This window comes from Petromyzon marinus, chromosome 31, assembly GCF_048934315.1.
Source record: "Petromyzon marinus isolate PM22_M1 ecotype Great Lakes invasive population chromosome 31, UKy_Petmar_22M1.pri1.0, whole genome shotgun sequence".
NCBI classification, from domain to species: domain Eukaryota; kingdom Metazoa; phylum Chordata; class Hyperoartia; order Petromyzontiformes; family Petromyzontidae; genus Petromyzon; species Petromyzon marinus.
This window is the reverse complement of record NC_133697.1, coordinates 8336763-8908326: the sequence shown is the minus strand read 5'-3', so window position 1 is coordinate 8908326 and position 571564 is coordinate 8336763. Positions and strand designations below refer to the sequence as shown.

At 46.5% G+C, this 571564-nt stretch overlaps 18 protein-coding genes across 42 annotated transcripts; 8 read left to right on the top strand and 10 right to left on the bottom strand.

Moving 5' to 3' along the window:
- The first annotated feature begins 4774 nt into the window (after nucleotides 1-4774).
- On the top strand, nucleotides 4775-30011 carry VPS39 (VPS39 subunit of HOPS complex). The gene is made up of 25 exons (XM_032963902.2): nucleotides 4775-5063; nucleotides 6918-6983; nucleotides 7895-7959; nucleotides 8091-8133; nucleotides 9005-9099; nucleotides 9695-9784; nucleotides 10467-10559; nucleotides 11851-12031; nucleotides 12256-12376; nucleotides 14002-14122; nucleotides 15284-15413; nucleotides 15990-16132; nucleotides 17892-18032; nucleotides 18392-18533; nucleotides 19194-19280; nucleotides 20226-20299; nucleotides 21263-21361; nucleotides 22354-22471; nucleotides 22983-23114; nucleotides 23617-23719; nucleotides 24984-25029; nucleotides 25476-25625; nucleotides 26291-26425; nucleotides 27536-27627; nucleotides 28262-30011. The coding sequence occupies exons 1-25, from the start codon at nucleotides 4991-4993 to the stop codon at nucleotides 28341-28343; spliced, it is 2622 nt and encodes an 873-aa protein (XP_032819793.1). The 5' UTR covers nucleotides 4775-4990; the 3' UTR covers nucleotides 28344-30011.
- A 2488-nt stretch (nucleotides 30012-32499) lies between these two features.
- On the bottom strand, nucleotides 32500-47516 carry TMED8 (transmembrane p24 trafficking protein family member 8). 2 transcript variants are annotated; one of them, XM_032963903.2, is made up of 8 exons: nucleotides 46524-47516; nucleotides 45359-45442; nucleotides 40938-41181; nucleotides 38933-38978; nucleotides 38241-38295; nucleotides 37538-37715; nucleotides 35647-35798; nucleotides 32500-35252 (listed from the first exon to the last, which is right to left on the bottom strand). In XM_032963903.2, the coding sequence occupies exons 1-8, from the start codon at nucleotides 46729-46731 to the stop codon at nucleotides 35026-35028; spliced, it is 1194 nt and encodes a 397-aa protein (XP_032819794.1). In that variant the 5' UTR covers nucleotides 46732-47516; the 3' UTR covers nucleotides 32500-35025. The 2 variants fall into 2 exon arrangements, with proteins under 2 accessions (XP_032819794.1, XP_032819795.1); XM_032963904.2 differs by lacking the exon at nucleotides 45359-45442 and having other exon boundaries at nucleotides 46524-47514.
- A 6359-nt stretch (nucleotides 47517-53875) lies between these two features.
- Nucleotides 53876-58505, bottom strand: SAMD15 (sterile alpha motif domain containing 15). The gene is made up of 3 exons (XM_032963896.2): nucleotides 56843-58505; nucleotides 55780-55878; nucleotides 53876-54615 (listed from the first exon to the last, which is right to left on the bottom strand). Exons 1-3 carry the CDS (start codon nucleotides 57980-57982, stop codon nucleotides 54430-54432), a joined length of 1425 nt encoding a protein of 474 aa, XP_032819787.1. The 5' UTR covers nucleotides 57983-58505; the 3' UTR covers nucleotides 53876-54429.
- Nucleotides 58506-62388: 3883 nt separating this feature from the next.
- DNAL1 (dynein axonemal light chain 1) lies at nucleotides 62389-76079 on the top strand. Of its 3 annotated transcripts, XM_032963898.2 has the most exons (8): nucleotides 62389-62480; nucleotides 66166-66204; nucleotides 69422-69531; nucleotides 71303-71358; nucleotides 71777-71832; nucleotides 73851-73977; nucleotides 74734-74874; nucleotides 75783-76079. In XM_032963898.2, the coding sequence occupies exons 1-8, from the start codon at nucleotides 62472-62474 to the stop codon at nucleotides 75830-75832; spliced, it is 588 nt and encodes a 195-aa protein (XP_032819789.1). In that variant the 5' UTR covers nucleotides 62389-62471; the 3' UTR covers nucleotides 75833-76079. The 3 variants fall into 3 exon arrangements, with proteins under 3 accessions (XP_032819789.1, XP_032819791.1, XP_032819790.1); XM_032963900.2 differs by lacking the exons at nucleotides 62389-62480; nucleotides 66166-66204 and adding an exon at nucleotides 68963-69105; XM_032963899.2 differs by lacking the exons at nucleotides 62389-62480; nucleotides 66166-66204 and adding an exon at nucleotides 69103-69297.
- A 10450-nt stretch (nucleotides 76080-86529) lies between these two features.
- CCDC177 (coiled-coil domain containing 177) lies at nucleotides 86530-95891 on the bottom strand. The gene has a single exon (XM_032963895.2). The coding sequence runs from the start codon at nucleotides 94006-94008 to the stop codon at nucleotides 91951-91953; it is 2058 nt and encodes a 685-aa protein (XP_032819786.2). The 5' UTR covers nucleotides 94009-95891; the 3' UTR covers nucleotides 86530-91950.
- Nucleotides 95892-99203: 3312 nt separating this feature from the next.
- B4GAT1 (beta-1,4-glucuronyltransferase 1) lies at nucleotides 99204-105808 on the bottom strand. 4 transcript variants are annotated; one of them, XM_032963891.2, is made up of 3 exons: nucleotides 103928-105808; nucleotides 101601-102877; nucleotides 99204-101214 (listed from the first exon to the last, which is right to left on the bottom strand). In XM_032963891.2, exons 2-3 carry the CDS (start codon nucleotides 102807-102809, stop codon nucleotides 101023-101025), a joined length of 1401 nt encoding a protein of 466 aa, XP_032819782.1. In that variant the 5' UTR covers nucleotides 102810-102877; nucleotides 103928-105808; the 3' UTR covers nucleotides 99204-101022. The 4 variants fall into 4 exon arrangements, with proteins under 4 accessions (XP_032819782.1, XP_032819781.1, XP_032819785.1 ...); XM_032963890.2 differs by having other exon boundaries at nucleotides 104226-105808; XM_032963894.2 differs by lacking the exon at nucleotides 103928-105808 and adding an exon at nucleotides 103678-103921.
- A 128-nt stretch (nucleotides 105809-105936) lies between these two features.
- On the bottom strand, nucleotides 105937-125526 carry LOC116947765 (TNF receptor-associated factor 3-like). 3 transcript variants are annotated; one of them, XM_032963888.2, is made up of 11 exons: nucleotides 125299-125526; nucleotides 115955-116239; nucleotides 114671-114722; nucleotides 112267-112371; nucleotides 111007-111168; nucleotides 110524-110604; nucleotides 109763-109837; nucleotides 109536-109628; nucleotides 109054-109194; nucleotides 107860-108096; nucleotides 105937-107373 (listed from the first exon to the last, which is right to left on the bottom strand). In XM_032963888.2, the coding sequence occupies exons 2-11, from the start codon at nucleotides 116197-116199 to the stop codon at nucleotides 106888-106890; spliced, it is 1677 nt and encodes a 558-aa protein (XP_032819779.2). In that variant the 5' UTR covers nucleotides 116200-116239; nucleotides 125299-125526; the 3' UTR covers nucleotides 105937-106887. The 3 variants fall into 3 exon arrangements, with proteins under 3 accessions (XP_032819779.2, XP_032819780.2, XP_075927169.1); XM_032963889.2 differs by lacking the exon at nucleotides 125299-125526 and adding an exon at nucleotides 121212-122387; XM_076071054.1 differs by lacking the exon at nucleotides 125299-125526 and adding an exon at nucleotides 120454-121188.
- Nucleotides 125527-128697: 3171 nt separating this feature from the next.
- Nucleotides 128698-147325, bottom strand: LOC116947764 (REST corepressor 3-like). 4 transcript variants are annotated; one of them, XM_076071051.1, is made up of 13 exons: nucleotides 146874-147325; nucleotides 146629-146685; nucleotides 140415-140510; nucleotides 139938-139990; nucleotides 139166-139327; nucleotides 138710-138834; nucleotides 138468-138542; nucleotides 137747-137792; nucleotides 137171-137389; nucleotides 136949-137020; nucleotides 136234-136291; nucleotides 134846-135123; nucleotides 128698-133164 (listed from the first exon to the last, which is right to left on the bottom strand). In XM_076071051.1, the coding sequence occupies exons 1-13, from the start codon at nucleotides 147031-147033 to the stop codon at nucleotides 132811-132813; spliced, it is 1755 nt and encodes a 584-aa protein (XP_075927166.1). In that variant the 5' UTR covers nucleotides 147034-147325; the 3' UTR covers nucleotides 128698-132810. The 4 variants fall into 4 exon arrangements, with proteins under 4 accessions (XP_075927166.1, XP_075927165.1, XP_075927167.1 ...); XM_076071050.1 differs by having other exon boundaries at nucleotides 136949-137026; nucleotides 146874-147323; XM_076071052.1 differs by having other exon boundaries at nucleotides 136949-137026; nucleotides 146892-147323.
- A 37098-nt stretch (nucleotides 147326-184423) lies between these two features.
- CSKMT (citrate synthase lysine methyltransferase) lies at nucleotides 184424-189575 on the bottom strand. Of its 6 annotated transcripts, none has more exons than XM_032963876.2 (3): nucleotides 189468-189575; nucleotides 189246-189336; nucleotides 184424-187345 (listed from the first exon to the last, which is right to left on the bottom strand). In XM_032963876.2, the coding sequence occupies exons 1-3, from the start codon at nucleotides 189564-189566 to the stop codon at nucleotides 186615-186617; spliced, it is 921 nt and encodes a 306-aa protein (XP_032819767.2). In that variant the 5' UTR covers nucleotides 189567-189575; the 3' UTR covers nucleotides 184424-186614. The 6 variants fall into 6 exon arrangements, with proteins under 6 accessions (XP_032819767.2, XP_032819768.2, XP_075927163.1 ...); XM_032963877.2 differs by having other exon boundaries at nucleotides 184424-187342; XM_076071048.1 differs by having other exon boundaries at nucleotides 189246-189370; nucleotides 189448-189550.
- A 142-nt stretch (nucleotides 189576-189717) lies between these two features.
- Nucleotides 189718-206680, top strand: LCLAT1 (lysocardiolipin acyltransferase 1). Of its 2 annotated transcripts, XM_032963874.2 has the most exons (6): nucleotides 189721-189929; nucleotides 193980-194320; nucleotides 195511-195709; nucleotides 200110-200256; nucleotides 202145-202261; nucleotides 204267-206680. In XM_032963874.2, exons 2-6 carry the CDS (start codon nucleotides 194153-194155, stop codon nucleotides 204833-204835), a joined length of 1200 nt encoding a protein of 399 aa, XP_032819765.2. In that variant the 5' UTR covers nucleotides 189721-189929; nucleotides 193980-194152; the 3' UTR covers nucleotides 204836-206680. The 2 variants fall into 2 exon arrangements, with proteins under 2 accessions (XP_032819766.2, XP_032819765.2); XM_032963875.2 differs by lacking the exon at nucleotides 200110-200256 and having other exon boundaries at nucleotides 189718-189929.
- Nucleotides 206681-222226: 15546 nt separating this feature from the next.
- ERCC2 (ERCC excision repair 2, TFIIH core complex helicase subunit) lies at nucleotides 222227-247186 on the top strand. The gene is made up of 23 exons (XM_032963871.2): nucleotides 222227-222595; nucleotides 224242-224341; nucleotides 225137-225214; nucleotides 225436-225498; nucleotides 226626-226739; nucleotides 227406-227522; nucleotides 228730-228846; nucleotides 229456-229579; nucleotides 229910-230006; nucleotides 230465-230598; nucleotides 232425-232593; nucleotides 232827-232945; nucleotides 234007-234076; nucleotides 235234-235303; nucleotides 235464-235565; nucleotides 237206-237269; nucleotides 239319-239440; nucleotides 242467-242559; nucleotides 243842-243914; nucleotides 244393-244463; nucleotides 244623-244766; nucleotides 245802-245945; nucleotides 246489-247186. The coding sequence occupies exons 1-23, from the start codon at nucleotides 222591-222593 to the stop codon at nucleotides 246579-246581; spliced, it is 2283 nt and encodes a 760-aa protein (XP_032819762.2). The 5' UTR covers nucleotides 222227-222590; the 3' UTR covers nucleotides 246582-247186.
- PACS1 (phosphofurin acidic cluster sorting protein 1) lies at nucleotides 247184-284480 on the bottom strand. 3 transcript variants are annotated; one of them, XM_032963869.2, is made up of 24 exons: nucleotides 283914-284480; nucleotides 275146-275233; nucleotides 274949-275038; nucleotides 274575-274700; nucleotides 272918-273083; nucleotides 272300-272385; nucleotides 271839-271922; nucleotides 270518-270577; nucleotides 269715-269878; nucleotides 267310-267403; nucleotides 266765-266842; nucleotides 266182-266303; nucleotides 265706-265835; nucleotides 264736-264840; nucleotides 264084-264190; nucleotides 263376-263530; nucleotides 262308-262418; nucleotides 261446-261548; nucleotides 259611-259653; nucleotides 256037-256079; nucleotides 254579-254717; nucleotides 253500-253729; nucleotides 252393-252506; nucleotides 247184-251542 (listed from the first exon to the last, which is right to left on the bottom strand). In XM_032963869.2, exons 1-24 carry the CDS (start codon nucleotides 284003-284005, stop codon nucleotides 251424-251426), a joined length of 2649 nt encoding a protein of 882 aa, XP_032819760.1. In that variant the 5' UTR covers nucleotides 284006-284480; the 3' UTR covers nucleotides 247184-251423. The 3 variants fall into 3 exon arrangements, with proteins under 3 accessions (XP_032819760.1, XP_032819759.1, XP_032819761.1); XM_032963868.2 differs by having other exon boundaries at nucleotides 265706-265838; nucleotides 283914-284479; XM_032963870.2 differs by lacking the exon at nucleotides 271839-271922 and having other exon boundaries at nucleotides 265706-265838; nucleotides 283914-284479.
- Nucleotides 284481-287648: 3168 nt separating this feature from the next.
- EXD2 (exonuclease 3'-5' domain containing 2) lies at nucleotides 287649-302830 on the top strand. The gene is made up of 11 exons (XM_032963859.2): nucleotides 287649-288360; nucleotides 289115-289261; nucleotides 290499-290845; nucleotides 292841-292970; nucleotides 294357-294455; nucleotides 295226-295391; nucleotides 296069-296291; nucleotides 298703-298809; nucleotides 300130-300265; nucleotides 300748-301125; nucleotides 301897-302830. The coding sequence occupies exons 1-11, from the start codon at nucleotides 287989-287991 to the stop codon at nucleotides 302348-302350; spliced, it is 2559 nt and encodes an 852-aa protein (XP_032819750.2). The 5' UTR covers nucleotides 287649-287988; the 3' UTR covers nucleotides 302351-302830.
- A 2-nt stretch (nucleotides 302831-302832) lies between these two features.
- Nucleotides 302833-329321, bottom strand: SF3B2 (splicing factor 3b subunit 2). Its single transcript, XM_032963858.2, has 23 exons — nucleotides 329166-329321; nucleotides 328641-328687; nucleotides 328085-328162; nucleotides 327521-327583; nucleotides 325650-325934; nucleotides 324552-324608; nucleotides 324120-324180; nucleotides 322536-322645; nucleotides 320329-320809; nucleotides 316150-316298; nucleotides 315546-315761; nucleotides 314861-315001; nucleotides 313676-313756; nucleotides 312065-312292; nucleotides 310956-311105; nucleotides 308982-309071; nucleotides 308373-308480; nucleotides 307517-307624; nucleotides 307060-307199; nucleotides 306805-306906; nucleotides 306163-306262; nucleotides 304490-304756; nucleotides 302833-304199 (listed from the first exon to the last, which is right to left on the bottom strand). Exons 1-23 carry the CDS (start codon nucleotides 329266-329268, stop codon nucleotides 304128-304130), a joined length of 3237 nt encoding a protein of 1078 aa, XP_032819749.2. The 5' UTR covers nucleotides 329269-329321; the 3' UTR covers nucleotides 302833-304127.
- A 412-nt stretch (nucleotides 329322-329733) lies between these two features.
- On the top strand, nucleotides 329734-459409 carry MRPL11 (mitochondrial ribosomal protein L11). 3 transcript variants are annotated; one of them, XM_032963866.2, is made up of 6 exons: nucleotides 329734-329875; nucleotides 334287-334430; nucleotides 420119-420214; nucleotides 453520-453613; nucleotides 454825-454984; nucleotides 457937-459409. In XM_032963866.2, exons 2-6 carry the CDS (start codon nucleotides 334299-334301, stop codon nucleotides 458052-458054), a joined length of 600 nt encoding a protein of 199 aa, XP_032819757.1. In that variant the 5' UTR covers nucleotides 329734-329875; nucleotides 334287-334298; the 3' UTR covers nucleotides 458055-459409. The 3 variants fall into 3 exon arrangements, with proteins under 3 accessions (XP_032819757.1, XP_032819756.1, XP_032819754.1); XM_032963865.2 differs by having other exon boundaries at nucleotides 329734-329970; XM_032963863.2 differs by having other exon boundaries at nucleotides 329740-329880.
- Nucleotides 351724-399880, bottom strand: LOC116947755 (uncharacterized). Of its 2 annotated transcripts, XM_076071047.1 has the most exons (4): nucleotides 398608-399880; nucleotides 372138-372211; nucleotides 366100-367583; nucleotides 351724-354902 (listed from the first exon to the last, which is right to left on the bottom strand). In XM_076071047.1, the coding sequence occupies exons 3-4, from the start codon at nucleotides 366267-366269 to the stop codon at nucleotides 353435-353437; spliced, it is 1638 nt and encodes a 545-aa protein (XP_075927162.1). In that variant the 5' UTR covers nucleotides 366270-367583; nucleotides 372138-372211; nucleotides 398608-399880; the 3' UTR covers nucleotides 351724-353434. The 2 variants fall into 2 exon arrangements, with proteins under 2 accessions (XP_075927162.1, XP_032819752.2); XM_032963861.2 differs by lacking the exon at nucleotides 372138-372211 and having other exon boundaries at nucleotides 398608-399879.
- Nucleotides 459410-461257: 1848 nt separating the features above from the next.
- LOC116947752 (EH domain-containing protein 3-like) lies at nucleotides 461258-475224 on the top strand. The gene is made up of 5 exons (XM_032963857.2): nucleotides 461258-462704; nucleotides 463870-463967; nucleotides 471878-472380; nucleotides 472666-472833; nucleotides 473407-475224. The coding sequence occupies exons 1-5, from the start codon at nucleotides 462244-462246 to the stop codon at nucleotides 474124-474126; spliced, it is 1950 nt and encodes a 649-aa protein (XP_032819748.1). The 5' UTR covers nucleotides 461258-462243; the 3' UTR covers nucleotides 474127-475224.
- A 5445-nt stretch (nucleotides 475225-480669) lies between these two features.
- On the top strand, nucleotides 480670-567834 carry LOC116947750 (mitogen-activated protein kinase-binding protein 1-like). 3 transcript variants are annotated; one of them, XM_032963855.2, is made up of 30 exons: nucleotides 480670-481300; nucleotides 486957-487048; nucleotides 498592-498654; nucleotides 512295-512352; nucleotides 513025-513195; nucleotides 515355-515492; nucleotides 516146-516328; nucleotides 518322-518482; nucleotides 519064-519253; nucleotides 519638-519793; nucleotides 521893-522077; nucleotides 524631-524722; nucleotides 526943-527068; nucleotides 528931-529001; nucleotides 531538-531659; nucleotides 532579-532654; nucleotides 533988-534099; nucleotides 534245-534308; nucleotides 535826-535933; nucleotides 544700-544818; nucleotides 546387-546451; nucleotides 548650-548967; nucleotides 554463-554635; nucleotides 556596-556735; nucleotides 557149-557434; nucleotides 559194-559278; nucleotides 562152-562383; nucleotides 563703-564530; nucleotides 565441-565526; nucleotides 566225-567834. In XM_032963855.2, exons 1-30 carry the CDS (start codon nucleotides 481202-481204, stop codon nucleotides 566534-566536), a joined length of 4911 nt encoding a protein of 1636 aa, XP_032819746.1. In that variant the 5' UTR covers nucleotides 480670-481201; the 3' UTR covers nucleotides 566537-567834. The 3 variants fall into 3 exon arrangements, with proteins under 3 accessions (XP_032819746.1, XP_032819745.1, XP_032819747.1); XM_032963854.2 differs by having other exon boundaries at nucleotides 544697-544818; XM_032963856.2 differs by lacking the exon at nucleotides 563703-564530 and having other exon boundaries at nucleotides 480671-481300; nucleotides 544697-544818.
- Nucleotides 567835-571564: the final 3730 nt, after the last annotated feature.

Genomic DNA, 571564 nt, shown 5'->3' with positions numbered 1-571564 from the left:
CAAACCAACCGGCTACCATGAGAGATTCGTTCATGAGGCCATTCACATATACAAGCACAGAGACAATTTCAACCGAGAAGATGGATTCAGGCTTAGTAACCACTGGAAAGATGTGTTAAATCATTTCTGTTCTTAATTAATTGTATTTTTACGATGACCTTCAGACCGCAGCTCTTTCGCCAGCATTGCCTCTTAATACCTCTCACACCACGGTTAATGGTATAGTTTTACAACATGGAATATACTAGGGCCTCGCAGCTGTCTCTCTCCCCCTCCTCTGTTCCGACCATGGACGAACTCGTCCGTCTGAACGGGGCCCGTAGCTATCCGTGGTGCTGAAATTTGAGGGTAAGAATCCACCCATTTTTTCGCCATATAGCATTGTGATATATAACGACTTATTGTTGGTAGCTTAGCTGATTGGAGAATATAGAGTTTATTGATAACATGAAGGTAATTTATATTTTAGTTTTTATTGGTTCACTATATAGTACTGTGAATAGCTCAGATGTGTAGTCATTTCTGTGACCAGTGACTAGCAAATCACTCAGTTATTTCAATGCTAAATTCGCCTAGTTATTTCAATGCTAAATTCTCCTGTTTGATTTGTACTAAGTGCCTCGGTGAATGTGTATGCTCTGACTTCAACGTAGCTATTTCTGTAGCAGTTACAAGCGAATCACTCAGCTATTTCAATGCTAAATTCTATGCTAATTCCATTGTCAAGGGGTGCCTCTGCGGATGTGTATGCCTTAACTTAGCTATTTCAATGCTAAATTCTATGCTAATTCCTTTTAACAATGGGTGCCTCTGCGGATGTGTATGCTTTAACTTTTAACATAGCTATTTCTGTGACCAGTCACAAGCTAATCATTCAGCCATTTCAATGCTAAATTATATGCTAATTCCTTTGTCAAGGCTCTTTGTTCCTCTCACACAGCTTAAAAGCCGTGATCTGAACGTGCCTCTCTCACTCCAGCGCTGTCCTACCAGACAGTCTCGCCCCTTCACCTGATGAAGGCCGCTTGTGTTGTGGCCGAAACGTCGTGAGAATATTATTGTGTTATTTTATTTTATCAATTTATTATTTTATTCTCATTCTACGTGACTTTACCGAAAGAACCAAAGAAGATGAATCATTGCAGTCAGCTTTAAATCGAAATAAGTAATATTTTAGATTTAAAGCTTTCGTGACTGCAAGGATCCATACTCTTTGGTTTTATTGGGTAAAGTCACGTAGGTAAAAAATTAAATAACAAAAATCACGACGTTTCGGCCACAACACAAGCGGCCTTCATCAGGTGAAGGGACGAGACTGTCTGGAGGACAGCGCTGGAGTGAAAAAAGCCACGCTCAGATCACGACCTTTAAGCTGTGTGAGAGGAACAAAGCGCCTTGACAAAGGAATTAGCATATAATTTAGCATTGAAATGGCTGAGTGATTAGCTTGTGACTGGTCACAGAAATGGCTATGTTAAAGTTAAAGCATACGCATCTGCAAAGGCACCCCTTGACAAAGGAATTAGCATAGAATTTAGCATTGAAATAACCAAGTTAAAGTATACACATCCGCAGAGGCACCCCTTGACAAAGGAATTAGCATAGAATTTAGCATTGAAATAGCTGAGTGATTAGCTTGTAACTGGTCACAGAAATAGCTACGTTAAAGTCAGAGCATATACATTCACCGAGGCACCTAGTACAAATCAAACAGGAGAATTTAGCGAAACACAACCACGCTCAGACCGCGGACCTTAAAGCTGTGTGCAAGCAAACAAGGTGTCCTGACAAAGAAATTAGCATAAAAATTAGCATTTGATTGGCCGATTTTAGAAAAGAGGTGGTGTACGTGCAGGTGGACTTGCCGTTTGGCGCGGGGGGGGGGGGGGGGAGTTTACCTATTGATGGTGTGAAAAGGGAATTTATAAGAGCTGCGAAAGTTTGGGGTACCACTACTTGAAAAATATACTGTATCATTGAAATTAGTTTAATGTTTAGTTCGATTTAGAACATCTTTCCAATGGTTGCTTAATTTGAAACCATCTTCTCGGTTGAAATTGTGTTTGTGTTTGTAGATCTGAATTGCCTCGTGAACAAATCTCTGATAAAATTAATATTTTTAAAAACTTTTTTTAAACACGCTTTTATGAAATGCCATAACGTAAGGGACCGTGGTGACTTACAGCCAAAGTCAGTTTACCGTGGACATTCTAGATTTGAAGCTTTCGTGACTGCAAGGATTCATACTCTTTGTTTTTTTTCGGTAAAGTCACGTAGGTAAAATAAAATAAATCAAAACAACTAAATTAAATCACGACGTTTCGGAGGCATCACAAGCTTCCGTTTTCAGGTGGAACAGCCACAGAAAAATAGCTGTATCAAGTGAAGAGCTCTGAGACACCCGAGATTATATACAGGCTAAGGGGGGGGGAGGGCTAAGTTAAGCCGCCTTTTGTTATGCAGCAGGGGGTTTCGGGGGAAGCGGTGGTGCACTGCACGAGAGCGAGTACAACCCACTGGTAGAAATGGAAACGGCTGTACAATTATAAGGCAGCTAAAGTTTGACTTGGTTGATGACATCTTTCCAATGGTTGCTCAATTTAAAACCATCCTCTCGGTTGAAGTTGTGTCTATGTTTGTATATCTGGATGGCTTCATGGACAAATCTTTGGTAATAACCGGGAGGTTTGCATAGTACTTTGGTATCGGAGAAAACAATGTCATGAGAACCCGCTGTGCTGAGACAATGATCAGCCACGGCCGAAGAATTTGTTCTACCGTGTTTCAAATCTGGTTTGTGCTCGCGAATTCGGTCAGAAATATGTCGTTTCGTCTCCCCGATATGGCAGTCACCACAGGTACAACTCAATTTGTAAACACCGGGGTACTGTAAGTCAGGAATGACATCCTTTACGGATGGGATCAGATCACAGATTTTGTGTACTGTATTGAACCGGACCTGGATCTTGTGTTTGTTTAGAATCTTGGACATTTTTTTGGTAACGCCTACTATGTATGGTAGTGTGATGATTTTGATCGGAGTATCAGGTGGTTGTTTCTGTATGGTGGGAGAAACAGCTTGGCGGATAGTACAGTCAGAGTATCCGTTCATCTTGAGGCCCAATGTGCATGTTTTAATTCACTGGCCAGGTGGTGTTGGTCAGAAATGCAATGAGCCCTATGGTATAATGTTTTGATGAGATAATTCTTTTGAGCCGGGTGGTGGTGGGAATCAGGCTTCAAGTAGGAATCTGTGTGGGTGGACTTCCTGTAGACAGAATGTCCCAAAGAGCCATCAGTCCTCTCAAACAGAACATCCAAGAATGGCAGCTTGCCATCTTTCTCCACTTCCATGGTGAATTTGATGGATGGGTGTCTGGGATTGATGTGGTCTAGGAAATGGTTCAAAGCTGGGAGGCCATGTGGCCAAATGACGAAAGTGTCATCCACATATATCTTCCACAGGGAAGGACGAAGGGTGGATGTCTGGATGGCGTCTGAATCAAATTTCTCCATGAAAACATTGGTTATCACTGGTGACAAGGGGGAACCCATCGTGGACAATTAGACCCAAGCCGAAACATAACATATAAAAAAGATTGTTTAAAAATATATATTTTTTATGATATAATATAGTATTGTCATCAGTATGACATAAGTATACCAAGTTTGCAGTCGATACCACATTGGGAAGTGGGTTAAAATTGAATTACAAGATTTGAGGATACGACAACAACAGAATGAGTTAAATGAAAGCGTGTAATAACTGCTATATTGGCTCAATGGGCTTTAGTCGGGTATTACACTTGTGACTTATAACGAGCTTTAAACCTGCTTACCTTCCACGAGCCGACGATATCGGGAGCTCTCAGGGGGGATTTGATCGAAGGCCAATTGATAATTCAGAGAACATTTACAAACACAAATGCCAGCTCATTACAATTCACCATTTTTATTAAACATAAAAATATATACAATAATAAATACTTCTCGATTGCAGATTCCAATTTAACCAGCCTTCACGTAAAGTAAACAGGTTCAAGTGATCGAATTTACAATACTACACTGAGCAAAATTGATAGGCTGTGAATGACTCGTTTGTCAAATATTGTTCATTTAAATTGGAACTCCCTAATGTACCTTGGAATCCTCCACTAAACGTTAAATCATCATCCATGACGAATCCACTTCCCAAGTCGGTGGCGTGACTCAAGATCCTATAATGCGAAACTTCACCAAGCACTTGTTCACGAGGTAATATAAATACAGATAATAAAAAAATATACATCTAAAATACATACAATATGAAAACATTTCATACCATTTTTTTGCACACCATTGAGGCATTTTACATGCATTGTTGAACGTTTTTAGCACCGTACGTGGCCAACCGTGCTAATCGGAGGTGCGGGATATAAAGGACAAACTAAATACAAAAAGCAGTTCTAAAGAAATTCGTTTTCAATTAAGAATGCATTTTCAAATTAGAAGGTGAGTTTTACAATGAAAAAAAAATCAGTTTTCAATCTATAACCATTTGTCAAACGTATTAACCGCATTATTTCACACGATAAAGCAATAACTTATTGTGACGTTAGGGGCTCTTTGAACCCAGGGGGAGGAATTATTAAAACCTGACCCAATCTGCCTCGATGAACCCCAGCTGACATTTACATTATATTTCCCACTTCAAATAAGCAACGTGCCCCCCCCCCCCGCGGGTCTAGCCAATGAACGGCGGTGGCTGAGCAGCCACACGCTTAAACCAGCTACCAAATCCAAAACGAGCCCTCGTGATCTCGAGGCGGATGGAGGCGTAAACACGGGCGAAGGGGGAAGCGATCGACCCCTTTCATTTATTGTTTCCCTTAGATGGTTCGGCGCAACAACGTCGGGTCGCTGTAAATAAGTCCATCGATAGACAACAAGGTGCCGCGTTCGCAACAGCAGCCCGGGTGGGGGGGGTAGGCCCCGATGAACAGCGCCGACAATGCACGACGCGTACGAGGCGGTGCCCATCCTGGAGAAGCTGCCGCTGCAGATCGAGAGCGTCGCCTGCTGGGGTGAGACCTTCCCGGCAGGGATTCTAGGCGAGAGCCGAGGAGGAGGGGACCACGTTGTCTGCGGCCTAGTGCGGTCGCGGTGGCGGAGGAAGATTTAAAGTATATATGTATACGTCCGGGCTCAATAGCATAGTAAAACTGTTTTTTTTTGTGTTTGCTAAGTGCACCTAGTCTGGCACAATTGCCCGGGTGACGTCGCCGCAACTTAAGTGGCGAACGGCGATTGTTTGTGATGGCCACACCACGGCCGATGCGCCGTGCCGACCTCATAGGTGCTCGCGAACAGCACTTGCATCCAGCAATCTTCGTAGGCAATACGGGGGAATTCATCAATGCTGTTGGACATGTTTTTATCCGTGTGTGTGTGTGTGGCTGGCCGTGTTACTATACAGTGTGTGTGGGCTTGTCGATTGTGTGTAAACATTGTCAATGGGAAGACAAAGGCGGCCGAGAGTGGTGCTAACCCCGCACTATCCAGCCCATCGGACGATTTGACGGGCCGTCGTTTGTGCTCGTTTACTGCCACCTGCCCCAACAGCCCGTGGCGGCTATACTGTGCTGTGTGCGCTGTATGTGTGTGTGTGTTCATGTCCATGGGGAGTGGTACCAGCTTGGGATGCATGCCAGGCATCGAATTCGGGTTTTAGACCTCCTCATACCCTTTCTGTTGTTTGGCCGGGTGTTGCTCAACTCACAGGAAATTGCGAGCAAGAATCGCGTGATCCTTTTACATGCGAAAAAATTAGTAGCACTTGTGGGAAATAATCCGTGTTTATCCTGCGGATATACTGGTTCCCACCACAGAAATGTGGAATGTCCACCACGGGCTCCGGTCCGCTGATGGAGATTAATCGGCCTCTCGTTTGAGTATCCAATACACGTTAACTATTTTGTGTAGTATTTATGTAAATAAGCAGTGTATTCATTTTTTTAAATACAAATAAAAGTATTACTTGTTGACATGCATGGTGACCTACATGCTGCTTAGAAAGCGTGTGCGCGTTTACAGTTATAGTGAGACAATGCAGTGATGTCCTGTTGCTGGAACAATTATCTTAAATCTGTCACGGCCTGCGACCACGAATGCGGTTTCCCCCTTTTTATTGTACGACAGTGATTATATACATAGATACGTTGACTTGATCAGAATCCGAATATTTACTTATCCTGGAGAAATCCGATGAGCTATAGGAAGCTCGTTTTCACAGATGTCCAATAGGGCAGGTCAGAACGTTACAACAACAAACTTTGGTTAATTCTAGATTTAAAGCTTTCGTGACTGCTAGGATCCATACTCTTTGGTTCTATTGGGTAAAGTCACGTAGGTGTAAATAAAATAACAAAAAAAATCACGACGTTTCGGCCACAACACAAGCGGCCTTCATGAGGTGAAGGGACGAGACTGTCTGGAGGACAGCGCTGGAGTGAGAAAAGCCACGCTTAGATCACGACCTTTAAGCTGTGTGAGAAGAAAACAAAGCGCCTTGACAAAGGAATTAGCATATAATTTAGCATTGAAATATCTAAGTTAAAGTATACACATCCGCAGAGGCACCCCTTGACAAAGGAATTAGCATAGAATTTAGCATTGAAATAAACTTTGGTTAGCCGAACAAGCAAACCCATGTTTCACTCAGAATCTGTTTTGTGCGAATTTGGTACATAACGTATGAATGTAATATAGCTGAACCAATAGCGCTGGTCACACCCGTATGCACACTGGGAGAAAAACAATTATAGAGCATTAATAATAATCATGGGATGCAACTCAACTCGGTTATGTTCCCACTGTCGCTTTGCTTGATATTTACCGTCATATTTCTTCCCCACTTTTTAATTTGTGTTTACCTTCAGAGGAAATGCTTTTAGTGGGAACCAAACCAGGTCACCTGCTTCTCTACAAGATTAAGGGAGATGCAGGTACGTCAATTTCACTTCCTAAAAAGTTGTCGAAAGTCACATTTTTGTGTTCTTTAGGCACCACATTGTTGATACCTTAAAAGTCATCGGCACGTTATCCTGCGTAAATCACTTTTAAAATCAACAATTCCCCAAAGACAGTGAATTTCGACGTTCCCATAATTTACAGTTACATATGTACCGCTTATTAGATGCATGCAGTGTGTACTGTGAAATCTCTATGTGTTTGGGGATCGAGTATAGATGTATATATGTAATATTTCACCCGTGAATTAGCATGAGCAAATTGGGAATTGTTAAACCTGCTTGCATAGTATATCTCACATAGAGGTCATTTTCTGACAATGACATTATTTTTCAAGGTATTTTCATGATGTGTTATAGTGCTCCCTGCGACAGCTTCAGATTGCCTAAATTATCCAGCTGTCTAGCAAGCCACACTATGTATCACACAGCAAGCCCACTCACTTATCTTCTGGCCAGAGCTGCTAATAATTGGGCAATTAAGAAACAGTTCAAGCACACTGCATGTTATATTCACTTTTAAGTAGGTATACATTCCAATCTGTCTTGTCACCCAACGGTGCCTTCTAAATGGCGAACACATCAATAAAGCCTATAACCTATATGTATATAATAGGGCTGCTCATATTCTAAACAATATGAGGTCTATTTAAATATATCCTCATACATGAACGTCTTAGTCTGAAATGTAACAGGGTACTGATTAGGTATCAACCTCCAATTGGAATCTTAGCTCCCTTATACTTACCCTGTAAGAAGGCTGATGTGCTAAGTCACTTGACACTGAGCATATGTGTTCCAGTCATAGCTCCTTTATCTTGACTGCCAGACATTAAAATGCATTACAGGAAATCCAACTCTAACCACTTTGTGTTTTACGGAAATAGGAAGTTCCCGATTTGAAGTCACGCTGGAAAAGTCGAGTAAGAACTTTGCCAAGAAAATCCAGCAGGTATTATGGCTCTGTATTATGTGGAGTTTACAGATTAAGCTCTGCTGCAAAGCATTTAATGAAAATCCTGGTTTTTGTTAAATAATGAATCTAGCGGTTATTACTTTTATAACACTTTTTTTCCTCTTTAGCTCTGGGTGGTCGCGCAGTTGAAAATTCTCATCAGCCTCTCTGGTGAGTTGACTTTCATGGGTGCCAGGATTTGAGTTAATGCCATTTAAAGCAGATCAATGTGCCAAGTTATGAGTGGGATTTAAAATATATATATATATATATCTTTATTATAGAGTACTTCAATTTTATTTATCAAGACTACCATGTGGGTCATATAATGATTCACCCTCTCCCACCTCTGCAGTTTAGTGAATTGTCACAGTTAAGGATCATGTTTAGTCTTCTTTGTACGATCGCATCTCGAGTCTTGTTTGCTGTTCATCTGGTTCTCCTCTTTACTTTCTCTTTTTTTGACCAACAGTCTATTTGGTATATTTTCATTCATGAAAATGTTTCATTCTCACATGTATGCATTAATGTATATTTTATGAATGCGAGCACATTTTCGAGCTGCTAAATTTATGACTTAACTTTAACACTTTTTTGGTTACAATAACTTCCATTAAGGACATCTAATTTATGTTTAGTGAAGTGAATAAATTGAATGTTAGTTTAACTCCATACATTTTTTTTACGTGGAATACTGTATAATAGTTGTAGTGGAAATAGTTATAGACTTTTGTTTTGGACTTTACAAGTAAATGTTTATTCATAAAATCCACGCAATTCTTGGAGTCCATGCCGAATGCAATCATAACTTATTCCCATGTTGACATGGGAATATAATTTCTGTATTGAGTCCTGGACTGTCCCACACTCCAGCAATACAAGGTTAGACTATCGCCTCTGTCAACCAAATTCGTGAAGTTGTTTATGCTCTATGTATTTGTGCTCTGATTCCTTTGTCGACTTGGTTTTGAAATATCAGTGCTTGGATCTTTCTGCTGAAGCATTTATCAAGTAAATTACATGTCCATTTCACTTTTTACAGATAATGTGGTTTGCGTGCATGACCTCACAACATTTCAAACCATCACAACAGTCAACAAAACTAAAGGGGCGACACTGTTCAGCTGTGATGTTCAGGTAATGGTTTCACAAAACACGTGTAAAAATCACCCATCCATTGCGCATAATGCAAAAAGGCTATCGTTTCCTGAAGAAACGTGTTGTGGTCCTCTTGACTTCAGTCACCATCAACACTTATTTGAGCAAAGGTGACCAACTACCACTGTGTCGCTGCTGCAGTCATGATGGGGTTTTATCGTAATATACAGATTTGACAATCAGTGTGTGATCATTGAAGTACATATATTATCAAATTGTTTTTAGTTTCCACTGTAACCATTAAGCTGAATCATACTCTGCTTATCTGAATAGAGCAAGTCCAGGTGGACTTATATCCATAGGTGCTTGTATTAGAACTTTACATTTTGCCTTTAATGCAAGAATGTATTAATGTGTTGTTATATCCAGCTTCTGTTGCACTCACAAAATGTATCTGGTGATGTGTTTTTAACAGTTGATCCTTTTAAAAGTGAAATATCTGCCTTAAACTGTCCTTACCAGAGAGGGCAAATTGGAACACCCACACTGGCTGATTGTGACAACAAAATGTTCCCATGCAGTGGTTCATCTGTAATGTATGTTGTTTAAAACCAACCACACTCTGTATCTGTAGTCACCAACGAGGGAGCTGCGCCTGTGTGTGGGCGTCCGTAAAAAGCTTCAACTTTTCACGTGGAAAAATCGCGACTTCATAGAACTGCAGGTGATTCTGCCGCAGAAGAGACTGATATTAAGAAACTTTTTATGGATGATCTTGCATAGTGATGGATGGCCATTTGCATTGTTGAATCCATTTCTCTCTTGCCATATCCTGGCTACCACACATGAATCCTACAACACCTGGTACTACGTGGCAGTCTCTCGTTTAAGTGCTATGCAGGCCTTACCCTACTTAGCGAGAGGTACAATTAATACACATGTATGAAATGTCGGTCAAATTGTCTCTAATCGAATGAGCACTGAGGTGGTCTCATCTAAGTTGCAGGCCGCAAACCACTGTTAGAAAGTCCACATTCCCATGGCACAGGCCATTGGAAGTAAGGCACAACCAAAAATCGACAATAGTGTCATCAATACCACAGAGAGGATCGGCTGAGTCAACTCCTGACCGGCGTATTTAAACTCGCTCCTAATAATGTAGCCATCATATGGATTGAATGTTTGATTTTATACCGCAAATTAATTTAAGTCTTTTTTATTGTTACAAAGATATTACAATTTGCCTATGAAAAGTAATAGTTACTTTTTGTAGAGTGTGTGCACTCCATTTTGCTAATGGAGCAAGTATGCTCGGTCTGCCCAGTCGTTCTGCAGCTAGGAATTTGCCCGTGAACATTTCCGTGTGGATTATATTTTTAAATCTCCTCTTTCATCTCTGTTTGCAGCCCGATCTCAGCCTGCCAGACTTCCCCAAGTCCATGGCCTGGTGCGTGGACTCCATCTGCGTGGGATTCAAGAGGGACTATTACATTGTCAAGGTGTGTATTGCCCTCGCTGTGTGACATTTAAATGGCCCATAAAATTAAAACAATTCTCACTGTCATTACAGACTTTGACCCAATCATTTGGAATGAGACCGATATCGTCCGATCTCGGAAGCTTAGCAGGTTTGAGACTTGGGATTGTGCTTGAATGAGTGACCACCATGTGCAGCAGGTTGTAATAGGCAACTGCTGTGCTGCGTGGCATTGCAGAACAATCTATTGTACTATACTGAGCTTCCATGTCTATGCTGCCCGTTGTCAACAGCCCAAAATGAAACGGCACCTTGAAATGTGATCATATAACAGCTACAACCTGTACGGCATGGGAGTAGTGGGTGGGTTGATATGTACACTCATGATACACATTGTACATGAAAGCCTGGATATGACATTAACATTTTATTTAAGTCTTACCTTTAGACTAATGTTATGAACGAGACCAAACAAACGAGGCAAATAAAAATGGACTCGAGAGTGGAATCTTTACCAAAAATATAAATGAGCCTTGAATGGTGGGAATGTGCGCTGTGACTGGCTTGGGTGCGCGCAGGCATATTGTTGTTGTGTTCTGCCCATTTGTTACTCTGTGCATATCTATGCTAATGGTGCAATGCATGCCGTGCTGTACCATTTTGTAAACTGTATTCAATTGTTTGGGTGTACTACTTTTGTGATCTTAGAGGTGCTGCGTTACACATACTGATTTTAAACACTAAATTTGAGCTGGAGTTCTCATTCAAGTACTTGGACTGCTTGTTTACTTTTAAGTACAGGCGTGTCCCCGCTTTTACGATACAATGTGTTCCTGGAAACCCTGTCGTAAATCGGACCCTATTCCCATACACGGTAAAAACAGTAGAAACATCACTTGTCGATGTGTTTTTTCTTTTATCAGCCGTATTTAACGGGGTTTAATAAGTAAATATCCACAAAAACACTTGAGAATGACTACATTTTCACTCCAAGTCACGTTGAAAACCAGACTGTTCAGATGTTTGGAATCATGTCGGACGATGCATCGTTAATCAAGTTTCTGCATCATAAATCGATCTATGGTAGCATTATGTCAATGTCTTAAATTTAGATCGTTGTGAACCGGAGACCGCCTGTACTTCACTTGTATTTGGCACCTCGCGTAATGTACACACAATAATAGGCAGTCAGTGCTACTTAATATTTTAAAAAATGTTCACATCCTTCACTCTCCTGTCTTCAAAATGAAGCTATGTTATTATCTTTAGTACACATCCAGAATGGGGGGTTCCTCTGACTGCACGGGTTGCAGGTGGACGGGCGAGGCTCGTACAAGGAGCTCTTCCCAACGGGGAAACAGCTGGAGCCACTGGTGGTTCCTCTGGCCGACCGCAAGCTGGCGGTGGGGCGCGACGACATGACCATCTTCATCGATGAGGAGGGCACGACTCAGAAGCACGCGCTGCGCTGGACCGACGTCCCCATCGCTATGGGTAGGAGTCAGTCCTGCAGCACAAAAAGATTGCAGTGAAATCACACCGCTGATTTTCAGTCGAGTGCCATAATGACGTGCTTGACCATAACTTCGATCATCATCTTTACCGAATTCAAACCCAGGTTCTCAGCATTGCCAACTTAGCGCTCTGATAATGCGTAAGATCTATTGACAAGCCGTGAGTTCTAATATTGATTGCTGTCCACTTCGGCGCCGTGGCAGAGCACCAGCCGCCCTACATCATCGCAGTGCTGCCGCGCTACCTGGAGTTGCGGACATTCGAGCCAATGCTGCTCGTGCAGAGCATTGAGCTGCAGAAGCCTCGATTCATCGCCGCTGGAGGGTAGGCCCACCACTTTCATCGACACTCATGTGCCACCTATATCCCTGTGCGTGTGGTGCTTAAATCTCTGCCGGTCACCCACTTGTATTTGCGTGCGCGTATGTATTATTTCACGTAGATCTTCTGGCGTTTTCGTACTTTTCTTGGATTTATTTTTACATCGCCTGTTGAGTTTAAATTATTTTCTCTTACTTTGGAACCCCGGTGTACTGTAAGGTAGCAAATCCACTTCCTGTTAACGGCTAACAAGGTCACCAGTAGATGGCGGAACAGCAATGGGTACTTGGTAAAGTACAGGGCCGATGGGAAATAGGGGGTTGTATGTGTGGTGGGTTTTGTCTGTGTCCTCTGGTTTTGTCTTGTATTCTCTGGTTTTGTCTGTGTTCTTTGGTTTTGGCTTTGTTCTCGGGTTTTCTCTCAAAATTCAAGTGCTCATTACTGTGTTGGAAGTGGTCAAACATCCCAGTGTGGACCCTTCTGAAAAAGCCTTGAGAGTCAGAGGCTTTTCTGGATTTTAAAAAAATGCACATGATGGACAGCATTGAAAAGGTTTTTTTAAGTGATTTTTCTGTTTCTAAATTGGATCATTGTGCCTACCTCTTGGCAGTGTTCTTGCATTATGTGTTGCTACTTCATATTCATTCCTTATTTATATACCTTCATAGATGGTTGTGAGCATATGAAATGCAAAGGCACATTTGTGCAATTTTTCTGTGTCCATGCTGATACCACAACTTAAGAGTAAAAGAGCATCACCTTGAGTGGTTTCGAATACTGTTATTCAGAACCGCTCAAGAAAGTAGGCTTGTGCAGAACATGTTGCAAGAACGCATGGTAACTGATGGTTGACATTTATGACTGCTTGGCAGCCAAAGTTGGGAGCACACCTGAGAGGAAGTCCAACACTGGATGAAGAGCGATGATATCGGCTCCTGTACAGGCGCAAAATAGATTTATATCATGATATGCGAGAGATGGCATGGCATCAACTTGGGGATTCCTTCATCTAGCAGTGGATAGGTCATCCGTATGTACTTAGGTTGTTTGTATGTAAACATGTGCCCATATTTTCAGAGGTGCTAGCTTAGCTTTTCTAAGCTTCTTGAACTACCCAGACTTATTCGGAGCCTACCAATTTCTGTACTGGTGAAAACCAGATTAATGGCAGTCTAGTCATCTCTCCTACATGTATGCGTGGATATTCCTAATGGCAGTCAAGTCATCCCTCCTACATGTGTGCGTGGATATTCCTAATGGCAGTCAAGTCATCCCTCCTGCATGTGTGCGTGGATATTCCTAATGGCAGTCAAGTCATCTCTCCTACATGTGTGCGTGGATATTCCTAATGGCAGTCAAGTCATCTCTCCTGCATGTGTGTGTGGATATTCCTAATGGCAGTCAAGTCATCTCTCCTGCATGTGTGTGTGGATATTCCTAATGGCAGTCAAGTCATCCCTCCTGCATGTGTGCGTGGATATTCCTAATGGCAGTCAAGTCATCTCTCCTACATGTGTGCGTGGATATTCCTAATGGCAGTCAAGTCTTCTCTCCTACATGTGTGTGTGTGTGGATATTCCTAATGGCAGTCAAGTCATCTCTCCTACATGTGTGTGTGGATATTCCAGGCCCAACATTGTGTACGTGGCAAGCAGCCACTTCGTCTGGCGCCTGGCGCCCGTGCCCATCGCAACGCAGATCGAGCAGCTGCTGAAGGAGAAGCAGTTTGACCTGGCACTGCAGTTGGCGGTGAGATGGTGCCCTCGTAGCATGTGCAGTAGAGATGTTACGATGACGTGCCAGCTCTTAAACTATTGATTTGCATGTGTGAGAATCAATGTTTTTCTGATTCCTGAATGTTAAGTGAGGGAGTAACGCCGCATTGGTTCGCACAACTCTGGCCAAAATCTCTTCAAAACGCAACCTTCAGCATTAAATCTATTGTCCAGGGTGGTCTGGCTTGAGACCATTTAACATAATGCAGTTGTATTATAATGAAGGACAGAGCGGTGGCACGGTGGATGGTGTACTACAGAATGAGCCCGGTGTGTGATTTCCGGCCATGACTAACATTCGTGGTTACATCTTGACCAGTCGCCAATCGGCACATGTCCAGCATTGTGAAGTATGGTCAAACAAGTCCCATAAGACTGGCATAGCATGAGGAGGCCTTCATCCAGCAGTGGATTAGCAAAGGGCCAAGTATTTGTTATATTTTTTTTGTTTTAATATAATTTTATTGTATTTCTACAAACGTGACTTTACCGACGAAACCAATGAGTAATTCACAAGTGTGTTAACATAAATATAAGCTTTTGGATTAAATCGCAACCATAAAGTGCAACAATTTATTAAAACGCCAGACAATGTAGCTTTACGTTTCTAATCGATGGCGAAAGGCTGCATTCCATAAGTGAATCAGCTGCACACCAAATGTTTTTTTCCAGTCGAATTGATGGGAGAACAGATGGACACATTAAAGCTTGAATGCAAATTGCGTTTTTTTTTCAAAGTCCTTTTTAATCTGGTTTGTCTCCAAGTTTTGGCGGACTTTTTGATCAATTTGGACAGTATTCAGTAGGACGATTCTCTAATAGCAACACAACTTCACATTGCAGTTTAATTCATATTTGGATCATGTGTACGAGAATCATAATGCTCACCGCTTATGTATGGACGGATGAAGTCTTAAGTTCTTATGACATTTTTTGAAAAGCGTTAACCATTGTTACAGTGTCATATAAATGTCAGATTTTTCACTCCTTGCTCAGGGCTATTATCAGAGTTCAGTGGTGATCAATGCGCATTTGAGCATTTAGACAATTGGACTTTAATTTTGAGTATTATAAAATGAGTCGATGAATGAAACACTTAAAACTCTGACCCCGCTCTCTCCCTCTGACCTTGCAGCAAATGACCAATGACTCTGACTCAGAGAAGCAGCAAAGAATCCACCACATTCAGAACCTGCACGCCTTCCACCTCTTCTGCCAGCACCAGTTTGATGACTCCATGGCCAAGTTCTCTACCCTGGGAACAGGTGAGCGTTAATCTGTGAGGGCAGTCGTCCTCTTATTTGATTTCCTCTTCATTTAGAACAGGCTTGAATTTAGGTTTCCAGAAACTAGGATGATTTTTTTTTCGCTTGAGACGTGTTCATGGTCTGATGTGTGTGCGTTGTTCTGAATGTCACTGTCGGCATTGCCGATCTGATGTCACCATTGATGTTCGATGATGTATTTTGCTGCGAAGCATGTTCAAATAAAAAAGTGGCTTTTTTTGTAGGAACATGGGCAATATAGCCATAGGTGCGATTACAAATATTGATATACACGAGTTCACACAGAGACCTATGGATTCACACAGAGACTCGGAGGCTCACAGTGGACATGAGTTCATGTTGTTGTTCCACTTTGTTGCGGGTGACTGGAAGATTATTTTATTTGTACACTCGTGAGAAAAAGGTGATTGCACCTGCCGTAGCCAGAACGGATGCAAACTAAGGAATCCCACTGTTTCACAGATGATTAAGGGCGACATGTATTGATGATGGTGGGTGAAAATGCCTCCATGTTGTGCCTCTCCACTCTCCCCCCTTCCCCCCCCATCCACCAAGATCCTTCACACGTGATAGGGCTGTACCCAGATCTACTTCCGGCTGACTACAAGAAGCAGCTGCAATACCCCTCGGAACCTCCACAGCTGTCAGGGGTGGAACTGGAGAAGGGCGTTATGGCTCTCATCGACTACCTCACACAGGTGAGGCACACAGTGGGCATGAAGCGTGGAGTGATTCAGTCACGATTCATTTTGAGAATCTTTTTTCCATGTTTGTACAAGATTGTATATATGTATATTAAACTTATTTCGCAACTGTACGTAGCCAACCGTCCTAATCGTAGGTGTAATAGCATACAAGTTGCATAATATGTAAATAATTGATTCGCATGCACGATGTGATGAACATATCATGAACAGAATCATTGTATTTGAATCGATTCCTGTAACTTTTATGCAACTTTTAATAACTTCCTGAAGATCTGAATGAGCAAAACAGGCAGTACAAAACAACACGGTGCACACAAGACTGACTTTACAGATGAGAGGAAAATCAAGATGGTTGACAAATAGGGAACATGAGGAGCGGATTCTGAGCAACCTCTAGATATGAACAGATTAGAATGATACTGGTAGGAACCTCTGGTTACACCAGCCCACAGGGGATTGTTGTGTCCGTCCGTCGTGCATCCAAAAATGGGAGGGGTGGGGCCGGGTGGAGAGGGGAGGGTGGGGAGGGGCTGGATGGGGAGGGGAGGGGAGGGGCTGGGTGGGGAGGGTGGGGCTGGGTGGGGAGGGGCTGACCCCCCGTGGTGCCCTTATAAAACTCAACGTTTAACCTACTCACGCCGGCTTGTGCCCGCCCTCAGTTTGGGCATATTTGCGGAATACACCACGCCGCCGTGGACCCTGGACATTGACCGAGCAACCCAACGTTCCTACCAGCTCCCTCCGCAGGAATGTGTTTTTCTCAGCTGTTGGACTTGTATACCAAAGTAACAAATAGATAGGAGGCTAATCCCAGGACACTGAAGCGTCACCTTTCCACATGCTTATTAAGTGACACACTAATGTATTTTGGTCCTTTTTCCGCACAAATGTATTCCAACATTGCTCTCAGCACCATGCGACAAAACAAATAATCCATTCAGAAATTTCGCAGTGCAGTTGAAGGTAGTTTTCACAGGATTTATTGTAGGAAATCCTTTACCTTGCACCAGTAAGCGGGCACACTTTTCCACACTGCTTTCAGAGTGTTTTGTCGCATGACAATCAAGCCGATAATGAAATGCAGCTCAAGAGCAAAAATCAGACGTATCGTGATGGGGTTTATTATTGTGCAGCTATTTGAAACCATCGACTCACTACACTTGAGAACCATGTTTAACCACAGGAAACTGCCTCGATTCAAACCTCGGACATCAGTGGGTGCCAGCTCCATTGCCCTGACCTCTGAGCCACCGGCCAACCCAAATAAACAACTTTGAAGTGCTTGTCTTCATTGACCGATTTGACACTTACTATATGTATCCATAATACAGGTTTTTTTGGGTGAGATCGTGTAAATATAAATCTGTCGTTAAACCCGCCACCACCCAACACAGCCAATTAGTAAGGGTTGTCACATAAACAGAACATGCCAATTCGTTACTAGTACAGCACACCGGTGTGTTGGAGAGCAAATCCACAACATTTACAATGTGAGTACGACGTTTCGCCAATAATTACAACTCGTTTCATCAGGCGACAGCCAGATTTGTGGAGAAATCCTCCTGTTTCGTTCCTTAAATAGAGGGATCTATGTGATGACGTCATTTGTGAGCCCTTGTGCGAAGGGGGTGGGGAATTAATGAATACGTATAAATGACAATGGGTATCCATTGCCGGTTGGGTTATTCATATGGTACAATACGTATGTTGCAGCCTGCTTCTCACACTGCAATCCCATCCCGCTGCACAGAAACGAAACCACCTGGTGAAACACATGAACGATGCAGATGGAGGAGTTGTTGCCCCCATCGTGAACGGCGTCCAGACTATAAAGTCCAGGAAGAAGCTGCTGCAGATCATCGACACGACTCTGCTCAAGTGCTACCTGCAGGTGCAGCTTTTGAAGAATTATGTAAAGTGTTTCCATCACATTGTTTGTGGAGGTATTTCATTTGCAGCATGCAAGCCGATATGTAGCTGTCGCGGTAAAATGCATATCTGTAAATACTGCTTTTTGCTCTGATTTGTGTCTCAAGTTTTGAGCAAACCTTTTGATCAATAGGGGAATGATGACACGATTCTCAGGTGTCCGCCCCCCTCCCTATTACAGACAGACAGAGCTAATGCATGAACGTAGTCTTACCATTGTTAAAAAGCATTAACAAAAATAACACGGGTGCGTTGAGAGGACCAGGGGTGTTCACCAATAAAGGAATGCGTGTGTCGTCGTTGTGTCCGTGCCGCGACCAGACCAACGTGGCGCTCGTCGCCCCCCTGCTGAGGCTGGAGAACAATAACTGCCACGTGGAGGAGAGTGAAAGAGTGCTGAAGAAGGCACAGAAGTACAGCGAGCTCATCATCCTATACGAGCGCAAGGGCATGCACGAGAAAGGTAGCCGCGTGTGCTGCCCTGCTCCGAGATGGCCTCCGTCGTCCATGGGCAACGTCGCTATTGTTGACGTCCCTGTGAATATAAATGCCTTTTACCTCGATTGGTTGTTATAGTGTTTATATTATTGATCTTTTAACATAGTTTCCACACGTGGCATGGCTGAAATTGTGATATTCTAGTGTATTGCAACTGTGCTGTTTGTGGTGCCTGGTTTCTGGTATTTGCCTTTGTAACCCGCGAGACTTGTAGTCTCAATGGGCTTTCGTGAACCTGGTTATGAAAATTTGTATCTGTCCATGGGAATCAAGCCCACACACAGGGTTATATTATGACTTTGTCTTATTCTAGTTAATTTATGTTGGCTGCTCGAAGTGACAAAAGCACATGTAGTATTTCCCCATTGGGTTTACGTTTAACTTGTTCTCATGTTAACAATAACCTCCACTCGTAATGCACTGAGTACTTAAACATTCACCAATGGCTTTGTGTGAAAAAACTGCATCGATACTGGAATGTGCCTATGTGCATTACCTTTGAGTATAGCAAAGTGTAGTAATGGTTAACAGTTAGCTGTAATAAAAAATAGCATGCAGTGGAATTGAGTGGTAATGTGTTAATTTTCTGATTGTCATGTGAACATGTGTGTTTTTTTTGTAACAGCACTCAATGTGCTTCTTCAGCAGTCCCAGAAGGCCAACTCTCCTCTCAAGGGGCATGAACGCACAGTGCAGTACCTGCAGAGGTTAGGTAAGTCCCAATGAAAGCACTAACATTCAACCCGATTACTGGACATGTCTGAAAAAGAGCTTTGTAGCGTATCAGAATCCTCCAGTATAAATAAAGATTCTCATTCTATACGTAGTAAAGCACTGTTAGTGAGCACCTGCTAAAGTGAACACTGCACACAAGGGAAGTACTGTGGCCAGGATCACATCTAGCCGCTTTTCTCTTCCCAGTGCTGATATTTTGACGCACTGCACTATGTACTCGCTTATGGTTGTTGCCAGCATGGGAGAGACCCAGCCACCACTCGTCACTGGGATCGCATCGTAATGCATGAAAATGCAACGCTTATGCTCGTACACAAACGGACATAACACAATGGTACCGATGTAAACCTGAGTTGAATAACTTCCTGGACTATAGCAACTTTTCTTCACGTGCCTATCTCCTGAATAATACGTGGATACATTTTTGACTATTTCATCTTCATCATCATCCACTGCTGGATGAAGGCATCCCCAATCCATTGCCATCTCTCAGTCTTGCAATGCATCAATCCATTTCGTATCTACACACATCAAACTATCTGGCAAGCAAAGCCTAAATAAGACAGTTTGCTTGCTTTGAGTTTGGATTACCACATCAATTTCCACCGACTCAAGTGAATTTCCATCGTTTGCGATGGCTATACATAATGGAATTTGATATTTATTAGTCTTTCCAGAATCTGATCGAATTTGGTCGATGGTGTAAAAAGCCTTTTCTAAACTCGGCTTTGGCCTCAAACTTTTCCATTATTCTCTTTCCAATTTACAATTCACGTGTGCGACCATTGGAGGCTAATTTGGTCTGTAAATCTTCCAGTCAGTTTTATCACCTCGTCTAGCCAGCCAGTGTAAAACTATTGACTTTGTGAAATGTATGGATTATTTGCAATATAAGTTTACTGTATATGTGTTTTTGCTTCAGGAAAAGAAAACATGAAGCTTATATTTGAGTTCTCGGTCTGGGTCATGAAAGTGAACCCTGAGGATGGATTAAAGGTAAAAGAGACATGAATACAATATTATTTTGATATTACAGCGAGGTTTTTTTTTGTTACTTCACTATTTAATCTGTCTTTTGTTGTGTGAATGTGTCTACGTCTTTTAGAATGACCAAAATCCGACATCTCAATTTGTTGTGGGTGCCACGGTGGCGAAATGTTAACTACTTCGCTTTGTATACATGACGTCGTGGGTTCGATCCTGACCCCGATGCATGTATATTCGGAGTTTGCATGTTCTCCCCATGGGCATGTGGATTTTTCTCCAGGTCCTCAGGTTTTTGCCTCCACATTTAGAAACATGTGTTTAGAATGTTTGCCTGTTTTAAATTTACAAATGATAAGCCACTTCGTTGAGCTGTCATTGGTGGCAAGGTCTCTTCTGAAAAGGGCTTTTTAGCTCCGTGGGTCTTATCTGGTAAATAAAGAATAGTAATAGTTATCAACAACACTGTGAATTGCCTGTAAGGTCTAACTGCATTTTTAGCACTGAAGTGCTGTCAGCATTAGTTATGCAGCTCGAGCCACTGAGGATGCTGATCACATTCTCAGCCCACACCACGTGGACATCTCCATTGTGCTGTGTTAATGGCGAGACCGTTGCCTAAGAGGCCTGAGGCCAACATTAACTCGATGACCAAAAAATAATAAATAAAGAGACGAGGCTTTGTTTCATTAATAATGAATACATTTAAAATGTTCTCTGTCGGCCAAAAGGAGCAGTGTTTTCATGCAGCATTAAAGTAGGCAAACACTGGACTAATTTTGCCTTTCTGAGACTGCATCACCCAGGGCATGACTAGTTAAACCTCAATTTTATTTTATGTTGTTGGTGATGGAACGTACCCTTGTTTCTTTTAATTAATTTATTGATGATTTTATCATCCAAATTCTGCCAAGACTGCATGGTTATTTCATGGATTTATTGCTGCTGGTGACATAACCTCCGGTTTCTCTTAAGATTTTCACGGAGGACCTGCCAGAGGTTGAAGGGCAGCCAAGAAATGAAGTTTTGCAGTTTCTGGAGTCAAATGAAAAGGACCTCGCCATACCGTATCTCGTGAGCACATGTGCATATAACACACACGCACACACCGGTGAATATTACTATAAAGATGGCCTGGTTGTTGACTGCCATGTCAGAGGACTGGCTCGACGTCACTGAGATTTATTTTATTTGTTTAGCGCGTGCTATGTGATAAACCAGGCAGAAGCTTCATCATTTGCAGAAGGCTGTGTCCTCGGACCGCCGCTCAGCTTAGTGGACACCGTCTTCAACGATGTGCATCATTGTCTAGTACTACAGGATACAGTTCCAAGTTGTCATGAAGCCCCATACCTGTGGAGGCTTGCTTCATGCAAGAATCCTCGGCCGGTTCAGAACCTGTTGCGCAGGCCAGCGGGTCATAAGGTCGTCCACAATAACTCTGCTGATACATCCTGGCGTGGCACGTTTGAACACAAGTGGATGCAGTGATGGCAGACAGGCAGGCAGCACGCAGGCTAAAGAGGTCGACATACAGTGGCAGACTTTGTTTGGCACAAATCACTGAGATAGTGGGTTTGAACCCAGGTTTGAGCCATGCGTGGTGAAACAGATGTGTCAAGTGTGCCAGGTATATTTTCTTATCTTGGTCACCAAAGACTGCACTTAAACAGGAACAAAGTAAAATTTTGATTTAAAGCTTTCGTGACTGCAGGGATTCAATTCTTGGTTCTTTCGGTAAAGTCACGTAGAAGGGAAACAATAAAATAGTAAAAATATAAAACAATAAAATATTGTTTTATACCGAAAGAACCAAGAATAGGAACAAAGTAGCATGAGAATTCCCCATCTATTTATATTCAGTTTTGTGCAAGCATGGTTAACCTACAATTAGGATGATATGCTCATAGATAATCGGGGATTAACTGTAAAATCCCTTTAATATTCCCTTGTTTGCATGTTTTTTTTGTTCTGTATACCCTTGGGTAAGAGCCGAACTTTAAGTGTTAGGCGCTGTGTATGTGGATTTGTCATGCTCTCTCTAATGATTGCGTTTACACATACAGGAGTACATTATCTACGACTACATGGAGAAAGGGCCTCTCTTCCACAATCGTCTGATTGAGTTGTACCGTGAGAAGATCCAGGAGATGATGAAGGATTACCTGCAGAGCCTGCCAGCAGGTGCGCAAGCTGCATCAGCTGACGTGACAGCGTGGATTTGGCTTAACGTGCTTTACCACAACGTGCCTAATCATATTTGGCTAATTATAAGCAGCCTGATTAACCCCTTGGATTAAATAAATGCTATCACCATTAAGTCAAAAATTATGATTACTAAATCGATATTTCCAGGCGTGGTGCTGTGGTTAGAGCACTTGACTTATAATAAGAATATTGTGAGTTCACAATTCGATTGAGGGTTGACTGCCCAACGTTTCGCCAGGTTCGATAAAACTCGTACCACTTTGTGGGAAATCCACAAAGAGTATCTCCGTTGTGCAGTCGATCCTTGCCATAGAAATGTGTAGTTTCCTCCACGGGTTCAGTACAACCATGGAAGATGAGCACTGCCCACGCTCGTTTCAGCAGGTAGATGCTTCCTTTCTGGATTTGAATACGTTGATGAGTTTTGTCAATTGTAATTGTGTGATGGAGTCTGTCGGTGCTGCTGCTGCTGTGTGCTTGGTGCCAGGATTGCGCCAGGCAGTGGTGCCCGGCTCAGAGCCCGGAAAGCTGGGCGAGTACCGCAACAAGCTGCTGAGCTTCCTGGAGATCTCGATTTCATACCAACCGGGGCAGCTCATCACCGACTTCCCTCTTGATGGTATGTTCATCCAATGGCATAGCTATCAAGCGTGCGGTGCAAATGTACCCGTAGCCCATGGACCGGAGGAGCCAAGGCTTTGGACCACAGAGATGGGGGAAATTGAACATGGGGCCCTTGCTTTCACCAGGGCCCATACCAATCACGTCACACCACTGGAGGCATCATGGAACTCCAGCCTGCTCACGCTACGTGTGTTTATTTTGTTTCCTGTAGCTGTCGACAAGGCTGCCTTGTACAAGATTGATTGTTTTATGTGTTTGATGACATGATGTTCGTAGACCCCCTTCACCAACCTGCAGGGACCAGTGTGGTGAAATATTGTCAAACAACCCCCATAACCAACAGTGTTTGGAGGCCTTCACCCAGCAGTGCATTGACTCCACTCGTCTGAGTAAATGTGCACAGTCTCACGTCCCTATTTCAACCCCGTGCCACTGCCCTGCATTTTCCCTTGTGGCCATGCACACTGCCCCCCCACCCTGGTTGCTGTCATTAACAGGTCTTTTAGAGGAGAGGGCCCTGCTTCTGGGTCGCATGGGCAATCACGAGCAGGCTCTGCAGATCTACGTGCACGTGCTGCGCAACTATCCCGCCGCGGAAGAGTACGTGTGTGCTTGAGCACTATTGTCACGCACGCGTATACGCGCGCAACAAACACCGAGATCCCCCCAGCTTAGCCATGTAGACTGAGAGCAACGCCTGTCAGTGAGTACTTGACAAGGTTACACGACGGGGTGCTGGCCATGCACACCTGGCTTTTTTTATCCACAGTGCAAGTTCGTCACATGCAGCGCCAGGTACTAGTTTGCTCATCTGAGGCCGAGTCGGCCTCGGGAAAGCCCAGGACCAGTTCGGACATGGCTTGTCAGACTAGTGACATTTGGTGACAAGTCGAAGTGGAACGATGCATCGAATTCATCAGTTAATGTTTGTTCTTAAACTGACGGTATAAGGTCAAATTTATGTTGTAGGAATTGGTGTTTTTCCAATTGTAAATGTGAGCGATGCATTTGTGGTCCTCCTTCAGCCACTAGAGGCGCTACTGTTCACTGCAATTTTAAGGATGAGTTATTGAATCCAATTGCAACTCTCAAACCTGTCAGTTTGTCGAATCCCGGGCTGGTGAATTGTTCAACCTCGAATAACAATGCCTTGATATTGTAGCAACACCTACCAGGTAATAGTGATATCCTTGTCAGGCTCAGATAGCAATTGATGAAGGTTGGCATGGGCTGGCATTGATGAAGTCTGGAGTCATCTGGATTAGAAATCGGTACGTGAACCATTGTGCCACCACTCCCGACATACACTGCTACAATCAGTATTTTCAAGTGAACTTCATGTGGCAAGTTTAACACGTAGGCTTTCACAACCAATAATATTAATAATAAACGTTTTTGGGTTAGATCGCGTTATTTATAAATGTGTCGTAACCCTTCCACCCGACACGGCAAATCAGCAAAAAATGTCACGTTGACAAAAGACAAATAGTTCACTACTTTAGCTCACCGGTGTGTTGAAGAGTGAATCCACAACATTTACAATTTTTGAGTACGACGTTTTGCTGGTAATTACATCCAGCATCATGTGTCAAACTGGCAACTCAACTATGTGGCAGACACATGGTAAAGAAGCGCAAGCAGGACTAGAGACAGGACATTTGTCTGCAAAAGTAACTGGATTTAACAAAATGTCATACATTTTCTAAACATCAGAGATTTGGTTATATCAATCAAAACAAATTAGTGTTTACTTTTATTTAGAATGTGATATTCTGCATGACACTGATGTTGCTTTGGCATTTGCTTTAATATTTAATGTTCTTGGAATATTTTGTAAGCTCCTTGTCTTTTTTTGTAAATCTAGGCACTGCAGAAAGTACTATGACCGAACCAAAGAAGGCAACAAAGATGTAAGTGTGTGACTCGGTGAACTTAAATAGTACCACTTTCTCAATTGCAAACACATTCGAAATGGTGTTTTTTAGTGTAAATACACTTCTTTGCCAGCATGGACCACTGTGACAAGGTCATGTGACTTTAAAGAAGACTTTTTGTCTCAATGAGTTCTCCCCTGTTTATAGATAAGAGACTTGTTTGTAAGTATACTCTCTGAATAGAAGTATTCGAACGTTTAAGCTTCATTTGGCCCTCAGTCATGAAGCAGTTCCCCACCTGTGTTCTATAAGGAATGTGGAATTTCTACCAGTTGCTCAGGGCCATTAATAAATAAGATCTCATTTATGCAGTGAAAATTTGACTTTTAACAAAGTCTGAAAAATTCTACTTACGGCTTAAGCGCCCATATTCACTTGACTGCTTGTTCTAAACAAAGGTTAAACATTTGCTTTGCTCCCAGGTGTACCTTATGCTGCTACGCCTTTACCTGTGCCCGCCGGACATCCGTGAGTTGGGACCCCTGACCCTCGGGCTTCCTAAGCCCAAGCCCAACCTGCCAGCCGCCCTGCTTCTCCTCGAGCAGCACTACAGCCGCGTGGACACCACACAGGCACGTAGCCTGCCCATGTGCCCCTTGCCGGCAAATTATCCAGAATGTTCTCTGTCCCATCGGATTTTGGACACCAAGCAAAGTTGAGATCGATTATCACTTGGGTGGTGGACTGCCCGAGAATAGCAGATGTTGTAGGCTTTTGCTACACAATGAGCAGGAGATGGCATTATAACAATTGGGTGACTCTAAATGTGGAGGTTTGAGTTGTCTCCTATGTAATGGGTTTCCTCCCATGTAACGCATTAAGTGAATTTACCCAGAATCCCAGTCGAGGACTGTCATAGTAATGAGTCTTAAGGCTCAACGAGGATTTCCCAGAAAAGCAATTTACATTATTTTGCAACCTCTGTTAACCATTCCTGACATTAATAGTGAAACAAATTGTGGAACAGATAGCACCGTCACCCCATGAGCAGACTATCATCACATTGCTGTATGCAAGCTCACATTTGCCAAATCGCATGAGACACGTGGTTGTACACGCCTGTATTCCAGTACTTATTGAGCCAAGGGTAGGGATATTTGCGTTTTTCTCCCTGACAAATACCCATAGGCTTCCATGCTGCTAATTAAATCCATGCGCTTGAAAGATTTTTCATAATTTTTTTTTATTGTGTGTGTCCACGTGCTCTTGCCTCTTGCTCCCATCAATCCGTGCGCAGGCACTGAACCTGTTGCCAGCCAACGTGCAGATCTGCCAGGTGCAGGAGTTCCTGCTGCGGGTTCTGGAGGAGAAGGCGGAGAGCCGCCGCTCGTACCAGATCCTCAAGAGCCTCCAGCTGTCGGAGCACCTGCGGGTGAGCGTGCCCGGCCACATCCCAGACCTGGCGGCCAAATTTATTCTTTCTGCACTCGAACCCAGTGCTGCACGAACGGTTTGCACAAGGTTCAAATTGGGTTGTACGTGTTACACCCCTTTTATCAATTAACTGCTCAAGGAAGGCCTGCCCACGCTGTTCGTAGGGGTCAGATGCGATTCTGCGGCTGTCTGGAACACTTTTCCTTCCAATATTAGGAAGCCACTGGAGCTATGCACTTTTAAATCTAGATTGAAAACTCCGTTCTTTAGAACTGCTTTTCGTGTTTAGTGTTGTCCTTCCCTTGCACCTCCGATTAGCACTGTTGGCTACGTACAGTGCGGAAGAAATAAAAAACGCATACATACGAGGAGTTATTTGACCATACTTCACTACGCTGGCCAGTGTGGGTTGGTGAAGCGAAGAGCATTGCCGGAGTATAGTACAACACAGCAATGTTTTTTCTGCATTGTCAAGTGCTAATAATAAATAAGTTTATATTTCTACACAATGTATTTCGTTGATATCACAAAGCGCTTGTACGTGTGTTGATTTCAACACTGAATACAAAATATCAGGGCAACCAATATATATTAGAACAAAAGTTTGGCTGGCTGGCTGGCTAGCTGGCTGGTTGGCTGGTGCCCAGTCCGGGATCGGCACGTGCGCAGTGGTGACACCACCGTGCACATCTGCATGATGACATCACCCACGTCCCACAACATCGGGCCAGGTTCGTGCGTCGCGCTGACGTCACACCCCACACCTACCCTTCATCCCAGCCATGTATCCCGTGCAAATGCGTGGCCAGTGCTAGTTTATAAACAAAAAAAGTGCTATGCAAGACAATACAATTGGGATGAACAGATCGCATAGAGTCATTGGTCTAGTGCTCCACAAGGGACGTCGAAGTGAGTTTTCAGTCGCGACTTAAAAAAAAACATCGACTCGTCATGGATAGGGTTGGGCAGGAAGGCGTTCAACAGAGGGGGAAGCTCCAAAGTGCTAATGCGGTGATGGTGAATTCGGTTCGATGTTGACCGATTGTGCTGGCGATGTTGGAATTGCTGTTTACACGTACTCTCCCGTTTCCAAAAATCAATTGCGCAGGTTCAGGAGCAAAGGATCTTCTACGAGAGCGTTAAGTGCGTCATCACCGAGGAGAAGTTATGCCGCGTTTGCAAAAAAAAGATCGGGAGCAGGTAAGCACCAAGACACATTTGTTCACCCACCTGTGGGCACCTGTTTAGGTGGCAAGCTTTAAAAAATATGCATGAAATACTTTCACGGCGACATTACGTTGAGCTATTGCCGCTGTTTATGCTGTTATCCATTGCTTTGTTTATTTGTGCGTTTGCTGTGTGTGTCGTTTGTCTGTTACACATAAAACACACAACTTTTTAATAAACATTTGTCAGTTAATTGAATAAATGTGTAAAACATGCAAGCGATACAATCCATTAGTGTGTTTATGTATAAGCTGAACATGCTTGATGATTTCATACATCTGATTCTTTGCTAATTTCTAACGCTGTCCCATGAAGATTGAAAGCGTTTATGCATTAGCGCTATCCGTTCATAATGGGGGATCGGTAGGAGGAGGGCATAAGTCTCGTAAATATGATCTATTGTGAACCCAACTGTGCTTTATTGAAATCGGCCAAAACTCCAAGACATAAACCAGAGCATGAATGACTGCAGTATTTGCAAATGTGGTTTTTTTCCCAGTGGCAGCTACCCGGTGGCTTCTGTACTGATAATTCAGTATTTCTGCAGACAAACGTATGTTATAAATCTTTTGTAATCCATGCGTTACTTTTTCTTTTGCCATCTCAGTGCTTTCGCCCGGTACCCGTCTGGCGTGCTGGTGCATTACTTCTGCTGCAAGAACCCCATGGAATGCCCATTCGACTCATGAGATTTGCCCTGCCCAGCGGTCAAAACTCCGTCGCAGTCACTGCGGTCGCTCTCTGTGGTCGCTGTCTGTGGTGAGCTCAGAGGTTGGTCACTTTAGCGGGAGGGTATGACGACATCAGGTATCCTAACACTTCCCGTTTCAGTCTCCCACGTCAGGGAGCAACATGTGGTTATTATTATTGTTGTTTGAGAAGTGTATTGATTGCACAAACCCCTCAATCCCCGAAGGCCACTTGGCCTTACTAATGCAAAGAAGGCTCTGTTAGCGTCAATGCGTTGGTAGCGAAGGAGGGGTAAGCTCTGGGCCTCTCGTTAATTATTGCCAAACGTTTATTCTTATTTTTTGGTTGAACGGTCTTTTGCCGTTTGATTAATGTATCAACAAGAGATGAATGTGTAGCACTTTCTGTGCAGCACCCCGACACAAATAAATGCTTTTACCCACACGGCGCATAAAGGTTTTAAACCGTGGCCTACTAACCATGGAAAAGTTTATAATTTGATAAAAAAATGTGAAAATTATCCTGTAAAACTATTGCAGTTTACAGTCTGTTACCCTTAAAAATGCCCTCAATCGTGTGCTCTGGAATTAAAATACGTGTAAAAATGTGTACATTTGAATGTGGAAAGCAGAGGAATTTGCTTGTAAAATTGTTAACAAACAAAGAACCCTTTAAAGCTGAGGTAATAGTCTTTAACAACTGCTAACACTGTCATGTTCTTTGTAAAGGGAAGTGCTATTATATCTGCATACAGCTCATTTGCAGGAATGTTGTGCAAGTAAATTGGACTAATTCATTACAAATCAAAGGCCAAGGTAGAAATCTTAAGGACAGAAAATTAAGTTGAAAAAAAACAAAATTAGTTACTCTTTGGTTAGTTGCTATTTTTCCCATTGCCAAAACTATATCAATCCATGTCAATTGAAGGAACAAAAATACTGATTCAACATTGAAATGCCATCTGACTCCTGTACTGAAGGTAGCCATTTTTTGGTCTTTAGTTTCTTTAAAAACAAATGTGATGTTTTTAATTTCTTGAACATGACTTTGACATTGCATCTACACACACTCTAACCGAGAAGAAACTATTTACGAATCCGTATAAAACGTGACTCTCATTAAAGCTTACAATTTGTGTTGATCCGTCTCGGACATGAGCCTAACTAGGCGTGAATCTACAAAGAGCTTGTGTTTTTCTGGGTTTTATCTTGATGTAAGCACCCTGCCTCCCTTGAAAGGAAAAAAATAAATAAATCAAATGTAAAGATTTATGATAATATTCAAGTGTAAGTACACCTGTTATATTTTAAGGGTTGACAATTAAAATGCCTCAAAGTTATTAATATATCTCAGTTGCCATTTCTAAAAAAAAATCAGTTTACCTTTTAAGACTATAATAAGCATCATGTACATAGATTACAAATATATTAATGGTACTAAGATATTTCTTCATTTATCTTGTTTTTTTTTGTCCCGTGAGGGAGTTTGCTTCCTGTTTACATGTTTTAACCTTTGTGTTGAAAAATTTGTGTTTTAGCCCTTGTACAATAGTAACCATGGCTTGAGTCATGCTGCTGACAACACTTAGGTTGGCGCGTGGGTCACTACTACACGCATACGCTGTGTTGAAATGAATAAAAAAACATGAATCTTTGGCGAGCACTGCACATGTGCATAGTGTTGCTTTTGTGTCATTAAATGTGAAGGTTCACAGTCTGAAGACATTTTCTGAAGGATCTAATATTTTATATTTTGACTATTTGCCTATCTCTATCATCACTTATAATTCTGAACTTCTCTTGTTCCAAGTAAACTCCAAGCACTGATTGAAATTGTCAGACAGTTCTGGCAAGTGACACCCAAACACGATTTGAAATAACACTGCGTTCTATGCCACCACACTCCATACCGCTCCACTTGTGTGCCGATCACTGGAACGTGGCGTCGGTATTTTAAACTTTCCAGTTTTTCGGTGGTTCCGTTTAATGTGGATGGACTCCCATCAGTTTGGATCAATGGATCAACTACCTGCTTGCATAGATTTTTTTTTTTTACAAAAGCACCCCATCTAGTGTGGAGTCAATGCTTGAAACAGTAGGCTGTGCTGGTGTCAGAAACCAAATCCAAAACGTTTACATTCACCCACAAGTGAATTGTTAAAAGGTTAACCGTTGGATCTATTTAACACTTGGAACTCCACTTACCAGTGGAAAATTTGCGGATGAACGTTGACGTTTTTCTGTAGGTCGGACCGGACACGCATCTCACCCACCCCTGTCCTCGCCACACATCTCACACATCTCTCACTTCAAAAGGCATCTCTGTCACAGGTCGCAACACCCCTTTTTCACACATCTCATATGTGCGCACATTGATTTTTGTTTAGTTTGTCCGATTAGCACGGTTGGCTACGTAAGGTGCAAACGAAGTTGCATACACATCTCAACACGCTTTATACATGACACTCAAATCACCAGTATCACCGCACACACCGGCGGTGTGCAAGCCTTCCCAACTCCCAATGCACTCCACGGGGGGGGGGGGGGAGGAGATTAAACAAAAAGCACTCCGAGGAAAATGGAAATTACTATAAATAAGGTTTCCCTGCCTGCACCAGCCCCCAGTGACTTTTCTGCAAACGAGCAGTACTGTCGAGATGAGGCCTTCATGTGGCACGTGGTCTTGTCGGATTGGAGACAGTTCATGATGTTGACTTAAGTAGAAAAAATTATTTGCTCCAACTTGTCCATCGACAACACTTTGCGATACGAATTTGACATTCGAGCTATTTCCACAATTACGATTAGCACGGTTGACTACGTACGGTGCGATAGTAGTTCAACACACAGAACCTCGTTTTTCCTTTATGGCTCTGGTGGCCAATTCCTCTTAATCAACCTTATGACGCAAGCTTTAATACAAACAAAACCCTATACACCACTAACCAGATCACTAATTATTCACCTTTGACTACAACGAATTTGTAGTCCTGCATCGGCTGAAATAATCCCCGAGTCTCAAGACACTAACCCTAACCCTTTTTGAAGCCTTCCCCCTATCGCTTGCTTGATTTCCGGCTGCAGCTCCGTCTCGGGTTTCCTTCAAACGATGGTCGCTTCCCCGTTGGCAGACTGCGGGGACAGATTCTAGAGGAAGCGTTTGTGACGCGAGCCGGGCGTCTCCCCACTGGGTACCTGCCACTCCCCAGAAGTTCTTCATCCCCCCCCCCATACAGTACCCTTCCTCTCACGTCATCCTTTTTATTTTACTGCACGAGAATTATTTTGAGCAACTCAAAAGTCATTACAGCTAATCCATTAAATCGGATAATCTCCCACCAGCTCGCCTCTTCCACACATTAATTTATTTTTACGAGGGAAAGCCCACTGAGCTCTATAGCTTTTTTTCAGACGTGACCTGGCCACACATGATAAAGTTCATAATACCACGTGTAAATGTATCGCAGGAGCCAAATAATCTTAAGTGGAGGCAAAAAAAACAGAACCCGGAGAACAATCCACAACCACGGAGAGCATGCACGATTCAAATATACAACAGGCATTTTAAGGATCTGGGATCGAACCTGCAGACCTTCTGCAGACCAGGTGAGAGAGAACATCTCACCACGACGCCCCCACATGAACGCGAAGATGTGCTCGTTTATTTTTTATCATCCCAGATTCATTGTATTAATTGTATTGGAAAATGTAATACAATGTGGATAGTTTTTCTTGTACATGTTGGCTGTAATTGCGATTTTTTTTAAACCGTTCTAATAATTGTGACCAAAATTAATGTAAAAATTACTAGTAAGGTAAACTCTAAGCAACCGCTGCCAGATATGACAGCGTTAGCAGAGGCGTCTCAAATTCCAGACCTCGGGCCCACACTTAACTACCAGGGCGTCCTTATTTACTGATCAGCGGGGCGCGTTCAATGATCGTCTAGAGTAATTGCTTAAATGATTTGAAGGCTACTGTGGAGTGTGAAAAGTCAGTGACCACGGTGGAGATGAGGTCACTGGAGCCCAGAAAAACCTAATATTTGAGCACTGGGCAGTAGCCATGACACCATAAAGTAGGCCAATGAGTGTTGTGGTTTTATTCTAGTAAACTGATAGAAACACATGCTTCCTGGAAGAAAAAAACACATGGCTTTTACATTTAGCAAAGTAATTTTATTTGCCAATAGCATTGAGGTGAATGGAGCACATTTTGCTAAATGTGTTTGTGCACACACGTGGTGGAATAAATACGAATGATCAGAGTGACAAGTTGGCCATTTGGGGCCTGTAATGTCCTCCCTTGTGCCTGGACGGGATGAACTTTTTTTTTTACGAAAATGGCAGCATATTTGGTGAAACTTTAAATTCTATTCGTGTACTTTATGAGCACGTATAATTTGCATGTCCGTTGTTTTAAACAAGCAACTAACACAATAAAGCGACAATCTCTGTTAAACCTGGCACTGGTGTTCGTTAGTTACAGAGCCTTCGGCCTGCCTGAGCTGAGATGGTTTCTTCATCCAGATTTTCTGGCTCCTGCTCAGTGCAACCAAATGACGGCGGCGTTCCAGGTTACGGAAAACCTCAACAAAACGCCACTTTGTCGTCTTACTCTGCAAAATTATTTCCGCTCGTTATAGGAGGCTGCGATTGATTCCACCTTGTCGATGCTGCCACCAACTCAGCCGTCATGAAATTATGGCAAGCCAGTGAGGGCTTCATTTCTCACAAAATATTTTCTGATTTTGCCGCTAGTCCACGGAGAGTTTGCTCTGGGTTGGTGACAGCATGTGCAGGTGGGCCCTGTTAGCAGGAACTCCATTCCCACGGGCGACCCAATCTTTTAATGCGTGCTCTTGGACAATGGGGGGGGGGGGTTATTGGTCTCCCGATGGCAAAAGGTATGTGCAAAATCATGACAAAAACATGTTACAAAGAGGCTTAATAATGGCTACAAGAGTTGGTGAGGTTGAGCCACAGACAACTGTCCGCTGCTTGGCAGACACACCTTCGGTCTACAACTTGAGAAACACAGGTGCGGTACAAAGTGTACCGCTTCCCAACCAGACGGGTAAACACAGTTCGCTGCCTAACTCTAACCCCAGCTTAGACCCCCTGCCCATCCGACACTGACTCGTTATCATCTAACCCTTGTTGCACTTGAACACATCTGCCCCCACCTCCTAAAGCATATGAACACACAACATTGACAGACTCGTCTTAACAATATAAGTTAATTTGTAACAAACGCCCTTAAGATAACGTCTCGTCGCAAATGCCGAGTCCAACAAACGGTGCTAAACATGGGCTTTTCGAAAACTAGTACACAGTTAATTTGGGAATGGTAAATACAAAATAATAATAATCATAACAATGACTACACAACTACCTCACAGGTGAGTGCACGAGTACTTTCGGAATTGCGAAAGGGGAGGCGCTCCCTTTCCGTGCGTTCAAGCACACGAATGGCCACATTTTGTTGCTGCTGACAAACGTGGCGATCTGGTCGTATGGAGTATCCCACTTTCGAGACTTTCTGTACGGCCGATGGATTGGTCGACTCACAGGAAAGGCTGCTCCTCCGTTGATTCCATGGCTACAGCGAATCATCCCGCCCACCCTAGGCTCGCAACAGACCGACCGCCACCTCACTCGCGGGACTTGTCCGTCTCATCGCAAACCCCGCAGTGGACTTTCCTGTTTGCAGTCAAATTCACTGCTTCCCCCTAAGCTCCCCACCCCACCCAGCGTGGGGCTTCTCGCCCTCTCCCATAAAGCCTCCCCCTGCAGCGAGGCCCCCTTCCTGACCAAAAAAACCCATGTAACGATTCGTCCCCTTCCACGATTGGAGGTCCCCGTTCGTTTCTCTCGGTTTGGTGGAACGAGTGGACTGTACAGTGGTTGCAGGGCTGTATCCATTCAATTCTTATACATGCTGTTTCATGCCGTGTATCATAAGGATAAGAATATAGCAAATTTAAGTTTTACTTAAGATGTAAAGATGCATTGATTCATAAATCAAAATCTATTCTTAGGCTCACAATTACGTGCATTGAATCACATGTTTAGGAATCTATGACTGTTGATGTGAACACGTTGTACGTGTTTGTTTCATGTAAACCCTGTAAATCCTGCAAACCAATAACAAATAAGTTCTTGAATCGAATCATGACCCTCAATAACAAATCATCCAATCACAGTGGGGATGTGAATTATTACATGCCTACACCAAACCTCTGTCCAGAATCCCCACCTCATTCAATCCCGATTCCTGAAGGGCACGAGACACTAGGGAAAATGTAGGGCAATTGTTGCCGGCAATTACCATCAGCAATCATTGTTGCTCCGTTTCTTATTTGAAAAATGTAGTTGCCTAAAGGGTGGACAAATCTGCTGCACATAGAGATCAAATGTGACGGCAACTTTCCAATCAGATAAGAGACAAAGGTCATATAAAAATCCAAGGGGGTTTACTCAGTAGACCAATCATCATTCAAAAGTCACACAACGACCCAATGTGGTGCGGTCTGTGGACCAATCATTGTTCCGTCACAATTTTCAACAAAATCATTGGCCAGATAGAACTCCATTACTCTGTGCCACTGCACTACCACAAGTTTGCCAGAACCGGTTGAACGATTGCCCTAATAATCGCCCGAGAGCAGCGTGGCCTTAACTCAGTTGTAGTACACGCGGTAGTAAAGGGTCTTGGAGCGCCACAGCGAATAGGAGTTGTCGAACTTGAGGTGGTAGAGGCCGATGCCCGGGTAGCAGTGCGTGCCACACTGCACCAGCTCGTGGCAGTTGCGACGGCACAGGGGCTCCACCTCGTCGAGGGGCGGCTCCGAGGGGCGGCTGCTGCCCCGCTCCACGTCGCCCATGCCGCCGTCTGCTGTGGCTGCGGCTGTGACGCACATGGGGGGGGGGGGGGGCATGCCGGCGGGATATTGCGTGGAGCCCAACTGCAATGGCCTAACCCTGACCCTCATCCTGACTACAACCCTCACCCCCTAGCCCTGACTCTTAAACCTAATCCTAACCTGGACCATAATCCGTAACGATAAGTTCAATCCTGACCATAACCATGGCCCTGACCCCTAATCCTGACTTCAACCTTGACCCCTAACCTTAATGCCCAACCCTGACCCTAACCATAAGCCTTATTCATAACCCTGACCCTAAACCTTATTCCTAACATTGATCCTAACCCTAATTCCTAACCCTTACTCTAAGCCGATGCCGAATTCCTAACCCCGAGCCTAATCCCTGACCAACATTTACCCCCGGCGCAAACCCACCTCCGACGGGGCCGGCTCCACCCTCGCCGCTCCCCTGCACGCCCTCGTCATCGTCCTCGTCCTCCTCGTCGCTGGACTCACTCACGCTCACCGTGACGTCGCAGCCCGGCTCCTCGTTCCACTCGAAATAGAGGCCGAATGCCAAGTCGTAGCTGTGGGGCCGGCGAGGGAGAGGCTTAGGAGAACTAGTGGCTGCAATACTCTCCGGACCGACCGCTGTTCACAAAACACACTTCTCATGGAAACACGTGGAATGGACACCGCCCAATCTATGCCACTTCCCGACCAAGTTGCCTTGACTTGCCCACAGTAAACGTGCTGCGAGTAACCATTGCCGCCCCCCACCCCATTGTTATTTCCCGACTGTTTATTAACACCGGCAAAGGCACACGAAGACGTGGTGTGCCCAGCAGCGCACAAGCCTGGTCAGCTTTGTCCTCTGAATACTGATGGTGACCACACGACACTCATTACATTCTTTGTATTCTTTGGTTCTTTCGGTTAAGTCACGTAGATAGAAAATACAATATACTCAAATTGACCACATGCTCACACACACACATACCTAGACCCTCGATACACACCAAAGACATGCAATGCACGTGCAATACACAAAATCAACATGCGTTACGCACGCATTATAAGAACATGACACGACGTGTGGCAACGGGCTGGGCGACTCGTTCGCTTAAACGACTGGGTAGACTACTAGATGGTTCGGAAGCTGGATGGTTGTATAACTGGTTGCTATTTGATGCCCCCAGGGTCTGGAATGCTATTGCCAATAAACTGCAACTTGAATCACTACCTATGCAATCTTCACTCAAAACTGCTCTAGAGGAGTTGTACACCCCTAGCTGCCACTGCTATTCAGTGGCCTAAAATAAAATAAAATGTTTCGCTCCGGATGACCGCTGCAAAGTATGATCTGTATTTAGATTTAGTGTGCTGATATTTAAGGTGCATTGAAAAAATGTATACTCCGACTGATGCTCCTGTTGTTGTGGAGTGACTCATGCAGCCAGCTATGGCTCTAGGGTTTGGTGTTACATGTTATTTATGTAGTTTATTGTGAAAATTCGGTCACAGTTCCTATGATCACTGTTACATTGCTTTTATGGCTTCATTTTGGTGATGTCGAAAACGTTTTTTGGTTTGGCCATGTGTGTTGTAGTACGGAGTTAGACTGATGGCCTTAATCTAAGTTGTCTTGTGGTTGTTGTTTGACTTGCATCCCACTGGGATTTTTGCACACAGCGTTGTTGGTGTATTGTGCTTTTTCAGAATATTTTGCTGTTTTTTCCTGGATTTTCTGTTTGCACAGTCCCATAGTCACTTTAAGATGTTTTCTTGTTCATGTGTTTTAGTTTTTTGTTTGTTGCGGTTGCACCCGATTCAAGAGCCGAATGGCTCACAGGGCTATACCAAATAAATGAAAACTGAAAACTGAAAATGACTCAGTAACTGTCTAGTTTAGTGGGCGACTGGCTGGCTGAGTGACATATGGAAACTGATGAAAAAAATATGGAACGACATGCACGAGCATAAAGAGATGAATGCTTGGAATTACACTGCAAGTCGATAAGAGGAGCACGTGGCTTCGAGGATATACTAAAGTTAGAGACGCCACATTGATCGTTAACAAACGTAAGTGGGCCGAGGCAGGACACGTCGCCAAAAGCAATGATGGCCAACGGCTGAGACTAAACACGGAGCGGCATCCAAAGCAGGGAACACGCACGAAGGTACATCCTTCGTGGAGAGCGTGCAGTGAATTCCCTGGTGCTAGCTAGACAGATTGCTGCACCGCAGGACCGTGCAAGATGGCGACGGCCTTCATCCTGCAGCGGATCGATGACAAGCCAATGATGACGATGACGATGGGTCGCACCTGTCCGTGGCGAACTCCCAGCAGAGGTGTGAGGCCCCGGGGCGGGTGGGGACCCGCACGGTGCCCACCTCGCCGCACCCAATGCGCAGCACTCCGTGTGGCTCCTGCGCCACGCGCGTCTTGAACTGCCGCAGTTCGCTGCTCGTCCATAGCACGGGTGGCACCATCGCGGGTTTTTCTGCTCGGCGGGAGGTCGGAGAAGGGGAGACGAAAGCGGCTCGGTGAGGACTTTCATTCTCATCACGAGCACCAGCAGCAGAAGTGGCAGTGATAGATGTCGTTATGAGTCCGAGCTTAATGTAAATGTATTTGATGTACAAGTTAAACACGATCTGCCGTGGCTCGTCATCACTTTAATACCCACGTGACCTTATTGTGGCAAAGCCAGGCAGGAGGAGGAAACGGATTTGGGTTCAGACATTGGCGTTTGCAACCGCCGCTCTATCAGGTTCATTCATGTGGAAATATGCATTGATGATGATATTGATGATATTGCTCCTGGAGATGATGATTGATAAGATTGTAAAAAAATTATGAAGATCATGTTTATTAAAATGTTAATCAGCACGATAATGATGCTGAACATGATTACCATGTTGATACCATTGGACAATGATATTTAAAAATGGTGATGATGATGAAAATGATTACAATGATATTGTTACGATTAATGATTATATGTTAGCTGATGATGTCGATGTACCTTTTTTCAGGGGCATGAGGGTTCCATCAGGGCCCAACACCTTCGCTACCTCACTCTGCATTCGAGACGCAATATTCACAGATTCCACCACCGCACTTGCGTTAAACAGACACCGTCCCCCAAAGACAAAGATCCCTCGTGTAGCCTTAACAGACTGTTGGGGCAAGTGCTGTTAGCGAGTAGCACCTATGAAGGCCGGTATGGCACACGAGGGAATGGGTGGCCAGCACCACGCCCAGCTGCCTTTGTCTCCCCAGTGGCGACGATTACGCCCCACAGCAGGTACTCATTTGAGACTGAGTTCACCAAGCGGAGGACCAGGACCAGTTCAAATAATAGTCACTGGCGTTGGCCGCGAGTGGGAAACGACCTCAGGTCGCCGGGTTCGTAGCGCGGTGCACTAACCCGCTCCACGCACACACACTCACGTTAACCAGACCCTACCCCCCACACACATTGTTACCACACACAGGCTATGCACTGAGGTGCCTGACCCATTCCATTCACGAGCACTTGGCATGTGAGAAGAAAATGTAAAAACCCGGAGAAACCCCCCCCCCCCCCCCAAGTATTTTGGGATACCACTGAAACGGTTAGGAAGGAAGTGTAATTGGCTAGTGTGCTTAGGGTTATGGCCAAAGCTAGTAACTGTTTGGCAAGTGTCTGGTGAGTGTGATGCATGCTGAGCTCACCTGAGATTTGCCTAATCCATCCACCTGTCCATGCAGCTCACCTAGGCTGAACACGCACACGTGCGCACAGACAAAAACACTAACATGTATGCACACATTCGTAAACATGACCAAAGGCAAAGTCCCCTCATATAGCGAGAACCTTTGAAGACCGGCATGGCACACGAGGGGGTGGGTAGCCAGCACCACGCCCAAACGCCTTTGTCTCCCTAGTGACGATGTTTAAACGCCATACCAGGTACTCATTTGAGGCAGTCGACCTTGGGGGGGCCCAGGCCCGGTTCAGATAATCGTCACTGGTGGTGGCCGTGAGCGGGAATCGAACTCGGGTGACCGCGTTCGTAGCACAGCGCGCTAACCGCTGCCGCTCCCTACATCAACAGCCATTCGCCAAAGTGGCGGTGATGTCACCACGGCGCTTGTGCTAGACGAGGTGCTCCCCACATACAAATACAAAGATCCCCTGTATAGGCTTAATAGACTGTTGGGGCAAGTGATGTTAGCGAGCACCTATGAAGGCCGGCATACATAAACACACGCACACACACAGGGGTGCCGATGATTAAAGGGTTCGTGTGAACAGCTGATGGGGGAGGGGGGGGGGCACAGGTGACGTTTTCACAGCCGTCGTGGTTAATGATTAACGCGCCGAGTGAGTCTTGATTGCCTCGTGCCTGGGCACATCACGGTTTAATGCAATCAGCCACTCACCCACGCGTTAAACAGCATACACAGTAATCTGAGATTGGTGATCGCTCAACGACGACATAACTAAATTGGAATATAAACAGTTATTAGGGCATGTGGATATTCATCGATATTTCCTTCGATATATCTCGCTTCTTGCATTCACGGTTCATGCCGCGTGAGGAATTATCTACACTTTATGTAAATTACACGCCGATGTTACATTTAGGCATGGTGTTAACTTACAAAACTGTATGAATGAGACCGGAACAACAAAAACACAAATGAGATTGTAAAAATAAAACACAATCGATGTTTGAATCGAATTGTCACCCTGAATTGTGACAATTCATTGATCATTGGACAGCAGGGAGGAGATACTGCCTTTTCCATGAGAATGCAGAATTTCCACCAGTCGATCACAAGAATATGAGCACCGTGCAATACTCGGTTGAGAAGGGAGAAAGTGAAATTATTTGTTTACGAGGTAAACGCAGCCTGAAATTGTTGACATTTACAGAGTTATTAATAAAGCATGGAAATACTATAACTATTTAAACAACACAATATTATAGTAATTAACAAGGTGTGGAAACACATTGATATTTTGAGTCTTAATATTATGACAGTTATTAATATTATTGTTAAATAGGTCATGAGGTGACGGACAATTTGACTTTTTGGACTTATTTCCAAACGCTTCATTCCAACTGCGCTATTTCTGTCAAGCCAAGGGACGAAGCATCCATTGAGAAGTCTCATAGAGCAGTACGTCATCCCATGTTAGAGAACAGCCCGCAAAAGCAGATATCACAGATGTACCTCCGAGCTCCCTTCTGACTTCTTGTAACCTCTCTTTAGCCATGCTGGAGGTGCTGCACTTTCTACCTCCCCTGCTATGGAGATGTTATCATGTGGCAGTCAAACCAAAAACATTAGCTTTTAAAGCCAAATAAAACAAAAATATAAACTTTATGATAATTATTGTTGTAGTTAACTAGGATTGGACTGACATTCAACATTGCTATGGCAGGAACGACTTCATCCATAGGACAACCACTTTTGTTTCATCAACCGCGGAAGAACGATGACGGAGCCAACCCCCCAACTAGCAATTTAACTCGCTACCTTCCGATTGCAATCATCTTGCTCTACCGCTGACCCACCACAGTAATTAAAACTGCACCCACAATATCCGCCAGAAATGTACTCTCACAATGATAACAATCATCATAAACTTTTATCGTTGACCCTGCGTCCAGCGACCACTACGACCGCCATTACGAGAGCACGGGAGAGGCTGGGATCGGGCTCGAACCTGCGCCCTTCGCTTCGCTGGGCAAGCATGTAGGACACGAAAAGCGGGCAGTGGGCGATAAGCAGCTGCGTGAAGTGGGCGCGAGCGTCGTCCGAAGGGGCCGAGTCGCCCGTGTCCCCCGGCCGCGACCCCGACGACTCGACCTGGGAGCCGGGCACCACCCCCTCGGCCTCGGCTCGTTCACACGCCGCCTGCAGCCGAGCACGGTCCTGGGCGCTTGCAGGGAAACCCTCACCCACGTTGTCTGCGGGAGAGAGCATGGGCAGGGAGGGAGAGAGAGCAGGAGAGAGCAGGCGAGAGAAGAGGGAGAGACCAGGGTGCAGTGAGGATGTGACACTGTATGTGTGATTGTACGAGTGTGGGAGTGGTAGTATGGCAGTTAGCGCGCTGCGCTACCAACCCAGCAGCCTCGGTTCGATTCCCGCTAATGGCCGACACCAGTGACAATTATCTGAACCGGTCCTGGGCCTCCCCTAGGTCGACTCAGACTGAACTTAGTACCTGGTGCGGTGTGTAAACATCACCACTGGGGAGACAAAGGCGGCCGGGCGTAGTGTTGGCCACCCACCCCCTCTTGTGCCATTCCGGCCTTCATAGGCGCTCACCAAGAGCACTTGCCCCAACAGTCTGGTATGGCTACATGGGGGATCTCGGCTTTAAATGAGTTCCTGATGCCGCACGTAAACATCACCATTTCATTCCCTACGCCTTCACTTCGCCTCACATTTCGTAAACAAGTCGTATATTACTGAATTGTGTTTAAACCATAAAAAAACACACGTGCCCAGTCGCAGCAGCAAGGTGGGGGGGGGGGGGGTAATGATACGTCACGTCGAAGCACCCTTCCAGCTAAAATAACGGTGCTTGTCGCAGTCAATTCCATAAACTTCCATGACCTCAGAACTCCATGGTTATGGTCACGTAGCAGATGACAATTGATTGTGGATCGAACCATTCTTCACTGAGTGGAGGGTGGGGTGGCGGGAGTGAGGGGATGAGCACCGGGCCAGATAAACCATCCTGCCAATTAACGCAGCAGTGAAGAAGTAGGGGAAAAAAAAAACCCGAGATGGGGTGGTTGTGGCCGGGGTGGTTGTGGCCGGCCATTTTCACACAGCCCATTATGACATCGCGTCTCTAAGCCAGCGCCTTGGAAGCAAGGTTGGTGGATCAAGGAAAGAGAAGGCGCAATTGAACGTTTGACACAAAGCACACCCGCTCGGGAGATGAGGTGGGGTTGTCTGTAGGAGGTGGCAATACAGCAATAAGCATTTAAAAATTACTGTGGCAACATATAGCATCACAGTTGTCATATAAACAGACAAAAAGTCAATTTCCCTAAGTAAATAAAAAAATATATATTAAATTTTAGCCTTCTGGATCAATCTGGTTTTGCCTTCTCCGAGTCTCATCAGCAGAGTGTGGCCTGTTAAATAAACGAGGCTATTGGGTTTTATACAACGTTGCTACTTTGTGTTGATGGGCCCCGTAGTTTTAAGTGGAGTGTTTTTTGCCAATAATATTTGGAAACGGAGCAGTATTTAATCAACAGATCTGACACTACTGGTGGAGACCCAGACGATCAATACTGGTCCACAGTTTTCCTGATTAACTAAATGCTGCTGTAAAACCCTTGGACTGGAAGGACAAGAGGATGGATTTGTAATAAGGTGTAACAGAGCTTTGGGCATGTATATAGCACAGCAAGTAGGTTTCTCAGAGGCTGAGTTTGAGCATTGTCTCTCCGTATGCACTTTGAAAAAAAGGAGATAAGCTCACAATGTCTTCCTCTTTTACACAAACCAGCCCCATGGCGTTCTATGTGATAATTTCAGAAGCATTGATTCAGCACAAGCAAACTCTGGGACCGGTCTCAACATGCATTATCTCATCAGCAGTCAGGTTTGCTTTAAAAAAAAAGATTGCTTTTAAATATTTAAATAACGCTTTATAATTTAAGTATGTTTTCAAACCTCAGCACATCATAGTCCATAAAGAGGAGCCGACATTTAACCCTAGGTGACCCTGGCAGAAGGCAACTGCTGCCTTGATATAAGCTGTCACCAACGTATGAATAACGCTATATTGATTAAGAAGCCCAGAGAAGTGGGTACATAACGTGCACCGTACAATACTTTGGTTACGAAAATTAATTTGCAAACCATAAACAACTCGTAAAACTATACTACAAACCAACTGCCATGCACAAGGCACTTTGTCATGGCTGGGACACACATTCAGGGTGGAGGAGGGCAGGGTATAGCGACAGGCGATGGAGTGGCGCCCAGAGGTTACAGACTAAGCGGGTGGGGTGGGGGGGTGAAATACCTCAAGCCCGATTCTAGTGGTGGTGGTGATGAAAGTGTACAACCAATTCTTGCAACTAGTGTGGAATCTGGCAGAAGGAAGGAAGGAAGCATCAACTGAGACCTCTGCGCCTTCATCTTTTCGCGGCTGCACGTTTTAATAAATTTCAGTCTGTTGTTGCTATGAGTCAAACATTCTGGACTGTCCTCTCTGCTCTGACAGAGGGGCCATTGCCAGGGATACTATTTCCCAAGGCGCGTGCGTACGTGTCACGATGTGTGGGTGCCACGGCGAGTATATACCACGGTGTGTGTGCATATGTGTGGGGAAGCGGTGGCCCAAGTTCAATTCCCGCTCAAGTCCAACACCATTGACGACTATCTGAACCGCGGTTCTAGGTCTTCCCTAGGTCGACTCAGCCTCAAATGAGTACCTGGTGCCATTGTGTAAACATCGCCACTCGGGAGACAAAGGCGGTCGGGCGTGGTGCTGGCCTTCATCGGTGCTCGCTAATAAAACTTGCCCCAACAGCCTGTTAAGGAAATTCTGGGGATCTTTGTCTTTTGTCCCACTGTGTGGGGGAGTGGTGACGTAGCGTTTAGCGCTTTGCGTTACGAACCCAGCAGCCCAAATTCGATTCCAGCTCATGACCAACACCATTGACGATTATTTGAACCAGTCCTGAGCCTCCCCTAATCCGACTCTGCCTCAAACGAGTACCTGGTGCCGTTGTGTAAATATCGCCATTTGGGAGACAAATGCGGCCGGGCGTGATGCTGGAACTCACCCCCTTGTGTTCCACGCTGGCCTTCACAGATGCTCGCTAACAGCACTTTCCCCAACAGCCTGTTAAAGGCTATACGGGGGAGCTTTGTTTTATGCAATGGTGCGAGTTCCCTGTGGCAAACGCTTTCTGAAAATAACTCATGATTACCGTGTCCCAGAGCGGGATCTCAGGGCAGGGGTCCCCTACACCCGGGGGCTCACGTAAAGTGCAAGGCTTGGCTCAAACATCGGTTGGCATGGATTACCATGATTATAATCATTGTTACAATGACCATCGTAATCATTACCATCATCATAATCATTACCATCATGATCACCATCCCCCACAAAATCATCAATGCCATGAATACTACTATCCCCATATGCCATCACAATCATATCACTGCAATCATCACCACCCCCATTTCATATAAATCCTACATTTGGGCAGGTAAGAAAAAAGGTTTTTAAAAAATACATTTATGCTATCGCGAGACTTTATATATATGCGACAAACTGGAAAGTGTTTTTGTTTACTGGGGATTTTTTCTCCATGCGGTTACCAGTCATGCAAAAACAAACAATGTTAACAACCAGATTGCAAATTCACACACCACCCTAGACAGTGGCATGGTAGAGACACGACCTACCACTGTGTACACGCACACGCCTCTCGCCCCCATTAGTGTCCACATACGCAGTGTACGCTGCTTGTTCCCGTCTGCTCCACGCTTGGAATCGCTGGGTACGAGATGTTACGCCACTTGTTCGCCTTTTGTGGTCAATATGCAAGCAGTTTTTTTTGGGCATTTTCCACTCAAAAGACCGTTCGTCTCTCACCATCTGAGCTTCATTGCTACACATGTGCCACGCTGTTTGAGAGTACCCTATGCAGGTTGATACACCAGCAAGTGGCTTATTATTATGTTTTTGTAGATCACACATATGCCCAATCTGACCGTATTGGTCTCAAGCCCACTGTTGAGGACGATGGTGATATGATGCCCATATCACAAACACCTTTTTAGGCTGAATCTACCTAGTAGAGGGCCCAGGTTCAGATTGAAGGCGTCCGAGAGGACTTCCACCGCAGCGATGGAGCATTGACATCTATTCGTGTGGCAGGTACATCGCAGAATCGTTACCCCCACCTCTGATTCGTACAGTTGGCTACGTAAAGATGCGCAAAATAAGTTCAACCTCCATACATACGGGAGAGATGGCGGCAGCTTGGGAGGCCTTCATTCAGCAGTGGATTTGCTCACGGCTAAACGTGATCACGTGCATGCAGCGCGGCCAGGATTCGAACTCAGAAAGTGTGGTCGTCATTGTAAGCGAAATGAACAAACCGCTGTGACACGATTCCAATCTCACGTCATCTCCCACAATGTTGGCCGCAAACGCTGTTGAGTCCGGTCCCGGTCTGCGAGCACCTATTAAGGCCACAGTGCAGCACAGGTGGGGGTTATGTTAGAGGTGGTGGTTGACGGTGGTATTCGTGAGGCCATAACAACACACACCAACCGCCTTCATGTCCAACCCATAGATGGCCACCGTTGTCAAGTATGGTCAAACAACCCACACGGACGTGGGGAGGCCCTGATCCAGCAGTGGATTGACAAAACGATATGCACAGTGCTAATGTGCAGAACCCTTATGCCAAGCCAACCTGGGTAATGTCCACCACTCAGTTTGGATACTATTTGGCCATTTGGATGGATGTTGATGTTTATGATGTTAATTTTAAGCCAGGAATGGAAGCTCACTGCCACCGAAGACAAAGACATCACTGTGTGTAGCTATACCGTACACTCTGTTGGGGGGGGGGGGGCACGTGCAGTTTGCGAGCACCTATTAAGGCCCTGTAACGGTACAACTACACGAGGGCGTGGTTGTGATCAGCACCACATCCACCCGTCTTTGACTCCTTTGATGGTTGATGTTTTACTAAACCAGCACCGTGTATTAATTAATCATTTAAGGGCCCATCAACCTAGTTGAGACTCGGGGACAAATTCGCATACCAAAAAAATCAACAGGTTTTGATGTTCACTATGATGGTGGTGATGATGATGCTGCTGATATTGCTGCTGCTGATATTGTTGATGATTATTACCATGTTGTTATGTATGTGCACGATTATTTTGTTGTTTATGATGGAGATGACGATCGTGTTGATGTTTACGATTGTATTGATGTTGAAGATGTCGATAGTTATATTGCTGCTGCTGCTGATGTTTAGTATGTAAACGTTGGTCATGACGACCATACTAACGATTGTAGTTATGATGTGGATTATTGTGTTTATTACAATGGCGTTACGGATGATGATGAAGATGACCATGACGACGAACCATGGCCAGGAATAATACCAGTCTCCAAAACCAATCCCCCTCCACCAATAGAATTGATCACAAGCTCACACCGACGCCACTAATCACCCACCACTCGCCACACGCAATTAACTAATGATCAATTAGGGGTGGGGGAAGGGGAGAGCCCCTCTCTCCTCACCTTTGTAAAACCGCAGGGCGAGGATGAAGAGCTCTCTCCGAGGGATGCCCCAGCGCTCCTCAAGGGCGGCACCCTCGCTGCGTGCTGCCAGAGTCGGCAGGGCGTCGGGCGCAGCGTTACCGTGGCCGGGGCCGTGTACGTCCGTGCTCTGCACCGTTAGGGAGGCGGTGGCGGCCTCCAGCATTTGCATGGCGCCCTCCGTGGCCATTCTGTCCCGTCTCCCGTGTTTGTCTGCCCGCGTCTCCCCTGTATATGTCCTCGTCGCCCTCTCTCCCGGTCTGTACAGTGCCTCCTTCCTGTCCTATATCCGCCTCGCTGTTGCCTCCAGAATCCTGCCTCTCTCTCTCTCTCACTCTCCCCCCCGTCTGCCTTCGTGTCTCCGTGTGTCTCTGCCCTGTGTCCGTGTGTCTCGCCGTCTCCCCCCTAGTCTCCGTGTCCGTCTCCGTGCCTCAATCTCCTTCCCCGGTCTCTCTCTCCGCGCCCTTCCCGTCCGTCTTTGTTTCTCCCCCCACCACCACCACCACTTCTTCCCAAGGCTTGTCCCTCTCTCACGCATGCATCTGCGCGTGTCTCCTTGTTACAAACCTGCCCCCTCCCCCCACACACCACACACCTCACCCCGACCCGCCGCTCCCCTGTCCGCGTAATATTCCTCTTACGGCGCCTTCCCTTCGCCTACCACCACCAGGCGCCGCGCGTCCGCCTTTGTCTCTCTCTGTGTCTCTCTCTTCCCCGTGTCTCCTTCTCGGTGTCTCCCCTGCTTTGGTGACGTGACCGGTGCCGGGAGGATGGTTGATGAAGATGATGATGGTGGTGGGAGGAGGGAGGATGTTTAATGATGATGATGGTGGTGGGAGGAGGATGGCGGTGGTGGTTGTGGGGCGTGAACGCCGCTGCCTCTTCAGAGAGGTTGGAGGGGGAAGTGATGGAGGAATCGACTCCGTGCGCGCCGCCTCTCTCTCTGCCTGGCTCGATGTCTATGGCTTGGGGCGAGGAGGATGGGGGCGGGGCGAGGAGGATGGGGGCGGGGCGAGGAGGATGGGGCGGGGCGAGGGGGCGGGCGAGGAGGAGGGGCGAGGAGGCGGGGCGAGGAGGAGGGGCGAGGAGGCGGGGCGAGGAGGAGGGGGCGGGGCGAGGAGGAGGGGACGGGGCGAGGCGGAGGGGGGACGAGGAGGGGGCGGGGCGAGGCGAGGAGGCGGGGCGAGGCGAGGAGGCGGGGCGAGGAGGAGGGGGCGGGGCGAGGAGGAGGGGACGGGGCGAGGCGGAGGGGGGACGAGGAGGAGGAGGCGGGGCGAGGCGAGGGGGTGGGGCGAGGCGAGGAGGCGGGGCGAGGAGTAGGGGGGGGCGAATCGAGGAGCCTCGTGAGCCAACGAGGACCCGGCCTTAAGACTTTTTTTGAACGGAACAAAAGATGAACAAGAAGTGCTCGCTTAAAGAAGCGCGCGGAGAGATGGTGGTGATGATGACGGTGATGATGGTGATAATGGTGATGATGGTGGTGATGATGATGATGGTGGTGACGGTGATGATGATGGTGGTGGAGCTGATGATGGTGGTGACGGTGATGATGATGGTGGTGACGGTGATGATGATGGTGGTGGAGGTAATGATGGTGATGATGGTGATGATGTTGATGGTGATAATGGTGATGATGGCGATGATGGTGATGATGGCGATGGTGATGATGTATCCTCGGAATTCCACCGAGAGTCGGAAAGAGGAGCACGCCGATGAGACTCGGACTGTAAAAGATCAAAGGATCTTTAGGCCCCAAGGGGATGATGGGGTCCTCCCCCCCATGGTAAATATGAATGGCTTGAGTGGCATTTGCCTAGGGATGGAATTATTTTGCGTGCGAAGAGGACGCGTCCACCCGCGGAGATGGAGCCGTGAAATCAGCGTCGTGTGATGATGCTCGGTGGATTGTTGCATCGCAGGATCGCGAGGCCTTCATCCAGCAGTGGATTGACCATGGCCGATGATTATAAGGGGTGCTTTAATGGGTTTATTCATGAGTGGGAGCTTTCCCTGGGAACGTGTTTGGTTTCTTAGTGTAATGCGCAATGCATACATTCACACATCAACTCACACTTGCTCATTCACTCACCCAGCCTCCGGTTAGCACGGTTGGCTACATACGGTGCGAAAGAAGTTCAACAGGTATACAACTTATGTGTCAACCCATACGTCTTACCCGTATTCTTGTACCGGGAAATTGAGGTTTCTAGGTTCAGATGGCAGGTACAGCCGTTTCAATAGGGCAACATTTTATTTGCGTTTCTCCCTTGTGATGGGACTTTGTAGGATAAACGTAAAAAAAATTCAGGGCACTTGGTGACCAATAAGGTCTTAATTGGTCTGTAATAAGGCAGGCACTGATACAATCTTACCCATACTCACCTACTCGCTCACCAAGACCTGATATACAAACACCTCGCAACTCAACCAACCAGCCACTCGCCGACTCGTTCACCAAATCACATATACACACACTCATAACTCAAGCTCATTAAATTAAAAACACATTTTAGTGTTACCCACTTTCTCCCCCCAACGTCTCTCGCACAACTCAATCACCGAATGACGCACAATCCAAACAATATTACGCAATCACTCGCTCACCCGTCGCAACAATGATGAGTTCACTCACTCAACCGGCTACCCGAAGTGACAATCGCGCACTCATCTAGCAAAACAAACAATTACACAGCGCATGTTCATTTTATCACCCGTCGGCCTTCACAACACACACGCCTCCAACCCGACACTCCAATCCAAACGATTACGGCACGCAACGTTTAACACGTAAGCTTTCGCGACCAATATTATTCGTGATGAAGTACTGTACTCGCTTGTACATGTTTTGTGGGTTTGCTCTACAACGGACAACCTGTGTGCTAAAGTTGTGGAACAAATTGGCACGTTTTGTTTCACGTGACAAAACTTGCTAATTTTGGCTGTGTCGGGTGGAAGTGGGTGTACGACACATTTACATTCACGCGATGTAACTCACGTTTTATTACCACCCACACAATTACATATCCACTCACATTCGCTCACCCAACCATCGCATCAATTACCCCACTCATCCACCCAGCTACAACAACAACAACCGCCATTCAGCACTAAGTGGCGGTGACGTCACCACGACGCTTGTGCCAGGCCATGTGCACCTTGAGACCACGTGAAGTGTCGAACGCCCGCTGGCAGGAGGTCACGGGGCAGACCCAGTAGGTGCCACGGGTCGACTGACTGAGATGACTGGCTGATGCATCACCTGTGCTCCCTACTGTGCCAACCTGTTGTGCTTTAACCACCCGGCGCTCCGCTCGTTGTTGTGAGCGTCGCTCCTCTGCCCTCCGTTGTTGTTGGAGGGCGACTGCCTCCAACTGCCCAGTAGCGTCCTTCACGAGCCTCCTCCACAAAGGCCGATCTTGACACCGCTGGTACCAGTCATCGGCTAGTCCACTCAGCTCCACGTCCTCCTGTACCACATCACTCCATCTCTTCTCTAGCCCGTGCCGCGCCCGTTTAGCCCCCTCGATCCGGCCGAACAAAAGCTGTTTCGCCATGCGGTGGCTGGGCATGCGGGCTACCTGACCCAGCCAACGCAGCCTTGCCCGCCGGAGGAGCTCACCGATGGGACCTTGCCCAGATCTTTCAATGATTTGTGAGCTCCTCACACAATCCAGCCTGGTTAAACCCAGGATGGATCGTAGGCAGGCCAGCCTAAATGTTTCTAACCGGCGAAGATGTTCCATTAGGGGGGTCCACGTTTCGCAAGCGTAGAGAAGGGAGGGAATGACCGTGGCCGAGAAGACCTGAAGCTTAGTGCGGAGCGACAGACTAGGTAGCTTCCACACAGCGTTACGCAACCGATGAAAAGATATTGCCGCTCGGCTGATTCAGAGTGAGACCTCTGCTGTTAAACTGGAGCCGGTCATAAGCACACTGCCCAGGTACACACACGCACAGACCTACACACCTCGCACCCTTTGAGGTCCGCTGGCTCGGATCGATTCACAACCTTTGGAATCCCGGGCCTTTGACCTTAACCCATCCGAGTTCGATACCAGTTGGTGGTTTTTCACACAAATTCGGTGTCAACAACCGACATTTCCCCCCCCCCCCCCCCACCGTGGGTGGTGTCGTGATGGTAGTTGCCCGTTGCCTGCGGGATTTTATCTCATCATTTCTTCTTCTTCCATGACGTCGAGATGAAATTGCTCGCTCGATAATATTTTTTTGCCAAGTGACGTGGATGCGTGTCACGATCGTAGCATTTCAAACGCGCACAAATTTCACTCGCAGGCGTGGGAAACCACAGAGCAGGCGGGAATGCAGCACGAATCACGGTGGTTGTTGCCTGGGGATATTATTGGTGGAATGTTCTGGCCAACTCAATGAACGCGAGTTTATACCCGTTGGAGGAAAACCGGAGATCCCGGGGTAAAATAAGTAATATTTTTAATACTTTTTTTTAAACACGCTTTAATGAAATGTACCGTACTGGTAATGGCAGAATTCCACGACTCCAGAAAGTGACCCCGAGGCTTGCCATACCGTAAGGGGGCCGTGGTGATTTACAGCCAACGTCAGTTGAGCGTGGACAATTAGACCCAAGCCGAAACATAACATATAAAAATTAATATTAAAAAAATACTTTTTATATATATAGAATATAGTATTGTCATCAGTATGACATAAGTATTCCAAGTTTTCAGTCGATACCACATTTGGGAAGTGGGTTAAAATTGAGTTACAAGATTTGAGGATACGACAACAACAGAGCGAGTCAAATAAAAGCGTGTAATAATAATAAAAAAAACCTACCCCACTACGCTGTATACAAGGGGGGGGGGTGACTCCACTGCCATCTCCTGGCCACACTTTCGCATCCCCACAAGTACACAACTTGCAGCATCAGGCAAGCCACCGGCAGGCATCCATTCAAGTCGGTTCTAAGCAGGCTTAACCCCGCTGAGCTTCCGAGATGCGACGAGTTCGGACGGCGACTGTGATACAATGACGCATTCAAATGCCTGAGTTGGGTCACATAACACAATGTACATATTCAGAAATGTCATTATTCACCAACACGATTCAGTTATGGTATGTCTAATCTCTTCCATCTCGTTGAGTGTTTAGCCTACAAGGTAACACGTGCATACAATGTGTATAATCGTATACAGTGCAGCGTAATAACAATACAGTGTACTTTGGCTAAAACAGGTTCCTGGCCCAAGCACGACCCTGTGCTTGCTGGCTTGTTTCCCTGTAGCTTCTCTACATTGCTCAGGCCACCGGGGAGACGCTTCCTTGTCTGCCGGCCTTCTATTTTTTACTCATTTGCCACATTGCAGAACCGTGAGAGATGGCTTCGCCTTGGGAAAGTCTTCATCCAGCAGTGGATTGGCCATAGCTGCTGATGATGTGGATGATTGCTGCTTTAACCATAACGATCCTGATTTCACGTCAGATTTTTGCCATCTTCTGGTATTACCGCCAACGAATATTAGGACCAAAGCGCACGCTAGATAGACTCACAAAATTCGTGGAGGATTATATGTGTAGGCCTATTATCACCTGGCGGTGGAACGTTCGCCACTTGTTGTGGAGCTTCACGGTTCGAAACGAGTGGCCACCCCGATTAATACCGCGGGTTTAATAACCATAATTAAAACGCGCCGTCTGCTTCACAGTTGGACATTCTAGACTCCCCGACGTTATACGCAATAGGAGACCATTTTGTTCCGACGTCAGGGGTCCAACATTTTCCATATTCGAAAATGACATTGTCCCCTACCAGCAAATTAAAGAGGTCGTCACTCTTGCAAATTAGACCGATTCTGGTCTCTTGAGATCTCACCTGGTTAAACAAAATAAAACTAACGTCACGGTCATGTGATGCAACGATCTGCAGCAAACACGTGCACACGAGCTTTTTGGCAAACACCAAACATGCGTGACAATATGGTGATCATGTTTTTATTTATTTATTTTTATTTGCTAAAAATATATATTTCTAAACGGGCAATGTGTAGTGTTTGTAACTGCATGTCTGACTGCCTGCACTGAAACAGATCTGTAAGGGCGCATTTGATGCGTGTGCTTTCATTGCAGCCTCAATGACTGTGAAAAGGTCACAGTACAGGATGCCGACTTGATATTGATTTAAAGTCAACACTTTGTGCATATACAGTCATTAGAAACCACACCACAACAGGAAATGCGTACAGGTGTGCAACGCAGAAATAACGACACGCATAGCTGCGCAACAGCCCCCGTGTCTTCATGGTGGCCTAAACAGAAATACGAGCCACATTCAGCTCTTATGAGCTGGTGGTTTGGACACGGCTGAGAGAGCATTCTACATGCAACGTTCATGCAGAAGGCATGTCTTTACGAGCAGCAAACGTGTTTTTCTGTTTGTATTCCTACACTGACATTGATTGAGCCAACCCTGGGAGGACAATGCATGAAGTGAATCAACTTTAACTATTACAAAGGAGCCCGCAGTGCAATCATAATGAAGGCAATTACTGGATTACGACGACTTCAATGCTTCCCTGGGTTCTTCGTTAATTTGCTCCCAATTATTTTCCTCACGCAGTGAGCAGTGCACCACTTTGTCTATCAGAGGACGGTCCCGGGAGACGATTTATACAAAACTAAGACTGAATTCACGTGAGTAGGCTATTGTCCACATTAAAGATATACCTATGCCGTGCAGAGAATGCCAGTCACACAGCGACATTTGTTTCTCTGCGCTGGAAGAAGCCAAATTAAACGTAATGTGATGTTTAGAGTGACCAGTCGTCTGTACTCGATCTGAGATCTTGAAAGCACAACACCAGAAAAAACAGTTTAATCACGGCTGTTTGAAACCCAGATTCAACCCCAGACGTCATCTGCAAAGCCAGCTCGTTGTCATCGACACGGCTCAAAGACTCTCTCCATCACAGCTGACTCCTTGCTACCCAGCTAAGCATCTCCGACAGGGGGCTATAGGGAACTTGCTGTCCACAGGTCAGATATGACCCGCGATATCATTTCATACGGCCCGCCACCACATCAATGGTCCGCAAACGATATTTATCCGTCACTGCATCTTAGCCGCACAAATCGACCTGAGAAGACTGCAATTTTTTAATATTTTTTTGTTTGTTAACTTCATCATCACGGCCTTCTTTGGAAATCTGTGCAAAAACAAGAGCTCACGTGTCCTCGGTTCAGCAGAATGACGGGGGTTCACGATAATTGTCAGGTTATTCAAAAACATACGTGGGTGCACACAGAAGAGTTCCAGTGAATACATGTTTTTACTCAAATAAGTGGGGTGGGGGGTGGGCTTTGTTTTCTTCCTAAACGTAGGTCACTCAGAGGAGTCGAGCCCTCATTTTTTTCTCATTATAAGAAGAAAACAGGGATGCCCCCGTGGTATAATGGTTAGCAGCACTGGATTTGTAATGCAGAGATCCCGCACCTTCGATTGGCACGGTTGGCTACGTACGGTGCGACAGAAGCTCAACAACACACATACGTTGCTAGTTCGATTTCCCGGCGCGGTAGTATTGGTGCAAGTTTATTAAATCCCGTCCCCGCATACTCCCACTTCTGCCCACCGAGTAGTCTAAACGTATACTCTTCAGATCGTGTGTGTCGGGGCAGAGTGTGAGTTACTCCCACCTCTTCCAAGACGTCTGGCCGGCGTGAAGGCCCTTCCGCCAGCAGTGGCGTGAACAGGAAATTTCAGGTCCGCACCTTTACCTATAATGCGACAATAACCAAGGTGTGTGTGTGTGTGTACGTGTGGCTGCGCCGTCTAAGCTTTGCGAACGTCCCGATTCGACCATCGCCAAGTAAAACGTTCCAGAGCCCTGCTCTTTGATTACTCTGGCATTGTCTACTCCATCTTGGCGTACAGCTGCTCCTGCACAAACTGCTCAAAGGTGAGCGAGTCGGCCTGGGCCCCCGAGCGAGCCCTCGCCTCCAGGTAGAGCCCCCACGGCTCCCGTCGAGGCTCGTAGATGCTGCGCGTGAAGGGGGGCTCCCGCACCCCCAGCAGGGCCCGCACGCCACGGCACAGCTCCTACACAAATATTCCGTGCTTCATTTCACTAGAGATAGCCCGGAGCGCCACATACCATCTCGTCTTATTTTGTCCTTGGGATACTGAAGTGGTGGTGTGAGTGTGTATCGGGTACAGCAATAATCATATTCAGAATGATACCGAATAATATATAATTGTCGTGGGTCTGCGTAACTTGTGGGCAGTTGACATAGCCCGTCATCTCTCTGGGGGTCACTATGGGGAAGACTCGAATGTGGAATTTCCACCACTGGCTCAGAGTTGGAAACAGCAGAGGAGCACCACCCCGACGCTTATTTGAGCAGGAAATATGTTTTGTTTTATGACCTTGTATTCTCGTGCCAGTGCCTTGCGCCGAATATGTTTACTGCGAGCCAGTCTATCAGCGATACAGAAAATAATCGAGTGAGAAATTAAACCGTGGAGACATTCACGGATCAACTTTGGAGGGGGGAGGGGGAAGCAGAGTGATTCTATGGGTGGGGTGCTCACTTATTCTGCGGAGAGGGAACATGAGGATGGTGGCTGGAGCTACCTCGTGCGTGGACACATTGAAAAGGAAAATAATCAGCACCATATTTGAGGGAACATTGGTGTAGCCGAGATAGAATCCCTGACTATGTGTACACGGTACTTTAACCAACCCACTCGGCTACAAAATAATTCTAAATTTAAGATACTTTTTTCATGGCCCCACTCATCAACCTTCCCATACATCATCCACACACCCACCCTCCCATCCATCCACACATCCACCCTCCCATCCATCCACACACCCACCCTTCCATCCATCCACACACCCACCCTACCATCCATCCACACACCCACCCTCCCATCCATCCACACACCCACCCTCCCATCCATCCACACACCCACCCTCCCATCCATCCACACACCCACCCTCCCATCCATCCACACACCCACCCTCCTATCGCCACACTCACCCTCCGATCCATCCATCCACACTCCCACCCCCCTATCCATCTACCCATCAATTTATTTACACACCGATCCACACACCCACCCTAATATCTATCCATCCACACACCCGCCCATCCGACCAACTTAACTTTAACACGGATCCCAACACTCACCTCAATCCTAACCCTGACTCTTTTTCTGAATTGCAACCTCAACGTGCTAACCCTGCCCGCTCGCACTCACCTTCATGTGGTTGAAGTCGGTGACCCCGAGGCGCGGTAGCGAGGAGCAGTTGATGAGGATGAGTCTCCTGCCATCCACGTGGTTATTCATGAAGCACTCCTTGTGACAGACCGGCGGGGCACCAGGCAGGTGATTAATCAGGTAATCTGGCGGGTGGTTTCATTCTTACGCTGGTTTACCCAGGAAAATATCACTGAGTCTCATGACTCTCATTCTAAAGTAAACTATAAAAACGTTTCTTTTACCAGGTAAGGCCCACTGAGCTATATAGCTCTTTTTTTCAGAAGCGACCTGTCCAACAAATGATAGCTCAACGAAGTGGCTTATGTGAACATGTCTAACGGCCAAATACTCGAAATGCATGTTTTCAAAATTTGGAGAGGAAAACGGGTGCACTCCGTGAAAGATCCACGCTACCACGGGGAGAACATGCGAACTTCAAATATACAGCAGGCGTCAGGATCGGGATCGAGCCCATGACCTCCTGTATACCAGGCGAGGTAGTTAACATCTCGCCACCGTGGCGCCAGGAGAGTGTTGCCAAGTTTTCGCAGTTTGGAACAATGAGTGGGATGTGTATAATCGCAATTCAGTTATTTGAAACTTTGACTTTTTGACCACATTTTGGCCATAGTACCGATGCACAGATGTCTACTATGGCATTAATAACTAGGGTGGCCGCCGGATTTGAACCGGCAACCTCTACAACAAATGATAAACGCGCTACCGGAAGAAATACGGGTAATTGATCAGGTAGTTAATCACACAGGCATACACTTAGTAAATCAATCAGTAAGAAAGTCAATCATCCAGTTAGGAAGTTAATCAGGTATGAAGGCTCTTAATCGACCACTTTGGCAGTTAATAAGACAGCCAGCATAATAGTGAAACTGTTATCGTGTGAGTCAGAAAGGTAGTCACGCAATAAATTACATTTCAGATAGACACACAGGTGGCCATTTAATGTCACGTGTAGACAGGGAATTATTCAGGCAAGAAGTCATTGAGCAAATCGGCCAGTTTATCAGTCACTCAATAGGAAAGACAGCCACTCAGTAAGTACCCGATACTGTGAGAAGCCAAGGCTGCTGACCCAATCAGCCACCTCCTCGCATCCCCAATGAAGGCAGTCGGGGTTGAAGGACCTAGCCTTCCCATAATCTTCCTCATCACGACGATCATCATCATGCTCCTCCTCTGTGGCCGCTTGGGCATCTCCCTTTGTCTCCAAGTGCGTGTATCCGTGTGCCTCCACGTGAGTGTCCTCATGGGTCTCCACACGATTGTCTTCATTTGTCTCCACGTATGTGTCCTTATATGCCTCTATATATCTGTCTCCGTGTGTCTCCACGTGCGTGTTCTCTTCTGTCTCTGAGGGCGTGTCCTCATTTGTCTCCATGTAGGTACCATGTGTCCCTGTTTGCTTGTTTTGGACACCTCGTGTCTCCACGCGTGTGTCTTCACGTGTCTCCACACGTGTCGTCTTCGGGGGAGTGTTCTCCCGTTTCTCCAAGCTTGGCTCGTCTCGTGTCTCCAGAATTGTGTTCTCCGCGACGGTGTCTTCATGTGTCTCCACGAGTGTGTGTTCACGTGTCTCGAGGTGATTGTCTTCATCTGTCTCCACGCGTGTGTCTTCACGTGTCTCCACACGTGTCTTCAGGGGAGTGTTCTCCCGAATCTCCAAGCTTGGCTCGTCTCGTGTCTCCGGAATTGTGTTCTCCGCGTGGGTGTCTTCATGTGTCTCCACGTGTGTGTGTTCGTGTATCTCCAGGTCATTGTCTTCATCTGTCTCCACGTGATCGTCTTCGTGTTTCGTCTTCGTGTCGTCGGGTGTCTCCACATACGTACCCGATGTGCCCAAATGCTTTTCTCCGCGTATTTCCATATTTTGGTCACGGCGCGTCCCCAAGTGTGTGCCATCTCTTGTCTCCGCAATTAGGATCGCGTGTGTTTCCGCGTGTGGGTCTCCAGGTGCCTCCAACGCGTCGTTGCGCGTCACCGTGTTCTTCTCAATTTGTGTTCCCGAGTTCGTGTCACCTTGCCTCTCCGCGCGAATGTCTTCTTGCGTCCCCAATTGTGTATCACGCTGCGTCTCCACAAACGAGTCACCACCCTGTGCCTCCACGTTCGTGTCGCCTTGTGTCTCCATGAGCAATGCCTCCCCTACCTCGGCTACATCCACGTCCTCCTCTCTCTCGGCCATGGCTCACATGAATCTGCGGAGCATTGAGCAATTCTCTTCTATACCCCGCACCACAAACTCCCAACCCATACCTTACCCTACCCATTGTCCAGACCTCACCATTACCTTACCCTTCCTTAAATTGCCCTTACCTCACCCCACGGGCCGTGTCTCCATCCATCCCTCCCTGCCTGCCTCATTGGTCTCCCGGGACGCGGCTGCGACCATAGCGACCCGGCTTAGGTTGTTGCGCCAAAGCGGCAACGGAGTGGATGTTTGCTCAGGGCAAGAGTTAGGACTGGGGCTCTGTGTGTGTGTCGGTGGAGCTGTGTGTCTGTATTTATGTGTGCTGGCTGACAGCACTTGCTCCAACAGCTAAACGGAAGATCTTGTCAGAATGTGTCTGTGTGTTTATGGGTCTGTGTTGGTGTCTGTACCCTTGTCATAGATACATTTAGTCGATTTGTCTGTGTAATTGTATATTTGCTATATCTTTGTGTAGGTCTCTTTCTATTTCTTCATGGCTCATGGCCAATTGGCCTATCCAGCGCCCACGGCTAAGTCCTGAGCCAGTGGTGTAAATTCCACATTCCTATGGGCGAGTGCGGTATAATAACGTGCAGTCTCACCAGGTCTTGCTAACAAAGAATGAGCAATTATTGATGATGATTATGATTGTCATGTGATGTTTTTATGTATTATTACTATTTCTATTATTCTTGGAATAACAGGAAATGATGGTTGAATTATTATATATTAATTACTACTAGAATTGCTAAATATATGCATGTAATTAATGATTATTTGTTAACATTATTATAGATGATAATGATGATTGAATAATGATGATGATGAGAGGGCCGAGTCGATTCTGCCTCCTGGTAAGGGTTTGAACTGCCACTCTCATGATCATGAACTCTGCTGTTGAACCAGCTAGTCTTTGGCATTTACCGTTGCAAACCAGGTAATTTAAGACACGTACACTCCGTGCTTACATCAAAAGGCGCACTACAGTCTCACCAACCCATACCGACCAGAGCGGTGACGTATGGTGAAATAACCCCCCACGATTTGTACGGTGTGGAAAGTCACTCATCCAGCAGTGGATTGACCAAAAAAAGGCTGAATATGTACAAGTACTATACCTTGAGATCCTGCTCAAAAATATATCCGTGAGTTTGATCTTTAAAACATCAAAAAAACTGTATTACGACTATATATTCTTGGTTCTTTCGGTAAAGTCACGTAGAAGGGAAACAATAAAATAAATAGCAAATTATTTATTTGAATCTTATGATAGAGTGTATTTTTATTCATGCAGAAAAATAGCTTCAGCCTTATTTAAATTTGAGATATGCATATGGGGTCCAGAACGGTTGTCAATCCACTGCTGGATGAAGTTAAGTTTTATTTTTATTGGATGAAAGCAAAAAAGAGACAAGAACACGCTGATTTGCGAGCGCGACCTGGATCACCAAAAACATAACCGACAGTTTGACCATACTTCCCCAACTGCCAGTGCGGATTCAAATATCGCTCTCCGCTGATGTTATAGCCATGGCCGAGAATCGAACCCAGGTCACCGGGTTTAAGACGCAGTGCTTGAACCACTACGCCAGGTTGTGGGGAAGCATCTTTGAAGGGAGACATGGTTACGCCGGGTTTGTGTGGGTATGTATTATGTTTGTACATAGGACAGTCTGTCATAAATGGTGTGCCTTATTTACCTAGGCAAGTCCAAGTTGAAAGGTGCCTGTGGGTAGTAAGGTGAGTAGGGATGTTAATTGCATGGACCTGCCATAGTCTTTGATATCACTTGGCAGCTTAAAATGATTTTTTTATACATTCAATAAGTTATTTTTAGTTGTTGTAAAACGTTGGAAACATCAAACAAGGCTAAAAATGAATAGGCTTATGAATAATACCTTCTTGAAAAACATGTGCCACTCAACACCAGGGTTATTGAATTGTATTTTTGTTTAAATATGAATGTGTGCCTGAAGAAGAAGTTTTTCAATCAGTGCACATTGCCAGCGCTGACAAATCTTTCAGAAACATGAACACTGACAAAATAAATGTAACATGAGACGTAAAAAAGTACTGTATGGAAAGAGGCGTGAAAAGCAAAACATGTGCATGAAAGAACAAACACAAATTACAGATATCATATTGACTGATAATTGAGTTTTTTACCCTTTTATCTGGCAACAAAACTGACACCTTTTTTACAAGGAGTCATGTTTGCACTGACCACAATGCCTGCGGTCGGAATGCAAACAAAAAACATAACTCTGATAATGTATGCACTGTCCTTAAAATTGATTGGTCCAATCAAAGCTCTTTTTCACAATCAATTTCAAGGACAGTGCATACATTATCAGAGTTATGTTTTTTGTTTGCATTCCGACCGCAGGTATTGTGGTCAATGCAAACATGACTCCTTGTAAAAAAAAAAGGTGTCAGTTTTGTTGCCAGATAAAAGGGTAAAAAAAAACCAATTATCATATTTTGCTACTTGCAAAGGAGGTTCCAATGGTATAAATCATATTGACCGTCAATAAAAGTGAGTGGGCTTGATCAGGACACATCATGGCTCGAAGCATCGCCAATGAGTGAGACTGTGACAGAACGGAAGCCAAAGACGGGCACATGATTGAGCCACCACAACAACAACAACAATTGGCACCGCTAAAGTCGTATGTTCATTATTAGGAATGCTGGTGGGACGGACGAGTGAAGCACAGTGTCTGGCGCTGGGCTCCATTGACTCTTTGAATCAGAATCTGAATATTAATTTTCGACTGAAGGAATCCGATGAGCCACAAAGCTCTTTGTCACAGATGCCCACAGTAATCACGGCACGTACATAAAATGTTACCGTACAGTAACATACTCCCCGTACATTAAAAAAAAATCGCAGTACCCCACACGGGATCTTCCGGAAGATGAGAAGAGAGCTGAAGGAGGAGCCCCCTCCCACCCCCTTGCTTCTGTGACAATCAAAAACGAGCACGTGGGGTCCCCCCCCCTCCTTCTGTGACAATCAAAAACGAGCACGTGGGGTCCCTCCCCCCCCCCCCCTTCCTTCTGTGACAATCAAAAACGAGCACGTGGGGTCCCTCCCCCTCCTTGCTTCTGTGACAATCAAAAACGAGCACGTGGGGTCCCTCCCCCCCCCTTGCTTCTGTGACAATCAAAAACGAGCACGTGGGGTCCCCCCCCCTTGCTTCTGTGACAATCAAAAACGAGCACGTGGGGTCCCCTCCCCCCGCTTCTGTGACAATCCAAAACGAACACGTGGGGTCCCCCCCCTTCCTTCTGTGACAATCAAAAACGAGCACGTGGGGTCCCTCCCCCCCCCTTCTGTGACAATCAAAAGCGAGCACGAGGAGCCCCCTCCCCCACCTTGCTTCTATGACAATCAAAAACGAGCACGTGGGGTCCCTCCCCCCCCCCCCTTCTGTGACAATCAAAAACGAACACGTGGGGTCCCTCTCCCCCCCCTTCTGTGACAATCAAAAACGAGCACGTGGGGTCCCTCCCCCCCTTCTGTGACAATCAAAAACGAGCACGTGGGGTCCCTCCCCCCCCCCCCCTTCTGTGACAATCAAAAACGAGCACGTGGAGTCCCTCCCCCCCCTTCTGTGACAATCAAAAACGAGCACGTGGGGTCCCCTCCCCCCCCTTCTGTGACAATCAAAAACGAACACGTGGGGTCCCCCCCCTTCCTTCTGTGACAATCAAAAACGAACACGTGGACCCCCTCCCACCCCCCCCCCCCCTTCTGTGACAATCAAAAACGAACACGTGGAGTCCCTCCCCCCCCTTCTGTGACAATCAAAAGCGAGCACGAGGAGCCCCCTCCCCCACCTTGCTTCTGTGACAATCAAAAACGAGCATGTGGGGTCCCTCCCCCCCCCCCCTTCTGTGACAATCAAAAACGAGCACGTGGAGTCCCTCCCCCCCCCCCTTCTGTGACAATCAAAAACGAGCACGTGGGGTCCCTCCCCCCCCCTTCTGTGACAATCAAAAACGAGCACGTGGGGTCCCTCCCCCCCCCCTTCTGTGACAATCAAAAATGAGCACGTGGGGTCCCTCCCCCCTTGCTTCTGTGACAATCAAAAACGAGCACGTGGGGTCCCCCCCACTTCCTTCTGTGACAATCAAAAATGAGCACGTGGGGTCCCTCCCCCCTTGCTTCTGTGACAATCAAAAACGAGCACGTGGGCCCCCCCCCCCCTTCTGTGACAATCAAAAACGAGCACGTGGAGTCCCTCCCCCCTTCCTTCTGTGACAATCAAAAACGAGCACGTGGACTCCCCCCCCCTTCCTTCTGTGACAATCAAAAACGAGCACGTGGAGTCCCTCCCCCCCCCCCCTTCTGTGACAATCAAAAACGAGCACGTGGAGTCCCTCCCCCCCATCGTTAGTCGATGAGAGTCCCGTTGCCTTGACGACCAGGCGCCTGTGTTGTTGCGTTGCCTAGCGACGATGGTTAAAGCGCCACGCCATGGCCATGGTGAGTGTAGCGCGGCCCCGGCGCTCGCGTTATTTTGTACACTTTTGGTAAAGAGAGAGCTAAGGGTTTACATAAAATAAAAACCCAGCAGCAATTTAAGGAATTGTTTATATTTTAAAGCAAAAAAAAAATCACACTCACAAACCGCCTCCACAACAAGCAAGCTCTCTTATGTGAAAACCTTGCTCAAGTGGAGACACGTTTTAGTTGTTGAAAATGTAATGGTGTTTGTTGCCGTGCGCTCGACACGTGTTTGGGCCCTTCAGGCCTGTGAAACTTCGTTTTTCGTTGTTGTTGTTGTTTGCAATTACCGTGATTAATCACACATCGAGCACACTTATGGTTTAACGCGTGCGTTTGTGAGGGTGCTCTTAGCAGTGGTAGGAGGCAGTGACCCAGCCATTAATCTGTTTCGGGCCGATAAAATGTGGTACCATTTTGTTGGAAGTCAGCGGTAGTTTGCGTCGTGGATTTATTTGCACCTCCCGTCAGAATGTGGAAATGCCACACCGCCGGCTCAGGGCTGAAGTGGCAATGAACACTTCGTGGAGACTCTTCCTGTCAGTCGATAAGTTCGGTAACCAGAGTGGTGAAGTATGGTCAAATAAACCCTCACGACCCGCGCGGCGCCGAGAGGCCCTCAGCCAGCAGTGGATCTTCGAAGGGGCTAACATTAACCCGTCTGGACCTCCGCTAAGTCGACTCCGCCAAAAGTGAGTTCAGTACAGTGCCCGATTAAGCTAGTGCGGGGCCTGTAGCATATGCTATAAAGGGGCCCTAAATTAAAAAAATAAAACGATTTTTTTTACTTCCATAGTAAAGTAATTGTATTTTTTTCATTTGCTATTCAGCCAGATAATACGACAAATCGCTAACATTAAACACCCAGTCGTCCATATAAGTTGAAGGCAGTATAGTACTATAGTAGTAGAGCAAGTGCAGAATCACTGAACCGGAATTGATCGCTTGAAAAGCATTTAGCGCGGGGCCCTTGAAAGTGCGGGGCCCGCAGCTACATATGTGTAACAACTACATATGTCGTAGCAACTACATATGTAGTAGCAACTACATATGTAGTAGCAACTACATATGTAGTAGCAACTTCATATGTAGTAGCAACTACATGTGTAGCAACTTCATATGTAGTAGCAACTACATGTGTAGCAACTTCATATGTAGTAGCAACTTGTGTGCGGTGACACGGGGAGCGGTAGTGTTAGTGTGGTGAGCGCCCTGCGCTACGAACCCGCACACCGGGAGTTCGATTCCCACTCGCGGTTATCCGGAGCGGGTTCTGGGCCTCCCCTAGGTCGATTCAGCCTCAAATGAGTGGCGGTTTGTGTAAAAATCGCCGCTGCAGAGACAAAGGCGGCCGTGTGTGGTGCTGCCCACCCCACCCCCTCGTGCGCCGTTCCGGCCCTTCACAGGTGCTCGCTAACAGCACTTGCCACAACAGTCTATGAAGGCTACACGGGGGATCTTTGTCTTTGGGGACGTGGCCCCACTTAATACTTAACTATTACTGTGGCAGCCGTACGGACTTTAAGAGGTGCTCGCAAACAATATTTAGGGGACACTCATCATCCGAACACTGTAAAACTTTGTGAGTGTGGGTAAAATATAATACAAAATAGTTTAATTTGGTGTGTATAATGTTTTACTGGTTTGATTACCTTTGCTATAATTTGCACTACTTTCGTTTTTTTATTGTTCGGTGTTGTAACGGTCTGACTCGCTCCTACTGGACATCTGTAAAAAAAAAAACACATTCCTGCGGAGGGAGCTGGTAGGAACGTTGGGTTGCTCGGTCAATGGCCAGGGTCAACGGCGGCGTGGTGTATTCCGCAAATATGCCCGACTGTGAGGGCGGGCACAAGCCGGCGTGAGTAGGTTAAACGTTGAGTTTTATAAGGGCACCACGGGGTGACCAGCCCCTCCCCACCCAGCCCCACCCCACCCAGCCCCACCCAGCCCCTCCCTACCCTCCTCTCTCCACCCAGCCCCACCCAGCCGCACCCCTCCCACGTGGACAGACATCCACAGACATACACAATTAATCCCCTGCCTCCTTTTGATTTAAAGCTTTCGTGACTGCAGGGATTCATATTCTTGGTTCTTTCGGTAAAGTCACGTAGAAGGGAAACAATAAAATATAAAACAATATGAATATGAACCCCTGCCTTCTGTGAATTAATCCTGAATGGGCTTCCAGTCCATATAAGGGCACCACGGGGTGACCAGCCCCTCCCCACTCAGCCCCTCCCTACCCTCCCCTCTCCACCCAGCCCCACCCCTCCCACGTGGACAGACATCCACAGCCATACACAATTAATTCCCTGCCTCCTGTGAATTAATCCCGGTTGGGCTTCCAGTCCACTACGTTTCCTACCAGTAAGAGCTTTCTAGCTCATCGGATTCCTCCACTATAAATAAATATTTTGCTTCTGAGAGCACACCTTGGAGGTAAGGGAAAATGTCACCTGTTGCAAATGCTGTAGGATCTGGCAGATGGAAACGATTTAAAAAAAAAAACCCTTTCTGTTGATCACTGGTATATAGTTCATGCTCATAATAAAGGTTTTTGGGTTAGATCGCGTTAGTATAAATGTGTCGTATCCCTCAACCACCCGACACAGCCAGTAAGATTTGTCACGTAAACAAAACGTGCCACTCAACACAGCCAGTAACTAATTGGCGCGTTTTGTTTACGTGGCGAACCTTACGGACTGTGTCAGGTGGTGGAGGGTTACGACACGTTTATACTCAAGCCAGGGGTATTACACTTGGATGGTCACTGCAAGGGAGTGTCGCGCGCGACATTTGATGAGTTTGTCCGATCCAACAAACCTCGCCGCCTCCACAGTGCTGGATTACGTGCGTGCATACCCGCGATGGCAAATATTTATTCAAACTGGAGGAATCGGATAAGCTATAAAGCTCTCTTTTTTCACAGATGTCCAGTAGGTGGCGGGTCAGAACGTCACAACAACAAATTATACAAAAACACGGCAGGATTACACAGTTTAGGAAAAGGTAAACACATCAATTAAAAAGATATACAACTAAACAATTTTTTTTTATCTTACCAGGCAAAGCCCACTGAGACATTCACTTATTTTTCAGAAGCGAACCGAGGGTGAGGATGGCATCAAATATATTCTTGAACTTGAATCTGTTTGCACACCCCCCCCTCACCACCTCATCCATCCCGAGAAGTTACCTCTGAATGGGGGGCACACGGGGTGAGGTGGGGGGGGGGGGCGGTAGGGCGACTAGCAACACAATCCAGAAACGCACGGTAGGGGCACGACACGGTCAATGTTAAACAGACCTTAAACAAATGTTAAACGCTGAGTAGAATTAGTAAATATGGGACCTGCTTTTGTCTATCATGCATTCTGCTGGAGCTTTCAATGCACTACGTTTAAGATTTTTGTCCAACACCCAACAATCATGCACATATGATGTAAATGATTATGGGTGAATCCCCACCACTGGTGTTAAATATTGCACCAACATATATGGTTTACTCGACTATAAGAATGTATACAAGTGGTGGGCCCAACCACGACTGTTCACTAGGAGGGGGGGGGGGGGGCATGGGACCCCCAGACTCTGATACACTCTTCACTTCAATGTGTGCCTAAACAAACGGATGGTTTTGTGTTTTTGTGTTTATTTACAGGCGAAGGCAACCTCGATAAAAGAAGGAATAGCGAAATGGGTACGCATAAACACACATCGAATGCTTCCTTTTTTAAAATATGTTAATTATTAGGAATGTATTGATTAATAGATGCTCGCGAATAGTACTTGCCCCAAAAGTCTGTTAAATCTATACAGATAATCTTTGTATTTATTCCCCCTCCCTGCCCTCTTCGCTTTTCAACTTTTATATTACTGGTAGGAACCTCCTGGTTACACCACCAGCCCACAGGGGATTATTGTGTCCGTCCATCCGTCGTGCATCCAAAAATGGGAGAGGTGGGGCTGGGTGGAGAGGGGAGGGTGGGGAGGGGCTGGGTGGGGAGGGAGGGGCTGGGTGGGCAGGGGAAGGTGGGGAGTGGCTGGGTGGGGCTGGGTGGGGAGGGGAGGGTGGGGAGGGGCTGGGTGGGGAGGGTGGAGAGGTGCTGGGTGGAGAGGGTGGGGCTGGGTGGGGGGTGGGAGGGGTGGGGCTGGGTGGGGGGTGGGAGGGGTGGGGCTGGGTGGGGGGTGGGAGGGGTGGGGCTGGGTGGGGAGGGGAGGGGCTGGTCACCCCGTGGTGCCCTTATAAAACTCAACGTTTAACCTACTCACTCCGGCTTGTGCCCGCCCTCACAGTCGGGCATATTTGCGGAATACACCACGCCGCCGTTGGCCCTGGCCATTGACCGAGCAACCCAACGTTCCTACCAGCTCCCTCTGCAGGAATGTGTTAATTGTCACGATTCGATCAAATAATTATCGATTCGGGGTTATTTTTGCATTGTGGTGAATGTCGGGCCCCACGATTCGAAGAGCATGTGCGTTTATAATGCACGTATTGTCAGTTACACAAGAACTAATTAAGCAAATGAACCACGTGCATATTTACATCACATAACCATCATGCAGTTCATGACGCCAGAAAACGTTTATAATGCACACATTTCGTGAGTATTAGTTAAAAAAAATTTAGAACTCTTTAAGAGTTGTGAACGTTAATCATTGTTATTTCACAATAAGTTAAATATTTCAGAAATTTTAAACAAGCAACGATAATCATGATATGATGATATTTTTAAAAACGGACTTTACGAAGATTGTGGATCTTATAACGTTATTCATTGTTTTCCTGTCATATCGCAGCCACCCTAGTTTTAATCAATTAATCGATGCATCGTTACATACTGAGTAATTGTGCAGCAATTTGCCAGGAGTTATGGCCCAATTGATTGGACATCAAAGGCACCAACCCAGCATCATCAGCATCATCCGCATTGACTTTTGTCGTCCATAAAATTAACAGTGATGTCAGGATGTTGATAGGGTACAGTACTTAAATTCCTCAGCATGTCCCCCCCCCCCTTCCAATGAAGTGATTTTTGTGGTTACCGTTTAATTAAGGACACCCAGGACCTTGTAATAGGAATGTGGAGTCCGCACCAGTAATTTTGGAATGGTAAATAAGGAGAGCACTGATTTAAAGCTTTCGTGACTGCAGTAATTCATATTCTTAGTTTTTTCGGTAAAGTCACGTTGAAGAGAAACACCTGATGATGACCGTTTGAGTTATGGTCGAAACGTCGTGAGAATTTTTTATTGTTTTATATATATTTTGTTATTTTGTTGTTTCTCTTCAACGTGACTTTACCGAAAAAACTAAGAATAAGGAGAGCACTGTTTAATTCCAATTAAAGCAGATAAGTTATTTGACATTCGGGATAAGTTGTAAACGCGACGTTAATGTATAAATAAACACAGTAATGAGTTTCTGAGCCCCTCAATGACGATTCATGAATTCGTTTAAAAAAAACAACAAAGGTTTGATTAAAATATTGGTGGAACCACTTTGTCCTATTGTGTGAAATGGCTTGGGAATAAAAACACGAAATAGTTAACATTTTGTAACATGACCAAAATCATACATCCTGTCTGGCATTCATTTCATCATCTTAGTCCTTTACATCTTAGTTATCTAATACGGACAAATGTCTTCTGTATGCAGCCATGCCAGAGGTAGGCACCTTTGTGAACAGTAGAGAGATGACCCCTTTTAAGAAGAGTTGAAACTTATTTTTTCGGGAGGCTTTAAGACTCAATGCATGGGTATAGACAAACGACGTTATGACTAACTTCAAAAAATATATTATCACGTAGCATTAATGATGAATGTACTTCACAAAAATAAAACCTTCATTTCATTGTAAATTTCTAGAGACGCGCAAATTGCGGAGGGTATGTATCGACAAATATTAAATCATTTTATATTTCTACACGTGTATATAATAGACGGGGAGGTGCGGTGGTTCGTGCACTGCGCTATTAATCTGGGGACAATGGGCAATCACCTGATTTTAAATAAATTACTGATGTCTATCTGTGAACCTTGTAAACCAATGTTCGTCTTCGTTTGTTCAAGAAGGAAAACTCCAGAATCGTATAAATGGCCAGCAGACTGGTGAACCAAATATTATATTTAATAAAATGTCTACATTATGGGAAAAAAAAAACCTTTGTTTATTTATAATTTAATGAGCTACAATCCATCACGACAGTGCATAACACATTTTGTTAAGACTTTAGTGTACAGTAATTGAATTTGTGAACCGTTAATGTGCAAATTTGTCCTGGGTGTGAAGTTAAATGGCATCTTGTGATGTTTCATCTAAAAAAAACATCGTTGAGGATAGAAATGGGACACCCCCTTCGAAATAATATTTCCACTTCCGGCTCAAGAACACTCGTATACTACAGTAGTGGCATAGCCATCAAGACAGCAGAAGTGCAACTGCACAGGGGTCCACAGGCCAGAGGGGCCCAGGTGCCGTGCTGTAAAGAGGGGGGGGGGGGAGAGGAATTTGACAGGGGGCCCCATTTCATTCCCTGCGCCAGGGCCCTTTCCGGCCACACTATGCCACCGGAATGTGCAGAGCGCTGTTGCCAGGTGAAGAGGGAGGGTGCCGAGATTGGATGTGATGGAGTGAACTCGAGCCATGTACCGGTGCAGATTAATGTGAAATAGAAAGAGAGACGTGCGAATGTATGAGGTGTGCCATTACAATCAGGACTTTAATTTCACTCGGGTGTCCAGATCAGTGACATGGAAAATATGTTCACCCCCAGCACACCGCATTCGGTATACCTTTCGCATTGTGCCTGCGATTTACGAGCCACGTGCCTATTCCAGTCTACCAGCAATCCGCAACATATTGGGTGATGCACACGATGGTACATTTTTGACTCTCTCTCTCTGTCTCCAGGAGGAGAAGGCAGGCGAGAAGGCGGGTGAGGCGAAGATCGTGAAGCTGTACGCGCAGTACCCGCCCATCGAGAAGATGGACGCATCCCTGTCGCTGCTCGCCAGCTGCGAGTGCGTGTCGCGTCCGCCCCCGCTCCCGCTCGTCGTTTGCGCCCCTAATTGCGCTGCTGTCGAAGCCGAGACCCTCGCCCAGCTCCCAGCTCCCTCGGGGGAGGGGATGACAGCTCCGGTAGACGTTAGAGTGGCGTCGTGCAAAGCGTGCGTGTGGCAACGTACGTGCCTGTTTATATTATCACCATCAATTATTGTTGGTACAGTTGTACTGCTGCTCCTATTGCTTCTGTTTATTTGAAGTTACAGTCATGGCGCAATATAGGGGCAGCATAAATAGACATGATACTGGAGGACCAGATGCCATGCTGTAAACCCAGCAGTATAGAATCGAGATCTTCAAACCTCACTCTATATCTGATTTAAATGCACTGTTAAACACAGTGCATCTAAATCAATGGAGTTATGTTTAATATGGAATTCACTTACATATTAAACATAATTCTGTGAAATCATATTCCACGTGAAAGCTACAATTATGTAAATAATGTGCAGCCCTTTATCAATCCACTACTCGATAAAGGCCTCCCCATGCTATGGTGGTGTTTGGGGATTGTGTGACCATACTTCACAATGCCAGTCAGTACAGGTTCGTGAAGGTGAGGGGCCCAGAACTGGTTCAGATATCACTCCCTACTAATTCAGGTCACCAGGTTAATTATGCAATGTGCTAACCACTGCACTGGGTTACCTATTTAAGGATAAACATACGTTTGTAGAATCAGGTACCATGTTACACTTAAATACATGGAATTTGACTTCATGTTAAATTTCACTCTGTGGAATCGGATTGCTTGGATACAATCCTACCACTGTGGAAACATATTTCATGTTATATACATGGGCCCAGATTCCCATTGTGACGATTGTTTGCTTTTGTCAGATTTTTTGTGTAAAAATCTGACAATGTCCCTGATTGGCAACAATTGTGGTGAATCAGCAAAACGATTTAAATCCTACATTTTCTCAAGATGAGATGGAGAGCTGTGAACGTCTGAACTCGGTGAGAGCCCTTTAAGAGACTAAGGTATTTTTTGCAAACGAAACCTGGGGTGCAAAACAATGCCATCATTGTCAGCCATAGTCAAATCACTGCTGGCTGATGCCCTGGCCATCTCTCACGATCCTTCAATGTAATTATCTAGCATCTGCACATGAGCTTGATTTCATCACTCCATCTCTCCTCGGAGAAGGTACTCTCAGAAGTGTTCCATTTTGTGTGTCACTCCATCATTGTACAGTAGAAAATCAAATCTCGGGAAAACAATATGTTCATGAAGACAAACAAAGATGTGACCAAGAGAACATTTGAATTATCCTAACATGCATTTGCAATCATACACATTTCATGCACTGCAATTATGTTTTACATGCAGTCAGATTGCATGGGGGTAGATTTTAAAAATGTGGTTCGACTTGAAAGGGTCTGCGTGCCCTGGTTACTTGCCATTTATTTGCCTTGGGTATTTTTGGAGTTGTGTTTTTTTCACGGTGGTGCATGGACGTGTGTTTGTGCGAGCATGGGGGTGTGTGTGGGCGTGTGTTTGTGCGCTTGTGTACATGTTTGCGCGCATGTGGATGTTTGTGCACACATGGGAGCACGTGGCCATATCTGCTCAGCCTTTGTCGGCGAGCACTGTAATTGATGAATTTGTATCAAGGTTTTGAGGTTAGAGAGTTCCTTTTCAATCTTGGCAAAAACAACTTCATCCGACTCATCCTTGTTTTCGTGCAATATCCCTGTTTTTTTTCTCTCTCTTCTGTCGCACAGGAAACTGTCCTTGTCCACAAATTGCATCGAGAAGATTGCCAATCTCAATGGACTCAGTAAGAGACCGATTTTTGTTCTGCTGATTTACCAAGAGCTGTGTGCTCGCAACGAGATTTCAGATTGCTTTGGGGATTGAGCTCGTTGTGAAGCAGTCTGGTTTTTAGTCTGGCCTTTAAATGTGTCTTTTTAGCAAAACGCGTCGTTTTTTGTATTTATTTTTAAGTGTATTATTTTGAACACTAATTTGTGAGCTGGGTGCCTGGTTTTGTCTTGAATGCGTTATTGGGACTCATTTTCGCGATTAGTGTGTTTAAAATAGCGTGAATCGTGCTGTGTGGTGTTTTAAAATAGCGTGAATCGTGCTGTGTGGTGTGCACGTTGGGCAATGTGACACACCTTGGTGTGTGTGGGCCTTTAAATGTGAGGCGCCGTGTAATGGTGCCCTCTTATTTTAGTTTTTTATCGCCACTGCAGAATTCATCAAGATTTTGTCACTTGGACGTAACAACATCAAAAACCTCAGTGGTCTGGTGAGTCATCACGACTGACACAACACTTCCTGGTTAGAACCAAAACACGTGATATGGTATGGCATTATATAAAACGTATATACATTTTTTAATGTACAATACACTTCTGGACGAAGGCCTCCCGATACTTTGCAGATTGTGGGGGTAATTTTAACGATACAGTATTCCCTCGTTATTCCGAATATTTTTTATTTATTCTGGAAGAATCCGATGATCTATAAAGATCTTTTTCACAGATGAGGACACGTTTCGGCGATGCTCTTGAATAGAACATTTCGCGGATAATGATATTGGCCTATTTAAATAAATACGTAAATAAACTATTAAATATATGTAAACTATAACACGAAAATACAAAAAAGAACTTCACCTCATCACTTTATCTCATCACTTTCCTACATCACATTCCCTCTCATCACTTTCTTTCTTTCTCTCTCTCTCTGGATGCAGTCGTGTAGAGTTCCATTTGCGATTTGCGGATAGCCAAATCGCGGATAGCAAGTTCGTGAATAACGAGTGAATACTGTACTTCACCATGCTGGTCAGTGCGGTATAGTGAAAGTGGGGAGCATAGACGTAGAAGAATCAAAGCACAGTACAACAGTAGATTTTGCTGAACTGCCCCTTTGCTGCCTCACATATGCCACCTCACATATGCCTATGACAACCTAGCATGGATTGTGGTCACCCATCCAAGCACAATCCATGCCCAAACTGCTTAGCTTCTGAGATCTGACGAGATTGGGCACATTCCAGGTGATTTGGTCATAAGCTTTGAACTTATATACAAATATATTAACAGTTTATTATAATATTGACAAGTACTAATAAGGGTCATTTGTAGAGAAAAGTCTCATCGAGTTTCAAGTATTCTTTTTCAGAAGGACCCTATTTCAAGATGTTAGGAAACGTTCCTGTTAGAGTATATTTTACACGCATAAAAAAACGGGAGTGCCCATAGACAACCACGTTCATGAGGAGATCACACAGAAAAGTCCATGCAGATAAATCAGCAACCCCTTTCTAGACTTCCACCTATGGCTAACCGCCCCATTGCCCTACTGATGCATGAGTGTATCTTGCACATCACAATTCCATCTCTGTGTGATCCACCAACCCAACTTCCAAGGCTTTGCATTGCAGACGTGTATCTTTGCTGCTTCACTTTTCTCTGATCGAGTGTGTGTGTGTACACGTATTTGTGATCGCACACACATCTGGGGAGCGGTATTTTCGCGGTTAGGGCTCTGCACTACTAACTCGGTGAACCGAGTTTGATTCCCGCTCACGTCCAACACCAGTGACGATTATTTGAACCAGTACTGGGCCTCTCCTAGATCGACTTAGCCTCAAATAAGTACCTGGTGTGGTGTGTAAACATCACCACTAGGGAGACAAAGGGGTGTTGGCCACCCACCCCCTCGTGTACCATCCTGGCCTTCATAGGTGCTCACTAACAGCACTTGCTCCAGTCTTTTAAGGCTATATGGGGGCTCTTTGTCTTTGTGATGTCAGGAGCGGTGGCGCAGTTGTTAGCGCACCATATTGAAATCCCAGCAACATGAGTTTGATTCCTGACCATGCCTAACGACAGTTACAAAAGTGAGTTCTGAACCAGTTCCGAGCCTCTACTAGGTTGACAGCCTGAAATGAGGACCTGGTTCAGTGTATATATTTATGTGTACATCAGCACCGAGGAGACATAAGTGGCCGGGCATATAGCTGCCTACACCATCCTCTTGCCAAGTGCTCACTAATAACACTCCAAGTCTATTAACCCTTTCCCATTCCGATGATGCACACATACACTATTATAGCGTGCAGTCGTGTCCGTATGGTTCTCTGCGGTGAATGCAATGTCTTTTACAACAACAGCACTATGCCTCTCTAAATAATATTAATGTTAACCACTTGCGCGTTTCGTGATTCAGTGGTGAATGGGACCCACCCTGCAACTTGGAGATGTCTCGGAATGGGGTTAACGACCACATGGGGGATATTTGTATTTGTGGTGGCAGGAGGCTGTGGGTGATACGCTGGAGGAGCTGTGGATCTCCTACAACAACATCGAAAAGCTGAAGGGCATCCACGTGCTGAAGAAGCTGCGTGTGCTCTACATGTCCAACAACCTTGTCAAGGAGTGGAGTGAGTAGTGGGTTGACGTTGGGAGGATGGAGAGCGAGTGGGTGGGTGAGCGAAAAGTGAGTGGTGGGGTGAGTGAAGAGTGAATGAGGGGTAAGTGGTGTGCGAAACCATCCCAGGTGATTGGGCACCTTGGCACAGGCCTGGATAAAATTACATTGTGATCACCTGGATTCAATAAACCACAAAACTCTCAAATTGAGTTTATAATTACAACATTTATTTCATTAAGAAAACTGTGAAAACATACATTCAAAGCACTGTACAGGAAGAACCCAAATTAACACTTTAATTTATTCAGTCTCATAAATTAGTATCACCTTATCCCAATACACAATTAGCATATCTGTTCACGTGAACGCACTGTGAATGCCTGCCACTGTTAAGTGGTCCGTATGTTTTAATGGTCAATGTCAGCTCAGTGCAGAGTCCTGCATTAGTTTGGGTTCCCACAGGTACCCGCAATATGCTCTGACCTCTGAGCTACCCGACCACCTCAATGCGACATGTGTTTTCCAAGTTGGGGCTTCCGGGTTAGGCTGCATGTTGAGCTTTTCTTCTCATTTCTTCTTTCAAACCTCCGGCGACCCACTTCAACTCCTGAAGATGCTTGCAGGAGTTAAGCGGGCGAAAGCTTGAGAGAAGAAACACTCAATACGCAGTCTAACCCGGAAGACCGTGGTTGAAGTACGAGTGGCTGTGAAAACCTAGGTGTGACATCGCCGTGTTGTTTTACTGGGTGGTGGCGGTGTGGCCTAGGCGAGTTTGTGCGGCTGGCCGATCTGCCTGCGCTGGCCGACCTGGTGTTTGTGGGAAACCCCCTGGAGGATAAACACTCGGGCGAGGGGAACTGGATGGAGGAGGCAACTCGGCGCCTGCCCCGGCTGAAAAAACTCGATGGTGAGGAACTTGGTCCATCATCCCTCAAGGGGTTGGTAAAATATGTATCGCTTTGTGAGAAGTCAACAGCGATCGTTCAGCAGTTAGACTGGCCCTCGCTGGGGGGAATGTGGAATTTCCAGCGCAGCTTCAGGGCCACAAACCGAGATGGTTGCTGCCACATGGCTCAGCTCATCCACCCCCAGAAACGTGCGTCCCGGGTTTCTCAGACCCCAGCAGATGAGCTCAATTTATACAGTGGCTCAAGCACTTGACTCAAAGGGGAGAATTGGATAGGGAGACACATGTAATTCCTTGCAACAGGGCCCCATGACAACCATTGCTGTAGGACCACGGCTCAAACCCGTGGGCCTACTGCACCACACAGGGTCTGTCTCATCCCACGCATCATTCACCAACCACATCCTTCATGTTCGCTTTCCCCAAGCACCACCGCCATCACGGAGCACTTCCCCGCCACTCTCACGCATGCAATGCCACATCTAACATCATCGCAGGTGGATTTGACAAAATAGAAACGTACATTGTGAGACCCCCCCCCCCCCCTTATCAATCCATTCCTGGACGAGGGCCTCCCCACACTACTTGGGTGGTGGAGGTTATTTGACCATGCTTCACCATGATTGTCAGTGCGGGTTTGTTATGGTAAAGGGTAGACGTGGAAGCGTCTGTGTTTTCAGAATGGATTTTACTGTGCTGCCTCCTACTGCCCACCACGTAGTCCTGCAGCCCTATTAATACCTCTGTGCATGGTCACCCGTCCAAGCATTATCCAGGCTCAGCTTGCGTAGCTTGCGTGATCTGACAAGATTTAAGTCATTTAGGGTGATAGGCGTCCATCAGCCAACGTCAAATCATCATGATGCCATTGTAACCATCGCGCTGTCCTCGACCCCCCCCCCATGAAGGCTGTCCTGTCATCAGGCAAGACGAGGAGGAGGCCGAGCCCGAGAGTTGAAGAGAGTGATGTGAAGAGGAGAACGGACTCGTCTAATGGCTTCCATGTTCTGTCACAGGCAGTGGCATCTCAGTCCTCTTGTCCTCCACCCCCATTAGAAACTGTTACACGTTTGCCAATATTCACCGACACACCAAGTTCCTGATGGACAATTAAAACAACTAAATCCTGGATTTGTGTACAGGTATGAGGAATGGAGCCAAGAGATCTGACATTTTCTGTTAAATAAAAAAATATATAAATACAATTGCACGTGATCATTTGTAAGTTCTTCCCTTTCATTTGTTTGAAGAAGAAATCAATACGGCATTAACACTGAATTGCCTGTGGTGTCAAGTTTAGCAGTGAGCAACAATGGACTCGCAATCGAGAGCTCGCCAGTTCAATCTCCCTATGCGGCATTTGAAACGATGGTGCACGTTCCTCCACCCATCACCCCCACTGCCGCTGCCCACCTAGCAGTATAAATGGGTTCACTCCAAGTCGATCGCCAGCTCACCGCATGCGTTAGGGTAGAGTGCACGTGCTCCCACCTCTGCCAAAATACCAGGGCCGGTGTGGAAGAGTCGGCCAAAAAGACACGCTGGATGTTTCGTAATATTTATTGGGAAGGGTGCAATTACAATTTCGTTCAGAAACTTTTGTACAAGATACAGTAAATAAACATTGAAGTTGTATTTATTTTGCAAGGAATCAAGCGGATGTGAGATTGCACTCTACATGTATGCTAGATTTGTTATAATGTAACATGCCACGATACATATTTTGACATTTTCATCAGCATTAACATTTGGCAAATTGTGAATGTCTCATTGTTTATAACAGCCTCTTGAAAAATTATGAAAACCATGTTCCAAAACATTGCCTTATAGTTTTATAATCAAAACAAATCTATCCATATCACATATGTTGGCCAAACTGTTACTACACGAGTTAACGTACTGACTTTTTTATACATACAAAAAAACGTCTTAATTTGCTCAATTTGTTTCATGTTCAGTAATTTTGGCTTTAACGATTAATAGATTAATTTATTCATATTCAATCTCAAGCTCAATAATATTAATGAAATAACATTACAGATGCTATAATTTAAAAGCCCACAATATTTGCGCATCGGTATAAGGTTTAATGTTTTTCCAATTGAACACTATATTATTGTTATGCTTTTTTACCCAGGAAAGCTTCACTGAGTCTCAGGATTATTTTTCAGGAGGGTCCTGCCAAAGGTTTTTGCAGGAGGTGGCGATGCTGATAAGTGTAATCCCAACTGAGTAATTTTCAGGTAATTTTTCAGAAATGGGATGTTACATCGTATGTGTTTTTCTAAATTCAGCTGTGGGAGGAAACCCATTCTAAAAAGGGAGAGAACATACCAACTCCACAAGGAAAGGAGCCCGAGTTGGAATAACAATTGTTACAACCTGGACAAAGAAACATGTTTGCAAATGTGCAACCAAGGTTTTGCGTTGACGGCTAATTTAAACACTATCATGGGACCTTTTTTCCCAGTATCAAAGTATGAAAAATAAAAATAGGTTTTACCCTTTCCAGCAATAAAGCAGGTGTTACGATGTTCAAACACCAAATAGATACATTTTGCAAGGAATTAAAGTCTGCATTAACCACACGTACTTGTGGTGAACATGCAAACAAACATGCTCTGATGTGCATTGTCTTTGAAACTGATTGACCTACACCAGAGACGGCCTTCTCTAATTTAAACACTCCTTAAGACAGGCGCACTTTGGAAATCGTGAAGATAATGCCAATACATGGTTTCTCCCCACTTTATTTTATTCTGCATATACCTTTAGTACACCTTTCACCAAATCATCCAGCTCTTTCAGGAGGGATCTTGCCATGTTTTCTCAGTCGGGAGGTGATGTTGCTAAGTGCCAATTGAGTAATGCACATGTAATTTGTCACCGTTGGGATGGTTTTGCTAATCACCGTTAGATTGCAGGGGAAGGGGGGAAGGCATTGCTGTAGGAGGAAACCGAAGTATCTGTCAAATATCTGAAGCTAAACATGCGTTGAGCCTGGATAGTGCTCGGATGAGTGGACCGTTTCGCACGCCCGGTGTGCGTTATCGACTGTGCTCCGCTGTTGGGCGGCAGGGGGCAGTGCAGCCCAAGGCCAATCTTGTCCGCTCCCCACATCTCCACTCCTCCCCGCTGTCCACACGACCGGTGAAGCAGTGACCAGCGTTTGTGGGTTATTGTTTTATTATGCATGCATGCATGCCTGCACACCTTCAAAAGAGTCGGATGCATAAAAAGCACAAGGATTTTTCGATAGCCGCATTATACTGTCGGGGCAAAAGCTGTTCGCACGTGTTAAGGCCACCACGGCGCATGGGGGAATGGTGTCTCCCCAAGTGGTAATGTTTAAAACACAGCACCACGTAGACATTTAAGGCTGAGTCGCCCTAGGGGATGCACAGGACCGGTTCACATATTCGTCATCGATGCTGGCCGTGAGCGGGAATCGAGCGCTAACCACTACACACACCACCGCTCCCCTATATGACCAAAGACCCCCCGCCGTTTAGCCTTTGGGGCAAGTGCTGTTAGCGAGTAGCACCGATGAAAGCCGGCACGGCACACGAGGTGGTCGGGTGGCCAGCACCACGCCCGGCCGCCTTTGTCTCCCTAGCGGCGATGTTTACGCATCAAACACAACAACAACCGCCATTCGCCACTAAGTGGCGGTGACGTCACCACGACGCTTGTGCCAGGCTATGTGCACCCTGAGGCCACGTGAAGTGTCGAACGCCTGCTGGCAGGAGGTCACGGGGCAGACCCAGGTGCCACGGGTCGACTGACTGAGATGACTGGCTGATGCACCACCTGTGCCCCCTACTGTGCCAAACACACGCACACAGCCACGAACACACAAAGAGAACCAGTCACACGTGTTGCGTGTGCACGCGCCGTTGGTTGATTTAGGTTGCGAATGACACCGATGTCATTGTTGGGACGGCGTGAGTTCACTTTGGTGTTTAAACAGTAACCTCACCCTCCCATACACTCCTCACGTTACTCTTTGGTTCTATTCGGTAAAGTCACGTAGGTAAAAAATAAAACAACAAAAATCACGACGTTTCGGCCACAACACAAGCGGCCTTCATCAGGTGAAGGGGCCAGACTGTCTCGAGGACAGCGCTGGAGTGAACACAGCCAAGCTCAGACCGCGACCTTTAAGCTGTGTGAGAGGAATTAAGGTGCCTTGACAAAGGAATTAGCATAAAAATTCGCATTTAATTGGCGGACTTCGCATGATGAACGGTGTAGAGGGGGTGAACATGTGCAGGTCGGCGAGGGGGGGAGGGGGAGTTTACATATTGATGGTGTGAAAAGGGAATTTTAAGAGCTGCGAAAGTTTGGGGTACCACTACTTGAAAAAATATACTGTACCATTGAAAATTAGTTTAATGTTTGGTTCGATTTAGAACATCTTTCCAATGGTTGCTTAATTTGAAACCATCATCTCGGTTGAAATTGTGTCTGTGTTTGTAAATCTGAATTTGGCTCGTGAACAAATCTCTGATAAAAACCCGTGGGTTTGCAAAGAACCTTGGTATCGGAGAAAATTATATCGTGATCACCCACAGCGTTGTAACAGTGATCAGCTACGGCAGAAGAATTCGTTCTGCCGTGTTTCAAATCTGATTTGTGCTCGCGAATTCGGTCAGAGACATGTCACTTCGTCTCCCCGATATAGCAATCACCGCAGGTACAACTCATTTTGTAAACCCCGGGGTACTGTAAGTCAGGAATGACATCCTTCACGGATGGGATCAGATCACAAATTTTGTGTACTGTATTGAACCGGACCTGGATCTTGTGTTTGTTTAGAATTTTGGAAATCTTTTTAGTAACGCCTGCTATATATGGTAGTGTGATGGTTTTGACCGGAGTATCAAGTGGTTTTTCTGTATGGAGGGAGAAACAGCTTGGCAGATGGTACGGTCAGAGTATCCATTCCTTTTGAGGGCCAGGTGTACATGTTTTAATTCACTGGTCAGGTGGTGTTAGTCCGAAATGCAATGAGCCCTATGGTATAAAGTTTTGATGAGATAATTCTTTTGAGCTGGGTGGTGGTGGGAATCAGGTTTCAAGTAGGAATCTGTGTGTGTGGGTTTCCTGTAGACAGAATGCCCCAATGAGCCATCAGGTCTCCTCTCAAACAGAACATCTAAGAATGGTAGCTTGCCATCTTTCTCCATTTCCATGGTGAATTTGATGGCGGGATGTCTGGAATTGATGTGGCGTAGGAAAAGGTTCAGAGCTGGGAGGCCATGTGGCCAAATGACGAAAGTGTCATCCACATATCTCTTCCACATATCTCTTCCAAAGGGAAGGTCTGAGGGTAGAAGTCTGGATGGCGTCCGATTCAAATTTCTCCATGAAAACATTGGCTATCACTGGTGACAAGGGGGAACCCATGGGAGTACCCTCATTTTTCTTGTAGAAGGAACCATTCCAAGTGAAGTAGGTGTTGGTGAGGCAGTGCCTGACCAGCGTAGGTACCTCGGGGTTTAGTCCATGTTGTACCAAATTTTCAATGATTTCAATGGTATCAGGTACCGGGACCTTGGTGAACAAGGAGACCACATCGAAGCTGACATGGATATCGTCAGGGGACAGTACAACGTCTTTTACCATAGAAACCAATTGGGCTGAGTTAAGTACTGCTGAGGAGGTCTTGTCAGTGAAAGGTAGCAAGGTATCTGACAGAAAACGTGCTAGCTTATAGGTAGGGGAGTTGATCGTGGATACGATGTCATCAGCTGCATCATCATCACAAGCTGCATCAGCTGTATGACAATAAACTTCATCATCCCACACTGCGTAATCATGATACAGAAATCATCGGCATCTGTATCGCAAAGCTGCGTCGGCTACATTGAAGGCTTCGTCGTTATCAGCAGCAGCATCACAATCTACATTATCATCGTCAACAGATTCATCATCATAAACTGCATCATCATAAACTGCATCATCATTAAGCTGCATGAACATCACCATAATGAATAATCGTATCGTTACGAACATATCATCATCAACAGGTTATCTGTATGGATAATTTGAATGTTATCCCCTCGTATGTGTGTTGGTTTTCCTGGTGCTATGATTTCCTCCCATGCCCCACGAAAATATCCTTGTGCTATTTATCAAAACTATCTCAATGGAGCAGGATCCTTCTGAATGAGTATTGACCCGGAGGCTTTTCTGGTTGCATAAAGAACCCCACCCATGGATGATCCCATACTCCCTTCCTCTCGTGATCCGGCAACCCCAGTCTAGCGTATGCAGTAGTCTCTATCCCTAGTCGACTCAGCCTTACAGAAGTACCATAAACACCAGTTCAACCCTAGGTCTACTCAGCATTAAATGAGTACCAGGACACACTAGTATTAGTTTGAACTCCAGTATATACCGATCACAAAACTTCCTAACCATATTCAAGAAATCTCACGCAGCCAGACCCCCCAGTAGCGCGTCTATTGAGATCCATTGAGCTTAACCATACAATGCCTTTTAAAGGCCACGTGTCTTGAGTAAGCAACTTCAAAGGTGCTGGAGGAGGCGTCCTACAAAAACAACCGCTGGATGAAGTTGACCGCTCAGAAGAAGCCGCTTTGAACTCAAAGGGGAATTCACAAACCACAGCTCCGGGGACCTGAGTCCTGTTGGCCTTGCATTTTGCACAGATCTGCCGTTCTTCAGCCGTGAGAGACTTCAAATAACAGCATAGACCAGTGTTCTTCATTAATTTTAAGAGGGGGTGGGCACTTTCGCCGATAAGACATAATCAGTGTGAGAGCCCCCACAATTTTGGTTAACCATCGGGGTTTGACAGCAGCACGATAATGATGATGATGGGGTGATGTTCTCACTATTTGTGTATTGGTGGGGGGCCGCACTAAAGGCCACCAGGGGCCGTCAGTGGCCCGCGGGCCTCGCAATGAAGACCACTGTCATAGACTGGACCACAATTGGCGTGTCCACATTAGCAGGGCTTCATTTCTCACTCGATATTCCACGGAACGTTGCTAGGCTGGCTTTGGAGTAAGGATTACCGGTGTAAGGTAACTTCCACAATAGAACAAGGTACGCCTACCTGTAGTATTCCTGTATCACTGTACCCAATATTCCTGTACCCTATATGCACACAGCAGCACACATCAAAGTATCCCGAGGACAACAAGGCGAAGTTTATATGGCTGGATGCCACAATAATCTACGGAACAGCGCTCCGGACTGTTCTGGCTGAAATAAATAATCATCACGAGCCATGTTGTATCTACTGCTGGATGAGCCATGTTCCATCCACTGCCGGATTGCAAGGACTTCTTCCTGAGGTGTGTGTTAATCTTTGGTTGACTTGGTCTCAAATTAGTACCCGGCGCAGCTTATACACATCGCTACTAGAGAGACAAAGGCGGCCGGGCGTGTGTGGCTGCCACCTCCTCATGTGCCGTGCCGGCCTCCATAGGCGATTGCTAACATCACTTGCCCCCAACAGTCTGTTCAATGCTATCCAGGGAAATCGTTGTCTTCTTGTAATGTGTGGTACTGAATTTGAAAGTCCTCTTCGAAGGGTTCCTTCCCCACAGCTGCTTTTGAGTTAAAGCTCCGTGTTTTGTGTTGCGTGGGAAAGACCGCCTTCGCCTGCGACTTTATTGCCGGGCTCACCTGAGACTCTACTGGACATCTGTGAAAGCTACTGGAAGTCTTCAAAAGAGCTTTGTAGCTCATCGGATTCCTCCAGTATAAATAAACATTCTGATTCTGTGGCCGGTAGCGTGCGATACAATGAACATGAATTTAGACCACGTCACTCCACCGCAACCACGCAACAATTTAGAATGCTGGAGTGTATATGGTGGTTGTGATTTATAGATGATGATGATGGCCCGGATGATTAATGGTGGTTGTGTAGTTTATAAATGACGAATGTTTAAACTAACGATAGTTTGCAATGAGCTCACGTCACCCCAACATCCACTAAAGGCGCTTATATATTCACCATCATGTCAAAATAAACTATCGTACTGTACATAATAAAGGTTTTTTTGTTAGGTCGCGTAAACATAAAAAAACCCGCCACCACCCGACACAGCCAATTAATAAGGTTTGTCATGTAATCAAAACGTGCCAATTATTTACTTCTTCACCACACCAGTGTGTTGGAGAGTAAATCCGCACCATTTCTCTGGTGATTGCAACCAGCTTAATCGACGCATTCATATTTACGCGATCTAATCCAAAAAAATACCATTTGTTTTTTATATATCACGAAAGCCTACGTGTTAATCTACCGTACACTGTATTGCTACAATTCTTCATAGTGCCAACGGCAGAAAAACTGCTGTGCCTTTTTCATGAACTTACATTTCGGCATGGTTTGCACGTTACAGGGTGTTCTGGGTCCAAACAGCTGAAATAAACGTGTACCAGGAAAGCATCACCGACTCTTTTTTGGGGAGGGTTCTGCTTTGGGATTTTTGGCCAATTCCACCAGTGAGTGTGGCTTCGTGTGAAAGTAAATCGGAGATAGCCCGAGAAAAGCCACCGCACAGACACTTGAGACGCATGGCGAATTGAATGACTGACAAACTTCTATTTAAACATGATAGCCGATTCAGGTCGACCTATTTTTCATTTTTCAAAGGGAGTCTCGAGAGACCTTAATTCCACGCATATAGATTAATCAGAGTTGCTGTACTGCTATCTGCTGTCCGACTTTGCAGCTCAAACCGACGAAACGTGGAATTTCCCAGGCATTTCCCCACCCACGCACTAACCGGGACTAACACCGCTTCGCTCCCGAAATCAGACCGAGATACAGGGCTATGTTCAAGGCGATTTGAAAAAAAAAATCTAAATTAACTCCAGGTTCACAACCAAGGTTGGAGGCATCTATTCTGCTGTACCAAATATATCCACGTTTTGGAAGAAAACGACCTTGTTCTGTGTGGCCACAACGCAGAGTCAATAAACCAATGTGACAATGTCCTCTATAAACTCAGACGAGCGTCGCCGAGTCGATTTGAGTGCATGGCTGCGGAACCATTGCCCATGACTTGATTCGGGACGTGGCCGCGACTTAAGTGTTTTTTTTTGCATGCGTCCCCACGTTATTTGAATGCCCTCGCCTTTTCAGCTGATACTCGGCTTCCTCCCGCCTCCACCATTTAAACTCACTCCTAGCCTAGCTCACAATGCACACGGTTCGACCTCTTCACCCGAAGGCAACCCGGTTGCTGTTTAACTCTTCGCGTTCCCGTGATGGTGTTGGATTATTAAGCCCGATCGTGTTCGCCTCGCCTCGCCTCGCGGTCACCTGCTCTCCCACCCTTCATTACCTCGCCCTTTCTTTTGGTGCAATATGTATGTTTAAAGTGTTAATATAACTTTTTGTTATTACAGCATCGTCAATGGTTTTTGTTATATAATAATTGGTTACTTGTACATTCGACGAGTTCTGTTCCGATGCTCTCCTGTTCCTCCGTACAGATCACTTTGACGTTGTTGCTTTTGTTCTGTGCTGCTGATGCACCGCGGATCTTCCTTGCAAACGAGCTGGGTAACTGGCTAAACCGGATTTTCCGTGCAACAAATAAACATTGATTGTTACGAGGCCTGCCACTTCAAAACGGTCTGCAAAGCGATCATAAATTAAGCCGATGAACCTGCGTTTGATTTCCGGCCACGGATAATATCAGTGGCGAGTGACATCTGAACCGATCCCTGGGCAACACGGTTCATGAAGTATGGTCAAACAATCCCCCCATGCCCTCGATCGACACAGCATGCGGATACCTTCATCCAGCTATGGATTGGCAACGTGCTGTCAATCAATTAATCTAATAAGCACCATTGGTGGTCATACCGTAGAACCAGCTATTGTACTCGTTTTTTTTTTAACGCGGAGACAACCGATGCGAGGCCCACACTCGGATTGGACACCAAATCAATTGCCACTGCAGTCACGGCCGGCAGTAAATTCCGGCTTATCTGGAATGCCGGCCCAATGAACTTGCTGCGACTCGCAAGCCACCGTTCCCCATAAACAGTGTTTGGGGCTTAAACACACGAACACTTGACATTATAATCACACGCATTGTTTGCGAGCGCCAGTGTAGAGAACCGTGATGGGCGTCCGCAAACACTGCACAGCTCAAAGGGTGCGGGAGAGCGTCTTGACGGACCCTGCGACATTGAACAAGAAAAGTTTTGAAGACTGGGACGCACGGTGCCCACCTGCCTGCCGTTGCAGCTCGATGCGTGTTTCTCAATGCAATAGCTTCAATTTCTCCAGAGTAAAAGGCGCGATTGTGACCACTGGATCGGTTCTACCATCATGCCTGGCATGTTACGTGCTATCGGCACATTGAGTGCATAATGCGCGCAACTTTGTTTTAGGTGCAAACTGAAAAGTGTAAAAATTGTAGCCGTATTAGACAACAGCAGGAAAATGAGATCACTGTATACCGGATTCATTATTGTTAGGAATCATCAGTAAAGCCATCAATAGCCACAATTTTGGCCAAACATCCCAATTTCGGGACCCTCCGGGAAATGAATATTAATACTGGAATTTTCCGGATAAATAAATATTTCTAAATGCAACTTAATAAACGATCAAGTTGTTTATTCAGGAAGGTGATTGTTCATATATTTATACAAAAAATCCAATAAAATTAGCCTGACTTCAAACAAGAGGTGTCTCTAGTTTTGAAAAAACCCACAGCAAATGTGTGTGATATGACTCAATAGTATTTCCAAGGGGGGTCCAACTTATTGGTGTGGTTTAACCAATTCCTTTTCAGCCTTGTTGCTGCACAAAAGCCACGTAAACAGTTGCAGAATGCAGCAAGGGTTTACGCTGCCTACTGAAAAATACGTAAGGCGTACATCCAAATGTTCCCAAATTTCACTGCGATCCACAGGCCACCGAGGGGCACTCGTGACTGTCCAGGCAAGTGGCGACTTGTCTCCCAGGGCCCCCAGAGAATGACAACGTTGTGCTACGGTGAGAATAGGGGGGGGGGCGGCCTCTTAAGAACTCGGCGAGAGGAAAAAATAAACATTGAACAACGGCAAGCACACTCAAGAGAGGACATATACACAATCCACACAGCGATGACACACGAGGGTACAGATGATAGATTGCTGGCCTGATTTGTGTGATGGTGACAGAGGTAACGCTGACGTTTTTGGGGAGGGGAAACTGGCAAGCAGATGCTGTTTTTTGCTGGTTTAGTTTTCCTCTGACAATTGGTAGAATATAGTTGTTTCCGCCAACGCGTACAACAAATCACTGCCAGGGTGTGCTCATCACCATATGCTGACACAAGTATCACCACCATCACCACCACCAGTACCATCACTATCATCCTTATCATCACCATCAACATTCCCACCACCAGCGCCACCATCATCACTATCATTGCCATCATTATGACCGACACCACCACCATCATTACCAACTTCAGCATATTTTCCCATTCTCTATATCATTATCACTCGTAGCCAATCCACTGCTGGATGGAGGTCTCTACAATCCAACGCCATCTCTCTCGAATCCTGCAATGTAGCAATCCACATAGCACGTGCACATGAACTAATTTCATCGCTCCATCTCCTCTGTCAATGCCATGCCAGCAAAATAAAACTCATCACTTTTGTCAGTGTAATAAATCTATTTATTCAGTGTTTTTTATTCGAAAAAAATACTGTTTGAAAGGGTGGAAACTGAAATGCGATGACCAATAGAACACTACATGCCACACCAACCACCATGCATTGCACACAATTTCTTTAAAAAATAACCTGCAAGTGTACATAACCATGACAAAAATTTGATTAAACTGGTTCACAATGTGTCCAACATGTAAAGTAACAGTGATATAATGCTACTTACCCAGAATAGCCTTACCGATTCCCAAGACTCTTTAAAAAAAAGTCCCGCAACATTGGAATGTTTGTCTCATTCCCTTCATGTGATTGGCTTCATGTGAGCGGAAACTCACCATGTATACGAGGGGGTGAAACTCAGCGCAGCCATTACTGGCCACACCTCGCATCCCCACCCGAGAAGCCCTGATGTTGGTCACCCATCCAACTACGAACCAGGTTGAGCTTCATGAATTTTGACGAGATCCAGCACATTAAGGATAATTTGAACGTAGTTGGATTTATTTCAGAAAACAATATCCACACACGGTCGATACGGTAGAGTTCTACTCCGTGGGGCTTTCTGCCACTACGACACAAGTGTGAAAAGCGTATCATCATTGCACAAACCACAAGCGAAACAAAAAAGTCCTGAGCAAACCTCAACTTTGAAGAGGGTATAAAATACAGTGTGTGGATATTTTCACAAAAAAACTTCATGTTGAAAAGAACATATAAGTGGTTTAAGCGTTGACATACCTGTTTGGCAAACTTTATATTCAACAAACTCCATAAAAAAGATCTCGTCGTTACTTCGTTATTTTAGCAGGGCGCTCAAAAGGTTCAGAGACTATAAATAATATGTCTAACATTATATAAATGGTGAAGTGGCAGCCCAGTTGTTAGTGCCCTGCACTGTGAAACCAATCTGACTTTTAATTTAACTGGTCCGACCCCTTGACAATCCACTTCACCAACCCACAATGGCCAGCGTGTTGAAATATTGTTAAAAATAAACCTCCGTGACCGATATGGTGTGGCAAGCCTTCACGTAGCAGTGGATTGCTCGACGAAGACCTTCCCCTTCATCATCACCACTGTTTACTTTTCCCCCTGTTTTATGTCCACCAAATTTGCATAACAATTTGAGATGTTTTTACATTATGAGACCTCCTTTGCCAGTAACAAGATATAGTAATAGGTTTTACCCTTTTAACTGGTTATTGCACGATGCCTTGAATAAAGGTGTCAGTTTTTGTGCCAGTTAAAAGGGTAAAACCTATTACTATAATTTGAGATGTTGTTGCATCCACCCATCGTTACAATGCCCATTGGTGTAGGAGGTTGTGGTGGTTCAGGCGGCCTGTGCACGGTCTGTCTTGGCGATGCTCAATCTGCCAACTCGTGTTTTTTTCGTGATAATTATTTAACTTTTTTTCAATATTTGTTTGAGTTTTATGTTTGTTGTGCAGTTGCTATGTACAGTGTTCTAGAGAAGTTGTTGTATTCATACTCTAGATCCTATATAAATTAAAATTACTCTTATGTCAACACCAATGGTTGCGTGCTTTCAGATGCACTTCTGTGGCCGTCTGGAACGCTCTTCACTGGAGTTATGCAATTTTAATCTAAATTGAAAATAATTTATTTAAAACTGCTTTTGTGTTCCGTTTCTTGTCTTTTTCCCCCAAACCGTTGGCTACTTATGGTGTGAAATAAATTCAACGTCCATGCAAACTTACAACGGCGAATTTAAAGAAAACAGGGGTCATCCTAGGCGAGACGGGTCCCTGCCATTAGAATGTTGAATTTCCACCATATATATTTGTCCACCATTGCACATAAGCAATGCCCGAAGATTTACACTTTGTGATTGGTCGTCATCATAAAGTTACTTTGTCAAAATTAGTAGAGAAAACGCACCAATGTCTTTATCACCAACAACAGGTGAAATCGGCAAAGGTGATGCGTTTCAGCCAGTGGTGTAGCTACCGAGCGAGCAGGCAGTGCACATGGCTCTGGAAAACGAACGACTGGAGGGTCTCAGGTGCCGAGCTGTGAAGAGGTGGGACATTGGACGGGGGCCACGTTTAATTCGTTGCACCAAGGGCCCACACCAAAAATACAACTAAACCACTGTTTTCAGTCGTTTCATTTAACTTTTGACTTTTAAACACAAGTTAGAGCATTAAATAAACCTGCAATATTCGTTCCGTGTGGTTATATGTTTTTTAAGATCTCAAAACCTTTTGGTTGCCCCCTCCTATGTGCACGAATACACAATGTAAAAACACACCACAGCATTTTACAATGCACACACGTTAAATATTCAATAACCTTTGATTCAAAGCTTTCGTGACTGCAGGGATTCATATACTTGTTTTTTTCGGTAAAGTCACGTAGAAGGGAAACAATAAAATAAAAATATATAAAACAATAAAATGATCACGATGTTTCGACTGCAACACAAACAATCATCATCAGGTGTGCTTTTCACACCTGATGATGGTTTTCACACCTGATGATGATTGCTTGTGTTGCAGTCGAAACGTCGTGAGCATTTTATTGTTTTATATTTTAATTATTTTATTGTTTCCCTTCTACGTGACTTTACCGAAAGAACCAAGAAATTTCAATAACCGTTTAGGTTCAATATAAAACTGTATCCGTGCGGTAGCTTCCAGTTAAAAGACTACCAATTTGGTATTACGTACAGAAAATAATTTGAGATGTTTAAACAGGAAAACCTCAGGTGGGTCCTGCTTGGAATGTTAAGCCAATTCCTTTACACATTTTTGTAATTTCACATTTATGGATAGTAGAATGAAGCGCTTACACTTTTTAGTTTAAGCGTTAACATTTCCTCCTTGAATTTGGCTACTTTTAATGAAGATATTTGTTTTCAATTCACAATACACCGAGTTAGCGATCAATCGTCGATTCGCTATCAACTGCTGTTGTACCTTTAGTTGATGACAATCTAAAATTAGTCGTTCGAGACTAAACAACTGCACGCGACATATACACACGTACGCACAATTACACACGCGCACAACACACTAAAGTATACTCTCGATGCACACACCACTACCAACCGTTTTAAACGATTTGTTTGAAAATACCATGGCAACGCCGGTTTTATGGGGAGCAGTGTGTTGCGTAGAGACGCCGACACGGCTGCTTCTATTGCCTGTTGGAATGCTGGTGAAATGTGCTTGAGAATTTACGGCAAAAGGATACAAAAGGCAAAAACGATTCAAAACGTACGGCGGTGGCCAAGTGTTTTGCTCGAACTTTAGGATTCGGGAAAACGCAATGTCCCCCCCCCCCTTTTTTAAACTCAGATGAATGTATTTGTAGCTTTGGATCTGGATTTGTAGTTTGCGATGATGGGGTGTGTCCATCCTGCATACACCGCCCTCACAAAAGGTATTGGTGAAGATTAGTTTTGCATACCACAGTGAACTAGTCGATAACTTCACTAAAATTCATAATTGCGTAACACAATATCGAATGTCTCAGTTATAAAAGATATATTTAAATGTTGAAGGTTTTAAGTGAATTTGTTTTCAGAGGTGGGCAAAGTGCATCAAAAGCCGTTAGAGTACTGTACATAGGGTGGTCCAGATGTCTCGTGACCCACATTTAATTATCTGAAACCTCATATTTTTAAGCAAAACTTTATTTAAAACAGAAATAAATACGCATAAGAACAACATTTTAGGGGTAAATTAATGTGGGTGTCAGCACACATTTGGACCACCCTGTACAATGCTCCATGTCTGCACTCTGCTTCACCAATCCGCACTGACCAGCATGGTGCAGCAGGGTCAAATAACCCCCCCCCCCCCACGATTCTCATGGCGTGGAGAAGCCTTTATCCAAGTTGCTTGCCAACAGGGTTGTACGTGAATATTAGCGAATTCAGACAGGAATTGATCTGTCAGATCATAAATAAAATCAGCTCCAGAAATGTTTTCCATCCAAAGCAAAGCAACGTACGGCGGATATAAATGCGGCCTGAGGAATATGCATACCTGTATTTTGTTGTGAATAAATAAAATGTACAATCCGCGTGCTTTTACATGGTTAAGCTTCCCTGCCAATCCACACAGCATCATCAATAACACGGATTACGTACTCCTGAGCTATTAGGACAACACGACACCAAAAAACGGAAATCCCTCAATCACAGCCATTAAGCCAAGGGCTAAATGTGAGCTTTACGGGATTTTGCCTCGCGTGACGGAATAGGTCTTTGACAAGGGTGTCGAGTTACATGTGCGGAGGCTTTTAGTCAGGGATTAATTTCTGAATGTTTTCTATGTGACTGGCAGACAGGTGTAGGCACGTGACCAACAGCCACAGCTATAGCGAGAGAATATACTGGATAAGGCGCTCTGGATTTCGGAAATATTTTCCTGGTCGCTGGTACAGGCAGACCCGGCTGAAATAAATCCCTTATTTTCATCCTCATTTGTCTTTAAGATCCCATATGCACTGTGCGTACAAATGGCTAGGGTACGCTGCTGAGCGCTAAAATGGGCGCAGCTCGTTTCAAATCTGTCATGCTGACCAATTGCGATGCAGAATTCCTGACCTGGAAAGCATGCGGCTAAATATTAGTTCTATTACAGTGAAAACAGTCCTGCATTTGTGTCCGTATGCACATGCTTATTGTCGTGAGTTGTTTATAATGTTGATCAAGTGCTTTTCTTAATGTTCACATTTTGTTGCCTTTTTAAATACTGAGACATTAACGTGCTATATAATTGTCACCTGTTAATGGTTGTTATCACATATATTGTATATTCATATTCCATTTGGACCTATGCCTTGTTAATTCAAACCTGTCGACCCCTCATCAGTGCCGACCTTATTACAGACCAATTCAGACCTGATTGGTCACCTCATGCCCTTATAAATCTCAACATTCATCCTACAAAGTCCAATCACAAGGGAGAAACACAAACAAATAGACATTTCCGGTATTGAAACGAATACGGGTAAACCGTATGGTTGACAGGTATGTGTTATTTTGTAACACATTGTGTTTTCCCCTGGTAAAAAAAGGTTTGTTGAGTCAACCGGATTGCACACATCTGGTTAGACAATGGACTGCATTATCAAATGATTAGTATTATTAACAGGATATAAACATTGCATTGAGCCAACGTTAGTCAATAAGTCAGTGTTGTACTATCAGTGTACAAAACTTAACCCCGATGCAACATGTCCAATGGGGCACAACTGAATGCATGTCCACCATAGGACGCATACTGCATGAATAACAGAATGAACCAATGATCCACACAATATAGTGACGCCGAGGGCAATCATTGGCCCAACACCGACCGATCACAAATCGTCCAGCAAGGACGAAGTAACTGACCAACACGACGACCCTCAGCCCTAACCCCACGCCACCTAGAGCAGGCGCAGCTGGAGCTCAGCCTCCCGCACCATCTTGTCAAAGGACCGTGTCTGCGTCGCCTCCCGCACTTTCTCCCGCACCTCGAATGAGGCCCTCGCCACGGAGCGCGACTCCTCCAGCCTGGCGTCTCGCCGCCGCGCCGCCCGCTCTCCCCTCTCCTCCTTCTCGCGGAGGCGCGCCAGCCTCTCCCGCCGGCGGTTCTCCTCCTCGAGCACGGCGCGTCTCGCCGCCTCTCCGTGCGCCCGCTCCTTCTCCGCCCGTTCCCGCGCCGCCCTCTCGGCGCGCCGCTGGGCGCCCTCCCCGGCCGCCAGCGCCGCCTGCCGCAGCCGCCGCTCGGCCTCGGCGGCCAGGGCCTCCCGCCGGGAGCGCATGTCCTCGTCGAGGCGCTCGGCCGCGGCGCGCGCCCGCCGCAGCCGCTGCCCGTCCCGCTCGGCCCGCAGCTGCAGCTCCCGCAGGCGCCGCGTCTCCTCCTCGTCGCGCCGCCGCTGCGACGCGCGCAGCCTCGCGTCGAGCGCCTCGCGCAGCCGAGCCTCGCCCGCGTCCTCCTCCCGCGCGAGCTCCCGCTGCGTGCGTAGGTGCCGCTCGCGCTCCCGCTCGTTGGAAAGCCGCCTCTCGCCGCGCCGCCGCTCCTTGGCCTCCAGCCGCTTGCGCTCGGCCAGCGACAGACGCTCGTGCAGATTCTGCTGCTGGCGCCCCTGGTCCTGCCCGCCCGCCGCCGCCGCGGCGGCGTCAGCCGCGGCGCCGCCTCGGGGGGGCGGCGGCGGCTCCAACGGCGGAGGCTCCCGTTCCCGCAAGCGCTGCGCCAGGGCGCGGCCGCGCTCGCGCTCGTCCAGCACGCGGCGCTCCTCCTCCGCGCGCCGCGCGTCCGCCCAGCGCAGGTGCGCGTCGCGCCGTTGCTCGGCCGTGAGCGTCTCCTCACGGTGCCGTGCCAACATCAGAGCCGCGATCTTCAGGTCCCGGCTCGGCAGCTCCAGGCCACGCTCGGCCGCCCGTGCCCGCTTCCTGGGGCCCGTCCCGGCGCCGGCTCCCGCAGCTCCCGCCGCACGCGTGAGCTGCTGCAGCTGCGCAGCGGTGCCAGGGTCCTGGCTCAGGTCCCCCAGGCTCAGGCTCTTGCCCGTAAATGTGCAGCGTGGGCCCGAGGTGCGGCCTCCGGGGCACGGAAGATCATCGTGGGCCCGGCGTGGGAGCGGCGGCCGGGAAGCGGCGCCCAGCAGCTGCGGGCGTTGCCGGGGCCGCGTCTTTCCCAGGGGGTCGCTCACCGTGTCGTGGCTCCCGCTGCTATCATCCAGGCTGCAGCCATCGCTGAGCGCGACCGGGGTCCGATGACCGGGCAGGGGCAGCGAAGCACGCACCGTCTCCAGGGAACGGCTCTGGTGAGGAATCCCCAAGGGTCGCAGCCCGGTGCCCGCCAGCTTGGATGGCAAGGGGTCCACGCTCCCTCCTCGCTTCTGCTGATGATTATGCTGTTGCGCTTCCCTACGCTTTTCGCGTTCCTCCAGCAGAATCCGCTCCCTCTCATCACGGCAGCGGCGCAGTTTACGCCTCCTCTCCCGCTCGAACGCGGCGTGCGCTGCACGCGCCTCCTCGCTGTCGCGGCCGAGGCCACCGAGGTTCGTGGTCGAGTTGGATTCCCGGTCACCGGTGCCGGGTGCCGCAAAGTCGGCGAGCGGCCGTGACAGCAGCTCGACGGGCCGTATCCCGCAGCGCGCGCACGACTCGAGCGAGCGCGGACTCGTGAGCACGTAGCGCGACCCCTCGGCGCGGGGGGAATCGAAGTTGTAGAGGTCGATGTGCAGCAGCGGGGAAGAGCCCGACTCCATGGAGCCCGACTCCATGGAGCCCGAACGGGGCCCCGAAAACCTCGGCCCCCCTGGTCCCCTCGGAGCCGCCTCCTCCTCCTCGTTATCCTCCACTGCATCTTCAGCCTTCTCCTGGGGTCGGGCTGCAGCGGGACGGCAGTAAGCATCACCAGGGCCATTGGAGACCCCAGGGAAGTGGCTGGAGACGCTGCTCGGCTTGCGCGTGGTGGAAGGGCTGAGAACGTCCACCATGGCTGAGGGGGAAGGTGGATGATGCCTCCTGCGATGGCCCTCCCGGTCCTCCACTCACGCTGCGCTCCGTTCAGCACCGTCCTCTGGCTCGTGTCCTATTTCTTCTCCTTCTGTTTTCCTCCTCCAGACCCAGTATTCTCCCAAACCTTTCCCTCCGGTCACTTCTTCTTTCCTTCCCGACCCTGTCGTCCTCCAGCGCAACCGACTACTTCAAATTCGCCCTCCAAACGATGTATTTCGCACCGTGCGTAGCCAACCGTGCTCATCCGGAGGTGCTCCTCCCTCCTGCAGACCCCGCCCTTCTACCCCTAACCCCGTCCACTTTCTCCTCCAATTCCTTCTCACCTCGTTTCCCCTCCTCACGCCGTTCATCAAACCTCGTCTTCTTGGTCCTCCTCCTCCACCAGACTTAGTTATTCACCTCCCCCTGCTCTTCCACACCCCGACCTAGTACAGGTTCTGTTGTCCTGCTCACCTCTTCCTTCTCCTAACCCTGCCCTTCTCTTTACAGCAGCCCACCGTCTCAAATGCCCGTCCTCACCTCGTCCTCCTCACCTCTCCCTCCACCTCTTCGCGTTGTCCTCTGGACCCCGTTATCTACTGCCTCACGCTGTTCTCCAAATTTGTATTTCTCTTCCTCACCCTGTCCACCTCTCCCTCATCCTCCTCCTTCTCCTACCCTGTCCTCTTCCTCCCGACCCAATCTAGCGTTCCCTCCAGACCTCGTCCACTTAACCCCGTCCTCACCTCGTCAACCTCCTACAGTCTCCGTTCTCTCCCTCACCCTCCGTTCTCCTCTTCCTCACCCTCCGTTCTCCTCGTCTTTATAACCCCGTTTTCCTCACCTCCTCGTCTCGTCTTTCCAACTCCGATCTCCTCACCTCGTCTATGCCAGCGCTCTTCACCTCGTCTTTCTAACCCCGTTCTCCTCTTCACCTCCCCTTGCTAACCCCGACCTCGTCACCTCTGTAACGTATCCCCCAATATATTCACCTCCCTCTCACCTCGTCTCTCTACCCCCGCTCTCCTCACCTCGTCTCTCTACCCCCGCTCTCCTCACCTCGTCTCTCTACCCCCAATCTCCTCACCTCGTCTCTCTACCCCCGCTCTCCTCACCTCGTCTCTCTACCCCCAATCTCCTCACCTCGTCTCTCTACCCCCAATCTCCTCACCTCGTCTCTCTATCCCCGCTCTCCTCACCTCGTCTCTCTATCCCCGCTCTCCTCACCTCGTCTCTCTACCCCAAATCTCCTCACCTCGTCTCTCTACCCCCAATCTCCTCACCTCGTCTCTCTACCCCCGCTCTCCTCACCTCGTCTCTCTACCCCCAATCTCCTCACCTCGTCTCTCTACCCCCAATCTCCTCACCTCGTCTCTCTATCCCCGCTCTCCTCACCTCGTCTCTCTACCCCCGCTCTCCTCACCTCGTCTCTCTACCCCCAATCTCCTCACCTCGTCTCTCTACCCCCGCTCTCCTCACCTCGTCTCTCTACCCCAAATCTCCTCACCTCGTCTCTCTACCCCCAATCTCCTCACCTCGTCTCTCTACCCCCGCTCCCCTCACCTCGTCCTCGCCTCGTCTCCCCTCGCCTCGTCTCTCCTCACCTCGTCTCTCTACCCCTGCTCTCCTCGCCTCGTCTCCTCTCGCCTCGTCTCCCCTCACCTCGTCTCCCCTCACCTCGTCTCCCCTCACCTCGTCTCTCTACCCCCGCTCTCCTCACCTCGTCTCCCCTCACCTCGTCTCCCCTCACCTCGTCTCCCCTCACCTCGTCTCTCTATCCCCGCTCTCCTCACCTCGTCTCTCTACCCCCAATCTCCTCACCTCGTCTCTCTACCCCCAATCTCCTCACCTCGTCTCTCTATCCCCGCTCTCCTCACCTCGTCTCTCTACCCCGTTCCCCTCACCTCGTCTCCCCTCACCTCGTCTCTCTACCCCCGCTCTCCTCACCTCGTCTCCCCTCACCTCGTCTCTCTATCCCCGCTCTCCTCGCCTCGTCTCCCCTCACCTCGTCTCTCTACCCCCGCTCTCCTCACCTCGTCTCTCTACCCCCGCTCCCCTCACCTCGTCTCCCCTCACCTCGTCTCCCCTCGTCTCCCCTCACCTCGTCTCTCTATCCCCGCTCTCCTCGCCTCGTCTCCCCTCACCTCGTCTCTCTACCCCCGCTCTCCTCACCTCGTCTCTCTATCCCCGCTCTCCTCGCCTCGTCTCCCCTCACCTCGTCTCTCTACCCCCGCTCTCCTCACCTCGTCTCTCTACCCCCGCTCCCCTCACCTCGTCTCCCCTCACCTCGTCCTCACCTCGTCTCCCCTCGTCTCTCTATCCCCGCTCTCCTCGCCTCGTCTCCCCTCACCTCGTCTCTCTACCCCGCTCTCCTCACCTCGTCTCTCTACCCCCGCTCCCCTCACCTCGTCTCCCCTCACCTCGTCTGCCCTCACCTCTTCTCCCCTCACCTCGTCCTCACCTCGTCTCCCCTCACCTCGTCCACCACTGCCGCTGTCCCCGCGCCCTGGAGTCGTTTCGCGCTGTCAGATCCCCCACAGCCCCCCCCCCCCGACGCGTCCTGCGCGCTCCCATTGGCCCGGGGGGCGCGGCGCGTGCCCGGCGCCAACCAATCAGGAGCGGCGAGCGCGCGCAACCGAACTATAAATTCCAGAGGTGCCGCGGTCGAAGCCCCCACAGCTCCCAAACAATGGTGGGGAGCGGCGTGAATGAATGGGGCCCACGTGTGTGGCGTGCGTGTGTCGGAAGAGGCTTTCACTGTTCATCGTCTGTACTTTGTTAGTTCGTGGATGTTATTATTTTGCGAAAGCTTGCTGGAATTTCCTACCAAAAACTTCCGTTTTTGTCACGTGCTTTTTTTTCGTTGTATTGCTGGTTGTTTTTTTTTTGCGTGTCTTGTGTGCGTTGTTTTTTGTTGTTGTGTTGTTATTGTTGTTAACGCTCGCATATTGAAAAGTAATATTAACATCATTCGCTGGAGTAACCCAATAAAACTACGGTGCTCTCCGGATTATCAGACGATGCTTTAAGTTACGCGGGGAGGGTTAAATACGCCCTATAATCTGAGAATAGGGTATCTATATTTCTTATTATTTATAAACATGTTTTTAGATTAATTTAACTTTCTACTCCGCCTGTCAATTTTTACGTTGAACTTGTTTCGCGACCCTAAATGTAGAAATCTGTGTACCTGTAGTAGTCGGTTGCTGGTGTTGAACCGACGCTGTTTTTTCGTGAACGATCAGATATGATTGAGTAGTGTCTGATTATTCATTGTGCTGGTTGTATAAAGTACATTAATCACTTATGTAATTTGCGATAGTGATGATGCTGTAATCCCAGCTATGCAGCAGAGCATCAATGAGTCTCAAGAATAGTTAACAGGAGGGCCCTGCTACATTTTTGGCCGATTCAATTTTAAATTATGCGTGTCGCATCATGTGGGAGAAAACTGAAATAACGCTGAAAAAAAACCCACTACTCAAACGAGGAAATAAGTATCCAAAGCTCCGCACAGTTGGATTCAAGAATCCTCTTTCGGTACTTGACACGCCGTGGACACTTCACAAACCCCGTCGGGTTGAGAGTTTCACAGATATTTACCGTGACCCACTCGTCCTTGCCTCTAACGTTCTGCTTCACAGACGTTGTGCTTTCCCAGATTTAGCATCATGAGCCATGGTCAATCCACTGCTGGATGAGGACCTCCGCACGCGCTGCGGATCGTGGAGGTTATTTGACCGTACTTGACGCTGGTCAGTGCGGGTTGGTGGTGAAGGCGGCGAGTATAAAATGTAGGAGCGCATAAGTACAGTTCAACAATTCTTGTTTTTCTTTGCACAGACTTCTGCATATAGTTTGAAGCAACCTACAAATACCTGGTGTGCACGGTGAACACCTCTCCATGCACTATGCAGCCTCAACAAATGCTAAGAAGTCATCTTCTCTTGGTTCTTTCGGTAAAGTCACGTACAATGAGAATAAAATAAGACAAAATTCTCACGACGTTTCGGCCACAACACAAGTAGCCTTCTTCAAGAAGGCTACAAGGCTACTTGTGTTGTGGCCGAAACGTCGTGAGAATTTTATTGTCTTATTTTGTTTTATTGTTTTATTCTCATTCTACGTGACTTTACCGAAAGAACCAAGAAGATGAATCCTTGCAGTCACGAAAGCTTTAAATCGAAATTTAAATGCTAAGAAGCTTCCGAGATCCGACAAGATCCGGGCGCGCAATCGTGTTGGACGTGATATGGGTTGGAAGTCACCTGCGGTCGTAAAGAGGCCGCCAAATTTGTCCACGATGTTAAAACGATTCGAGGCTTGAATGCAAAAATGTGGAGGGGTATCACCAGGGATGAGAATCGTTCCATCATCCATCGCCACCAGCCACGGAATCCAAACGAGAGGCACCAGACGCCCTCTGGTGTCGAACTACGACTGAAACGTCCAATCCACAACGCACTGGCAACCGTGTGCTGTAGTGGAATTCTGAGTAATATTCACAAGTGATGACCTGGGGGGGTGTGGTGGCCTGAATTCAGTAGTGGATTGAGTCATCATGGCTGATTATGATCACATGACTACACCAACCTTGCAGCAATCACCAAATGATGCAACATCTTGCAACACCCCATCTCTACATTACAAATGTAAATACTGGACTGTGCTCTATGCATAACTTCCTTTATTGATCAAGTAACTGTCGGAAATAAATGTAAACAGGATACGTATTCGGGATGCGATCCTGATTTCAGAATGAGTCAAAAAAATATACAGTTGTGAAAATCGAGCAGAGGTTAAATTTAATATCCAGATTTTTAATATTGCATGTTAAAATGTGGCCGCATGCTTTAACATCCATTTTCCCCCAAAACACTTTTTTGAGGCGGGTATTGCATCAATTCCATGACTGAGTGTTTGGTCTAAGTGAGAGAAACCAGAGCACGTGAGAAAAAAAACTGCCCATGTATGAGATGGCAAGACTCCGCACACACCTCACAGGCTGCATCGCCTGGAGTTCCCGGAGTCTCCCATCCCAAGACTAACGAGCTCAATCCCACTGAGATCTGGTCTGATCGGGCATTAAGAGTGATTTTCGTAGAGGTGACTTTGCCATGTGGTCTAATTTACCACTAGCTCAGCACCAATTGCCACCATTGTTTTTTTGTAGGTAGTGCATAAAATTACAAGGTTTTGTTGACAAAATAATTTATTAAAGTCATTCGGGAAAACCGCGGGCTTATTCCATAAACTAAAACGCAAACATTTGCCATACATCACGGCACCAAATCGAGGGGAAAATACAGTGCATCACACATACCAAAAAAACTATCCTTTTTACATCAATGAAAACACTGCTTCATATTGCAGTGTTTCTAGGGAGTTGGTGTCTGACAGCACATGACGTACATCAACAATCTTCGATCAGTAATTTAAAGTCAAGCTAGGATTAGGGATACTTGTGGTGTTACCATTTATTATACACACGTACAGCCCCATTGTCGAGGGCTCTCCACTATATGGATAAGGTGCATTATTTAACCATACTTTACCACGATGATAAGTGGAGATCGAAGGTGGGGTATCATAGACGTGGAAGCACAGTTCGGTACAACAGATTTTGCTGCACTGCCCACAAAGCACAAGTCCACGGCAACCTGACAACCTGGTGTGCACGGTGGTCACTTATCCAACTATCATTCACGTTAAAACCTGCTTAGCTTCTAAGATCCGATTCTTTGATATACATTTCAGGTGATCTGGTCATCGGTGCCATTTATGATAAAACTGAATTCACATTTACAATGTTTTATAGGCCAGAGGCCAGGAAGCTCGCTGCTGTGTATGTTGAGCATAATAGTACAGTACATGCAAAAGGTGATTTATAGAGAACAAATGTGCAATTATGATTAAAGGTTTAGCTCTACCATCATATCTTATATCACCATACTTTTCTGTTGAATGCCATTTAATGTTGAGGATTGGATTTTGTACATTTGCACCAACGAAGAACGGCAAGTGGGGGTCTTGTGGGTTTGTCAGGGTGATAACTGAATTACTATTGTGTTAACAAGGTCATTAATATTAAAATAGCACTGTAATACCATGATACAAAGCTTATAATTAGTAAATTTGTATGTTATTCATACACAATACCTTGAGGGTCCTGCTGTATTGAGATGTTTGGCCAATACAGTTCATAACGTTGCCAAATGTGTTTACTTTTCAGTTAAGTGGATGTATGTTGAACTACTTTCACACCGTACGTAGCCAACCGTGTTAAGCGGAGGAGTGGGAAATTAACAAAGTGCCATAAGGACAGGTTCTTAAACCCACTTGCTATGCTGCCACCTCTTGACCACCTCACACTGTTCACAACTATCAACCAGTGCTTCTAAAATAACTGGATTACAAGCGTGTCACCACATCTAGTTACTTAAAAAACTGTCATTGGACATACCGATTGCTTTTTTTAGAGCTCTAAGATTGAATAGCCATTTTAATCAACCAACAGGTTTTTGTGTTTTTGGCAGTCGTGTCATCAAGGCATCACTGCGACACTGGCAGTGGTGATAACAGGCAGCATGATTGTGGGGAAGGGGGCATGGAGCCCCCACCACTAAAAATTCACGTGGTCAGCTTACTGACGTAATTTTCATGGTAAACAGAATATCATTACTTTTAAACTACTTGTCATTTTTAAGATAAACTAAATAGCACTCGTACATTTTCAGTATGGCTCGGTGAAAACGCTGTACTGTTTGCTCTGTAATCCGTGGCAGGGATGAGCGGTGTCCTTTCATGTGTTAAACTCGGCCGCCAGGTGTCCTACCCCTCAGCTACAGCACCTCCGTGATGACTGGACTGTGTTCATTATTTAACATCGGCAGCATCGCCTCAACCCTCATGCTCCCCACTCCGCCATGGCCGTCAGCAAAATTTTAAAGTGGTGCCACCCGCCACCCCCCTTCCCCCAGATGATGCCGATGTTGGTGAAGGATGACGGTCGGTCAGCAGCGGCGGGGGGAGTCGGCGTAGCGCAACTTAAGTTCCTGCTTGAAGCGGCGGAAGAGGATGCGGTTGCGTTCTTGCTCGGCCTCCTTGCCAGCGTGGAACTCTCCCGGCAGCTTGAAGCCACGGTGGACCAGGAAGGCGTTGTCCAGCACAGCGAAGCGGTATCCAGCGACGTGCAGCTCACATGTCTGAGTATGCACGCACGCACACAAACACACGGGCCAAATCCATTTACTTGATTAACAAACCACTTTACATATGGAATCAACTTGTCTGCAGGTTCCTCGGTGTATTGATACACCACAGGATCATAAGATATGGCTGTAACTTGGGAAGACCTTTGTCCAGGAGTGGATTTCCCACGGCTTATGCGGTGCTAATTGTGCCAACAAAAACTTCACGTCCCACCGACCTATGCCTCCAAAGGACCAGATCACAGGTGCGCACCAACACGCTCCGCTCATTTGTTAATTCCAGGTATGACCAAACCAAACCAAGTGAATATTTTACAAGGGAAATTATTTTTGAACAACCCCTGAGGTGGCTAACATCATCAACACCGCGCGCGCCGCACCTGACTGATGCGGTTGAAGCCGTACTGCTGAAAGCGCTCGTCAAACGGCGGCGCGGCGCTCGGGCCGACGTAAAACGGCTCCCAAGGGTCGCGCCACTCCAGCTCGTATGCTGGCGCCAGTCCTGGCGCGGGAGCCAGCGCCGCCCAGCGTGCATAGTCGGTGGGCGCCTGGCACTTGCGGCACAGCTCGTCATAGAACGGCCGCAACTCCAGTGCCCCGAGGAGGCGCAGGAGCTCCGCCTTGGTGTCTGGCACGCGGCGAGAGTGGCGTATCTCAAATGACGGCACTACGAACACAATCAATCGGTCACGGCGACCGCCTCCATCTTCCCGTCGTAGCATGGACAAGAAGTCCCGGTGGAGGTTGACACTGGGGACCATGTCCACGTCCACCACGAGCACGTGCCGGCTGCGGGCACCGGCTCGTGCCACGTTGCGCAGGAGGTTGTTGGGGTAGGGCACGCCGCCATCAAGCGCGTAGTTCCTGCGTGCGCCCTGCACCGCCTCGCTGCCGAGCCACGCGAACACCTCAGTGCAGCCAGCACCGACCTTCGGCGCCACCCAGCGGTGCCCTTTTCCAGCATCTGCCCACACCACGGCATCGCCCCACGCCGCGGACGAGAACCCCGCGTTGGCCGACGCCACCAGGTGAAAGGCGACGTTGTCGCGCGCCTTCTTTGAGCAACCCCGCACCGCCGCGATGGCGGCGAGCGCCAGCCATGTGTCGTTGGCGCAGGCAAAGACGGCAACCGACACGGGCCCTTCCCATCGCTCCAGCAGCACCTCCAGGTGGTGCAGCCCATTGACGGACGTGTGGGTCGCCAGACTCAGCTCATGCCACGTGTCGCCGGCGCCGTCCGTAGCCGGTTCCGGCGCGAGGAGCCGGCTGAAGATGGCAAAGCGGCTGCTGGCATCGAGCGCGGGGGCACCGCCGGCAGCGACCAGCGCCGCCCTCAACGCATTCGCGGCCTCTTGGGGGTCCCCGGCGAGGCTCCCATTGGCCACGATCAGCGGTTCAGACGAACGCCGCACGATAGCGCCAAGGAAAGCGGCCGCCAGCGGCAGGGGCGAAGAGCCGTCGCCGCGGCCGTCCATGCGCAGCAGCAGCACGAGGTAGGTGAGCTGCAGCGCGAGCATGACAACGAGCAGCAGGAAGATGAGGATCTTGAAGGGCGTGCAGCGCAGCCGCGCCCGCAGCTTGAACCGCATTGTCACCGGTGAGCGGAGACGCTCGAGAAGGCTGCGCCAGTCCGCCTGAGCGGAGCACTCGCTCTCATCTGTTGGAATCGGAAGAAACAAAGCAAAATTGTAATAAAATGTCTTGAAGACACAGCGACGCTTCCCGAGGCAAATGAAGGAAATTATTATTGGGCAATACAGTAGCAATTAAAGCTATAAGCTTGGTCAAGGAGTCATCATTAAATAGGAGGCAATAAAAAATAGTGCAAGAATAGACCATTAATTGCCGACTCAGCGCTGGTAAGAATTATCTCACCCACCTGGCTCTTTCACTTGGCTAAACAGTCAACTCTCGATCACACGGGGCGAGGTGACGGCGAGGAAACCGGAGGACCCGGAGAAACCCCACCACGCAATAACAAGAGGGCGTTATACACTCAAAGGTCCCCAAAGCCAGCCTCAAAACCTATTTGCTGTACCGCCACCCCTGTCCATTTTCGCTGCCCGACGGACGTATAAAACACATGTCAAATACTATTCACAAAAAAAGTGTCGATAACGGTGGCCTCAAAATAACCAATTTATAATAGGCGACGTTTCGGGTAATGGTCCTTAATAGCACAATATCACATTACTGTACCGCTGCGCGTCTGTATGGCAATGCATTTCGGCTCTGTGGATGTGAACGCTGTCACCGCAGCCATGCACGCAAGCCTTTGCTTCTCAATCGCAAACAGAAATTAGAATGTTAATGAATACATGGGTTTTGATTTAAAGCTTTCGTGACTGCAGGGATTCATATTCTTGGTTCTTTCGGTAAAGTCACATATAAGGGAAACAATAAAATATAAACAATCTGAACGCATGAGTTTCATGAAACAGAGTAAGTTGTACTTACGTGGCCGTGCTAAATTTGTGTTTTCGATTATTTACCTTCTAAAAAAAATCTGGTCACGTCTCGCACCTCCAGAAAGGGCATCTCAGTCCCAGGTTAAGAAGAGCCACTTGCTCGAAGCTTACCCCAAAACCAGGGCCCAAATCAAAAACGTACAAAGCACGGCCGGTGTGTGAATCCACTGCTGGATGAGGGCCTCCTGCACCCAGCCCGTGCTGGGTCCTGGGGGTTATCAGAACGCACTTCACCTCACCGTTCAGTGCAGGTTGTTGAAGGCGTGCTGCGTAGACGTGTAAGCACAGTACTCTGCAACAACGGATGTTTTAACGTGGGCAGCCTTCTGCCGATAGCGCAGCCCTTAAGCCTATTTGGACGTGTCACGCAGTGGTGATAACCCATCCCCTGCCGAGCCCTGACGACGAGACTTGGCGCATTTCTGGTGATCTGGCCACGTGTACTGTGCGCGAGTCAGACGTGATTATCGCTATGCACGGCGCGTGCGTGACACGCGAACGCAGTTTGAGGTGAGGCGCAAAACAACAGTCACTGACCGGGCCCCGCGCGGCAACCACTGCGGGGACTGCGGTCAACACCCACAGAAGCAACATTACAAGGGGCGGCGGTAAACACCCACTGGATAAACATTACAAGGGACGGCGATAAACACACAGGAGCAACATTACAAGGGGCGGCGGTCAACAGGAGCAACATTACAAGGGGCGGCGGTAAACACCCACAGGAGCAACATTACAAGGGGCGGCGGTAAACACCCACAGGAGCAACATTACAAGGGGCGGCGGTAAACACCCACAGGAGCAACATTACAAGGGGCGGCGGTAAACACCCACAGGAGCAACATTACAAGGGGCGGCGGTAAACACCCACAGGGGCAACATTACAAGGGGCGGCGGTAAACACCCGCAGGGGCAACATTACAAGGGGCGGCGGTAAACACCCACAGGGGCAACATTACAAGGGGCGGCGGTAAACACCCACAGGGGCAACATTTACAAGGGGCGGCGGTAAACACCCACAGGAGCAACATTTACAAGGGACCGCGGTAAACATCCACTGAATAAACATTTACAAGGGACCGCGGTAAACATCCTCTGGGTGAACATTTGTAAGGGGCCGCGGTAAACACCCACTGGATGAACACTAAGGGACCGCGATAAACACCCACTGGATAAACACAGGAACATTGTAAGAGACCGCGGTTAACAGGATCAACATTACAGTGCCGAACTGTATAAGGAACCACGGCAAACTTGGAGGCTGAACACGTATAGGGACCGTGGTGAACTGACAAGAGTCATTAACATACAATACGAGACCAGTGGCAGTCTGTATATACAGTCTGTATATGTATGCCAGCTGCATTTGTAAACCAATTCACATTCGACTATCTTTACGCGAGAAAATTCCCATGATAAAAAAAGACCGTAATGTTTCAAGCAACGGATAAACGTGCAGAAAATAACTTCCGCATTTGTTGCAGTATGCAACAACCCATCAACAGTTCCTGAAGAACTGCAGTATGGTCCTTTCTTCTTGACTTAGTGTCACCATCAAAATAAATTTGCGCAAAAATGTGACCCACTGACAGCAGCAGTGATGAAGAGATGGACAATTGTGTTTTTTAAAAAACGCCACTTTTTTCTAATTTTCTTGCTGTGGTTTTCACACCTGATTGATTGCTTGTGTTGCAGTCGAAACGTCGTGAGAATTTTATTGTTTTATATTTGTATTATTTTATTGTTTCCCTTCTACGTGACTTTACCGAAAGAACCAAGAATACAATTGTAAACCGGTTTCGTTTTTATTGGGACTCGTCAGTGTGGTCACCAATGTTCACTGCTGCGAAGTCTGCTTGTGGGAACCAGTACCCAATGTGCAGTCAACGCCACACTGTTGGAAGGCGCTTAGAAAATAAATGATTATTGAATCGGATCGTGACCATGAATCGTGAGGGCTGAATTGTCACAGCCCGAGGATGACAAACCTGTGAACCCCTCATCAGTGCTCTATCTTATTACAGAACAATTCAGACACTGGTCACCCCCGTGCCCCTTATACATCTAAAAGTCCCATCACAAGGGAGAAACACAAATAGACGCAAAAATGTTGCAAAATTTCCCTGTACAAGAATACGGGTAAACCGTATGGGTTGACAGCTATGGGATGATGAATTACTTCAAGGAGGGGAAGGATGATCTTGAAGGGATCACGGTGGGAAAAAAAAACACGCAGGGCGATGTCCTCTTAAGATCTCGGCGTTTTTATCGCATTAGAATGCACAGAGCCACATCAACGCTTCAGCAACACAATGACCGTGGAACCCAGCGGACACGTAGAATATTTAATTCTTAATTATCGTACCAAAATATCAATTAAATAGCTATGAACACCGACACGAGGAAAAGTAACAGTGGGTATTTTTAAATGCTATATCACGGCGTATGCAAATTACCTGGCAGCCAAAGCAAAAAGGCGAGCTTCATTTTATATGGCCACACGCAAAGCACCATGTGCGAGTTATTATTTTTTATGAAAAATGTTAATTTCAGCATATTTTTGGATTACGTAATTTCTATTATTGGGAGAAAGCAGTGGTGCAATGGTGGTTAGCGCACTGAACTATGAACCCGGTGACCTGAGTTTGATTCCCGGCCACGGCTAACATCAGTGGCGAGTGATATCTGAACTGGTCATGGGCCACCATATTCACCAACATGCTCTAACGAGCGTGAAGTTTCGTTAAACAATCTCATGACCGACACGGCGTGGCGTCGCCTTCATCCAGCAGTGGATTGAAAAAGGGCAGTATTATTATTACATTATTTATATGGCAGAATAGCATTCAGGCTTATACAACACGTGCATGTGTATAGATGTTGATTTATTTTCCATTTAATACAATCATCATCGTGATCTCTCCAGTATCGGTAAAATGTACATTAGTTGTTTGGAGGGACGATTCATACCACAGGAATGTGGAGTTTCCACCACTCGCCTTGTACAACCGCCAATGGAAAATAGGCACCATTTGAATACCGTGACTCTGAGGCCATTTCTTTTGTCGTTTTACAGCTCATTTTAACACGAGCGCTTCTGGTTGTGACCCGAAGACACCCTGACACTTTTTACAGAGGCTTCATCCTCCTTCCACGGGGGGACGACCGCCGCTTTGGGGGTCGGTGGGGAGCCAAAAGTTCAGGGGTCGCTCGCTCCGCCCGGGTCGACGACGACGCGCACGAACACCGTGTCGTCCACGAGGTACGACGATCCCTCTAGGGCGACGTGCGACACGAACAGCGGGCACCCCGACGCCACGTTCATGTCGCCATCGGGCCGGCGAAAGCTGCCGCTCGCCGGGTCCGGCGTGAACGTGTCGGACAGGTGGCGCCGCGCCGCGCCCTGGTCGAGCAGCGACAGCGTGACGCGACGGCGGAAGGGCCACTCGAGCAGCGCGTCGTACTCGCCGCGCATCACCACGAAGAAGAGCGACAGGTGCGTGCCGCGGCCGACGCCGTCGCCGTTGAGGTAGGCGCGCGCGCACATCTTGTAGCCGAAGGGCGACGTGTAGAAGGGCTGGCTGTACAGCGAGAGCGTGCGGCCGCTGGCGGCCTCCTGCTTGCGCCGCGCGTAGTCGCGGATCTTCCACACCAGCTTGCCGCTGTAGCCTGCCGTCTCCAGAACCTGCATACGTACGCGCGAGAAAGGGGACGTTGGCAGCTTGCAGTGAAGCGCGGTGGTTCGTGTTAGCCTAGACTCCCTGTAAATCATGAATCCCTCGTGAGATCCCTCGTTAAGTTACTTGGTCGGTAAGTCATTAAGGCACGTGGCAAGTAATAATAAGGCTGGTCATTATGTCACTTGGTGGGTTGTTGAGTGTTACGTCACCCGGTCAATCAACTAGTCATGACGTCATTAAGTTACTTGGTGAGTCAATAAGTAGTCCAGTCATTCCTTAATTTATCACGCATAAAATAAATAAGTCATGCGGTCAGCTGTTAAGTAGTCAACTCAAGCGGTCGGTCTAAAAAGTCACTTAGTGGACCGTCAAGTCATTCATTTACTTGTGCCGAACGTTAATTCTTTAAGTCGTGCAGTCTATCGTTAAGCGGTCAAGTTAACCGGCCGGTCGTACCCTACTTGGGCGAGTCATTAATTCATTTAAGTGACCTGCAAACGCCGCTCGGCGGTGTCGAGGAGGCCGTCGTGCATCGTGAGCCGCTGCTCGTGCATGTGGCACCGCTCCTCGCAGGGGCCCGGGTTGCCCAGTGCCGCCTCAAGGGCACGCAGGCGCTCGCGCAGCGTCGCCATGTCCCTGCGCAGCGCTGCCGTGTCAGCGTCGCGCTGGGGCGCGCGCTGAGCCACGTGTAGGCTCTGCAGCTGCTCGTTGTGTTGCGTGAGCATCTCCTGTCGCAAAACAGAGGTCAGGAAAAACGACGCACGGGTTACATTAAGTTTTTTTTTTTCTAGATAGCCCACTGATTTGTAAAAATGACCTTGGTTTCGTGCATTACCTAATTGGTTTCCAGAGACATCTGTGTGTTGGAATGGCCTGGCTGGAACAACTGCATGGCCCGCGTTTGTCTTACATCACCCCACATGATTGTTTCTTGTGGGAAAACATCAGAGGCCGTGTGTGTGTACGTGACAAAACTGCAAGATATCAATGCTCTCATCTTACATGTCATTGAATGTTGTAAACAAACCAAATAGCACTGTATGTTGGACAAAGGGTATCGCGAGTGTAGAAGTATTTAATAAGTGTGTTAGCATTGGTGGGAGACATGTAGAGGTTTTTTCAATAGAATGGGTTGTAGGATGGCCAGGAAATGTCAGTAATAATGATCATGTTCTTTCGATAAAGTCATGTAGATAGAAAATAAAAAACATCTATGCGACTTTACCGAAAGAACCAAAGAAAATGAATTCCTGCAGTCACGAAAGTTTAAAGTCAAAATGTAATAATGATCACGATTTTTACTTCATATAGCATCTTGCATTTTTACGCAGAGGTGTCTCAAGAGCGCTTTACATCAAATATCATCTCAAACGTTTGGCAGCATATCCCCGGTGGAAGCTGTGACTGGACAGAAAGTGACTCGGCACTGGGCATGCAAACAGCATTCGTCTGCCAGTAGGAAATGACGATTGCCATGTGTCACCCCAATTTAATGGCCTACTCACTTCGAATCACATCAAGGGATCTTTAACGCCTTCTGCAAAGCATAACGGGTCAAAACACGAACCTCTCCAACAAGCGCGCTACCGCGAGGCCGTGTCACCGCCCAACACGGCGATACATTCCTGAGGGTCAGGTCAAAGATGTGCGATGGGCGAGTGCTGCAGGTGTAGCCAGGCACGCACCAGCGTGGAGCCCAGGCGAGTGTTGTTGGAGCCAGTGAGCGTGCTCCAGTGAGACAGGTCCTGCTCCAGCTGAGCCACGCGCTGAGTCAGCATCTCGGACATGTTGGTGTGATCCTCGATCGAGCACTGCAGCCGTGCACACTGCAGCGAAGGGAGAGGGGGTTAAGGGTTAGAGTTCACGTTCATGGTTGAGATGGCTACGTACTGTGCGAAAGAAGTTTAAAATGCACACGTACAGAGTTGACATTAGGATTAGAATTGATGTTAGGGTTAGACGGAAAAAAAGGGGTGGACACACGGACAGATCGGCAGAAATAGACGGACACTGAAATAAACAAGCAGGAATGGACAAACACGGATAGCCCTACAGGCAGGAATGGATGGAAACACAAACAGACAAGAACGGACAAACTTTACAGAAATAAACAGATACACGCACAAAATGCACACATGAGAGACAGATACACGGCAGTCTCTGTCACCTGCAGCTCCAGCTCGGAATTCCTGCTGATCACCAGAGTGAAGTGGCTTCGCACCGCAGATTCCTCGTGCTCACGCACCGACTCGCTCGTGCCCTGCATCGCACGCATGCATGTACATTCAAATAGGCACATACATACCTACACAGGTACAACGGCACACACGCACACACACGCGCACACACACGCACACACACGCACACACAAACACATGCACATCGGCCTCTTACCTTAAAGGTGCACCCCAGCATGTGGAAGCCACAGAGCTTGGTGGACATCGCACAGGCTGACATGTGCTGAGAGAGCTGTCAAAGACAAAGATCCACCGTGTAGCCTTAATAGACTGTTGAGGTAGCTCCTGTTAGCGTGTAGCACCTATGAAAGCTGGAACGGCAACACAAGTGGATGGGGGTGGCCAGTACCACGCCTGGCCGCCTTTGTCTCCCCAGTGGCGAGGTTTATACACCGTACCAATACTGGTACAGAAAAACATCTCTGGTGTTGGCCGTGAGCGGGAATTGAACTTGGGTCGCCAGGTTCATAGTCCAGCGCGCTAACCGCTACACTACCGCTCCCCACACACATGCACACATTGATTCTAATTTTCCATTGTGAATGTAGATTCTATGAGTGGTATGAATCTACACAATCTATATCGTATAATGTACGTGAATACAAAATTAATGATTCTTACATCCACACATCTAAATATAAATGTTATTACCTTCACACAGAACCACCACCCCCATCATCATCATCATCATCAGATCGTATCATCATCAAACACCACATGTCATCATCTCCTGTATCAACATGCAGTTTCACAGTGGTGTAGTGTGGTGTGGTTGCCATGGACCCTGGTGCAGAAAAAGCATTGGGAATCCCTATCTACCTTTAGCTCTCCAATTTGTAACCCCCCCCCCCTCAGCCCGTGGGCCCCAGTGCAGTTGCACTGCCTGCGCACTCAACAGCTACGCCACTGCCGTCTCACCTCTGCGCGTGGGATGCCATGCTCTTCGCAGTTGTTGGGGCAGGGCAGCGGGTACTGCGCACACTCCTCCTTGTGGTGCCTCTGAGGGCAGCCAGGGGGCAGCCAGGGGGCAGCCAGGGGACAGGCAAGCAAGCCGTGAGCGATGCACAGACCGGTCCAAACTCTGATACAACACTAACCCTGACACTAAGTATCCTTACCCTGACCCTAACCCAGGCTCAAAGCCCAACCCTAACTATCATTAAGATGACAAAAATGCAGACAATGGATAACTAGTATTATTATGTTAACGATGATAGTTATTAACAGTTAAAATCATAATGATGGCGATGATTATGGTGAAGATAGCAATGCTGATGGTTCTAAACATTCTAGTAAAGTGATGATTGTGATTATGAAAATTGTTACAATGACAATGATGATGATCGCGCTGACAGGTGGTGACGGTGATGACGTTGGTGATGATGATGGTGATGCTGGCACCTCTAGGAGGGAGCAGGTCACGGCCGCACTGCAATACTTGCAGAACTCGGCGCGGTGAGGGCAGGAGGCACGGTGTGCGGCGAGCCGTGTGCGCTGAACGGAGGTGCCACAGCGCGGGAAGTCGCACAGCACGCGCTCATGCGGGCACTTCGCACGGTGAGTCTGTAACACACACGGTGAACATAAACCACACACGGTGAGTCTGTAACACACACGGTGAGCATAGACCACACACGGTGAGTCTGTAACACACACGGTGAGTCTGTAACACACACGGTGAGTCTGTAACACACACGGTGAGGATAGACCACACACGGTGAGTCTGTAACACACACGGTGAGCATAGACCACACACGGTGAGTCTGTAACACACACGGTGAGTCTGTAACACACACGGTGAGTCTGTAACACACACGGTGAGTCTGTAACACACACGGTGAGTCTGTAACACACACGGTGAGGATAGACCACACACGGTGAGCATGCACCACACACGGTGAGCATGCACCACACGCCGCACTCTACACACACCACACAGTGAACATATACCACACACACCACACACAGTGCGCACACATCACACACACTGCACTCTACACACACCACACAGTGAACATATACCACACACACCACACACAGTGCGCACACATCACACACACTGCACTCTACACACACCACACGTGGTAACGATTCACTACACACACCACACGTGCTACGTACACAATAACACTACACACACACCACACAGTGAACATTCATAACACACTGCACACCACACGCAGTGTGCGTGCATACACCACACATGCACCACACACAGTGAGCATACACCGCACGCACCACACACCACAGTGAGCATCCACAACATCATACACAACAAACGCCAAACACCACAAACATCATACACAGTGAGCATATACCACAGACACACCAAACACCACACACAACGACCATACACCCCACACTCAGTGATTATAAACCGCACACAATATACATTAAGAACACACACCTTTGTTTCCCTGGTGGCGATGTTTACACAATGCACCAGGTACTTATTCTTTGAGGCTGAGTCGACCAAGGGGAGGCCTAGGACCGGTTCAGATAATCATTACTGGTGTTGACTGTGAGCGGGGAATTGAACCCGAGTCGCCAAATGCGTAGCGCAGCGCACCAACCGCTGCACCACCACTCCCCATTGTCTCTCAAAACACATCCTCACACACATGCGGGATGCGATGCATGAGGACGCAGTGTGGTGCTCACCTCGAGGTGGCGCAGCGCCACCGTGTCCTCACAGCCAGCTGAGCGGTTCGAGCAGAACACGAGAAGCCCCAGCACCTCCCGGGTACAGCACGCGTCTCTGTACAGCTGCTCCTCCCACAGACGATGCGGAGATGCGGGGGGACACAAGAGGACACACGGGGAGACATGGGGGGACACGGAGAGACATGGCGAGAGATGGGGACCCGCGGGGAGGCACGGAGAGGGACGGAGAGACATGGGGAGGAATGGGGAGACACGGAGGACACACGGGGAGAACATGGGGGGACACGGAGAGACATGGGGAGAGATGGGGACATGCAGGGAAGCACGGAGAGACATGGGGATGAATGGGGAGACACGGAGGACACGTGGAGGGACAGGGAAGGGGAAACACGAGGACACATGGGCAGACAAGAGGAGACATGGAGAGGGACAGGGAGACACGGGATGCACATCGTGGAGTGTCAAAGACAGTAGAGTGAGAGAATAGGGGACATTGGCAGAGCCAGCCAGCCAGCTCAGGGAGATGATGCTGTGTCAGAATCGTGGAGTCACCAACTCGAAGACCTGGGTTTGAATCCGGGTATGAGACGTCCATAATTAAACCGTGTGTATTGAGTCACTGCTTTTGTATGTGTGTATGTCGTATGTATGTTGAACTTCTTTCGCACCTTACCTAGCCAACCGTGCTAATCGGAGGCGAAAGAGCAAATTGCAATGGCCAAAGGAATGAGGGCAAAAGGCCGGGTGGATGGGAAAGGGACGGAGAGCACAAGCGCTGGAGTATGGGAGCTGGGAGCTGGGGAAGGTCCCAGGCAGCCAGTTCAGAGCAGGTATGAGGAATTAAGAAGAAGGGTGCGTGCAGTGGTTGGAATGTTAAGCTATGCGGTTGTTGAAGAGGCGGGCGTTTCTCGTGGTATTTTTGCATCAAGGAACTCGCGACGAACCTCAAGAAGCTCCTCGTGCTTGGAGGTTTTTCAACAAAATGCTCGGAAAAATTAAATAAGGAAACGTTACGGTAACGTGAGTGGCCATTTCCAGCCCGCAGCGTCGAGTGACAAAAAGAGGGAAACTGTAGCAGGAAGGTCAAATAAAGAACCAAAAAATAAGTTCCTTCATCATTTCCTCTCGATTCATTCTGCACCCCCATACCATCATTGCCTAAATGTTTGACGCATGAATTGTTGGCGCATGTATGCGTCTTCTTTGGTTCTTTCGGTAAAGTCACGTAGAATGAGAATAAAATAATAAATTGATAAAATAAAATAACACAATAATATTCTCACGACGTTTCGGCCACAACACAAGCGGCCTTCATCAGGTGAAGGGACGAGACTGTCTGGTAGGACAGCGCTGGAGTGAAAGAGCCACGTGTTTGTTAATGCACCCTTGCACTCACGCTCTCCACCCGCTAAACATGAATGACATTTAAATTTTGATTTAAAGCTTTCGTGACTGCAGTAATTCATATTCTTAGTTTTTTCGGTAAAGTCACGTTGAAGAGAAACAACAAAATAACAAAATATATATAAAACAATAAAAAATTCTCACGACGTTTCGACCATAACTCAAACGGTCATCATCAGGTGTGTTGGTTTGCATAAATTTATTTTTAAACGCTGCGCGTGACGCCAACGTTTTTTATAAATAAATAAATGTGCCGTTTAAAAATAAATTTATGCAAACCAACACACCTGATGATGACCGTTTGAGTTATGGTCGAAACGTCGTGAGAATTTTTTATTGTTTTATATATATTTTGTTATTTTGTTGTTTCTCTTCAACGTGACTTTACCGAAAAAACTAAGAATATGAATGACATTGTAGTATATAGTCGCAGTACATTGTATATTAAATTTAAATGTATTGCAAAACACTCCTTAAAATTTAACTGGTAAAACATCCCAAGAAAGAATCTTCCTGAATATGAATCTTGGGACTTGCCGAGCCTTTTCTGTATACACACTCATTAATTGGCTGAAAACATGTTAATGTATAGAGAACTGCAGAGCTTGGGCAATTGTTGATGCCGGCTCACCACTTTTCTGCCTTCCCAGCTTGTCTGCGGCTCCTTCGTAAATGTGACATGCAATTGGCATCAACGACTACACTGTTTAAAACTAAACCATTTAATTTTTCTTATGAACTTGCAACCCGCATGTCTTTGGACGTAACCATCCGCCCATTCATCCCTTCTAGGAAGGCAGCATTTTGTTTCTTTTAATATAGTATCATAAACAAACGACACTAGTAATTGTCTGCCATAAGGAACTTCTTTAGGGTTAATAACATCCACCGGTAATTCTAAAATACAAGAGACGTGGGCAGCTTCGTGTTCCGATAGCTCATCAGTGAGCCGTAGCCACTTACACATTTGGCAGTGGGGAACCTTTAGTGATCTCACCTCGTGCTCGGCGAGGGGGGAGGCGCACTCGGGGCACGCCGGGCTTGGGGCACTGAAAAAAACACGACAAGAAACGAAGGCCACAGTGAAACTTCCCTCTTTTGCGATCCTATTGCCCCCCTTCTGCTAGTTATTCACAGCCCCTATAGCTCAGGCAAGGCAAAACCTCAATCGTTTTTGTCACTGCAAGAGGCTCTTGCAATGACAGAAGTGACCCAAGTGTGCTAAAATTGAAAACGCAGCATCGTTGCTAGGTTATAAATATTCCCCTCTAACACCCAATTATTAAGACGAATATGCTTGGCGTGAGAGTTACAGATGTGTTTCATATGCAGGCCATTTTCAAGTGGTAGGTCTCATGTGACTGCTGGGCCATGTTAAAAATAAGTTGTGGGCTCACTACAGCGTGTGGGCCATAGGATTCCCACCTCTGCCTTAAGTGATCTGCAAAAATTCTGCTGATTATTCATGGTTAAGTGTTGCCACATAGCACATTCATCCTATTATCTACATTTACATTCAGCCGGGTTCCCCAGAAGTGAGAACCTGAAAGTGCTGAATTAATATTATCCACACATTTTTTGCAGGTAAAAAAAGTCATACTTCAACTTATTATCCATAATTATCCATAAGTTCATGCATAACCCACACCCTCCGAATCAACATAGCTAAAAGCAGTTTGACTGGAATGTCCTCATATCCACGTGTATCACTGCTAATATTTAGACTATGCCTAGTGCTCCGGTCTTACCTTGCCACTAACTCAATTCACTCGATGGGTGAGGGCGGAGAAAAGACATCGGTGCGGAAACAGTAGCAAAATTATAAAACGCAACCAACAGTAGGACCGCTGTGAAGACGCAGCAGTAGGATGGGGTTCATCAGTTCATGTGCAGGAGTGGGACAGATTGTGGCATTGCAGATCCCTTTTGGGATGGCGACAAACTGATAAAAAGTGGACATGGTTCAATCCTCATTCTCATCATTATCCACCACGATCAATCCACTGCTGGATGAAGATCCTCCCGAGCCACCACCATCTCTCATGGCCCTGTGATGTAACAATCCACCCATCACGTACACATGAGCACGTTTCATCACTCCACCTACACGGTAGATATTCTCTTGGACACGTTCCCTCCCTTGGCTGCCACGCCATCGTTAGGCTTGACTTGAAGGGGCGGGGGCAGCTCAGCCTCTCTGATGTTACAGAGCTGGACGGCACTAACGCTGCCGGTCAACGTTCGCCCGTGCGCCAGCTCTGTCCCCTTATCCCCTCCCCACCTGAGGATGACCTTGGCGCAGGTGAGGCACAGGCGGTGCCCGCAGCCCGTCTGGTGGGGGTCGCGCAGCGGCAGGTGGCACGAGCCGCACAGGTAGCGCGGCTCGGGTGGGCTCGTGAAGTCGCAGGTGTAGCCGCCGACCAGCGGCTCCACGGCCGATTCGGACGGGATGGCGCACTCTGCACCACGGCTCACAGGGCCCGGCGCCGGCGGGAAAGAGCACAGTGACGTGGGGCCCTGGGCCATGGGGGCGGGCGGCGGGCGGGCCCCAACGCCGCAGTGCGACCTTGGTTAGAAAGGCGGACACACAAACACTCACCATCAATACTGAAAACCGTGAACTGCTAAAGGCGAAGCAGAATGACGAATGATGTGATCTGCTTTTGTCTATCACGCACTCTGCTCTGGCTCTCACTCCCTGTGCGTATGAGGAAAGGTTGCAATGCCCATTTCTTAATTGTGAAAAAATGTTACATGTTGTCCAGCTCTCACCAACTCCTGCAGGCAGTTTATATATAGAACGACTTGACTGGTAATGTATAAGAGGGGCTCAACCTTTAGTTGGGGGGCTCAACTCCCTCTAGCAACACCCCTCCAACCTCCCCCCCAATGCTACAAGGCTGGCGGGCCCTCGGCCGGTAGTACAAAATCCATGTTCTTGTGGCAAGGACCAGTCTCATTTTTATAATCCAAGTCCCGGCTTCGCCCGGGACTTGATTCTGAGCCCCCCCCCCCCCCAAAAATACAAAAGTCACCACGCCCGGCCGCCTTTGTCTCCCCAGTGGCGATGTTAACACACCACACCAGTTACTCGTTTGAGGCTGAGTCGACATAGGGGAGGCCCAGGACCGGTTATAGATAATCGTCACCAGTATTGGCAGTGAGCGGGAATCGAACTCGGGTCGCCGGGTTCGTAGCGCAGCGTAGCGCTAACCACTACACTACCGCTCCCCCCACACACACACGCGCATGTCCATAGATACACATACACGCGCTTGCTGCAGACACACCACACAACTTTCAGGGTGCGTACGGCAGTAAACGACTCAAATAATAAAGCAATGCTGCGCGAAGAACGCCTTAGACCTGCAACACATTTGTATTTCACTTTACCCGCGATCAGCAGGCACACTCCGTTACGCTTACGCACACGGGTCACATGACAGGTGTGACGTCACAGCTCATTTGCCGTGCAAAATATATGCATTATTGCGCCCCCCCCCCCAAAAAAAAAAGTCTATTTTTATAATTTTTGCATGGTGTACAGTCTGGAAAGTACCCACAGGGCAAATTTCAAGTTTGTTGCATGTCGGGAAGTACGCTAAACATATTGAACAGACACACATTCACAAATTTCCCTTTTATATATAATATATAGATAATTTGCATGCACATATGCTGAATTTCTTTCGCACCGTACGTAGCCAACCGTCCTAATCGGAGGTGCAGGGGAATATCAACAAACTAAACACAAAAAGCAGTTTTAAAGAAATGTGTTTTCAATTTAAAGCCCATTGTCAATCCACTGCCACTGGAAGGCTTTCCCACGCTGTGAGGGTCATGGAGGTTGTTTGTCCATACTTTTCCACAATAGCCAGTGCGGGTTTGGTGATGGAGAAACCCCAGTTCCGGTTAAGATATCACTCGCCGCTGATGTTAGCCATGGCTCAGAATCAAACTCACCAAGTGAATAGCATTGTGCATGAACGACTGCATCACCGCTCCCTCCCAATAATAATTTAATTTAAATGCTTAGTAAAGGCACAATGAATGTAGACCATCTTTTTCAAGAGGGTCTTGCAATGGGATATTCAGCCAGTTCCATTAATATTCGACAACACGTTTGATTTATATTGTGTACAAGTCACTGTATAGAAACAGTGGGCACTTTATTTATAGACAATAGGGCAGCCAGTCACAGCCACAGAAAAAAGGTGACGGTGTTGTAGCTTAACAGGCACAGGCAGTTGACAGTATGGATGTCTTTGGGAAGTGGAGTTCCTGACTTTGAGGCAGGAAAAGAGAATGGGCGACCTCCCACCGAGCTATGATTGACTAGGGGGGGGATTCGACAGAAAGAAAGCCTTTGGTTACTTGACCTGCGAGTGGAAAGGAGTAGAGTGAGATGAGAGGGGAAAGGTAGGAGGAGTGCGTGGAAGGGGAGTAGATTGAGGTGAAAGTGTAGAGGTTAGATCGGGGGCAATCACATTGAGAGCTTAAATAGCTCTCCATGTGGAGAAATTGGGAGTATTGGAATGTTGCGGTCTCATTTATGTTTGTGGGTCAAAAGTCTGTTGGCAACATTTAGGATCATCTGAAGTTTGGAGAAGGAGATATTTTTGGAGGCCATGGAATAGGAGAGAGTCTCAATCATAGAGTCAGGATGTGATGGGGGGGTATCATCAGCGGCAGTTTGGGTTCATTAATAGTGGATGAGAAGTTCAATACACATGGAGATATGAGATCGTGCAGAGTTCTGAGATATGTGGGCAGAGAAGATATGCAAACTCGATGGCGAAACAGGAACTGTCTCATAAGGGATGATGATGGTGGTGGTGGTGCGGAGTGGCGAGCTGGAGTGTCGCGGCTAGCGCGCTGCGCTACGAACCTGGCGACCCAATTATGATTCCCACTCACGGCCAACACCAGTTACAATTATCGGAACCGGTTCTGGGCCTCCCCTAGGTCGACTCAGCCTCAAATGAGTACCTACAATGGTGTGTAAACTTCACTACTTGGGAGATGGCGTGGTGCTGGCCACCCACCGCATCGTGTGCCGTGCCGGCCTTAAAGGTGCTCACTTATAGCACCTGCCCCAACAGTCTGTTGGAGGTTAAATAGCGAGTCTTTGTTTTGGTGTGGTCACCATAGTAAAGTGAATTATGAAGCAGGAATTTGCTCCTTAACATTGGAAATAAGAACAAAAACAGATCCGCAACGGGGCAGAATCACATCAGGCTCTGTGTTGGGATTCAACACCTATTTAGCCTCCACAGAGGCTATTCATTTGCTTAATAACTTCGAAATACACGTACAATCTTGCAAAGTCCACCTGGCCATACGAAAGAAGAAGATATGTTTCTCAAGCGGCATAGAGTATGCACACATTTTTTTGTGTTTAATTGGAAACACCTGGGTTGGTCAAGAATGTTTCATAATCACCGCCACGATTACCAGGTGTGTGTCGTCACCGATATTGCAGGAGCTGTGGCGTCATTACGTCCTTCGTGTAAGTCCTTCGTGTTGATGTAAAGAATGGCAAGGATGATACGTAACCTTGGAATGGGGAACGGGAGCTCACAGTGTAACTGAGCAATCATTGGAAGGACGTTATTAACCAGGTAAACTCTTAACTGTGATGTTTCCATCCTACCTGCCTATGTCAGCTGTTATTTCGGACTCTCTGTCTCTCTCTATGCTTCTCTCTTAGATCTCTCATGCTCACATGTCCGTTGCATTGCACTCTCATGCTCACATGTCCTTTGGATTGCACTCCCTCGTCGAGGAAGCCGCTCTACTCCTATCTTACAGTTACATGCTAATCTCTCACATTAACATCATGCTAATTTCTCACATTAACATCATGCTAGTCTCTCACATTAACATAGCCAATTCCATGCCCTCTAATTTCTCACATTAACATCATGCTAATCCCTCACATTAACATAGCCACTTCCGTGCCCTCTAATTTCTCACATTAACATCATGCTAATCCCTCACATTAACATAGCCACTTCCGTGCCCTCTAATTTCTCACATTAACATCAAGCTAATCCCTCACATTAACGTAGCCACTTCCGTGCCCTCTAATTTCTCACATTAACATCATGCTAATCTCTCACATTAACATAGCCACTTCCGTGCCCTCTAATTTCTCACGTTAACATCACTAGCCCCGGCCACTACTTTATGACCCTTGAGCTACACCCATTTCAAACCTTTTAAAACAGTCTGCCTCAGCAGCAGACCATGCTTTCCCACCTGATGACGGACGCTTGTGTTGCGCCCGAAACGTCGCGATTTATTTTATACCTACGTGACTTTACCGAAAGAACCAAAGAGTATAGTTAGGATGAACATTGTTTAACTATATGGACTGAATTTGATATTGTAGCCGTTGCTCTGCATCTACATCAGCCATACGAAAGAAGAAGAATATTTAAGGACTGGCTAGCACTGTATTACGTGAAACAATGTCATGAAAACATATGATAAGGTGTTAACTGACCTAAACAGATAATAATAATAGCATATATTACGCGTTTTTTTACACGCTTTTATTTAACTCACTGTTGCTGTATCCTCAAATCTTGTAACTCAATTTTAACCCACTTTCCAATGTGGTATCGACTGCAAACTTGGTATACTTATGTCATACTGATGACAATACTATATTCTATCATAAAAAATAAAAAGTACATATTTCTAAACATTATTTCTAAACATTATTTTTTATATGTTATGTTTCGGCTTGGGTCTAATTGTCCACGCTCAACTCACGTTTCGCTGTAAATGACCAGGGTCCGTTAGGTTATGGCAAGCTTCGGGGCCACTTCCTGGAGTCGTGGAGTTCTTCCATTACTAGTACGGTACATTTAATTAAAGGGTGTTTTAAAAAATATATATGTAATATTACTTATTTATATTGGACATGATTTGCATGACGCACGCGAACTCGCTCGGGAACATCCACGTGGTCGTTCAGTTCACATGCCACGTGGTCATTCAGTTCACATGCCACGTGGTCATTCAGTTCACATGCCACGTGGTCATTACACAACACAAAGACCCCCCGTGTAGCCTCTAACAAACTTTTGGGGCAAGTGCTGTTCGTGAGCGAGCCACCTATGAAGGCCGGCACCGTGGCAGACGAGGGGCCCCGGCCGCCTTTGTATCCCCAGCGGCGGTGGGGGTTTTTTGTTGTTGTTACGCAATACAACACGGACACATCGAGACCAACGTTGCACATTCCAAGGTTTGTTTCACACGTTGACGTCACATCATCAGCATTCCGAAACATTCGCAATTCATTCATTATTTGTTTAAGGAACTGAGCAAGCGTGGCTTGGCCTGTGTCCCGTTTTTATATTTGTTATATTTACATTTTCAACAAGTGGCACTGTGATCCGCGTATATACAGTACTGTGTACGGTTTACACTTCTATACATGGCTCAACAAAACGCCTTTCAAGTACCGGCAATGCCCTTCCACACGACTTAATCACGAAGCGAGAGAGAGAGAGGAGAGAGAAACTCACAAACGCAGCACAGCAAAGTTGTCCTTAGCAGGGATCTTCGCCTGCTGCTGCTGCCTGCTGACTACTGCTGCTTACTGCCTGCTGACTACTGCTGCTTGCTACCTGCTGCTGCCCGCCTGACACTTGACGCGGGGATGTTTTTGGCACAAATTCCATGAGACCGCGGGTGGGTTGCGCGTTGCGTCGGGGTTCGGTGTGGGGTGATGGTCGTCATCGGTGTGGGGTGATGGTCGGGGTTCGGTGTGGGGTGATGATGGTCGTGATCGGTGTGGGGTGATGGTCGGGGTTCGGTGTGGGGTGATGATGGTCGTGATCGGTGTGGGGTGATGATGGTCGTGATCGGTGTGGGGTGATGATGGTCGTGATCGGTGTGGGGTGATGATGGTCGTGATCGGTGTGGGGTGATGATGGTCGTGATCGGTGTGGGGTGGTGGTCGTGATCGGTGTGGGGTGGTGATGGTCGTGATCGGTGTGGGGGAGAGGGAACCGCGGCGTGCCGGGGGAAGTCCCCGGCAGGCTGCGGACAGGCAGACAAGGGCGTCGACACAGCGCAAAATCTCCCTCCCCGCACCACCACCCCCCACTCCGTGTGTTGTCGTCTCGTGGGGCCAAGTCACCGGACAAGCCAGTGGGGTCCCCCCCCCCAACTCCTCCTCCTCCTCAACCTGGACATCTCCATCCCATCCATGGGACGGCGCCACCCTCGATGCGAGCGGAGCACCGCCCTGCACGAGCGACGCCGTTTCGTGCAGCGGGGCATTGACCAAGTGGGCCGTCGTGGCGTTGCTGTGCGTGGTTGTAGACTAGGGAGAGCAATGTGGACTGTACAGAGACACCGTCGTGATGCCAAGGGGCAGCGCGCTGCGCTTGTTGCATTGGCAACCTTGTGTAAGTGTAAATCACGGCAGTGGCGATGATGACATCGTCGGCACAACGGCGAGCAAGGAGACGTCCAGGGTTACAATTAGCTCAAAGCGGGAGGAAGGAGGCCGCGTAACGAAACAATCTCTCGGGGTTCATCAAATGTCTCACAATTACCGCACGTGTTTAAGGGGCATAGCATGTGGAGGGGGGAGTCGTGGGTGACGTCACGTCACGCTCGCCCTCGGAGAGAGTGGAGTCGCAGAACGTGACGTCACGCGGACTCTGGGGGGGACGGTGACGTCATGCCCCAATGGGGGTATTTAAAGGGGGGACCCCGGGATGTAACAGGGGTCGTCGTCGGGGGTAGGAGTGGGGACTCAGTGGGGGGGGGGGGCTGATCCTCACCCGAGGCTAGGGGAGGCCACTCCGCCCGACCGGCCGAGGTTGGGGTTGTAGGGATCCTGGTACCCCTGTCCCCTGGGGAGTTATCGGCTAGGGGGGTGGGTTGGTGGCGTAAGCCCCTAACACACTTTGGCGTAAGCCCTTAATAAACGTGGCGTAAGTCCCTAACCGCAATCTGCCTCCGAGTCGTGGATTGCGCCGCAACAAATGTTTAAGGGGCCCACATGTTTAAGGGGCCCAACTCATCCGTACATGTTTAAGGGGCATACATGTTTAAGGGGCCAAACTGATCCGTACATGTTTAAGGGGCTTACATGTTTAAGGGGCCCAACTGATCCGTACATGTTTAAGGGGCGTACATGTTTAAGGGGCCCAACTGATCCGTACATGTTTAAGGGGCATACATGTTTAAGGGGCCCACATGTTTAAGGGGCCCAACTCATCCGTACATGTTTAAGGGGCCCACATGTTTAAGGGGCCCACATGTTTAAGGGGCCCAACTCATCCGTACATGTTTAAGGGGCTTACATGTTTAAGGGGCCCAACTGATCCGTACATGTTTAAGGGGCATACATGTTTAAGGGGCCCAACTGATCCGTACATGTTTAAGGGGTCCACATGTTTAAGGGGCCCACATGTTTAAGGGGCCCAACTCATCCGTACATGTTTAAGGGGCTTACATGTTTAAGGGGCCCAACTGATCCGTACATGTTTAAGGGGCCCAACTGATCCGTACATGTTTAAGGGGCATACATGTTTAAGGGGCCCACATGTTTAAGGGGCCCAACTGATCCGTACATGTTTAAGGGGCGTACATGTTTAAGGGGTCCACATGTTTAAGGGGCCCACATGTTTAAGGGGCCCAACTCATCCGTACATGTTTAAGGGGCCCAACTGATCCACCCTCATCTCCGTCTCGCCTGCCACCTCTTCTCTAACATCACTTGCAGCAACATCTCTCTACGTTTGTCCACATTCGTCTTGGTGACCCCCCCCCCCATATGCTGGACGTCCATGATAAAGAGCTTCACAGCTCATCGGATTCTTCCAGTCTGAATAGATTCGCATTCGAATATTTGTATCGTATGTTGGACTTCTTTCTCACCGTACGTAGCCAACCGTGCTAATCGGATTTTTTTCTTATATAACCACGCCTATATATCTTGTCGATATTTTTTTCTGTTTAACACGTAGGCTTTCGCGACGAATATCATCCATAATATAGGGGGTTTTTTTTTGTTAGATCGTGTAAATATACAGGGTGCTTAAAAACATGTTTTACACTTATACGGAATTATGGTTTTTAATTAAAAAAAATACGGTTAATACACTGTAACATGACAACAAATGTATGTTAATAGCTTCAAAAAGTCAAAGAGTCTCTACTTGTTCGCCATCGTTGTCAACACACACCCGGAAACCTCTCCAGAGCCCGGAGGCACATTTCTCGTGTTATTTTTTTTTATTTCTCAGAAGTGTTAAAATTGTCTTGAAGCACCCTGTACATCTTTTCTGTCACGTTACAAGGATCTTATACATTGAAGGGCGATAGGGAAGGAAGGGGATACAATATCATTTCTAAGAACCCCTCCATCCACCACTGAATCTCAACGGTAACGCAAACTCACCTCGACTGGTCAGTACAGGCGAGCAGGTGAGAGAGAGTGCAGGTGAGAGAGAGAGTGCAGGTGAGAGAGAGAGAGTGCAGGTGAGAGAGAGTGCAGGTGAGAGAGAGTGCAGGTGAGAGAGAGTGCAGGTGAGAGAGAGTGCAGGTGAGGGAGAGTGCAGGTGAGGGAGAGTGCAGGTGAGGGAGAGTGCAGGTGAGGGAGAGTGCAGGTGAGGGAGAGTGCAGGTGAGAGAGTGCAGGTGAGGGAGTGCAGGTGAGAGAGAGTGCAGGTGAGAGAGAGTGCAGGTGAGAGAGATTGCAGGTGAGGGAGTGCAGGTGAGGGAGTGCAGGTGAGAGAGAGAGTGCAGGTGAGAGAGAGAGAGTGCAGGTGAGAGAGAGTGCAGGTGAGAGAGAGTGCAGGTGAGAGAGAGTGCAGGTGAGGGAGAGTGCAGGTGAGGGAGAGTGCAGGTGAGGGAGAGTGCAGGTGAGGGAGAGTGCAGGTGAGGGAGAGTGCAGGTGAGGGAGAGTGCAGGTGAGAGAGTGCAGGTGAGGGAGTGCAGGTGAGAGAGAGTGCAGGTGAGAGAGAGTGCAGGTGAGAGAGAGTGCAGGTGAGAGAGAGTGCAGGTGAGACAGTGTGCAGGTGAGAGAGAGTGCAGGTGAGAGAGAGTGCAGGTGAGACAGTGTGCAGGTGAGAGAGAGTGCAGGTGAGAGGGAGTGCAGGTGAGATCGCTGTGCATCGGGTGGGACTGGATGAGTTCACCCGCTCGCTCCTGTGTGAGTGATCACCCACATGACGCAAAGCAAACTGCAGTCGGACCCACAATGACCAATAACTTGCCCACGAAAGCCCCGGTGAATTTCAATACTGTCGGGGTTTTTTTTAATTTAGGATTGCCGTTTGCTTACTGCACCTGAGATGCGTGGCTGATGAACCTAACTGGTTCAATTAGAGTCGTGTAAGTGAACTCACTGCCCGTGGTGATGCGCGCTGGGTGTGAGTGCTCGACTCGTGAGCTGCGTTAAAATCTACTTTGGTATTCTTCCGTCCTGTCTCGCTTTCGCCGTCTCTGTCCGTGTGTGAGTGTTTGTGTACGTGACTCTCGCGTTCACGTGTACGTCTGCGACCGTCTCTGCGTCTTTGTGTCTCTGTGTCTTCGTCTCGAGCTCCGCATTCGATGTGGCCCTGTGTCGATCTGCGTGCGTCTCCGCGTGTACCTGTCGATGTCTTCGTGCGTTGCTCTTTTCGTGTCCAACTCCTTGCGTGCCTCACTCTCTTGCCTGTCTGCTCGTCGCTGTGGTCAACCCCTCCGACATCTTCGGGTCTCTTGACGTCTGTGTCTCTGCTTCCTGTTGCCTGACCTTAAACAACTCCCTTGTGGGCCGCGCTAATGGGTGAGCATCCCAAAGTGAAACTAACTTCAACGTGAACCACGTGGGGGCGCTCTCACCGCAACATCCTGGGTGCGCTCTCCCCTCAACCACGTGGAGGCGCTCTTGAATGAACTATGTTGAAGCGCTCTCCCCTGAACCACATGGAGGCGCTCTCACCTGAACTCCGTGGGGGGCGCTCTCACTTGAGCCACGTAGGGGCGCTCTCATCTCAACCGCCTGTGAGCGCTCTCCCCTGAACCACGTGGGGGCGCTCTTACCTGAACCACGTAGGGGGCCCTCTCATTTTGAACCACGTGGGGGCGCTCTAACGTGAACCACGTGGGGACCCTCTCATTTTGAACCACGTGGGGGCGCTCTTACCTGAACCACGTGGGGACCCTCTCATTTTGAACCACGTGGGGGCGCTCTTACCTGAACCACGTGGGAGCCCTCTCATTTTGAACCACGTGGGGGCGCTCTAACGTGAACCACGTGGGGGCCCTCTCATTTTGAACCACGTGGGGGCGCTCTAACGTGAACCACGTGGGGACCCTCTCATTTTGAACCACGTGGGGGCGCTCTTACGTGGACCACGTGGGGACCCTCTCATTTTGAACCACGTGGGGGCGCTCTAACGTGAACCACGTGGGGACCCTCTCATTTTGAACCACGTGGGGGCGCGCTTACCTGAACCACGTGGGGGCCCTCTCATTTTGAACCATGTGGGGGCGCTCTTACCTGAACCACGTGGGAGCCCTCTCATTTTGAACCACGTGGGGGCGCTCACACCTGAACCACGTGGGGGCCCTCTCATTTTGTACCACGTGGGGACGCTCTCACACGAGATGAGATACGCAAAGAACACAGACAAAACGATGGGCAAATACAGAATGAGACATGGATACATAGAGACACGGTGAGGCATGAAGATATAGGGACGGAGAGAAATCGTGGACATTTCCCTTTTGGGGGGGGGGCATATTTGTAGACACCCAATCTCCGGCTTCCCCGCTCCCCACGATTGGCGGTGCCTCCTTTAAATTGTTGCAAAGGCTACACCAGCTTCCTCACTCACTACTCCCCCCTTTGACATCGGTTGTCCCGACGCTGTCTGTGCACTGCATTACACGTAGCGGCTCGGGCCCCCCAGGGGATCATTCCACGTTTGTCACAGGGGCTGGCTGCTCCTCGCACCTCCGCCACCGCTGTACATCAGACTGTGCCAATAATCCCACTGAGAAAAAAAAACTCGAGTGGAGAGGTCTGATGTCGGCTGAGTGTAGTGGGTGCACGAAGTGTTTGTGTGTGATGGAGAGGGTAGCATCTCCACTGGTACCATCGGTGATGCAAGATCGACCTCTGTGGGAGGGAGGATGCTCGTGAAGGACGCTGTTACCGGGCAGTTTGAGGCAGTCGCTCTCCGGCAACAACGGAGGGCAGAGAAGCGACGCTCACAACAACCATCGGCAACGCCGTGCGGCAAAAAATACAGCAAATTGGCACAGTAAGGAGGTACAGCTGGTAGCATCTGCCAGTCATCTCGGTCAGCCGACCCATGGCACCTGCTGGGTGTCCCGTGACCTGTCCGGGCGAATGTTGAGTATTGGCATCTTCACTGGCAGCTGTGCAGTCGTGGCATCACATAACCTCTGACCACAACTTTCATTTGTGCAGTTTGTTTCTGGCCGCTTGGCGTCTTGGGTGTGTGTGTGGTGAGCGACCGTGATTTCAATATACAGTATATCAAGATAAATGTAGGAGAAACGAACGTGCCAGTTTGCTGAACATTTGACGGTGTGTTTCGAGGTCGCCGCTGGGAAGCACGTGCGTACGTATGTACACCATGCATAGGAGAGCCAGACTACATGCAAGTGCTTTTTGGAAAAGTTATTTGATCAAATGCAACACACCGGTGTGCCTTGCTATGGTGTTTTCTATCCGTGCATGTTGCCTGCTGTGAAATGTGGAGAGGCAATATGGAAACCGCGAAGTCAAATGGCGCAAAAAGCTTCAACACGCACCGGGAAACCTGCAGGTGCATACTGAAAATCAGATTGAGAGAGATTAACACAAGTATTACCGAAAATACACAAATGATACATCGTATTGACTTTAGAAACGTAGGCTTAGGCAATGCGTGTTCCTAGAAGGGATGACCCACGGTTGAGACTGGTGACGGAATGGCAAACAAAAGAGGAATCAAAACAACCAAGAGTACGACCGCCGCAGAGATGGAACGATGAGATGAGCTTGCACGCAGAAGGGAGATGGATTGACACCCGTGATTGGCAATGACACAGGAAGGTCTTCATCCGCCAGTGGATTGAGCATGACTCTCGAGAACAATGAAGCCAAACTACTCGTTTGTCTGCTTCTTTAGATCCCCCCCTCCCCCAAGGCAACGTGGTTTGGACAGCAACGAAAGCGTCTCAAATTTCGAGCTTGCGGAAAGCTTTGCCCCCCCCCCCCAAGGCCACCATCTTCTCAATACTGCATAACCCGAAATACCCCCACGTGTAAACCCAACACTGTAACCAAGCTGCTGCTGCTGATGTTATCACTAGGACCGCCTATGGAGATTTGGTAAGCGTGGTCTATTATAGGTGTGGACGAATGCATTAATTCCTATCGACGAAGCCCACGACGCTTGCATCCAAGCACTTATTTAAGAATGCCGTTTGGTGATAATGCACAGGCAGTGGTTGCACGAGCACAGAACGAACAACTCCAAATCGTTTCGTCAATAACACTGCCTTAAAAGAAAAAAAATTAGGCGACTTCAGCAACGGTCCTTCATAGCATGGGCCAGCAATACGTGTTTCTATGAAGAACCATTGCCTAAAGCGCCACCTGATACATATTTTTTTTCCTTTAAAGGCAGTGTTAATGACGGACGTGCTCAGTTTTGCGTACAGAACAAGTGTTGTTAGATTTATTGTAAACTGGTTCACAGGATCCCTGCAGCCACTAGAGGCGCTACCATTCACCGCTACGAAAATAAAATCCTGATGTCAATAAGCGACCCTGCATTGAGTTTTATTGCATCGCCGGAGGTGAATCGTGAAGACCCTCAACATTACCGGATCGCTGTTCTATGCCTTTGTGTGCCCGTGTTTTAATTCATGGCTCCCTTAAAACACGTTGTGGTCTCAACACTCGCCACGTGTTGATTGATGACTGCCAATAAACTTAGGGAAAACGGCTTCTCAGTACAGCGAACACACGCAACCAAAGCACACAAAATTCCAAAAAGGGCGTTTAATTAAGATTATGCAATTCCATATAAAAGACACCCCAGTGTAAATCATCGTCTACGTTAGCATCACATCATTGCTACCTGTTTAGTATATTCTTCCTAACAGCATTGATATAAGTCAAAACATCCCAACTTATAGGCATGGCTCAATGGGTGACATCAAGTCCTAATATATATTTTTTATAAATCTAATGCTAATTATAACCCCTTCAACTAAAGCCACTCCACACTGCGCTAATTTAATATCACAAGTGTGTGCTCCCTACGCAGTTATTCCAATCATAGTCTAAATAACGAGCGTGGTAATACGAGGTTAACACACCGTCAGCATGCACAAAAACAGTTACACAAAACCTCAAGATATCAAACATTTTATAATATTTAAAATTAATGTATGTGGGTATATATAGCGGATGTCAAACAATACTTATGAGGGCTGTCAATGACATACGTGTTGTAAACAGCAAAGGATAGACAGATCTGGCTTCATTTTTTTTCAAGTCACTTCACAGTTGCCGAGATATTAAGGTATACTTAAATGGTAAAGTCCGAAAGGCCTGGCTACAACTCAACTGATGTACCCAAGTCACTCAAACATTACCGCACGAGTTGAAATCTTGGCTTGAGTCAACTACTTGGCTCGACTACCATCATAGTTGTCACTTTTCTTCCAGAGACGTAGTACCTACCACCTTTTCTGTGAAGCTCCACCACTGAACGCGTGGAAATAAAAGTAATTCTCCCATGACGTGACATGGCCCGTGTCATAAGAACGGTGAATTTCCAACACTGTCCCAGGATCACCAATGGAGATCAATAATGGTTCATTTTTTTTTCAATGGGGATATTTTTTTATTTGTACAATGGTTTTGCTTAAAACTATGAGAATGCCAAAAATTTTGGTCAGTGTAACTTTAACATTAGGCATGTAACGACACATTAAAGTACTGTTGAGCAAAACCTCTCAAAACCGGACAGGAATAGGCAACAATTTAGGATAAGCCAGCATACATTTACTTCATTATGGCAATTACTGTTTGCTATAAGAGTGTATACATTGTTAAATATATTTTCTGGGTATTTATATTACAAATGAATGTACTGTGAATTATATTAGAACATTATTGTAAATGTAGGCACTTTCTATATACTGAACAGTACATACTGCAAGAAGGTTTACATTTACAACCCTATCAGAGACTTCTAGCTCATGCTTCAAATTGTAAAGTCTTAAAATTTAAAACTGTTTCACGATTAGTTCCAGGTAATGCCGTTTTAATTAAATGTGAGTGTTAATTACGTAATACCAGCAAATTGGTACTTTTTATTTGCACTATGCCACACCTATCACCACAACTACCAGAAAAGCCTCTGATGGCTTCAAGATGTGTCATTGTAGATTATGCTCAAGAAAAAAAAATGTGCATGTGAAAATCCCGTCATTTTATTTATTCTGTAATAACTTTAACACATGGGCTTTTGCGACCAATATCCACTTCAGGGTTTTCTTGGGTTAGATCGCGTTAATATATAAATGTCGTTAAACCGGCCACAACCCGACACAGCCAACTGGTAAGGTTTGTCACGCAAACAGAACATGCCAATTCGTTACAAAAGTACTAGTTACAAATGTACTGGCATGTTCTGTTTACGTGACAAACCTTACTAATTGGCTGTGTTGGGTAGTAGCCGGTATAACGACACATTTATATTTACGCGCTCCAACCTTAAAAAAAACTGTATTAAGGATGCTGTAATAATTTCATGACCGCTGCAGCCACTAGAGGCGCTACAATGATAAAAATGTAAAAAAAATTTGGAGCCAAAAGCGACGCTGATTTTATGACAAATTATGGAACCACGTGGGGGCTCAATAAATGGCGAGTGTCTGCTAAAATCATTCGACAACCCCTCAATACTGTACACAGATATAAACGTTTTTAAAAAAATCACAACCTTAACAGCCCACACTGGAAACATAACTACAAGTCATATACGAACATGTTTTGTCAAATACAGAAGAAAAAACATTGGAAGCCTGTAGAACAAGTCAAATCCAAATTAAACGGTCACTGTGCAATGTAAACGTTGTAGGAACTTCAGTAGATGTTCTCGTGTTATCGTCCATTAAATTATTTTAACATTATTATTACTGTATTTACATAAGACCACCTACCTGCCACTAACCATCACTCCTGCCAAAAGATAATGCAGGCAGTCTGCTCTGTGTTTTTACGTATTACCCACACCAAAACCAATGAGGTCAGATGAACTTTGTGCATGTAAACATGCTCACACTGAACACACAGCAGACAGCACTGTCTCCGATGTCCATTTAAAATGCACGATCATTGATTTTATTCCAATGGTTACCCCGCGAGAACTTCCCATTAATTAATTCATTTGGGTGTGTCTCGCTTCCAGACTTCATTTCACCAGTTCATAAACTTTAGCATGGGCAAAAAAGAATTATATTCCAACACGTTCCAGGCAGGGTGCATAATGTTGCCACTGAAGCTTTCCTCCAATTGACCATGACTCAGTGACGCTTGTTCACAGGACCATCTCATTCTACATGTCCTCATTCCTGTTTTGGGCAGAATCTGGTCTGGTGTTCAAGGGCCCAGACCAAGTATTTGACTTGTCAGTACCACCATTTAGTACTAAAGATTTTTTTAAAATCAGTGAAAATTTATAAACAATTTTTTTTAACAGCCATAAAAATAAATTGGGACCAAGGTAGTGAAGTGGTTTCAACTCAACTTATTTCGACTGCCACATGACTGAACATTTCTCTGCAATCGAGCATTTGAACGTGCACTCTCTCGTGGATAAACAAAAAGGTTCGCTGAAGGATTCTCAAAATAAATTCTCTCCTTCCGTGGGTCAAACTCTACAACCTCCGATTAGCACGGTTGGCTACGTACGGTGCAAAAGTTCAACGTATCATACAAGTCTGTAATGCTCTGCCCCAAGTTTAGAATAGAATAAGGGTTTCTCCACTTCAAGTGCCGCTAATTTCTGCAACTGGCCCATGGACTGCCAGGCTCAGGGTTAGCAGACGTCACCCAAGGAAAACCCAACTTCGGCCCAGTTCAGTCTTTCGGCGCCTAAAAACAAGCTTTTTGTATCCTGTGCAACTAAAAACCAGCTCCAGCAAAACTCTGTTAATGCCATTCCATCACTATACATGGAGGAAAAAAAGTGTCAACTCTTCTTCACTGCACATGCTATCATTGAGAATTAAAGGTAACAATGTGCGCAGGTCCAGTGCGCATGCAAATGGGGGAGTCATAATGCATTATGACCATAGATACACAACGCACGTTTTAGTGTGTCTTTAATCATTCTCTTCGTTCTAATTTTTTTAAATATATTTTCAAGAGTAGCACCAGACCGTAAGCAAGCACAGCAAATGCACCGAGCGACACCACAAATGTTGGAAGCAAGGGGGAGGACACGGTACCTGCCGACTGACGCTCGTCTCGTCACAACCAAAAACAAAGTCAAGATGAAGCAGGTAAAGTGAGGCGCAACGAGTCGCAGGGTGACACCGAGGATCAAAGGTCACACGATTGGCTATTTCTTTGGAAACGGTTGGAACTTTTTGGCTCTTGCTTGACATGGCTGTGGGGTGGTGGCCGGATCAAAGGGGTGAGGATGGTACAATTATCACGTGGCTAGTCGAGCTACCCACGCCCGCATTTACTGCACTGCCATTTTTTTCCCATTCTTTGAAACAAACGCGAAGGGCTCTCCTCCGATCTTAACGCGCACGCACATGCGGGCAGATTACAGCACAGCTGCAAGCTCGACTGCCACTGACCAACAAGATGTAAACTAGCGCATGCTGACTGCGGATGAGTGCCACTGTCTAAAGCAGGTGCTCACGCACCTTTAGCATCATCATATTGAGAAAAACCTGGCAAAGCGAAATGCAGAGATTAAACCACTGACGTTTGTTTCCCTGTGGTGCACCCGTATCAGGAAGCGGGTGAGTACTTTTGGTGACGTTAGAAAAATAAGAGGTGGTGGACAACAGGGAAGAGCTGGCGGGAAGGAAGACGGGGGGGGGGGGGGGGGGTAGTGAGCGCCATTCTTCAATGCGAGGATGGGGTCCCTGCTTCGCCGGTGCTGCCACCACCAACACCGCCACCGCCCTGCACGAGCGACGGGAGCTGCGCTAGCGCCGAGCCCGGTGGTCGCGGGTTGAGACGTGGGGGAGCACCTGGCGCGGGCCGGATCAACGGGGGCGGTTGCGTGGCCGGGCGTGCCAACACAGCGCCGGGGCCGGGGCGCTGAGGCTGCAGCGGGGGCGGCTGGCGGTGCAGCGGCGGCGCGGACGAGGGCAGCGGTGGCCGCAGGAGTGGGGGTGGCGGGTGCAACAGGGAACCCGAGCCCGGGTGCTCTGTCGTCACCGCTGCAGCTGTGTGGCTCACGTCCATGGGCTGCACCTGTGCGCGAGACAACGGCATGGGCATCCATTCACCACTGCTCTCTGTGCCTCCTTTGCCAGTACCAAATGAGAATAGGTTTTCCCCTTTTTTTATGGCAACAAAACAGATGTAAAGATGTTAATACACCAAGATGAAACCTTTTACAAGGAATCATGTCTACATTAACCACAATACTTGTGGTCAGAATGCAAACAAAAACACACTGATAATATATGCATTGTCTTTGAAATGGATTGGTGTACGCCATTTGGCGTCTTCTGGCCTAACACCGTTTTGAGACGAGCTAAAAAGAAAGCGGTCTCTGGTGTGGACCAATCAGTTTCAAGGACAATGCATATATTAGTGTTTTGTTTGCATTCTGACCACAAGTAGTGGTTAATGCAGACATGATTCCTTGTAAAAGGTTTCAGTTTGGTGTATTAACATCTTAACACCTGTTTTGTTGCCAGAAAAAAGGGGAAAACCTATTCTCATAGTCTTAAGTACTCAAGTATGCAATACAAAATATACTTTTCTTGTGATTATTTGCCTATGCTGTGTATTCTGGACTACCCAAAAAAAGAAAGCTTTGTTAATGAGAAAAAATAAAGACAATCTCACGATAGATCTTGTATTAAAACATATGGAAGTGACGTCAATATTCCTTACACTTGCGATTTGTTTAAGTCTTTTTTTCCCATGAACGAAGTTTAAAACTTTTGTTGTACATATGGGGACAGGGGATAAGATTTGTTGGTTATTTACTTGACAAACCCAACTTGGAACAGCTTCGTTTCATTTCAGTTTCTAAACTCATTTTTAAGGAGGTTCCTGCTAAATTTCATATAAGGGGGCAATGCTGTTTGCCAACTGAGTAATACGTTAACAATACAAGAATGTTATTGTTTACAGCATAGTACTGTTAACAGTGCAATAGTATGAAGAATAGTGCCTACAACCAAATCACCCAGAATGCGCCCAATCTAATTATAAACTGAGGTGGCACTTGGACGGGTGACCACCATGCACAAACAAATTGTCATAGGGTGCGCAGGCCTACTTGGTGCACACCTGAAGGTAGTGCAGTTAAATCCATTGCTGTACAGTCCTTCTATGTCCCTAAATAATGGTGCCCACCTTCAACAACTCGCACCGACCGCACGGTGATGTATGGTCAAATAAACCGAGACCTACGCGGCATGAGGAGATCCTCATCCAGCAGCAGAATGATAAAAGAGCAGTACACTTAGATATATATACATGAATCGTATAGTAATAGGTTTTACCCTTTTAACTGGCACAAAAACTGACACCTTTATTCAAGGCATCATGTTTGCAATAACCACAACACAAGCAGTCAATATGCAAACAAAATAGTAATGGTCAGTGTAGTAATGTTAAGACTGGAATGTTATTAATGGGAGGTAGGCCATCGATGGGCCACCGGTAAGCTAGTCCTTTGGTGTCGCCTCGGGTATGAAGTATTAATGGTAAGGTCAATAGAAGGGAAACAATAAAATTTGTATTTTATTGTTTCCCTTCTACGTGACTTTACCGAAAGAACTAAGAATATGAATCCCTGCAGTCACGAAAGCTTTAAGTCAATAGCAATGTTAACAGTGTAGCAACGTGTAGTGTAAATAGCATGAACAGCAACATCAGCATGGGTTATTACGGGTCTACTATCACCAGGCCTCACCTCGTCATTCTCCTCATCATCCGAGTTTTTGCCGGACGATGCGTTGGAGGAGCTCTTGCAGCTGCTGTCGCCATCGCCCGAGGCTACACCGCCACCGCTGGCCCCGCCAGCACCCGCTCCCCCGCCCGTGACTCCCTGCTCCGCCTCCCACTCCTGCAGCACCTCCTCCAGGTTAAAGCGGCGACGGTAGCTGACGAAGAAGTTGCGGATCTGCGCCACGGTCTTGGTGCCCAGCACGTCCGCAATCGCTTGGAAATCCCGGCCGTAGCGGCGAATTCCTACGGTGGTTGTTTTGTTGTGGGAGTGTATAGTTTTCACATGTTAAAAGTGAAACATTTAGTGAGTGCATACTGCCAGCTACATATGCACCATATACATGGGCGCAAAGAAGCTGGGAAAGACACAAACCTAGAACTAAATGGAGTGACTGAAAAAGGAACAGTTAAATCATGGAACATTTGCAAATCAAATACACCATATTGACACAAGGTGGGCTTGGGTAAGATGGCCGATGGATCATACTGGTATGGTAATAGCTGCCAAAGGAGGTATCCCATGTTTAATATGGGAGTGATAAGATCATCACACATGCAGTGAGATTAATTGTGGCATCGCAGGACCATGTGAAATGGCGATAGCTTAGCGGAGTTCTTCAGCTCGCAATGGATAGGAAATCATGATCATGATAATGCAGTCATCAATGTAAAATCCATGTGGTTAAAAGAAGCCCACTGGACTACAATCCCAGTAATTATCGATTGAATCCTGATCATGTCAATTGGTGGCGAAATATATGCAAGACCTGAAATTAGCCTTGTTCCACATATAAATAAAACGTGTAACCAACTCCGAAACAAATGTAAGCAACTAAATGAAGTCCCTTCAAGGACAGGGGCGGGGAACAGTTTCCTTACCGAGGGTTGAATAGGACTTTCAAATGCCGTTAAGAGTGCCAAAAATTGTCAAAAGCGACAGCTAAAATTCTAAATAGTGTGGCCAGGTAGAAAAAATACCCTCTAGTACACAATGTGGCTAAGATGCATGCAGTAATGATGGCCTGGGCTAAATACTGCCTACGGCCCAATAGGATCCCCACCCCTGTCTAATTGTAAGAGGCAGATGTTTGCTCCTTAACGATTTCAATGGTTTAAAGTTTTTTGTCACACACTTCATCCACACATTATCTACAATTATAAGATTTTTTTTTAAATGCAAGTTCCAAAGATGCGTAAATGGAAATGCACATTTTACTAAGAACCTGTTTAAATGTTAAAGACCCTGAACATTCAAGCAATAACAACTAAGATACCAAAGATTCCTATGATCAGTTTGAAAAATGTCCCAAGCCATCCTCCAAGGCTCCCTTGTTTATTTGTCCAGTTACTCACCCTGCACAGCCAGGAGCTGCTCCTCAGTTGACCAACGGACGCTCACTCGTGGATTACTCTGCGCAAAACAGCACAGCGACACTTGTGATGTCAAAGCAATGCGCATCACGTGACAGCACACCAACGATTACCAACGCAGAGCTACCCACAAGGCACTTAAAACATGGCGTGCTACCAATGTGCCTTGCTGCTGGGATCGCATATTTTTTTAAGACGCTTCTTTTAGCCATCATGACTTTTGTCAAGTTGATGGACATAGCTTACGAAGTTTTTTTTCACACACTTAAAACGTTTCTATTTGTAATGTTTAACTCTGGGAATGGGCTCACCCAACAATACAACCCTAATAAGTTTCGAGGGAGGCGTTCACAAACTCCCCTCCTCCAGCTTGAAGCCTCCTGCCACACAGGTGACTGTAAACGTGGAACTATGCCCTGGGAGACAGGGTCACAGACATGGCTCACGATAGTGGTTTGAGTTGGGCTTGAGCTGGAGTTGAGGTTTCTTGCTGCATTAGGGATTGCTTCAATTCTCGGTTTGTGGGTTATTGTTACATGGAGGCTAACTTTTGTGTAACAATGGTAAGGGTCGAGGCTTACCCCTATAGGGTCGGGTCAGCGCTCATCTCTGTGGATTAAAGCAAGAGAAAAGAGCCTCACCTCTGTGGGTTTGGGGTTTGGTTTGTCAGGGGGTTAAATGCTATGTTGAGACTCACCTCAGTGGGCCGAAAAGCTGAGATCCCCCCATCCAGCATCTGCTTCAGAGATCCACTCTGCTGCTTCGCGCTCTGCACCTGCAGGACAAGACGCCACAACTACCGTCATCAAGACCAACAGGTGCTTGCACACTGAGAAGCGGGAGGGCGAACAGGCAGAGGACGAACAGGCAGACGTGCGAGCAGGCGAGTAAACCAGCTGTGCAGGTGATTGCGCGTCACCTGTCTCTTGAGGGAGACAATCTCCATGTCAAGCTGCCGCAGGACAGTGCTGGCGGCCGTTGGGCAGGCCGATACCACCACCAGGTCGTCCCAGCTGAGGAACATCCCGCGAGGGGGCCGGCGTTTGTTGCGCAGCATGTGGTGCCGGTGCTGAGGGCCCTGCCCCTCACGGCGGATGGGGCCCGCCCGGCTCGGTTGCTGCACCGGAGGCTCCATCGGCTGCACGCAGCGAGAATTGTTACCAAAACCTTCATCAGAGGTCACCGGCATCATTGTTATCACCATCATGGCAATTCATCATCACAGTTTTCTTCCACATCACCGCCATTGGGACTATTTGCCACCATTGTCATCACCGCCACCATCTTCACCATTGTGATTATAGTCACTGTCACCACCCATTGTCCTCACCATCACCACAGTCACCATCATTGTCATCAAATCACTACAATTTTATCAAATATTTTTGTCAACGTCAACACCCTCTCCATAAAATGCATCATTATCAACAGTCACAACCATCACAGAATTATAAGAGCGCAAGTGGCCCCATGGTTTCAACGCAAGATCACGCACCTTGGGGGGCGGCTGACCGACGACTCGCCCGTCCACCTGTACAACCAGCGCCAGAGAACAGAAGGGGGGGGGGGTGTGACAAAAAAACACATGCGCACACACACACAGTGTTAAAATACACACAACACTGATTTTTTAACGCATTAGCTGAAAGCATTAATAATAAAAAAAACCTGCTGATAAATTAGAACTCAATTCCTGCACACCACTTGCACCGAGCTGGTAGCTTTGTTGTTTTTACTTTGTGGTCTGTTAGCATCAATATCAGGACTTGAAAATAAGTAGAAAAATAACATAAATAAATAAATAAATCATTCGTCCATGCATAACTGCAAATACCCAGAATTTGTTCACGATTACCTCAAATGTAAACTGCTTGTTTATATAAAAGGACAATGTATATAAATGTCATCATTGCAATCATGGCTATCCTCTACAACCAAATCACCTAAGCCTGGCTGAACCTGAAGAGTGCTTGGATGAGCTATGACTATGCATAAAATAGGTGCTCAGAGAGATGTGGACAGCAAAGGCCAATGGGCTTCCCAGTCTTCAAAAACACACAGACCAGCGTGGTCTCCGTGTCCAACAATCCGCATGCCATGGGAAACTCATCCAGAAAGCAGTGCATTGTAGCCAACCACTCACACGAAACTGTAGTCTTTTACAATTATCGAGCACTCTGCAGGCAAAAGTTTTTTTACAGCTCCCCCTCATTACCTCCTTCTTCGGCTCTTTCTTCGCCTCCGCGTCTCCCTCGCGCCCCTCGGCACGATTCCCATCATCGGACTCGTCACTGCGTGAAGACAACGTTGCAGGTCATATGTCATACGTCAACGACCCCGGGCGTTCCAATCTCATGCGGTGCCGCCTCACCAAACCACGGGGACGTCCGTTACTTCCCCACCTTCCCCAACCGGCAAAGACCAGCATGGTGAAGTACAGTAAAATGACTCCACTCACCTCTCGTCGTGCTCACGCTTGCCGGCCAGCTTGCGTGCCTGGCGATCCATGACACTGGTGCGCGTGCGCGTCTTTTTCCACGCGTAGTAGTACCGCACCAGGCTGCCGATCGACTTGTCAGGCAGCTGAGATGTAAAGTGACGGGGGAGAGCCGAAAAGGCAGGTGTGGAAAGGGGCAGAGAACGTAGAAAGAGATTCTTATTTGTGTTATCGCCACTCCTAAAACTTCTGCAGAAATCGTATTGCAATCAGCTGCAGTGAGTTGGGAAAGTCATGCTTTGAGTTTCCAGCGGTGTAAATACATTGTTCCTTCAATGAAGACTGCTTCTGTAGTGTCCCTGGGGTAAGGAATGCGACCCTATTAATAAACAGCCCGAACCTGAGTGTGTTGCAAACAACGATAGTGCTGCGCAGGCCCACACACTCGCACGACTGTTCGCTCACTCTCGCTCCTACCATCTGCTGGATGCGGTGGAAGCTCTTCCCGTGGAAACTGAACGCCTGCTCAAACAGCACCTTGTCCTCCACCGTCCACTCGTCCGGGAAGGGCGTGAAGTTGGGCAGGTCCGCGAGCGACTTCTCGATGTTGTGCTTGTGCCAGAACAGCATCCCCAGAGCCTGCCGCACGACACGCACAACGTAACCTCATTACGGTTTGCACAACAACAGCTGGCACCGACCATGTGTTTCAATCACCACAAAGCTACCGAGACATTGTCTAAAATCAAGCAAATCACTGTTCAGCAAAGCCAGAGCCCTGAACAGAAATGGCTACAGATTTGGGAGAATATCAATATTCCAAACAAGCGCCCAAATCCTCATCCAACCAATTAATATACCTCCAAAAGAACGGTCCACAATGAATTGAATACACAGTTTCACAGCAGACATTCAAAATGAGAAAGTGTCTTCAATCAGATAAGCATTCATGGATAAGTGACATTATTATCACCCCTTGCCATGGTTGGCTGTATGTATGTCGAACTTCTTTGCAAAATATGTAGCCAACCGTGTTAACCAGAGGTGCAGAACTGTGCTAATGGGAAAAATCAAAGTTCAATAGTGATTGGTAAAGATGAGAACCAAGATTAGTCTTTTTGGCTGTGCAGAACCAGTTCTTAAGTCTTTATTGGTCAAAAACAGGAGGAAAGCTCAACATTAACTGGGTGAATGGAATGGAATAAATAACTTTAATATTCATGAACTGAAACAAAATCTAGTAAATCACCTGCTCCATGTTGTATCCATACTTCTCCTTGGCAATGGCGATGTATTCATCCACTAAAAAGATAGCAAGATTAGTTGAAATTCAAATTATTGTTTACATTTGTTTTAAACCATTCAGCTGCAAGGGAATGCCTGGCAAAACCTGATAATCTGACCATAACCCTAATCAACCCCTGACAACCTAACACTGACCTTAACCCAGACTAAAAGTCGAACCATAAACTTAATTCTGACCAAAATACCTCAACATAACTCTGACCCAGACTGAAATTCTGCACATAGCACCGACCTTCACCCTGGCCTCGACCCTGACCATAACATAACCATTCTCAGTCCTGATCCTAAACCACCTTACTTAGCCTTGACCCTAACCCAGATACCAAACATAATCCTGATCCCAAAACTTTCCATGACACCACAACCCTGACTATAATGCAGACCCCGACCCATATCCCAGTGTTTCTTTGCATTGCCTCACGTCTTGGCTCGGGGATGTTATGGTTGGGTGACCACACAAGCATCCCGGCGTGCTCCCGCTCCCTCTCGCGCTCCGCCGCCTCGCACTGCATCGCACCTGCACCACCACCACCACGACGCACACCCAAACACAACAATCCCCCAATTAAGCCTTACAGTGGTTTACAGGAGCATATATTGCGAGCAAAACTTTATTAAAGCCAGTAGAGCACACAAGGGTGTGGTGTGACCATCTCCACACACAGCAGCATTTGGGTTGCCTTCGTTCGTCATCTGGCCACATGGCCGACCAGCTCTGAACCAATTCCTCAACCACATTAATGACATACACCCAGCCATCAAATTCACCATGGAGGTGGAAAAGGATGGCAAGCTACCATTTTCGGATGTTCCAATCGAAAAGAGAATAGATGGCTCAATAGGACACTGTCTACAGGAAAGCAACTCTTTACGGATGCCTACCTAAAACCAGACTCCCACCACCATCCATCCCAGAGGAATTCCCTCATAAAAAACTCTACACCATAGAGCTCGATGAATCTCCAACCATCACCTAGCCAGTGAACTGAAACACCTGCACCAAGCTCTCAAGATGAATGGATATTCGGACCACACAATCCGTAAAGCTATCACTCCAACCGTTGGGAAAGAACCATCTGAGGACCCAATCAAAACCATCACCTTGCCATCCATAGCAGGGGTCACCAAAAAGACTTCCAAAATCATGAGCAAACACAAGATCCAGGTTCGATTTAACACAGTACATAAAATTCGTGATCTGATCCCATCTGTGAGGGATAGGATCCCCGATATGCAATACCCTGGAGTCTACAAACTAAGCTATATGCAGCAGTAGTTACATTCGGGAAAGTAAGCGACATGTCTCGTTTCTTGTTCATGAGCATAAGGCAGATTTGAAACACGGTAAGACCAACACGTCGGCCGTGGCTAATCATTGTTTTAATGCGGTTGGCTCAAAAAAGTTTAGTTCATGAAGCCATCCATATGTAATGTAGCTCTCAGAGACACCGTCTTGTTCGGTTATATGTATATTTATTATGAATAAAGTCCGCCGACTCACTGATAACTTAACGAGTAACCGCGAGCGACTCTATATACTTGGGTAACTGAGATAGCTCTATTCTGAGCCTTCTCAGACTGCAAGGTGCCCACACTCCAGGATAATGAAGACGACCCACTCTGAGGTGACAGCAATTCCCCCACAACAGCAGCCCAGCGGCCAGGTACGCGCCAGCTCTTATCCCCCTCACGACCCGGCCACACCCCTATTCCCGAACCCTCTCTCACCGCATTTACGACCTCACACGACCCTGTCAACGCTTGGCCCATCAATCATTATTAGCAACCACTTAGGTCCCACATTACCCTAACGTGACCCGTTACGTTAATTAGTAACCGTGGCCACGGGGAGCCGTACTGTCCCTACATTACCCCGTACTGTCCTTACAAATATATACAGACACAATTTCAACCGAGATGGGCACAAACTTAGCAATCATTGGAAGGACGTTATCAACCAGTTTCAGTCATAACTGGCTGTGATATTCCCATCCCGCCACCTTCCGATGTTAGTTATTTTCCGATTTTACATTAACAGGTTACATTTCTCACACCAACACAGCCACCTCCACACACCGACCTCGACGTGGCGGCGGCTCTGCGATTTTACATTAACATGCTAATCTCTCACATTAACATAGCCACCTCAGTGCACTCGCTGTGGAGGCCGCTCTCCGATCTTACAGTAAAATGCTAATTTCTCACATTAACATCACTAGCCCCGCCCACTTCGTTTATGATCCTTGGGCTAAACCCAATTTAAACCTTTAAAACAGTCTGCTTTAAGCAGCTTTTCCCCCTCTGTTTTCCTCCTGATGACGATCGCTTGTGTTGTGATCGAAACGTCGTAGTTTTTTGTTTATTTTTATTCATTTGAACCTATCTACATGACTTTACCGAAAGACCCAAAGAATATAAATTGATGGTTGTTTCATATATTACACATTTAGTGTACATTTTTGTGATTCTGTTTATCATTTTATGGAAAAACAATATTGTTGTACTGTACAATTCTTCATTTGTGGTCCAAGTCTGCTTTGAAAAACAGATTTTTGTCTCAATAGGGTGGGGGACGGTGATACAATGGTTAGCACACTGCACGATGAACCAGGTGACTGGAGTTTATGGTGAATTATATCAACTGGTCCTAGACCTCCCCTTCAATAACGTGCAATGACTGGTGTGAAGTTCGGTCAAACAACCCCAATGACCTACACGGCATGGGGAGCCTTTAATATAGCAGTGGATTGACTAAGAGCTGTATGTTATTATGTATATTATATACATATACGCTACCTGGAATGGGGGGGGTGAAGTAGTGTTAAGCAGCACCTATTAAGGGCAGTATGGCGTGCTAAGCAGGCAGTCAGCAACATGCACGCCCGGCTGCCTTTACCTCCCCACCGCTGATGAATGTCCTTTATTTATCTGGAAAAGCCTTATGAGTATCGGGACTACTATATTATTCAGGACAGTCTTGCATTGAGATGTTTGATCAATTCATTATTATTTAGTGTGGAATTCAGAATGCCAGAAGAAACCAGACGAATTTTGTGGAAACTAAAATTAACCATGCTATATGGGTGGGTAAATAGCATTCCTGCTATATTGCCAACTCTCAGTCATCTTGGAAATCTGCAAGGTTGGGTGTCAACACTTACATTAACACAAAACTAGGCTATAATTCCAGGGACCTGGGATCACACTCAGGTCGCCAGGATCTAAAGCATGGTGTGTTCAATGAACCCACTTGCACCTCCACTTTAATTAAAGGGGAAAATAAAAAGATCAGAGTATTTTTACAGTCACTGAAAAAAATCTCTACGTCTTTGCTGATGAAGCTTCTTCTGGGTATATTCGGGTTTACGGCTAGGGTAAATTACTGTAAAAAGGTGAGATGGCCATGGGCAATGACGCTGATAATACCCATGTAATATTTCCTGAAGGTATGTCACAGCTAAAATGCCGAGATCTTCCTTTTTGTAAAATGGGTTTCCATTCATTCGTATGAAAAATAACTCAACCTAATCGAATCAAATATAATTTTTAATTTTCATTACCAACTTCCAGTTTCAGTTTTACAAAAGCGATTTTTTTTCATTATCTACCCCTGAGCATTGGTGTTCTGTGATGTGTGTCATTTTCAGAGTAGACATGAGTAGAGCTGTGATTGCACGACAGTCACCATGGATAGCTTTATCCTCCTTTCTCATTCACGTTGTCCCACATGAAAAAATTAATGAAGTATAGATTTACATCCACATCCTTTATAATTTGCACTCCAGGCAGAAATATATGAAGTGAAAATGTTACATCCTCGTCACGAGTGAAAGAATCAGAATTTGTATGTAATAAGTAACAATAAGTAACATATTGGAAGGTGAAAACATATCTAAATCGGCTCCAGCCTCCCATAAATAACGTTACTTCGATGTGGCCATTCCTACTCTGAATCCCTCCCCTCTCCCCGCCCCTTGTAAAAACAGACGCAGTGTCGAGGACTTTTTGTAGCTCCTCTTCCTCCCTGTCCTCAACTATTCTGACCCTTTGGTCCAGTTTTCATGTTCTTTTTCTATTCTTTTCCTCTTACTTTCCATTCTTCCTCTTCCTTTTGCGTTCCTTTGTCTATTTTCATACATTACAATTATATTATTGGCTCTACTCCGCTTTCCATGGTGTACCATGGGCAAAATATTAGTTTTTATCCATTCTACCGACTTTTAGAATATATTTTTTCACTCGCACAACGAATTTGAATAAGAGTGTACTCTGGTAATGTTTTATTGTTTAATTGACATGGAAATCTATTAAAAATAACGCATAAACCACAACATTCATTGTTAGTCGTTAAAGAGAATAAAGTCAAAATAGCATGCTTGTCAACGTACACAAAAAAAAACACGTTTTGACTGAAGTAAATATGTCACCATAGCCCCAAGCCATTAATGCCACCACACCTGGCCAATGCTTTCTAGCCTCTCCCTTATCCCAGTCACCGCACGGTAGACACAATTCAAGTAGGAGTTATTTTCCTCTACTTCTTAATGAAAACCCAGTGAATAAAAAACCCAGTTATTATTTTCAATTAACTCGTCGTTTACTTTAACAGACGGGGTCGCTCACTCATTCGTTCAGTCGCCCATCATCATCCTGCCTCCTCCCTCTCTATACCTCAGGGATATGGGAAGTGCAAGGCGTCCTGCACTTGATGTGCTGCTTGTGTGGATGCACGGTGGTGGTATAGTGGTTCGCGCACTGCGCTACTAACCCAGCAACCTCGGTTCGATTCGCAGCTTTGCCCGATAACCACGGCTAACACATCTGAACCGGTTCTGGACATCCCCTTGGTCGTCTCATCCTGAAATAATGTAAATTCTGCATCACTGGGGAGACAAAGATGTCCGAACGTGTTGTTGACCAAATCCACCCGCCCCCCCCCCCCTAGTGTGTCGTGTCGGTCTTAATAGGTGCTCGCTAACCCCACCTCCTTCAAGAGTTTCTAAAGGTTGGACGGATGGACCTTTGCATCTCCTTGGTCGACTCAGCCTTAAATAATGTAAATACTGTATCACTGGGGAGACAAAGGCGGCCGAGCGTGTTGTTGACCACACCACCCCCCCTAGTGTACCGTGTTAGCCTTGAAAGGTGCTCGCTAACACCACCTTCAACAAGACTTTATTATAAAGGCTGCACTGGTGGGGGGACATGTTTCGGTGCGATGGGATCACTGGGATGATGATGATGGGTCGACACTGCCATCCAGGCTCATCATGGCCGACGCCACTTACCATACTCACGGCTAGGAGGAGGAGGAGGGGGGGGGATGTGGAAAGGTAGCGAACAGGAGGGGCGTAACGACGCAGAGATTCACGAATTACTGTATGATCTTCGCCAAACCGCACTGACTAGTGTGGTCAAACAACCCACACGACCACATCACGTGGGGACCTCATTCAGCAGTGGGAGCTCACGATACATGCAAATAATCGCGTGTTAAATAAAAGAGTATTCCCCCCCCCCCAATTCGTACATGTTGTATGCGGTGATACTATTGGGACCCCCGCAGCCGCTAGAGGCCGCTAAATGAACCAAATCTATTTTTTTAGAGAGAGCATCTTGAACGTGAAAAGTGACAACAAATTATCGACTGTCGTTGGCGAATCATCAACACGAGTAAATGGGAAAGCCAAATAAGAACCTCAACACAATAATAATTTCACACATTGACGTCAAAGACCAATGTAAACTACCTACAAATAATATTGAACGTTGTTACTTTTAAATAACTTCAGCCCAACAATCCCGCATTATATCTTTTTTTTTAAAGGCACGTTATCTTCACTGCCACGTCACGCAACTAAAGTTATCATTTGCGTGAACAACAACACAAAAACCGGTGTGAATATGTAACATATATCGTTGCCATCGTGGCTATTATCCCAAGCGCGATTTCAGCACCATCGTGTATTCACTTAAACCCCGGGTTAACCAGCGGGGTGAAGTATGGCCACACAACTCCCCCGGCAAGGCCCGCCGAGGCCTCGGCGAGGCCTTCCATCCAGCAGTAGATTGACAATGGACTAAACAGTACATTATATGTAAACGATATGTTACAGTATTAGGCAACTCTTAAGACAAAATGTTACCAAGTCGCCAGGAACAAAGGCCGTGTGCCACGTTCGGAGGGGATGGTTGTGATCAGATTACATTTTCTTTCCCTTGTTTTAAAAAAATAACTATATTACAATTTAAAGAAACGCACAAGTTTACAATAAATAAAAACGTTCGGCAAAAAAAATATATAGAGATCGTAGGCATAAATTAACTAATTTCACAAGCGTTTTAATCCGACGAAAGTAGTCAAGTACACTCCAAACGACACAAGTCAATGGTATTGCAGGACTGTAAAAAACATGATTTTTTTAAAAAGGCATAAATATAGCCAAAGTAGATAATACACGAATTAAAAAAAAACTTTAAAAGCCGAACTATAACGATATTTAATGAACACAAATCATAAAAAAACACGTAAAACATAGGTTTATAGTGTGTGGGGTGGGTTACGGATGTCAAGTAAACCGAGGCTACACCCCCGCTCAGCCCATCACTCCGCTGCGGGCTTCCACGCGACTCACCCGGGTTGAACGGAGGGATGACGACCTGGTAGCTCGAGCCGACGCGAATGCCACCTCCTAAAACATTTATTTTTTTTTCCAAAAAAAGACAAAACCCATTAAACAACGTGCAACCCAAATCACAACAACACCACCCCCCCCCCCACCACCACAACAACAAGAAAAAAAGGAAATGTGTAAACAAAAAAAATGAACTGTTAATGAGGAGTAAGTAGCCTTTTTGGGTGGTGTTCGAGGCTACACACCCGTGCGTTCGTCCTCACTGGAGCTACTCTCTTCCGAGTGGTGGCCGTTCGCCGCCGCCGCCGCCGCCGCCGCAGCCGCCGCCGCCGCACCGGACGGGCTCTTGGCGCCGGTCGCCCGGCCCCGAGCGCTCTCTGAGCCTCGCTCCATCATGATGGGCATCCCCGAAAGTGCCGGGATTTAATTGTTGTTGGAAATACTTAACGCTAAATTTGTTGTTATTTTTTTTTTTCAAAGAGTAAAAAAAATAAATTGTTTTTGTTGTTAGTTTGTTAATATATATAAACTCCCAAGTCTTTTAAAACCCCAACAACACCCCCCCCCCACCACCACTACCACCACCAAGCCTCGGTCGCCTCTCGCACTTCTTCTCCTCCTCCTCGCCGCGGCCACACAAGGAGGACTCGCCCGAGCCAAAGCCCCGCGCGCGATATCCCTCCGCCGCAAAGTGTAAAATAAATAAATAACGGCCGACTTCCAAGTCTCGCTTTACGGTGCGGAGAGTAGGGGGGGGGGAGGTGAGGGGGGGGGGAGGTCGCCTCCCTTAAAGTTTACCAAGGAGGAATTAACAAATCGTCGTCCGTTAACGAGTGCTGAAGTGGTGGTTGAGGCGAACGTTGAGGTTGGAGGGAGGTGGCGGGGTTTTTTTATTTTAAGAGTGTAGGACGGGCCGTCGCGCACTATTTGATGCTCCGCGGACGTTTGCCCATACACGCGGCCGCGCGGTGAAGCGGTTACCGTCGGCCGGCGCGCGGGCGCGCGCGGTAGTGCGCGTCGTATCGAGTCAATACGGTAGCGTGGTCAGTGGGCGCTGGGTATCGTTAATGAGTTAATGACAATTATTTTTTTTAGTTGACGAGCACAATAAATGGATTGACGACGAGTATTGCCGTACAATAATAACGACGTTTCGTTGGGTGGGGGTGGTGGGACGGGAAAAAGCCGCTGCCTTGAAGAAGCATTGGCCCCGTGTCACGCGCCGGCCACGGTGGTGATTGAGAGTTTGCCTTTATGTGGACGGAATCCGTGGTGGGTGCCCCAGAGATGCCCTCCACCACCACAGACACACGAGGGGGGGAGGTTAATGCTCATTAAAGCTCCACACAGATGGATACAACAAACCCGGTAATGAAGGGTGTCGTGTCTTTGTCACATCGCAGCCGAAAGCCTACGCAACACTTGGCTAACCTTGGGCAGTTTCCCATCCATGCAATGACCAGGCAGAGAGCTGCTTAGCTTTCCCAGATATGATGACGAGACTGGCGCATTGTGTAATTTGAACAATTTGAATTACTAAACACCACCACGGCTTGATGAGTACTAGTATAAGATGTGTTAAATGGGAATCTATCTTGCCCCGCAAAAAAGCCTTGGCTGAGTACACTAATTTACAATTATTTGTCCCAATGGTATTTTAAACTCTCGATTCACTTACAAAAAAAAGCGGTACCAACGAGGTCAAGAGATGAACAAGAACACATGGTCGCATACACGAGCCTGCCTGCAGCCTGCTTGCTGTACTGTCTCGTGTTACAGTACAAGCACCGCTGCAAGAGAGTGCATTGGTCAAATGGTGGCGCTAATCCCATCCTGATCCACCAACCCCGCCTCCATTTTGCCGTATCACTCCCCCGGCCGTGAACACAAAGACAATGATCAAGATCCCCCGTGTAGCCTTCCACGGACTGTCGGTGCAAGTGCTGTTTGCAAGCACCTATTAAGGCCGGGGTGGCACACGAGGGAGGGAGGTGGGGGTTTCCAGCACCACGCCCGGACGTCTTTGTCTCACCTAGTGCTAATGTATACACGTCGCACCAGGTACTCGTTTGAGGCCGAGTCGACCTAGAGGAGTCCCAAGTCTGGCTTTAGATATCTCGCCGTCTGACGTTGGCCGTGAGCGGAAATCGAACTCGGGTCGCCGGGGTTCCCGAGCGCAGTGCGCTAACCACTGCGCCACCGCTCCCATGATCACAGACCCCCACCCCCAAGAACTCAGTTGTTGTTGTTGTTGTTCATATAACAACACTAGACGTGTTATAACATTTACACAAGATCAATACCACGCGTTTGGCACATTGGTTAGGGAGTTGCTGCGCTCGGCACTCGGCCACGCGAGTTGGATTCCCGGCCACGGCTAACAAACATCGTGATGGCTCTAAGTGATGTCCGAACTGGGGCCTCCCCACACTCCCTGTTCGCTTCACAGACACCCACCCCCCCACACCGTACTGATAACCAGCATGGTGAAGTATGGTCAAACATTTCCCCCCCCCCCCCCCAAAAAATTTACCGATAAGCCTCGGAGAAGCGTTTATCCAGCATTGGAGTGACGAAGGGCTTGGTGTCGCTGTACCTGACTTACCACTCGCGTTACAACTAACGTGACAATCTATGAAACATATACATTTGTTGGATTTTTTTGGTTGCACTTTAATACGGATAGGACAAGTAACATGTTCCTCGCGCGGTAATTGATCAATATTTGATGCTAATTGGTGATACAGTACGTTATATATTATGGATTCAATCCTCAACGACAGTGATGGTGATGATGACCGGTGTGATATATGATCTATGATTTGCAGTGGCGGGGGGACGACTGATGGTGGTCGGTGATGATGATGGAAATTGATTGATGACGGGAATTAGAACGCTGTATTTCAGTGATGGAAACAGCTGCACTGGTGACCGTATATATGTAGATTGGTGGCACTGTGGTTAGGGCTGCGTCCTGGTGGTGAAGTATGGTCAAACACCCACACGGGGGGTAGGTTGGGAGGCCTTTAATACGGTCATGGATTTTTGGCAATTGGATGTATAACAAACTAGATTTGAAGCTTTCGTGACTGCAGGAATTACTCTTTGGTTCTTTCGGTAAAGTCACGGAGAAAGAAAATAAATTAAATAGAATACGACGTTTCGATTGCAACACAAGCAACCGTCATCAGGTAAGCGTGAATGAGAAAACAAACCCAGTAAGCTTAGAAATATAATGCAATACAACACAGAGAGAGTCGGCTAACACAACGATCAACACCTTAGCTGATTGATTACATTCTTCCAAAGATTGCTAAATTTGAGAGAGAGACAAACCACAGACACGGGAGACACACAAGCAGAGAAAGACTCACACAGAGACAGAGAGAGACACACACACATAGACACACAGAAGAAACAACGCTTCTGTGTGGAGGCCTTAAATCATCGTCATTCTAACGAGGTTGATCGTCATCAAAGGGCCAATGAGCAAAGAACCATGAATGGGGACAGATTTGATTCGATCTCAGAAGCCAAGCAGGTTCGAGCCTGGATAAGGCATCCATTGGTGATCCACCACCACGTACGCCAGGTTGTTGCTGGACCGTGTGTTGATCGGCAGAGGGCAGTGTCGCGAAAACTCCACCGTAGTTCGTTCTCTCTGCGTCTCTCTGCTCTCCCCAACCTGGAGTTGACCTGCGTGGTGAAGTATGGTCAAATAACCCCCATTGACCACGAAACGCCGTGCCGCGGCCCTTATCCGGCAGTGGATGGACAAAAGGGTCGTGGCGTGATGTCAAAGTGATCATTATGAAGACGAAATTGACGACGATGTTCACAAATGTAATTTTGCGTTGAGGCCAATTACGTTATTGACTACACTGTACTGCATAATGATGATTTCCCGAGGATGGTGGTGCATCTGTGATCTAGCGCTGTGGAGGTAAGGGTTGGTGGATCACGTAGTGATTTGTGAACTATGCGAGGTGGTCATGAAGTGGCAGTACATGAGTGGATTCTTGAATCCATCTGGACGTTGTTTTTTTTATGCAAACCCCTCGTGTGCCTGGGGGGGGGTTTCCTCCGGGTGCTCGTGTTTCCCTCCCCAACGAAGCGACGTACTCGCTAATGGCATTGACCCAAACATTCCAGTGGAGCAGGACTCTCTTTGAAAGGAGCCTTCAGACTCAGCGAGCCCGTCCTGGGTAAAAAAAACAAACAAACGTGGCAATACAAATTAGCATGACGGGTGACGGATGAGTGCATCAATGAAATTAAGTAACGAAAGTTCACGATTATGTCCTCACCGGGATTTGAACTCGTGTGCCAAGGTCGCGAACACTCAATATCCACCAAAGCTGGTCCTCTCCCGAAGCTGTTTCATCCCCCTGCCTCTCCATGCCCTCTCCCACGTGCAGTTCCCATTGCGCCCACGTGGTTGCGCCGAGTGCACGTGCCAGACAGACACGAGGCGAGGGTCCCTCCAAGGCAGGTTGTTTGGTTACACCAAGGCAGGTTGTTTGGTTACACCGAGGCCGTAGCCATGAAGCCAACATGGGGGGGGGGGGGGGGGGGGATCAAATCTTCCAGGGGGTATGGGGGACCCCCACCCCGCAGAAAAAAATCTACATTTGAAAACGAATTTCCAAGCTAAAATATTTTTAAAAAATCACTAACACATACAGTGAGGGAAAAAAATATTTGATCCCCTGCTGATTTTGTACGTTTGCCCACTGACAATGAAATGATCAGTCTATAATTTTAATGGTAGGTTTATTTGAACAGTGAGAGACAGAATAACAACAAAAAAATCCAGAAAAACGCATGTCAAAAATGTTATAAATTGATTTGTATTTTAATGAGGGAAATAAGTATTTGACCCCTCCGCAAAACATGACTTAGAACTTGGTGGCAAAACCCTTGTTGGCAATCACAGAGGTCAGACGTTTCTTGTAGTTGGCCACCAGGTTTGCATACATCTCAGGAGGAATTTTGTCCCACTGCTCTTTGCAGATCTTCTCCAAGTCATTAAGGTTTTGAGGCTGACGTTTGGCAACTCGAACCTTCAGCTCCCTCCACAGATTTTCTATGGGATTAAGGTCTGTAGTCTGGCTAAGCCACTCCAGGACATTAATGTGCTTCTTCTTGAGCCACTCCTTTGTTGCCTTGGCCGTGTGTTTTGGGTCATTGTCATGCTGGAATACCCATCCACGACCCATTTTCAATGCCCTGGCTGAGAGAAGGAGGTTCTCACCCAGGATTTGACGGGACATGGCTCCGTCCATCGTCCCTTTATTGCGGTGAAGTTGTCCTGTCCCCTTAGCATAAAAACACCCCCAAAGCATGTTTCCACCTCCATGTTTGACGGTGGGGATGGTGTTCTTGGGGTCATAGGCAGCATTCCTCTTCCTCCAAACACGGCGAGTTGAGTTGATGCCAAGAGCTCCATTTTGGTCTCATCTGACCACAATACTTTCACCCAGTTGTCCTCTGAATCATTCAGATGTTCATTGGCAAACTTCAGACGGGCATGTATATGTGCTTTTTTGAGCAGGGGGACCTTGCGGGCGCTGCAGGATTTCAGTCCTTCACGGCGTAGTGTGTTACCAATTGTTTTCTTGGTGACTATGGTCCCAGCTGCCTTGAGATCATTGACAATATCCTCCCGTGTAGTTCTGGGCTGATTCCTCACCGTTCTCATGATCATTGCAACTCCACGATGTGAGATCTTGCATGGAGCCCCAGGCCTAGGGAGATTGACAGTTCTTTTGTGTTTCCTCCATTTGCGAATAATCGCACCAACTGTTGTCACCTTCTCACCAAGCTGCTTGGCAATGGTCTTGTAGCCCATTCCAGCCTTGTGTAGGTCTATAATCTTGTCCCTGACATCCTTGGAGAGCTCTTTGGTCTTGGCCATGGTGGAGAGTTTGGAATCTGAATGATTGATTGCTTCTGTGGAGAGTGCTCCTAATCTCAGCTTGTTTCCTGTATAAAAGACACCTGGGAGCAAGAAATCTTTCTGATTGAGAGGGGGTCAAATACTTATTTCCCTCATTAAAATGCAAATCAATTTATAACATTTTTGACATGCGTTTTTCTGGATTTTGTTGTTATTCTGTATCTCACTGTTCAAATAAACCTACCATTAAAATTATAGACGGATCAATTCTTTGTCAGTGGGCAAACGTACAAAATCAGCAGAAGATCAAATACTTTTTTCCCTCACTCTAGGATGGCCTTTTTATTTATTTTTTACAATAATGTCTAATAGTGTATTGTATTACATTGCGTTGTTTTTTTATTTTTTACCTTTTCTTGTTTTAATTGTATGTAATGGCAGAGATTAGGGATTAATAAAGTACAACCATAACCACAATCATATAAACAGAAATCTATTTTATAGCAATATATTGGGGGGGACATTTTGAGCATATTTGAATATTCGGGGGGATGTGTCCCCCCCCAATATATTATAATTAGGGACTTGGGTTACACCAAAGAGGGCTTTATTTAACAATGCGAGATAAACCCTGATGAAGCTTGGAGAGCTGAATGGAGTTCAAAATAACTCACAAACAACTCGTGAAAGACCCAATGCACAAGATCCCTGGGTTTGACCTTCCACGAAGCTCGTGGTCCACCCTAAACCGCATCCTCACAAACTATGGCAGATGCGGATACCTGATGCACAAATGGATTTTTTTTTCAAAACTCCCCAATAGTGTGCGACTGTGGTCACACAGAACAGACCGTACAACGTATAACGACGCAATGCCCCGATCCACAAATACGAAGGAGACATCACAGCGATAACACTCCACTGCTCCTGACGCGGTTGTCTGGCTTGACCACCTGAATATGAAATTGTAGTTGTTGCTCTGCATGTACATCAGCCATAGGAAAAGGATTTCTCACTCGATATTTTCCGATACGCTGGTAGGCTGGTTTGGAGTATGGATTATCAGCGTAAGGCACTACCGCATGAGTAGTAAGTACGACTATCCATAACAATCCCATATCATTTTACCCTCTATGTATTCCTATAATCCCATGAATGAGTTTATACAAATTTGAGGGAAATAATGTGAGATGGATGCGGCGTGTCAAAATAATTTCCCGGAGCAGCATTTAAAGACTGTTCCGAACTAAATTAAGCATTGCGTGTAGGTGGCATCCCCTGAGCGTCAAATAAATGTTGGTGCTGTACAGGACACGCTTTCTCATCCAATACAAACGTTACAAACATACTCGGCCATGGCAAGCCTATGGTCGACTTGACAATAACAACCTATATTGCGACGGTATTTCTGGCTCCAAAGAGACTGTCGATGTTCTGTAATTTATCTACGTGGAGAGCAGGTGTGCAGAGTCTTTTTCAGAGGGCTGCACATAACTTTGAAATACCTTTTTCAGGCCACACATTAGCACAGACTTAAGTCGGTTCTGTCAGTGACAAGTGACTGAACGCCACAAAATTAGAAACACAGTGTTGCCACGTCAAAAATATTCCCCTCCAGTACCCGATTAGTGCGGCTAAGATGATTGCAGTGACGAATGAATATCGTTTGTGGGCCGTTCTGACGTGGTCGGCCGCATGTGGATTGTGGTTCGGATGAAATTAAGTGGTGGGCTGTAGGTTCCGAAACCCCTGGGGGAGTAGAAGCTTGCACACACATTCATCGGATTTTATTTCCTTTGTGAAAACCAGATGGGTGTTCTTTTTTTTTAGGGGAAAACATGAATAAATTAACAAAACAATGTACATACGAGAAGGGGACTCGAACAAGGAGACGTTTTGCCAAAAGTGATTCACCGCTACATTGGAAGATGTTTTCCTAAAATTAGATTGCGCAAGCAAAAAACACATGAACCATCGCAGATTGACTGATTGACTGTCATTGTTATAACAACCAGTTGAAATTACCTCCAGGAAATTAATGAAAAACGTAATAATAAGATGGCAAATGTGCATTAAATATAAGCATATGCCAATTAAAAGTTACAAAATATGAAATGACAAATAGACAACAGACCCTAGCTGTATAAAGTTAATCCTGTACTAATTAATGTCGTTAAAAGACTGTTAGATTTTAAACACGTGTGAATGGATTGTTGATAATTGAATGATATATTAATACAGTAGTTATGTTTGACGTTGGTTATTTTTATTTGTGTTTGTTTGACAAGAGCCCGGTACAGAGGGCAAAGCAATAACAAAGGAAGTGACCACAGAGATTGCGTGGGCAGAAGCCCGGACACGGCGCTCACGGGTTGGGGGAGAGAGGTTTAAAGTCCATGGACTTCTCTACTTACGAACATTCGACTTAAGAACTTTCAGAGATACGAACAAACCCGTCCGTATGTCCAGTTGCCTGTTCGGACCGAAAGTCGTAAGTTCAACCGGCGTACAATAGATAGCGGTGGTGGCATCTACATCTGCAGAACATGAAGAACCAGAGCCATCTACATCTACAGGAGATTATGCAACTTTTAAAGCCATAGTGTACATTCCGTACAACGTGTTTGGAATCGACAGGAGAAAAGTTGAACTTATGAACAAATCGACTTACGAACAGACCGCTGGAACTCAACTCGTTCGAAAGTAGTTGAGTCCCTGTATAGCTGTGGCAATTTGGGGTGTGCGGCTTAGAGCAATACAACACTTTTTGCTCAATTTCATCTCCAGAGGCATCGAGCAGTGTGGTGTTTTGTCGCGTGCGGGTTGATGTGGTGTGTGTGTGTGTCTCTTGGTCACCGCTGCAGAGATACGAACGCAACGTAGAAGAACACTTTTGAACAGTGTCGCCTTTACAAGACCCACCGGGTGTACCACCTTCGTGAAGCTGTCTAGTCATCTCAACCAAGGCGCATGATGCGGAAGGGGACAAGAACACACAACGAAGAATAACATCTGTAATTGTCCCCGAATGTTTTATTACCCGGCCTCTTCGCTCGTTACGATCACCGCGTGAGAGGCAGGATGCGCCGGCTGCATATACGTAGGGCGATTATACTGGTAGGAAACGTAGTGAACTGGAAGCCCAACCGGCATTAATTCACAGGAGGCAGCGGATTAATTGTGTATGTCTGTGGATGTCTGTCCACGTGGGAGGGGTGGGGCTGGGTGGAGAGGGGAGGGTAGGGAGGGGCTGGGTGGGGTGGGGCTGGATGGGGTGGGGCTGGGTGGGGAGGGGCTGGTCACCCCGTGGTGCCCATATAGAACTCAACGTTTAACCTACTCACGCCGGCTTGTGCCTGCCCTCACAGTCGGGCATATTTGCGGAATACACCACGCCGCCGTTGACCCTGGCCATTGACCGAGCAACCCAACGTTCCTACCAGCTCCCTCTGCAGGAATGTGTTTGTCTGTGGACTGGGATCAAAATTATTAAATAAGGAGGCGAGCAAGAGCACACTGAAGTGCTTTTGGGAATCTAAATGTGATGAAGAACAACATACCAGTCTTCCAAAAGAAAGGGTTCATTCATTGCATACGATTTGCGATAAAATATGCATTAGGATTGTGGACATTCTGAAAGAAAATTGTATAAAAGCTGAAAAGTGTGCATAGGAGCTTGGAGAATTGTATGCTTTGAACTACAGTCAAACACAGAGGACTACATGGATCAAGGCACAAACACAAAGTAGGCGCATCATATTCACTTTTATTAAGGAATATAAGTGGCCTTGGGTCAGACATCACAAGAAGGACTTGTGACCGGTAGATGAGACTGGAGAAGGAATGACAGCCAGAAGAGAAAACACCCAAGAGGACATCCATTTCAAGTGGAGGTCAAATCGCGTGCAGGACCGAGAGGCATAGAGAGAGAGAGACACACAGAGATTCGGAAATAACAGCTATCAAAGGCAGGTAGGATGGAAACATCACAGTCAGTTAAGAATTTACCTGGTTAATAACGTCCTTCCAATAATTGCTCAGTTTGTACCCATCCTCTCGGTTGAAGTTGTGTCTGTGTTTATATATCTGAATGGCTCTCTGTATGTGTCTCTCTCTATGCTTCTCTCTTAGATCTCTCATGCTCACATGTCCTTTGCATTGCACTCTCATACCTTTGGATTGCACTCTCATGCTCACAGACCCTTTGGATTACACCCGTTGGGTTGCACTTCCTCGTCGAGGCCACTCTCCTCCTTTTCTACAGTTACATGCTAATTTCTCACATTAACATCATGCTAATCTCTCACATTAACATAGCCACTTCCGTGGCCTCGTTGAGGACGCCGCTTTCCTATCTTACAATTACATGCTCATTTATCACGTTAACATCACTAGCCCCGGCCACTTCCTTATTACCCTTGGGCTACACCCATTTCAAATATTTTAAAACAGTCTGCCTCAGCAGCAGACCATGCTTTCCCACCTTATGATGGACGCTTGTGTTGCACCCGAAACGTCGTGATTTATTTTATACCTACATGACTTTACCGAAAGAACCAAAGAGTATGGATTCCTGCAGTCACGAAAGCTCCAAATCAAGATAGAATTAAATTTGAGAGAGAGACAAAACACAGACACGGAGACACAGACAGACACACAAGCAGAGAGAGACAACACAGAGACAGACACAGAGAGACACAAAATATAGACACAGAGAGGAGGATGTAAGTTTGTTTTCTCTCTCACTCTGTCTCTGTCAAATTTCACACTTAACTTCTAATTTATCATTTTTTGAAGAACGTAATCAACCAGGCTACGCGTAAACTGTGTTAGCCGACTCTTTGTGTTGCATTGCATTACATTTCCAATTTTTTTTGCTAAGTTTGTTCTCTCAAACTGCCTATTTCTCTCTCTAAAATTTACCAGGCTCTCACAGGTCCATTCGCTCTTTCTCTCCATCGGTTGCTTTGGGGTGGATTTCCACGCTGTTCTCTTATTGACATGCTAATTTATCTACTCCAGCAGCTGCTGCAGCAGACCCACCTCTCTCTCTGCCCCCCCCCCCTCTCTATTTAAGGCCTCGACACAGAAGCATTGGGTCTCTGTGTGTCTATGTTTTGTCTCTCAATGTGTGTGTCTGGATGAAGGCCTCCCCGCACGGTAGCCATCATGATTCCGTGATGCCACAATCCATCTCACTCCTGCACATAAGATTATCTCATTGCTCCATTTTCTGCGGTGTTGTCCATTCAGGCGTATTTTCTCCTTTGGCTGCCAATCTGTCACCAGCCCTATCTCCGTGGGCCCTCATCATCATCACTTCTCGAGATGTGTCCTGCCGAATTATATTTGCCTTACCGGCTGATATGTCTCTAAATCTGCATTTGTGCTCTGATCCACGCGCTCTAATCATTCTCAGTGTGATTCTCAGCGCGCACCTACAAGTGAGGGAAAAAGGTATTTGATCCCCTGCTGATTTTGTACGTTTGCCCACTGACAAATAAATTATCAGTCTATAATTTTAATGGTAGGTTTATTTGAACAGTGACAGAATAACAACAACAAAAATCCAGAAAAACGCATGTCAAAAATGTTATAAATTGATTTGCATTTTAATGAGGGAAATAAGTATTTGACCCCCTCTCAATCAGAAAGATTTCTGGCTCACAGGTGTCTTTCATACAGGCAACGAGCTGAGATTAGGAGCATACTCTTAAAGGGAGTGCTCCTAATCTCAGCTTGTTACCTGTATAAAAGACACCTGTCCACAGAAGCAATCAATCAGATTCCAAAGTCTCCACCATGGCCAAGACCAAAGAGCTCTCCAAGGATGTCAGGGACAAGATTGTAGACCTACACAAGGCTGGAATGGGCTACAAGACCATTGCCAAGCAGCTTGGTGAGAAGGTGACAACAGTTGGTGCGATTATTCGCAAATGGAAGAAACACAAAAGAACTGTCATTCTCCCTCAGCCTGGGGCTCCATGCAAGATCTCACCTCGTGGAGTTGCAATGATCATGAGAACGGTGAGGAATCAGCCCAGAACTACACGGGATGATCTTGTCAACGATCTCAAGGCAGCTGGGACCATACTCACCAAGAAAACAATTGGTAACACACTACGCCGTGAAGGACTGAAATCTTGTAGTGCCCGCAAGGTCCCTCTGCTCAGGAAAGTACATATACATGCCTGTCTGAAGTTTGCCAATGAACATCTGAATGATTCAGTGGACAACTGGGTGAAAGTGTTGTAGTCAGATGAGACCAAAATGGAACTCTTTGGCATCAACTCAACTCGCCGTGTTTGGAGGAGGAGGAATGCTGCCTATGACCCCAAGAACACCATCCCCACCGTCAAACATGGAGGTGGAAACATTATGCTTTGGGGGTGTTTTTCTGCTGGATTTTTTTGTTGTTATTCTGTCTCTCACTGTTCAAATAAACCTACCATTAAAATTATAGACTGATCATTTCTGTCAGTGGGCAAACGTACAAAATCAGCAGAGGATCAAATACTTTTTTCCCTCACTGTATCCACGCTTATTTGCACTACAAACACACACGTCCATACCGTGTTGTCTGTATCATGTCTGTATGTATGTTGAACTTATTTCGCACAGTACGTAGCCAACCGTGCTAATCGGCGGTGCGGGGAAGGACAACATACTAAACACAAAACCCATTTCTAACGAAATTAGTTTTCAAACTAGATTTAAAAGTGCATAGCTCTAGTGGCTTCCTATTATCGGAAGGAAGAGCATTCCAGACGGCCGCAGAAACGTATCTGAAAGGGCTCGATGCAGTGACCGTCTCTGCTCGATGACTAGCCAAAAGCCGCCTGCGAGGATGACCGGAGTTCGCTTCATGATATATGCTCCTGGAGGAGATCAGCGAGGTATTGTGGTTCATTTGTGGCAAGCGCTTTGAGCGTGCAATGAGTGCGGCCTTGTGTTTTCGTTCGGCAATCGGAAGCCAATGCCACTCGGCGAGCATTGGACGCAATCAAGTGTTCCTTCACTGTCAAAACAAACCCCATTAGGACGTGCATATGCATCGGACAAAATGAAACGAGCTGACAAGTGATGCCGACACGTTAACACTGGAATCTTCATCGGATGAATCCGTTTAACATTCGTTTCTCCGGTTGCGCCATCTAATAACGGAGTGTTTATAGTAACAAGGGAACACTGTGGCCTGGTTTTAATAATACGTAACTATACACACACGAGTGAATGTGCCCATCAGGTACTTATCTATTTCTGTGAAGTACGTCCCACCCACATTCAAAGTCCGACCAGCCACTTTAAAAAAAATGTGTCTATAATTAGCAATGCGAACATATCACTGATTTGTCGTGCATAATTACAGTAATAATCTTGTACAGGTACAAGGCCTTAGGTGCGGGTTCGGAGGGGGGCCCACACAACGAGGTGTGGCATTTAAAAGCTTCCGCAGATTTCTACAAGAAGAGTCAAGGTGGTTTGGCTCGTGGAGGATTATAATGGTCATGTCAATAACACTGCACCGGGCACCTGTGAGAATCTTGGTGTGAATCAAAGTTTCAGCCATCCTCCCCGCTTCCCCCCATAATTACAGTGTAATGATCTTCTTGGTTCTTTCGGTAAAGTCACGTAGAATGGAAATAAAATAATACGAATATAAATAAAACATAATTTTATTAAACTTAATTTTATTATGTTTTATTATTTATTATTTTATTTCCATTCTACGTGACTTTTCCATTCTACGTGACTTTACCGAAAGTCACGTAGAATGGAAATAAAATAATAAAAATCAAACAATTAAATTATGTTTAATAAAATTATGTTTTATTTTTATTATTTTATTGCAATTCTACGTGACTTTACCGAAAGAACCAAGAAGATGAATCCCTGCAGTCACGAAAGCTTTAAATCGAAATTTACAGTGTAATGAGTTGAATGTCTCAGTCGGTCACCAATTATCGTACTCGAGATTAAAAAAAAAGATTTTCGCTACATTTTCCAAAAAAATGTCACGTCTTTGAATTACACTTATTGGCATGATTGTCATTCAACGAACACTCCTTCCAATGTACTGCATATAGAGTTCTAGACACGTGCCCTTAATTTGGATACGGAAACCACTGAAAGTTAATTTAGATTTACCGTATTCCCTGGATTATAAGACATTTATTTTCCCCCTGTATCTTAAACCAAGAGTTCAGTGGTGCATCTTGTAATTTGGTACACGTGGGACCAGATTTGTGCAGCCTTATGGACTCGAGACCTGGCCATGTGTTTGGCGTGCGCATTATAATGTAATTGTGATGTCATTTGCGAATTTCAATTTAAAAAAACAATTTAGAACATACATGCATATAATAACGTTTGCTCACGTTGTTAATTGAATGGCCCAGATCAAAAGACATGATAACATGGGGGTGTGGAACCTTTTCCTAAGTGAGGGTCGTGATTTTAAATACATCTGACGATGGGCCACACACACACGCAACACACAACACCTTAGTCTCATGTTATTACAAGAGGCCCTTTCACTGAAAAATTATTGAGCGTAATTAAATAAGAAACGAGCGTTGACACATCGCAAATACCCTCACGTATCCGATTAGTGCGACTACGTCGCTTGCAGTGACGGTCATCGTTTTGCGGATCTTTTCCAAGTGGTTCGGTCTCATGTTGCATGAAATAAAGTTCCGTGCTAGTTGATACACGGACCGTGTGCCGCAAATTCCCTGCCCCGGCTGTAGCGATGGCAATGATATCAGCGTCCTCAGATTTCTATTCCAACGCCCACTGTCATAAAAAAATAATATATACCTAGTTTTTTTTGCCCGTCCAAGGATGGGTGTATATTGCAGTAATATTAAATAGAAAAATGGTTCAGCTCATGATAATTATTAATGAGGGGGGGGGGGGGTGCCCTATGTGGAGTGACGTCACCCGCTAATGGTTATTGGGGAGGGGTGCGGCATGTGGAGTGACGTCACCCGCTAATGGTTATTGGGGAGGGGTGCGGCATGTGGAGTGACGTCACCCGCTAATGGTTATTGGGGAGGGGTGCGGCATGTGGAGTGACGTCACTCCCTCATGGTTATTGTGGAGGGGTGCGGCATGTGGAGTGACGTCACCCGCTCATGATTATTTATGAGGAGAGGGGTGCGAAATGTGGAGTGCGCGACCTTCTTGTGCGTTAGCGTAAATTTCCACGCGTGCATGAATATTAATGAAGGGGGGGGTGTGGCCTCTTTTGCAGTGACGTCACGCAGCACTGCGCTGCGTAGATTTACTTTTTCACCGTCACTTTCTGTAAAGAAACGTCATTTTTGAAGCGACTTTGCGTAATAAATTATTTCATTTAGCTCGACCTTTCTCTGCGTGTGTGTAAAAATACACCGACTCATGAATATTAATGAGAGGGGGGTGTGGCCTCATGTGGAGTGACGTCACGCGGGGGGGGTGGGCCGAATGTGGAGTGACGTCACGCGCGGGACGGACAGACATTTCTGGGTGATTATAGTAGGCAATACATCATGCAGATAGATGTACGTAATTCCTGCAGATTTATGTTAGACTTGCACGTGGTGTAACAATGAGACTAAGTAGGATAGAGAGCCTGCCTGGAACTTCCGCAGATTTCTATCAGACCTGCACACTGAAACAATGCATTTGATATGCCATGCAGATGAAGCGGGATGAATGCATAAAATGACGTTTGGTCACATTGTTAATTGAATGTCTCAGACCAAAAGACATGATACCATGGGGGTGTGGAACCTTTTCCTAAGTGAGGGCCGTGATTTTAAATACATCTGACGGTGGGCCACACACACACACACCTGTCTGGAACTTCCACATATTTCTATCAGACATGCACACTGAAACAATGAAACTTGATATGCCATGCAGATGAAGCGGGATGAAGAAGACCCGTTGTAGAGCTGCCACAGATCTCTATCAGGTGTGTGCCTTTCAAACAATCCATGCGGCGTACTACGCCGCACGATGTTGAAGACGTGTCTGGAGCTTCCGCAGATTTCTATTCAGTCGTGGGGCTTCCGCAGATTTCTACTCAATTGCAGAGTGGGTCCAAAAGACACTCAATTTACCCAGAACTCGCTTCTCCGTCACGGAGAGGGGGGCAAATCTGCAGAGATCTCCTGCAACATCATGAATTAATCTGCCCAGAGATATATATAGACACACATAGCCTGCATAGGCTGTTGGAGCAAGTGCTGTTAAAGAGCACCTATGAAGGCCGCCACGGTTGGAGTGGTTGACACCACGAGTGGTCGCTTTTGTCTCCCCTGTTCTGACGTTTCTACGCTGTACTGGGTACTTATTTATGGCTGAGCCGACTTAGGGGAGGCCCAGGACCGGTTCTTTATATTATAATTCGTTATCTAATGCTGGCCGTAAATCGGGTTAGCAGCGCATTGTGCTAACCACTGCGCCACCGCTCACACCCGAGTTACTGATTACCCTCATTAAAACTGTATAACAGTATTAATGTCCGTCATAAATCCATTGTCATTATCATGGGCTATCTTCAATCACCACAAATCGTATCCATAATATATAACATAAACATTGGCAGTGAATATGGATCATTCTTACTCTTTGGTTCTTTCGGTAAAGTCACGCAGGTAGAAAAATAAAATTATATTTTAAAAAACGTGACTTTACCGAAAGAAACAAAGAGTATAGATTCCTGCAGTCACGAAAGCTTCAAATCAAGATTGATCATTCTCACAACGTGAAATGTATAAAATCCTGTCTGTTGTATTAAACCATGTTACACAAACCTTCCAACACATACAGACACAAAAACATACACAAACCGAGACGTGCACAAACATATACATATAGACACACACAAATATTACAGGGATACATGCAAACAAAGACAAAGATTTTCGATTTAAAGCTTTCGTGACTGCTGGGATTCATGTTCTTGGTTCTTTCGGTAAAGTCACGTAGAAAGGAAATAATACAATTATAAAAATAAAACATAATAAAATAATAATATTAAATTCTCACGACGTTTCGGCCACAACACAAGTAGCCTTCCTCAGGTGAAGAAACAGAACTGTCGGAAAGACAGCGCTTCAGTGAACACTGCTAAGCTTGGCAGCGTCTTTTAAGCTGGGTGGGAGGAGCAGAGCGCCTTGACAAAGGAGTCTACATATCAACAGGAGAATTTAGCATTGAAGTAGCTGTGTTAATGCTAATTTATGACTTTAACATCCTGCTAATCTCTCACATTAACACAGCTACTTCAATGCTACATTCTCCTGTTGATATGTAAACTCCTTTGTCAAGGCGCTCTGCTCCTCCCACCCAGCTTAAAAGACGCTGCCAAGCTTAGCAGTGTTCATTGGAGCGCTGTCTTTCCGACAGTTCTGTTTCTTCACCTGAGGACGGCTGCTTGTGTTGTGGCCGAAACGTCGTGAGAATTTTATATTATTTTCTTATGTTTTATTTGTATTCTTGTATTATTTCCCTTCTACGTGACTTTACCGAAAGAACCAAGAAGAAAAGAGACAAAGATCTCCCGTATAGCTTGTAAGAGGCTGTAGGGGCAAGTGCTGCTAACGAGCAGCACCTATGAAGGCCGGCCACAGCACACGAGGGGGTGAGGTGGCCAGCACCACGCCCGGCCGCCTTTGTCTCCCCAGTGACAATGATTACACGCCCCCCACCAGGTACTCATTTGACGCCGAGTCGACCTAGGGGATGACCAGCACCGGTTCAGATAATCGTCACTGGTGTTGGCCTTGAGCGGGAATCGAACTCGGATGACCGAGTTCGTAACGCAGCGCGCTCACCACCACACTACACAACTACATACACAGGTGGACACTTACATGTGTACACAGACACAAAGACAAATGTCCCCCGTGTAACCTTAACAGACTGTTGGGGCAAGTGATGTTAGCGAGCACCTATGAAGGCCGACACGGCACACGAGCGGGTGGGTGGAACAACACCACGCCTGGCACGCATAGACACACAAAGGCACTCACACACACACACGTGCATATATATGCACACGCAGAGCACAACAAACACGAGAACACACACAAACACACGCGCGCGCACCTGGGTCTCTCGCTAATTAGCCGGAGGGAGACACAGTCCCCTAATTGGTAACTCTGAAATGTCTGCCTCCTCTCCATCGCCAGGCCAGCCAAGTGAATTATTTACTCTGTAGAGCGCGAACTCCCCTGGGCGCGTCCGTTTTAACGATACACGTGTGTGTGTGTGTGTACGTGTGTGTGTGTAGGGCAAGTGTGCACGTGCTTACACGTGTGTGCAAGTGCACTTACGTCTGTACACGTGTGCGTGTGTACAGGGTGGTACAGATGTCATGTGACCCCCAATTAATGGACCACTAACATGTTTGTTCCTTTGCAAATCCATTTCTATTTTTTTTAAAAACCTGACGTGCAAAAACATACGTTTTAGAGAATTAAATGGGGGTCACAAGACATGTTGACCATAGGTCGACACGGTGGCGAGATGTTGAATAACTCGTCTGGTATACAAGAGGTCGTGGGTTCTATCCCGACCATGACGCCTGCTGCTGTATATTTGGAGTTTTCATGTTCTCCCCGTGGTCGCGTAGATTTTTCTCCGGGTCCTCCGGTTTTTACCTCCAAGTTCGAGAAGCGTGCGTTTAGAGTATCTGGCTGCTATGAATGTCCACGTCAAGTCACTGCCTTGAGCTTTTGAAAAATAAAAAATAAATCTACGTAGCTCAGTGGGCCTTACCTGATAAAATAAAAATTATAATTGTTTGGTTTAGCTGTGTGTAATACTCAGATGGTAAATTATGTCAAAACAACCCGCATCTCCTTGTGGGTGGCCGGTGGCAACACTGTCAGCGCCCCCGTTAGCCACTGTGCTGATGCAGATAATGTCACTGAGGAAGGTGCTGACGCCATTCAGCTGGTTACTCTCATGGTGTGCGCACATCGCCGACCTGGCTAACGGTGGATGCGCTTGCATGGACGGGTGACGAGTGGCTGGTAAACTATTCCTCCTTTAAAATGAACAACATGATGTCAATTAACACTACCTTAAAAAAAAACAATACGTATAATAGATGACGTGTCGGGCGCTGGCTCTTCTTCATATCACTACGTAGAGAGATAAAGTGGATGAGAGTTGGATGCTTCATTGTACCCCATGGGGCGGATAAGAATGAATTATTCAAACATGTTTTTTGGTGAACTGTTTTTTTTCATTGACAAATTAATAGTTAGCTATTAGTAGCTGTTGAGTAGAGTCAATCACCAGAATATCACCATGAAATTCAACAAAGTCTGCTGCAACGCTCCCGAGGGGACAGTCGACCACGACGTCCAACATCAATAGTGTTGAACCTCATATCTGAACCGATCCCGGAACTCCTCTGGGTCGACTCAGCCTTAAAATGTATGTTGAACTTCTTTCGCACCGTACGTAGCCAACCGTGATAATCGGAGGTGTGTAACTGATGCGCTGTGGAAACATCAGCATCGGGAAGACAAAGGCGGCCGGGCGTAGTTCTGGCCACACCCAACCCCCCATATTGACGGTAAGATATACATATACAGTGAGGGAAAAAAGTATTTGATCCCCTGCTGATTTTGTACGTTTGCCCACTGACAAAGAAATTATCAGTCTATAATTTTAATAGTAGGTTTATTTGAACAGTGACAGAATAACAACTACAAAATCCAGAAAAACGCATGTCAAAAATGTTATAAATTGATTTCCATTTTAATTAGGGTAATAAGTATTTGACCCCCTTTCAATCAGAAAGATTTCTGGCTCCCAGGTGTCTTTTATACAGGTAACGAGCTGAGATTAGGAGCACACTCTTAAAGGGAGTGCTCCTAATCTCAGCTTGTTACCTGTATAAAAGACACCTGTCCACAGAATCAATCAATCAGATTCCAAACTCTCCACCATGGCCAAGACCAAAGAGCTCTCCAAGGATGTCAGGGACAAGATTGTAGACCTACACAAGGCTGGAATGGGCAACAAGACCATTGCCAAGCAGCTTGGTGAGGTGACAACAGTTGGTCCGATTATTCGCAAATGGAAGAAACACAAAAGAACTGTCAATCTCCCTCGGCCTGGGGCTCCATGCAAGATCGCACCTCGTGGAGTTGCAATGATCATGAGAACGGTAAGGAATCAGCCCAGAACTACACGGGAGGATCTTGTCAATGATCTCAAGGCAGCTGGGACCATAGTCACCAGGAAAACAATTGGTAACACACTATGCCGTGAAGGACTGAAATCCTGCAGCGCCCGCAAGGTCCCCCTGCTCAAGAAAGCACATATGCATGCCCGTCTGAAGTTTGTCAATGAACATCTAAATGATTCAGAGGACAACTGGGTGAAAGTATTGTGGTCAGATGAGACCAAAAAATTGAGCTCTTTGGCAACAACTCAACTCGCTGTGTTTGGAGGAGTAAGAATGCTGCCTATGACCCCAAGAACAACATCCCTAACCGTCAAACATGGAGGTGGAAACATTATGCTTTGGGGGTGTTTTTCTGCTAAGGGGACAGGACAACTTCACCGCATCAAAGGGACGATGGACGGGGATATGTACTGTCAAATCTTGGGTGAGAACCTCCTTCCCTCAGCCAGGGCATTGAAAATGGGTCGTGGATGGGTATTCCAGCATGACAATGACCCAAAACATACGGCTAAGGCAACAAAGGAGTGGCTCAAGAAGAAGCACATTAATGTCCTGGAGTGGCCTAGCCACTCTCCAGACCTTTATCCCATAGAACATCTGTGGAGGGAGCTGAAGGTTCGAGTTGTCAAACGTCAGCCTCGAACCCTTAATGACTTGGAGAAGATCTGCAAAGAGGAGTGGAACAAAATCCCTCCTGAGATGTGTGCAAACCTGGTGGCCAACTACAGGAAACTTCTGACCTCTGTGATTGCCAACAAGGGTTTTGCCACCAAGTACTAAGTCATGTTTTGCAGAGGGGCCAAATACTTATTTCCCTCATTAAAATGCAAATCAATTCATAACATTTTTGACATGCGTTTTTCTGGATTTTTGTTGTTGTTATTCTGTCTCTCACTGTTCAAATAAGCCTACCATTAAAATTACAGACTGATCATTTCTTTGTCAGTGGGCAAACGTGCAAAATGAGCAGGGGATCAAATACTTTTTCCCTCACTGTATACACTGTGCTTATTCTGTGTGTATTTTAGGGCAGAGATAATGACGGATACAGCAGGACTCAATTTCAGCCGGAACTCTTCGGGACTGAGCTACGGAAAATGTTTCCTTTCTGCTCTTCCGTACCCCCTTTGGATTTGAACCGGGGCGGGGAGTCGATAGCACGGATGGCCGGCGAGGGGAGCTGTACATTTTGACGAACAAGGAGAGGAACGCTGCCAGTCTTTTAATAGGGCGAACCTGCTGCCCCCATTGTACTCGAGATACATTAAGAACCTCCCCTGCGCCTGACGCTGCACGGATTCCCCGTGGCATCGACACTGTTCACGCGGATTTGCAAATCCCATCAGCCGTGAGAAACCATGAGGCAGAGAAGATACAGAGAGGAGAGGGGCAGGCAGAGAGACAGATAGAGTGAAGCAGAAATATATAAATACCACACGCAGCGTTATATTGGCTCATCATTATCGTTATTATCATCAGCAGCAGTGCAACCAGCACGATCAGCACTAGCGAGCAGGAACATTGACATCATAGCCATCAGCGGCAGCAGAATCAGCTGTCCAATTATCGTGATCAACAGGAGCAGCACCACTCAATGTCGAGTGCCAACAATGGATCATAACCATCAGCAGCGGTCATTATCATGATCAGCAGCGGTACCATTGCAATTACATCATTAGCGTAATCAGCAGCGCAACTTCTAATGGCCAAATGCTAATGCTGACATCACCAACTTAATCAGGCACATCAAACACTTTAACCACCATAACCACAACCCACTCTCAATACTACCACTACCCACTCGATAAGACACTCGCCACCACCGCCCAATCAACACTTAACACACCACCACGCACTCCGAACACTTCAACCACCACCCACTCTCAACACTGCAATCACCACCCACAATCAACACTACCAACACGTCGACCACCACCGCTCCCACCACCCACTCACCACTACAATCACCACCAATACCATCACTCACTCTCTACAAGTGAATCACCACCACCCCACTCTCAACACTTCAACCACCACCACCCACTCTCAACACTGCAATCACCACCCACAATCAACACTACCACCACGTCGACCACCACCGCTCCCACCACCCACTCACCACTACAATCACCACCAATACCATCACTCACTCTCTACAAGTGAACCACCACCCCACTCTCAACACTTCAACCACCACCGACTCTCAGCACGACTACCACCACCACCGCCGCCGCCGCCGCCGCCGCCCTCTCAATAACCCAGTGACCCCCTCGTCTCATCTCACGCCTCACCCCCTCGTCTCATCCCTCCCGCCTCTCCCTCTCATCCACCTATAACCACCCGACCAATGTCGAATATTTTTTTGCGTCACCCGTATCCAAGCGACCACAGCATCTTATATAGATCAGTGGCGGCAGAGAGAGCTGGCGAGAGCTAGGGAGAGATACAGAGGAGAGAGAGAGACACACACAGAGGGAGAGGAGAAATAGAGGCATGCAGGCACACACATTTTTCTAAAATCATTAAAATCTAAAAAAAAAACATTTCAGCCCCGTGCGATTTTAAAGACACGGACTGTAATATAAGTGATTACTTAATTATTCAACAAACATAATAAAACATATATTCAATAGGTTGTCCACAGTTGTGCTTACGACCGTTTTTATTATTTTGCTGCCAGTCTATGATCGTGCTGTGCGGAGCGCTGTGGTGGCAGGAGTGCTCCGGTGTTGGGGTGCGTGTGGCTGATGACTTGGTAGTCCTTAACGACGTCACCGTATCGAGCAGACTTCAGGAGTCCAAAGAGGAGCTAATTAACTGCAACCCCAATTCGATACCCGGCCACGGATAACTTCACTTTCGATGTGCCGTTACAACTTGTTGTCCTGCCACACCCCCTCGTATAGGTAGACTCAGCCTTAAACGCGCGGTGTGCTAAAGATCAGCACCGGGGAAACACCCTTGCCGGCTGGGCTGTTCATCACACCGGCACCTCGTTGCGTCGCTTCGATCGTAATAGGCGCTTTCTGACAGCACACCCGCCCCGGTAGGATATATCGGAGCACACGAGGGATATTTGCCTTTGCGTTCGTCCCTCTTTGCTGCCGGCTATCTTGGATTCACCTCTCTAATTTCCCCCCCACTGATCTCAAGAGCGAACAAAGAGAGGAGGACAGGGTGTCCCGAGACACGCAGAGGAGGAGAGAGGAGGGGAGCGGAGAGGAGAGCGGAGAGGGGAGGGGAGGAGGGGAGGGGACAGGAGGAGAGGGAAGAGAGGTCATTCTGTTACACGGTACCCGTCGGGATTTATTCCAGAGAGCGCTCGTTGGATCGGTGCGAACATTCACGCAGCAGCAGCGGCAGCGGCAATATCATCATTAACATAATCATCATTATCATCATCAGCGAGCAGCAGGAATCAATTTCATCATCGGCTGCAAGCAGCAAGTAGCAGTCCCATCAGCAGCAAGCAGCAATTATCATCAGCAGCAATAAATAGTGCCATCAACGTTATTGGCAGCAACACCAAGAAACATCATTAGTAGAAGCGGCAGTGTCCTCAAGGAGTTGTATCATCATCATCATCATCAGATAGCAGTAGTGTCATCATCATCATCAGTAGCAACTACGGCATCAACCATCAACACCGACAAGCATCTGCGGTACCATCAGCACCATCAACACAATTACCAGCTAGCGGCACCGACACCGTCATCATCAACAGCACCATCATCAGCCACGGGGCTTCCCTCCACCTCATCGCCTCCCTTGTTTCGTGCAGCCCCTCTCAGCTCCTCTCTCCGTCACGGACGCCGGGTGGTTCCTTATGACATTCCCCAAGTGCTGACGGTCAGGGTTGGCTGAGCTGGGCACGCAAGCAACGCCGCACATGGTAAGGGCACTCCTTGCTTGCCGCAATCTCCGTGAATTTGTTGACGTTGCAGGTTTGCGCCGCTCTTCCAAGACGTGCCTATGTACGAGGTGCTTACAAAAAATAATGTTAACACTTCGGCGAATTTGCAACAACACCACAAGGAATGTGCTGCTGCCTCCGGGCTCTGGAGACCACCTGGAGAGGATTCCGGGCACGTGTTGACTGATGACGAACAAGTGGGAGACTCTTTGACTTTTTGAAGCTATTAACATACATTTGTCATCATGTTACAGTGTATTATCCGTTGTTTATCCATTAAAAACGATAGTCCCATATAAGTGTTAAAATAGTCTTGATTTGAAGCTTTTCCTTTTAAAAAGTCTGCCTCAGCAGCAGACCATGCTTTCCCACCTGATGACGGACGCTTGTGTTGCACCCGAAACGTCGTGATTTTATTTTATACCTACGTGACTTAACCGAGAGAACCAAAGAGTACGTGTTAAAACATTTTTTAAGCACCCTGTATATGTATGAATGTTGTGGGGAGCGGTAGTGTAGCGGCTAGCGCGCTGTGCTACGAACCTGGTGACTCGAGTTCGATTCCTAATCATGGCCAACACCAGTGACGATTATCTGAACCGGTCCTGGGCCTCCCCCTCGGTCGACTCAGCTTCAAATGAGTACCTGGTGCGGTGTGTAAAAACATCGCCACTGGGGAGACAAAGGCGGTCGGGCGTGGTGCTGGCCACCCACCCCCTCGTGTACCGTGCCGGCGTTCATAGGTGCTCGCTAACACCACTTACCCCAACAGTCTGTTAGGGCTATACGGGGGATCTTCGTCTTTTTTTTGGTATGTATGTTGAACTTCTTTCGCACCGTGCATAGCCAACCCGTGCTAATCGGAGCGGCGTATGGCTAGCGCGTGGAAGGAGAGTAATAATTGCTCCCTATATCGGAGGCCTCTTTCCGCCAGCAGTGGCGTGAGCGAGTCATTGCAGGGCTGCGCCTTCATGTATTTATATGCAACGTATGGTTTTTTTTTGCGGTTGTGCTGTGTGCCTCCTCCGGTGTGTTTGCGGGTCGCGTCGTCGCTCCGTTCGGAACGAGGTCCCGACATGTCGCTGCACGTGCTGCAAGCAGCTCAACATAGTTCCTCAAGTAAATCGGTAAACTTTGAAAGCTGAACTGCGGTGGGTGACAAGAGGCAGGCGATTCTTATTCTTCCAATATCTGTCCATCCACACAAAAATATGTAAAACTGTTTTATTCTACCAGGTAAAGCCCACTGAGCTATACAGCTTTTTTTTCAGAAGCTACCTGGCTACAAAGGATAGTTCAACGCAGTGGCTTATCATCGTGTGGGAATTTATAGCAGCCAAATACACTAAACGCACGTTGATTATAAATGTGAAGGCAAAACCGGTGGACCCCGAGAAAAATCCACGTGACCACAGGGAGAATATGAAGACTCCAAATATACAGGCGTCAGGGTCGGGATCGAACCCATGGCGATGTATTGTTTTACACATTCCATCAGCCACACTGCCTTCTGGGAGTGCGTAATTTCAGCAGCAATAGTTCAACACAAGCGACCTGTGTATCGGTTTCGACATTCAGTGTCTCATCAGCAAAATCAGACTTTGCACGAATGCTGCAGGTGGAACGGTGCAGTGGTGGGTGGGGTGGTGCGTGCAGTGGTGGGTGGAGTGGTGGGTGGAGTGGTTAACACTGCACAAACCTCTGCGCCACCACTCCACCCACAGGGTTAGACATAAGACAATTACAGGAGACGATATATAGATTTAAGGACATGGGTTAGACATAAGACACAACAGGAGACTACTTGTATGAATTATAAGGACATATAGGTTAAGCGATAAGACACGATAGGAGATTACTTATATGGACAAGCATATGGGTTAGACATAAGATACTATAGGATACTACCTATATGACTACACGGACATGGGTTAGGTTTCTATTTTGGACGATTTGCGATGTAATTTTATTCATCAACCAAAGTTAAAATGGACTAATTTTTTGCCATAAATTACTCGGTCCTCTTTTAAAAAAAAAAAGCTATATCCTGCTTATAGAAGGCGGAAAACCCCCGCACAGGCCACAGCTGATGATGTATATGACATTACCGCCAATCAAGATGACAGTGCCGTATTCACCGGATTATAAGATGCACTACCCCACCCCCCTATATTTTATAGCAAAAGACGGGGGTGCGTCTTATAATACGGTAAGTGTAGCTTGTGTGCGACCATATTTGTTTCGGGTGCGTCTTGCTTTCCAGAGCGTTTATAATCCGTAGAATATGGGTCAGTCGTTCTCCACGTCCTGTCGGCTATAGGGATTGAATTGATGATTATACTTCACCACGCCGGGTCAGTGCGAGGGAAGGGATGGATGGTTGCGCAGTACCGGTTCAGATTTTGCTTGCCACTGATGTTAGCCGTGGCTTGGAATCGTGCTCATTGCTCAGTGCAATAACCTACTGCGCCACTACTATTTTAATCTGTGTGTAATTATGCACTCCCAGGAGGCCTTGTTGGTTGATGGGCAGTGTAAACCCTACTTGTGTTCAACGCTCTGGCGCTTTCAATAACTCGCCTCCTGAGTTTGATTTCTGGCCAGGGCAAACGTGGCAGGCGAGTGGTATCTCAACAGATTCTGGCCCACACACCATTCATCAGACCGCAATGACCAGCGTGGTGAAGTATGGTCAAACAACCCTTCATGGCCGACGTGGCGTGGAGATGCCCTCTATAAAGGGAATTATAACGACTGTACAGGATAATGTTAAATGTTGTGGGTTTACTCTCCAACACCCCGGTGTGCTGAACTAGTAACGAATTGTCATGTTTTGTTTACGTGACAAACCTTACTAATTGGCAGTGGTGGGTTTAACGACTCATTTATATATACGCTATCGAACCCAAAAAAACACCGATATTATGAATAATATTGGTCGCGACAGCCTACGTGTTAAATTGGCTATGAAGTTGGCAACCGAACTTCTATTCCTGCTTACGGCTAAAATCGGTGTGCATTTGAGATTTATATGGCGTTTATTTTAACTTCTATCATGCAGCCTGCTACTACTGGCTTAGAGTGGGTTAAACGTTTAAAGAAGGGGTATGTATTTTAACCATCCAATCAATATCTTCCCCTGAAAACCATTTAACTCGAATAAACATCAGATATTTGAGAAACAGAATGAAAAAAAATACTCAAGTGTCAATCCCCAATGCGATTGATTATAATTATTATCGGGTGGTGGTGCTGCTGTTGCGCTGGCATGATGCACAACGTACAAATAACAACAGCAGCATAAATAACAACACGCAACACATTTGTCAATAACTGTGTGTGGCCTTGAAAGTAAAACATATAATAGCGGACATTTCAGGGCAATGGCCCTTTTTCCACATCATTTATGTGTGCTGTGAAAAAGGGCCATTGCCCGAAACGTCACCTCATATATAGTTCCCCTTTTAAAGAAGTGTTACTGACGAATGTGTTCATTGTGTTTGTTTGGTATCCATGCTATAGATCAGTAGTTCTTAACCTTTACTGAAATTAATAAAACTAAATTGTAATGTTAATAAGCACATAGGTTTGATGAAACAAAGTAGTTGTACTCACGTGCTCGTGCGTAATTTGTTTCGATTATTTACCTTCTTAAAATAATCTGGGATGTCTCGTACCCCCAGAAAGGTCATCTCGCATATCCAGGGGATGAGTGCACCCCAGGTTAAGAACCACTGCTACAGATAATCTTCTTCTTGCGTATGGCAGCGATACGCTCAGGAGCCAGATGCCAAAATCGAGGTCTGCTAGCCACGACAAGACGGCTTCAGGAAGAGAGAGAGAGAGAGAGTTCGTGTAGTTTTGTTACACCTCGACCCATTGATGGAGCGCAGAATACAGTGGTTATTCATGCAGTTCTCAAACAAAAATATGATGCATTCGCCAAGTCCCCTGAGTGCTGGGCACTGGAATGTTCTTCCAATGTCTGTGTCTGGAGCGTGTCGGTGACTACTTTCGATATTAGGACGCCACTGGAGCGTATGCACTTTTAAATCTAGATTGAAAACTAATTTCTTGTGAACTTATTTTTGTGTCGAGTGTTTGTTGTCCTTCCCCCGCGCCTCCGATTAGCACGGTTGGCTACGTACTGTGCGAAACGAGTTCAACATACATACAAACACTTATGAAAACCAGATTTAACGTGAGCACAGTACTAAAATCCACTTTCATTATACGGTCCATAATTTTCACGTTACCTTAAACGCAACTATTAAGACTGTCATCGCGGCGTCGTTAATTTGAATCCAGACATATCGTGCGTCAGATACGTGCAGATCGATCGTGAGCATCACACGTGCTGTGCTTCCTCCCGTGGGGTAGTATTGGCGTGTGGGCGGCGGGGTTGTGTTGGGACAGTGATCTCGTCTTGATGGGAGGGACACGCACGCCCGGAATAATGGCATCATAATGGCCATCCCTCTCTGCACCCATTAGGAGCGCCCTTCATTTCTATTCGACTCCAACGAAACCCATCCCCGGCCATTAGCGACCCGACCGAACGAAGCAGAGGACGCTGAGCATTTAATTCCATTACTTAATGTAACATTTATATAAAAAAATAATAATTCGCACGTAAACATTGCAGGTTCCTTCCTGCAATCATCTTCACAAGACAGCCGTGATCAAGTCCACCGCTGGATGAAGGCCACACGTCGCCCGTCCTGCGATGCAACAATCGGAATCAGAATATGTGTTTATACTGGATGAATCCGATGAGCTATAAAGATCTAGTCCCGCAGATGTCCAGTGGGTCACGGATGTCCCCAGTAGGTCCACCGAGCACCTGGCACACGAGCTGATCTCACTGCTCCGCAGTGGACGTCCTCTTGGGCTCGTTTTTGCCTCCTTTGGCTGCCGCTCCGTCGTTAGCCTCAACCGCCTGGCCGCCCGTCATCCCTTCAAGCCACGTGCCCTGCCCAAGCCCCGCTTGTCGTAATGCAGAAGTCAAAATTACGTCTCTCTAAGATGTGTACGTGTTCTCGAATCCGTGTATTACCCTTTCTGCCTCTCAATGCGATTCAATGTAATAACATTCCACGTACGGTATTATTTAAACTCAACAGCAGATTTTCTATAGTTGTACCTCCCCCTCCGTCATAGTAATGTGGAATTTCCACCACTGACTCTGGGGTGTAAACGGGAGATGATCACTGCTCCACACTCGTTTGAGTGAGACGTTATTAAGACATGATGACACAACATTACCTGGAGTGTTGTTAGTCACTCAGCGTTTATTAAATGGGTGTGATGGTTGGATTCCTGTCAGAGACATCTGATAAGTTCAGCTAAGCATGTATTATATACAGTACAGTAATAGTGGTGCAGTACAGTGCACATGCGTATGTGTACATGTACAGCTCTTTTGTCAATCCACTGCTGGATGAAGGCCTCCCCATGCAGTGCGGGTTCGTGGGGGATTCTCTGGTCAATCCGTGTTTCTAAATGCGAGGAGCATAATTATAGTAGAAGACAATAATGTGATTTTCTGGACTGTCCTCCACGTCTATATTAAACCACCTGTCTTTTGTGCATTGTGATCACCCCATCTCTGATCCGCTTAGCCTCTGAGATCCGAAGAGATCGTGCGCATTGAGTAATTTGGCCATGGGCTTTAGAGGACGTCCGTAAATGACGTCACGCACCTGGGGGGGGGGGGGTCAGACATTTGTGACGATATGTGACGGGGGGGGGGGTTGAGAAATGTGATGTCACATCAAAATGCGCAACTTTAAATAAATATAGACAACACGTTCTACTTAATTAAGTAGACTTTTTAATAAATGTTTTATCCTACATCAGAGTGCAGCGCCACATTAAATACGCGCTACAATGACAATAGTTTAAAGCGATTTAAAGCATGTTTAATTTTTTTTAGGGGGGGCAGGGCTTTGTGACGTCATATTTGAGGGGGGGGTCTGACTTTTTGTGACGCCGTGTGACGATGGGGGGGGGGGGGTCAAAAATCGTCCAAAATCGCGTGACGTCATTTATGGACGGCCCCTTATACAGCTCATAGATATATTTAAATCAGCCAAAGTCTCCCGCCAACCACGTGACTGCTGTGTGGCCACCACCGCTGTGAATCAATTTCCTCTCCCCGCTGCCCCACGTGTGAAGACAGGCGCTTCCTCACTATCCTCGTCCTTCCCGACCCTTTAGTCCAGTTTGTCCATTCCTTTCCCTCCTATGTCCCATTAATTATCTTCTCTGTCCTCTTTCCCATTCCTCCTTTTCATGACCTCCTTTACTCTTACTCCTCTTCACGCTGCGTGGACACGGGTAACCAGCCAATTGCTAGCGGTGTCTAAATGCGACCGCATGTCAAGACGTCGTGCAGAAATCAGAGAGTAACATTTATTTCGCAGACTGAGATAGTCACAGACAGACGGGGGAACACATTCCCGCGGAAGGGGCTGGTAGGAAATTTTAAAGTAATTATGTACGGATATTTAAGCCAAACTTGTCAGGATCGTGCGCAGAAGAAAGCAAAATGAAAAGTGAGCAGAATTATAAAACGACGCCAGAAAGTGCAGTGTAAAAGAGGTCGCACCAGAAAGTGCAGTGTTATAATCCCCTGCCTCCTGTGAATTAATCTCGGTTGGGCTTCCAGTCCATATAAGGGCACCACGGGGTGACCAGCCCCTCCCCACCCAGCCCCACCCCTCCCACCCCCCACCCAGCCCTACCCAGCCTCTCCCCACCCCACCCAGCCCCTCCCCACCCAGCCCCTCCCTACCCTCCCCTCTCCACCTCTGCCCCACCCCTCCCACGTGGACAGACATCCACAGACATACACAATTAATCCCCTGCCTCCTGTGAATTAATCCCGGTTGGGCTTCCAGTCCGCTACGTTTCCTACTACCAGTAAGAGGTAGGGTCTTGTATGCATGTGTAAAGACAGTACGGAGCTATAGAGGGACAATCTGGTTCCACCCGGGAACCATGGTTACTAATGCACGTGCTAATGATGATTGATGGGACGAGTGTTGACAGGGTCACGTGAGGGGGAGTACGGGATCCAATGGCGGGAGAGGGGCCGTCCATAAATTACGTCACGCACCTAGGTGGGGGAGGGGGGGGGTCAGACATTTGTGACGATGTGTGACGAAGGGGGGGGGGGTGAGTTGAGAAATGTGACGTCACATCAAAATGCGCAACTTTAAATAAATATAGATTTGTTATAACAACACTCCTACAACATCAGAGTGCAGCGCCACAATAAATACGCGCTACAATGACAATAGTTTAAAGCGATTTGAAGCATGTTTTATTTTCCAAATGGAAATATGATTTTGGGGGGGAGGGGGGGGCAGATCTTTGTGACGTCATATTTGAGGGGGGCGGGGTCTGACTTTTTGTGACGCCGTGTGACTAAGGGGGCAGGGGGGGGGGGTCAAAAATCGTCCAAAATCGCGTGACGTCATTTATGGACGGCCCCTAAGAGCCGGCGAGAACCGCTGTTGGTGTGGGGAATCGCCGTCGTCTTTCATCTCCATCGTCTTCGAGATGTCTTGAGACAAAGAATCTACGTCGTCTCAGAATAGAGTCGTCTAATTACCCCAAGCGCACGCAGTCGCTCGCGGTTACTCGTTGAGTTGTTGTCAGTGGACTTTATTCAGAATAAACGTACAGGAAGACAACACGGTGTCTCCGAGAGCTACATTACAATCTGTACGTCGAACGACCGTGCTTATCGGAGGTGCGCGCGGGAGGCGGGGGAGGGGGAAGCACAACAAACTGAGCTTGGGACTTGAATATTGGCAGGGAATTGACATCACGAATGCCTGGCCCGGCCCCCCGATGCAATTGCACCGGGGGGCCAGGCACGTCCACCCCGCCCACCTATGCTCACGGAATGTTAGTTCCAGACCCAGGTATCCCTTGCAATACGCGCATTCTGCACGGCCGCTGTCGTTGTTGCCCCTGCTGCCGCAGAGCTGGGGAGGATCCCGAGCAAGCGACTCCGGGTGAAAGCCACCGCTTCCCATGGAGAACGCGGGGCCAACTCACGCAGCCACGCGGGAGAGCGGCGCCTTCCAGGCGAGAACTCCCAACGCGGGGTGCTGGGGGTGATGCGTGCGTGCGTGCCTGTAGCACTTGCCACAAAAAGTCTGTCAAGGCTATACGGGGGTGGGGGGGGCAGGGGGTCTTTGTCGTGTGAGTGTGTGTGTTCTGTGCACGCGTTAGTAGGTGCTCGCTACTAGCACTGCCCCCCCCCAGAAGCCCGTTAAAGCTTGGCTTGGGATCTCTGCTTGTGTGTGTTGGGTGGTAGGTGTCTGAGTGGGTTACCCTGATCAATTCGCCGACCAGCCACCAGTACTCGCCCTGCCTCTTAACCAACTAGCCAACCAGCCACTCGTAACTAGCCCTGCCTCTAACCCTTAGGGGCCGTCCATAAATGACGTCACGCGATTTTGGACGATTTTTGACCCCCCCCCATCGTCACACGGCGTCACAAAAAGTCAACCCCCCCCCCTAAAATATGACGTCACAAAGCTCACATGCTTCAAATCGCTTTAAACTATTGTCATTGTAGTGCGTATTTAATGTGCCGCTGCACTCTGATGTTGTAGAAAACATTTATTACAAATATATTTAATTAAGTAGAACGTGTTGTCTCCCCCCCTAGGTGCGTGAAGTAATTTATGGACGGCCCCTTACCAACCAGCCACTAGTACCAGCCCTGCCTCTCACCCTTACCAACCAGCCACTAGTACCAGCCCTGCCTCTCACCCTTACCAACCAGCCACTAGTACCAGCCCTGCATCTCACCCTTACCAACCAGCCACTAGTATCAGCCCTGCACCTCACCCTTACCAACCAGCCACTAGTACCAGCCCTGAATCTAACCCTTACCAACCAGCCACTAGTACCAGCCCTGCATCTAACCCTTACCAACCAGCAACTAGTACCAGCCCTGAATCTAAACCTTCCCAACCAGCAACTAGTACCAGCTCTGCGTCTAACCCTTACCAACCAGCCACTAGTACCAGCCCTGCATCTAACCCTTACCAACCAGCCACTAGTACTAGCCCTGCATCTAACCCTTACCAACCATCCACTAGTACCAGCCCTGCATCTAACCCTTACCAACCAGCCACTAGTACCAGCCCTGCCTCTCACCCTTACCAACCAGCCACTAGTACCAGCCCTGCATCTAACCCTTACCAACCAGCCACTAGTACCAGCGCTACTTCCATCCCCTACCAACCAGCCATCAGTACTTGCCCTTCTGTTGACCCCACCTCTGCACTGCGCCAGTGCCCACTGTCACTTTTTGTTCGCCGTTTCAGTCCTGTCGTTCACAGCGCCATTCACGTGGTCGTATACCGTGTCAACCCATACGGTTTACCCCCTATTCTTGTACTGGGAAATTGAGTTGTCAGCTCCATACGGCGTACAGCCGTTTCAATACGCGCAACATTTTAGTTTTTTGTCTTTCTGTTTCTCCCTTGTGATGGGACTTTATAGGATGAACGTTGAAAATGTATAAGGGCACGGGGTGACCAATAAGGTCTGAATTGGTCTGTAATACGGTAGGGCACTGATAAGGGGTTGACAGGTATGTGGTCGACTCAACGTGTGCTCGCAGATTTTTCCAGACCCACGCGACAGCGTGCAAGCCGGTGGCTTCAGCAGCATCAGCAGCAACATCATCAGCAGCAGCAGCATCAGCAGCAACATCATCAGCAGCAGTGGCTCTGCAAGTGCGGCTGCCGCTTTCAGGGCGAATAAGCAGCGGCTCCCGTCCATCGTGGTGGAACCCACGGACGGGAATGAGGTGTGAATCCCCTGGCTAGGCCTGCATTCTTAGTCACAGAGTTGGTTCTGGCTCAAGTGAGCCGGCTCTGAGCGTGGACTCAGCCACGCTCGGGATTTCCATGAACCCGTGTCCGAGAGGTGAGCTAAGTCACGGCCGAGCTCATCCATCTTTGGAAGCAACTCACGCTGCTGTTCAAGACTGAGCTGAGCCGGGCACCGACTAAAAATATGGGGTGGGGCCTTGTTACTTCTCCCGAGGCCAGCCCCAGCCAAGTGTGAAAATTGTACAGAATTTATTACTTCCTCGCTGTGCATTGTGGGTCTAATACCCTTTATGCATGCTGGTTTACCATCTGCTTCTACTCACTCGCCAAGGGTCACCGATTCAGGACCCAACGTGGAAAATGATTACTTAAAGAAACAGACGATAACATTTACATGTCCACTTCCATCGTATATAGCTGAGCCAAAAAATGTTTTTTGCCTATAACCTACACTTCAGAATCAGAATGTCTTCATGCTGGAGGAATCCGATGAGCTATGAAGCTCATTTTGGCAGGTGTTTTTAAATATTCCATGTTCAGGTTTTATCTGGGCGACCCCTCCACAAATTTCCCCCCGGATAGTCCAGAGTTGACTCCGTCCGATTCTCTCCCACCATTTTCCGGGAGCAGGTCGAAAGCGGGGAGCTGCGTTGGCCTCCCGAGGAGGTGCTCTCTGCTGAAGATGACGAGGAGGCTGAGGATGAGGAGGGGGAAGAGGAGGCTGAAGAGGAACCCTTCCCCGAGACTCAGCCAGCAGTGGAGCGAGAGCGGTGGATCAAATGCTCCTCTGGCATTCAAGAACGCCCATGTATGGAGCCACCACCACTCACTAGTGATGTTCATTGGTATATATACATGACTACATACACAGCCCTTTAAGTCAACCCACAACTGGATCATTACATGATGTAACACGATTTTTGTTCCTGGGTAGTAAGTGTTATTTTCTAATTGCTGATGCCTAAAAAGTATATACAATGGCTATTATTCCCCACCAACTTTGCTTTTGTGACCAGGACTTTACGTGAAAGCATGACGCAAATGCACACCACGTTTTCTCACTGAAAATGGTAAATTTCAAAATATCACTGTCCTGGTCACAAAAGCAAAGTGTGTGGGGAATAACAGCCATTTTCTGTACTTTTGAGGCATAAGCAATTAGAAAATAACACTTACTATCCAGGAATATATTTTTGTTACACAGTGAATTACATTATTAGTGCTGTAGTTATCTGGCTTGACCACATGAATGTGAAATTGTACTTGTTGCTCTGCATCTACATCAGCCGTACGAAATAAGAAAAAGTACTTTAGTAACATCCTGCAATGCTTTATTTACCTAGGAAAGCATGAACAAAGTCTCAAAACCATCATTGTATCCCACCTCTAAGCACTACCCACTACCACCTGACAATAAATCTTATCCAGGGATAGGGCACTTATATCCTATGGGCCGGATGAGGCCCACGACTTTATTTCACACATCCCGTGGCTACATGAGACCTACCACTTTAAAACGGCTGCAAACAATATTGAAACAATATAAATAATATTCATCCATCACTACTGCAAGCATTTTAGCCACACGAATCGGTTACAAGGGAAATATTTTCCAAAATGCCAAAAACTGTTTATAAATTCAGTGCGCCCAGTCACTTCTGTCACTGCAAGGGTAAAGTAAATTATAGAGGTCCCTGGTAATGTGTCGTTACCCACCAAATGTATTTCAAAGTCCATTTTGGCCCTCAGTAAGGGAAAGGTTCCACACTCTTTTACATTATGAGACCACCTTTGCCAGTAACAAGATATAGTAATAGGTTTTTACCCTTTTAGCTGGCACAAAAACTGACACCTTTATACAAGGGATCATGTTTGCAATAGCCACAACACAAGCAGTCAAAAATGCAAACAAAAAGAAACAACTCTGATAATGATATGCACTGTCCTTGAATTTGATTGGTCCACACCCAAGACGGCTTTTCTTAGAGCCTAGTCTCCACTGGTATTGGACCAGATGACACCATAAGGCGTACAACTCAAGAAAAGCCGTCTCGGGTGTGGACCAATCAAATTCAAGGACAGTGCATATCATTATCAGAGTTGTTTCTTTTTGTTTGCATTTTTGACTGCTTGTGTTGTGGTTATTGCAAACATGACCCCTTGTATAAAGGTGTCAGTTTTTGTGCCAGCTAAAAGGGTAAAAACCTATTACTATAGGTTCCACACTCCTTTCACAACAGTCGAACCAGTATAAACCCAGTAAAGTATACTTGTTTCAGGGCTCGGTTTAAGTTGTATGGGGGTCTGGGGTTGTTTCAGTTTGGGGGGGGCTCTATATTAAATGCCTTCCCTTTTACTGTTTTACCACCACCCAATTTGATATTCAAATTGCAAAACTGGCAGTAACACACAAGGAAATTCTGTCTTTAATAACTAAATTACTGCACCTATATGATGCACCACTGTGCTACAGTATTGTTTCAAGCAATATGAAGCCCGCATGTTTTTTTTCAGGACTGCAGCCTCTGGGGGCCTCCGTGTTAATCTGGCCCTGGGCGTATGTCGGCTAGAGTACCCCCAGCTATGCGAGTGCATCCACAAGTGTCCTGTCCCGGGTACACACGTACTGCCCTGTTCCCACGTGCAGGGACGGCATCGGGCCCCGTGGAGCCGCCATGGAAAGTTGAGGGCCCAGGTGACCCACCTCACCCAGGAGGCCCTGAGGACTGAGGTGCTTGGAAGCAAGAGTGGCGATGGGGGAAGAAGAGACGGGGACATCAGGGCCCCACCTCTGCCCTTCCCCTCGCCCGTCGTCAGCAGCCATGATCAATCCACTGCTGGATGAAGGCCTCCGTCTCCCCGTGCCTCTTGTAAACCCACACGGGCATCCTCCCATCGTCGCCGGGAGTCGATCGCGCAAACGGCAATGTTAAAAGTAACGGTTGGGTAAACCTTTTTAAACTGTTAATCGAAAGCACAGGGTAAATTTCTTAAAATGTTTTTCTCGTCGTGGAAGGTGTAAATAATAAGATAATGTACCACAAATCAAGTGATCCAGAGTAAGTATTGACGAGCGGCTCGTGGAGATGAACAAATAGAGCAGAAAATGTCTTCTGTGCTGATTTATAGACTGAACTTTGTTCCTCATTCAAAGGCAGCTGTTCATTTAAAGAGTGACTCACCAATACAATTACCTCGAATATCCTCTGTGCCCATTATTAGCTGCTCCTCTCTTGAGGGTCAGTGTCTCAATGCCCACGTGACAGCAAACAACCCAAGCAAGCAGAGTACTTAAAACAATTCCCCCCCCAAAAATAGAACACATTACCTAGTCTTCACCCCCATTCCATGTCGGTAAACAAAACATTTTTTATAGCCAAATTTACATGTTTTTACATGTATTTACTTTATCTGTGTCATACCACCCCCGATTACTCTGGTTAACCACGAGTTACTAGTCATTTAAGGCCGGGTTAAATATAAAGCTTGCTTCTTTCACAAACTTGTAAAACCCCCCCACACATTTTAGAATTGCTTCTGGAGAAATGACAGCTCTCTCGAAGAGGCGTTAGCATTTGTGAAAGAGAGCTCTAAGGAACAGTCGGTCAATAGTTGATGTTGTTTGGGGTGTGGTGCGGAGTGAACACCCAGTGTATTAATGTTCACCGTAGTCATTAACGTTATTGGTATTATATAACTAGTATTGTTACTATTATCAGCCGTATGCAGAGCTCAGTCCAGTTTCAAGTGATTTGTATCGAGGCTTTGTCCGTCGTACCGTATGTTTACAGTGTCACGAGCGTGTCGTCGTGTATGTACGTGCGTGTACACATAAATACAGACGTTACTGTAACATGTATTTTATATTAAACACCTGCCATGTCTTGCTCACGGAGCATGCTTTAAAAGAGGTCACCTTTTGATTTGCATTTCCTCTATGCTTTATTAAAGTTTTAAATTCAAGTAGACAATTACAAAATAATACAGCTCACGACAAAACCTCACGTAAGTGCATAATATAAAATTACAAAGGGGGTATTGACACCATTGCAGTTTCCATGATTGAACATTTATACCCAAAAAAGCGGTGGTGTACTCTTGCACGTTAACAGCCAGTGTTCGTTTGTAAATGTCCGTCAAATATAAAAAAAAACATGCACATGACACAAGTTTTCCTTCCACAAGCCAAATAGTCAAATTTCGCATGCACAACTTTAACTGTGATCGAATGGTGGTTAAGTGGTTAGAGCACCGCGCGATAAACTCTCGTGAATCAAGTTTGACATTTGTAAGCGATATCTCAACCACTTCTGAGCCCCCACTGACCAGCGTGGTGAAGTGTGGTCAAACAACCCCCATGACCGACACAGCATTGGAAGGCCTTCCTCCAGCAACGGATTGACAAGGGGCTGCGATTTAAAACTTCAACATCGTTTGACGCTTGTGGTGCATGGGGAGAAATGTTTTGATGGAGACTGGGGATGTTATAGGTTGACTCTGCTTGTGGGATCCGGCGACTGCACTGTAAGTTACACATTGCAGTCACCCCTCTGTTCAACTAAGCGCAACTGCGCAATTACACTGCGGACACCTGATGGTGTCTTGTGTTAAAAAAAAACATACAAAATATGCATGTTAGCAAAGATATGCGTTTACAATAATGTAACATGTTCACCCAGAAACACCTGGGTCTTCAACACCATTTTTCAGGAAGGTGCAGCTTGAGATAAGGCCAATTAAATTGCATCTTTTTTTGAAAAATACCTTTTTTGGTGGGTTTTTTTTGGGTAGATCACAAAAAATGTCCAACATATATGTAGAGTAGGAGTTAGTGACCAGCAAAAAGTGCTCATGTGAAAATAATGACAATAACACAAAAACTGCGACCGAGGCATTTAACAATAGGAAAATGACATTTAAACTATGCCAAAACACACTACAAAAACTCTACTGGAGTGAATTACAAATCCTCATCATCATGACCAGTGATGAGCTTCATTCCCCATTGTAACACCAACTTTTTCTTTCACTGTGTGGGTGTCCAGAGCCAGTAGATAAATCAACTGGCATGACAAATATTCAAGTGCCCACTGTCAGGAAGCACTGGAGTTAAGAGGAAGGAGTCCGGGTTGGCTGATGCAGTTACATTCGCATCGATACAGCAGTCGGTGCAATTGGTATGAATGCAACCAGCCAATTAAGCAAAATAAGCAAATGAACGACAATGGAATGTTTAACACGTAGGCTTTCGCACCTATTATCATCCATAATATAGGTTTTTTTTGGATTATATTGCGTAAATATAAATGTGTCATTAAATCGAAGTACTTCTCCACAAATCTGGCTGTCGCCTGATGAAGTTAATTGTAATTACTGGCAAAACGTCGTACTCAGATTGTAAATGTTGTGGATTGGCATGTTCTGTTTACGTGACAAACCTAACTAATTGGCTGTCGGGTGCGACACATTTGTATTTGCGCAATCGAACCCAAAAAAACTAAATTATGGACAATGGAATGATTTAAATGGCTTTGCAGTAGCTATGCAGGCCACCCCAATGCAAGAGAATATATTACCCGCAGCATTGAAATTATTTTATATAAAAATAAACAAGCGCTCGAGGTTTCAGCAGATAACAGCTCGCGGACTAATGAAGCCACCCCTAGGTTAACTGACAATCACCCTCTTATCATTAGGTCAAAACTTATAACTAATGCAACAGTATTTACCAGGCATGTAACAATGCATCAATTCACCGAATGACATGCCGATACATGCATCGAACCATGAGTGTATATTTTTTTTTAGTAATTCACTCATGTGAACCCTGCAGCCACTAGAGGCTTTACAAGAGGAAATGTTTAACAATTTACTAATATTTTTTTTATTTAATATACACTAAAGAAGCCAGTAAAACTGTCCATAATAAACTAAAGAAACGAGATGGTAAAAATAAGACTAGAATTGATGTCTATTCGATTCATGAACCCAAATTATGTTGCAACCCCAGATTGCTAGGTATATTAGTTGGGGAGGGGTGTTTAATCATTACATGCCGAGTAATCGTACCACACCGGACACTCTTCCATCTACCAGCACCACTCCTCCTCAGTCCTTTTTCTTATCATCGTCGTCGTCGTCGTCATCTTCGTCATCGTCGACTTCCTGCTTGCGCAGCACGTACATGTAGTATGCGACGCCTCGAAACTCTCCCAGCTCGCGGGCCGTCACGGCCACGCGGCCTGGCCCCTCGCCGGCCACCGCCGCCGCCTCCTCCAGCCAGGGGCAGCGCGCGTCGGGGTCTTCGTCCGAGAACTGCAGCAGGGCGCCGCAGCCGGGCCGCAGCAGGCGCAGCCCCTCGGCGAGCAGCCGGCGCGCCGCTCGCCCCCCGTCGTTGGCGCGGATTGCCGCGTCCACCGTGCCCTTGTCCAGCACGAGGCCGAAGGCACCGTCCTCAAAGCCCGGAAGGCCGCCTAGGCGGGCCGCGTCGGCCAGCATGAAGCGCAGCGTGGAGGACGGGTGTCCGGGCGCCGGCGGGCGCTCGCGCCACTGGCGTTCCATCAGCTCCACAGCGACAGGCGAGAAGTCGACGCAGCTCACGTGCACGGGCAGACGCGAGGCGCGGTAGAGCGACGCGCCAAAGTCCGACGTGCCGCAGCCCACGTCCAACACGTGGCACGCTCCGTCGCGGGCCCCGCCGCGCACGAACGGCACCAGCTGCTCCGAGACGGCGCTGTAGCCGAAAAACCAGTCGAAGTGGCGGAAGTCGCCGGCGCGCTTCTCCGCGTAGAAGCGGTCCCAGGTGGACGGGAGCGCCATACCTTCACGGAGGTCGACTGCTGGTGGGGAGCGAGGGGGAGAACGGGGTGGGGGGGGGGCACAGGTGGATATCAAGGTGTTGTGGTAGAAGAGGAGATTGTGATCCCATGCAGCTGATGGTGATAAAAGAAACACGCAAACTACCAATTACTTGTTGGGGTAAAATGTTCCTAAGGGCCGAATAAGACTTTCAAATACCTTTGCGGGCCACACATTAACAAAGACCTCGGTCAAACTTGTTCAAAAAAGTAAGTCCTAGTGCCCAATTAGTGTAGCTCAGATTCATCTTCTGAAATAAAATAATACAAATTAAACATATTATGATTTATTTGTATTATTTAATTTCAATTCTACGTGACTTTACCGAAAGAACCAAGAAGATGAATCCCTGCAGTCACGAAAGCTTTAAATCGAAATGCAGCTCAGATGTTTACAGTGATCATTAAATCAAATGGCTGCGGCCGCAAAATATCACATGACAGGTTGTCTCCTCACCTGTTCTAAATATACTTCTGGGCTGTACAACATAATTTTCAACGTTTGTTAATAATAATAAAAATTTACTTAAAAGTTTCATCCGTGCAGCCATAATGCTCACCAGTGGTGTCGCCACCGTGCAGCCAACAATGGAGGGCAATTAGGTATTTAAATGTACGAGAGTAGAGCCATATCCTTAATAAAGGTGAGCACAACTAAAACTTTAAATTATATAATTTTTTTACGAACAAAGTTTCAAACTCTTGTTGGACTCCCCCGGACGCTGACTAGGAATTTATTAACTAAACATTGTTTGGGTTACATCTTCCTTCAAACGGGAACTCTAGCGCGATGGTTAGTGCACTGCACTACGCAAGCAGCCGTCCTGCTTGGGTTGTGGCCGAAACGTCGTGATAATTTTATCATATGTTTTATTTTTATTATTTCCCTTCTACGTGACTTTACCGAAAGAACCAAAACATATGAGTGGATATTCATTAAAATTAAATCCTGACGAAAATGAAAACATTCAGCAGATAACAGATTTTGGATAAGATCTCTAATAGCAACACAACTTACGCAAAAATGTTGTCTATAATGGACCATCTTTACAAGAGGTATGTGCACTACATTCCCACTCACCCTCTAGCCCACAATTACCGAATGACTTTCATTTTTTTTAAAAACCGCACAAATTAACTCCGATGCCATCACACCTACTCACACACGATACAGTTCCATCGGTGACAATCCATAATAGAGGGGTGGGGGTTCGGTTAGATCGCGTAAATGTGTCGTTAAAACCCGCCACCACCCGACACAGCCAACTAGTAAGGGTTGTCACGTAAACAGAACGTGCCAATTCGTCACTAGTACAGCACACCGGTGTGTTGGAGAGCCAAGTCATATTTACAATCTGGGTACGACGTTTTTGCATTATGGATTATATAGGTCGCGTAAGCCTACGTGTTAAATGCTATATATAGATTACATCCTTGCATGGACTGTCATGTATAATTTTGCATGGCGTTACTATGACCGACATATATATTAAGTATGTTGACATTCGTGAAATTGATCGTAAACATGACTGGCAAATAAACTGGAATAAAAAAAGTACAGAATATTTATGAAAAAGGAGAGTTGGTTTGATCACAACACATCTTTAGGAAGGTTGACGGCTAACGGGCAAGACTGGTGCCCAAATGACAGCCAAAAGGAGGGAGCAGGACAGCTTCGCGTCAAGCGTAGGTGAGATTGTTGGCACAGCACGAAAGGGCCATTGCCCGAAACGTCGCAGCGCCCTTGCGCCACGACCCGACGCGCCATCACCGAACAACGTTGTTGACTACTGAGGCTAAATGCGGGGGAAACGGGGGGATAATCTCTCTCGCGGAGACCGTGAAACCCGACTCGCACTCGCAACGCGGTGTCAACACGCACGGGACATGTGCTTCTCCCTGCTGGCCTGTGGGCCGCACCAAGCGATCGCCCTCGCCAGCCCGGCGCGTCTCACCACGCGGTTCAGCAGCATCTAAAAAAAATACACACACACACGCGCGCGCACACTGAATTGGAACGAAAGAAAGAATAATTGACCCTTAAAATTCGCCGTGACAATTATAACGTTGTAACAGCGACGCACCTTGCTCACGCGATACGCACCACGGGGCAAGTAGCGTTGTGGTGGGTGGGGCACGGTATGGTGAAGCCGGAACCGGAAATCGATGAGACACGTGATGCATGCCCCGCCCTTCTCCACATACACACGCGCGCGCGCCAATAATAAGACGGGAAACCGATAAGACCCGGAAGCGATCCCGTAAGCAAATCGTCCGGAGGAAACGGAAACACTGCTTCTGTCACGCGCCGCTTCCGCCCCGCCCCGCCCGCCCGCGCCATCAACACCGCGCGGAACAAAAATGTGGCGCCCCCCCCCACCACCTCCTCGACCGATTGTTGGTTCCGGTTGTCAAAAAATCCACGGGCGTTCATCGCAGGGCGGATGCGCGTTCCCCTTCGCAGTGCTTAACTATTGTTGTCGCAGTTGCGCAACGGTAATAATGTTTACGTTGTTAACGTTTTAAAGTTCATCCGAGGGCCGACCCTGCTCGGATCTTGAGACGGGTGAGGGTGGCTGTGAGCACGCGAGACGATTTTTGTCAGGCGGTCGGTGGGGTGAACTCTGTATCGTTTGTTATTGGCGTGGAGTGTAGTTTAGCATGTATTTGGCCAGTTCGGACCGTGAACGCGTTTAAAAACTAAGGTGTGTTGGCGTTGAACATTTGACGTATCGTATGGCACGTATTGTGTCATTAAAAAGAAAAAAAAACATGTTTTGCGGGGATCGTTGGCAGCAGATTTGGGTTTGGGAAAGGTTTATCTACCTAATGGTGGAGGCATTTAACTTGCTGGAAATTGATGCATTTATCCCAGCTGCTCACAAACAGAGGCACGCACAAACAATGTATTTAGAAGTAATTGAAATAACGTTTGCAAAAACGGCACAGCCACGCTAAATGTTGAATCAGTTAAGTACCAAAATACATATTAAGGGGAGAGGTACGCGGCTCTCGCCAAAGGTATTCACAACCACATTGCAAGATGTTGGAGTGGCTCAATTCTAATCTAAAATGTTACTGGAAAAACTGTCATGAACCCACACAATGTTGGAATAAAATATGTGGACCAGAGCAGGTTGAAGTGCCTTTGGGAAAAAAAAAGTTAATTAAAATTGCAGCGTTAATAATATAATTAACTTAAAATAATATGTAAACGTAGAACACTTGTGTTGATAATTAACAGCGGCTGCACTGCTGTCCAAAAACGTCTGGAAGGATACTTAATCTTGTGACCTTGAAAATTGGGTGAAATAACTACAAGACTAATTATTTAAAGGTATTTTTCGCCTTATATTTTGCTATTTGCGTTTGTGGTCGGCGATTTATACAGTAATTAGGCTGCATATGCACGTGCTGTTTACAGTACATTTAATGTCCTTTTGTAATAAGACGTTTTGTTTGTACGAGTGTGCGTGATTTGTACGCTGTGTCGTGTGCTATTTATTGGGTTTTCTGTAACGTGTTTGTAATTTTAATTACCATGAGGGCGTGCTATGAAATATACCCAATACTATGGCCTATATTTTCATTTGAACGGGTGTTTTTGCATTTCAATTACACGCCATTGCTGTGCGACTCACATGGTGGGTTAATAGTGTTTACAACACAGAAAAACAATTGTGGATATATCTATAATATGATAATGGAGCAATAGGAGTGGAAATATAATTTATATCAGGACGTTTTGCTCGCTGAATGTTTTCCGGGTCCGTGGTACAATTCAGTAGGCATGTGGCTGCGAACCGCATCCATGCGCAAAATAAATGTGGTGTGCCGGGAGCCCTGATCTGTAGGTATCCATAAAGAGTGAAAGCGTATATGCAGTGTCACAGTGGTTAACGTGTGCTGTACTGTGAACTCGTCAACAATAATTCGATTCCTGACCGTGACTAAGATCGGCGGTGATACACGAATCTGTGACTGTCCTTCACCCCCCCCCACCTCTATCAACCTGCACTGACCAGTCTGGTGAAGTATGGCCAAAATCCCTCGAGACTCCCATCATGTAGGGATGCCTTAATCCAGTAGTGGATTGAGTAATGATTGTTCATTGCAATAATTCCTTCAAGATTAGGTAAATATGTAGAACGTTTGTAATTTGAGTGGGTTTGTAGATGTTACTATATAATGGTGCTGAATTAATTTATTAAACTTTGTTTTGATGGATTGTTGGTGCAGTAATACATTATAACTGACAAATAGCTGTGTGAAAGCAGACTAGGGCCTGTGTCACCACCAACAAACACATTGTATTGGCCCCAAAGGTGTTCAAGTGTCTGTGGAGGGGGTTCATGCCTTGCCTTTAACACCAGGAAAATCAACAGAAATTGTTTAACAGGCTCCACTGCTGATGAGTGCTCAGAAAATTCTAAATCGGTACAGGAGTTGTTTTTTTTGCTTGACCAATGCTGCTGTAAACCATGGATCCAGAAGGCCCATTTCTGGATGGACATACACTACGTTATTTAAGGGTGGTGAAAGAGGCCCTTTTGTTAATTATGGAAATTGGACACGTGTACAGTGTGTGTATGTGACGATTGACCTTTGTACATCTGTCGATACGCTGAAGTTCATGTGCCAGTCGTGTTAATGGAGCTTGCGACATACTATACAATATCATTGAAACAAATTTTCTTGCTGTGGTTTTCACACCTGATGATTGCTTGTGTTGCAGTCGAAACGTCGTGAGAATTTTATTATTTTATATCTTTATTATTTTATTGTTTCCCTTCTACGTGACTTTACCGAAAGAACCAATAATATGAATCCCTGCAGTCACGAAAGCTTTAAATCAAAAGCTAAATATGAGTAAAAACATAAGTTTGCTTAAGCATCGAAGATGTTTGTTGAAGAGACACGACTGGAAAACACTGCAGGGGTATGTATACCTTGGGCAGTTATTAAAGGCAGAGCGGAATCAAAATTATATAACGAGAAGATGCCAATCATGTTGGAGTCCTTGTGAAAAACTGTAAAGCAACACATACCAAGTGGCATAACTGACCAAATTTTTAATCGGTGTGTAGTACGTGCTATGACATGGATCAGGAACATTGATATTGACAAATAAAATTGAACAATAAGCGAAGTGCATGCTTGCAGTTGCACTAAAAGATGGAAAAGAGGAACACATGGATCGAGGGACAAGCATAAGCTGGAGACATCATATGCAAGTACTTTGCCATCGTAGGAATGTGGAATTACACACAACGGGCTGAGGAATAGGAGATGAGTGCCACCCAATGTTTGTTTTAAGCAGGCAACCATTTTCACTTTGATAGCTCGCTGAGACCAGAAGGCTCTGAATCGTGCGTTGGAAATCATTTTCTGCCAGTTACGGTTGCATTAAAGACCCGAGGCTTGAAACCAAATCGCTGGGAATGAGCTCAGTGTCATCAGAGCTCAAAAGCGTAGCAGGTTTTAGCCTGGGTAGTGCTTGGATTAGGTGGGTTGCATCGTTGACCACCACGTGCAATAGGTTGTCATAGGCGTCTCGGGGCAGTGCTATGCTCGAGGCACCAAAGAGGGCAGTACAGCAGGATGCATTGTTGTACTGTACTTCGATGTTCCTATACATGGCCTCCCCTCCACGAACTAACCCGCACTGACCAGCATGGGGAAGTATGGTCAAATAGCCCACACGGTTTGGGGGAGAGAGACCCTCGTGCAGCAGTGGCTTAGCAAAAATGGCTGTAGATGTACAACGTCTTCGGTGGAATTCCACTTGACTTTGGTGTGTAACTCAGTATAAATCGAGAGAAAACAATTACTTAAGGTAGTTTGTGCAATCAGCTACTGGTGTGTAGCGTGGGGGGAGGTGGGGGGGGGGGGCACCGTGGCGTCTGCCCATGGCCACAAGCCTGGTTTCACTCCTCCAATCTCGGTGAGCAAATGAAGCAGCTGTCGAATGCGGCTCTCTCTATTAATGGTGGAACGACTAAATTTGGACTGTTGAGCCGATTGCGAGTTAATCTGAGGGCCTCTGCTCTGATTGCCAGGTGGTTGTATAATTCTCGCTTGGGTGTTTTTTTTTCAGGTCAGATGTGCGCTGGAGTTGTGGTTTACCTACTATAGAATAGTGCAGAAGCGTTGCAAAGTGGGATATGTGGGACAAGTGTGGATTGTAGAGCAGGAGAACGCCCAGACATGAGAACCTGAGTTCACATCTTCATACAGCGTCCGCTCATCATTGGCAGCAGCAGCAGCTTAATACCCATCATCTTCATCATTACCATGCATTGTTATATATCATAATTGTCATCCGCATAACCATCATCAATAGAGAATAATCATGAATCATTATACTTGCAGTGTGTGTATCATGAGCACCACCTGGTGAGACTGCATTGCTCGATGGAAGGAAGTTGACTGTTGCGAGTAATTTAATGTAACTTGGCCCCACCATAGGAATATAGAATTTCACATTGTATATCATACCTGTAACAATCGTAATATAGTAATGATTAACACTAATCATAGCACAATACAGTGCTCTCATATGATGGACAACTTTTGGTCTCATGTTTGCCTTCATTGTGCCAAAATTTGTACACAGACACGGAGGAGAGCCAAGCGATTGAGCGGCAGAGTGAATGGGAGGTCAGGAGATTGGACAACCAAGTAAGACACGGGGTGGACGAGTGTCTCAGAGAGTGGACAAGTCGACAAGGCACAGAGTAGAGGAGTGACCAACAACAAGGGGAGTGGTGGACGGCAGAGGGGGCCGCCATGCAGGTGTCGCTGGGCGGCGTGTACTTTGCCACCATGCTCTTCCTGGGCAGCTTCCTGGGTAGCGTGTTCATGCTGGGACCCTTCCTGCCTCTGCTGCTCGTCAACCCGCCCTGGTACCGCTGGCTCACCGATCGCATCGTTGCCACCTGGCTAACGCTACCTGTGGTAAGGCCTCCCCTCTTCATCGCCTCCTCACCTGCGTGTCCATTTACTCGCTGCTGATGATGGCGATGCCGCTGCTGCTGCTCATGATTAAAATTCGTTATCCACAGCCTGTTTGGATGAAGGCCTTCCCGTGCCGTGTCGCTCATATGGGTTGTTTCACCACGTTGGTTAGTGCGGTTATATGAAGTGAGGGCTCAGGTCCGGTATGGATATTGCTCGACACTGATGTATAATGTGGCCAGGAATGGAATTCAGGTCACTGGGTTCATAGCGCAGTACACTAACTGATGTGCCACCACTCCACTCTCCCTGCCCATGATCATTAAGCATGCAATTGTTCAGTCCCCTATATGATTTGATGAAGTCTCACAATTTGGGGTCAAGCTTTGATTTAAGAAAAACAATTTCTGCTGTATCATTTGTATTGTTTGCGTCGTTCTGACTCATGCATTGCTTTTGTTCCATCTCATTCACTAGCTTAAAGGTAATATTTGTAAGTAAATCGTAAATAATTTAATCAAACATTACATGCATGATTGAACAGATTCATTGTAACCAGCCTCATGATGATAATGCTGCTGCTGTTGATAATTTGCACGATGATTATAATAATGTTGCTGCTGCCACTGTTGATGCTGATACCACATTGTCAGCAGGGTGCAGTGCTGCAAACTCTATTATACTGTACTATGTGCCAACATCTATGCTCTCCATCTTTACCAAACCGCACTGTCTGACATGGTGTAGTTTGGATAAATAACCCCCATGACCTGCACGTGTTGGGAGGCCCTGATTCAGCAGTGGATTTACAAAGTGCTGTACATGTAAATGTCTTAGAATCACTCTAGCAATTGTCGCTTTGGGTATTTGTATAAGTATTGTGGCCTTCATAGAGCTCCCTCCAATAGAGGGAGCTCTATGAAGGCCCTCTCAGGATGTTTTTTTCCTACTTTTTCACAAAGAGGCGAGAGTGCCCACACTTTAATCCACCACACGTGACCTGCTGGTCGACCATCTGTGGCGATGACCATTACATACTGCCGGGTGCCATACCGGGAGATCACATCGGGCAGCCTCTGGATTGCATGTCTAGTATGCTAACCATTGCACCATGGAATTATCTGAATAAACATGATTACATTGAAACAATTATGGTTGCCCTGGCTGTGCCAACCATGTACCTGACGCAGGCGCTGCTGGAGTTGGTGTTCGGCGTCAAGGTGGTGGTGACGGGCGACGGATTCCGTCCAGGCGAGCGCAGCGTCATCATCATGAACCACCGCACGCGCCTCGACTGGATGTTCCTGTGGAACTGCCTTCTCCGCTCCAGCTACCTGCGTCTCGAGAAGATCTGCCTCAAGTCGACGCTCAAGCATGTGCCGGGCTTCGGTGAGTCCTGGAGGGGGCGAGTGCTGCCACCGCCTCCGCTGGGAAATAAATTAATTACAGAAGTGTAATGATTCGTCGATTTGATCATCGTCAGCCATGATCAATCCCGCTGCTGGATGAAGGCCTCCCCAAGCTATTGCCATCGCTCATGATCCCATGATGCAACAATATACCACTGCTATTATTCTTAATGACCAGCTATCTTTCCTTGCAGAAACGTGTCCTACCCAAAGCCCACTTATGTTTATTAACAGTGTGATATGTTTGATATGTTCTGTAGTCTAGGCATTACTCTTTCTGTCTCACAATGTCCTGTATTACATCTCCGATTAGCACGGTTGGTTACGTATAGTGCGAAAGAAGTTCAACACACACATATATACGTATTGTAAAAAGTTAAATACATGAGTGTTCCATCAATGGCAGATTGTGCACAAACACCAAAAACTCACGACATAGGTCAACAACACTGCCTTACAGGAATATATTCAAATAATTAATAGCTGTCATTTTGTAAAGTGGCCCTTTTTCATAGCATGTTCTGTATAATGTATTATTACTACGGCTGTCTGTTACTCAATGGCTACTATTAGGTAACTATTCACATGCCTATTTGAAAAATGGTGATCGGAAAATATTTTTTGTATAAAGTGCAGTTTCCAAGCCTTATTAACTCTATCTCTCTGGTTATGAAGAAGAGCCTTAAATTGAAAATGTGACCTATTACAGTGAGGGAAAAAAGTATTTGATCCACTGCTGATTTTGTACGTTTGCCCACTGACAAAGAAATGATCAGTCTATAATTTTAATGGTAGGTTTATTTGAACAGTGAGAGACAAAATAACAACAAAATACAGAAAAACGCATGTCAAAAATGTTAAAAATTGATTTGCATTTTAATGAGGTAAATAAGTATTTGACCCCCTCTCAATCAGAAATATTTCTGGCTCCCAGGTGTCTTTTATACAGGTAACCGGCTGTGATTAGGAGCACACTCTTAAAGGGAGTGCTCCTAATCTCAGCTTGTTACCTGTATAAAAGACACCTGTCCACAGAAGCAATCAATCAATCAGATTCCAAACTCTCCACCATGGCCAAGACCAAAGAGCTCTCCAAGGATGTCAGGGACAAGATTGTAAACCTACACAAGGCTGGAATGGGCTACAAGACCATTGTCAAGCAGCTTGGTGAGAAGGTGACAACAGTTGGTGCGATTATTCGCAAATGAAAGAAACACAAAAGAACTGTCAATCTCCCTCGGCCTGGGGCTCCATGCAAGATCTCACCTCGTGGAGTTGCAATGATCATGAGAACGGTGAGGAATCAGCCCAGAGCTACACGGGAGGATCTTGTCAATGACCTCAAGGCAGCTGGGACCATAGTCACCAAGAAAACAATTGGTAACACACTACGCCGTGAAGGACTGAAATCCTGCAGCGCCCGCAAGGTCACCCTGCTCAAGAAAGCACATATACATGCCCGTTTGAAGTTTGCCAATGAACATCTGAATGATTCAGAGGACAACTGGGTGAAAGTGTTGTGGTCAGATGAGACCAAAATGGAGCTCTTTGGCATCAACTCAACTTGCCGTGTTTGGAGGAGGAGGAATGCTGCCTATGACCCCAAGAACACCATCCCCACCGTCAAACATGGAGGTGGAAACATTATGCTTTGGGGGTGTTTTTCTGCTAAGGGGACAGGACAACTTCACCGCATCAAAGGGACGATGGACGGGGCCATGTACCGTCAAATCTTGGGTGAGAACCTCCTTCCCTCAGCCAGGGCATTGAAAATGGGTCGTGGATGGGTTTTCCAGCATGACAATGACCCAAAACACACGGCCAAGGCAACAAAGGAGTGGCTCAAGAAGAAGCACATTAAGGTCCTGGAGTGGCCTAGCCAGTCTCCAGACCTTAATCCCATAGAAAATATGTGGAGGGAGCTGAAGGTTCGAGTTGCCAAACGTCAGCCTCGAAACCTTAATGACTTGGAGAAGATCTGCAAAGAGGAGTGGGACAAAATCCCTCCTGAGATGTGTGCAAACCTGGTGGCCAACTACAAGAAACGTCAGACCTCTGTGATTGCCAACAAGGGTTTTGCCACCAATTACTAAGTCATGTTTTGCAGAGGGGTCAAATACTTATTTCCCTCATTAAAATGCAAATCAATTTATAACATTTTTGACATGTGTTTTTCTGGATTTTTTTGTTGTTAATCTGTCTCTCACTGTTAAAATAAACCTACCATTAAAATTATAGACTCATCATTTCTTTGTCAGTGGGCAAACGTACAAAATCAGCAGGGGATCAAATACTTTTTTCCCTCACTGTATATGCTTATGTTTTAAATCATTGTTATTGATGAATAAGTTTTTCATATGTAAATATTACCTTTTAGGCTAAAGCAATTAATGAAACTGAACATCAAAATAAGACAATACAAACAATAAAATACACACCAGGCAAAAACAAAAGTATTCCTCTATGTAATTAGGATCCTGAATCATGGCACTTGATCGAATAATGGTGGTTTCACTCGTTCGATACCGCAGTCACACCTGCTTTTGCGAATCTAACGTTGACTGATTGCTCATCCGACCATCCAAGATTCAAACGCAGAATCTCAGTCGTGCTGGCTCAGCGCTCTGGGCCGAGCTGGGATCTATGACCCCCTGAGCCAATCGGTAACTCCAAGGTTATTCCTTTTTCTTTTGTATTCCTTTAAATGTGCTTGCCAACGAGAAGAGACAATTAGCGTGCACACGAAGTGGGGGGCGACGGAGGGGGGGGGTAGGGGAGGGTGGCTGAGCTGCCCCCGTGTGCCGAGATCGGTGGGGTTCATTGGGGCTCCTCCTCACTGCCCTCCTCGCTGCCCGCAATGACACGTGAAGATAAATCACGTTGGTTATTTTTATTCTTCGTCTCCTATTCTTACCCTGCGACCCCCCCCACTGCCGCCGACCTCTCCTTCATCTCCCCACTCGTCATGTGTTTTTGGTTACGACGAAACCCTGTTTATTTCTGTAGATTTAGCACCTCGTTTTAGATCCACAAACAACAATTACTTCCTTACCCTTGCAAAAACCAATAAAAATGTCATCGCGGAGGAAAATCTTTTTTTTTAATCAGCTTTATTTTATGAAGGAATTTATATTCTGTGTTTTTTTTCTTGTTTAATTTTTGCTTGTTCAGAATATAATTTAAATAGAACATTTGGAACCATGTGTCCCCATTCTTTGAGTTACGTAACAGACCTTCACTCGAGTACCAAACTAAATTAATGCAACAATATGGCCACACAATAACAACATTGTTGGAGACCGGGGGGGGGGGGGGGGTGGAGGATCAGAATTTTTTTCAGAAGTCATAATCTTTATTTATCTTGGAGAAATCCGATGAGCTATGATGCTCTTTTTCACAAATGTCCAGTAGGTCGCATGGTGAATGGAACCTGGTTTTGGTACGACCCTGCCCCCCTCGTCCATCCCCCTCCTGCCCTGGAATTCACGATCTCACTCGCCCTGCTCAATCGCTCCTTCCCTGCTGCCTCCTCGGTGTAGAACTTCCTCCACTTGACTGACCATATTGCGGATTCCTTACTCAGATTTGAGCCAAGGTTCAATACCTTCCGCTTTTTCTCTGGCTACAAGCATCTCTACCAAGTTTCTTCATTCGTACCATTATCGCACTCCTCTGTGTGTGTTATTTGTGGCCAATCAAAGTTAAGCCCACACAAAATAATGACGAGTAAAAAAACATCCTATATATGCATGGGTTAATGCTCTGTACCTATATTTAATTTACACTATGGAAGCGGACGTGTAACTTTAGGTAAAATAAATTTGCATAGTTGCACATATTACTTTTGGCTTTGTGTCTCGCAAGTTTTGGGCAATCCTTTGATCAGTTTGGCCGCTATTCAATCGGGCAAAGTCCCGAATAGAAACACATCCTACAGATTATTTTAATTTGTTTGAGAGTTTTTATTCCCCACTGCCCCATGAAGGACGGACAGACAGACCAACTGAGATAATGCATAAACAATTTCAACCTTGGTTGGAAAGCATTGAAAATTAACTACCCAAACACCTCAATGCAGGGCCCTTCTGAAAATTATGATTAAGACTGTGACGCTTCTCTGGGTTCATACAATAGATTACAAGGAGGCAATTAACAGTTATTTAGTCAGTTGATAAAACTTTATCCTTACACTCGTGATGGTGATATCACTGCTATACTTATTAAAACACCATTTGTGTAACAAGCTCTAATAGTATCAGACACGGTCCGGGGTGATTTGATTAACAGGCGATCACCGGTATGACTTCCGGTAACAAATCCGTTTCCCCCCCACACCTTCCGTGCCCCCGTGGTGCCGCTGTGCAATGTGGGTATGCTTAGGCTGGGCCATGCAGGTGGCGGCGTTTGTGTTTATTGCACGACGCTGGGAGCAGGATGAGCAGCACATTGCGCGCCACCTCGACTACTTCACGGCCATCGACCAGCGCCTCCAGCTGCTCTTCTTCCCCGAGGGCACCGACCTGACCGGTCAGAAGTCCGTGCATGGACAATCGCGCGACAGAGGGGGGAGGGAGAGGGAGGGCATCGTGATATCTTGAGCCTCACACCGCCCTCACTCGGCAACTCTCTGGATTAAAATAATGTTTTGCACCCGCACGGTGCTTGGTTTCGGTGCCTCGGCAGCTCAAAGTGCATCGCACCACATCTCATCTCAAGCATTCCAAGGGCGGGCACCCCCAGTCGCAGCTGTTCCCTTGCAGCACAAGGTGACTCGGCAGCAGCAGCAGCCTGCATTTGGGCATTGGTCTGCCAGTAGGAGCGATTATTGCTCTGTGTAATCCCAATTGAGTAATTTGTTTATTATTATTATAATAAACGGTCACTTTGCATACACCAATATTTAGTGTTTAACATTGTCGGGTTGTAGCACCGTTGCTGTTGGCTGCAGGGATCACGTGAAAAACACCATGCCAGTCATGAGGGTTGTTTGACCATACTTCACCATGCTGGTCAGGGCGGGTTGAAGGGTTGGGGTGGCATGCCAGTTGAGACATCATTCGCCGTGACCGGGAATCGAACTCTGTTCGCCGGTGTCAGAGCACAGTGAGCTAACCAATGTGCCTTGCATACAAAATATACAAATCGAAAAACACTGAACCATACGCACGTGATTCAGAACCTCCAGCAGAGATGATTGCCCTAACATACGTCTGGTTTGTGTAGACAGACTATGAATGACATTTGACTTGACTTCGGGTTGGGGTCATTCAGGTCGGAGTGATGATGGAAGTATCATTTGATATCCAGTGTTATTTGTGTGACCTTGAACACTGTGTGTGTGCGTCACACACATACACACGCACGTCACGAGCAGACACTCCTGCCCACGATAGGTCTGATTGAAATAATTTTCTCAACAGCCAAAAATTGGAGGTCGGAGAATTAAAAGAAGATAAATTCGCCGCGGGGCGACTCTCTCGATGGTCGATTTGGCAAGGGGCACTGAGTGAAGCATGCCTGAGCTGTGTGACGCAGGCTGTCCCAACGTCCCCAAAAGTCGCCTAAAAAAAAATAAACGTAATACTCTGGCTCTCAGATAATTCATTAATCAGTATAGCTTTTGGAGCCCTGGCCGAGCCAATTAGGGCCATGCCCTCAAACGCAAAAACACTCGACTGCCTGCCGACGTCGTTGAGATTGTGCGAAGTTGCTGATTGTTGCGGTGACTTGTTTGCGGTGGGTATGGCAATCTGTCACGGCGGCTGCACCATACTCCACACTCTCATATTCAACACAGCTTCGTAGATGTAGTTGTCGTCACAGTTACTGGCTGAGCGTGCCACGAATATTAAAATAAATCAAGGTTAATTTTCGGTGGTGGGAAGCGGAAATAACTAAATAAATTCCACCCCCAGTTGGAATTTAACCCATGTTCACATATCAAAGGCCCACACTCGTATATATATTAGGCTGTCCATCAGGCTACAACCTGGGTGACCCTGTTTCAGTCTGTAACGCTCATCTTTAAAAGAGGGATAAGGCAACAATAACCCGATCTGTGAGGGAAAAAAATGTAATCGATAAGATGAGTGCGTTAAATTGCACGCCGCTCTTTGTGTGGTCCGCGATGCGGTGTGGAGCTGTCAGAGCGTTTATTGTGGCCATCAATACGTGGGTCGGGGCAACTGGCAAGCTTCACAATGCAGCTTCGCCACCATTATCATTTTCGTCATTGTGATGCTAAAGTGCCTCCGAGTGCATGAGACTCATTCCTGCTTCCACCACCCCCACCGCCTCCCTCTCCCGCTGTGTCCGTTTACTGTTCGCGCCTCGTGGACAACAAGACCCGTCTGTATTTCACTTTTATAATGGCCGTCCGACGTTTTGTGTGTTTTTGTTCATTGTGTGCACACAGCGAACACTAAAGCACGGAGCGACCAATTTGCCGAGAAGAACGGCCTGCCCAAGTATGAGCACGTGCTCCATCCACGCACCACCGGCTTTACCCACATCGTACAGCGTCTACACTCAGGTATGTATGTATGTATGTTGAACTTTTTCCGTACGTAGCCTACCGTGCTAATCGACGGTGCGGGGGAAGGACAACAAACTAAACACAAAAAGCAGTTATAAAGAAATGAGTTTTCAATTTAGATTTAAAAGTGCATAGCTTCAGTGGCTTCCTAAGATCGGAAGGAAGAGCGTTCCAGACAGCCGCAGAAGAGCACCTGAAAGCGCGCGATGCAGTGACCGTCTTTGTTAGATCACTCGCCAAAAGCTGCTGCGAGAATGACCGGCTTTCGCGCGATGGTTTATGCTCCTTGAACCACAATACCTTGCTGATGAGATCAGCAAGGTATTGTGGCAAGCACTTTGTGTGTAATGAGTGTGACCTCATAATGTATTCATCCGGCAACCGGAAGCTAATGTAGCTCAGTGAGCACTGGACCGACATGGTCAGATCTTGCTGGTGTGGGGATTAGGGGGCGGGCAGTGCCACTCACAGGTGTGAGATGTTGATACAGCCTACCATGCATTCGTGTTCATGTGCTGCATAAATAGAAAATATTAAATTGTAACATTTCAGAGACAATGTAAAGGTATGGTAATTACAGGCAAAGCCAAGGTACTATAATATCAAATACCTTGGCCAATAGGGAGATAACGTTATACAAACTCTAGCCAACAGATTGAAATGCCGAGAGATACAAAATTCGGAAACGGATGTCACCAGTTGTTGAAGGTGATCTGAGATCAACAAAAGCAACAGAGCAGATGAGAGTGGGTTGGAGTGCTTTTGGACAGCTGAACTTGATAATGAGAAGCAACCAAACAATGTGCCTAAACAAAGTTTTGAATTGGTGCATATTACCTGCTTATGACACGCATCGGAAACATTGGCAAAGAAAATGCAACAAAAAAGGGCACAAGTCATGGGGATGATGCACGTTGTAAATACATGTGAATCAGAGAACAAGCAGAAGTTAAGAGACTTTATATTAACTGTTGGTGGATGTGGACAGGACATACGATGCGAGAGGGCAATATGGCCATTGGGTGGAAATGACTACCGAGTGGCAGCCAAAGAAGGGAAAGCGGACAAGAGTCCGTCCACCGAGGAGATGGAGCAAAGATATAGGCGACTTGGTGTGGCCTTCATCCAGCAGTATATTGTTAGTGGCTGATGATAATTATAATGAACATTTCATATTTCCAAATTATAAACATGCATGCGTGCATACAAGCGGTCTGCTTGAAGTGCGGTCGCCCTGCTTGAGAATAAATGATAGAAGAGTAAAAATATCTTTGGTACAATTTAACTTAACGTCGTTTCTCTGCCTGCTGAAATGTAATGCTCTACACCACCAGCCGGCAACGCGCACACCATTAATGAGGAACATGTTAGAGCATTGAAACCGGACGCATTAAAGTGGGAAAAAAATCCATATACTATCGACGAGCGGATGTACGTGCTTTTTTTTTTCATTTAAACAGGGTGTAATTGTTTAAGCTGAGTCTCATCGTAGGGTGTGGTGGCTTTGATGTATTTCTGTAATTCGGCACTCGGTGGAGTTGACGGATCACATTTTGATTTTGTACACTGGAAACCCACCTGCTGTAAACTCTATTTTCAGAAGGCAGTGCTGCTGACCAGCCTTTATGGATTTTTCAGGACTCTCCCGTTATATTTGTTGTGTTTTATTCGGGTATTACAGTTTCCCGCCACACTCAAAATACATCATACGGACCCAGACAAACATCCCAAGCAGGACACTCTTGATTAAGTATCCTCAGACACAGCCGAGGCTTTTGGGGACAAAATAAATTATGATTGTTTTATTTTTTACGTCCCCCCACCTAGCTATATTCTATTCTATTTGCGCTCTCATCTTCGCAGCATGCTATTGAAATATTTCCAAGCATCAAGGAGCGGCCCCGTAAGACAATACCGCCACTCGCATTGTTGTCTAACGACTTGCGGATACCGTCTCCCCCTGCCTCTACCGGCCCTCCTCGCCCCCCCCCCCCTCTCCCAGGTGGGAAGCTGGACTGTGTACACGACGTTACGGTCGCCTACCCTTGCAGCTTCCCGCAGAACGAGCTGCAGCTCCTCGCCGGCCGCTTCCCGCACGAGATCCACTTCCACGTGCGGCGCCACCCGGTCTCCACGCTGCCCCTCGACTCCGCTGGCCTGGCCGCGTGGTGCTGTGACCGCTGGCTCGACAAGGAGGCCATGCTGCGCTCCTTCTATGAACGAGGCTCCTTCGTGGCGCCGGCGACTGAACCGTCACCAACGACCGCCAGCTCAAATGGCGCCGTCGTTGCGGCCGCACCCATGGAGCCACCGGTGCCGCAGTGCAAATCGGAGCTGCGCGTTCGCTGCGTCCAGTGGCTGTCGCTTGTCTGGTGGACGGTGTTCACATGCGTTGCCGCACCGGCGCTCCTGTACAGCTCGGCGGTGGCGCGTGCATACTTTGTGGTGGCGTGCACATTCTTCGCGCTGCAGGCGCGTGTCGCCGGCGGCCTTGAAAAGCTGGAGGTGGCGTGGTTCCCGCACTGGCAGCGGCTCAGTGGGTACGGGGCCGTCGCCAGTCGGGTCTCCTGAGAATTGTGGACTTGCGTAAATTTGCACGCCTGCTGTTCACTATTCTTAGGCCTGAGCCCCTCCTCGTGCCCCAACTCATCCCTCTGATCGCTCAGTTCATGCTTGAAAGAGATTTCTAGTGTAATGTTTGGCAGAAAACTGGCAATGTCCACTGTTTTGTGCCAGTAAAAAAAAAATAATTCCCACTCATGATTCAGGTCCTGATGGTCTCTGAGCTCAATCAAAGTGATTTCCCATTTAATGAGCACACAGCGCCAATGGTCGCCAATATACAGCCCTGAGCCAGTCGCACAAATTACACATTACTTAGGCCAGGACTGATCCAATCCATAGATCAATTACTCATACTTTTCCACAAAGTGGTACCACCGCTCCACCAGAACAATTATGTAACTTTAAATTTCCTTGGAACCTTCGACCTTGCTGCGCTGAACAGCACAGGGGGCAACAAAACTTTTCCCACGCCTTCTGGTCTTCAGCCAGCTGAGCCACATCGTCCCATGTTACGCAACTGCTGTCAGAATGATACATTTCAAGGTGGAAAATGGTATTCTTTCATCCTCTGCCTCCATCAGCATTTCATTTGTAGGCCGTGCATTGTTTTTTCCCAGTACATGATGATGTTCATCAGCTTGGGGCGGGCGGTGGAGCGGTTAACAATTTCTCAATCGAAAATACCACTTAAAAAAACTAAATCGTCTGCCTTCAAATTAATGCTCACATCAACGGTAACACCATCAAAATGCAAAGCTTAATTAAAACTCGTTAATATTTTTCGATATAAAAAACTAAGTAGCCATGCAATTTTTGCTCTTTTTAAAAACATCGCAGCATTTGTTTTTTTCATACGTGTTTTAAAAAAGTTTCATTGATTGTTACCATGACGTCACCATGGATTCTTACGGTAATCGTGTTAGTGATTTTATTTTATGCAATGTTTTACCGACAGAACTATGTACATTCACCTTTTTGTCATCGTTCGGACTTGCATTTTTGTTGTCACCACCATCGCGCTTCTTTAAACGATTCTAAATGTGAGATACGAGAGGTGGCTGGGTGGTGCTCGGACAAACGGGCAACACACTGGAGCAAATGGTCTTACAACGTCTAGGATTCAGCCCCAAATCTGTTGAAGCAAAAACGAAAAACTGTTCTTGAACGGTAAAAGGGCTCTTTGATGAATGTATAAAGAGAGGGAAGCCCTTGCGTGTGTGGTGAGTGTCGCTCGTTTCAGTTGTCTCAGCATTTCGTGCAAGGAAAACACCTATTGCAGTGTTTTATTTAATTAATTAGTGCTCAACACTTGAGTTGATCGTGTTGTAAAAGCTCAATTTTTTCACAGTAGATGCTCCCGAATCTGATTGTTTAGGTGCGAGGGGCAAAACAAAGAACTGTTACCAAGTTGGTAGCAGAGGCAACAAAAGGCTGTGATGTACAACGAAGGCAAATGGTCATTGTTTACTGCAACAGTTCGGCATTGTATTTTATTGGGCCATAGGGCCCTGCAAAAAAATATTTTCCTAAATGACAAATCATCTTTTTAGTTGCATTTATTTCACTGCTATTCTGTGTCTTGGTCTCGCATTTAATTTATAGACTTTTCCGGTCTAATTGTACGTGGTGTAGGAACACGTTTTCGTCGAATCGGATTCCATTTGGCACGAGCTGCCTTGATAATGGCCGCCGCGCTGGCGATTGGCAGTTCGTGGCAATGGCGCGTGCGGTAATCACGAACGATTGTACGCGAGTGCGCGTACAGCAGCTTGTTTTGTTTTTAAATTGCGACTTGTTATGCTAATGTGATGTTTCGTCTTTTGACTTGACAAATATAAAGATATACACATGGCCGCTGTCTTGTCAAACTTGCTTGCCCATTGAAAGCAGAATACACTTTTACATCATTAGACCTCCTTTGCCAGTACCAAAATGTAATAATAGGGGGTTTCCCCTTTTTTCTGGCGACAAAACTGAAACCTTCTTACAAGGATTCATGTCTGCATTAACCACAATACCTGCAGTCAAAATGCAGACAAAAAACATACTATGGATAATATATGCATTGTCCTTGAAACGGATTGGTCCACACGCCTTCTGGCGTCATCTGGTCGAGCATCAATTGGGTTGAGGCTCAAAAGAAAGCCGTCCCTTGCTGTGGACCAATCAGTTTCAAGGACAATGCATATATAGTATGTTTTTTTTTATTGCATTTTGACTGCAGGTATTGTGGTTAATGCAGACATGAATCCTTGTAAAAAAAGGTTTCAGTTTTGTTGCCAGAAAAAAAGGGGAAAAACCCTATTAATTCAGTCACTTTGTTTTCCAATCCGGAAATTGTTTATCTTCAAACAGACCCAAATGGCATAATGTGCTGTGATTTAAATGCAGTTTTTACAGTGGAGCACTGATTATAATTTATTATAACTTTCTGTGATTGGATGGAATCCGTCATGTAGATTATTTTGACAAATGAAAATCGGAAGGCTTTATATCCTAAAATAGGAAAGATATACAGTATATAAGAAGGATATACTGTATATCCTATTTTCATTTGTCCAAATAATCAACACATGACAGATTCCATCCAATCACCATTATAATGATCAGTACGCCACTGTAAAAAGGGCCTTTAAATCACAGCACGTAACGTCATTAGGGGGCTGTATGAAGAGCGACGGTTCCGGTTTATAATTCTTCCTTCCCATTGCATGTCCAAGGAACTTATTCAAAAGTTACTTATAAACTAGATTTGAAGCTTTCGTGACTGCAGGAATTACTCTTTGGTTCTTTCGGTAAAGTCACGTCGAAATAAAATTAAATAAATAATACAATACGACGTTTCGATTGCAACACAAGCAACCGTCATCAGGTGTTTCTCTGTGTGTCTCTGTCTCTCTCTGCGTGTGTCTTTATGTGTCTCTCCCCCATGTGTGTCTCTCTGTGTGTTTGTCTCTCTCTCTGTCTCTCACTGTGTGTTTGTCTATATATATGTCTCTCTCCGAGCTTGCATACATTCATACCTGATGACGGTTGCTTGTGTTGCAATCGAAACGTCGTATTCTATTTTTTTATTTTCTTTCTACGTGACTTTACCGAAAGCACCAAAGAGGTGACGTATACATGAACAAAATCTAGATTTAAAAATTGCAACGCAGCGCTCAAAATAAACAAAAACTAGAACATTTAAAATTTACTTTTAGCAGTGAATGCTGGCCAATAAGTACAATCCATAGTACAGGTTTTTTTTTAGTTAGATCGCGTAAATATATAAATGTGTCATGAAACCTGCCACCACCAGACAGAACGGTGTTGCTGTACTAGTAACGAATTGGCACGTTCTGTTTACGTGACAAACCTTACGACTTGGCTGTCGGGCTATCTAAGGGGCCGTCCATAAATGACGTCACGCACCTAGGGGGGGGGTCAGATATATGTGACGATGTGTGATGAGGGGGGGGGGGTTTGAGAAATGTGATGTAACATCAAAATGCGCAACTTCAAATAAATATAGACAACACATTCTACTTAATTAAATAGACTTTTGAATAAATGTTTTATCCTACAAGATCAGAGTGCAGCGCAACATTAAATACGCACTACAATGACCATAGTTTAAGGCGATTTGAAGCATGTTTTATATATTTTTTTGGGGGGGGGAGGGCAGAGCTTTGTGACGTCATATTTGAGAGGGGGGGTCTGACTTTTTGTGACGCCGTGTGACGAGAGGGGGGGGGGGGTCAAAAATCGTCCGAAATCACGTGACGTCATTTATGGACGGCCCCTAACCCTAAAAAAACCCGTTAAGGATGATATTGGTCGCGAAAGCCGACGTGTTAAACTCAATAAGCACCAACACTGGAAGGTGAAAAGGGGCCCTGCTGTCAAAGCTTTGGGAAGGAGGTTTGGAGTAGGTCAGTTGGTTAGGGTCAGGGAGATGGCCCTTTGTTTAGGCTTTGGGTCAGAGAGAAGGCTCGTACTAGAGACTTGCTGGCTAGTTCGGGTTAGATTTTGTACTCGTGACCGCTTGGCTAACCCACCCCAGTCAGGGTGAGTACTAACGGCTGACTGGCTCGATAGTTAAGTTTAGCGTCCGTGACAGGGCTAGTCATGGAGCTGGTTGACTGTTTGAGTTCGATCTAGTACTCACCCCGGTCAGGGTGAGTACTAACGGCTGACTGGCTAGATAGTTAAGTTTTAGCGTCCGTGACAGGGCTAGTCATGGAGCTGGTTGGCTGTTTGAGTTCGATCTAGTACTCGTGGCTTCTTTGGCATTTTTCGTTAAGGTTCGGGCCATTGACAGGGCGAGTAAAATAGTTTTCATTGGCTAGTTACAATAGTTAAGGTAGGGCTAGCATTTTTTGCCTTGCCTCATACATCCATCGGAACGTATGGCCTTTTCAGTTTCTGGTTGCTTTTCATTACTCATGCTCCCAGTGGCTGATGATTACTCGGAGGCGCGACTGCTTTATGAATCCAATGCCCTTAACGCATCTGGGGGCTGCGGCCGCGATGGGCTGATGATGGACGGTGTCGGAAGCTGAACATTCAAACACCAAACACACGGTCGCGTGTTTGGTGGCAGCAGCAGCAAACCGAAATTCCAGCGAAAGACAATTATGTAAATCGTGCACCCCACATTGTATGGCAATAATAAATCGTGCTCATTAGGGAAGGCGCTGCATGCCAATAACGTCAATTATGTAAATTGAGCTTCTGTGCTCGGGAATATTGTTATTGTTTACAGGGCTTGTTGATTGCAGGTTGGGGAGGGGAGGTACCTGCTGGTCGTGTAAATGTCACAGAACACCAGGCTCCAAATGCCGCTCATGTTTGCATCCTGGAGTGCGTGTTACTTTGCTGCGTGGCAGTAGGACTCTCATCAAGACAATTCAAGTTTGACCAAAACTGTAAGATAGGAGTGTAGTGCTATTAGGAACCTTTGCTGTTGAAAAGCAGGCAAATCGATCTGGTTGATCAAAGGGTTGCCCTTTGATTAAAGGGTTGTCCTTTGATCAACTGGAGCTAATTAAAAACTTCCAAGGACAAACACATTAGGAAAGCGTAACATCATTCCGTGCGTGTGCATGATTTCCACCTCCTTAACTCGTCACTAACGGAGCTTCACAGTTGTGCGGGACACGGAGATGCGTTAAGAGCTGTTTGACTTTTGGGTTGCGTCTTCCTTGTGTGTGCACGGACAAATATACTTTTGTCCTCCAAAGCATTTGTGCCGGACTGCGTAGCGAGCGAACTGCTGCTCCTCACTTAGCTTCTCACCGCCACCCCTCGTCCTCTTTTCACAACGTCTCTCCTTGCTGTCGCTCCCCCACCTCTCCCCACCCGCGCGCCCCGGCAAGCATGACGCCGGACAAGTGACTGCCGCGGTTGCCGATGGCGATGCTGCCATCTCTAAGGCAACCGTAGCCACGGGAACAAACCAGTTGCCTCCTCTCCCAACTCTCCCCACCCACCCACTCACCCCTGCAGATCCCACCGCATCCAGCAGAGAAAATTGGTGAGCTGAGCCAAGGGTTTCCAATAATAGCAGGGGCACGTCACTTGCCGAAGCCCCAAAGGGGACCGAGGCATTTTTTTTTCTCCGACAATAATTGGCTTATTTCAGCATGGGTCCCGAACGCGAGCATGCGCGGCGCTCGAACAAAGATGGGATTCGTAAGACGCGAGGAAACCAAACAATATGTCAAAGGTCTATGGGGGCCTTTTTTTCCAAGTTATCCAAAATGATGAAAAATAAGAAGAGGTTTTTTTTTTGCCCTTTCTGCCAATAAAACAGGTGTTAAGATGTTCAGGCACCAAATAGACACCGTTTGCAAGGCATCACGCCTGCATTAACCACACGTACTTGTGGCAAAACATGCAAACACACATCCTCTGATAATACATGCATTGTATTTTAAACTGATTTGCCTACACCAGAGACATTCTTCTTAAAGGCCTTGTCTCAGCAGTGTTCGGCCAGAGAACACCAACAGACGAACAGTACAGAGACAATGCAAGTATCAGAACATTTATAGCTCGGGTCGAGCAGCTATATCTATGGCACCTTTACCCCCTGTATACAAAATAATTATGTTGCCGCAAGTACATGTTTTTGCCACGAGTATGTGTGGTTAATGCAGTCTTGCTGCCTTGCAAAAGGTATCTGGTGTTTGAACATCTTAACAAGCTGTTTTTATTGCCAGAAAGGGTAAATAAAACCTCTTAGATATTATATTCTTGGTTCTTTCGGTAAAGTCACGTAGAAGGGAAACAATAAAATAATAAAGATAGAAAACGATAAAATTCTCACGACGTTTCGACTGCAACACAAGCAATCATCATCAGGTGTGAAAACCACAGCAAGAAAATTTGAAAAAAGTGGCGGTTTTTTAACGTTAGCACCATAGAGAGCGATTTGGCAGTTATTCGGATGGACGAGTCCATCTATGTTCGGAAAAGAGGAGGGGGGAGACGAAAATAATGGATGCGGTCTGAAAGCCACCGTAAGCGTGAACAATCAATTAAGACCCGAAATGGTTTATAACGTCTTTCCAATGGTTACTAAGCCAGAATGCATCTTCTCGGTTGAAATTGTCTCCGTATATGCGGATAGCCTCATGAATGAATCTCTCATGGTAGCCAGATGGCTTGCAAAGAACCTCTGTCTTGGAGAAGTCAATGTCATGTGAGCCTACTGAATTATAACAGTGATCTGCCACGGCCGAGGTGTTGGTCCTACCGTGTTTTAGGTCTGCTTTGTGTTCACGAATGCGGTCCGAGACATGTCGTTTGGTTTCTCCAATGTAACTACTACCACAGAGGCAACTTAGTTTGTAGACGCCATGTCCGGAATCACATCTTTTACAGACGGAACCAGATCACGGATTTTATGTAATATGTTGAATCGGACCTGGATATTGTGTTTATTCAAGATTTTGGAGATCTTTTTTGTGATCCCCGCAATGTAGGGTAAAGTTATGGTTTTGAAAGTCTCCTCAAGAGGGTCCTTCTTCATGGTTGGAGTGATAGCTTTGCGGATTGTGTAGTCGGAGTAACCATTAGCCTTAAGAGCTTGGTGTACGTGCTTGAGTTCACTGGCTATGTGTTCCTGGTCGGATATGCATTGGGCTCTATGGTGCAGAGTCTTGACGAGGGAATTCTTCTGGGATGGATGGTGGTGGGAATCCGGTTTCAGGTAAGCATCCGTATGGGTAGCTTTCCTGTAGACAGAGTGGCTCATTGAACCATCAGGTCTCTTTTTTATTATGACATCCAAAAAAGGTAGCTTGCCATCTTTTTCGACTTCCATGGTAAATCTGATGGCTGGGTGTATGGAATTGATGTAGTCGAAGAATTGGTCTAGAGCAGGCCGGCCATGTGGCCAGATGACAACGTCGTTTATTTTTTATATTTTTATTATTTTATTGTTTCCCTTCTATGTGACTTTACCGAAAGAACCAATAATATGAATCCCTGCAGTCACGAAAGCTTTAAATCAAAACTCTTAGATATTGTCATCAATATGTTAAAGAACATCGGACGCTCACAATACGTGCATACATGTGGATACAGTAGTATGTGAGCCCAGACCAGATCATGTATTTGTCGGTACCACCTGAGGTGGCATAACTTTAGCGGTTCCAAAATTTTGCTCTGTGGCCAAAAACAGAGAATTATGTGATAACCATTTGAAACGAGTGAGGTTATCAAGTAATTCACTCTCGTTGGCCACGTAAATACATCGGCAATACAAAGTTTTGCTAGCTTAGGTGCTACCGACTTCTGCCCTGGCCCGTGGACTCCAAAAGCCCCAAAAACGCAACAGCTCTCTGTTGTTGCCATTGCCGAATTGGGAAGACTGCTCATGACCAAATCACCCGATCTCATCAGACCTCAGCCTGGAAAGTGCTTGGATGTTATGCCCGCCAAATCTAACAGAGGCTTCTGCCAGGCTAGGTAGGTGGGCAGTAAAGGGTGGTAAAGTAAAATCCATTGTTGCACACTACCGTAAACGGATGATCATCGATTATCCAGGAGAGCGATTATCCGGCTTCCAACATGACCCGGTGGTCCCGGGGCCGATCTGGCGAAATCGCCAAAAAAACGCTCCAAAGGCTGTAACCCAGTTCGGCGATCGGCACCCGTGTGCGTGACGAAAAAAAGTACCTATGTTTGATTTTTCAGTGTCAAATATTTTATACAGTACATTATACACTATTTACAACGTAAAAAATGAGAATACTACACGTATGTACATCACCCCCATGATGCAGAGTCTTCAAGATTGGAGTGGTAACTACGGTACAGTAAATAAAGTAACTTTTTAAAAGTAGGATATTTATAGTTGTGCGTTTATTCACGCCAATTTCATTTAGGAAACAAATTTATAACATAAGAGGTTTTTTGGGTGAGATCGCGTAAAGATTAACTAACCCAAAAACCTCTATTATGGATGCAAAAGCTTACGCGTTAAATTTAAAACACTGAAAAATATATAACATCTGAAAACAACGTCGTACAAGAATATGCAAAAATAAGCAATTTTAAATAATTGACTTGGTGATTATCCGGCGTTTTGAAAATCCGGCGTCCCCCCCCCCCGCCCCAAAGCCGCCAGATAATCGATGATCGACTGTACTTCTATGCTCTTATATCTACATCCCCTGCCTTCACGAAACCAGCACTGACCGCTGTGGTGAAGTATATTCCTCTAACTCCCATCACCCGTGCAGGCGTCGAGGACAAGTAGCGCGTTTGCCGCTTGTTGAAGTTTTGCGGTTTGAGGCCAGCGATCACCCTGGTTAATACTGTGGGTGTACTCACCATAAGTACACGCTGTTTGCTTCACAGTGGATGTTGGAGATCACGTGCGTCATTCGAAAAAAAAGACTAGGACGGTCCAAATTTTGCTGAATTAAAATGTTTACTTGCAAAGTTACCGAACTGTGTAAAACCACGTAGCAGCATCGTCCCCTACTGTGAAAAGACAGCAGACTGTGCTCGTCTGTGAAACATAGGACCTTGATGACAGCTTTGCACTATAATAATTTAACGAATACTTTATTATTTTGCCAAGGGTTTTAACGCTATGCGATGGATAGTTATTCGATGGATTTTTGCAATTCCAGGTTGCAATTCAAAAAATATATACATTCTATTTCTAACATGGGGTGACTATATTAACATCTAGTGGCGCCAGAGGTCACATTAATCCAATACATACAAGATATACACTTTAAAAAAAATAATCATTACGCACTTGATACAACGAATGTGTCGTGAGCATAAAAATCGATATTAATGGACGAATCGATGCATCGTTACACACCGAGCACAGACTTAAGACGATGACATTTGTATTATATATGTATTTTTACAAATGATCCTGTGATGTAATTCGCGGAGGCTGGCCACTGTGAACCACCAAGGCGTGGATTCTTTTTTTTTAAATTGGCCTCAAGGACGGATGAGACATCGGTGTCCGCGCTCATCTCTTTCTACCATAAATGATTAAATGAACCCCCCCAGCCCACATTAATACATTAAGGGCGAGAAATGAGCGACGCGTTCGCGAATCGAATGCGCATTAAGCGTTTTGTCAACAGCGTTGACGATGCGTGGAATTGTGACTTCTTACACGTCTGGAAAATTGTCAACTTTGTATAGTGTTAACCATTTAATATTTGTGTGTGTGTGTTGAATGTGTGTGTGTGTAAATGCAATTCGAACCCCGGAGACGTGAGTTATATTCCTGCTCAAGGTTCAACATCAGTAATTAATCTCTACCAGTCCTGGGTCTCCCCTAGGTCTATTCAGCCTCTAATGAGTACCTGTTGTGACGTGTAAACATCGCCACTAGGGAGACAAAGGCGGCCGGGCGTGGTGCTGGCCACCCACCGCCTCGCGTGCCGTGCCAACCTTCACAGGTGCTTGCTAACAACACTTGCCCGAACAGACATTTGAAGGCTCTATGGGGATCTATGTATTTGTGCGAATGCACACACGTGTAACACTGTGTGCCGATGCGGCACAGGAGGACATAGAGCTGAGTGCACTCAAGATTGGCCGCTGTGGACGAGGCTCGTGAAGGACGCTACTGGCCATTTGGAGGCTCTCACTCTCCCCAACAAAAACGGAGTGCGGAGGAGCGACGCTCGCAACAACGAGCAAAAGCGCAGCAAAGCTGTCACAGCTGGCATCACAGTGGGCAGCACAGACACTGGACGTGGCCGCAAAGTGCACCTAGCCTGGCACAGGGGCTGTGGTGATGTCACCGTCACTTGTTGGGGTGCGAATGGTGGTTGTTGTGCGATTTGCACGTGGTGCTCACGAACAGCACTTGCCCCCAACAGTCTGTACGTCTATACGGAGGTGCTTTTCTGTTCGCACGTGCGGTTTTGTGTGTCTGTCAATATGTGTAAGGATGCGTGACCGTATGAAGTAATAGGAGACCTATATCCCAAAGGGGAGCGGTGGTGTAGCGGTTAGCGCGCTGCGCTGCGCTACGAACCCGGCGGCCCGAGTTCGATTCCCGCTCACGGCCGACACCGGTGACGATTATATCTGAAGCGGTCCTGGGTCTCCCCTAGGTCGACTCAGCCTCAAATGAGTACCTGGTGCGGTGTGTTAAATATGGCCACTAGGGAGACAAAGGCGGTCGGGCGTGGTGCTGGCCACCCACCCACCCCCTCGTGTGCCACGGTGCCGGCCTTCATAGGTGCTCGCTAACAGCACTTGCCCCAACAGTCTGTTACAGGCTACACGGGGTAGGGGGGTGTGTCTTTGTCAATATGTAAGGATGCATGACTGTACCAGGTAATAGGAGACCTATATCCCCAGGGCTGTGATGGTTTCTGTGCAATGGGGATGACAGTGCGGTGACAAAACTCCACACACAGCTCAATAAAAACAATCCACAGCAACGCAGACACAATTATTTACTGTACATGCGCCTCAATTCACATCGTGAGCTTAAGCTACGCGCATAATCACCAATTCATTTATAAAATAACATTGTGTAACACGAATTTTGTTCCTAGGTAGTTAGTGTTATTTTCTAATTGCTTATGCCTCAAAAGTATATAAAATGTCTATAATTCCCCACAAACTTTGCTTTTGTGACTAGGACTTGATGTGAAGGAATGACACAAATGCACGCCACGTTTTCTCATTGAAAATAGGTACATTTCAAAATATCACTGTCCTGGTCACAAAATCAAAGTTTGTGGGGAATAATAGACATTTTCTGTACTTTTGAGACATAAGCAATTAGAAAATAACACTTACTACCCAGGAACACAAAGATATATATATTTTTGTTACACAGCGTAAACTTTGATGTTGACCGGACCACCAATGGTAGGCTGCGTCAACCTATGGGGGTTTTCACTGAGGTTCACGTAACTTGCTTGTAATCATGTCCATCACAATAGCCACAAATTTAACCAGGACACACAAAGACCAAAATCCCGCGCCTAGCCTTAACAGACTGTAGGGGCAAGTGCTGTTAGCGAGCCCCTATTCAGGTGAGTACGGTGGGTGGTGTTGCCAGCACCACGCCCGGCCGCCTTTGTCTCCTCCTAGCGATATTTACACATCGCACCAGGTACTCATTTGAACCTAGGAGAGGTTCAAATAATAGTCACCGGTGTTGGCCATATAGACTGTAGGGGCAAGTGCTGTTAGCGAGCCCCTATTCAAGTGAGTACGGTGGGTGGTGTTGCCAGCACCACGCCCAGTCGCTATTTGCCGACCCAGCCAGTCCTGCTGGTCACCCACCACACCAGGTGCACATTAAAGTTTGATTTGACCTACTCTTTGGCTATTTCGGTAAAGTCACGTAGAAAGAAATATAAATTAAATAATATCATACGACGTTTCGATTGAGCTAATGGAGGCCCAACATAGGATCAGATTCCACCAGCCAGGGATGTTAACCGAGGCTGGGAATCTAACCCAGGACGCTAAAGTTCGGAGTTCAATTCGTGAACCACTACGCCCTCCACTGCACACACACGCAGTGGATGGGTGTTTGTTCCATAGGAAGCGGTGGCACAGTGATTCGGACACTGCTCCGTGAACCTGTCATCCTGGGTTTGATCCCTGCCATGGCCGGGATCAGTGGCACGTGGTATCTCAACCTGTCAAGGGGCCTCCGCTAGATGAACTCCGTCTCAAATGAGTACCTCGTGCTCATGTTTTTCCACACCACACCAGGCAATAATTTGTGGCCGAGCCGACCTAGGGGAGGCCCTTGACAGGTTCAGACAAGACTCACCGATGACATTAGCCGTGGCTGGGGGGTGGATCAAACGCAGGTCACCAGTTTTGTATAGCGGTGCGCCACAGCCTCCAACACAAAAGGACGCACCAACAAAGACGCGCGTGTGGGGACGCGCACGCACGCACAGACACCGTCTGTCGCAACACACTGAAGGTGCTACTCCTCGGCACGCCGCTGCAGATCTTCGCGACTGGCTGGGACAGGAGGCCACTGGGGGCGAATGGGATGTGGAAAACACAGCTGGTGCGGATGCTAAAAATACTCGGCACAGCGGAGGCGAGAGTGGGTGAAGTGATAGTTGACTTTCCATATGCAGGTAGAGCCAGGGATCAATTTCGGCCGGAATATTATTTCAACACCCGGCACATCACATCCAGTATACCTCGTCTCGCTATGGCTGTGGCTACTAGACAGTTGGTACCTATTCCGGTCTCCTAGTGACCTGGAAAATATGTAGTGATAAATGAAGCCCCGCGTTGCGCCGACTCCGGACAGCAGTATCGAGTGTCTCCCGACAAGATGACAACCCCCAACATCCCATTGTAGCGGCCATAGATTGTTGAGGCAAGTGCTGTTAATGAACACCTATTAAAGGCAGTACTACGCACAAAAGGGTGATGTGGGCAAGCATCATGGACAGTCACCTTAATCTTACCCAGTGCTGATGTTCAACTCTGACACCAGAGGCCGATCCTTGGATATATTGTTGGCAGAATGTTTAAAATCCGAGGCAGGCGTTTCTGTAGAGATGTTCACATTTCACAAGCACTGAGAAGGATGGGCATAATTGTAGCCGAAAAGTCCCTGAGCTTTGGTGCGGAGTGACAGACCAGACAGCTTCCACACATAATAATGCTGCTCAACTGATTCAAAATGAGACCTCTGCCATCAAACTGAAGCTGCCATAGGCACACTTCGCAGGTATGGGAATTACTCCACTCTCTCCACAACTGCCCAATGGTAATGGAGCGTTAAAGGGCTCGAATGTATGATAATACTTTTAAAAACAAGGAAAGTGCTTTGTTTTAGTCGGGTTGATAGTGAGGCCCCACCTCTTCGTGGCATTCTCCGGGTTCAGCAGTAGAATATTTAACTCCTAATTAGAGTAAACAGCAATTACTAAGTAATTAGCACCATAATATGGTTGAGCAATATTGAGCCATCGCTTGAACGCACCTGGGCATTGATCACCCAGCCACTGTATCGGTAGTACGAGATGAAATTCCTCTGGCACCTCCAAGTTACTTATGGCATATGACCAAATCACCCGAATCTGACTGATCTTGTCAGATCTCCGAAGCTAAGCAGTGCTAAGCCTGGTTACTACTATAAAGGACTGCCTGTGAATACGAGACAGTACAGGCTGAGACTGTGAGGTGGCCAGGATATAGCAGGGCAGTAATGCTCATGGGACGGGAGTTTAACAACATGTGTGATCCACCAACCCTCGCCTCTGAAGTGCTGGCTTACAGGCATGTGTGTGGGAGAATAACTCAGTGCCTGGACAAAAAACAACATATGCTATGGGCCCGATAGTGGAGACAAAAAAAAACACAGAGGGAATCGTGAGCGCGAACCCACAGCGCCCCCTGCTGGTTGAGAGAAGTCACTACAGCACCTGGCGACGACTCCATCGTAAGACAAAGTCAAAACGTTTCGTCAGTCAGTGGCATTAAAAGAAGAATAAGCAATACTGTGTACGGTATATACTCGGTGACGTTTCGGGCAATGGCCCTTCTTCATCATACATAGTGAACTGACAAAAAAATGGGCCCACTTGAGACCAGCTTCTGCATCTTCAACAATATCGGCAGCTTTTGTTCTTACATTGGAGACTCAGTCTCGGAAGATTCAAGTCGAGTCTAGTTTTCTTTGAGTTTCGAGACTGTGTATCCAGGAGGGTTCTAATCTAAACCGTCGAACTCGTTGCCCAAGTCATTCGTGGATTCAAGAGCCCATTATGGGCGAGTAGAGATGTTTTGTTTTTAAATTACAGCTTAAGGCTTGTTTTGATTCGTATATACATTTGGTAAATATTAATCGCTGATCAATTTGTAGTTTTTAATACACACCCACTCCCCTTGTAAAGCTTTAACAGTTGCATATTGTTTTTACATTTTATAAAGCTTTTTTGAGACAAGTGAAAGGCTCTTTGTTTAACAAAAGAAAACTCGGTACCCTAAGACAGTACTGTACTGCAGTACTCTTGTCCGGACAAAATACAGGCTGCTCCAGATGTCTTTAACGCTCTTAAACGTAATGTTTGTTTTAAGTGAGGTTTATTTAAAAAACGAATGTGCAAAGGTCAATTAATTGGGGGGGGGTCACAAGACATCGGGATCACCCTGTATTTATGTGATTTATTTTGTTTTATTTCTACCTACGTGACTTTACCAAAAGAACCACAGAGTATGGATTCCTGCAGCCACGAAAGCTTCAAATCAAGAGTTCACACGTAGACTGAATCACACACAGCCACGCGGTCAATCCGCTCGCTCGGCCATCGATTACTCACTCTCGCGTTACCGCTTTTTTCCGGATTATAAGACGCACCATCTCACAGCTTGCCACTTTAAATTAAACGCCGGGGCTGCGTCTTACTATAATCTTACTATAATCCGGTAACATACATTTCTTTAATGCAGCTTTTTTGACAGTGGCGCAAAAACAACAAAAAAACCTACATACAGCAAAACAACCTACATACAGCAAAAAAACCTACATACAGCAAAAAAGCCCCCTTTAGGGTCGGCATTTGGGGCGACGTGCCTTATAGCAGACACGTCTTACGTATCCCTTATTCATAGCGGACACGTGCTTATATTCCGGTCGGTGTGTGGTGCGTGCCGGTGTGATCACACATTGGCACAGCGGGGGGGAACAGCTGGTAGCATCTACCAGTGTTCATCTCAATCAACCAACCCATGGCACTTGCTGGGTCTGTCCCGAGACCTCCGGCACCTAGCCTGGCACAGTAGGGGGTACAGCTGGTGGTGCATCTGCCGGTCATCTCAGTCAGCCAACCCATGGCACCTGCTGGGTCTGTCCCGAGACCCCTGCACCTAGCCTGGCACAGTAGGGGGTACAGCTAGTGGTGCATCTACCAGTGGTCATCTCAATCAACCAACCCATGGCACTTGCTGGGTCTGTCCCGAGACCTCCTGCACCTAGCCTGGCACAGTAGGGGGGTACAGCTGGTAGCATCTACCGGTCATCTCAATCAGCCAACCCATGGCACTTGCTGGGTCTGTCCCGAGACCTCCGGCACCTAGCCTGGCACAGTAGGGGGATACAGCTGGTGGTAGCATCTACCAGTGGTCATCTCAGTCAGCCAACTCATGGCACTTCCTGAGTCTGTCCCGCGACCTCCTGCACCTAGCCTGGCACAGTAGGGGGTACATCTTGTGGTGCATCTGCCGGTCATCTCAGACCGATGGCACCAGCTGGGTCTGTCCTGAGACCTTCCTCCTGTCAGCAGCGAGCCTTCGACACTTCACGTGGGTAGCGTCAAAGTGCACCTAGCCTGGCACAGGGGCCGTGGTGATGTCACCGTCACTTAGTGGCGAGTGGCGGGATATGTTGATATTGGTGTCGGCGTTGTAGTCTTGGGGAGCGGTGGTGGAGCGGTTAGCGCGCTGCGCTACGAACCTGGCGAAGAGAGTTCGATTCCTCCCGCTCACGGCCAACATCGGTGACGGTTGTCTGAACCGGTCGTGGGCCTCCCCTAGATCGACTCAGCCTCAAATGTGCACCTGGTGACAGTTTGTGTAAACATCGCCACTGGGGGAGACAAAGGCGGCCGGGCGTGGTTGGTGTTGACCACCCCAACACCCCTCGTGTGCCACAGGGCCGGCACCTTCACAGGTGCTCGCTAACAGCACTTGCCCCATCAGTCTGTCACGTGCTACACGGGGGACCTTTGTCTTTGGTCACACGTTGTTGGGGAGCGGTGGTGGTGGTACCGGGTTCGAGTCCCGCTCACGGCCAACACCGGTGACGGTCACATCTGAACTGGTTCTGGGCCTCCAACCTCCTCGGTCGGTTTGTGTAAACATCGCCACCAGGGGAGACAAAGGCGGCCGGGCGTGGTGTTGTTGGCCACCCCAACACCCCCCTCGTGTGCCACACATTCCAGCTCACGACCAACACCGGGGTGACGACCATGAACTGAACCGGTCTTGGGGCCGCCCCCCCCCCCCTTAATGAATGAGTTCACCTGGTGCGCTGTGCAAACATTGTTGTTTGTTTATTTGTTGTGATCAGATCGAACAAAATATGAAGTGTGGGTGGTGTGTGGGTGGTGGTGTGGATGGTGGTGGTGAGGGTGGTGGTGGTGAGGGTGGTGGTGAGGGTGGTGGTGGTGAGGGTGGTGGTGAGGGTGGTGAGGGTGGTGGTGAGGGTGGTGGTGGTGGTGAGGGCGGTGGTGGTGGGGAGGGTGGTGGTGGTGAGGGTGGTGAGGGTGGTGGTGAGGGTGGTGGTGAGGGAGGTGGTGAGGGTGGTGGGGGTGGTGAGGGTGGTGGTGAGGGTGGTGAGGGTGGTGGTGAGGGTGGTGGTGGTGAGGGCGGTGGTGGTGGGGAGGGTGGTGGTGGTGAGGGTGGTGAGGGTGGTGGTGAGGGTGGTGGTGAGGGAGGTGGTGAGGGTGGTGGGGGTGGTGAGGGTGGTGAGGGTGGTGGTGAGAGTGGTGGTGAGGGTGGTGGTGAGGGTGGTGGTGGTGAGGGTGGTGGTGAGAGTGGTGGGGAGGGTGGTGGTGAGGGTGGTGGTGGTGAGGGTGGTGGTGAGGGTGGTGGGAGTGGTGGTGAGGGTGGTGGTGAGGGTGGTGAAGGTGGTGAGGGTGGTGGTGAGGGTGGTGGGAGTGGTGGTGAGAGTGGTGGTGAGGGTGGTGGTGGTGAGGGTTGTGGTGAGAGTGGTGGTGAGGGTGGTGGTGGTGAGAGTGGTGGTGAGGATATCTCAGTCTTCTCGCTCTCAGGTGGCGGCTGACGACAATTTGCATTGGTATTCTTTGGTTCTATTCGGTAAAGTCACGTAGGTAAAAATAAAATAACAAAGGGACCGGACTGTCCAGAGGACAGCGTCCTCTGGACAGTCCGGTCCCTTCACCTGATGAAGGCAACTTGTGTTGTGGCCGAAACGTCGTGATTTTTGTTATTTTATTTTTACCTACGTGACTTTACCGAATAAAACCAAAGAGTATGGATCCTTGCAGTCACGAAAGCTTCAAATCTAGACTTTGCATTGGGCTCGTGCCGACTACGGCGTCCGAGGCGGGTCGAAGTTTCGCGTTTTCGTAAACGCGTCGCAAAATCCTCGGCCCGTGGCGAGACGCTGCGAGGATTTGAACGAGTGACGGAATTTTTTTTGAAAAATTAAACAAAACACGTCGACGGGCCTCCTTAATTTTTGGTGTGTCTCGGACAATTTAACGAGTCGCTTCAGAAAGCTACCGAGCGCGGTGGAGAAACGTGGGCGAAGGCGACGATGAAGTGAGAACTCGTTAATTGAGTGTGCGATGGTGAACGGTGTGCGGCGTTGCGTGCCGATTATTTTTTTTAAGTGCTGATGATTATTATTATAATATATTTATAAAGAGTAAAGTATTTGCTTGTGTTTAGATTCTAACTCGCTCCGGCTCTTATTCACGTGGTTTTGCGTAGTCGGCGTGCTCGTATAAGAGGCTTATCGCAGGCCCAATGCAACGGCGATTGGTGGTTTGCGTTTGATGGCCCCGATGTGTTGTTGTTGTTGATGGTAACGATGTTACTAAATGTTGACGTGAATTAATTTGTTGATAGGGGTGGGGGGGGTGTTATGATGATGATGGTGGTGGTGGTTGATTGCTTGCTTGCTACATCACAAAAAAACCCGTGAGAGTTTAACGAAGGCCCCGGGGAAGCCTTCAGCCAGCAGTTGCTGATCTGGGGTTACGTAAATGATCGACGTTGATGCCTTGTTGATTACGAACGACGATGGTGGTATACACTGATGGTTATTGATGGTGATGACAGTCGATGGTGGTTATGTCCACGGTGATGTACGGTATTATGATAGCGATGGTGTTGGTCTGACGGTGACGATATCGATGTCAGTGGTGATGTTGATAGTGATGCTAATGGTGGTGGTGGTGATGATGTTGTCAAACATCAACAAGTTAAAAACCAAGGGAGATTACCAGCCCATGTTTCGGCTATATGGGGGATCTTTGTATAAATGCACATTCGAGGTTGAGTTGATCTCTTGGAAGCTCAGGACTGCTTCAGTTATCACTCGCCACTGATGATATTGCCCTGGCCAGGAATCGGTGTCCGGCTAACAACATCGCTGATGAATATTCTAACCGATCCCTGAGCCTCTCCTAAGCCTCGATACTGCAAAGTATTATCTGTATTTTGATTTAGCGTGCTGATCTTAAAGGTGCGTTGAAAAATTTGATATTCCGACTGATGCTCCTGTTGTTGCGGAGTGATTCATGCAGCCAGCTATGGCTATAGGGTTTGGTGTTACATGTTATTAATGTAGTTTATTGTTAAAAATTCGGTCAGAGTCCCTATGATCACTGTTACATTGCATTTATGGCTTTCTTTTTTGGTGATTTCGAAAAGTTTTTTGGTTTGGACATGTTTGTTTTGTTGTAGTACGGAGTTAGATTGATGGCCTTAATCTAAGTTTTCTTGTGGTTGTTGTTGTTGTTTGACTTGCATCCCACTGGGATATTTTGCATATAGCCTTGGTGGTGTACGGTGCTTTTTTCAGGAATATTTTGATGTTTTTTTCATTGATTTTCTGTTTGCACAGTCACATAGTCACTTTAAGATGTTTTCTTGTTCGTGTTTTTGTTGTTTTGTTTGTTGCGGTTGCACCCGATTCAAGAGCCGAATGGCTCACAGGGCTATACCAAAATAAATAAAACTGAAACTGAAAAAATGAGTTCCTTTGTCATCAGCACTGGGGGAGACAAAGGCGGTCGGGCGTGGTGTTGGCCACCCACCCCCTCGTGTGCCGTCCCGGCCTTCATAGGTGCTACTCGCTAACTGCACTTGTCCCAGCAGTCTGTTTAATCTAGACGGGGGTTCTTTGTCTTTGTGTGCGTACACATGTCCGTGTGTGTGTGTGTGTGATATCTGTCGCCAAGGCTGGACATAGAAGGACTGGTCGTGTACTTTCCGTACGAGTTCATCTACCCCGAGCAGTACTCGTACATGCTGGAGCTCAAACGCACGCTGGATGCCAAGGTACTCTCCTCACCTCGGTATTGCAAAACCATCCGCAGCGAGCTTCAACCACCCAGCAGTGGACAGAGAATGATGACAACAAATGAGGCCACACCACCCCGCAATACTCTGATCCCTCAACTGGCTCCCAGTCCAGTCCAGGTCACCTACAAGAGCGTACTTGTTATCTGCCAGATTCTTCATGGACTCGCTGCTGCCCATCTCTCTCCTTTCATCATCACGCTCTACTCCCCTCAACGCATTCTCCTACGTCTCTCATCTTAATTTGCTCCCCTCCATGTACTCTGCTACCTCCCCCCTGACTTCTTCCTCTCCTCCCCTGCCATTTTCCTCACCTCCCCTCAACGCACTCTCCTTATCTTACGTTCTCATCTCACTCTACTGCCCTTTATGCCCTCTGCTATCTTTCTCCTATCATCGTGATCTACTCCTCTCCACACACTCCTACCTCTCCCATGTCATCTCACTCTACCGCCCTTTATTTACGTTCCTGCCTCTTACATTCTCATCTCTTCTCCTCTTCCACAAATAATCTGCTTCAGCAACCAATGTTTTATCTGCATAAGCTGCCATGGGGTCAACCTTGGCTCAGCGGGAGGTTGCTGCTTTTCCTGCCTCTGTATGCTGGAACTTGTTCCGAGGTGGTAGGCCTCGTTTGCCCTCAAGGCCGTATGAAATGAAGTCGCGGGTCGTTATCCGGGATGATATTGTTGCCCTGTGAATCCAAATTGTGTTGATGGTGGTGATAGTGATGATGGTGATTGATGGCGATGACTTTGTTGCACGCACCACCAGGGTCATGGCGTGCTGGAGATGCCTTCGGGCACAGGGAAAACGGTCTCGCTCCTCGCTCTCATCGTCGCATATCAGCGGGTGAGACGCAGATCTGGATAACCACAATACAACCTCAATATCACCTGGACAACTGCAACACGACTAGAAAAAACCACAGTTCTACTGCAACCAGCCATAATATCACTCACAACAACCGCACGGCGTTTGGAAATCCAACCTGCAGGACTGGTGCCTGTCCACGGTTGATTATTATTTCCCCGACTGTGAATGTGTTCTGTGCGTGATTCCCACCTGGCTAGGCATTCCCCAACGAGGTACAGAAGCTTGTGTACTGCTCACGGACGGTGCCCGAGATTGAAAAGGTGAGGTGTGCGGGAATGCGACGGCGTCACGGGCAGACGTGTCACCTCACGCCGCCACGGATGAACTTTTGTATTTCATCTCTTGCTTGGTCTCTCTCAAATTAAAAGTTTTTCTAACTTTCATTCCATTTTTGCATTCGGAATTCACGTCGTAAGACTAAGAATCCGTACGAAACTCTAGCAAAGCAGTGAAACACCCCACCATTGCGTTTTACATTTAGAGAACGGCCGATAGAGATTACAATATAACCACATTTATTGAAGCAATGTGCGGACCCGTTACATCACGTTGTGACGCACGTACACACCGTCAACATAAACTAAACTGGTTATAAAAAGCAGCGGCTAGACAAACGGGGAACAAACCCGTTGCCTCAAACCAGACGGGTTCCCAACGATAGGGGGAAGGGTAACAACATAACTACTTTTGATGTCCCTTCAAGTAATTTTGTTATCTACACATTAGGTTGCATCTTATGGCAGAGAAATGGATGTCACATAGAAATCAAACATATGTACAAAAATTGGAGCTTGAATTTGGTCAAATCAAGTGACGAAGCAAAGTTGTGTTGGGGTTTTATTTTTTGTGCAGTCGTTGGGAGACGACTGGGATGAGGACTGTCTCACCTCATTCTACCTTCCTCCTGCTGAAGCAACTCAGGCTTTCTGATGAAGCCACCCCCCCCCCCCCCCACAGTCAACCTTCACTGAGTGGGATGCCGCTCATTTTCCTCTGCTGTCCAAACTAGTCTGGACTTCTCTTCCCCCAGACGTCTGAGCTGTCGACTACCTGTCCCTGTTCAAGTTCGGGCTCAAGATGCCTCTGACTGCCTCCCATCTATAAAATGACCATGCCCACTGCTTCTGTGTAGCATCTTGAGATGTGGTCACACTTAGATGATACGTAAATCCCATTAATATTGTATTGCATAAACTCACATTGGAGAACCCAGTTTAATCGACTTCCGAGCCACCTCTTCTCATTTTCTCTTAATTTTGTTGAACAGAAAAAGCCACATGCGACCTTCTGAAGGCTACGATTGATGCTTTAGCCGGGATAATCGGGCAGCCAGTCTCGTATACTCGCTCACTCACCTGTCGTTGACACCTGCCGGTGATGTTTGCAGGTGATTGAGGAGATGAAGAAGCTGGTGGCTTATTACGAGAAACACACGAAAGAGCCAATGAAGTTCCTCGCGCTGTCCCTCAGCTCCCGCAAGAACTTGTGCATTCACCCTGAGGTGAGGGGGGTGGGGGGTGTGGCGTCGCAGGAACCCAAGTGGGGCCCTGTCTGGAGCTTTTCCACATGCATTGCTAGTCTCACCAGCCTCAATTTATGCACGAATTTCCAGCTTCAATCTATATACAACAACCATCAACCTCAAGCCATCCACAACCACAATCACCAGTCTCAATTTACACACTATCACAGCCAATCAGGGGATTCCTCCGGCCCCCTGTCCAATCTATAGGTCATTCCCACATAATTGTAAAATAACAAACGGTATGAACCACAATATCTGATCTCGTCAAGGAGCATAAACCACCAAGCGAACTTCGGTCATCCTCGCAGCGGCTTTTGCCTGGCCATCGAACAAAGATGGTCATCGGATCGTGCGCTTTCAGATGCGCTTCTGCGGCCGTCTGGAATGCTCTTCTGATATTAATAAGCCACTGGAGCTATGCACTTTTAAATCTAGATTGAAAACTAATTTCTTTAGAACTGATTTTCGTGTTTAGTTTGTTGTCCTTCCCCCGCATCTCCGATTAGCACAGTTGGCTATGTACGGTGCAAAATAAATTATGCATACATACATACATGTGTATAACTATCCCCGTTTTAAAAATCTCACCATGAGACTGGATCACCCCTCTGATGTGGCGGCCGCCTCTGTCCCCCAACGCAGGTGAGCGCCCTGCGCTTCGGCAAGGAGGTGGACGGCCGCTGCCACTCGCTCACAGCATCGTACGTGCGCAACCGGCACAGCTCGGACGGCAGCGTGCCCGTCTGCTCCTTCTACGAGGTCTGCTTGGCGTGCGTGTCGGCGATGTTACGACAAGCGATGCGTTACCTCCCCCCCCCCCCGCTAGCAGTAGAGGATGAACCTGTAGCTGTTCAGGTTGATTTAGTTACTTAGCGAATGCTTTTACACGTGACTTTTACGCAATTAGAGCACCAGATGCACAAGAAAAAAATATTTAATGAATACATGTGTATGTCGGTGTTATATTATGAGTTGGATGCCAGCCCACGTAGCCATGCGACAGCTTCCTCCTCCAGCATGTGCAGGCCAACCAGTCCACCGGCACGCCCCGACACACTTCGCAGCCGGAGATGATGTGCGTCATGGTCTCCTGCTCCCCCGCATTCACACAGTGGGCTGTCACGTAGTACTCCCCATCGACGTATGCCGTTTGGATAAATAATTAAACGTTTATTTTTCTTTCGTCTCAAAAGCGTCCAGGGCGTACGTTATAGAACGACCACGAAGGACGATGGCGTCGTACGTCACGTAAACGAATCCAGATATTTGCCAACGCCTGACGGCCCTGGTTCCTTCAGCTGGGTTGGGGGCAGTTGACTGGGCAAACTAGACGAGGCGTAGGGTTCGTCTTGATGATGGTAGGCCTCGGCCGTTAGGCGTTAACCGCGCCGACAGCCAAAGCCAATGGCGAACATGACTCTGGCAAAGGGCGGTCCCGGCGTCAGCTGTGTTGGTGGTTGAGGTGAGGGCCTTGGCCAATGTCGCCAGGCTCTGTTATTTGTACCGTCTCGTTTGTATCGTTTCTTGTTCTGTCTCGTTTCTACAGTTTTGGTCATTCCGTTAACCTAACCATATCGACATACCAGTTACGTATAATGTGCTTTGACAGCGTAAATAATTGATTCTTACAAGCATTAGGATCAATTATGTACAATTTATGCCAACAATAATGTTGTATATATATCTTGGCCAATAGAGCGAATCAATTTCAATCAATGCATCGTTACAGCTGCTTGTGATGTCTGGAAGCCACTTTGCTCATATATATATCCATCCCTTTTGTTAATCCACTTCTGGATGAAGGGTTCCTCCAATATACAGGATGGCCTTAAGCTTGGTTTTCCAAGGTAGACCTGCGTTTTCTTGGTATTCTCACGCTCGGTAAACACGCTCCCTGTGTGTGCGCACGCGCAAAGTCACTGCTCCCTCGCGCGCGTTCCCCCGTGTGCGCGCTCCGGCGGCGCAGGACTTCAACACGAATGGGCGCGAGGTGCCGATGCCGCCAGGAATCTACAGCCTGGACGATCTCAAGGAGTACGGGCGACAGAAGCACTGGTGCCCCTACTTCCTCGCCCGCTACACGGTGTGTGGTGCGCACGGTCGTGGTGCTGATGGGCGGCGTGATGGTGGTGGTGTTAGAGATGGTGCTGCTGGTGATGGTGCTGCTGGGGGATGATGATAGTGGTGGTGAAAGCATTGACAGCGGTGATGGTTGCGGCAATTGTGTTGATGATGGTAGTGGTGGTGGAGGTAAAGACCTTGTTAATGATGGTGATTTTGCTGATGATGAAGATGATGGTGGTGACGGCAGTGTTGGTGATCTTGGTGAAGATATTTATGATGGTTTTGCTCTCAAGTAAAGTGCGATCCTATTACTGCTGCCAATCAACGTGGAGCTTTTGATGATGACAACAATGACATTTGCCGATACAGTCATTGGAATTGACTCGGCGTACTGTGCTATGCACGCAGTTGGGAGGGCCACGACTTCAACCAAGCGAGATATCGCCATCAGACTGTTGGGGCAATGCCGTTAGCGAGCACCTATTAAGGCTGATGTGGCCCTTGTGGGGGGATTGGTGCGGCCAGCATCGGCGCCCGCCCGGCCGCCTGTGTTTCCCTTGTTGATCGCACGTCAAGACCGGGCACTGTCGCATGCTCCCACGCATCCGCTGTGCTCTGCCGCGTGCAGATCATGCACGCCAACGTGGTGGTGTACAGCTACCACTATCTGCTCGACCCCAAGATAGCCGACCTTGTCTCCAAGGAGATGTCCAAAAAGTCTGTCGTCGTCTTCGACGAGGCCCACAACATCGGTGAGCGATTGTCCAGTGTGCCACCATCTCAGCCGCGATCCTCGAGTGCTCGAGGGAAATATTAACGTCGACGTTTCGGTGGGAGGGTTGCGGGCATGCGCACCGCTTCAGGGGCAGCGGGCACACGCACCACACGAGCAGCATAGGTGTGAGCCCTGATAGTTTTTTTTGTCATTACTGGGTGGTGCTAAGGTTTGCGTTAATGCGTCACCCCACGCAAGGTCTTGGGCCCTTTGTAAGGAAAATGTTTCCTGCCCCTGCCCTAACTTTTTGCGTACAGACGAAATTAAAGTGGGGCTTTTTGAGATTTCAATATTTGATCTTTTTCAGACAACGTGTGCATCGACTCGATGAGTGTGAACATCACACGCCGAACGCTCGACCGGTGCAGCACGAATATCGAGACTCTGCAGACCACGATACAGAAGCAAGTGGATATACACACACGTACATGCGCACACAAGGATCCCCCCTATCGCCTTAATACACTGTCGGGGAAAGTGTTGTTCCTGAGCACCTATGAAGGACGGCATGGCACACGAGGGAGTGGGTGGCCATCACAACACCCGGTTGCCTTTGTCTCCCTGACTGCTGATGTCTAAACACTGCACCAGAAACTTATTTGAGGCCGAGGCGACACAGAGGAGGCCCTGGACTGGTTCAGATATTTATCACCGATGTTCTTAGCCGTGAGCACGGGAATCGTGAAGACAAAGACCCACACCGATTTAGTGGGGAGTGATAACTGAAGCAGTCTTGGGCTTCCTAGAAACCAATTCGGCCTCCTACTGTGCATATATACAAAGACAAAGTTCCCCCATATAGCCCATGGCGGTCACCTGCCCACCGTCACCGAGCTCCCCACACATGTGTGCCGCCGCCCAGGATCAGGGAGACGGACGCTACGAAGCTGAAGGAGGAGTACCGGCGCCTCGTGGAGGGGCTCAGGGACGCGAGCGTCGCCCGGGAGACCGACGTCCACCTCGCCAACCCCGTGCTGCCCGACGAGGTTCTGCAAGGTGAGGGCTCGTCTCATGCCCTCCCCAATTAGCGGTGTCATCATTATCAGCTTTGTTCTGTAAACTAAACTATTCTAAAATAATTCTACTCTAAAATAATTCTTCTAAATGTGGAGGGAAAAGCCGGAGGGCCTGGAGAAAAATCGATGCGATCACTGGGGGAACATGCAAACTCCAAATATACAGGTGTCAGGGTCGGGATCAAACCCACGATCTCCTGTAGACCAGGCGAAGTAATTAACATCTTGCCACCATGGCATCCAGAAGTTCAATCCACTGCTGGATGAAGGCCTCCCCAAGCTGCCACTACCCTCCACGGTCCGGTGATGCAACGAGCCAGCCAGCCAGCCCTTGCTTATAGGAGCCTATTTTGTCACTCCATCTCTACGGGGTGGGTGTCTTCTTTGGCACTTTCCTTCCTTTGGCTGCCGCTCCGGTAGTTTTTCTCTGCCACTGACCATCGACTCTTATAATGTTGTGTCCTTCCTTAGCCCCACACTCTGTTGTCGTACATAGAGTATGACATTTAGCCCACGTACAATTTATAATCCAAGTGTTCCTCAATGTAATTCCAAATATGCGTCTCTCCATGCTTTGTTTTTTACACATTTTTGGGCATTTGTTCCGTCCTTGTCATCCAGTGACCGTGTCTCTGATTCCAAAGACAAAGCAGGTGACACGGACTGACTTACAATGTTCCCCTTGAGACATGCTGGCATGTTGCTCGGTCATTGTTAAATTTAGCCAACATTTTTTCATAATGGAGATGTTTTGACTCGACGGTGACGGCATTTGCAGTCTCTTTGTTAGTTGTCTAAAATATCCCGCGGTCGCGACGAGCGTGAATGTGGGAGAGCATGTGGCGAGGGGCGAAGGGGGCACATGAAGGGAAGAGGCTCGTAAACAACGCGGAATGCTTTCCAACAGCGGCATTATTTAAAGAGCAGTCGGTCGTGTTTACGGCTAGCTACGCACGTGGTATCAAACAGTTGCGTGGTGTGACGGTGACCCTGACGGACGTCACCCGCGTCGCTTTCGTGGCCGAGCTGCTGCCGCCCATGATAAATTATTAACGTGGAGATGGGTGAAGCGACGAGGTTTTTATTTTCAGTGTCGTTGAGGGTCCTGCTCCCGTAAGGCAATGTCCAAATATTTACCCTGGGAAGCCTCGCCACCGAGTCTGCAGACATTTTCCCGATGGTCCTGCGTCGGGATGTTTCGCCAATAACTTCAGGGAAAGGAGTAGGCCAAACCTCGTGCTCATGCGTGTAGATAAAAGGAGTAATCTGCACGGGTAAACAGAAAATCGGATCAGCTTCCCTACAGCCTCCCCCCTTCCCCCTCCCCCACATGAAATTGGTAAAGAGGAATTTTGGCTGTAATTGCTCGATCATTCTGCTCTGCTCGATCGACGGCATCTTCGGCTCCCGCGCTCCACTCCGCTTTCACATCGTCACAAAAGGTGGACGACAGGGCGGGTGTGCAAAGGAGTTTACATGGAACGTGTCGCTGCTCCAATACCAACGGCTGTCCAGACACAACGAATGAATGTCAGTTTAAAGAGTTTAAACATTAGCGGTGTCTTTTGGTCTGAATTAACCAGAATGGGCTTGTTGGGGATATGTGTAAGTTGTGTTGTTTTTGTTGCAGCTACAAATCTGTTGTTGGGAGTGTTTACAGCACTGTGGGCAGCAGAGTGCAGTGCAGCAAAAAAACGCTGCTGTGCCATACCTCTGTGCCATACCTCTGTGCTCCCACATCTATTGCTCCGCCCGCCTTCATTGCTCTCTCTCTGCGCGTGCCGCGTTCGCCCCTTCCCGACGCAGAGGCGGTGCCCGGCAACATCCGGAACGCGGAGCACTTTGTGTCGTTCCTTAAACGCTTCGTGGAGTACCTCAAGTCGCGTCTGCGCGTCACGCACGTGCTGTCCGAGAGCACCCCCGCCTTCCTCAAGGAGACCTATGACCGCATCTGCATCGACCGCAAGCCCCTGCGGTGCGGCACACTCACCACGTTGGCCGGTGCTGAGGAAGGGCCGCTCGGCCAGTCCTTCCTGTGTCTTCTGTTACCGCATCCCGGCCTCATCGGCTTTACCCTCCCCACTCTCGTGTTCCTTGTAACCTCTCCCGTCTCTTCTCTCCCCTCTCCCCCTCCTCTCCCCTCTCTAATCTTCCCTCTCGTCTCCTCTCTCCTCTCTCTTCTCCCCTTCTCGCATCCCTGTGCTGCAGGTTCTGCTCAGAGCGGCTGCGCTCGCTCCTCCGCACGCTGGAAATCGCCGACATCGCAGATTTCTCTCCGCTCACGCTCGTCTGCAACTTCGCCACCCTCGTCAGCACCTACACCAACGGTGGGCCTCGCGCGGCAAATTGCTCTCATCACGGTCACTCTCGTAGAGGTGATCCAATAAGAACAAAACTTTGGCAGAAAGTTTTGTTGCTGTTAGGGACTTACTCTATATGGAAAACTGGTCGAATATTTTAAAAGATTCCCCATCATTTGGAGACACAAAAGCGGCACTAAAAGGACCCACAAAGGGTGATCTTACTCGGTAATCACCTTCGTCAGGACGTACACCAAGGTTGAGATTAATTTATAGTGCACGTTAACAAACCCTTCTGTGATCAATCTCCTGCGGGATGAGGGCCTCCCTACACCAGTGCGGGTGGTCATGGGGGTTTTTTGAGCATACTTCACGCTGGTCAGTGCGGGTTTGTGAAGGCAGCATGTGGAGGTGTTCCTCGGTAATTAAACTAATCCACGTGTCATCCTAATATTCAAACGCCTGTGTAAAATGTTTCCTCTGAACAAATCATTCGGAATGTGGCCGACCTGGTCAGATCTCAAGCTAAGCAGGTTCGAGCCTGGTCAGTGCTTGGATGGGTGCCCACCATGCACGCCAGGTTGTCACAGGCGCCTGTGGGACTGTGTTACGTGGAAGTCGGCAGATTGGCAGTGCAGCAAAATCCATTGGTGGACTGTACTTCTATGCTCCCAAATCTGTGTTCCCTGCCTTCACCAAAATAACCCTCACTATCAATGCAGCGTGGGGGAGGCCGTCATTCAGAAGTGAACTGACCACTGCTGAATGTGCACTCGTGTACATGTAAAATGTTACACAATTGGCCATCTTTATACGAATCAATCTTGGGCCATGTAACCCGATATTTGTTCTGTACTGAATGAGATAGGGGTTCTGTATTGGATGGGCCATGGTAAGCATACCTGTAAATTCTAACAATTCCACCCTGCTATTTATTCTCAACCGAGCCAATTCATTTCAGCGGACTTGGACCAAATTAGAACGTCTTTTGTAGCTCAATAACAAAACAGACGGTGGTATTATTGACGGCGGTCACGAGGACATTGCGGGCAAGCGGATCAATGTTGAACGATTCTCTTTTGCCCCAGGGTTCACGCTGATAATCGAGCCGTTTGAGGACAAAACCCCCACCGTCCTCAACCCCATTTTGCGCTTCAGGTAGAGAGCGCAGCTTACAGATACGCACCTACTCACACGCAGCACAACTCTTAACTCACGTGGATCCATCCTCATGCCACCCTCGCCCCACCAGAGGCTTTGCAAAGGTAAATTTGTTCGCGTGTCTGCGGACCAGCGACTGGAGTGGAAGGAAGTGCCTCTGGGTTTAGAGTACAAACTGAGCCTTGTAGAAGGCACAGCAAAAATCAGAAACTGTCCGTCCATACGGTAAATGACACCAGGGCTTCCATGAACGTGACCCCCCCATCACTGCTGTACGATGTATGTATGTCGAACTTATTTTGCACTGTACGTAGCCAAACGTGCTAATCCGAGGTGCGGCGGAAGGACAAACAAACTTAACACAAAAAGCAGTTGCAGAGAAATGAGTTAAACACGTCGGTAGAGGTCCCTGGTTGACCACTATTTGGCTGGTCGTGCGAGCTGTCATTTTCTTTGACACGTCGGATAATCGCTTTTACAAACAATGCGATCTCCTCCTGGGTGATTTGCATTCGATTCCTTGGACATTCAGAGGTGAGCGATGCCAGTGCCGCGGTGTGGGGTGGGCTGAGGTGCAGGAAGGGTGGGGAGGAGTGGGGTGGGCATGGCAGCCGCCCCGGGCGCCCTTCCCAGTGAGGGCAGGGGCACCACTCGAATGTGCAGCTCAATTGTTGGAATTGAAGCAAGCTGGAGAGGGGTGGGGGGGGGGGGCGGCGGTGGGGGGTGCTCGGGTGCGAGTATGGCACCTTGCTCCAGGCGTCAACATGTCTCACTCTGGCTCAGTCTGCTGCCAGGTCACCCGGCATGCGCCCCATCTCACTAGATCTCGGAGGCAGTTGGGCCTTGATCGCGCTTGCACGCACGGCCTGCATGGTAGCGATATATTCCGCTGCGGGGCTTAATTATCATCAGAGGGCAGGGCAGAAAAATCGCATTGTTTTACTGTGCTATGACCCAACGTCTACGCTGCCCACCTTCGCCAACCTGGACTAACCAGAGTGGTGGAGTATGACCAGAAACCCCCCACGACCCGCGCTGCGTGTGTGGAGGTCCTCGCGCTGCCGTGGACTCACAACGGCGCTGTGCACGACGGTATACAGAGAGGATTGCGACGCCGTGAACGAGTGCCGTGTTTATTTCCCCCACCCCCTCAGCTGCATGGACGCCTCGATTGCGATTAAGCCGGTCTTCAGCCGCTTCCAGACCGTCATCATAACCTCGGGGGTGAGTCATCTGTCATCCACACTCCCCCCCCCCCCCCCCGCTTGCTCACCCGGTCACAGAATATAAACCCCATTTATACCCAAATTGTATCATTTTATTTGTTCCAAAAATCACGATTTTGTATTAAAAAAAAAAATGTTTTCTCGTCCTTTCCGTGCAGACGCTGTCTCCCCTGGACATGTATCCCAAAATCCTTGACTTCCGTCCGGTTACCATGGCATCCTTCACCATGACCTTGGCCAGGACCTGCCTGTGCCCCATCGTGAGTGTTTTACCGTGCGCAGTGGTGAACATCTCTCTGGTGGCAGAATCGGCCTCGTCGACGGTGACTGGGCGCCACAGTGGCGAGATGTTAACTACCTCGCCTGGTTTACAAGGGGTCGTGGGTGTGATCCCAACCCTGACGATGCCTGTGTATTTGGAGTTTGCATGTTCTCCCCGTGGTCGCATGGATTTTTCTCCAGGCCCTCCGGTTTTTCCCTCCACATTTAGAAACATGCATTTAGAGTAGTTGGCTGCTATAAATATATACATGATAAGACACTTCATTGAGCTATTATTTTTGGCCAGGTCGCTTCTGAAAAAAAACTATATAGCTTAGTGGGCCATACCTGGTAAAATAAAATAAAAATTTGTTTAGTTTAGACTGAACTATTTTACTGTCGGTGACCCCACCACCACCTGTCAACGGGGCTCCACCTGCAGCCTTGCAGGACACGGGCTCTGCTGAATCGGTTTCACACTGGACAAGGGAGATATTGAAACACGGGTGACACGGGAATATGGGGATAAGAGCGATACGGGGAGACATACAGACTCGGGGACATGGGGCATTGAAGACACGGAAACATGCAGGTACGGAGCCATGCAAGGGCTCTACTGAATCATTTTCTCACTGAACGAGGGAGACCGTGAGACACTGGACAAAGTCGTTACGTGGCCAGCAAGGCCAGATGGGGCCTCTAGGATAACCCAAAGTAAGTGGCGTACCTATGGAATGTGTAGGTGGTGTAATTACACCGGGGCCCTCTGCCTGGAGGGGCCCGGGTGTAATTGCCAGTCGATGAAGAGGGGGGAAATTGGATGGGGGGGGGGCCCAGGCCAACCATGCTACTGCCCAAACTGTGAAGGCAGACAAGTGTAGACTATGGTGCATACTTTAGAGGAGGGTTTTCCTGTATTACCTTCCTGCATAGAGGACTGATAGCACTGAACACTGCAGACGATAGTGCCTTGTGGAGAAGCGGCAGGAAGTGCACAGAATCAAATCACCTTGGTGCTCGGAGCATGAACTTGCCAACAATACCACCGCAAATGTCTGTCCCGTCCAATACATCAGCACTGCCCACCTTGATAATCATTACACAATGGAAATGCTGTCTTTTTGGGAACTCGGGGTTAATTTATGAAATAATATTTTATGTTCAATCGGTTTTGACATAATTTCTGATGAGCATTGACTTTTAGCCGTACGGTAAAAAAAGAATGCGGTGATATTCACACATGCTGCCTCGCATCGGCACAATCACAATAGTTGTATGTGGAGAAATTCACGAACGCCAAAATACCCGTGATACATCGCAGGGCCGTGAACGATGGTGACAGCTTGGTGTGGGAGGAGAGGTTTTCATCCAGCAGTGGATTGATCATGGGTGTTGATGACAAGGATGGTGAACACACGCTTCACGGCCCTGCGATTTATCACGGGTGTTTTGGCGTTGACATTCTCACCAAATCATGGTCTGGCGATGAAGGAATTTCAATTCGGATCTCTCACAGCAAAGCAATGCATCATACACGATGTATCAGACAGAGAATTACATCACAGATCCACTTCTGAAACCACTTCAGAAGTGGATCAGGAGGTCATGACTTTACGTGAGCGCCATGTTACCGTTTCAGATTGTCGCGCGCGGGAACGACCAGGTGACCATGAGCTCAAAGTTCGAGACAAGGGAAGATATCGGTGAGGAATTCTTTGAGGTCACGGCAGCCGCGATCAGTCAGCTGTCACAGAGATACGATTCAATGGCATGGCTACGTGCCAGTTAAAATAAATATATAGACCTCAAAGGTCATAAATAAAATAGCATTAACTTGTTTTCTCAGAAATGTTAAGAAGGAATCTTTATTTTGACAGCCAGGCTTTGTTTATAATATGTGCGCACATAGAATATGTACATGTGCATGTCCAGCCCTTTTGGGCAGTCCACTTCGAGTTGAGGTCCCCTCTACGCTTGTGTGTTGTGGGGGTTGTTTGACCATACTTCACCACACTGATCAGTGCAGGTTAGTGAAGGTGGGGAGCATAGAAAGTACAGTACAGCATTGTATTTTGCCAGCCACGTAGCTGCAGAGCTCACGTAGCCCCTTTAAAAATGGTCTCCACCTTCATTATTAAAGCTGAATTATAGCAGGAGATTATGCAGTGGGCTGTTAAAGCAATGGCCCTTCATAAAAGCTGTAATCAGTAAGAGGGATTGGCTGACTCGTAGTTTGAGATTGCACTTTTACAGTTTGGTACCGTGAAAATGCTGCGGCATTTATAGTTGATGGATAATGTCACCGGGCGGTGGTGGCGGACGCCTGTAGTCCAGCGCCGTGGAGGCGAGGGTTGGAGGATCGCGCAAATTGTTGCGAAACTCCCTTCCCTTGGGCGTTGATGTGCTTATATAATGGATTTCCAGGAGAATGGGGTTCAGAAAAGTGCGGACTAATATAATCTGCCCCTCTCATATGGGATAGTGCGTTGCCCTCTCGAATGTATGGGTTTTCTGCGGGTACTCCGGTTTCCTCCCACTATATAAACACTCACTAATTAGCAGAAAACTGCGGAGATTGGGCAATTGTTGGCCGACGGCTCACCACCTGGCTGCCTTCCAGTTCGTCTGTGGTTCGTCTGTGGTTCCTGCTCAGCGATTGTGAAATGTAGTTACCATGAAATATAAAGAATTAAACGTGCTTTTGAATGAATGTACGAATAGGCGCAATAGTATCTACTTCTAATTTTTGTGACACGTGACGCATGTAGACCTCTGGCAGGAAATATTGCACCACATTAGCAACTGTGCCGGCAGATAGTATTAATGTATAGGAATGCATTTATTTATAAAATAATACAATTACTCATTAGGTATCAGTACAATTCAAATAAACAGCATTTTGTTACTGTCAAGAGGAAAGGATGGTCTTAACGAATTGAAGAAGCTGGCTTTTCTCAGGAACGTTTGAGGTTTACATTAAATGTGCTGGAGGCGGTAGAGGTTGTGTTGGGTGGTGAGTGATTTGAGACGGAGTGAAGAGTCGTCAACATTTTAATTCTTCAAAAGTCTTATTGATCTCTGTATGTATGTTGAACTTCTTTTTCACTGTACTTAGTCAACTTTGCTAATTGGAGGTGCGGAAATATATATTTTACGTCTATATTTTAAGATATTAATAACCGTTAAGACCAATGTAATGTTTGCTAGGTTGTCATAAAATGTACAGTCAATTATAAATACCTTTATTATGTATGTGGAAGTAAATGTTTATTTTTTCAGGTATATTTTTTTACCCTTTCCAACTAATGCTAAGGAGTTGATGCGTTAGCTCTGCCCGACTGTCTTGTGATGGGGGCACGGGGCGGGCACTAACTCTCGCAAAGATGATCCAATTTTAACCAAACTGGATTAACGTTGTTTTGCTTTTATTCAAGAACTTGCCTTATGGCAAACCGGCCAAGTTAATCAATGGGTTGCCCCAAAATTGGAGACACAAACCAGAGCGAAAAGGACTCCCCTTTACGGCTGTGACGTGGCGTTAAAAATGCTTCACGCCTCCTCTTCCCCTCTTCATTGCGCATGACGTCATGACGCATGACGTCACACTCCGTCTCGTCATGCGGCTCGAAACGTAACGCCATACTGGGAATTCAAATACTTTCGAAGACAAACAAATTCACGTTTTTGAAAGCGTTACAGAGGCTCCTTGCGTACGCACGATGTTTCACAAATTGTCTTGACCGCGCTGGCAGCGGTGATCAGGAACTACGGTAACCTGCTGCTGGAGATGACGTGCGTGGTACCCGACGGGGTCGTGTGCTTCTTCACGAGTTACCACTACATGGAGTCCATTGTGGCCGCCTGGTACGAGCAGGTGAGAGACGCACATGGGAGGGACCGCGGCACGCGCACACACACACTCATACAGAGAGCACCTATGAAGGCCGGCACGGCAGATGGAGTGGGTGACCAACACCACGCCTGGCCGCCTTTATCTCTCAAATGGCGATGTTTACACACCACACCAGGTACTCATTTTAGGCTGAGTCGACCTAGGGGAGGCCCAGGATAGATTCAGATAATCGTCACTGGTGTTGGCCGTGAGCGGGAATCGAACTCGGGTTGCCGGGTTTGTAGCGCAGTGCGCTAACCACTACACTACCGCTCCCGACGCGTACATACATATTTAGTGAGCGACTTCCAAGACACGTCGCGTAGAAGGCTTCATATTTATTCTCACACTTTAAGCACAACACTGGGCGATACATCGATGTAACGTACTACGTAGCCACACAGAGCCGATCCTTCTACACAACCTCATCGTCGGCGTCCAACTACACAGCTGTCTGACTAGCGCAGCGACGGCGACGATGAGAGCCTTGCAGAAGATCGGCCACATGGCCGGACGACGAAGAGAGATGACAGCGAGCAGCGACAGCATCAAACCTCTGGTTTCGGTCCCCCTTATATACACCCTGGCGCGGCCAAGCCCCGCCTCCGGCCACGCCCCCTTCCAGAACCTTCGAGCAGATTCCCGGAGCTTCCCGATTGACTCCGCCTTCACCTTTACCCCAGATACGCCCGCCTCATAATTAGACATTACGTAACATGCCCATAACCGCGATTACCCCTTCAGACCAACAGGTGGCACCCTATCATTACACACACACTTTTACTAATTGCATGGAGAATCATTTAAAGTGGAAGTGTTTGAATTACCAGATAAGACAAACATGACCCTCGTCACATCCAATACAGAACCCTTATCTGGTTAAACGGCCTTTGCTTATTTCGTAGAAAGTTGGCCCCTTTTAGAACACGAGTGTGCATGTACAGCACTCTTTTTCTTAATCCACTGCTAGATGAGGGCCTTCGCACTTGGTCCAAGTTACAAGGGTTATTGGACCATACTTCACCATGCTGGTCGGTGCAGGTTGGTGATGCAGGGTAACTTAGATGTAGGCGCATCGTATAGTTCATCAATTGCCCAGGGAGCCCAGCAGCAGCCAATGACAGTGGTTATCCATCCAAGCACTGTCCAGGCTCAAGCCTACTTAGCTTCTGTGGTCTGATGTGTTCGCACAGAGTCCGGCTGATTTCATCATGTGAACAAAAACGGACAATTCGGTGATATAACATGTGGCTGATGGGCTTGCCAGAGCACCAAGTTGACTGCTGAAGATAAGTTTGATATTGTGTTCCAGCTGCCCTGTTTAGACAAGTTTCCCGAACGTAGTAAGGTTAATGGGTTCAGCCCGGTAAGCATTGACCGTATTAGGAAATCATTGCAATTTGTTCTTTAACTCATTTCAGCCAGTCCCAGCTGGGAGGACTAAACATATAAACATTACTGCACGTGCCCAACACGTGATAAATTGCTATTTACTGAGGACAAAGGAAAGCTATGTAGACTTGAGTAAGAGAGACCGAGTGAATGGACTGTAATGTCAACTGGGTCCATTCCCTGGTGCGATGCCCCGTAGACCGTTAAATAAAACAAACCAAGTTTATGAATGCAGCTTTAATGGATCTTCCCCTCTGTCTAATATACATTCAATTACAACAGTTTATAGTCCTGTAAGTGGGCTAGCTGCATGCTGTAAAGCTGTAAAGCGTGCAACTCACAATATAAAGATATTCAAAAACCTTTCTGGAAAAATCTCTCTGGTCTCTTGACTTGCGTACAATGGAAGAAGGGCCATTGCCCGACATTTCGTTGCCTGTTATATACCTTTATGAGAGTGTTATTGATGAACACGTCGAGTTTTTAGTTATGTATGCTTGTGCACCACTGCCAGCGCAGCAGCATTACCATGTACTTTGACCAAGTCAACCGCAACACGCCCGATCTCTTCAGATCTCGGAAGCTAAGCAGATTGGAGCCTGGATAGTTTTTGGATGGGTGACCACCATGCACACGGATCATTTGGGTTATGGGACTACGTGGTGGCGAGCATAAGGGAGTGCAGCAACATTTGTTGTTGTGCTTTACATCTATGCTAACATATTTGTGCTCCCCACTTCCACCAAACTCGTACTTAACCAACTTGGCTAAGTGTGGTCAAACAACCCCCACCAGCGGCACGACTTTGGGATTTCCTCATCCAGCAGTGGGTTAACAAAACCGGGCCGTGTGCGTGTGTATGCATTGTGTACGCGTGCAACGAATCAAATTTGGCCTGCCTGAAGCCGAGTGCCGCTATTGCCACTCGTAAACGCGCTTCGTTGTTTACGGGCAAGGCTAATTGAGCCAAGAGACGCAGCCGATGTGAGCGTGGTTATTTACGGCGCTATTTTAGTGCCTCGCGTAGAGAATTAAAAATACATTCACCATTTTTTGAGTTCGTGGTTATAGGATGGGAGGAATGTATTAATTTTGATTATTAGGTACTATAATCCTCGTGATTTTCCGGAGCAGTAACTCACTAAATTTGTATTCATTGGCATTGTGCCATACCGTGCAGCTCTTCCACTCTTCCCTGTAGCCTTCCACTGCTCACTTCCTCTGTGACTCCCTGTGTTTGTACAGTGTCTTGAGATATGGTTGTATTTAAATTGTCATCAGTTATGCTGTATCCACTGCTGGCTGAAGGCTTCCCCAAGTCATTCCCATCTATCATGCTCTCAAATTGCAACAATCCGTCCAATTCTTGCACACAAGCTAATCTCATCGCCCTATCTCCGTGTTGATTATCCTCTTGGGCACGTTCCCTCCTTGGACTTCCACTCTTCCAGCAGTGGATTTGACAAAGGGGCTGTGGGTTCACAAATGTAATCACTGAGCAAAGCCAACAGTGTCACAGAATTCAAATTAACGATGTGTTCCGTGTAGTAGCTGTGGGGTGGGGGAGGGCTTGCCTTTTGATTTTCTTCATTTATACTTTCCGTTTTTTACGCCAGGGGATCCTGGAAAATATCCAGCGAAACAAACTGATCTTCATCGAAACGCAGGACGGAGCCGAGACGAGCGTGGCGCTCGAGAAATACCACGAGGTTCGTGTCGACGTGACGAACCTGACGACCGGCGGGTTTCGTTTGCCCTATGTTCAAATGTCCAACACCCGTTGTTGAAACTTGATGCCATTCTTCCACTGGCACGTCCGAGTCGAGCAAGCGCGGGGGGCCGTTTTCCCACTGGCTGTTTGTAATGCCGGGTCATTGCCAAGCATCAAACTCTGGCCTCACAAGACATCTGAATCTGGCTCGAGGCGAAGCAGGGTCTGGCGTGGGGTGAATCAATTTTGTTAAATGCATTTTAAGTCAGCGGCACGGCTTGGTTGCTCCATTGGAAAACCTGGCACCTTTAGGAGTCACGCCGGGATAGCTTACCATGGCCCTGGTTTGGCTGTTTAGTGGAAAAATAGGTGTACTGGAGGTCACATTCACAGCTCGATGGAACTGCGAAGTACCGCATTGTTTTAATTCAATCTTGGCGTTGGCGTATTGGCAGTAACATAATTTATTTTGCCAGCGTTGAGACTCCAAGTGTCCTCTGAGGGTGGAGGAAGACTTGGGTCAAACAAACACCTAATACAGACAATACATTTTCAGCGATAAGCCTGATATCCCAATGTATATAAACAAAATTTTAATTATTTCTTCAACGGGACACATTGTCTGATGAGGGTAATGATAATTAAGTTAAATGTTTCCTGCTAGAAGGGTAAGGCTTACACCAATTGAAACATCTCCAGTGTACGTCTCAGGTAACATTGTGATGGTGGTCTTATTCTGTCATACGGCTGATGTAGATAGAGCAAAAACCACAATTTCACATTCAGGTGGTCAAGCGAAGGCGGCGGTGCCTCGCCACAACCAGCTGATGAAACTCAAATTTTGCCCATTTTTGTCAGTGTACTGCTCAATGATGGTCTCCTGACGCTGTGTGGGTCATGGGGGTTATTTGACCATGCTTCACCAAGCTGGTCAGTGAGGGTGGGTGAGCATAAACGTGAGATCAGAGGTACAAGACAACCATGGGTTTTTCTGCATTGCCCCCTGCTGCCTATCGATTAGCATGGTTAGCTACATCAGGTACCGAAATAAGCTCCTACATACATATCGAAAAGAAAAACAATAAAACAACATACATATCGAAAAGAAAAACAAAATAAAAACAAAATAAGACTCGGTATATTCAAACCTAAAAACCACTACCAGAGGACGAGACCCTAATGTGAATAAACTAATCACCTGTGTGTGGGCAGTATTGGCAATGGAGGAGCACGGCGTTTTCCATCAAGTCATTTGCATGCCCACCCTGTCCTCCTGTCAGGCTTGTGAAAACGGAAGAGGAGCCGTGCTTCTATCAGTTGCCAGAGGCAAGGTATCCGAGGGCATCGACTTTGGTGAGGTTTACAAAAAAATGCAATCTGATCCTTCAACTCAGTTTGAGGGTTTCTCGGGGACGTTGATGCTGTTTGGAAGGGCAAAACTGTACAATGTCAATACGTTTTATATTCACTCGAGAGGTTTTTGAGATGCAGAGTGTGGTAAGGGCTGACAGAAACAAATGGTATTCTTAGCTCTTTCGGTAAAGTCTCATCATCAGGTGGGAAAAACCAACGGCAAATGTTTCTTGCCGTTGGTTTTTCACACCTGATTATGACCGTTTGCGTTATGGTCGAAACGTCGTGAGAATTTTTATTGTTTTATATATATTATTATTGTATTGTTTCCCTTCAACGTGACTTTACCGAAAGAGCTAAGAATATGAATTACTGCAGTCACGAAAGCTTTAAATCAAAAATAGAAACAAACGGCTTTACCCGAGGAGAATTGTAGACACGACCGAATGCTAAAACCTTTTGCAATCGCTTCCCACAGTTCACCACTACGGGCGGGCGGTGATCATGTTCGGAATCCCGTACGTGTACACGCAGAGCAGGATTCTCAAGGTAACGAATACTGGGCACAAACAGTCGGTTCACGCTCGGTTGCACAACTACTTTATATACTGTTATTGGGCAATAGGGTTTGCACACTGGTAACACTTGTGCAGAAAAGTTTTTTGCGGACCCCAAGCGAGCGTGTGGTGGTACCTGTCTGGACTTCAGGCGCGGCTCGAGTTCCTGCGGGATCATTACCAGATCCGGGAGAACGACTTCCTGACGTTCGATGCCATGCGGCATGCTGCACAGTGCGTGGGGCGTGCAATCCGTGGCAAGACCGACTATGGCGTCATGGTGTTTGCAGATAAGGTGGGCTTCCCCCGCCCACCCCTGTGATCACAAGTGATGTTTTTTTTTTAACACTTTCCAACCAAAGTTAAAATCGTTTGTGCATTAGCTCTGCCCGGGAGGGGCCGACGACGACACAAACTCTCATAACGATGGTCAAATACAGCATTTTTCCCCTCGATATTCGCGAGGGATACATGCCGGAGATGATCGTGAATAGCAAATTTTGCAGATGATATTGGCCTATGAAAACTTTCATGAATTACCTTAAATAAATGCATGAGCTATTAAATACGTGAAAGTTATCACTTTATCTTAGTACTTTCTTACATTGTCTTCCCTCTCATCACTTTTTCTCTCTTGATGCAATCGTGTAGAGTTCCAAATGTAACTCACAGGTTGCCAAAATCGTGGATAGAAAGTTCGTGAATAATGAGGGAACACTCTATACCAAACTCGAATATAAAATGTTGGGGACCTAATCCATTTAAAACCAAACAAATTGTTAAAGGGTTATATCATTGTGTTTGGCTATGATTACCTTTTTGTTATGGCATGGAGCTAATAAAGTGCGGTTAACTGTTGATTATCCATGGGTGGATTACCCTGGTTGCAGATTAACCGTGCTTATGAATGATTTTTTCCACACTGGCTTATTAGTCGCTTCTCACTCAGTGGTCCATAACTCAGTTCCCACAGGACCACAAACCTGTCCTCAAGTCAATAAAGTACTTTAAGCAATACAGATGACGTCTTCACCCCCAATCCACACAGGTAAACATTAAATACATGCCAAGAGCCTAATTGACATGTATTGCATTATCCATATTTTAGTTTTACCTGGGTCACCCCTCCCACAGGTAACCCAAAGTTGATTTAAGCTTAATTTCCATGTTTGTTGGGCTGGTCTCCTCTGTTGGCAGCCAAGTCGGTGATTCTACGTTCCTGGTAAGCAAGCCATTTTCAAAGAGTAGTGGCATCAATGGCATTGTTACCCCTCGACTGTAGCACCATATTAACTAGTTTGATTCCCTGTCCTGACTGCGGGTGCGCCAGCGCTACTCGCGAGCGGACAAACGAGGGAAATTGCCGCGCTGGATCCAAGAGCATATCACGGATGCGAACCTAAACCTCACTATCGACGAGGCGCTGCAGGTCACCAAGCATTTCCTGCGCCTCATGGCTCAGCCCTTCAGACGGGTAACGCACAACCACACTCACGTCGTGCATCTCGATAACCCTCCTAATTCGTCAGTGCAGCACCAGTTCAGCTGTGCGGTTGCTGCTCACGTTTTCCCGGGTTGTGCTTCGCAGTGGGAATTGTCTGGAAACCGTACCTTGTCGACCACATGCTTAGGGAACTTTAAGATCGGAGTAAAACGATGGACAGTGTTCAATAGAACAGCATGTGCCAGTGCTGATGTTGTGTTCTTCATGTGCCACCGAGAATTTCGTTTTTCTAGATCAGCCTCTGCCAAATAGGCAGATGCTCTGCGATGGCTTACTTTGTCACATCACCAAATCCCACAAATGAAGAGCACATGGGTGGGCTTTTACGCAAGTTACAAACGGCAAGAGGGTTTAATTTGTGAGAGCATGGCGGCATGCCCCGTTGAATTGGCACATTGCCTTTTTTTTTTCTTAAACGCGTTCCCACAACATCCCCAGAGCACCACAAGTGCTGTGCCGGCGCGAGCCGTGCAAACAGTTGGTCTCTTCTCCCCATTTCTCCCTTGTGTGCAGGAGGACCAGCTTGGACTGTCTCTCTTAACCCTGGAGCAGCTGCAGTCTGAAGATATGCTGCGCAAGATCGAGCAAATCGCGCACCAGCTATGAGAATGCAGTGGACAACCACAAGCAGTGGGATGCGTAATATTGCTTGCCACTATCAACTGCCTTGGCTGGGCACCACTGTAACCATGTGATTTTTGCCAATCATGGATCAGTTGTACATTTGCCTCCCTGCCCCAACCACCATTGATACCATTAAATACGCGGTGCTGCAAACAATGGCAATTGGGTACCGTTTGACCATCGTTGATCAGAGTAAATGGTTCATCTGCTCATAAGAAATGCATGCTATGCAAGTGCATTTGGAAGGAATTCCACTGTAAACAGCAAATCCACAAATGTATTTTTTTTAAAATAAAATTACACCACTTTGACAATGGCATACAATTTTTCTATTGGATTTACAGTCTGAATACGTTGTATAAATGTCCAACGTTTTATTTTAACAGATTTTCTATACTGTAGTTTATTTTCTATTATATTTTTACACTCTTAGGACAATACTTAAAGTCTGTTGTATATTTAAAGTAGTTGACAAATATGAAAGGTGAACACCAATGCAGAAAGTGTGTAAATGTAAGCAAATAAATATGGAAATGTGTCAATGAGACAACAAACAAGAATTAAAGTAATTTCTCACTGCCAAGTCACAGGAACGAGTTTATTGTTATTTTCTTGCGAGTTTCTTGGTTCCCTCTTAACATTCGCAATACTGTTACATCAAACATTTTGGCTGGTTAGTGGCAACAGGTTAACCTGCTGGGCTACAAGCTAACAAGCTAAATATTGCAGCAAACTTGCAAACAAGGCAGCATACATACCCTGTCAAGTACAAACTACATGTTTGCCTGTTAATGTCTGGGCTCAGGACATATTCCTTTAACTAAGCAATAAAAAAAAGAGTGCAAACTGCAAAGCTAGCGCTTGCCGACTTGCTTTTGTTTAAAGTGCTTATGGAACAAAGCTATACCTTTTTAATATGCAGTGGCAAGAATAAACCAAGGCTTTTAACCAAGTCCTGTGGGAGCTTGGGGAAGAGGCAAGGGGGCAAGTTATAAATTCATTGTCACCCATCTCAAGAATTGCTCAGCACTCAAATAACCCCACCACCTGCATAAATACATACGAGTTGGTACGGCAGGTTAGTTGAGGTAATTAATGCAGGAGAGTGATCATCACTCACCCTGATGATTTCTTCCCCACCCACGTACCACCATCTCAAGTTACGAACCTCATCTGGACTGAAGCCTGTTGCTGCTAACTCCAACAAAGACGGTTATACACAACATCGACTACATCACTACATGTTATTTACTGTAGATACGCTTTAAAACACACACACACACACATGGCAAACCTTACAATATTATTAATTCTATAAGCAGCACAGTGCTACAGGAGAAAGATGTGTCCATATTATTTTAAGTAAACCGCTGAAAAAAGGCACAATGTAACACTTTCGTTTTAGAAAACTTGTCACGAAATGTGCTGGCAAATTTTCAGACAACTCGATTAGGTACAAAACAAAGCAGGCTTCCAAACGGAGTACACGTTTTCTTGCATGGCTACACGCAAACACAAAAACTTAACAAAAATAATAGTAATATTCAACAATATTACTTGATAATACGCAGGGTTTTCAAGTGTCATACCAGAACATATTTGAAATTCGGGAAAACTTAAAATGACATGCAAACAATACAATGTGCAGTCATTCCCCCCTCGCCCCGCCGGATTAAATACTTGTTTGCTTTAATAGAAAAATCTGTGTCCAAGAAGTGCGTATGGCCACGTATACGCAATCATCTTCAACGGTACAGTTAAGGGGGTCTGGCATCACTTACAAAATGCATGATACAAAAAAATAAAAATGCAAATGTGATGTAGTAAAAAGGCTATGTAAATAAAAGCAACGTCCTCAACTAAAATAATATGAACCTGCCGTGTACTCTGGTAAGGTAAGAGTGGAAGCAAGTGGTCATTAACAGTGCATGCACAAGTTACTTTTGAGTCAGGGTTTGTGTGACCATGTGCCGACCAGCAGCATATAAAAACATTCCCCTTTTTTGCTGCCTTTCCCCAGCTCAGGTCGGGTCCAGACATTCACAGCTTTTATGTTTGTAGTTGCTGTAGTAATATTACTAAAACATAACCACCAGAAAATCCAGTTACGGCATGTAGTGCATTTCTTAAATTAAAGTTGATAGAACGGTTTTGTCCCTGTAATGCATTTTCACTTATTCTAAACGGCAGTGATTTATTTGCAGTGGACTCGGTACCCCCCCTGCCCCCCCCCCCCCCCCAAAAAGTATTTTTTATTGCGCAAAGTTGTCAGTCATTCATGTCTCGGTCGTGACGAGATAGGTTCTTAAAGGCCTATGCCATGACAAGGCATTGTAGGCGTCTGCTTCCATGTCAGTTTTTTTATCTGTTCCTACTGCTCAACCTACATTGGACTGCAAATCAAGTGCATGTGACATTCTCAGGGAATTGGCCAAGTCGACATTAGTTTTATATTTCCGTGTGCCTTGCGCCTAGTTTACACCACAATGACTAATGCTATGGAAATTTCTAAATGACAATTACATCATTCACTCCATTTTGCAACCTTCTATCGCCTTGGTGCAGCTTTAAGTCTACCAATTCATACATTTGCGGTGAATGTTGGAACAAATGGTCAATCCACTTACAAGCATTTAAAAACCTGACATGCCTTTGTAAAAAAAAACTTGCCAGACTGGAACTTGTAGGACGCAAGCAAGGAGTGCTGGGTCTAATTAAATAATAAAGAGCATTGTATCATCGTTTTCAAGCGTGTTGCTTTATGCTATTGGAACACATGTACACTGCGGTCCTATATATTGCAGTGATGCTTGTTTGGTGGATAAAATATGGAGGCTACGTATCGTTTGCTGGCAGGATCACTTGCAAAGCACACATTTGTGTCTATAGTGTCTAAATAGTGCCATGCATTGGGAGTGGCATATGCTTGGCAGTGACATTTGTTAAACAACGGAGGCAAAACTTAGTTGTGAAGTATTCATAAATACATTTTGTATGACATGTCACAATAGTCCAGCACCAAGTAATACAGTCCTGGTGTGTCAATCTTTCCAAATTTTTATAACAGCCACACATCCTTTCAACCTCCAATGGAAAATTAAATAAAAAAGGTGCAACTCTAAATAACCCCCACTAATGTTCTCTTTGTGCAGTGCTAACTGCATGTTAGCAGAACAAAGCATTAAAATAATTAACAATGCATGGTAAAATGGAGTTGATTAAAATCATGCTCTTCATGGTAAAAAAACATGTTAATATGTAGAGACTTGAAGATACAAAAGCTACTGTATCCTGCAGTAACATTAATATGCTGAAGACTCAATTTATATACAATACACATCTGCAACATAAGTTGTGCTTACTCTGCCAATGTATGTTCACACATCCGAACTCGTATTTAAAAAAAGGAAACAAAATAAAACATTCCCTTGCTGCCCCTTGTAACTTCTTTAAACTCAGAGCATTGCTTGTAACTTATTTACACAAGTGCATTAAAATGTTAACAATTTTGGCAATTACACCTAGGAGATTAATAAGACTACTGGTTTTACTGCTGATGTTTTGACAAGTCAGTCAATGGCTGTGTGATCTATTGCAATGTATTATCCTTTGTTTACTGCATGTCACATGTTGAGCAAGTCGGGAAATGTTCTCATGTTAAGCAATCTAATCCTAGCTTGCATTCGAGCTGTTTTAAGAAAAAAATATTTAACAGAAATTTCTCAGAGCATCAAAGTACGTCCCTTGACGTTTGTGCAATGCCTTGAGCTAAACAGTGGTTGTACAATAAGAATACTGTGGCAACAATTTGTGTACCATAATACAGTACCGTATTTGTGTTTCTAATTTGAGATGTTCTGTAAATCCAAATTGTGTGTTTTTTTATGATAGCTCCATAATAGTGGGAATTTGATTTGTTTTTTTTGCAGCTTTTTCCTAAAAACACAACTGCTGGCTCCGAAAGCCCAGTTGTAAGTTGTCTGGACAAGAGTACAGATTTATTTTAAAAACATAACGTTTTTTATACCATCATTTTCATGAATCTCCAAAAGCAGTCCAGGGATGAGGTTATCAGTGCATCACAGACTGATACATCATATTAGAAATAAAATGGCAAAATACAATTCCCAGATATTTTCTTCAGAGATTAATTGTTGGACTACTACTTGTAAAGTAATGAAACTGATGGTATGGGATAAAATTGTATAAAATAGCAATTAACCCTTTCCCATTCCGAGACGTTGACAACTTGCAAGGGTGGGTCCCCCTTTCACCCCTGCATGTTGGAACGCGCAAGCGGTTAGCGTTAACTTTATTTAGGTGGCAAAGCAATGCTGTTTTTAAAGATTGCACTCACCGCAGAGAACTGTAGCAACACGACCGTACTCTACGATAGCTGGTGCCAAATTGTGCCACACGCCCTCCTGCATTCAGTCCAGAATCGATTCGATTCCATTCAGAATCTATTACGTTCCAATGACATACACGTACGTAATCAGAATGGAAATCAGAAGAAAAATTGATGACACACGTCGTTTGAACGCGAAAGGGTTAATAATATCCTTCTTTGCATATTGTCACCAAGACTTGGTGGCATAAATGAGGTGCAGTTCAATTTGTGGTAGCAAATATCACCACTGTCATGCTAATCTTCCTAGTCAACTGGTGCACATTTGCAATTTAAATATATTACACACATGATGCCATTTCATTTACCGCTGCCTGACATGAATTCTCTTCACCATAAAGTCCAAGCAGTGTCGCGTTTGCTGCCAGGCAGGATCCACTGTGACTCGGGAGCAGCCATCACGGGCGGACGTGCCACTAGCACCCGGGCCGTCCCTGCGCAAACAGCCCGACGGGGAAGTGCTTGACGTGCGTTGGCCACTGTGCGGCGAGCTGGAAGAACTTGACGTCGTTCCATTCCACGCCATCTACAGTCACTGGGGAGAGGGAAGATGATCGTAGAAAATAAATGCGGGTGCCATGTCTAAAAGTACAACCCATCGGGAGTGGCTACGGCCGTTTCATGGGTCAACGTGGAGGGGGAGCAGCGTTTAACACCAACTTAATGCGGCTTGGGCTTGCCGACCGAAATACATTTGCCCCGTTTTCAATTAGAAATATAAGTCATAGGATGAACACATTTCCAATATGAACTGTCGCAGCTAGTAGTGCATTAGCCTGTATAAGATGATGCCAGATAACCGTTTAAAGTATCTATCCACAATGGAGAAATAATATGCACTGTAAGTAGCTATTGTTGTAAGGTTGTCATTTCCATAATAAGACATAGCTGGGCTATGTCTTATTATGGAAATGACAACCTTGGTGTTTTTAAGCAGTCATTAGTTGAGAGACTTAAGACCACAAACTTGCTAGAACCCACAGTTTAATAACCAGTGGTTGCCTAAATTCGAACCCAGGATCTTAACCGATGCTGCTCATTACCGAAATTAAATCACTTGCATGAACCGCCTGGCCACTACCCACTATATATGTAAAATTTCAGAGGGTCAAAATATGAAATTTTATGTATGAATACATCTGGTACCACGTAAAAATTATGACTATTGTGTGCAAGGCACAATATATATGATGAAAGATGCACACAATATTTTGCATCCACCATGCCAAGCGTAGTTGGCATGAGCTCCTTTGTAAGGAATTAAAGGAGGTCTCCTGTTGGCTTTCACCACGCTTTGTCGCCCGGTGCCTGGGCCCCTCTAGTCCACTGACCCCAGTGCAGCTGCACCACCTGCACACTTGATATTAAAGACACTGGTTGCCTACCTTTTAACATGGTTTGCTGCTGCTTGGCTGCGCATATGAGGCGGCTGATTCCATCAATCACTTGACTCTTGGACTCTATATCCTTCTCCTTGGGCTTCTTTGTCAGGAATATTCCTGCATTGCCACATGTGAAGATTTGCAATCATTCAGGAGCCGTCGCTGTCACAATCAAGAGCAAGAGAGCTTAAAGGCAATATGTATTGCTGGTGCTTATGGGCAGCAATGAATCACTTATTCACGTCCTACAGAATATTTGCATAATTTAAATGCATGCGATGGCAATGCAACAAAATCAAAAAACCCATTTATCGACTGCGATTAAATTTGAAAAATATAATTAACCAAACAAGTGGAAGTTGTGTAACATTCTTATGCAACCGACATTCTGAAGACACATCGCTACATTATAAGTGAAGAGTCCTCGACACACATTTGAATATATTGAACGAGTCATAAAAGGCTTATTTTAAGCGTTCCTAATTTTAGTTTAATCTTCAGCATGGAGCCAAATATTTAATAAACGTGGTATATACCACGATTTTGCAAGGACTACATCTTCATAAATTTGGGTCAACGACATTCAATGGATTGCTTTTACCCGACATCATAAAACAAATGGGAGGGAAACCATGTTAACCCCTTGTTTGTCATAATTCTCAGTGGACTGAAGGAGTTCTAGGTGATAACAGCTCACAATTTATGGCTGCATGATAATGTTTTATTGTATGGAGAAACGTGTTGCTGTGCTACCAGACAAGACATCACAACTTGAGTGTACTTAAAGTTAGAAATTAAACAAAATATAATGCACAATACAAGATAACCGACATTAATGGATACAATTTCAAACATCCAATGTATACTATTATTATAGACACCTTTGTCTCTCTAGTGCACACAAGACACATTTTAAGGCCGAGTAGACCCTCGGGGAGGTCTATGCCAAGTTCAAATATTTGCCACCGATGTGGGCCATTAGCAGAAGTTGAACTCGGGTTACACCGCGTTTGGAGCGTAATGTGCCAATGGACTCCTCCCGCCACTCCACCACACAAAGTCAAATTAAGTCATTGAACGTCTTAAGGAATCCCAAAAGATTGTGCTCACCCTTCTTGTTCTTCTCCTTGGTGACGACGGTCATGCACATGCTGGCCGTGGCACTCTGTCCCTCCCCGGGCCCCGTGGGCAGCCGGCTGACCTGCAGCGAGCGGAAGTTGCTCTTCAGTGTCGTTTTGCCGCTGCCCTCCTTGCGATCACGCTCACCCTCGCGCCGCCGCTCGGCACCTGCCACCGTCCAGTAATCAACGTGGAGCCCCATGACCTCACCACCCTGCCAGCTGAGAATGGGTGAGAGGCAGATGGAGGCGTGCGGAGGGGATGGGATGGGCATGGTCACGCAGCGAGTTTCAGCGACAGCAGTTATGGGTGACGCACAAGGAGGGGAGTGATGAGACAGAAAGGGTGTAAGACACAACAAAGTAGCAGGTGACCTCGAGAAAATTAACAACAAATTCTATTGCCGAGACCATAATTTTAAATCACAACTTATATGCATATCTGCAAGGAGCCATTTGTTTTTGGGTTACATCTTCCTTTATAAAATGGTGCTCAACATATATATTAGTAAGGTTCATGTGTTGCAATCATGTCAGAGAATGTGCAACGTTACATCACAGCTTGCAAAATGTCACAACGTATGACAAATATCCTTAATTTCATTATTTCGATTATATACATAAATGAGACACATGGCCATTCATTGCACACACAAATAGAGAAGGCTCAGGCACATTTAGGATTATTTGGCTTCACTATTATCAGAATATCAAAAACCAGCATTATACGAGCAGTGTAGCCACAGGAAACTACCGTGTTCGTATTGCACTGCACCCGATTTCAGATCTTGGAAGACAACCAGGGATGAGCCTGGATATTGCTTGAATGAGTGACTATGGATAAAATAGATAGTATAGGCTGCTGTGGAGCTATGTTGTCAGCAACAGCAAATCCCATTGTTGAAATCTACTTCAACGCCTACATATTCACCATCTTCACCAACCGCATTAACCAATGCGGTAGTTTGGTTAAATAACCTCCATGACCCACATTGCGTGAGGAAGGCCTCATCCAGCAGTGGATTGTCACAAAGGGGCTGTGGATGTACACGTAGAACACCCAATGGATACCTGACAGGGGAAGGCCCAACAGACGGAGAGGCTGGGGGTGTCGGGCAGATGTCCTTGGAGCCACCTCCGCCCATGGCGCTTGTAGACGGGGTGGAGGTCAGCGACACGGAAGGGTACAGCAAGGACTCATCCATGTCCGCTGGTCACACAATTAAAATGCGTCACCTTGGTGTGTTCATTGACAAATCGTGATCAATAACTTAAACCTGAGTACCTATTCTAAAACCCTGGAGGAATGGCTACCGAATGATTAGGGGGACACAGATAGGTTCTGTTGATTGGTGGGTGGGGGGGGGAGCATATAAATTCCATCGGCCTTTCCCCATAGAATTACCACTGTAACGGGCTCATTTACATCAATCCGTGTGGTATGGAAATGTGTACGAAACACCAAGAGAAACAGCAACTTTTGAATGTCGCGGGACGTTAGGGCTTGCACTCAAAACGCGTGGTCTTCAAATTTCATACATGCCAAAGCACAATTAATGTAAACTAGTTTTTTTTTAAAATAGAAAGGCACCATAAATAATGGATTAGTAAACTTATATAGGAAATGCATTTATTTCACACAACAAATTGTAATAAAACTGTAAATCACTGAAAGGCGAAAGAGTGCATCTTAAATATAGATTTAAATAATTTGTTCAATCCATCACATATCTTACAGCCATGAAGCAGTCAATTAAATGTCTTTCTTATCAACAATATAGAATATTTAATGGAATACATTACAAAACCTAAAGTAACAGTCCATTTTACATTTAAAATGTAAATGATTAGCTGATGTAAATTAAAATGTGTCGGCAACACGGTTTGTTGTAGCCTAAGGGCCAAAATTGTGCCACTAAAATAAATATATGGACAGCGCCATGAATTTGTACAAAATAAAAAAAAACCTTGAATTGTGGCCAGACTGGCCTGTCACTGAAATGTACGCATCATTGACCCTTCTTGGGCCCCATTACATCAACATTTTCTGTCAGACATAAAAAGCCTCGGCACTATTCTTTATAGAAATGTGGACCATTCACAGAGTACCAACAGACCACTGCAAATTCAATATTTCTATGAAGATCACAACCTTTTATTCTTGACTTATGGGCAGCTATACTGTCACTGAACACAAAGCGGTTTACTGATATATTGGAGTCGTCTCTTGACTTTTTTATGACTGCATTGGTCATTTTAGTGCAGTAATTTTTTTTGTACTGTATACATGTCTTCATTACAAAAGACACGTATCAGAAAGGGCACTCGCATGATAATATAGTTCATTGGATGCATGCAAACATTTGGAATTTAGGTTGCTAAATATTATTTTAAGTCCACTTCAAAATATTCTTTGTAAAAATGAACTAGGAAACATGTCGCGTGGAAAGAAAAACTAAAATAGCAAAATGGGGGCTTATTCTTTGACAAAGCCAACACAGAAATTTACAAGAGAAATGCACACGTTACCAATAGGAGCCGTCATCTGTTCAACCACCCCAACGTTAACAATCTGAAAAATAACAGAAATAATATATTACAAGTGTATATGTTTACCAAGGGCTTCATATTCTTTGGGTCTTTTGGTAAAGTCACATAGATAGGGTCAAAGAAAATGACAAAAAACTACGATGTTTCGATCGCAACACAAGCAGTCATCAGGAAAAGGGGGTTATAGCCTCCAAAGGCAAACTGTTTATGAAGGTTTAAAGATGGGCATAGCCCAAGTGTGTCAGCAGCATGGGCGGGGCAGCTAATGTTGTCAATATAGGGGAAAAACAAGACACCAGCAGTGGGTCTCCACCAATCAAAGGGTCGCCAGGCAAACATTGCACCTCGCTCCACACACCCACACTGCTGACGGTGGAGGTTGCTGCCAAAGGTGATGGTAGTAGTGGGTAATGATGGTGCTGGTGGTGGGCTTCCACCAATAAAGGACTACTGCTAGTGATGATGGTAGTAAGTGGGCAGTGATGTCCTGGTGGTGGGCTCCACCAATTAAAGGGCTACCAGGTCTAAAATGGAAACATTCCAGCCAGTTATGACTTAAACTGGTTGATAATGTCCTTCCAGTGATTGCTGTGTTTGTACCCACCTTCTCGGTTGAAATTGTGTATGTCTGTATATATGGATGGCTTCATGAACAAATCTTTGTTGATAGCCAGCGCATTAAAGCAATGATCAGCCACGGCCGAGGTATTGGTGCTACGGTGTTTCAGATCTGCCTTATGTTCACAGACTCGGTCCGAGACACGCCACTTAGTTTCCCCAATGTAACTACTGCTGCAGACGCAGCTTAGTTTGTAGATGCCGGGGTATTGCATGTCAGGGATCACATCTTTCACAGATGGGATCAGATCATCAATTTTCTGTACTGTGTTAAATCGAACCTGGATCTTGTGTTTGCTCATGATTTTGGAAATATTTTTGGTGACCCCTGCTATGTATGGCAAGGTGATGGTTTTGATTGGGTCCTCAGATGGTTCTTTCCCAACGGTTGGGGTAATAGCTTTACACATTGTGTAGTCTGAATATCCATTCGTCTTGAGAGTTTGGTGTACGTGTTCCAGTTCACTGGCTCGGTGATGGTTGGAAATACATCGAGCTCTGATGAGGGGATTCTTCTGGGATGGATGGTGGTGGGGAGTCAGGTTTTAGGTAGACATCCATACGAGTTACTTTCCTGTAAACAATGGCCCATTGAGCCATTTGGTCCCTTTTCAATTAAAACATCCAAGAATGGTAGCTTGCAATCTTTTTCTACCTCCATGGTGAATTTGATGGCTGGATGTATGGAATTGATGTGGTTGAGGAATTGGTTCAGAGTTGGTCGGCCATACAGCGAGGGAAAAAAGTATTTGATCCCCTGCTGATTTTGTACGTTTGCCCACTGACAAAGAAATGATCAGTCTATACTTTTAATGGTAGGTTTATTTGAACAGTGAGACAGAATAACAAAAAAATCCAGAAAAACGCATGTCAAAAATGTTATAAATTGATTTGCATTTATTGAGGGAAATAAGTATTTGACCCCCTCTCAATCAGAAATATTTCTGGCTCCCAGGTGTCTTCTATACAGGTAACGAGCTGAGATTAGGAGCACTCTTAAAGGGAGTGCTCCTAATCTCAGCTTGTTACCTGTATAAAAGACACCTGTCCACAGAAGCAATCAATCAATCAGATTCCAAACTCTCCACCATGGCCAAGACCAAAGAGCTCTCCAAGGATGTCAGGGACAAGATTGTAGACCTACACAAGGCTGGAATGGGCTACAAGACCATTGTCAAGCAGCTTGGTGAGAAGGTGACAACAGTTGGTGTGATTATTCGCAAATGGAAGAAACACAAAAGAACTGTCAATCTCCCTCGGCCTGGGGCTCCATGCAAGATCTCACCTCGTGGAGTTGCAATGATCATGAGAACGGTGAGGAATCAGCCCAGAACTACACGGGAGGATCTTGTCAATGATCTCAAGGCAGCAGGGACCATAGTCACCAAGAAAACAATTGGTAACACACTACGCCGTGAAGGACTGAAATCCTGCAGCGCCCGCAAGGTCCCCCTGCTCAAGAAAGCGCATACATGCCCGTCTGAAGTTTGCCAATGAACATCTGAATGATTCAGGACAACTGGGTGAAAGTATTGTGGCCAGATGAGACCAAAATGGAGCTCTTTGGCATCAACTCAACTCGCTGTGTTTGGAGGAGGAAGAATGCTGCCTATGACCCCAAGAATATCATCCCCACCGTTAAACATGGAGGTGGAAACATTATGCTTTGGGGGTGTTTTTTTGCTAAGGGGACAGGACAACTTCACCGCATCAAAGGGACGATGGACGGGGTCATGTACCGTCAAATTTTGGGTGAGAACCTCCTTCCCTCAGCCAAGGCATTGAAAATGGGTCATGGATGGGTATTCCAGCATGACAATGACCCAAAACACATGGCCAAGGCAACAAAGGAGTGGCTCAAGAAGAAGCACATTAAGGTCCTGGAGTGGCCTAGCCAGTCTCCAGACCTTAATCCCATAGAAAATCTGTGGAGGGAGCTGAAGGTTCGAGTTGTCAAACATCAGCCTCGAAACCTTAATGACTTGGTGAAGATCTGCAAAGAGGAGTGGGACAAAATCCCTCCTGAGATGTGTGCAAACCTGGTGGCCAACTACAAGAAACGTCTGACCTCTGTGATTGCCAACAAGGGTTTTGCCACCAAGTACCAAGTCATGTTTTGCAGGAGGGGTCAAATACTTATTTCCCTCATTAAAATGCAAATCAATTTATAACATTTTTGACATGCGTTTTTCTGGATTTTCTTGTTGTTATCCTGTCTCTCACTGTTCAAATAAACCTACCATTAAAATTATAGACTGATCATTTCTTTGTCAGTGGGCAAACGTACAAATCAGCAGGGGATCAAATACTTTTTTCCCCTCACTGTATGGCCAGATGACGAATGTGTCATCTTCGTACCTCTTCCACAAGGACGGACGTACAGTGGATACCTGGATGGCGTCTGTCTCAACATTTTCCGTGAAAACATTGGCTACAACCGGAGATAAGGGAGAACCCATTAGGGTACCTTCAACTTGTTTGTAGGATGTTCCATTCCAGGTGGAGTAAGTGTTGGTGAGGCAGTGTCTAACCAGGGCCGGTACATCAGCATGCAGTCCTTGTTGGACCAAATCTTAAATTGATTCCAAACTACGACGTTTGATTGGTGGAGACCCACTGCCGGCGTTGTTGTTTTCCCCTACATTAATATTAGCTGCCCCGCCCAATCTGCTGACACACTTGGGCTACGCCCATCTTTAAACCTTGAAAAACAGTTTGCCTTTAGAGGCCAACCCCCTTTCATGATGAAGACTGCTTGCGTTGCGATCGAAACGTCGTAGTTTTTGTTATTTACTTTGAACCTATCTATGCGATTTTAACCGAAAGACCCAAAGAATATTAATTCCTGCAGTCACGAAAGCTTTAAGTCAAGAATTACCAAGGGCCTCAACAATAAAAAATGTAACAACGTAAACATGCGCATACATTTACTTACGCTGATGAAGGGAATAAACTTCTGACAAGACTCCTCTTCAAGTCTGTTTTAAGAAAGGGATGTTTATAGATTAACACTTTGTCATCATGAATGATCAAAACACGGAAGTAAGCTTTAATAATTTAAGAGTCAAATTGCATCATGACAACAATGTGTCACAGTAACTTTAAAAATGAAAATTATACTATTTCTGGCGAATCTATATTCAATATTGACTGCTGCTGCTATGCTTTACAACTGACAAACTAATATAGCAAAACAAGCCACATTTAAATTAGAAAACAATGCCACAATAGATGCAGTGTAACTCAAACTGGTTTTATTTAGCACATGGATAAATAGTTTTTGTTTTGTAATCTGGGTGTTATATCTTACTACCTCACTCATTGCTCACATTAACTATCTTTTAATATTGGCACCATACTTCATTCGGTTTCTTTTGTGGAGATGTTTGCAGGGAAGTCCTCTAAAAAGGGATGTCAAATATTCTTGGAGGCTTTGTCAACAAAAGCACAATAATATAAGATGTTTGATTTGTGGAGTAGGTTGTGGAAAAAGTATATGCAAAAAAATAACTTAATGAGAAACTGTGAATTTGTGAGATTCTGTACTACTGACACTACATTTAGATAACCATTTTACTCTACACAAAAAGGGAATAGAATTCTCGACTTGAAAAAAATCTAACTTTATTTTCGCACAATCGCTGGGGTGTGATACAGCTGACATTTACCAAGTGAGTAATAGTGTGGCCCAATAATAGGAAAATAACAAGAATCCCTACATCCTGAAACAGGCCATGGCAGGAAATAAGTGGGTTTTTTTACAGGTTGGCTTCACACTTGGCGTGATGCCAAAACGTTTTCCTGGCATAATCTTAACTCATTCTATGGAAAACCATTTTCTGAACGCGATTCACAAGTATCTAATTTGGCACAAATATAGATTTTTTTTTTTTACGAAGGTGCTGCAACAACTGATAATAGTCAGTGCTTTGGGAAATTATAACTTCCTCCTCCTTTTGAATCAGTGGAGGAGGGACACAAACTTGAGAGTTACTTGTTGATGTCACTGCTAACTCCTGATGTGAGAAAACACTCAAACTGGTGACAATGACACAAGTGCTCCGCCGGCATGTGTGGGCATGCAAATCCGTAGCATTTAAAAATTGCAAGGACTGCATATGCCAACTCTCTAGGGGGGTTTTGGACAACCGCTGTGTTCAGTGCTACCGCCTCATGTCCCTGCAGGCAATGGGCTGTACGTTTCCACTTGACAAAAGGGAGAGGAAGGCTCAAACGCGCAATTGTGCATCAGAGCGGAAGGTGCCAGACAAGCATCAAACATGGCCAAAGATCGGGGGGCATCAGGGGGAAACCTAAATGGTGCTGCTGCATAGACACAGATTTTGATTTACAAACAGAATAACACAATTTGCTAAATCGTGGCAAAGGATAATGTAAAGCTGAAAACGGAAACAACTATGTGTCCTTATAGGATTACATTTGAGGTAGAGAAACCTTACTTGAGGTCTCTTCTAAAGAACCCGTCTCAAAGCAGGATTGCCTAGTGTTAACCGACTAAATTATTTTGTAACTTCTACAGTAGAAATCTTCACACACGTTTCTAAGCAGCTATTCATGGTAATTTCAATGGTTGTTGCAGAACAAGACTAACGTACATTTTTAGGGATGGATTTTCCATTTTTATCACGTAAATAGGATTAAAAACATTAAATCACTGCAAAATGAAAATAAATGAAATCTGCGATTGCATTGAAGAAGTGGATTTACAACTAAAAGAAAATGCGTCGTAATGAGATTTCATCGGATTACCCCTTTTGTTTGTAGGTCAGCATGGCTTCTGCTATGGGCAACGGGTGAGTCACATTTGCCCCGGAAACATAACCAACGATGCGAGTTGTAACATCAAGTAAATCTGTAAGAGAATTAGAAAACATTACAATAATATAATTCTTGCAGCTCTGTTATACAAATGAAAACGTTCCAGTCAGCCAACAATATCACGTAAAGAAAAAAACACATTACTTCATTATTTGTGACAACAAATTTCTGAGGAAACAGTAAAGGGGGCTGTTGACAGCAAGATGAAAAGGAGTAAAATGAGTAAGGGAATACGAGTACACATGAATCAATTCACTTGTGAATCATTAGCTTCAAAAAAAAATTATTCTTCTATAGCCTCAAATGATTGGCTTGTGTGTATTTCAAATTTAAGTTTGCAAACACACCTTGGGAAAACTTCAAAGCACATATTCAAAGGGTATTTATTTATTTCACAATAATTGGCAATTTAAATAGTAAAAGATAAGGGATATATATAAAACAGGTCCTTGTAGGAATAACCTCGACTTTAAAGGATGAAACAAGAGTGTATTGTGGCAAATATTTAGTTAAGCTGTGTTTCAGGCTGTCCCACACACGTTTGAGGCTTCATAAATTAGAAACAACATACTGTATATATGAAAAGAACATAAAGTGACTTCATACACACTCTTAACATCACTCAAGTGATCCTGTGAACATGAACAGTAACCACATCATTTATGTTGCTGGTGTGCTACTACTCAATCCAAGTACGTTTTTGGGTTGAAGCTTCCTTTAAAAAGCATAGGATGGTATCTGCTTCTTAAAACATGCAAAGCCCTAGAGCTGTTGAATGTACATTACAACTGACCTGTCGTGGGAGGCTCCGGATGGGTGAACATTTCCTGCCACACAGGGTCCAGGAACACACCCCCGTACTTGCTGTCCAGAGAGGCGAGGTACTTAGCCAAGCCGTGGCAGCCTACGCAGGGAGGCACACCCACAAATCAGTGAGATTCATCACAATGGTATGCAGTGCTACTGGCTAACATTACACTACAGTAAATAAATGCAAGTGGGAACAGTGGTAGTTAATCCCCCGTGGCCACCATGAAGGTTATTGATATCACACCCCTTATTTAATGCCCGAGACTGGAAGACATTTTCACAATTCTAGCAACTGACTGATGATGCTGGTTTTAACTCGGTGAAACGTTGTGCCCAATTGTTAAATGGTGTGAGAGAATGCTCTCAAACCCTAGTGTGAAAAAAACTTTATTGGCTGGCTGCGTTGGGTGCAGGAAGGTATGCGACACATTTTTTGTAATTGTAAAATCGTAATTTTGTAAAATCGTAATTGATTTTTGCGACACACGCAAAAATCAATTACGAATCAACGTGTTAAAAGTTATTGATGTCATTATCATCATGTAAGTAGCACATGTATATTAAGTATTCAGGGCGCTCACCTACGTATGACCCATTGACACAAAAAAAATCATCGCATGTTCAAATGACAGATACAGAAGAGGGGTAAGCTACCAATCAGCACACTTGCCTAGACACGTAAAAATGTGACCAATATGCAAGTTATGATACATTACAGACTTAGAAAGTGCTGCTGCCTACTGCAATTTGCACATCAAACATGTTCATTTTATAACCAAGCATAATAAATGAAACTGTACACCTAATACACATACATGTTTGGCGAAAAAATTATAAAGGCTCAGATTTTATAAAGCTTTCACATAGTGCAGCAAATGCAGTTGGAAATGAAGTCTTCTCATGTAGCCTACCCAGGTCACACGTTAGATTTGCTGATGACAAAACTCGAGAAAATACGGTCTCGGCCATTTTAAAAATACATAAAACTCATATGTCAACAAAACCTTACAAAAACCAACACAACCACCCCAGAGCCTCACACATAATTTACCAAGTGGGATTATGAGAAACCGCAAGAATCCGAGCCAGTCGGAGGTCTTCTGAGAGAGCTGGTCAACAAAGCAGCGGAGCACGGCGTGGAGGTGGCTCAGATCACCAACCACCGCCACGCGTATGGGCTCTGGTGTCTGCGGGTTTGAGTTGCAACTACGTTCACACCACCAGGAGCGGGAAAGGGAAACGGTTGAGACGTGTACTCACTACAAGCAAAGTGGGCAAGCCGTGCCAACATAAATAGGTAAGTTAGCTGTGACGGTATAACTAGGCATGCAAAGATTCACATTTCTCCCCCGCCCCCCCACAATGTCACAATTAAATTATCTCGTTAATATTGTCCTGTTCATACTGGGCCTTGCGTTGTGTATTGTACGTTGTATCTCATCTATTCCATTACACTTGTATTGTCATTCAACTAGACAATTATCTGTAAAAAAAAATAGTGTAAAAGCATGTCTATCATAATCAATGCTACTAATGTTCACTTTAAAAAATATAGAATCTGGGTAAAGATGACCCATGTAGCAAAACAAGCATGTATATTTAAGATCTACAATAGAAAGAACACACTTCATCTACGAAATGCACTGGTACAGCAGTCACAGCATCAGTAGCTGAAAGGATTAAACAATAAAATGAAGACACAAATTCTACCACTTTTTCTCAGATGTTCAAGCATAAGCAAGGATCTACGGCCACTCACAATCGCTGTATCCTGGAGACGAGAGACACAAACACGGCCTGCACGTCGGCCAGGGAGGCTGTGCACACTACTGGCTGGTTGTCCTTTTGAAGCAGGGACGACACGTACTGGTGTATGGGAGTAGAGACAGAGAAACTATTACAACAGGATAAGCTGCATATCTGGTTTACCAGAAAAGAACGCAATGTTTTTTTTCCCCCCACCACAAAACAGATACAGTAATTAAAATAGTGTCTATTATTTTAACTATACAATTACAAATGAAGTTTCACATTTGCTTCCAAAATGATCTGGTGTACTTCTAGCCGTTCATTGTTACAACTTTCTATTGGTCCCTTATCATGTTCCTTAAGTATCAGGTTTCATCCTCTTTACGCTTCACTTGAAAGGATGAATAAACAATGGCACAAAAAGGAGACTGTGCTTCCATTAAAACCCAAAGCAAACTTCAAAACAAATACCTTGGGCTTTTCTGCAAGCACACAAATATTCTATTAGGCAACCTAAAGCAAAAAAGGTCATTTATTTTAATCTTGAAAAAATATATATAACAAGAAGCAATGGCTACACCGGACTCAGTGTTTACTGTATAGACTGGATTGGATGTATGTCGAATGTGTAATCGGGACCAGAAAGGAAAATCACTGGTTACCTGTCCCTGCCAGTCAGCCGTGTTAATGAGCATCACACTCTCTGGTAGCTGGTCTTCCGTACCAAGGATTCGGTTTAGTTGCTCATATACCGACCGCTGGGGGGTCTGTCAACAGAGCATTACAAACCACCTCGAATCAAATATTGCACACAGCTTTAACTTCTAAGCCTTGTCGATTTGATCCACAAAACCCACAATTACATGGACTGCGGTATTGTACCAAGTTAGAATCAGAATCTTTATTTACACTGTAGGAATCCGATAAACGATAAAGCTCAGAGCTATTTAAGTCTGAAACAGGATTTTTCCACAACCCTGGGTGTCACCCGATGAGGCTGATTTTAATTACTGTCGAAACGTCGTCTTACTCGAATTGTAAATGCTGTAGGTTTACTCTCCAACACATCGGTGTGCTGAACTAGTAACGGAAAGGCATGTTTTGTTTCCGTGACAAACCTTACTATCGACTGTGCCAGGTGTTTGCGGGTTTAACAACAAATTTATATTTACACGATCTAACCCAAAAAAACACCCTCTATTATGGATAATATTGCTCACAAAAGCCTACATGTTAAACAGAGTTATAAAGCTCTTTTTCACAAAATGTCCAGAAGTTACATAAAGCATCAATGCCACTAAAATCCTCCGTGATCAAATTACGTTCTTGGTGTAACAAGTGGAGAGTCTGGGCTCAATCATGAATGAAAGCACAACAAAAATCATAATATCCATTTTTGTTACATGGAATTCATAAAATTCCAACTGAGAACTACACGATTAGTTTGTCATTAAATGCATAAATGCACACCATTCATGGATGACGCACTCACATCTTGAAGGATGGTCAAACAACCCCCCCCCATGACAAACACAGCATGGAAAGGCTTTTAAAGTCAGTAGCCTCATGAGAAAAGGCTGATAAACAAAAGCCAATAATTCGTTTTTTAATCCAAGTCAACCAGGTGCCTGCCTGCATGAGTTGGGGGTCGGGGCTCTGATCGTTGTCCAGGCTGCTCGCGCGGACACTTTGCAGCCGAGAGCTTGATCGTTCCCGCAATGACGAGCTCCGTCCCTTGCGCAGCGACGCCCTCACCTCCACTCTACTGCACAGAATCCAGAGAGAAGCTGTGTGAGTGAAATGTGCTGGCATGCATAGACTGCAGGTGGAAATCAACTTCATCAGACATTCGGTCATGTTTTATTTGAATCCAATGGCCCTTTGTTTCTCGAGTGGGTTTTAAGGGCACGTCAGTATGGGTGGATACCAGGCTGAATTTCAGCTGGCTCTGTCTGGGTCACCGATACGCGAGATATATATTCCTCACCCAGCTCACTACATCTAGTATACCCTCTCACTGTGGTTGTGGATGCTAGCCATGTGTCATTTACCAGTCTATCAGTGACTCAGAAAATATTTCAATCATTACATCTGTACTATTCATGCACCTGGGAGAAGTGATGATCTGGGACTCGGTGCGGCTCATCTTGCCACGGGGAGGAAGCCTTTCCAGCAGGGCTTCCACTCGACCCGACTCCGAGCCTGGGCTTGTGTCCGTCTCTCTCAGCTCCTGGTCAGGCACAGTGGAGGGAGAACAAAAGCAATTGTCCACAATTCATGCATAACTTGCACAAATGCAATCTAACTTCAAGGGAATAGTTTAATTTAGAATTGTGCTGGTAAGACTCAAAAGTGAAGATTAACGAATGTCACTGGGCCTCAAAAGTAAATGTGCATCTTTATCATTAGCTGTAAGTTAAAGCACGAAAAAACTTCATTGGCTATTTTCCTGGAGGCGCAGTCCAGCTTAAATGTGATAGAAAATAATGAGCACTGCCTCTGGAAGGCTATATATAAGACAAATGTGTTTTGGGACAAGTGCCCAAAGGTATTAAGTGGTGGATAAAACAAATTGTCCTACTAAATATTCCCATTTTGTACTAGTGAATGCCATAAATCTAAAAGAAAACCAACAATACGCAAAATAAATGTTCAGTTTGTTGATAAAACAACGCTTTTAAGAGGACCCACCTGCGGGCATTCATCTGTGCTTGTGTCGGAGGTGAACCTTTTCCTCTCAAGAACCAACAATTTATCTGGGCTTTCCACCTGCAGCAAGATATGAAAAGCTGCCGTTTATGCCAAACATTGATTTTAAAACTCTAAAAAAATTCCACTAAGAGAATTAACAATCTATTGAATATTAGCTTCAAAAGTACTCATGTGAAAAACGGAAGCAAGCAACGAGATAACGTTCATCAAGAATGAAAAGTAATGTCTTCATTTTTATTTTACATTTTATATCCTAGGACGTTTCCCAAGTTCCTTTTCAATTACAACTCTTGTTAACCCATATATATATTTATGCACGATGTCCATGTATATCCAGTAGGCATTTAGAGCTGCCCAAGCACAACTGTGGAAAACAAATAATATTTCATTTTTCTCAAGACGATTATGATCAATGTGGGATTGATGTACTTCTTTCCCATATCGACACTACTTTTATCCTTTTATGCTCATTATTAAAATGTTACACCAACAACTATATTGAAATTGAGAGGATGATTCCTAACCTGGCATGCGACTTCCCTGGGCTGGCTCTTCATACTTTTGATGCTGGCAATTTCAGTCTGAGAGCTTGAGTTAGAGACCTCTTGAAAGAATGGCCTGAAAATGTTTAACACATTTGAATGTATTTAATGGTGATATAAAGGATTCACTCCCTGCACAAGTCATTAAATTGTTACAGTTGAAAGTTACATTTTTTCATAATTTTTTGGCAGTACACATATAATCTAGTGGAATGAATCTAAATAACCTATATTGCATAAAAAAATCGCACCTCCGATTAGCACGTTGGCTACGTACGGTGCGACAGAAGTTCATAAAAATGCAAGTAATTCCCTCTTACACACAACTGCGTGCAACGAGTGTAAGTATTAATAGTGCACAATGAATGATTACATCTAAAGTATTTAACCAACTGCCAATATGTGGCAGAGGCCACAGTGTTCTAAACATTGAAACACTTGAGGCAATACAGATCACCACCTTTTTGAAAACCTGCATTACTTTTGTAGTGGTTTCCACAGGAGGCACACACTTGAACTTGGAGGCAACACGTTTATTCTACAACCCAATAAGGTAACGACATAAACGCACAACAGTTAACTAGACCCCAAAAGGGTAACTACATAACCGGGTCAGGTCAGTAACGTACTGCCTGACCCACGATGCCGAACGTGACGACCGAAGATCGAGGAGACGTAGCATGGCGGGTTGATTCCAGAAGACAGGGGCGATCGCTCTCGGGACCTCCCTTTTATGCTCCCGAGCGTGGCCTCGCTCCGCCTTCGACCAAACCCTCTATTCTGGATCTTACCAGAAGGTTCTTGACCGAGCATCACATGTCCCTCAAGCCACCCTTTGGGCCCCCTCGCTACCCTGTCCCGGTCACGTGCCCTCTCAGGTTCATCCAGACTTTCACATCCCTACTTGCCCTCTCTCTGACCATCACCATAACCCTGCCCTTTAGGGCCCACTTCCATGCCATACCTACTCTGGTGCCAGAGAGAGGCCCAAGCCGCACAGTTCCACTAATGTGACAGTAGCTGGCGTTATATGCCATAGTGACTCCATTTACATCACTACACTTTAAAAATTTCCACTTAAACTACATAGTGGAGAGAATACCACCTTCTTATTGTAGGCACATACATAGTTGCCTTATGCGCCACTCACACTTTTATGAAAATCACTTTAGAATTTTGCCAAATCGTTTTAAACTTTTGCCAAAAATCTGATTAAAAAGGAAAAAAATCACAAACGTGAATTCTCCTTTTCATTTTCAGTTACACAAGTTCTCTGGAATATCTGTGGATGGATTATCCAAGTTGCGGACCATTTCGATATTTATAACATCATTCGCGGGCCATACAAAATTATCAATTTAAAAATTTTCCTGTTATATTTGGTCAAACATTTAATTAATTCACTCCTAATGTGATGGCTGGAACTGCTTCTCTTTGGCGAGGCGTGTGATGTTAGCTGGTATTGATGATGTTAGCTGGTATTGGTGATGTTAGCTGGTATTGATGATGTTGCTACTCGCAACTGCTTTTCCAGGTTTGCTCCTAGATTTATTGAATTTCGAGTCCTGCCTGCGGTTGCCTTGGCAGGGCCAGACCAAATGATTTTGCGGGCCGTATGAGGCCCGCGGGCCGGACGTTGCCCACCCCTGGCTTAGGGCATCAGTGACTGAGCCCATGTAAATGCAACATAGCAAGTCAACCGATTACTTTAAGAATCAAGAACAGATGGCACATTCTACTTTTGTACCCCTATTATACATGTCAACTAAAATATGTCTTTAAATAATGCAATTAATGTTTTGCATTATTCATGTTTTCGTTTTATCTGGGATACCCTTCACCTCTCATTACTCTGGGTAATCAAAAGGTGTTCGTACTTTACAAAATGTTTTGTCGTGCTCCTGTTTGTTATTAATACAGTCTGGTGGTAATGTCACCTTATTATTGTGTACATATACATATACAGTTGCCTCTGGGTCATATTCCCATGTCCCAAGCCACATTTGTTGCTGCAAATTGATTTTAAAATGTAGATTTTGTTTGTGCGCCGTTTTATATTTATTGTGTAACCATGGTTGTTGCTACGATTATATTTGCTTAATTGCTGTACTTTGTATTTATGTTATTGTTTTTGTCATTTTGGTGACAGGTCACTCTTCCAAATGGAGGCAATCCATGACACGCAAGTCCTCATCTGGTTAAACAAAATAACTTGAAAACTTTACGAAACGGCCAAAACATATCGCCATGGCATTTTGCCCAATTTCTGGTATTTAAATATCAAGATGATTTTGCCAAGAAATCCGATAAAAACGAACACTCATACTTGTTAAATCAGCCTGTGTTTTCAGTGATGGTAGGTTATAGGCGCTTCACTTTGGTCTCACTTGAGCGTTGGTTTTGGTGCACTGACGACGCTCTCATTGTCATCCATATCAGGACCACTGTCACTCGGGTTGTCGAGCTCCAAGCTGTCATAGAGCAAGTTGAGGTCCTCCTCCTCCTCCATCTCACGGGTCTGGTCTCCCGGATCTTGCTCAAGGTCCAGGTTCTACGATGACAATGCATGACCTTCAAACCTATGGCAACATTGGCCCCAATATATGTCTACTAGCGGGACGTACCCGGAAAAGGACAATGATGTAATGCTTTCTACACTTTGCACAACAGATATGTAACAATTCATCGATTAAAATCGATTCTTACACTGATACATGCATTAATTGGACATGTACGGTATTATTTTTCATATAATTGAAATATTACGCGCATTTTTATTTTAGGCTAATATCACCAATGAGACAGAATAATAGAGTACACATTAGACAAATCGCGACATTTCATTGAATCAGAGGAGGTTAACCAGTATAATCAAAGTGCAGATCAACCACACCCCTTTTAAATTTTGATTTAAAGCTTTCGTTACTGCAGGGATTCATATTCTTGAAAGAACCAAGAATATACACACGCCCCTTTTGTGTCTATTTCGCCAACAATTTTTTTTAAATGTTTGATCTTGCAATAGTAACGAGTAAGAAAAAAAAACTTGCACCATTTACTTTCCCCAAAGAGAAATAATAAGTCTGCAAATGTTAACAGAAAAAGTAAGCCGTTATATACCACCGCATTAAAAACACACACACCTGTGGTACATTATGAGAATTATTTGCATTCTACATCACTAACTTACCTCATCCATCACACGGAATCGCTTGAGTAGTGCCACCACTTTTTGTTTCAGGTTCGGTTGCTGCAAGTCAAGCGAGTACACGTGCTGATCAGATTAAATGCACTCCTGAAACCAGAATGTCTTAAAAAGTGAACATCTTTCAGATTAAATTGTACTAAAGTAAAAAAAAATGTTGCCACACTTGTATCCAAGGGGTTTCAAGACCCTATGTCCCAAACTTATTTTTTTAAAACATAAGGTGGACTTTGACGTCATTTTTGCTCATTTGTAAAGCTTAAAAATGGCATGTCAAAGCATGGTTGGCAATGAATTAGGTTGTCATTTTAAGACGACAGCTGGTGTCATGTATATTAAGTTTTGTGGAACCATTAATTGAATACATCCCAGTTTAACATAGCCATAACAGTGAAGTGCTTAAAATGTATGGTTGGACACACTAGAATTTGATGGGACAGGAGGAATGCCAGAACCTCCCTGGCGTCTGTAACACAAGTAGATTGCTAAACATGTATGTCAGCAAGCAAAGCAATATTCAGCCTCAGCTTGGAAATCAAAGCAATGGACATTTGCCAGAAACTAATTGTACTCAGCTGACCGTGTGCACTTTTACATCATGTTTCACAATGCATCCTTCTGTACAACAGTTATAGGGCATACAATCACTGCTTAATCCTTTGTGAAAATCCAAGTAAATTATAAACGATCACTTTGCACAAAATCAGTGCTTGTGCAAAAGGACTTCGGTACATCGAAGATTAACAGCCATAATTATAATAGCCATTCCAAAGATTTGATTTGTAGAGCCCCAAAATAAAACTGCAAAATAAAGTTAAAAACGGTTTTCCACAATACATGGCACATACTTTGTTTCAAATTCCATGAATTGACAACCATATTTTCAAAGGCAGCACATCAAATCTATAACAATGTGTTTGAAGTTGATCTGATCAGTCTGCTGTGGCCTTGAAAAGTAACAGGTAAGCACATTCCTGTAATAAAGCATTGTGGAGGTTAGAGTCTGTGCATGGTGTACATGTGTACTTCCAAAACCTCCTGAGGTTGCGAGATTGTCAAGATATAGCACTGCAGGAAGCAGTTTCATCAAATAATTTATGCAAACCTTTTCATTTTACCCTCTTATATGTGGGATTGTCTTTGCATTTAAATTTTCTTCCAAAGACAACACGTAAAAAAAATAGCCAACAACTCAATGCAGGTCACTCCTGAAAAAAAACACAAGAGCACCGAGACTGAGACTTTCCTGAAAAAAATACATGTTAATTGTTATTTTTTTTAAAACCACAAGGATTCAAATACCAACCCGGCTGAGGGATATCGCTCTGGATACTTTTCTGTGCCTCGATTTCTTTGACTTGCCCGAGAGGTTGTAATCATCGTACATGTCCTGCGCAGCCCAACGGGAGCAGAAGTAAAAATAAAAGCGCAGCATGCGTTACATGGCGCGCATGCATTATTGCATACTTAAAATTAGAAGGCAAAAACAGATGCCACCTCCATGACTTCAAGTTTATAATTACCCAACTAGGCAAATCAAACAAGCTTGCCTTAATGATGCAGTGAGATAGTTTGTGCCCTAATTGTAGCTTACACGCACACTTCAATGATAACTTGCACTGGCATTTCTGCTACAACTCGATACTCTATCTTGTGCTCTAAGCTTCATAGATGTAAACAGGTGGTGTAATCAAATACAGCACACAAGCTTAATAAACACTTGTCAAATCGAGCATCATTACATAATGCAGATGGATCCGTTCCCACCTGTACATGTTCATCGCTTGCATCCTGTTCAGAGGAAAAGCTCTCATCATCATCCTCCGAGTAGTTATCTGCATCTGCAGAGCGATCTGAGATACAAATCAGAAAGTTGTAATCAGGTTTCGAACTAAAATATGTAATCATATATAAGTCATATCAAGCACAGAACAGTGTATGTGGAATAAGGGCACCAGTGTGTGAATATTTCTTGTATGAAATAAAACTTTAAAGTGGAAATTTTCCCGAGTAATGTTTATTTATGGAAAGAAAATGTTGCACAAGGTTTCGAACAATTGAGATAAATAACTATAGTATAACGAAGATTGTGGACATGTATTACAATTCAATTACCAAGCCGAAAACTAATTTGTTAATGGATTTTAAATCGCTACGTTGTTGTACAACAGATGCGAGTGGATACACAAACTTTCAGTCTTGGTCACAAAAAGGAAATTGCAAAAGTTCTGCTTTAAAATGCAAAAAAAAAAACACCACCCACAGCATGTGACCAACTGCTACACAACACAGAGCAGTGCATAGGCACTTTTCAAATATTGTAAATCTTCATGCACTCATAGCTTACAAGAAATGTAATTCCATATTGTAAAGCAAGAGGCATACCTAGAGCCTTGCTCTTGCGGTCACCAGGCCCCACTGCCTCCTCTTGGTCTACAGGCTGGCTTGACAGGGAGAAGATGCAGATCTCTGCCGAGCGCCCAGCTGTTGACTCCTTTATGTTGCCATGAAGTCCCAGAACCATTCCACCATCCGTTGGGTGCTGCATCACCTTCAATTCAGAATTGCTTTTGGTTTACGGTCTCTATGAAAAATGTATTATTTTAGGGTGGTTTCACACATTTAGGTACTTTCTCATGTCCCCTGCTGAAGTAATTTGGACCAGGCCTCGACAGAATATAATATTGCGATAACACTTTCATAGCAGAATAATGCAAAAAGGATTTAAAAGTATTTACTTCTTGTACTGTTATTATTTATTTTCACTTGTACATCTTTGAAGCAAATACAAATAATTTCACCACAGGCACCACAGTAACTGTACGTTTACGTTACCAGAGATTCAGATGCACGTTCAGCTTGTGTACTCATTAATGTCTGCCCAAAGCAACCGGACTTCAAATAATTACCCAGGCATGTACGTCCAAGACAAAGATTAATGGCAGCCAGACGTGGTGCTGCCAACCACATCGTGTTGAGCCAAAACAGAATTGCTCCATGTGAACACTTGCCAATATGGCCCTAAAGGACGCTCATTGTAGGGGATGTTCAAATTTCATACTAATTGCCAGTTAGTAGCAATATTTGGTACGCAATTATTACAATCTACTTTCATTGAATTCTACATCAACAACATCAAATTATCGATCCTGCTCAGATATTTACATGAACATTGAATTTTGATTTAAAACTTTCGTGACTGCAGGGATTCATATTCTTGGTTCTTTCGGTAAAGTCACGTATAAGGGACACAATAAAATAAAAAATATATTGTTTTATTTTATTATTTTATTGTTTCCCTTATACGTGACTTTACCGAAAGAACCAAGAATATGAACATTTATATTTGTTTTTGCAAATCCATTATGATTGCAGAGTAAAAATTACAAAACACACATATATTTAACAAAGAACCATGAGGCAGAAAAGCACATTCAATGCGAGAATTAATCTAGGTAAGCAATACATCATCTAACAAGCACAGGTATCAATATTTTACCAGGCTGTTACAGATATTTTTAAAGTAAAAAAAGATGAATTACATGTCCTCCAAGGAGGTACTGTATGCATAAGATACTCTTCGTAAAATGACAGGCCAATATATCAAATGATAAGCTCTATAATAGATTTGAGCAGACATACTTAATGCAACCGTGCAGCTGGTAGAATAGTCATGTGGGTCCCCGAGTTTACATTAGCCAAAGGCATTTTAATCTTAAAACCAGCAGGAAACAAAATGATGCAGACTGATGCAGATGTCAGGCCACCCGTTAAGATTAATGAGTAAAACAAAGTCGCCCTGGAATGACCTTCGGAGATAATCCTTAAATTAGAACTCTTGAAAGAAGATCGTGTCTCATTACCGACCTCAGGTGCCCTTTAAGGCAGTAATGAGTTGATGCTCAAGTTTATGTAGACATGAGAACATTAGATTTTCTTACTTGACTAACATTAAGGAACAACCATGGAAATGTACTATGAAAGTAAACAAACAAAAAAACGAGACATGGCATGAAATGTTTAATAATGCTTCTCAGTTAACCTCAGTCATGTTGATGAAGCCAGCTGCAAGCGTCTTGTAGCCCAAGAAGGTTCGGTTTTTGTATCGCTTTCTCCTCTGCAGCATGATCTGAAGCTTGTTGCTCTCCCGCTTTAGAAAATGTGGATACTGCATCAAAAACACCACATATCCATTGCCACGTTCACAGCGAGAAGCCTGTACAACTGCCAAGTTTACAAACAATAAAACAGTAATTGAACTGCTGTTTAAAAAGTAGATTTTTTTTCTTCCCACTTGTGTATTTGAAGATACACTTTTTTTAAATTGACCAACTTTGGTTTATATATTGACTATAAATATTGCAACAAACAACTAGCAGAAAGCCGAGGCAATCACAGAAGGTAATCAAATAGCACCTGTAAAGAGAAGGTGAGCTCCAGGTCAGCTTCGATGAGGCCACTCGGAGGTAAAGGGATTTCATTTGACCTCAGGATGCGTTTGGATCCCTGAATCATAAACAAGGCGGAACATTATATCATCCATAATTTGCAATTAATAATTTTAACAATTTAGAATTGTTCGTTTTTGACATTAATATAAAAAACGCATTTACCTGTAACTTGACAGCAATTACCACAGAGTTTAACTCCTTATCCAAATCCTTCAGAACCATCAATTTCTTCAGAGTCATGCTGAACAACCTGACGGGGATTGGGAAAGAAGAGTGGAAGAAGAAAAATATATTGAACGTTTTAATGTGTTTTTTTATTTTATTAACAGTAGAAAATATGATTGCATTGCCAACAATAAAAATATATAATTTTAGATACAAAGCTTTTTCTGCTTACTGGAATACTATTAATGTGTCCGGCAAACTTAAAAAAGGCATTCATCACTTTCAGAAAAATATTTCCTGTCCAGCACCCAAAGGATCCTCTTTCTCTATAGAAGTAACAGTACATTTGTTTTCTGCAGGAAAACAATCTGGGACCAACTAAACTTCACATCCCAGTTTGTGCTTTGGAAACTATACCCAGGAAGTAAGTGCCAGAAAAAAATAGCACACATGAATCAAGATAGTATGAAGATAAGTGTTAATAAGACTTATTGCTAAAAATAATAATATAACGTTTCTCATTCAATGATAAAAGAAAACTTATACATACAAAGTGAGAAAAATGTTACAATTCTTTGCATCCTTATGCTTCAGCGTCATATATGATGCAAACATTAACATGCAACATTGCAATTACTTCATTTTGCTTAACACAATAAAGAACTGATCTTAACCCATTATTCATATGTAAATGTAGAAGGTGATGTCTCCCAGCCCTAAAGTTAACAAGCGGTGGCTTGTTTTCCATTAATGTCAGTGATGCCCAGCTTTGCAGACTACAATGCTGCATGCCAAGCACGCTCACACCTACACAGCCACTTGACAGTAAGCAGACTATTTACGAGGGAGTCTCAACACAGAAGGGTTTGTCTTCGTTTTGGAACATCTTTGCTGTTAAGTATCCCTTAACAAAACTGATCATGACTGAAGCACAATGGGCAAACGGTTGTAAACAGGATATTTTTTGCATGTCTACAGCTTTCTATTACGCTGTTGGGAATGTACAAGTGCAACATAAAATAACTCGGTACAATTAATGAATAAATATTTAGACAGAATTTACAGTAAATAACCCATTAAATAAATACTGAGATTTTTTGAAAGTTGGTGAATTTTAAATGTGGTGTGTGGAATGCTCCAGTACTGTACATTTGAAGGTTAAAGAACATGTTTTAAAGGCTATGCATATTTATTAGGGAACAGCAATAATACTAAGCGTAATTAAAGATGCACCTTGAGGCAGAATAAGGTAAATCTAGTACGAGTCTCATTACACGAGGGAACACCAAATAAAATATTCATAAGTAATGAATTACTGAAAATTGACAGAATATTTAAAACTGCTTTTTTTAAATGTCAGTGTAACGAACACAATATTGTTTAACTGTGCGTAAAAATTATACATCTAATTTTTTTCTCAGTCATTGAAGAATGAAATGCAATGCAGTTACCAAGTGAACGGTTTAGTGAGATTATCCCGATTCAGCGAGACGCTAAAGCCCACCTACAGATACATATCTATTGACATTCTTCTTGCCAGAAAGACAGACCACTTGAGGACACAGTGAAGATGGGTATTTTAGCCATGAAAAGCAGCAAAAGATGAGAAAAATGTTGTTACAATTAGTAAAAAAAAGGCACTTATGTTTTAAACACTATTTAACACAAACACATAAATGTCACAATTCAGTGGTGTGCAAATAAGGAATAAAGGTTTAAAGGCCAGTTTTTTGCAAAATGTTCCTAATCAATAGCACAGTACCACCAATTTCGCTGAGCATTGTTCACCAATCTTGGCAAAACAGAAACGCAGCACAAAAACTAATTCATATACACATTATAAAACGGAACCAAATTATGGTTCTGAAGTAAACCTTGGTGTGCAAACGCATTTCCCACCCGTTTATATTTTTGTCCTACCCTGCAGACTCAAGAAGCCATTTGTTCTCAGTGTTATAGATTGACAGCAGATTTAAAAGGGTGTGAGCTGAATACATAAACACCGACTGGCAGCGTTCTCACTGAATTTAAAATTACAAACCTTGCAGCTTCGCAACAATATTTGTGGCTTATTTTTTTTACCAACAGATAATCTAAGTACAATAAAACATGTGAACGCCTCTAAGAACTGTGGAAAAAACAGGGAATTCATGAGCACTTAATTTGTATTACTTTTGTGGGTTAATTTTTAACCCAAGGCAGTGAAGTCAAGACTACACCAACAAAAAATGTTCAAAGAAAGGCTCGAGGTTCTGGCTTCCTCATGCGGTTATGGGCAATAGTTTTGAAACTGACAAAGGCATTCCTTGGGGCATTTGCAGAATGGTAGTCAATGCAACTGTACTTGAGCTGCAACAGAAGTTATGCTTCTGTGGCACATATTACATCCATCAGAACAGGTACGAAAGAGCACCTATTACACAAAAATCTCCAAATGTTACAGTATCAAAGTACGTATTCTACAAAAAAAATGTACAAACTATTTTATACTATCAAACAATAATCATTAATATACTGCACTCATTCTATATTAACTACGTACAAATTAGCTCCATATATTAATAACAGATTTTTCAGTCTTGTTCCATGTGTCAAGATTGGTCAATTGAAAATAACATGTGCACATTAAAACAGCGAGGGAAAAAAGTATTTGATCCCCTGCTGATTTTGTACGTTTGCCCACTGACAAAGAAATGATCAGTCTATAATTTTAATGGTAGGTTTATTTTAACAATGAGAGACAGAAAAACTAAAAAATCCAGAAAAACGCATGTCAAAAATGTTATAAATTAATTTGCATTTAAATGAGGGAAATAAGTATTTGACCCCTCTGCAAAACATGACTTAGTACTTGGTGGCAAAACCCTTGTTGGCAATCACAGAGGTCAGACGTTTCTTGTAGTTGGCCACCAGGTTTGCACACATCTCAGGAGGGATTTTGTCCCACTCCTCTTTGCAGATCTTCTCCAAGTCATTACGGTTTCGAGGCTGACGTTTGGCAACTCGAACCTTCAGCTCCCTCCACAGATTTTTCTATGGGATTAAGATCTGGAGACTGGCTAGGCCACTCCAGGACCTTAATGTGCATCTTCTTGAGCCACTCCTTTGTTGCCTTGGCCGTGTGTTTTGGGTCATTGTCATGCTGGAATAGCCATCCACGACCCATTTTCAATGCCATGGCTGAGGGAAGGATGTTCTCACCCAAGATTTGACGGTACATGGCCCCGTCCATCGTCCCTTTTGATGCGGTGAAGTTGTCCTGTCCCCTTAGCAGAAAAACACCCCCAAAGCACAATGTTTCCACCTCCATGTTTGACGGTGGGGATGGTGTTATTGGGGTCATAGGCAGCATTCCTCTTCTTCCAAACACGGCGAGTTGAGTTGATGCCAAAGAGCTCTATTTTGGTTTCATCTGACCACAACACTTTCACCCAGTTGTCCTCTAAATCAGATGTTCATTGGCAAACTTCAGACGGGCATGTATATGTGCTTTCTTGAGCAGGGGGACCTTGCGGGCGCTGCAGGATTTCAGTCCTTCACGGCGTAGTGTGTTACCAATTGTTTTCTTGGTGACTAGCGTCCCAGCTGCCTTGAGATCATTGACAAGATCCTCCAGTGTAGTTCTGGGCCGATTCCTCACCGTTCTCATGATCATTGCAACTCCACGAGGTGAGATCTTGCATGGAGCCCCAGGCCGAGGGAGATTGACAGTTATTTTGTGTTTCTTCCATTTGCGAATAATCGCACCAACTGTTGTCATCTTCTCACCAAGCTGCTTGGCAATGGTCTTGTAGCCCATTCCAGCCTTGTGTAGGTCTACAATCTTGTCCCTGACATCCTTGGAGAGCTCTTTGGTCTTGGCCATGATGGAGAGTTTGGAATCTGATTGATTGATTGCTTCTGTGGACAGGTGTCTTTTATACAGGTAACAAGCTGAGATTAGGAGCACTCCCTTTAAGAGTGTGCTCCTAATCTCAGCCGGTTACCTGTATAAGAGACACCTGGGAGCCAGAAATCTGATTGAGAGGGGGTCAAATACTTATTTCCCTCATTAAAATGCAAATCAATTTATAACATTTTTGACGTGTTGTTCTGGATTTTTTGTTGTTGTTATTCTGTCTCTCACTGTTCAAATAAACCTACCATTAAAATTATAGACTGATATTTTTTTGTCAGTGGGCAAACGTACAAAATCAGCAGGGGATCAAATACTTTTTTCCCCCTCACTGTAGATTGTACCACTAACAGCACTGAAAACATGCAAGATGCTGTTCTAAAAAGATACGGCAAAGTTTCTTAAACTGTGAATTATGATCCCCAAGGGGTACCAAATGGCACTCTACTGGCACTGTTTCAACAAAAACAAAGTAAAGCAAAAATTGGTATGTACATAATTATAAGCTAAATCAGAAACTCAAAAAATAAATGTCTTAAAACAAATTGTATATCTTTTACCTTCAGCATAACCATCACCGCCAACACAGAATGTTCAATAACTATTGATAGTCCATCAAGGACAAACTAGCAAACAGCTTCCAATCGTCATCAAGAGAAAATCTGGTCTAAGCAGGACCTCAGCAGGATAAGCTGAACTGAGACAGCAAAACATTGGGGTCATGTCAGAATTACCTTTGAAAATCTGTTCAAGCATTTCATTACGCTGAAACCACATAATCTTAGGCATCATCCTGTGCGGTGGTGCCACTGTAGGTTCAAGATGGGGTACAAGGCTGAGTAACTTCCCCCTTTACCTTATGCACCCAAACCACTGTGAACATTCAGTGTCATCAACATGAACTGTCATTGAATAATAACCACATCCTAATAAAACAGATTTTCCATGTTGGATGCATGGCAAATAAACCCCAGAACTTGCAATTATGTTAGCATGGCAAACAGATTTGGGTTTTTTCTAAATTTGTTGGACTTTTTGAAGATCTAGTCTGCACAATTCAGCTTTAATTAGTTATAAAATCAGTATAAACTGCATTAGTCTGCTAACAGCAATGAAAGCCAAATGAAGCCTATTGTTCCATGAAACAGAAAGCCTGTACACTAAAAAAATATACTAATCAATGCACTCTGCATATATAACAAAAACATTATGCAACAGCTGTACAATTCATTTAATTGTTCATAATGGTGCTTCATCATCTTTGAAAAACATACCAACACGAACAAAAAATCATATAAAATCACTCCATGACAAAACCAATATGGTTTAATTTGTAATGCAAGAGTAAAGTCTAAATTTTGCAAGTTCATACCTGTGAAAGCACAATTTTACATCAAAAAGACTGCATGTGTTAATTATGTACTAATCTTCCAGTACATATAACAAAGTTAAAAGACATTGGGGTTGTTTTCCTCACTCTACAGATTTATTATTCTATTCCACATGTATTGACAATCATAGACATGCGTTTTGGTCAGAATAAGCCCTTAAAAACCACAAACTGAAACTGCACAATAATGTACAGCTCTAAATTAAAAATGTAGAGTTTTCAATAAGAATAAAAAAATAAGCAAGTTATTTTCCACGATGTTTGTCACTTCATTTGAAAGGACACCTTTTGGGAGCATGCATTTTTTTAAACTAAACATGTAAACAAAACATTAAAGAAATTCCCAACAAAATTCCGTTTCAAATAGTAGAAATAAATTCACAAACTATGCCAAAAATATCTGCTAACAAAAATTGTTACAGAAACCCATAAGCAACTATTATTTGAGGAAACTCAGAAAACCACGAGCGCACCACAGATTTAATCAAATTTTCCCCCAACTTGTCACATTTTTATGCAATTCCAAATAAAAAAAAATCACAATATAAAATGTACTTCAAAATCACCATTGTAAATAAAAGCTACTTTAAAAAAAAACCTTAAAACCATGAGCAAATGCACGTTTTATGTATTTGTTTACCATTCAAATGCCACAATTCAGCCAGATGTTTTCCATCTCCACCACAGGGATTGTTAAAAAAAAGGACTTAAAAAAGGCAGCGCTAAACACGAGCCCTTGACAGCCGAGAGGAATGTGGAATGCAGTACAGTAATTTCGAGCTTCCTGCAATGCAGCAAGCTAGCTCTAGCTACAGGGTGGGTGAGCACATCAGAGGACCAGAAGGGCAGAAGAGGTGCTGGCATGTCACATTGAAAATAGAACGCATGCAAGAGCTAGGTGGCATTCCGAATATTGCCCCCCCTCCCCCCCATTTCGGTGTCCAATTATAGTTGGAATGTCGACAGAACGTCACAGGATAAACTTGCAGTGCCAAATTAAATAGCACCCCAGCTCAGGAAATGTAAACATGTTAGCAAGGCCGCGATGTCACCGCCAGTGGTAGAAACGACACACATGGCAGTTTCTGAAACACACTTATGAATGCATGCGTAACCACATGGGAATTCATTTTAAACAGCGCTACGGACTGCAATAATTTGCATTACTATAAAATGGGCACCACATTGACCTCGATGAAAATAGGATATACATTTCAACAGGGTAGCGGAAGACACCTCAAGGATTACAGTTTACATTCTAGACAAAATGCTAATTTCTCGCAAGAGCAACGTACAAGGTCGCAGCACTTTAAGAATACAGACGGTTTATAGCATCAACACATTGACAACTTGGTATGCAAAGCAGCTAGAGGGAGGGCGACCAGACGGGAACATATAATGTAAACAAAAACTTTGCTCTCTTTCACCAATGAGTTTTCAGGATGGTGGCAAGTGTTAAACTATGCCTTTAAAACTTTAAACTACGTACCTGCAGTACCTCTATTTAAATACATGTTACTAGACAGAGTAGTGGGGTCGCCGCTCCTCTTATCTGCATCGATACGAGCGGTATGTGGGGACTATGGCTTAGCCGCAAAAAAACCCTCATCTGCACAGATGCATACGGACAAGAGAAATGTTATCAAATAGGAGGAATTAACGGTGCAACGAATCTCATCTGTTAAATACCTGCAGGTAATAAGATTGTCATCGATCGATCCTGGCTGCAGACATTGGTAGGTCACAAATAACAATGAATATAAGGGGGCAGTTTCACTGTATTATGCATACCGTGATGACAAAGGACTTAAGTCGTGTGGGCAGTTTGAGCAGCTTTGGATAAGTGTTGAACCAAAAGCTCACCATTGCTGTCAAAATCAGTCATTTTATTTTCAGTACGCCTCATTAAACTAAAAAGCTCTTTCCTGGATATACCGAGGACACTCAACTAGAAGTTCGGTTATAGTTTATATACCCAAGGGGTTACAATGGAGATACATACACATAAGCTCTTATTGTTCAGCCAGGAGAGAAGCCCTTGGGACGAAATAAATTTTGAAAGGGAGACTTGAATACCAAATGAAGCCAAAAACAAAAGCGCCAATATTCTAGACAATGTATGTGCCCTGGACCGTCTCACACATGTTTAAAGCTTCTGTAATGAGTAATAAAGGCTTTAAATTGACATCCATGCAGCGCCACTCAAGTGATGACACTAGGGAAAACGTGAATGTCACTTTTTTTTATTCTAATTACCGAGCCTCAAAACTCGTACAGCATTTGAAGGACAGCTCCAAGGCACAGTTGAGCTATCGATGCTATCTGACAGTCTGGGTAATACCGTAGTACAGTCATGCAATGCTACTTACATCCCTTTTGTTTTCATTGATAGAAAAATGCCTCCGCATGCTATGCCTGTGGTGGGGATTGTTTCAAACATCACCAAGTTGGTGGGGTATCGGGGGGGGGGGGAAAGAGTTGTCCTGGATTGGGAAAAGCTAAATAACTTCATAGCTCATCGGATTCCTCCGAGTCTAAATACAAGATTCTGATTATGGTTCAGATATGATTGTTGTTTGCAATTTCCCTGTTACAGGACGCCAATTGCGTACCGTATGTCCACCAATGCCAAAATGCCAGACAACTCGTTAATTACACATTGCCAGATATAGGAAGGGCCTTGGTAATGAGCCACTCCGGACCAAACGGCTGCACGTTTCGATTGTAACAATTCGGCAAGAAAAAAAAACCCCACAGCACTTTGCAATCCTGTCAAATGTTATGTACGTGCAGGAGTGGTGCATGCAGTTGCCTTCATATTGATCTTAACAGGTTTGACATTTTGACTCGGGCGCAATTGCCTTTAAATACGTCGATAGTGATTGCGTCTCGTGTATAGATCGATCACAAACCGGGGACCCGGTGCACACAGGCCGGTCATGAGGGGACACGTTTTTTTATCACCGGCGTGAGGGTTCACCGCTTCCTTGAAAAATAACAATGTCAGCAAATACTTTACTTTAATTCCGTGTGCAAATCGTCATACCTCAAATCGACACAAGTACTGTATCGTTTTAAAAAAGCCACAAAAAAAGATATTTAAAGACCGCGTTATCTAACCGAATTGACTCCTGCCTTCAACCACCCTTGCATCCCAAACTTCCACTAAATTGCACGCAATCCCAGAACCAACGCAATCTCACACACACTACGGTGTGTTTCATTGGTTTTGTTTTGCTACCTCAGCTTTCAAACTAACCCCCCACCACCACCACCGCCCTCCCCAATTCGCACGGCACCTATGATTATGTACGACGTTACAACGCACCGACACGCCGCTCGCCGCAACTTTTAATTAAAAACAAAACTTGCCCCTCCTTAACAACGACATAAATGAAAATGTGATGAGGGGGTGGGGGTGCGGGAGGGCGAGTGGTTGTAGAGGGGAAGGATCGACCAACGACTTGCCCGCCCCATCACCTCGGCACGCAGCTGGGCGATGCCTTGTCCACCTCCCAGGTGGCGAACAGGTTCATGGTGACGGGCGGTCTGACGACGGGCGGCGCGGCCATGGCGCCTCCTCGCTCCAACACCGCCGCAGCCGCCGTGAACGTTCGCCCGTCTGGCGCTCTCCGGTTTCTTTTGGTTGTTGCTGTTGTCTTTGTCGTTGTTGTTCCCGCCAACGCTCCCGAGGCGCACGCGAACCGCCCCGTTCGCCAACGAGGGTCGTGTTGTTTTGTTGTTGTTGTTGCCGGGCTTTGCTCTCAGGGTGCTCAACGCGGAGCACGCGGACGGGGGGGGGTTGCTCGCCTCGCTCCTTCCCGCCCAACGCCGCCGATGCCGCTGCCTCCTCCTCGTTCTCACGACTCCTGCTCGGCAGCTGCGCGAGCCACCGATGGAGACCGCCTCCCCCCTGCTCCCTCTATATATAGGGCGGAGGGTTGGCGACCTTTGGAAAACGCAGTCCGCATGCGTGACCGGGGTTGCAATTTCGCAGTTCGCATGCGCGAGGGCTGCGTTGCGTTCGCGTCGCCGTTTTAACGCGCGCGCCGAGCGAGACGCAAATCGTAGTTGAGATAGGCGCGTTGTAAATTGCAGTTCGCATTCGCACGAAGGGTTGGAATTCGCAGTTCGCATGTGGCTCGCCGAGAGTTTTTAAATCGCAGTTCAGATTCACGGTGGTTGTAAAGCGTAGTTCGAATGTGCAAGGGAAGTTGTAAAACGTAGTTAACATGCGAATATAGCGTTGTAAATCGTAGTTTAGATGCGCAAGTACATTTGCAATTCATAGTTGACGATCGAACAGTTGAAATGTGTTGCTCACATACGCGAAATGATTGTAAATCGTAGTTCACTTACGCAAAAAGAGTTTGTAAATCGTAGTCTGTGTGCACGACGCGAGTTGTAAATCGTAGTTCGCTTGCGCAGCGTGAAATATGCAACGGTAAAATGTTTCTTAATGCGGTCGTTTAACTTCAGTTCCTTTTCTACATGTAACCCACTGTACTGTACTTGTGTGCCTCCGCATATATACTCCTCCCCTTCAACCCGCGCTGACCAGCGTGGCGAAGTATGGTTCAAGTCATCCCCACCGTGGTTGTGGTTGTTGTTGTTATTCTTAGTTTTTTCGGTAAAGTCACGTTGAAGAGAAACAACAAAATATATATAAAACAATAAAAAAACCTGACTTTACCGAAAAAAACTAAGAATATGAATTACTGCAGTCACGAAAGCTTTAAATCAAAATTTAGTTGTTGTTGTTTGACTTTGCATCCCACTGGGATTTTTTGCACACAGCCTTGGTGGTGTACGGTGCTTTTTTCAGGAATATTTTGCTGTTTTTTTTTGTTCATGGATTTTCTATTTGCACAGTCACATAGTCACTTTAAGATGTTTTTCTTGTTCGTGTTTTTGTTTGTTGTGGTTGCACCCGATTCAAGAGCCGAATGGCTCACAGGGCTATACCAAAATAAATAAAACTAAAACGGTGTGTGGAGACCCTTCATCCAGCAGTGGATTGGCAAGGCAAATTGTCCTTAACCCCGTCCTGTACTTAAATTAAACTTGCGTCAATTACTTTCAAAGGGACATCTGGAATAGACTACGTTACAAGAGCACACGCCTGCAAAATAATCACACAAAAAACCAATAAAAGGACTATTACTGTGATACTTTTATGATTTACTGTACGACACTTATTGACTTTACTTCAACGTGGAAATGTCAATATATATTCATATGCATATATATTTTAAAAAATTACGTTTAATGCACAGTACAACCCTATTGTCAATCCACTGCTGGATGAAGGCCTCCCTCGCCACGCCGTGTGGGTCCATTGGGGGGCGATGGTTGACCATACTTCACCACGTTGGTCAATGTAGCCGTCAACCCATACGGTTTACCCCTTATTCTTGTACAGGGAAATAAGAGTGTTCAGGTCCATAGGGGCCGTCCATAAATGACGTCACGCGATTTTGGACGATTTTTGACCCCCTCATCGTCACACGGCGTCACAAAAAGTCAGCCCCCCCCTCAAATATGACGTCACAAAGCTCTACCCCCCCCCCCCCAAAGAATATAAAACATGTTTCAAATCGCCTTAAACTATTGTCATTGTAGTGCGTATTTAATGTGCCGCTGCACTGATGTAGGAGAAAACATTTATTAGAAAGTATATTAAATTAGGTAGAACGTGTTGTCTATATTTATTTAAAGTTGCGCATTTTGATGTGACGTCACATTTCTCAACCCCCCACCCCATCGTCACACATCGCCACAATTGTCTGACCCCCCCCCCCACCAGGTGCGTGACGTCATTTATGGACGGCCCCATACGGAGTTATACAGCCGTTTTAATACGGGCAAAAAAAAACGTGTTTTGTGTGTTCGTGTTTCTCCATTGTGATGTGGCTCTGTAGGCTGAACGTTGAGATTTATATGGGCACGGGGTGACCGAAGAGGTCTGAATTGGATCTGTAATAAGGTAGTGGAGGGCACTGATAAATGGCTGGCTGATAGGGTTTGCAGTAGCCATAGGCTTTCTACCCCCCACCCCTCCCCACCCCGTATATAATCGCCGCTGATGTTGGCCGTGGCAATGGAACTCAAATGATTTGGCTCATAGCGCAGTGCGCGAACCACTGCGGTTACTCGCGCTCATCCCACCCCACCCACCCACCACAAGAAATCAATGAAGGCAGCAGCAGCAGCAACAAAAAAAACGAATACAGTACGGAATCTAATCGCGTTTGCCATTAGGGGTGAAATGACGGGGCAATTTATAAGGGGGTGTGGGGTAGGGGGGTCAACAACTGGGGAACGGTGAAAGTGAAGCGTTAACGCGAATCACGTCATCTGTGTGGGGGGGGGTGGGGGTGGGAATGACAGCGAAAGTCATTCAAAGTGACTCTTCCGTGGGATTAGGTTGGATAACGTTGCTGGAATATATACATAGCGTGCGGTCGAGACTAGCCCAGCTAAATAGTGAATTGTCGTTGCATTGGCAAGGCAGTGAGAGTTGTCGACGGACTGTACGGAGGTCCTCATCCAGCAGTGGATAATCATATGTCCGGTGACGACGACGATGGAGAGACACGGGGTAACCTCATCACAGAAGCCGACCAATTTCACCAAATCAACGAGCAATGAGCAACCACGGACGACGTGGTTACTGCAAAACAAACGATGACACCCCGGGAATGATGTATCGATCAGATGCAATAATAACCACGAATCGATTGGCGAATCAATAGTATATTGTTGTTGCTTTGTCTTTGTGGTGCATGCGAGAATCTAGAGTGGCCGTTACTTTCATATCACCAATTGTATATACACACACACTATTTAACATTCAGAGGGTATCGACTTATTTAACGTGCAATTCGATACACGTTTCATGCGTCGTGTTAATCGAGAGCTTTTGTTAAATCGCGTTATTCTCTCCGTTAAAAAACAAAGAGCAAAACTCGGGAACATTAAAGAGGCAATTCAAACTTGTGCCAAAGGGGTGTCGACAAGCCGTAGCACGAGACGCATCCCCCCCCGACCCCGCGATTGATTTATGTAAAATAACGGTGCAAAAACAAGTTCGATCTTAATATAAATCGGATAAACAATGCCCTGGAACGCCTCCTAATTAGCCAACCCCGGAAGCGGAAGCGGCATCGCGGAGTGGTGGTGGGTCGTGACCCACGTGGCGACGCTTATAAACAAACACGTGGGCGATGATGGGGGTGGGGGCAGCAGCAGCATCAGCAGCATCAGACGACGCAGCACCACCACCACTACCAGCATGTGTCCACGTGCCCGGAGAGAAACGGTTAATTACTAAACAAAATTAATTTTTATTTTACTATTACTTAACGTGTTATTGTTAACGTTGCTTTGACGCTACAGTAAATGGAATCGTAGTAATAGTAACAATATAATAAAAAAGGGTTGGGGGAAGGGGCAACGTGAGCATGCATTAGCGAGAAAGAACACGTTCAACCAGTCGGGAAAATTCACGAAGCGAAAACAAATCGCAGCCATCGTTGGCGATAGGGTGAAGACGATGGCCTGGAGAGGAGCTGGAAACGCGATGCTCTCGACCATTCAATCGCCCGGCCTCATCATGAGCTCATCCCGTATCGTGGCCGGGGCCCTGCTGGCTGCACTGGGCACGGCGGCGGGGATTTACTGCGCGTGGAGGAAGCTCGGCTCGGCACAGGGAGGCGAGGGAACGGGGCCGGAGGGCGACTGTGGTGGTGGTGGTGTTAACAATAGTGGTGGTGGAGGAGAGGTCACGGAATTGCGGAGCGACTGTGAAGGGGAGGCGTGGTGCGAGCCGGAGTGCGCACGGGGGAAGGATGGAGACTCGTCGGACATCGAGTATTCCCGAGATTCCTCGAGCGCCGGGTTCGAGGCTCCCTTAGATCTTCCGCAGGTCGGTATTCTCGCGGCCAAGCGCACCTGCGATTAGCGCGGTTGGCTGCGTACGGTGCGAAAGAACTCCAGCATGCATACATACAGTACGTATATCGTCGTCGGCCAGGGTTAAATCATTGCTGGGGCAAGGACTCCTAGCCCCCAAGCTGGTCGCCAGCCCTCGCTGTGCCGCGATGTGGCGTTCACCCAGCAGCTGCCGCATCACGAGCCGATTGCATCGTTCCTTAAGCCTTGGTTGAAGCCCTCTCGGACGCGTTCCATTCTTTGGCTGTCATTCCGTCGCTACTGACCACTGGCCGTCATCCATTCTAGCCATGACGTGCGCACCGACCAAGCCCACGTGCTCTTGTTAACAATTTGAATTATGTCTTGAAGTTGTACGCTTTCTAATCCACGTGTTCGTCTTTTTCTAGGTCGCCAGTGCAGCGTGAAATGTGTCGAAGGCGTTTTTTGTTGTTGTACCCAAGACCAGAGCTTAATTTCTCGCTGAACATTTTGCCGATCGCTGGCAGCAGACTGTAGTCGGCACGTGACTGGTTGCCCATAGCTTGATGTGGTATGCCGGGTGGGATAAAGTGTGTAGGTACTGTCACCTCTTTCAGAACTGTCGCCTCCTTATGGCAAAGGATCGAAGAGTAGGCCAAATACAGTAACGCTTTAGCGCTCCCTCTAGTTGGGGGGGGGGGGCATTCACCGACAGCAGTGGGAGTGTGCGAGACATTGCAGCTCTGCACTTTTACTCCCACCGCCAGGTCGCGACTGGCCTCCTCTGCGGCCTCGAGGACGCACTGAGCCAGACGGTGGCTCTGGTGGAGACGATGAGCCAGTGGAGCGAAGCGGCCTCGCCTCTGCAGCGCGACCTGGCGACCTACCCAGTGCTGGGCATGGACTGCGAATGGGTAAGCGACTTGGCCGGGGTCGCCCTGGCTGCTGGTGCACAGAATGTCTACGGTGTAATGGGGAGCCCTGACCAAGCGACCCAGGTGGAGTGGGGGGGAGGGGTGTTAGCTGAGTCGCTAGTTGGTTAGGGGAAGGGTTGGTGCAGTGTGTTCGCAACCTGTGATCCGCAGACCACTGGCGGGTTCGCAAGGCCCGTGGGAGGTGGTCCGTAGAAACGTTGCGTGTCTGTCTCGCTGTTTCCACACCATATTTTTTACTGCGTTTGGTCCATGGGTTCAGAAATGTTGGGAACCACTGGGTTAGGGGGAGCAGTAGGGTCAGTAGGAAGGATACTACTCGTGGCTGGTTGGCTCCAGTGTCCCTCCGAAAGCAAAAAGAGAAACTTGAAAAGGAATTTGACAAATATCCCAATCTCTGGAGCCTCCTCGGAAGAGAGTTGATTCCCTGTTGGGAGGCCTTTTTGTGGGAAAATAATGAGCATTGACATTGCAGTGAAACTTCCCTTCGATCTAGGCACATCATTAGTGAAAATAACTTATTAGTGGATAATGGCATTCATTTGCTGTCACTTGTGATGCCCCTTATCAGCATTTCATAAGAGGGTTATATTCAATGCTTTCACGAGACTACTTCTGGGTTCAAATGGATAACAGAGGATCAATTTACCATCACTCCTCCTGGCTCCTGTTATCCCTGAAAAGACATGAATAGGACAATTTTGGCTTATCTGGGAGATCACACTTGATTGACTTTTGTTATCTGTAAAAAAATATGGATCACAGGAAAAATCCATCTCTACATGCAGGAGCCTCGATGTATCAAAAAGGGGGGGGGGAGGGGGTAGAGGGGTGGTGGTAAATGGGTTCAGTCGGGAATAGGATCACGGATGAGAGTAATTTTTGCAGAATATATACTGTATGTTGAACTTCTTTCGTACTGTACCTAGCCAACCGTGTTAATCGGAGGTGTTGGGTAAGGACGACAAACGAAACACAAAAAAGCTATTCTAAAGAAATTAGTTGGTCACTATAGATTTAAAAGTGCATAGCTCCAGTAGTTTCCTAATTTCGGAAGGAAGAGCGTTCCAGACAGCTGCAAAAGCGCATCTGAAAGCACGCAATGCAGTGACCATCTTTGTTCGATGGCCAGCCAAAAGCCGCTGCTGTGAGGATGACCAGAGTTCCTAATGGTTTATGCTCCTTGACAAAGGAGAATAATTATCGTCGTTGTGCCCAGGTGGTGGAGGACGGCAGGGCGATGCCAGTCGCCCTGCTACAACTCGCCTCGGCCAGTGGCTACTGCGTGCTGGTGCGGCTCTGCCCCCTCAACTCCTCAACCCCCTCCTCCACGATCTCATCTACGACCTCCTCGTCCTCCTCTCCCGATTCCTTCTCCTCCACCGCCGTCGACGGTGCAGCGGACCTGACCAACGCGTTGCCCTCCAGCCTACGGGACCTGCTGGCCAGCAGGGCCGTTCTCAAGGCTGGTGTGGGCGTGTTTGACGACGCTCGGCGGCTGGAGAGGGACCGCGGCGTCACCGTGCATGGCTGCGTCGACCTTCGGCACCTGGCGATCCGGCACGGGTGAGCGATTGGTCGCCCACTCCCGACGGTGGCGGCTGTGGTATATGCGGCGCTGTCGGGGAACGATCCTCGATGTGAGGTGCTGCTTGAAAGGGAATTGGTCAAATGGATTGATGCGTAAAGAACCCTCCTGAAAATTTATTTTTAGACTGCGATTCAATCCAGTCGTACTCGTCGTTCAGATGGTTCCTCGTTACTCGTGTATCGCTGCTACCACAGTCATGCCTTAATACAACTACCAATGCCGTGGACTCCATTGGACACTGCATTTTACACTGATACCATCGTGGGAATCGTCTTGTCTTTGAGGCCAGGTCTCATATCGTTGTACAGCTGTGGAAATGGCCTCTCTCTTCACCTTGTCGCTTTTCAATATTTGTGGCTAAGGAGTCGGATGATCTCCCAGATGTGCTCCATTCATCTTATTGTCTACTTATTGGCATAGACAAGGAATTTACTTTGGCAGGAAGGTGCATACATTCAACATATAGGAATCTTAAATCTTAAATAAGTGGTATACAAGTCTAACTATACTAAAGGTACAAAGTCTAACTAACACTAACGGGTTAAAGTTTGTAAAATTTTGAATAAATATTGAATATAAAGTAGCTATAAGATACAATCTAAAAATACAAAAAATACAAATAGGGTAACATAGTGTAAATATGGCAAGGTGTCATTTTGTAGATAAAATGTTAGTCAGTGTAAGCCCTTGGCCTTGTTGAAGAGGCCAGCAGTGGATGGGAAGAAACTGTTTTTGTGGCGTGAGGTTTTGGTCCTGATGGACCGCAGCCTTCTGCCGGAGGGGAGTAGCTGGAACAGAGAGTGTCCAGGGTGGGAGGAATCGGCCACAATCTTCCTCGCTCGCCTCATGGTCCTCGAGGTGTGCAGGTCCTCGAGGGTTGGTAGATTGCAGGCAATCACCTTCTCAGCAGTGTGGATGATATGCTGCAGCCTGCTCTTGTCCTTGGCAGTGGCAGAAGCGTACCAGACGGTTATGGAGGAAGTGAGGATAGATTCAATGATCGCTGTATAGAAGTGCACCATCATTGTCTTTAGCAGGTTGAATTTCTTCAGCTGCCGTAGGAACTACATCCTCTGTTGAGCTCTCTTGGTGAGGGAGCTGCTGTTCAGTTCCCACTTGAGGTCCCGGGAGAGAATAGTGCCCAGGAAGCAGAAGGACTCCACAGTTTTGACTGGGGAGTCGCACAGGGTGATGGGGGTGAGTGGGGCTGTATTCTTCCTGAAGTCCACAACCATCTCGACTGTCTTTAGAGCATTTAGCTCTAAGTTGTTCTGGCTACACCAGGTCACCAGGTTGTCAGCTTCCCACCTTTAGTCAGACTCATCCCCACCAGAGATCAGCCCAATTGAGGTTGGTGTCATCCGCAATCTTCAAGAGTTTGACGGACAGATGATTGGAGGTGCAGCTGTTGATGTACAGGGAGAAGAGCAGTGGGGACCACATGATATCGGGAGTTATTTTCACAAATGGGCCCCGATGAGACATCCTCTGAGGACGCTCCCCCCATATCGGTGTGGATACAAGGTAGTCTCACAGCAAAATACATGTGCACGTAGAACTCTTTTTGCCAATCCACTGCTGGATAATGGCCTTGCCACACTATGCAGTGGGTCGGGATTATTTAATCCTTCATGTCAGTCAGTGTGGGCTGGTGATGGCTGATGTATGATACAATGGATTTTGTTGCACCACCCTCTGCTGAAAACATAGCCCCACAGCAGCCAAGCACGATCCTGGCTCAAAACAGCCTGGCTTTCAAGATCTGCCTGCCGAGATTGTGATTTTGTCATGCATATCACAACCAGAAATAAATAGAAGCAACATTCTCCTTATAAATAATTACAACTGCCTTATAACGGAAACATATAAATGGGAGGCAGTTCTTTTGGACGATGACCTTTATACTTGACCATGCTGGTTGTACTATTGTAATGACAACGTTGGTGATAATGCCCACGTTGCACGTGCAGGCGGTGCAAGGGCCGCTGGAACGGCCTGGGCCTCAAGGTGCTAGCGCTCACAGAGCTCGGCTTTGAGATGGAGAAATCGGCAGAGCAGCAGCAGAGCGACTGGGAGGCGCCGGAGCTCTCAGAGGCGCAGGTGAGACGCCGCTGGGCGACTGATGTGTCGCTCCACTCACCCGCGCAAGCGAGACGTCGCTAGGCGGGTGACGTGTTGCTCTACTCGTTCGCGCAGGTGAGACGTAGCGAGGCGAGTAACGGCAGAATGAAGTTGAATTACACATGTGTACGTGTAGTGACTAACTCGGAGACAGTAAGACTTGGAGGAACTTCTTTATTTAATAAGCAACATCGGGATAACGCACTATTAAGGCCGTCTATTGTCAGCGGCACTACTTGGAACAGTTGGTAGGCTGTCTGACTCGCGGCGCCCCGGGATGGTGAAGACTGAGACGACAACGAGAAGAATGGCGGCGATGGACTTCAGCAGCACGACGGGGATCCCTCTTCCAGCAACACCTCCGAGGTCCCCCACAGGGGCCCTTCTTATACTGTCAGCGTGGCCTTGCTCCGCCCCAGGCCACGCTACCTTTTGTGAACCTCTCGTGTATATCATGGCCTGCTGACGTCAGGACTGCCGTACGCCGCAGATCCCCTTTTTCGCCAGCAGCCAGCGCTATGCTACTACACACGTGTAGTGACATCGCTGGATGTCACCATGCTGTGGGTGCAGTACCGGCCATACAGGGCGGGGTGTGTGGGTGCCGACCGAGGGGAAAGGTTGTGTTTTGCCCATGGCACTCTGGTTGACCCGGGAGGATACGTGACTGGTTAAGTTGACGGAGGGGGCCCCAAGAGGGGGCCAGGGGTGTCACGTGATTGGGACCCAGATCCTTCCCGAGGGTTCTGAAAGGTGGATGTGGCCAAGGGCGGAGCCGGCCACGCCACAGAGAATACAAGCCGGGTCTCGAGAGGGACCAGGGTTGTTCGTCCCGGGAAAGAAACCCTTCGTCTACGATCTCCGTTCAACAAGTCTTCCAGCACGTGGACCCGGGCAGATGTCGTAGTCCCGGGTCCGTAGTAACAGTTACGTGGTAACTATTGTAGTTAGCCGGGTGGTCACCACCTTGCGTTGTTATTCTGTTAAGGGGAAGTTATCCCGTGTGTTGGAACTGAATAAATGTGTTACCTCCAAAGTCTGTGACTCGGTTGAACACCATTACACACGTATAGAATAGGATCATACATTTGAACTTTGAACACGGCTTGTAATGTTGGATTCTAGATGATGGGTTTGAATTTGGATTACAAAGATTACAGGATTGAATGTACCAGTGGCAAAACTTGCATACAAGTGGATTTTTTATGCTTGCGTTACCATCTGCAACAGCTGAGCTTAGCTGCTTCCGGGAGTGTGGGCGGCCGCAAAATGGAAATGTGTTTTTGGCCTGTACCGCTCTGCAGCTGATTTGACATTCTCCGCCGTGTGGTTGTTGCCGCTACCGCTCTCGCCTGTTCCGCACAGGTGAAGTACGCGGCCCACGATGCCCAGGTGTCGGTGCGCCTGTTCCTCAGTCTACTGGGCCGCAGCCTGCAGGCGCCGGCGAGTGACGCGCTCGGCCGGGTAAACTGCTGGAGCAGCGTGCGAACGCAACGCGCAAAGACACACGCAGAGACGCACAAATGAGATCTGTCTTCATCTGAATTGGCATACTGTACTCTACATCACGTTGGACACCCGCATAAGGATTTAAGACAAGGATTTTGTATATATTGGCCGCTTCCTAAAATGCCTTGGAAACTCAAGGTGGATTGCATCACCTCTCCTCTCATCATGCTTTTGCGCAGGGAGGAGAGGTTTAGCCGAGGGGGATCCCCGATAGCTGCCTCTGTGCAGCACAAGGTGAACGCAGCACTGCTGCAAATGTGCATTGGTCCGACTGTAAGGGGTGATGTTGCTTTTGGTTTTTTTCAATGAAGATTTTTTTTCTCATATATGTACATACACGTATTTAGTTGATACGTTTAATTTATTTCACCAGGTTTGAACGCCAAGATGTGCAGAAGTTACCTGGGGCATTTGGTGTGCTCATAGGGGGTGATGATTGTGGAATCCCAATTAACTAATTTGCCAAATTTGTATCCTGACGCTGACACACATTAGCCTACCTTTGCAAGTGACATTTAATGGATGTTTAACTTGCAATGTGAAGCAGACGGTGAGTCGTATTCTCGCGATTTATTACACACTGTGGTAATAATCGGGGCGGCTGCTTGTCGATTTTTAAACTGCCAGGCCCTGCCATGGCCCCGGGTGTCTTAAGAGATCTGGGTCTCAGGTGTGCACCACCACGTTGAAGATGCTGACTGCCCCCCCCCCCACTCCCCTCCCAGAGCGACGAGGGGGGGGAAGACTGTAGCGGCGCGAGCACCAGTGTGGTGTCGGTCGACTCGGGCTGTGGCTCGGAGTGGGCATCGCCCGCTGGCATCGTGGGCCCGGGGGAGTGCTGGGCGCGACTGCTGTCTCGCTGCGCGGGACTTGTCGACGTCCCCTTTAAAAGTGGGTTCCGCCCTCTCCCTCTTGCACACTTTCTTAACCGTGTTTGGGGATTGTCATTTTCAACCCCCCACCCAATTGTATCCCGCTTGTGCCGTCGCCATCGCGCCATGAGGTGAAGAATTAATTTGGAACTCTCGCAGACCAATGCGACCCTTCGTGTTTAGAGATCAGCCGGGAATCGACGTTCGGTGGCCGTGTGACGTCTGTGTTGATGAGAAGCACGAATGGGTCGCGTGTAACGAGGAAGCACGTGGAGGTCATCGTCTCGATGGTAACGTTGCTTTATTGACATTGCACGCATTGCTGTAAATAGCACAGGAAAGGTGTGCTGCTCGCAAATGGCAGGAAGGCCCGAGGGCTGAAATGTGTGGCTGTGTTCTTGTTCAGACCATCTCAAAGAATTGAAAAACGTGGCGGTCTGGACAAGGCTTAAGAGCATTGCTTCTGAAGTGGTCGTCACAAGACACGCATGCAATGCAGATGGATGGGAGTTGTGCCTTCCTACTGTTTCTGAGCAGCAACAGCAACGCACCTTTGCGTGTTTGTTAAATCTCTTTGTTTCCAGCCTGCACGCAGCTTCCTATTGTGGTGGGAAGGTTCCCCATCATTTACAGAAAGTGTAGGACATTGCTGCCACGCCCCCGGCCTGATGTCCACCGATTGCGCTGTCTTCACAGAGCTGAATGTGGAGACCGTGGGGAGGCTGCACGTGCGGTCGTCATCCAACGACTCGACGGAGAGCCGCGATGCTGAATCTGTGCCCGCGGAAAATGGGCTGAGTGGCGGTGATGCCGGCAGTTGCAGCAGCAGGAGCAGCAGCAGCGAGAACAGCCACGGTGACAGCACACTGTCCGTCATCGGGATTCCCAAGGTCAAGAGGGAAGGCTTCTTCTCGCCGAGGTTAGTGGCGAGACGGCGGATGTTTGTCCGAAATAAAGGGCTTCTCCCCAAGGGTGGCTGCAAAGATGATTGTGTGCAAGTGACGATGGGAGGAGAAGAGTGAAACTGCTCACGTAGGTGGGGCAATGTGAGCAGACAAATGGTACTGTCAACTGACACTGAAGATCTTCAAAGGTGGAAAGCATCTGTGATGGGTAAACAACCCTTGGATATGATGATGCCACCACTATATTTGAGGGTGCTGGGTTCAAGTTTGGCTTTCAATCGCACCTGATTTTAAACGATATTCTAAAGTTTAGAGACTAAATGGTCTCGGCACCTGAGCATGAAAATCCGTGAGGTTATATTTGGTTTGCCACGTAATTGGATTTATTCCATCTTTTGAGAACATTGTTTCAGTGTTGCATATGACAAACTCTCTCTGTGGCATATAAAAGGTGTGAATGAAGAGGCTTCAAAAGGAGTTCCATGACATCCTTTTCAGGAGCCCGTTCTCTTACAGAGGGTGGTGCACTCCTAGCTGCCAGAGTTCCCAGAATATATAACGGTTACTTTATAGACGCATGGGATGATTAACATTTGCCGCTGGCAGTAGTACTACTCTTTGTTTTTTTCGGTATAGTTGCGTAGGTAAAATAAAATAAATGAAAACAACTAAATTAAATCACGACGTATCGGAGGCAACACAAGACGGAAGCTTGTGTTACCTCCAACTAAATTAAATCACGACGTTTCGGAGGCAACAGAAGACGGGAGCTTGTTGCCTTCTAAACGTCGTGATTTTATTTAGTTTTAATTTATTTTATTTTACCTACGTGACTTTACCGAAAAAAACAAAGAGTGTGAATCATTGCAGTCACGAAAGCTTCAAATCTGGAAGTAGTAGTACTCTATACGTTGGTGAAGGAGTTTGATGTTTGCTGCTGGATCATCGGGTCTTTCTGTCAGGAGTGGTGAATCCATGGCCTGCGGGCCAGATACAGCACACTTCTTTTAACACAGTCCATGGCCACATGCAGTCCTACCACTTGGAAACGATCTGCAAGCGATATTTGGATATACAGTGAAACCTTGGGTTGCGAGTAGCTGGGCAAGACGAGCAAAAATGTTAAATAAATAATAATTTGATAAACGAGCGATGTCTTGCAATACGAGCAGTACGTACAGTATACGCTTTTTCTGCTGAGCGTCACGTGATCACAACTGAGCCAATGGTTCTCTCTCTCTCTCGCTGCGGGATTGTGGGTAATCATATCTCATGCTCGGTCTCAGTCGGCGTGCCTCACTCGTATAGTCAACATCCGTGCGAGCGTATACTGTTTACTACAGTACTGTATAGTGTTGTGACCACGTGTGTGTGCATAAAGCATTTTTATTTTATGTCCAATTGTAGTGACTGTTCTTTAGAAAAGCACCACCCGAATAAGGCTGTAGCAGTGCGAGCGATGAATCTGTTTAACGACAATGCAATGTCACATTTCTGCGAAATCCTCAAAAGGAGGCAAAAGCAAGTGTTATTGGATAGGTTCCTTGTTAAAGTCACACAAAAAGAAAAAGATTCCAGTGAGCCAACAGATGGTAGTGATTCCGTTACTGACAGTGAAAGTCGTCCTACACAATAACCCTCCTCCTCTCTCTCGTCTCCCTCACACCAGCCACGATTAAATTTAATTAATACATTTGATTACTTTATATTAAATTTAAATAAAAATATAAAAATGTACAGTGTGTCTTAATCTTTTTTTTATTTTTTGGTTGTGGAACGAATCATATCAGTTTCTATTATTTCTTATGGGGAAATTCGCTTTGATATACGAGTGCTTTGGATTACGAGCACGTTTCCGGAACGAATTATGCTCGCAATCCATGGTTTCACTGTATTCGATTTCCCCCCCCCCCCCCCCCTGTTGAGTTTGCTGGACTTTACAGTGGTTTACTATGTGGTCGATGTTCTGGTCGCTATTTCCACACTCGCACCGCCGGGCCTTCTTAGAATTTCTTCTTCTGAAGGCGGTGGCGGGGCGGACCTGCCGTGAAACGTGTTGAGTCGATGTGGACGGCCATTGTTTTTGGGAAGAGATTCAATCCAGGGGGTTTGTGAGTGGAATTGCCGATCGGATGATTGTTCAGAATGACGGTGTTCGCCCAAATCGAGCGCTATTTTCTCCAAGGCGGTAAAGGCAGAATTAATCAGGGCTCTTTGCTCGAAAACGACTTTGGCGATGTCAGGCAACAGCAGTATTTTCCCGTTTTAAGCATCAAACCTCATGTCCAACATCCCCCAAACCCTCGTTCTAGGTGTGTCTCTGCAAGCAAGGGGCTGTTCGTTGGTTTATTTTTTGTACCCAGTGTTCCTTTTGCGAGCTTTTTTTTTCCGTCGTGCCGCGGTTGTGGCCCTGCGTCTCTCACAGGAAGTCTCCGCTCTACGACAACTGCCTGCTCAAGGCGCCAGACGGGCAGCCGCTGTCGACGTGCGACCGTAAGAAGGCGCAGTGGTACCTCAACCGCGGCATCGCAGGTACTGGCCCTCGTGCTGTCGGCCTAGCGGTGCCTCTCCTCTGTGCCGTCCAAAGAGGCAAACGCTAACTGTGATTTATTTTTTTCTTTCTTCATTTGATCTGTAGACCAACATTACCAGTGATGGCAAGGTGTGATGTAGAATATGCTTTGGTGAGAACAAAATGAAACATCTGTAGATTGTCAATAAAAATTAAATATGGGGAGCAATAGTGTAGTGGTTGGCATGCTGTGTGACGAACCCGGCGACCCGAATTGGATTTCCGCTCACGGCCAACACCAGGTGATGATTATCTGAACCGGTCCTGGGCCACCCCGGTCGACTTTGCCTCAATTGAGTTACGTGGTGCAGTGTAAAAAACATCACCACTAGGGAGACAAAGGCGGCCGGGCGTGGCGCTGGCCACCTATCCCCTCGTGTGCTGTGCCGACCTTCATAGGTGCTCGCTAACAGCATTTGTCCCAAAAGTCTGTTCAGGCTATATGGGGGATTTTTATCTTCGTATACATCGGACTATATACACGAAGATTTCTGCCCAGGTGGACATTCTTCCATGGTGCATACTTCCCATGGTGGACACACTGGTAGCATTATTGACACCCCCAGGTGGTACCGACCAATCGCTTTGCTCGTGGACTACAGAGGCAGCGCCGTGATCCACCCGGGAACGCTGGCACGAGTGTGTGCCTGCATGTGTGTGTGTGTGCAAGCACATCTGTTCGTGCATGTACGTGGGTTAAAGTTTATATTTGTTTTAACCAGCTGAGAACTCAAGATATCGGGGGCACGTCTCCTTTGCGACAGTGACCTGGGTCCCCAAAATTACAGGCAAAATAAAGTACAGCTACAAATAGAAAACGCTGCACAGACACAAATCACTGCCAAGTAATCAACTCCGTGCATCACAAGTGGGCTGTGTGCACATGTAGGTAGGTATGTGTGTGTGTGTGCGTGTGCAAGTACTCCTGCGTGCGAGTGGGGATTTATGCGTGTGTACCTACACGATGCTGCGTTTTGGGGGAACAGCAGCGCAGTGGTTGGTGCACTGCGCTACAGATCCCGCCACCCGAGTTCGATTCCCGCCCATGGCGAATATCTTCACCCTGTCCTGGGCCTCCCCTGGGTCGACGCAGCCTTATATTAGTACCTGGTACAGTGTGAAAAACCATGAGTACTGGGGCGACAAGGGTGGCTTGTCGTGGTCGCTTTTACCCCCTTGTGTGCCGTAGCCGCCCTTCGCTAACAGTGCTTGCCCGAACAGTCTGTTGAAGGCCACATTGGGGGGGGGGGGAAATCTTTTTATGTTGTGCGTCTGCTCAGAGCTGGAAAGCCAAGAACCCATGGTGGTGCGGCTGGTGTTCGAGCCGGCCGGGCGCCCGGACTCGCAGCACGACTACTACCTTGGCGTCAAGCGCAACGTGTGTGTGGTGTGCGGCCGTGCCGAGTCTTACGTCAGGTGCGGTGCTGTGCGGTGTTGCGGTGCTGTGCGGTGTTGCGGTGCTGTGCGGTGTTGCGGTGCTGTGCGGTGTTGCGGTGCCGAGTGCTTCTGCCGCGAGGCGTCCCCTCGCTTCGCTGGGTCCACAGGCCGCGGGAGGCGGCACGATGCAGTCGATAAAAAGTTAACTCTCGCGACCGCATCGTTGCTTTAATTTGGTAGAGGGCTTTAATTTCTGCTCTGTCTGTCCCCGGGCACATAACATCCAGTGTTTAATCTTTTTATATCGTTCTAATATTTTTAGTATTACGCGTCCAATGAGGATAAACCACCACAGAGATTGAACGATGAGGTCTGTTCATGTGAATGAGGGAAATGGTTGGTGGGCAGCATTTAACTGAGGGGAGTAGGGGGGGGGTGGTAGGCCTTCAACTGGCTGACGATGACTGACGATAACTACTTGTCCCATCACTGCTTGCGCTTGTGCCCGTGTGCGCCATCAGGAAGAGCATCGTTCCGCACGAGTACCGCCGCCACTTCCCGCAGCAAATGAAGGACCACCAGTCGCACGACGTGCTGCTGCTCTGCACGCCGTGCCATGCCGCGTCGGCCGCAAATGACCTGCGCCTCAAGCGCCAGCTCGCCGACGAGTGTAGCGCCGGCGGTAGTGGCGTTGCGGCGGAAGGGCCCCGCGTCACCGACGACCCCGTGCGGCGCAACGTGAGATCGGCGGCGCGCGCGCTCCTTCGCTCGGGTTCGGCGCTGCCCCCGCACCGGCGTCGTGAGCTGCTTGGCTGTGTCCGCAGCTTCTACGCCGAGCGCTGGAGCCACCTCGGTAGCTGCCACCAGCTGCTGCAGGAGGCCGCCAAACTGGAGACCAGGTACGCACGCACGCGCTCGGGTGGAAAGGGGGTTATAGTTTGAGGTCGGCCCATCACGGCCATGATTAATCCGCTGCTGGATGAAGGCCGCTCCAAGTGGTCACTGGCCCTCATGATCACATGATGCAATACCCTGGCTGACACCTGCACGAGCAGATTTAATCCCTCTACCTCCTTCCTTTGCCATGATGTTATTCTCGCTCACCGGCCAATTATCTCTTTATCAGCCCACTTTTCTTAATTGTCAATGATTTAACTTGCGTATCTTCTCCAATGCATGTTCCTGTCTCAATGGAATTCAGCCATAGATGCGGCTCGGAGAGACTTGGGTGTGACATAAAACTGCATAGCATGATGGTCACAAGAAGCTATCGCCACTCTTTCCCTTGTTTTGGCTGAAAGTGAAGTTATTTCCTGCACAATTGGGCATTGACGCAGTTATTCCTCGTTATAGCTTTGAGCCAATGATGGAAATTCCACGTTACTATGATGGGGACAAGTATACCCACTTGACCTCCCTCCCCAGTGGTACTATTTTTTTGACTGTAGAGGGATGATGGGCCGAGCTAACCCTCAATTGGTATTTCAACTCTGAACCTGACTGGTTTCTAACTAAATACCCATATACTGTGAGATGGAGAGGAAGGGGGTGGAAGTGGGACTGTGGAAGTGGGATTGTGGAACGATCTTGTGATATTTGATTGGCCAGTGCAAGGTGGGTGACATCTCCCATAATGCTGTCTCTGCCCACCTCCTGCGCCGGCCCCTCAGGGTGGTGAACGGGCAGCACGTGCCGCACGGGCTGCGCGTGGTGCAGGTGTACATGCGCCAGGGGCTACCCGCCCTCGCCTCCTTGGAGCGCCGCTGGCGCCAGCACTTCCTGGACACAATGCTCCCGCGCCACCTGCCACCCAACTGGTCCGTCACGCACAACCACGACAAGCTGATGCTGCTGCGCTCGGACCCCACCGACGGCACAACGCCGACGAAGTGCATACCAGGAGCTAGCAATGTTTGCACACCGTCCGGCGGTGACAAACCGGTCGCCTTCAGCACACCAGTCAACGGTGGCACAACGGGAGCCGGTGATAGTACGCCCACAACACTCGGTGGCGCATCAGCCGTCGCTGCTGACGGTGTTTGCGCTGTAAATGGTCCGACATGCCGCCACGCGCCTGGCACGAACTACCTGCCGGTGGAGAACTTGCGGCCTGGGCAAATGTGACGGAGGCCAACTGCTGCCCACTCGCTGACCAACGTCTACCTCGTGTTAAAAAGCCAGCTCCGGTGCTCGGCCTCCTATCGGGAAAGAGAATGTCTTTGGAAGATGGGTGACATTTCTTCGCCTTGAGAGACTGCATTCCAGTAGTGGCGCTGCCTGCAGTCATGGGTCGGCCTAATCTACAGTGAACCACGGGTGCATAAAAAACTGCTGTGCCATGCGAATGCATTTGCGCTCTGTGCGGCGTCAAGTGGAATTATGCGTAGTAAAGCATTAAGTCGTGTTTACAGTGTTTGAGCTCAATGGGAAATCTATTATATAAACTTGAAATTATTTGAATTCTGTAACAGTCGGTGGAATTTGTACAGCCTATTCAACTGTAAATAGTAATACTGCTTCTGTAAGAAATACCCGAACTGTGACACGTCTTCATACAAGTCAAATGTAAAAGCATGTGAAAATAAAAATCCTTAAAAGGCAAAATATGAATTTTCTGATGTGAATTTTATTGTGTACAACACTTGGGAAGTTAACTAAAAAAAACAATCGCGCACGCACAAACACCCACGACTTGCTCTAAATGGAGGCTGCTTGACCATCCCAATGGATTACAGCGCTCCAAGACTGGCAGGAATTTTTGCACCCTGTGGGGGAAACGTGGGTGGAAAATGAAAATTTATAACGCGTCTATCTTTACATTTAAAATATTTTGATAGCGGACACAGCCAGGAAAACTGTTCCCTGCCCTTGGAACCCAGTCTCGATCATCGTGTGCGGTTTTATGAAGTTATTTGGCCTTGAATTTTCAAATCCATTAATGTTCGTACGCACAGTGATGTTGACTGACGCAAGTAAACTCGCAGCCAAGCCACATCATAGCACTCTCACATCCAACGCCATCACCTTTAATTTGTCCCAAATGTCAATGATTCAGATGAGTAGACTAAATGAACCTTATGGCAGTACCATAGTACCCCGGCTCTCGCATGTCAGTGATGCAGTCATTTTTAGTCTGTTGATGGTCGGCGATGTGGCAATCGACTCATCTCGACGAGCTGTACTCACGATGCACCACCACTACTGTGCGTAGGAGCGTTCATGGTTTCGGCGCAATCGTCCTCGCCGCGTTTCTACGTCGCTGAATAGCACTGATTTCGGATTGATTGGTACCCCAGTCAAGGGAGTTAAGTACACCCCTGAAAAAAGTGTCCCAGAAAAAAAATTGTCTGCCATTTTATATTATTTGGTACCCTGGGGTGCCACCATAAGGATCAAACGTATGAACTAAGAGCTTCCCAAAATCCATTTAAGTCACCTTTCCATGTTTACCATTATTCCCCATTAAAAATCCAAATAGGTTGCACACTACATGCAAGTGATTGGTTCACATCCATCCTGATGGGTGTTTATAATCGGCATCCATTTCATGCTCTACATCAGGTGTTGGATGTTTACCACCAGTACTTTTATTTGTATTTGGAATTTTATAAAAGTGGAAAGGTGACTGGGTCACAAGGACTGGGTTTACCTGGCAAACAAACACTAAATGTATTTGCACACGTGAACAAATATTGGCAGCCATGGAAAGCCAATTGGTGGAACCATGTTTGACAAAAAACACTTGTATCATTAGGCCTGTAAAACATATTCAGAATGTTTTTATTTTAGACGAATGCACTGAGGAAACAGCCTTGCTGTGGTCCACATGGGCTAGACTGACAGAAATAAAATGCGTATAAAGACAACAGCAAATACTGGGATCCACTGAAGCCAGCTGCCATCAGAACTTGAACTCCTTGTACTTCTTGGCGCTCTTGTTTGCGTCCTGGGCTTGGGCCTTGCGTTTCTTTTGCTGCAGCCAGAGGAAACAAGAACAGGTACAAGGGTCACTCACGGGAAAAAAATTATACCAGTCAATTCATGGAAAATCCAACGTGCCAAATTTATTAGGAACAGATTGGCTGCAGCAGAGTGCTAAGCACAATAGCACATGCCACGTGGGAGTGTCAATAAAAAGGTCACCACTTTTGTGGCCACTTGTCATTTGTAGTTTTTACTCCATTTCCTGCATCCGCCTACATTAACCACATGCACCACATTAACCACTCACAATGCATGCAACCCCACGCGCCGCTCTCTAACCTTCTGCTTGGCAGCGTGCTCTGCCACCATGTCGCTGAAGTCCTCCTTCTCCACCTGGGCCTGCTGCTCCCGCACACGCTCCTCGTACTTGGCCGTCATCGCCGTCGGGTCCAGCTCCAGCTCCTCGGGCGCCAGCGCCACCTCCACGCCCTGTGACTCTCCTGCGCCTCCACCGCCACCTCCGCCGCCTCCACCAATGCCACCGCCGCCACCGGCAACACCGATGCCTCCAGGCCCCGTGCCAACCAGGCCCTTGCGTCCGGTCACCTGTGTGGGTAATCGAAGGGGCGGGCGCCACAATGTTAACACCTGGGATTCGGCGAGACTTGAGCGGTTGCTTAACGATGATGGCTCAAGACAGTGGTGGGGAGAACCTACAAGATCTGCTACTTCGAAATGGGACAGAAACAAAACAGTTTAGAGTGTCAAGTAATGTGGCCTTCCAATAGTATTTGAAAATCCTATTCGGCACTCGGTAAGGAAAAAGTTCTACAGAACGTCACCCTGTCCTTAATGTCCAAGTTGCCGTGTTCGCTTATAGTTAAGCGTTGCCGGTGAAGAATTCGAATTACAATTTCTATACATTTTCCAATTTCTTAAGTCATTTCATGACCACTGTACCAATGTAAATCAATGAAGACCAATTTTTGGCACAGGCCCGCGCACGGTCAGTTAATTAAGGGCTCGTAGAATGCAACTTGAGTTTATGAAGCATCTTAAAGGCATCGCAGAGGAAATGCAATATAACATAGAGGTGATATGAGATGATGAACCTCTTAATGGTAAAGCCCTAAAGCGCTTACGCGCCAATTTAAAAACATACATTTAGGAACTGCTGGTTTAACGAGGATCAGAAAAATGCCCAACCCAAAAAACCAGACAGGCGTTACCTTGTGGATGCATAGCTAAACTGTGCGTGTGGTAAGACTGACGCAATTGTGAGGTGTTGTTTATGAGTAAATGGACTTTGAAGACGTTACGGTTTAAGTGTGTCATTATGGAGCGTGACATCGCTGTGAAGGCCACTATCGGTATAAACCTTGGCTATGCATCTATAACAGCTGTTTCTGTCGGCACCTCTTACTTAAGGTGGTATTTTAACAAGTGTTTACACACTCGTTTAACAAGCCCACTTGTTTAATAAGACCAATTACTTTATAGTGTAGCAGCTGGATATAAACACTCCCCCTTAGGAATAAAGCAGGAGTACTTACATGCTAAGTTACTCCTTGCCATTTGCCCACCAGTATAGCGTAGAGTGTGTTGCTTATATCAAAATTGATTATTTTCCTGCTATAAATTTCCACATGATAAGCCACTTTGTTGAGCTAACATTTGTGGCCAAGTCGCTTCTGAATAATAACGTCATAGCTCAGTGACCTTTACTTGGTACAATAGATGTTTTTAAGTAATTATGTTTACCTTTCCTATACTTTACACTCCGGTTGTGTTTTTGTATTGTTTGTTGTTGTAATGTTCTGACCCACCCCTACTGGACGTCTGTGAAAAAGTGCTTTATAGCACATCGGATTCCCCCCAGGATAAATAAACTGATTCTGTGGTTATATATTTGTGTGCTTACAGAACACGCTTCGACTGTGGTCATACAACGAGAGGTAATGGGTGCAGCCATGGACAGTGGTAGCTGTGGCTGCGCCGTGCGGGTTCCCCACCGTTGACATGTCGTAGATGTGCGCGGAACCCATCATGGCAGCGCCAACGCCAATTCTCTTTTCCGGCAGCGGGATGAAGAGCTGCTGCGGTGTATCCCCACTGCGTCACACAAACGCCGAGTCGGGAGAAACAAACGTTACGTGGCGCGAGAGTGACGAAGCATTAACGTGCACGTGCGCCAGACGCCCAACGGCGAAGGTGTTCACTGCTCAAATTTCAAGCAAAACGGAGGTGGCTAGGTCGCCCGGACGTCGTCGCGCGGAGCTGGCCTGTAATTGCTTCAGCCTAGCCACCAATGACTGGACAGAAAGCCGATTGCATTGAATTCGATGCTACAGATAATTTGGCTGAATTATGGCTCTGGGAATTCAAAATATATTTCTGATTCTCATGCGACAAGCAATACACTCGGTGGCGGGGTGGGGCAGAAGTGCTGCCTCCTACTGTGTGGACCAGAGGTCACGTGATAGGATGTCAGAGGTAGTAACTCTGTAATATGCACTTCCACGGACCGTTCTGTCACATCAAGCGTTGCACTTCTCTGTGAGTTCCAAATAGATACTTTTTTTTGTCGCACAACGCTGATAAAATTAGGGCAAAAACCCAAAAAACAATATCCTTGCAAATCCAGCACTCCTTACCCATCCATGAGCTCCTCAATCTTCTTTTTCCTCAGCTCGATCATGTCCGGTGTCTCCATGCCGGTCGGCACAGATGCAAAACCGCCAGGCGTCACAAGGCCGCTGCACAGAAAGAGAAGATGGGGGGTGGGGCGAAAGGCACAGTGACACAAGGCAGAGCATTATACAAGGGGCCAGGAACGGACGCCAGGACGCGAGGATCAAAGCAGCTGGCTCACCATCGTGACGATGCGCCGCTAAAGAGGTTTCTCATACCTGTCAGCGGGCGTGATGAGGCCGGATGCGTCTGGCGCCTCATCCTCGCTTTCCTCCTCCTCCTCTGAAGATTCTTCCTCATCGGAGGCCTCCAGCTCTCCCCAGGGGGTGCGGTCCATGTCCTCCTCCTCCGCCTTCTCCTACTCGCCGCAACAGGGTTACAGCGACGAGTCAGCGCGAGTGTGAGGGGTAAACTCTCTACGTGACTTGACCGAAAGACCCAAGAATATAGTAACTGATACAGAATTCTAAATGTAGACCTGGAATCAATAAAAAAAATCTCCGAAATGTCCTCATGCGAGAAAGCCGCAAGATCTCTCTAAAGCCACTTGGACAAAACCGTCGTCATTCGGGAAACACACAAAACATCGCCAGACTAAGTCCCTAAGTTGGTAACAATGGGAGTGAACGTGCGGCGATGGGTGCAACCTCCCGTAGGCCCAAGCGAGCGGGGTACCTGGAAGTCCTGTGCGCTCACACCGAACACATCACCGTAGAGCGGGCGGCCCATCTCGTCCACGGGCGGTTTGCCCCAGCCGCCGGCATGGTATCCGAACGTGCAGCCCTGCCCGCACCAACGCGGCGCACAGAGAAAACATAACATGGGTGAGCGAGTGAGCAAGTGGCGCCGGTGAACAAACTGAACAAATTCTCAAATCAGCAATAGTTCAACAGTTGTAGGAGAGAGACGTGTCCTGTTGGTGATGTATGTATGTATGTTGAATTTCGTTTGCACTACATGTAGCCAACCGTGCTAATCAGACAGGCAGGGGAAGGACAACAAACTAGAATAAAGAATATGATCCCCTTACTGCAGTTGAACAACTAATTAAAACAAACTAGTGTGCCCCAACCTATTGTCACGAGCGCACATTTTTCTTAGGCACCTTACTTGTGCTGAAACATTGTTTGTATACTTGTGCAATGTCTGATGAAGTGTACAGAGTGGTCAGTCAGCTAGCCAAAAACATCTTTGGCTGACCCGTGACTTCCTGCCAGCCAATGTCCTGTAGTCTCAGAGTGGACCGAGCCTAGCAAAAGCCCCAAGGTGACACCACTGCCGCCTAATGGCAAATGGTAGTTGTGGTATTAATTGCTTCAGTGTGTGTGACTAAGTCTTAATGCCTTCCCAAAATAGTCTGCGATATTTCTAACCAAATGAAAGTGTAAAAAAATACAACAATTGTTCAAGATTATTTTTTTCTCGCTGTAAAAATAAAAACCGCAATCGTATATGTGAACAACAACAAAGCAACGACAATGACGGTGAAAACCACGGTGAAGAATGCGATGACGAGTGAAGGTGCACCCACCTCCGGGATGGGCGAGTTGAGGCCTGGGATCTTGAGGTTGGGATACGATGGTGGTGGGCCATAGCGCTGCATGGCGATGAGCCAGGGGGGTGGCACCTTGGCACAGTTCTGTGGACAATAGAGAACAGTGGATCAAAGCTATGGCTCTCAAGTCGAAAAGCATTTAAAGAGAGACTTTAACCTGGTTTAACGTTTTTATAATGCATCGAGTAACAAGCCTGCTTTCCAAGCGAGACCCGTGTTGAAACACAACAGAATTTATTTGAGTACAATAATCAGACAGAACAAAACAAGTAAATAATATTAGGTAAACAAAAACCATCACAAATAATAAACAATGTCTATATGGTACTAGATACTTGCTACATAGCTTAACATTATTAAGTCTTAAATACATACAGCCAAGCGTTAACTCCAACCCAGCATCAATTGCGCTGAATTAAAGTAGAATGATGATAGTAATCAGAATAAAGATAATAGTCACGATAACAATGATGATAAGGATGATGGTTATGATGGCAACGGTAATAAATCGTACTGATTGTAATGATAGTGATTATGATGATGGTAAAGATGAGGGCATGTGTGTCCTCAGTGGGGACCCCTCACCAGGCCTATGGGCATGCCTAGTGCGATCCGCAGGTCGTCCGACAAATCACCCGGCTTCTTCTCCTTCAGGCGCGTCTCAAACTCCTTTCCCTGCGCGCAGCCACATCCACACCCCAAGTTAATGTTAGGATACACTGGCCACAAATGTATACATGATTAACTTCTTTTGCACCGTACATAACCAACTGTGCTAATCAGAAGAGCGGGGGAAGGACAAAAAACGAAAACAAAAAGCTATTCTAAAGAAGTGAGTTTTCAATCTAGATTTAAAAGGCCATAGCTTGAGTGGCTTTCTAATATCAGAAGGAAGAGCATTCCAGACGACCACAGAAGCGCATCTGAAAGCGCACGATATATTGACCATATTTTGTTCGATGGTTAGCCAAAAGCCGCTGTGAGGATGACCGATGTTTGCATGATGGTTTATGCTTCTTGATAAAATCAGCAAAGTATTGTGGTTCATTCGTGGAAATCTTTGGGGATCGTAAGCAATCAGGCTACGCGTTAACTGTGTGTCAGCCGACTCTCTGTTGTTGCATTGCATAAACATTTTTGCAAAATTTTGTTTTCTCCAACTGCCTATTTCTCTCTCTAAAATTTACCAGGTTCTCATAGGTACATTCGCTCTCTCTCCCTCGGTCGCCTCGGGGTGGATTTCCACACATCTCTCTCAAAAATGTACCAGTCTTGTTGGGTCTTTCAGTGACATGCTAATTGCTCGGCTCCAGCAAACCCACCTCTCTCTCTGCCCCACCACCCACCTCTCTCTCTATTTAAGACCTCGACACAGAGGCATTGGGTCTCTGTGTGTCGATGTTGTGTCTCTCTCTGTGTCTCTGTGTTGTCTATCTCTGCTTGTGTGTCTGTGTGTCTCCATGTTTGTGTTTTGTCTCTCTCTCAAATTTAGTTCTACCTGATGACGGTTGCTTGTGTTGCAATCGAAACGTCGTATTCTATTATTTAATTTATTTTCTTTCTACGTGACTTTACCGAAAGAACCAAAGAGTAATTCCTGCAGTCAGGAAAGCTTCAAATCAAGTTTGAATGTTTGAAAAATCATGCATATGCATAAATTCTATAAAGCTGTTTCATTAGCAGCATGTAAGCGAACCGGGTAGCCATAAGGTCAAAATGTATTAACTTATTTGCAAAGTCCTTTCGCTCTCATTTGTGTCTGCGATTTGTGCAATCCTGAGATTAGTTTGGCCGGTTTCAATTAGGAAAGTCCTTAACAGCCAGGCAACTTTATACTAAAATGTACTGGATTAACCGTTATCATGCCAGTGCAGGCAGATGGACAGACAGAGCTAACACATACACGTCACCAACCTTAGTTTGAAAGCGTTAAAAACATTTTATCATCAGGCATGCCATTATAATGCTTTTATGATGTCACTGCAAGGACTTCCCATTCCTCTACATGTAAAAACATTACTCCCATAAGGATAGATAAATGCCACGCCGGCACGGTAACACTCGGGCAACATACTTCACTATAACAATTTTTTTTGTTCCCATTAACAAAGCCTAAAATTCACATCTAACAGCATGGGGACAATCAGCCTAATTTCTCACTCGATATTTTACAGAACGCTTCTGGCTGTGTATATCATGTGTCACATATGTGGCTTCTTGACGTCAGATATTTGTGCGTCCTTAAAGTTCAACTTAACAAGGAAGTGAAATTCGAGTACTATGCTAATTAAGGCTATCTGGTAAACATGAGAACCATTCTCTAAGCGGTGAGATGGATGTGGTGCGCCGAAATAATTACCGGAATGACGTTCTAGACCGTTCCGGCTGAAATTAAGCACTGGCCTAACCATGCATCTACGAGATAAGAGCAACCTGGTTTTTCCGAGTTACATCATTCCTCAAGTGAGTTCAAGTTCCCTGGTGTGACATGAAACGTGTGGCTTGGGCTGTACCAAGTGGAGGGGGGGAGAGGTGGGGCCGGTCGCACGGTGTGCTCACCTCGTAATAGAGGTCCCCATGGATGGTCATCTTGGGCTTGCTCTGCCACTTGAAGAAGGCGTCGTGCAGCTTCTGGTAGTCGATGTCGATCTTGCCGAGCTTCGGCCGAACCTTCTCGCGCATCTTCGACTTGAGCGTCTTTTGGTCCTCCTACCCGTGCCGAATAACAGGGGGCAAAGGGTGCAGGCCAAGATGGGGGAGGGGGGGGAAATAAATCACCTGCCGGTTAAAAAAGGTCTCACGCATGCATGTATGTTGAACTTCATTCGTACCGTACGTAGCCAACTGTGCTAATAGGAGGTGCGAAACAAGTAAGATTAGGCAATACCGCAGCGATTAAAAATTTTCATTACAATTGTTGGGTCACAACCAACAACCTAACCAAAGCTTGAACTTGGATTCTTAGGATTTGTTCTTTGTTGGCTATTATCTAACAATATAAAACTACTAGTACATCACCTCCACCCACATTTCAACATACTCCAAGTTTCCTCGTCATAAGGCAGCTCATTGAAAATTCCATTCTCCCACTCTAAATCCATAAAAATCATCTCATTGTCCTTACTCTATGCCTCTGATGAAGGATCATTATCAAAAACACTGCACGACCGGACACTTTTCTGTAATTTGGCAGTGTCAAACCCAAGGGTGGGAAAGTTCTCTCAATCAGGTGTTCTTTTGTCTCCATTATATTTCAATCGTGCTATCGGTGTCATGTCATGCAAAAAGAAAATGACATTGAAAAAGCTTGCAGTAAGCAGTGCGCCATTTGTATCAGCGAACAACCATTCAAAGATGACGAGAGATCTACACTTCTGGAGTCATTTAAAGAGGTCTTCGGATCCAAAATCGACGCACACCAATTATATGCCCCTCAGAGAAGGTTCGTCAAATGTCATCTCGACCGAACAGTTTTTAAAAGTCGAATTAAGCAACAAACAATATTTGACAGAACGGTCTTTTTAGTGCAGTCACTGACTGGGCTGAGAATCCCGAGGCTCACTGAAGAACCAAACTAAGACCACTCGATGCACAACCCTGCAAGCGGTGAGAGCGCCGTGCCACCACACTGGCCCACGTGCAGCCATTCGCCCCCGTCGCTGTCTCACCTTCTCCTGCAGCGCCTGCCTCATCTCCATGATACCCGTGCGCTTGATGAAGTCAGGGAGGTCGAAGGGCGGCTTCTCTATGCCGCGTTTGCCCTGCAGGTACTTGCGCTTGAAGCACCAGTGGCGCGGCACGGGCACCGTATTGCGCGTCGACTTGAGCTGCACGAGCAGCTTGGGGTCGCGCGCCGTCACGTCGTGCATCTCCACCACGTCCGGTCTCATCACCAGCTGCGAATTAGAATAACGATGACGATGATGATGATTTCAATGATGAAGCTGAATGTCCGTTCACCTGGGTGCGGGGTCATCATGTGTGCCGCAAAATGAACCGTGCTGGATGGCTGCTGCGGGTTTTTAATCGGAAAATAAACAGGTTGGTAAAATCATGCATGTCCATGGATTATGTAACGCTTTTCAACACGCGCATGTCTTCAGAAATATTTACTTAGCAGTAGGGAAGCCGATGTCAGGGCGTCACTTTGGATAAACGTTTGATTCAATTGTCTGGTTTTCAATTGGGTGTGTCCTTAATTGTAAACAATTTTACACCAATGTTTTATTAATCTTGGATCATCCTTGTAATCCATAAAAAATTCACTTCCCTCTATGCAGGTGTTCACTTACCCCATGGAAAGCCCTGAGCTAATTACCCCATTGTGTGTGGGGTTCTGCAGACTAATTTTCAGGCGTGTCTATGTATTTCTTGAGCTTCACTATCCTCCACAGGATGATGAAGGGGGGCGGCGGGGGCTCGACTGCACAGATAAAATCGATAACCTGCATTTGTCCAACCGCTCAATTATTTCACACGTGTCAAATACTACTTTACACATTCGGACGACGACTTAATTAACAAGCGCGCAGGTCGATTGACTGGGGTTGAACAGTAAATCATTCTCAAGTGGCCCGGCACGCTGCTGGTCAATCGGCCAATTGTCTTCACCCATTCAAAACCACTTTGCTCGTCCAGACAAATCGACCGCGCCCACGATCTAAGCCGAGAGTAAGAGTCTTCAACTCAACATTAAGCCCTCGGAGGCAGCCCCTCACTTGAGAAAACAGGTGCGCGTTAAATGACGCACTCCGAGGCACAAAGAGCACGTTGCCGCAAATCAATGGTTTGTCTCTCTCAGCTTTCATCGGATGTACACACAAAAATACGCCAAGGGGGGTTGGGTACCCACAATATACCCCACAAAAAAATTGATTCGCACTTAGCACATTTTTTTAAAAGTGTGTAGCAATTTTGACAACTGGCCTAAAAAGGGTAAGTGCTGGATAAGAAGTTGATCCTGCGGTCTTATTATGTGTGTGGTATTTCTATGCCTTTTCTTGTTGATGCTAATAATTTTATATATGCACTACCAGCCTTCAAAGATGCTCACAAAAAGCTTAAAAGGAAGCCACTAGAGATATGCACTTTCAAATCTACATTGAAAACTAAGTTCTTTAGTTTGTTGTCCTTCCCCCGCACCTCCCATTAGCATGGTTGGCTACGTACGGTGTGATAGCTCTCCCCAACAGCCAATGTAGATTACAGGAGGGGACCTCTGTCTCAGTTTGAAAGCGTTGGACACGGGGAGCCAGCAGGCGGGGAGCATGGCTTCTCACCTGCTTGAGCTCGGCGACCGTCAGCCGGTTCATGCGCCGCAGCTTCTTCTTCGACAGCTTCGGCTGCGACTCCTTCTTATCCTGCAAAAGAGTTGAGCGTTAAGCACCACCGTGCCCCGGCCGCAGACGCCGTGGCGGTGTCGCGAGCCATCATCAACCATCCCAATCGGAGGTGAGCGACTGACATGAGGGACACAGCGATATCATTAACAATAACACTTTACCCCACTCACCAATAGCCTGTGCACTGGCACCTTACCTGAAACCATCCACAGTGCCAACTATTCCACTCACCGACAGCCTGTGTACCTAGTATCCACGTATCAATTAACCCCCATTACCCCCAGAAATCAGTTGACCTTGTCACTATTTGGTGTGCGAATGAATTCAAGAATACATTTTCTTGTTTTATTGTCACTTGTTCATTTCATTTGTTATGCCTTGTTTGCAGTTTCCTTGACCTCATGTAACATTGATTTTATGGCTTTATTTTGGTGATTTCGAAAAGTTTTTTGGTTTGGCCATGATTGTTTGTTGTAGTACGGAGTTAGACTGATGGCCTTAATCTAAGTTGTCTTGTGGTTGTTGTTGTTTGACTTGCATCCCACTGGGATTTTTGCACACAGCGGTGGTGTAAGGTGCTTTTTCAGGAATATTTTGATGTTTTTTTCCTGGATTTTCTGTTTGCACAGTCACTTTAAGATGTTTTCTTGTTCATATTTTTGTTTGTTGCGGTTGCACCCGATTCAAGAGCCGAATAGCTCACAGGGCTATACCAAATAAATGAAACTGAAAAATGAGCCTAAAGGTAGCATTGTCATATAATTTTAATCCATTTTACATAAAAAAAATTCTTACACTCACAAGTCCAAGCATGTATTGCATGCTTAAGATTAAATCAATGTCCCATTACATCCTTAATTTAAATAAAGCATACAACTATATAACAAACGAACACTACACACCAGCTACTGATAGCCTGAGTAAAACCTGCTTGCAGTTACGAATAAACTTCGTTTGAGCGTGGTTAGATGAGTTAGCTTTTAATGTGGCTACAGCCCGTAAGAAATGGAGCCGCGGGCCGTATCTGGTCCATGGGACGTATGTATTCCACCCTTGCTGCGCTGGGCATTGTGGCCTACGGGCATGTCAAAGCTGAACGCCGCCGCACTGCGAGGCACTCACGTCGTCGTCATCATCGTCGTCGTCATCGCTGTCTCTCTCCCGCTCGGGCTCCTTCTTCTTCTTGGCGGCTGCCTCCTGCTCCAGGCGCCCTTTCTCCTTCTCCTTCTCGGCCTCCTTGTCCTTTTTCACCTCCTCGGAGAGCTGCGGGAGGCGGAGGGGCGCACATCGTCACGAGCAGTGCTCAATTTCAGGCACATCTTTAATCGGCTGTTGCTTTGGATTTTTTAAATGTTATTCTCGAATCCGATCTCGTCATTTGACAATTACATATGCCATGTACGTTAAAAAACCTACGGCCCCTTGTCAGTCCGTTTCTGAAGGCCTCAATACCGTATCGGTCATGGGGCTTGTTTGACCATACTTTACCACGTTGATCAGTGGTTGTTATTTTTGCATGTGATTATCAAACACGTTAATCAACAAACTTCAAAAACCATATTTCAAATATCTCTGCAAAAGATAGGTCTCACCACTGGCAGAGGTGGCTAATGATCTAAATGACATGTACATATGCAAATGAATTAAATGTGTAATTCATACACACGACACACCTCAAAGGAATTGGTAATTGTATCCAAATTACATGTGGCGCGGTTAATCGGTAAACTATATCTACATTTCTCTCGTCAATTCTACTTTATCCATAGCTGTGTGGCCCCCCCCACTCATGCGATGAATCGCCCACCTTGAAGGCCTGGAAGATCTTGCGGAAGTGGATGTAGTTGGGGTCGTAGATCTCGGGCTCCTCTGTGATGTACTCAACCTCTACTTCACCGCCAGAGTCCTCCCCCTCCCCGGCGCCGTCCTTCTTGCTCGTGCTGACCGCAGGCACCCCGTCCGGCCGCTGCTGCTGCCGATTCTTCTTGCGCTTCTTCTTGTTCTTGCGTCGACGATTTTTCGACTGGCACGGCACAGGAGCGGTTTTGCTGGTTAGGTCGGTCGGTTGCCGAATGACTGAAATATAAACGCACACACTGCAGGGGCCCTCTTGCAACGACAGAAGTGATGGAGGTGTTTGCTCAACTGTGGGCCTGCCGAAGGTACGTGAAAATCCTATTCGACCGTCAGCAAGCAAAAGGTTGCCCACCCCTGAATTAGTCAATTTGGACGTAAACCCACCCTTCAAGCGTGACGACAAAAGGACAATGTACATTAACCCCATATTATTCGGAGAATAAAAATACAGTATGCCAGGAATCTGTGAGCCATAAGGAGGCTCCCTTAATGGAGCAGCTTGTCATTGTTGTCTCTCCACAATGACGAGTGGCGGTGGCGAGTCCGCCACTTACCTCTTTCTTGGACTCCGGCCCAGTGGAAGCGGCCGGGGTGAGGTTCTCCTCATTCTCGTTCTCATCCTCATCACCCTCGGCATCGGCCTTCTCCTTCTCCAAGATACTCGTCCTTGCAGATGACTCGTTCCAGTTCTCCCACTCGTCCTCTGAAAGGAAGGAGGATGAAGGCAATGGTGGCGGGGTGAGGATGCGGTGCTGGTCATAATAGAGGTGCTCAAATGCAGTTGCTACCAAGCCGCGGGACTTTTGCATCACCTATTTCGCACATAATCCAACTTATCTCGTTGGATCTCAGCAGCTGAGCAGGTTTGAGGCTGAAAAGTGCTTGGATGGATTAGACATGAAAAAACTGGTTTTACAGGTAAGAGTATGGCTACTTTGGTGAAATATGGTCAAATAAACCCAGAAAAACCCACACAGTGTGAGGGGGCCCTAATCCAGTGGGCAACTGACAAGTGCAGTCCATGCAATACGTGCGGAGATCAGAAGGCCTGTAAGCCCACAGTCGACAAGAACAATGCTACAATGCCTTTGTTACCAGGTCATGGGCTTTCCATCAATTGTAACACACCGAGATGTAATACAATGTGACAACATAGCACATGGTAACATAATGCAAGTGTCATAAAGAGTGATAGGTGATGCCATAATGCGATATAATGCAGGTTCATACATCATGGGACCTCCTTTGCCAGCACCAAAATATGATAATAGGTTTTTCCCCTTTTATCTGGCAACAAAACAGGTGTTAAGATTTCGATTTAAAGCTTTCGTGACTGCAGGAATTCATCTTCTGGGTTCATTCGGTAAAGTCATGTAGAATGGAGATAAAATAATAAAAATAATAGAATAAAATTCTCACGACGTTTCAGCCACAACACAAGTAGCCTTCCTCAGGTGAAGAAACACGACTGTCCGGAAGACAGCGCTTGAGTGAACCCTGCCAAGCTTGACAACGTTTTGACAATCAAGGGTATTTCCCTGTCCCCAGACGACCTGCGTGTCAGTTTTGATGTTGTTTCCCTATTCACCAAAGTTCCTGTACCTGACACCATCGCAATCATTGAAGATTTGGTTCATCAAGGACTACATACTGATGTACCCCCCCTGGCTTAACCAACACATATTTCACCTGGAATGCAACTTTCTACAAACAAACTGAGGGCACCCCAATGGGCTCCCCCCTATCGCCGGTTGTAGCCAACGTATTCATGGAAAAATTTGAGACTGACGCCATCCAGACTGCCACTCTACGCCCGACCTTATGGAAGAGGAACGTGGATGACACTTTTGTCATCTGGCCACATGGCCGGCCTGCTCTAGACCAATTCCTCGGCCACATCAATTCCATACACCCAGCCATCAGATTTACAATGGAAGTCGAAAAATATGACAAGCTACCCTTTTTTGATTTCCTAATTAAAAGGAGACCTGATGGTTCAATGAGCCACTCTGTCTACAGGAAAGATACCCATACGGATGCTTACTTAAAACCGGTTTCCCACCACCATCCATCCCAGAAGAATTCCCTCATCAAGACTCTATACCAGAGCCCAATGCAACTCAAGCACGTACACCAAGCTCTCAGGGCTAATGGTTACTCCGACTACACAATCCGCAAAGCCATCACTCCAACCATGAAGAAGGATGCTCTTGAGGAGCCATTCAAAATCATCACCTTACCCTACATTGCAGGGGTCACAAAAAAGATCTCCAACATCCTAAATAAACACAAGATCCAGGTCCGATTCAACACAGTACATAAAATCCGTGATCTGGTTCCGTCTGTAAAAGATGTGGTTCCAAACATACAGTACCCGGGCGTCTACAAACTAAGTTGCCTCTGTGGTAGCAGCTACATTGGAGAAACCAAACGACATATCTCAGACCGCATCCGTGAACATAAAGCAGACTTGAAACACAGTAGGACGAACACCTCAGCTGTGGCAGATCGCTGTTATAATTCAGTGGGCTCACATGACAATTGACTTCTCCAAGACGGAGGTTCTCTGCAAGCCATCCGGCTAACATGAGATTCGTTCATGAGGCTATCCACATATACAAACACAGAGACAATTTCAATCGAGAAGATGGATTCCGGCTTAGTAACCAATGGAAAGACGTTATAAACCATTTAGATTCTTGATTAATTGTATTTTATGGTGACCTTCAGACCGCAGTGCATTCGCTGGCACTGCCTCTTAGTACCTTTCATACGACAGTCAATAGTATAGTTTATAGCATTTTGTATAATAATAAATAGTATAACAGTGTAATGTTTAACATAATTCATAAGGCAATATATAGTACCGTAATTGTATAGTAAAATACAGCAGTGTGGTATACAGTAGGGTTAGTATAATAATACATAGTGTAATACTACAAGTGTAATATTTTATAGTTAAAGTATAGGGTGGCATATAGTAACGCATTGTATAATTCAAGGGTGGGGTTTGTCTATGGATACGATATTATACAATGTAGTTTAGATTGGAAGGTATAATATTGTAATGTATAGTAGTCTAGTTTACAGCATAGTTATAACGCAACACAGGACAGAGCAGCGCACCATGGCCGTTTCCTCCTCTTTCCCCCCCCCCTCCGTTCTGAACATAAATAGATTCGTTCGTCTGAACAAAGCTCGTCGCTCTCCGTGGTGTTAATCCCTCATACTAACATCATGCTAATCCCCCAGTTACATGCGAATTTATATGTAAACTCCTCTCCCCCCTCCTCCGTTCCGAACATAGATGGACTCGTCCGTCTGAACAAAGCTCGTCGCTCTCCGTGGTGCTTATCCCTCACACCAACATCATGCTAATCCCCCAGTTACATGCTAATTTATATGTAAACTCCTTTGTCAAGGCGCTCTGTTCCTCCCACACAGCTTAAAAGACGCTGTCAAGCTTGGCAGGGTTCACTCAAGCGCTGTCTTCCAGACAGTCCTGTTTCTTCACCTGAGGAAGGCTACTTGTGTTGTGGCCGAACGTCGTGAGAATTTTATTCTGTTATTATTATTTTATCTCCATTCTACGTGACTTTACCGAAATAACCCAGAAGGTGTTAAGATGTTACAACACCAAATTTAAACCTTTTACAAGGAATCATTTCTACATTAACCACAATGCTTGTGGTCAGAATGCAAACAAAAAACACTCTGATAATATATGTATTGCCAGATAAAAGGGGAAAAACCTATTATCATAGGTTGATAAATGACGAACATAATACTCGAAACAATGTAATGTATACAGCGTATGTGACAGAAAACAGTGAAATGGATACGATACAAAGGGATACGAACGACCTAAGTAACAAATCACCCCCCCCACCATTGCAATAAATCATCACAATTGTGGATCGATGCACAGATTCAATTTTTACTCTTGAAAAAAAAACCTAAACTGCAGTGAATCTATAACACTTTTGGTGCTGTAAACATATACAAATTGGAATTGATTCTTATAAGCATGACTTGAAACACGCAGTATTTTGTGAGTGCAATAGATTTTATCCCATGGGCTTGTGCTGGGGGAGGCCTTTTCCCAGCAGGAGATTGATTGTGGATGATGATGACGATGATCAGAATCGATTTTAAAAGATTCATTATATCCTCAATAAAAATACACGAGTGCAAAATATGCAATGCAAAGCAGTATTTAGATATGTAAAGAAACAGCCATTTGTTTGTGGAGATTGTCTCATTTCACACAAAACCTCGCTGCATCACTGAATATGGAAAAACCAAAATTGCTCAGCCACAAGAGGTTATTTTCTGGCAAAGAAGTGTGGCTCAGTATCAAAAGAAAAGGGCCAACGTGTAATTTTTCAGGGCAAGGCGTTACTGACAATGGTGTTGGTAGAACAATGAAGTGGGACTTGGGCAGGACGAAGTCACAAGATGGGATTTTTTGCCAGTGGCGAAGGCGAACGTAGGAATGTCAGACAAAGGAGAGAACGCAAAGGAGAATACGCCCACCATGGAGATGGAATGATGACATCAGCTTGTGTGGGCGCTAGATGGATTTCTACATCGCAGGACTGCGAGACATTGCGACGGCTTGGAGAAGCCTTCATCCACAAGTGGATTAACCATGGCTGAAAATGATGATGAATCAGCATGGGCAAACTCCCAGGCGCTACGGCCTTCGCAGAAGTGTGTGCGTGCGAGCGTACCCGTGGTGGGGTCGGCCATCTTCGCCATCTCCTCCTGTCGCAACTCCTTGTACTGCAGCACCCGCTCCAGCGCGTGCGGGATGCGGGGCTCCCCACGCCCTCCGCCCCCCGCCATTCCACTCCCCGGTGCGTTCCCTCCTGGTCCCCCACCGCCTCCATTCTCTTCACCAGGCCCGCCAGGACCACCAGGACCGCCATGCCCACCAGGGCCACCATGTCCACCAGGACCGCCAGGACCGCCATGCCCTCCAGGAACACCAGGACCGCCATGCCCACCAGGACCTCCATGCCCACCAGGACCACCATGCCCACCATGCCCACCAGGCCCACCGGGACCATGAGACCATTGCTGCTGTTGGTGCTGTTGGTGCTGTTGATGGTGCTGTTGGTGTTGTTGGTGTTGTTGGTGCTGTTGGTGCTGTTGATGCTGTTGGTGCTGTTGGTGTTGTTGGTGCTGTTGATGCTGTTGATGCTGGTGGTGCTGCAGGAAACAGAGAAGAAATAATAATCAGCACAAATAAAACCCCAGGCTCAAGTCCAAGAAACAGACCCCCCCCCCCGCTTTTGTCCTATAATCAACAACTGAATTTGTCTTCTTCAATAAAGTTATTTCAGCCTTTTCTCTATTAAATCGGAGGTAGTTTGGTGGTTCAAAAGTCAGACCACTGAGCTGGTACTGTTGAGATGTTGGGTTCAAATCGAGGAGCTGCCTGTGATTAAACTGGGTTCTCAAGTGTGGCAAGCTAATGATCATAGCCCAGTCACCACTGACTGCACAAAAAATACCATCAAGCAATCTAAATTTGGATTAACGCCAGCTCTGAGAATTAAAATATTGAGTCCACGAGCCCAAACAATTGCACTTGTCATTATCGCCTGAGCAAGGGAATCTTCAGCAGTTCCAATGTCTTTGTGGCCAATAACAATGAATTATGTTATAACCATTTTAATGAGTGGAATAGACGCAACTATATTTTTGCAACTTCGAAACCCTAGGACTAGTTTGACTCAATGTGACAAACATTACTCAGTACTCAGTGGCAGAGCTGGTAGGTAAGTGCTGCCCTCCATTGCAGACTAGTTTGAGTTGAAGGAGCTCCGTGATCTCTGCTCTTGTAGGTCATTCTTTAACACAAAGGGTTGCACTTAATTTCAAGCGTTTTGAATGGATACATGTGTAGCGAGTCATTTCGGAGACACTAGTTAGGAGGCAACAAAGTGTATTCTACCCTTATGCAACACCGTTACACATGGGACTAAATACACCTATCTCTCACTCTTGTTACACACGGGACTACAATGCACCTATCTCTCTCGCATACGGGGTAACTATAATATAATCGGGTCAGAGCAGCCAACGTGCTGTCTGACCCAAGATGTCGAAGACGTTGCACTTGGGTTCCACTTCACCTGAGACAGCCCCGATATTCGATCGGAGCTCCCCTTTTATCCTTCTCGTCGGAGCGGACTGGCTCCACCCTCGGCCGCGCCTACCTCTGGAATATTCCCGAAGGTTCCAGGCTACCTTACACCTGTTCCCTCTCTGGCTCCGCCTTTAACCACGCCCCCTTCGGAAACTCTCGAAACGTTTCTCAGCTACTCTTCCTGTGTCCCCTCGTTCACCTTTGGCCCACATTACTAACCCCAGCCCATCACGTGCTTAACCCGGTACCAGGGTGACTCGTCCTCACATGCCCCCTACCGCCAGCCGCCCCCACCACACTCCCCCAGTGACCGACTCTGTGGCAATAACCTGCGGCGCTGGCGGAGGCTGCTATCCCCTACTCTGCCGGTAGGACTCATCTGGCTCTCTTCTGCTAGCACGCAATACCATGCCCCTAGTGATCCACGGTATGGTACTGCACGGTGTTAGCCTCTGCGCCCGTTTCTACGGCACGCGGCGCTATGCGCCGTAGTGATCCATTTAACATCGCTACACATGTTTAAATTGCTTTTCAAATCATCATTTGCTCCTACACCATCTGCTCTTTCTAATCTGTAGCCTCCTACAACTTCCAATAACCAATTATCCTGTCTTCCCATGTCCCCACAATGGGCACGTCACCCCTATTTACATGGCGGGAGGGAGTCTTAAGAACCAATCATGTAGACGATTTATAAAATACAAATTTCAATGTATGACGGTGACAATGGGAGTATGGTGTGCATCTCAGTGGGAGGCACGAGGCACCGTCGCCAGTCGTTACCATGCGGTCTTCGCCCGGTGGCGGCGGCAGGAGACCCATGCGGGATCCTGGCATGGGCCCCAGGCTCGGTCGCGACATGAGAGGCATGATGGGCATGGTGGGCACGGGTCCTGCGAGCGCAAAAGAGCAGAGGCTCAATAACCACCACACGACAGACATGCATCACAAAGGCGCGCATTACGAAGACGACACCTGCCAGCATGTGCACCACTGCACACACAGCGGCAGCTGACTCTTCATCACACGGACGAGCGATTTTAATGCTTTCCAACAAAGACTGAATGCATCCATGCATTACTGCAGTCCATTCATCCGTGTGAAAGCTGACCAAAATTAATGAAAGGGTTGAATGATAGAAATCAGTCAAAAGAACAATTTGCAAGTATGCAAATATGTTTTCCTCCGACAGTTAACCGTCAAGATTCGATACTGCTAAATGAAATGCTTTCAAAAGTAAAATCTTGTTCTGAACTTGACTTAATTGCAGTTGTTTAACAAAACCTTAACAAAGCTGGCGCAGGGATATTATGTGAGATGACAAGATACTTGAGTAGAGCAGTGCAAGGTAAGGAAATAAAAAAACACAAAATAGGACCCTGCCAATACAAGGTTTGAATCTAAGCAAGTCTTTCCTGGGTAAGTAAAATTATTATTAACTATTTGATTCCTGCTATTATGCAGGCCAACAGTACACCGAGTTTCAATGCAGTGAAAATATACAACTTGCCACCCCCGCTACTCCAAGGTGCTACAAAGATGGGGTCAAGACGAAGGGGAAATCATATGCAATGAAGAGAAAGCAATATCGATTTGAAGCTTTCGTGACTGCAGGAATCCATACTCTTCGGTTCTTTCGGTAAAGTCCCGAAGGTATAAAATAAAATAAATCACGTTTCGGGCGCAACACAAGCGTCCGTCATCAAGTGGGAAAGCACGCTTGTGTTGCGCCCGAAACGTCGTGATTTATTTTATTTTATACCTACGTGACTTTACCGAAAGAACCAAAGAGTAGAGAAAGCAATAACCAAGAGGATCATTGTACAAATATAAAAATTTGTTTGAAATATATCAGTCCAACAGCCTTCTGGGAGTGCATCATTTTAGTGACATTGCTTTAGTCCAAGCAGAAGGCCAATAGGTTGTGTAAAAAAGTTTTTTCAGACACTTGAATTAGACATTGTCAATTTTACATGAAGGAGTGAGTCAAGGAAATAAAGGAATAATGAACCGGCGAATCACTAGTGTTTCTACATGGTCAGTGCGCAGCAATATGGGGTAGGCCGATCCCCACCCTCTCCTGTCAGTGGGAGTGGAGGAGGGGCAGTCTCCCAGGGAAGACTGACTGGCTCAGTGGACAACTGAGCAATAGACCTATCGCTTACAACCATCGCGGCTGGCAAGGCCTGCCAAAATCTTACACACAACTCGAGATATGTATGGAGAGAATAAGAGGACCACTTTAATCAATTAACTGTAAAGTGGTTCCGTAATACCGTTTTAGCATATGCAAAGGTAGTAATTTGTTGCGTGGATTTTTAAGCACCAAACTTGCTGTTTATTTCTTTAGTGGCATAAACAACTTACCGCGTGGCCCCAGGTTCTGCCTCATCTTGTTGTGCATCTCTTGTTCCATCATATGGGCTGCCTATTAACCACAAACACAAAACACACACGCAACTTGCAAGGAAGCACCCACAACCAACGGACGCCGCCTAAATGTCATTGCTTTCTATTATCTGAACTTAATCTGAGCTTCGTTGCACCGCGATACCTCATCACTCGACGTGTTCTTTCTTTAACTTGTCGATATAAGAATGGACATAACTTAAAATTAGTTGTAAAGTATCTATTGTGGCTTTCAAAGGTACTCGAAAGAGACGTGGCTTATACCGACCAACCAGTACTATACTGAAAGTGTTGACTAAGTGAGGCTTTCCTGAGTAAATACTGCTAATTCCCAATTAAACTGTATCATGCAATTATAGCTTAAGATTTCCATCAGACTTAAAGACTTACGCGTTTTTGTTGCTGAAGAAGAACCATCTCCTGGTTTTTCATTTTTGCCTCGCGTTCCTAAGGAAAAAAAACATCCTTGTCTTTGAAAACACTCAGCCAACACGTCGCGCACACACTACAATAATGCACTTAATACAATTTCAAGACAGGGCAGTGTGCGAGTGGCCAGCACCCTTGCCTCAGGCCTATGTGTACAGGTTATGATCCAACATCAGCTGCTAAGGTGATGGGAGCACCTTCGTGATGGGATCACCTTAGCATAGCCGAATTCTGCACCTTAGAACAAGTGCGGAACAATCATGCTTACGTGTGACTTATACAACACTTTTCAATAGTCGTTGTCCTCAGAAGTATTGAATTAGTAAAATGTAAGCTGACGACAACTGCCAAAGTGAAATGCATTTGTATGTTTGCACAGTGTTTTTACACTTATTCTTTGGTTCTTTCGGTAAAGTTCACGTAGAGAGAAAAATAATGTGAATACACTTGTTTGTCTCCTAGTTTTGGGCAACCCTTTGATCAATTTGGGTGGTTTCAAATTGAAGTCCCTCGTTGCAAAAAAGTGATACCTGTACTTGTTTTGTTAATATTCGACCTTTAGAACAATTATAGCGCCCCCTTGTTAAAGACGGAGACAGCCAATGCACAAATGCTTTAAATCTTTCGATTTAAAGCTTTCGTGACTGCAATGATTCATCTTCTTTGGTTCTTTCGGTAAAGTCACGTAGAATGAGAATAAAATAATTCCACTCCAGCGCTGTCCTACCAGACAGTCTCGTCCCTTCACTTGATGAAGGCCGCTTGTGTTGTGGCTGAAACGTCGTGAGAATATTATTGTGTTATTTTATTTTTCATCTTTGCTGATGTTGCTGGGTGATAAAATAAATCTTGGTTGGAAGGATTTTATCAATGGCAGCAAGACCAAAGATAGCCAACGAGCAGGGACGATGACAGTAAACAGCCGATGGACCTCCACACGATCATCATCTCTCCCTTAATCACAGTGGTCATGGGAGCGGCACTGATGTCTCGGCTGCCAACTCTTTCTGTCCTGCACAGCCTGTTGGGTGCTAAACCAGTTCATCTGTCACACCCTACCTGTTGCATAAGCATGGCGGCCTGCTGCTGAGCGAGCTTCAGCTTGTCATCTTCTGACAGCTGGGAGGTATTGATGTTTTGCATGGAGCCCGGCAGAGCCATGCCCGAGGGTGGCATGGGAGGACGGGGAATTCCCGACTGGGGCATGGTTGACAGGGGCATTCCAGAGTGGGGCATCGTCGATGGGGTCATAGTGGAAGAAGGCATCCCAGATGGACCCATCACATTTTGGGGCATCCCGGAAGATGACATTGGGATCTGCCCACCCTTTGCCAGCACGTTAACCTGCACACACAGGTACACAACACATCAGCATCATCATTATTGTTGTTGCTATAACACAAGTATCTCTACTACAATGCCAGGATTTACTGGGCTTCCATAAAAAAAGTATAAGAACTAAAATTGTTCAAGTAAAAATCTCCCTATTTTTATTCGAATAAGTTGAGTAATATAGTTTTACAAAGTAGAATTGCTTGTCTTCAACAGCAAGGACTGGAATTGTGTGCTGCGATTAATGCATTGACTTTACAATAGCATCGTGTGCAGTAAATATGGACATAAAAACTAAACCACGATATCCTAAATAATTTATTTGAGAAAATAAAAAGTGTGCGTACATTTTTTTCATGTTCATGAATATTATTTATTTTTGTCAGTTATGTAAAACATGTTTAGCCATCTTAGCAATCTTCCAAACCCTTTTTACATATATATGAACCTTATGGCGGGATCCCAGGGTCCCATAAGCCCACGGCTCTCGCATAAACATTATATTCTAATGTAAACAAAACCGTTGCTCTTTTTCACCAATGGGCTTGAAGAATGGTGCCTTTAAAACTGAAAATTACTTACCTGCAGTACCTCTATTTAAATACACTATCGAATTTTTTTTTACACCCCTGTCAATCATTGTGTTTCTAAGTGTAGATTTGTGAATACACTTTGTAAACAGTACATAAATTAGTACGCGTTTTAAATGTGCTGTTCATATTGTAACAAGCGTTTATACCACTATTACTCTACAGAGTAGTGGTTCGTCGCTCCTCTTATCCGCATTGATACGAGCGCTATGTGGGGACTATGGCTTAACCGCAAAAAAAACCTATCTGCACAGATGCATACGGACAAGAGAAGTATTATCAAACAGGAGGAATTAACGGTGCAACGCATCTCATCTGTTTAATTATCTGCAGGTAATAAGATTGTCATCGATTGATCCTGGCTGCTGACATTGTTAGGTCACAAATAATACTGGTAGGAACCTCCTGATTATTGTGTCCGTCCGTCGTGCATCCAAAAATGGGAGGGGGTGGGGCTGGGTGGGGAGGGGCTGGGTGGGGAGGGTGGGGAGGAGCTGGGTGGGGGGTGGGAGGGGTGGGGCTGGGTGGGAGGGGTGGGGAGGGGCTGGTCACCCCGTGGTGCCCTTATAAAACTCAACGTTTAACCTACTCACGCCGGTTTGTGCCCGCCCTCACAGTCGGGCATATTTGCGGAATACACCACGCCGCCGTTGACCCTGGCCATTGCCCGAGCAACCCAACGTTCCTACCAGCTCCCTCCGCAGGAATGTGTTAATGCAGATAAGAGAGCAATTATGCATACCGTTATGACAAATAAAGGACTTAAGTCGTGTAGGCAGTTTGCGCAGCTTTGGATAAAACTTATGATCCTGCCCATACCCGAGCATGGAGTGCATTTGCTTGTTCAGCTCTTCTGCGCATTCGTCCTCGCTGCGCTTGCACATGACAACAGAATGATTCGTGCCAGGTGGGTCGCGGTGTTTATGTGCACGGTGGGAAGGAGTCGCCAAAAATAAATAAATTCATTACGATTCCGTAGCATGATGTGAGAAGCGAGCGTGAACTTACCAGCGTTTCAGTGAGAATCTTAGCTGCTCGCTCCTGGACCTGTTGCATGGTGGCTTGTGCCATCTGTGGCAAAACACAGAAAGAGACACCAACATTTTGCATGGCAAGTTCTGTCAACAAGAAACTATAAAGACGTACAGCAAAAAAATGAGGGAGTGATGGGACCAATGCTACAGAAGCTGGATATATGCACACTTCTTTTGAGATTATATCTGAAGTTTGCTTATATCGCAAGTGTGCTTGTATCTGAAGGTGCCCTTTGCTCTCCCCCACCATTCTTATTCTGTAATGTGGTTGGCTACATACCTCCGATTAGTGCGGTTCCCTACGTACAGTGTGAAAGAAGTTCAACATACATACATTGTCATGTAAGCACGTGTTGCTTATATCAGAATTGTGTTCTCATAGGGGTGTGTTAATATTCAGCTTGTCCTGCATTGACACCAGACCACATCGGTCGTTCTAGTTTTTTAGTTAACTTAGTGGAAACTCAGACACGATATACACAACGAATGATAACTGTGTGCATGGCGACGAATCAAAGGCATGTCGCTGGGTACTAACCATTTGTTCTGCTGGGATCCCAGAGTCCGCTTTTCCCATCTCAGGCATTCCAGGAGGTCGAGCAAGGATGGCTCCAGTCTGCACAAAGCAAAGATGATATTATTCACACATTGCATAATGCTTGACCACAGGAACAAAATATCTATACAGCTTGAAGCAGTGTTTTTTTTTAGATGTGGCATTAGGACATTAACATCCATGATGGAAACACAATCACTCAATACAGCAAGCAAAGGTGTACATTCAGAGGAAAGCACAACTTATTTGTGTCTATACTGCTGGATGAAGTGAGACGAGTGGTAAGATATTCTGAAGAGATGACCACTACTCTACAAAAAGAATTGGCAATAGCCAAGATTTAACAGTTTACTGCATAAACTCATCTGCACCATGAAACAAACACACTCAACAAAGATGAAAATTAGGACACAAATTGGTTTGTGATGGTGTTAATGTGCACTTAAGACTAATAACTAAAATCTAGTAGTAGAATGTGGTCAATTATAACGTATACACATATATAATGTTCAAATGTATAATCGTGGACATTTATTACCTTCTTGCAGTAGGTCTGTAAGCGCAGTACAAGTTCATGCTTCTGTCCTGTAATCAAATAAAGCAAACACAGAGCCACTGTTATAGACGCTGAATCTCAACACAAACAGCAGTTATTAAGGGAATGAGTGTTCAATCTAGATTTAAAAGTGCATAACTCCAGTCGCTTCCTAATATCGGAAGAGCGTTCGAGACGACCGCAGAAGCGCGCGATACATGGGACCAGCGTAAACATAACAGTAAGAACGTCCAATGTTATAACGTAATCCAATCTATAACGGCAACATGCTGTTAACGTATTAAAAACAAGGTTGTTTAAAAACAAATCAATGGATGCGACTTTAACGTCAATAGCAACGCAGACCAAGTTCACGACGCAGCCACACTTAGGCCTCGCCTAACACCCGAGGCCTTGCGCGTGCACCCCCCGCGAGCCCGCGACGTGAGAGGTGCAGGAGGGCGGGGAAGAGGAGGGGGGGGGGTCGAACCCCTCGAACGACGCAGCTCCCTGGGTTGCATCACTCACCTACCACCGGCTGCCCGAGCTCCATGAGCTTCGAGTGAAGCTCCGGCAGCGTCCAGCTGCTGAAAGCGCTGATTTCTGCGCCCTGCTGCTGCGCGTCCGCCATGACGCCGTCTCGCGGCCACCGGAAATCGCGATGGGGGATAGTGGGGAGGGGGGTACAGAAAGCCCCCCCCCCTCCTGCCTCAATTCGTTCGGATAATTTATAAAATATAATTTTAATGCTTGGTGCGTTTACGCGTGTTTGTGGCAGTAATGCAAGTGAAAATTTTGTTTTTAAAGATTTGTCGCATTCGTTTTGTTGTACGTGAGTGAAGGCGACTTGCCGGAACTTGGGGGTCAACATGGGAGGTCGCGCGCCCACGTGACGCGACATAACCCGCCAAAGCCGGCGAGTCGCGGCCGCCGGAAATTGTGCATCGAGGTGGAGGGGCCCATTTTTTTGGGCGTAATTTAAATAATATCTAAATTCTCAGTGTAATTATTCAACTCGATATAAAATGTATTGAATGCAAATACCCGTATTTTTTTACATCCAAACACAGCAGTTTTAATATTTCACAAAAAAAATTGCCGGAAGTTGTATCGGTTGCGAGGTCGCGCGCCAACGTGAGGCGCCGTGACCCAGTATGGCGGCGCCCAGGCGGTGCGTGATCGTGCAGTGGCGCTGAGCGGCGGAGTGGCGAGAGTTTGCGACGACCTATTAACACGAGGCGAGGTGAAGCATTGCAATTGCATTAGCGCTAACAGCCCCATTTGCAGGGGCGTAACTGGTGGACCTCCTGACGTGTCGCTAACCTTTTCGCCGGTACGAATGTTGGTGTTGTTATCCAACTGTCAAGGTGGAATGACTTTCGCAGGTTAGGCTCCTCGTAGTGTCATGCGTTATTTCATCTTTGATTGAAAATAATATTGTACATTATGGATCGGGTCATTCAACAAAACATTTTTTTACAGATGTAAGGGTGTTTGCTTGTGCCCCCTGAAAAGCAGTTGATTTTCGCGGCAAATGAATGCATTGGATAAGTTGTTGGTGTTTTTGCCGTTGAGGCGACGTTCGGACAGCTTGAGAAATGAGTTTCTGTCAAGTTGTGCAGCGTAGACCAGGGATACGTGGACAACTTTCACTGCGGTTTAGAATAAACACCACCAATGGTTGCGTAAATATTTCACTCGCCAAATAGGCATAGTCTCATTCATCAGTCCCATCTCTCCTCGAGTCCGTGCGCGCGCTCGTTTAGCCCCATCTATCCGGCCGCACAGAAGCTGCTTGGGCATGCGGTGGCTGGGCATGGGGTGGCTGGGCATGCGGACTACATGACCCGGTCACCGCAGTCTCGCTTTCCAGAGGAGCTCACTGATGGGACTGTCCAGATCTTTCAAGGATCTGTGAGCTCCAGCATTGAGATATCTATTCTCATTGTTCCGATTGACTTGATGTGCATTAATTATTGACGTGGTGACAGCCCGTTTCGTTTGATTACTTCGTTTGTAAAAGGGGGACTGCTTGGAATGTTTTACAAGTGTCGGTCTCTGCTCACGCTTCTGTATATTGTCAAGATCATACTTCTGAGATTGCCAATTGAAATGTTATAATGGCCACGTTTATTGCTCTTTTCAATGGACCCGTATGAATGGATGTCACATTGCGGCAACATAAACCCTTGTGGAATTAACAAAAACATGTAAACAAAAATGTGGCATGACACCCATTGATAGTGGCCACCAGAGGGCATCTAACATCCACGGTTTTTTTGGAGCTATGTGGAAATTGAAAAATACATGTATAAATGTTGTGATATATTCTATGTAATTGTAAATTAACCCGTGTATATTCATAATAAAGGTTTTTGGGTTAGATCGCGTTATTTATAAATGTGTCGTAACCCTCCACCACCCGACACGGCCAATCAGCAAAAAAAGTGTCACGTTGACAAATAACGCGATCTAACCCAAAAACCTTTATTATGAATAATATTGGTCGCGAAAGCTTACGTGTTAAACTAACCCGTGTATAACTCACTATAAATCGCCTTTCCGAATTAATGTATTTCTAACGCTCTGAGCAAGGTGTTTTCTTAAATATTATAATTCCACTTTTGGTTGAATATGGAATTTCGATCATAGAGACAGCAGATATCGTCTGGAGTAAACCCATTTAACGGAGCGATTAAAAAATAGACACTCACGTACCGTTTGTAATTTTTAAAAATATTTTGTTGGTAAATGGTAACACCTTGGTTTAATATAATAGGCATTTTAAGAAAATGTGATTTTTTTTTAGTTATTGAGTAGTTATGATATAGTGTGCAATTAAATCGCTTTTCATTTTAGGACATTTGAATTTAAAACGTAGATGTGAAGAAATTCAGGATTACAGTATATACATAAATTTAGGAGTTGAACAATTTAAAAACACCATTTTGCCTCTCTCCATTGATGATACATACTATGGCGATAATGATTATGGTGATGCAAAAGGCCGATCTGCCAATTTATATTGGCAATTTATATTGGCAGATCGGCCTTTTTAAAAGCACACAGTCATTTGCATACAGAAATGCCCAATTCATGTTGTCAGCATTCACAATGCCACGCGAAAGCGGGAAGATTGTTATATTTGATTAAACCCAGACGTGCCTCAATCGTACTCTACACACAGATTCAAGCACGTACAAATGTGCATGCAAGCAGTGCGGTAATTACATGCACGAGCGGTAGGAATCCGTCATGAAGCAGCCTACGTCTAATTAGTGCAGTCCTTATAATTACTTCACTGAAGTACAGTTGCATTTTAGTGATTTACATAATTGGCTTCATTGCAGCGCTTTAGTAATTGTTTTTAGAAAATTACCCATGAGTCTGTTGTCCTTTAACAGGTTTGTGAAATAATTGAAATTCATTCATTCCAACGTTGACAATGCAACAGTGTATAAATGTGGAGTGTGTATTCACGTGTAAATAGATTGGATGTTAAATTGTTTTGACCACGTTGGCAGATGAAGTAAATATAAAAACTCATTGACAATATTCAATGGCTAAATTATGAAAAAATGTTTTAGAATGTGTCCTGACCTTTTGAAATGTTGCATATATCAGCAATACATTGCTTAAATATATTTTCCACTCTTTGCTGCTTGCTGCTATCATCAGAATAACACGATATCCAGAGCGAAGCAGAGCAAACTCCGTTAACTTTGCACCGATATTGATATCCCAAAGAATGCTATTTAATATCCAGAGAAAGAAAAAACGAATAAGTTAATTATATTTCTCAGTGTTGACATAGCAAAGTGCTTTCATAATTCACTTTACAGCAGGTCCCTGCAATCTAATTAACAGAATGATCACACTCCCTGCACATATCCCTCGATAAATGGGTTGTAATTGTTATTGGTGCTCCAAAGATTGTGCCACATGTCAATCTTGGGACGAGCGCTCTTTCTCACAAGCATCAGCCCTCGTTGGCAAATGCTCATTCACACCAACGCTAATGGGGCAATGTATCTTATACGCTTGCGCCATCATGTTGGCGCGGGAGAAAACGCGCAGTGTGAAGCTTTGTGCATTCACGTTACCGTAGCACAGTTTTCATTATGGCAACAAAAATAACCCAATAGAAAGTTTAATGATGTTCGTAATGGCTTAATTGAAAGGAAATTAGGATGCTATAATTAACGTAGTTAGCTTTGTTTCAGAGCTGCTCTGCAGGGGTTGGGGTGTGTGCTGGTTTACAAGGGATACTGCATTCGATTTCCTGAAAGCGCCCCCGAAGGCTGATAGATTATACATAATTTTCTTTCGGAGATTACGCAAAGCCCCTTAACTGCATAATTGTTTTATATTATCATATAATGATTTTAAAAGGCCACTCTTTTTTTTACTTGTCGAGGTTTGCATCAGCTTGCTTGTCACCTCATTGTAAAAAAATAATTCCATCTGTCATGTTAATAGACAAAGTGTGTTGGGATTGGTGTGGCTGTGAATGTCAAATGTCTCCTTACTCAAGCATACAATGGAACGGTATTCATCTTTGCTGGTTGCCTCAAGTTGGTGGTGGAAATTCCATTTTCCTCTGGCGGGGGCCAATGGTTATATAGGAGGGCCACTGTTGATGCCTGTACAGAGTGGAACTCATTTTAGTTAAATCTTGACTTAAAGCTTTTGTGAATGCAGGAATTAATATTCTTGGGTCTTTCGTAAAGTTACGTATATAGGTTCAAAGAAGCATCGTGATCATGCCTCCCAAGTAACTAAAATTATATTATTGGGTCTTTCGTAAAGTCACGTACATAGGTTCAAAGAAAGTCACATAGATAGGTTCAAAGAAACCTATCTACGTGACTTGACCGAAAGACCCAAGAATATCATTTTAGTTACTCTGGAGGCATGATCACGATGCTCTGCTGTTATTTATATAATTTTCATGTTTTCTGGCCACTTGGCACTGTGGCTAGAGCACGCATCTCACAATCACAGTTTTGAATAAAGATTAGATTTAGGAAGTTTTTGGAAGGGATCTCAGAAGTTGTTCTGTGATATCTTCTTCTACAGGATGTTACTCTAACATGTCGTAGTTTTTAACTATCTCTCGAGAATTACGAACATTTCCTTGATCTCAAAATGTCAATGATTTTGGTGGAAATGTATTTAATTCCAGGAAAGGGATTGATGAAATTATAATTCTTATACATATTTTTTCAGCCCTTTGTTAATGTACTGCTGGATGAAGACCTCCAACACTCTCAATCATGGGGGTTGTTTGACCATGCATACTTCATCATGCTGGTTATTGGTGGTCAGTAAAGGGCTTAGAGAGTGGTGGGGAGTGCCCAGCACTGATCACTGATATTCGGCATGACTGGGTATCAAACGCAGGTCGCCGGGTTCAACAGTAATCTTCTTCGGCGAAATATCCAAATAACCCTGCCTCCTGCCATGTGAATGTGGAATTTTTTAACACTGGCTCACGAGGGCCGGTGGACAAGGCTGCTGATTGTCGCTCGATGCTCGCTTGAGCAGGGAGATGCTCAGACGTCGTTTGTCGCATTTTGGCCACTCGGCGCTCGGTCCTTAGTGAGGTTCTCCTTTCCAAATGGCCTCCTTCCCCCCGCACCCCTACAGGGACCTCCGAGGATGTCGAAGGTGACGAAGATGGGGAAGGCGGCCAAGGCCATGAAGAAGGTGGAGCACAATAAGACTATCCGCACAATCATCCGTGCCGGCCAGGCCATTCCTGGGCCACCACTGGGACCAATTCTGGGACAGGTGAGGTGCGGTCGCATAGCAAGCTTGTCCGATCGCGATGGCCCAAACGTAAAGTCTCGAGGGATCTCGCCGGATCGTTGATACTCACGATCGCCCAGCGAATTTGTTGTGTAGAGGTGTATTTTTGTCTTCTTTTCTCGAATTGCTGATGCGATGCTCACTGCCGTGCTGTTCTGTCGGGAAACTGTCACCGAAGCGATAAGCTCTCCCATGGGTTTTCGGGTCGTACTGTGTGTCGTTCGGCACAATGTCTGGTGATTTGCTGTACGTGCTGGGATCTTCTTCAGAACGGAATAGTTCGCGGAATATTCAGTTCCTTGGAGAAGCAGCACAAACGTGAAAACCTATGTAACTTGTGTCTCTAATCCTATTTGCCGCTACCAGATCCGGGCCATGTACGGAGGGGGAGCACCGATCTGGTCGCTCATTTAAGTCGAGAGGCGTTATATTTCAATTCTGATCTTGTCACATCCCTTCACAGTGAGCAGTTGTTTGTATGTGTGTATGTTGAACTTCTTTTGCAATGTACGTAGCCAACCGTGCTAATCGGAGGTCTGGGGTAAGGACAATAAGTTTAAAATCGAGATTTCAAAGTGCATAGCTCCAGTGGCTTCCTAATATCGGAAGGAAGGGCGTTCCAGATGGCCGTAGAAGCGCACCTGAAGCGCTCGATGCAGTGACTATTTTTGTTCAATGCTGCGAGGATGACCAGAGTTTACGTGATGGTTTATGCACATTGATGAGATGAGCAAGGTATTGTAGTTCATTTGTTGCAAGCACTTTGAATGTAATGAGTGCAACCTTATAATGTATTTGTTCAGCAATCAGAAGCCAATACAGCAACCGGAAACCAATGTTATTGAGATAGGTGGAACAACTGTTTGCACAACTTGACAAAATCCAGGTCTACCTGTTGTGAAATGTAAAGTGATGTTAGATGTTTACAGTTTTGTACATTTTTTACAACAACCCAAAAATGAATGTTTTCATTTACTTCTGCATTTCAGGTACACTGAACTCTGAACTCTCATACGCCATTGCTTACCTGATTAATTAATCTGTTGCCTCAACTGATGTGAACGGTTGATTGGGTAAATAGTTAACAAGCGTGTGGGTGGTGGAAGTGATGTGAGTGGCAGTAGGTTGGGCGGTGGGTGGTGGTGGTAGGAGGGGAGTGCATTGTTGCGTTTGTCAGGCACACGTGATAATGCTGGCAATAGATTGAATGTGAATCGTAACATCGGGTAACCCTCTTTGTGTGACCACAATACATCGTTCGCAAATGCTTCGCGGCTGCCTCAGTGTACGTCGATGCAGCCCACATCCATCCTCCTCCCTCATTGTCTGTCCTCGTTTGTCACGGACATTCTTATTTGTCTGCACATCTCCCCAGCTGTCCCTCTTTCTGACCTGTTGTGCCCCTGTATTTATGTATGTACTTTGAACTTTTGCACCATACGTAGACAGCCGGGCTAATCGGAGGTGCGGGAAAAACTGTGGCCGACACACTGAGTTTATTTGAATATGTTTACGCTTCTCATGAAGGTTGAAAGTGATGAATAATTTTCTCTGTTTGTCTGACAGGTGTGGGCGGGGGGGGGTGCAGTAGGGAGAGGCCGACCCTTTGAACTTAGCCTAGAGAAAACTGGCCACTTGATCAAAGCTAAATTTGGCGATTAAAATGTAGTGCTAAGAAGGGATTTATTTGCCTTGCGTTGACGTCATTACCTGTGACACTGCGAGTACTTCACATAGCATGTGACGTCATCACGTTGTGTGGCTTTGAACGTAAAGTTATTATCCTTAATTAAATGCTGATGAGAAACGCTTTTTTGAAAGCATTACAGAAACACGCATAGCTTCATCTTTCTTCCTAGTTTAATATGTGTCTTACCTCATGTTAAATTAATTGACCTACGGACCATTAGTTTTATGTTTACCGTTGAAGTATTGTCAGGGAAATTTCACAGTTTGGTCCCATCAGCTGACACGGCCAGTGGTGGTGGCTCTTGCCTCCAGCCTCTGAGGGAATGGGGTCAGCACAAGCTCCGCCTGGGGTTATTAGTCACAGCTGATGCGTTACAGGTGCTTTAATTGATAATTGGAATGCAGAGACCGCGTGTAATGCTCCCGGAGCTGGGCTCCGATCCAGGCCCCTTCCCCTGGGACACGGCATGAACTTAATGCTGCCATCTGCTAGGGAAGCGTAAATGAAGCTCTCCTCGTGGCATTCCAATCATTCAACAAAACCACCTGCACCCATTATTGGAAACTAGACAACTAGACGTGGCATCTGTTAACTCACCCCACAGCCTCCTCAACCAGCAGCTACCAGCAGCAACCACGGCCTAAGGACCTCATTTCGCAGGAGCAGAGGTGTAGAACCTACGATAACATGGCTTCCATGCATGGGGCACACGGCTTCATTTTGCACGGCCTGCTACTTTCTTTCAGACAGCCTGCGTTCACGTGAAGCTTCCCGCTCTCGAAACAACCCACAAACAGAATCGTGCATTTAGAATGTTTGGCTGCTATACATTTCCACGTGATAAGCCACTTCGTTGAGCTACCGTTTGTGGCCAGGTCTCTTCTGAAAAAGAGCTATATAGCTCAGTGGCCTTTGCCTGGTAAAAAAAAAATATAGTAGTTTAAATAAGTCATAGCAAGCACGTTAGCTGCACTAATTGGGTATGAGAGGGAAATACTTCCAAATTGACAATAATTATCTGTTTCTAACTTTAGCGCATGCTGACACTTTTGTCACTGTGAGGGCCACGCATGTTATTTTACGTGATAGTCGGTAACGCTGAGGTTCGCGTTCACGCAGGGCCCATAAACCTCCTAAACCTCCCAAACTCCAGTCGTTGACCCACCACAATCTGTTTCACATTTGCCGGTTTTAGTTATAATACATATTTAGGTAGTTACACATTCCATTGCTAAATAATAGCCACGCATGAATGCATAGAGTTCTGATTCAAATTAAGAGTGCTGTACATTACACGGCAAACACAAGTACATAAATACACACAAGATAGCCATCTTAATTTGAATCTGCGCTCTCTCCCCTATGTTATTTGCAGTACAATTAGCAATCATCATGCACGTGCAGCGTGTAACAACTTAATTAGTATTTGAACGGAGAGGAAGGGTGAGCTTGGGAAAGGGGTGGCAGACCGGGGAGAGAAGCAAATGACTGGAGTATTCCTGCCTAAGGCAGCATCTCCATGATCCATGGCTCCCAGACAGCGCGTGGTATTTAAGTCACGCCACGAAGTGCAATCAGGAAGGCGGGGAGAGTGGATGAGCGACAGGAATACTCGCCCCTGGAAACGCGGCAGCGCTACTTTACCGTAAAAAATTACAGAACCTGGTGGAGGAAAAGCGAGAATAAGTACGGAGAGTAAATCATAAAAAGGGACTGATCAAATCGCAGAATGCGCAGCAACAGAAATGCACAGTGAAAAATTGCGCTGGGGAAGAAAACAAAATAAAACCGATCTCGCCCTTAAAATTTTAAGTCGCGATCCGCACCTCCATAAATTGTGCTCGTTGCAACGGGTAACAGGCATTGAGAAGATGTCACGTAACAGTAAGAATAATAATAATAAGCCAGTGCTTAATAAAGCGCTCGGCTCTTCAGACTGCCTGCTTAGAGTCATAAGCATGACTCTAAGCCGCGGCGTCGCCAGATAATATATGAGCTACCGCAGGCTTTGCCAACGAAGGACAGGGGCGGAGGGGCAGGGGGGATGGAGGGGTGAAACCGACGGGTATTTTGCAGAGCCGGGGGAGCAAAGCGCCGAGAAGTCATTCTGGCTTGGGGCCCATTCCACTCGCCGTGAAATTCATGACGGCGCCTACGCTCGCTAAATTATGAAGGGCGCTGAAGTTTATTACGAAAGTGGATGCGACGCACTGACATCCGCACGGAGCGATTTGTTTCGTGTTTTGTTCTATTCTTTTTTTTATGCAAGGCACGGTCTTGTTATTCACGGTGCATTTTGTGTCGCGCACGCGTGCAAAGGGAGAGTGTTTATGTAAATACCACACTGTATTAGACTTCATTCCCGTGGCATTTTTCAGGGGCCAGCCCCCCCCTCACCGTTCCCTACTGCACAAAAGTCTGGGATTGTCTTTATAGGAACTGCCAGATTCACTTTGTCAAGCATCACGCAGTGAAAAACAGACCACTTAGCACTACAGCTAGATCACCTGGTACTACCGCTAGACCACCTGACTCTACCGCTCGACCATCCGGCACTACTGCTAGACCACCCAGCACCTCCGCTAGACCACCCGCCACTACCGCGAGACGACCCGTCACTAAATTTTGATTTAAAGCTTTTGTGACTGCAGTAATTCATATTCTTAGTTTTTTCGGTAAAGTCACGTTGACTTTACCGAAAAAACTAAGAATATGACCCGTCACTACTTGCTAGACGACCCGTCACTACCGCTAGACCCACCCAGCACTACCACTAGACCACCCAGAAATGCCACTAGATCATTCATAATCGTGGAGAAGCACTTACCATAGGAGAACAAAGTTTACATTTTGGTTTCTTGACAGAATCTCCAACTGACTACTTAAATCGAATCAATACAGTTTTTGATTATGGCCTCAATTCATTGCCAAGTTTAAGAAAATATTTCCCATCCAATTTTGCACGCTCATTTGCATGATACATTTACAATTGCCAAGCACCCGGCTCAAAGCGGGTTTTAAGCCGAGGGCTTAATAACATCGACGATGTCACCGCCGATGTCACCGCGTCGCACTGGCCACGCACCTCTGCTGAATTTCCCACGGTTTTCGGAGGACAGACGGATGCCCAGCGTGTCATTTTTACATGTCTGCCGATAAACGTGAGGAAATAATTGCAATTAAAATCAACTAAGCAATCCATCACAGATTTCGTGCCACCGTTATGGAATCCAGAGGGCCGGTCGGTGTCTCCACTGAACATCGTTTTATTCCATGGCCAGTGCGACCCACGTGGCATAATGTGGACCCCAAATGAGTCCATTACCGTTCAAACCAGCCTCCTACTTTTATCGCGATACCCCCTCCACCTCCTCCCTCCTCGCCTTTTTTCCTGTTTTGTCCTGACATCAATTTGCCTTTTCTGCGTGGTACTTCCCAGCGCGTGCGTGCTCACAGACAGCTCGATTACGCTCGGAATGATTTAAATTGCCGAGGAAGAGCGGCAACGGGCGGCAGAGCCCTGCGAGTGAGAGCTGCCGCTCGCCTGCGTCGGGGAAGTCGAGAACCCGTCAGCTTGCTCACTTGAGCTGCGCGAGTGACTTGGTCCATCACCTTGTGTTAAAGAACGGCGCCCGGAAGTTTACGACGTCAAAGATCTACTGCCTAATTCACTTCGATTGTCTCTCTTCACCTTTGTTAGGGATTCATCTTTCGTATGCACCTGTAAACAGTGTTGGTTGTTAGTCAATCGACCAAAAAATATATATTCTCATAGCTGGAATTGATCAAATTATGTGATTCATACTCTAAATATTTCATATGATTGGCTGTTTGTATGCAACCATTGATGATCAGGTTGTTTCCGTTCAACTCAGCGAAATTCCACATTCTTGTGGCAGGGTCCAGTTCATCCAACGGCACATTGAAAATTCACCTCTTCGGATTTAACCTCGATAGTGCTCGGCTGGACGATCACCACCACCACGCGCACCGGGTTTTCATAGGTGGCTGCAGGGGTTGTGTTGCATGGTGGCCAGCAGATCAGCAGTGCAGCAAAAATTTTGTTATCCGCACCTCCGTATGGTGCGAAAGAAGTTCAACGTGCATACATACACACATTATTGAATGCTTGCACGTTTACGCTTCCCACCTTAGGGGCCATCCATAAATGACGTCACGCACCTGGGGGGGGAGGGGGTCAGACATTTGTGACTGTGTGTGACGAGGGGGGGGGGGGAATTTGAGAAATATGACGTGACATCAAAATGTGCAACTTTAAATAAATATAGACAACACGTTCTACTTAATTGAATAGACTTTTTAATAAATGTTTTCTCCTATAACATCGGCACATTAAATACGCACTACAATAATAAAGGTTTTTGTGTTCGATCGCGTTATTTATAAATGTGTCGTAACCCTCCACCACCCGACACGGCCAAACAGTAAAAAATGTGTCACGTTCACAAAGGACAAATAGTTCACTACTTTAGCCCACCGGTGTGTTGAAGAGTGAATCAACATCAATTAAAATTTGAGTACGACGTTTCGCTGGTAATTACATCCACCATTATCGGGCAGTTCGCCAAAATGGTAAAGCCCTCGCTTGCTCCCGGTCTTAAATATAGCAGCAGGGTGACGTCATAATTTAACTCATTCAGATGCAGTGATTTGAGGCGGAGGGGGGGTATTGTAATTATATAATCGATTGGTAATCAGTCAATGGTTATGATTAGTAATGAGTTGTAGATTAGTAATTAGTTGTAATGTGACTTTACCGAAAAAAAACAGTGATTTGAAGCATGTTTTATTTTCAAAATGGAAATATGGTGTTGGGGGGGAGAGAGCTTTGTGACGTCATATTCGAGGGTGATCTGACTTTCTGTGATGCCGTGTGACGAGGGGGGGGGGGGGTCAAAAATCGTCCAAAATCGCGTGACGTCATTTATGGACGGCCCCTTAATCAACCCGCGCGCTGACCAGCGCGGTTTGATGGCCGGTTAAGACCCTCCCCTGGAGCCCGCATGGCGTTGTGGGTGGGGTAGGGGGGGGGGGGAATGGGGGGGGGGAATGGGGGGGGGGTGCCCGGTGCCCCCATCCAGAAGTGGCTTGGCAAGAGAGCGCGGTGGCCGTGCGTGTCGCGTGCACGAGGGTGAGGATGAGCCGCCCGTGTGTGGAGGGCCGTGACGCCACTCGCAGCCCCTCAAGACGCCGATGCCGCCGCCGAAGCCGAAGCCGAAGCGAATGCACATGAGCTATAAAAACATGGGGGAGCGACGGAACCGTCTCGTCGGGTTAACAACCTACATAACGTCAGTGTTTGGTTAATAATAAATAAATGCAGGCTCTGTTAGCGTCACGCTAGATTTGTTTGTATTTATTTATTTGTCAATTATACAAGCCACTCGGTGTTTTCCCGCTTGCCTGGGCGCGTGGACATGAGACGTGTCAAGTGAGGCAGTGAACACACTCGTTGATTCGCAACAAAAAGAGGGGGGTGTGGGGGTCATCATCCCACAGGTCACACAGGTCCCTAACCCCCCACCCACTCCCCATCATCGTTCGCGCTCATGAATGAGGTTTGCCTAAAATTGTATTTTGTTTTAAAATCTTTTTTGACCACCCCTCGCTTTCACATCTGCTGCACGTGTGCGTAGTGTGTGTCGGAGACTGAGCGAGGAGCGGCAGTTGTGGTTATTTGGGTTTAGTTCAGTGTGTAAACATCATTACTGAGGAGACAAAGGTGGCCGAGCGTGGTATTGGTCACCCACCCCTTTGCGTGCCATGCCGGCCTTAATAGGTGCTCGCAAACGGCACTCGCGCCAATAGTCTGTTCAAGGTTATGCGAGGGGGATATTTTTGGTTATATATTATACTTTTACGGTTTGGAGTCTATTATCCAGCAGTTGGCCCCAAGTCTGGATTCTGGATTACAGTCGATGGCTGCCTGCACAGTGTAGGGAAGATAAGGGTTCTCCCCTCTTTTTAGTTATTTATTCACTCGCCCCCCCCCCCCGTTGGTATTTTTATTTATTCATTTATCATCTAAGAATTCACACGACTGCAGTGAAATTCCTGGGAGGAACATTTCACATGGAGGCACCATTAATAGCTCAGGACGACACACACACACGCGTGGCATGCCGTGACACGCACGTGCACATACATCCAAACAAAGACAAAGATCCCCCATATATTCTAGATTTGAAGTTTTCGTGACTGCAAGGATCCATACTCTTTGGTCCGTCATCAGGTGGGACACTTGTGTTGTGTCCGAAACGTCGTGATTTTTTTTATATTTTCTTTACCTACGTGACTTTACCGATAGAACCAAGAGTATCCCCCTTATAGCCTTTACCAGACTGTTAGGTCGAGTGTTGTGAAGGCCGGCACGGCACACGACAGGGTGGGTGACCAGCACCACACCCGACTGCCTTTGTCTCCCCAGTGGCGATGTTTACACACCAACAAGGTACTCATTTGAGTGTCAGTCGACCTAGGGGGAGGGGGACACTATCATCAATGTTAGCCGTGAGCAGCAATCTAATTCTGGTCGCCTTGTTTATAACCGAGTGCTCTAACCACTGTGGCACTGCTAAACACACACAACAAAGACAAACATCCCCAGTATAGCCTACAAAGGCTGACGAGGCAAGTGCTGCTCGTGAGCACACACACACTCACTCGTTTACAATATGTAGTAACAATTATACAGCCATGTTTACTCCCTCGGTGGGAGGCTAAATGTCTTTTGTTACCTCCCCTACCACCACCTCCCCATGCTCCCTTGTGGAGCTGCCTCTGGCAATGACAGGATGCATATGGTCGACATCACACAGCCATTACTGCTCACCACCTCCACCACCACAATCACCACCACCACCATGACGATTACTGCTAACATCATCACGATCATGATCATCACTACCACCATCAACGCGACGATTACCACTATTACCACATCACACCACCATGATAGCTGCAACGATCACCACGATCAGTACCACCACAACCATCATCACTGCCACGGCCACTGGCACCACCATCAACACCTCCACTGCCACCAAAGACAATGACAAAGATCCCCCGTATAGCCTTAACAGGCCGTTGGGGCAAGTGCTGTTAGCGAGCACCGATGAAGGTCGACACGGCACACGAGAGGGGGTGGGTGGCCAGCACCACACCCGGCCGCCTTTGTCTCCCGAGTGGTGATGTTTACTACACACCGCACCAGGTACTAATTTGAGGCTGAATCAACCTAGGGGAGGCGTTGGCCGTGTGCGGAAATCGAACTCGGGGCACTAGGTTTGTAGCGCAACACGCCAACCCTTATGCTACCGCTCCCTACCACCACCACCACCATCCCCACCGCCACCCTTGCTGTGCTATGTTCAGCAATAGCAGCAGCAGCCTCATTTGACATGCATTAGGTAGTTCCAATTCATCTCAATCCAAATTTTCATTCTCGGAGAAAGAACAAAAAATACGGTGATGTACGGTGATGTACCAGGAAGGCAATCATTCCTCGAGCAAGCTGCCTTCAGTTGCCCATTACCCTCGGTACATTCTCACACTTTTATGAAACACAGCGCTTTCATACACAGACTATGCTTACATTCATAGTATGCGAGATTTACAGATATACACGTATGAAAGGTCAAGGTGCAGCCCTGCAATTGCTTGCGTAGACCGCTGCTAAGCGAGCTATAGTGATCACCTCTTGAGGGTGTTTGGCCGATTTTTACATTGCTGCCGAGGTTTCTTATGCGCGTGCGTGGGCGTGTGCATGTCCGTGAACGTGTACGTGCAGTGGCGCAGCGAACACGACAGCACGAGTTAGATTCCTGCTCATGGCTACAGTGACGATTATCTGAACCGGTACTGGGCTTCCCCTAGATCGACTCAGAATTAAATAAGTACCTGGTGCGGTGTTTAAACATCAGCACTGGAGATACAAAGGTGGCCAGGCATGGTACTGACCATCCCAACCCCCTTCTGTGCTGTGTCGGCCTTCATAGGTGCTTGCAAACAGCACTTGCCCCAGCAGTCTGTTAAGGCTAAATGGGGGATCTTTGTCTGTGTGCATTATTTTATATTTACTATTTCCAAATCACCCGAAATGCACCCGTGATCTCGTCAGACCCTGCAAGCTAGCAGCGTTGAGCCTGGTTAGCGCTTGGGTGGGTGGCTACTCGGCTGTGCTCATCTGCTACGTTGGCCATCAGGAGCAGACAGCGCGGCGAAATCCATTCTTTGATTGTATGTACCTCTACGCGCTCCCTGCACGGTGAAAAATGTATCGCATACCCCCAACAAGCCCCGCGTGGCATTCGGGAAGCCTTCATTTAGCAGTGGATTGACGAAGTGGGCTGTAGACGTGTGCATCATTTACTTTGCGTCGCCATGAGATGCCGTTGTGTTTAGATGCCCCGTAAATCGAAATTGTGGTGCAGTGTGCTGTCTTTTGGTTTGTGCTCTTGAGCTTTCATTTGTCCGTCGGTCTGTCCGTCCCTCCGCCCGCCCGTCCGCCCGCCCGTGTGTGAGCGGGCGAGTTTCCAGCTTCGTTAGTGCGTTAAGAGCGACGACGTTCCACCCAGCTGTGCTCTTGTTTCCCTGCAACAGCCACGCGCGGCGGCCGACTGCGCTGATCAAAGGGAATGTTTGAGCGTTTGATTGCAGCCACCTCGCTTCCTCAATACCGCGTGTCCGGTTAAAAATTTAATACACACCACCACCATCACTGCCACCACCATCACCCCCACCACCATCACCACTACTAATCACATGCACTCTCACTGACCACCACCACAACTGCCACCACAACCATCACCACCAACACCACCAGGACTCATCACATCCACTCTCACTCCTCACTCATCACAGCCACTCTCACCACCACCATCGCCGCTACCAACATCACTGCCACCACCACCACCACTCATCACAACTACTCTCACTCACCACTACCATCACTGCCACCACCATCACCGCCACCACCACCACCACTGATCACATCCACTGTCACTGACCACCACCATCACTGCCACCATCATCACCAACACCACCACATCCAGTCTCTCTCACCAACAACAACAACAACCGCCATTCGCCACTAAATGGCGGTGACGTCACGACGCTTATGCCAGGCTATGTGCACTTTGAGGCTACGTGAAGTGTCGAACGCCCGCTGGCAGGAGGTCACCACTCATCACAACTACCCTCACTCACCACCACCATCACTGCCACCACGATCACTGCCACCGCCAACACCACCAGCACCAACAGGCAGACAGTGACGAGCACTCTAAAGTCATATTTATTTTTTATGACCTTTTTTAAATACTTATGATGTTCACGTACGCTATGTACAGTATTACAAGACCCCATACCACAGATCTGCATGCACACACGTTTGTGTAAAATATATTACAATATTTATAATATTCAACCTTGCACAAAATCAACGTTAAGTTATGCAGTTTTTTACACGTAGATGTAATCTTTAACGAGAACTGCTGACACTGAGGTGGGGGGGGGGGTGCATTTGAAATTAAATAACAGTTTCACAGTTTGTTACCACAACGCAAAAAGTGGAAAAGAGTAACAATTCAGGTTTTAGCGCGTAGGATTCGCAGCCAGTATTATAAGGGATTCGTCCTAGATTTTTTTTGGGTTAGGCCATGTCATCATCTGGCCAAATCTCCCGCCATAAGACCCCTCCACTACCCGACACAACCGGACACGTGTACAGTACAAACATCTAAGGGCGCGCCATTCATTATTGTTTCAGTTGAAGAACACATCCCACTAGCAGAATTAGTCGTATGAATCGTCACGATTCTGGTGCACGATACAATTCAACGACCGATGCTTTTGTCGCATTGGTTGTGAATGTAGCGACCTCGGGTGGCTTGAGTTGGTCTCGCTATGAAACCGAACGCGATCTAATCTAAGAGCATTGATTATGACGCGCGCGATTCAACGTGTGCTTCGTGAGTATAAGAATCTGTATTAGTTGATAATGATAGAGCGATCCCTTCGGTGTGGCCACACTCAACTTGACACCCACACGTCGCTCCGCCCACTTGAGAAGTCGGCCAGTGGGACGGCCCCACGCGCTGGCGAGCAGCCGCCGAGATGACTATGATTGATTGATGGTGACTTGTGATTGGCAGGGCTCAGGTTGAGCATCTACATCATTAGACCTCCTTTGCCAGTGCCAAAATGTAATAATAGGGGTTTTCCCCTTTTTTCTGGCAACAAAACTGAAACCTTTTTTTTTACAAGGATTCATGTCTGCATTAACCACAATACCTGCAGTCAAAATGCAAACAAAAAACATACCGTGATAATTTATGCATTGTCCTTGAAACTGATTGGTCCACACCAAGGGAAGGCTTTCTATTGAGCCTCGACCAGATGACGCCAAAAGGCGTACAGCTCAAAGACAATGCACTATCAAAGTAATAAGGGCTCGGGGTGAGCATCTACATCATTAATGAGCATCTACATCATTAATGATGTAGATGCTCAGTTTTGTTGCCAGAAAAAAGGGGAAAAACCCTATTATTAGGGCTCAGGTTAATTAGGTCAGACGGTTCCCCAGCCTGAATTGGCTCGTTATAATCAGGAGCGGTGATTAGGGGAGGTAGTTATCGTGCTGTCTGTGTTTTAATTGTGAAGGACTTCACTGGGGTGAATCGGATTCCTCTGCGATTTTCTGGTTCGCCCTCTAATTCAAGACTCATTATTCTCACACTGCAGAGAGTGGAAGCACCTCTTGTGGCTGCAGGCGTGATGTGAGCGCATTACACACAACATGTATGCATGAATTAAACATTCGATGCGGGTATACTGAGCTTGAGAATCAATGTTCATCGACGAATTAATTGTTGCACCGTCTATTCGACAACCATATTTGTATGAGGTCTGCGGTCCTTCTTATTTTTGAATGCTATTGTGTCAGTAAACGTAAATTAAAATCAGCAGTGGCCAAGTGGTTGGCACGCTGGGCTATTCACCTTACGACCTTGTTTAAATTCCTGGCCACTCCTGATTTCAATGATGAGCGATATCTGAACTCAAACTAAACTATATTTATTTTTCCAGGTAAGGCCTACTGAGCTTATATAGCTCTTTTTCAGAAGGGACCTAACCACAAATGATAGCTCAACGAAGCGGCTTATCACGTGGAAATTTATAGCAGCCATATCAGAATCAGGGTTTTATTCGCCATGAAAGTTCGCACAGACAAGGAATTTGCTTTGGCAGGAAGGTGCATACATTCAACATATAGGAATCTTAAATCTTCAATAAGTGGTATACAAGTCTTAACTATACTAAAGGTACAAAGTCTAACTAACACTAAGGGGCTAAAGTATGTAAAATTTTGAATAATATTGAATATAAAGTAGCTATAAGATACAATCTAAAAATACAAAAAATACAAATAGGGTAACAGTGTAAATATGGCAAGGTGTCATTTTGTAGATAAAATGTTAAAGTCAGTGTAAGCCCTTGGCCTTGTTGAAGAGGCCAGCAGCGGATGGGAAGAAACTGTTTTTGTGGCGTGAGGTTTTGGTCCTGATGGACCGCAGCCTTCTGCCGGAGGGGAGTAGCTGGAACAGAGAGTGTCCAGGGTGAGTGGAATCGGCCACAATCTTCCTTGCTCGCCTCATGGTCCTCGAGGTGTGCAGGTCCTCGAGGGTTGGTAGATTGCAGGCAATCACCTTCTCAGCAGTGTGGATGATACGCTGCAGTCTGCTCTTGTCCTTGGCAGTGGCAGCAGCGTACCAGATGGTTATGGAGGAGGTGAGGATGCATTCAATGATTGCTGTATAGAAGTGCACCATCATTGTCTTTGGCAGGTTGAATTTCTTCAGCTGTCGTAGGAAGTACATCCTTTGTTGAGCTCTCTTGGTGAGGGAGCTGATGTTCAGTTCCCACTTGAGGTCCCGGGAGAGAATAGTGCCCAGGAAGCGGGAGGACTCCACAGTTTTGACTGGGGAGTCGCACAGGGTGATGGGGGTGAGTGGGGCTGTATTCTTCCTGAAGTCCACAACCATCTCAACTGTCTTTAGAGCATTTAGCTCTAAGTTGTTCTGGCGACACCAGGTCACCAGGTTGTCAGCTTCCCACCTATAGTCAGACTCATCCCCACCAGAGATACTCTATAAACGTACGTTGATTCTAAATGTGGAGGAAAAAACCGGAGGACCCGGAGAAAAATCCCGGCAACCACGAAGAGAGAGAGAGAGAGACATGCAAACTCTAAATATACAGGCGTTGTCAGGGTCAGGAACAAACTCACGACCTCCTGTGTACCAGGCGAAGTAGTTAACATATCGTCACCGAACTGAACTGGTCCTTGGTGCCCCCCCTCCCAGTCCTCAATTCTCCATTCTGCAAAAACCAGAGATGAAATACAGTTACACAACCCACATGATGACTGACGTGGTGTGGTGAGGCCTTCATCCAAGCAGTGTGAGTTGATGCAGTGGCTTGACGTGAATGATTTCGAACCAGGACATCAACACAATCATCATCTTCTTCGTCATCGATTTCTGTTTTCCCCGGAGAGCCTCACCGTTACAGAATGTAATAGTTAATGTCACTAGACATCACCAACACTACAAACATCATCATCATTTACTTTATCCCTAATATCCTCAGTGTCAAGACTTTTTAGTTTATCATTAATTAATAAATTTTACGAGACATCACAATCAGTATAATCATATTCTTGGTTCTTTCGGTAAAGTCACGTAGAAGGGAAACAATAAAATAATACAATTATAAAACAATTAAATTCTCACGACGTTTCGACTGCAACACAAGCAATCATCATCAGGTGTGAAAACCACAGCAAGAAATTTTGAAAAAAGTGGCGTTTTTTTTAAACGTTAGCACCACGGAGAGCGATTTGACAGTTTGTTCAGATGGACGAGTCCATCTATGTTTGGAAAAGAGGAGGAGGGAGACGAAAAATAATGTATGCGGTCTGAAAGCCACCTTAAGCGTGATCAATCAATTAAGACCCGAAATGGTTTATCAAATCCTTCCAATGATTGCTAAGCCAGAATCCATCTTCTCGGTTGAAATTGTCTCTGTGTTTGTATATGTGGATAGCCTCATGAACGAATCTCTCATGTTAGCCAGATGGCTTGCAAAGAACCTCTGTCTTGGAGAAGTTAATGTCATGTGAGCCTACTGAATTATAACAGTGATCTGCCACGGCCGAGGTGTTGGTCCTACCGTGTTCCAGGTCTGCTTTGTGTTCACGAATGCGGTCCGAGACATGTCGTTTGGTTTCTCCAATGTAACTACTACCACAGAGGCAACTTAGTTTGTAGACGCCAGGGTACTGTATGTCCGGAATCACATCTTTTACAGACGGAACCAGATCACGGATTTTATGTAATGTGTTGAATCGGACCTTTTTTCAAAATTTTTTTTGCTGTGGTTTTCACACCTGATGATGATTGCTTGTGTTGCAGTCGAAACGTCGTGAGAATTTTATTGTTTTATAATTTTGTTATTTTATTGTTCCCTTCTACGTGACTTTACTGAGAGAACCAAGAATATGAATCCCTGCAGTCACGAAAGCTTTAAATCAGTATAATCATCTTCAGTATCTTCATTATTTTATATTTACTCAGGAAAGCCTCACTGAGTCGCAAGACCCTCTCTCAGTAGGCTCCCGCGCTGAGATTTTCTCACCAATGCGCCCTGTCCATCGGGTATTTCTGTGGAGCGTTCCGTTATCTGTCTGACCTTGCACTGAATTTCTTTCTCTCTTTGTGAAGCAGAATTGATTTGATTTCGTGAGCCATGTGGTGGAGAGGCATAGTAATAACTATGCATGTCATGATTCACCACCACCCACCCTTCCCACCAGGGCTTTTGATTAATTATCACAATTTTCTGGTTGCAAATGTCTTTTTTGTCTCATCTACGAAGTTTTGTTTATTCCATTTGCCCAGAAGCCACGCGAGTGTGTTGCTTGCAAGAATCTTAAATAATCGACTCTCATACGCGTGATTCGGTGCGTCCGTCGCGAGCGTAAGAATCTGTTTTTTAATTGAAGTTTCGTGAGTTGCTTGGTAATGGCGTAACTGGCGGAGCAACTTGAAGGGAAGTGGGGGTTTGGGAGGTTTCGTTGCCGCTATTCCCAAGCGACGCAAAGCGACTGATTACGGGTGGCGGTTTATGAACCCGAGGCGTGATCGGGATGTTGGGAGTAGTCGCACACACACCCGGCCGCTGACGCACTCGCTCACCCAACCACCCACTCCCTCACTCAGTCACCCACCCACCCGCTGACCCACTCACCCACCCACCCACTCCCTCACTCAGTCACACACCTGCCCATCCATCCCCCTCCTCGCTCACTCACTAAGCTATTGCTTCTCTCATTCACTCACTCACCTACCCACGTGTATACTCACTTGCACGCTCACTCAATATAGAATTCACTCGCTAGGTCATTCACTTGCTAACTTATCCACCCGCTAATTTGCTCGCTCGCTAGCTTACCTGCTCACTAAATCACTTGCGGCAAGGAGAGAATGCCATTATTTTTGGTCAGTGCTAATGAGCCGTTTGCTAATTAATAACTAAGGAGGCGGAGTCTTTCTGGGAAGAGGGATTTTTTTAAAGTCTGGTTTGCTGCGTGCAGCCTTCTGATGTGGAGATCTCTGCTTGTAAATGTGTACACTCGTTCTCTGTTTCTGTATATTTATTTTTACCCTATACATTTTGTTGGAGGGCAAAAATTGGTCCGGCAGACTTTTCACTGAAAAGTAAGGAAAATAAATATATGAAATGCATTACCGAGTACTTGTGACAACCACTGTTTGACCTTCGCCCCTGGCTGATGGAACGTAATGGCCAATACGTTTTTTTTGGACACGCCAAAAGATCGCTCACGTAATCCCGGGTGAGAGCGATGGAGCCGACGCGACGAATGCCACCGCTGCTGTGTGCTTTTTCTTTCCACGCGTTGCTGACGCGCACGCACACACATAGACAAAGGCAAAGATCCCCCCGTATAGCCTTAACAGACTGTTGGGGAAAGTGCTGTTAGCGAGCACCTATGAAGGACGGCACGGCACACGACAGGGGGTGGGTGGCCAGCACCACGCCCGGCCGCCTTTTTCTCCCTAGCGGCGATGTTAAATACACACCGCACCAGGTACTCATTTGAGGCTGAGTCGACCTAGGGGAGGCCCAGGTCCGGTTCAGATAATTGTCACCGGTGTTTGCCGTGAGTGGGAATATAACTCGTGTCACCGGGTTTGTAGAACAGCGATGTTAAATACACACCGCACCAGGTACTCATTTGAGGCTGAGTCGACCTAGGGGAGGCCCAGGTCCGGTTCAGATAATTGTCACCGGTGTTTGCCGTGAGTGGGAATATAACTCGTGTCACCGGGTTTGTAGAACAGCGCAATAACCGCTACACTAAGTCTCCCCACATGCACACACACACACGCGTGCAAAATGTTGAAAATCCCCCACACTGAAATTGAGAAAACAACCCTTAACACGCAACAACAACAACAATGATGACAGCTCACGACAAGATTTGCGTAATTGCCGGCGGCATTAGCAGCCAAAGCTGTTTTGTTTTATGTTATTTATGTAATCGGAGACAAAAATATACACTGCCACTGGAATACTTGAGTCATGAATGCAATCAAAGTTGAATCGTTGGTCCCAATAGTCGTTTGTTGAGAAGGGTCGTGACTCGCGTTGAATGTCCGTTGTCTGGCGTAGTGTGTTTATGGTGTGTGTGTGTGGGAGACGAGCGAAGTGAAACCTCGCGTATCCTCGAAGACAGCGAGCACATTCGGATCTAATCGGTCAGCGACCTACTTGCTCTGCTGCCCTCCTCGCTGCCTCCCCCCCACCCACCTCGCAGGGAGGTACCCAGTAGTTAATTCAATTCACCTCCCACCCGCACAACGATTTTTACATGTCCGGTGGGCAGTGAGCGATGCAAGAATCAAGAATATTTTTTTCTCCTTTGTGTCATTAGTCGATCATTTCCATTGATCGTACATAACCAATTGTCAAGCGCACAAATGTGCAAATGATTTCTGAGCATAGGAATCTGTTTTAATCGATGAATCGATACAGTATGGCTGGTATGCCACGCACACCGCGATCTCGTGGTGATCCACCAACCCAAACACCCCGCCGCACTTAAACCGACTTTCTGTACTGTCTGCTATTGGTACCTCATTGCTCAACAGGATGGGCGACACTCGCACGTCATTAGCGGCCGCAATCTGCGCGCGATCCACCGACCCCCAGAACGAAAGCGCTGGATTACACACCTGTGTCATCGCTACGACGATAATCACCAGACTCGCATGGCACATACCGTTCATCCATCTCCGTTATTCAGACTAGCGGCCCATTCTCAAAGTTATACGCCCCCACTTTAAATTCCTCCAGCGCCCGAGTTTATTGACAGTTGGATTATGGGACACACCTTCATAAAATTGTAATGTAAGTGCTGTGCTTGGCAAGTAATGTTCACGGTTTTTTATGATTTTCTTTTTTAGTTTTTGTTTCCAAGACCTGCGGCGCCAGATTTTGATTAACCGCGTGTCTAAAGGACACGGAACGTCCTTGACAGAAAAAAACAAATGGTCCAGGTTCACACACGTACAACAAAACCCAGCCGTCAGAGATTTAACAGACTCTTGGGGCAAGGGTAGCAAATACCACGTCCGGCCACATTTGTCTCGCCAGTGCTGATGTTTACACACTGCACCATCTCTTCATTTGAGGCTGAGTCGACCTAGAGGAGCCCCTGGATCGATTCACATATCCGTCACCAATGTTGGCTTTGAGCGGGGAATCCAACTTGGGTCGCCGGGTTCATAGTGCAGTGCGCTAACCACTGCACTGCCGCTCCCGACACACACATACGCACACATGCACATGAGGAAGGAGAGAGATCAATGCTGTAAAAATGTACCCAGCATACTCTCACTCCGTCGCGGCGGGGGGGGGGGGGAAAGAGCTTCTTAATCTGCACGCCTATGGCGCCAATTCCCCTCTTCTCTCACGGAGCGCCGTCGCCACCATGCCTGAAAACCTCATGCTGGATTTGACACGAACGACCCAGGACAGAGGACAGTGAGAGCGGCGTGGACGGGGGGGGGGGGTGGGTTGGGAACTGTGTAAACGATCGATCTTTTTAATTCGCGCGAGCGCCGCGGGAAGTTAGTCCTCCAGCCACTGCCCGCGGCGCCGCTGCCGCCACCACACGTCGCTTCGTTGCTCATGACACATCGGCGGGCATGAGCGAGCGGTTCTGCGTCGGGAGGTTCAGCGGAAGTGTTCGCTGGCCCGACGCTTCGGCCACGCCGTCGCCGCGGTGCAGCGAGTTGAAGGAGAACGCGGCGGCGGCGCCAGCGGCGGTCAGCGCGGCATCATCTCCGAGGCAGCTGTTGGGTACCTGCTGGTGAATGTGTGCCACCAGCGGCTCATGGGACAGCTGGCGGTGCGTCGTCACCAACTGCAGCTCAGCGATGGCAGCGCCGGTGGCCATGTTGCCGCCCCCCCCGCAGCCGCCCCCGCCGCCCATCACGAGTGCGGGAGGCAGCTGCTGTTGCTGCTGCGCGCCGTCGGGCACCTGGCGCACAAACTCGAGCAGCGAGCATGTCTTGAGCATGAGTGCCAGGATGTTCTTGCCGATGAAGATGGTGGAGACGCTTGCGCCGGCGTAGAGCACGAGCGTGACTGCACGGACGAACACGGCCACCACGTTGATGGTGATGAGGCTGAGCGCTGGGTAGAGTGTGGTGCCGCGGTCGAGCAGCGAGCCCAGCTCGCTGAGCGACACGCACGGCAGCACCAGCAGCAAGATGTAGCAGTAGAAGAAGGTGAGGTTCTCGGCCCAGAGCGGAGGCAGCGACGACGAGGAAGAGGAGGAGAAGGAGGACGAGGAGGAAGAGCCGAACGCGGGGACGGCGGAGCTGCGTCCGGGCGCTGCCGCCCGCGACTCCCAGAGGCCGGCTTGCACGTCAAGCACGTCGAGCAGGTCAAGCGCCACCACGAACACGTGGCTGCGCACCTCCTCCTTGCGCTGCAGCAGCAGGCAGCTCAGCGCCTCAGCCAGCGCCCGCTCATGGGCGGCGCGTGGCGGCGGACCCCGAGGTGGCGCTGCGGCCGCCCGGCGGCGCTGCCGATTGCGGCGCTCGCGGCGACGCTCCGCGGCGGCCGCCTCCTCCTCCTCCTCGGGTGAGGCGGGCGGCGGCTGCGGATCGCCGGACAGCGCAGCGTCCTGGGAGCGCGTGCACCGGCCCGCGCCGGATGCCTCGTCGTCTTCGTCCGCCCGGTCGCGGTCGACGGTGCTGCAGCCGTTGCCGTCGACGTTGCTGTCGTCGCGGTCGTCTTCGTCGTCGTCATCGTCGTCTAGTGACGAGGAGCCGTCGGTGTCGAGGCAGTCGAGGCGGTCGACCGCGACGAGGATGACGTAGAGGCCCGGCACGCACACCGACAGGAAGAGCGTGAGCAACTTGCGGCCGAGGCCCGTGTCGTCCGCCACGGCAGATGAGGTGGCAGCAGAGGACGAGGAGGAGGAGGAGGAAGGGGAAGATGGGGAGAGCGTGGAGGCCTCGCCACGATAATTCTGGCAGACGAAGTAGAGCTTTATCTCGAGCACGAAGACATAGAGGAACCATAGGATGGAGGCGTAGGCTCGGCGTGGCGTGCGAGCCTCGGCACCCACCCACACGGCAACGTAGCTGCACGGTGACACGGGGAGGAGAGGGAGATGCGGGGGGAAAGTTAAGGGACAAATAAAGTTGGGTTTTGAGGAAAATGGGGAGAGGACAAAGAGAGGAGGAGAAGGAGGAAAGACAAGGAGTGACACGAGGAGAGATTGAGGGAAAGCGAGATGGCAATAGAAGGGAGATGGGGAAGAAATAAAAAATGGGGAGACATTAGATTACTTGGATATTAAACACTGAGACTGCATGTATGGGTGGTTCACAGGGTTCATGATGGTCATATCAGTGCAATGAACCAGCACTGCTGAGATTTAGCATTTTAATTATAGTTTTAAACCAGTTTTTCACGTCTGAGTTGATAATATAAAACATCTGTTATATAAAAACATCTGTTTATATATGTGTGAAACAACTTTATTTTAGATTTATCGTGGCTTAATTGACCTCTGAGGGCGAAAAACCTCATAAATATTTCAGACGCGGCACACCACTGTTTACCGAGCGGCACCTGGTCAGTTGTTGGGTTATATTGGCATCTTCCACAGCTGTTCCATAATTTGGGTATAATAATGTCCTTCATATATATGTCCGGCAAGGTCTCACCGAGGCTAATGGACTTTTTTGTTTTTTTCCAGAGGAGTCCTGCATTGGGGACACTTTGCCAATCCCACTAATGAGCATTGTCAGGCAGTGGCTGGTGTCGTCGGCGAGAATTCCCGCGTGCCCGCGAACGAGCGCGATCGCGGGGGGTGGGGGGGGGGGGTCATAATTAACGAAGGAAACAAAAAAACCCGTGTAAGTAATAATAACAATAACGTGCAAATTTGAAATGAAAGAACTAAAAATAAAAATGAATATTCGCGCCAGGTCTCGATCAAACCGACGCTTTTTTTTTCCACCCTTATCGTCATTCAGGCCGTAACGAGCTCTCGATTTAGGAATTAGCAGCGGCCTTTTGTCGCTTGATGAAATGAAAAATGTCGCTGCCGCATGACGGATTTGAGTGAAGGCAGCGTCTGCATTCGCGACACGCATCTCGCGCGTTTTTTTAAACGGCACTCTGGCACCCCAGTTATTATGCAGCATAGCCGCCCCGCGACTGTGATTGACAGTGGCCCGCAGTTGTTTAATCATTCTCAGTGAGCATTTAAGCGCACCGTTAATTGTCATCGCTAAAGGGTTAAAAAAACACACACACAAAACCCGCACAAAAGTGCCACTCGACTGTGTGACATGAGTCAAGGTTGTCGGCCACTCGCCGTGGTGAGCGCCGTGCCGAGCGTTTCCAACGGCGCAGAGAGACGTGTGCGTGGACTAAAAGCGCTCAGCCTTTTGTCCATTATCGAAAAAAAGCATCAACAGCTTCTGAAGAACTGCACTGTGGTCCTGTTGTCTTGGTGGTGTTGAGTTGTTTGTGTGTTTGAATTGTGATATTGTTTGATATATTCCACCAACCCCTGGACCTCTGTCTGGTTATTCTTTTAAAATAAGTATATACGCTTATTTTTTTTTCCCATTGTGCTATCTGCATCATGCCATGAGCCGAAGATATTTGCATTTGCCAGCGGGTTGCATCACTATGTGTCATAAAACAGCGATGGAGGATGACGAAAACACTGCAATAGATCTATTTATCCTCGTTAGAGGCAGCTCATTAATACCCTGCAAAGAGTGTTCATGGCGCATTGATCAAAGCCTAAATATACGTCCTGAAAAATGTCACACTTAAGTGGAAATTCGTGACCAGACTAAGACCACAAACTCGCAACACTCGAGAACCCAGTTTATTCGCTGGTGCCTGAAACCAGGAGTCGAGTCCAGATTCTCAGCGGTGCTGGGTTAGCGCTCTGATCCCTGAGCCACGCGGTGATCTCACTGTACTGTGACCTCCACCCAGCCAACCCTTGACTCCGATCACCACCTTGGTGGAGCGTGCACTCGTACCAAATGCAGCAGTGAATTATCCAGCAGAGTGGCGTACGCGTATGAGATAGGGCAACCGAGCATTCCTATTCGGTACAGGAAGACGTCGTTGGGCTTGCATTTGAGCACAGTGGTGTTGTCACCACCAAGGCAAACGCCGGCAGATCAATTTTCGAACAAGGCACAATCCAAACAAAAACCGGCTGTCATCTGATTGATGCACTGGCTGTTTGTGATGGGATGTCCGACGGTTTTGAGGCTCTGTTCGTGAGTTTGATCAAAGAAGGAAAACTGCTCGTATGCACAGATTCGCTTTCCGACGTGCATTTGTGCCCATAAAGATTTAATGCACGACGACAATAACAATGGTGCGTTCTAAGTCACCACAACGAGAGGACGTCACGAGAAGCATGACGCGTGACATAGCAGGATGTCGTCATGTGTAATGACGTCATCACCTTGACCGCCAAGGATGATCCATTTTGGGGCTCGGGTTTTTTGGGGTGATAAACCCCTTTGATAAATTTTGCTGGTTTTTTCTACAAAGTCCACAATGGAAACACAAGTTTATTCATATTTAAAAAGAGATACTTTATATTGAATGATATTTATCGTAGCCTCCACTTTGACATGAAACAGACAGAGCGTATGCAGGAATGCTTTCAACCATAGCTGGCGAGAGTTGAAAGACTTTCAAAGCGACCGCGGACCCTGTGGTAAAGAAACTTGCGCCGATGTTCTCCCGAGTACGGCGTCGCCCGTGCAGGATCGTGAGAGCGCTCCTGACCGAAATAATTCAGTGCTCTTTATAACGTATGCTTTAAAACTATTTTTTTATGATAAATTCAAACTCTTTGTCATTGCCCAGGATGCACGCAGCCTCGGCGTGCGTCTCCAAGGCAAGGCAAGAGCTGTCTGTCTGTTTGGTTTCCCTTCTGTTTAAGAGCAACACAATGTGATACGAGGACCGTTCTATTCACGGCAGAAACATTCCACCCTGACCCCCGACCTCCGAGATGCCGCATCGTCAGACTCAATCAGTTGACAAGTGGTGGCCTAACCAGAACTTGTAAAAAATAGAGACTTCTCCTCTGTGTCTCGGAACTGCTGAATAAAACATGGCGTGGCTAATGCCAGGCCGCAGGGCGAGATTTGTTTGTGGTTGACGCGTGCGTGGGAGGATAGGGATAGCGGTGCGGAGAAGCGTGGTGCGCCGCTGAGGATGCGTCTTCAAAGGGGGTTTATTTTATTTAATCAGAAACAAACTCACGAGCGGGCAAGGAAATGAAATATAACGACGAGACTGTGATTTGGTATTTAACGAACTCGGAGCCCATTGGGATGACAAGTCTCTTGCAAGGGAGAGCAGAAGTAAAACTGAATCAAGAGAGTGACGGATGGGAGCAGGTAAATTCAAAGAAAAGTAATTTACTTTGTGATTTTTGCTCAATTCTATCCCGATTATGCAATCAGCCTTACGTCACGGGACGAGGAATCCATTCGGACGTGAACTTTGCACTCGCAGTAGTCGCAGAGCTGTGCAACTTCCCTCCCCTCGCCGTGTTGCAATGGGAAGCAGATATCACAGAACTACGCCCGAGATCCATTCAAGTGACTGCTTATCCACACATCTGTCAACAACACTTTCTCTGTAAATAAAAAATATATATAATAGCGGACGTAAATTGTACGCGCCTTGAAAAAGGGTTATCGCCCGAAACGTTGCCGATTATATTTTTTGGTAGTTGTGTTAATTGTGCTTGTGCCCCACTGCCAATGCAACAGCAGCATTACCGAATAATGTTTTATATACACAGTTGGGAGCACTGCCTTTTCCTACCCAGCCTGCTACACATTGACAGTCAGAGTTTTAATTGAAATTAATCGGATATACACATTTTATGAAGCGGTTAAACACTTTTTTTATGTGCGGTCATTGGTGACTGGGCTGAGACCATCACTTCTCCAGCATCAGCCCAGTTCAACCACAGGCGGCTGCCCGGATTCGAACCCAGTGCCAGCTCGGGGCCACAGACCTCTTCGTGAAGTTTTATTGTGTAGCCGGATGAGAAGTCAACCGACCAGGACGAGGCTCATTTTGCAAGTGTGACATGGACCTCTGAGCCACAAGGCCTCCTTTCCAAAAAAAAAACCCTTTCTCTCTTTGCAGCTTTGATATCCATGAATGAAGAATAAAGATGGACATTAAAAAAAAGAAACACGCATTTTCGTCCAGAAGAGAGATGTTTGAATCTGCGGTCAGACGACTGGGAAACTGTCGGAACGCCGCTCTTTATTTTCCTTGGCAGTGTAAACAAACACTCGATGCCACTCGTAACTTTTGCTTTATATTCTCTTGTATCCAGCGCTTTTTCGGCGCTTGCCGATGCGATCTGATCGTGTTTTATACGGCGGCCGCACAATTCCTTCACCGGCGACGTTAAAAACGTCCGGCGGCGGGAGAGTGAGATTCACCGCTCGTCACCTCTGCCCGTCGTTTGTAACTCCCCGGGTTTCATTATTTTGGGGATTTTTATTTGGCAGTGAGCGCCTCTCACCCCACTGCATGTGCGAGTGGTGACGAATTGTTCCTCGCGCCGCGCTAGGTTCATCCGACTTGGTGACAACCGGGAGAGCGAGAGGGTGTCCGCAGGGCGGTGACGCGGCTACCAGAGCGGAAGCCACGTTTGCCGCTTGATAGAGTTCCGGAGGTTTGACGGTTCACATCCGGCGGCCGCCTTGGTTAATACCGCGGGATTAACAACCTTTACTCTCTCTGCCTCACAGTGAACGTTAAAGATACCCCTCATGTAATTCACAAGATTCGTTCGTTTATTCTCAGTGTCCAATTTTGCCAAGTTCAATAGTTTCACAGTTAATTACTCCATTGGGGCTATAAAATAGCAATTATTGCCCCCTACTGGCAGACTAATGCCCCAGGTCATGCTCGGAAATGGGACTCATCCTGGCCTCTTGACTTCTCATTCGGTTAAACAAAGAAATTGCAACGTGTCCTCTCAGTATCTCTCTTTCATCGCCAAAGACCGCAGCCATTGTTGCAATGATCTTATCACCTCGATACTGGCATCAGTGTCAAGGGCTTGTTCGGCCACGCTGGCTTAATCTTCGACCCTATGGGAGAGCCTTCCTTCCATTTCACTTTACCCAGCAACCAGCAGTTTTTTTTTATTATATCTCTTCTCACACCAATAGACAGTTAGGAAATAGCCCACGGTGCGACTCTAGTTACCAATGATAACCTCCTTGCTTTACTGCCTCCAGCAGGCATCCGTGGGTCGGATTCTCAGGGTTCATGGTGATCTTGTCATGGTTCACCAACCCCCGCCTTCGCGGTGCAGGGATTACAGGGGGTGTGCCGCCCGCCACTCGTGATGATAATTAACAGTGAAAAATTTGTTTTTCATATATTGTAATGCCCCCCAATTTATTCCGGTTGTGGTGACATATCACGAAGAGACAAAGAATCCGTTGGCAATTCCCGCAAAAGCCCGTGTTGTTACCATCGTGTGTGCCTGGAGGAGATTTCCATGGGATTTCTCCAAAAATTCTTCGAGTGGCCTCTTCTTATCCACACGCAGCGAGGCCAGCGGCCCCGTTCTGGCCTCGTGCGCGTGCTCCAGAAGCTGCAGCGCTCTCACTAGCCCTCTGTACAAACCACTGCTGGATGAAAGCCTTCCCACCCACATGCCCTGTCGAGATTGCCTGAATATGCCTTCACCATGCAGGTCAACGCGGTGTGGTGAAGGCACGGCGGTGTCGGGGTGGGGGGGTGTGTCATGGGTGCCGATGACTGGTTCGGGTATACCGTGCGCCGCTGGGTGTTGGCCGTGGATGACAGTGGAGACTCGGCTCGCCGGGTTAACGGCGCGATGCGCTAACCGCTGCGGTACTGCTCCCAACCCGACCCCCCCCCCGGCCCCACCCGCACAACACTTCTAGTTTGTAATTAGCCTTTTCCCATTCCGAGTCATCTGCAAGTTGCAGGGTGGGTCCGACTCACCGCTGAATCTAGGAACGCGCAAATAGTTAGCGGAAATTTGATTTAGAGAGGCGTAGCGCCGTTCTTTTTAAAAACATAGTACTCACCGCAGAGAACTGTAGCGACACGACCGCACTCTATGATAGCTGGCGCCAAACTGCCACACGCCCTCTCACATGGCCTTGTGGGAGCCTCGGTCCGTCTTCCAACCTGAAGACGTACCGATAAAGTAAAATTTTTTTTTTCTTCAGATTCCACGTGTCATCGGAATGGAAAAGGGTTTAAGCTTAATTTTAAATATTTGTGTGGTAATTATTTATTACTACATAAACTCGGGCATGCGTCTGTGAGATCCGCGTGGCATGACTGGAGCGGGTTCTGTCAGTAGGGATTCGAGGTGGCGGCCGTAAAGTCTGCCCACAATGTTCGCGGTAAATCTGACAAAACTGCTTGAGCGGACGATGCATGTGGCATTCCAAGGATCACGCACGCTTATTCCTCCCCAGGAATCTCGCCTCCTGCTCTGCGGCAAGCACCCAAAAGAGCGGAGGTCTCCCGAAAACACTTTGAAATCCGAAGGCGTTTTTTGTTTGCTTGTAAGCCTCATGTTATATCCCAGGCAAGGTTTTACAAAAAAAGCCTCCTTTTCCCCCACCCGCCGCCAGATGCACCGCTGAGCACCCATGCAGCTCGCAGTGCACAGAGCTATCGATTTACTCTCCCAGAATAATAATAAAAACACCACCCCATTTTTGAGCCAATCCCCTGCGGTGTGTTTATTTTAACGTCGTCAGGTTTCGCCGAACGTCCGACTCCCATCGGTTGGGGAAGCAGTGCCTCTTTAAAGTCAGTGTCGTTGAGTTTTACCGCCGACCATTACCCAATCTCGCCGCGCCGGGAGGCTTGGCGGCACGACGCTCCTCCTGCTCACTCCATGCCGGGAAACTGCCGGCGTGACCGGTGACCCAGGTGCATCGCCCAGAGACACAGGAACCAAAAATCCAAACGAGCATGCACCAACTCTCAGACGGCAGTGTGCTGTGCGAATGTTATCTGGACAGCCGAGTGGAAATTATAACCAGATAACTGAGTGGGAATGCTATCTGGGTAGCCTAATGGGAATGTTATCTGGGTAACCAAATGGGAACACTTGTTGAAGTTGCTGACCGGGAATGCTAGCCGAGTGCAAATTCAGATACAGTACAACATCACATACCCAACCTTACTCTTTTTTTTTGGATTTAGAGAGTTCAAGGCGCTCGTCCTTGCTGATGTTGCTGATGGGTTTCTTGGCGTTTTTGAGGATGGCAGCGATTTCAGGTCTGGCGGTGTCTGCCGGGATGTGTCCCAGGCCTTTGGAGGCTGCGTCAACCTGGGATTGTATCATCCACTGGGATGCGTTTGGGGGTTGCTGCGGAATTCAACCCTTTAGCTAGTGCCGATTTTAGGCTGTCGGAAATTGGGATCTATTATATTTTTTCTACTTACGCGATATTACCGAAAGAACCAAATACTATGGATTCCTGCAGTCACGAAAGCTTCAAATCAAGATTGATACCCAACCTTCACATATCTGCCCATGCCCGGTGCAGTGTTTGTTCATGATTATTTATAGATGTTCACATATCTCACCTTTTCCACATACAGAAATAATTTTGGCATCACCATCATCCTCGTCTATTACACTGAAAGCCATTCGTATGGCAACATTGTAATCGTCATCATCATCATCATCATCGTCATCTTCCTCCTGGATTTTTTCCCCACCAGAGTCATCACTGTGCCAGCAATCGGTGACTCCAGAGTGGATGTGTTTCTCCTCTGACCCGGCCATGATATGAGCGCGCATGGAGCTGAATTCGGACCAAACCCCTAACACAAAGAATTCCATTTCGCTGCCACCACCGTCACCGATTGGTTCTCCTTCACCGCGAATGCGATTGCCAGTGGTAGCGGCGCGATGTTCAGAGGCGACAGACGCACGGGCGCGGAATAAAACCCACTCACCCGTGCGCTTGCCGGCGAGCCCCGTGTATTTTGCACCGGGGTATCGCATTTTTTATATATATAGCTTACTTGGAGGCAACCACAGTGGTGTAACGGTTATTATGCTGGACTTGCAGTGCAGAGACTTGCAATTCTTTGTTTCATCTACTACACTAGTTCGATTCCATCTCCCGGCGTGGAAGTTGAAACTATGGGGCAAGTGTTTTCGAGATAACTACCTTGCCTAATATACAGGAGGTCGTGGGCTCGATACCGACCCTAACGCCTGTATATTTGGAGTTTGCATATTCTCCCCGTGATCGCGTGGATTTTTTTCTGGGTCCCCTGGTTTTGCCCTCCACATTTAGAAACGTGCGTTTCGAGTATTTGGTTGATATACATTTCGACATGATTAAGCCACATCATTGAGCTGTCATTTATGGCCAGGTTGCTTCTGAAAAAGAGCAATATAACTCAGTGGGCCTTACCCGGTAAAAAAAAATGCCAATAGTTTAATTCCAACCCACACCCCAACCTCGTATGTCCAATCAGCAGTGTTAATGGGTACATACCACAGTGGGTAGGTCCAGTGTGGGTAAAGCCTTGGCACTCTTCCAAGACGTCTGGCCAACGTGGAAGTGTGGGCCAAAATATCCTCTGTCAAGGCGGGGACTCTCGAGAGCTTCCTTTCGTGGAAGCTCTTCTGCCAGCAGTGACGAGCAAAGTACTTGCAGGGCTGCGCCATTACCTTTTTGTTTTATATATTTACCCTCTTGTTGAATGAAGGCGGTGCACTGCTCCGCTCGGCTTCTCTACGGCTGCGAGCGCCTGTGATGTATGGCGCGTGTAGCATCATCACTCATTAAATTTTGTGGACGTGTGTTATTTATGCGGGGAAGCCATGATGGACAATTAGTCCTGTAGCGTTGGCGGGGGGGGCATAGCGAGGAGTTGATTTATCCATTTCCCCACCCCCCCCCCGAAGCAGACGCGCGACTTTTCGCTGCCAGGTTCACATGGAGGGGACACCGAGCCCTCGTCTCAAACCACGTAGGACCCTCGCCTCACTTAATGCAGGACTCTTGGAAATAACCGATAGAAAATATCGTCTCATCCGGTCGTCAACCCTCGTATCGTCACATGTAGAACCCACGTCTCATCCAAAGATGCTGTTGTCTCTCAATGCTGAACTCTTACCTCTTCCGATACGGACCCACTGTCTCATCTTCAGCAGGATCCTTGTCCTATCTAATACTGAGCTGTTATCTATGTCTGTATGTAACCTTATCGTGTCTTAGTAATGTAGCGCCTTGACCAAGGCCTTGACCAAGGTGCTTTGCAGAGAATTGAGAATGGCACATTTGAATGTAATGGTGGAGATGTAATGGTGGAGATGAGGTGAACAAAATAGATGGAGAGGAAGTAATGGGGGCGAATCATGTGATTACCCCTCATTTCACCCCTCATTTCATTCATTATTGAACCACGTTTTCAGCCAACACCATTGGCCAAAATACCCCAATATAGGACCGCAGAAGACGGGCAATTGTTCGTGGCCCTGGTTCTGGCTGCCCTCCTGCTTGTCTGTGGTTTCCTGCGCCTCTACGCGAAATATCTATGCACGTTACAAATTCGACAATTATAATCCTGTACGTTCTTAAGAAAGTCATAATTGTTAAATACTCGGACTGTAACATGGCATAGAGCCATCCCAGTATTCATATTGATTCTTAAGCTCATGAGACTCGTATGGAATTGCGCTTTTTCAAGAGAGGATGCCGCGCGATTCGCGTGCTCTTCGTGTCGTCGGTAAGCATCGTCCCTGCAGCCACTAGAGGCGCTACCATTCACCGCAGCGTCAAAATAATGACCGATTCTTTATTCGAATGTCGACCTTGAATCGCGACCACTGATCACATCCGGCATGGCAGGGTGGGGGAGGCATCGGGGTGTGAATTTTTCCACCCACAGTAGTAATAATAATGATTTTACAGGCCATTAGAATTCAACCTTTGATGAATGGTGCTGATAAAGTTATTTCACCGACATTAGCCGCTAATCATTGATACCACGATTAGTCACTGGTTGCAGCACTGCTCGAGGTGCCACTGATGATGACGACCACGGTGATGATGTTAGTGTTGGGGCTAATAAGCGCGGCGAAGCTGAGTAATATGACGGAGTGTCTGCCAGCTCCCTCAAACGGAACGCGGTGCTATGTCCAATAATCGGCACATTTCCCTACGCATGGGATGATGTAAATTACCTCTCTCTCTCCGTCTCTCCTTTTCTCTCCGTCTCGGTGTCTGTCGTTCTGTCTCCCTTTGTGCCTCTTATCTTTCTGCCTCTGTCTCTCCTATGGCTCTCTGTCTATCCTTCTCACGTTCTCACTCTGTCTCTCATACTGTCTGTCTTCCGCTTGGTTTAGATCTGCCTCTTCCTCTCTCTCCTTCTCTGTCTCATTCTTTTCACTCTTCATTATTTATTTTCCTGATCAGCAAAAAAGAAAAGTTCTCCGTTTTGACCTTGGATCCACTCGTCTCTCCCCAAACGTCTCTGTCGCACCAATGGATTGTCATCCACATGTCTAACTTGATGATAGGAATACCAAGACATCAAAGAAAGGGCATGGTGCAGCCCACACCACCTCATCCGTGTGTCCTACCGGCCTAAACAGATGCCCACTGTAGCATTCCTTGCACCAAACAGTCTGTGCTGGAGATCGTTGTCCCTGCAGATCCTGGTGAATGATGGTGCTCATGCTATTGACAGTGATGGTAATTCTGCTGGCGATGCTTGCGTAATGACGTGCAGACAGCGTAGAAGTTGCATGCGGTGATGAGGTGAGATAGGGCAAGGCAGATGGGGCAATGCAGACTAAATCAGCGCAAGGCAGATGGGGTAATGCCAGGGCAGGAAAGGAGTGAATAGGGTATAGAGTTTAAGATATGGCAGTCCATAATGGGATAGGTTAGGATTGGGAAGGGCAGAGTATTATCGGATAAGATAGGGAAACTAAACTACCGGTATTTAAATTAAACTTTGTATTTATATATTTTACTAGGTAAGGCCCACTGAGCTATATAGCTATTTTTCAGAAGCGACCTGGCCACAAATGATAGCTCAATGAAGTTGCTTATCACGTGGAAATGTACAGCAGCCAAATGCTCTAAAATGCATGTTGATTGTAAATGTGGAGGTTAAAACCGTAGGATCCAGAGACAAATCCACACGACCACTGAGAGAACAGGTCAGGCCAGGGCAAGCCGCCTGGGAGTGGGGGGGGCATAGGGGGCGACTGACCGCAGGATGAGCAGGAAGCAGACGTCCCCGACAAGGTTGAGGATGGAGACGGCCATGCGGCGTCCGCCCTGCTGCTGCGACACGAGGTAGCTGTCGGTGAGGAGGAGGCTGGCGAGCACCATGCACAGGGCGACGCACGCGTGGCAGCGCCGCCCGGCGAGTAGCACCATCGGGGCGCCGGCTCCCACGGCCCCGAGCGTGGAAAGCGGTCGGAGCAGATAGCTGGGGTGGCGGCGGCGGTGGCGGTGGCGGTGGGGCGGCGACGCGTGTGTTATAAAGTAATTATTTTAAAAATACAGTGGGGTGTTCGTGGGAATGACGACGGTGGTGGCAGTGAGAGGTTTTGTCTGCCTTTGGTGAAATAAATAAATGTATTGAGTGTAATAAAGTATCGTGAATTAGCGTTTAAGTGGTACAACTAATTGTGGTGTTTGTGAGTGAAGATGACGATGGTGGCGGTGAAAGACTTGCCTTTGATGGTATTAAGAAAGAGTTTAATTAAATGTAAGAAAGTGAAAATAAGCTAATTGGTGTTAAAGTATACTATTAACATTAGTATAGGAATTATTAAAACGATGATGATGGTGTTGGTGGTGGTGGTGGCAGTGGTGGCGTATTGACTTGCGTTTGAAAAAGTAAAATGTATTTAATGAATGGTTATTCATGAAAAGTAAATGAAGCGATGAAACTCGAAACGGAGAGATTTTGTAGGAATGACAGTGATTGTGTTGGTGGTGAAAGACTTACGTTTTATGAAATCAAAATGATAAATTCAAAGTAAAAGTGTAATGTATAAGCGTTCAATAGTAATGGCAATTATACATGTAAAACATACCTTCTAATAATCTCGAAGGGAGTTTCCTACTCAGTGAAATTACATTGTGGGAAAATTTTCGCTTGACAACGTGAAACACGTTAAAGCTGCAATTCATAAAATGAAGGGGATTGGAAAACCCAAAAAAAATTCCGCTCAAGTAAAATGTTACAATATTCATAAATAAACCAGGGTGTCCCGAGGTAAAAAAAAAATGACTGGCCTTATAAAAATGAAGGCAATTTAAAATAAGTTATGCTTACGACATTTTAATATACATTGTGTTAAAATCTATAAACAGCGCCCATGTTTAATAAATGAAATAATATATCTTAAAATGGAAATAAACAGTCTAGCGTTTTTGCTTTAAATAATTAATTCAACAAAAAAAATCGTTTTCCGTCGTTGTTGTTTCCTGCGCCCGTGTTCAGTTTTTAAATCGTTCTTCATAACTAAGAAAAAAATATATATTACGGAAATTTATCGGAGTATAGTTAACAAAAAAACGCCAGTGAAATATAATGAATGAAGTAGAATTTAAAAAAATAAAAGGAAAATGAATAAAATTATATTTAATTGCAACGGATTATCCGTGGAAAGTGATTCAAATTAAATTAGTGTAAGATAATTTATGGACGAGGATGTGGGAATATAATTGTCTTGGATCAGCCTGGAAACGGTAAATAAGAAATCATCCTATTATTTATTTCACGATGATGTAAATCAAATGCATTGGTCACACTGCGAGTGGTGCTGCCTCCCTCGCAATAAGATTAAAGTTTTATTTCAGAGATAATAACAATCTTTCCACTATAATCGTTTTGAGTCTCAAGAAATTGATTTTCCTCTGCTTTATTTGGTTTTAATTAACTTGCGGTTCATGTGCTGCGGAGCTAGGCGTACCGGCCTTCTCTAATGCTGCGTTGTGATACGCGTTTAAATCGGAGAGGTGACGGAAGTCCCAGTGACGAGGTTCATTTTGTTGTAAGATAACCACGTTCTCCAGCTCTGTTGTAATCACTTCATTGTCATTTACATCGTCGTCACCATCAGAATCTTTTTTTTCCACCCCCCCCCTTGTGCCGTGTCGGCCTTCATAGGGGTTTGCTCACAGCACTTTCCCCAAAAGTCTGTTAAAAGCTATATATGGGGGAGGGGGGGGGGGGGAGTGAGTTCTTTTTCTTTGTAATTTTTCTATGTATAAGGGCAATCGTATAAGATGGGAGATCTTTTCTGCTCTGGTTCCACGGGAACAGAAGAGATACTGCATCGAAATCTGCTCCTGCTCGTCCCCATTGGTGACCCCTGAGCAATTGGTGCAGATTCCACATTGCCATGGTGGTAACACATTCCAGATTGATTCAATAATTCAATCTGTGAATACAAGTAAGTGGGCTTGTGCAGGACACGCCACGAGAAGGGACGATGGCCGATGGTCTTCAATAGCGACAATAGTGGCCGCCACCAAATAGAACGAGAGGATCCTCCACCGCAGAGACGGAGCGATGAAATCAGCACCTGTGCAGGTGCTGGGTGGAATGTTCCATCCTGGTATCACGAGTTATGGTGGCGGCATTGGGTAGGCCTTCGTCCAGCAGCAGATTGGCCATGGCTGATGATGCTTTTTTCGCACCTCCGATTAGCACGGTTGCCCCTTCCCACCGTCACGCTAGGCAGGCCTTCGTGGGAGAGCTGTGTTTCTCCCAGACGAGGATTTAAACTTGCAAGCTTCCGACTGCGAGTCAAGCGCACTCTAACCGCTGCGTCACCCTGCCGGTAACGCTTCGCATGTGCTCATGTTATGTAAACGAATGCACACACGCGTTTGCAGAGAGATCAAAGTTAAGCTGCAACAAACACTTCCGCTGAGGATGTCTATCACCGCTTCAGGCGGCGGTGCGGATGAATAGGCCACTTAAATGGATTTTGGCAACGCAACATCCACCTTGTTGTGGGTGTGTTTATTAATTATTTGTAATGGCTCCGTCTTGGTTATTTTTGTTCACGTTGCATTTTTCATGGAGTCTTCTATCTCTGTGCGGTGAAGTTTAATTATCGGCTGCCCGCATACAGGTTTCGCCAATGATGAAAGAGGTGGAATGTTGTGTGCGTCTGTATGTGTGTGGGAACTGGCAGTGCAACGGTGAGCGCGCTGTGCTATGAATCCAGCAACCCGAGATTCCAGGTCACGGCCAACACCAGTGACGATTATTTTAACCGAACCTGGGCCTCCCCTAGGTCGACTCGGCCTCAAATGAGTACCTGGTTCGGTGTGTAAAAACATCGCCCCTGGGGAGACAAAGGCGGCCGGGCGTGGTGTTGGCCACCCACCCCCTCTCGTGTGCCATGCCGACCTTCATAGGTGCTCTTTAACAGCACTTTCTCCACCAATCTTAGTCTGGATGGCTACACGGGGGTGGGGGGAGGGTTTTTGTGTGTGTACGTGGATTTGTTTATTTATCTTCCTTTTCATTAATCTTCTCTGCTATTTAAACCACTTTCTATGTAAATGTGTTGCGATGAACTCTGATGGATTTGGGCGTGCGGGGTGGTGAGCTGTAGGATTATAAAGCCGCAAAGCCTCGGCAAAACTCAACGCTCATTTTGAAGAGGGTCTTGCTTTGGGATGTTTGACCTATTCCTTACACCACATCGTACACAGTGTATTTAGTTTTTTGTCTGTGGACATTCGTGGGCTAATAATTCACCCCTCCCCTCCAGCCTATGATTCGGTGAATTATGATTCATTGTCGCAATTCGAATTCAAGAATCGGTTCCTGGTTCCAATGAATAGTTGCGTCTCTAGTGGCTGATGCAGGTGTGGCGTGAACCCATTGCATTCAGCTCAAATGAAAAACAATCTCGATTCACAAGAGAAGCTATTCGATGCATTTATCATGATCTTATACATTGATATTGATTGACGATCGCCACTTATATTTAACAACGATCACTTTGTCAGCATTTGTACAATTACAGTCGCGATTATGACCATATTCCTCACGCTGCATTTCTGACAGGTCCCCTCGAAAAGCCACCACATTCCTTGTCCGCCACATTCAGAAACAAAAACCTCAGCTTTTTTAATTTCCCTCCCCCCACCTCCCTTTCTCTTCTAGTGTCTCGGATAAGCGGCGGTAAGAGGTGATGTCTGTTTTTCACTGCCCCGCCCCTCCGCCAGATCTAAATCGATGGCTCTCCGATGAACTGAGACCGCGTGGGCCGCGGCCACGAAACGGCCGCTTCGCCCTCTTATTAAGTGATGGATTTTTGTTGTTGTTGTTGTTGTTGTTTTAAATCCTGTCGCGTCCCAACCGACCTTGCGTTCGCTCTCACGCGTTCACCCCAGGGGGCGGGGGGGGGGGGTCGCCGGACGCGAGCTGTCTGCTAAACGTCAGCGGCCGTGGCGCCGAACTTGGCGCGTCGTGGCTCTTGAGGATCGGGCGATATCGTCCCCTAAGAACGCCGCAAGGCTGTGCAAGCTCTGAGCCACTATGCTGCATTAAACTGACGATGAAGTTGCAATTTGCCCACGCTTTTGTCATTGTATATTTTTTATTGTGTTTCGAGTGACTTGCTTAACTCTTTCTTCTCTTTATTCATCTTGTATCCTTTGTGGTATTATTTTGTCGATGTGATTTGCTGGACGTCTGTGAAAAAAGAGCTTCGTAGCTCAGAGGATTCCTCCTCCACTTTAAATGAAGGTGCTAAAAAGAATACCGTTGCGATTTTATTCCAGTGTTTTCAGCACAAAAAATAGATTTATTTGAAACAAAAATATCGTCGCGTCTCCTCCAGAGCTGGCGGGGAAGAAAAAAATCAGTCGCCGAAGGCTCGGAATGTGAGGGGGATGGGCAGATGGCAGTAAAAGTAGCGTATTCTTGAACCAGTGTGGCACTTTGAGCATTTTACCCCCCCCCCCATAGCACTCCCGGGTTTTCTTTGAGTTCTCCGCTTTCCTCCCACGTGTCGCGCAGCTGATTAATGATATCGCTCTGCATTAAAATTTTGATGTATGTATTAAAATTTTAAATCAGTTTCGGCATATATTTTTCTCTTTCTAAGGGGTTGTATGACATTCGGTCGTTTTCTGATATAAAACTGTTTCCTATGCCAATTGAAACATGCTCATTTGTCAGGTTTATTGAAATGCCCTGGGCCCCACCGTGTAAAGTCTGATCCCCAACTGCAAGTCAACCAATCTCTCTACACTCTCTCTCTGCTCTGATAAAGGGCCGTTGCCCGAAGCATCGGCCTGCTGTATGTCTTCCTACAACAACGGCAGCGCTAAGCTGTGTCTTCACACAACTATATAACACGCCTTCGTCACGTTTCAACAAAATAAATAAGCAGACAATGTTTCCTTCAAAAATCTGTCTAAAAAAAAGCTGTCTCTGGTGTGGACCAATCAGTGTCAAGGACAATGCATATATTATCAGAGTATGTTTTTTGTTTGCATTCTGACCACAAGCATTGTGGTTAATGTAGACATGATTCCTTGTAAAAGGTTTCAGTTTGGTGTTTTAACATCTTAACACCTGTTTTGTTGCCAGAAAAAAGGGGAAAAACCTATTATCACAGGACACTCAATTAAAAAGTCTAGAGACCCCACCCAGGATTCTGGGTAAAGGAGAAAGGCCAATAATTAATTACGGAACGTGCCGTGTAACTAATCGGATAAAAGGACGAATTTACCGCTTCCGGGAGATTTCGACGCTTCTGATTTCGCGTGCGTGTGTGCTGGCGCCGCGCGTGCATGCATGCTCCAGAAAGCGCGTGGCCAGCCGCGAGGGTCTCGTGCAGCAATTACCCGCGTGGCCGTGCCGCGCCGCTTTAAGCCGCGCATCGTACGCCGCAGCCCGGCGCCACACGGCTCAAAGCAAATATCAGGCACTCGGAGATCAGCGTGGATCCCGAGTGCTCCTGTGCGGGTTAATCCCACGGAGGAGGGCGAGCGCCACGACTGCGCCGTGCGCCGCGTGGCATTGACTGTGCGCCTGAAGGCCGAATGTTTTGGGCTGGTGCGGTTTATCTTCTTGAGGATTTTGCCTCCTCTCGGCATCGATGCCGCTGTTGTAGCTGCGTAAATGACGGTTTGTTTGTGCGCATTGGAGTTTTATTTTGTTTGTCTGAATTAAATCCAATACATGGTGAGCTGACATTAATTTTGGCAAAAAAGGTTCTTTATTCTAAGGGGCAATGTTCTCTTTGTGTGCGTGCTCACGTCATTGGTGAGTCGAGCGGTATCTGAACTGGGTGCTGGGCCTCGCCTGGGTCGACTCAGCCTTAAATGAGTACCTGTAAACAATTGCATTGGGGAGACAAAGGTGGCTGGGCGTGATTCCGGTCAGACCACTTCCTCGTGCACCGTGCTGGCCATCATAGCTGCCCGCTCAAGCATTTTTTACCAACGGTCTGAATGCTACAGGGGGCGATTTTGCGTGCGTGTGTGTTTGTGATGCAGTGGTTAGTGCAGGGGTCGGGAACCTTTTTGACTAAGAGAGCCATGAAAGCAAAAAATTTGGAAATTTATTTCAGTGAGAGCCATATAATATATTTTAAAAGTGAATTCAACTAAATGTCAGTATAATAAGCCTCTGAATTTATTCTTTTAAATAATGTTGTTATAACACTCACCATTAATGCGACTTCTGGTGCTGCATGGATTTGCTGATGTCTTTGTAGTCGGGTTGGTACTTGGTGAGGTTAAGCTTCATGCAAGCGTTGAGGCTTTCATCCGTTAAACGTGATCGTAGGTTGGACTTGATGTTTTTAAGATGTGAGAATGACTGCTCACATGCATACGTAGATCCAAACATGGTCAATACAGCAATACTCACACGCTGCAGTGTGTGGTATGTGACAGGAAGCGCGTTCCAAGTTTTGAGAATCAGCTGGTCTTCGGGTTGGAGTTTTTTCATTTCTGTCCACATGTGCTTGCTCGCCAACTCCGCTTTCTGTCGTGTGATTCTTTCCAAATCTTCATTCAGTGACTTGAACTTATTCACCCACATGTCTGAGGCCTTCAGGTCAGCCACTTCTGCTTCAAAATCTCTGACGGAGACACCAGGGATGTAATTCAGGTCGGCTGTGTTCAGTGAACACTCGTTTGGATGGGTGATGAACTTAAAAAGACGAGTGTGCTCACGAAATTCTCCAAAGCGTGCTTTGAAGGACTGTAGGAGACTGGATGTGCAGCCAGCTAGCTGGTGGAGATCAAGGTTTTGAATGGGCTCACTTGCTGTGCATGCATCTTTAAATTGGCTCAGTTTTTCAAAATGTAGTAAACGACCTGTTTCAAGATCCGTGATGAACAGCTCCAGCTTGTTTTCAAAAGCAAATACAGCTTGTTGAAGGGATACCACTGTATTTCCAATGCCTTGCATTTTCACGTTGAGCTGGTTCAGATGTTCAGTCAGATCTACGAGATAGTAAAACTTGAGGAGCCACTCGGTGTCGGCTAGCTCAGGATGCCCGACGCCTTTCATTTCAAGGAAAGTCCGGATTTCGTTCAGGCAAGCCGCAAAACGGCTAAGCACCTTCCCTCTTGACAACCAACGCACATTGCTGTGCAAAAGCAGACCAGGATAGTTATTTACAACTTCATCCAGCAGTGTTTTAAACTGGCGATCATTTAAGGCTCGGGCAACAATAAAGTTGATCACACGAATGACCAGCGACATCACTTCGCCAAACTGCCTGTCACACATCTGAGCACAAAGTGCCTCCTGGTGTATAATGCAATGGAAACTTAGGATGGGTCTATTTTCATGTTCACGGAGAAGCGCCACAAATCCTTTGTTTTTCCCCACCATACACGGAGCACCATCAGTACACACTGAGAGAAGTTTATCCATAGGTAGACTTTTTTCTTGAGCAAACTCCATGAAAGACTTGAATAAATCCTCACCTCTTGTGGACCCTTTTAATGGCAGAACAGCAAGACTTTCTTCGCGCAGTGTGTCATCAACAGCATATCTTGCAATCACGCTGAACTGCGACAAATGGCTCACGTCTGTTGACTCATCCAAAGCCAGAGAAAAGAACGGCGCTGCATTTATGTCCTTCACTTGCGTTTCCTCCACTTTGTTTGCCATCACGATGGTACGATCATGAACAGTTCTTGCCGACAGAGGCATGTCTTGTATCCGTTTGATTATCTTGTCTTTGTTCGGAAGATCATCAAAAAGTTCATTGGCTACATCCAACATGAACGTTTTAGCATACTCGCCATCTGTGAATGGTTTTCCGTTCCTCACTATTGCTAAAGAACCAGCAAAGCTAGCCGAATTATAGTCACCTTGCCGGGTCCATACGCGGAGTTGCTGCTGGCTAGCTTGCACCCTGCTCAGAAGCTCTTGGCACGCTTTCTTTCTGCTGTCTCCCGCAGGGTATTTTGATGCAAAGGTAGCGTGGCGCGTGTCGAAGTGCCGCTTTACATTCGACCGTTTCAACGATGTAATTTTGTCATTGCAAATTAGACACACCGCAGAACCCGCTCTCTCCACAAAGGCGAATTCTTCGGTCCATTCGTCCTGAAATGTACGATACTCGTCGTCTTTTTTTCTTTTCGCCATCTTCTTCGTCGAAGGGTTAGCTTTGAGCTAATGACCGAGCAGACGCAGTCTCAGACTGATTCAAAAGGGGGCGTTTACCTGTTTTACCCAGCAACGGCAAACGTAGGCCAGTATCATCCAATTAAAATAATGGACAATTGCTCCTGCAGCCCTGAACAGGACATGCGCAGTGAAAAATCGATGGATGGATTAAAACAAGTGAGAATATTTTGTTTTATCTGCGAGCCATATGCAATCATCAAAAGAGCCACATCTGGCTCGCGAGCCATAGGTTCCCGACCCCTGGGTTAGTGCATCCACTGCTGCAAACCTGGTGACCTGAGTTCGAATCCCTGCCACAGCGAACACAGTGGCAAATGATATCTGAACAGGTCCATTGCCCTCCCTTTGGTCAACTCAATTTTAAATCAGTACCAAGTGCAGGGTCTAAAAATCAGCAATGGAGAGACAAAGTTTGATGGATTCCGTGCAGGGTACACAACCTTAATGATATCGTCGTTGTGAAGAATATAAATAACAGTGTATTTAACTTAATGTTGTTATATTGCCATTCTCATTATCGTCGTGGAAAATAGTACAATTAAAACAATGGTAGGACAGCGCTGTCCTACCAGACAGTCTCGTCCCTTCACCTGATGAAGGCCGCTTGTGTTGTGGCCGAAACGTCGTGAGAATATTATTGTGTTATTTTATTTTATCAATTTATTATTTTATTCTCATTCTACGTGACTTTACCGAAAGAACCAAAGAAGATGAATCATTGCAGTCACGAAAGCTTTAAATCGAAACATTGTTATTTATATTCTCTACAACGACGCGAATGATAATTTTCAGTGTTGCTTGCCCTGGGATTCTCGTGACCCCTACAGTCACCGGTGACCCCTCCGTTCATTACGACGATTCAAAATTATTGACCCTTTAATCGAATGACGACCCTGGATCGCGACAACTCATCGATTCGTCGGGGTGGTGCGTGGGAAGGTGTCTTGTTCCACTTCCATTTCCGAGTATTTTTGAAGAATGTTTTTATTTAGCAAGAAATTTGGATCTCCTCTGCCCACTGCACCCGCGCCCATACCGCTGTGGTGTTGTGAGAACATGTGATGTTGATGATGATCCCTTTTCTAAGAATATAGACCCAGAGCTGAGGTGAGGACAGATGGAGGCAATCGCGTAACTCAATGCAAAGAGGTTAAACTACAGTGGCACGAGTTAAATCAAAGAATGAAAAACATATCCCACGAAAATGTTAAAACTTTCCTTATCGGCGTTTGCACCTGCACGCTCTCCCTCTCTCTCTCCCTGTGAACACACCCTCTCTCTCTCTCTCCGCCCGCTAACAATCTTGCCCCCGTGGGATTCACACACCGGTGCCGCTGATCGACGATGGAACGACGCGGCAATTTTCTCGAGCTGGGATTTCGATTTCTGTAAAAACCCCGGCAACCGATTGGGGTCCGTCCGGCCAGACGGCCGGCGCTCATCGGCTCTGCGCGGGAAAATTAGACCCGCTCGGAATCCGCTTCATAATTCACGGGTCACGCCGTGGGTTCAGGATTCGGGGCCACGGTCAGTTGAATTCATCGCCTGGGGCCGGTGTCGTTGATAAGTGAAGTCCCCTGTTAGATGTCAGAAGCTACGCTGTACCCACTAGCTGCGTGGTCGTGACCTTTGGGATGTGGACCCCTCCATGCCACCACTGTCGCTGTGATGGTGTTCCTCCTGGTACTGCTGCTAATGCTGCTGATGCGAAAGTGTTGATGATGATGATTCTGATGATGATTTTCTGCTAATGCAGCTGCTGCGATAGTGTTGATGATGATGATGATCATTCTGATGATGATTTTCTGCTAATGCAGCTGCTGCGATAGTGTTGATGATGATGATCATCATTCTGATGATGATTTTCTGCTAATGCAGCTGCTGCGATAGTGTCGCTGCGGTCGTGTTGATAATGATAGTGCTGCAAATTCTGCCGGCGCTGCTGCTGATGGTGCTGATTCTGCGGATACTAATTCTGCTGCTGTTAACACTGCTGATACTGCTGCTGCTGGTTTCGTGGCGCTCTGTAATTGCCGCGAGCCTCCGCTGTGGCTAATTACTGCCCAGCCGTGTGGTCGGGAGAGGGCCAGCCCGGAGGATGTGCGAGCAGCAGTCGAGCAGCGGAGCTGTGAGCGGCTGACCGTGTAATAGCTACGGATTTTTTTATCCACGTTTTTGTTTTGAACAGGCCCCTGAGGTGAACTAAAGGGGAAGTGGTGGGGGTGGCGGGAATGGGTGAGGTGTTGGTGTACCATCGTTGTTGAATGCGCTCCACCCGTGCGAGCTTCCGCAACGGCTTCCCCCTTTTCAGTGTGAAAGGTCAAAAGGTCATTCATGCCACTGTGAGATTGGGGGGAGGGGGGCGCGCCTCACTATCGAGGGACACTTGCCTGGGTTTGGAGTTGGGAGTAATACATAATAGCAGAAACTATTTGTAGGCAGTAAAGCCATCATCAGCAGCAGAAGCAATGGTCTATCCATTGATGGATGAAGTCCTTCCAAAGCTTCCACCATCAAATGCCCTTTTTGTATTCTGCAGAGGCCATAATGGTATTTGATATTCATTAGTCTTTGCCAGCATATTGATTTACAGCACGCGTGTGCTTCATAGTAGAGAAATCTTTGCTAAGCACTCCTTGCTCATGCGGTTAATTAAACATCGCATTTGTATATAATGAACTTGACATTTGTGTACAATTCAAACAGTCGATTCTCGCAAGCACGATTCGATGTGGGTATCTTGAGCGGAGGATTCATTTTTAATCAAGGAATCGACACGTCGTTAGGGGCAGGCTCGTTAGGCGTGGCTTCCTGATTCAATTTTCGGCAGAGCCTGGATTCCGGGTCACTTTACAGCGGAGGGAAAATTATGCAGCAAAGTTGTGGCATTGTTATTTTACAAATGACAGTGAAAATTGTCTTCACGCTAACGCATTAATTGTACCCCATCCACGCTGTCACTTGAGCCTTGCTTGGTCTGATGTAGCCGTACTGTGCTTATGACAACTCAAAAGCAAGGAACCCATTATTTTTCCAAGCCATTTTTAGCCAGATATGAGGTGGGAGCAGTGGCACAGTGGAGGAGCACACTGCCCTTTGCAACCCGGTGACTCAAGTTCGTTTCGCAACTAAGGCTAACATCAGTGGTGAGTGATAACTGAACCGGTCCTTGGCTCAAACTTTGTTTACTCACCCACACTTGTCAGCGTGGTGAAGTACGGTCGGTTCAATCCCCAGCCACGATTGGCTACGTACGGTGTGAAGGTTCGACATATATACACTGTCTTTATCCAGCAGTGGATTGATAAAATGGCTGTTACATGAATAAAGTACACGTTTGTGTAAGAGAGTGTTTAGGTATTCCAGCACATAGAAGGCTCGCTTAATCGAGCTTATCGGATTCCCACCAGTCCAAATAAAAATTCAGATTCTGAGATTCTGACTGGTTCAGCTGGCTTGTATCAGCTTAATTATATACTATGTTTCCTTTATAAATGTAATCGCTCTTATTAAAGAACAAATCTGCGCCCTCATGAAAAATATAACCTTTCGGTAAACAGCACGGCCGGGGAAAATAACGGATAAAAGACGCATGAGCAATGTCAGAAGTCAGAGGTCAAACCCGTTATTTCACAGTGATGGGGTAATGAGTAAGCAACCTTACCTTCCATAGGTAAATATAAACGTAGAATTAGAAAAAAAATTCGTATAAGCCAATCACATGAAGGAAGACAAAGATCCCCCGTATAGCCTTTAACAAACTGTTGAGGCCAAGTGCTGCTCACGAGCACCACGCCCGGCTGCCTTTGTCTCTCCAGTGTTGGTGTGTACACATGGCACCAGGTAGTCATTTAAGGCTGAGTCAATCTAGGGAAGGCTCACGCCTGGTTCAGATAAGCGCAGTGTGTTGACCACTACAACTACCGCTCCCCCCGCACGTACTCATGCGCACATGCACATTCACGCACTGCCGCGCACACGTGCACTCAAACACACACAAATTCACTGCCGCATGGAAATGCAAGCACATAAACACACGCACTCACACACAATCCAATACACTCCCACACACACTAGCACACACAAATTAAAATACTCGCACTCTCTAACACGCACGCTTACATACCCACTCCAACACACGCACACTACAATAACACATGCACTCACATAATCAGTCTAAGACACATACATGGGTATGCACATATATAACAAAGATCCTCCGAGTAGCCTTAACAGACTTTAGGAGCAAGTGCTGTTAGTGAGCACCTATGAAGGCCGGCACGGCACACTAAGGGGTGGCTGGCCAACACCACGGCCGGCCGCCTTTGTCTCATAGTGGTGATGTTTTTACACACCGCGCCAGGCACTAATTTGAGGCCGAGTCGACCTAGGGGTGGCTCAGGACCAGTTTAGATATTTGTCACTGATATTGGCCAGGATTGGGAATTGAACGTGGGCCGCTGAGTTTGTAGCTCAGTACATATGCCCACAACAACAGTGATCCACCAAATAGCCTTAACAAGACCGTTGGGGCACGTGCTGTTAGTGAGCACCTATTTAGACCGACACGGCGCACAGAGGGGGGGGGGGTGGGGGTTAGGTGGCCAACACGCCGCCGCTACACAAACGCACAGCACTATCACACGCACGCCGTCGTGCACACGCACACACACCCATGCACAGCACTATCACAACACGCGCGCGCACTCGCGTGCACCCACGCTGCGACACGCACGCACGGCACTATCACACAATTGCACGGGAGTTATTACTCAGGAGCTGCCCGATGGCTGTCAACCTCCGGGCGCCCATCAGTACAACCCTCATTGGGCCCCGTGCCTTGATTTTTAATTTACAAGGGTGGTGGTGGGGGTGGGGTAGGAAACGCACCGTGTGATATATACAGTATTTATATATTGCCAAAGACTCAAGCCGGCTCTCTGAAGATTTTCCTTTTGCTGCCAAACGAGTGGTCGACGGCCGCCCGCGCTAATGCCGACGATGGCGCGTGTCTGTTCGTCGTCACGTCGGGAACTCGACGCCCGCCTCTAATGTGCGCGGAACACACACACACACACGCGCTTTTCAAAACGTCAGCTTTCGCGAGCACAGTGTTATTCACGAGAAAGGTTTTTTTTTTGTGTTCAATCGCGGAAATGTAAATGTGTCGTTTTACCCCCGTCACCACCCGACACGGCCAATTCGTTATGTTTGCCACGAAAACAAAACGTGCCAATTACTTACGACTTCAGCACACCCGGTGTGTTGGAAAGTCAACCCGCAACGTTTACAATTCGAGTACCGTGACGTTTCGCTGGCGATTATAACCGGCTCCGTCAAGCGGACGACACGCGACGTTTCGAGCAATGGCCCTTCTACACAGCACACGAAGAAGAAGTAGGCCAGGGAGGTAGAAGTGGACTCTTGGCAGACCCTCACGAAGCTGTCGGCGCCACTTGGTAGCGCGCCACGCGGGTCGGACATTCTCCCTCGTTAGCTGCCCGTTGTTCACTCACGCCGTGGATGACTTTCTGCCACCGCTGCCTGGGCTCGTCGCTAACTTGCGTGGGCGACGCGGTCGACACGGGGGGGGGGGGGGGGGGGCAAATCGGGGGCGTGAGGCCTGTGCGACGATTTTCCCCGTGGGAGCCTACCGCTCCGGTTCCTGCGCTTGTGTGCGGCGCTCGTGAAGGGAAATTAATTTGCTTTCATTAGGAATCGCTGCCGTTAGAGGCGACGGGGGGGGGAGGTGGTGGGGGGAATTCGAGCGGGTCCCGCTCGTTCGACGTCAGGGGAGACGGAGCGAGCGCCGGTGCGCGTCACAGTAATTTTTGCATTTTCTCTGCAGGTCACTGTCAATATCACTCCTCGGGTTGTGTATGTCTCTGTGTGTGTCCGTGTGTCAAGTCGTGTTGCTTGTTTGTTTGACCAGGTGAGAACTCAAGAGACCGGGATAGTCTCATTTGCAAGAGTGTGTGTGTGTGTGCGCGCGTTTGTGCATAAGGAGGTGTTACGCAGTGGTTTGCACGCTGGGCTATGAACCTGGCAACCCGAGTTAAATTTCCACTCACGACCACCAACACCAATAATGATTATCTGAACCTTTCTGGGCCTCCCCTAGGTCGGCTTAGCCTCATATGAGTAGCTGGTGCAGCGTGTAGACATCACAACTAAGGCAACAAAGGTGGTCAGTCGTGGTGCCGGCTACCCATCCCCTCGTGTGCCGTGTCTGCCTTCATAGGTGCTCGCTAACAGCGCTTGCTACAACAGTCTATTAAGGCTATACAGGGAATACTTGTGTTTGAATGTACTTTCGGGTATAATTGTACGGATAACCATTCAACCCCCTACCCCACCTCCACGCCACCCCATGTGAACTCCATTACATGCAACATATGCGAATTTAAATCTCAAAAATCAATATTAATCCACGCGTCGTTACATCTCTAATGCCAAGTGCACACTGTGCCTCGGCCAAGCGGCCAGTGGGGCGGCCAACGTGGGGGGAGGGTGGTGGGGGGGGGGGCTTTAGGGTCAGAGCCTCGCTTCACAAAACATTAATTCCTCTCTCGTTTTATTAGAATACAAATAAATACTTATAACACACACACACGTGCGCGCACGAACGTAGTGTTTTTTTTTAATTGTGCCCGCATAATAACCAGTTTGTGCTTCCCTCCCTAAGGACCAATTAGCAGCTGTGTTTGCAGCTGATGTCGGAGGAGGGGCTGGGCGGGTGCACGGGAGCCGCTCTGTCGTTCGGGCAAAATAAATTTTGCACAGACGAGCGCTTCCCTTTTCTTCCCACGCAGAGCTTCAACTGCTCTCCTACCCTCTGCTGCGCTCGCGCCACGCAGATGACGCGCCGGCGCCGACGGAGGTCGGCCGGCCGGCCGGCCGGCCGGACGGCTGGCCAGTCGGCCACCGACTGCGCAACAGTTTTCCGGATCTGGCAGAAGGAAAGTGGTGATGGCTGGGGGCCAGCATAGCATCTGCACCGTCAGCCCGTGATTGTTTCTTAGACCTTTCTAAACTAAAACTAAACTATTTTTTTTATTTTACCAGGTAAGGCCCACTGAGCTATGCAACTCTTTTTCAGAATTGACCTGGCCACAAATGATTGCTCAACGAAGTGGCTTAACATGTGGACATTTATTTGAGCCAAATACTCTAAATGCATGTTTCTAAATGTGGAGGGAAGAGCCGGAGGACCCGGAGAAAAATCCATGCGGCCACAGGGATAGAGACACGCAAACTCCAAATATACATGGGTCAGGGTTGGGATCGAACCCACGACTTCATGTATACCAGGCGATGTAGTTAATATCTCTCCACCGTGGCGCCATATAAATAGGTATACGCCGTGGTATGTGCCACAGTTATTCAATCTGTAGGTCGCATGTGGTGGGATAAAGTGTGGGTACTTTCACCTCCTCCTTCTGGCCATTGTGGAAGGGTAGGCAAAATTGCTCTGCAGAGCTCCACGTTAGCAGAGGCCCTCCCATCAGTGTTGACATGAGCAAGGAGTTTCATGGCTGCACCTTGTCAATCAGTGTTCAGGGTGTAATGATGCATCGATATTGTTGATATAGAAACTTAATTTGTAAATAAAAAATAAAACAATTTTTTTTCTCTATTATTAACTATACAAAGTAAATGCTATTGAGATACCGAGAACGCCAATATACAGGACATGGAACATTAAGATCGTATGCCTCGTTAGGACAGTCATCAGTGGAGATGTTTAATTGACGGTCGTTAGCATACGGTGAGTTGGCAGCTGCTGCTTATACGACTGCTGATGATGATACTGCTGCTGTCCGTTACTGCTTCTGCTGATAATTTTGCTGATGCATCTTCCCTTGATGCTGATATCGTTGCTGATGATTTTACAACTACTACTACCCCTGCTGACGATGATGGTGTGGCTGCTTCTGCTGGTTTGGGGGATGCTTCTGCTACTGCTGATGGCAATGATTCAGCCAATGAAATAGCATCAGCACGAGTAGCCACATAACTACAACTGCTGCTGATGCTGCTGCTGCATCAGCTACAGCCTCTGCTGATGCTAATACTGCTGATGCTGCTGATGCTAATGCTTGATGCTAGTGCTGCTGATGATGCTGCTTATGCAGCTGCTACATCAGCTACAGCCTCTGCTGATGCTAATGCTGCTGATGCTGCTGATGCTAATGCTGTTGCTGCTGCTGCTAATGCTGCTGATGCCACTGCCGACGGCCTGGCGATCGGTCACCGTTACCACGCCACGCGCGCCATTATATATTTTTAGTTAATTAATTTGGTAATTGTTTTTTAATTGTGTGTTATAATGCGAGCTTTTTGCCTCCAATTAATTCAAACATGCGTTTCTAAACATTTTACTTAATGAGTTGGGAGTGAGGGGGTGGCGGAGGGAGGTGGGGGAATATATAGCCACCACCATATGGTTATAATTGCTATTATGAATACCGCTGTATTATTAGTCATCGTCATCAGGCACGTTGTCAGCCTTGTAGCGTTCGCTGGAATCGGCTTGAACTGGACATCAAGAGAGCGGTCATGAGCAAAACGATCACGACAACGAGACATCCTCCACATGGCCACTCTGCGGAGAGATGCGGAGGTGCACACACAGAGACGCGGAGTAGATGCACGCAGAGAGACATGGGGAGATACACACAAGAGAGACACGGAGATGCACATGGGGAGAGACATGGTCACGCCAGGTGGACCATACCAGAAAACCGCTACAAGGCCACACTGTGCCTCAATTATGCCATACGGAAAAGCTTCCTTGTCGAAACAGAACCACTTGGAAAATCATGCGACCGGGAACATGGCGAACGTGGCAAACATGGCTCGACATGATTACGAAGGTCGTCGCAACGCACATGGACGTTGTCGAACATCTGGCTGCTGGAAAAACAAGGGGACGTGGATGTGTCGTCTAAATCTCCTTGGGGCAGCTCAAAAGTCAATGCAGGAGTGCGACTCCTCCAGCGACAGTGGCACGTCTGACTGTGGTGAAACTCCGACCCCGTGGAGCGTCTATTCATCTGAGGTCCTCGCCAGGGCTAGAGACCAGGCCACATCATCATCATCACCACGATCGTCATCATGTGCCCGATGCTGGATAAACTTGCGATCGTGGTGGGAGCACACAACGAGGCCACCAGCCATGAGTAATCCACTGCTGCATGAAAGACCCCCTCCATCTCTCACGATCCCGCAATGTTCCAATCCGTCCGACCACATTCACACGAGCTGATTATTTCCATCTCCTCGGCGGTCATGCTGTCGGGCACGTTTCATCCGTTGGCCATCACATTATTATGATTATTGTTCTTGACCAACGACCGTCGTCCCGTCTCGCCATGACGTGTCCTGCCCCCAGCGCCCCCTTACTTTGCTTACCGAATTAGGTCTTTAATCTACGCCCACTGTGTAATCCACACGTTCCTCTTTTCTGTCTCGCATTCTTATTATTGTTAGTACATCATGAACGTTGGTTGTTTGAGCTACATTCTTGCCTGCTTAGATGTTGTAGCTGCGGGGGAACCTCAGCGGCCGTCCTGTCACTGGGCTGATAAATTGCGTTGAATTGCATTATCATCTACCATGCATATTCGGAATCTTTAAGCCTTCATTACTCAAGTAAACTTCTCTCTGATTCTTGCAGACCCCTTATTTGTTTTCCACAATTGTGCATCTTGGGAATTTTATAAAAGTGTTTTTAAAATTTAAATGACCAAATCAAATGATTCACGCGTGCAATTATCGTGACCTATGATCTCACACTGGCTGTGTAGTGCCACCCTCTCTCACCCGCGACTTTCTCATCGTCTTCCCTAAACACACTCGCGGATCTTGGAGTGGGGAAGCGATGGGGGGGGGCGAGTGGTGACTGTGGAGTTGGTGTGGCGGTGGTGGCAGCGGTTGCTGTGGGTTCTGTCGGTTGGGGTATGCGATGGCGGCAGCGGGCATTGAATCAAGCAACAGCCAAAAACCCATTATCCGCTAATGCCTGCCACAGCTTTCGGCATTAAGCAAATTGGGGACCTGTGGCAGTCGAACGTATTAGCGCTCCTAATAGCAAATCTTAGTGTAGGCGTCTGAGCTTAAGTGTGCGTTGGCGCTTGCGTGCATGCGTACGTATTCGCATGTGTGCGTTTGTGTGCACGTGTTATCGCGTGCGCTTGTGTGCACGTGTTATCGCGTGCGTTTGTGTGCTTGGATGTTTGTGTGTTGCACACGTGTGTGCATGCGCGTACGTATACATGTGGGGAGCGGTAGTGTAGTAGCGGTTAGCGCGCTGCGCTATGAAACTGGTGAGCCGGGTTCGATTCCCGCTCACGGCCAACACCAGTGGCGATTATCTGAACTAGGTCCCGGGCCTCCCCTAGGTCGACTCAGCCTCAAATGAGTACCCGGCGCGATGTGTAAACACCGTCACTAGGGAGACAAAGGCGGCCGGGCGCGGTGTTGGCCAACCACCCCCTCGTGTGCCGTGCCGGCCTTCATAGGTGCTCGCTAACAGCACTTGCCCCAAGAGTCTGTTAAGGCTATACGGGGGATCTCTGTTGTTTGTATACAAGTACATTTTAATGTGTTTATTTGTGTCTGCACAAGCCTATGTGCAGCTGTACCTATGTTGTGTGTATGTATGTGTGCGCGTGTGCGTGTTTGCACGTGGTGATGTCGCGGTTAGCACGCTGCCCTACAAACCCAGTGACCCGAGTTCGATTCCCACTCACGACCAATAACATTCACGAATATTCGAACCGGTCCTGGGCCTCCTCTAGGTCGACTCAGCCTCAAATGAGTCCTGGCCACCCACCCCCTTAGTGTGCCGTGCTGGCCTTCATAGGTGCTCGTTAACAGCACATGCACCAATAGCCTGTTAAGGCTATACAAGGGGGTCTTTGTGTTTGCACGCTGCAATCATGGCCACCTGGGTCAGATTCCCAGCCACAGAAGAAAGGAGTGATATGTGAGCTTGTCCTGGGCCTGGTCTAGGGTAGCTCGACCTTAAATGAGTAACTTGTGAGGCATGTGCACATCAGTACTGGGGAGACAAAGAAAGCTGAGCATGGTAATGGCCGCACCAATTGCCTTGTTGGCCTCAATGGAAGCTCGCTAACAGCACTTTGCCCCGTGCAGTTCATGAGGCTAAGCGGGAGATCTTTTTGCGTGCGCAATTTATGTGTAGCATTATGCTATCCTCTATGTTCTTGTGATTGTCTCGTGTGTGTGTGTATCATCGACACAGCCTCAAATGGATAACTGGTGCGGTGTGTCGTAAACATCGCCACTCGGGAAACAAAGGTGGCCGGCATGGTGCTGGTCACCCATCCTTCCTCTCGTGTGCCGTGCTGACCTTCATAGGTGCTCGCTAACAGCACTTACCCTCAACAGTCTATTGAGGCTATACGGGGAATATTTTTCATCGATGGTGTCTATTTGTAAAATGCATTGTGTTAGTGTGTGCGTGTGTATTGTGTATCGGTGTGTCGCCGCGTCACTATATAGTCCACGTCTTTCCTGTGCTGTTCATGGAATGGTGCATCCTGTGTCATGCAGTGTCGTGCAGTATTTGATGTTTCTCTATCATGTTTGCGTTTATTCCGTCAAATAAACGCAAACAGAGCAATATAGCTCAGTGGGCCTTACTTGGTAAAAAAATAAAAAAAATATATATAAAAAATATATATTTTTTATTTTTTTACCGATGAAAAGTTCCTCCAGCACCCTGGTCCCCAGCTCTGGCCTTTCCCCGCTGTCGCGATCCGTTCTCGGTAGCAGTCGCCCCTCATATTTAGTGCACGCCCTGCAATGGTTTTTTTTTTTCCCCCATTCGTGCCCTACTCCGACAATTCTTCTCAACTCGTTTTGGCGAACGTGTGTCGTACGTGACTTTTGTTTTGCTCGCGTGCGGACCCCAAACTTTCTCTCGGCTTCGTCCTTTGGGAACCGTTAACACGCGTGGGATGGGAGGCTAATGGGCCTATGAGTCTTCACACGAGTGGGTCCCTCCCCCCATCTTTTATGAGTAGATGAACGATCGCGGCATGTGTAACGTTATGTGTGTGCACCTCGTGTCGTGGGTTTTTAATGTGGCGTTAATAGTTTTGTACTAATTTACAGCCCCTTCACCCGATGCGCTGTCACTGGGGATTTCCCGTAGCCGGGAATTGAGCTCTGGTCTCCAATATTACATAATGTGCGTGGACGCAAATGCACACGCAAATATAACATCACACACACAGACACAAACTGTGTCGCATTACAGAGACAAAGATTCCACATATCGCCTTTCACAGACTTTCTGAGGCGAGTGCTGTTAGCGAGCACCAATTAAGGCAGGCACAGTGCACGATGGGGTGTGTGGCCAGCACCACACAAGCCGCCTTTGTCTCCCCAATGCTTATGTTCACACACTGTAGAAGGTACTCATTTAAGGCTGAGTCGACCTAGGGGAGGCCCAGGACCAGTTCATATATTTGTCACTGATGCTAGCTGTGAGTGAGAAGCGAATTCGGGTTCACAGCGCAGTGCGCTAACAGCTGCACCGCTACTGCCCATCTGCGTGTGTGTTTTATGCTATATTTGTGTGTGCATCGTGTCCATACATCTTACGTAACATCGCATATCTCTCGTATGTGTGTGTGGGTGCATAGTGTAACGCTCTGTGCGTCTTTCATAGGTGCTGCTCGCTAACAGGACAGCCTGTTAAGGCTGTACGGGGGATCTTTGTCTCTGATATTATATTCGTGTGTGCACTTTGTCCCGATCGTCGTGTCTAATGCAATACTAAATGTCCGTACACTCGCTGCCTCCATGTTTAACATTTAAACATCTGTGCTTGGAACTTAATGAGGACGGTTTGCGGCGTCTACGTTGCTAGGATTGCAGTAAATGAGAGCAGGCTAAATTGGGTAAACAAGACTTACGGCGCTCTCGTAGACAAGTTACTTGTGCTGTCCCCTCCTCCTGCACCCCCCCCCCCCCCTCTGTAAAAGTTGTTATGTCACGGAGTGTCAGCCAGACGGCTTTGATAGTTGCAATTCCTGACATCCACCCTCCCCCCCTCGCCTAGCACACAGAGGAGGAGGACGATGAGGTATGGGAGACATGAAATCTGTTTATTGTGCAGCCGATGTATCTGTGTTTTCCATCGTGCGCGCGTGGGTGAGTTGCTGTCTCACGATAGTTGTGTTTTTATCTCTCTCACACCATCTCTCTTTCTTCCTCTGTCTGTCTCGCATTTGCGTGAGTTCAAAAGACGGGCGCTGAATGCGAGTTCGAGCAAATGTGGGACCTTTTTCTGAGCATTGCACCTGCTTGTTCGTGATATATTTATTTTAAATTTCCCTTTTGTATCTCCACTCCAGTTTTATTACAATTTTGCTGTCGGCGTCATGTCACGAGATTAAATTTCCGGCCGGAACTTCTCGCAGCAACAGTGATTCAACCCTGAGTGTTAGAGAACGTCCTGTGGAATGAAATATCACAGAACTATTTCTCAGATCTCTCCAAGTGAGCTCTTGAACCGCGTGTCTTGATTTAGAGATGTTCATCATATGGCAGTCAAGCAAAGAAAAAATATTTCAGAGCTGGAATTTTTTGCCCAAATTAAGTGAAATCTAAATTTCATATAATGGATTTTTTTTTTAATGCAGTCATTAGCGACCACAATTTTGGCTGGCCATCAAACAAAGATGGTCATTGCATTGTGCGCTTTCAGATGCGCTTCTGCGGCTATCTGGAATGCTCTTCCTTCCAATATTAGGAAGACACTGGAGTTATGCACTCTTAAATCTAGATTTTTAGTTTGTTGTCCTTCCCCCGCATCTCCGATTAGCACGGTTGACTACATACAAATATACCAGCGGAAACCATGAACTGGTGACAATTGAGAACCCGCATTAATCACGGGCTGGCTGAAACCCAGATTTGAACCCAGGCTCTGATCGGTGCCAGCTAATTACTGCGACCCCTGAGCCAAACAGCCACCTCCTGCCACTCAAGAACACAGAGCTCTTGAACCAGCTCCAGCAGCCCGGCGGCGCAATTGCATCTAGTAGCGTGTTTCCTTCCCTCTCACGTGCTGTGGATTTTCTGATCTCTGAATCGCGTTTTTTAAATACAATTAGCTCCTCATCCGCATCTAGGCACCAAACAACCCCTCCTTCGGTTGATGTAACGCAATCCCGTTAAGCGTTGCGGACATGCATTGTGCTGGAATTCCACCACGATGCACAGGCACGAGCGAGCGGAAACAGCTAAAATTTCAGCTCACCCTGAGCGGTGAAGTGTGGTCAAACAACCCCCCCCCCCGACGTGCCGAGCATTAGGAATCCTTCATCCAGCAGTGGAGTGACAAAAGGGGCCGTTACTCTTGCGTATACGATACGTTGCCTTGCGTGATGGTGCCGTGACAGTGGCTAGGCACTTTCCTTTGCACCTTAGCTCCAGGCTGGTGCTTATCTTCACTCTGCAATGGCATTTCCTGTAATAGGCAATACCTGCTAATGTCCAATTCCATGTGTCACCTGCGCTACATTGCAGACATACATTACACAGCCCCTACTGCAGTCTGTGGGTGGCAAAGCGGTTAAGATAAACAGACTCCCAGTCAGAAAGCTATGGGTTCAAATCCCGGTCACAGTGGATTCTGCCCTGTTAGTTGTCCCTCCCCAGTCGATAAAACAAGTACCATTTTTTGGAAAGTCTACAGTGTATCGTTTAGTTGCACGAAAGAAAGGGATAAAGCAAGCTTTGACATGAGAATATGGAATGTCTGTCCAAGTAAACACTCTTGTGACGGTCTTGGTGTCAGGGTTTTTATGTTTTATTTTCCCAATTCTATTCCAACTGTGCTCATGGCGTAATGTCACGAGACCGAGACATTCCCATTCGGAATGCTCGCAAGCGAGCCAGGCACTGCCCAGCTGGGCACTTGGAGGTGTAGTGGTACGACACGATACAGGACATGGGTAAGCTCGTGCATGCTAGGCCGAATCCAGGTGCCCCGCTTGAGCAGAGGGTGAACTCTATGCCCACGTTGACCCTCGACCCCGCGACCGCAAGCCCCTCTGTATCGGTCGCGTGAACGTGAGCGACATTTCCGTCTCGTCCATGAGCCACGGGGGTCGGTCGTGTCCACTTGGGGTGGAAAATGATACTCGTGTCAACCACGGGCAGTGTCCACTTTGGGCGTTGTCCACCATGTGCAGAAATCTTAGCATACATAGCGGCACTGTCTCGTTTCTATGCACACCTATTTTGTTTTATATTCCGTATGTGGTTCCTAACACAATACTGTAACTCTTTTTCAAAACGATATTAGCTATCGCGCGTACTGCACTACCCTTGTTTGATGACATTCTTCTCACAAAACAGCAACTGCGGTGACCTTGCCATCATTCGGATCCGCGATCGGGAGATAGTCGGCCTTTAAAAAAAAAACCCTTCATTAGCATTTGCCACCCCGGGTGGTAACGATAAGCCGTTCTCGGGCCAACGGCTCAAGCACCAATCCCCCGTCCACCAATTCCCCGTCGTCCACTAATGTGAACGAGCGTGAGCTCGATACGGCGGAGTCTGAACACAATTACATTTAATTGGGGGCACTAATTTGAGTGGCACTGTTCGTCCCGCCGATGTATCTTATTACGATTATTTTTATTACTTTTTGTGCCTCATACCCCCCCCCCCCCCCTTGTCCTTCCACTTAATTACCAGCAGCGTGGAGTCACCCACAGAGGTAATCACAGTGAAACAAATAATTAATCAAATAATGCCTCTGGAACAGATTCATTATTTTATTGCCGCGCTCCGCGCAGAGGAATCAACGTGGCGTTGCCACCTCGCCAGTGATTAAACAACTGTGCTCTGGCATCGATGAAATAAATAATTCAATGAAAAAATATATCTGTATGGATATGTTTGCGGGAAGAAATTCAAAGACATTCGGTGGAATTTTTTTGCCCCCCCCAAACCAATTTGAATGAAAAAAATCTAATCGTTACCGGCGATGAAATTTAATTGTTGTCGGTTTATAAATGTTCACGCGTCCGTTTCTTGTGTTTCCAAGGTCTGTGGCGAGACGGGTTGAGTGGCAGTGAGTGTAGTGGGCCTCTGCTTTGTTGCAGCAGTAATTGGAATGGCAGGACTCGGGATTGAGAGATTTGCGCGACAGCTGATATTTTTTACTGTTGTTTGTGGGTTGTGTCCACCATGCTCAAAATTCGATTTGGCCTCACCACGTGGTGCTCATTTAAGCAACCTCAGCGACGACCATAATGATGGCGACAGGAATGACTATGTGGACCGTGGCCAGTATTTGATTTTAACTCATCGCGATCCAACTGTGTTGCTGTGCTGTTTGTTGCTGGCCTATTTGTCGTTGTGACCTGTGTTTGGAAGCCGTGATGTATGAATCCCTGCTGTTCCTCTTGAATGCCAAACAACCCGGCCAATTGTATATCTGGCAACAAAAGAACAGCTGGCATTTAAACAGTGAACTGGGAGGCAAAGCGAATGGCCCAGCTTGGGACCGGGAAGGACGACCCGAGCTGTAAACGACGACGGTCACGTCAACGTCACACCGCGACCACGCCACACCACAACACCTTCACACCGCGACACCACGACACCATCACACCGCCACACTGCCACACCGTTACACTGCGACACCATCGCACCGTCACACCATCACACCGCCACACCGCTAACACCGCCACACCATCACACCGCGACACCACCACACCGTCACAGTGTCACATCGCCACACTGCCACACCGCTAACACCGCCACACCGTCACACCGTCACATCGCCACACTGCCACCCCGCCACACCGCTAACACCGCCACACCGCCACACCGTCACACGGTCACACCGTCACACCGCCACACCATCACACTGCGACACCACGAGCAGAGGGTCTTGTGCCGCTGGCAAGGCCCCCTACAATCAGACACGTGTCACCTGCAAACCTCACCGCTCGCGCTCGTCGCTAATGAATCGCCTCTCGTCTGAGAGCGTCGTCCCTCGCCACCTGACCGTATCTGCGGTACACACCGTTCGTCCAACAATTTGCCGCCATCAATCAACGTCTGTTTTTAACGTCCGCCTGCCCGCTCACTCCCTCGCCCGCCTCACTTCCCTCCTCTCCCTCGTCCTCCCACTGCTGTCTGTCAACAGTGACATTTCTCAAACTGTTGGGCCCTGATGATTAGTGGGGGGGAGGGGTTATGTTGCCATTAGAGTAGGGAGCGGGGGTGGCGAGGGTTGTGACCTGGCAAATACAGCAGAAGCTAGATTTCACGCGCAATTCTGATATAAGCTACACATTCTTACATATTACGCTGGTGGATAGAGGTGGGGATGGGATGGGGTGGGGGAGAAGGTAAAGTAAAATTCCTGGTATAGGCTCGCTACAGCCAATATAAGCACACGTGGCCTTGCTCCCAAGGGAAAATGCTTAAATACGGCTTCTACTGTGATGCATAAAAAAATGGGTGGAACAGAGAGTGAAGGAGACTGTTTAATCGTTTAACTGAATAACGTAACGTTCTAGTCCATTGATTGTCACGATTACTCAAGCTCACACCTCTGAGGTTTCACGTCTCGGAGGACGTCTCAAGTGCAATGTCACCCCCCTCGGCCCCCCCACCCCCTGAATTCTTTATTGCTGCCGGGGCCGGGAGGAATATTTTTCCCGGCCTACATTCGAACTACGCGGAATGCGCCCCTATTCTCATCAGATCTCAGAAGCGAAGCAGAGGGACGAGCCTGGCGAGTTACTTGGATGGGTGATCACCGGGGCCTGCCGGGCATTGTTTGACGTGGGTCCTCTTCCAGGGTTCTACGGCTTTCCTCCCACGTGAAGCCCAAACTCCTCATTGGCAGAGTTGGCCTATCAATGCCCAATGTAGCGGGAACCCTCCCTTGACAAAGAGAGTCCTGAGGCTTGGTGAGGCTTCTCTCTGGTTAAATAAAGGCCCACGATTGTTTTTCGTGTCGTCGGCACGAGTGCCGTTTGGCGCAGGTTACGCGAGGCAACCGGCCGCAATTATTGGAGCGCTGTCCATGGTGCCGGAAGTGCCGCATGAAATTTGTGCCATTGTCGCGCTGCACGACCCAACCAAGGCTGTGACACGCGGCGAGCTTATTAATTAGATTCGTGACCGATGTTTGTGAAGTGTTCCTTTGTAAATTTTTATCGTATGTCATCGCCGTAACCGGAGAGAAGAGCGAGTGCGCACAATAATAATGATGCTAATGCAATTAATAACAGGCGCACCATATGCCACGGACATAAATGACCGTGGCCCTTGAGGTGCGGAACCAGGAGCCAGGCTCAGTGTCACTTGAAAAAAATGAAGTAGAAGCCTAAGGTAGCCGGTTTGCTGAGGTCACAGCGTTGAGCTGGCACTGTTGAGATCCTGGGTTTGAACCCATCAACATCCCGTCACGGTGGCGAGATGCTAACTACCTCACCTGGGATACAGGAGATCGTAGGTTCGATCCCGACCCTGACGCCTGTATATTTGGAGTTTCTATGTCCTCCCCGTGGTTGCATGGCTTTTTCTCCGGGTCCTCTGGTTTTTCCTTCCACATTTAAAAACATGCATTTTGGATTATTTGGCTGCTATAAATTACCACATGATTAGCCACTTGGTTGAGCGATCATTTGTGGCCTGATCTCTTCTGAATAAGAGCTATATAACTCAGTGGGCCTTACCTGGTAAAATAAAAATAAATAGTTTATCGGTTTAGTTTAAACTGTGTCATGAATTGATGGTACTTGCCCAGTCACCGTTGGCTTTACAAAGAGCATTATATTAAATGTGGTTTTGTGCTAAAATTGTCACCGTTCCAGCTCACCGTTATTAGAAATATTAGTTTTACTGTTACGTGACGAACACTTCCCTACGTAACAGGGCTGTGCGAAAGTGCCACCCCGTGTGCATAAGATGTCGCTTTAGCCGGGGCGGTGGTGGCACGTACCTGTACTCTGTGGATGAGAGGGTTGGTGGATCGTGCGAATGTTTTTAGAGGTGCCATACCCTGGCTTACCAGAAGGTGGTACAGCAAATGTGGACTCAACCTGTTCCGTCTGTATGGGATAGAGTGTTGCCCCCTCCCTCACTCGTGTGGGGTTTCTTTGGGTGCTCCGGTTTCCTCCAACATTAATTTGGCCAATAACATCTTAATGTATAGAGGACCGCAGAGCTTGGCTAATTATTTGCGCCGGCTCATCGTATGGCCGCCTTTCTGCTTAACTGTGGTTCCTCGCACCCATTATACATTCTCTCTCATCGAGAGGGAGCAAATACTGTGCGGTGAGTTACAAGGTAAAATTGCTATGAATCATAATATTGAAGGGATTTCAGATGTAGTTTTGTGATATCTCATTCCGCGGGGCCGTTCTCAAAGTCGCGGGGGCCGATGCAGCGCTCTTGCAAGATTTACGAACGGATTCTCAGTCGTCCGGTGGCACGACGCCGAGGGATTGAACGGAGGGAAAGGAGAATTTTATATTTTTAAAGAAACGAACGGAGAGATGAGGTGAAGCTCAAGAGCACACGCCGCCAAAGTGGCTTGAGCGGCCCTCAAATCCCAGTCCGCCGCCACCGCGCATCGACAGGGACAGTGCCCCTCCCCTTCCCCCCACAATCCCCTCCCTCCCACACACCACAGCCGGCTGCTGCGGATGAGTGGGGGGTTGTACAAATGCTGCCGCGTGTCCGACAGGCGGAATTGATTCGCGCAAACCACCGGGGTTTTGTTGTTCGTGATGCTTGCTGCTGGCCGTTTGTGGTGGTGGTGCTGCCAACACCAGTGACGATTATCTAAATCGGTCCTGGGCCTCTCCTAGGTCGACTCAGCCTCAAATAAGTACAATACCTGGTGTATTGTGTAAACATCGCCACTGGGGAGACAAAGGCGACCGGGCCTGGTGTTGGCCACCCACCTCCTTGTGTGCCGTACCGGCCTTCATAGGTGCTCGCTAACAGCAGTTGCTCCTAGTGTCTGTTAAGGCTATAATGGGGGGGGGGGCGTCTTTGGTGGTGTTGGTTGTGGTGTTGATGGTAGTTGTTGGTGGTTGTGTTGATCGTGGAGACTGTTGTGATGGTGGTTGTGGTGTGTTGCCGGTGCAGATGCTGTTGATGGTGGTTGCGGTGATGGTAATGGAGGTGTTATTTATTGATGGTGGTGCTGGTGCTAGATGTGACGGTGGGAATAATGGTATTTCCACCGTGGTCATTCATAGCAAACTCACGGCGCTGCTAACCCGGTGACTCGAGTTCACCCACGAGCCACAACGCATATCATCATCACCGTCAGCAGCACGAGCAGAATGTTGATAATCAGAAACCTGGTCGAAGCCAGTGTCTGAGCTCATCATCAAATGTGCGCAACGTCGGAAACATCGCCGCTAGGGAGACAAAGGCGGCCACCCCCCAACCACACGAGTGTCCCGGCCTCAACACACGCTCGTCAAGAGCCCCTGACCCTTTTATATATCCAAGGGTTTATGCAACGACACGTCGATTGAAACCACGCATCTATTCAAACCACACGTCGATTCAAACCACGTGTCTATGCAACCACCCGTTTATTCAAACGACGTGTCTCTTGAAACCACAGGTCTATTCGTACGACAAGTCAATTGAAGCCTCAGGTACAGTGAGGGAAAACAGTATTTGATCTCCTGCTGATTTTGTACGTTTGCCCACTGACAAAGAAATGATCAGTCTATAATTTTAATGGTAGGTTTATTTGAACAGTGAGAGACAGAATAACAACAAAAAAATCCAGAAAAACGCATGTCAAAAATGTTATCAATTGATTTGCATTTTAATTAGGGAAATAAGTATTTGACCCCTCTGCAAAACAGTACTTGGTGGCAAAACCCTTGTTGGCAATCACAGAGGTCAGACGTTTCTTGTAGTTGGCCACCAGGTTTTCACACATCTCAGGAGGGATTTTGTCCCACTCCTCTTTGCAGATCTTCTTCAAGTCATTAAGGTTTCGAGGCTGACGTTTGGCAACTCGAACCTTCAGCTCCCTCCACAGATTTTCTATGGGATTAAGGTCCGGAGACTGGCTAGGCCACTCAAGGACCTTCATGTGCTTCTTCTTGAGCCACTCCTTTGTTGCCTTGGCCGTGTTTTGGGTCATTGTCATGCTGGAATACCCATCCACGACCTATTTTCAATTCCCTGGCTAAGGTAAGGAGGTTCTCACCCAAGATTTGACGGTACATGGCCCCGTCCATCGTCCCTTTGATGCGGTGAAGTTGTCCTGTCACCTTAGCAGAAAAACACCCCCAAAGCATCATGTTTCCACCTCCATGTTTGACGGTGGGGATGGTGTTCTTGGTGTCATAGACAGCATTCTTCCTCCTCCAAACACGGCGAGTTGAGTTGATACCAAAGAGCTCTATTGTGGTCTCATCTGACCACAACACTTTCAACCAGTTGTCCTCTGAATCATTCAGATGTTCATTGGCAAACTTCAGACGGGCATGTATATGTGCTTTCTTGAGTAGGGGAACCTTGCGGGCGCTGCAGGATTTCAGTCCTTCACGGCGTAGTGTGTTACCAATTGTTTTCTTCGTGACTATGGTCCCAGCTGCCTTGAGATCATTGATAAGATCCTCCCGTGTAGTTCTGGGCTGATTCCTCACCGTTCTCATGATCAGTGCAACTCCACAAGGTGAGATCTTGCATGGAGAGTTTGGAATCTGATTGATTGATTGCTTATGTGGACAGGTGTCTTTTATACAGGTAACAAGTTGAGATTAGGAGCACTCCCTTTAAGAGTTTGCTCCTAATCTCAGCTCGTTACCTGTATAGAAGACACCTGGGAGCCAGAAATCTTTCTGATTGAGAGGGGGTCAAATACTTATTTCCCTCATTAAAATGCAAATCAATTTATAACATTTTTGACATGCGTTTTTCTGGATTTTTTTGTTGTTATTCTGTCTCTCACTGTTCAAATAAACCTACCATTAAAATTATAGACTGATCATTTCTTTGTCAGTGGGCAAACGTACAAAATCAGCAGGGGATCAAATAGTTTTTTCCCTCACTTTATATTCAAACCACGTGCCCCTTGAAACCACGCGTCTATTAAAACTACTTGTCCATTCGCACCACGTGTCTCTATAGCCACACGTCAATTCAAGCCACGTGTCTCTTGAAACCACAGGTTCATTCAAACCACGTGTCTCTTGAAACTTCAGGTCTATGCAAACCACGCGTCTATTCAAACATACTTGTCCATGCAACCACGTGTCGATTCAAACCACGTGCCTATTCGTACCAGGTGTCTCTGCAACCACAGGTTAATTCAAACCACGTGTCTCTTGAAACCTCAAGTCTATTCAAACCACGTGTCTCTTGAAACCTCAGGTCTATTCAAACCACGTGTCTCTTGAAACCTCAAGTCTATTCAAACCACGTGTCTCTTGAAACCACAGGTTCATTCAAACCACGTGTCTCTTGAAACCTCAAGTCTATGCAAACCACGTGTTTCTTGAAACCTCAGGTCTATTCAAACGACGCGTCCCTTGAAACCACGCGTCTATTCAAACTACTTGTCCATGCAAGCACGCCTCGATTCAAACCACGTGTCTTTTCGTACCACGTGTCTCTGCAACTACACGTCTATTCAAACCACACGTCATTGGAACCACGCATGAGCTGCCACCGGTAGCAGCGTTGACAGTCAAACTAAAGTCACGCATCGAACATCAGGGCTTCTTTATTTTCCACGGAGCAAACGGTTTCGCATTTGTGTGTGGATGTGCATGTATTTGTGTGTGCGTCTGTGCGCGTGTGTTGGTGTGGATGTGTGCGCGCGTCTGTGTGCGTGTGTTTGTCTTTGCGCTTGTGTTTGTGCGCGCCTGCTTGTGCGTGTTTGTGTGTACATGCACGTGTGTTTGTGTGTACCTGCGTCGGCGCGCGCGCGTGTGTGTGCATTTGCTAATGTTTATCTGTATGTGTGCTTCTGAGCACACGTGCGCACGTGTGTGTGTGCGCAAATATTTGCCACCAAGAACAATAGGAAATATGTGAATAAGCCCTAGGTTAATTTAGCCTTAACTGAGTACCTGGAGTGGTATATACACACTAGCACTGGGGAGACAAAGGCGGCCAGGCATGGTGTTGGCCACCTACCCCCATCATGTGCCGTGCCGGCGTTCAAAAGTGCTCACAGTACTTGTATGCGTCTTGGCACACGCCTATTCAATGTATTATGTGAATTGCTTTGGCGAACGTGTGTGTGTGCGCGCTCGCGCGGGTGTGTGGATGTGGCTTCATGCGTGCATGTACTGGTGTAATCGGTGTGTGTATGCTTACGTGCAGGTTTGCATGAGTGGATGCATGGGTGTGTGCTTGTGCGTGCATGCGTGTGTGCTTGTGTGTGCATGCATGTGCTTGTGCGTGCATGCGCACGTTGGTGCGAGTGCACGTGTGCGTTATGTGCGCGAGTGACTGTGTCCACAATGACTTGTGTGCTCCGTCCGCGCGAGCCTAACAACACTTTCCCCAACAGTCTGTTAAGGATATTCGGGTAACCTTCGTTTTTTTGTCTGTGTGTGGTGGTGTCGCGGTCAGCGCGCTGCGCTACGAACCCGGCGACCCGATTTCGATTCCCGCTCACGGCCAACACCGGTGACGAATATCTGAAACGGTCCTGGGCCTGCCCTCGGTCGACTCAGCCTCAAATGGGTACCTGGTGCGATGTGTAAAAATCGCCACTGGGGAGACAAGGGCGGCCGGGCGTGGTGTTGGCCCACCCACCCCCTCGTGTGCCGTGCCGGCCTTCATAGGTGCTCGCTAACAGCACTTGCCCCAACAGTCTGTTCAGGCTATAGGGGGCATCTTTGTATGTATGTATGTGCGTGCGTGCGCGCGCTCGTGTGCCGTCTGTCCTTCCGCGTGCTGAGCGCAGTGCCTGGTGAGTGGCAGAGAGCACCGGGGTGGAGGTGTGTGTTTGAAGTGGCAGGGGAGGGGGGATAGGGATATGAGGGAGGGAGGGAGGCACACACACACCTCGTCTCGTGCGACTCCAGCAGGCGGCCGGCACTGGCTGCGCAGGCGGCATGCCGAGCCCGCTGTGCGGCCGTGGACTCACGGCGTCTCCCTCTCTCCCGGCTTCGCGTCTCTCTCTCTGTCACTTCCTCTGTGTTGTGTGCGTGTCTTTGTATCTTTGCCTTTGTGCTCGCGTCGCTGTCTCTTTGCTGCACTCCTCGCTGCACTCCTCGCCGCTTTACGCTGGTCTCTGCCCGCCTGTCCGTGTCTCTCTCCGTCTGTCACGCGAGTGTTGTCCCTCTCCTCCTCCTCTCTCTGTGTTGCTCGCCCTCTCCCGCGCTGTCTCCTGCAGTGATTGCTTTACTGAGAGGTTTTTATCGGCCCCGGGTGGTGTTGGCTGTCGTCACCGCCACAGATGCGCCTCCCTCTCTGCCTCGCTCCCTCCCTCGCTCTCCTCGTCTCTCCCTCTCTCTTCCAATCTCTCCCTCTCTGCCTCACTCCCTCTCTCTTGCAATTTCTCCCTCTCTGCCTCACTCCCTCCCTCGCTCTCCTCGTCTCTCCCTCTCTCTCCCAATCTCTCCCTCCCACTCTCTCTCCCTGTCTACCTCACCCCCTCTCTCTCTCCCCACTGCATCTCTCGTCCCTTTTTCTCCCGCCCCTTTTTCTCCCGTCTCTCCCCCCCCCTCACCGTCTCTCCCTCCCTCTCTCTCCGCCTTATCTCTTTCCTATCCTTCTTCTCTCTCCCCATCTTTCCCCTCTCTGCGTTCCTCACTCTCTCTGGTGACGCGGCGCAGCAGCAGCGCATTTGCCGCTCGTTGCAGAGGTTCACGGTTCAAACCCAAGCGGCCGCCCCCCATTAATACTGCGGGTGAAGTGACAGTAGTCATCCTTTGCGTTGTCCGCTTCACAGTTGATGCCAGTCGCAAGAATTAGGCCATTGCATCCCGGCATCAGGGTCCACATTTGCCAACTAGAATATTTCAGAGCAAATTTAGATTGTAGACAGCAGTAATCATCGCCCCCTCCTGGCAGACTCATGCCCCCAGGTCACTCTTGCAAACGAGACTCATCCTTTTATTATCAGAGTTGTCTTTTTTGTTTGCATTTTGACTGCTTGTGTTGTGGTCATTACAAACATGATGCCTTGAATAAAGGTGTCAGTTTTTGTGCCAGTTAAAAGGGTAAAACCTATTCCTATATCTTGTTTCTGGCAAAGGAGGTCTCATAATGTTAATGCTCACCCCGAGCCCTCAATACTCTGATAGTGCGCTGTTTTTGAGTTGTACGCCTTTTGGCGTCTTCTGGTCCAACACCAATGGAGACTAGGCTCTAAGAAAAGCTGTCTCGGGTGTGGACCAATCAAATTCAAGGACAGTGCATATTATTATCAGAGTTGTCTTTTTTGTTTGCATTTTGACTGCTTGTGTTGTGGTCATTGCAAACATGATGCCTTGAATAAAGGTGTCAGTTTTTGTGCCAGTTAAAAGGGTAAAACCTATTCCTATTGAGACTCATCCTGGTCCTGTGAGTTCTGACCTGTACCCCCCGTCTCTCTCCCAGATACTCCCCCTCCCTCCCCATCTATCCCTCTTTATATCCCCGTCTCTCCCCACCTCTCTCGATCTCTCTCCCCGCTGCTCCCTCTCCCATGCTCGAGCACTCCCCATCTCTCCCCCTCTGACGATACTTCACCACACCGGTCAGCGCATGTGGGAGGGACATACGTAAAAGAATGCACTTCTCTGCACCGCCCTCTGCTGCCCACCACGTGGCCCCACGGCAGCCTGCTATAGCACCCTGCTTGTCCCATCAGATCTTGGAAGCTAAGCGCGGTTGAGAGCCTGGCGAGTGCGCGGATGGGTGAGCGCCAGGCTCTCAACCGCGCTTAGCTTCCAAGATCTGACGGGATCGGGCACGATCCCGGTGACTCAGTCATGCAAACGTGCCTGCGCGGATGTCCCCTCGGGGGCCGCTTGGCCTGTTGCGGCCGTGTGCACCGTCCACCTGCTCCTGGCCGCGCGCTCGCCGCGCTCGTGTGCACGGCGGGCGCCATCGGCATCAGGATCCGAATGTTTATTTACATATTGGCGCTTGAGGAATCCGATGAGCTATGAGGCTCCTTGTTCGCAGGTGTCGCATACGGCCCTTCGTCAGTTCGCCGCTGGGAGACAGACCTCTTATTTTTTTGGCCATACTTCACCCTGCGTACATAGCACGTGCACATGCATACATAATAAAGATAAAAAGAGATCTCCCGTATAGCCTGTAACAGACTGTTGGGGAAAGTTGTGTTCGCGAGCACCTATGAAGGCCGGCACGGCACGTGAGGTGGTGGATGGCAAGCACCACGCCCGGCCGCCTTTGTCTCCCGAGCGGCAATGATTTTTACACACTTCACCAGGTACTTATTTGAGGCTGAGTCGACCTAGGGGAGGCCCAGGACCGGTTCAGATAACCGTCACTGGTGTTGGCCATGAGCGGGAATCGAACTCGGGTGGCCGGATTTTCCTCGCGCAGCGTAGTGCTAACCGTTGCACTGCCGCTCCCCAAATACGTCTATACACACACACACGCACACTATCCTCCACCTCACTAATTCTCATTCATTCTCCCATACGCTTTCGCGTCCACTATCAGTTTTAACAATTTGCCTCCCATCCATCAATTTCTCTCTGTAAACCCCCCCCACCCACCCTCCTTTCCGGCCCTCTCTCTCTATCTGTCCTGCTCTCCCTCTCCTTCCCTCTCTTCTCTCCCTGGCTGTGCTTGTGATGTAACCTCGGCCCACGTATCTGGATTGTGCCCCACCCCCTTCTCAACGAGCGTGTGTGCGTGTTGTCTGTGGGGAGCGGTAGTTGTAGCGGTTAACGCTACGCTGCGCTACGAACCCGGCGGCCCGAGTTCGATTCCCGCTCACGGCCAACACCGGTGACGATTATCTGAACCGGTCCTGGGCCTCCCCTAGATCGACTCAGCCTCGAATGACTACTTGGTGCGGTGCGTAAACATCGCCACTAGGGAGACAAAGGCGGCCCGGGCGTGGTGCTGGCCACCCATCCCCTCGTGTGCCGTGCCGGCCATCCCCTCGTGTGCCGTGCCGGCCTTTATCGGTACACGCTAACGGCACAGTCTGTTAAGGCTATACGAGGGATCTTTGTATTCGTATGCGTGAGGTCTTCACATCCCACGGCGTCTGCGCTCGGTTATTCAGAGAACGGGGGAAGAGGTTCTTTTTAGTTTAACACTTTCTCTCCTCCCGGCGTGGTGGCGTTGTCGGTATTAGTTCTACAATAATAATAATGATGTCTCATCGGGCCTGCCAACCTGGCCTGTGTCAAAATCAAAGTGGTTTCCTGCTCAAAAAACCATTGAGGTGGCGCTCGTATAACCCTTTATAGCCGTCAGCCAGTAGTGCAAATTCCCCATTCCTCTGGCAGGGGCGAGTCTATCCAAAGTACAACCACTGCTGACCTCACCACACAAAGCGTTACTCGTTTTATTGACCTCAAAGGGAATGATGATGGGCTGAGTCAACCCCCCTCAACAAGGATTCGAACTTACAACCCTTTTGATTGAGAGCCACTCGCTCTCGGCCTCCCATAGGTCGACTCTTGAACTTCGGTGAGCGCATGATGCGGTGTTTAAACATAAGTACTGGGGAGGCAAAGGTGGCTGGGAGGGGCACTGGTTACACCTCTTTCTTGTGAACTGTGCTGGCCTCACTAGGAGCTTGCAAACAGCCAATCTAGGCTATACTGGGCGTCTGTGTATGTATTGTATGTGTGAGCCTCTGTGTTTGGATCTTTGCGTGTGTGTGCACGTCTGTATTTGGATCTGTGTGTGTGTGAGCATGTTCGGATCTTGTGTGTGTTTGGAACTGTGTATGTGAGAGAGTGTTTGGATTTGTGTGTGTGCGAGTGTTTTTATCTGTGTATGTGTGTGTGTTTGGACCTGCGTGTGTGTATGTGTTTGGATTTGTGTGTGTTTGGATCTATGTATGTGTGTGTATGTTTTGATCTATGTGTGTGTCTGTGAGTGCAGTGTTGCCGTGGTTCATGCACTGCACCATGAACCCAGTGTCCTGAGTTTGATTTCCAGCCATGCATAACGTAAATGAAAACGTGGTAACTGAACCAGGTCTGGGCCTCTCCAAGGCACAGAATAGACAAAGTTATTTGCACATTGTGGCGGTTTTAATATGTGCTCGCTAACAGGACTGGCTGCAAACCCGTGAGGCTACACGGGAGATATGTCTTTGCTTGTCAGTTGGTGGTGCAATTCTTTACGGACGAGCCAATGTATTTTGAGATATTGGCAATTGGTGGGGCCAGACCACATGTTTCATGTCATCCCTTGCTTCTGCAACAGCTCACACAAGCACGGATTCTCCATTCAACGCTTAACAGCCCGGCCTGGCCCCAGGAATATATTCTTTTCAGCCAAAAGCCCCATGAATGATTGCTTGGGGTCGGCCGCGAGGACACGATCCCCACTTGGTTGTCACTCAGCCCTTAGTCTCGTCCACCGGCCATCGCCCACTTAATACCCTTAATAGTAATAAACGTTTATCTTGAACATGTGTATTTTCTAATTCACGTGCACCTCTTTCTGCATCTCTGCTACCCCAGGCTTGCATATTTACATGTTTCTCTGCTCACTTTTGAGCTTTTGTTCAGTCTCAGTGTCTCAGTAGTCAGCACACATCGATTCAAAAGGGTAGCCTTTAACCACACGTCATTGCGCATGTAGCTGTGCATGCGGGAAATAAAAAGTGTGTTTACTCTGTGAAAGTCCCATAAACATGAGCCAGTGCGACTAAGACACATCCACAGGTTCAAGCAAAGGTACCAAAAGATAATCACTCGTCTTGAGTAACTTGAACTCTTTGCCACATCCCCAAGGAGAATGAGTACGCAAAGTTTCACAATAAAAATAGTGAAGGCGCAGCCCTGCAACTGCTCGTTCACGCCACTGCTGGTGGAATGGGCCTCCACTCGAGGGAGCTCTTTAGGAGGATACATCGGCCCGCGCATCCACGTAGGCCAGATGTTCACGAAGAGCTAGCAATAATAATCATCATCATTATTCCTACGAATACGTGGCCGGAAATGTCAATGTGTGACGGGCGTAATGAAGCGGAGAGTGTAACGAGCAAGGGTCTTGTTTGGAGCCGCGGGCGGGTGGGCGGACGAGCGGGAGCGCGAGCTGGAGATGGGTGAGACGCGCTATAGAGGACGGCAGGCGCGTCGCCCCCTGTGGTGGGGTCGCTATGCTTGGCGGCTCACGCCACCGCTTCGACGCATCCACTCCTCTCCGCTGCTCCGCAAAGTTTGGTGCCGGCGACCGCGGGCGGGCGGCCGCACTCTCGTGCCGTCGTTAACTCGGCGGCCAACGGTTCATTCTGAATAATTCATTTTGCCGCGCCGAGGTTCCGCGCGTAGATTTGAAGCGGTTGCGCCGGCTCTAGGAACGCCGCTGATGTGGCAGCTTTTGTCTTAAGTTTCCGTTTGATTTCATTTTGAGTGAGTAAAAAAAAATAACTGCTGAAATGGCAGCAACAAGTCACGTTTGCAACGCACCCGTGATCTTACAACTGCCTGATGGTGTTGGTCGCCGTTGGTGGAAATTCCACATTCTCGTGGCAGGGGACACGTATGTCCGTTCTAGGATCTACAGTGACTTCGCACAAAGTGGTACTTATTCTATTGCTCTACGGGGGGATTATGAGCCGAGTTGATCTCTGACCAGTGTTTGACCTTACGCCACCCGGCCAGATTTACACATGCAGACGTACACTTTAATCGTCAGCATCAGCCGTGGTCGATCCACTGCTGGACGAAGGCCTCGCCAGGGTGCCACCATCTCTCGGGATCCCGCGATGTAACAACATCTTCATGCTCGCACATCGACGCCGTCACGACAACAGCGACCCTGCACAATGCAGCAGTCAGCCGAAAGCCGAGGTCACTGGATTGAGTAAATGAAACTCAAACATGGGACTAAAATGCCCTGCTACGACTACATGTGCATCACTTAACGATGCCAGGGGTAGAGCGATGGCACAGCGATGAGTGCACGGCACTATGAACCCTGCCCCCTGAGCTTAATTCCAGGCTATGGCTAACATCCGTTGCGAGTGAAAACCTGAAGCGGCCTTGGGCAAGCCCCTCTTGACCCCCCAAAACCCCCTTTCAAGAACCTGCACTGTCCGGCATTGGGGAAGTATGGTCGAACAACCGCCATGACTGACATGGCCTGGGGTGACTGGACAATCGGAATGCAAATTAGTATTTATTCATCAACAACAAGAATAATCATAACAATGCCAATTACTTAGCCAGGAATCTCGCTGAGTCTGAAGACTCTTGCAGGAGGGTCCTGCTTTGACATGATAGGACAGTTGCTTATCTTCATCTGGAAGGAAACCGGAATTCCCGGAGAAAACTCACGTGTACTGCGACGGGCACTAATAGCACTGCCATCTCTTGGCCACCTCAGGGCCACTTGCCCCGTTATGGCAATTGTTGTCCTATGGAAAGATGTGCCCCCCACCATAGTAACGTGGAATTGTCACCACTGTCTCAGGGCAAATAAACAGTTGAGCACCGTCCCGTGCTCAATTGAATGGGAAACCATTTTAAGCTCTTAGCCTCTTACGTAAGGGAAGACATAATCAATAATGCTGATTTTTCTCACATTGTCTTAGTATCTACATCACAATCCACGCTCAATGAACGCCCCTCGGTGTATGAGGCAGATCAGGATCGGAACGGTGAAATAACGAGGTGAGCAAGGGCAGGGTCAAATTGCTTTTTTGCAAAACTTGAATTTGGTAATGAAAGTCAATGAGCAACGTGGCCGCAGGAGAATGTTTTCACACAGTGTATATTACCCACTTTGACGTGTGGATCAGAGACGTGGGTAATGTATAAACTCTCACTCGTTGGCTGCAAACATCTTGATATGTAGAGAACTGCAGAGCAATTGTTGGCCGCGGCTCACTGCCTGGCAGCCTTCCAGCTTGGTCTGTGGTTCCTGAGCGATTGTGAGATGCAATTTGCACAGACTACTACGCTGTAACAAATTAATAATTAGATAGTTTCTTTGTTTAGACAATGACAATTCAAATGGAGCACAATCTGAAAAGTGCGCAAAGCAGCATGGTACGATGGGATGCTCATATTTACAAATGCTAGAAAAAGGAGCACGTGAATCGCGATACAAATGCAAATCTCAAGCGGCATATTGCCTTCAGAAAATTAACGGTGGGCTCGGGCAGGGCACGTCACTCGAAGAGGACGATGGCCAACGGACAAGAGTGGTGACGGAATGTCAGCCGAAGGAGAGAACCCGCCGCCCGGTAGGATGACCGTCGCGAAGATGGAGCGCGATGCGGAACGGTTCAAGTGTAGGAGTGTGACGGATCGTGGCTTCGCGGGATTGTGATGGATGGCGACGGCGCGGGAGGCCTTCGTCCAAGCGGCATGCAAGACAGTGAATGTTAATGACGATTTACGTTCGGTTTTTATTAAAAAAACGAACCATGGAGTCTGACCGAAGGACCGTCTAAGGAAAAGAATTGCAGTATAAGTAATCTAAAGGAAGCTCAGTACGTTACCCTCAGATCTACATGCACGGACGCGAACGCGCGCGCTCACGAGCCCACACACAGGTGCGGTGAGGCACTTTAGCCCGCGTTAAGTTTGTAAATCCTGGAGTGCGGAGACAATTTAAGACTTAACATGGAATATGAAGAAAAAATAATAAAATTCCTGTGCTGTAAAGCGACGACGGATGAGTGCGTTGTCGCGTGTCTGAGCTGTGAAGTGTTCGTTTCGCTGGCTGCGTGCTTGTCAGACTACTAAGTGGGGCGCAGCACTTATGAGAATTCCTTGTCAAAACTCACGTCTGCGCTTACAGTGGGGTTGGTTTCAGTGGTTAATGTAACAAACGGTCTCGAGGTAGTCTAGTGGTTATGCCGGATAATGTAGCCGTGGTGCCGGGTGGTCTAGCAGTGGTCCCGGGTGGTCTAGCGGTCGTGCCAGGTGGTCTGGCGGTGTTGCCGCGTGATATAGTGGTAATAGACATATATGTTTAAAAATATATGTTGACAAAATAACAGTTTTAGATCGTTCAAACAACACATGTCACCATGGTCCCTGGCATTGAAACGTGGAATTTCCACCCCCATTGGAGATGAGCACCACCCATTGCTCTTTTTCATTCTGAGCTGCTGATGAGTGTGATTTCACCCCACGCCCCCCACTCCCCCAACAACTCCCCACATCCACACTTCACACAATATCTTCAGCACCACGGACAGTGCCCCGTTCATTTTCATTTCAACTCCGTCGTTTCCCACCTGCCTCGCATAACCTGGACCCCGGCGGCACTCGTCATAATGATATGAACAACAGTGCCCTTTATTTACTCGGGACAGCCACGTGGAGTCTCCAGACTCTTTCAGAAGGGTACTGCATGGGGAATGTTTGGCCCAATTCCATGATTGAGCTTTTGACTTAATCCTGGTAGCAATCCCGTGGGCCCAGGGAAAACCCCACCAAGCATCCAACGGAGTTACACTCTCTTGGATTCTAGTATCCTGCCACCTCCGGGCCACCTCGCAGGCCAAGGTGAGGACACCTGGATATTCCCAGGCGGTCTCCTATCCAAGGACAAACCGAGGCTCAACTCTGCTCAAGCTTCCGAGATCTGACGAGATCGGCAGTCTTCAAGGGTTACTCGAACGCCTCCGATCGTCGTCGGGCAAATAGCGGAAGGAAACCGGAAGGGTGGAACACTGGCAGGATCCCACCGAGAACCCCCTTTCCAGCATGGCCCCATCCCCTCCCCCACCGTGTCTTTAATGAGCAGATGAAAGCCGCAAGCGGGATGCGTTTTTTTTTTGTTTCCCCTTCAAAGCGCCGTGCCGCGGAAGAGCGCCGCGCCCCAGGTGCAGACGAGCAGCGGCGAGGACTCAGCTGTGGCCTCGCGTGCGTACGTGCTCGCGGTCACACCTCTGTGATGTGTGTGTGCGTTCACACGGGGGGATGGGGGGGGAGCGGTGGTGCAGCGGTAAGCGTACTGCATAACAAACCCCACAACCCGTGTTAGATTCCTAGTCACGGCTAACACCAGTAACGGTTATATGAATCGGTCCCCAGCCTCCTCTAGGTCGGCTCAAGCTCAAATGAGCACCTGGTGTGGTGTGTAAACACTGCTACTGGTGAGACAAAGACGGCTGGGCACGGTGCTCGCAACCCACCTGCTCGTGTTCCGTGACAGCCTTCATATCTGCTTGCTAATAGCACTTTCCCCAACAGTTTGTTAAATGCTATACGGGGGATCTTTGTCTTGTCTTATGTTCACACAGTGGGGAGTGGTAGTGCAGTGGTTATGCCACGAACCTGGAGATCCGAGTTCAATTCCTGCAATAAACAGTGAAAAATATCTGAACCGGTCCTGGCTCTCCCCCTAGATCGACTAAATGAGTACCTGGTGCAATGTGGCCACATCACTCCCTTGTGTGCCGAATTGGCCTCTATAGAGCCTCACTAACAGCACTCGCCCAACAGTCTGTACGGCTATATGGAGAATCGTTGTATATGTACAGTAATACCATCGTACCAGTTTGCGCACTGCACTACGAATCCCGGCAACCTGGCCACTGCGAACCATGGTTATGACAATCATCACCTGCGGTATTTGGTGTGCGAATTTGGTCTGTGGCTGCCTGAGTACCCCTGGTCGGTGATGGTGTGGTCATAAACAGCTCCAGTGGTATGGTCGTGGACGGTGTGTTTCAGAGTGGGAACACAGGAGTTATGTGTGCCACGGTGGTGAGATGTTAACTAACTCGCCTGGCATGCAGGAGGTCATAGGTTCGATCCCGACTCTGACGCCTGTATGTTTGGAGTTTGCGTGTCTCTCTCTCCCTGTGGTCGCGTGGATTCTTCTACGGATCCTCCAGTTTTTCCCTCCACATTTAGAATCAACATGTGGTTAGAGTATTTGGCTGCTAAAAGTTTCCACGTGATAAGCCACTTCGTTGAGCTATCATTTGTGGTCAGGGCGCTTCTGAAAAAAGAGCTACATAGCTCAGTGTCTTTACCTAGTAAAATAAAAAATAGTTTTTTTTATGGGGGAAAGGAAAGGTGGGGGGCTACTCGGAATTATTCCGTGGGGGACTCAGTCATGGGGCCATTTGGCTCAACATAGGGGGGAGTTGAGTGGTACCGGAGAGGAACGCGCATTTCCTTAGCCAACTTTGCGTTTGTCACCTCGGCCCTCGCATTGCCCAGGTAAAAAAAGTAAAACAAAAAGCACAAATAAATAATCGAGATAGCAATAAAAGATAAGAAAGCTGTGCTGTATCTTGAGTGCCGGGAGATTGGTTTCCCGATAGCGGCGTGGGTTGTGGTTTTAAAAATTCGATGGCTGAAAAAAAAAAGCTTTTGGACACATGTTAAATATCGACACTTATTCAACGGAGTGAAAATCGATATTTGACGACGAGAGGGAGATAGGGAGGCAGGGGGGCAGAGTGACTGCGACACGGAGGAGAGAGCTGCGGTGGTCTCAGCTGTGGCCCGCACAGCCACGCTCGTTCCTCCGCTTTGTCCGCGATTGCACGAAGTGCAGCGTGAGCGTGGAAAAAGTTTTTCGCTCCTTTATTTAAAACTCACTCTGTGGGTCCGACGACGCGGGCTTTGACCAAATCGCCCCGAATGTGCCCGATCTTACCCGATCTTACCCGATCTCGAAAGCTAGGCAGGAACAAATGAGCCTGGATAGTAGTGGTTGGATGTGCAACTGCCACGCGTTGAACATGCGCGGTAGGACGTGGCGCGGGTGCGTTTTATCGGCAACATATTCGGTTGTTGTACCGTAGCGCCGGCCTGCGCGGTGAAGTTTGGTTTAAAAAAACCCCACGATCTGCACGGCGTGGAGGGGTGCACGTCCAGCAGTGGATTTCACAAAAGAGAGGGGTACATCGTCCATGTATTGAACACAAGATATAACCATGCGATCAGCAATGAGCAGATAAGGGCCTGTGTCTCCACAACAAAGCAGCAGTCACATTTAGAGCTGCCAGTGTTGGGAGTCTCCTGGGCCGGTTCTGACCTCTCTGAGTCTCATCAGCAGAGCAATACATCTGAATTACCATACCATGTACTTGGGGGAGGGGAGTAGAGGGGTGGGGGCAGGACTGATTCAGATCAGCACCACTGATGTTGGCCATTAGCGTAAATCAAACTCGGGTCACCAGATTCTTCGTGCAGTGCAATAACCGCTGCGCTATTGCTCCGCACAAAGGGAACGATCCCCCGTATAGCCTTAACAGGACGTTGGGGCAAGTGCTGATAGAGAGCACCCATTAAGGCTGGCATGTCACACGAGCAGGTGTGTTGCCAGCAACAGGCCCGGCCACCTTCGTCTCCATAGTGACGACACATTGCACCAGGTACCCATCTGAGGCTGACTTAACATCGGGGATGCCCAAGACAGTTTTAGATACCAATTGCATACCCACCCACATACATACACACAAACACCCAGACATAAAGACAAATATCCCCCGTATAGCCTTTAATAGACTGCTGGGGCAAGTGCTGTTTGTGCTGGAACGGTTACCGAGGGGGTTGGGTGGCCAATATCACTCCCGGCCGCCTGAAACACATACGCACGCACGTGTAAAACATGCAGACAAAGATGCACCAACACACATGCTTATACACACAGACACACTCTCATACACACAGACACACTCTCATACACACAGAAACAAACACATGCAACACTCAAACACACACACAGACACACTGACAAGTTCAGCCGCCTGTGACGCAGCCTTCATTGAATTCTGCCATCAATCACCGTCAAATGACTTCCGTGGCATTGACGACCGCAAGGAGTAGAATAAATACACGCGGCTAAGGCAATCCAAAAAGAGACGGATGGTCTTGTGATGCTGGCCGGTCCCATGGATCAGCCGGTCCCACAGAGCTGGCCGGTCCCACGGAGCCGGCCGGTCCCATGGAGCCGGCCGTTCCCACGGAGCCGGCCGTTCCCACGGAGCCGACCGGTCCCATGGAGCCGGCCGGTGCCACGGATCCGGCCGATCCCACGGATCCGGCCCGTCACACGGAGCAGGCCGGTCCATCTCGCAGAGCCACTCCTGGACCATGAACGATCTGCTAGGAACAATGCTGGGATTTAGCCCTGGGCCATGCAGTGTTTATATTGAGCTCTGCCCCTGCTAAATGCATCTTACCCAGAGTGTAACACAATGCCTTGAATATATAGAGCCATCCGGTGAATGCAGGAGGGTTATTGTGCCGCTTGAATCTATGGCACGTGCCCTACTTGTACGATACGGCTAATGTAATCGATGTGTATTGCCTGTCACGATGCATGCATTTGGAAAGCATGGACAATGACAAAGAAGATGGAACAAAAAAAGCTGAGAAGTACAAAAAGAAGTTTGGAGATGCGCGCATGCTCGGAATTGCACCGAGAGATAGAAGGAGGAACGCGTGGATTGTAGAACGCACGCACGCACGCATGCAGGTTCCAGACGTGATGTCGATTTTTAACTCGAGTACCTGGCCTTGGGCAGCACGCGTCGCTAGGCAAGACGATGGCTTGCGGTCGAGACTGACGTCGCAGTGGCAGCCACGGGAGGGAACGTGCCCAAGGAGACGTCGTGCCCGAGGGAGGACGACGTCCACCGCGGAGATGGAGCGATGAATCGGTGTGCAGGTGCCAAATGGATTGCTGCGTCGTTGATGATGAGTTACCAATATTGACTTGCGTGCATCGTTTCCATTTGGTGCTCATTTTACCGACCACATATGAATGATGATGGTGATAATATCTCTCGAAACCTGATCCCCATAAAGCCGTCCTTGGCTCAGCGTTCGCTGTTCCAATATCTATCGAAGCCTTTTTAATTAACGTGGAGTTTGGGGCGGCGTGTGCGCGTGTGTGTGTGCGGAGCTAGCGTAGCGTTGTGCGCGCGTCGCGTGAGCGAGCTACACGCGTGGTGCCCGGGTCGATGTCAACGCGAGGGGAGCCGGTTCATGCCCGGCGCTCTTCCTAAAATGAATCTCCGTTTACCTTTCGGGTTAAATAAAGGACGTTGATTGATCGGGTAATGCAATAACGTGCGTGTTCCGTGGGCGTTGGGTAGCGCCTCTTAAACGCCGGCACGGCCGACTCGGTCGTGCGGCAAGTTTCGCTCACTGCGCTGTTCTGATGATGGCTACGCCAGGTGCTGGAATTATTTGTGGCTGAGTTGACTCAAGAGAGGGTCGGCCCGGGTACAGATTTCAGTTGGGTCAATCCTGATGGTGGTGATGATGATGATGATCGTGATGGTCATGGTAATGGTTGTAATGGTGGTGATAGTGGTGATGGTGATGGTGGTAATGATGATGATCGTAATGGTGATGGTAATCCATGTGATGGTGATCGTCATGGTAATGGTTGTAATGGTGGTGATAGTGATGATGGTGGTGGTAGTAATGATGATGTGCATTAATGCCAAGAGTTGAACTTAAGTGAGATTTAAGGCACACAGACACAGGCACATACATACACACTCATAGGCACATACATACACACTCACAGGTACATACACACACACTCACGTACGCGCTGACAGGACAAACATAACATGCACAAAAACACACAAACACATGCTTACACACACAGACAAACAGCAAAGACACGCACAAAGACAAAAAAAAACACACACACAGACACATACCACTGTTGCGAGTCAACAGGAAATGAGGTTTTGTCTACGGGGGTCTGCGGTTTTCGATCTCTGATGGCACTCTGATTGCCCGCAAGCTGCGCGGCCGCTGATTGTGTCGCTTGTCCCCCCCCCCGCTACCCCCCCCCCCCCGACAGCCGCCTCGTTAGGGACCCCAATCAGCAGCGGAGGCACAAACGCGGCAGCGGCAAGCTCGCTAGCCCAGTGCAGCGAGCGAGCTTTTGCCGTCTCCTTGCCCATAACCCCCACACCCAGCGATCGCTCGTCGGCAGTGTCCCAGCGACAAGCGATCCTACAGGCAGGCTGGGATGGCTCGGAGGTCAGAGGTCGGAGCGCTGAGCTGGCACCCGCTGAGAGTTCCTGGGTTCGTACCCAGGTTTCAGTCGGCCCACAATTAAGCCGGGTTCTCAAGTGTTCAAGCGAGTTGGTGGTCTTAGCACGGTCGCCAATGACTGCACAAAAAACACAGTCACGTACAATTTGTTTCCAAACTTCATTTGACCGTCACGTGTTTGGTACAGTTATGTTGTTCCAAAAATGATTAAAAGTAACATTGCTGATGATAGACGTGGCTCATTGGGGTCCGCGGTCACGTGGGATTGGATGTGAGTCCTCCTTCCCCCGCACCTCCGATTAGTACGGTTGGTTACGTACAGTGCGAAAGAAGTTCAACATGCGATGAACAATACTCTCTTTGGCAGTGTGGGTGGGAAAGTGCTGGCCTGTCCCCCTTTTGGAGGAGCGGCTCTGGGGACACAGAGTGGAACAACGTACAGAATAAACACGTAATTCGAGATACAAACATCGCCCTTCCTGGCTGCTTTGACATTCCTCGAAGACACCAGTGGTGGAACCGTCAACTGCATTAGAACACCACGAGGCCCATGTGCACATCTCCGTCATAAAAGGAAAATTAAAGACACGATTGTGGCCATGCAACCCAAACTATGGACCGTGCTGTAAACCGCTTCAAGAACTCTCTCCTGAGGCCCTCTCGTTGTGATCAGCAGACCTCAACGTTAGCATTTAGCTCCTGAACATATTTGCTGCCATACGCAAGACTATAACCTCCTCCGTTATTCGATTTTAACTTTGACTTCCATCCTTGCGTTGCTACTAATTAGGTTCCTCACTTACCTCACGTTAGCATAATTACAGAGTGGAAAGGTTTTGGAATTTTTATTTTTAAACAATCAAGCAGGTTTAAAAAATATATTTATTTCGGCGTTTAGATTCTCTTAAAAATGCTCGAATATTTGCTGGTTATTAGGAGGTTGATTATAGCAACAATGTGATAGGAAAGGTCAACCATCTGCTGCTTTGAAACGTCTGTGATTAATTGCATGGAGTTGACCTATAAGGGTGGTAATGGTGAGGATGTTCAGGCTTAACGGGGGAACTTTGTCCTTGGTGAGGACGTTGGTGGTGGTGCTGCTGCTGCTGCTGCTCAGGGTGGGGCTGATGTCGGTGACGGTGCTGATCTTGTGGGTGCGGCCGCTGGCGATGGCCATGTTGACAGTGGTGGTATAAGGGTGGTGGCGATGCAATTGATGGTGGTGGTGGTGGTGGTTGGTGGCGGTTGCGGTCGTGATAGTTTGTGATGATGGCGGAGATGGCAGCGTTGGTGGTTGTTGTAGCTGTGTTGGCGGCATTGATGGTCTCGGCGGTGTTGGTGGCGGTGGTGCTGGTGGTAGCGAATGCCGGTGGTGGTTGGGCACGTGCCATGCACGCCCCCCACCCTGTTTGTCTTCCATCGTTACGAATAGTGGTAACCACACCGCACCGCCACACGGGCAACAGTTAATTTGTATTTGTGTCTAATCGTGTTAATGCCGCTGTTGCTGTAATGAGGCGTATTTATATTTTTTTAAATTGTATATATATATTTTTTTAAACATTTTATTTTATATATATATTGATTCAGGGCCACAGTGTTATCGACCGAATACGTTGAGTTTTTTTTGTTTTTCGTTATATGTGTCTGGGCACCACCACCACTGCCAGTGGAACGGCAGCAGCATTGCTGAAACTTTTTTTTATTTTGTATTATCGACATGCGCAGTCCGCGCCAAGGCTGTCTGGATCGTGTTGTTGAGCAGAACTTATTTTGTATATATCCCTTACTCATAATATCCAGTGTTGACAGATGTTTTCTCTGACGCTGCGTTTTGCCACGCGTTGAATGTCGCGAGCGACGCTGATGTTTGTTAACAAGTTTGGGTAATTGAATTGTGGGCTGCTCACAAAATATCTCTGCACCTATTACCCTGTTGCCATGCTTGGGCCTGCAAGTTAAGGCTCCGGTAGAGAGCGGTGCTTATCATTATTTTTGTTGGTATGTGATGTTCCCCGTGACACATTTGAAATTTCCCCTGCACAGTGTCCATCTCACAACCTGTGCCCCCCCCCCCCCTGATAGGAGGGGGAGGATGTGACCCACGGGTTTAAAAGCACTGGTCTAGAGCTCGTGCTCACTGCTGATTCTTGAATTATGGTACCCATTCTCTGATCACCCGCACACACACATTAGACCCAATAAGGTTTGATTTATTGGTTTGAGCCAAGTGCTATGTGTGAGCACCCATGAAGGCCAGCATGGCACCATGCCCGGCCGCGTTATTCTCCCCATTGCTGATGTTTTACATATCGCACCAGGTTCTCATTTGAGGCTGAGTCAACATTGGGGAGGCCCATGACCGGTTCCGGTAATCATCACTGGTGGTGGCCGTGAATGGGAATCGAACCCGGATCGCGGGGTTTGTAGCAGAGTGCGCTATCCGTGACACTACCGCTCCACGCATGCACGCACAAGCAAGCACACATACGCAAGCACACGCGCACACGCAAGCACACACACACACAAGCACACACACACACGCGCACACGCAAGCACTCCCGTGCCCCCCGCTCCGCGGGCGACGTTCCCTTATTCGTAGCCGTTCCCCCGGCGGCTCATCGCCGCACCGCGCTCTGCCTGAGGGCATGATGAGGGTTGGCACCGCCTCGGCCGTGCGATCCGGCTTCACAGGAGGACGTGGTGGGGGCCACGGGGGAGCTAGGTTAACCTCATCCCCGCCCCGCGTCGCCGCACGTTCACACTCATTACTCCTCGGCGCCGCGTGCGACGCCACTCACTTTGCCTTCGATTTGCCGCACGCGCTCGGAGCTTAATGCAATGTGACAGCCGACTCTGAATGCACAATTAGCCGCTTTACTTACACCACTTGTCTAATTTACAGTGTTTTTGTAGCAGTGTTTTTGTATCGGTGTTTCCAGTATTAATTTGGTGTTTCATCTTTCTCGTATTTTTCTCACAATTCCATTCCATTTGCGATGTGTGCGCCACGCTCATTCCCGTCAAAAACCCAGCAGGTGTGGGAATTGTGGGTGGACACGGCCGTGTCGTGAGATGATGGATCCATGCCAATATCCTCGCTGTAGGCTACGCGTCTCGTGTCCTGTGTGTTAGAGCATGTTCCGTGGAAGGTGATGTCAGAGAAACTGATTCTGAGGCACTAATTTCACACATTCACCACGGGAGAGAAATGTTCACCCGATGGAAATCGTACTGGTATTTTGTAAAAGAGTTGAGCCGAAAATGTTTTGACAATTAATTTCAAATTAGAATTATTGGGAAATACTCTCTGTTTCAGCCATTGGTTGACTGGGCTTAGGCCAGGGGGCCGGCAACCAAAATAACAAGCAGAGCAATTTTCTTCGAATTCGCTACGAAAAAAACCCCCCTATCTTAATAGCCACAATGCGCATGGTGAATACGAGACGGCATCCATTAATAAATAACGTCACGAAGCGGTCCTTGAAGAGCCGCATGGGGGGGCGGGGGGCCTCCGGAGAGGCAGGTTGCTGACCCCTGGCCGAGGCCATCAAGTCACTCCACTTGAGAACCAAGCACGGGATTTCGCAATGCTCTGACCTCTGAGCCACCCAGCCACCTCCACCCGCCTGGACGTGTGATGTTTCGTTTTGTTGAATCGTTCCTGAATTGTTCCATCACGCGGAGCAGTATGTCGTGCATCATGCCTGAGCAACGCGCGGGACAACCCGAAAGCCCTTCGGAGAATCAACACGAATTAGTGCCTTTTTTTCCTATTTGTTCTCCCTGTGTTTACTTGGCAAAGGGCTCGTCGAGTCTCGCGACTCTCTTTCAGGAGGGTATTGCCAAGTGTTTGCAGTAGGCGGTGGCGATGGTCGCTATGTAGATTCCAATTGAGTAATTTTTGCGGGTAATGACTAAAAAATTTGGGTCAATTCGGACCGTGACGCCGTCCACTGTGAAGCGGACGGCGTAGATATCTATGGGTAATATGCCCGCCGGCATTAATCGGGGCGGCTGCTGGATTCGAAACGTGGCCCTCTGCTACTAAGGCCGCGTCACCACCCCATCCACGCGTCCAATCGTGCAAGTGCCCTCTGCTGGGGTCAATGAGTCCTTTGCGAATGGAGAGCTGGTGGGTGGGGGGAGGGCGGCAATGGGAATTGTCACTGGAGAATAGATCCCGGCTTTTAATCGCGAGTGATCCAAGGTTCGCTGCTGAATCGCGCATTCTGGGATGTCCCCGACTCAGCGTAATTAAAGTGTATTTTTCAATTGAGTTTTTTTTCCTCTCGTATCCTCTTTGGTAAACGCCGCGAATGAAATATTAGTTGTTAAGCAATTATAAGAAGTTTGTTGAAAGCAGCCTGTGCGGTAAAACGACGCGGGAGTCATTTTGTCGTTTTCCAAATGCGATTAAGCGGGCGTTCTTACGTGCCCAGCAAAACATTAGCTGCACTTTGTCGCAATAAAACACGTGTGAGTGTGCGCAAAAGCAAGGAGCGGAGCAACCCGCGCGAGTTGAAGGCTTGGTGTCGGATGTGCCTGCGCAACTTATGCCGTCCCGTCATTATTACGTGGCCGGGAGATGGCAGTACAGCTGTGGATTCTTGATGAAATCTGCGTGGAGTTCTTGAGTGTTATCGCCTTGCATGTGTGTTGAATTTTCTTCCTCCCGCATGAAGCCAACCGCTCATTGTCTTTGAAAGACACCCAGCCCTTGGGCTTAAACCTGGACTTCATAGGTGCTAATCCGAAATACAAGCCTCTTGAAATAGGGGCCTGGGGCTTGGAACTCAGATTGAAGACGTTCAGTGGCAGTGCCCCAGTATTGTCGTCAATTCCCTAAAACACACCATCACCTTGGTCTCAAACTCAGGATCTCGGAGTTTCTGGCCCAGCGTGCCAATATAACCACGAGCTCCCTGAAAAGACGCCCCAACCTCGAACCCAGACCACCGGAGGGTCCAGTTCGTGGTCCTGACACCGCCATTAGGTGGTTACATGCGTCCTGGGAGAGCGAGAGACACAGGGGGCCGCCCCGCTCGTGCGTCTCCTAAAAGGGCCCCGTGGTACGACACGCGGAGCTGAGCGGCGCGTCGTTTAAGACGGCGACACGGAGCCTCCCCCGTCGGGGGAGCGCGTGACATTTAGCCGGGGTCCGTGCCCTCCTTGCCCCTACCGCCGTCGTGCCCGCGGTGACTGCTGCTGATGAACGGCCGTCGCCGCGTTCATTCCGGCGCATGCTCAGCTAGTTTTCTCGTCTTTTATTTAACAGCGTTGTCTCTCTCCCCCCCCCCCAGGCACAGTCGCGACGCCCCAATGCTCGTTTAACGACTGGCAGGGGCAGCGTACGTGCGTGCGTGCATTAACGGTCTGTTACGGTGGTTCTATTGGGGGTGGGGAAAGCGTCAGCGTGGAGTTGTGGACCGATGCCTCGGGCTGGGACGATCGTTATAATCAGAGTTGCTATGGTTACTCGAATAAGTCGGATGAATCGACTAGACACGGTCGGCCGACTAGACATGGTAATCGATTAGACACGGTAATCGACTTCGTCGTCGATTACTCGGGGCCCCTTTGCCACTCGCGGCCGCCCAAACATCCTGCCTACCGAAGGTGGGAAACCCCCACAAGACACGCCCAGCGTGATGTGGCCTAACCCCGCCCGGCATCTCCCTTTCAGGAGCATACATGAAGAACAGGGGCGAGGATTTTATTTTTTCCAAATATTTCCGTGGCATCTGATTAGTCGAGTAATTGATGACTTACGTAATCGTAGAGCCTAGCTCAAAAGGTTCGCGTAAACATCAGGCATGGAGGAGGCCTGGTGGCTCAGAAGGTAGATCAGTGGCCTAGCTATCGAGTGTGCAGGCGGAGCAACTGCACCGGGGCCAATGGGCCGAATGGGCCCAGGCACCGGGCTATAATCCGCAGAATGTTTATTGAAACTGGAGGAATCCGATAAGCTATGAAGCTCTTTTTCACAGATGTTTCCCCCCCCCCCCCCCCCCACACATACATAATTATATGGAAAGCCACTCTCCGTCTTGAAAACATGCATCCCTGGGGTTGTACGGCATTTACAAAGGGAAACCACTTCAACTCATAAACTACAAGTTAACTTTTGCGATAATAATTTTGAATAATTTTTGGCATGGGGGCCTCCCCATGCCGTGTCAGTTGTAAGGGTGTCGTTTGACCATACTTCACCATGTTCAGTGCGGGTTGGTGAAGGGTTCTCCAGGGGGATGGCGAGGGGGTGTGGGCGGAAGGAATGGGGGCAGGGCCTAGAATCGGTTTGGGTATCACTCTCCACCGATGTTCGCCGTGGACTCGGATCACCGGGCTCACACTGTACTCGCTGGCATGAGCCCCTTGAGCTTAATTCACAACGAGAATCGATGCGTGGAGCTTCTGAATAAAAACAACAGAGAGATTTACAATTTAAAATCCGTGCCTGCTCCAGGTCGAATGTTCGTTTTGGTAAACATGCACGTAAATAGTTTGAGTAATAAACCCAACACGGAGCAAATACGGGCCGTTAACATTTATAGTTTTGGCTTAATAATTCATCATATTCCTCCCCGCTCGATGGCACATAAAGATTTTGTTTATTATGCAAGCAAACTCTTTCTTTTAAAGGAGTGAATCTCTTCCTTGTTTATTTGTTTGTGTTTGGCCGTGGCCTCCTGCAGCGAGCGGTCATCCTTGACTCGTCTTGGCGTCCATCCTCTTCAACTTCGTCGTTAATTGCGCAAAATATTCCGTCACGGTAAACCGATTTGAAAACCCGATTTAAACTCAGGCCTCGGCTGGGGACCTCCAGGCTTTCTTTAACGGGTTCCGATCGCACGCACGCACGTGCACGCAGTCAACTTCCAGTGGCGGCAGCAGCAGCGGAAGCAATATTATTACAGGTTTTAAAAATATATAAATGCTCAATTTAGGACATTTTTGCCAAGCTCCACGGGCCTTATGGTGCCAATTAAAACTGGCTCAAAGCTGGGCGGCCAGGGCGGCAGCTGCAGCTGCATTATTTATTTGCCTGTGCGCGCTTCTGTGTGTGTCTCCGCGCGTGTGTCTCTGTGTGTGTCTCTGTGTGTCAGTCTTTGTACGATTGAATGTGTGCGTGTGTAGCGGTAGTGCAGTGGTTAGCGCACTGCGCTGCTAACTCGACAACCCGACTTCGATTCCTGCTCACGACCGTTCACAAAGGCGATTATTTGAATCGTTCTTGTCCCTCCCCTAGGGCGACTCAGCCTTAAAGAAGTACCTGGTGTGGTTGTGTAAATATCAGCACTGGGGAGACAACGGTGGCTGGGCATGGTGCTGGCCATCCACCCCCTCGTGCGCGTCCCTGTGTGTATGAATGCTTATGTGTGTACAAATGTGCTTCTCTGTGTGCGTCTTTGCAGAGAGGCATCGCCATTGGCCCATTCTGCAAGAACTTCAACGAAGCAACCAAGGACATCAAGGAGGGAATTCCCCTGCCCATCCGCATCCACATCAAGGTGACGCATCGTCTTCACCATTGTCGGCATCATCATCGCTCTCATCATCATCATTGCTGTGTCATCATCATCATCATCCATGTCATCATCGTGAGCATTATCACCATCACTATCATCATCGCTCCCATCATCATTCTCATTATCACCATCATCAGTGACGTCATCATCTTCGCTAATATCATCACCATACATTACATACTAAGCCTACGTGTTAAACTGACCAGCATTAAAATCATTATCATCAACATCGCTGCACTACTAACTCACCTCTTTGAAGACGACGTTTAGTGGGTCTCGTACATTTTTATATAAAACTTCCCAAACACGCTGTGCTACGAGTATGGCCAGAAGATGAAAGCACAGCGAGTTACTTACACGAACCAAGCTGTGCAGGCCCTGTGAAGGTCGATTTCCGAGACAGCTGAGTAAGGTTTATTTTGCGGTTACGCCGGAAAGAGTGCTCGTTCTTAAGCACGTTCTTGTTAGTTTTTAATATTACGCTAGAAACAGATGTCCCCCCCACACAGTCTGCGCTCTCCAGTTTCCCGGGTGAAAAGTGGCGGGCTCTGTTTTGCCCAGTCCTGGCACAGCTGGTTTAAAAAATTAAATAAGCTAAACCAGTGTGGCACACTTCTCCGTGCACCTCCGATTAGCACGGTTGGCTGCATACGGTGCGAAAGAAGTTGAACATCCATACGTAGGACGATACGGAAATAAAAGGCTTTGTTGACTAAACAGACTGAATTTATGAAATGTAATTACTGCTTTAATTATTATTTGTTATTAGTCACCATTGTCACTATCATCTCAAGTCATAATTTTTATTTCGCGATTTTGGCAGAGATGGCATCACCACGGTTACTGTGGTCACTATCATCGTTTAATTTACGATTTTGCTGCACCCAGTTGAAATCTTCTTCCTAAAGTGCATCGTAACATCCGGGTGAGCGAGCTGTCCGGTTATCGGTTGCCACCAATTTGTCTGTGGGTTGAAACAGGTTATCCAATACGCAGCACGCAGTCGTCTGCTCTTGCGAGTTCCATCACAGGGTCGCTCACTCACTCAGCTCTCGATCATCCGTGGTAGTGGTGGGATGGGTGGCCCCGATATTACAACAAAAAGACGGATAATACCAAACACGAATTAGACTATAACCCATTTTTATTGTTGGCCTACGTAGAACGGGAATAAAGATGCAGAATGCGCTGTTTGTCTTCATTGCTGCTTGGAGTAACTGGTTTACTTGGCATCGTGCTTGCGGTCACGCGGGCAATGTGATTCGCTTAACCATCGACGAGTGAGGAGCAGCTGACAATGAAAACGGCAGTCGCATGTAAAAGGCGCGAATGAGCGTGCGGTTAAACGGCGGTTTAACACGTAGGCTTTCGCAACCAATATCATCCCTAATATATATTCTTAGTTTTTTCGGTAAAGTCACGTTGAAGAGAAACAACAAAATAACAAAATATATAAAAAAAAAACAATAAAAAATTCTCACGACGTTTCGACCATAACTCAAACGGTCATCATCAGGTGTGTCGGTTTGCATAAATTTATTTTGAAAACGGCATATTTATTTATATATATAAAAATAACGTTTGCGTCACGCGCAACGATGGCAGTTTGCCAGGACTAGTCCATCTATTTTTTGAAAAGAGGAGGGGGGAGACGAAATTTGTTTTTATGTATGCTGTCTGAAAGGCACTGTAAGCGTGAACAATCAATCAAGAACTGAAATGATTTATCAAATCTTTCCAATGATTGCTAAGATAGAATCCATCTTCTCGGTTGAAATTGTCTCTGTGTTTGTATATGTGGATAGCCTCATGAACGAATCTCTCATGGAAGCCAGATGGCTTACAAAGAACCTCCGTCTTGGAAAAGTCAATGGCATGTGAGCCTACTGAATTAGAACAATGATCTGCTACGGCCGAGGTGTTGGTCCTACCGTGTTTAAGGTCTGCTTTATGTTCACGAATAGTTACAGTAGCAGAGGTGAGTGTAAATGCGATTGGTATTACCCCAGAGTCGCGGCATCTCTTCAGGAAGGTGAGAGACTCGATCAGCTGAGCTTTCTTATCCCGGAGTTTGTTGAAAGATCTTAAAGTTATGTGAAAACCCTCCCCGTAGAGGCGATTAAATTTTGATTTAAAGCTTTCGTGACTGCAGTAATTCATATTCTTAGTTTTTTCGGTAAAGTCACGTTGAAGAGAAACAACAAAATAACAAAATATAAAAAAAAACAATAAAAAATTCTCACGACGTTTCGACCATAACTCAAACGGTCATCATCAGGTGTGTCGGTTTGCATAAATTTATTTTGAAAACGGCATATTTATTTATATATATAAAAATAACGTTTGCGTCACGCGCAACGATGGCAGTTTGCCAGGACTAGTCCATCTATTTTTTGAAAAGAGGAGGGGGGAGACGAAATTTGTTTTTATGTATGCTGTCTGAAAGGCACTGTAAGCGTGAACAATCAATCATATATATGTAAATAAATATGCCGTTTTCAAAATAAATTTATGCAAACCGACACACCTGATGATGACCGTTTGAGTTATGGTCGAAACGTCGTGAGAATTTTTTATTGTTTTTTTTTTATATATATATTTTGTTATTTTGTTGTTTCTCTTCAACGTGACTTTACCGAAAAAACTAAGAATATGAATTACTGCAGTCACGAAAGCTTTAAATCAAAATTTAATCGCCTCTACGGGGAGGGTTTTCACATAACTTTAAGATCTTTCAACAAACTCCGGGATAAGAAAGCTCAGCTGATCGAGTCTCTCACCTTCCTGAAGAGATGCCGCGACTCTGGGGTAATACCAATCGCATTTACACTCACCTCTGCTACTGTAACTATTCGTGAACATAAAGCAGACCTTAAACACGGTAGGACCAACACCTCGGCCGTAGCAGATCATTGTTCTAATTCAGTAGGCTCACATGCCATTGACTTTTCCAAGACGGAGGTTCTTTGTAAGCCATCTGGCTTCCATGAGAGATTCGTTCATGAGGCTATCCACATATACAAACACAGAGACAATTTCAACCGAGAAGATGGATTCTATCTTAGCAATCATTGGAAAGATTTGATAAATCATTTCAGTTCTTGATTGATTGTTCACGCTTACAGTGCCTTTCAGACAGCATACATAAAAACAAATTTCGTCTCCCCCCTCCTCTTTTCAAAAAATAGATGGACTAGTCCTGGCAAACTGCCATCGTTGCGCGTGACGCAAACGTTATTTTTATATATATAAATAAATATGCCGTTTTCAAAATAAATTTATGCAAACCGACACACCTGATGATGACCGTTTGAGTTATGGTCGAAACGTCGTGAGAATTTTTTTTTTTTTATATATATATTTTGTTATTTTGTTGTTTCTCTTCAACGTGACTTTACCGAAAAAACTAAGAATATGAATTACTGCAGTCACGAAAGCTTTAAATCAAAATTTAATCGCCTCTACGGGGAGGGTTTTCACATAACTTTAAGATCTTTCAACAAACTCCGGGATAAGAAAGCTCAGCTGATCGAGTCTCTCACCTTCCTGAAGAGATGCCGCGACTCTGGGGTAATACCAATCGCATTTACACTCACCTCTGCTACTGTAACTATTCGTGAACATAAAGCAGACCTTAAACACGGTAGGACCAACACCTCGGCCGTAGCAGATCATTGTTCTAATTCAGTAGGCTCACATGCCATTGACTTTTCCAAGACGGAGGTTCTTTGTAAGCCATCTGGCTTCCATGAGAGATTCGTTCATGAGGCTATCCACATATACAAACACAGAGACAATTTCAACCGAGAAGATAGATTCTACCTTAGCAATCATTGGAAAGATTTGATAAATCATTTCAGTTCTTGATTGATTGTTCACGCTTACAGTGCCTTTCAGACAGCATACATAAAAACAAATTTCGTCTCCCCCCTCCTCTTTTCAAAAAATAGATGGACTAGTCCTGGCAAACTGCCATCGTTGCGCGTGACGCAAACGTTATTTTTATATATATAAATAAATATGCCGTTTTCAAAATAAATTTATGCAAACCGACACACCTGATGATGACCGTTTGAGTTATGGTCGAAACGTCGTGAGAATTTTTTATTGTTTTTTTTTATATTTTGTTATTTTGTTGTTTCTCTTCAACGTGACTTTACCGAAAAAACTAAGAATATGAATTACTGCAGTCACGAAAGCTTTAAATCAAAATTTAATCGCCTCTACGGGGAGGGTTTTCACATAACTTTAAGATCTTTCAACAAACTCCGGGATAAGAAAGCTCAGCTGATCGAGTCTCTCACCTTCCTGAAGAGATGCCGCGACTCTGGGGTAATACCAATCGCATTTACACTCACCTCTGCTACTGTAACTATTCGTGAACATAAAGCAGACCTTAAACACGGTAGGACCAACACCTCGGCCGTAGCAGATCATTGTTCTAATTCAGTAGGCTCACATGCCATTGACTTTTCCAAGACGGAGGTTCTTTGTAAGCCATCTGGCTTCCATGAGAGATTCGTTCATGAGGCTATCCACATATACAAACACAGAGACAATTTCAACCGAGAAGATGGATTCTATCTTAGCAATCATTGGAAAGATTTGATAAATCATTTCAGTTCTTGATTGATTGTTCACGCTTACAGTGCCTTTCAGACAGCATACATAAAAACAAATTTCGTCTCCCCCCTCCTCTTTTCAAAAAATAGATGGACTAGTCCTGGCAAACTGCCATCGTTGCGCGTGACGCAAACGTTATTTTTATATATATAAATAAATATGCCGTTTTCAAAATAAATTTATGCAAACCGACACACCTGATGATGACCGTTTGAGTTATGGTCGAAACGTCGTGAGAATTTTTTATTGTTTTTTTTTTTATATTTTGTTATTTTGTTGTTTCTCTTCAACGTGACTTTACCGAAAAAACTAAGAATATGAATTACTGCAGTCACGAAAGCTTTAAATCAAAATGTAATCGCCTCTACGGGGAGGGTTTTCACATAACTTTAAGATCTTTCAACAAACTCCGGGATAAGAAAGCTCAGCTGATCGAGTCTCTCACCTTCCTGAAGAGATGCCGCGACTCTGGGGTAATACCAATCGCATTTACACTCACCTCTGCTACTGTAACTATTCGTGAACATAAAGCAGACCTTAAACACGGTAGGACCAACACCTCGGCCGTAGCAGATCATTGTTCTAATTCAGTAGGCTCACATGCCATTGACTTTTCCAAGACGGAGGTTCTTTGTAAGCCATCTGGCTTCCATGAGAGATTCATTCATGAGGCTATCCACATATACAAACACAGAGACAATTTCAACCGAGAAGATGGATTCTATCTTAGCAATCATTGGAAAGATTTGATAAATCATTTCAGTTCTTGATTGATTGTTCACGCTTACAGTGCCTTTCAGACAGCATACATAAAAACAAATTTCGTCTCCCCCCTCCTCTTTTCAAAAAATAGATGGACTAGTCCTGGCAAACTGCCATCGTTGCGCGTGACGCAAACGTTATTTTTATATATATAAATAAATATGCCGTTTTCAAAATAAATTTATGCAAACCGACACACCTGATGATGACCGTTTGAGTTATGGTCGAAACGTCGTGAGAATTTTTTATTGTTTTTTTTTTATATATATTTTGTTATTTTGTTGTTTCTCTTCAACGTGACTTTACCGAAAAAACTAAGAATATGAATTACTGCAGTCACGAAAGCTTTAAATCAAAATTTAATCGCCTCTACGGGGAGGGTTTTCACATAACTTTAAGATCTTTCAACAAACTCCGGGATAAGAAAGCTCAGCTGATCGAGTCTCTCACCTTCCTGAAGAGATGCCACGACTCTGGGGTAATACCAATCGCATTTACACTCACCTCTGCTACTGTAACTATTCGTGAACATAAAGCAGACCTTAAACACGGTAGGACCAACACCTCGGCCGTAGCAGATCATTGTTCTAATTCAGTAGGCTCACATGCCATTGACTTTTCCAAGACGGAGGTTCTTTGTAAGCCATCTGGCTTCCATGAGAGATTCGTTCATGAGGCTATCCACATATACAAACACAGAGACAATTTCAACCGAGAAGATGGATTCTATCTTAGCAATCATTGGAAAGATTTGATAAATCATTTCAGTTCTTGATTGATTGTTCACGCTTACAGTGCCTTTCAGACAGCATACATAAAAACAAATTTCGTCTCCCCCCTCCTCTTTTCAAAAAATAGATGGACTAGTCCTGGCAAACTGCCATCGTTGCGCGTGACGCAAACGTTATTTTTATATATATAAATAAATATGCCGTTTTCGAAATAAATTTATGCAAACCGACACACCTGATGATGACCGTTTGAGTTATGGTCGAAACGTCGTGAGAATTTTTTATTGTTTTTTTTTTTTTAATATATATTTTGTTATTTTGTTGTTTCTCTTCAACGTGACTTTACCGAAAAAACTAAGAATATGAATTACTGCAGTCACGAAAGCTTTAAATCAAAATTTAATCGCCTCTACGGGGAGGGTTTTCACATAACTTTAAGATCTTTCAACAAACTCCGGGATAAGAAAGCTCAGCTGATCGAGTCTCTCACCTTCCTGAAGAGATGCCGCGACTCTGGGGTAATACCAATCGCATTTACACTCACCTCTGCTACTGTAACTATTCGTGAACATAAAGCAGACCTTAAACACGGTAGGACCAACACCTCGGCCGTAGCAGATCATTGTTCTAATTCAGTAGGCTCACATGCCATTGACTTTTCCAAGACGGAGGTTCTTTGTAAGCCATCTGGCTTCCATGAGAGATTCGTTCATGAGGCTATCCACATATACAAACACAGAGACAATTTCAACCGAGAAGATGGATTCTATCTTAGCAATCATTGGAAAGATTTGATAAATCATTTCAGTTCTTGATTGATTGTTCACGCTTACAGTGCCTTTCAGACAGCATACATAAAAACAAATTTCGTCTCCCCCCTCCTCTTTTCAAAAAATAGATGGACTAGTCCTGGCAAACTGCCATCGTTGCGCGTGACGCAAACGTTATTTTTATATATATAAATAAATATGCCGTTTTCAAAATAAATTTATGCAAACCGACACACCTGATGATGACCGTTTGAGTTATGGTCGAAACGTCGTGAGAATTTTTTATTGTTTTTTTTTTATATATTTTGTTATTTTGTTGTTTCTCTTCAACGTGACTTTACCGAAAAAACTAAGAATATGAATTACTGCAGTCACGAAAGCTTTAAATCAAAATTTAATCGCCTCTACGGGGAGGGTTTTCACATAACTTTAAGATCTTTCAACAAACTCCGGGATAAGAAAGCTCAGCTGATCGAGTCTCTCACCTTCCTGAAGAGATGCCGCGACTCTGGGGTAATACCAATCGCATTTACACTCACCTCTGCTACTGTAACTATTCGTGAACATAAAGCAGACCTTAAACACGGTAGGACCAACACCTCGGCCGTAGCAGATCATTGTTCTAATTCAGTAGGCTCACATGCCATTGACTTTTCCAAGACGGAGGTTCTTTGTAAGCCATCTGGCTTCCATGAGAGATTCGTTCATGAGGCTATCCACATATACAAACACAGAGACAATTTCAACCGAGAAGATGGATTCTATCTTAGCAATCATTGGAAAGATTTGATAAATCATTTCAGTTCTTGATTGATTGTTCACGCTTACAGTGCCTTTCAGACAGCATACATAAAAACAAATTTCGTCTCCCCCCTCCTCTTTTCAAAAAATAGATGGACTAGTCCTGGCAAACTGCCATCGTTGCGCGTGACGCAAACGTTATTTTTATATATATAAATAAATATGCCGTTTTCAAAATAAATTTATGCAAACCGACACACCTGATGATGACCGTTTGAGTTATGGTCGAAACGTCGTGAGAATTTTTTATTGTTTTTTTTTTTATATATATTTTGTTATTTTGTTGTTTCTCTTCAACGTGACTTTACCGAAAAAACTAAGAATATGAATTACTGCAGTCACGAAAGCTTTAAATCAAAATTTAATCGCCTCTACGGGGAGGGTTTTCACATAACTTTAAGATCTTTCAACAAACTCCGGGATAAGAAAGCTCAGCTGATCGAGTCTCTCACCTTCCTGAAGAGATGCCGCGACTCTGGGGTAATACCAATCGCATTTACACTCACCTCTGCTACTGTAACTATTCGTGAACATAAAGCAGACCTTAAACACGGTAGGACCAACACCTCGGCCGTAGCAGATCATTGTTCTAATTCAGTAGGCTCACATGCCATTGACTTTTCCAAGACGGAGGTTCTTTGTAAGCCATCTGGCTTCCATGAGAGATTCGTTCATGAGGCTATCCACATATACAAACACAGAGACAATTTCAACCGAGAAGATGGATTCTATCTTAGCAATCATTGGAAAGATTTGATAAATCATTTCAGTTCTTGATTGATTGTTCACGCTTACAGTGCCTTTCAGACAGCATACATAAAAACAAATTTCGTCTCCCCCCTCCTCTTTTCAAAAAATAGATGGACTAGTCCTGGCAAACTGCCATCGTTGCGCGTGACGCAAACGTTATTTTTATATATATAAATAAATATGCCGTTTTCAAAATAAATTTATGCAAACCGACACACCTGATGATGACCGTTTGAGTTATGGTCGAAACGTCGTGAGAATTTTTTATTGTTTTTTTTAATATATATTTTGTTATTTTGTTGTTTCTCTTCAACGTGACTTTACCGAAAAAACTAAGAATATGAATTACTGCAGTCACGAAAGCTTTAAATCAAAATTTAATCGCCTCTACGGGGAGGGTTTTCACATAACTTTAAGATCTTTCAACAAACTCCGGGATAAGAAAGCTCAGCTGATCGAGTCTCTCACCTTCCTGAAGAGATGCCGCGACTCTGGGGTAATACCAATCGCATTTACACTCACCTCTGCTACTGTAACTATTCGTGAACATAAAGCAGACCTTAAACACGGTAGGACCAACACCTCGGCCGTAGCAGATCATTGTTCTAATTCAGTAGGCTCACATGCCATTGACTTTTCCAAGACGGAGGTTCTTTGTAAGCCATCTGGCTTCCATGAGAGATTCGTTCATGAGGCTATCCACATATACAAACACAGAGACAATTTCAACCGAGAAGATGGATTCTATCTTAGCAATCATTGGAAAGATTTGATAAATCATTTCAGTTCTTGATTGATTGTTCACGCTTACAGTGCCTTTCAGACAGCATACATAAAAACAAATTTCGTCTCCCCCCTCCTCTTTTCAAAAAATAGATGGACTAGTCCTGGCAAACTGCCATCGTTGCGCGTGACGCAAACGTTATTTTTATATATATAAATAAATATGCCGTTTTCAAAATAAATTTATGCAAACCGACACACCTGATGATGACCGTTTGAGTTATGGTCGAAACGTCGTGAGAATTTTTTTTTTATTTTTTTATTTATATATTTTGTTATTTTGTTGTTTCTCTTCAACGTGACTTTACCGAAAAAACTAAGAATATGAATTACTGCAGTCACGAAAGCTTTAAATCAAAATTTAATCGCCTCTACGGGGAGGGTTTTCACATAACTTTAAGATCTTTCAACAAACTCCGGGATAAGAAAGCTCAGCTGATCGAGTCTCTCACCTTCCTGAAGAGATGCCGCGACTCTGGGGTAATACCAATCGCATTTACACTCACCTCTGCTACTGTAACTATTCGTGAACATAAAGCAGACCTTAAACACGGTAGGACCAACACCTCGGCCGTAGCAGATCATTGTTCTAATTCAGTAGGCTCACATGCCATTGACTTTTCCAAGACGGAGGTTCTTTGTAAGCCATCTGGCTTCCATGAGAGATTCGTTCATGAGGCTATCCACATATACAAACACAGAGACAATTTCAACCGAGAAGATGGATTCTATCTTAGCAATCATTGGAAAGATTTGATAAATCATTTCAGTTCTTGATTGATTGTTCACGCTTACAGTGCCTTTCAGACAGCATACATAAAAACAAATTTCGTCTCCCCCCTCCTCTTTTCAAAAAATAGATGGACTAGTCCTGGCAAACTGCCATCGTTGCGCGTGACGCAAACGTTATTTTTATATATATAAATAAATATGCCGTTTTCAAAATAAATTTATGCAAACCGACACACCTGATGATGACCGTTTGAGTTATGGTCGAAACGTCGTGAGAATTTTTTATTGTTTTTTTTTATATATATTTTGTTATTTTGTTGTTTCTCTTCAACGTGACTTTACCGAAAAAACTAAGAATATGAATTACTGCAGTCACGAAAGCTTTAAATCAAAATTTAATCGCCTCTACGGGGAGGGTTTTCACATAACTTTAAGATCTTTCAACAAACTCCGGGATAAGAAAGCTCAGCTGATCGAGTCTCTCACCTTCCTGAAGAGATGCCGCGACTCTGGGGTAATACCAATCGCATTTACACTCACCTCTGCTACTGTAACTATTCGTGAACATAAAGCAGACCTTAAACACGGTAGGACCAACACCTCGGCCGTAGCAGATCATTGTTCTAATTCAGTAGGCTCACATGCCATTGACTTTTCCAAGACGGAGGTTCTTTGTAAGCCATCTGGCTTCCATGAGAGATTCGTTCATGAGGCTATCCACATATACAAACACAGAGACAATTTCAACCGAGAAGATGGATTCTATCTTAGCAATCATTGGAAAGATTTGATAAATCATTTCAGTTCTTGATTGATTGTTCACGCTTACAGTGCCTTTCAGACAGCATACATAAAAACAAATTTCGTCTCCCCCCTCCTCTTTTCAAAAAATAGATGGACTAGTCCTGGCAAACTGCCATCGTTGCGCGTGACGCAAACGTTATTTTTATATATATAAATAAATATGCCGTTTTCAAAATAAATTTATGCAAACCGACACACCTGATGATGACCGTTTGAGTTATGGTCGAAACGTCGTGAGAATTTTTTATTGTTTTTTTTTTTATATATATTTTGTTATTTTGTTGTTTCTCTTCAACGTGACTTTACCGAAAAAACTAAGAATATGAATTACTGCAGTCACGAAAGCTTTAAATCAAAATTTAATCGCCTCTACGGGGAGGGTTTTCACATAACTTTAAGATCTTTCAACAAACTCCGGGATAAGAAAGCTCAGCTGATCGAGTCTCTCACCTTCCTGAAGAGATGCCGCGACTCTGGGGTAATACCAATCGCATTTACACTCACCTCTGCTACTGTAACTATTCGTGAACATAAAGCAGACCTTAAACACGGTAGGACCAACACCTCGGCCGTAGCAGATCATTGTTCTAATTCAGTAGGCTCACATGCCATTGACTTTTCCAAGACGGAGGTTCTTTGTAAGCCATCTGGCTTCCATGAGAGATTCGTTCATGAGGCTATCCACATATACAAACACAGAGACAATTTCAACCGAGAAGATGGATTCTATCTTAGCAATCATTGGAAAGATTTGATAAATCATTTCAGTTCTTGATTGATTGTTCACGCTTACAGTGCCTTTCAGACAGCATACATAAAAACAAATTTCGTCTCCCCCCTCCTCTTTTCAAAAAATAGATGGACTAGTCCTGGCAAACTGCCATCGTTGCGCGTGACGCAAACGTTATTTTTATATATATAAATAAATATGCCGTTTTCAAAATAAATTTATGCAAACCGACACACCTGATGATGACCGTTTGAGTTATGGTCGAAACGTCGTGAGAATTTTTTATTGTTTTTTTTTATATATATTTTGTTATTTTGTTGTTTCTCTTCAACGTGACTTTACCGAAAAAACTAAGAATATGAATTACTGCAGTCACGAAAGCTTTAAATCAAAATTTAATCGCCTCTACGGGGAGGGTTTTCACATAACTTTAAGATCTTTCAACAAACTCCGGGATAAGAAAGCTCAGCTGATCGAGTCTCTCACCTTCCTGAAGAGATGCCGCGACTCTGGGGTAATACCAATCGCATTTACACTCACCTCTGCTACTGTAACTATTCGTGAACATAAAGCAGACCTTAAACACGGTAGGACCAACACCTCGGCCGTAGCAGATCATTGTTCTAATTCAGTAGGCTCACATGCCATTGACTTTTCCAAGACGGAGGTTCTTTGTAAGCCATCTGGCTTCCATGAGAGATTCGTTCATGAGGCTATCCACATATACAAACACAGAGACAATTTCAACCGAGAAGATGGATTCTATCTTAGCAATCATTGGAAAGATTTGATAAATCATTTCAGTTCTTGATTGATTGTTCACGCTTACAGTGCCTTTCAGACAGCATACATAAAAACAAATTTCGTCTCCCCCCTCCTCTTTTCAAAAAATAGATGGACTAGTCCTGGCAAACTGCCATCGTTGCGCGTGACGCAAACGTTATTTTTATATATATAAATAAATATGCCGTTTTCAAAATAAATTTATGCAAACCGACACACCTGATGATGACCGTTTGAGTTATGGTCGAAACGTCGTGATAATTTTTTATTGTTTTTTTTTTATATATATTTTGTTATTTTGTTGTTTCTCTTCAACGTGACTTTACCGAAAAAACTAAGAATATGAATTACTGCAGTCACGAAAGCTTTAAATCAAAATTTAATCGCCTCTACGGGGAGGGTTTTCACATAACTTTAAGATCTTTCAACAAACTCCGGGATAAGAAAGCTCAGCTGATCGAGTCTCTCACCTTCCTGAAGAGATGCCGCGACTCTGGGGTAATACCAATCGCATTTACACTCACCTCTGCTACTGTAACTATTCGTGAACATAAAGCAGACCTTAAACACGGTAGGACCAACACCTCGGCCGTAGCAGATCATTGTTCTAATTCAGTAGGCTCACATGCCATTGACTTTTCCAAGACGGAGGTTCTTTGTAAGCCATCTGGCTTCCATGAGAGATTCGTTCATGAGGCTATCCACATATACAAACACAGAGACAATTTCAACCGAGAAGATGGATTCTATCTTAGCAATCATTGGAAAGATTTGATAAATCATTTCAGTTCTTGATTGATTGTTCACGCTTACAGTGCCTTTCAGACAGCATACATAAAAACAAATTTCGTCTCCCCCCTCCTCTTTTCAAAAAATAGATGGACTAGTCCTGGCAAACTGCCATCGTTGCGCGTGACGCAAACGTTATTTTTATATATATAAATAAATATGCCGTTTTCAAAATAAATTTATGCAAACCGACACACCTGATGATGACCGTTTGAGTTATGGTCGAAACGTCGTGAGAATTTTTTATTGTTTTTTTTATATATATATTTTGTTATTTTGTTGTTTCTCTTCAACGTGACTTTACCGAAAAAACTAAGAATATGAATTACTGCAGTCACGAAAGCTTTAAATCAAAATTTAATCGCCTCTACGGGGAGGGTTTTCACATAACTTTAAGATCTTTCAACAAACTCCGGGATAAGAAAGCTCAGCTGATCGAGTCTCTCACCTTCCTGAAGAGATGCCGCGACTCTGGGGTAATACCAATCGCATTTACACTCACCTCTGCTACTGTAACTATTCGTGAACATAAAGCAGACCTTAAACACGGTAGGACCAACACCTCGGCCGTAGCAGATCATTGTTCTAATTCAGTAGGCTCACATGCCATTGACTTTTCCAAGACGGAGGTTCTTTGTAAGCCATCTGGCTTCCATGAGAGATTCGTTCATGAGGCTATCCACATATACAAACACAGAGACAATTTCAACCGAGAAGATGGATTCTATCTTAGCAATCATTGGAAAGATTTGATAAATCATTTCAGTTCTTGATTGATTGTTCACGCTTACAGTGCCTTTCAGACAGCATACATAAAAACAAATTTCGTCTCCCCCCTCCTCTTTTCAAAAAATAGATGGACTAGTCCTGGCAAACTGCCATAGTTGCGCGTGACGCAAACGTTATTTTTATATATATAAATAAATATGCCGTTTTCAAAATAAATTTATGCAAACCGACACACCTGATGATGACCGTTTGAGTTATGGTCGAAACGTCGTGAGAATTTTTTATTGTTTTTTTTTATATATATTTTGTTATTTTGTTGTTTCTCTTCAACGTGACTTTACCGAAAAAACTAAGAATATGAATTACTGCAGTCACGAAAGCTTTAAATCAAAATTTAATCGCCTCTACGGGGAGGGTTTTCACATAACTTTAAGATCTTTCAACAAACTCCGGGATAAGAAAGCTCAGCTGATCGAGTCTCTCACCTTCCTGAAGAGATGCCGCGACTCTGGGGTAATACCAATCGCATTTACACTCACCTCTGCTACTGTAACTATTCGTGAACATAAAGCAGACCTTAAACACGGTAGGACCAACACCTCGGCCGTAGCAGATCATTGTTCTAATTCAGTAGGCTCACATGCCATTGACTTTTCCAAGACGGAGGTTCTTTGTAAGCCATCTGGCTTCCATGAGAGATTCGTTCATGAGGCTATCCACATATACAAACACAGAGACAATTTCAACCGAGAAGATGGATTCTATCTTAGCAATCATTGGAAAGATTTGATAAATCATTTCAGTTCTTGATTGATTGTTCACGCTTACAGTGCCTTTCAGACAGCATACATAAAAACAAATTTCGTCTCCCCCCTCCTCTTTTCAAAAAATAGATGGACTAGTCCTGGCAAACTGCCATCGTTGCGCGTGACGCAAACGTTATTTTTATATATATAAATAAATATGCCGTTTTCAAAATAAATTTATGCAAACCGACACACCTGATGATGACCGTTTGAGTTATGGTCGAAACGTCGTGAGAATTTTTTATTGTTTTTTTTTTATATATTTTGTTATTTTGTTGTTTCTCTTCAACGTGACTTTACCGAAAAAACTAAGAATATGAATTACTGCAGTCACGAAAGCTTTAAATCAAAATTTAATCGCCTCTACGGGGAGGGTTTTCACATAACTTTAAGATCTTTCAACAAACTCCGGGATAAGAAAGCTCAGCTGATCGAGTCTCTCACCTTCCTGAAGAGATGCCGCGACTCTGGGGTAATACCAATCGCATTTACACTCACCTCTGCTACTGTAACTATTCGTGAACATAAAGCAGACCTTAAACACGGTAGGACCAACACCTCGGCCGTAGCAGATCATTGTTCTAATTCAGTAGGCTCACATGCCATTGACTTTTCCAAGACGGAGGTTCTTTGTAAGCCATCTGGCTTCCATGAGAGATTCGTTCATGAGGCTATCCACATATACAAACACAGAGACAATTTCAACCGAGAAGATGGATTCTATCTTAGCAATCATTGGAAAGATTTGATAAATCATTTCAGTTCTTGATTGATTGTTCACGCTTACAGTGCCTTTCAGACAGCATACATAAAAACAAATTTCGTCTCCCCCCTCCTCTTTTCAAAAAATAGATGGACTAGTCCTGGCAAACTGCCATCGTTGCGCGTGACGCAAACGTTATTTTTATATATATAAATAAATATGCCGTTTTCAAAATAAATTTATGCAAACCGACACACCTGATGATGACCGTTTGAGTTATGGTCGAAACGTCGTGAGAATTTTTTATTGTTTTTTTTTTATATATATATTTTGTTATTTTGTTGTTTCTCTTCAACGTGACTTTACCGAAAAAACTAAGAATATGAATTACTGCAGTCACGAAAGCTTTAAATCAAAATTTAATCGCCTCTACGGGGAGGGTTTTCACATAACTTTAAGATCTTTCAACAAACTCCGGGATAAGAAAGCTCAGCTGATCGAGTCTCTCACCTTCCTGAAGAGATGCCGCGACTCTGGGGTAATACCAATCGCATTTACACTCACCTCTGCTACTGTAACTATTCGTGAACATAAAGCAGACCTTAAACACGGTAGGACCAACACCTCGGCCGTAGCAGATCATTGTTCTAATTCAGTAGGCTCACATGCCATTGACTTTTCCAAGACGGAGGTTCTTTGTAAGCCATCTGGCTTCCATGAGAGATTCGTTCATGAGGCTATCCACATATACAAACACAGAGACAATTTCAACCGAGAAGATGGATTCTATCTTAGCAATCATTGGAAAGATTTGATAAATCATTTCAGTTCTTGATTGATTGTTCACGCTTACAGTGCCTTTCAGACAGCATACATAAAAACAAATTTCGTCTCCCCCCTCCTCTTTTCAAAAAATAGATGGACTAGTCCTGGCAAACTGCCATCGTTGCGCGTGACGCAAACGTTATTTTTATATATATAAATAAATATGCCGTTTTCAAAATAAATTTATGCAAACCGACACACCTGATGATGACCGTTTGAGTTATGGTCGAAACGTCGTGAGAATTTTTTATTGTTTTTTTTTTATATATATTTTGTTATTTTGTTGTTTCTCTTCAACGTGACTTTACCGAAAAAACTAAGAATATGAATTACTGCAGTCACGAAAGCTTTAAATCAAAATTTAATCGCCTCTACGGGGAGGGTTTTCACATAACTTTAAGATCTTTCAACAAACTCCGGGATAAGAAAGCTCAGCTGATCGAGTCTCTCACCTTCCTGAAGAGATGCCGCGACTCTGGGGTAATACCAATCGCATTTACACTCACCTCTGCTACTGTAACTATTCGTGAACATAAAGCAGACCTTAAACACGGTAGGACCAACACCTCGGCCGTAGCAGATCATTGTTCTAATTCAGTAGGCTCACATGCCATTGACTTTTCCAAGACGGAGGTTCTTTGTAAGCCATCTGGCTTCCATGAGAGATTCGTTCATGAGGCTATCCACATATACAAACACAGAGACAATTTCAACCGAGAAGATGGATTCTATCTTAGCAATCATTGGAAAGATTTGATAAATCATTTCAGTTCTTGATTGATTGTTCACGCTTACAGTGCCTTTCAGACAGCATACATAAAAACAAATTTCTTCTCCCCCCTCCTCTTTTCAAAAAATAGATGGACTAGTCCTGGCAAACTGCCATCGTTGCGCGTGACGCAAACGTTATTTTTATATATATAAATAAATATGCCGTTTTCAAAATAAATTTATGCAAACCGACACACCTGATGATGACCGTTTGAGTTATGGTCGAAACGTCGTGAGAATTTTTTATTGTTTTTTTTTATATATATTTTGTTATTTTGTTGTTTCTCTTCAACGTGACTTTACCGAAAAAACTAAGAATATGAATTACTGCAGTCACGAAAGCTTTAAATCAAAATTTAATCGCCTCTACGGGGAGGGTTTTCACATAACTTTAAGATCTTTCAACAAACTCCGGGATAAGAAAGCTCAGCTGATCGAGTCTCTCACCTTCCTGAAGAGATGCCGCGACTCTGGGGTAATACCAATCGCATTTACACTCACCTCTGCTACTGTAACTATTCGTGAACATAAAGCAGACCTTAAACACGGTAGGACCAACACCTCGGCCGTAGCAGATCATTGTTCTAATTCAGTAGGCTCACATGCCATTGACTTTTCCAAGACGGAGGTTCTTTGTAAGCCATCTGGCTTCCATGAGAGATTCGTTCATGAGGCTATCCACATATACAAACACAGAGACAATTTCAACCGAGAAGATGGATTCTATCTTAGCAATCATTGGAAAGATTTGATAAATCATTTCAGTTCTTGATTGATTGTTCACGCTTACAGTGCCTTTCAGACAGCATACATAAAAACAAATTTCGTCTCCCCCCTCCTCTTTTCAAAAAATAGATGGACTAGTCCTGGCAAACTGCCATCGTTGCGTGTGACGCAAACGTTATTTTTTATATATATAAATAAATATGCCGTTTTCAAAATAAATTTATGCAAACCGACACACCTGATGATGACCGTTTGAGTTATGGTCGAAACGTCGTGAGAATTTTTTATTGTTTTTTTTTATATATTTTGTTATTTTGTTGTTTCTCTTCAACGTGACTTTACCGAAAAAACTAAGAATATGAATTACTGCAGTCACGAAAGCTTTAAATCAAAATTTAATCGCCTCTACGGGGAGGGTTTTCACATAACTTTAAGATCTTTCAACAAACTCCGGGATAAGAAAGCTCAGCTGATCGAGTCTCTCACCTTCCTGAAGAGATGCCGCGACTCTGGGGTAATACCAATCGCATTTACACTCACCTCTGCTACTGTAACTATTCGTGAACATAAAGCAGACCTTAAACACGGTAGGACCAACACCTCGGCCGTAGCAGATCATTGTTCTAATTCAGTAGGCTCACATGCCATTGACTTTTCCAAGACGGAGGTTCTTTGTAAGCCATCTGGCTTCCATGAGAGATTCGTTCATGAGGCTATCCACATATACAAACACAGAGACAATTTCAACCGAGAAGATGGATTCTATCTTAGCAATCATTGGAAAGATTTGATAAATCATTTCAGTTCTTGATTGATTGTTCACGCTTACAGTGCCTTTCAGACAGCATACATAAAAACAAATTTCGTCTCCCCCCTCCTCTTTTCAAAAAATAGATGGACTAGTCCTGGCAAACTGCCATAGTTGCGCGTGACGCAAACGTTATTTTTATATATATAAATAAATATGCCGTTTTCAAAATAAATTTATGCAAACCGACACACCTGATGATGACCGTTTGAGTTATGGTCGAAACGTCGTGAGAATTTTTTTTTTTTTTTATATATATATTTTGTTATTTTGTTGTTTCTCTTCAACGTGACTTTACCGAAAAAACTAAGAATATGAATTACTGCAGTCACGAAAGCTTTAAATCAAAATTTAATCGCCTCTACGGGGAGGGTTTTCACATAACTTTAAGATCTTTCAACAAACTCCGGGATAAGAAAGCTCAGCTGATCGAGTCTCTCACCTTCCTGAAGAGATGCCGCGACTCTGGGGTAATACCAATCGCATTTACACTCACCTCTGCTACTGTAACTATTCGTGAACATAAAGCAGACCTTAAACACGGTAGGACCAACACCTCGGCCGTAGCAGATCATTGTTCTAATTCAGTAGGCTCACATGCCATTGACTTTTCCAAGACGGAGGTTCTTTGTAAGCCATCTGGCTTCCATGAGAGATTCGTTCATGAGGCTATCCACATATACAAACACAGAGACAATTTCAACCGAGAAGATGGATTCTATCTTAGCAATCATTGGAAAGATTTGATAAATCATTTCAGTTCTTGATTGATTGTTCACGCTTACAGTGCCTTTCAGACAGCATACATAAAAACAAATTTCGTCTCCCCCCTCCTCTTTTCAAAAAATAGATGGACTAGTCCTGGCAAACTGCCATCGTTGCGCGTGACGCAAACGTTATTTTTATATATATAAATAAATATGCCGTTTTCAAAATAAATTTATGCAAACCGACACACCTGATGATGACCGTTTGAGTTATGGTCGAAACGTCGTGAGAATTTTTTTTTTATATATATATTTTGTTATTTTGTTGTTTCTCTTCAACGTGACTTTACCGAAAAAACTAAGAATATGAATTACTGCAGTCACGAAAGCTTTAAATCAAAATTTAATCGCCTCTACGGGGAGGGTTTTCACATAACTTTAAGATCTTTCAACAAACTCCGGGATAAGAAAGCTCAGCTGATCGAGTCTCTCACCTTCCTGAAGAGATGCCGCGACTCTGGGGTAATACCAATCGCATTTACACTCACCTCTGCTACTGTAACTATTCGTGAACATAAAGCAGACCTTAAACACGGTAGGACCAACACCTCGGCCGTAGCAGATCATTGTTCTAATTCAGTAGGCTCACATGCCATTGACTTTTCCAAGACGGAGGTTCTTTGTAAGCCATCTGGCTTCCATGAGAGATTCGTTCATGAGGCTATCCACATATACAAACACAGAGACAATTTCAACCGAGAAGATGGATTCTATCTTAGCAATCATTGGAAAGATTTGATAAATCATTTCAGTTCTTGATTGATTGTTCACGCTTACAGTGCCTTTCAGACAGCATACATAAAAACAAATTTCGTCTCCCCCCTCCTCTTTTCAAAAAATAGATGGACTAGTCCTGGCAAACTGCCATCGTTGCGCGTGACGCAAACGTTATTTTTATATATATAAATAAATATGCCGTTTTCAAAATAAATTTATGCAAACCGACACACCTGATGATGACCGTTTGAGTTATGGTCGAAACGTCGTGAGAATTTTTTATTGTTTTTTTTTATATATATATTTTGTTATTTTGTTGTTTCTCTTCAACGTGACTTTACCGAAAAAACTAAGAATATGAATTACTGCAGTCACGAAAGCTTTAAATCAAAATTTAATCGCCTCTACGGGGAGGGTTTTCACATAACTTTAAGATCTTTCAACAAACTCCGGGATAAGAAAGCTCAGCTGATCGAGTCTCTCACCTTCCTGAAGAGATGCCGCGACTCTGGGGTAATACCAATCGCATTTACACTCACCTCTGCTACTGTAACTATTCGTGAACATAAAGCAGACCTTAAACACGGTAGGACCAACACCTCGGCCGTAGCAGATCATTGTTCTAATTCAGTAGGCTCACATGCCATTGACTTTTCCAAGACGGAGGTTCTTTGTAAGCCATCTGGCTTCCATGAGAGATTCGTTCATGAGGCTATCCACATATACAAACACAGAGACAATTTCAACCGAGAAGATGGATTCTATCTTAGCAATCATTGGAAAGATTTGATAAATCATTTCAGTTCTTGATTGATTGTTCACGCTTACAGTGCCTTTCAGACAGCATACATAAAAACAAATTTCGTTTCCCCCCTCCTCTTTTCAAAAAATAGATGGACTAGTCCTGGCAAACTGCCATCGTTGCGCGTGACGCAAACGTTATTTTTATATATATAAATAAATATGCCGTTTTCAAAATAAATTTATGCAAACCGACACACCTGATGATGACCGTTTGAGTTATGGTCGAAACGTCGTGAGAATTTTTTATTGTTTTTTTTTTTATATATTTTGTTATTTTGTTGTTTCTCTTCAACGTGACTTTACCGAAAAAACTAAGAATATGAATTACTGCAGTCACGAAAGCTTTAAATCAAAATTTAATCGCCTCTACGGGGAGGGTTTTCACATAACTTTAAGATCTTTCAACAAACTCCGGGATAAGAAAGCTCAGCTGATCGAGTCTCTCACCTTCCTGAAGAGATGCCGCGACTCTGGGGTAATACCAATCGCATTTACACTCACCTCTGCTACTGTAACTATTCGTGAACATAAAGCAGACCTTAAACACGGTAGGACCAACACCTCGGCCGTAGCAGATCATTGTTCTAATTCAGTAGGCTCACATGCCATTGACTTTTCCAAGACGGAGGTTCTTTGTAAGCCATCTGGCTTCCATGAGAGATTCGTTCATGAGGCTATCCACATATACAAACACAGAGACAATTTCAACCGAGAAGATGGATTCTATCTTAGCAATCATTGGAAAGATTTGATAAATCATTTCAGTTCTTGATTGATTGTTCACGCTTACAGTGCCTTTCAGACAGCATACATAAAAACAAATTTCGTCTCCCCCCTCCTCTTTTCAAAAAATAGATGGACTAGTCCTGGCAAACTGCCATCGTTGCGCGTGACGCAAACGTTATTTTTATATATATAAATAAATATGCCGTTTTCAAAATAAATTTATGCAAACCGACACACCTGATGATGACCGTTTGAGTTATGGTCGAAACGTCGTGAGAATTTTTTATTGTTTTTTTTTTATATATATTTTGTTATTTTGTTGTTTCTCTTCAACGTGACTTTACCGAAAAAACTAAGAATATGAATTACTGCAGTCACGAAAGCTGTAAATCAAAATTTAATCGCCTCTACGGGGAGGGTTTTCACATAACTTTAAGATCTTTCAACAAACTCCGGGATAAGAAAGCTCAGCTGATCGAGTCTCTCACCTTCCTGAAGAGATGCCGCGACTCTGGGGTAATACCAATCGCATTTACACTCACCTCTGCTACTGTAACTATTCGTGAACATAAAGCAGACCTTAAACACGGTAGGACCAACACCTCGGCCGTAGCAGATCATTGTTCTAATTCAGTAGGCTCACATGCCATTGACTTTTCCAAGACGGAGGTTCTTTGTAAGCCATCTGGCTTCCATGAGAGATTCGTTCATGAGGCTATCCACATATACAAACACAGAGACAATTTCAACCGAGAAGATGGATTCTATCTTAGCAATCATTGGAAAGATTTGATAAATCATTTCAGTTCTTGATTGATTGTTCACGCTTACAGTGCCTTTCAGACAGCATACATAAAAACAAATTTCGTCTCCCCCCTCCTCTTTTCAAAAAATAGATGGACTAGTCCTGGCAAACTGCCATCGTTGCGCGTGACGCAAACGTTATTTTTATATATATAAATAAATATGCCGTTTTCAAAATAAATTTATGCAAACCGACACACCTGATGATGACCGTTTGAGTTATGGTCGAAACGTCGTGAGAATTTTTTATTGTTTTTTTTTATATATATTTTGTTATTTTGTTGTTTCTCTTCAACGTGACTTTACCGAAAAAACTAAGAATATGAATTACTGCAGTCACGAAAGCTTTAAATCAAAATTTAATCGCCTCTACGGGGAGGGTTTTCACATAACTTTAAGATCTTTCAACAAACTCCGGGATAAGAAAGCTCAGCTGATCGAGTCTCTCACCTTCCTGAAGAGATGCCGCGACTCTGGGGTAATACCAATCGCATTTACACTCACCTCTGCTACTGTAACTATTCGTGAACATAAAGCAGACCTTAAACACGGTAGGACCAACACCTCGGCCGTAGCAGATCATTGTTCTAATTCAGTAGGCTCACATGCCATTGACTTTTCCAAGACGGAGGTTCTTTGTAAGCCATCTGGCTTCCATGAGAGATTCGTTCATGAGGCTATCCACATATACAAACACAGAGACAATTTCAACCGAGAAGATGGATTCTATCTTAGCAATCATTGGAAAGATTTGATAAATCATTTCAGTTCTTGATTGATTGTTCACGCTTACAGTGCCTTTCAGACAGCATACATAAAAACAAATTTCGTCTCCCCCCTCCTCTTTTCAAAAAATAGATGGACTAGTCCTGGCAAACTGCCATCGTTGCGCGTGACGCAAACGTTATTTTTATATATATAAATAAATATGCCGTTTTCAAAATAAATTTATGCAAACCGACACACCTGATGATGACCGTTTGAGTTATGGTCGAAACGTCGTGAGAATTTTTTATTGTTTTTTTTTATATATATTTTGTTATTTTGTTGTTTCTCTTCAACGTGACTTTACCGAAAAAACTAAGAATATGAATTACTGCAGTCACGAAAGCTTTAAATCAAAATTTAATCGCCTCTACGGGGAGGGTTTTCACATAACTTTAAGATCTTTCAACAAACTCCGGGATAAGAAAGCTCAGCTGATCGAGTCTCTCACCTTCCTGAAGAGATGCCGCGACTCTGGGGTAATACCAATCGCATTTACACTCACCTCTGCTACTGTAACTATTCGTGAACATAAAGCAGACCTTAAACACGGTAGGACCAACACCTCGGCCGTAGCAGATCATTGTTCTAATTCAGTAGGCTCACATGCCATTGACTTTTCCAAGACGGAGGTTCTTTGTAAGCCATCTGGCTTCCATGAGAGATTCGTTCATGAGGCTATCCACATATACAAACACAGAGACAATTTCAACCGAGAAGATGGATTCTATCTTAGCAATCATTGGAAAGATTTGATAAATCATTTCAGTTCTTGATTGATTGTTCACGCTTACAGTGCCTTTCAGACAGCATACATAAAAACAAATTTCGTCTCCCCCCTCCTCTTTTCAAAAAATAGATGGACTAGTCCTGGCAAACTGCCATCGTTGCGCGTGACGCAAACGTTATTTTTATATATATAAATAAATATGCTGTTTTCAAAATAAATTTATGCAAACCGACACACCTGATGATGACCGTTTGAGTTATGGTCGAAACGTCGTGAGAATTTTTTATTGTTTTTTTTATATATATTTTGTTATTTTGTTGTTTCTCTTCAACGTGACTTTACCGAAAAAACTAAGAATATGAATTACTGCAGTCACGAAAGCTTTAAATCAAAATTTAATCGCCTCTACGGGGAGGGTTTTCACATAACTTTAAGATCTTTCAACAAACTCCGGGATAAGAAAGCTCAGCTGATCGAGTCTCTCACCTTCCTGAAGAGATGCCGCGACTCTGGGGTAATACCAATCGCATTTACACTCACCTCTGCTACTGTAACTATTCGTGAACATAAAGCAGACCTTAAACACGGTAGGACCAACACCTCGGCCGTAGCAGATCATTGTTCTAATTCAGTAGGCTCACATGCCATTGACTTTTCCAAGACGGAGGTTCTTTGTAAGCCATCTGGCTTCCATGAGAGATTCGTTCATGAGGCTATCCACATATACAAACACAGAGACAATTTCAACCGAGAAGATGGATTCTATCTTAGCAATCATTGGAAAGATTTGATAAATCATTTCAGTTCTTGATTGATTGTTCACGCTTACAGTGCCTTTCAGACAGCATACATAAAAACAAATTTCGTCTCCCCCCTCCTCTTTTCAAAAAATAGATGGACTAGTCCTGGCAAACTGCCATAGTTGCGCGTGACGCAAACGTTATTTTTATATATATAAATAAATATGCCGTTTTCAAAATAAATTTATGCAAACCGACACACCTGATGATGACCGTTTGAGTTATGGTCGAAACGTCGTGAGAATTTTTTATTGTTTTTTTTTATATATATTTTGTTATTTTGTTGTTTCTCTTCAACGTGACTTTACCGAAAAAACTAAGAATATGAATTACTGCAGTCACGAAAGCTTTAAATCAAAATTTAATCGCCTCTACGGGGAGGGTTTTCACATAACTTTAAGATCTTTCAACAAACTCCGGGATAAGAAAGCTCAGCTGATCGAGTCTCTCACCTTCCTGAAGAGATGCCGCGACTCTGGGGTAATACCAATCGCATTTACACTCACCTCTGCTACTGTAACTATTCGTGAACATAAAGCAGACCTTAAACACGGTAGGACCAACACCTCGGCCGTAGCAGATCATTGTTCTAATTCAGTAGGCTCACATGCCATTGACTTTTCCAAGACGGAGGTTCTTTGTAAGCCATCTGGCTTCCATGAGAGATTCGTTCATGAGGCTATCCACATATACAAACACAGAGACAATTTCAACCGAGAAGATGGATTCTATCTTAGCAATCATTGGAAAGATTTGATAAATCATTTCAGTTCTTGATTGATTGTTCACGCTTACAGTGCCTTTCAGACAGCATACATAAAAACAAATTTCGTCTCCCCCCTCCTCTTTTCAAAAAATAGATGGACTAGTCCTGGCAAACTGCCATCGTTGCGCGTGACGCAAACGTTATTTTTATATATATAAATAAATATGCCGTTTTCAAAATAAATTTATGCAAACCGACACACCTGATGATGACCGTTTGAGTTATGGTCGAAACGTCGTGAGAATTTTTTATTGTTTTTTTTATATATATTTTGTTATTTTGTTGTTTCTCTTCAACGTGACTTTACCGAAAAAACTAAGAATATGAATTACTGCAGTCACGAAAGCTTTAAATCAAAATCCCTAATATAGTTTTGTTTTAGTTAGATCTGGATGTCGCCTGATGAAGCTAGTTGTAATTACTGGCGAAACGTCGTACTCAGATTGTAAATGTTGTGGATTTGCTCTCCAGCACACCGGTGTGCTGTACTAGTAACGAATTGGCATGTTCTGTTCACGTGATAAACTTTACTAATTGGCTGTTACGAGTGGTGGCGGGTTTAACGGCCCATTTATATTTACGCGATCTAACCCAAAAAAACGATATTATGGTTAATCCGCAACCCGGATAATCTGCCCTCGGATAAAGCGGGAGTTCTCTGTACGGCTTAGCAATAATGAATATTATAATCACGTTAATAACGCCCCCAGGGAATTGGTCATCCGGGGAGCTCTGGCGGTGGTCGAACTGGCAAACTGCAACTGCCCTGGTGGCGGCCGGATGGCAACGATTGCGCTTCGACTGCCAGCGCTGTAGACGGGAGGCTGAGCTGCCGCTTATAAATCAGACGCTTAGGAAACGAGTCGTTAGACCGATAACCACGGGGGCGATGAGCTGGCTTTGGGAGGTTGAGGGAGGCAGAGCGGGGAGGGGAGGGGGGGAGATCGGTCGAGGAGGGAGAACAAGGAGGGAACACGGATGCATGAATGCAAATCTGTTGTTCCTGCACGCACATCACAATTCATTATCATCATCATCATTGCCATCATCAGCCACCATCAACCTCGATCAACCCACTGCTGGGTGCTGGCTTCCGCCATCTCTCACTGTCCCGCAGTGTAGTAGTTCACCTAGCGCCTGCGCACAAGCTGATTTCATCACTCCATCTCCGAGGTGGTCCTTCTCTCGGGTGTGTCCACTGCTTTGGCCCTCGCTCCGCCTTTAGCAAAGGTCCTGGAGTCACACACATCAAGCTGCGTTGTCTAGCCATATTCCAGGCATGTCCCCGACTGGACATCTGTGAAAAAGAGCTTTATAGCTTGTCGGATTCCTCCAATATAAATGAATATTCTTCTGATTCTGATCTGATTCCCAACAGCGGATATTTCCGGTTGTCTGACGAACCTGTTGTATGTTACTATTTTTGCTCCAAACTTTGCAGCCTTCTGCTCTATAAAGTGTTTTTTTTATTCATTCATTCCCATTGGAGTGCATTGAAGACTGCGGTAAAGCAACTCTGGTCGCGATCTGAGCGTGGTTTTTTCACTCCAGCGCTGTCCTCCAGACAGTCTCGTCCCTTCACCTGATGAAGGCCGCTTGTGTTGTGGCCGAAACGTCGTGAGAATATTATTGTGTTATTTTATTTTATCAATTTATTATTTGATTCTCATTCTACGTGACTTTACCGAAAGAACCAAAGAAGATGAATCCTTGCAGTCACGAAAGCTTTAAATCGAAATTTTACTCTGGGGTGATTAATGCGTTCTCCATGCGTGTTAATGTACTTTTTGTGTTTGGGCAGTCCAGTCCTCGGAAGACGTAATTTGATGTCGCTCCAAATGTCCTTGGAGAGAAGCCCGTCCCTCTGTCCGATTCCCCTTGCCGTACGCGACGTCGAGATCGCTAACGTCAAAATGTACGCCAGTGGGCGCACCGATTTTAGACCGACTCTAAGCAGCAGCTTCAAATGCCTGGAGAAATGAAACGATTACATCGATTGTCACCACCACTGTCAATAATAATAATAATGCGTTAACTGGCATAGCAATGGATCGTGCATTGAAATCGGGGCGTAGGGGGGAGGGAAGGTTCAAATTATCACCAACACAGCCTTATGGGTTTAATGTTGGCAACCTTGAGCAAACTCTGAACCGGGTTTCAATATTCAGTCTCTCATCAGCAGAGTCGGGCTTGCTTGATGCACTGCTAGTGAACTACCGATCTGACAGGTGGGGACCCTCTCTCTGTACGTGTCTTTACGCGATGCGGGTTCTTAGTTCGACGGAAAACGATAGCGTGATGCACAGCTCGAAACAGCCAACAAAAATATAAGTTTTTGTTCCAGTTGCACCGCCTTCTTGGAGTGCAATAAATTCCAGCAGCATTGTTTCAAGACAAGCAAAGCTCTGGACCCGTTTGAACATACAGTGTTGCAGATATGATTGAATGCATCACAGCGAAAGAATGGGAGCATGAAGGCAGCACAAAGTAGCCCCGAGGGAGAAATACTGAGCCATAACTCACGACGGAGACAGGCTCTAAAATGAATGCAGGAATTGTATGCAGATCTCCACAGCAAACAAAATCCATATATCCCAGCCATCGGACCATCTCTCAGATGTAGAGGAGGAGGTTCCAGGTGTCTCACGTTTGATAAAGTCAACTCTGCCCCTTGCAACCGGCACACACCACGGCCCACGCTCGAGCTAATGGTGAAATATTTTCCACCGCGGTGAATGGAGACCTGGGAGCGGGGGGTGGGGGGGTGGTGGGGGAGGCGAGGGGAGACGGCGCACGGCGGTTGAGTAAGTGTCCATGCGCGCGCATGGCGACGTAGCGAGGTTATTCTGTCACCACGGATGCCAGGAAGCGCTGCGGGCATTGGGGCGTGGGACAAGGGCGGTTGCCGCGGTGCAGTTGTTCGGTGGGGGCAGTTGGTGCATAGGTGATTGGTGCGGTGTGGAGAGGTTGGTTGGGTGGGTGAGTATTGTAGGTTGGGTGAGTGATTGGGGTGGGTGAGCGAGTGGGGTGGGTGAGTGAGTGGAGCGGTAGTGTAGTGGTTAGCACGCTGCGCTACAAATCTGGTGACCCGAGTTAGATTCCCACTCACAACCTACACCAGTGGCAATTATCTGGTTGACACAGCCTCAAATGAGTACCGAGTGCAGTGTGCAAATATCGCCACTGGGGAGACAATGTAGTGAGTGAGTGAGTAGGGTGGGTGGGTGAGTGGGATAGATGGATGGCTGTTAGGGACGGGGGCGTTAAGGCACTGGCGGTGGGAGGAGGGGTTGGGGGGGATCACAGAGACAATACCATTTGCTCCGCATTGTCCCCAGCTGATCCCCGTGACCCCCCCGCCCCCCCCCGAAGACGCCGGTGGGTGCGAGACATCCCCCCCCCCCCCCCCGTTATTTGCAGTGTGCACACACACGCGGATTCGCTAAAATGTCATCATCGGTCACGGCGAGAGCGCCGCCCGCCGGGAGGGAGGGACGCGGAAAATAAGCCTGACGGTAACAACCCACGGACCGCCACCCCGAGCCATCATTATTACCGTGCGTGTGCTTCAGTGGCGCCAGACCCTCCCGCGTGAATATGGAATTTCCAATTACGCCTGTCAATTTCAGGAGTTTGCGTTGTTGATAATGGAATGCCAAAACAAAAAAAACCCGCAATAAAACGAATAATAATAAAAGTCCGGCCCTGTGCCGCGTGCCCTCTGCGTCAGTCGGAACGCACACCGCGGCGACCGGCTGAGCCACGTCGCCGGTGCCTCACGGTGGCCACCGCTGACCGTGCCAATCGGTTTGATGGCTGCTAAAGTATGAACTGGATTCGGTCATCGATTCCACGACTTTTGGAATCGATATTTGGTTCCTAAAAAGAATATTTTTTTATTGATTAACAACTCCTGGTTTCCATCGCTGGCTGAGGCTCTTTTGTTTGAGCGCCGAGATGGTTTGACATTCGCCGGTATTGAATTATTAAATGCCTTTATAATTAATATTGTATACCAAATGAAAGGACGCACTACTTTATTTATTCATATTACGGTCCATTTTGATGACCAGTCTGTTGCGCAAGTGAGACTTAGGACGTGATTATTTAATAAGAATTACAATAATTTACAGCTCGTTTGTCAACCCATTGCTGGAAGAAGGCCTCTCAATGACAGGTCTGTCATGGAGAATATTTGATCATACTTCACCAGGCTGGTCTATGCACGTTGGTGGCTTTTTGGGGAGGGGGATGGGGAGGGGGATTGGGGGGGGGGCAGGGGGTTGGTGGGGGGTGGACGAGCAGAGCCGTTTGATATATTACTCGACCTGGACGCGATTATTGCTGTAGGAGTCTTATGTAATCATCTTCAAACCACAGCATCGCCGCCACTTGCTGCACTCCCTGTGTCCTCTTTAACCGTGAGCACCGCCCCACGGCTACAAAACTCATCATCATCATTGTCATCATCCCGACAATCAAGCGAGTGTGCTGCACGCTCTGCCTACCAGCTGTGTCGCGAAGCCTGTGGCCTCAAGTGTGAGGAGTTGTGCCACAAGAATGGTTGACTGTTCCGTTGCACGTACGTGATTTTTTGTGTGTTTAGTTTTGTTGTCCTTCCCCCGCACCTCTAATTAGCACGGTTGGCTATGTACTGTGCGAACGAAGTTCAACATGCCTACGTATTTAAAGCTTTCCAATGCTCAAATGTTTTGTCACTGCGCACACGCCATCATTCTACAATCATGAAACGTTGTGTCGCAAGGCGCACGGCACCCGTCGTATTAAATAAAATGTTACAAATCGCGTCGCTGATTTTTTTTCTAGGCGGTGGTAAGGCTATTACGGTAAACAGAATACGAATAATGTTTGAAAGAAAGATTTTAAAACATCCCCTGATTATACATAGTGAATGAAAGGCTCGACGCTCAAAACATATCATGCTCTGAATGCGTAAGACTGGGTCGACTGGTGCTCTTTGTTATTTATTTCATATTACATATTTTCTATTCCCCCCCCCCCGACCGCCAAATCCGGATCCGGCATCACATCACAAGATGGAGAATCCATGCAGATCTCACGCAGAACAGTGCGGCCCTTTTTGTTCGAGAACGATCCCACGGAAGCGCAAAAACAGCGGCAGACGCAGATACCCGGCGGTAGCCACGTTCGCCACTCGTTGCAGAGGGTTCACGGTTCGATGTAAAATATGTCGCAGACGCCTAGTCCTCACAGTAGGAGGTGGGGGAAGCACTTTCCTACCCACCCTGCTACTAAGAGTAATACTCATCATGTGACAGTCAAACCAATATAATTCGTTTTCAGAGATGGAATTTTGCCGGATCAAAGTCTAACACGTACAGCAAGTGGCCGGACGTGTACGACGGTACGTTGTTGCGTGCCTGGCCATGTTGGATGTGCAGGGTTTGTTGATCGTACATGGGTCGTTGCGTGTTGGAGACTCTGCTTATCTGCAGAGTTGCTAGGAGATGGCAGCACAGCAAGTGCACTTCTAATCTCTCGTAGAACCACTGAAAACTATTTTGTATTAAAGCCCACTGAGCTATATAGCTATTTTTCAGAAGCTACCTGGTCACAAATGATAGCTCAATGAAGAGGCTTATGTCGAAATTTATCGCAGCCAAATACTCTAAACGCATGTTTCAAGATGTGGAGGGAAAACCCGGAGGACCTGGGGAAAAAGCCACACGACCACAGGCAGAACACGCAAACTCCAAATACGCAGGCGTCAGGGTCGGGATTGAACTCACGACCTCCTGTATACCAGGCGAGGTAGTTAACATCTCGTCACCGTGGCACCAGAATTGTGAGTGCTGTCTCCTCATATGTGTGATTTTGCTTGGGTACTCCCACGATTTTCCCCCTGCACGCACATAATGCGCATCACACCATCACACGAAATGGGCCAAACGTGAATGCAGGGCCCTCCTGAAAGTGAGCCTTGAGACTCGGGTGAGGCTTCCCTGCAATTAATGAATGAGCGAGTACTATTGTTGTTGTGCGCATTATCCATTCATCGATTTTAAATCGATGCTTGTACAATGTGTGCGTATCAAATTGTGCATCTAGGAATGAGTCAGTTACAATCGATTAAGATTATATGCCAAAGTCACGTCGGGGCAAAATTGGAATGAGTAAGGCAAAACAAATGAGATGGAACCTAGGATGCGATGTGACCCCAAATTGTGAGAATGCGTTGTACGGTACTGTGGCGGTGTGGGTGGAGGTGGGAAGGAGTGTATTGCTCCATGCCTAATCATCAGGGGTGTATCGATGCATTAAATTAATCAGTCCGTTGCCGTTTTCAAGGGTCACAGTGCGTGCATTAAGTTGCGCGTGCACGAATCTATGTTTGTTGGATGCAAATAAAATGCTAATGTTTCATTTTGGCCAATGGAGCAAACAAAACTGGACGAACATCACAGAAATTACGAGAAACGATAGAGAAGAAAAAGACGGTGAAAACGCAACAACAAAAAAACGAATGGATTGTTGAATCGAATCGCAGCCCTGGATTGTGGAAATTCATCGAAGTTGCCCGGGGTTGAATTCTTACACCTCGGGTATTCGCTTGAAACGTTATTTAATATTCCCACTGGGGTGGAGCCCGGGTGACATGGGTTCGGTGCCCAGGCACGTCTCACGTCAGTGGCGAGTGATGTCTGCACAGACCCTGGTCCCTGTTTTCCTTCATCAATCCGCACTGACCAGCATAGTGAAGTATGGTCAAACAACTCTCGCGGTAGAGTTAGCTAATACGTTTATTTTCAATGAACACCAATGCACTATCTTTATGCGATGCAGAAACCCCCTCGTCGTCCTCCCCGCGCCCCCACTTCCACCTCATTTTCCTCGTCCTCCCCTGCCACCTCGTGCGTACGTGCATAAATATTTCCCGTGATCAAAAAAAAATAGAATATCTGAACGCGGTGTCGCTGATAGATTTCCGCTCGCGAGATTGTGCCGTAATTGCTTTTCACCCTCTATTCCCACGCACGATTGTGTCTTGCAATGGCGAAAAAGTCCAACAAAATTTTCTTTCTTTATTCCTCATTTCTTCAGCGGTGCTTGCTGCGTTATCTTCCACCTCGTCGAGACGATGATTTAGACCTTTTTTATGCTTCTATGAACATTATTCTTTTAGTCTTTTTCACAAAGCTGCCGAGAGATTAAACTGTTTTAGAATTGCTTCGCGTGGTGAGATTGTATTATAAGTGGATCACGGCACTTCACGCGATGATCCCAATAATCTCCCCGTTCAATTTCTACCGACGCACAACATCGCTGGCGAGCGATATCCGAACCTGTGCCTGGTGCCCTTCCCTAATCTGTCTCAACCTTCCAACGAGTCCTTCCCACACGGTATAAGGCTGCTGTGTGCGTGTGTCCCACACACTCTCGCCGACGGCACTGGCCCAATCGGTCCGTTTGGCCACAGTAATCGCTGGCGCCTTGAGATTGATCCCGGCGACCAGGGTGCGCGCATCGCTTAAGCCCGTGTCATTTACACTGCGCCATGCAGCCCAGAGCAGCCACGCTTTGCGCTCGCGCTCATAACCGTGGACGCATCGCTCCGATCCCCAACTTCCCCTCCGTTGCCTCCGCATCGAATTGGGGATTAGCTCCGAGATGGCTCGCACAAGTGTTTTAGAATCCTTCACGGGCCTGCTTTCACCTGCCTCTGTCTTCCCCTGCCCTTGCATAATTCGCTGTCGTCGGCGATTTCAAGGTGTTGGGACAACTCCAAGTGTTGCCATCTCACGCGGTGCTCACAAGGAGGAGAATTGCTCTTCGCCCACGGGCTAAATCCGTTCGCTTTGGATCACCTTCACGAGAGTTATTGTCGTCCCCAGAATTCACGCGTCCACTCTATCACACTAAGTTGGAAAGCGTTAGGAACTGGCCGTGGTTTGTAAAATGCGTTTATTTCCACCCCCACCCCCCCGGCCCCTCCTGTGTAGCCTGATCGCACGTACGACCTGGAGCTTCGGCAGCCGACAACGTCATACTTCCTCAAGGCAGCCGCCGGGATCAAGAAGGGAGCGCGACAGACGGGTGAGGGGACCTGAAGTGGGGGTGGGGGGGGGGTCAGACATATAGGGGTCACGACCTGTCACGTTGTGTCGAGTATACGGCCACGTCGCGATGAACGCGCCCAATGGCGTTGGATCTCGGAAGCTTAAGCAAGGGTCGAGTCTGCCTCGTACCTGGATGGGCGCCCCTCAGCAGGGCTCACCCCCCCCCCCCCCCGAGGCTGCATTGGGGGCTACTCGTGTCACCCCGTGGTTTCGCGTGGCTCGGTTTGGGTTTTCTCCAGGGCCTCCAGTTTCCACCCGCATGCAGCTAAGTGCCAATAATGCAGGTCCTTAATGAAAATGATTTCTTGAGACTCGGAGGGGCTTTTTCTTTCCAAACAAATGACACGGCTATTATTAAATGTGTTTATCATTGAGGTTATTATTGTCATGTTGTAAAGGCCAGGGCGTCCCTTGCGTTCTTTTTACGATGAACAATGCATTTTAGATTTACACAGCTACTAAAAGCAACTGCATCTCAAGACGCTGCAGATGATAAGTTGGCACCGTTAATTTTTTTATAGGGGTAGTCACTCATGGATCTTAACGTGATCTAACAACACACGAAGGTGTGCTACTCACATACAGCAGGAAGGTACAACTCCTCCCATCATGCCTTGCATACATGTCACGTGACCGCCACGTTGCGTGGACAATGCTCGCAGCCTTATCTTCATCTCTCTTTGAGTCTGTAGGTCTCTGTGTGAGTCCACAGAATGCAGTGTGGATTTGTAATGGCATCGTCTCGGTGAAACTGCATCTCGAAACACGGTACTGAAACACGGCACGTGTTTATAGATCGGCTCTCACTGGGTCCTGTGTCTGGGCTCATGGCGCTCTCTGCTGGTCACATGGTGGATAGAAGACTTTTCATGTTTCAGTAACCCTAGATAACTACACGGAGTCTCGAGCCTTCTTTACACGAGGGGTTCCCCACCCACTCACTTACCCACATCTACCCAGGGCTTCATTTCTGACCAAAATATTTTCCTTGCTCACAAATAGACCGGAGTAGGCACGTGAACTACCACGGGCACGGAAATATTCTTCCCAGGATGCCGACCCAGACTCCACTCAAACTGAGCCCCGCCCCTACCCACTGGTATCTCCTCACCCCCCCCCCCCCCACACGCCACGCTCACCCCCACTCACCCCCCGTGTCTCTGTCGCGGTCACCTCCTCCTCGCCCAGGCCACGAGGTGGCTGGGAAGCTGACGCTGAAGCACATCTACGAGATCGCGTGCATCAAGGTGAAGGATGAGCCGTTCCGAGTGCGCGACACCTCTGTGCTCAACGTGTGCAAGTCGCTCATCGGCACAGCTCGCTCGCTCGGCCTGCAGGTCGTCCCCTCGTGAGTCGTCGCTCGCTCACCATGGCTCGCCAAGGGCTCAGGGAAGGGCTCACGGCTCACTCAGGGCTCATTCTTGGCTCACAGCTCTCGACTCACTTAGGAGTCAATCGTGGCTCACTTTGTAACTCACAGCTCGCTCACTGCTAACTGATAAATAATTTATGTCTCACTTAGGGCTTACTCATGGCTCGCTTAAAGATCACTCACGGCTCGCTCAGGGCTCACAATTCGACTCGCAGCTCACTCAGGCTCACTTAGGGCTTACTCATAGCTCACTCACAGCTAACTCATAGCTCACTCACAGCTAACTCATAGCTCACAGCTAACTCATGGCTCACTCACAGCTAACTCATAGCTCACTCACAGCTAACTCATAGCTCACTCACAGCTAACTCATAGCTCACTCACAGCTAACTCATAGCTCACTCACAGCTAACTCATAGCTCACTCATAGCTAACTCATAGCTCACTCACAGCTAACTCATAGCTCACTCGCAGCTAACTCATAGCTCACTCGCAGCTAACTCATGGCTCACTCGCAGCTAACTCATAGCTCACTCGCAGCTAACTCATAGCTCACTCGCAGCTAACTCATAGCTCACTCACAGCTAACTCATGGCTCACTCGCAGCTAACTCATAGCTCACTCACAGCTAACTCATAGCTCACTCACAGCTAACTCATAGCTCACTCACAGCTAACTCATAGCTCACTCACAGCTAACTCATAGCTCACTCGCAGTTAACTCATAGCTCACTCGCAGCTAACTCATAGCTCACTCGCAGCTAACTCATAGCTCACTCACAGCTAACTCATAGCTCACTCACAGCTAAATCATAGCTCACTCACAGCTAACTCAAAGCTCACTCGCAGCTAACTCATAGCTCACTCACAGCTAACTCATAGCTCACTCACAGCTAACTCATAGCTCACTCACAGCTAACTCATAGCTCACTCGCAGCTAACTCATAGCTCACTCGCAGCTAACTCATGGCTCACTCGTAGCTAACTCATAGCTCACTCGCAGCTAACTCATAGCTCACTCGCAGCTAACTCATAGATCACTCACAGCTAACTCATAGCTCACTCACAGCTAACTCATAGCTCACTCACAGCTAACTCATAGCTCACTCACAGCTAACTCATAGCTCACTCACAGCTAACTCATAGCTCACTCGCAGCTAATTCATAGCTCACTCGCAGCTAACTCATAGCTCACTCACAGCTAACTCATAGCTCACTCGCAGCTAACTCATAGCTCACTCACAGCTAACTCATAGCTCACTCACAGCTAACTCACAGCTCACTCACAGCTCACTCACAGCTACAGTGAGGGAAAAAAGTATTTGATCCCCTGCTGATTTTGTACGTTTTCCCACTGACAAAGAAATGATCAGTCTATAATTTTAATGGTAGGTTTATTTGAACAGTGAGAGACAGAATAACAACAAAAAAATCCAGAAAAACGCATGTCAAAAATGTTATAAATTGATTTGCATTTTAATGAGGGAAATAAGTATTTGACCCCTCTGCAAAACATGACTTAGTACTTGGTGGCAAAACCCTTGTTGGCAGTCACAGAGGTCAGACGTTTCTTGTAGTTGGCCACCAGGTTTGCACACATCTCAGGAGGGATTTTGTCCCACTCCTCTTTGCAGATCTTCTCCAAGTGATTAAGGTTTCGAGGCTGACGTTTGGCAACTCGAACCTTCAGCTCCCTCCACAGATTTTCTATGGGATTAAGGTCTGGAGACTGGCTAGGCCACTCCAGGTCCTTAATGTGCTTCTTCTTGAGCCACTCCTTTGTTGCCTTGGCCATGTGTTTTGGGTCATTGTCATGCTGGAATACCCATCCACGACCCATTTTCAATGCCCTGGCTGAGGGAAGGAGGTTCTCACCCAAGATTTGACGGTACATGGCCCCGTCCATCGTCACTTTTATGCGGTGAAGTTGTTCTGTCCCCTTAGCAGAAAAACACCCCCAAAGCATAATGTTTCCACCTCCATGTTTGGCGGTGGGGATTGTGTTCTTGGGGTTATATGCAGCATTCCTCCTCCTCCAAACACGGCGAGTTGAGTTGATGCCAAAGAGCTCCATTTTGGTCTAATCTGACCACAACACTTTCACCCAGTTGTCCTCTGAATCATTCAGATGTTCATTGGCAAACTTCAGACGGGCATGTATATGTGCTTTCCTGAGCAGAGGGACCTTGCGGGCGCTGCAGGATTTCAGTCCTTCAGGGCGTAGTGTGTTACCAATTGTTTTATTGGTGACTATGGACCCAGCTGCCTTGAGATCATTGACAAGATTCACTCACAGCTAACTCATAGCTCACTCACAGCTAACTCATGGCTCACTCGCAGTTCATTCATAGCTCACTCACAGCTCACTCATAGCTCACTCACAGCTAACTCATAGCTCACTCACAGCTCACTCATAGCTCACTCACAGCTAACTCATAGCTCACTCACAGCTAACTCATAGCTCACTCACAGCTCACTCATAGCTCACTCACAGCTAACTCATAGCTCACTCACAGCTAACTCACAGCTAACTCATAGCTCACTCACAGCTAACTCATAGCTCACTCGCAGTTCACTCACGGCTCACAGCTCATTCACGGTTCACTTAGTGCTCACTTAAGACTCACTCAAGGACCACTCACACCTTACGGCTCACACAGCTCGTTCACAGCTCACTAACGGTTCCCTCAGGCCACACTTAAGGCTGACTCGGCTCACTCACTGCTCTCATGGCTCACTCACGGCTCATGGTTCACTGAGGGCTCACCAACTGGAGGCCCTCGTGAATATCGCACAGGGAGCCCCACAGACGGTGTGCATCGGCACGCACGTACGTACATGTGTGTGCGTGTATCTGTTTGCGCATGCGTGCATGTGCAGATGTGCGTGTGTGTGCGCGGCGTGCGTTGTGTTCTTGCGCTGTGTGCAGCCTCTCTGCTGAAGAGTACCGCGTGTTCCTGGAGGAGCGAGAAGTGTTCATCAAGAAGAGGGAGGAGGAGGACCAGGCGGCAGCTGCTGAGGCTCTGCAGAACTTGCGCAAAAAGTAGTCCCATGTGGACACTGACTAGATTCCACCCAACCCAATCTCAACTAACTTTACCAATGTTCTGAACTGACCTTACCTGTTCTAGATTTGAAGCTTTCGTGACTGCAAGGATCCATACTCTTTGGTTCTATTCGGTAAAGTCACGTAGGTGACTTTACCGAATTGTGGCCGAAACGTCGTGATTTTTGTTGTTTTTATTTTTTACCTACGTGACCTTACCTGACCTGATCTTTGAGGCATCCTTCCACTGACATGACCTGATTTAAACTGACCCTAGCTGACCTTAGCTAACCTCAACTGAATCCACCAGACTTGTGCTCACACTGACCTGATACAGACATCTAGAGCTGACCTTTCACTCCCTGACGTGTGTCCTGACCTGTCTTTCCTCCAACCTGACCTCACCCAAATAAACCTGGACTAAAATCTAACCAGGACAAAGTAATTTTCCCGACCTCAACCAAAGTTCACCCGACCGTAAGCCGCCCGCGGACCTGGCCTAACCCAGCCCGCCTAGCAGGGGGCCGCATTGCGTTCGGTGGGAATGGGTGCCGTGGTGTTTTTGCTCAGTGTTATCGCTCCGTGCTTCCTGCAATCGTCGTTGTCGTCCTCACTACGGATGTAAAATCACTCCTGCCCCGCCCCCCCCCCCCGTCTGAAGGCCTCCCCCCCCCCCACCCCATGGTGTGTTGGTTGTGGGAGTTTGTTCGGCCGTGCTTCTTCACTCCGTGCGGGTTGTTGAAGGGTTGTTGGGGTGGGGGGGGGGCGCAGGAGCGGTTCAGATATCGCTCGCTGCCGACACACTGCGCTCTGGGTGCAGAGCGCAGTGTGTCAATGGTGGCGCCACCGAAACCCGCCGTCCGCCCCCCTCCACAGTCCCCCCAGTGAATGCTGCAGCCGTGTGTGTGTGCGCGTGTGTGTGTGCGCGTTATCAGCAGTAGTGTCGCGGTTAGCGCGCCACGCTACGAACCCTGGCGACTCGAATTCGATTCCCGCTCACAGACATCGGTGACGATTATCTGAACCGGTCCAGGGCATCCCCTCGGTCGAACTCGCCATTAAATGAGTACCTGGTGCAGTGTGTAAACATCGCCACTCGGGAGACAAAGGCGACCGGGCGTGGTACTGCCACCCACCCCCTCGTGTACCCTGCCTGCCTTCATAGGTGCTACACGCTAACAGCGCTTGCCCCGACAGTCTGTTAAGGTTACACGGGGGATCTTTGTCTATCAGCGCCCAGGTCATTTTGTACGCAAGCAGTTGCACTCCCGCGGCGGCGGAGTTGGTCGTGACGTTTTGAAGCGGATGTGAACGTTCATCGCAAAACCCAAAACAAATAAACGTTTTCGACTCCTACGGACGGAGGTGGGCGGGTGGCTCCGGGTGGGCGGGTGGCTCCGGGTGGGAGGCACCGCGGGCAGCAGACCCCGAGCCGGCACTGCTGGGGGCATGGGTTCAAATCCAGGTTCTCGTCGCCCGATCACTGAACTCGGTCGTCAAGCGTAGTAGCGAGTTGATGAGGGTCCTCAACTCGGTCACCACCAATGACTGCACACACACACACACAAAATAATCAAGTGCGAGTTTTTCACTTCATTTGGCAAACTTTCAGCGCTGAGAATTAGACATTTTGGTTTTATTTACATGAAGCACTGTTTGCAGAGCATGCAAATAAGAATAAAGGCCTGCATAGTATGAGTAAAGAGGCCGACTTAAGGGAATTTAGTAATTACGTGACATCAACGTTCAAGCGCTGCTGTCTGACACGAGGTGATATACTGCTTGCTTGATTGCTTACTGCCAACGTTCTATGTATAATTGTATTTGACTCATGACATGACACAGATGGCACAAGTGGAATAAACTGGGGAAAAAACTGAATCAAAACAAGTTCATTGACAAATGGAACGGCACAAGGAAGTGCAGGAATGTCGGGACGGGGCTTAGAAGAGGAGTGGTGCGGACTTCACCTACCTCTCACACAGCCGCCCCACCACTCACCTGTCACCCCCTTCACATCGAGAAAAAAAGATCCCCCCCTTATAGCCGTAACAGACTGTTGGGCCAGTGCTGTTAGCGAGCACCTATGAAGGGCCTGCACGGCAACATGAGGGGTGGGTGGCAGCAGCACACGAGGTTTTCATTTAAGGCTGAGTCGACCTTGGGGAGGCCCAAGACCGGTTCAGGTATTCGCCACTTATTGGTCGTGAGCAGGAATCGGTCGTCACCCACACATCACCCACACATCACCTACACCCGCCCCACTCACATCATTTCCCCCACCACATCACACATTCACCAGCCATTACTCTCACTTCCCCAACCCACACACTCGCATCGCCCACCTCACTCACCCTCACCATACTCTCACCAGCCCATCCCACTCACCTCTCTCACCACATCACTCTCACACACCAGCCATTGTGCTCTCCCCCAACCCACACACTCACATCACCCACCTCTCGCACCCTCACTACACCACACTCTCACTAGCCCACCCCACTCATCACTCACCTCTCTCACCATATCACACTATCACTCACCAGCCCACTCACCTCTCTCACCACATCATACTATCACTCACCAGCCATTACTCACACTCCCCCAAGCCCACACGTTCACATTACTCACCTCTCACCACATTACACTCACCAGCCCACCCCACTCACGTCACTCACCTCTCACCCTCACATCACCAACCATTACTCGCACTTCCATAGCCCACACAAAGCACTCACATTCCACTCCTCCGCAATATGATTTTTTTTTTAAATCTGGTATTAGTTAAACAAAAAAGACTCGCTTATTGGCAAAAGCTTTTCTTGGGCAGACATTTGACAAAAAAAAACCTGCCCTATTTCCCTTCAAAAATACTGTGTGGCAAATCGCCAAGGTGACGCGAGGTGAATCTGACTCTACATTTGGGTCTTAGCAACAGTTTTACTGTACCAGCCAACAGAACAGAAATCACGGGTACGATTTTTTTTCAATAGAGGCCAAAAATGGATGCGTGCGTGTGTGTCGTGGTCGGGATAGCGAGAGGGATGGGCGAGTGTGCGGGGAGTGAGGGTGGTTGAATTGGGGTGTGTGTGGGGAGTGAGAAGGTGGGGGGGGTGATAGGGTGGATACGTGGGCGGGGAGCGAGAGCGTGGGTGAGAAGAGGGGGGTGGGCGGGGAGGGCCTTGAATGATGACTCTCACGGTCTGGAGTTTATCCGGGGAGGAGAGAGGGGGGGGCCTTGTTGAATTTGCGATAGTGGCGCGTTAGCGAGGGCAGGGGCTGGGTCGGCGCCTTGGCTCGATATCTCGAACGCGCCCGTGACATCCACACGTACAGTTGATGGTGCCTTCCTAAAAATAAAGTTGAGTGCCAACGGCACCCCGTGCCCTCCTCCTCCTCTGCCCGCTCCTCCCAGTGGACGCGGGCACACGAGAATTCCCTTTCCAGACAGCTCTGCTTGCAGTCCCCGGCACTCCCTAAGACCCACACTTGCCCTGGCACCAGCTGGTCTGGCACCAGCCACCACCCCCGGTCGCTGCTCGCACCCTTCACAGTATCTCGGACCCCGCGGGGCAGCTTCCAAATTTGCTCTGGGCAGAGCGGGCGCGTCGGGGATGAGAGGCGTAAACAGACGTGATATAGGTGGCACACGTGGTTTAACAGATAGTAATAGATAGTGCCGACGTATATAGGTGTAACAGATAGTGCAGATAGATAACACAGATGTAGGTACTTGCATGTAGTACCGGTGTGTATTGGTATGTTATAGTGACCGACACGAAATGAGTGGCGTATTCGTAGTTTGCCGATATAATCGTAGTTCGTACGGTGTTGAGGTGTGATGATAATGATGATAAGTTATGGGCGCACACTGAGGATCGGACGCACACAGGCTCTTTCAGACAAACATGCACAGTGCGGCAGCAACACGAGAGAGATGCGCAATATTGACACGTGCAAATTGACATACGCAGGTACAAATACGCAGGGACGCAGACCAACACAAACATCGTCCAGATCAACTCGCTAAAAGATAAAGATCCCCCGTATTACTGTATAGCCTCTTAACAAACTTTTGTAGCTAGTGCTGTTAAGCGAGCACTCGCTAAAACAGACACACAGAAAAAATAGACAGACAAGCATCAACACAGACAAACACAGCAGCGCGCGCGCACACACACACAGGGCCAATGTTATCCCGGCTCAGAGGCTCATCAGCGAGCCGCAGAGAAACCCAGCCGCAGCAGGAGGATGAGGCTGAGCGGTTGCCCGCTGCCCGGGCGCTTGCTCGGCTCTACCGCCAGCACGTGCTGCCCATCGAGCGCCGCTACGGCTTCCACGTGGCGTATCGCGCCGCCGAGCTGCGCGACGCAGAGTTCGACTCCCCGCCCACGGTGCTGCTCCTGGGCGCGCCGGCCGCGGGCAAGACCAGTCTGCTGCGCTACCTGCTGGGCGGCCCCAGCTCCCAGCAGCAGCAGTTTCTGCAGCAGCTGCAGCAGGGAGTGTTGCAGCCGGGCAGCGCCACGACCTCCGTGACCATCGTGCAGCACGGCGAGGCACCGGGGAGCGTGACGCCTGGGCACGCCTTGGTGCTGGAGGCGAACTCGGCTTTCGCGGGCTTGGCGGCGTTCGGCAGCGCGGCTATGTCCAGGTGAGTTCACGGTTGTCGCCTGTCCGGTGTTTGAATTGAATTCGTGCTGAGATTTACAGAAGTGTACAGTTGCACAGGTTTGATGGACCCGAGTGCCGATTGCAAAAATGCCCCAAGCTTTGGTCTGTGGAATGGGTGGCAACCCAAAAGGTGATTTGAGTGGCGGTTACCGGTAACCGCGTAAAAACACTGGTATAAAAACCGGTTTACCGCTGGTTTAGAAAAGTCCCGAGCGGGAGTCTGCAACCCAAAACAACAAGAAGAGCCATTTTTTTCGAATTCTTTACAAAAGCTCAATAATGTCGAGAGCCGGCAATGCACGTGCACGCATAACATTACGTCAGGAATGTTATGTGTGCACGTAACGCACGTGCACTCTTGCACGTGGTAGCAAGAGTGCACGTGGTAGCAAGAGCGCACGTGGTAGCAAGAGCGCACGTGTATTAAATCCTTCCCCCCCTCCCCCCGGTGTGTATGGTTATTTAGTAGAATGATCGAGTTACGTCAATTAGTGAGTCGCGTGTGGTGGGGTAAAGCGTGGGTACGTCCACACGTCTGATCGGCGTGGGAAGAGTAGACCAAATACACCCTATAGCTCCCTCTATTGGGAGGCCCTTCTGGCGGCAGTGGCGCGAGTGAGCAATTGCAGGGCTGCGCCTTCACACGTTAACCGAACCGAGGGGAAAGTGTTACCACGCACAGACTTTGGGTCGCCGTGCCGTTTGTCCGTACGCGCGTGCCAATCAGAGCATTCTTTTCCAAAATTCCACTGAGTACTACAACCGGTTCCTGAATTTCAGAAACCGGTCATCGAGTTTGATAACGATGAACGCTTTTCCGGTTGTCGTTTAAACAACCCTCGTGTGTCGGTGTGGATGTATAAGGGGTGTGTGTATTGTGTCTGCAGCGGTAGTGGGAGCGGTAGTGTTGCGGTTAGCGCGCTGCGCTACCAACCCGAACACCCGAGTTCGAATCCCGCTCACGACCAACAACCAGTGTCGATTATATCTGAACTGGTCCCGGACCTCCCCTAGGTCGACTCAGCCTAAATTTAGCATCTCGTACGGTTTGTGGTGCTAGCCACACCAACCCCTCGTTGCATTTGCCCCAACAGTCTATCGACTACACGGGGGGTATTTGTGTGTATTTGTGTGTGTGTGTGCAGGGTGGTGCGTGTGCAGTTGCCGTGTCCCATTCTGGAGAGCGTCACCTTTGTGGACACACCTGGCATTCCCAACGATGAGATCGCCACAGGGCAGCACGGTACTTAACACCACCATTGACATCACACATCATGATCACCACAATAAACGTCGTCACAATTAATACCAAGAATATCATCATCATCCTGACCATCACATCTGCTGTAATGCCTGTCATCTTCATTGTAACCGTCACAACCACTGTTATTGTAATCAGCGTGATAATTACCATGATCATAACCATCATCCTAAACATATTAAATATATATTCTTAGCTCTTTCGGTAAAGTCACGTTGAAGGGAAACAATAAAATAATAAAATATATAAAACTATAAAAATTCTCACGACGTTTCGACCATAACACAAACGGTCGTCATCAGGTGTGTCGGTTTGCATAAATTTATTTATTTTTAACGGTGTATTTATTTAAAAACGCGCAGCGATTTGGCAGTTTATTTAGAAGGACTAGTCCATCTATGTTCTGAAAAGAGGAGGGGGGAGACGAAAAATTAATGTATGCTGTCTGAAAGCCACTGTAAGCGTGAAAAATCTAGACCTGAAATGGTTTATCAAATCTTTCCAATGATTGCTAAGCCAGAATCCATCTTCTCGGTTGAAATTGTCTCTGTGCTTGTATATGTGGATAGCCTCATGAACGAATCTCTCATGGTAGCCAGATGGCTTACAAAGAACCTCTGTCTTGGAAAAGTCAATGTCATGTGAGTCTACTGAATTATAACAATGATCTGCCACGCCCGAGGTGTTGGTCCTACCGTGTTTAAGGTCTGTTTTGTGTTCACGAATGCAGTCCGAGACATGGCGTTTGGTTTCTCCAATGTAACTACTACCACAGAGGCAACTTAGTTTGTAGACACCAGGGTACTGTATGTCCGGAATCACATCTTTTACAGACGGAACCAGATCACGGATTTTATGTAATGTGTTGAAATGGACCTGGATCTTGTGTTTATTCAAGATTTTGGAGATCTTTTTTGTGATCCCCGCAATGTAGGGTAAAGTGATGGTTTTGAAAGGCTCCTCAAGAGGGTCCTTCTTCATGGTTTGAGTGATAGCTTTGCGGATTGTATAGTCGGAGTAACCATTAGCCTTAAGAGCTTGGTGTACGTGCTTGAGTTCACTGCCTATGTGTTCCTGGTCGGATATGCATTGGGCTCTATGATGCAGAGTCTTGATGAGAGAATTCTTCTGTGATGGATGGTGGTGGGAATCCGGTTTCAGATAAGCATCCGTATGGGTAGCTTTCCTGTAGATAGAGTGGCTCATTGAACCATCAGGTCTCTTTTTGATTAGGACATCCAAAAAAGGTAGCTTGCCATTTTTTCGACTTCCATGGTAAATCTGATGGCTGGGTGTATGGAATTGATGTGGTCGAAGAATTGGTCTAGAGCAGGCCGGCCATGTGGCCAGATGACAAAAGTGTCATCCACGTACCTCTTCCATAAGGTTGGGCGCAGAGTGGCAGTCTGGATGGCGTCAGTCTCAAATTTCTCCATGAAAATGTTAGCTATAACCGGAGATAGGGGGGAGCCCATTGGGGTGCCCTCAGTTTGTTTGTAGAAAGTTCCATTCCAAGTGAAGTATGTATTGGTTAAACAGTGTCTCACCAGGGGGGGTACCTCAGTGTTTAGTCCTGGATGAACCAAGTCTTCAATGATTGCGATGGTGTCAGGTACAGGAACCTTGGTGAATAAGGAAACTACATCATAACTGACAAGCAGGTCGTCTGGGGACAGGGAAATACCTTTGATTGTCGATACCAGATGAGTAGAATTTTGTACCGCAGAGGTGTTTTTTCCAGTGAAAGGACGCAGGATTTCAGACAAAAAACGAGCCAGTTTGTAGGTGGGGGAGTTGATAGTAGAGACGACGAGACGAAGGGGTGTATCTACTTTATGTATTTTTGGTAAGCCGTATAATCTTGGTGGCCTGGCAGCAGAAGGTTTCAACGAAAACTGTTTAGATTGATCAATTAATGTGGTTGAATCAGAAATTATTTTGTTGGTTTGTGTGACGAGGCTGTTGGTGGGATCTCTTTTTATTTTTGTATAACTACCATTGTCGAGTAATTCTTTAATTTTGTTGTATTCTATTTTATTCATGATGACAGTAGCATTGCCCTTGTCAGCTGAGAGGACTACAATATCATCCCTCTTTTTTAATTTATATAATTCAAAACGCTCATCTTTGCTGAGGTTGCTTGCTGGCATCTTAGCGTTTTTGAGGGTTGCAGCGATTTCAGATCTTGCTACGTCTGCAGCGATGTGACCCAGGTCCCTGAGAGCAACGTCTACTTGGGCAATTATATCATTAACTGGTATGTGTTTAGGTGTGACTGCAAAGTTTAGACCTTTAGGTAAAACGGATTTCAGACCATCGGAAATAGAACTGTTACTGCGATTAATTACGACTTTGTTAACGTCTAACTTTTTGGTGTGTGGGTCCGGTCTTTTGTTGAAGAGGAGGTTAAATTTTGAAATCAGGTTGTCCTTACATTTGGTCGACATAGTAGCAGCTGAAGAGGCAGTCATATTGTCTACATGTTCCCAATCCGATGTGGACATTGTTGCCGTCAATGATAAGTGTGATTTGTAGAGTGTCTTGTCTAACTGATCTAGTTTGGTGCGTATAAGTTTGATTTTTTCTGAGATAAGAGCTAAGCTAGTTTTGAAAAGAATTCGTTTCGCATTACAAGAAGTTACAGCAGCAGAGGTCAGTGTAAATGCGATTGGTATTACCCCAGAGTCGCGCATCTCTTCAGAAAGGTGAGATACTCGATCAGCTGAGCCTTCTTATCCCGGAGTTTGTTGAAGGATCTTAAAGTTATGTGAAAACCCTCCCCGTAGAGGCGGTTAAATTTTGATTTAAAGCTTTCGTGACTGCAGTAATTCATATGCTTAGCTCTTTCGGTAAAGTCACGTTGAAGGGAAACAATAAAATAATAAAATATATATAAAACAATAAAAATTCTCACGACGTTTCGACCATAACACAAACGGTCGTCATCAGGTATGTCGGTTTGCATAAATTTATTTATTTTTAAACGGTGTATTTATTTATTTATTAAAAAAACCATCAGCGCCACGCGCAGCGATTTGGCAGTTTATTTAGAAGGACTAGTCCATCTATGTTCTGAAAAGAGGAGGGGGGAGACGAAACATTAATGTATGCTGTCTGAAAGCCACTGTAAGCGTGAACAATCAATTAAGACCTGAAATGGTTTATCAAATCTTTCCAATGATTTCTAAGCCAGAATCCATCTTCTCGGTTGAAATTGTCTCTGTGCTTGTATATGTGGATAGCCTCATGAACGAATCTCTCATGGTAGCCAGATGGCTTACAAAGAACCTCTGTCTTGGAAAAGTCAATGTCATGTGAGCCTACTGAATTATAACAAAAAAAAAGATCTCCAAAATCTTGAATAAACACAAGATCCAGGTTCGTTTCAACACATTACATAAAATCCGTGATCTGGTTCCGTCTGTAAAAGATGTGATTCTGGACATACAGTACCCTGGTGTCTACAAACTAAGTTGCCTCTGTGGTAGTAGTTACATTGGAGAAACCAAACGCCATGTCTCGGACCGCATTCGTGAACACAAAACAGACCTTAAACACGGTAGGACCAACACCTCGGCCGTGGCAGATCATTGTTATAATTCAGTAGACTCACATGACATTGACTTTTCCAAGACAGAGGTTCTTTGTAAGCCATCTGGCTACCATGAGAGATTCGTTCATGAGGCTATCCACATATACAAGCACAGAGACAATTTCAACCGAGAAGATGGATTCTGGCTTAGCAATCATTGGAAAGATTTGATAAACCATTTCAGGTCTAGATTTTTCACGCTTACAGTGGCTTTCAGACAGCATACATTAATTTTTCGTCTCCCCCCTCCTCTTTTCAGAACATAGATGGACTAGTCCTTTTAAATAAACTGATAAATCGCTGCACGTGGCGCTAACGTTTTTTATAAATAAATAAATACACCGTTTAAAAATAAATAAATTTATGCAAACCGACACGCCTGATGACGACCGTTTGTGTTATGGTCGAAACGTCGTGAGAATTTTTTATTGTTTTATATATATTTTATTATTTTATTGCTTCCCTTCAACGTGACTTTACCGAAAGAGCTAAGAATATGAATTACTGCAGTCACGAAAGCTTTAAATCAAAATATTAAATATAATCAAAGTAATCAACAGGTGGTTACGTACGGTGCGAAAAAAGTTCAACATACATACGTCTTCATCACCATATTCAATACACATCATTATCACGATGAAAATCACACATTTTTATCAGCAATATAACAACCATCGTCATCTCAATATAAATAATCTTTCTGTCACTGAGATAAAACACATCATTATCGATTATAGTTTGCTGCTACAGCTTCCGCAGATTTCTACCGTTTTGAGCTCGGTGGAATGTGACATACACTGATTTATTTCGTGTTGACCGAGAATGTGAACGAAACACTCAACACATTTAACAATACGTAACTGTCCCAAAAGAAAAAAATACACAAGCGACATATCGGGTAATGGTCCTTCTTAAGAGTACATACCTTCTTCACATACAATATTTGAAAAGGAGCCATTGCCCGAAACGTCGCCTCATTGCCGAATGCGTTGAGTTTTCCTGTAGTTAATTGTGCTTATGCACCACTGCAACAGCAGCAGCAGCAACACCAAACAGAAGCGGTCGGATTCATTGGATCCCCCCTACATTACGCAATGTCCGTCGTCAAGCGTGTAGATTGGTAACGGATGTTGCAGCTTCTGCGGATTTTTTCCCGTGTTCACTTCGGTAGACTGCTAGTCGAGTTTGTAGCTTCCAAGGATTTCGAAAGTCCCATGTTTTCACATTGTACGGATGCTATATTTTATATGGAGTGAACTTGCCAATAACATCTGATAATCCTGCAAAAAATATGTCCCACAAGCCTGGTTCTGCCACAAATAATTGTTGAAACCGGTCCAGAGTTTTGTGGCTTGAAAAAAAACCTGTATAATGTTGTTTTTTTTCCGGACAGCCAGTAGATTCACTACAATATCTCTTTAGAGTATGTGGAGAGACATAATTGAGTTCTGCGTATACAGTGTACGCTTTGACATGTTCAGTCGGGCTTAGCAACGCAGTAATCGATCGATTATTAAGCGCACAATGCTTGCGCGCGATTTTTATACGTAATGTATTGTATGAAATGGATTCGTGTTACATCTGCAGCCACTAGTGACCGCTACGTTCACCGCAATATTTCATTATTGTTATTAAATTCACACAAAGCCGGGGGAGGACAGGATACTGGATATGTTGTACCGGGTGCGGTATTATATTCCGAGGCGCTGGTAAACTGGAATAATAGACACAACTGACGTGCTTGCGTACGGGGATGGGATTCCTTTCCAGCTAGGACCCCGCCTGCTTGGCCAACATATATCACCTCTAGTTGTAACAAACAGCTCTCTCGTTGTGTTCTTCTTGGTTCAGCAGTTGCACTGCTGGATTTTTTTTCCGCCTGAGGACGACCGCTTGTGTTGCGATCGAAACGTCGTGATATATGATTTTTTATTTTATTTTATTTTTCTACCGACGTGACTTTACCGAAAGAACCAAAGAGTATGGATTCCTGCAGTCACGAAAGCTTCAAATCAAGATGGAATAATAGCCACACAAGCCATAGATTGAGGCATACTGGATATGGTGTACCGGGTGAGGCAATCATTTATCGGAGTCGCCGACCCCGGACAGATAGATCCCGGCTGAAAAGCAAGCCCTGATGATGTTGCTGGCTGGCTGGCTTCCGCGGATTTCTTCCGTGTTGACTCCTTGCGGCAAGCGGTTGGGACGCGCGCGTGACAGCGTGAACCGCTCCGATTATTGCGATGGCATTCTCTAGCCCGCTTCATAATTAAACGCCGCTGCGTGGTGGGGCAAGCGTAGGGGTTATACCACGTGCTTCCGTGTGAGCAATGGGCAGTGCTCGTGGTTATTGTTGTTCCAGAGCCACTTGTGGAAATTCCACATTCTTATGACAAAATCCAGCATGCTATTTCGGCGAGTTGACCGAACTTGTAATTGTAGTAATGCAGCGTGCTTAAACAAAGATGTTAACATTTCTGAGACTTTGCAACAATAACACGAGTTAATGTGCTGCCTCCGGGCTCTGGAGACCACCTGGAGAAGATTCCAGGCACGTGTTGACAATGATGGTGAACAATTGGAGTGTATTATCCATTATTTTTCCATTAAAAATGATAGTCCCATATAAGTGTGAACATTTTGCCGAAGCACGCTGTAATTATATCAACATGTAACGTGCTACCGCAATCGTATTCGCTCACTCTCAAGGAGAAAGACTTAGTGGCGTGTGGAACCACAGTCGACCAGGATGCTATCGCCACGGTGAGCTGGCGCCAACAATTGACCTAGCTCTGTGGTCCACTATACATGAGGATGTTTTCAGCCAATTCAAAAGTGTTTATACATGTGCGAGGAATCCTGAGCACCCAAAGAAAGCCCACGCGCGCGAGGGGACAGGACTCCATCCCTTCGAGATGTAGACATATGGAGGCCACATCTGCCGTACCGCTTTTTCCTGTCGAGCCAGGGTACTTGCACCTCCTCGACGTCCACGGAGAGTTCACATTTGTGTGATCCACCAATCCAAGCCTCCACAGTGCTGGATTACAGGCCATGTGCATAGCCACTACGGCCACTATGAGCCACTATGAACCACTAAGCCAAATAACCATCTCGTCTATAAAGTTAAAACATGGGTAATCCCACCCACCATCATCATCCCTTCGGGGTTGATAAATTCACTTTGTGGGAAGTCAACCAGGGTTCTATGGTTCCATTAGCTCCTGCCATAGAAATGTGGATTTTCCCCACTCGCTTGAGCAGGCAGACACATGGGCTATTTCACTTTGAGGATACCGCAAATTGATGTCAGTCATTTACCCAGGAGGGCATCGGTGAGTTTCAAGACACCCTTTCAAGAGGGTGCTGGAATCTTGGGATATTTGGACAATTTATGAATATCAAGAGTCGCCGGAGAAAACCCACCGACGGTTGGAACACTAAACTTTCCACACAGATGGATTTCTGGCCACCTCACAGCTTAAGCCTATAACAGCTGGTATTTCACTTTTGTGGAAAGTAAGCAAAAAAATAGTGTATTCTTCAGACAGACTCTGCCCTGTCATAGTAAGGTGGAATTGCGACCATTGTTTCAGGGCTGTAAACAAAGAGACGAGCGCCCCCCGACGCTGTTGGAAAGCGGAAACGGTGTTGGCTCGGCCTGCGACTGCCCCCTGCCGGCACGTGGCTGTCACTGAGACACTGGGCATCTCGCGCGCATCACCCTTTGTCAGCAACACTGCCTTCGTAAATACAGTATAATAGTCGACGTTTCGGGTAATGGCCCTTCTTCATAGTGAAGAAGTGCCATTGCCTTCTTCACTATGAAGAAGGGCCATTGCCCGTGAAGTCGCCTATTGTGTACTCTGTATTCTCAAGGCAGTGTTATTGGCGAATGTGTCGAGTTGTGTGTTTGTTAGATTACTCAACTGGGATTTCACATGGTAGCAATGCCCGGCGCCCCATGGGCAAACTAATGCCCATTCACAGGCAAGTTGCTTCGTTACCTTCCACCACAGAGGGACAGCTGCTGCTGGGGGTGCACTTTTAAACGACGTTGCGATGTTAAGTCGCGCTTATCACGTGTAGTAGAGCGCTTGGTGAGAAACTCCCGGCATGAAGGAGGGAGGAGATGAGTGGCCTCTATCAAAACAATCCCACGTTCCACGAGTCTGCTCAGCGTGCACGTGGGGGAAACTGATAATGAACCAGCCAGCCGGCCTCCCGAATCCCGCTCCCAGACGCACGCGCCGAACGAACGAACGAACGAATGACCGTGCACTTGACCGCCCGCCAGGCTCGACGCCGCTGCCTGGCGGCTACGGCGGGCTCCTGGCGTGGCTTTGCGAGCGCGCGGATCGCGTGGCGCTCGTGTGCGACGCCCCGCGTCCCTCGGTGTCGGAGCGCGGTGCCCTGGCCACGGCGCTGCGCTCGCTGCGCCGCCACCTGCACCCGCACAAGCTTCGCGTTCTGCTGCTGCGCGCCGACGAGCTGGGCGAGCCGGGCTCCCTGCTCCGCGCTCACGGGGCCCTCTGCTGGAGCCTGGGTCGCCTCCTCGGCCGAGGTCATCCGCAACAGCAGCAGCAGCAGCAGAAGACGAGACAGGGCCATCAGATGACGCTGGTGTCGCCACCGCGTGTGTACGCGGCCGCGTTCCGGGACGGGCCCCTGCGCTGGGACTGGAACCGGGATCTCCTGGAGGTGAACGAGAGGGACTTCATGAATGACCTGCGGAGCCTCCCGCGGCTCGCGCCCCTGCGCCGGCTCAACGACGTCATCGCCAGGGCGCGCCTCGCCAGGGTGAGCCGTGGCGCGGGTTGTTGTTGATGTTGTAGTTATTGACATCTGTGGTGTTGTCAAGTCCATAATCGTTGTTGTTGTTAAATCCGTTATTGTATTGGGCCGCTCTCCAGTTCAGGTCACGTCCTGTTTAAGGCAAACTTGTAATTTAAAGGTGCGGTGTGTAAACATCACTGGGGGAGACAAAGGCGGGCGTGACCATGGGGCTGGCCATACCAACCCTGCCTTAATAGGTGCTCGCTGAGAGCTGGATTGGAGAAGGATGTGTGTCCTCGTGTCCCACAGGCCCACGCGTGCATCGTAAGCGCCCTGCACTCCCAGCTGCCCCTGTTTGGTCGCCGGGCGGCCCTGACGGAGCTGGTGGCGCAGGGAGGCCTGGCGCCGGTGCTGGAGGTGGCGCAGCAGCGGTGGGGGTTGCCAGTGGGAGACAGGCCTGAGATGGAGCCTATGCAGGTGCCTCTCAGCCACCCCCCCCCCCCCACCTGCTGAACCTTACATCCCCCCTCCCCCATCTACATCCTTGACCCCCCTACGCTGCACCTTAGCCCCCATTGTAATTATTTAGCCCCCACGCTGCACCTTAGCCCCCATTCGTAACGATTGAATGCTCCCCGCCCCCACACCTTCTGAATTCTGCAGCTGAGATTCTTGCAGTGGCGGATACATATAATGTGTAGGCCGGTGTGAAATGAAGCCACGGGGCGTCGGTTCCTCACCCCTGCGCTCACGGAAGCGTGGAAGTGTAGTGGTGAACGCACTCTGCTACGAACCTGGCGACCCGCTCATGGCCAACATCAGTGATGAATATCTGAAATCTGTTCTGGGTCTCCCCTAGGTCATCTCACCCTTCAACGAGTATCTGGCGCAGTACGTAAACATCATCACCGGGGAAACAAAGGCAGCCGGGCATGCTGCAGGCCACCCACCCCCTTGAGTGCCGTGTCGGCCTTCATAGGTGCTCGCCCACAGCACTTGCTGCGTATGCGTGAGAGCGTGTCTCGTGCGTGGTTGTGTGTGTCCATGCAGGAGTGGCTCATGCACTGCGACATGAGCTTCATCCGCCCCATGGAGCGTCGTCTGCTGGCCGCCGTCGACACTCTCCTCCAGCGCGACGCTCCGGCGCTGCTCTCCCGCTTCCGCAGTGAAGCCTCCTCCTGCACCTCCTCATCGTCGTCGTCATCCAGACGTCCTCGCCCCTCCCTCCTGCTGCTGCCGGGCGGCCAAGCCCTGCCCGCGTCGTCCCTGGGACCATTCGCCGAGGACCTGGGATTCGTGTCCGCGACGTCTCCCACCTGCGGCGACGACGACGGCGACGGCGACGACGACGCCTCGTCGCCTGCGCCATGGGCGCTCTCGGAGGAGAAGGCGCTGTACGAGGAGCTGTTCCGCTCGCTGTCACCCGTGCGGGGCCGCGTGTCGGGAGCAAGCGCGCGACTCGTGCTGCTGCGCTCGCGGTTGCCCGCGTGCGCGCTGCGCCGCGTGTGGCGCCTGTCCGACGTGGACGCCGACGGCATGCTCGACTCCGACGAGTTCACCGTCGCCAACCACCTGGTAGCGGCGGCGCTGCGAGGGCACGAGCTGCCCCGCGAGCTGCCCCCGCACCTCGTGCCGCCCTCCAAGCGCGATCGCGGCCGGGGGCATCGGGCGGCGGCGGCGGCGGCGGCGGCGGCGGGGGTCGGCGAGCGGGGGGACTCGGGAGCCCCCGCCGATTGCGGCGTCGGGCAGAGCGAGCGGCCGGCGGAGTGATCGGCCGCTGGCGTTTGTGCCGTGCTTGTGCGCGCCGCGTTACGTGAACGATGTGACGCTGGAGGTGGCGACGGCGGCAGCGGTCGGCGTGGAGGTCAAAGCACCGAGTCGGCACCGCTGAGAGCCTGGGTTTGAATTTGCGTTTCAGCCGGGTCACCGATGAATCGCAGAGAGGCCTGTATGCTCGCATAGAGACCCCGACAGTTACATAGACTGAGTAGTGGTTGGTGGTTTAAGCTCGGTCACCAACAACTCTCCAATGTAAATCTGTAACGTGAAATCTGTTTCTGCTCTTAATGTGGCTAATTTCCAACTGTGGGAAATAAAATACTGTATCGGTTTGGGTGTCGACTATCATGCGTATAACATTACTCTGCTGCCCTCTACATTGATATCACAGCAGTAGTTCTGTAATATCCACTTCCGTTGGCCGTTCTGTAATGCAGGGGGGGTTGCACTGCGTTGAAACAAATTCAAATGGATAATTCGTCTAATGATGCCATTGGCACGTGTGTCATCAGCCATGGTTTATCCACTGCTGGATGAAGGTATCCACATGCTGTTGCCATCCCACATTAATTCGCAGGAACAACATCCCCTTGGATATTATTCCTTCTTTAAAGGTCTACTTTTTAAATGATTTTATTATCAAGCCTATCTGGACAGGGAGCTCTGTTGTTAGAGCGCTAGACTCGCAATAAAAAGTTTCCGAATTCAAATCCTAGCATCAACATCATTATCAACATCATTATCACCATCAATATCATCAATATTAAAAAGAGAGAACACCATTTTATAGAAAGTCACCTGAGTCCTCAGGGAAAAACTGCTACCGTCATAGGAATGCGGAATAATCATCAACTGAAGTGACCATCGTCAATGAGGACACTGTGAGATGATTAAACACAAACTTGTCACCTTCAGCAACGGGAGTTTAGACGCTTTACAGATTTGTATCATGCGTGTACACCATCGCCAGAGTAGCTGCAGAACTCTTACTGTGACCTCTACGTGTGCAATATATAACACATGTAAATGTCGGCTTCTGTGAGTGTAATAAACACAAAACGAAATGAAATAAAGATCTGTCAAGATTTATCATGTCTCATCCTCCTGCCCCAATATCTCTCCCACCCACACATCTCTCCAGCGATCGCTCATCCTCGTGTTTTCCTTCTGACCTACGAATCAACCACACGTAAGTTGGCTCCGCTGGCAGGCAATAATTTGTTGGGTTATGTAGCCCATGTGTCCAGCCACCGAATGGGACTTTATGAGAATATATATTTAAAGAGTTTTATTCTTATCAAGCATCACGGTGTAGACTGCAGTCTCCAACTCTTATTTTTTTCTCAGTCTCTCTATGTGCTATGAAGAAATGCCATTATCCAAAATATCACCTGTTATGTATGGATGGTGAACTTATTTCATATGTTCCGTTTAAGGCAGTAATTGAACAACGTGAGTTTTTCATTGATGGTGTGGCAAAAGCATATACCAGGTTGTCATCATAATCGTCCATCATCAAGCCACTGCTGGATGACGTTATCCCCAAGAAGTCGACATACACTGTGGTCGTGCGATGCCACAATCCATCTGACTCCTGAACGTGAGCCGATATCATTGCATCTCCACAGCGGACGTGCTCTCTGGTGTGTTCTCTCCATTTGTTGTCATTCTGTTGTAAGTCTGAACCTTCCCGTCGAGCGACGTGTCCTGCTAAAGCATTCACCAGTCGATAGAATAATAATATTACTATTATTTAGCCAGAAATGCCACACTGGGTCTGAAGACTCAGGAGGGTCCTGCATTTTCAGGTTTTACCGACACCAATTACATTGTATGCGTTGCACACGAGCTGTTTTCATTGCTCCCATCTCCACAATCGACACCTCATGAGTGTTCTCTCCTTTGGCTGACAACTCTGTCCATCCTGCCCTTATTGTCAACCACCCACGACCAGTCCCTTCCGGTGACGTATCCTGTCCCAAGCGCCTCTGATTAGCACGCTTGGCTACGAATGGTGCGAAAGAATTTCAACATACATACATTACTTTTATTAAGAATCCATATTATGCCTCTTGCTAGCAGGTGTTCTCTCTGACACGTGTGTTCCTCTCACTGCCTCTCAGTGCTATTCCAAGGGTTGCTTATCCTCTCCGTGCGTCCTTACGCTCTTTTTACACGCTTTCTTTTAACTCACTCTGTTGTTGTATCCTCAAATCTTGTTACTCAATTTTAACCCACTTCCCAATATGGTATCGAATGCAAACTTGGTATACTTATGTCATACTGATGACAATACTATATTCTATCAAAAAACATTTTTAAACATTTTGTTTATGTTATGTTTCGGCTTGGCTCTAATTGTCCACGGTCAACTGACGTTGGCTGTAATTGGCCACGGTCCCCTTACGTTGTGGCAAGCTTCGGGGCCACTTCCTGGAGCCGTGGAGTTCTGCTATTACTAGTACATTTCATAAAAGCGTGTTTTTTTTAAAATATTACTTATTCAATGTCCAACATGTTCGGTTCCCCGTCTCAGGATGTGTAGAGCAATTCGCTGCCACTAGAGGGTGGGCGCGCCACGTGAGATGTCATCCCAAATCATTCGTTCGAGTCCTTTTCCTGTCACTCCCCCGCTTCACCATCACACCAAAACACAGAGCTTATTACTTCCACCTGTACCTAACTGCTTCTGGCACCTTTTGCTCCCACGTGTGTGTGTTTTTTTTCGATTTACGCGTATTTATATTACTGTTCGACTAAAATATAAAGCTTACCTGCGCATGTACCTAACTTTTTTTAAAGTTACACTTGCACCGTTTTTGACTTGCGTGTTGCCTTTAAAATACCTCGTTTGTTCGTTGTGCAATATTCCTTAAGGGCCCTGTACTCGTTCTCTGCAATATTGACGTTTTTATTGTGTCGTTGTACTCACGCAACACTGATCTCCCTCGTAAGAAAAAAAAAAGCCGGGAAACTGGCTAAACAGGATCATGCGTGCAAATCAAAAGCAACGTAACACACTTAACACGGGCTTTAGAGTTGTTGCTAAGATTTCGCAAGTTTGCCACTGCAGTTGAAGGGTCCCTAACTGTTCGCGTGTCCCGCCACGTGATGTGTCGGGCGCTGATGCAAATGAATGAGCGCTTTCTGAGTCACCCGGGGACATTCGTGTATATATATACACACACAATCATCAGGTTCATCCAGCGTGTAACGACGTAATTTATATTCGTGCGGGGAATATCCGAAACGGTGGATTCGTTGAGCAACCGGATTTTGCGGTGGCATTGTCTTCATTGGCGCTTTGTGACGTCGAGACACTCAGGCTCACATTTGAGACACATACGACTCACCATAGACCCCCCCCCCCCCCCCAATCGACTCGCACAAAAAAAAAACCCCACTGATAAACTGGAATGCGTTGGCAGTGACTTCCCACCGTCCGCAGAGCTTTCTCCCGTTCACATCCCACGCGGCTTCCCAGGGGAAAACTTGGGTCTGGTGGCATGCCCTGGTAACCGGGGCATCATCATCATCACATGTCGCATTTGTATTCCGATGATAAATGAGTTCTGCACCCAGGGGTGAACTTGAGTTGGGCTCCCTCAACACGAGCAGCGGCGCGTGGTGGCGATGACTGGGGATTTTGGAAATCCCTCGACTTTTGAGGCTTCATTTGTTGAACGCAACTACGCCCGCCCAAAAAGCAGGGATTTAAGAAGAGTCGCTTGCAACCAACCGCCACTCGTTCGCGCATGCATTTGAAGAGTGATGTTTAATATTTCTTTTGCAGCTAACTTTGCGCGACTCACAGAAGTACACGCCGTGCGGCGCGTGCACTTTGGGCCGTCGTCTTTATTGCCGGCAGGAAAAAAAATAAATCCAGTTTGTTTAGGTCGAGGAGAAGGAGGCCTTCCCGGGGGGGCTCCCTGCGAAGATGAAACACGGACACGGAACGTCCCATCCGTACATTATACCGGGCAAGGCCGTAGCCATTGAGTCAACACTGGGGGGGACCAAATCTTCAAGGGTGGCTGGGGGTCCCAACCCAGAAAAATATCTAAATTTGAAAACTCATTTCTTGCCTAAAATATTTCAAAATTCACTGACACATGGGATGGATCTTCTTTGGTTCTTTCGGTAAAGTCACGTAGAATGAGAATAAAATAATAAATAAAATAACACATTAAAATTCTCACGACGTTTCGGCCACAACACAATTGGCCTTCTTCAGGTGAAAGGAACAGACCTGTCGGGACGACAGAGCTTCAATGAACGTTGTTAAGATTCGTAGCGTCTTTTAAGCTGGTTTATAGAAGTGAGGCACCTTGAGAAAGGGGTTTACATATCAAACAGGAGAATTTCGCATTGAAATAGCTGAGTGATTAGCTTGTGACTGGTCATAGAAATAGCTATGTTAAAGTCAAAGCCTACACATCCACAGAGGCACCTAGTACAAATCAAACAGGAGAATTTAGCATTGAAATAGCTGAGTGATTAGCTTGTGACTGGTCACAGAAATGGCTATGTTAAAGTTTATTATTATTCTTAGCTCTTTCGGTAAAGTCACGTTGAAGGGAAACAAGAAACATATATTTTATTCTTTTATATATTTTATTATTTTATTGTTTCCCTTCAACGTGACTTTACCGAAAGAGCTAAGAATATGAATTACTGCAGTCACGAAAGCTTTAAATCAAAAATTAAAGTTTATTGTGTTATTTTATTTTATTTATTATTTTTTTCTCATTCTACGTGACTTTACCGAAAAAAACAAAGAAGATGAATCCTTGCAGTCACGAAAGCTTTAAATCGAAACATGGGATAGACTTTTTTTTACAATAATGTCGAATAGTGTATTGTATTACTTTGCTCTGTTTTTACTTTTTTTACCATTTCTTGTTTCATTGTATGTAATGGCAGAGATTAGGGATTAATAAAGTACAACCATAAGCAGAATCATATAGACATAAAGCTATGCATTGATTTAAATGAAGACAAATCCAGATATTGTGAGCAAATTGTTGTTTTTATTTACATAGCATAGCCATTTTTTATAGCAATATATTGTGGGGGGACATTTTTAGCATATTTTTATATGCCTTGATACCGGGAGTGGAAAACCTCCAACCAAATGTGATCCCTCGTGGCGTAAATCGGGCCTCTCCCCTCCATCCATCGACGTGACTTTACCGAAAGAACCAAAGAACATAATAAGATTAATCACTTGCAGCAAAAAATAGTCTGTATTTGTTGAGTGATTGACATTATGAAATGAAAACAAACTTAAAAAAAACATATAGCCCTTTGTCAAACCACTACTTGATGAATCTCTCCCACCCACACCTTCCCTTACGCCGTGTTGGTCATGAGGAGTGGGGGGTGGTGGGGGAGTGTTTGACCATACTTCACCACCCTGGTCAATGCGGGTTGTTGAAGGGTGGGGAGTTGGAGGGGAAGGGCTATTCCGATATCACAAACAGCTCATGTGTGAGTCGTGGGATGGCAACTTAAAAAGTCGCGTTGGCCGGATTTGTTTCTTGGAAGAAGCCCTCTCATCAACACGGCCCCGTGATGGTAGGTTGTTGTAATAACAAAAACAACACGTGGCGCACGGTTAATAAACGGATGTGTAGAGTTGTATTATATATATTTACATCTTTACTTAAATAGAGGTTCGATTATACTTGGCGGCAGGTGCTGTGCTGTGCTGTGATGGTTCACAAAATAATACCACCAGGGGAATTGTGAATAGTTTTGAAAGTTTGATTCGTATTTTTTTCTACTACCCGTTTCCATACATTTTGATAAGCTAAGCGCGTTTTTAAGCCCCCGGGGCACTGCTTGGCGCAGAGATGACCGGCTGCGATCCCCGTCTTTATCAACCCGCATTGACCGGCGCGGTGAAGTATAGTCATTTCATTCCGACAACTCGTACGGCGCGGCGTGGGGTAGGACCCCTCATCTAGCAGTGGATTGACAATAAAAAAATACCCTACGGGTGTGATGGTGGAGAGAGAGAGAGTCGTTCTGTTCGTATCTATCGTCGAGAGTGAAAACTTGTGTGCGGTGCCTTACAAGTTGAACGTCGTCCTATACGTTAAAAAGAGAAACGTTAAATGAGGGGAATGTGTGTTGGTCGGTTCCCCGCTGAAATTCGAAAGGAAACTTTGATTTTAGACCAGGCGAGGTCCCATTTGCGAACAGCCTCAAGGGCCACCAATTGTCACCACGATGGCAATAACCAACCCCTCAATAACCAACCCCTCAATAATATCTCAATACAACAATTGATACGCGACTGTAGCCCTCGCGCAAATTAAAACCCTGCAGACAAAAAAAATATATAATACCGTACAATTGAACGCCAATTTATATCAATCCCTATCGACATTTCCTCACATTTGTTATTATTATTATCATTATTTAAATAAATATAGTTAGTATTTTTTTTATTTTTATTTCCGTCTCGGGGCCCCATTGGGCCTCGGGCGGGAAGGCGGCGCCGTGGCTCGGCCCGAGCTCGGGCCGCCGCCGCCGCCCCCTTGGGCAGCCGCCGCCGCCGCCGCCTCCAACGCTGCCACCGCCGTCGCTGCTGCCGCCGCCGTTCCGCTTTCGTCTGCCGCGACTGCTTCGCTCGACCGCGAACATGGCCAGGAGACGGCCACGGCGATGATCGGCGTCGTGTCGAGCTCCCATCGGCTGACCCCCCCCACCACCACCACCATTGCATGTCCAGCGAGACGCGGACACGCGGCCTAACAAAACACCGGCCCTCGGATAGAAGCGCTGCCGGGGGGAAGCGAGGGGAACCCCGGCACGTGTTGGTGGAGGAGGTGCCATCCCTCCCCAACCCCCCCCCAACCCCCCAGCTCTCCACCCCACGGTTCATTTTTTTTCTCGCGGACCACGATCCGTCTCGGACAAACAACCGGCGTGCGGTCTCGAGTGGCAAAGGCGAGGGCGGCTTTCCCGTGGCAGTGCCGCTCCGTCGCAGTGTTTTGTCGAGCTCGCGGTGGGGAGTGAGACGAAGACTTTTAAGTTCAATATCGCGGTCGTTGTAGCCATGGCTGACGGTAGTGCCATCACCACGAGGATCCGGCGTCTGCTTCGCTCTCCGTCGCTGTCCCTGAAGAAGACGAAGCCCACGCCTCTCACCGAGCGGGTAAGCAAGGGGGTTTTTTGTTGTTGTTGTTGTACAAGCGTGGGACTTTAAGGGGTTAACGCAGGGATAGAAGGGGAGTTTAAACGCATGTTTTCAGCTTTGCGTTCTCGGAGCTATATAATAAGCGCTCGCTCCGCAGGTCACCGTTGGGGTTAATAGCTTAGCTTAGTCAATAATAGTCCGCAGCAGAAATTGATACCACCTGAAGGTAGCAGAACTTTAGAAAGTAACGATTCACTTGTATGGCTAATGAGAGTGAATTGTTGCGTAGGCCACTCATTTCAAATGGTTCTCGCGCAATTCGCTGTCGTTGGACGCATAAACAAAGTGGGAACCGCTAAAGTTACTCTGCCTTGGGTGGTACCGACAAGTGAAAATGTCTGGTCTGGGCTCGTGAAGAATATTTCCTGTCAGTTGCGACATCTTTCTGATTCATGCGAAGGTTGTTGCTAATAGTTGGGGGTGGCTGTGTTAATGCTAGCCCAAGCGGGGGGTGAGGGTTTAGGACGAGGCTGAAGTTGAGGGTAGATTGTTGGGGGGTTTAGGCTTAAACTAGGGGGTAGAGTTAGCCCGTGATGTTTAGGGGTCGTTACGAAGCCTGGGTGTAAGGCGTTTACAACTAGGCTGATTGTGATGGTCACCGGCCAGGTTTAATGTACATTATAGCTGTCCCGAGTGAGTGAGCTTAAGTGAGAGTCGTGTGGCGGTTTCTAAAACCTCGGTGTATATGAGATGGTCCAAGTTCGTGTTGTGGCTATACTTACATGAGGGATGAGTTTGCCCAGGTGAGTGGGATGCGCTTAAGTGAGTGGAGGGTATAGTGCCCATGTCTGGATTGTTGCTGTGGTTGATGAATGAAGGGTGTAAAGCTAACCCAATTGAGTTTTGGGGCCCATGCTAAAGTGAAAGGGAGAGCTAGCCCAAGTGGGTTATGGTGAGGGTCGAGGCTTACATGAGGACAGATCTCACCAAAGTGATGGTTGTTGCTGAACCCAAATGTGAATAGAGCTCAAGCATATGAGGGCGAGTGCCTATTAACATCTAGCTGTATGCCCTCGTTTAAGTTTAAAAACGTTAAGTTTAGCTCCAGCTAAATACATTGCATCTGCGTTATATTATAACGTGGAATAAGCCATCATACGAGCCATATACAATTATCTTAGTCTGAAAATGGAACCTTTTGGGTCTGTACTCTTTGGTTTCTTTCGGTAAAGTCACGTAGAAAATAAAATTAAGCTGGCATGGTGAGGTGCTCATCTAGCAGCGGGCTGACATGTACCGTGCACGGTAAAACCAAAGTACGAAGGAAGTTTATTTCTACACCCGGTCAGCACTACTAACAAGATGCCTCTCTCACTCTCTCTCATGCGGATCATTTTACAACTGCAATAGACCAGGCTGGCGCGTGTGTGTTGAGCACCACGGACGCGGTTGTTATTAAACAACAACGCGACAACACAAAGTGGAAAAATAATTACGGTGACTGGCCGAGGCAGGGTGGAAAAACGCCGCAAGCATTGCTGCCGCAATGTTAATCTTTATCCTTTAAGCTCCTTAGAGGCACTTGGTGCATAGCGCTGCAGTGGGTTCATTTACACGTGAAGTTTTGGACCATCATATGACGTTACCGTGCCTCCTGAGAACTCCCCCAGCACAAGAGTAACTCGAGTGCTGGCTGGTGTAGATCCTCGTGTTTTGGAACTCTGGAAGGTGCTGTAGATTAATAATAGGGTTTTTTTGGGGGGGGGTCAGATCGCGTTAATATATAAATGTGTCGTTAAAACCCGCCACCACCCGACAATCTGATTGCAAATCTTCTGGCTTGGCTCTCCAACACATCGGTGTGCTGTACTAGTGACGAATTGGCACGTTCTGTTTACGTGACAAACCTTACTAGTTGGCTGTGTCAGGTGTTGGCGGGTTGTAACGACACATTTATATATTTACGCGATCTAACCCAAAAAAAACCCTCTGTTATGGATGATATTGGTCGCGAAAGCCTACGTGTTAAACTGTGCTGTAGATTGTTGTTTAGTTGGTTTCGACTCGTGGAAAGAGGATGGAAGTAGGGATTTTGGGTATCTTGTCTTTCTTTATAAGCCATCCATCATACGGACCGTTTATTTTTTACGGGGAAATTCTACGAATGTTGGCCGGCCCCAAACTTCTCTGGGATCAAAACAAACTGCTTCACTATTCACATTGATCCCATCCAAGATAATCCATTTAATAAATGCATTATGTTCCCGAAGCAGGCCCGCTTTCATGTCGAATTACGGGCATTACTTTTAAAGAATCAAATTTGTTTGCAATTCCCTTCATGGCTGTGGCTTAACTGAACGTTTGAGATCGCTTTGGGGTACGAGTTTTAATTTAGATGAGACGTTTGTTTCCTGCTGAATGTGCATTTTTGTTTGCGGGCTTTGTATTTCATTGACAGAGTGATACTCTTAATGCACGTACAGTTCCTTTCTCTATGGGTACAAGCTTAATGTGTTCTGCCCCATTTATTATTAGAATTTTTTCCCCCGCATGGCATGTCTGGGTTCTAAACATTTCAATGTATCTATTGAAAACTGCCGAGGAAAATAAAAATGTACAAACATTCCTCTCTTCTGCTTCAAAACCCCAATGATGTGTTATTGTAAACAAAATAATGATCCAGTGATTGATGTCTTTAATTGTTGGTTGTGTTCTAAAGTTTACACTGGACAATTACAACAGAGCTTTTGTTTGTCACGTACAGTCATTTTAAAAGATCGAACTTGACGCGATTACTGTTACCAGTCGGATTGCATGAGCAACTAAACGATTTAAAGGTTGTTTTTCACACTTGTCAAATATAAATAGTATAATGTTAATGCTGCAGTTTTAATGTAGGCGTATTTGTCTGGCATTCGCAGTTGCTGGTGGAGTGCATTTTTACGATTTAGAATGGCGAGTGAGTCATTGTGTTCATTAACACGAGGTGTGCATTGCGAAGGCTGGCCCCTGATATTGGTACGCACCATTTATCTTGCCTCTACAGTTGTGATGACTTTTTTCGGCAGCGAAACCATGGGGACCCTCACCGCTTATTCCCATTCCGGCCGTATCGTCTTCAATTTCAGACAAATGGCAGCAGGCCTGGGTTTATTGGTGTCCGCGCAGATTTACAGCAGGCAACGGAGATGTGCACTAAAAACAACTGCTTACCCTGCCAGTTGGGCCCTGTTTTGTATTTCTCAGCAATAAAACAACGTAAGCCCTGGTGAACGAAGCGGAGCATTGTGAGCGATGTGCATCGTGCAGTCTGGATTAACGCTGCACCGACCGCAACACCGGTCAGCGCAATGTGGCCCGTCGTTGTTCGAAAGAACGTGCGAGAGACGCCGAGGTGTCGGCCAAAAGGGCAGAAGGTTCAGTCTGAAAATAGCGAGGTGAGACTGCTGCAAGGCCACACTGTCAGCCAGCGGGAGGCAGCGACCCCAATTATCGTCGTTAGATTACCATGTTTGGCAAAGTTGAGCTTAGGAAAACAGCAATTACCGTAAGTGTACAGAGAAATAGAAGAGTGGGCAGTGCCTTTTACAGTCTGGTGGATATTTGGGTAAAACGTTTGAAGAGGTGTCCTTCAACGGGGGAAGTTTTAAACTAGAAATTCGAGATGGTTCAAATGATTCAGTGACACGTTACCAAAAGTGCACTCAGCTCAGAGATGCTGCCTCTGCCTCCAGGCACAGGTGCGCGGTTGTTCTGGTTGTCGCAAGCTTTTTTTTGACGGGGAGTGCAGCTGTCGTGACAGTCGGCCTGTGCAGCGAGCCCTTTGAGCGGTGATGATCGTTTTCGCTGTTTGCCAAGATGCCTGCGGGCCTGCGATGTGACTTTTTGGTGTGCGCTGCACACATAATTGAACAGCCCATTGCGATGTTGTTGCTGTGATGCGTGACTGTGGAATCGCGTTATGCAAACCACAGTGGGCTCACATAACGCTCGACTGCAGTGTGAAATGTGCCCGATTAAATAACTGCACTCTTTTAACTTGTTGTCAGCAAGGGGGTTGGCTGGCTCAGAGATCAAAGCATAGTGGAGAACCTGGGTTCGAATATGGGCTTTAACCATCCTGTGATTTAAATGGCTTTCTCAAGTTTAGCGAGTTGATAGGCTGAGCAGGGACGCTAATGACAGTACAAAAAAAACCTCATTACGTTAACTTCAGTTTAGCACTTAATTTGTCTAAATTTGAGCTCTTGAGACTGACATGTCGGTTTTAATGTGATGAAAATTACACTCGGTGGCAGAGGAGCTGAGGAAGTCACGTCTTCTACCTAATCTGTGCAACAGAGGTCACGTTTAGGGATTTCAGCATTTGCTCTTTGGAATCCCCTTCCAAAAAGCCATGATAACACGAAGATTTTCACTGCAATGATGATACATGATATATCGTCAATAGATGTTATCTGGATAAAATTGGGAAAGATTAAAACAAATGTGTAAAAAAAAAGTTCTATTGTCCATATTACAAGTTGGCAGATGTTTGTGCACAGTTGAAAAGCTTGTTTTGCACTGTTTGCACATTCATATTGTATAATGTAAATATATACTGGATTAGAATATGGGAAAATCATTCATCTGCCAGCTGTGATGTTGCATGGGTTTGTGAAATAAAGTACAACATTTCCCTATTAAATTCTTAACTGAATAACATAACTTTTTCCCCATCCAGTTTCAAAGATGTCAGTTTGTGCCTGGTGTCCCATTACAGTGTGTTGTGTAACACGTGTTTTATCATGGTTATATAAAAAAAGAAATACATCGGGGTGGTGTGATCGTGAGTGCGCATGTGCGTTCTGGTCTGGTAACTCATAACACCTGTGTCTGTCCCGTGACCACTAACCTGTGAATCTTTTCATCTTGGTGGCCTCCAAGTGCAACTGACCTGGCACAAGCCAGTTGAGATACATGTGCTGTAGTGTGACAGCTGCTTTGTGGAGAATAGTGGATGTGATTGTTGTTTGTTATGTGTAACTGGGAAATGTAAAAAAGTGCCCATTGCCAGTAGTGCACAAATATGAAGCTTTCCACATGCATCATTCAATGCTGCCTTATAGCAAAAACTTATTGTAGTGTGAAGTATCGAGCACTGTCCTTGTATATTATGTAAGAAGAGCTAATGGGCCATAGCCAACAACTATAGCCTATGAGATTTTTATTTACAATAACTAATACCCTTTACCCAGGATAGCCTTGCTGAGTCTCGAGACTCTTCCTCCAGGAGGGTCCTGCAACATTGGGATATGTGTTCAATTCCATCATGAGTGTTTGCTATCCGGAAGATGACCAGAGTACCCGGAGAAAACCCATGCATACGAGAGAGGGTGGCTCTCAAAGCTTTACACAGAGCTTCTTGAATTCATCGTTGTAGCTACATCTCCTGGCCCCTTCGCAACCCAAGCCTGCGGTACATTGGATTTCCATGCAGTCTCCTGCCCCGAGTGCTTAATGAGGCTTAACCCTGCTTGGCTTCCAATATTTGACGAGATTGGGCTAATTTGTGGTCATTTGGATCATGAGCCGGTGCTCGTGACAAATGTGTCGAGTGTTTTTGAGTTGTGGCTGTGGGAAGCACAATCTGGGATGAAGACAAAGTGACAGTGTTGTTTTTCTCATTCTCAAGGTGACGCTGGAGAAGGTGTTGGGTATAACGGTGACCTCCAGCAGTGGCCTGGCCTGCGAGCCCAAGTCGGGTCTCCTTGCCTACCCAGCAGGGTGAGTAGGCCGGTTTCACTGGCTTGTATGCACACTGCTGCTCGCCCGCTCGCTCACTCACACTTGCGCGCACACACAGATCAAAGACAAATATCCCCCCGTGTGACCTTAAACAGGCTGCTGGGGCAAGTGTTAGTAGTGAGAACCTGTAGAAGCCAGCGCAGTGCACAAAGGCGGTGGTGTGGGGCAGCACCATGCCTGGCTGGCCTTTGTGTCCTCAGCGCTGATCATTTCACATCTTAGGCCGAGCTGAGCTAGGGTAGGCCGAGCACCACTGTGCCACCGCTCCCCAATGCAAAGACAAGGACCCCCCTTTTACAGCCTTTTAATGAACTGTTGGGGCCAGTGTTGTTCGCAAGCACCTAATGAAGGCTGGCACGGCACACGTTGGGATGGGTGGGGGTGGCCAGCACCATGCCTTTGTCTCGTCAGTGTTGATATTTACACATCGCACCAGGTACTAATTTAAGACTGAGTCGACCGAGAGGGAGCTCATGACAAGTAGAAATTTTCATCACTGCTTTTGGTCATGAGTGGGAATGGAATTCGGGTTGCCAGGTCAATAGCGCAAGTGGACTAATCACTTGTACTGCTCCCCATTGCTCACAAGTACATATACATATGTTGTGTAGTGCAGAATGACTCGAAGACAGAACTTCTAGTAAGGGCTTGCGCCGGTTTGTTAAACACAAGGTAACAACTTACACTCGGTCCTTCACGTGGACCTCAGGCTCTAATCTGTCCTTAGCCTCGGCTATCCTCATGGGCTCTCTCACTCGAGTCGGGACGGGGGTTCAGCCAACACCGCCCGACCGAGGAGAGCAGCACCCCACGTAACCTTAGCCGGCTCTCACAGACTTCTCTGAGCCCTACCCCTGGCTATCTCTTCGGCTGTCCTACTCGTCGAACCCGGGCGGGGGATTGGCCAACACCGTCCGGTCACGAGCAGGAGAGACCTCCTTCAGACGCTCTGCATCCCGGGCTCCCACAACGAACCCCGCTTTCGTCACCGGGTCCCCGTTAAGTATCCCCTTGGGCGGCTCCTCCCCCTTTCTCGGACCCGCCCTCGTTCTTCCCGATATCTGCCTCCGGTGGTCATGACATGACGTCATCGCGCCTCACAGCGCTCATGACGTCACGTCGTCACACTACTTCTAAAAAAAACTACGTTCATTTCTATTTTTTACTCTAGTTTTTTTTTCGTGACCTGGTAGAATTTTGACGAGGTGTAATTTTGATTTAAAGCTTTCGTGACTGCAGTAATTCATATTCTTAGTTCTTTCGGTAAAGTCACGTTGAAGGGAAACAATAAAATAATAAAATATATATAAAACAATAAAAAATTCTCACGACGTTTCGACCATAACACAAACGGTCGTCATCAGGTGTGTCGGTTTGCATAAATTTATTCTTGAACGGTCTATTTATTTATTTATTAAAACTGCGCCATGCACAGCGATTTGGCAGTTTATTTAGAAGGACTAGTCCATCTATGTTCTGAAAAGAGGAGGGGGGAGATGAAAAATTAATGTATGCTGTCTGAAAGCCACTGTAAGCGTGAACAATCAATTAAGACCTGAAATGGTTTATCAAATCTTTCCAATGATTGCTAAGCCAGAATCCATCTTCTCGGTTGAAATTGTCTCTGTGCTTGTATATGTGGATAGCCTCATGAACGAATCTCTCATGGTAGCCAGATGGCTTACAAAGAACCTCTGTCTTGGAAAAGTCAATGTCATGTGAGCCTACTGAATTATAACAATGATCTGCCACGGCCGAGGTGTTGGTCCTACCGTATTTAAGGTCTGCTTTGTGTTCACGAATGTGGTCCGAGACATGGCGTTTGGTTTCTCCAATGTAACTACTACCACAGAGGCAACTTAGTTTGTAGACACCAGGGTAATGTATGTCTGGAATCACATCTTTTACAGATGGAACCAGATCACGGATTTTATGTAATGTGTTGAAACGGACCTGGATCTTGTGTTTATTCAAGATTTTGGAGATCTTTTTTGTTTGTTATAATTCAGTAGGCTCACATGACATTGACTTTTCCAAGACAGAGGTTCTTTGTAAGCCATCTGGCTACCATGAGAGATTCGTTCATGAGGCTATCCACATATACAAGCACAGAGACAATTTCAACCGAGAAGATGGATTCTGGCTTAGCAATCATTGGAAATATTTGATAAACCATTTCAGGTCTTAATTGATTGTTCACGCTTACAGTGGCTTTCAGACAGCATACATTAATTTTTCATCTCCCCCCTCCTCTTTTCAGAACATAGATGGACTAGTCCTTCTAAATAAACTGCCAAATCGCTGTGCGTGGCGCAAACGTTTTAAATAAATAAATAAATAGCCCGTATTAAAATAAATGTATGCAAACCGACACACCTGATGACGACCGTTTGTGTTATGGTCGAAACGTCGTGAGAATTTTTTATTGTTTTATATATTATTATTTTATTGTTTCCCTTCAACGTGACTTTACCGAAATAACTAAGAATATGAGGTGTAATTTATTATTCATGGCATTGGCACAGTGTAACACTTGTGCATTGCAGAAAGTAAGACCTGGCTTCGATTCCTGACTCGTGTGCCTCCTGTGTGTGGAGTTTATATGTTTTCCTGTTCTGTAAGGATTTTCTCTGGGTTCTCTGGTATATTTCCATAACTAAAATCATTCATTGGTGTTGGCCAAACATCCCAATACCACAACTCTCAGTCGGGCTTTCTTGAGTAAATAAATAATTATTCTTATTTTCATGACTTCTGTTCAATGTCATAGCAGTTTCAATGTTGGTTCTTGTGTTACTAAAGCCTGCCATGCAATTGAAAGAAAGTAGTTGATAATTATTAATAATTTTGTTATTTCTCTCAGTGTGCTATCAGTATATTCACACAGTTGTGTGGATTTTCTTTGTGTTTAAAAATGTCCCACATGAGTAGCAAGCACATAACTACTTCTGAATTATCTCAAATTACTCTTTATTCACTTACAAGGGCATGCACTACCCACACGGCCTGGTGCGGAGAAATGTTCATCGTATGGCAGTCAAACACATTTTTGTCATGGCTGGAATTTTTATAAATTAAAATGATGAATGCAAATAGATGCAGCAGTGGCAGGGCTGAGGCTGAACTCGCTCTGGTTCAAAACCAGTTTCAACCACTGACTGCCGAAATCCTTACATGAACCCAGGATCTCAGCAGTGCTGGTCTAGAGCAGTGAGGGCAAATTTCATTTTTAGAGTAAATGTGCAATCAACTTTTCACCTGCTCTCACAGTCAATCAGTCAACACTTTATTTAAGTAATACGGCTTTTCTAATATCAATGCCCCTGCTATAATTGTTCAATAACTAAAAAATTCCATTCGAATAATTAAGCAGGTTAATTTTCGTTTGTAAATGCCATGCTAAACAGGTGGATTTAAACAAAAAGGCTTGGGACTGGCATACATTACCGTATTGGACAATATAGAGAGTTCCACATGGAAGCAAAAGAACAGGCCCCAGATGTTTGTAATTCTTCCCTGGGAATTTCTAGCATCCGCCTCATTGGTGGTTTTAAGCAGTATGAAAAAAGTATACCTTTTAGGTGACATTGTCCCCTCATGATTACCTCACCCCAGTTTTAAATCTCCTGTCACAGCCACTATCTCTCATTTTTATGTGCAGCAATAACAACATCTGTACCATCAGAGGCAATATTATGACACCAGTGCCTTGGACTGCATTGGTTAGGATTCGCTCGTAAGTTGTTAGAACCCAGGTCGGCTCAAAGTTAAGTATTTGTTTTTCATGACCCGTAGTGTCATTGACTTGTGCCACATGACTGAACGTAACAACCCTCAGACGGTTGAGGGGCTGACCCACTTATGCACCACGAGGAGTAGCAGCTGCCTGCTCTCCACTGTCACGTAAGGGTTGCGAGCTCCACGCCGGTCCGTCCGTTGCCGTTGCGTGTGACGAGAGCACCGCTATTGCCGACAGCTGCGCAGACGGAGGCTCGTGCCTTTTGATCTTAACTTAATTGGAAACGTTTGTGTTTTTGCCGTCTGTCGAGTGTGTGCGCGCTTCCCAAGAATTTGGAAAGCGCAAGTGAGCGTTGACGGTGGTGGGCGACGGCACGTGTTTGTGTGCTGCTGCTTTGCCAACCGACCTATGCGTTTGTCACTTCGCTGCGGTAGTTTTAGAGGAACGAAACGTGTGAAAGTTGGAGCTTTGCTGCAGCCTGCCGCGGTGCGCTCGGAAGGCTGGCTATTCTTCGTGGCTTGGGTGTTAACAGACGTGTAACCTAGCACTCTGATGCTATGCATTACAATAAAAGAAAACCCTTAAGGCCATGATGCAATGGGCAATTTTTCAAGCAATTGTCAGCAATAGTGCATTTATTATGAGCAACTATGTCAACTTGGTATAGCAGTGGTCTAGATGGATGGGATTTTTCGACAATGACTGAGAAGTTTACAACTGCCTGGGTTTTTGCAGTTGTGCTGTGTACAGCTCTCCGATGTATTTTTCGGGTTGGACCGCGTGTTGTTGTTCAACACGATGTCCGACATTTCGCTGCACGTGCTTGGAGCTTCTTTGGGGACACACGCGGCACAACCCGAAAATATATCTGGAGAGCTATGCAGCAAAACCACGAAAACTTACGCAGTACACTTATAACCTGTTTAACAAGCAGATGGAACGGCATTTTTTTCTGCCGCCCTAAACGGCAAATGTCAAATGGAGCGCGAGGGATGCATGCATGCATGTTTTAAGCCTTCACGGAGGAGAAAATGTCGATGAGTTGGCTTCATTGTCAACAGACGCCTGATGCAGCTGTGTGTGCTGTGTTTAACCGGCGCTCTGGTAAATTTGTGCAATCCGGACTTAAACGGACTTCGGGGATTAGTGTGTGGTGGACACGTGTCCCAAGGAGAAGTTGTTTTTTACATGTTGACTAACCGGTAAGATATGGCCTGAATTCGGTGAGCTGCTTGGGATTCTAGTTGGCGAGTGTAGTTTGTTGGTTCGTTAGGAACCGTTTGCATCGAGCCAATAGTTTTAGATTTCAGCACCTGTAGGGTTTTATCAAAGCGTGTTCAAGACCATGTTGCCACGTTCGCAAAAGACAAAAGATTTTGCTGTCCTGTTACATTTTTAAGTGGCACAAAGTGGTACTCTTCACTCAAGCACATATCACATCACGCTTGCATTTATTATTATTGCGTGTTAAAAATATATAGCTTTTTTGAAGAGCGGTTTCAACATTTTATTTTGAGACTGTGTTCCCAAAATAATTGACATGAATTTTCACCGCCGTAGCAGCTGATAGGACGAGATGCTATGCCCAGCCTCGGAGGATCTGCTAATAATTCCCCCCGGGAAATTTTGGCACATTTACACCGGAACTAATTCCGTGTCGTGGAGAGAGCTGCAGGGCATACCACGCGTCCCGGCAACGCATTAATTGCTGAAAGTTCTTGTCGCAGAATTGTGGCTTCTCTTTTGCTCTGTGTTTGTGGTCAAGTTTGCGCCGAGCCCAAAAAAACTTAGGTCGCTATTATGAGTGAAGGAGCGTCAGTGTTAGTTCTGTGCATTTATCGGTTTATCTGCCGTGGAGGTTTTAATTATCACGATCCAGCCCCACGATTCGATTGAAGGATAAATAATTTATTTTGTCTCGCCTTTACCTTGATTTCGTTTGTGTTTGTTTGTCTCTTTTTGTCTTGCTTGTACACCGTTTTTTTTGCAACGCATTTGCTTAAGTGTCACATTAGCATGTCACTTTGCATCGGTGAAGTGCTGGCCCGTTGAGAAGACACATGGACTCTTTTTCGCAATGTTAATCTGGGTAACATCAAGTTCTTTTTATAATACAATGGTATATTTTAAAAAAATATATAAAACAAATGTATGTATATCAATCATTTAATACACATTCAAATATATGTATGTAAAGAAGTTGAATTGTTATATTTTAATTTCATTCATTGTAAAAAATCGATTCAAACGCATATGATTCTATGCATTTATCACGAGTGCAATAATTGAATTTGTGAATCCAAGCATCGTTACAATGAAAGTGCACAGGACACCCCACGGGGACGCATCTGTTTTCAATTAAAATGAAAATGTTGGCAAGGAAGTCTCAGTGTGAGGAATACCCGGCGGTTTGTAACCCGCGGTATGGAAAAAATGTGGATAACAGCGAGAAAAGCTGCATCAGTTTCCGTTGCAGAGTTCCAACCGTTGTCTTACATACAGTGTGCTCTAAATTGTAGGTGAGCTGTTGCAGTCTCACAGCATGAGAGTTCGCGATTGCAACTGCAGTCTGTGATGGCTCAAAGCTCCAGTTTGGCGGAGTCTGCAAAACTTCGCCTTGGGACTTCCAGTCTCGGGTGATAACACGTGGAGGAGGATTAATTGATAATTATAATGCGAAGGCAACATGTGCTGGGCTCCCACTGGACCAGTTCTCTTGGGAAGCTGCATGGGTTGCTAGTGCCCATTTGCTGGAGAAAGCGCTGATGGTGATGAAGCCACTTCCAGCACATTCCAGTTTCTCATTATACTTCTGTGTGAGTCTATGGGTCTCTTTGTGAGTCTGAGGTCTATGAGTATGTGAAAGTGCTGATGATGAAGCTGCTACCAGCAGATATCAGTTAAGCCATCTTCACAGGAGGATGCTAGAATTTCACGGAAGGATAGGGTAAGCAGAATGTGGCAACAACATATTTTGTACATTGCATCGTGAATAGGAGGTTGTGATGGGTGGGACAGGCATGAAGGATGGAGGTGGGCGTTGTTAACGACACAGGCATTGGAGTGGCACCCAGAGGTCAGTGACCCAAGGTGAAGATCAAGAGCCAGATGGTGGGATGCTGTAAGAGTAAACCTTGAAGGTGCTGCTGTGTTGACTTTGCAACAACTATGGGATCCAGCGGAAGGAAGCAATAACAAAGTGTGGCGGCATCGATAGAATTATCCCGTATAACTCTTGGTCATAACTTGATAAATACTTCCTTAATCTTTGTTTTTTTCGGTAAAGTCACATATAAATAAGAAATAATAAAATAACATAGCGTACGATGTTTCGGTTGCAACACAAGCAGCCGTCATCAGGTACAGAAGAGCTAAATTTAAGAGAGAGGGGAAACACATAACCCCAGATGTATACACAGACACCCAAGTAGGGGGAACTAACACCGACACAATAGGGGACACAGAGAGAGAAGCATACTAAACAGACAGTTTAGCAGAATTTGGAAACCATATAAAGCAACACAGACGGTCGGTCAAAACACAATTAACGCATAGCCTGGTTGATTACGTTATTTCAAAGATTGCTAAATTGCAAGTTAATTATGAAATTTAAGATACAGACGGCACACACACACATAGACATTCAAGTAGAGCGGACCAGCACAGGTACAAGCACACAGTGAAGTCGCCTTAAATAGGCAGAGAAGGCAAGGCTGAGAGACAATGGGACATTTTAGCATGAGGTATGCATAGAGCAAAGTGGAGAACAGCAGCAAACATTCGGAAGCACCAAGACCTATACACAGGCAGAGACAGCACAGAGAAACAAATCCTCTCTCTTAAATTTAGCTGTTCTGTACCTGATGATGGCTGCTTGTGTTGCAACCGAAACGTCGTACGCTATTATGTTATTTTATTATTTCTTATTTATACGTGACTTTACCGATAAAAAACAAAGATTAATTCCTGCAGTCACGAAAGCTTCGGACCAAGTTTAAATACTTCCTTGCTTGAAAGCATATCCATGGCTCGTTGTAAACTGCTGCGTTTTAGCTACATTACCTCTCATGGTGCTGCTCGCTGTTATTTACAACCATCAGGTGCATGCAGTGCAGTGTATTGATTTGCATATGAATGGAGAAGATTGCTAATCATGAAAAGGCGAACCCAAGGTGGATCGTGAGGACTGGAGTCGAGAACCGAAGATTCAGCAGAAGGAAGGCAGGCAGCGATGGCGATGTACGTTAGCATCAGTGGTCATGATAAGATTGAGATATCACCCGAGCCTGCCAAAATTAAGGCCGAGTTGCTTCTTCAAACCTGGAACTGCAAGCTTACCACCGCCCTCCATGTGATCCACAGGTTGAGCATGTTTCAACATTATTGGGTTGATTGCGGGTATTCCATTGGTGTAATTGGCTTGATTTTTTTCTCCCGAACCGCAGCTGTCTGGACACCCACGCTCACCCCCCCCCCGTCCTCGATAACTTGTGCGCGAGCACAAGCATGTGCTGCTTTTTGCACTCCCGCAGATTGCGTTAATGAAGGAAAATCTTCGCATCAGAGGCACCTGCGCACCCAGGCAGACGAAACCGCCCGGCTCACACGGCCTCGGCTGCATTCGGCCACCCGATGTGAACCGTGAAGATATGTAAATTGGCGACGGACAAATGGAACGAGTGATCACGCGAGAAAACAAAAGGGGGATTTGTGTACCAGGCTCTTCGTGGCAATTTAGAGGGTTGTCTGGGACGACAGGAAGTGGCCTCTTGCCCGTGCGACTGATTGATGATGACAGCTGTGCACGAGGCTGCCAAAACCTGAATCAGGGCCGTTAGTGTCTTTTAGTGTCCGGCTCGCGCGCGCTCTTGTCACAGCAAGTGTGCCTGGGTGCGTCCCAACGAGCCAATCGTAACCACCAATTTGTGACTCTCGTGTTGCAAACCAGAACAGTGATTTTGTCACTGCTGTTAAAATGGCCTCCACAACAGAAATAGGTCAAAGGCAAAGATTGCTATCATCTGGTCAGTTGGATTATTTATGAATAACGTTTTAGCCGTCAAGTGTGCGACCAAATCGTACCAGAACAAGCCTGATTCTCGTCGGATTTCGGAAGCTAAGCAGGATGGGGCCTGGGTAGTGTGCTTGCACGGGCAACGGCCACGTATAAAAAAACAAATGATGGGCCGCTTTGGGGCTATGCAGCGGGCAGCAGAGAGCGGTGCAGCAACATTTATTGTTGTGCTGTCTTCACAAACCCATTGCACCGATTGGTGTGCTTGGGTATGGTCAAATAACCGCCATGGTCCACACAGTATTCAGCAGCGGATTGAAAAAAGGGTTGTGCTTGTTCGTGAAAATTTTGTTTCTGTTATCTTTGTGAGAAGGCATGCTTTAGTAATGACATTAACAAATATAAAACTTATTTTTGATAGATTTTTTTATGTGTGTGTGTGTTGAATAGAATGGGGAGCAATTTTACTTCATCTTTAATAAGAAGTGCCAGACGTGAAATCGGTTCGAGCGCCGCTCTATAATTAATGAAGCCGTATAAATAGTGCGACGTAAGCTGTTTGTGCTTAGTGCATTGGCTCCTCCGCTTGTCTGCTCAGCCAACGCTGCTGCAGACACCGCGAAGGCGTAATACAAGATGCTCAGAGTGGGTAGGGGAAGTGAGGTCAAAGCGTGGAACGTTACGCTGCGTTTAAATTAACTACGGCGCCTCGCATTGAAACAGCTCAGCACTTTGCTTAGAATAAAAACCGATAGGTTCGGGTGGTCTTGTCCTTAGCCATCCCCTTGGCTTAGTCCAGAGGTGGGAAACCTGTTTGTGACTGAAGACCCTCAAATACCTTTGGCGGGTAACGACAACTACACATTAACACACACTTCAATCACTTCTGTCATTCCAAGAGGCCATTGCAGTGACAAGTGATTGGGTGCAGCTCATCTATATTCACGGTTTTATAAAGTCAAAAACATTTCCCTCTTCATATTCTTTGGTTATTTTGGTAAATTCACCTAGATAGAAACATAATAATAAAAATAAAGTGAACAAAAAATAAAAAAATACATTTCCCTCTGGTATCCAATTAGTGCGGCTAAGATGCTTGCAGTGATAAATACGTATATATCGCATGCCATTTTGGAGTAGGAAGCATTTTGTCGCTGTGGGCCCTATGAAATGAAGTTGTGGATTGCATGTGGCCAATGAGGTAGTATGTTTGCCACCCCTGGCCTGTTTGCTGGCCATGCATGATTTCCAATCGCTGCCAAATATTTTTTCTGAAAATAATTTTCAAAGATACCGAATCTGCTGCACTTTTTTGCTTGGTCGAGTTGGTCACATGGGGCCATGCAGACAGAGGGTGGCCCTTGCGGTCTGGCATCCTTTGCACCTTCTACCACTGCATGGTCACTTTAATGTGGGCATCCCTGATGATCTGAAAATTTGCTCCCTCCGCATTGACCCCCTGGCAAAATTATGGGGGAATCCAATTTTTTGTGAAAGTATGAACAGAAACCGAGCGAGGCTTTAGCCTGGTGCCTGTACTTGTCCTCCCCAAAGCCCAGGCGGCGTCCTCCCCCTTGGGGTAAACCCGCTGGCGCCATAGCAAGAGAGCCATATCCTTGGGCACTTGGCGGGCTCTGTTGGGTGCAAGATTTTGCAAGACACGCACGCTAATCCGCGCGACACCAAGGTTCACCCTCCTCTGACGGCGATAAGTGGCGGGCTTCGAGATAAATGCCTATGGGGCGACCGTGGCCTGCGCATGACAGTGGGCGAGCGGCGGCGGCGCCACCATTGGGCTCTGTCTGCGTGTTTCATCGCATGCAGCCGTGCTGGGGATGCGCTGGCATCACTTTTGTATGAACGTGGTGCCTGGTGCTGTTCATGCAGGTGTTGAGTTTCCTGACAAAAAAAAAGTTGCACAATACGTCCTTGTGCCCTTTTTGTTTCTATGCGCGTGCAGTTTAAACGCGTGTTTGCGCACGCGTGTTTGCGTATGCCTTGTGGGAAGGACCTGGTTGAGCGTGCTATCTTGCGTAGCGGATTCATATCAAGTGCACTCGAACATGCCCACATCACTCGGATGCTCATGCAGTGCTTGGCTCGGCAGTGAATACACCGCTGTGCACTCATGCTTTGTCATTTTTGGTGCTCATCAGCATCTCGGTCAGATTTGCTTTCGACTACATTGGTCCTAGGAGCCCATCAGCTGGTGTCGCCTGGTTACCTGCTGTGATGTTTATTGTTATTATGTGGAGTGCGGTGTGGTGGTTAGCGCACTGCCCTACGAGCCTGACAACCTGAGTTTGATTCACGTGCACGGCTAACATCAGTGACATGTGATATCAACATTTTTCCTGGTCCCTTCACCGAGGTTGACCATCTTAATTGAGTACCTGCTGCAGTGTGCAAACATCAGCGATGGGGAGACCAATGCGGCAAGGCGTGGCGCTGGCCACACCACTCCCCGGTGCGCCACGGCTCCCCTAACATGTGCACGCGAATAGAAACTTTTACCAACCGCTTATGCAGACTACACAGGGGATCTATGCCTTTTGTTGTTTAATGTGTGATACAAATTAGCACTCGTAAGTCAGTCATTTACTCATCACAATCGGCGCAGCAGGTCGGAGGTGCTGATGTCGCGCACTAACATATTAAAGCACCGTGCCGTTCGCGTGTACAGTGCGGGTGATGGCCCACCCATGTGTCTGGCAAAAGAATGCCGTTTCTCCTCATGCTCTCTCTCCCTCTCGCTGCCCGTGCACGCAGGTGTGTGGTGGTGTTGCTCAACCCCAAGAAGAACAAGCAGTCGCACATCCTCAATGCATCCAGGTGAGGATGCACCTGCCTTGTTCGCCCCCCCCCACCGCACTAGCATTCCCACCTCGGGGACCAGAGTCTGATGCCCTCGTTCCATACACAGCCCAAATGACAGCACACATTTCAATTCTCTCTGACCTGATGTGATTAAACGATTGTTTTTACTCCGTAACGATGCCATTGCCGATTACTAAATCACCCCGAATGTGCACATTCTTGTCAGATCTTGGGAGATGAGGAAGGCCTGCTTAATGCTTGGATGGGTGACCAGTGCTCATACCAGGTGTTATAGGCTGCTGGATATTTTGGTGTGCAGCAGACATCTGTGCAGCAAAATCCGTTGTTGTGCCGTACTTGTATGTGCGAGTGAGGTTGGTTTTGTGCATGGAAGATTAGGCAAAATATACCCCATGAGAGAGGGGGCTTTTGAGCTTTTACGTTAAGGTCCTCCCACCAGCACTGCGAGCGAGCATTTGCAGGGCTGCACCTTTCGCCTTTCCCAATCAACGAAATTGCACTGAGCCCGTGGGTCGAGGGCGGACGTGGTTGGCGCGAGCTTCCTGATTGGGCCCCCAGGCGATGGCATTGACGTGAATGAGCCGCACGACTCTCCCGTCAAGCCGTCGCATTTCCATATGATTGACGGCGCCTGGGCTGGGAACGCCCTTGCCGCAGGCTTGTTGTTGTTTTATGGTTGCACACAGGATGGCATGTGGTACAGTGCAGCATGCACAACCGTGCTGCAACACGCTGCTGGACGTCAGAATGAGCTGCTGTGGTGAGGTGCGCCCCACGGTATTTTGGTTTGGTTTGTCACCGAGGGGAAACGGCCGCTGCGTTCGTCCAATTTCTCGATGTGCGCACGGAGATCGTTGCCGAGTGATATTAGAACCGGTGTTGCCCTCTACACCCCCCACTGCCCCTACACCAAGTAATGGAAATTGAGAGTTTCAATCAAGTCTGTGAAATATTGAAAATGGCTCCTAGACACAAATTGGATTAGGAACTTTAATGACTTCAAATATGCCATACTTTGTCTGAGAGTGTTACCACCTCACCTTTAAATGTTTTAAATATTCAATTACAGTGGCTGAGCACAGGACAAAGGCCCACAATTCTAAGCAACCACTAACAAAAACAGCACGATTGATGGTGTAATTGTTAAGCGTAATTTTTTTTATTGAGCATGGGTTATTATGTGATCCTTTGGAAAACAGTTGGAGGTAATTGCAAAGTGGAGCAGTACAAGGGGAGAAGTAGGGCAAGTGCTGTGACTTGTGGGTGTGGTGGTTGAACACTGTACCGATGACCTGAAACGAGTCGGCCTGGTAGACCGAGTGCTGATGAGCGGTGAGGATGTGTTTGGGTTTGACACTGATGAGAATGACTGCTGCGTTTGTCACATTGATCAGAAAGTTACGGCTAACATCTTGCCGCGGTGACGAGATGTTAACTACCTCACCTAGTATGCAGGAAGTCGTAGTTTCAATCCCAACCCCGACACCTGTATATTTGAAGTTGACATGTTCTTCCCGTGGGAGCATGAATTTGTCTCCGTGTCCGGTTTTTCTCTCCACATTTAGAAACATGCGTTTGGCGTATTTGGCTGCTAGAAATTTCCACCTGATAAGCCAATGTGCGCTATCATTTGTGGCCAGATCGCTTCTGAAAAAGAGCTATATAGCTCAAGTGGGCCTTACCCGGTAAAATTTAAATAGTTTAGTCAATAAGCACAATGCAAGTCGTCATCATGACTGCTGGATCAAGGCCTCGCTACGCCACTGCAAGCCCTGGCTTTCCAATGCTACTTTCATCCATCTCTCTCCCGCACATGAATTGATGTCATTGCTTCATCTCCACGGTGGTCGTCGTTCTGGACGCGTTCTCTCCTTTGGCTGCCATTCTACCACCAGTCTTGTCCATGGGCTATCATCCCATCCGACCATGTGTGTCCAAGCCAATCGTCCCACACTCTGTGAATGGTAGGAGAACTCTTCGGAGAAAAATGTACGTGCAGGCTGGAAAGAGTAAAGGTAATAATAATGCAACCTGCTGTTAATCATTCATAGACGTGTGTGTATAACTTAACGCTTAAGCACTGGGTTCAAATAGTACATGAAGCCCAAGGGCGTAGCTTTTTGCCATGGGAATGACTGGGGTTTTTTATACACTATTCTTCAGTTATTTGACCAGCTTGTATAAAAGGAGGTCGTGGGTTCGATCCCGACCCTTACGCCTGTACATCTGGAGTTTGTATGTTCTCCCCGTGGTCGCTTGGATTTTTCTCCTGGGTCTTCTGGTTTTTCCCTCCACATTTAGAAACAAGCGTTTAGAGTATTTGGCTGCCTTAAATTTACACGTGATAAGCCACTTCGTTGCGCTATCATTTGTGGCCAGGTCGCTTTTGAAAAAGAGCTATAGAGCTCAGTAACCCGTTCCTGGTAAAAAAATAGTTTAGATTAAAATACCCCCACGACCCACAGTGTTTGAAGAGCCTCATCCAGCAGTGGATTGACAAAAGGCATAGTTTTTTGTAATTGAAAATTGCAAGAATTTACATCCTTATTCGGAGTACAAGCTGGGCTTTTTGGCCAATCTTTTAAAATGAAAGTCTACATTCAAACGCTTCCTTACTGTGATTTGGTTCGGCCTGTGGTGAATCGGTTGTGAAACAAACTGGTCAAGTGCGGGTAGCACACGCTGACACATCGCACAGCGGCATCCATCCTCCGCACTAAACTCAAGTCACCAGGTTTATGGCGCCGTGCACTCACCGCTGCCCCACCGCTGCACTTCTCTCTAGTGCAGATGCCTCCATCTATTCATGTTGGTGTTGATCGCTAGTCTGCTTGTGTGTGTTGAGAGCCGATATTGCGTTTTTAAATCGGCTCGGATATTCCTCCGTCGCCAGATTGGCGCTGATGCCTCCTCCTCTGGTGATCCCTTGGCTTTGCTGGGCAGGCTGGTTGACACTTGGACTGCAGTTGACAGCGAGGCGTAATTGACAGAAAATCACTCGCAGGGTTCAGTTTAATGGACACTGTTGCCACGAAGCAAGAAAATTTATCCAGCATGTGATTAGGAAGTGCTAGGGAAATATGCAATTAAAAATGGTGTCACGTATGGTAAAATGCTCATGACTGCAGATGATCGGGTTTCCACCCTTGCATAATTAGTATGCGCAGTACACAGATGGGTGTTCTCAGCAATATTTCGACTCCTTAAATAGCTTGTGCGATATTGAACCATTCCCAAACACCGAATTAGCCCAAATATGTTTAACTTCAATGTACAGCACCGTCTCGTACGGTCTTTGTCCAATATTTATTTTTGTGATCGTTGCCTGAAAGGTACGTCGTTGTAGCCTGTGATTGTGGCAATGCCTCCACACAGAAAATTACTGCTTTCCTTCGCTAACCTTATTCGACTCTTTTTAGGGTGGTCCTGCATTGGAATGGTTTTCCCAACTCCATTGTTGCGTTTGAAATCTTGGGAGGAAATCGGGACATCCCGGAGAAAACCCACCATGCGTACGAACAAATGACACTCATAATTCATAATAAACCTACGTGTTAAACAAATGACACTCTAGCATCCACACGTATGGATAAAAAAAAAACACTTGCACTACAACAATCTCCCACCCACTTTTGTGGGTGGGAGTTTCAAATCTGTTCATGGTTGACCAACCGTTGCTTCCAAAGTACCGCATCACAGGTGTGCACAGCCACCATGGCCAGCTGGCTTTGCCTGTGCTCAACCATCAGCCCAGAAGGATCTCGAATTACGTTTCGCACGTCAAGAGTCGGCATCAGAGGCAAGCCTGCACCTATATTTTCGTCTTTTTCCTTCAAATTTGTATCCCCGACTGTGTTATTGGCATCATCTCGTCAGACGGAGAATCCATTCGAATCTCTGGCAGAGCGGTGCAACCCTGCGTGTTAGAAAACAGCTACCCCTGAAATCCCTTTTTTAATTTACCTCTGGTCCACACAGTAAAGGTGGCAGCACTTTCCCACCTACTCTGCTTACAAGAGGGAGGTCCGTCACGTGACAAACCAATACAGAACTTTAAATGTTCACAGCTGGAATTTAACCAGATTCGGTGCCAAGCTGAGACCATCAACTCCTCACTACCCTTGAACTCCGTTTTAATCGCAGCTGGCCGAAACTCGTATATGAACCCCAGGGTCTTAGCACTCTGGCCTCTGAGCCACCTATGCTTGATGCACATCCTGGGATGACCTGCTCGACCCCTGCTCGCTTGCACAGTCTCAACGGCCAGGAGCCCAGCAAGGGATGCATACACCTCTACCTGCATCACTGTAGAGTGCAGACGGCTGTCATTGACTGTTTGCCCCGTACATGACTGGCAGTAGGATCAGGCCCATTACTTTTTTTTTTTTTGCTCAAAACTGATTTACTGTCCTCGAGGGAGTTGGGGTGAACATGGAGGTGGGGGGGGGGTGTGAGCTGGAGGTATATTTTGTAGGTCGTTTTAATTTTAACTCGACCATGTGTCGAAGTCCCTGTGTTCTCGTTAGGTTGCTTCTTTTCTTTTTAATTGCGTCGTCTCGCTGTGCCTCCGTTTAACGTGGGGAGCGGGCCTGGCGGGTGGGCCTGTGTGCGGCCGGATGCGCTGTCGTTGCAAGCGAACATTCACGCTGCCACACTGTACCATCGTAACGTGCCCTCGTTTTTTTTATGCGTGCAGTCAGCGTGCGCGTAGCCCCACGAGCATGTTACGAGCTGCGCATGCGCAGGCTTTTGTGAGTGCAGAAGTGCCTCTTATCGGCGGTAGCGGCGGCCACAGAAAATGCCCATCTTCATTACGTTACGCCCGGTTAGTGCATCGAGCAGGGGGGGACGCTGCGCACAGGGTTGGCCGTAGGGGTAATGAATAAAACGGTGGTACAGCCGCTAACCCAGTGACCCAGTTTTGATTCTTGTTCAGTGCAGACAATGAAGAGCTCCCCAGGGTTAGAATGAAAACGAGATTGGACTGCTTTGCAGAGTTCAGAAAATTAGTGCAAATTGACAGCATTTGTTTATGAATACTAGGCTTGCACCAATTTTACTGCCATGCAGCGATTTGATGAATTGTCATGAATCGTGGCCCTGATCAGAGTCTAGAATTTATGTATAATTTCATTGTCATGTTTTCATAATCTCGTTTGTATTGTTTATCCTTTCTTGCCTCATTATAGTTTGTTTACTTTTGCTCATATAATTGCATATTTAATGGCTTGCTCTACCGGACATTACCATTGACCATAATGGTGATGTTTCTCCGCGTGGCACCTCATTTTCAAATCACCAGAAGCGGCAGGAACGTGGTAAATGGCGCTGAAAAATTTGCAGTGTTGAGGGATTGCGGTTTCGCCACCAAAGAGGATTTACGATCTTGTCCTGCGGGAATGATCGCGTTATCTCCAGGGGCGACGTAGCTGTCCTCACAGAGAGGTCCAAGCCTTGGTGGTTCGGTGTGCATAAACATTCTCGTTCATAAAAAATAACAGGCTGTAAAAACCCCTGTGAAATGGTAGAGCCATGAGTAATTTGAGGTGTAACCTCTTGGCATGAACTTGCGTTGAAATGACACTCGTTTTAAATGTTACATTGACAATAATAATTGCCATATTTTAGCCCCGGTGTGTTTCGTACCGCCTATTGTTCAGCGTGATGCCCAACGTTTTGCATAGTTCCCGAAGAAGCTGCCAGTACGTGGAGCAAAATGTCAGACATCGTGGTAAACATTACGTGGTACAACCCGAAAACATACATCTGCACAGTAGTAACAATATAATATACAATCTTGATTTGAAGCTTTCATGACTGCAAGAATCCATACTCTTTGGTTCTTTCGGTTAAGTCAGTAGGTAGAAAAATAATAGATCACGACGTTTAGATTGCAACACAAGCAATAGTCATCAGGTGGGACAACCACCTGATGACGATTGCTGTGGTTGTGTAGTGGGTTCCAGGACACGGAGACGGCAGAGTAGAGGCAGCACTATTTATTCAAACCTTAACAAGGGTTACACTAGGAGGGGTAGCGGCCCCTTCATCCGTATAACTCAGGAACACACCCCAGGCTATCTAGCCTAAGCTCTAGGCTCTCAATTCCTCCGGCTAGGGCTCTAAGGGAGGCTATCTGATCTGGCCCTGGTTAGGCACAGATCTCGGCACCCCACCAACCAGACCGGCCCTTAGAAGGACTCTGGCTCTGGGGCTCTGGGGCCGCACCACTGGCTTGCTGTGCCGGCCCTGAAAAGGGCAGCGGTCACAGGAGTTCCAGGGTCTCACCTAGCCGGCCTTCCTTCTTCACTGGTTGCTTCAGCCTCGGGCCCAACACTTTTCCCCGAACTCCCTGGCTCTCCGCCCTTTGTACCCACTGGGGGTGGAGCCTCAGCGGACGTTGTTGTAGCCACCAAGGTGTGGGTGTACCACACCTTCCCGTGCCATGTGTTTGTTCCCCATAGCACCCCTACATCACCCCCTCCCGTGTAACCCTCAGCCGTCCTGGCTGCAACAATACGTGCATAATAAACGCAACAAAACCCCAACCGTGCGTGCCTCATAACAAAACGCCCCAATAAATAACCCAACCCACCTATACAAAGATACACTATATACAGATATACATTCCCCCCCCCCCCCATCAGCGCAGCAAGAAAACTTAACAGTGAACAACAAACAAGGGCAACAAGAACTATGATTACAACAAGCGGCGCGTTTTGGCGCGAGTCCGTTTTGCGGGTCCATCATAGGGGGAGGGCCCGGTCGGCCCGGCCGTGGGCACCGGCTGCGCAGGTGCACCATCTTCCGCCACTCCGGGAGGGCAAACTCCGTCCCCACCGGGTGGCGCAGGCGCTCCGGAAGCTGTCACTTTTGAGGCGCCTGAAGGTGGAACAGTCAGCGAAGCATCAGGGGCAGACGACGAAGACGCCGTCCGGGAGTCAGCGGACGCATCACATGCTCGGCCCGTGCAATGTGGTGGAGGGACGCGCGGCGCCACAAACGGCTTCAAACGCGAGGGGTGTACGTACCAGCGGCGTTTCCCCCACTGGATACGAACACACTGTGGCCGCATAACCTTCACAATAACCACAGGACCCCTCCAAGGCCGCAACAATTTTGCCGAGGTCGCCAACGGCACCTGAGGGCAGTGCAGCCAGGCTTGATCGCCTGGCTTCCATGCATGTGTCTGTGACTGGCGCGATCGCAACCTCTCATTGGCCTTCTGCCAAGAGGAAGAGTTTTGGGCAGCTGCCTCCCGCGCCTCGGTCAACCTCAGGATATTAAATTTAACGTGGTCGGCCAATTTCGATTTTCTCTTGGTTTCCGAGATGCGCAGCTGAGTCGCAATGGGTGGGTCAACGTCGCGACCGTACATCAAAAAGAACGGCGAGAAGCGGGTTGCCGCGTGAGGAGCCATTCTATAGGCGGCCAAAACTCCCGGAATTTGAAGGTCCCAATCGGTCTGGGAGTCGCACACCTGGTGACACAACATAGATGTGAGCGTCCTATGCAAACGCTCCACCATGCCATCGGTTTACGGGTGATAGGGGGAAGTGCGAATCTTTTTCGTACCAAGAAGCGCACACACCTCGTGCAAAAGGATGCACTGAGTGCATGCACCCAGGAGGTCATCCACATCCCTTGCCATACCCGGCCAGAAGAAATCCAGCTGGAGCATGGCAAGGGTCTTGTGGGTCCCCAGGTGCAAAAGCCGCTCATGTGTGGCCCACACGGCCTTACCCCGCAAAGCGGATGGCACCACAAGCCTGTGACAGCAGGCCCTCCCATCCCAATGCATCAGGAGCCCCTGGAGCAGCCCGTACGAATCAATCCCCGCGACCCCCGCACGGAACCCCCTGCGCGACGACGCAACGCAAGGAGGGATGTGTCCTCCATCTGGAGGCGCCCCCATTCCGCAACGGACAACCCCAGCAAGGAGTCCGCACACCCCTCCCCGACAGGACCCGCAGGCAAGGGGTCCTTAGTGGCAGCAGCGAGAACCGGGATGTCGAAGGAGGGGCTATCCTCTGGCAGCTTACAACGCCCCGATCCCCTGAGACAAGCGCAATCTGAGGCGGGCGGCAGGCGAGACAGCGCATTCGCATTAGTGTGCCGAGCACCCTTCCAATATGTGGTCGTGAAATCATAATCCTGAAGGATCTCGAGCCATCGGGACAATTGCCCCGAAGGCTGCTCCACCCGCAAGGCATATTGTAATGCCGCATGGTCCGTACGGACAGTGAAATGCCGTCCGTACAGGTATGGGCGATACTGTTGGATAAAAAATACAATAGCCAAGAGTTCTCGACGCGTGACGCAGTATCTCTGTTCCGCCGGAGACAAAACCCTACTGCCATAAGCCACGACGCGTTCCACACCACCGATCACCTGTGAGAGCACACCCCCAATGCCCGTATTATTGGCGTCTGTATCGAGCAGGAAGGGTTCCGAAAAATCGGGGTAGCTCAATGGAGGAGCCCGCACGGGAGCGTCGCGAAGGGAACAAAAAGCGACCTCCTCGTCCTGGCCCCAGTGAAATTTCACTCCCTTCGCTGTCAGAGCGTGTAAGGGCTTAGCAATGGTTGCGAAAGCCGCGACAAACCGCCGGTAATAAGACGCAAATCCAATGAAACTCCTGACCTCAGCCACCGAGGTGGGAGTCGGCCAGGAGCTGACACACTGCGTCTTTGCGGGATCGGTGGATATGCCTGAGCGGCTGACGATGTGCCCCAAATTGCGTACGGATTCTCGTAGCAGGTGGCACTTTTGCGGCTTAAATTTCAAATTTGCAGCGCGCATTTTGAGGAACACGGCGCGCAAGCGCAAAAGGTGTTCGTCAAATGTCTTGCTGAACACGATGACATCGTCCAGATAGATCAGACAGACGTTCCACTGTAAGCCAGCCAAAACCAGTTCCATAAGGCGCTGAAATGTCGCCGGAGCGGAGTGTAATCCCATAGGTAACCGGTTAAATTGGAATAGGCCGTGTGGTGTGCGAAACGCAGTCGTTGGCTTGGACTCATCATCCAATGTGAGTTGCCAGAATCCGGATAACAAGTCCAACGTAGAAAAAAAACGTGTGCCAGCCAGAGCATCCAGAGATTCGTCCATCCGGGGAAGTGGATACGCGTCGACCACGGAGATCTTATTAAGGCGGCGAAAATCCACGCAGAATCGCAAGGACCCATCGTGCTTTTTGACAAGCACTATGTGTGCTCCCAATGGACTGGTGGAAGGGGCTATAATGTCTGCAGCCAACATGTCATCCACTGCCGATTTGACATGATCCTTTTCGGCCGAACTTAACCGAAAAGGATTCTGGCGTACCGGGGCATGGTCACCCGTGTCAATGTGGTGACGCAACAATTTCGTGCACTCAATGTCATTTGTGTTTACTAAAGACATCGGAAAAATCCGTCAGAAGGGTGCGTAAGCCGGCACGCTGGGAGTCGGACAGATCACTCGTGCCCGAACATAGTGCGTCCATCCAACTATCGTCCCCCTCAGAATGCGGTTGAGCCAAGGGATCGGTCCCCACATTACCCATAACCGTGTCTACCACGGGGATCGGCGTCGCGTGCGCGAACACGTTTCCCTGAGGAACGACGGCCGTCTGTACACCAACGTTAAGGACGAGGATAAACGGGTCATCGCTCCCCTTAACGATCGTTTGAGCGGCCACCAGATCCAGCCCGTTTTCCCCAGCCCTCGAGGGCCCTAACAGAATTCCCTGCTCCGGAACACCGGGCGCGAAAGGCCGACGCAAGCGAAGGGGCACAAGCATTTGCGCCCCGGGACGTACACGCACCGTCCGAGTGGCGAACGCTTGTATCGACGCGCACGCTGCCCTTGAGGTGACGGGGGAGGGCAGGAATGTTACACGTCGGCCCGAGGGAAGCTCGATGCAACCCTGATCAATTAGAATTTTAATTGGCATTTTGCCCAAAAAGTCCATCCCCAACAAGCACGGAACCGCCAGCGAGGACGAGACTAATATCGGCCCGGAGAGTTTGATATTGCCAATGCAAATTTGTGCTCGAATTTGGCCTATGATAGCCAGCGAACCCCAGTTCGCTGTGTAACACGGAACGGTGACTGGGAGCAAGGGGCGGCTTTGAACGGGAAGAATATTATAAATCAAGTCTGACACAATAGTCGCCGAAGCTCCCGTATCGACGAGGATACGTACCTCGACCCCGCCAATGCAACCCGCGACCATGGACGAGCCTGCCGACGCAGCAACAACGCGGTGGGCCAATTCCGTCCACTGCCCCGGCCCGAGCGCCCTCTCGATGCCGCCGCCACCCAACAACCCAACGGGCGTACCCCGAGGCCCGTACACCGAAACGCGCGAGGTGGGGACAAGTGTGTGCACAGGCCGAGCATGTGGGGTGCCGCGACTTGCCGGGTTGCGATGCGGAGGCCTGTGGGCTGGAGCGCCGTCCAACCGGGGTCCCGGCTGTCGTTGATGAGGCGCCCGGCATTCCGCAGCCACATGGCGCTTGCGGCCACAGTTATAGCACGTGATGAGCGCCTTGGGGTGCTCCTGGCGATCCGGTGTTGCCCGAGCCGGCCTCCCTCTGGATCTCCACTCCACCGGGCGACCCGCCGCGAAGACCTCCTCAGAGGAGGGGATGGTTGGCGTCCCAGTGCACATCGCAGCTGCACCCTTGGGAACGAGAGGTGGTTGGCGCTGCGCTATCAGGTGCGCGTGGATGTGTCTTGCTGCCCGCAAGGAGCACATGTCCGCGTCATCCTCTGCGACGGTGACGATCTGTAGCTCCTGGGCCAACGCCAGGAGCTTCTCCGTCACCATCGCGTCCACCCCCTTCGCCGTCTATCCGCGGGAAAGCCGCTTTTGCAAGGGCCAGGAGAGCCGTGCGGTACGCCAGCGGTGACTCCTTCTGGTCCCTGCATCGCTCGTGGAAGAGTTGGCGGCAGTCCGACGGTGGCCCGTAGACTGTGGCGAGGATACGGAGCGCCGACTGCAGCGTAGCGCGTGCCGACTTGGGAGCTGTGATGAGAGTAGCGAGGGCGTCATCGTCCAGCATGGCCGGCAGCGCATGCAACGCCTCGTTGTCCGTCCAGCCGGACATCTCTTGATGAGTGAAGAAGCGGCGTTCAAAGGCCCCCAGTCGCCGCCGTCGGAAACGAATTCCTTTAACACCGGCAGGCGTTGCTGAAACGACGGCTCCGTCTCGGAGAGGTGCCGCGCGCCATTTCCGGCATCTCCGCTGGCGTTGGAGGGGCTGGGGATACCCATCGGCGGTCGCGCAGGTGATGACGATGTGCCCGCCGATTGGTCCTGGCAGTGGGCGTCCGTTGGTGATGACGACACCACCGCTGATTGGCCCCCAGCGTCCACTTGGTGCTGCGACCCTCCAATCGCCGTGGCGGATACTGTCATGGCGGCAAGTCCGAAATCTTGCGGCTGTGTTTCGGCGGGAATGGCCGTTGAACGGCGTTCTCCCCCCTGCCGCCTTTGCGCCCGCAGCCCCGCGCGGTTGATCTCCTCCAGCGTGGAAGCCGCGGGTACAGCAGCTCAGCCAGTCGAGCGTGAGCCGCCTGCAACCCGTCCTCCATCGGCGGCCACTCCTCCAGCTGCGGCAGCTGTTGGGGCATCTGTGGCGTCCCAGGATCATCGGCCCCGGCCTCTGGCGCTATCCCAGGCGAGTCGTCTTCTTCCTGAGGTTCCTTTGATCGGTTTGTACTTCTTGTGTCCATTTTAAGACCACTTCTGACACCAGTTGTAGTGGGTTCCAGGACACGGAGACGGCAGAGTAGAGGCAGCACTATTTATTCAAACCTTAACAAGGGTTACACTAGGAGGGGTAGCGGCCCCTTCACCCGTATAACTCAGGAACACACCCCAGGCTATCTAGCCTAAGCTCTAGGCTCTCAATTCCTCCGGCTAGGGCTCTAAGGGAGGCTATCTGATCTGGCCTGGTTAGGCACAGATCTCGGCACCCCACCAACCAGACCGGCCCTTAGAAGGACTCTGGCTCTGGGGCTCTGGGGCCGCACCACTGGCTTGCTGTTCCGGCCCTGAAAAGGGCAGCGGTGACAGGAGTTCCAGGGTCTCACCTAGCCGGCCTTCCTTCTTCACTGGTTGTTTCAGCCTCGGGCCCAAAACTCTGCCCCGAGCTCCCTGGCTCCCCGCCCTTTGTACCCACTCGGGGTGGAGCCTTAGTGGACGTTGTTGTAGCCACCAAGGTGTGGGTGTACCACACCTTCCCGTGCCATGTGTTTGTTCCCCATAGCACCCCTACAATTGTCCCACCTGATGACGATTGCTTGTGTTGCGATTGAAACGTCGTGATCTATTATTTTTCTACCTACGTGACTTTACCGAAGAACCAAAGAATATAATATAAAGCCCGACCTTTATGATCGGATAACCCAAATAACCGACATGGCTTTGCAAGACCTTCATCCAGCATTTAAATGACAAAGATCAAATCGATGAATCATCATTATCGGGCCTCATCAATCCACTAAAAGCCTCCCCATGCCATTATCATTTATTATCATCCTACGTTGCAACAATCAATTTATCAACTTCATGTGAGCTGATTCCCTTGCTCCATTTGTGTGGTCGCCTGCCTGAGCCGACTTAATTAATAATGTTTTATGCATGTGCTATGAAGAAGGGCCATTGCCTGAAACATCGCCTATGATATATTTTTCCTTTTAAGGCCACAGTGTTTATTAACGAATGTTATTTGATTTTTTAAAATGTACATTCAGCGCCCTTTGCACCGGGCCGTCTCCGAGCACTCTACATCACATCTCATCTCAACACATTTGAAAGGGCACCCCCAGTGGCAGCTGTATCTTATGGCTACAAGGTGAACTCGGCATCTGGCCTGCAAACGGGCATTAGTGTGCCAGTACATGACGACGATTGCAGTGTTATAGTCCCAATTGAGTATTTTTCAGGGAAAGTTTGTAAAATTTGGGCCCTGATGTTGGTACAAAATGTCCTGCCTGCTCTTGCCTATGTACAGTGAGGGAAAAAAGTATTTGATCCCCTGCTGATTTTGTACGTTTGCCCACTGACAAAGGAATGATCAGTCTATAATTTTAATGGTAGGTTTATTTGAACAGTGAGAGACAGAATAACAACAAAAAAATCCAGAAAAACGCATGTCAAAAATGTTATAAATTGATTTGCATTTTAATGAGGGAAATAAGTATTTCCCTCATGTATTATTACGGTTATTACACCAGCAGTAATACCCAGGTATGGCCATATTCCATATGATGTCTCTTAACTTGTGTGTGTCCTGTAATCCATGTGATTTTATTTCTGTCCATCTCATTTGTGATTTCCTTGCACACACTTATCCACACTTCGATGCGTTAGTTCGGTTTTTCTTGTCAATGTCGGTATTTCTGATCTGTGCTTCACAGCAGGTAATATACACTGCTTAAAAATATACTTATCTCGGTGCATTGGTACGTTTTCATTATTTTGTTCAGTTTTTGAAAAGCAACTCCGGCCTGTAGAAATATTTATTGGAACTTTGTTTAACACAGGGGGTGGCCTGTTTACTACCAAAACATTTAGCGTTTTTTTGTGTTGGCAGTTGCTTGACGTGTGTGTCTTCCTTTTCTGTTCTTCTTTTTAGGAAAACAATCACAGCAGTCGCCTTTTCTCCTGATGGAAAATATCTGGTCACTGGAGAGGTGAGAGCTCACGTTTTGTGGATTCTCGTCTTGTCTGTTTAGTGTGCCATGAGCGAATGTCGCTGCTCCTTGCATCTCTTGCTGAAAACACCAGATTTTGGCACAAAATTCGTTCAAAGTAAACTGTTAACAATGAATCTCCACGGGTTTCCCACCGCTCTTTTATACATCCGACCACCGGTGCTCACAGCTGCCGCAAGCCTTGGCATCTGCGCCGCACTTCGGCCAGAGGACCTAAGCTAGCGGTGTAGGTATCTAGTGTGCAGGTGGTACAACTGCATGGGGGGGCTTCCGGACTGGAGAGGGGCCCAGGTGCCAGGGCTAAAGAAGAATGTAGGGAGAAGGTGGTGGAGAGGTGCTCCAAATTTGCCTCCCTTGCACCAGGAGGGCCCAGTGGAATAAACAGGGTACACCACAGCTCGTCGATTGGCAAATCTAGCGCGGTGGGTTCAAGTGTGTGTACTCCCACCCGTTGCAAGGTGCGTGACCACTGTGGAAAGGTTCTGCCGAAATACCCTCTGGATGGGAGCTCCGTCTAGCGGAGGAGGCCCTTCCACCAGCGGTCGGGGCCAATCCATGCTATGGCACTGGGCTCAGTCACGTCGAGGCCGGGTGCCGTCGCGACTTGTAACGATTGCGCTCGTAACGGTGGTGATTGTTGTTGTTTCGCAGAGCGGGCACATGCCAGCGGTGCGTGTGTGGGACGTGGCGGAGGGCAGCCAGGTGTACGAGTTCCAGGGCCACAAGTACGGCGTGGCGTGCGTCGTCTTCTCGCCCAACATGAAGTACATCGTGTCGGTTGGCCATCACCACGACATGATCGTCAACGTGTGGGACTGGAAGGTGAGTTGCCCTGTCTACCACCCCATCTCAATGTCTGCCCTCCTCCCCCCCCCCCCCCCCATCTACTCCTCTCTCTTTTTTTTTACTCCTCTCTCTCTCTCTTGTCGGGTTGAGACTTTGAGCTCGCATGTGAGTGAGTGGTAGAGACTCGTCTGAGGTAATTTATCCCCTCGTTTACCTGGGAGATTAAATAATCCGCACTGCTTTTTGCTAAACGACACAGCATTACGTAAAGGTGCACCCTGCAACTGTTTTCTCATCTTGCTATTGCTGCAGAGAGGGTCTCCACTGGAGTGCCGTCTCGAGATTATTTTGGCCTGCTCTTCCACGCTGGCCAGGGGTATTTTAAGAGGTGGGAATACCCACACTTTATCCTAGTTGATCAGCTTGGTGCTTCTCTAATTTTATGAGAAAATCCACGGAGACCATTGCAGTGAAAAGGATTGATAATCACGATATAGGAATCACCGTGAATGTGCCTGATCTCATCAGATCTCCGAGCTAAGCAGGTTTGTGCCTGGTTGGATGGGAGACTGTCTGGGGACAAACTCATGTGAGCGGCCCGGGAATGGCAGCACAGACATGGATTTGTTTTATGAATCTGTCTGTGCAGGGCTGCAATTGTTACCTCCTTGAGTGTATGGGGTTTCTCCTGGGTATGCCGGTTTCCACCCACATGAGGCCAAACTCCCATTTAATGGAATTGGCTATATGTGCCATTGTAGCAGCACCCTTCTTGAACAAAGAGTCTTGAAGTTCGGTGAGCTTTCCTGGGTAAATAAAGGGAGTTTTAGTGATTGATCCTCTTTGTTCCGTCTCCTCCTGTCTTGGTCCCCCTCAGATGATATCGCGAATGCAGCTCTCCTGATATGAAGGGAATTGATAAAAAAACGACAAGAACACAATGTCTTGTTGACGTTAATACGATATATTCTTTGGTTCTTTCGGTAAAGTCACGTAGATAGAAAATGTATAATATAATTAAAAAATCATGACGTTTCGATCGCAACACAAGCAATCGTCTTCAGGTGAAAAAATACAGCAGGCGGACTGCTGAGGCAGGAAGAAATATAGCGAGAGAGCTACTGCAGCAATAGGTTATAAAGGTTTGAAATGGGTACAACCCAAGGATACGTGGGCGGGGCTATAGATGGAATTTGCTAGTAAATGTAAGATCGCAGAGCTAGGTATACCTCGGCCATTGTATTGCTAGAGATTAGCATGTCAGTCTGTTAATGTACAGTGCTGAAGAAGCTATTGTATTGCTCGAGACGGCTCCCGCAGCAGCGGCTGTGTTAATGAGAGACATTTCAACCTATTAAACAACGAGCGCCACCGCCGCATCGAGGAAAAGGGAGCAGCAGCAGCTTTAAATCAAGTTTTAATACGATATGTTGCCTTTCATCCAATCATTCATTGAGAAACTTATTTTTTTTATCTTGTGAGTGCAGCAACCCAGTTAGCATTGAAATTACCTTTGGGACCACAGTCTGGTGCATGGTTATGCTGGCGTCGTGGAAGTGCACTCATGAAATTGTACGGACTGTTCCGATTTAGACCCCAGTTGAGCTCAGATTGTGGCTTTTCACTTTCGCGCAGCTTTTGTTCGGTCGCGAAACCTGATGTGTTCCGTAACCGAATACCACCGCCGGGTTAACCCAAGCAAACCAGAGCGGAGGAAGGAAGGAGAAATAAAATGTAAAAAAATAATCAAATATCTGGCTGCATCACTGGACGTTTGTTGGTGGTTGGCAGATAAGTGTAATGAAAATAAGGCTTCTTTAATTCTTTGATTCAATAAATTTTAAATACTCAAAAAGAATGTGTCAAAATTGCACGATAGCTGTCTGCCTGATATCAGCATTATGTACATTTTAATTCACGCTGCCGGTCAAATTAGCAGGACAGCACACACCAGATGACACAGTACAAAAGAGATAATATGAACTGTTCAAGTGGGGCGCTACAAATCCTGACCCCTGAGTCTGACAATTTATCAAACCATAGTGAGTTGGAGGGATGAATTGCATGCCTATAATCAACATCTTAGCCACGTGCCTACCAAGGGTATCTGACCCTTGTGTGTGAATCCCGCCACCTTCCCCCCGCCCCCCACGTGACCCCACTTTCCATCCACCCTCCCACTCGTCTCATCACAGAGACGCGTGCTGGCGGCCACCAACAAGGTCTCCAGCAAAGTGTCAGCTGTGTCATTCTCTGCCGACAGTAGCACCTTCGTCACGGTGGGAAACCGACACGTCAAGTTTTGGTACATTGACGCGTCAAAGACCTCAAAGGTGTGTTCAATGGCCTCCCCAGCTGTCGACTGCCTGCCTACCCCCTGTCCAAGGCCAGGCTCCAGACCTTCCTTTTCTTTACTGCCTGTGACTTTATTTCTGTACGAAGTAAATATGCCCACTGTTTCTATATAGTGTCTTGAGATGTGGTCACATTTTTACGCTGTGTAAATCCTAATTGTATTGTATTGCACAGACTTTGTGCACTTTTATAACGAGATCCATAGACTCAAGCAAAGAACCCATAGACTCACAGAGAGATCAATAAAATAGTCGGTGCCGATTGACTCGCATTGAGACCCATGGACTTGCATGGACCGCTTTGCTCTCTACCGTAAATATGCTCGCCGTTTCTGTACAACACCTCGAAATGCGTTCGCATTGGGATGCTCCAAAAATCTAAATTCTATTGTATTTTATTGTGAAAGGATTTGGGTTTTAGTATAAAGAAATTAAACATACATGCTATTTGTTTGTGCAGGCGATTATATATTTTTTGTTTCTCCACTGCTGGAGTAAAGCCTCCCTAATAAGCCGTTGCCATTTCACAATCGTGCGACGCGCCAGTCCATCCCCAGCGCATGCAGAATACGTCCCGAGCCGAGCGCGCACGGACCTCCAGCGCATGCTTAACGCAACGGTCGCTTTGCCAGGTCAACTGGACGGTGCCTCTGAACGGGCGCTCGGGGCTGCTCGGAGAGCAGCAGAACAACCTGTTCCTGGCGGTGGCGTGCGGCCGCGGACGCAAGGCCGATGCCACCTTCTGCATCACGCGCTCGGGTCTCCTGTGCCAATTCAACGAGCGGCGGCTGCTCGAGAAGTGGGTCGACCTCGGGGTACGTGACTCCGCCAACTGGTTGTTGCTTCATGTTTTATGTAGGTTTGCCTCCCAACTCGGACCCATATCTCTTTTTTGTTTAAATGTTTTTATTGTGGTAAGCACACAAGCCCGGTACAGCGCGTCGGTGGTTTCTGGGGGAGGGCACAGAAAAATGTATCGGGTTCGGGCGGGGGGGGGCTTTTTTTAACGCTTGACCATGTTTAGGTGGCGGGGAGGAATGCTTGATGCCTACCCTGAGCAGGGGGGGTGGGTCTTCCGTCTCGGGGAAGAGAGTGGGAGCTTATATATAAGGGAGGGGGCGGGGTGGAAGGAACTAGGCTTCTAAGGGGAGATTGGGTGTGGAAATAAATCCATATTTTAAAGAGAGGGTCCTTGCCTATAACATCTGGCAGTCATAAACGGTGATTCAAGCAAGCCTGACTGCTGATAGGATGCCGTGTGAAACCAGTCGAGAGTTTGCTAGCACTGAGTCAGTGCTGCTGAAACTGTGCACTCTGAAGAAGGTTGTTGAGCCCGACGGGTTGTGTAGAAACTAGTTTTATTTCATGTGGAGAGATGGCTATATCAAGGAGATGTATTGTTTGCTTATCTATCCGGCTATGTCTTGTTGTGTGCGTTTGTGATTGTTTCTATCAGTCTATAACGTCCAACTGATTGTCAAAGGCCCTCTGATTTTTTTACATTTCTTTTACTTCGTTGTTATTGATGCGTAATAGATTGTTGTGTTAGACCAGGTCATCATTTGGACAAGATTTTCCACTATCCCTTTAGACAAACAAATTAAATTGTCCCTTGCACAAGTGTTGAACCCACCAATTGCCATTGTTTCAGCTCCGTGGTAAGTTTAAGAGTAATTCTCACAACCAAATGTCGCAGTTAGGAAGTACGTTTTGCTTTAAAACCATGTGAACCATCTTCAGGACAAGAATCTGGAATTCAGAATAAAATCGTTACATGGCACAACCCAAAAATATATTTTAAATGATTAATATTGGCTGTGAAAACTTAAGCATTGAGTGCATTGTGTTTGTTCATTTGTTGCATCCAAATTATTTTATTCATCTCATGGCCATCTCCTCCACTGTCTTCCTCTGCTTCAATTGCCATTTCTGGTTATGCACTGCGTGGTTAATTTTCCATGTGGGTCGTTTGCAAATATCGCCTGTGCGTGCACGCCACCTACACATGTGTGCGTGTTTATATGAATGTGGCCGTTTGTATATACCCATAGCTGGATAAGAGCCTTCTATACGCCGCGTGAGGATTATGTGACCTTGAGTCAACAAAGCTGGTCAATCCCAGTTTGTGAAAGAAGGGTTGGGAACGCAGGAACACTGCAGAGATCGCTCACCGCTGATGTTGATCATGGTTGGTTACGTACGGTGCGAAAGAAGTTAAATATACGTACATATGTGGTAGGGAGTCGTACGTGGAGGCCTCGGGTTTCTAGCACATTTCACGAACCGCTGTGCCTCTACCCCACCGTGACTAGATTGGTAAATTGAAAATGGAATACAGTCTCGTTTTATTCGTTATTTGACCATAGTTAACAACGCTGGTCGTTGCAGGTTGGTGAAAGTGGGAAGCATAGCCATTGGAATATAATTCAGTACAACAACATATTTGGTTGCACTGCTCTCTGTTGATAATGCTGCCCAGCCACCTACAACTCCTGGTGTATGCATGATGGTCACACAACCGAGCACTATCCAATCAATCTCAATCCTGCTTAGCTTCTGTTATCTGACGAGAATCGGCCCGTTCCGGGTAACTTGATTAACCACGCATGGGCACGCATGCACTGGCAACATCTTTTGCTGTTTCATAAAACGTATTCTCTGTTTGCTTCTTAACCCCCCCTCCACCCCACCACTTTCAATTCACTATCCATGAGCTGTTGATAATGGTGATGATCAGCTGTCTTGTATAACAACGTATTACCATTCCGTATGTTTGGTGCCATGTGGCTGCTTGTCCCACCACTGCAGGCCTCGTCTGCCAGCTGCCTCTCGGTGAGCGAGGAGCTGATCTTCTGCGGCTGCTCCGACGGTCTGGTGCGCGTCTTCAACCCGGAGAATCTCAACATCGTCGCCACCATCCCGCGGCCACACTGCCTTGGCGTGGACGTGGCGCTGGGCGTGGAGCCCGGGTACGTTTGGCTATCATCGATATCGTAGTCGTCGTCATCATCATCATCACTGTCGTAGAAATCCTCGTTGCCATCATCGCCACCATCGCCACCATCGCTACCATCGCTGTCATCTTCATTATCGCATCATCGCCATTGTCGGCTTCGTCATCGTCATCATCACCTTCATCATTGTCATCATAGTCCTCATAGATTGTTATTATCGATCTTGTCATCACAGTAACTGCTTTCCATAATAGTTTTTTTTGGGTTGGATCGCGTAAATTTAAATGTGTCGTTAAGCCCGCCATCACCCGAAACTAATTGGCTGTCTGGTAGTGGCAGGTTTAACGACACATATATTTACGCTTTTTAACCCAAAAAAACTTTATGGATTATATTGGTCGTGAAAGCCTATTATTAAAGTGTAACTGCTTTGTTTAATAATGATGGTCATTATAATGTGAATGATAATGCCTTTTTTAATAATGCCTTTTGTTTTATCCAACAAAGCTTGGCGTCCATTGATCATGGCTGATGATGATTGATGATGAATGATGATGAACTAAAATTTAACAATGCACGCACGCGTTTGCTCTCAGGCATTTATTCACCCGAAGAGAGGATGCCCGCTATCCGGACACGGTGGCGCTGACCTTCGACCCCACGAATCGCTGGCTGTCATGCGTCTACAACGACCACAGCCTGTACGTGTGGGACGCGAGGGACGTGCGCAAGGTCGGCAAGGTCTTCTCGGCGCTGTACCACGGCACCTGTGTCTGGGGAGTGGAGGTCGGTAATCCAAACCTTGCCCTCGTCGCGCGACAAAATATTTCATTGTGGGGCTTTTCGAACGCGAGTTCTCGCAGTTCAGTGCAGCGCGGATATCTGTTTTTGCTCACCGTGATAATAAATCTATTTCAGGATCTTTATATCTTATCAGAATCTTTATTTAGACTGGAGGGTATCCAATGAGCTATAAAGCTCTTATTCACAAATGTCCAGTAAGGACATGTGTGATAGCGAGGCTACCGCAAAGAAAGGTGCTCTGTTTCACAGAACATTGTCTGCAGTAGTTGTATGACGCAGTTGCGTAAATTACACTATTTGTAAAAGAAAATCCAAAGACGTTGTAAAAGACTTGAGCCACGTGGTATGCATACGTGGCCCCCGCAGGTTTATCCGGAGGTGGACAGGGGCCCTGTGGCGGCGTGCCTCCCGCCTGGCACCTTTGCCACCTGCTCCTCGGACAACACGGTGCGGCTGTGGAACCTGCAGCGTGACCCGTCGCCGCTCGGCACGGCCGCGCTGCCACAGAACATCTACAGCAGCGTGAGTGGCAGCATGTCAACTTGTCCTTCCCCCCATGTATTTGTGCTCATTAGTTTCTTCATTCATCTGCTCACCCTCTCACCTGTCTGTTCATCTGGTTCTCTGCTCGTGCGATGATTGGTATGTTTACTCATCCAATTGTCTGTTGTCCTTTCCATCTATTTGACCATTGGTTAGTCTGCTCGTCTGTATGTCCGTTGCTCTGTTAGAATGTTTGTCCATTCATGTGTTTGTCCGTTGGCTTGATTGTCCATTCGTCTGCTTACCTGTTAGTCCTTTATTCGTCCTTTTTTATTCATTCTTAATTTGCTCATATGTTTGTACGCTCATTCGGCCAACTCTTCATATGCTCGTCCGTTAACTTGTCTGGTTTTGTGCTCAACTGCTCATCTCTTAGACCGTTCACTCGTATGCAAATATATTTGCCCGCTCATCTTTTCGCTTTTCTGCTCGTCCACTCGCTCGTTCATCTGCTCATCTGCTGGTCCGCTTGTCCACATGCCAAGAGGTCACACTTACCCTCCCGCACGCTCCAGTCACGTGTGACAGGGCCGTTGAATCAACAGCGGGCGGTTTGACAAGTAGGAGGAGGGAAGGGGGACAGATGGCGACGAGCCAGGCCCTGAGTACAGCGGCAGTGCGGCGGTGAGGTTTCGTGATGGGTCAATACTGAGTCCGGGATTAGTGCTGTCAGCAGAGGCGCGCCCACAGATTAAAGGGGGAATCGGTTACTGTCTAAACAGAGGTGGGACGCTTGCGAACAAAAAAACACATTCCTTGAATGAGGTCACCATTGGGTTGGGGTGGATGACTGTGCGAGATGTGTGTGTCAACAAATATTTGTCAGTGTAAACTTTTTTTTCTTTAATGCTCGATAAACGTTGCCATGATATTTTGGCGAACTGATGAGGGGGGGGGGATCAATGCAAATGGGTTGTGGCTCTGAATTTGGAGGAGTGTGACTATACTACAATAGGCACGTGTGTGTCTGGCATATGCCAGTCAGCTCAGTTGGTCAATCAATGGCACCTGGGTCTGCCCCATGACCACCTGCCAGCGAGCCTTTTGACACTGCACGTGGCCTCAGTGCACCTAGTGTAGCACAAGTGCTGCGGTGGCAAATGGCGGTTGTTGTAATTTTTATGACATCATTGAAAACGAGCCTCTTTCTGTATTTTTTTAATCTCCCCCTATATTCGTGGATGCAGCCTAAAAAAGAATGTGTAGTATTTTAAGTCTCAACACACAGAGTCGAGAGATGTGGGCGATCAGGCGCAGTGCTGCCCTCGCCACAAAGCATCGCGTGCGGCACAGGAAACACAATGACGTACCTCGTCGCTTAACATTCACTTCACAAATCAACTGGCTCTCTACGATGTGTTTTTTGCTTGCGGTGTTGGGCGCGATGGGCTGACGTTTCGCTCAAAGTGTTGGGAGCTTCTTCAGGAACCTAATTTGGGAACATGAAGGGGCTCTCAGCACGTGGAGCGAACCGTTGGGCATCATGCCGAATACCGTGGGGAACAACCTGAAGTGCATTGGAGAGCTGTGTAGCACAGCTGTAAAAACCTTCGCAGTGATAACGCAATAAATACAATGAGTGTTTTTTTTAATTTCACGCCGTTCACGCAAACTGCGTCTTGTAATGGTGCACAGTCCGCAAACACGGTGGTGCATATGTTATATTAAGATGATTTCAACAAGTTAATTCGTGTTTTTTTTACAGGGAAGGACATAGAGCGGGATGTAAAAATCTACAGCAGTGTAATTTTAAGGTGGTGATTAAAATCTATAATGCTATAACAATATCAAATATATAGTGATATTTTGCAAATATTTTTTTTTAAGTTTAAACTCTTGTGCACTAAAGCTATAAAATACGTAGCTCTTTAAGAATTGGTAGTAATCGAATATGCTCACAGAATCCACTTTTGTTGGCCTCATTAAGAAATTGGAACCACTAACCTCAGGTTGTACCGACAGGTGCAATATATGGTCTGAGCTCGTGCATGATGTGGGCACGTATCCACCTTTACCTTCGAGTATCGCCCGTCCCAACAGCCTACCCAGTTCACCGCAAGAGGATGTTCCTCTCACAGGACCTGCTGAAGGTGCTGTACGTGGACGGGAACCTGCAGAGCCTGCAGGACTCTGAGAACAACCCGGCCGGCAGCTCCGACAAGGCTGACCCAGCCTCTGCCGACGCCAAGACCGGCATCCGCACGCTGTGCGTCAGCCCAGATGGGCAGCACCTGGCCTCCGGCGACCGTACCGGAAACCTTCGGTGCGTAGCCGTATGCTCGCCATGTCGCGCCACCGCCAACCGGGATTTGTCCATCTCCTGGCACAATCTGACCTGGCCAGTGCTGCTGCTGTCTTTGTGTCCATGTACGTGTGTGTGCGTGTGCGGTAGCGGTTAGGGCACTCTGCTACGAACCTAGCGACCCGAGTTCGATTTTGCGCTCATGACCAACATCAGTGAAGATTATCTTAACCTTTTGTGGGCCTCCTCTAGGTCGACTCGGCCTCAAATGAGTACCTGTTATGATGTGTCAACATTTATACTGGGGAGATAGAGGCGGGTGGGCGTGATGTTTGCTGTAACCACCTCCTCGTGTGCTGTACCGGCCTTCACGGGTACTCGCAAACAGCACTTGCCCCAAAAATGTGTTAAGGGATGTTTCTCTCTGTGTCTGCTTAGAGGGCCACGGGTTCTGAAACTTCTCTGCGTGTCTTTGTATTTCTCTGCATACCTCTGTGTTCGAGAGTTTGTATCTCTGTATTTGTCGTTCTGTGTATGTCCGTCTGTCTGTCTACATGTCTATGTCTTTGTCCATTTCTGTCTGTTTCTCTGTTTTTCTGTCCGTGTCTCTGGATGTCTCTTTCTGTGCTTCTCTCTGGAACCCATATTCTTCCGGTGTCCACTTTTGTACTGAGGCAGCTCTGATTCCATATTTTACAAAAAATGTATTTCACGCTGTCTAGAGCCATTGACATCGTATGGCACAGTGCTCCACACATCACGAGAGCGGGGGAGACATCTCCTGTCTGTCCGGCTCATGTTTTATTTGCTTTCTGTCCTGGAAGGCTCAGTCATTCATGACGGCTTGTTTTCCCCTCTATGGTGGCTGTTCTATATTGTTGAGCTGCAGCAGCCAACAAATGTCAACAGAGCTCCTTGTAGTTGACACAGACATCACGAAGTGATGCTTTATTGGACCGTGAGAGTTACAGAAAACGCTCCCTCTGGCTGTGAACTCCACTGCCTCCCTTCCCTTCCTGTCCCTGTTCCAGTGTAGGCTTTAATATTTTCCTCCTTTATCTCCCAGCCAGGTTGTTCTGCACTGTGACTGGCACGTTACCTCTGTGCTAGTGACCATTCACAGCTTCACAGTGCTGGCATATTTTTCCTATTCACAGCTTGTTCTCAGCCTCCCCATGCCACAAAGAGGCACATTTTCTTTACCATCATTGCATGAGTCTGATCCTACGTTGTGCACTCTGTGTTCATATGCGCTCGCATCAAAGCGCCTTGAGATTTTTTGATTGGCGCTGTATAAGCTGTAATGACTTTGAGGTGCTCTTTAAATACAAAATTTGTAGTATTTTCATAAATTCACACGGTTCCCTTAGTAACAGTATTAGCAGTATTGTTCGGAGGCGTTTAATCATTCGTTCATTAAAATAGATTCTTGTGCTCAAGATACAAGCTTACTGTTGTACATGTAAATTGGTGTTTTTAATTAAAATGAATGATGGTAACAAGACAAAAAAATTAGACGATACAAATGAGTGAACAAATAATTGATCGTTGAATTGTAACCTCGAGTCGTAAAATTGCATGGGAAAGGTGGTGTGTGGGCTGTTTTTAGTCATTCTTCATCGGCCATGATCTATCCACTGTTGGACGAAGTCCTTCCCAAGCCGCTGTCATCTCGTACGGTCTTTGCGCTGCAATAATCCTTCTAGTTCCTGCACACGAGTTGATTTCATCACACCATCACAACAGAGAATGTCCTTTTCTTGGTTCTTTCGGTAAAGTCACGTAAAAGGGAAACAATACAATAATAAAAGTATAAAACAATAAAATTCTCACGACGTTTCGACTGCAACACAAGCAATCATCATGAGGTGTGAAAACCACAGCAGGAAAATTTGAAAAAAAAAACGCCACTTTTTTCAAATTTTCTTGCTGTGGTTTTCACACCTGATCATGATTGCTTGTGTTGCAGTCGAAACGTCGTGAGAATTTTATTGTTTTATATTTTTATTATTTTATTGTTTCCCTTCTACGTGACCGAAAGAACCAAGTATATGATTCCCTGCAGTCACGAAAGCTTTAAATCAGAGAATGTCCTCTCAGGCGTGTTTGCTGTTCTGGCTACCACCCAACGTTAGTCTCGACCACTGCCCATCATCGCTCTAGAAAATCACTACATGCCTAATAATACATTTGTAATACAATTACAAAGTACTGCATATATTTATTTAATTTATTCAAACCAAGTCTTGTTGCGACATCCATGAGAGGTGTTTTTTTGTGTTAGATCGTGTAAATATAAATGTATCGTTAAACCACCTGACACGGCCAATTAGTCAGGTTTTACCTCTCCAAACACACCGGTGTGTTGAACTAGTTACGAATTGGCATGTTTGTTTACGTGATAAACCTTTCTATTTGGCCGTGTTGGATAGTGGCGGGTTCAACAACAACATTTATATGTATACGATCTAACCCAAAAAAAACAGCAATGGATGATATTGGTTGCGATAGCCTATCTGTTAAATTGTTGCAACATGTCTGATATTGAGGGTTATGCTTCCCTTGTCAATGCAGGATCTATGACCTTCACTTTCTGGCGGAGCAGATGAAGATCGAAGCCCACGAGACGGAGGTCATGTGCCTGGAGTATTCCACCCCCGACACCGGTGAGTGGCACGGCAGTGCTTGAGTATTGTCTGATAATAACATTTTTCAGCCCTTTGTGATTCCACTGCTAGATGCAGGCCACTCCACACTAACAATCACATTAGTGTGTTCCTAAAAATAATGATGCCTGGAGTAAGTCTTCCATGAATTAATAATCTACCGAGACAGTTTCATGTTTCGTGAAGGTACAGTTGGGGAGGTTACGTAAACAAAGGTGGTGGAAACCAGTTATCGAGCATGCCACAATCTGTTGATAAAATACTGTACAAATGTTAAAATGACCGTGAAAATAGGAATGTGTGTGTATGCACACATGCAGACACATAAACACGGACTCGTTTCTTCAGGTCGGCATATCATTTATAATATTACCTAATTCATCATCGATACTGGATGATGAATGGATACATTGATGATGTGATACTGTGAAGTTATTTTCTGAATGTTTACGTTTTGGTCAATAATGCATTACTTATTTTTGAGTCCAGTGTGATTTATGTTTACTTCATATTTAACATTTGTATTTAATGGCAGACTGAGCGCTTTACAATAATGTATTTGTAGTGCTCAGAGACTTGTATTTATCTTCTTTGAATCATTTACAAACAATAGTAATGGTAATTATTTACCCACGAAAGCCTCCCTGAATCTCAATACTTTTTTTTCAGGAGTGGTCCTGCATTGGGATGTTTGGCCAATGCCATTAATCATTCATGAGCCCAGACCAGAGAATTGGCTTTTTGGTACCACCCGAGGTGGCATAAATTTAGCAGTTCCAATATCTTTGTGGCCAAAAACAGTGAATGATGTGAGGACCTTTTGAAGCAAGTGGGTTATAAAGTAATTCACTTGTATTTGCCGTATAAATACAACTAACGTTTTGCTGCCTTAGGTGGTACCAATTTCTGCACTGGCCCATTGACACTCAGCACTGCCATCTCCTGGCCTCACCTTGCGGTGGGACACCTGGAACACCTAGCAAGTCGCGGTGGTGGTCACCCATGCAATTACTAAGCAGCAAGCTCAAACCTGCTTGGCATCTGAGACTCTCCGATATCGGACACATTTAGTGTGATTTGGTCATAGGCATTAATGGTAATAATGATGATAATCGAGGGGGGACATGCTCGCCACTCACAGCCACGCACAAAACACAACAAACCATCAGCTATAAAGTGAAGCACAGTTTGCGGTAGACTGTGCCTGGAACATTGATTTTGCATCGTGGGCAAAATGGGATGAGGGCTCGAGTGTAAAAATAGTTAACGATGTAAAATTTACTCCACAAATAACAACGCTGTCTAAGCTCGTCGTGAGAATATTATTGTGTTATTTTATTTGATCAATTTATTATTTTATTCTCATTCTACGTGACTTTACCGAAAGAACCAAAGAAGATTAGATGCTTTTTGATTTTATTGCCTCTTCCATGTGTCTGGCATTATCTCTCCCTTGCTGTGTTCATCTTTATATTTGTCTGTTTCATTGCATGTCTCTGTCTTATGTGCATGTCCGTCTTTTAATGTATATTTATTTTTGATTCATTATCCTTCGGTCCATTGGTCTGGCTCTGTGTGTGTCTTGTGTTCACATTTGTTTATAACCCATAACTCTAAGGGATTGTGTCTCTATCGCTCTCCATTGATCTATTTGTGTCTATATGTTGGACAATCACATAAACAGACAATCTGCTGCTCTGTTCATTGGCCTGGCTGTCTGTATTCACATCTTGTGTTCTTGTTTGTCTCTGCTGGTCAGATTGTTCTTCTGTCTCTCTCCATTATTTTTTCCTGTCTGTCTTTTAATTGTCTGTTTCCTACAATTGTCTGATTTTCTGTCCGTTGGGTTTCTCTATCTTTCTCTGTTTGTCTAAATGTCTCTGTAAATAAATCTATTAATCTTTCTGTCCATCCATCACTTTGTCCTTCATCTGTGTCTGTCCGTCTTTCTATCTATTCAAATATCCACGTTTATGTCTTTGTAAATACATCTTTCAATCAGTGTCTTAATCTCTGTCCATCTTCCTCCCTGTCTTCCCCGCTCCCATCCAACCGCGTCTCTCTCTCCTCCCGTCATTGTCCAAGGCGTGAAGCCGCTGATGACACATACCGTGACCGCCTGGTACACGTTCTGAATCGATCGATTTATTAATCTCTGTCTCTCGGCTTCCTCTGTGTCGCTCCGTGCGTGCCTCTCGGCCCCTCCTCCTGACGGCACAGGCGTGAAGCTGCTGGCGACGGCGAGCCGTGACCGCCTGATCCACGTTCTGAATGCGGAGCGTGGATACAGCCTGGAGCAGACACTCGACGAGCACTCGTCAGCTGTCACTGCCGTCAAGTTCTCCGGTGCGGCGGTGGCGGCGTGCGGGTGGATAGAGAGCGCGCGGGGTCACATGGTGGCACGCGACGCCAGGGAACAATAAACCCCGAGAAACGGCTATGTGATCGCGCGGATGCGGGTGTTCGCTCGCGCGAATGTGGGTGTTCACTCGCGCGTGTTTGCGTTGCCGCGGGGTTGGATTTAAAAAATATATATTTTCTGGGTTTTTTTTTCTCACCAATATTTCCTTTTGTTATGGCTAACGGGTTAAATTCGTAACATTTTATTGTTTCCCTTCTACGTGACTTTACCGAAAGAACAAAGAATGTAATTAGAAAAGAGGATTATGATTTAGAACTCTCAGTTTAAAATATATATTTGTCGTTTTTGGGCAGTTTTATTAGATTTATGTTATCACCATCATTGTGTCATGAGACGCCATTTCGCTTTGGAACTCTGGCAGAGGCAGTCCAATACCGCTGTACGTTAGAGGGTGGCCTGTGGAAGGAGATTTTACAAGTCTGCTTATGAAACCATTTTGAAGTGAAATAGCATGAGACAGAAAATTCCATTTGGTCGTGACCCAACGGTGACGTGCAAGTGTTAAGTTGATTTTGCGTTAATAGATGAGAACTTGCAGAGACAAGGACATTCTCGTGTGCAAGACCGATCTGGTTCACCGAAATGACAAAATAAACATTTTATAAAGTACAGCAATGAAGTGACTAGAAATCGGGGCAATTAATAATTGCATCGCTTGAGAAATAAAAAATACTGCACAAATATAAATCCCTGTTAAAGGATACATTTTCTGTAGTGCCAGTCGGATTTGGCAAATTATTTTTAGACTGATAATTATTAATCGAATAATTACAATTAAGTTACAGAAACATTTAAACAGATGTAGGGTGACTTTTTTACTAATATGTAAATAGGCAAGGACATATGTCAAATGTGGAAAGGCTACGGGTGTGAAGAAGGCCTTTGGATGTGCCTCCTCCCCCTTACCCCTGTGTCATGACATTCGCGTAGGGCCCATCCAGCAGGCTTCACTTTAGTTCTTGGCATTTCCACCTGCAAAGTGTAGTTTGAGTGCTGCCTACACGGAGGTCTCGTGAACGAGTGTCTCATTTTTATTATCGTCGGCAAAGGAGGTGAATGATAGGTTTACGCAGCAACAGGAAATTGTGTAATGAGTACAACGGCCTGTCCATTACAGTGCCATTGGTTTCTGCAGAATCTGTATTGGCATATACTCTCATGTATACATGCACAGTCAAGCCACTGCTGGATGAGGGCCTCCACATGTCATGCGGATCATGGAGATAATGTAAACATACTTCACTTGTCTGCACAGTTTGCTGATGGTGAGGAGCAGAGACAATGGGTCATAGAAGAACTATAAATTGCGCTGTATTGCCATCTGCTGACAACTTAGCTCTGCAGCAGCCTATAATAACAGTTTTTTGCGTGGCGGTGGTCACCCATACAAACGTGATCCAGACTCAATCCTGGTTGGCTTTGGAGATCTGATGTGATTGTGCATATTCGGAGACATTTGATCATAGGCACGAATGCGATTGGCTACCAAGAAAAGTGACATCACTCTTTTCATGTGCGTTAGAAATGAATTTAATTTAACGATAACTCTAGTGATGGCTTACTGTACTACATTTAAAGTTTTGCACGAATTATGCATTTTTATTTAATTAGTGACCAAATTCATATTTGTGTCCGTCATAATCACATTTTTGACTAAAGACAATTTGTAAAAAATGCTAAGAATGCTATTTTTTACGCATACAATTTCACAGCTTGGCTATTTCACAGTGGGTAAAGGTGTACGGAATTTATTAAAATGTTTGCATTTGCATTCTTTTAATTGTAGGAATTGGAGACCAGCTGCAGCTTGTTAGCTGTGGCAGTGACAAGTCGATATACTTTCGCAACGCTGAAAAGGTAATGACATCGAATAGTCTGAGACTTAGATACCTTATACAATGGGATTATACATCAGCATACCGCATCATTCAAACATTTATTACGCATCCCCTCTTCATAGCCCTTATAACAAACCTTACATCCATAATAGAGGTTTTTTTTTTTCGGTTAGATCGTGTAAATATATAAATGTGTCCTTAAAACACGCCACCACCCGACACAGCTAACTAGTAAGGCTTGTCACGTAAACAAAATATGCCAATTCGTCACTAGTACAGCACACCGGTGTGTTGGAGAGACAAGCCACAACATTTATAATCTGAGTACGACGTTTCGCCAGTAATTAAAACTAGTTTCATCAGGCGACAGCCAGATTTGTGGAGAAGTCTAACTGTTTCGTTCCTTATATTGAGGCGTAGATGTGGTGACCACGCTTCTGCGCTCTTGCTCAAAGTGGGGGGGGGGGGGGGAATTACTGAGTCAACGTAAATTGCGCATATGCGAGCCCTTTGATCTTGTCCTTCCTGTCTATTGTGTGTATTCAAATAGCCGTACCAACGGTAATCCCTATTGAAGTACGCTGCCCTTCATAGCCATACATTTAAATAATGTATTATTTGATGATTCACTTCCACGCAGCACTAAGGCGGTAGCTATCCAAACGGTTAAAATTATTTTTTATTTCTTTCAATTTCGGTAGTCTCTATTTTAGTCTTGGCCAGGAGTAGCTAGTTTTGCACAGAACTTCAACATCAAAATCAATTGAGGTCCTTGTTGGCACGCATGTTCTGCTACTGCTGACAGTTGTATTTGGGAGAATTTAATATTTCTCTGATGTTCTTTTAGTCTCGTGCTGATCATTCGTCCTGTTTGCCCAACGTAACATTTTCCACACGTGCAGTTAATCCTGTATACACCTGTTGATAGCTTCGGTAATACATCATTTGTAGCAGATATTCATTCCTGTATTTTATGTACCGTGCCAAATCTGACTCGGATGTTTTGTTTTTCCAAACATCTGGCTAGTTTATCAGTTACTCCTGCAATGTACGGTATTTTGATCGTTTTTATTACTTGGGCAGTTTCAATGCTCGTGTTATTTGATTTGGTTTTGGCATTCAATGCCCTGTTGATTTGTGCATCATTGTAACCGTTCACTTGCAGCACTTCTTTAACATGTTGAATTTCACTTCTCAGACTGTCACCATCTGACACGTTCTTAGCTCGATGAATGAGGGTCTTGATATGAGCAGATTTCTGTGTGGGGTGATGGTGTGACTCTCCCTTCAGATAGGCATCAGTATGCGTTTTCTTTCGGTAAACACTGTAATTTTACCATTTCGATCCCGTCCAAGCAGAATATCCAGAAATGGTAGAGTTCTGTCAGCTTTCACTTCAGTGGTGAACTGGATGGATGGATTTTGCGAGGTGACATGATTTAGAAATGCGTCCTTTTAGTGTGCTTGAAGCTATTGCTTTTGTTTTAAAATCTTCCATGTACAAATTTGCTATCACAGGACACAAGGGAGAGCCCATTGCTGCTCCTGTGTTCTTTAAACAGTGTTCAGCTAGTCGAGTAATTTAATTGACTCGTTGACCGGAACCCTCGTGAACAGAGAAGTCACATCAAAACTTACGAGAATATCATTAGGGTTAAGCTTAATATCTTTAATTATATTTTCGAGATGTTCAGAGTTTATGATGAACGAAGAGGTCCTACTGATGTAGGGCTGTATTTGTTTTATGTATTGTGCTATTTTTTACGTGGCAGAGCATGTTGTACTAACTATGGGTCTTAATGGGACATCAGGTTTGTGAATTTTTGGTAGCCCATAAAGTCTTGGTGTTTTTTATGCCCTTGGTTTGATCAGGTATTGCTCTTCCTTGGAAATTGATGACTTGGCAATGATTGCCGTTGTTTTACGTTCCAAGGTGCTCTATTATGGATGATATTGGTCGCGAAAGGTCGCTAAAGCCTACGTGTTAAACTGACAAACCTTACAATCGGCCTATTTTGCCAATTTTACAATAAGCGTTCATGTCGTACATCATGAATCGTTTTGATAATTTAATTTACAGCTCTTTGTTAGGCCTTCCTCCCCCACGATGTTGTTTATGGAGGTTATTTTTACTGGAACTCACCACACTGGTAAGTTCAGGTTAGTGAAGCGAGGGGCTCCAAACTAGTTCAGATATCGCTCGCGATTGAAATATTAGCCATCACCAAGAGTCGAACCCGGGCCACCAGGTTAACTCAACTGTGCCCGCCACAACTTTATCCAAGTATGCCACCTGAAGTGCCTTCAAAATTATACCATTATTTAAAGCAGATGCAACAAATTATCTTACACCACCGCTTGTGGCCTTTCTATGCGCTGTGAAGAAGGGCCTATTTGACAAACATATCACCTATTACATACAATTATTGACAAATGTGACTTCGTAATTTAACATTTCCCTCTGCGCTGCTGCTATTACTCTCTGCTGGTCGGTAGCACGGCTGTTTTGCCGTGGAACCCATCGCTGATCTGGCCCGTGTCCATGTGCTCTGCAGACCGCAGATGGGGTGCAGTTCTCGCGCAAGCACCACGTGGTGGGAAAGACCACGCTGTACGACATGGATGTGGACGTCACCCAGAAGTATGCCGCCATTGCCTGCCAGGACAGGAACATCCGGTATGGTCATGGGGCATATCGCCTCCATAGATTGATGTTTAGCCCGGGGGGCCCAGTGTTTTATTTAATAAAAATAATGATTATCAAAATTGTGTTACAACTACTGCTATTATCGATTCACCACCCCCGCTCTCCCATCTTCTCCTATCCCCTTCCAAATTGTTATGATGCATGGGGGCTGTTCGAATATTTTTCTTTTAGCGTTTAACATGTAGTGCCTCTAGTGGCCGCAGGAGGATGGCCTGTACGGCAACCAATTACAGTACATAAAACAAATATGCGTATCAATAAACATCGATACTTGCACGCACATTTGGATGCATGTATTGTGAGTATGATCATCGTGTTTTATAGTTGAATAGATGGCATTGTTATGGGCTTTGTTTATAACCACCGTGACTTGATGGAACAGCAGAGACAGAGCCACGTTTATACATTGGAGTGTTTAAAACCCTACATGACTAGCATGGTACAAAATGTTCATGGGTTTTGACCTCCTTTATAACTTACCTAAGCATAGTTCTTTGGTTCCTTTTTGTCTTAACGGGTCCTTGATGCATTTTAATTTAGTATCTTAGAATTTCATCATCATTATCAACCATGGTCATTCCACTGCTGGATGAAGGCCTCCCCAAGCCCCCTCAACCTCTCACAATCCTTGTGATGTTAAAATCTGCCGATAATCTTCATGCAAAATTATTTAATTGCTCCATCTCTAAAGTGAACGTGCTTTCGGTTTAATTCCATTCCATGGCTGTTGCTCCATTATTATTTTCGACCCTGGGCCATTTACCCTTCTCGTGACATGTCTTGCCCAAATCTGTGAATGTAAACAACGATAATAATATATTTACAGTTATATTGCAGTTACATTTAAAGAAGCATCTGTGTTTTACCACCATGTGCGTCGGTGTGGCAGGATTTACAACATCGTCAGCGGCAAGCAGAGGAAGTGCTACAAGGGCTCGCAGGGAGAGGACGGCACTCTCATCAAGGTCGGTGTCCGAACGGCCGTTGCCGTGTCACCCGCAGCGCTGCGTTCCTGCTGCACCCTGCACGATGAGCTCTGCGAATTTTTGCGTTTATTTTCTTTGTTCCTGACCTTTGGAAATTCGTGGTTAACCGTAAGCCTTGTCAATTCCCTGGTTATCCATCAACTTGTCAGATTTACAGGTTAACCACCAACTTTGTTTTGCATCCATGACTGCTTGCAATCAGGTGGAATGTCACCCCATGGCTTCTCCCAATTCACCCATGGCGATCTGAATAATTAGTCCCATTCAAGATCGCGATTCCTTTCGATAGTTGTTTTTGTAACATCGCAATGAAACGTAGCTCTTCTGTCGACTGCCGTAGTGACGTTTTTACCCACAATTGCATGCGACATACTCGTAAAAAATGTTGATTCTTATGCATGCAATTCTATGCATTATACTGTGAGCTTAAGAATTAACATTAATCGAAGTTGATGCGTCAATCTAACCATACATCTTGCCTGTACCTGTAAGCGAGATCATGCCACTCCAATCCCCAGATTCCTCCTCTTGCAATTAATGCAACCTAGAGTAACTCGCATAATTGTCCTCGCCAATTTCAAGATTCTAAATAGGCTGCATTACATTTACCTCTCATTTCTCTCGTTACCCTACTCTTCTACTAATGTCTTCTACTCTCCTACTTGTACTTCTCATCTCATTCTCTTACGACTGTTTGCTCTACCAACCACCTTGGCTGGAATCCCAAGCTGGCCTGTGCTCAGTAGGGGGGGTCGCTCCTTCTCCTGTGCTGGAATCCCCCTCCCCCTGGTTGTCTACACTACTGACTATTGTCCTCTTTTTTAAGTGGCAATGATTGACTACCTCTCTCTATAAAATAAATATGCCCACAGTTTCTCGGCAGTATCTTGAGATGCTGTTGCATATGATTCTGTCAGGAATTCCCCAGTCCTGTGTAATCTTCCACCCCCTCCCTCTAGTGAGTGTTCCCCCACGGCGCACATCTTTCAGTGATGGGGTCGCATTCAAACCCAACAAAAAGACATCGACACATTGTATTGTCATGTGCAGTGGTTGGCACGCTGCACTGCAAAAGCAGTTGCCTGCGTTTGATTCCCGGCCACTGCTAACGTCAGTGGCAAGTGATATCCGAACCAGACCTGCCATCCCCTCTCCTCCCTGCACCAACACGCACTGATTTGTGTGAAGTAATGTGAAAACCCACATGACGGACATGATTTGGGGGAGACCTTCATCTATCAGTTATTGAGAATGTATTGCTTTGCGTGGCTGTGTGCTGTTTAATGATAGCATCCTTGCGTGCACGTGGCAGGTTCAAATGGACCCCTCAGGCATGTACATCGCCACCAGCTCCTCTGACAAGAACCTGTCAATATACGACTTCTACACTGGCGAGTGTGTGGCCACCATGTTCGGACATTCTGGTGAGGATGCGGCGGGATGGTGGGCGGGCGACATTGCGCAACCGGCGACATGCACGCGCACACAGTCGCCCGCACCTGCTACCTCGCCTTCATAAGATCATGCCCTGTCTGACGACCTTTCCTATGTGCCATTTGACCCCTGCAGAGATCGTTACTGGAATGAAGTTTAGCAACAACTGCAGCCACTTTATCTCTGTCTCTGCTGATAGGTGAGTTTTTTTTTCCCTTAACAGTTGCTGAGCACAGTTCCCAAGGCCCAAAATGCCAAGTGGTCAGCGACAAACAGCACTATTGTAGGTGTAATAGATCAGAGTTAACACCTTTGTTTGCGTGCATAGTGTTAAGGATTTTGACGAGTAACTAACATGCATCGGCACTGATTTTGGTGCACACATTCAATGTATTACAATATTACAAACATACAAAAAAATTTACAGCCCTTTGCTCTTCCATACTTTCACCGCTCTAGTGAGTACCGTTTTTTGAAGGGGGTTCCCCAGGACCGGGTCAGAGATCACCCGCCATTGAGGAAAAGCCACTGACCATAACCGTGGCCGGGAATCAAACTTGTAGCTTATTAAGCCTGGCACGTTGCGAGTGCTGGTGGCGAGTGTAAGTGCGTTTGGCGGTGTGAGTTGCTTTGAAAGTAATAAGTGATCGAGGAAAGTGTTGAGTGGTTGGAAGGTCTCAAGCGATGGGTGTTGACAGTCACAGGTAGCTGGGAGGTGGTGAGTGACACGTGTGGGCTGTGGTGAGTCGTAAGGAGTGAAAGAGGTGGTGCGTGGTTGGAAGGTGGTGAGGGGTTGGGAGATGACGTGTGATATGTGAGTGAGCGTCTTCGAGAGGTGGCCAGCAGTTTGCAGGGTGATGCCCGGTCACGATTAACATCCATGGTGAGTGGATATCTGAACTGGTGTTTGGCCTCCCTGGACCAAATCCAAACCACAGAGCAGCCTAGTTTTCTATTCTTGTACGTGGCAGCGATATGTTCAGGTGCTAAATGCCAATGTCGAGGTCTTCTAGCCACGATGACGTGTGAGCGTTTGTGTAGTTTTGCTATATTCCTGCTCCAATGAAGGAGCGCAGACTACAGTGGGTTACTATATGGACCATAGTTTAGGTTGCATGGCCACAACCGCAGTGGTTTGTGTCTTTAATTTTCTATTCATGAAGAAGATGTGGCGCATTGGCCTGTTGTTGATGTTCTGATGCGATTTATGGTTCACCAGGAGAGTGGTAAAGTGTGGTGTCATCCATCCCGCATGATTGACGTGGCATGCGGATGCCTTCGTCCAGCAGTGCATTGAGGGAACTGTACATTAACTCTGAAACGTAGATTTTTATAGCCATTACAATGATCCATATTTGTTTTGGATTGGGCCACGTGGTGGTCGTTATAATGACAAAATTACATATATGTGCCAATGCACTGATCAAATTCTGACCAATACAATTATTTCTCACTGATAGATTAAGAATTTTTATGACAGAAGCAAACTGCTTTCAGCTTCTTCAGGTAGTGTATTCGGAAATCTGAATTGGGTAAAAATTTGAGCAACGCATTATCTTTTTATACACGAGTCTTTTCGGGTGGTGTGGGTGGGGTTCATAAAGTGAGTTTCAGTATCAAACGACTGCATGGCCTAGCCCCAAAACAAATGTATCAGCCATATGTTACCGTTATTATTATTGTTGCGAGTGGTGAGTGACACATGCATGTCCACAGCTGCGTGTTCGTATGGAGGCTCAACCCCGAGCTTACTGAGAGCATGCGGCAGCGCCAGCTGGAGCTGCACAAACTCCCGCGTGGCGTCTCTGCCTCCCCGCCAGCTAGGTGAGTGCCGCCAGCACCGCTGCCAACATCAGCATGGCCCACCGGCGATACCACCGTTGCCACCATCATTGCCACCAGATCACTGCCGCCATCACTACTGGTATTCATATTCTTAGCTCTTTCGGTAAAGTCACGTTGAAGGGAGACAATAAAATATATAAAACAATAAAAACGTGACTTTACCGAAAGAGCTAAGAATATGAATTACTGCAGTCACGAAAGCTTTAAATCAAAACTACTGGTATTGTCAACGTAACCACTGAACTGTCAACTCCACCGCCATCACTGCCATGATCATGGCCACAATCATCGTGACCATCACTGCTGCCTCCATCGCTTACTGGCAACATCACTATTACTGGCAACATCATTAATACTGGCACCATCACCAGCATTGCTACCATCACCAGCATTGCTACCATCACCAGCATTGCTAACATCACCAGCATTGCTAACATCACCATCGCTAACACCACCACCACCACAACTGTCAACTCCACTGCCGTCACTGCCACAATCATCACCACCATCACTGCTGCCTCCATCACTCTTATTGGCACCTTCATCAGCACTGCTACCATCACCATCGTTAACACCACCTCCACAATGCCGCTACCACTGTCGCCATTGCCACCTTTAACAGACAGTTGGGTACAGGTGCAGTAAGTGAGCACCTAATTAAGCCTGGCAAGGCACACGAGCGGGTCGTGGCCAACACCATGTCTGGCTACCGTTTGTGTCCCCAGTAATGTTGTTAACACATCACTCCAGTTTAACACGTAGGCTTTCGTGACCAACATTATTAATAATAAAGGTTTTTGGGTTAGATCGTGCAAGTATAAATGTATCGTAACCCTCCACCACCCGACACAGCCAGTAAGGTTTGTCACGTAAAAAAAACTTGCCAATTATATAATTGTAACTAATTGGCGTGTTTTGTTTACATGACAAACCCGAGAAGAGGTCCATGACTGGCTCTAATATTTGCCACTGACATTGGGCATTGGCGGAATCTGTGCTCGGGTTGTCGGGTTCATAGCGCAGTGCGCTAACCACCACGCCACAGCTCCTTACCGCACCACTTACTGACACCGTCATCACCATCGCTGCCAACCACCACTATCATCATGTCATTTTGGCTGTGAGAGCAATTGATTCAGTCACTCCATGCAGAGGGACACTGAGCCTCACTGCCTCGACACTTGCTCACATGATTACCCATAACTGCCACCTGTCTCGTGCGTTTAGATTTGAAAAATGTTCTTGTTCACGCTGCTGCCACCCACTGAATTGTTAAATTTCCCAAAGGTTGTTGGTGTGTTGTGTGTGTATATATATTAAAAAAAGCTTCAGGTGGAACATTTCCTTGTTTTGTCATAAAATAAGTACTCTAATGGGCAGGTTATAGTGCTTCAGTGAAAATTTATTATTATGCTCATGAGACGCATTTAATTGTGTTGATGAGAATTATTCCTTTCAAATTGCATGTTTTTTCAAGAAATCTGTTCATGTGACCCCTGCAGCCACTTAGAGCCACAGAGTGTAACCATGATAGAAACAAAAAAAAATATTTGATCAATTTGCGACAATTTGTTTTCTGATTTATGACTGACAATTGAAGGCAAAACATTACGAGTCCAATGGTCAGTAATAGTAATAAAGATAAATTACAGCCCGAGGTCAAACAAAGGCCATCCGCATGCTGTATTGCTCAGGTTGTTTGTATGTATGTTTGTTGAACTACTTTCGCACCGTACATAACCAACCGTGCTAATTGAAGGTGCGGTTTGACCATATTTCACCATGCTGATCCGTGCTACAGGCCAAGACTGCATTGGCCATCACTTGCCGCTGATGTTAGCCATGGCTGAGAATCAATCTCGGGTCACTGGCTTGGGTTTTTAATGTACTATTTGAACCACTGTATCGCTGCTCCGCCATGCCTAGTTTCTAAGAATATTTTTTAACGAAAGTTATATTTAGTGACTGGCCACAGAACAGCAAATTTAACACACTTTAAATAAGGGACTGTGGTGGTTACCGCAGTCCCTTATTTGTTAGTCACTTATTTTGGAACTGGATCTGGCCGGGTCAAAGTGCACGACTCGCAATCGGAAGGTCAAATTCCGGTCGGGGGTCAACTCAGCCCGACATTTTCACGAGTTGTTAAAATCGGTACCTCTCAGTGGGAAGTCAACACCGTTTGCTTCTTGATAGACTGGCTCTCATTATAGAAATGGGGACTTTCCACCACTGCCTTGAAGTTGGTGAACAGGAGATGAGAGCCACGCAATACTCATCAAAGCAGAAACAACGTTGACATTGAATTTGAAACCAATGTCATCAACAATACATACAGTATATCCAGGAGGCAGGTACCGGTTGGGTTACTTTGTTCCTGAACTGACACGGCAGCTGTCTATTATTAACAAAGTTTCCGAAAACGTTTCTGAGCATAGAAAGGCATTCATCATCATAGTCATTATTTTTTTACATCCTACGTCATTTGGTTTGTGCGTGACTTGTAAAATTGCATGTGGTTCAGAATGTACCCTGCAGCAGAGGGATGGTGTCCTTGGTTGTTTGTGTTGTTGGTGTGAAGGGTCGTGCTTAATGGGGATTGTGAACTTCCCACCGGGTTCACTGAGCGAGATAACTTCGTGGGTGGAGGGAGGAGGCCGAGGGGTCGGCCACATGTCCCAGTGGCTGCATTGGATCGACCGCTGTTCAGATTCGGGAGATCAGAAGGGGGCTCCATTGGGGGGCTCTGCCAGGAGGGGAACCCCCTAGGAAGAGGGGGCTCTATTGGGGGCGTTGGTGCTGGAGGGTCGATGCTGGTGCATGCTGTCTCGGCGTTACTCCCCCACACTTATGAATAATATTGGTCGCGGAAGCCTTGTGTTAAGCTGACTAACCACCCCACACCTGTTTATTAGACCCATTGGCAATACATTCTGGCAAGTTATTGGTGCACCCTAAAGACTGAGATAGCTTTTGTGACATCAGCACCGTGAATAAGAAGACGTTTCCGAAAACGTTCGTCCTTTACGACACATTTTAAATAAACGGTTGTAACAGCGAGGCATATTTTCTAGGTCGTATGGTTCCCGATAGGCAATGCTCAAATAAATACAATGAAAATAATGGATTTCCATTGTTACAAATGTAAAAAGCCAACCTGCTGTGTTTGGCGTCAAATTTCCTCTCGGGATTTATTTTCAGGGTTTTGCATGGCAAAAAACAGTTACTACGGTGATTCTCCATTTTATGGTGGAGGCTTTTTGTCCCAGTCGTAATTTAACACTTGGCTGCATTTAAACGTGCCCTTGTGTGTTTGCTAAAGGCGTGACAAATGTCTGTTTGCGTTGAAAACAAAACATCCAGTCCAGGCATCGACAATTACAAAAAGCATTCTGTCCTCATTCTCAAGCCGCGAAGTCACCCGTGTCAGGCGCGCCTTTTTGGTCTTTCCGCCAGCGATGTTTCTGTAAAACACCGATAGCGTCGGTGTAGTAAAGCAGCCACGTGGCAGCTTTTGAACCAGTTGCGCGAGCCAGAATGTCGTTAGTTTTTACGCAATCCTTACTCGTTCAGTGAAGAATTTTCATTACCCACCTGTCCATATCAAGTACTTCCTTGTGACGAACTTTGAACACTCGAGCTCTCTATAAGTCACCGAGATTCTGCTTGCGCCGCTCCAGGTTCGTACTCGGTATCGCGGCAGTTGGACAAACGAGAAGAGAGAAGAATGTCTAGACTCGGCAATCTTTGTTTGCCAGCGAGCAAACATACATCCATACAGAGTTCAAGTGACGGCTCACTCCTGAACCAGGTCTTGCAGAGGTCACTTAATCGTGAAACGAACAATGTACACTACGGGTAAGTGCCGGGTGAAATGTGGGGGGGGGGGGTTTGAGCTGCAGACTTTTAAGCGTTCTTAATGTACATTTGTTTACGTACTTGCTGTGGTTTCATGTTTGCCGTTTAGCGTGCTTTTTTGTGTGGCTTGTGTGTTGTATGTCCTGCCTTGTCACGGAATGTTCACCAACGTTAACCTGAAGCTCCGTGAGGGTTACCCTCCACCACCATCTTGTTACTAGAAGATACCGCCGAGCGCAAGTCAAAAGTAAAGGCTGCCGATTCGATTTAAACTTTTGTTGTCAGGCACTGCCCAATTGCACAGCTGCTAATTTTTTTTAATACCGTAAAGCCTTCTGGGGTTTATCTAATGCGTGCACGCACGAGATCAGTACTTGGCTGTTCTGCAGGTCGGTACAGATAAGTGAGACGTTAGCCCTTCACGATGACGCCGTGTGAATTGCTTGAATGTGTCCTTTTTGGTAAAGTCACGTAGATAGAAAAAATAATAAACCGAAACGTCGTGTTTTTTTATTTTTTTCTATCTACGTGACTTTACTGAAAGAACCAGAGAGTATGGATTCCTGCAGTCACGAAAGCTTCAAATCAAGATTGTGTCCTTTTTGTAGGTCAGAACACTTGTTATTTGTAGGCAGCAGTTTCGGGTGTCTTGGTGTGCACTTTAAACATCGTATATACCCATGAATTTACAGAAATCATCTTGCTGGTGCCAGCAAGATGATGTTGCCTTCCAACATGTCTTTCGTTCCTTAGTGTTTGTGAGATACGGTTTGCATGAACTATAAACAGTATCATTTTTAATGTGCTCGCACAATTGTGCTGCGAGTAAGATGTGCAATTACTTAGGGTTTTTTTTCAATCTTAATTTCCTGGAGGTCGTGTTCATTTGTTGAGATAATGACTGTCATTTGTGAATCTGAGCTTGTAAATACGTCCTCGATTTATGTTTGCCCTAATTTTTACAACCCCGTTTTTGGAAAGCAACCTCTAATATATTGCTTAATATTCTTGGCAAGAGCATAGTTACTTGAGTAACTTCATATTGGACTTGTTTCTTGCAGCATGTAATGTCAGTGTGGCTGTTCCATCTCTATAAATAGTACAACATGTTTATTAAGTACTTTATTATTTGAGAGCTTGGATGACTGAGTTGCCACTGAATCGAATGGCTTTCTATAGTCTACAAAAGCCAGGCATACTGGTGTTTCATATTCATTTTTGTTTTATAGAATCCATTTAAATAGCATAAGACAAATTAACCTTTTTTGTGATCTTGTGTTTAAAAAAATCAGATTTCACCTGGTTGGTCGCTGTGTTTCTCCATAATTTCGTTATCCAGTCTTATTTGAATTTGACACAGCGTTGTTTTTAACGGTGGCTGACTCAAAGCATCAAGTGGTCGGCAACAAACACTGCCATCAGGGTTGTAATAAAGAGTTGAAACATTTCTTGAATTGAGCACCATTGTAAGAGCTTGGGGAAAATAGACTATGGGATGGAACACTAAAGTGGAGCAGTGCGAGGGAAGGAGCAGAAAGAGAAGTGTTGTGATCTGCGTGTGTGGTGGACGAACACACGGTAAATGAGACGAAACAAGTCCGTCTGGTACACCGAGCGAGTTGGTGAGCGAGTTGGGAACCGAGTGAGTTTTGTAACTTACAGTGTGGTGGTAAGATAAAGTGTGGATGAGATCAAACCATCTGGTAGACCGAACCCTCTTATACGGGTGCAGAAATCAACGAGTGAGGTTTATGGGTACAGTTTGCCGTTCTCAGCCACTTACATGTCCCTCTCTGGTTTCCCATTGCCGCGAGCAAACAGAATCAAACGCTCGCTTGCCATCGTCTCTGGCAGCAGCAAAAGTCATCATGGTTTTCGGGGGGCTTGGCAGCCGTCGCTCTTCCCCCATCTAGTCTCGACCGCACGTTTTAAACGCTGGAAAGCTTGAGTGTAATTAAGTGGCTTTCGAGCGCGCGACGTGTCTGGACGTCCCCCGGCACACTTCCATGAGCATGAGACTGGCAGTGGTGCGCAAGAAATAATCCATATCGACCTTGGGTGCACGCCGGTCAAATTTACACAGCGCTCGTTAAACCGGCGCTGCATTAGCGAGCACGTGTTGGCTTCTAGCCGCACGTGGGAATTTTTCAGGCTGTTATTGATTTTTGGCGGGCCTTTGCTTCTAAACGTAAGACTGTCCTAATTGCTTCACTTAAGAAAAGGGGTAAAGATGCAATTTCTTGCTCACACCACGACTGGGGGACTGGCGAGTTATAGAGAAATTACCTCGAGAGGGTATTTGGCCTACTCTTCCACGTTGGACAGATGTCTTGTAAGAGGGTGGGAGTATACACTTCAGTCCGTCGCACGTGACTTTTTGATCAACTAACTTAACTGTTAATTCATGAGCTGCAGCCTTCTTCGAAGCGCTCTTAAGTTTTAAATGTAATCATTTGTTATGAAGTTGTGGATACTCTTGGCATATTTTTTTCCATTGTTGTTTTTATAAATATCTATTTCCAATTAACTTTGTATTTGAATAAGTGCCATTTGTTCACATATCCAAGCTGTTTGGAAAGCCAAAAGAACGTATGAAAAGGTATGTCCTTCCCAAAAATGTATTTGTACTCTCAGAGGGAATTACATTTCATCTGTGCAAGTAAATGCGTTGTGGATGCAGTGAATACATCTTTGGTTTGAAACAAACTACAGTTGATGGGCTCTATCCAGTCACAAGCAGTTACCATCATGATTAAACTTCAAAACAACGCGTAAACAAATAAGACACTGCGCGAGCAGTGGGAAAGGCAGTAAAACCGATACTGTATTTACAATTCTCAGTTGAAATGCAGACAAATGAATCTAAAAAGCCACGATTAATAAGATGGCCTTAGCGATCAGTCACTGATAAACTGGGTTGAGATCATCAACTCCGCTTCAATTGAAAATCCGGTTTTACTACGGGGAACCTGATCCACCGGATTGAAACCCAGGCTCTTGGCGGTGCACGGCTCATTATCTCTGACCCTTGAACCGCCAAGCATACCCTCTCGCCCCGGGTAGTTTTATGGAGGAAAATAAAAAGCGTCCCACCCCCCCCGTGGCGTGACGACGGGAAGGGATCGCCCACACGTGGGCGCGCCCCGCAACTTAGCGGCGCACCGCGCCCAGATACGATGATTACTGCCTCTCCGCTGTCCGATCGCTTCCCTCGAGGATTAAGAGATTGCTGCTCCCTCTGTTAAATCCCCCCCACCCACACCGGCCCTTGAGTTGTTTTTTACGGTTCAGCTGCACACTGGCGGTGCCAGCTGTACAGTGTGTGGCGTGTGCGAAGCGGTAGTGTAGTGGTTAGCGCTGCGCTACGAACGCGGCGACGCGAGTTCCATTCCCGCTCACGACCAACATCAGTGACGATTATCTGAAACGGTTCTGGGCCTCCCCTAGGTCGACGCAAACCTCAAATGAGTACCTGGTGCGTGCGGTGTGTAAACTTCGCCACTGGGGAGACAAAGGTGGCCAGGCGTGGTGCTGGCCACCCACCCCCCCTCGTGTGCCCTGCCGGCCCTTCATAGGTGCTCGCGAACAGTACTTGCCCCTACAGTTTGTTAAGGCTGCACGGAGGGGTCTTTGTCTTTGTGCCTCGTGACGATATACTCCGTGAATCATCATATAGTCGCCGCGTGGGCGCGAGGAAGCGATCACGGTCCGAGCTTGAGTGTCACGTAGCAGTGATGAGCGTTGCAATTGTTATGTACAAGCGCGACCGATTGGTCTGTTTACTTCGAGGCTTTTTACGATAAGCGTCATTGAGGGTGGGATGTTCACGCGTGTGGCATCTCTTCGCTGGCCATTGGCACGAGTGATGAGATAATGTGGGGGGCGGGATTAGAGACAAAACACGTGACTCTTGTGTTCAACACGGCATGGCCAAGCTGCTGATGACCTGCTTGGCTTTGCCAGAGATGTTAGAAAGTAAGAGCTGTGTGATTCTATTTTTTACATGGCCCACGCAAGTGTTTTTTTGTAGAATAAGGAAAATAACATTTTAAAACAAAGTGGTCCATTTTATCTCTGTTGTGAGGCCATAGACTAAATGCAGGAAAGCTTAAGTGCTGTATTGGTTGGAAGTGGGTAGGCACTGCCATCTGCTGTGCTGTTGAGATCGTCTTTGCCAATTCGTCGTGTCGAACATTGCTGCATTTCTGCCACATGATGGCGTCCCATTACAAACTGATATGGTAGTGGAGCAGTGGCACAGAGGGTATCGCACCTAAATACCCGAGTTAAATTCCGGCCTGTGGCTGAAATCAGTGGCGAATGATATCTGAACCAGTTCTGGGCACCACTTCACCACACCCTACTGACTATGACTGACAGTGGCGAGGCCTTCATTGAGGTTGTGCTTGTGTAGCATTAATTTGAAAAAAAAAATCCTATCCAATCTTGGATCAACTGCAGGTTCGCACTCACCATCTTCACGATCCTTCAAAGGCTCTTTCCTGCTGACCTCTGTCTTATCATCTCACTTTGCTCAACTCCACAGACTTGCCTACCTCTCCCCTATCATGTCGCCCTACTCCCCAATGCTTTCTATCGAACCAGGTTACTCTTTCTCCTCTGTTGACAACACGGTCTGGAATCCTCTTCCTCCAACTATTCGTGCTATTGACTCTGTGCGCCTGTTCAACTCCAGACTCAAGGACCCTTCCTCGTCTCCTCCAGTTTTAACTGACAGTTTCTTCCTCTCCATAAAATAGGAACGGATTATTCCTCCTTTCCCTCTGCTTCTGCGCAGCGTCGTGAGCTATGGCCCCATCTGTGCGCTATGTAAATCCGAACCGTGTTGTTGTTCTTGTTGTGCTGCGCCTGTGCGCGTGCCAGCAGGCGCATCTCGTATGGCACGGCTCCGCGGCCTGCGCTCTCATCTGACAGTGACAGCAAGGAGGACGGGGAGACGGCGGAGCTGGAGGAGGAGCAGAACGGAGACGCCGTGTCCAACGCAGGTAGCAGCAACCTCCCCTCGACACATTTACGATCCCCACTCTACACTACAGTGACCCAGCAGAGCCGCTAGTATTACAAAACTATAAACGATTTTTTGCCAGGGGAGGCCGACTGAGCTATACAGCTCTTTTTCAGAAACGACATTGCCACAAATCATAGCTCAACGAAGTGGACATTTATAGGAGCCAAATACCCACAATGCATGTTTCTAAAAATATGTGGAGGGGAAAACCGGAGGACCCGGAGAAAAATCCACACGACCACGGGGAGAACATTAAAACTCAAAATATACAGGCTATGGTGACCCAGCAGAGTCGCTCGTAGCAGCAGTCGTAGTGTCTCATTTTTACAGCTATGGTGTCAGCTGCCTGGGTCTCCCTCCATTTCTGTCCGTGGCAGGCCCCCCCCCCCACCTCTTCCTCCCGTCCTTGCTGTCACCCCGGCAATTGTAATGTTCCCGTGTCTATTATCATTCCTTCTCATCTTCCTTCTTCCTCTCCTTCCGCTAATATCCATGTGAATGTTTCCATGCTCAATCCGCACCACATGGCTCAACTGTCTGGGCCTCGCATCCCTCGCTTTCTCTACAATACTTCGTACGCATGGTTGTTTTCTAATACCCTCTCTTCTCTTTGCATCTCTTATTGTTACTCCGGCGTTGCATCGCAGCGTGAGCATTTCTGCTTTTTTCAAGCAGTTTCTCTCTGCTCTCATTATGTACAGTCACGTGAATCTCCTTTAATCAAGTCTCGATTAGTTGGTGTTTTTATGCAGGTATGGGCCACGTTTAGCCATGTATAGCTTATTTTGGCTTAAACCTATGCACTGACTTATTTTATTGTTTCCCTTCTGCGTGACTTTACCGAAAGAACCAAGAATATGAGTTAAATCAGTCGCAAAATTTAATGGACGTATAACGTTTATCATGTTTGCAAGCATGATAAGTGAATCGATTGGCGGTAGCCCGGGTCACCGCAAAATATTGGTGGGCCGGGAATAGTTTAAGGTTTTTTTCTGGGAGCATCGCTGGTACTACTACCCTGTCCTGCCAGAGGGCGACGTTGGGGGCGATGATGACGACAATGTCCATCCCGCCAGCACGACCATGACCGCCGGCCGTACCAAGAGAGCGTCCTGTGCGCCATTGCCTCCGAGTGGTCTCGCTCCCAAAGACAAGGGGGGTGGCCGCCCCCGTAAGAAGCAGAACGTGCTGGGGAATGACCAGACCAGCATCCTGATGTACTTTCAAAACAAGCAATAAACAGCCGTTGCCAGGCACAAATCCCCAGCAGCCCCCCTTTTTTATGGGTGTTTTGCGTGTTTTTTTAATTTCCATATTTGGCGTGCATATCGGGCTCGGTGACATCTCCTGTCTTCATAGGCCTTCTGGTTTCGGAGTTATGGAGGTTTTGGCATCCCCGGGTCACGATGGTGACCTGGGTCACTGCCAATCGATTTAAGTGTTTCTTGGAAGTTCTTATATTTGTTTTATCTGTGCCATAAAGTTTCTAACAATAATGTAGTGGTAAATCCAGTAATGATTCTAGTGGGACTTTCTGCTTTACAGATGTGGATCCGGACATCGATGACCCCTTCAGCGTCACCCACCTTCCCCTCTGGGCCCAGAAGCAGGTCAGAGGTCATTCTGCATCATCATCAACCATTATCTATTCACTGGTGGACGAAGGCCTCCCCACACTGTGCAGCCTGTTGCGCGTTCCAGTGCTGCTCCCGTAATTTACGTATCGACAACTGAAAACTCGCCATGAGAGGGAGAGATTTACCGAGCCGCGAGTTGGCAGCTCTAAGTCAACAGATTTGTAAGACTCCCAAAACTGCTAGGCTGTCAAGTGATCACAAGGTGGCAGTAGAGCAATGGACTTTTTGAATACTCTTTGGTTCTATTGGGTAAAGTCACGTAGGTAAAATAAAATAACAAAAATCACGACGTTTCGGCCACAACACAAGCGGCCTTCATCAGGTGAAGGGACGAGACTGTCTGGAGGACAGCGTCTTGTCCCTTCACCTCTTGTCCCTTCACCTGATGAAGGCCGCTTGTGTTGTGGCCGAAACGTCGTGATTTTTGTTATTTTATTTTTTACCTACGTGACTTTACCCAATAGAACCAAAGAGTATGGATCCTAGCAGTCACGAAAGCTTTAAATCTAGACTTTTTGAATCTTATGTTTGTGAGTAAGAATAATGGGATTTTTCTTGGGAGTTCCGAATTTACCAACACGGAAACCAAACTTTCCATGAATTAAATTAACCAAATATTCAAATGCAGTAGGATACCCCTGAATAGGACTTGAGACTCCCTGAGGCTTTCTTCGATAATTAAATTCTATATTGATGTGGCATGAAAGCTAAAAAAAAAGTCTAAATGGTGTTGGGTTTATATGAGCATGGGGTATTACTCAACCCCCATTTATAGCCCTGAGGTTGTAAGAGGGAATTCTACATTCCGATGGCATGAGAGCCTATCCATGAAACTACAAACTATTGACGTTTCCTTACTGTGATACTGAATCATAAGATTTTGGAGAGCTGAGTTGACATTGCTATTGTTGTTCATATGGATAACAGTTCTTTGAGGTGGCCGTTAGATGGCAGTAGAGCAATGTGAAGTATACTCACCGGAAATGAAATCACACGATTGTTGATTTTATTGTGGGGACATCGAAAGGCCTTCATCCAGCAGTGGATTGACATAGGGCTGTAACATTATTTTGAAATCAATAACGTTGCTATGAGATTGCCATTAGATGACTGTAGAAGAAGAGACTTTCTTGTCAAATATAAAACCATACCTATATCCTCAAATTTACCTCTGAAAGCTGGCCATCGTAATAGTGTTACAAAGTGACCGTTAGTTGGCAGTACAGCAAGTAGGTTACGGATCTGCCTCTGGTGTTAATTTAGCGTATTTAATTTTACTCTGTTCATTGTCATAGTCGTGTCATTAAGAACCTGTGGCATGTTCGTCAAGTCTTTGACCCATATACTTGCTCAGGCTTGGCTCTGGCTCAAGTGAGCTGGCTCAAACCAATGCTTAACTTGATTTGGTGTGCAGAGCATGGTCCCATTCATACTCAGAATTTCCATGAACCTGAGCCTAAGCCAAGCCACGCCTGAGCCCACTGGTCCTTCTTTGAAAGTAACTGAGCGGTTCAAGCCTGAGCTTCTCGTTGTTGGAGGCCCAGCCAGAGCGGAGCTGTGAATGTGGCCCTTAGTTGGTGGATTACATTTAGTCTGTCTCTTAGTCGAGTCGAACAAAGCAGCCAATTCTTGAGTCCACTCATCAGGCCAGCCAATCGGTAAACTCGATTAATCGTTTTTATATACTGGATGTATAATGTCGCCAAATACTGTTCTGGTCTTCCTGAGTGCACTGCAGTTTCTCATTGTGTGCCAAGAATATCTTAGTTTTCATCTTGATTCAGACGACTGTATTCTTTCGATTGTAAGATGCACTGTTTTCCTTGTACAGTATTTACAAACTAGCGCTGAGGATACATCTTATAATCCAGTCTATCTCTGTGAGTGACCATATTTGTGTAACTTTGTTGACACCGGGCACAAATTTGGGGTGCGTCTTACTTTCCTTTGTCTCATAAGCCAGAGACCATGGTAGTAAGCTCCGTATCCTCTTAGTCATGCTTTGATCTCTGGTGGGTAGTTGTAATCGTGATCATAACGCCTGAATATTTTCGTCCATTCTTATTCATCGTTGACTAAAATAAAAGACACTTTTTTTTTTGTTTACAAATATTTGCATCAGTTAATTAAATTAACACTGCCCGCCCCGCTCTCCCCACCCGGTCCGCCAGGTTCTGGATGACAGCTCGCTGCCGAGCCGCGACAGTAACCGGAGCCCCGGCGGTTCCGGTCCTCCACGGCGGCGCTGGGAGCAGCGGGCGCAGGCCGTCAAGTCGATGCTGGACCTGCGCGAGCTCGAGATGGAGCACGACTCCCCGCCCTCGCGGCCTGAGCATGATGACGAGCCCCCCACCCCCCCGCTGCGAAACGGCACTACTGCGCCGAGGTCGACGCCGCCGCTGGGAGGGCCCGGTGCCACCACGGGGATTGGCTCCCTGGACGAGAGGAAGCTCTTCATCCCGTCCAACGTGGAGATGCTCATGAATGAGGTGCGCAGTGTTGTTTACTAGCTGCTGGGGGCATGGTAACCCTTTGTGTGTGTGTGTGAGGTGGCTCGATGGTGGCAGCGCTGAGCTAGCACAACTTGGATAGAAGGTAAAGAGGAGGGATAGCGTCGCGGTTAGCGTGCCGCGCTACGAACCCGGCGACCCGAGTTCGATTCCCGCTCACGGCCAACACCGGTGACGATTATCTGAACCAGTTCTGAGCCCTCTCGTCGGTCGACTGGTCTCAATTGAGTACCTGGTGCAGCGTGTATAAACATCAACACTGGGGAAACAAAGGCGGCCGGGCATAGTATTGACCACCCACCCCCTCGTGTGCCGTGCCGGCCTTCATAGATGCTCGCACTAACAGCACTTGCTTCAACGGCCTGTTCAGGCTATACGTGAGGTCTTTGTATTTGTGCACTTTGGACATCACGGTTCGTTTTCGCACAGCGTGCGTTGTTTGCGTGGAGCAGCGTCGGTGTTGCGGCTGTGCCATTTCTACATCTGCTCGCATAGGTCGAATGCCGTGTGTGTTAACGGGTCAGATATTTATACCTCGGCAGCTGGGAAATATGTTAGTGTGTGGCTTTTTTTTTGTCTGGCATATTTTATAATGAGCGAGAGATGTTTATGCCTGCATAGACACAACAGCTGTTTCTATTTGCCTCTGGATTATGATCTTGATACCAGTGCTTTCATTTGTAGGTGTTATTTTTTAAAAATCATAGTTCCTATTAATATCATCATCATCATTTTCAGCCATGATCGGGCCCCTACCCGTTGCCATCTTTCATGGTATCATGATGCAAAAATACATGAAGCCATTTTGCATAAGCTAATTTCATTGCTCCATCTTCATGGGTCACATTCTTTCTCACCGGTGTGCCCTCCTTTGGCTCTCACTTCCTCGTTAGTCTCGACCGGACCAGCTTAATTTTCTTAATAGACCGTTTTAAGTCTTGTGTATGTGTTCCCCAAGCCATTTTCCTCTTCCCATCTCTCGGTGTAATTTCCCTACCCGTCTGTGTTATTCACTCCTATATCTGTGATGATCTTTTTCATTCTACATTGTATAACGCACGGTGAAAAATGCAAAATAAGCAAATCGCTGTTCGTTAATGATGCAAGAACACACTATTGGATGCAGGGTATAATATCACCAAATGCACGTGGGAAAAACAGCAAAACAAATAGCGGCGTCCATCTCGACACTTAGCGTGTGGAATGAAGTCAAGGAAGGAAAACGCAAAAACAATTAAAGCAAAGCCTCGTCCCCGCCCCCCCCTCCTGCTGTATACTGCATTCTCTAGATTATAAGATGCTTTTTTTTCCCGCACTGTTAAAACAAAATGGGGGGTGCATCTTATAACTCGGTAGTTGTGTGCAACGAGATTTGTTTTTACCCTTGTGATCGGGCATGCGTTTCGAGGGTGCTTCTTACAATCCTGACGAAAAAAACACGGTAATCGCGCAAAGTGCACCGACGGTGTGGGAAAGAGAAAAACGCCACTCTAAGCATGGCTTTGTGGCGTTTGCGTTTTAAGCGTGTGACAGCTGCTTTCCGAGGGGGGATTACTTCCCCAGTTGGTCAGGAGATAGTGTTGCTCGCCGTGCATTCCCGGTAACTTGTGTTTGTGTGTTCACTCCGCTTGCGGTGATTTACTGCGTCGGCACCACGAATATCTCTCCCGATTCTTCGCGAGGCTGCTTTCAATTTTCACTTGTGGGAACATGCTGCTCTCGGTCCGATGATGATGATACGGTCTTGCCGGCGGATAATTACGCTCGCAGTTTGATAACGGGCCCTAACCGAACGCGGAATTAATTTCTTGCTCTGCACATTCAGCTCTGACTCACGGTGGATGATACGTAACAAAAAATTAAAGTTGACTACGGATAATTGGATATTTCTTTAGAAGCACAGCTCTTTTGAAAATTGATAACGAATCTCTATGGATATATATAAATAATAGCTAAAAAATGTTTTCCCTTTGCCACACTACTGTTGGAGGAAGGCCCTCCCCATGTCTTGTCCGTCAACCAGGGTTGTTTGACCATACTTCCAACACGCATGTGTAAAACGTGGATTGGTGAAGGGGGGGTCACAGGACCTGTTCGGATATCATTAACCACTGATGTTAGACCAGGGCTTAAACTGAGGTTGCCAGGTTCATAGCGCAGTGTGCAAACCACTGGGGTCACCACTCCACCCGCGGTTAAATAGATGATTGATATCCTTCATTTAAGCCAGGTGAGAGCCTGATGAGCCTAAACATCTGTTTGTTTTAATAGAAATCTGCTTCACAAAATAGGACTAAACCTTCGATTTAAAGCTTTCATGACTGCAAGGATTCATCATCTTTGGTTATTTCGGTAAAGTCACGTAGAATGAGAATAAAATAATAAATTGATAAAATAAAATAACACAATAATATTCTCACGACGTTTCGGCCACAACACAAGCGGCCTTCATCAGGTGAAGGGACGAGACTGTCTGGTAGGACAGCGCTGGAGTAAAAAAGCCACGTTCAGATCACGACCTCTAAGCTGTGTGAGAGGAAACAAAGCGCCTTGACAAAGGAATTAGCATAGAATTTAGAATTGAAATGGCTTTTCAATGCTAAATTATATGCTAATTCCTTTGTCAAGGCGCTTTGTTTCTTCTCACATAGCTTAAAGGTCGTGATCTGAGCGTGGCTTTTTCACTCCAGCGCTGTCCTACCAGACAGTCTCGTCCCTTCACCTGATGAAGGCCGCTTGTGTTGTGGCCGAAACGTCGTGAGAATATTATTGTGTTATTTTATTTTATCAATGTATATTTTATTCTCATTCTACGTGACTTTACCGAAAGAACCAAAGAAGAGGACTAAACCTGTAAATAAATACTCGGCACATCTAACACCACAAACCATTAAACAATTAACATTATTGCTTCACTGCCACAAAATTGAACAATGAACACCAAACAGCGCTTACTAAATTAATTAACAATAACAGTACTATTATACTACATCTTACGATGATATTTAAAAAAAAATCACTTCTTGCCTTTTGAGATAAATTTTACCTGTGGCATAGGGTGGGTAATCGTAACATTTAGCGGTTGTTTTTTTTATTCGTCATGAATGGACAGCTGTTGGTGTCTGTGCCCCATCCTGGGTGTCTCGTTCGTGGGTGTGGCTGTGAGCGCATCTCACGACTCTCATTTCGGTCTGGGGGGTTGGGTAATGGCTAGAAGTGGACAGTGTCTGAGGGTGGGGGTTAATGGGCTAGGCATGCGATAGGCGTTGGTCAGCTTCATAGAGAGAGGCGGCGGTCAGCATCGTTCACAAAGCCCCGCTCTGCCTGAAGAAGCCTCAAGCATGTCTGGCGAATCTGATGCCAGACGAAGCTTCTTAAACCAGACGGCTGCTATTGATGTGGCTGTGCGCTCTGCTGCTACTGCTGGTGTTGTCGTGCGTGGCGCTGCCGCACGTTTGCTGCTGCTACATGACAGCCGCCTGCTCCGCAGATTGATGAGTGAGCATTACAGCTGCACTCACTGATGACGTTTATCGTCGTGTTACTTTCTCACTATAATTCACCGCTTGGCTGTGTGCTCAACGGAGACTGGTGTGGAAGGAGGGGCGACTCGAGCAACAACTGGTGACAAAAGTCGCACAAGGTAGCGCACCAGGAATAAAATGAAAATAACTTAATCTTGGAGCTATGTCTGCTGATGGGCAGGGCACTTTACACACACACACAAAAACAAGGGGCTTCACTTTTCACCCAGATTACCACAGGGAGAGTGCTTCCATTAATAAGATATGAGCAACGGTGCTCCCTGACAACTTGATAGGGTCCAACGCTAGAGCGGGGAGACGCACAACACCGTGCACAGCCTGTTGGGCTGAACATCATCCCCCAAGAGTTTGCGGTTGGATCCTTTTGAAGTCGCAAGTCTTGCCTGGCCTTGGAAACTCTTTAATCTGGGAGGTTAGTAGCTTCACTGAGCAGTTTAATCCTGCGAGTTGCCTTCAAATTTGACGGACCCTTTAACCCCGGGATACTGCCCGGGGTTCGAGAGATGGTCCGGCATGATGATGTCGTTGGTATTACACACGTTGCAGGCTCTGGCATGACCTTGCAACAATACGTGTCGTGTCAGGGATCGACAAGTCATCGTCTGTGAGCAAATATATGTCGCTGTTACTGCAAGTCTTTGCAGACCTGACAACTCGAACAGTGCAGAGTGCTTCAAGGCTGCATGCTGAGGTTAATGGAGTGTTTTTGTCTTGTTTGTTTGACGTGTAGAAGTTGTCTGTTGAATTGCTGTGGTTTTGCGTTGTGAGCTTTGTGTGTGTGTATATATTGCAATGAAAGAAAGCAAGGTCGTCGCTCAATTTTTCCGCCAAACATTTATTTTGTAATTCCAGAAAAAGTTGGGCCCTTAATTTGTGTGGTGTTGGCTGTACGCCGTTTGTGCCGATACGGGGTCGAGCGAGATTTGGAGCGACGAATTAACTTGGGCGGGAAATACGCTCGCGAGGTTTTGTATTGCGGGTTGCCGGGAGCAACGACAGGGAGCTGGGCTTTTGAATCTTCTCGTCGCAGGGAAAGAGGTGGGGATGGGGATGGGGGTAGGGGAGGGAGAGGGGAGGTCGGGCTGAGGGAAGACGTGTGAAAGGCCGGCATTCCAAAGCCCTTTGCCGCGTTGTTCCATCGCCGAGCAACCGGGCCCCACCGTGCCCGCTCATTATCAGAGGAGCCTGTGCATTGGCGCGAAACATGATTTGCTTGGAATAAAGCCCTTTTATAACTCGCCGAGCCGCGAGACGGCAAGGCTTTATCGCCACATTGCAGACGAGGTCTGGTGTCTCGTGAAGCCCGGCGAAGAAACTTTATCAGTAGTGGCTGCATTTTCGAAGTAAGTGTTCTTTTCGTTTGTTAAATAATGTACTGTGTTGCCATTACATGTGTTGCCATGGTTGTGCTGCCGTGCAGCTCTCTGATGTGTTTTTTCGGGTTGTACCGCGCAATATACGGCATGATGCCTGACGTTTCACTTCACTTGCTGACTGCTTCTTCAGGAGGTGAATGAAGTTTCTGAAAAAGTTCCCAGCGCAGGAGCTAAATTCATTTCCTGGAACGTGGAGGGGAAAGTCGGACATCGTGCCAAACAACAGAAAACACATGCACCTCATTGAAACGCAGAGTTTTCGCTTTTATTGTCTTGACCTCAGCGATACAATAGCTGATATAACGCACAACTGAAATAGGAGTCGTTTCATTGGCCTGGTCATGGTTCTTGCAGCTCTAGTCGTTGGGCATCGTGGTTGTTGTTGTTGTTGTTTGGTGGTTTACCGTCGCCGTTTTTGTGCCTGGGCGACCTATCCGATGTTCATCATCATAATGTCGACTGCGGTTCTGCTGCTGTTGACGCGCGGCGGTCAAGTGCCCGGCGGTTCACCGTCGCTGCGTTTTTGCCCTCGCGCCTGTGTGTGCGGTGGCAGATGAAGGTGTCGCACTCGGAGCCGCGCGCCGCCGAGCGGTGCGAGCGGCCGAGCTCGCTGGCGCTGCTAGCACCGCACCCCGAGCCGGGTGCGACACAGGGCATCACGCCGGACGTGGAGCCCGAGATCCTCTACCCGGCACAAGGCGACGACGTCTCCATCGCCTCCGAAAGGTGGGGTGCTCATGATGACGATGATGATTTTGGTGATTCATGCATCGGGAATAGTCAGCGAAGGACCGTTGCGCCAAACGCGTGACTTCTTGCGACAGCATTTGCATAAATTGCTCTTGCTGCCATAGCGGTGTCTCGAGTCATTTGTTTGATCCGTAAATCACAGGGGCGACCACGGATGGCGCCATTCTTTTAAGGGTCCCAGTCCGCTTCAAACAACAACCTCCAACTGAAGTGCACAGTGTTGGCGATGCTGATGGTTGATTGGTGGTGGTGATGACGACCTTTTACTGCTTTTGATGATGACATTAATTGTGGTGGTGGTTTTGACAATGATCATGATAATAACTATTGTGATCATGGCAACAATTTAAGATGCTGATGGTGGTCCTGCTAATAGAGCCCCTGCTGATGCCACTGCTGCTGATAATGATGGCGTTTCTACCGATGTGTTTGATGATGATGATGGTCCTGTTGCTGTTGCTTCAGATGACGATAGTGATGATAAGTTGTGGTAGTTGTGATGGTGGTCTTTCTCTTGCTGACGATGATGGTAATGGTAGTCGTGGTGTTTTTGCTGCTCCTGCTTAGGTGGTGGTTTTTCTAATGTTATAGTAAATGATATGAATTTTAAATAGCATTATTCATGCAACTTGCATCTCAAAAAGCAGAACATTGCGGTACCACATTAACATACAAAAATTTGAAGAACATCACCAGAGGGATACAGATTGAACAGGATCAAGGGCACGGGAGTAAACGCAACACAAACTCGCGTGAGCACCACAGAGAAACCATACGAACAGGACGAGCGGTACAGGGATAAACGCAACATTAACTTTTACGTATGTATGTTGAATTTTCGCACCAAACCTAGCCAAGCATGCTAATCGGAGGTGCATGGGAAGGACAACAAACCATACACAAAAATCACTTTTAAAGAAATGAGTTTTCAGTATAGATTTAAAAGTGCATAGCTCCAGTGGCTTTCTAATATCGGAAAGGAAGAGCATTCCAGGCAGTAAACTCTCGAGCGAACAAGCATCGGAGAAAGTACAGGGAATGAGCACGAAGGTGTGCAAAGGACCATACCTGGGAGGATCCCTATGCACCTCACCTGAGCTCAGAAGTCCCATCCCAGGAGGTGGCAGCAATAACACATGGATTTTACCATTACAAGAACCCTGCCAGACCAGCACAGCAGACAGATTCCCCCCAAGAACCTCACAGCTGCTGAGTGAGGCCTGCTTTTGAGGTTAGGAGCTTTAAGTCTTGCTTGGCTCAGCTTTATTCGACAGCCTCTGTGCCCAGAGGGTAACAGTCAATTGTCTCACCGTTGGTGATGAATTTTGAAAGGCGAGCGATCATCACGAGCGACTGAGTGTGTCCTCCGCTTTGAATGATTAACAATGCGAGCACATTTTTTGCCTCTGACCGCCATCCAGTCAAGTCCATTGTCGCGTGGCAACACACAAACTGGGTAAACAGTGATTAACAGAGTATATTGTCAAAGTTGCTGCGAGCCGATGAATTAACATCTGAATACATGCATACAGATTGCAATGTTATTTTACAACTGAAATGTTTTTTTTTATCAGGCGTCGAGAAGGGAGCCGCAGTGTGATGGTTAACACGCTGCACTACAAACCCGCTGAGCCGCGTTCGATTCCCACTCACGACCATTATTCGGCCTTAAATGAGTACCTGGTGTGGTGCAAAACATGAGCACCGGGGAGAAAAAAAGTAGTGGAAAGCAATATCTAAACTCTTTTTTGGTTTACTCGAGGTGGAACTCAGCCTTACATTTTTTATCTTGCGCACTATGTAAGCATTCGTATTGTGGAAGCAAAACAGCATGCCGGGTGGTGTTGTCAGACTTTCAAAGGTGTTCGCTAGCAGCACTCGCCCGAACAGTCTATAAGTATAAAGGGGGGGGGGGGTTCTGTGTCTTTGTGTGCAGCGAATTCTTGGTGAAGGAGGCTCCCAAGGACCAGCTGGTTATGGCTGCACACCGGCGGGCTGGTGGGCATGACGCACGCAGCCCGGACAGCGCCTGCTACGCCAACAGCCCAGCGTTTAGCCCACGCCGTAGACTCGATGGTGAGTGACTTGTGATGTGGCCCACAGCCGCTAAACCCTGCACCTTATAACACCATCAACCACAGTGGAGGAGGTTCGAGGGATGAAATAATGGCTACTGAGATTGAGAGTTTAATTGAAGAAAGTTACACATGATTGGCCGATTACCAAAGATGTTTTTTTTTTGCAGAAGCCGAGCTGTGCCGTTAACGTCACACGCAATGAATGTGTCATTAGCCTAGCCCCTGGTCCTGCGTGGCCCCACGCCATATTCAGATGTCTCGTGAGGCCAGCTTATCACAGTTTGGTTCTGCCTTGGCATGCCAAAAAGCCAATGTAAAACCACGCGTACCGTGAGGGCCCCACACTGGCTCAGCTTGGATGCACAAGTGGAAAAGCAGCATCGAATGTCGTCTTCTCGTTGTCATCTACAGACTCGTCACTGATATGCGACGGGAACTCGTCAGAGGACGACGACGAGGAGCCGACACGTAGCACGCACTCCGACCTCTCTCCCGTCACGCCCGACCATGATCGCTACCACAAGTACTTTGGTGACTCTGGTGCCGACACTCCACTCTCCGCCGAGACCAGCAGCTCCCGGGGCCCTCCGAGGTCCGGGGGTGAGACGACGATGGCCGCGGCGGCGGCAGGGGTGGGCACGCCGCGGCACAGCATCACCACCAAGTTCCGCAACAATGTCCGCAGCTCGCCCAGCAGGTTCGTGTCGGTGCTGGTGCCGATGGTTTTACCCTCTGCGCATTGCGATGATGTGTAATGGGTTCAGGGTCATTGGGGTGGTCAGGTTGCAACTCTATTGGCGGAATGGCCTTCGCTCGAAGGAACTTTAGGGAGTTTCTTTAGAGGGTATTTTGATTTACTCTTCCACACTGGCGATACGTTTGGAAGAGATGAGCACCCGCTCATTATCCCCACTGCACGCGATCTGCCCGGTGGACCGATTTGCAGGGATTTAAGAAACTTGCCCACCATTGTTTTAGCTGCTGTGTTAATTGCTCAAACCATCGACCTCTTGATTACGAGCCCAGTGCTAATCACTACACCTGAACAGCATCCACAATTTGCATAACACTTGTTATTAATCGACGAGTAATATAATTCCTACTGAAATTGTTTTGCGGCAGTGGCAATTTCAGCACCTCGTGGGTCCAATTGTGGCTGAGAAAAATGTCTGAAATTGCAACGAGCATCTAATCTGGCTTTACAGCCTCTGTGCTGTATCAAACAGGCTGTGACTGATTTTGCATGCGAAAACATTCACGCAGAAAGGGATTGTCCAAACCTGCGAGGTTGTATCCATTCTATAGTTGAGTTGTGAAACTTTGCGAGGCTGTCATGAGCAAACACCGTGATCACCAAAAGGTCATCAGACCTTGGACACCTTACCATGTCCTGACATTTAGTGAGGCTTTTCCGGTTAAATATTTGACTCATGGAATTTCTATTATGACACTATACGATGGGCCATACTCTTCTTGACAAATGTTCCATTTTGTCAGATTTTCCACGACACTCTGCCTTTGTCTCCATTCCTGCTGCTCAACTTAAAAATTCCCTTCATTTGTCTCTTTTTCGAAGTTGTGTTTTACCAAGCGTGCTCTTTGTTGCTGGCTGCTTGGCGTATTAATCCTCTGGTTAGCAGCTATGAATTAAAAACGGGGACATCCCGAGGGTGATGCGTTTGTGTGTTGGCCGTTTACTCAAGTTGGGAATAATAACCCAAGATGCAGTGACAGTAAAAATATCTGACGTATTTTTATTCCAAGCAGTTGTTGAGAAAGTTAAGGTGTTTTAGCACATTGCTGTAATTAATTCTGGCATAACTAATGACTTTAATATTTTAAATAAATATTGTACATTTGAAAGTCAGTGAAACCTGTGCACAGTATCTTAACAGGTTGTATTTGCAAATATTGAATTTGCAGTTGAACTTCACACAGATAATTACATAGATAATTTCATAGATGGGGATGATGCTGAATAACCACTGATTATTGGGGAGTGTCACAAAGCATAGATTTAACATCGATTCTTAAGTTCATGATACATCCGTCGAATCGAGCCTCCGAGATTCGGGCAATGTGAATGAGACGAAATAAAAGTGGAGCAAACCATATGGGAAATACATAGGGGGAAATACATAGGAGATGGTATGAACAAGATGTATCATCACACTGGCCGGCTCAGCTTGGATGCACCTGTGGAAAACCAGCATCGAATGTCGTCTTGTCGTGATCTACAGACTCGCCACTTTGAACTGACAGACAGTGAACAATTAAATGTATCATCTTGTTTATACTGTTTGTCAGTTGAAACTCATTACCAACCTAGAACCATTACACGTCTCCTGGCCTCAATGTGTTTTTTTAAATATAGCGATGCCTTTTGGAGGCTTGTGGCACTTAACTTTTGTTTCTGTGTGTGTGTCTGGTGGTTTCATTTTCCCCCGACTCTTAAGGAGTTCACCGTCAAGCCCAGCAAACTCGATCACCACAACTACACTTCCACAAAAGGACAAAGCTCCCACAAGGAAGCCCGTCGAAGTAAGTTGATCATAATGACAAGTGTTTTTATTTTATTTCGTAGTATCGTTCACGCAAACTTCATCGTACAATCCATAATATAGGTTTTTTTTTGGGTTAGATCGTGTAATTATGCGATCTAACCCTTAAAAAACCTATAGTGGATGATATTGGTCACGAAAGCCTACGTATTAAATTGCACAAGCCACAAATCACGGGGGCACGTATGGACTCATGTTTTCAGCAAATTGATGAGTGTATATAAGTAGTGTGGGAGGAAACCAAAGCACCTGGAGAAAACCCACGTGCATGAGGGGGCAACACACTCCCATATAGATGGGGGACAGGTGATATTCATCCTCACTTTGCCATACCACCATCTCCTGGTAAGCTAGAGTAAGGCTGTTCCTTGACAGCCATGGGAAGGGAGTTTTACAACATTTGTTTAATCCGCTAGCCCCCTCGCCTTCACAGTGCTGGCTTAGAGGCGTGCATAGCTACCTTTATCATACCGATTCATTCACTGGCGGATGAAGGCCCCCCCAAGCAATTGCCGTCTCGCATGGTCCTGTATTTAAACAAAAAAGTAATTTTCCCAAATTCAAATCCGAATTTTGCTGTCCACTTCATGAGACGGAGAAATATTCATTTGGAATATTGACATAGCAGTGCATCTTGCCCCGCATTAGAGACTGGCCTGTGGAAGGAGATTTCAGAGAACTACTGCTGAGGTTCTGTCGAGTGATCTCATATCCACACTAGAGGGCACTCCACCTTCTTACATGACTTGCTACAGAGGTTTATCACATTATTACAGTTTAACGAAAATTATAAATCCTTAAAAGCAGGAAATTTGATTGCACTAATAAGCGTGCTGTAAAGTATGGTCAAACAACCCTTACAACGAACATGGCATGGAGCAATTGATCAACAAAGGATTGAAAATTATTATTTGGTGAAAAAACTAATTTAATATGATGGTCATTGGTGACCATCATATTACATTTGAGAACCCACTTTAATCACCACTAGTTGAACTTAGATTATTTGAAGCCAGGATATGAGTGGTGCAGTCTTAGCAGATTTTGACCCACCTGGCCACCTGTTATTGTTGCACATATGCTTCAATTAAATCCCCCAATCCATTCTGTGGAACTAGACAACCTAGCACTTAATTGCAGTTTATTATAATATCTCCCGATGGTAATTATGGGGTTTAGAGGTAATATAAGATCACTGATTGCCGATGAGTCGATAATCCGCATTAACAATAAGCATGATGTCAGACTGCGGTAACTGAGTTGGTCATTTCTCATTTATTTAATCGATCGAATTGACAAATGGCTTTATTTAGAATGGCATGAAAATCCATCGCTAAGGAAATTAACTTATGCGGTGCACTGGCAAACATCGGCAAGGGAGCGTTGGAGACTCCCAATCGTAAACATCAGACTTTTGTTTCGAATTAAGCGTGCCTACATTTGTTTAAACGGAGATCCCACCCAAAGCACAATTAGCGCTTGTAATTACCTACAAAGGCTGTTCATCCTGGGCTGTCTCAAGAGTTAGAAGCTTCATTCATGAGGTATTGCTATGCATGCCATTATTAGCAATGGAAGCATGTTGGGAAAAGCCTTCTACAATAAAAACCCCGATTTACGTCTCCCCCTTTAAGCTCGTTTTGCAAACACGTCATCACTTTATTAATACCGCTGCCTGATTTGCGTCGCCTTAAAACACACTTGCCTTTTGCCTCCAGCTACCCTGTACACGAACCACGTTGTGTCGCGCATTAATAAATGTACTATACTATAGAGTACAATATATTGTCCACTTCATGAGACGGAGAAATATTCATTTGGAATATTGACATAGCAGTGCATCTTGCCCCGCATTAGAGACTGGCCTGTGGAAGGAGATATCAGAGAACTACTGCTGAGGTTCTGTCGAGTGATCTCATATCCACACTAGAGGGCACTGCACCTTCTTACATGACTTGCTACAGAGGTTTATCACATTATTACAGTTTAACGAAAATTATAAATCCTTAAAAGCGGGAAATTTTATTGCACTAACAAGATTGCTGTAAAGTATGGTCAAACAATCCTCACAACGAACATGGCATGGAGCAATTGATCAACAAAGGGTTGAAAATTATTATTTGGTGAAAAAACTAATTTAATATGATGGTTTAATATATTGTACTCAATGAGTACAGTAATTCCTGCAGTCACAAAAGCTTCAATTCTAGATTAGTGCAATATATTGTTTGTGCAGTATGTTGATTATTTTTATAGTGTATTGTATCTTATTGTACCCCTGTATAATTTGTGTTAAAGTTGCACTGCTGTACACGAGTGTTTACACTATTTTTAGTAAATTATTGTTATGTTGTGGTTACATCTAGGATGACGATGTGCACATTAACACAGCGTCACCATACAACCTCCGTTGTCTTTGTTTAGCTCTCGTGGAAAAATTGCTTTGATTTACATTGTTTTGAAATTGAGCGCACCTTTCAGAAATCCATCCCTGATGTAAACTGGGGTATTACTGAACCATACGCTGCTCATCCTCTTGTAATCATACTCAGCAGGAGCAGCTTGTACATCGAAAGGTGATATTCATTGCTAGATCGCAGGATTGCGAGATATGGCAATGGCTTTGAGAGGCCTTCTTCCAGCAGTGGATTGATCATGGCCGATACATTTTTGTTTTAATCACCATTGTTGAGCACAGGCCCAAAGGCCCAAAACACCAAGCGGCCACCAACAACTAGCACTAGTGAAGGTGTAATAGATGAGGGATGAAGAGAGCAGTCGTGTAATCCGTGTCGCATCTTCCTTTTCAACGATCCGATCATTGCCGATGCTGCTTTCATCAATTTCTCCCAGTTTCCTGTGAAGTCGAGGCCAGGGGAACGGCGCACGTCGGGCGTGGTGGACAGGGCCGCCACCCCCAGGGGCCCACAGGCACCGGCTGCAAGCAGCCGGAGCCCCGCGGCAAGCGGTGCGGCCGACCGGCGCCGCACTCCGGGCCTGCCCGGCTCGGGGCGTCCGTCAGACGGGACGCCGACCTCATCCGCGATGAGGAAGGCCGCCTCCATGTATGACCTCGCTCAAGAAGGTAAGGAGGGGCGTCGCAACCGATCGCCTGGCACTAAACGCTCGCTGCTCCGTGGCCTCTTCATCCTGTCGCTCTTCCGGGGTGAATCTGCTGCATATAGCTGCTGCTGCTGCTGTCCTGTGTAAACTTTTGGTTTCTGCGGTGGCGTCTCCTGGGCTGTGTGGCAAGTGTAGAAGAACGGCCAGAAGTTGGTCTGTCGCAGAGCGGTTCTTCTGTGACGATCAGCCCGTGTCGATGATTTGAGTTGAGTGAAGTCGACGAGTGAGCTGTGATGTTATTGATTGATCATCATCTCCGTTGTCATTTGTCTTCAGTTTTGTGTTTTTGTTTTTCTTTAAGCATTGTGTGATCTAGTTAGACTGTAGTAATGTGTATATATATGATTATTGTCTTTCTGGAAATTTGGCACTTGTAATTGCCATGGGTGTTGATTGTGTGTGGGGAGTGGTAATGTAGTAGTTAGTGTAGTCCTCTACAAACAGACCCAAGTTTGGCTTCCGTTCACAGCCAATGTAGGTGACAAATATCTGAACCGGTCCCGGGCCTCCCCCAGGTTAACTCAGCCTTAAATGACTACCTAGTGTGGTGTGTAAACATCAGCACTGGGGAGACAAATGTGGCCGAGCGTGGTGCTAGCCCACTTTACCCCTTCATGTGCCTTGTGTGCTTTAGTAGGTGTTAGCTAACAGCACTTGCCCTAACAGTCTGTGAAAGGCTCTATGGAGGATATTCATGGTAGTATATTTTCATAATGAGGCGAATTGTTCATTAAAGACAAGCTGCTGTGTAACGTGTTTCTGGATGCGATTGTCATTTGAGAAGGGGGGCGTCTGCAGACCGGGGGAGGGGGGGGAAACCTCGCATCTGCTATTTAAACCGTGCGTAATTATAGTTGATGATCTTAATAACAGCATTTTAACGTAGGTTATGCGTAGCAATGTAGAAAGATTAATGCTTTTCTGCGTATTGTTTTTGATTACAATTTCATTGAAATCATTTTCTAATTGTGTGAATCGTGTGATTTTTTTTTTAATATTCCTGCCTTCCCTGAAACTATTATAAAATAATTGAAGTGTGTTAGAGGATTGAACATATATACACATTTGCTGATCTGTATTAAATTGTAGCTCATTGTTCTTTTAATCATATATTGTAGTTGTGACACTTTCAGTGGAAAACCACGAGTCATTTTAAAATTCTGTGACATTGACAGCTAAATATTCACGCTATATATAGACATATTGCATAACCTAGTGCTCTGCTTTATTCTCACATGCGACAAAAAACATGCATCCCCTTATTGTTTTTATACTCAACAGAGAAGTACTCATTGCATGCCGGCACAGCAAAGCCCCAAACACGCTCAGTGATAGGAGCTCGCGAGTCTCGTGCTGTCGAGCCCAAGCGATCACAACCGGCCCTTCCGCCAAAACCAGAGCCGCGAGCCATCGTCAGCCCGGCAAAGCGGCAGATCGCAAGGAAGAAGGCTGCCGCGAGCCCCTCGCCCAGCCCCGCTTCATCCCTCGCCAACAGCCGCATGACCCGAAGCGTGTCCATGGGTGACGGCCTTAACTGCAAAAACTTTGGTGGCTCCGACGACGACGGGGAGAACAGCTCAGTGAGTGAAGATCTCTACCCCGTGAGAGACCCGGGTTTGAAGAGGCCTACACCGCGGAGGTCGTATCACCCTTCCAGGCCGGCGCCGGGGTCGGCCTTCAAGTCACCGGCAATGTCCAAGTTCGCGCCGTCGTCGATGAAATCTGCACCGGTTGCTCCCTCCACTGTGGCTTCGCAGTCCACGGTCCGCACGGCGTACAGGACGAGCCTGATCCTGGAGCTCTCGAAGCCGCTCTCGTCCCACATCAACCCCGCATCAAACTCGGTGGTGCAAGTTACAGAGGTCATGGAGGAGTTCCCGTACGTGGAGCCTTCACGCAAGGCTTTGCCCGTGGGCCCTCGAGCAAATGCGGAATTCCATCGGCTCGACGCGGCGAAGGCTTTGGCTGCCGCCGACCTGTCAAAACTAGACTTGGACACCAAGGACCGTTCTTGGCTTGGGAATATGGCCAGAAGGGACCCTGTGCCCGAGAGCCATGACAGCCTCAAGCCAAAATCTGGACGTGAGAAGCTTCTAAAATCATACAAAGGTTTGCTGTTGAGCGATCACTGTTTGTCGCAACTCTTGGTGATCTGCGCACGATGGTCTCTATACTTGTGATCTTCCACACCCTAAATCACGCGTAGACGTTAGCAGCGTCGCTGGATGTTCGGTGGCTGGAAGCTAAGCCCAATGGCTCCACCGCACTGAACATTCAGCACCTCTGCGTGCCCCAGCAGCTTCGCTTGTAGTGCGCTTGCCCTGTTTGGTGATTGATTTTAGGATGTTTCCCCGCCTGTAGTGCTGGTGCAACTTTTCTCTGTAGACTTCTTGTTTTAATTATCCTAGTTCTGTTTTTTTTCTTCTCGTGTTGATCAACGCATACCTGCCAGGTGTTGTCACATCGCAACTGCATCAAGGACTTCTCTGCACTTCTGCAGTGGTTAATGCACTACGCTATGAACCCAGAAACTTGAGTTTGATGTCTGCTGCAGCTAACATTAGTGGCATGTGATATCTGAACCGCTCCTGGGCTTCTCCCATTCACCAACCCGCATTGACCAATGTGGTTGAAGTAAGGTCAAATAAACCACCACAACCAACACGATGTGGGGAGGCCTTCATCCAACAGTGGATTGACAAAGGCTTGTACTGGATAACCAGATTGTGTGATTTGTTTATTTCCGTGCGGGATTTTAAGGAGCGGTTTTTAATTGGCTCGTTTACATTGCGAGTGGCCTTGGCAGGTATGCACACCACACTGGATCACTTGGTGGTGGGTTCTCTCAACTCGTGTCTCCTCTAAGTGTCTCTCCTGATGTTCCTGAGGTTTTATGTGGTCTTTCCAACATTTAAATCAATGTGACGTTTTGAGGATGGAAGTGTGTGTGTGTGTGCGCGAGTCACGTAGAATCGGCATTATTAATCCCTGCTTGATTTTAAACATTGTTTTTTTACAGAACTGGTGGTGAATGCGGAAAATTGTGAAGAGGCAGCCAATGACCTACTTCAGAGCTTACAGAAAGCCATCTTGCTTTACCACAAGGTGAATTGTGATACTACTGCATGGCTTTTCGTGCTTATATATATCGCTCTGATGCGTTTTCGAGTTGTACCATGTGTTGCTCCCTGTGATATCCGAAGTTTTGCCTGACGTGCTGGGAGATTCTTCAGGAACTGAATTCCACAAGTGAAGCGAGATGTCAGATATCGTGCCAAATTAATTTGTGGTTCAACCTGAAAACACAGCAGAGGGGTGAATTATAAATATTTAATAATGTGCAATGATTTTGCATTGGAAAATGGCAGTCCTGCATGACGAAGGCCCAGTATATTGGAGACAGCAGCTCCCTGAAGACAAATAATGGTAATGTAAATAATAAAAATGCAAGGCCAGTAAGCCTGCAACGATTCACCTCTCTCACAATTCAATGGATAGCAACAATTTTAGGTCACGATTCTTTTAGATCATACATTATTGTACATTGTGGTCATTGTTGTGCGACCTCTTCTGGGACCATTCTCTGTCACAGGTTGATGCACTCTGCTAGCTGCAGGTGTCGAATCGTGAATGTGTTCATCTCGTCACGTGATGCCGACACTCCGATTGGAATGCAAATTGGGGGGGGTGGGAGGGGGTGGCAGGGGGGGAAAAAGTAACAACAAAATGATCTAAAATCTTGACAAATAAATGACATGCTGGCACGGGATTCAATCGTTCCGCATCTCGCCTCGTTCGTCTAGATCCAGTCAAGCGAGACGCCGGTGGGCAGCAAACACCTGGCATCGGTACTCGCTGATGCATTCGATGGAGCGCGGGCACAGCTTAGCACGCTGGACCGGAGTGAGGCGAACGCCAGTGGTGGCGGCCGAAGCAACGACGCCAATGACGACGTGTCATGCGCGCGTGGCGTGGACGGCGACGGCGACGGTCCTCTACTGCCGGACGACGCGTCCTCCTCGCCCGGTGAAGACAAGACCAGCGCCCTCCTGGAGCACTACTCCAACATGCTGATGAGCATGCTGGAGAAGAAAATGTCCGGAAACAAACTCTGATGGTGATGATCATGGCGTCGTTTTTTTTTTTTTAATGTCCGAATGGTACCGTTTTTTAATGGACGAACAGATGGAGCGACGGAACCTTATTTCCCCTTTGATGTTTTGCACATTCGAGCGCACGCAGCGCCAAAACACATTGCGAGTTGATGGGCAGAGCGAGGCATACAAAATACCGTCTTTCCATTTTTCACTATTTACTGAGCGACTTAAAAGTGTGGGATTCAGTGTTTCGGGTTGAGCCTGGATAGATGGCAGATGAGTTAGCAGTGTTTTCAGACTACCTTTACAGCACAATGCATGGTGGTTGCACCTCTCGGATGAAATGTTTTGAATAAATGAACTTGCCAATTGAACGCCAGAGTATATGCAACACTAAAGCAGTATAAAGTCAAACTTCTGTTGCTTACAATTAACTCATTCGAGTACCCTGTAATAGGAGACCACAACAGCAAGATTATGCTTAGCAAAGTCTTAATTTGTATTATTTCCTGGAACAGCAAGCCATGTTCGTTTGTAAATACTTTTTTGATTTCCTTGAGATATATATAAGCTTGTACGGCAGTTAAGTACACACTGTAAACAGTGGGTCTATCTGATTATTCTTCCCCAAATCGTTTTTGGTAACTTGTATGTGTACAGTTTACTTGCGTATGCCTCGTCAGGTGCATCGTTAACTTATGCTTTGTATAATCCGGCCTTCTACATGGCCACTGTTTGAAAAATAAACTTTTTGTATGAGAAGAGGCATGCTATAGTGCACGATTACTATTACTGTATATGCCAAAAAAATGGTAAAGGCAATAATGCGTTAAACTGATAAATCCTGTATAATCATGTTTTATAATGTTATTGTTATTACTGTAAATTTCCAAAATGAACTGCAGTTGTGGCGTAAGTCGCATAAAGTTGTTACACAAAGGTGGCCATTCGAGTGTAGTTGATTTGTACTGGTCACATTTTCACTTTTAAATAAAACGACAAATACGTTGACGTGGTACGCTTTGCGGTACGAGAGCTTTTCGTTTTTTTGCATTCGTCACCCTGAAAAAAAGTGTTCACGCACATGATGTATTGCACCTCAACGGTGTTAATTAGTCCTGTAACCACATGCCCACACGTGTATTTGCTGCTCTTTGTTTATACGGTAAGAAGGAAGTGTTTATCGTTTTACGTTCAGTTTGTGAGTAACAGACGCGGTATTCACCTTTTCATGTCCACGCTCACGTTAACTCTTCACTATCGCAGTAGTGTTTGGAGGTATGCAATTGGTGTAAAAAAATAAACATTCAAATTTATTCCTTATGCCGCTGTTCTAATTGTGTTTGGCGTTCATTTTTCACCTTTTCATGAAACCCATTCTAAGGCTTTGCGTTATAATAATAACACTGGCTGGCTGGCTGGCCCACCGGTACAATGTGTTGTTCCTAATTGTAAGATTGTTCAACTCGGCCCTTCATGAGTACCACTTTTTAGGGAAGTCGACAAAAATACTGTCCCCCAGCATAGGAATGGCATTTCCACCGCACATCAGCAAGAATCAAATTTGCCTTTTACCGAATGTTAATTAAGTCTTAAGACCTGCACAAAACTCTTCTAATAATTTAACCTAGGTTATAGTTTATATGTTGCGCATAGCTTGTCATAAATCGCAATACAGTAATTCCTTTAAATCTTATCGAATCCTTTATCGACGAAATAAAAAAAAAACTTAAGTGCTGTGATTGACTCAGACAAATGAAGTATCTTCGAAATTCATCTTCATGAGCCAAAATCAATCCATTGCTGTATGAAGGTCTCCCTCCGCTCTCACCATCTCGGCGTTGTGATGTAATGGCCCTTTTAGCATCTGCACACGAGTTGATTTGAGTGCAGGCAAAAACCCACAAATAAAAAAAACATGCAAATTAATTTTGTTAAATAATCAGATTGAGCCTCTTCATAATGACACCCTAAGATTAATTTAAAGAAATGTAATCGTCGCTGATTGGAATAATATATAAGCAGACAGTCTCGACATAAAAAGTTTCACTTCTTTCCACAACCCAATGGCCCACAGCCTTCTAGGAATTGCATGGGACGTTATCTTCCAAAGAGATCAATTTTCACCAAACCCTGCGGTTAACGGATGCTGCCCTTGAAGTAATGGTTGGCACGCTTGACCAGCAATTCCGAAGTCGCCCGTTCACTATTGAAACATTGGGGCACGTTTCTTAAATCCTCCTGCCTCTGTCCACCCAGCAGTGTAAATAGGTACACCGCAGTCGATTGGAAGGCTGTGTGTGGTGGGGTAAAGTGTCCGTGGATACTTTCAACCTCCAAGATGTCTGGCTGATGTGGAAGTATCGGTCAAAATTCAGTACCCCGAGGGGTTCTCTCGCACTCTAGTTGTGGCCCCTCAGTCGGGTAGTGGAATGAGAAAGCAATTCCAGTGCTGTACCTTTCGTTTTCATTACCTTTTCCTGCAGTTAACGAAGCGTGTTTGACTTGATGAGCACAGGTCTATTTCAGCCGGTTCAAGTCAGGTTATCGGTGGCAGCAGCAGCAGCAGCAGTGAGACGCATCCGAGGGACCTGCCCCGCTGAGTTTATTAGGTAAAGTGAGAGAACAAAAAAGGCCTAAGATTAATTGGTCCAAGTTGACCCCTGCTTGGTGTCTTGACAGACAACTGATGGATTGTGCATTAGGATAGAGGTCGGCTTGTACTTGGTGTGATCAAGTTGACACAAGGTGAGGGACAGTGGTGTATTAAGGCAAGATGTAACGTGTACGAGGGTTAGACAATGATGTGTGATATTGGTCTTATGTTGATGACTACAAAACCTGACGGCAAAAGCAGTGTTATGGGTGAACTTTACTGGGATGCCCCTTTCCATGTTATTGTTTGTAATATGATCGCCAGCCTTTATCTTAATCAGAATATGTATTTATACTGGAGATATCCGATGAGCTGTAAAGCTATTTTTCACAGGTCAGAACATTACAACAACAAAGAATACAAAAAAACACGATAGTCCAAATTATATTCAAGGTAAACAAACCACTTAAAAGTGTAATGACCGAAAAATGACCCTAAGCCATATGCAGCCTAACGGCTATTTTAAAATAAACAAAGATCTCCGATTGGAAGAAAGAGGCCTCCACGGTGATTGTTCGGGAGGCAGACTTTTAAAGAGATTGCAGAATAAGGGTTGAATGGGAAAACAGAAAGGATCCGTTAAAGGGAACGGACAGGGATTTGCTAGAGGTAAAACCAAGGACAAGGTTCGAGAAAGGGGCTGAGGGATATATAAGGGGAGAGCACGAGGAGTGGGGACGCTCGGAGGTAGATACAGTGAGGGGAAAAAAGTATTTGATCCCTTGCTGATTTTGTACGTTTGCCCACTGGCAAAGAAATGATCCGTCTATAATTTTAATGGTAGGTTTATTTGAACAGTGAGAGACAGAATAGCAACAAGAAAATCCAGAAAAACGCATGTCAAAAATGTTATAAATTGATTTGCATTTTAATGAGGGAAATAAGTATTTGACCCCCTCTTAATCAGAAAGATTTCTGGCTCCCAGGTGTCTTTTATATAGGTAACGAGCTGAGATTAGGAGCACACTGAAATGGAGTGCTCCTAATCTCAGCTTGTTACCTGTATAAAAGACACCTGTCCACAGAAGCAATCAATTAATCAGATTCCAAACTCTCCACCATGGCCAAGACCAAAGAGCTCTCCAAGGATGTCAGGGACAAGATTGTAGACCTACACAAGGCTGGAATGGGCTACAAGACCATTGCCAAGCAGCTTGGTGAGAAGGTGACAACAGTTGGTGCGATTATTCGCAAATGGAAGAAACACAAAAGAACTGTCAATCTCCCTCAGCCTGGGGCTCCATGCAAGATCTCACCTCGTGGAGTTGCAATGATCATGAGAACGGTGAGGAATCAGCCCAGAACTACACGGGAGGATCTTGTCAATGATCTCAAGGCAGCTGGGACCATAGTCACCAAGAAAACAATTGGTAACACACTACGCCGTGAAGGACTGAAATTCTGCAGCGCCCGCAAGGTCCCCCTGCTCAAGAAAGCACATATACATGCCCGTCTGAAGTTTGCCAATGAACATCTGAATGATTCAGAGGACAACTGGGTGAAAGCTCTTTGGCATCAACTCAACTCGCCGTGTTTGGAGGAGGAGGAATGCTGCCTATGACCCCAAGAACACCATCCCCACCGTCAAACATGGAGGTGGAAACATGGTTTGGGGGTGTTTTTCTGATAAAGGGACAGAACAACTTCACCGCATCAAAGGGACGATGGACGGGGCCATGTACTGTCAAATCTTGGGTGAGAACCTCCTTCCCTCAGCCAGGGCATTGAAAATGGGTCGTGGATGGGTATTCCAGCATGACAATGACCCAAAACACACGGCCAAGGCAACAAAGGAGTGGCTCAAGAAGAAGCGCATTAAGGTCCTGGAGTGGCCTAGCCAGTCTCCAGACCTTAATCCCTTAGAAAATCTGTGGATGGAGCCGAAGGTTTGAGTTGCCAAACGTCAGCCTCGAAACCTTAATGACTTGGAGAATATCTGCAAAGAGGAGTGGGACAAAATCCCTCCTGAGATGTGTGCAAACCTGGTGGCCAACTAGAAGAAGCGTCTGACCTCTGTGGTTGACAACAAGGGTTTTGCCACCAAGTACTAAGTCATGTTTTGCAGAGGGGTCAAATACTTATTTCCCTCATTAAAATGGAAATCAATTCATAACATTTTTGGCATGCGTTTTTCTGGATTTTGTTGTTGTTATTCTGTCTCTCACTGTTCAAATAAACCTACCATTACAATTATAGACTGATCATTTATTTGTCAGTGGGCAAACGTACAAAATCAGCAGGGGATCAAATACTTTTTTCCCTCACTGTACAAACAGGAAAACAAGAACGAAGCCTAGAATCCTTCATTGTGGAAGTCTATAGTAGGGTTCCTTATTGTAGAGATCTTTAATAAAAGTGCCTATTTTTACTTTGTCGTTGGAGTCGTAACA

What these genes read in the sequence shown, in the direction of transcription:
- MRPL11 (XM_032963866.2), top strand. Translation starts at nt 334,299, where the DNA reads ATGTCGAAGGTGACGAAGATGGGGAAGGCGGCCAAGGCCATGAAGAAG. An exon ending in TGGGACCAATTCTGGGACAG is followed by an intron (nt 334,431 to 420,118) that starts GTGAGGTGCGGT and finishes GCGTCTTTGCAG; the next exon opens with AGAGGCATCGCCATTGGCCC. An exon ending in GAAGGGAGCGCGACAGACGG is followed by an intron (nt 453,614 to 454,824) that starts GTGAGGGGACCT and finishes CTCCTCGCCCAG; the next exon opens with GCCACGAGGTGGCTGGGAAG.
- CSKMT (XM_032963876.2), bottom strand. Translation starts at nt 189,566, where the DNA reads ATGTGGAGAAGGGCGGGGCATGCATCACGTGTCTCATCGATTTCCGGT. An exon ending in ACAACGCTACTTGCCCCGTG is followed by an intron (nt 189,337 to 189,467) that starts GTGCGTATCGCG and finishes TATTTTTTTTAG; the next exon opens with ATGCTGCTGAACCGCGTGGT. An exon ending in CAGGGAGAAGCACATGTCCC is followed by an intron (nt 187,346 to 189,245) that starts GTGCGTGTTGAC and finishes GCTCCCCACCAG; the next exon opens with CAGTCGACCTCCGTGAAGGT.
- DNAL1 (XM_032963898.2), top strand. An exon ending in TCGCTGCTCGCCAGCTGCGA is followed by an intron (nt 69,532 to 71,302) that starts GTGCGTGTCGCG and finishes TCTGTCGCACAG; the next exon opens with GAAACTGTCCTTGTCCACAA. An exon ending in TGCCAATCTCAATGGACTCA is followed by an intron (nt 71,359 to 71,776) that starts GTAAGAGACCGA and finishes TCGCCACTGCAG; the next exon opens with AATTCATCAAGATTTTGTCA.
- LOC116947765 (XM_032963888.2), bottom strand. Translation starts at nt 116,199, where the DNA reads ATGGCCCAGGGCCCCACGTCACTGTGCTCTTTCCCGCCGGCGCCGGGC. An exon ending in CCCCCCTCGCCGAGCACGAG is followed by an intron (nt 112,372 to 114,670) that starts GTGAGATCACTA and finishes TGGGAGGAGCAG; the next exon opens with CTGTACAGAGACGCGTGCTG. An exon ending in CTCGCCTGGGCTCCACGCTG is followed by an intron (nt 108,097 to 109,053) that starts GTGCGTGCCTGG and finishes GTTTTGCGACAG; the next exon opens with GAGATGCTCACGCAACACAA.
- SAMD15 (XM_032963896.2), bottom strand. Translation starts at nt 57,982, where the DNA reads ATGGCCGAGAGAGAGGAGGACGTGGATGTAGCCGAGGTAGGGGAGGCA. An exon ending in TTGGCTTCTCACAGTATCGG is followed by an intron (nt 55,879 to 56,842) that starts GTACTTACTGAG and finishes GTCTGTCACAAG; the next exon opens with GAGTGCTTCATGAATAACCA. An exon ending in CCGACTTCAACCACATGAAG is followed by an intron (nt 54,616 to 55,779) that starts GTGAGTGCGAGC and finishes ATATTTGTGTAG; the next exon opens with GAGCTGTGCCGTGGCGTGCG.
- EXD2 (XM_032963859.2), top strand. Translation starts at nt 287,989, where the DNA reads ATGGCCTGGAGAGGAGCTGGAAACGCGATGCTCTCGACCATTCAATCG. An exon ending in CGAGTGACGCGCTCGGCCGG is followed by an intron (nt 294,456 to 295,225) that starts GTAAACTGCTGG and finishes CTCCCCTCCCAG; the next exon opens with AGCGACGAGGGGGGGGAAGA. An exon ending in CCTCAACCGCGGCATCGCAG is followed by an intron (nt 298,810 to 300,129) that starts GTACTGGCCCTC and finishes GCGTCTGCTCAG; the next exon opens with AGCTGGAAAGCCAAGAACCC.
- PACS1 (XM_032963868.2), bottom strand. Translation starts at nt 284,005, where the DNA reads ATGGCCGCGCCGCCCGTCGTCAGACCGCCCGTCACCATGAACCTGTTC. An exon ending in CCAGGGAAGTCGCATGCCAG is followed by an intron (nt 266,843 to 267,309) that starts GTTAGGAATCAT and finishes ATCTTGCTGCAG; the next exon opens with GTGGAAAGCCCAGATAAATT. An exon ending in ACAGATGACGGCTCCTATTG is followed by an intron (nt 254,718 to 256,036) that starts GTAACGTGTGCA and finishes TTGTGTGACCAG; the next exon opens with CGGACATGGATGAGTCCTTG.
- B4GAT1 (XM_032963890.2), bottom strand. Translation starts at nt 104,385, where the DNA reads ATGTTGCTCCTGTTGACCGCCGCCCCTTGTAATGTTGCTCCTGTGTGT. An exon ending in TGGTTGCCGCGCGGGGCCCG is followed by an intron (nt 102,878 to 104,225) that starts GTCAGTGACTGT and finishes CGATTCCAACAG; the next exon opens with ATGAGAGCGAGTGCTCCGCT. An exon ending in GCTTCAACCGCATCAGTCAG is followed by an intron (nt 101,215 to 101,600) that starts GTGCGGCGCGCG and finishes GTGCATACTCAG; the next exon opens with ACATGTGAGCTGCACGTCGC.
- LOC116947750 (XM_032963854.2), top strand. Translation starts at nt 481,202, where the DNA reads ATGGCTGACGGTAGTGCCATCACCACGAGGATCCGGCGTCTGCTTCGC. An exon ending in TGCCAGGACAGGAACATCCG is followed by an intron (nt 531,660 to 532,578) that starts GTATGGTCATGG and finishes TCGGTGTGGCAG; the next exon opens with GATTTACAACATCGTCAGCG. An exon ending in ATCTCTGTCTCTGCTGATAG is followed by an intron (nt 534,309 to 535,825) that starts GTGAGTTTTTTT and finishes GCATGTCCACAG; the next exon opens with CTGCGTGTTCGTATGGAGGC.
- ERCC2 (XM_032963871.2), top strand. An exon ending in CCGTCTGCTCCTTCTACGAG is followed by an intron (nt 227,523 to 228,729) that starts GTCTGCTTGGCG and finishes CCGGCGGCGCAG; the next exon opens with GACTTCAACACGAATGGGCG. An exon ending in ACTTCCTCGCCCGCTACACG is followed by an intron (nt 228,847 to 229,455) that starts GTGTGTGGTGCG and finishes TGCCGCGTGCAG; the next exon opens with ATCATGCACGCCAACGTGGT.
- SF3B2 (XM_032963858.2), bottom strand. Translation starts at nt 329,268, where the DNA reads ATGGCGGACGCGCAGCAGCAGGGCGCAGAAATCAGCGCTTTCAGCAGC. An exon ending in CACCGGGCGAAGACCGCATG is followed by an intron (nt 320,810 to 322,535) that starts GTAACGACTGGC and finishes TGTTTCCTGCAG; the next exon opens with CACCACCAGCATCAACAGCA. An exon ending in TAGGCATGCCCATAGGCCTG is followed by an intron (nt 308,481 to 308,981) that starts GTGAGGGGTCCC and finishes TATTGTCCACAG; the next exon opens with AACTGTGCCAAGGTGCCACC.
- LOC116947755 (XM_076071047.1), bottom strand. Translation starts at nt 366,269, where the DNA reads ATGGTGCTACTCGCCGGGCGGCGCTGCCACGCGTGCGTCGCCCTGTGC. An exon ending in TGCTTCCTGCTCATCCTGCG is followed by an intron (nt 354,903 to 366,099) that starts GTCAGTCGCCCC and finishes GTCACCGTGCAG; the next exon opens with CTACGTTGCCGTGTGGGTGG.
- VPS39 (XM_032963902.2), top strand. Translation starts at nt 4,991, where the DNA reads ATGCACGACGCGTACGAGGCGGTGCCCATCCTGGAGAAGCTGCCGCTG. An exon ending in ACCCTGAGGATGGATTAAAG is followed by an intron (nt 20,300 to 21,262) that starts GTAAAAGAGACA and finishes GTTTCTCTTAAG; the next exon opens with ATTTTCACGGAGGACCTGCC. An exon ending in AGCTGTCGGAGCACCTGCGG is followed by an intron (nt 26,426 to 27,535) that starts GTGAGCGTGCCC and finishes TCAATTGCGCAG; the next exon opens with GTTCAGGAGCAAAGGATCTT.
- CCDC177 (XM_032963895.2), bottom strand. Translation starts at nt 94,008, where the DNA reads ATGGTGGACGTTCTCAGCCCTTCCACCACGCGCAAGCCGAGCAGCGTC.
- LOC116947752 (XM_032963857.2), top strand. Translation starts at nt 462,244, where the DNA reads ATGTTATCCCGGCTCAGAGGCTCATCAGCGAGCCGCAGAGAAACCCAG. An exon ending in GATCGCCACAGGGCAGCACG is followed by an intron (nt 463,968 to 471,877) that starts GTACTTAACACC and finishes ACCGCCCGCCAG; the next exon opens with GCTCGACGCCGCTGCCTGGC. An exon ending in CTGAGATGGAGCCTATGCAG is followed by an intron (nt 472,834 to 473,406) that starts GTGCCTCTCAGC and finishes GTGTCCATGCAG; the next exon opens with GAGTGGCTCATGCACTGCGA.
- LOC116947764 (XM_076071050.1), bottom strand. Translation starts at nt 147,033, where the DNA reads ATGCCCATCATGATGGAGCGAGGCTCAGAGAGCGCTCGGGGCCGGGCG. An exon ending in ATGGATACAACATGGAGCAG is followed by an intron (nt 139,328 to 139,937) that starts GTGATTTACTAG and finishes GTCGTGCGGCAG; the next exon opens with GCTCTGGGGATGCTGTTCTG. An exon ending in TCCACCGCATCCAGCAGATG is followed by an intron (nt 138,835 to 139,165) that starts GTAGGAGCGAGA and finishes TTTACATCTCAG; the next exon opens with CTGCCTGACAAGTCGATCGG.
- TMED8 (XM_032963903.2), bottom strand. Translation starts at nt 46,731, where the DNA reads ATGGCCACGGAGGGCGCCATGCAAATGCTGGAGGCCGCCACCGCCTCC. An exon ending in ATTGGAATCGTGTCACAGCG is followed by an intron (nt 41,182 to 45,358) that starts GTTTGTTCATTT and finishes TCTCTCCCGCAG; the next exon opens with ACAACGTGGGTGAGGGTTTC. An exon ending in TGGGAGTTCGCCACGGACAG is followed by an intron (nt 35,799 to 37,537) that starts GTGCGACCCATC and finishes CCGGCCCCACAG; the next exon opens with CTACGACTTGGCATTCGGCC.
- LCLAT1 (XM_032963874.2), top strand. Translation starts at nt 194,153, where the DNA reads ATGCAGGTGTCGCTGGGCGGCGTGTACTTTGCCACCATGCTCTTCCTG. An exon ending in CAAGCATGTGCCGGGCTTCG is followed by an intron (nt 195,710 to 200,109) that starts GTGAGTCCTGGA and finishes GGGTATGCTTAG; the next exon opens with GCTGGGCCATGCAGGTGGCG. An exon ending in CGAGGGCACCGACCTGACCG is followed by an intron (nt 200,257 to 202,144) that starts GTCAGAAGTCCG and finishes GTGTGCACACAG; the next exon opens with CGAACACTAAAGCACGGAGC.